The 521,904-nt window shown below is 41.4% G+C and overlaps 3 protein-coding genes across 3 annotated transcripts; 2 read left to right on the top strand and 1 right to left on the bottom strand.

The window, feature by feature from the left end:
* The first annotated feature begins 181,761 nt into the window (after positions 1 to 181,761).
* Positions 181,762 to 182,698, top strand: LOC126176816 (low molecular weight phosphotyrosine protein phosphatase 1-like). Its single transcript, XM_049923998.1, has one exon. The coding sequence runs from the start codon at positions 181,872 to 181,874 to the stop codon at positions 182,343 to 182,345; it is 474 nt and encodes a 157-aa protein (XP_049779955.1). The 5' UTR covers positions 181,762 to 181,871; the 3' UTR covers positions 182,346 to 182,698.
* Positions 182,699 to 215,340: 32,642 nt separating this feature from the next.
* On the bottom strand, positions 215,341 to 344,377 carry LOC126175425 (WW domain-binding protein 2). Its single transcript, XM_049922223.1, has 7 exons — positions 344,226 to 344,377; positions 316,217 to 316,391; positions 308,753 to 308,912; positions 268,378 to 268,530; positions 266,129 to 266,248; positions 251,495 to 251,580; positions 215,341 to 216,090 (listed from the first exon to the last, which is right to left on the bottom strand). Exons 1-7 carry the CDS (start codon positions 344,279 to 344,281, stop codon positions 216,043 to 216,045), a joined length of 798 nt encoding a protein of 265 aa, XP_049778180.1. The 5' UTR covers positions 344,282 to 344,377; the 3' UTR covers positions 215,341 to 216,042.
* Positions 344,378 to 344,467: 90 nt separating this feature from the next.
* On the top strand, positions 344,468 to 520,551 carry LOC126175423 (equilibrative nucleoside transporter 4). The gene is made up of 10 exons (XM_049922222.1): positions 344,468 to 344,634; positions 344,744 to 344,960; positions 345,073 to 345,227; positions 345,311 to 345,439; positions 345,586 to 345,660; positions 389,330 to 389,553; positions 435,009 to 435,312; positions 453,654 to 453,841; positions 472,554 to 472,794; positions 517,395 to 520,551. Exons 1-10 carry the CDS (start codon positions 344,601 to 344,603, stop codon positions 517,781 to 517,783), a joined length of 1,956 nt encoding a protein of 651 aa, XP_049778179.1. The 5' UTR covers positions 344,468 to 344,600; the 3' UTR covers positions 517,784 to 520,551.
* Positions 520,552 to 521,904: the final 1,353 nt, after the last annotated feature.

Genomic DNA, 521,904 nt, shown 5'->3' with positions numbered 1-521,904 from the left:
GGTTATGTCATAATCGCATTGGTGCAACTGACATAAAATCGATAGAATTGCGGAAAATGACAGGGAGATGGCTATAAATTGACCAAATATACACTGAAATGCGGGGAAATTGAGGAAGTACTTTCATCTCTTCTGGTTGGTGCAGAGCAATTTGTACATGGGAACAACTATGCGGCACTAAGAGCAATCTGAGAAAATGTCAACATGGAAGTGAAGGGAATCAGGAAAGCAGTGAATTTTTTTTCTGTCGAGACAGGATTATACTGTGTGTCTACTGAAGAACCAGTCATGCACGCGAGTTGACTACAGTATTTGATGCTTTTCAGGAAGACAGAGAACCATCTGCCTCTAAACGTACATGCATCTGCGTTAAAGGATGACAGAGAGTGGCTGGGGTGGTTGATTGAGATAGAGCTATAACGATGTACGATTTAATGGTAGACTGATGATGGATTCTAGAGAGGGAGAAGTTGCTGCAGGTCAACTTCTCCACTGTTCTGTCAGGAGGCATCAGTCGCATGACATAGCCTGCATTTGACTCGTATATAGTCACATGTTCAGTATGTGATTTAAAGCACTGTCTACTTGCGATTGTTAACGGTAAACCTGTCAGTCATCAGAGGACTTCCATCTCATGTGTGGTGAAACGTGACACAATCCTCTAATCAAACTATGATTTATGCAATGTACTCCATCCACCTGTCGCATCTTGGGTGTATAATCAGGATTTCAGCTTCATAATTAAGTTAGTGATAGGTGCTTATGAGAAACTGCAATCTCTGTGTATACCCATGCATGACAGATGTGCTGTTTGCAGAGTTACTGGCGGAATGACTTGTAATTTTCACATGTCGAACACTCCTGCTATGATTTTATCTGTTTCCTTGTAAGAGGTATTCCACGTTACTAACCATAATTTTATATATGGCTGATGCAGGCATAGTACAATGTCTGAAGCGTGATTGGATGTGAACAGTGGACGCTAAACATCTCTGGAAAGCTATATTGTGCTTGCATCACACAGAGTCAATGTTTTAAGGAAGTAGTTTTCTCGTTTTATGGTTCGATAACATAGTTTATCGAGGAGAAACCGGGAAGAAGGATGTATGTCACGCACTTGAAATATATTTCTTACATTGGAATAATAACAGCACTACATTCCATACGACTGATAGGTCGGAAGCTCAAGTAATATAACAGTATAGCCCATTTCAAGGGCGGAACGTTGTAGCCTTAGGAGTGAGTGTGTGTATGTTCTCTCTTACCAATACCTTCCAGGTACTGATCCTAGACTCTGGAATAATACTTTAAAATTGATAACTTGGTTGATTTACGTAAAAATGCTTCGAACTCCCTCTGTCTGGAGCTCCATCACACATAAAAATCACCCGTTTCTTGTTGTTCTTCACTGTCTTCTATTACACCACACTTTCAAATCTGTTACTATACATCGACAAGGAGTGCTAACTTCCTCGACATGGGCACATCTTGAAAAATCTTGTGGACTTGGATGGGCGAGGACTCGGTATGCTCCATTCATTCAATCGCTAATTTTACCCTAAGACTGCGAGAATGCTCTGTGACTCCCATCAGCATAGAGATAGATCGTAAATTAAGCACTATGCTCGAAGTGTTAGAAATATGTTGTGTGCTGTCTGATATACTTTGATGATGGATGTGTTCGAGAATTAACAATGCATGGACTTACTGCACAGTCGTCTATTCACTATTCACATTCGCAATGATACTTGCAAAGTGGCGAGGGGGTGGTTTAGCTATGATACTGAAACTGAGAAACATGCTGTCACATCCTTGGTCAGTGTTGAAATTACTGTAAAATTGGTAAAATTGTTCACACAGTCAACTGTAATGATTATCGTTTCAGTACATTGGGGAAGTCTTTTCCATCCCATCCATCCACTGGTATGCTGTTGGTTACCACATAATGATTGACTGACGTCGTTTGTTTGAGTAGGAGAAAGAGTTTTGGTGGAGGGTCAACACTTTCTTGGGACAAATGGCTAAAAATGGCTCTGAGCACTATGGGACTTAACATCTAAGGTCTTCAGTCCCCTAGAACTTATAACTACTTAAACCTAACTAACCCAAGGACATCACACACATCCACGCCCGAGGCAGGATTCGAACCTGCGACCGGATTCGTCGCGCGGTTCAAGAATGAAGCGCCTAGAACCGCTCGACCACACAGGCCGGCACCTTCTGGGGACAGATAGCACCGAAATAGTGATCACTTACATGACTGCAATATGAGGAATCAGTCAAAATGAAATGCGGAGTCATCAGCTATTCCCTCACTGTGACAATGAGTTTAAATGTAGAGGTCGTCAATCCCTTCGGACAGCAGTTTGGAAACACTCCACAATGCTGTCAAACTCTTCCAGTATCCTTATGTTGTAACTCTCTTTCATTTACAATCATCCAGTGTGTGCGGCATGTTATGGAAGGTGCAGTAACAACATGATTTACACCATGTGACGTCAAGTTTTATGAGAGAGGTAATGGATGAGAATGTGTTAATGTCAGTTTAGAAGCTGACACAGACCTCGAAGTCGTGGCGGAAAAACAAAATGTACAGCAGTGTACAAAGCGTGTTACAGCAGAAAAAACAATGTTTCAAACAACGACACAGGGTCACAGGGAGCGTCTCTTGCAACTTACAATATATTCTGTCTGATATGGTCATCCTCCTACAGTACAGGTGATGAAAATTTAAACTGGTCTGTGCAGTGGATCAATACCTGTATATTTAATAGGATCGTCACATACGCCTGAAGCTGGCACACATGCGGTACTTGTTTTCGATATCTGTGTGGAGAGAGATGCTGTAAAAATCTTACTGAGTACTCTATCGGATGAAGTTAGTGTAGCTTTTATAGTTCGTAATTTTTCTCTGGTGCATGGAACAGAACAACAGTGATAGAATGTTGGGGTTATAGACGTGAATGGACCCAGAGGGACGTGGATCTTCTGTATCTGCTTGTAGTTTGAAGAGGCACCACAATGCGCTAGTAAAATCCACATCCTTCTCCCAGTTCCCATACTGTGTTTTATACTACCTCATGTTGCAGAAGCAGGCTTCGTTTCTGTCAAATGGTCAAAACAGCTCTGTCACAGTAACTCAGCTTCACCTATTTCTACACAAGTTGCAGAATGTAGTAGATATAGCTTTCTCTGTCTTCTACTCAGTTCTGACTTACATTGGAACAATCACATGTGCAAAGCTGCAGGGACGGTAGCACAGAGTCTGAGGGGTAGTTGCAAGATGCATAGGAGCTACCAAACCCATGTTGGAATTTTACTGCAGCAGATAGGTTCGAGAAAGGTGACTCGTTTCGAGATACGAGAGTGCCAGAAATATGATTCACTAGTGACTGTAATCATTAACCCGCCAGGGTAGCCGAGAGCACTAACATGCTGCTTCCTGGACTCGGGTAGGTGCACCAGCCCCGGATCGATGAGGGCAGATGTGCCGGCCAGCCTGGATGTGGTTTTTGGGTGGTTTTCCACATCCCGCTACGTGAATACTGGGCTGGTCCCCATGTTCTGCCTCAGTTACACGGCTCGCAGGCATCTGAACACATTTGCACTATTACACTCGACGCAGACAGTTGGGATACACTAATTCTGTCCCGGGGGGTTTGGAGTGGCATCAGGAAGTGCATCCAGCCACCCCTTACCCATTAGAATGCCAAATCCGATTGACAAAGGCTGACCCTGCGTAACTGCAGGACAAGGCTCAAGCGATAGATAGATAGATAGATAGAATAGTGACTGTAATCATTAGAAGACTTCTCCATAGGATCCAACACAGGTATGTGGTTGAATGGAAAGACTTGATTCCAAGCCACAGACATCATTTCTAGCAGATAGTGTAACACCAGAGACCTGAAAAGCTAGTGTACATTTCTTACGACCTCAATCAGCACACCATCTACTACTGTTTCTCAATCAGTCATCTCCTATAACTCAGTGGATTTATCGCAAAACCTCTGACATGATAGAGAGACAGAATACGTTACAAATACTGGAGAAATATTTAGTGGTGGCGGTGTGGGGGTTGCAAATAGCGGTTTCATACCACCTTCCTTAACCAGATCACTTTCAAAATTCAGCGATTTTATGTTGAGGTTGCTTCGTGGGCTACGTGTAACCGGAGTGATGGTCTGATAATATACACCCGTACGATCACTGTCTCCATAGTTCTGTGGAAAATCCACTTGATTCGTAGGTAACGCCATATGTGGATTTATAAGGCCGGTATAGCTTTTAATATGGGTGCTTGTGTGCACATGTAGAACCAAGACCGCATGGGACAGTAACATACAGTAGTTGTTGGAATCAGATTCTTTAACATCCGGCAGTTTGTAAGATGATTAAACATCTCTTTCTAAGGCATGGTGATGGCACTCATAAGAAATAACTTACGAGATATGTCCACCCATAGTTGATTTTCGGTCAGTATTATTTCGTATCGCCAGCGATCAGTTATTGTCGAAGTATTATACTTAGTAGTTGGGGGTGTGTGATAGGTTCACGTTAGCGTCATCCTTATAAAATATGTGTTTGTGTTCTGACATGTGCAAAGGAAATGACTATGTCCATTCATAAGGAAGGTATGGATATGATGTCGAGCACTGTGATAGCAAAGGGAAGAGTATGTCAAGTCACAAGAATGGTACTGATATTTCTATTTCCAGAGCCACAGCCGTTAGCAGGGTGTATTTCTGATACTTCATTCCTTGTCAAATATCGTTCAACTGAGACTGTGATCGTAACATTTAGTTGTAAGTACAGGGATAAAATATGCATGTGACCGACTTCTTAGGTTGATGATTCTACCTGTGCGTGCTTGGCATGCCGCGGTGTCGATCTGTGTGGGGATGATTCACATTTCCCATTAATGGTAGGAGGTGTCTGAATGTAGAGGTCTGTTGGAGTGTAGGAATGTAGATGACTTAACCGTAATGTCCTCTAGACGGCCAAATAGCGAACTAATACTTAGTATGTGTTGCATAGCTTTCGTGATCGTGTGGAAATTTGAGAAGATTGAATATGGAGGTGTGTTTGCACTGGACTGTTATTCCCTCCCATGTAAACTGTTTGGTTGACTGCTTCTTCACATTTTGCGTCTTTATTTAAATGATGTGAAAGAGCGGATTTTGTATGGTGCAGGATAAAAATTGTATGTTTACTACATCGACACGTTACACAGTGATATATTGCTGGGCTGGAGATCGTTTTCCCAGTCTAATATTCAAGCTCCTTTCCTCAATGGGAGAGCAGTGTCACTGAGTAATAGTTTTTCAGTGTTTGGCTATATGTAGGGGCACTTTGCAAGGTTTAATTGTCAGTGGAATATAGCGATCTGTGTAAAATAGCTTTTTTGCCGCTGAAAGCCTCGTCTGCTAAAAGAAAAAGAAAAGGCAGACGGTTTTCCACACCTGCAGCATCAGTAATTCGGCGGGTAAATTAGATAGAGTGAATCATAATGCATAATTCATTCACAAGTCATCCTTTGTGCTAGGATTTAGGAGTCTCTACATAGAGGTGAGAACGTTTGCTTATGTTGAAAGCAGGAAGGGTAACATGTAATAGATGGGGTGCCATGTCAGAATCGCAAGGAAGAATGCATTCGATGTTTTTCTGCACTATTTTCGTAAACAGGTTATGTTAGGGCAATATTTTCGGTGCATACAAGCCGAGATATCATGAAAGCTCCTACAAAAGCGCACATTAAGTATTTCTGGGGCACTATAGAATTTCCGAGAGTTCGACTTGGTTCTTGTTTTAGATATCCATGTGGCTTCAGTATAACATTGAGAACCTTGCTAGATTCACTTCCTATGGTATGTAGCTATGCACAGCGATGAGTCAGCCACATGTCATGCATGCCCATTAGAATTACTAGGGAGAAAACAGCCTGTGCTATTCTGGGACAGATTTCTGCAGCATCTGTGAGGGTGAGTCGTTCGGCAATTAGGTCATCACTGGACTGCAGGTAGACGGAGGGATCACGCCAGCAGTGGTGAACACATGCGTGTGCAGCTCAGAGGATGACTTGGCACTTATTTAGATAGACATGTGACATCAGTATAACACTCGAAGAACTATAACTGTAGATGTGACATTGACATGCTGTCAGCTGCGTGAGAGTGATGGCTCGCACTGGCTTGCGTCTGGCGATGGCTTGTGGTGGTGTCAACATGTGCACACCCTTGGAGCATTTGCACTCTGCAAATTGGTCTTCGCTCCCGTCTGCTCACGTCAGCAACGGTGCCTAGGTGATCACGTATTTCGAGAGGAATTTATCAGGTGTCAAGTATGAAAGGGATGCTACCACCTCATGCTTGAGGGACCCAAATCGGCACCTGTGCATAGCTTGGCTGCTGCCTATGCATACCGACTTCTGGTAGTGTGTGTGGTAGCCTCCTGTGTTGTCCAGTGGACAGGGGGTGGCAGGCGGTGTCCACACATGTTGTTTGCGTGTCTGTTGCATTATTTTGCGAACAGATCTGGAGGTTATGCTATGCATTATTTGGACAGTTTACGAGTTGATTTCATGTCTGCACATCAGTATACTGCATTATTTTGGAGGAGTTTGCATGTTTGTATGCTGTGTACTGGAATTGTTTGCATGTCTGCAGAGTGTTATTTCAGTAATTTACTAGTAGTTTACAGGTCTGGAGGCTGTGTGGTGTGACCCCAAGCATGTCGAGCATGTGTTTTGTATCAGTTTGATAAATATACTATTTAAAATCCATAAATAAATTGTTCCCAAATAAATAAAGTACACTCCTACTTCTCTCCAGCAGCCCAGCACAGACTGAGTCATTGTCCCTTACAGACAGCCATCTTGGGTTACATTATGGAACTGACGATAGTGCCCTCTAGTGGTGGTACTGTGTACTAGGTCAGTTGGACTCCAGGCCCCATGGCGACCACACTTTTTTCCTCCATTTTCCCCCTCCACCTTATATTACATCACAGAATGGATGACATCGCCCTCTGGTGGGAGTATTGTGTACTAGGTCAGTTGTACTCTGGACCTCGTGGGGACTACACTGTTTCTCTCCATTTCCCCCGACATCTTGGATTATGTCAGAGAATGGATGACAGCACCACTGGTGGCAGTGCTGTGTACTAGGTCAGTTGGACTCCGGACCTCATGGTGAGCACAGTGAATGGCGGTACTGTTTCCAATTGTTTAAATAAAGACTGCTTGCAAAATGAAGACTTACATCCAGCAGAGTCCGAGTCCTTTTCCCACCAATCCGTAGGAAGAGGTGGCGGTCAGATGTCTTAGGTTAGTGGAGGTAGCCGAAGTAACCATTGTTCCCACTATTTTCTTTGGTTAGTACAGGAGTGTTGCATTGCCCTGGTGGAATTTGAACTTCCCACCATGTTCTGGGGGAGGGTTGGGGAGGGGGGGTTAAGTTAGTGGAGGTAACTCAAGTGACCTACGTTCCCACCAAATTTAAAACTTCCCACGAAAAGCCACCATCTTTGATGACTTCATCACATGACGCCAAGGCCGTCACCTTGGATGACGTTATCGCCGCCATCTTGGATAACGGTACTTTGGGGCGACACCCCCCTAGTCCCCCTACTCATGTACTCTAATCCAGTAAATTCCATTGCTCAAGTGAGACTCTGTAGAACTTGTAAATTTTTGTTCAAATATACAGTCAGATAGCTTATCCAAATGTTAGTTTTAAGTCTTTCATGTAACGATCTGTTAAGGACTTAAATGACGACGTAACTGTCACCCATACAACATGTACACAGTGTTATGCAGGTTAGATTCTGTTTACTGACAGCTCAGATTGCTTATTGAGTGCATTTTCACAGATGAACATATGCAATGTTTTATGTAACCACGCTACACACTTCAAAATGCTCTTTTACGTATTTTTCGCACGTGGAAATATTCAGGATTAGGTTCCCTCGTTTACCTTTGATTAAACTGTGGCTTTTCCTTCTTGCAGTTCAAGTAACTTCTTTAATATTTTTGTGAACTCCAAAGAAGCTTAAGGAAAAATAAATGAAAAATGAATTGGCGACTTTAAGAAGTACAGTATTTGCGAAATACTGACAGGCCTTTACGTTAGCGTTGCTACAGTTATTAAGAGAGAAAAACCACTCAGATAATGGAGTCGGAGGAGTTGCCACTTGTATTAAGGTGGTACATGTGTGTGAAAACATTGAACTCTTGTATTTTGTAGCGATGAACGTTTAAAGCTGGTACTATAGAATCATAAATTAATAAAAACATCAATAGTAATAACTACAATGTGCAGAGCAGTAGCTGGTGATTCTGGGATCAGGAGAATGAGAAAATTTCTTTAAATGTGTATTATCAACGAGACAAAGATAGCCCCAAAAATGTATGTACTACCAGTCTCTTCAAGTAAAAGTGGTGGCTAACATTTTACAAGTATTAGTCGACATACACACAGATGCTACACATAATTAACTTCACCTGCGGACTAGAAGACGAGAATCGTGAACTTCATTACATAGATCTTACACTATTTGTAATCAACGATAAGATCTCTTTTGCCACTTTTAGGAAAGAAACTAGTACAGACCAAATTTTACCCTCCAGCTCAACACATCCCCAGTCTCATAAAAAAGCCTTTTCCAATTCAGCCATTCATCAGACTGTTTCGACATATTTACCTCTGGAAAAAAGTTACAGTTTCAATCAATTAAAAAAAACTGTAGCAGTTAATAATGGTTATGAACCTTCCTTAGTTGATAGTATTTTCAAAGCAAAAAGTAACAGCAGAGTTACTATGCAGGGGCATAGATAATTTTTCTTATGCAGGAGGTTCAGTTCTGTTCAAGAGCATAATCTTCATTCAGTCAGTATCCCAACATATTATCAGCAGCTGAACTTACTGTTTCAACGTTTAGAAAAGAAACATAGATTGAATCTACTGAAAATTCTAATACAAATGAATGGAAATGAAAGCACTGTAGTAGAAAAGTTGTGACATATATTGATGTTGACATGAATCGCAAGTATTTAGTCTCTATAAACTACATCCCTTCAAATGTATTCTTCCTCAGCAATAGCTGACTTGGATAGAAAGCACTTTACGAAGCACAACACAAATTTTATAAATAGGCAAATAATTAGTCAATGTGAGGAATATTGTTTCTGCAACATGTTTTTCCGCGTTTTAGGGCTAAACAGAAGAAGCATTGCACGAACTATGGACGATGTCCATACCTAGTGTGTTGTTCTACAGATGAATTTGTGTGCCTGAGATCTTTTTCTTAACCTCTGGATCGATTTCAACCAAATTTGTATCACAAACAGCATCTTCTTGAGTATTAGCACTGTGAGGCTTATGACCTCCTAGCTCAATTAGGAACGAAGATAAGGGCAAAAACATTTTTTCAGCCCCTGCCATATAGTCTGCCCTATATGACATGTGAATTGTGTGGGAATAGTATCGGCCTGCCTTATCAACCTGCCTTGCAGGACGGACTAGATGTCAGGAGCAAGAAATGGATCTCCAGCCCCAACAATTAGGCTGCCCTACACCACAGATGAGTTCCGCAGCCGTAGTCTCAGAATGCTTTATCGACTTCCTTTACATGACAGGCTGTATGTCAGGGGCAACAAATGTTTGTCAAGTTCCTGATTTGTAGGCTGCCCTGCACAACAGAAGTGTTGTGGGAGCAGTAACAGCCTGCTTTATCAACATGTTTCTAGGGGTCATGCATGAAAATGGGCATGGCTGTGAGGAGCTTGAGGTGGACAGCATAGGGAATAGACAGAGAAAAGACAAGAGCAGATGGAGAGGGAGAGAAGGGACAGGAGAAAATCGAGAGAGAGGGGCAAAGGAGGGAATGGACAGATATAGTGGGGATGGAAGGGAGGAACAGAGAACGAAGGAGGAGAAAGTGGATGGAGATAGGTGGACGAGTAGACGGACAGCGAGAAAGTGGAGGAGGAAGAGGAGGTGAACATAGCGGTAGGTGGAGGAGATGGACAGAGGGGTGAGGAAGGGATGAACAGAGTGGGGTGGAGGATATGGTAAGAGAGAGGGGAAGGAGGAGACGGATGGAAAGAGGTAGGAAGATGGGAAGATGCCAGAGACAGGTGGAAGATGTAGTGGAGCAGTGGGCAGGTGAGAAAGAGAGAAGCAGTAAGTTATAGGTGGAGATAGCAGGCAGAGGAGTTGGACAAACAGAGGGATCAGGAGGAATGAAACTACAGAGAGAGTGTGGAGGTGGTGATGTACAGATAGAGCTGGCAGGATCAGGTGGACGGACAGAGAGAGGGAGGTAGAAGTGAACACAGAGAGGTGGGAGGGATAAGATGGAAGAGAGTGGGAAGAGTAGATGGTGTCCCATGCCAACCTTGTACAGGGCAGTAAGACAGGTAAAATTTCCAAAGTCCCAGAGTGAAGCTATTGCACTAAATTATGGCAATGTCGAAATGAGGCTGCTGCAATGAAAACATTTCGGCACCACTACTGGGTCAGGGCAAAGCACAACATTGACGTTTCTGGCGAGCCAGGCAACAGTCTTTAGCAGAATGTAGCTGGTCAGAGCAGCCACACAGGGTCGTGTCACCTTCGTTATGTGACGAAACATAGGCTAAGGTGAAGAATGCAACAAACGGTACCAAGAACTCTTATGAAACAGTTCTATGCTACAACAAACTCGCTAAGCGAGCACATCAAAAGGGAAACCGCTGATACCTTTGTAATAGCAAGCCCTAAGCAGTAATGACGAATGATTTCGGGTAGACATTAATCACTACTTCACTCCATAAACACCCTAGTAGTTTAGCTCGTAAGACAGCCAGTCAGACGGATTAATGGTGTATATGACGTTCCCACTCAGTTCCATTTCTGCAGGGAAGTGACCTACAGCACAAGTCTGTTGCAGATTTCCTGTACACTACAGACGACAACAGTTGCTACTGGGAGAGATGGCTATCTCGCCACCGTCACCAGTTGCAGAGATCAACACTACAGTCTGCCTCTGTCCCTGATAGGAGGACCTAGAGGTCTTTCTGTCCTACCAGGATCAGGATATCAGCGTTCCTGAAATTCCGGTGTACTGAATAGGGCCTGCCTGGCTGGCAGGCCAATATCATCAAATTTCACAGGTATGTGGCAGTCGTCATTGTTGTATGACGGATGACAAATAAGGTTGATGAATGGTAGGGAACAGAGCACCTTCCATGTCAGCATGTGTAAATTTAGTTCATGTGCTGCTGTCATTCACTGCCATAGTGTCATGGTGCAGCCAGAGCCGGGGCCATCGCAAGCGGCAGCCAGCTGAAATGAAGTGTGCGGTGTTAGCTGCCGTGAGCTACCTCCTGACACAGAACCAACTCTGTTCACGCCCTCCCAAAAGCGGTCTCTTGCAAAATCTGTGACAGGAAGTGGTCGTGCTTCTGGCGCTTGAAGCGTCTATATGAGAAGCATTTCATACAGAGCCACACTAGTAGTACAATTGTGGGGTGAGTCACTTAAACGCTTTGTTTCCTACATAAGTATGTTTTGGTGGTGATAATGTCCAGAATAAGACACAGTGAGTTCAGAGTTACATTTTGCAAAGCATAGTATTAGAATTTAAGGCGAATTACAGTAAAGTGCATTTTGCACAAGCAGATAGTAAAATTTTTGATTTGTCTAGGCACAGAGCGCCTTGTGATAGGTTTATTGCTGTAATATATTCCACTTGCAGTATGGTCATGCAAAAGAGAGCTTTGTTAAGTGTCACTGGGTGTCGATGAGATGAAGTAATAAGTAAATTTTAGTATTCATTGTAGTGTACATTGTGTGTGCTGAGTAAGGCTTACTGTGATAGAAAAGGAAACTGCACAACTATGGCACAAACACGAGCAGCTACTACACGCAGACATGCTATCAGCTCTGACAGAACAAGTTAAATTACCAAAAGAACAGAGAGAGTAAATGGTACAGCAGTTACATAGTCAAATGAGAGATCCTTCACAATCAGATCCTGGTGAAGTTAAGACAATGCTGGCAGTAGTTTCGCCATCCGTGGATCCTGTAGCTGCTAGTCTTATTTCCTTTTTTTCTGGCAAAACATCGGAGGATGCCACTACTTTTTTTTTCAGGGCGTGTTATCCGCAGCCAGCTTGTACAACTGGTCTGAACGAACAGCATTGCAGATGGCGAAATTGGACTTGACGGGTAAGGCTAAGACATATATAATATACTATGAGGTTTTAAGAAAAGTAACCAAATTTACAGAGCTGTCGAATCGCTTAAAGCAACAATATGGAAAACAAAAGAGTGCTCATTTCTTTTGAGAAAAGTTAAGTAATTTGAGTCAATTGCGAAATGAGACTTTCAAAGCGTTTTCGGACAGGATACACAAGCTGAACGCCCAAATTTACGAGTTGACTTACAATCCTGATGCGTGCTGCAGTTTTACTGAGAGAGGCTGAGAACAGGGTGCTGGATGTGTTCCCAAGGGGGATTTTTCCAGAATTTTTCTGGCAGGATGAGAATGGAAAATTCACTATTTGTAGCAGCAGCGCTACAGGTACTCAATTATCTGCAAGACACAGCTATTGCTACGAAGTCTCGGAATGATCAGAAAATGTTTGTGCCGAACAAAGAATGTTATCACTGCGGAAGAAAGGGTCATTTTAAAGCGACAGTGTCACCAACCACAATGTTTTAATTGTCAACGGAATGGTTATAAGGCACCCGAATATAGGTCGAAGATAAAGGGTAACTATAATGGGAAAAAGGAAATCGTTAAATGACAACAGGAATCTTCTTCCGTCGAGAAGCTTTTCCATTAAATAGAAATGCATTCAGTGCGCATGCAGAGATGGATTATTCGTTGGTGGCTTGTTTGAAAGAGAAACAATATGAATTTTTGGTATATACAGGGGCACACGCATCAGTTGTCAGTCTGGCCCTCGTAGATTCTGCAAGAGCAGACTACAAGAGACAAAGTATAGGTTGGGTGCAATAGGCGGCAATGCAGTTGATTCAGACGGGACAATACAGCTCGGTTTAGAATATGAAACACAAGGTTTCATGAGCAAACAGAAGTGTTAACTAACCATGGGACAAGCAGTCTCTGTGGTATTGGGTTAGATTTCCTGGTTAGGCATCATGTTAAAATCAATATTTGGCAACAGATGATTGAACTCGATGGTAAGCTATTTCCGTTGGCTACAACATTTGCAAATGTTTTTATATCACAAGATGCACCCATTGCAAAGGTGGCATCGAATAAACTGTGTATAAGAGCACTAAAAGTTGTTTTTCATGATGAAGTACCAGCAGGTACAGGAAAACTAATCTGGGTACCTGTAGACAGTAAAATTCCATAGGGTGTAGTGTGATGAAATGAGTCTTCATACCTGCATTGCAAGAAAAAGTTAAACACCTTCAGGTTAAAAACAGGGCATTAGTGAAATCATGTTATTATGATATAAGGATTTGTTCAATCCACAAGGAGTGTTACCTGCTAAACCAGTCAAACAACACAGAATACCAACGGGCAATCATCCACCAGTATTTAGAGCACAGTATTGGCTACCTAAGCATTTACAGCCTTTAGCAGAGGAAATGGTGAATCAGCAGTTATCAGATGGGATTATAGCATGTTGTAATAGTCTGTGGTCATTGAGCATTGTGATTGTAGGGAATAAGTCACCAGATGGAACAAATAAATATCGTTTTTGTTGTGACTACGGATTCTTAAATGAAAAAAAGACAGTAACAGATGCGTACCCTATCCTAATATTACTGTCACTTTAGAGTCAGTGCAATTTATTTTCAACCTTAGGTTTAAGAAGTTTGATGTACACACCGAGAGTGGATCTAAAAAAGAGCATTTACCACAACTTCTGGTCACTACCATTAATGAAGTATGCCTTTTGGGCTAAAAAAGGCACCAGCTACATTTCAAAGTTTATTAGATGGAGTCCTCAGAGGCTTAAAACCAAACAAATGCATTCTGTATATCAGCCATATAATTACGAGTATATTCGCGAAAAGCCTGGAACAAAACATTCAGCATTTGGAGATATTTGACAGGTTGAGAAAGGCTTGACTTAATGCTTAAATTGATAAGTGACACTTTGTACAATCACAAGTAAACTATTTGCGGCATATTATTTGCCAAGATGGAATAAGGAGAGATCTGTGCCTTACATCAGCAGTACAAGACTTTCCGGTCCCTCAGACAGTTAAACAATTATAATCTTTCCTTGGATTAGCAAATTACTATAAAAAATTCGTGAAGGGATTTGCTGAAGTGGCACAATCACAAACAAAAATCAACTGGCTCCAGGCACTATGGGACTGAACACCTGAAGTCATCAGTCCCCTAGACTTAGAACTACTTAAACCTAACTAACCTAAGGACATCACACACATCCATGCAATCACAAACAAAATAACTGCAGAAAGGTATCATGTTTAGTTGGGCACCTGAGTGTCAGACAGCATTTCAAAATTTAAAGGACATATTAACTTCAGATCCGATTTTGATTTTTCCAGATTTCACAAAAGGATTAATATTGTCATGTGACGCAAGTGGTACATCTTTGGGAGCAGTTTTAGAGCAAATCATTGATGGGAAAGAACACCCAGTGCCATATGCACCTCATCAGCTTAATAAGGCTGAACAAAATTATTCTACCACTGAGAGGTGGCATGAGCCCCCTCTCATATTTCTATCTTACTCTGAGTAATTCGATTTTCCTCACTAATTGCATGCAGTGAAAAGTTGCTATTCCTTCACACGCGGACTTCCCACGCAGCATCTCTCGTCACCCGGGTGGTCCAGTGACAGGCGGGCTCTGCTGATCTTGAAAGGGTTAAGCCGACGGGTGTGAGAGAGTCGAGTGGATGCTTTCCAGATGCCGACATTGTCATAAGAGTGGGAGCAACACGTCCACAGGGTCCTGAAGGAGCGGCTGGGCTAGAGATTCCGTTACTTCGCAGAAACTTAGTGAAAACACTTTCTGGCGGGCTACCAGCGAGGCGTGGGAATGACTTGTGGTCCCAGGCAGTCTTGGCGGGCAAATTCCAGCGTTTTCTGCAAAATCGTAACTGTGATTGGCTTGCTGAGGGCATAGCTCCGTGACGTAGCAAAAATCGGCGCAGAAATTGGCGCCAAGAATCTCCATTGGTGGAATGGTAGTGCTTCGGCAATAGAGTGGAATTTTCCGCCGGTTTTCGAGTTGCTCATTGGAACGTTTAACCACGGCCACTGTAGTGGGGCGGGAATGTTCTGTGTTTGGTTTATACGGGTGCTCTTGAAGTGGTTGGCTCTCGCCTTTCAGTCGGGGTAGGTTACAAGACTGAGCTCTCGCTGCTCTGAGCAGTCTGCCTTCCGTTGGCTGCCTAATATACTTTCATTTAATTGTAACTGTTTGACTAAGTTGCTGAAGTTTCAACTTCAACGTAACTTTCTGAGTACAGTTGACAATTGAGCGTTTTGCATACAAGCGGCCTATGTTGTCCGTCTTGAGCAGTTTTGGCTAAAGTTGACTGTATCGGAGTTACTGTGTGACACCGCTTGTTAAAATCAATCAGTGTACCGTCAGTGATTGTGTGGCGAGCCTTCTTCATCTCCCTCAGAGGCGCATTTGTATTGATAGGAAGTCTTTAGTCTGGAACAACCAGACCAGGACAATTTGTTTTGGGCTATACTCACGACATTATCATCACCACGACGGGACATCGAAGCAACCAGCCATCGCTTCTGGTACGCCAGATCGTGTCCTTGCAGTTAAGAAGAAGCTTGGTAATGTATGTCTGCAGCACCAGCAGATTAGGAAATTTGCTCTGTGATAATCAGAGATCAGCAGAGCGCGCCTGTTCCCATCTTTTGCTACGTGGTTCTGTCTTGGATGTTCATTGCCTGAGTTCTCACTACTGTAGCAGCAATTAATGTTGTGTTGGCTGGGTGTTTCTCTTAAGATTTGAGTTGCAAGGAATTGGCTCCACATACCACTTGGTCATAAATGTCACAATCTAGTTTATGGACAACCTCACCTTCACAGCATTTATTTGAGTATCCAATTTTGATGTATTGTAAATGTTTCATGTGTTTTGTTTACTATTTTGAGTTTAGTCATAATAAATCGAATTGTTATTTTGGACAGAACTTTTATTCTGAGAATCGGTAGAGCAACCCTTTCATTTCTCACTACGTTAACGAAACTTTCCTTTATCTAATTAATATCTATCAAATTAAATTATTGCAGGTGCCAAATTTTTTTCTACTCCACTTGCAGGGTCGATTACAGTCAGTTCGCGTTTCTTCTTAATCCATGTGCCACAGCAAAAGTCGGAGTGAGAAAAGGGGGGGACTTAGAGCATCATTTCCATATGAAGATTCTAGAAGAATTTAGCGGTAAATACACTGCTAGCCCCGGCACCTCGCACCACTAAAAAGTAGGTGTTAGCATTAATATACAGTATTTCTTATTTTGGATGTTACCTATATGGATGTAAGTTACATTGATTACTGATCATTTAGCTTCAAAATGGCTACTGGGGTAAAGGATTCTTCAAGTCGTCTAATGAGGTGAGCTTTGAAACTAAGTGAATTTCAATATGATGTGATTCACAAACCAGCTGTTAAACACAAAAATGCAGACACACTTAGTGGGGCGTTGCGGGTCTCTGGCTGTGATCCGAAAGATGTGAAGAAAGCAAAGCAAATGATAAAGAGAGTCAGGTGTATTCCATACAGCCACAGTTTGTCGTACAAGATAGGGTTTTGTGTAGAGCAACCAAGAGTGGACTGCGTGTCACAGTTCCAACAGCTCTGCGGACAGACGTACTACGGCAATCACATGATCATATGTTATCGGGTCATTGGGGTAATAGAACAGTAGCAGAAAGGTTCTGGTGGAGAACAAGACGCAATAATGTTCAACAGTACATCATGGAATCTATTCCATGTGCACAAAGTGCAATTACAAAGACTACCAGAGTCTGACTATCCATTTCAAATGAGAGGAGGAGATATTTTGGGGCTGTTTTTCAGAAATCACTCGGGTAACAAGTATGCGTTAACAATTATGGATCACTTTTCAAGGTGTCTGGTAATCGTAGCAATATCAGATCAGAAAGCAAGCCCACTAGCTCACGCTATGGTAAATCAGTGGATACTTAAATTTGGGGTGCCACAAACGATTATTACGGACCAGAGCAGGAATTTCACGTATTCTCTCATTAAGCAGTTGTGTCCCTTACTGAAAGTTAAGAATTTACGTTTAAGTCCATTCTACCCAGAGGAAAATGGTAGTACAGAAATAGTTCATAGGACTATATCTAAGATGCTAAGCCATTACGTGAATTCTCAACACCTAGAGTGGATGTACATTTAGATTTTGTAACTTGCGTGTACAGTTCAGAAACTCATACACGAACAGGGTTATTGCCTTACGAGATACTATATGAATGCAAAATGCCTTCTCCATTTGATGTGATTCAACCAAAGTTGGAAAAAAAGATGAACATGTTAAGGTATTTGCAAAAACTCTAAAGGAAGTCTGGTAAAAGGTAAAATGGGCTAACACAAAAGTGCAATAACGTCAAGAGCGTGTGGGGTGAAGTAAGAGGAATTTACCACAGTATCGGATAGGCCAGTGAGTATTATTTGCAAACCCATACATTCCCAAAGTTTTAGACAGTGTTTTACGGTCCTTGCCAGATGTATGAGGTAAAGTCGCTTGCAAATGTGAAGTTACAATTACCAGGACAAACTTCAGTAGTCCATATCAGTAGAATTCAAGGGGGCATAGATTCTTTTCCTGAAGTACCAGCGGAGATGTCACATACTAGAATTAGGAAACAAAATAGTGAAAAAATACCGCAGAATAGACCATATATGCTGAGACCAAGGAATACGTAGTTGCGGATGTAGAGATACATAGGATTTTTCCTTTGTTTTCACTGATTAATGTAGTGTACTTAGGAGTATACGTATTTTTGTTGTGTTCCCACTTATTTCTAAAGAAGAAGGAAGTACATACAAATTATTTCCTACAGGTGATGGCGAGGTTGACGCCTAGATTGAGTACAGTTTGGAGTCTTATTAACAGGAGGATTAAATTTTTGGTTAATGAAGTATTACTTTGTCCTGCACAAGTAGCTCACCGACCACGTGAAGTGCAATTATTCTTGGGAAATATGAATGCACCAAAGTGTAAGAAGGTAGTTACGAAGCCATGGACAAATTTTACACGAATCGGAAATCATTGGAACTGTTATAAAAACAAGAGTTTTACAGGAATGACAAGGGTAAATTGCGGCTTAGCGGTATATTAATCAGCGGAACTGAACTTGATATACTGGGAGTCGACTTTCATCTACCCTCAACCATCATTGGTACTACAGTAATTACTAGTGTACAGCTAACGTTGTATTAGCCAGAGGATACCTTGAGCATTTTACCTATTCAGAATATTTCCTTTCTAAATTAAACACTAGATGCTATGGTATTAAGAGCATAGATAAATTGATTGACGCAGAAGAGAGAAAAATTGTTTTCTTTCAAATATTAAGACATGTTCAGGACACAGTTGCCATCAGTGTAGCAACCATTAGTATAATCGCAGTACTAACAGTCATTGGTGAAGTTTGTCTTTTCCTAAGGAGTAAAATAAAAAAATGATTCAAATGGCTCTAACCGCTATGGGACTTAACATCTGAGGTCATCACTCCCCTAGACTTAGAACTACTTAAACTTAACTAACCTAAGGAAATCACGCACATCCATGCCCGAGGCAGGATTCGAACCAGCGACCATAGCAGCAGCGTGGTTCCGGACTGAAGCGCCTAGAACCGCTCGGTCACAGCGGCCGGCTGGAGAAAATAACGACAGCAGAGTTAAACCCCACACACGAGATCCCACTTGAATTATTTGTACCAGAAAGGAGAATAGAAGTTGTAACATAGTTCAAGTTGGTGTAGAGTTTTATAACGGGAGTAAGATTATTTTTCTAAAAATTCGGGACGATTTTTTTTTTTTTTAGAGAGGAGGGGTATGTCGCAGGCTAACCTTGTATATGGCTATAAAACGGGTAAAATTTTCAAAGCCGCAGAGCGAAGCTATCGTCCTACGTTATGGCAATATCGAAACCAGGCGGACGCAATGAAAACATTTCACCACGGAGATTGGGTCAGGGCAAAATACATCATCGGCGAGCCAGGCAGCAGACTTCGGCAGAATGTGGTTGGTCAGAGCAGTCAGACAGAGTCGCGTCACCTTCGTTATGTGACGAAAGAAAGGCTAAGGCAAAGCCAACAAATGGTACCAAGGGCTTCTACGAAACAGTTCTATGCTCTAACAAACTCGTTGAGCAAGCACAGCAGAAGGGAAACCGCTAATAGCTTCGTAATAGCAAGCCCTATGCGGTAATGACGAATGGCGTCGTGTAAACATTAACCACTAATTCTCTCCATAAACACCATAGCAGTTTAGCTTGTATGGCAGTCGGTCAGAAGATTGATGGCGTACATGACGTTCCCACTCTGTTTCATGACTACAGAGAAGTGACCTATGGCACAAGTCTGTTGTAGATTTTCTGTACGCTACGTTCGACAACAGCCGCTTCTGACAGAAGCCATAATCACAAGTCCCAAGAGTTCAAGACCACAGCCTGCCTCTGTCACTGACGGGAAGACCTGCAGGTCTTTCTGTCTTACCAGGATCAGGACACCAGCGTTCCTGACATTCCAGTGGACTGAATAGGGCCTACCTGGACAGCAGGCCAATGTCGTCATACTTCACGGCTATGAGGCAACCGTCACTGTGGTATGACAGATGACAAAGAACAGTGGTGAGTTAGAGGGGACAGAAGACATGAAGACTGATTGCTACATTATTCCTCAGTGTGCATTGACAGACAATGCCAGCCATGAGTCAAGACGCTGCCTGTATTTTTATGGAAACAAATAGCTATTTCTGAATCTTCTTTCACTGCACCTACTGGCCACCACAGGTCACTGCCATCCTTCTGAGGAAAGCTGGCAAGGAGCGAACTGGGGTAGTGCCTCCTGACATAGAACCAACTTCGCTCATGCACTCCCAATAGTCACCTCTTGCAACAGATATAAAGAGAAGAGAGGAGGCGAGTTGTATGGGCAGCATAAGCGTGCCTTGCAGGGTCTACCCGTGCACATGAGCACAGCTGAGTATAGAGAGGGGGAAGAAGATGAATTTTTAGAGAGGGGGAGAATGAGGTGCTTGGAGAAAGGGGGAAGGAGGAGGTTGACAGGGGAGGATGTGATGAACGGAGAGAGGGAAGGTAGGGATGGACAGGGAGAGTGTGTAGAAGAATGAGTTGAAGAGGGAGGACGCAGAAGAGATGGACAGGTGGACAGAGAGAGGATCAAGGAGGGGACAGAGACAGAGGTAGCAGGAGATGGATTTGTGGGAAGAGGCGGTTAGAGAAAGGGAGAGGAGGAAATGGACAGGGGAAGGGAGGAGGAGGGGAAGATACAGGTGAAAGGTGGAGGGGCACAGTGGCAGATGGGAGAGGAGAATGGGGGAGGAGGAAATATATAGCTTGTCCAACTCTTTTCAAAGTAATGCCCCTAATACTGCTTGGTATTCATCAGTAAGTTTTCATGACGCTTGCCATGGTGCCTGCCGATCTGAAACTAAGTGGCACTGCACTAGCCATACACAGTGGTCTACTTGACCTTGTGTTGTGGCATTTATTTACTTTTATTTCACAGTCATAGCCACAAATAAGTGCCACATGTGAACATGAATGTCTGTACTGAGCTTTCATGAGACTTTGTTACTTCCCTGTGTCTTTTCTATCACAGCAAGTGGCCAGATTGTACTATGAGCTGCAGATGTTTTTGTCAGTACTGTGGGAGATTTTGACCCACAACATTTCACTCACTGTGACAGGCCATAGGGCTTACCATCCTGTTTCACGCTTTCTCTGCTGAGATGACACAAGAAAAGTTTAACATGATATACAGCTGCTGGCTTAAGACACAAAAATCATGGTCCGCCATACTCGATTTATGTGATTTCCCCGTATTCAACAGTTTTCACCTTCCTCCCTCATAATATCAATTTTTTCTGTTTTTCAGACCGACATAACTGAAAATACTCTCAAAACTGCATGCTTTGAGGCATAATTTGTAGATGTCACATACCAGGCAAAGGTTCGGCAGCCATCTGGAACTATTACCGAAATGAAATTTGAATCAAAAGCAAAATTCTATATCCTATGGGCATAGTAATTAAGTCAATGTAATTAAGTGAGTAATGAAACGTTGTCTGTTCATTTTAGAACATTATTTTGTGCTTTACAGTACATATATAGTCAAGTTTCCGTTCTTAGTGTTCTTACTCCAATGGGTGTGTCTTCTAGAGCCTTGCCCTTATTCTCTAATGCTTTAGGCCACTAGAAGCAGGCTACTGTTTAAATGGTAATCCTCTAACCTTAATACTGAATGGATGACACAAAATTTGCATTTACTGTTAAGTAATGTCAGCATGACCAATCCAGTTTTAGGTCTATGCAGTATCAATACATTCCAAAACGCGTGCGTGAAAATGCGATTTTTCGTGGGATCATACCTCGGGTTCTATTGATCGAAGAGATAAGGGGGCAATTGTTCTGTATAGCCCTTTGCCTAGCAATCATTTGTACAGGTATCAGAAGAGTGGACCTTCTGTAGTTATCATACAGTACAGCGCCAAACTTTAAGCATTATACACTTCCTCCAGCCCAGGCAATGTGAACAAATCAATTTCTTCTTTTGTGTTAGATGTGGTACAGAGGGGACCTAAGGGGGCTTATAATAGCACCGACAAAATCCCAAAAAACAATGATTTTTGGATATGAAAATCCCGCCCTGTATTGTTGCCAAATTTGTTCAAAATTGTTGCCAAATTTGTTCAAGATGTCGGATCTAAGATGCTGGACATAAATGTGACAATGTCGCACTCACATCAAGGTGGGAAGTTCAAATTTTGGCGGGAAAATAGGACAATTGGGCCACGTCTACTAACATAATTCCATCCGCCTCCCACATATTGCCTTCACCCCTTCACTCCCCTCCCCCATCTGGAAACTGGCAGGAAAAGGACTCAGTCGGTATCGGCCTGGTAGATAGGATGCCAGCACGTCACTGGGGAATGACAGAGAAAAGGTGGCTGAGAGAAGACGCCAGCCAATCGCACACTCCCTCTAGCACGACAATGCGACAGCAGCGGCCCCTATGCGAAGAGGTCTTAAATGCTGCGACCAACTGGAGACGCCCCAGTTCAAGAGTAGCTTAAATATTAGGCACTTGTATAGCAGCGTCAACGCTATTTGGTTGCACTGTTCATGTAGAACAGGCTTGGAACTTTGTATATTGAAGAAGATTACTTATTTTGTATGTCGCCCTTTGCTTGCGACACATCTGTGAAATTGCGAAGTTAAGTATTGTATCTTTTCATTTTGTAATAAAACTCATTAATACGACTCTACATATTTGATGACGAGCATGGAGACATAATAGTCTCACTCAGTCAGCCAGCAACAGCAAGAGAAGAAGAACCATGAAGCAGCAGCGGCAACAGTCGAGATCCAGCACAGCCCTGCAGAACTGGAAGAAGTGGAAAAGTAAGTATCCTCTTGTTTGTAGTTACCATTGTTATTGGTTGTTTTCATGTCTTGGTCTGTATGTAATGCTTCCTCCTCCTTGTTCAGCAATAGCCTTCGATATGTCAAGGCCTGCAGGAGCAGGCTCCAACATGTCAACCTCAGCTGCATCTGGACTCACAGTAACCTCAGCCATCATCTTGTCAAGACATGCATCGACCTCTGGACCTGCAGCAGCAACAACCTCCAGCATGTCCAACATGGTAATTACCACATGCGATCCTGTAGCACATATTTCCCATATGCTACAGCAGAACAAGAAGCTGTTACTGTCTGTTCCACTCACCAATTTGAGCGATGAGGATCCTCGGCTCTTCCTGATGCCTGAAATGCTGCTGGTGGTCCCACACAACAGCAATATGGAGGTTAGTACTGGTTACCAACATATGACCCATCCCACCAGAACATCTCTGTGGTAGCACAGGAGTAGAGTGCAGATGCTTTGGATAGGAATGTTCCTCACATAGCCCACTTACTGGGTCAAGACAAGGAGATGTTATTGTCTGTCTCAATTTGTCTGATGAGAACATGTGGCCTGTTCCCAAGGCCACCAGTGCTGATGGTGATCCTAAACAACAAGATGGAGAACAATACTGGTCACCAACATATGACCCATCCCAGCTGAACATCCCTGTGCTAGTGTGGCAACAGAGTGCAGATGCTACAGATAAGAAGGTATTAAGTGCCCATGCTTTTCAGTTCTACATACAACCCAACTCCTAGTGGGATGGAACATGTAGATGTGGGTAGAAGCACATCATGACTGGGGCTTACATGTGAGGACAGAAATTGAAAATGTATCAAAGAATCTTAAAGTGCCTATTTCTAAGTTCGACTGGGACTAAATATGTCATGCAGATTACTATATCAATCAGCAGATGGCCATGGAGTTTTATTGAACTTGTACCCCACCAGACATTTGCCTTACTGACGTGACACTATCTATTATAACAGTGAATGATGACTGCACTATGTGTGAAATCAGATGAGAAGTGTATTTATCTACGTCACACCTCAGTTATGAACTTACATGATGTGGGTACTGCGTTAGGTATTGTATTGGAGAGACTCAGTCTGCGGTTGCCAAGCATAGACTCTGCATAAAATGGTGTTGTAAACTTTCTATGTGTGCACAGTGTAGATGTTCATGTTTGGACCAGTAGCTTTTTTTCTGCATCAATGCTCGAGCCGAAAGAGAAATAGGTTAAATGTTTGTGTGAAAAACCAGAGTGTTATGAGGTGCCCATCAGTTTGAAGGAGATACACATGTAATTATATCAAAAGGCTTTATTTGGGAAATATTGTACAGGTGAAAAGAAGATAAAGAACGAGTCTGATGATTTTTTTAAATACCTCATCCGATGTTCAGTATTTAAATAAATAATGTGTTTACATGATCTCACACAATGTTTGCATTTTATTTCACACCACTCTCATTGTAGCCCATACTATTACTAATAACATTATTTTCAATGCTGCACCTATAATCATGCTGCAGCAGCAGTCAGCATCAAACTGAATGATGAAGTTATTTCTTTTGCAATATAGCTCAGTTGGTTAAATGATGGAGCTATAGTGCCTACACATATTAGTACCGTCGTTACAAGTATGTCTTTCTATATATGCCCGCTACTTATCATACCTGAGACAGTAGGAATTATGGCAGGATGGGTGAAACACCCTCCTCACAAGAACTTTGTTGTTGGTGACTAGTCCTGTGAAAATGAAAAAGAAGACCTGAAGAACAAGGATAGAATACTCCTTCCTGATAAAATATGAGCAATTATTGTAAGTCTATCCAATTGTGGCAAGACTAATGTTCTCATGACGCTGCTAACACACGTAGATGGAGTCAAATTTGAACATGTTTGCGTATTTTCAAAAACACTGTTTCAACCCAAGTATCAGCTATTACAGGAGATGTTGTGCTGTGTAAAAGGCATTACATACACGACATTCATTAAAAGCAATGACATCCCCCCACCTACAAATGTAAGCCAAACACTGTGTTCATATTTGACGATGTTGTTGTGGAAGACCAAGCCGCCAGCCGGAGTGGCCGTGCGGTTCTGGGCACTACAGTCTGGAACCGAGCGACTGCTCCGGTCGCAGGTTGGAATCCTGCCTCGGGCATGGATGTGTGTGATGTCCTTAGGTTAGTTAGGTTTAATTAGTTCTAAGTTCTAGGCGACTGATGACCTCGGAAGTTAAGTGCTCAGAGCCATTTGAACCATTTTGAAGACCAAGCCCAAATTCTACAATATTTCCATTTCGGTTGTCATATGGATGCTGACGTATTTTATCTACGCCAGACATTTTCCAGTACCTCAAAAGAATTGGTTAGTGGTAATGCAAATCTCATTATAACCTTCAGTCATGACAATCGGAATTTAAAACACATTTACCAATCACATGCAGGAACTGACATGTCGTTCAATGATTTTGTAAAGAGATCTGCTGATTACTGAAGTCATTCACAGTTATTAAAAAAAACAAGAAAACTGAATGATGTTAGGTATAGGCGAAACTTACAAGAGTTTCTGTACATATAGCCTTGTAAGAGAGGTGAGTACATCAGTATAAGCTGCATCTCTGGCTCTCAACCACAGAGAACGGATGTACAAAGACGGAACATTCGCTTGCACATGTATGCAAAAATTCAAACTATCATGCATAAAGTTGGAGGTAAGCGCAGGGAGCTAGAGAAGTATTACTGGACTCTTCTGAGAATGATCAAAGCATTAAATGAGTTAGCTAGTGAAATCGGTAAGAAAATAACCGACTTAAGTTATAAGGTTGAGTCTATTGAGGGGAAAATAGATGTAGAGGCCCTTGTTATTGAGAAGAGGGAGCAGGCACATAATACGAGGAAGAAGAGTGGACATATAATGCCGCACACTGTAGAGACACTCTGTCAGCATTTCTTAAGACTACTGTATAGCTAATTTGTATAGGGTTACCTTTCGGCATTGTCTACTTCTTCTGAGGGTAGTGTGAATTTTTGTCATCTTTATTTTCAGTGTTACATGTTTGTGTGCGGGTACAGGATTAATTACTTAGCTGGTGCAGTTCTTCTTTTCTTCAGGGGATACTGCTTTATCATTATCTGTCGATTAGTGCGATGGGTCGTTGGTAACGTTCTCTGGGATCAGGTGGGGCCCCTAGTTCTCTGATGAGGGGGTTCATTGATGCCGCAGTCCTTGCGTAATAACGGCGGGTAATCTCCGGGTGTCTCTGGGGCACTTCCGGTTCTTCTGCTGCTTCATGAAGATATCGGTGCAGGAATTGAGGGTGTACATGGAACACTCTGCGGAGAATCTTGTTCTGGAGGGACTGGAGGCGCTGCAGGTGGGTCTGATTAGTATACACCGAGATGTCGACAAGGCATTCGAGAGAAACTACGCTTACTGTGGTTAGGGTATACAGGTCGACAGCAAACACTAAAGAGACCTTTCAGCCGGTTACTGATTCAATCTCTCAGGCAGCTTTCAGCAAAACTAAACCACACGATAACAATGGTGTTGCACTGACGAATTTATTATCCGTCACGCCCCTGGCTGGATAGATAGAATATTCATCATCAGCACGGGAAAACCATACATGCTGGGTACACAGCCTATAAATGTAACTGGTGACACAATACGGTTGGTGATAGGCAGTTTGAGAGAACACCTGGCTTAATGAATCTGTTTTCCTGAGACCCACGAAAAACCCATAAATTATTCAGTTAACGATAGTGAAATTTACCTGAAATACTGCATTTGACTAATGTACATAACAAGAAATATAAAACCATTACAAAACCAATACTTGATGGTGAAAACAACAACAGTGGCAGCAATGATGATATTGACATTGAATATAAAACAGTGAATAATCGAATCCTGCAGTGTATATAATATGATGACCCCCAACGAGCTAATAGATCATCAGTTGCTGCAGATAATACAGCTCATTTTCAGTAAACTCCGAGCTTAGAGAGAGAGATATCACTGAATAAGTACGGACAAAGTAGTTCAGGAACTGAGCAAACCTCCACACAAAACATACACTTGTAGTCATGGTGTGATTAAAGGTTTTCTTATGAAAATGTAAAATTATCTTCAAGCTGGATGAGAAATAAATGAATTGTTACCTCATAACACGTGTATGATTTCTCTTCACCCTGTTCCCGCTTTGACAGTGTACAGTTTTAACCAGATACTATGTCTGTGGTTTTCTTCAAGCACAGGAGATATAATTTTAAACATGTTTGCTACATGTCTTTGGAAGTGGACACAGCCACGTATGTTCTGCTGCCATAAGGCAATTCGTGCTGCATAATAGGTGTAGCTCCATGCAACCATTCTATGTATTTTGTAATCCTCTGTCTTAATTTTCACCACGTTAATAGTACTCATCTTCAGGAAAACTCATGTCATCTGTGTCATGGACTTCCTTTATATATACACAATGCAATAGGGGATAGGTTATCTGTAAATAAAAACTACAAAGGTATATGGCAATGACTTTTTCTATTTATTCAATTCACACAGATACATTCAGTTCTTGAGATACATCATAGATTCTGAGAATACAATTTAGTTTTTCAGATTACAATTCAGGTCTTGAGATTACAGTTCAGTTCTTGGGGTACAGTTCTCTTCTTGAGGCACAATATAGTTTTTGAGGTACGATTTGACTCTGATATTCCAGTGCAGAGATACTCTTAACTTACACACTACAACAGTAACACTGGTTGAGAATATTTTTTACCATTTTTTTCAGCAGCACTGGATGAGAATGTTTACAATTTTTCCACATACATAATTCTACACTAAAAACTAATGCAGAGATAGTTTTATTTTACTACTGGAACTAACTTCCACAGTGCAAGTAGCATAACTTTTAAATTCTGATGGGTACACACACACACACACACACACACACACACACACACACATACATGCAGATACTCATACACACACATTGCTTGTGTCTGTGTATGTGCAGATGGATACGTGTGTGTGTGTGTGTGTACGAGTGTATACCTGTCCTTTTTTCCCCCTAAGATAAGTCTTTCCGCTCCCGGGATTGGAATGACTCCTTACCCTCTCCCTTAAAACCCACATCCTTTCGTCTTTACCTCTCCTTCCCTCTTTCCTGATGAAGCAACCGTTGGTTGCGAAAGCTTGAATTTTGTGTGTATGTTTGTGTTTGTTTGTGGGTCTATCAACATGCCAGCGCTTTCGTTTGGTAGTAAATGAGTTTTGCTACTTGCAGAGCAAAATAACTGATGAGGTTAAAGTAGAGAGACTAGCAATGACAAGGAAAGAATTTCTAAAGAAGAGAAGTTTGTTAACATCGAGTATATATTTAAGTGTCAGGAAGTCTTTTCTGAAAGCATCTGTATGAAGTGTAGCCGTGTATTGTACTGAAACATGAACGATAAGTAGTCTGGATAAGAACAGAACAGAAGCTTCTGAAATGTGGTGTTATGGAAGAATCCTGAAGATTAGATGGGTAGATCGTGTAACTAATGAGGAAGTACTGAATAGAATTGGGGAGAAGAGGAATTTGTGGCATAACTTGACTAGAAGAAGAGATCGGTTCATAGAATATCTTCTGAGGCATCAAGGGATCACCAATTTGGTATTGGAGGGCAGTGTGGATGGTAAAAATCTTAGAGGGAGACCAAGAGATGAATGCACTAAGCAGATTGAGAAGGATGTCGGTTGCAGTAGGTACTTGGAGATGAAGAAGCTTGTGCAGGATAGAGTAGCATGGCGAGCTGCACTAGTCCAGTCTCTGGACTGAAGACCACAACAATATATATATATATATATATATATATATATATATATATATATATATATATATATATAGTTTTTCCATCCTTTTTTCCACACGTGATTTATGTATATACCTGTGTACATAGTACACTTAAATAAATAAATATTTACATGGCACACACACACACAAAATTACTTACACTATGGCAAAAGGGTCATACTACTCTGCAGACACTGCCTCTCTGTCTCGCTAACTCTCTCCTTCTCACTCAGAGTCTTCCACCCCTACTCTTTTTGCAAGTGCATAGCTTGAGTATGTGAGAGTTTCAATCCCATCATCACAAATGACCCTTTTATCGTCATGAGGTGATAGGCTGATTTTAGACTGCACCACAGTGTACACCTCATGTCCAGATCGAATACCAGTTTGCCGTACCATACGCGCCAGCTGCAGTGCAGCACCACGAAATGGTTCAAATGGCTCTGGGCACTATTGGACTTAACATCTGAGGTCATCAGTGCCCTAGGACTTAGAACTACTTAAATCTAACTAACCTAAGGACATTACACACATCCATGCCCGAGGCAGGATTCGAACCTGCGTCTGTAGCGGTCACGCGGTTCCAGCCTGAAGCACCTAGAACCGTTCGGCCACTGTAGCCAGCCAGCACCACGAACACCACTGTATGGGCACTGCAAATAGTCTTTGATATAGAGGGCTCTCGATGCCATATGAAGCATACCCTTAGTCTGGGTGGCACCTTCCAGTGTGTGATATGCCTACATTTTTCGTTTCAGACCTACAAACTCCACAATGCACAATCCATTCACCTCATCTTTCATGAGGCCAACCCTTCTTGTTATGTGGAACAATGGCATAAGGATTATCGGTCATGCAGGAGGACTACCGATTCACTACCATGGTACCTCATTACTTCATATGGATCACTGTTCCTCACCCAATAGATGCAGTTACCTGTATCCACATAAAGTAATTTGGGATCTGTGAAATGAGTTTTCCCACCTCATAATGAAAGCTATACATGTGGAGTTTGGATAGGTCTAGTAGGCACATCCCCACATAAATAGGTTTCATAAACTCTACTGCAGTCTTCACGATCTTCACAGCAACAAAGTTCTTAATGACTAAAGTGACCCACTTAAAATTTATTCTGGCAGTGCGTTTTCTTACGCCATAACGCCCATCCCATTCGGCTCTCCCTCAAATTATCCATTGTTTTGCCAAAAATTAAATTATTCATTAATATTTAAAAATCTTTCTCAAAGTCACACGTCACAGAAGCTCTCTGTCTCGTGTTCAAAACAAAGTACTCCTTCAATCAGGGGGACTGCTTGAAGGAGATAGTCCAGGTGATTCTAGTAGAGGATGGAGCTGATTAGAATCAGTAGTCAGTCAAGGGGGCCATCAGCGAATTTAAGTTAGTGCGGGTTGCCTACATCAGGAGTAAGTATGCACTCAGGGACAAATCAATTGTTCTCCTTTGACTAACTGGTAATGACCCCCTGGGGATAATCTACCTTTTTCAGTGACAGTTCCTTAACATATTGCTCCCCTGCCCCTCCCCCCACAACCCTCAGGAAACCTCCAAACCTCCTCTTCGTCCTTGCTGATACAGATACACTTTCAGGTCTGAGTTGCTCGAATAGCTCCCTCTCACTCTTATCACTTTGATTGACTACTTAATTAAATTGATCAGTTAATTAACCATTCCCCCTCTCCCCACCCCGCTCATACTGGAATTGGTGGCTCTGTGGTGGAGATAAAGGATGTCATGACGGGATATTCAAGGATATATTGTTTATTTATTAAAAAATGGGTCTGCAGGGGTTGGATTTCTAGTGCTCATCATTCTCTACTGTTTGTAAAGATGCAGGTCTTGTAAGAAAAAATTAAATCGATCGCTATTTTTTCATTCCGATCGCGCAAGGAATACCACCATGAAAGACCTATCACATGTAATTACAATGGTAAAAATCTTTCAGTCATGAAGCATGTGTTGTCCACTGGACCACACAGAACGCCACCACATACACTACCAGGAGTTGGGTTGCACTGGCGGCCCCTGCAAAGCGACGACACAGTCGTCAGCTGTTAAGGTACCCGTATGTCTGTTCAGATCCTGCAAGCATGGGGCGGCGGCATTCTTTTCCTGTCAAAACATGTCTTTACCTAGCGACTGTGGCTGACACATAGGCTTCGTATCTGCAGCTCCAGTGCCGAGAGAGATGTTTGCATAGCGGCTCATCCTCACAGGTGCAAATAAAAGGTTTTCAGTGTTATACTGACATCAAATGTCTGTGTAAATAACAGCCAAGTCTCCCTCTGGACGCGCTATAGAAATCCGTTGCAATGCTTTCAGAAACTGTTTACAAAAATATCGCAGAATAACACAGGTTGCATTCTTCCTAGCGCTCCTAACAGGACAGCCCATCCATCACATGTTACCCTGTCCTGCTTTCAGCATAGTCTCAGAAATGGTAAATGTTAGCTCATGCTCTCACTGCTAAAAAACTTCATCATGTCTGTGCTTGTTTGCAAAAACACCGATAATCATAAAAGCATTCGTGGTATTTGGAAAGAGAGCACTGTCTAAGCACAGACAGGACAATCAGAACAATTACTTAAACAGAGTTCGAAGCACTGTCCGACAGAAGAGAAAAATTGTTGGAATTTTCGGTGTCTTACAGCTGCTTCATAGTCACGCCTCCCTCGTTTTACGAAAAACCATTCATCAGAATATTTTTCTTGGAATCAACATTTCCTTTGGTCCTTTGAGTTCTTGAAGCAATCAAACACCTTATTAACAAATTAACAGCGATACAACTCACTGAATTCGAGAATCACGTTGCTGTAAATCTTAAACTACAGTGACATAAGGGACACTAACGGTGGTCCATCAATCCGGCATTGTGCATTCGAGTCATAGGGATTAAAGCGGGGCTAATACTTTGAAATACGATAGGTGGCATATAAAATGTATATCACATAGTAATGGTACAATTTGTATAGGGAACGTGTAGTAATCAAAAGCGTTCATGTTGCGACACCTCTTAATCAGCTTCATATAAATATATGAGAACACATTACACACATTTCTTGATGTCATCCACTCAAACACGGTGTAAGCAGTAACATTCTCTTTTTCTGACGAATCTGTAGTCCTCAAAGTTAATTGTCATAACATACTGAGGAAGTAAGAGCTCCAGAATATCTTTTTTAATGTGTGGTTACAGCTCTGTTGTTGAACAAGCATAGTTGCACAGTCACTATCCCCCCTTCAATAGCGATAATTAAAGCATGACCATACTTTGCACAATACACTCACTATCACTCCTCAGAACTATGGCACTACGTTATTCAAGACATCCTGCACATGCTTGAAGTTGAATAAGTGAATGGTGATGGATTCGTAGTGATTATTCAGTTACATACAGCTGGTGTGCTGAAATGGATAAACAGAAGTCTACTGTACGCTTGTAATAAAGTATTCTTTGCATTCAGGCCTATAGGAGATTTCTACATAAAATGGTATTCCTTTTTGAAAATTCAGGTCCCACACACACATGTTATAGGATACAAACAGATCTGTACCATTAAGTCACCGTTTCTTGCACATGTAACAAACAAAATCTTTGTATGACACTCTTACAGGCTCTTTTTTTTTTAACTAACTTAATTTTACCAGCTGCAACAATAGATCCATCTCGTGGTGATCCTCCTCCTGCTCCAAATTGTTAAACAGGTACGGTGCTCAGCAACAGGAACTTAAAAATGTGTTTAACTCAATACAGAACAATTTTGCTGTTTTCCTCCCATCTGCTTGGCCCATGAAAATTAACTCGAAATGGACGTACTCTAGTGTATATTGCACTCACAATGATTTCTTAGTCAGGGGACATTTGTGTGATCTGAGTGGTGGTCGCTATGCATGGAACATACTGTCACAAACCCCATCTTGGTAGTCTTAATATATAAAAGACGCCATTCTGTGTTGACTGGATTTACAAATATCGAAAATACGAAAAGGTTTCTTAGAAGTGGTGAAATAAAAGAACCGAAAAGACGCTAGGAGTTTTTAAATTGTAATTACATCCTTTATTCATCGACAAATATTTGAAGGCGCGAGGCTTTTTTGCAGTGTGATAGCGACTCACAGCTGGTGCCAGTGTGGAAGTATCATAACTTTTTATACACTTGTAATTGATAGTCAGAAACGTTATAATGCTGCTTGAACGTAAAGGTACAGTACCTTATGTTCCGACATATCGCCAAACGTTTGTGGGAAGTAATCAAACCACTATTCACGTAAAAACAGAAAAGTGTGTCTAGTCGTAAGGGAAGGATAGATTTGACATGGTAAATTGTGATTTCAACGCATTGAAGACTATATCCGAATGTAAGGGGTGATGATTCATTTCGAAACAGCTCACAATATAGCAACGCAATGGATCCATTGAACCTGCTATAGTGTACAAACAAGCTGGGCAATACGGCTGTAATAAATTGTCCCCTCATCGGAAGCCCTAATCGTTTTCCTTGTTGCACTATTGACAGTGATGTTGATTACATTACACCAACTCGTGATGTCTTTCCAACCCTTTCGTCCGTGGGAGCATTCTCGATTATCACATAGTGCCAGACGCCTGTGTCTTGTAAAACTTGTTTTAGAGAGTCTTGGAAGGATGCAGCACCTTCTGGAAGCGCTGACTGGAATACTTAAACGTCAGATAATTTCCTAGAACTGAAGAGAATCGTCACACATAGCTGTGGTGAATGTGGGTGATGTACACATGTAAACAATAACTGCACTGCTTGTATGAAATGTGTATATGTTACAAAGTAAAGTTACTGTCACTCATGTCCAGAGATACTGACTGTGTGTCCTACTGTTAAGGAGGTATGGATTTGGTGTGGAAAACTGCGATAGCCGTAAGGGGAATGAAAGATTTTTTTTCATGGAAATTTATGTGCCCTATAGATACAGAAAAACAGTCGTCAAGAGGAGACATTTCCAGCACATCGCTCCATGTCAGATTGCACCAGAGATCCTATTTAATTGTAGTTACACTGATAAATATGTGCCTGGTTCCCAATATTCTTGTGAGTCAGGAGATGGCCTAGAAAATGTAGCAGCAATCAGGTAGGTCACGGCAAGAAACAGCAGTTTCCTCTGTTAGCGCTGCACTGAGGCATGGTGAACAAGTGGGGTGTATTTGACGATCTGTAGACCACTTTTGAGGGGTTTAGCTTTCAGTGCAATATGGGGATTAGTACAAAATAGTAATCCACTGAAAGTCTCGTCTGAAGAAAAAATGGCAGACAGCGTCCCCCACACTACCAGCAGCAACTGTTTGGTGGTAAATTCAGTAAGAGCCAATCAGAATGCTCCATTCACTCACAAGACTACCTTTGTGATGGGACGTAGGAGCCTCTGCAGACTGGTTCGAACAAGATGGGGACAAGATACCTACAGAAAGTTCTGAGAGTAACGTTATGTCTTCTTTGTTCATGTGATCAAAGACAAGCTGAAGCAGGTCATCCATCTCTGGCGTGATGCTGTCTCTCATCCACCATTGTAGCATTAGGACATCTCAATACCAGCAGCTGTACTACACCGAAAATTCCAGCCATTTTTCTCTTCTGTAGGACAGTGCTTAGAACTCTGTTTGCGTAACTGTCCTGATTTTCCCATCAGTGCATAGACAGTGCTCTCTTTCCAAACAGCAGGAATGCTTTTATGATTAATGGTGTGTTTGCAAGCATGCTCTGACATGATGAAGTCTTTTAGCAGTGAGAACATGAGCTAACGTTTTGCATTTCTGAGACATATGTTGAAAGCAGGACATGGTAACGTGGTGGATGGGCTGTCCTGTTAGGATCGCTAGGATGAATGTAACCTGTGTTATTCTGCGATATTTTTATAAACAGTTTCTGAAAGAATTGCAACAGATTTCTATAGTGCATCCAGAGGGAGACTTGGCTGTTATTTACATAGACATCACTGGAGCCACAGATATTAAGGCTATGCATCAACCATGGTGGCTAGGTAAACACTTGTTTCGGCAGGAAAAGGATGCCGCCCCCTCATGCTTGCGGGACCTGAATGGACAGCTCTGAGTGCCTCAGCTGCTGACGACCGTTTCGTCGCTTTGGAGGGGCCGCTGGTACACCCCAACTGCTGGCACCATATGTGGTGGCGTTCTGTGCAGTCCAGAGGACGGCTCATGCTTCGCAATCAAAAGATTTTTACCAGTTTGATTACATATGATAGGCTTTTCATGACAGTATTCCTTGCATGATCGGAATGAAAAAGAAGTGACCGATTTAATTACTTCTTACAAGATCTGCATCTTTCCACACAGCAGAGAATGATGAGCAATAGAAATCCAACCCGTGCAAACGGATTTTTTTAATAAATAAACAATATATCCTTGCATTTCCCTTTGTGCGATTCTTCCTCTTGACCACAGGGCCACCAATTTTCGGTAGGGGAGGGGTGAGATTAGGGGGGATAGGGGTTTACCAAAGGGGTAGTGGTTAATTGATTGATCAATTTTGTTAAGTAATTAATCAAATTGATAAGAGTGAGAGGGAGCTATTCGAACAACTCAGACCTGAAAGTGTATCTGCATCTGCAAGGAGGAGGGGGAGGGTTGAGGGTTTCCTGAGGGCTTGGGGGGGGAGGGGGGGAACAATAGGTTATGGACCTGTCAATGAAAAGGGTGGATTATCCCCAGGGGGACATTACCTGTCAATCAAAGCATAACAACAGATTTGCCCCTGAGTGCTTACTTGCCCCTAATGTAGGCAATCTGCACTTACAAAATGCACTGATGCCCCCCTTGTTCCACTACTGATTCTAATCGGCTCCATCCTCAAGCTGAGACGCTGTTGGTGATTAGAATAATCGATAATGTATCTCCACTTATTTCCTATCATTGTCATTGGTTATGGGGTGGAGCCTCCTCATGGAACTAGTTGCTCTAGACACAGTGGCAAATCGGAGTGCGCATCATGCAAACTAATAGGGAATGTAGGTTCTGCCTCTGTCACATACCCTAAACCAGAATCAGCTGCCATCCCTCCATGATTCTGCCATGTAATCCCTTGCATTCGTCTTTGGGCACCCATCGAAACTCACCAATCGGCAGTGATTGTTGCATGGCGTGCCCATTTAAGTTATTTACATACAAGTATATGATGTAACTCGAATCGATGATTGCGTTGAACCTATCACCAATCCGCAGATTATTTGCCTTGGCGAGCCCATGGACACGTTAGCAAAGTCCCCCATGGGTCCCTTGCTCAAGCATGTCAGCACCAGTCAATGCTGCATTTCATTTTCTTGACCATTACATCTCAAGACAACCCAGGTGGTTTGTAACAAAAGGCAGGGTCCAGAGAATATGTGGCAATGCACAGACTCTTGAATTTCTCGAAAACGTCCATAAACAAGCACACGTCTGTTTCCATATAAAGTCATGCATACTCTATTAAAGTGGAGATGCTGAATTCCCACCAGACATTCACGACATGCTCATACTTTGCATCCATTATGTCATCGCCTGTAAGGTTGTTGGAAAATGTAGTTATGTCAGGTAGCCTGGTTTCATTGGGTTTTGCCATACTATCCACATACTTGTATAGGAAAGCCCCCTTCCTAGTCACAAGGTGAAACTTTTCGTCATTGGGAAATGCAACTTGAGTGATATGTATATACTCCCAATGCAGAGCTTCAACGAAATTCTGGAGTGTCGCCTGCATAAAACGTAGCATGTCAGGAACCTGAGTGCACTTCTTGGTATCATTCGTTTAGAGAATGAAATGTATTTCTCGACACTCTCAGGTAGGGCACTGACCTGATTTTCCTCCCAGCTGAAATCAGCCAAGTGCTCAACAAGAATTATGGAAGAAAACGGGTGTTTTCCTTGGTAGCAGGTACTTCAAATTGCACGTATTGTGAGCTGTGCAATGGAACTTCCCTGTAAGATGACAGGAGTTTCCACTTTTCTATCTAACGACAGCCCAAAAACATGACAGTCAACTGCATTATTGTACAGATCTTCATTCTCCTTCGATTTGATAATGGGAACGTTGTTGTAGTAAAGCTTATCAACCTCCCATAAACGTTTTTCGAGCCAAGTGAGCAGCCAAGCCGCAGGATTATCTCCGACAATAGAATTATAGCAGTTAAGACTCGAGTCATGGGACGATGCAGTTTGGTACGCTGCTGCATGTGGTACGTGTTTTTCTGTAAAGGTGGTATGTGAGGTCGTAGGGTCACCTTCACAGCAGGTCACAGGAGGGAGGACGCACACAAAGTCAGCGTACACTACAAATAGGCATTGCTACTGATGGTATGAATTTTTAAACTGTATGTATTTGTCTTCCTCAGTAGGCATAATAACGTATACCAGGTCCTTGGAAGTACTGCTACTAATGTGTCTGAGGAAAAATAATTGAGGCACCTTAAGTAAATATGCTATTTATGTTCATGTTTATTCACCTGGGAGGCGGGAAGGCGGTACATGTCTTTGATCCATATGTAGTGATAATTGCCTTTCTCCTTATTTTCCTCATCGGAGAATAAGAGCATGTTTACACGCATCTTACGTTTACCGCCAAATTTTGATAAATGTAGGGGACCGATGACTATATGCTGCTCCTGCTCGTCTGGCTTGCTTTTCTTCTCCAGGCCATAAACGTGAACCGATATTCTGCGCCTCAAATTTAGGTATATGTTGGATCTTGACAGAGAACTCGATACCACAAAGTTATAACACCCACGAATATTATCACCTACATGGTATGTACCAGGATGCTCAGGATGATCTGTGTAATTGTAATTTCTCTCGCAAGCCAGGGATGACCATGCAAAACAAGCCTAATCAGTTTTATTGTCCGAGAATTACTTCGAGCAGATAGAGAACCAACTCGTGAAGCTAACGTTTTAGACCTCATAGCAACAAATAGACCGGAACTTTTCGACTCCGTGAATGTAGAAGAGGGTATCAGTGATCATAAGTCAGTGGTTGCATCAATGACTACAAGTGTAATAAGAAATGCCAAGAAAGGAAGGAAAATATATTTGCTTAACAAGAGTGATAGGGCACAAATCGCAGAATATCTGAGTGACCACCATCAAACGTTCATTTCTGAGGAAGAGGATGTGGAACAAAAATGGAAAAAATTCAGAAACATCGTCCAGTACGCCTTAGATAAGTTCGTACCGACTAAGGTCCAAAGCGAGGGGAAAGATCCACCGTGGTCATGTACGAAACGTACTACGGAAACAAAGAAAGCTTCATCATAGGTTTAAGAGTAGTCGAATCATAGCTGATAAGGAAAAGCTGAACGAAGCGAAAAAGAGCGTAAAGAGAGCAATGAGAGAAGCATTCAACGAATTCGAACATAAAACATTGGCAAACAATCTAAACAAGAACCCTAAAAAGTTTTGGTCATATGTAAAATCGGTAAGCGGATCTAAATCCCCTATTCAGTCACTCGTTGACCACGATGGCACCGAAACAGAGGACGACCGAAGAAAGGCAGAAATACTGAATTCAGTGTTCCGAAACTGTTTCACTGCGGAAAATCGTAACACGGTCCCTGACTTCAGCCGTCGCACGGACGCCAAAATGGAAAATATTGAAATAAACGATATCGGAATTGAAAAAAAAAAATGGCTCTGAGCACTATGGGACTTAACTTCTAAGGTCATCAGTCCCCTAGAACTTAGAACTACTTAAACCTAACTAACCTAAGGACATCACACACATCCATGCCCGAGGCAGGATTCGAACCTGCGACCGTAGCGGTCACGCGGTTCCAGACTGTAGCGCCTTTAACCGCTTGGCCACCCCGGCCGGCTCGGAATTGAAAAACAACTGCTATCACTTAGTAGCGGAAAAGCATCCGGACCAGACGAGATACCCTTAAGATTCTACAGTGATTATGCCAAAGAACTTGCCCCCTTTCTATCAGCAATTTATCGTAGATCGCTGGAAGAACGTAAAGTACCTAGCGACTGGAAGAAAGCGCAGGTCGTTCCCATTTTCAAGAAGGGTCATAAATCAGATGCGAATAATTATAGGCCTATTTCGCTTACGTCAATCTGTTGTAGAATAATGGAACATGTTTTGTGTTCTCGTATTATGACGTTCTTAGATAATACAAATCTCCTTCATCATAACCAACATGGATTCCGCAAACAGAGATCATGTGAAACTCAGCTCGCCCTATTTGCCCAAGAAATTCACAGTGCCGTAGACACTGGCGAGCAGATTGATGCCGTATTCCTGGACTTCAGGAAGGCATTTGATACGGTTCCGCACTTACGTTTAGTGAAAAAAATACGAGCTTACGGAATATCGGACCAGGTTTGTGATTGGATTCAGGATTTCCTAGAAGAAAGAACACAACATGTCATTCTTAACGGTTCAAAATCTGCAGATGTAGAGGTAATTTCGGGAGTACCGCAAGGAAGCGTGATAGGACCTTTATTGTTTACAATATACATAAATGACTTAGTTGACAACATCGGTAGCTCCGTGAGGCTATTTGCAGATGACACGGTTGTCTACAAGAAAGTAGCAACATCAGAAGACTCGTACGTACTCCAGGAAGACCTGCAGAGGATTAATGCATGGTGCGACAGCTGGCAGCTTTCCCTAAACGTAGATAAATGTAATATAATGCGCATACATAGGGGCAGAAATCCATTCCAGTACGATTATGCCATAGGTGGTAAATCATTGGAAGCGGTAACGACCGTAAAATACTTAGGAGTTACTATCCGGAGCGATCTGAAGTGGAATGATCACATAAAACAAATAGTGGGAAAAGCAGGCGCCAGGTTGAGATTCATAGGAAGAATTCTAAGAAAATGTGACTCATCGACGAAAGAAGTAGCTTACAAAACGCTTGTTCGTCCGATTCTTGAGTATTGCTCATCAGTATGGGACCCTTACCAGGTTGGATTAATAGAAGAGATAGACATGATCCAGCGAAAAGCAGCGCGATTCGTCATGGGGACATTTAGTCAGCGCGAGAGCGTTACGGATATGCTGAACAAGCTCCAGTGGCGGACACTTCAAGAAAGGCGTTACGCAATACGGAGAGGTTTATTATCGAAATTACGAGAGAGCACATTCCGGGAAGAGATGGGCAACATATTACTACCGCCCACATATATCTCGCGTAATGATCACAACGAAAAGATCCGAGAAATTAGAGCAAATACGGAGACTTACAAGCAGTCGTTCTTCCCACGCACAATTCGTGAATGGAACAGGGAAGGGGGGATCAGATAGTGGTACAATAAGTACCCTCCGCCACACACCGTAAGGTGGCTCGCGGAGTATAGATGTAGATGTAGATTGATGCAAGCGCTCTTATTAGCTACATCCTTATGGAGCTTCATATAGCTGGACCCTCCATTTACCCTATCATACACATGTGTATGGCCGTCCAGGTGTAGTATTTGACTGAGTGCTTTAGCTGCCCCTCTCACTTCCATATCGGAAAACTGGGCCACTATAATCTCTTAAGACAGATTCACGAAACCACTTGCCGATTCACTTGTTCCACGTTATCACGCTTCCCTCCCCCCCCCCCCCCCCCCAAGATACTGAAGACTTGCCTCTTCAATTTCAGAATCAACTTTGGTGGGGTGCAATAGCTGGATAAATAGCACCACACTGCATTTAATAGTGGGATTCCATGGATCATTGACGGCTTTGAGAAGCTCCTTTACCATAACAAGAAGGCACACCCTTAGAAGCCCAACAGGGTTCGCTGCTTAAAGGTGTCCACAATCACTGAGTATTCTAACTGTGGTATGGTGTCACTAACATGATCTCCACTAAAAGGATGGGAGAGGGAACTGGCACTAACCAGAGGATCATCTGTTTTACTAATACCACTAGAGGGTGATGAGGTCCATCCTGTTGATGATAGAGTCAGTGAGGTGGGCAGGAGTATGAAGCAAAATACCTGTCGTGGTCAGCGATGACTGTGATGAGGCTGAGAAGGAGAGTGAGGAGGCATTACTGGTTCAGGCCAGTGGGAACAGCCTGGCTGTGGTGATGGCTCTCAATACAGCTGCTGCTGCTATAGGCCTGAGCCACTAGCCTGAGGGGTGGCAGCCCATTGCTCGATCCATAGACACAGTGCTAGGATGGCTGTGGTGGTCGTGGTGGCAGCTTCAGCCTCTCGTGTTATGAGTAGCCTTGTTTCTGCTGGTGCGGCATGTTACATTGGATGCCGTTTGGTGATGTAGTTTTAGCCGCCATCAATACCTGCATCACAATGTGCTGCAGCTGCAGAGATGGAGCCAGTGTAGAAGAGAAACAGTAACGAAAAATTGCTTGCTGCTGCAAGGAAAGAAAGAATACAGATGACCTCATTGTCGTATAAGAAGAGTAATACCTTACACGCTCTGGGTCCACGATGTGAACATTTCATCAACATTGTCAAGTATCACTATCACCCCATCAGGAAAGTCATCCCCTAAAAGGGGCAGGTCATGATGCGTTTGCAGCCGTTCATCTAGCGCCATTTCCCTGGCCCATTCAGGTGTCGCCTTCACGTCAGAATCGATATGGCATCTCCAATTGGTTTCGTCTATATCAACAAAAAGATATATATACAGATTTGTTAAGGAAGAAGAAACAACTACTATACTACAGACACAACAAACAAAAAGTTAAAATTCTTTTTTTCCACTTACAGGACAGCTCTGCTACCTCACTGGATGCTGGAGACTGCTGCTGCAGTTGGTGAAGAGCCTCTATCTGCCTGTCAAGGTGGTCTAACGCCTCTTGAATTGTTGCTGTAGCAAGACGATATATATATATATATATATATATATATATATATATATATAACTACTACATAGGTATTTCTTTTTTTATATGCTTAGGTGGCTGTTGGTGCTGTGGTTTTGCAGCTGGAGGCTATTCCACAGTGTGCGGCTGGTGTATTTTTTCAGCTTCCAGCATTGTCTCCAGCTTGAGCCACATTTTCACCATGTGAGCAATAACAAGAAGAAGAGTGAAATAACAAATAAACGAATGATACAAAAACAAATTACACTACTACAACCATGAAATTTTTTGATACATGGCAGTTCTACCTGCAGGCTTTCCACAGGAGACTGGACCTCGACAGGAAGAGATCACTGTGGTCCAGACTCCTCCCGTCTGCCCTCGCAATCCAGTATAAAATCCTATATTTGCGCTATAAAACAAGGAAAAGAAACTGATTTACTGACGAGAATTTTTAAACTCATTAAATTTTTTACCAGTTTCTGCACAAGAACTACATATTTCCAAAAACAAATTGAATACTTACATAGCAGTTCATATTCTTCTTCTTCTTCTTCTTCTTCTACAACTCTGTTTTGTTTGCCAATTACACCAGGGCTTAACAACTGGCCGGTTTTGAGCGCGAGTACTCGCGTCTGCTCAGGCACGTGCTCGCGAGCAGGTGCAAGGTCGCGGAGCAGGGAGGGAAGGAAGGGTGGGGAGGGAGGGGAAATGCGCGCGCACGTTTGAATGTGATCTCGCGTTCTTAGCAGATTTAACTAGCCATCTGAATGCTTTGAACATTTTACTACAAGGTAAAGATCTGCTACTTACTCATTTCATAGATCAAATACGAGCTTTTAAAATGAAATTGACACTTTGGGTGAGTCAGCTGGAAACAGGAAACCTAGCTCATTTTCCTAAATTATCATCCATGCAAGATGTTCACAAAGACTGTGAACGTTATTCACATAGTTTAGTTGATCAGCGCTTTCAAGATCTGACAGCACTAGACAGTGATTTTGATCTGTTCTCTCCATATTCAGCGAATATTTAAGAGATTCGTCCTGAGCTGCAGCAAGAAATTATTGACCTGCAGTGTGACGGAGAATACAGAGACAAATTTCAGAACAAGAAAAACATTTTGGAATTCTACAGACACTTCCCTCAGGATAGATTTCCTCGTTTGCACAAACTGGCGGCTACAATAATATCAATGTTCGGTTCCACGTATGTTTGTGAACAACTGTTCTCTGCAATGAAATGTAACAAGACGCCCCTGAGAAACGCATTGTATGATCGAAATTTAAAGTGCACGCTGCGCCTAAAATGCACAAGAACAATTACTCAGAACATAGACGCAATTGTAAACGGCAAAAAGTACAAGATAACCGAGAATCCCACACTTCAGTGACACCAAATATTGTGTAACAGTTCACAAATTAATGCGAATGTAGAGGCATACACTAAGCTAATAAAATTATGTGGCATGTGTACATTCTCCTTTATTTGTTTCATTTGTCGCAGTAATAATTCGTGAGTGATATCCCTGCAGGTGGCCGCGGATTTACATTGACTGGCAGCAGCTGTTGTGTGCCCCATGTGACTTTCCCCACTCTCCGCTCTGGTTCGGTAGTGGGGGTAGCGTGCTCGCGCTGCTCCGTGCTCGCACTTTGCTGCTCACAGCTTGCTCCGCGAGCACATATGTTGTGAAGCCCTGACTTACACCGATGGTACTCGATTGTCGTTGAATGCTTCATTTTCAACAAACTGATGCACACAACTAAGGAGGAACGGCACTGGTGAACTAACGCTGGCGGAATGAGACCCTGCGTGGAGGTGGTAGGGTTTATATAGACACTGATTTGGCGGGAAACAATGAGGAGTCCTGAACAGTATTTTCAGAAGCCAATAGGAGTGCACCATTTCACGTGATCCGCTGATGGATGCTGGTCTGAGCATGCAGAAGAAGTAGGTGCTGGGCTGCCAGCCACGGATTTTGTGCGCTTTTGCATGTGGGTTTCTGGAAATACCAACTTGTTCCACTGATCCGTTCTTTGTGCTGCATGTGCTCGTTGATCCGGCTGGAATGCCTCCACTTCCAGTCGCTAGTTCACTCTGTGGCAAGCTGCAGCCACTGATGGATGCACTGCTTCACAGTTTCTGGGTTATGACCATGCCCTGTGTCGCAAACTACTGTGATATTGTATTTAAAAATATTTTTTACGTGATGTAGGATCGTCTCCAGAGTTTTGACACCGTGTATTTGCGCTCATTTATTGTAGGTTCAATTTATAAACAATGTTCCCTTGTAACGTATTTTCGAGTGTGTTTGCATTCCTTTCCTTTACGCAATGTATTTCGGTTCCACACATACTTGGGAAGACAGAGCAGTGTTTTGTGTGTGTGAGTGTATTTGAAACAAATTATTTAAAGCTACATTTAATAATGTATTGAGCAATCAAACGCTTTACCTAATTTGTTTATGTGCGCAAATATTCCAGAGCACTATTGTCCTACAGTCTTAATTAATATTTCCTACTGTGCAAATGTATATTCAATTTGTGAAATCGATCCCAGCAGATTGTTTAACGATTTATTTATGACACATCTTGAAGCAAACTACTGTGCAGAAACCTTTTTGAATGGCTGGATTTAATAACTTTGAAGCAGCTCATGCTCAAGGACAAGGGAAGGACATGGTATTTCCCACAAAAGCGAGCAAAGTGTGTTAAGGAGGAAGGCTGGGTGGTTTCACAAGTGTGCCATGACTTTTTTAGTCAGTGTTCAAGTGTGACAGTATTCCTTGGAATAAAATGTGTAATTGCATCTCAAATAGTTTAAATATTTTTGCATCATCTACCACACTGCTGCTATGGTCGCAAGTTCGAATCCTGACTCAGGCATGGGTATGTGTGATGTCCTTAGGTTAGTTAGGTTTAAGGGGCTCCGGAAAGGCTAAAAAATCATGAAAAGTTCAATTTTTACTTTTTTGCGTTTTCTGAATCTGCAGACTATTACCTTTTAATAGATATATAATTTATTCAATTCCGAAGACTACAACTATTTTTAAATTTTTTTTGAAATGTGTTCTACATGGGCGTGACCCACTGTGGCGCTGTGCGATATGTTAATTACCTTGGTGACGGTGATTCTAAAAGTTTCAAACATATTCAAGGACTGAAGCCCTTTGGTGATGATGTTGTAGTGCAGAAATTTGAGTGTATTGGACACGTACAGAAGTGAATGGGAACAAGACTTCGGCGACTGAAAGCTTCGTACAAAAAACCAAAACTCTGTGATGGTAAAGGGGTGGATGGTTAACTGACAGTGTAACTGACAAAATACAGAACTATTATGGAATGGCTATTAGGCAAAATACACAAAGTGTCGACGAAATGAAGAAGGCTGTTAGGGCTCTTTTTTTTCATACTTCTTCAACCGATGAAAATCCCCAACATAGCTTGTGTCCCAAAGAAGAAGACAGTTAGTGTAAATATAACAAAGGACTGCTAACTGGTGAAGTGTACACTCATAACCATAGTTTGCCTCATGCAATAATGGAGGTGATAAAACCTATTTTCAGAGACTTAGCAGCACCTGAACTGTTGAAAAAGTGTATTCACGGAAAAACTCAAAACCCCAATGAAAGTGTAAATAGTGTTATATGGTCGAGAATCCCCAAGACTGTATTTGTTGGAATAGAAACACTTCACTTTGGTGTGTATGATGCTGTTGCGACTTTCAATGATGGCAACATTGTAAGGTGCAAGGTATTTAGAAATATGGGAATGAAGATAGGTTCTAACATGGTACGAGCGATGCTTGCTTTAGACAAGGAACACCTTCGGGCTGCAGACAGGGCTGTAAAGAGTCTAGAAATACAAGCAAGAGTAAACAGGAGGAGGAACAAGAGGAAGCTGGAGGAGGTGTTTGCAGAGGATGAAGATAATCCATCCTATGGACCTGGAATGCACTAAAAAGTTAATTCAATCTTTGTCGCTCGATTCCCAAAACTTTTATTTTCTCATACTAATTACATGTTTTCTAAGGATCTTCCAAACATATTTGTTTCAAACTTTCAGTTAATGTTACACAGTACCTTCTGCATAATTTAACACAACCTTTTTCCAAAAAACTGTATATTTTTGAATATATAAATAAAAAATTGCAAAAAAATGTTGTGAATTTTCATTACAATTGAAAAAAAATCATCTTTAATAACTGAACTAAAATTTTGTAAAATCCCTGTGTTAAGTTGTAGCCCATATTCCAATAAATAATCTGTAAAAAGTTCAACTTCCTACCTCAAATACTTTGTGAGGAAAGATGTAATTTATATGCGTTATTTTAACATTGCAAGTATAGGGCGTTCCGGAGCCCCTTAAGTAGTTCTAAGTCTAGGGGACTGATGGCCTCAGATTTTAAGTTCCATAGTGCTTAGAGCCATTTGAACCATCTTGCATCATCTGTAAAGCTCTCTCTCTCTCTCTCTCTCTCTCTCTCTCTCTTGTGCAGTGGTACGTTTAGTTCCTGCAACATTTTCAAGATATCTAAGTGAAATATTCCGCACATCACTTAAACACCAGATTTAACAACTCCTCAAGCAGCTCATGTTCAATGATAAAAGGTATCCATGTGCTGCAAAAAAGGAAAGTGAGCCAGGGATGAGGAGGAAGGCTGTGGGTATTTCCATTGTGACAGGATGTGCTTAGTGCAACTGTCTTGTGGTTGCTGGTGGCCGGTGGTCAACGTGGAGCAGCCCAGCACACGCAGCATGCACGAGAAAGTTTTTCAGATATGTTTAGTGAGATCTGTGACATTGTAACTATGCGGTTTCTGTCGCTATCAGAACAAAATAAAAGTACCGTAGTTGTTTAACAGCGTCTAAATTGCCTAAACACTGGCATCAATTTCAAGATGTTTTGCTATTTCAGAAATAAATAAACAATATTCTTAAACAAATTGTTCAAACAATACCTTGTGGATACTATATTAGCCTATCGTCATAAGGTCATCCTAGCCCAGCAGCTAGCCACAGACAGAGCGAATTTCTCGCCATTTTTCCCCTGACCACCATCTTGGATTACATCATAAGAAGGGAGGGGCAGGGGAGGGGGAGGGCCAAAAGCACCCTCTGCTGGTGGCATTGTGAACTAGATCAGTTGGCCTCCAGACCTCAAGGTGATCACACTGGATGGAGCTACTGTCTAGTGCTCAATCAATGGCAACTCAAATTGTTTGAATAAACAATATACCACATGGAATACAAAATAAAGACTTATGGGGATGGGAGAGGAGAGGAAAGGGAGGGACATGGGAGGGGGGAGGAGGGCAGAAGGTAGAGTTACGTTAGTGGAGATAGCCCAATTAACCTGTTTTCCTGCCAAAATTTAAACTTCACACCTGATGTCAGTGCGATATTGCCACATCTATGGCCGCCATCTTGAATAAATTTGGCAACAATGCAGGGTGGGATGACCCCAGCTTTGCCTTGCTACTGACATTGAAAGTTATCATGCTTATGCACTTAAAATATGCACACCGTTTCCAGTCAGAGGCATGTATGTAGTTTGAACTGATGTACTGAACACATGCCAAGGGTTCTAGGGTCATCATAAGGTTTCTGAGCCCAACGAGCTATGTTTCTGGTCGGCACCAATAAAACTTTATGATGCACCGTCTCTGAATAATGGGCCGTTCTAACTATACACAAATACGCCCAAAATGGTACTACAGTGACAAACAATAGATTAAAAAGGGTCGTAATATGCCTGAAAAAACTTAAATCGATTGCTAAAAATTCTATAAAACTGCACAGCCTGATAATTCATGAAAATATTTCAAATAACATTTTTTCTCTTTTAAGATACAAATCACAAGTTGGGCATTTTCGATGAACTGCAGTCGATGACCAAAGTATCCAGTAAAAATGTAAAGCAAACGATTTTGTGTTATGTTTACTTATGTTATGTGTGCTTATTTGTTGTTTACAAGTGTCAAAGTATATAAATGTGTCGAAGTATATAAATAAACTGTCAAAACTTTAGTGACCTACAGTTTTTTAAAGATAAGCAACACACCCTCATGTAGTAGGGAAAAGAAGAGAACCACTGGAAAAATACTCCTGGCAGACCACAAAAAAGGCGAATATGTTCTTCTTTAAAAAAAAACTCTTTCCTTCTTCTTGGCCAAAAATTTTTGAATGGATACCTATTTGTGCTTTGTTCTGCTGAAAGAGCCAGTGATGGTGGAAGAGAGAGAAGACAGCGCCAGTGGGACAGAAAGAGAGAGAAGACATGGTGGGGGCGTGAAAGTGGCAGTGAAAGAGGAAGAGAGCTGGATGAAGACTATAGCAGTGGGAGACAAAGAGAGAGGAGGTAGTGATAGTCAGTGAAAGATAGTGTTGGTAAAAGAGAGAGAGCGAGATGGGTGGAGACAAAACCAGTGAGAGCAAAAGAGGGAGGAGGCAATTGAAATGAAAAATACAGTTGGGTGCAGACCATAGATAAGCTTGTTGAACCTGTACCCTCACAGAATGGCGAAATTTAATATGTAGTTATAGGGATGGGAGCCCTTTGGACTGAATTTTAAACACATCGGTACAGGGGAGAAAATAAGTTGAACCCACGCCTCCCCCCAGAATTTTTCAGGACAAGATATGGTGCAGACAGTTTCTTTGGGAAAGAAAGGGACAAAGGAGGCAATGTGAGAGAGGAGACAGTGGCAGTGGAATACATTGTAAATCAATGGGAAAAAAAGGGAGTCAGTGGGAGACAGAGGCATATGTAGACAGTGACAATGAGAGGGAGGTGTTGAGTATGAAGGCTAAACAACAACAAGAGACTGAGTCAAAGGATTTAGAATGTTCTGTGTTAAATAAGTGCCAAAATTGTTGGTGAGAAAGGCAGAATAAGGACTGAGGCAGAGGGTTCCCCTCTTCAGAGTCTTTTAAAGAGAAACATATTCCCTTTTTTGTGTTCCAACAGGAGCATTTTTCCATTCGTTTAATAACACTTCATTCTTCCAAAATATGAATAAGGAAACTTACTGTGAAATAGCAGTTTGGTTGAATTGGACCATCAACACAATCCCTATCCAACAGGAGCATTTTTCCATTCGTTTAATAACACATCATTCTTCCAAAATATGAATAAGGAAACTTACTGTGAAATAGCTCTTCGGTTGAATCGGACCATCGACACAATCCCTATCACGCTAACTGCTCTAACTCCCTTCTTGCTATCAGTGTAACGAAAGGTTTTAAAACTCTCATAGACTCTATTTGTCATTTAACCCTCATGGAAACAAACACACAATCGGTGATTGCTCAGTGACACTTGGACACAGCCATTGGGTGTTTTTTACACTACTGGAAAGAGGTACAACTTATGTATTAGGCATATTGCTGTTACATCACTATGAATGAAACTCTCATACACTGTAAAGTCTAAAGCTCCAAAAGCCTTCAAGTTTTTGGTAATCACTATATTATTTAAGCCATGTTTCTTTTACTTCACGTTTTAATGATCTCAGATGCCATACTACCATTCCATAGATATCGTTAGAAGTCGATATAAGTTGTCAGTGCTAAGTTAAGTTTCGACCTCAGTGAGTGTGAGGTGAGGAGAAAACAGAAACGAGGACCTTCTCACTATGCTGAGGGGGGATGCCTGTGTGCAGCACAATGACGGCACTTGAGACATGCGTGTGCACTGATAATCGGCAGCCATCGTATAAACTGCACATGGCAGTAACAAGATCATGTGAAAGAATACCACAGAGTGTTTCATGTACAGACACACTTGCCACGCTATTTATTTTTCAGTTGACGCACACAACACGATTTTTCCACATTACTACAGTGCTTTAGCTGTTAGATCACTGAAGCTGGCAGCAGTTGTAAACATAAAACAGCTGACACAAAATGTACGTACATGTACCAGGAAAAGTAGGGAGACAAAGCTTAGCACTGCCAACTTTCATGAGCGATTTCAAAAAATTCAAGTTTGGGGGGGGGGGCAGGGGGGGCGTGTTTTGTTTGGACCTCCTTGTCCACCCCCCACCCCTCCTGTATCTATGCCACTGGACACTAATGTGAACAATGGCCTTGCATGTCCTTGGGAAGTTTGTGGAACTCAGCTTAGTACGTTATTTACAAATTTAGGCACGAATCTGTTCTCACAAAAAAGACGACTTATTAATTTACTCTTGGTAAATAATCGCTTGAAAATGATTGTTCGCACTAAATAAGAAAGGAGGAACGAACACTAAAGTTGATTATTCATGTAAATTTGGAATACTATTACATGTGTTAAAAATCCACATGCCTTCCTTCTCCATGTCCCTGAAAGCAGACCTCTTGCTCTGTGAACTAAGTTCACATTTCGTTTTCTCCAATATTCCTATATGAGCACAAAGACATTAACATTTCGAGCCCTATAATTCTTCATTTTTTAAATCCAGAAACTACATTTCGCCGTTGCCAATGTTGGCACTAGAAGGAGCAAAAATTAATTCTGGTACAGTATCATTATGAGGTTCTTAACAAAGGCTAACGTCGCTTTGCTGTTTCTGAATTCCTGAGAACATAATAACGTTACAAAATTTTAGGGATGACGGATAAGGGTAAAAGTATCAATTTGAGGTAATGGACCTTAGTGTGGAAACAACCGAGTCTAAAGCTATAAGCAAAAATCGTTCTCATACCTCTGACAGTGAAATACATATATCAGTAGTGTTGTTGCTAAGACTGTAAGGTAGGCGATTTTCGGAGATGGTAGTAGGGACCCAATCAAGAAAAATGTCTAATAAGCATGGGCTCTAAAGTGCATACCTTAAGAGCTATAAGCACTTACTCATCTTCGACACTTCAAAACACATCTATGCACTTAAGGAGCGCCCACAGCTCTTAAGACATGTATTTTAGAGCCCATATGTTCTGGACATTTTTCTTGGTTTGACCCATACTAACTCCTCCAAAAATATGGAAACCAAAGAGCTTTCAGCAGAAGAGATGTATTTTATTGTTCTTGTTTTGGTCCATAATATCACCTCTGTGCCTACACTATAATCATAGCAATGACCGTACTGGTACATGTATTAAATTGTCACAGATATGATAACAATTTTCACTTAACTGTTGTCACAGTAGTTTTCGGAATAGGGTCCCTTACCTCAGATTGCTTCATTTACCCTTCTCCATCTTACCTGAAAGTTTGTTACATCATCACAGACCCACCATGTGTGAAACTGTTGTTTTGAAATAGCAAAAGTCAATATTAGTACCATTATTATTATTTTTGAAGATGTTTCAACATTCTTGAAATGTAAACATAACTTCGTCTTTCAAGATCCAGGGCAAATCCAACCAAAAGTTCTTTACGCTGGCAGTGATCAATAGTTTTAGCACTCATTGTGTTGGCCTGCAAATGATATTTTATGGAAGAGCCAAAGTCTTGCGGCTGAAAAGCCATATGTGGATCTTGAGCCATGGTTTGCTGACCACTGGCCTAGCCCATGCACAACGCATAGATAGAGCCATGCACCTGGAAGCAAGTCTTATAGGTGAGCTGTAAACAGCACCAATCTTGCATATTTTCGTAATAGTAAATTTTGGAAGTGTTGTATAGACACATTTCACTAGCTCTAGTAGTGGAATCAGACTCTAATGACGCTGTTTAAATATGAACAAGAATATATACATTTTTGTTAAAGTTTTATGCCAGTTCAGACTTGGAAAATGGCTCTTGTTAAGGCTAGGGCAGAGAATTTCGAAGAGATGACAAATAGTAGTGCAATCCAAGGGCGACAAAACTGCTACAAACATAGATAAAATTTCTAATAGATGAGTGAGCTTAGTAAAGTTAGCTAAGAAGTGACAGACTGAAATATAAAAAACAGTGTGATTTAGTCTAGAACATTCTTCAAGAACAGTTTAAAGAAGTAAATGATAATATGCAACAAATAGAGGAATTGTCAACATAGGACTTTCAAAGTATACATGAACAAATTTCACATACGTGAGGCTGAGTAGAGATGCTAGAACAAAATAGAGAATTCGGTGGAGTAATTGTTGCCTCGAATGCTTTGACTAGTTTGGAAGAGCGTCTACAGGAGTAAGCAGAACAAAAAATAAACGATAAAGTTGAATCCACTAGCGTAGCACCAATTTTTTTGGGGATAGTGTATAACAACAGATGGAAATTTAGAAGTTGTGGCAACCATTAGAAAATACTCAGTGGAAATTTAACAAGACAATGATTATCAATAATATTGGGGCATCAAGTGATTTCATGAAAGAACTGCAACTAGGAAATAATATGAATTTAGCAAAATAATTTACAAAGTTTAAAAGCAGTAGGGAGGTACAGCCAACTTATTTTTTGTGAGTAGGTCATTACTTAAGGATTTGGAAGATCATAAGAAATTAGATTCTGCATGTTGTTATTTGGTAGAGGATGTGGCAGAATGGGGAACAGGTCTTTCAGGAGATTTTAAATCATGGGACGAATTTCAAGAAAAAATTAAGAGGAAATACTGGTCATCCGGGGACAAGAAAAGCTGACTCTAGAATTATTAGAGCCAAAACAGTATGACAGTTCTTGTATAAGTTACAATAAGTACGTTGAATAGCATTTAACTCGAGCTAAATATTTAGATAACCCATTGGAGGAATCAGACCTTGTGAATATTTTTGTAAGCAGATTGTCACACTATGTAAGAAAGGAAATTTGGTATAGAGGCTGGACAACAGTAAGTGATTTGCTGACCTCATGGAAGGCTTAGAAACTTTAAATAAAGAGTGCAATGTTGATTTCCAGGGAGAAAATCATGGCAATAATAATACAGAGGGTAAGTGTTTTCCCAACCAATTTGTGAATGTTCATAATTGAGGCAAAAATCAATCTAAGTCAAAAGATCAGGGAAGGAATAATATACAGTCCCAAGTGTCTGAATCAAATACTCTTGACAATGGCATGGATAATACAATACCTATAAATACATCTGTATGAGATAACAGGGAAATTAAAGGGAATTATCCTGTAATTATAATGGAAAATGTGGAACATCGTGGGACAAAGGCCAGGATCCAGGACATGGCAATACAATCATAGGAAGAGGATAAGGAAGATGAAGTAAGTCAGATGAAACCAAGAATTGTTGAGGAACTATACAGTAAGAAACTAGATACTTATACAAGGTGTATCATAATTAATGGCGGAAACACATACAGTTGAAAATATACGATACTAGAAGCAAAAAAGTCTCAGTACGCATAGGGTCGAATTGCATACCTTAAGAGCTATGAGCAATTTTTCATCCTCGATACTGTGAAGCAAATCTCTTCTACTGGAAGATCTTTGCTTTCCACATTTTGGGGAGTAGTAGTATGGACCAAAACAATAAAAAATGTCCAATAAACATTTGCCCTCAAATGCATAGTTTTTGGGGAATTATTCATTAGAAGAGTTGTGTTTCCAAGTAGCAAAGATGAGCACAGGCTCATAGCTCTTAAAGTATGCATTTTAGAGCACATGTTTACTGGATATTTTCTTCTTGTTTTGGTCTACATTACCATTTCCCAAAATATGGAAAGCAAAGAGCTTGCAGTAGAGGAGATTTGCTTCACAGTATCGAAGGTGAAAAATTGCTCGTAGCTCTTAAGGTATGCATTTTCAACCCTGTGTTTAGTGAGACTTTTTTGCTTCTAGTATCATGTACTTTTGAACTGCATGCGTTTAAGCCATTTATTATGATAAACCCTGTACAGATTCTGATAGTTAAACTTGAATGAGCTCCAAATATTTATTACATATAATGATAAATAAAGACCTGCGCCCACACAAACTGTTACTGGTGTTGTAGGGATTATGTGAAGTAAAGGTAAGTTAATCAAACAGGAAACACATCTACCTGCAAGTGTATGAAATTTTCAATTACTGCAAACTTTACTAATAACACCTAATGTTAATTTGCAAGTATTATTTGGTACAGATCGATAATCTAAATATAAAGTGACGTTAAATTTCGAGGCTGAACTATTGTCTTGGAAAACTGACGATCATCGGAAAAAGCACCTTTTAAAATGGTCTGTAAATGAATGAACAAAGTACAGTGGTAAACAGTATACTCTTAGTTGCTAGTACACATAGGGTGAGCAAAGAAGAATCTATAACTGATTTACAGCGCTATAACGACTAAATATATAGTAAGGCACGTGAATCTATCTTCTAAGGAGATGATCAAACAAAAGAATTACACGATATTCCATGGTAGAATAAATCAGTATTCTCAGACAAACTGGGAGTAATAGGAGATTACATTTGTCGATTTAAAATAAGACATGAAAATCCATTCTTTTGCGATACTTATTTTGTATCTTTACGTATAAGATCTCTAGTACAAGAGGAAATAAATAAAATGATAGAACGTCAAGTCACTGAATACAGTGTAATTGTTCAGAACAATCTGTTGTTGGTTGTAAGAAAGCTACAGGCAGAGTGCACCTGGTCTTAGAGGTGCATGCTCTTAACAAACATATAGAAACTGAAAGAGATGGTACAATGTTGATTTATGAATTGCTAGCTACATTCGAACAAGCTCTGTATTCCAGTTCAGTGGATTTGACAGCTGCATAGTCTAAGGTACTGATACATGATAGAAACATTACGCAGCTTTCTTGTTTCACAGAAAGTCATTTCAATTGAAAGTATTGCCTTTTGGTTTAAATGTTCGAGTTTCACTGTTTATTCATGCTTTAGATGAAGTCTAGGAGCACAAATTATAAAAAGCACAGATAATTTATGTAGATGATATTTTACTTGCATCCAAAACATGGGGAGAGCCTTGCACATTATTAAAAAAAATGTCTCTGCATATGTTTTGTGAGGAGTATATTATCATAAATACTGTCCAAATCTAATTTTCGCAGGGAGGAATTACCGTTCTTAGGACATCTTGGGGTTACTACCTATTGTTTGGAGCATTCGAAAATTCCAAATATTGATTTGAGGGTCGCAAATAACAATTTCCACTGACCATGAAGGATCAGAATTCTTAATGGAAAGTAGATTATTGCACAACCGTCTAATGAAGTAGGCCTTGTTTTTACAGGTATTCCAAATAATAAAGCATTACCAATTTACTGGAAAGTAGATTATTACACAACTGTCTAATGAAGTGGGCCTTCTTTTTACAAGAATTCCAAATAGAAATAAATCACATAAAAAGTTCTCAGAACCAAGTTTCCGATGAATTGACAAGGTTACCTTTGATTATGAACGAAATGAGATGTGCTAGCACTAAAAATAAAGCAAGAAATAAAAACAAACGAATATTTTACCCTAATTTTCAGCAATGCAAAAAGACATCATTGCTACCAGCTGAGTCGGATTTATGGTTTAAAATGAGCAGTACCTTGTTTGGATATTAAGTAATATGGTATCTAGTTGGTAATTATGTATGCTGCAGGGTGTGGAAGAAGATCTAATACAGTTTTCCAATAAAGGGTATGGACGTTTTGGTATTCGTAATTACATAAGATATACAAATAACTTTTCATATTTTAAGAATTTAAGTCAGAAGATAATAAAGCTACTAAGATTTTGTGAAATATGCCAGAAGGTGAAAGATTATGATAGTCACCTACAATATAAGTTGAAACCAGTAATGTGGAAAAGATAATGTGATTTAACTGCTGCTGACATTTTTGGACAATTACCTACGGGTCAGGGAGGGATCACTTACATATTAGTACTGATAGAATGCTGGTTGAAGTACATAAAATGTTATACTAGGAAACAAAATAACGCAGATACAATAGTAAAATGTTTGAAAAACCATTTTAAACTTGTAGGTAAGCATTGCAGACTCCTTATTGATAATGGACTACATTTTACAAGCAATAACTTTAAAGAATTTTCACTGTGCGAATGTGATAAAATGTAGCTATTTCCAGTATGACATTTTCTGTCTGCAGTGGAATGTGCACCGATATGAAACCTCCTGGCAGATTAAACTGTGTGTCAGAGCGAGACTCGAATTCGGGACCCTAGTAAAGGTCATGAGTTCGAGTCTTAGTCTTGCACACAGCTTTAATCTGCCAGAAACTCTCTTTTAGCTGTTTCTTGGGATTAAGTTCAACTGAAAAAATAAAAACAATTGCAGTATATAGTACAAGAATTCATTAAAGAAACCAAACAAATATTTGCTTCAAAATTTTAAAATATAGAGTACATGACTAGATCACAATATTTACAAATGGTGTGTATGAAGTCCCCCATTGATATTTCTATAGTTAGTATGACACCTATTACCAGTTATTTTAAGTTAAATGTGCATCTGTCACTTCTTTTCACATCTAAGGGACTTTTCTAAATGGAATTATGAAACATCATTTATGTATTATAATAATTTAAATGGGTGAAAGGTAGCTGGCTGGTAATGAACAAAAATGAAGTTCACAGGCGTTTTGCATAATAACTGTTTAAAGAAATGAATTGACATTTATGATTCATTATCCACCATGAATAATTATAAATGACCTTACATACTGAAAAATGTCTAAACATAAGACGTTTGTTTTTGTATCTACATATATTGACATCCCCGCCCCCCCCCCCCGCCCATGAACCATGGACCTTGACCTTGGTGGGGAGGGGTATCTGTTGAGAGGCCAGACAAACAAGTGATGCCTGAAGAGGGACAGCAGCCTTTTCAGTAGTTGCAGGGGAAACAGTCTGGATGATTGACTGATCTAGCCCTGTAACACTAACCAAAACGGCCTTGCTGTGCTGGTACTGCGAATGGCTGAAAGCAAAGGGAAACTACAGCTGTAATTTTTCCCGAGGGCATGTAGCTTTACTGTATGGTTAAATGACAATAGGCATCCTCTTGGCTAAAATTTTCGGGAGGTAAAATAGTCACCCCATTTGGATCTCTGGGCTGGGACTCCTCAAAAAGATGTCGTTATCAGGAGAAAGAAAACGCGTTCTAAGCATCAGAACATGGAATGTCAGACCTCTTAGTTGGGCAGGCAGATTAGAAAATTTAAAAAGAGAAATGGATAGGTTAAAGCTTTATATAGTGGGAATTAGTGAAGTTCGGTGGCAAGAGGAAAAAGACTTCTGGTCAGGTGAATACAGGGTTACAAATACAAAATCAGATAGGGGTAATGCAGGAGTAGGTTTAATAATGAATAAAAAAAATAGGAGTGCAGGTAGGCTGTTGCGAACAGCATAGTGAACACATCATAGTAGCTAAGATAGACATGAAGTTTATATGCCAACTAGCTCCGCAGATGACGAAGAGATTGATGAAATGTATGATGAGATAAAAGAAATTATTCAGATTGTGAAGGGAGACGAAAATTTAATAGTCATGGGGACTGGAATTCAACAATAGGAAAAGGAAGAGAAGGAAAAGTAGTAAGCGAATATGGAATGAGGTAAGCGATGAAAGAGGAAGCCGTCTGGAAGAATTTCGCGCAGATTATAACTTAATCACAGCTAACACTTGGTTTAAGAATCATGAAAGAAGGCTGTATACATGGAAGAAGCCTGGAGACACTGGAAGGTCTCAGGTAGATTATATAATTGTAAGACAGAGATTAAGGAAACATGTTTTAAATTGTAAGACATTTCCAGGGGCAGATGTGGACTCTGAGGACAATCTATTGGTTATGAACTGTGGATTAAAATTGAAGAAACTGCAAAAAGGTGGGATTTTAAGGAGATGGTACCTGGATAAACTGACAGAACCAGAGGTTGTAGAGAGTTTCAGGGATAGCATTAGGGAACGATTGACAAGAATGGGGGAAAGAAATACAGTAGAAGAAGAATGGGTAGCTTTGAGAGATGAAATAGTGAAGGCAGCAGAGGATCAAGTAGGTAAATAGATGAGGGCTAATAGTAATCCTTGGGTAACAGAAGAGGTATGGAATTGAATGGATGAAAGGAGAAAATACAAAACTGCAGTAAATGAATCAGGCAAAAAGGAATACAAACGCCTCAAAAATGAGATCGACAGGAAGTGCAAAATGGCACAGCAGGGATGGCTAGAGGACAAATGTAATGATGTAGAGGCATATATAACTAGGTGTAAGATAGATACAGCCCACAAGAAAATTAAAGAGGGCTTTGGAGAAAAGAGGAACACCTGCATGACTATCAAGAGCTCAGATGGAAACCCAGTTCCAAGCAAAGAAGGGAAAACAGAAAGGTAGAAGGAGTATATAGAGGGTCTATACAAGGGCGATGTTCTTGAGAACAATATTATTGAAATGGAAGAGGATGTAGATGAAGATGAAATGGGAGGTAAGAGACTGCGTGAAGCGTTTGATAGAGCACTGAAAAACTTAAGTGGAAACAAGGCCCTGGGAGTAGACAACATTGCATTAGAATTACTGACAGCCTTGGGAGAGCCAGCCCTGACAACACTCTACCATCTGGTGAGCAAGATGTATGAGACAAGCGAAATACCCTCAGACTTCAAGGTAAATATAATAATTCCAATCCCAAAGAAAGCAGGTGTTGACAGATGTAAAAATTACCGAACTATCAGTTTAATAAGCTACGGCTGCAAAATACTAACGCGAATTCTTTACAGACGAATGGAAAAACTGATAAAAGCTGGCCTCGGGGAAGATCAGTTTGGATTCCATAGAAATATTGGACCACGTGAGGCAATACTGACCCTACAACTTATCTTAGAAAATAGATTAAGGAAAGGAAAACCTACGCTTCTAGCATTTGTAGACTTAGAGAAAGCTTTTGACAATGTTGACTGGAATACTCTCTTTCAAATTCTGAAGGTGACAGGGGTAAAATACAGGGAGCGAAAAGCTATTTACAATTTGTACAGAAACCAGATGGCAGTTATAAGAGTCGAGGGGCATGAAAGGGAAGCAGTGGTTAGGAAGGGAGTGAGACAGGGTTGTAACTTATCCCCGATGTTATTTAATCTGTATATTGAGCAAGCAGTAAAGGAAACGAAAGAAAAATTCGGAGTAGGAATTAAAATTCATGGAGAAGAAATAAAAACTTTGAGGTTCGCCAATGACATTGTAATTAGATTAGGAAATGAGACGCTTAACGTAGTAAATGTGTCTTGCTATTTGGGGAGCAAAATTACTGATGATGGTCGAAGTAGAGAGGATATAAAATGTAGACTGACAATGGCAAGGAAAGCGTTTCTGAAGAAGAGAAATTTGTTAAAATCAAGTATAGATTTAAGTGTCAGGAAGTCGTTTCTGAAAGTATTTGTATGGAGTGTAGCCATGTATGTAAGGGAAACGTGGACGATAAATAGTTTGGACAAGAAGAGAATAGAAGCTATCGAAATGTGGTGCTACAGAAGAATGCTGAAGATTTAATGGGTAGATCACATAACTAATGAGGAGGTACTGAATAGAATTGGGGAGAAGAGAAATTTGTGACACAACTCAACTAGAAGAAGCGATCAGTTGGTAGGACATATTCTGAGACATCAAGGGATCACCAATTTAATATTGGAGGGCAGCGTGGTGAGTAAAAATCGTAGAGGGAGACCAAGACATGAATGCACTAAACAGATTCAGAAGGATGTAGGTTGCAGCAGGTACTGGGAGATGAAGAAGCTTGCACAGGATAGAATAGCATGGAGAGCTGCAGCAAATCAGTCTCTGGACTGAAGACCACAACAACATACTGACATAAAGTAAAGGTGCATATCAGCTAAATTTACTTAGATCATATGACATGTGTTACCCTTACTGTGTCCTCTAATTATCAATATTCTGATCATTTACAAGTCTAATACAGTTAATTTCATTGCTAAGTCATACAGGGGTTTTAATTTTCACTTTAATCATATACCTTTATGACAGAAAGATTATTTTTCAGTATTGTTATTGGAAACACACAGCAACAGAACGTACCAGCGTGACTTCAAACACTTTGTTACAGGAAATGTTCAAAATGTCCTCCGTTAGCGAGGATACATGCATCCACCCTCCATCGCATGGAATCCCTGATGCGCTGATGCAGCCCTGGAGAATGGCGTATTGTATCACAGCCGTCCACAATACGAGCACGAAGAGTCTCTACATTTGGTACCTGGGTTGCGTGGACAAGAGCTTTCAAATGCCCCCATAAATGAAAGTCAAGAGCGGTGAGGTAAGGAGAGCGTGGAGGCCATGGAATTGGTCCGCCTCTACCAATCCATCGGTCACCGAATCTGTTGTTGAGAAGCTTACGAACACTTCGACTGAAATGTGCAGGAGCTCCATCGTGCATGAACCACATGTTGTGTCGTACTTGTAAAGGCACATGTTCTAGCAGCACAGGTAGAGTATCCCGTATGAAATCATGATAACGTGCTCCATTGAGCGTAGGTGGAAGAACATGGGGCCCAATCAAGACATCACCAACAATGCCTGCCCAAACGTTCACAGAAAATCTGTGTTGATGACGTGATTGCACAATTGCAACATTATCTTCCTTTAATTGGGCCAACTGGCGGTGAATCGAGGAAGTACAGTACATACTGACGAAACTAAAATGAGATCTAACATGGAAATTAAGCGTTTCCGGACACTTGTCCACATAACATCTTTTCCTTATTTGTGTGTGAGGAATGTTTCCTGAAAGTTTGGCCGTACCTTTTTGTAACACCCTGTATACATGATTCATTCATTTTTAAAATTCTATGTTTTCCAAACTATTAAATGTATAAACGTGAGAGATGCAAAGTACTATCCTGTCCTATGGATCCTGTCTGCTGTGCAGGATGTACAGGATCTGTCATTACTCGTCAGCTTGACTGCGAGTGGCGTGTCATGGTATAGGACAGGATAGTAGCTGAGGTACGTCTCGTACCACATGACTCTCGAGAGCTCTTCCAACACACTGATTCGCAGCAACTACCAGTCCTTTGACAGTAGTCAGGGCGAATTCCAGCTGCTTCTTAACTTCAATTAACTCGTCCCTTGTTTGTAAACAGCATTCACAGTGGGGCTGCATTATAACTAGTACAATGTTTTTATAGGGCAGAGACAAATAACTTTAAACTAAGCCTGCTGAAAAGCTTTTAACCTCTTCAGCTAAAAAACTTACGAATCCCGTATAAGAGCTGAAGCAAATACACAAAACGAGGTTCCTACTATAGCAACAGAAAAAACTGTGGTAAAATTTATTAGTTTCCTAAACCCCCTGAGGTTAATTATATTCACCAATAAATTCGCAAACTGAGTTGGTATACGTTACATGTAAATAATAAATGAATAATTACTCCTGTAAACTGTCATAACAACAGCACTGATGCGTTCTTAAAAGTGTTCTAACGTTCTAGGCAGAGGGGGTACGTAAGCAAGGTTCTTAATGGGTCCTAAAGGAAATTGCGTCCTGTGCAGGGTAGACAGGCACCAGTAGGACTCAATTTGTTATACCGATCACCATAACCAAGAAGATCGAAGTGCTATCTTTCACTGAAACTGACACTGAGCCAGTGGAACTCACTCTATCTGTTTTGAGGAAATCTGCTTTGTCTTGAGTTAAGAGGAGGCAAAACGCAAAAGAATAGTGTCTATTAATCGTCGGTATTTCAAACATACAATGACTAATAGTGCCCCTTTGGGAAACAGCAGCAAGAGGGAGGAAGGAACACCAGGTACACTCATTGTGTTTGCCTGGGAGCCCCTTTCAACATATTGAAGAGGCTATTCCACCGGTCACTAAGGGAACAGGTTGCAGGCAATTGCACATTGTGGAGCACGTTGGAACAAGCAATGTCTGTCATCTCGAGGTCGTACTTGACTCTTTCCAGTGACTAGCAGTGAAGGCTAAGATGACTGGCCTTGAGCACTACTTTTCAATGAAGGTCCCAAATTGCAGCGTTGTGCGCAGAATTGATTGTAAGCCCCTGGTTCTGAGTCAAGTGGACTGTGACTTCCTGGACTTACACCATAGGTTTCAGAACTGTTCCCCTAAATGAGTCAAGTGTGCACTACACATCAAAGACTGCTACGCACATAGCTGACTGTGTGAAGGTTCAAACAAGATTTTTTTTAGGTTAGATGACTCTCCATCCAGTCCTGATAACAACAACTGTAAAAACCGAGAAGTAAATGTGTAAGATCCAAAAGAGTGCTCCCCTCCCCACAAACACAGGGAGGAATATTAAAACTGTAGTGGTTAACTAATGAAACATTCACCACAAAGTGCCAGACTTTGAAGCACTCCCGATAAACAGTGAACTTTACGTAATACTAACCACAGAAAGCCGATAGAACCCTGACATTGATAGCAGTAAGATTTTTGAAGAAAATTTAAATATACATCGAAAGGATAGACTAAGGGGAAATTGAGGTGATGTATTTCTCACAGAAGACAAGAAACCGAATACCACTGAGACAGAAATTGAAGCTGTATCTGGATTGTTTCGGCAAGACTCAGTATTAGGAGTGGGCAGAAAATGGTAATCGAAGCCTTCTTTCGCCCACCAGACTCACTTCCAGGTGTAATCAGAAATGTTGCAGGAATCCTTGGTTTGCTTGTACATAAGTTTTCCAGTCATACTGTAATATCAGTGGTGGCTTCAATCATCCAACAATCGATTGGAAAAATTACATTTCTATTAGCGTTGGATGTGACAAACATCTAGTGAATTGTTACTAAGTGCCTCCTCTAAAAACTACGTGGAACAGATAGTCCAGAATCCCACTCATAATGGAAATATACACTGATGCGCCAAAGAAACTGGTATAGGCATGCCTATTCAAATACAGAGATATGTAAACAGGTAGAATATGCCACTGGGGTCGGCAGTGCCTATGTAAGACAAGTGTCAGAGGAGAAAGGTGTTAGATCCGTTACTGCTGGTACAATGGCAGATTATAAATATCTAAGTGAGTCTGAACTTGGAGTTATAGTATTGGTAGTAGGCTGGTTCTACCCCAAAGTACCGTTATCCAAGATGGTGGCGATGACGTCATCCAAATTGGCAGCTGTGACTTCAATCATCATGACGGATTTTGGAAGGAAGTTTGAATTTTGGCGGGAAAGTGCCATGCCCCCCCCTCCCCCAGAAAAATGGCGCCAATTTCAAATTCTAACATGATAATGCATCACAACCGCGTAATCTCTACTAAGCAAAGAAAATGGCGGGAAAAAAGAACTTGCCATTATTATTTAACCAGTTTCAAGCAGGTGTGTTCTCCACTTTGTCTGGACTCCAACTGGCTTAGTTCATATTGGTGCCACCAGAGAACGCCACCGTGACATCAGATCATGACGCAAATACCGGTATTCAAGTTGGACTCACACAGTGGGTTCACCACGAGCTCCAGAGCTCAACTGGCTTAGTTCATATCGGTGCCACCAGATATGATCCAAAGTGATGTCTTGGCCTCAAAGGTTCCACATCCCAACACCACAGCGCTGGTCAGCGATTCTCATTATATCAATGTCTCGATGTCCCCACATAAATAACTCCTAAATTAGGCTCAGTTGCCCAGTAGCTTCTAAATATAGGTAACATGTATTATCCCATTACCAGTTTCATACCAAGAAATGGCTTTACATCGTCTTCATTTGTGCCAAAAGCATTTGCAGTTTGGGCTGCATACCGAATACATTCATTAATTGGTATATCATGCAACAAGGCTTCTAGGACCATTATCAAATAAAAGATCAAATTGCCTTGGCATCTCAGAATTTTCATTGACACTAAACAAAACCACTTTCTCAAATTCATGATGGACATTATCATTGAACTGTCTTGGTTGACAAGTTCTGATCCATTTAAATACCTCAGCATTTGGTCCCCACGTGATTACTTCTGTCTCTCTCGTTTTTTGGTGGACTACATATGTCTTTTTCAGAGTCTTCTATATTAACATATTCACTTCCATTTTCGACATCTCCTTCTAGAAAAATTTTATCCTCTTCATCCAGTAACAAATTATCTTCTTCATCATTATTAAAAGCCCAAATCTGCATAACACTTTCATCAGAGATGAACACTTCTCTTTTTCTGGAGCACATGACCTAAATGAAGACTTAAAATTTCACTAGTACAATGTCTTCTCGCTTATGTAAATAAAAAGGTAGATAATGCATTTCAAACCGAAGTTGAAACACCATTCCACTCAGTTAATTTACTTAATAGTAACGATTTCATGTGACAACAAGATATTCAAATGCAAGAACAAAAGTTACCATTGTGGTACACTGGGAAGACTATGCGTCATGGAATGACAAAAAAATTTCACTGATTACTTGTAGGTATTTTTCAAACAAATACATGGTCCAAAGTAAAAGAGAATATTGATTCAAGCCTTGAAGGTAAGCAAGAGGACAAAAACCACAAGAATAAGCAAATAAATATATATGTGTGCTTGAAGCGAGAATCTCCACAATAAACTGCAACTGGTACCAATTACAGTAAATACTGCCACCAAAACGCTTTGAAATTAAAGAAAACTAATATCCCTGCTTTAAGTAGAACACCTGCAATGCAACTACTGTGATCATCATCCAGTGTTATTAAGGAGATTTATAAGTGGGACAAATGCGTCCCACGTACGTGAAAAAGTTAATGTTTGTGGGGTAATGGACGTGTAAAAATAGCACACCTTTCCTGACATACCATGCCAACAAATTACGCCTCAAAAATACGTTTTCAGAGTATTCATCTTATGTTCACACCATTTCCAGGTACCTAATTTCTTTATGTGCTGTGAACATTGTATGTTTACGTACAACATATGAAACAGCTACTTTAAAAATTTCCATTGTAAAGGTCTGTGACTGCCATTAGTAAAAAAAAAAATAATGTTCATGACACGTAAATATATGTAAACAACTTAAGATGGGATGGGATGGGATGTTATGCCATGTATCTTCAAAAATATATGCCTATAAAGTAACTGCTCACAGCTAATTTATTATAAAGTACCTTTCTTTCAACAGTTTCTGTGTTCTAATATGTCCACAACGGACAAGAAAAGTAGAACAGAAAATCAAAATATGGCAATGAAATGGACAAGTCGAGCTGAAAAACAATAGGAGTACCTTTGCACATTTCTTTTATGGGCTGGATTGAAGCCGATAACAGGCCATATCCAACCTATGGGCTGCCTGTTGCACACCCACACTCTACATACTCCTGTCCTGTACGGAAACTTTCACATTTCTCATTGAGATATGACAGTGCCACTTTTTTATCTAGTTAGTCAAAATATGTATACCTTTCTACGAGGTGCATTCAAGTTGTAAGGCCTCCGATTTCTTTTCTCCGGACTGGAAAGAGATATAAACATGCGCATTGTTTTAAAATGAGGCCGCGTTCATTGTCAATACGTGCCAGAGATGGCAGCACCGTACGGCAGATGGAATTTTACCGCCAGTGGCGAGAATGAGAACTGTTTAAATACTTAAAATGGCGACGTTTTCCTTACTTGAACAGCGTGCAATCATTCGTTTTCTGAATTTGCGTGGTGTGAAACCAATTGAAATTCATCGACAGTTGAAGGAGACATGTGGTGATGGAATTATGAATGTGACGAAAGTGCGTTCGTGGGTGCAACAGTTTAATGAAGGCAGAACATCGTGTGACAACAAACCGAAACAACCTCGAGCTCGCACAAGCCGGTCTGACGACATGATCGAGAAAGAGGAGAGAATTGTTTTGGGGGATCGCCGAATGACTGTTGAACAGATCGCCACCAGAGTTGGCATTTCTGTGGGTTCTGTGCACACAATCCTGCATGACGACCTGAAAATGCGAAAAGTGTCATCCAGGTGGGTGCCACAAATGCTAACGGACGACAACGTGGCTGCCCGTGTGGCATGTTGCCAAGCAATGTTGACGTGCAGTGACAGCATGAATGGGACTTTCTTTTCGTCGGTTGTGACAATGGATGAGACGTGGATGCCATTTTTCAATCCAAAAACAAAGCGCCAGTCAGCTCAATGGAAGCACACAGATTCACCGCCACCAAAAAAATTTCGGGTAACCGCCAGTGCTGAAAAAATGATGGTGCATCCTACGAAAATGTTTTGAAGAACAAATTCCTTCCTGCACTGCAACAAAAATGTCCGGAAAGGGCTGCGCGTGTGCTGTTTCACCAAGACAACGCACCTGCACATCGAGCTAACGTTACGCAACAGTTTCTTCGTGATAACAACTTTGAAGTGATTCCTCATGCTCCCTACTCACCTGACCTGGCTCCTAGTGACTTTTGGCTTTATCCAACAATGAAAGACACTCCCCGTGGCCGAACATTCCTCAGCCGTGCTGCTATTGCCTTAGCGATTTTCCAGTGGTCAAAACAGACTCCTAAAGAAGCCTTCGCCGCTGCCATGGAATCATGGCGTCAGCGTTGTGAAAAATGTGTACGTCTGCAGGGCGATTACGTCGAGAAGTAACGCCAGTTTCATCGAAAAAAAATCGGAGGCCTTAGAACTTGAATGCACCTCGTGTTTGTTTTAGTTGTCCTTTGCTCTCTGACAATCACTGGTTCCACAACTACATCATGGTTACTGACACCATTTTCGATCCGAACAACTTACATAGGTCACATCTGTCTGTTGCCATTAATTCTAATACTCTGAAGAGCCAAAGAAACAGGTACACGTGCCTAATATCGTGTAGGGCCCCCATGAACACATAGAAGTGTTGCAACACAACATCGCATGTACTCGACCAAGGTCTGACGTAATGCTGGAGGGAACTGACTCCATAATACTGCAGGGCTATCGATTAATGCGTAACAGTATGAGTGGGTGGAAATCTCTTCTGAACAGCGCGTTGCAAGGCATCCAAGATACGCTCAATAATGTTCATGTCTGGGGAGTTGGTGACTAGCAGAAGAGTTTTAAGGCAGAAGAGCTTTCCTGGAGCCACTCTGTAGCATTTCTGGACGTGTGAGGTGTCGCATGGACCTGCTGGAATTTCTCAAGTCCGTCGCCTTGCACAGTGGACATGAATGGATGCAGGTGATCAGACAGGATGTTTACATATGTGTCACATGTCAGACTCGTATCTAGACATATCAGCGGCCCCCTGTCACTCAAACTGCACATGCCGCACACCATTACAGAGCCTCCACCAGGTTGAATAGTCTCCTGCTGACGTGCAGGGTCCACGTGTTCATGAAGTTGTCTCGATACCGATACACGTCCAACCGCTCGATACAATTTGAAACGAGACTCGTCCGACCAGGCAATGTGTTTCCAGTCATCAACCATCCAATGTTGGTGTTGATGGCCCAGGCAAGATGTAAAGCTGTGTGTCTGGTAGTCATCAAGGGTACATGAGTGGGTCTTCGGCTCTGAAAGGCCATATCGATGATGTTTCGTTGAATGGTTCACACGCTGACACTTGTTGATGGCCCAGCATTGAAATCCGTAGCAACATGCGGATGGGTTGCACTTCTGTCACGTTGAATGAGACTCCTCAGTTGTCATTGGTCCCTTTCATGCAGGATATTTTACCAGCCACAGCGCTGTTGGAGATTTGATGTTTTACTGGATTCCTGATATTTACGGTACACCCATGAAATACTCGTACGGGAAAATCCCCACTTCATCGCTACCTCAGAGATGCTGTGTCCCATCACTTGTGAGATGACAGTATTGGGGCTAGGCTGGTTCTACCCCAAAGAACCATTATCCAAGATGGCGGAGATGACGTCATCCAAGATGGCGGCCGCGACGTCTATTAAGGTGGCGGATTTTGGCAGGAAGTTTCAATTTTGGTATGAAAGTTCCACGCCCCCTCCCCCAGAAAAATAGCGCCAACTTCAGATTCCAACATGGCAATGCACCACACCTCCGTAATAACTACTAAGCAAGGAAAATGGCGGGAAAAAAGGACTTGTCTTTATTATTTAACCAATTTCAAGCAGGTGTGTTCTCCACTGGGTCGGGACTCCAACTGCCTTAGTTCATATCAGTGCCACCAGAGGACGCCACCGTGACGTCAGATCATGACGCAAGTACCGGTATTCAAGATGGTCGCACCCAGTGTTTTCACCACGAGCTCCATAGACCAACTGGCTTAGTTCATATCGTGGCCACCAAATCATCCACTCTCTCTCGCACCGCGCCACCAGCCAGGGCACGTCCGACCACTTACGTCAAACACCCTCGGCCGCCACCTCCATACACGCGCCGTACATAGTCTTATGTAAATGCGTTAACCAAACTAACACCCACATCGCTCGTCTAACCTACCAATTGCCTAAGTACTTAATTCCATTTCAATTTTAATCGTATTCAATAAGTCAATTTACATTTTCAATATTCGATGATCAAATGAGAAGTTCTACTTTATCCCACTATCAGTGCGGTGTTCATTCATGTCCTAGCACCCCGCCCCCCCACCCCTAGAACGCTGCACTCCTATTGGCTACTACATTAGTCACGTGATTCGACTTCAATTTTCACCAATGCCTCACCCACCTGGACTTGGAATCAAATAGTTAAAGTCTCCACCACGATCCTCAACCCAGCACCACGCCCCGTTACCAACCCATGTTGGTGGGCTAACGTGTACTAACGTGCACTAACGTGTACTAACGTGCACAGCGCATGACATCATCCAAGATCGTGGGGTGAATCGACGGGAAAAAAGATCTGAACACAAGTCTTCATTTTGCAGGCAGTGTCTCCATCACGAAGTTTACGGTTCAACTGACATAGTACACATTACTGCCATTAGATCGTACTGTCATCCCTCCTATGACCTAATCCCAGATGATGGTTAATAGGGGCGAGAATTACGCTAAAATTACTCAGGCTGCGTTAGGCTGCTGGGGAGAGTAAGGAAGGAGTCCACTCTATTTACTTTCGAACATCTTATTTAGAGATCGAATATATTTATCACACTGAGGCAAAACACTCTCCATCTTACGCTTGCGCTCACAATACACAGTCTACAGACATGCCAACAACTCCTAATTTATGCAAATAATTTAATTACAGACATTCATACTCCCCCTAAATAATTCGGCACAGGTATGTCTAGACACGCCCAGTACTCGTAAACTCTCCAAATAACCCATAGCACAGCCTACACACCTGCTCGCAAAATAATTCAGTCAACGCCTGCAAGTACCCTCCACCAACCCCTGTCCAGTAGAGCACACAGACAAACCCAACGACGTGGCGCGGCCATCAGCTGTCAAACTACGCACAGGCACCCGCCTGTGTCCCGCAAGTGGCAGCATCTCATTCATACTTCTTTTCTGAGAAATTCCTATCCAAATACGTGTTCACCTAGATGCCTATGATGACGCGATCGCGCGGGAGCGAACACATATTTACAGAGCGCAAACGCTAGAATCTCGTTCGCGCGCATTTGCGGTCGACGCGCCGTCAGCTGTGAAAGCACACACAGACGTCCATTCAGGAGCGCGCTCCGTCACCGCCCCAAGCCGCGGCCGCCGAACGCAGGTGAATGTCTGCTCTGTAGAGTCACCGTTATACCGACGTCACAGAATTCCAAGGCGCAGCCCCATACTCGAGACACCTCAGGCCAGCATTGTCTTTACCGCGGATGACAGAATAGCGCAGCATGCTTCCATCTAAGAGAACATACGTGATTTGTTCAGCTGTGCTTGCCCGCCACAGCATGGCTCACGCCGTGTCTGCCGGCGAAGCGTCCGCGTCGCGGCTCGCCATGTAACAACGCTCCCAATCTTATTATTACGTCACATTCCTTTGTAAAAAGAAGTAATAGCCAGCTCGACCCCTCCGGAATCAAATATTCTCCTAGAAATAGTTAACGCTAGCTTTCTATGTCCCAGCTTGTGTGCATGAAAATTCCTACTCTAACAGAACCTCCATACGAAAATAACATTGAATGCACTCATCCCAGCGCTCCTAACGTCTTTCCCCTCCAAATTTCTACGTACGCAAACGTTCCATCCGCTATCTACAGACCACTATATCCCAGCGCAAACGATGGAGCATTCTGATTCGCTGTTATCGAATTTACACTCCCAATTACTAATGCAGCTGCTTTCGAAGCACGACCCACCTACTCTTTCTGGTGCTTTCACCTGTTATATTACACAGAACGCTAAATTGCAGTCACAGTTAAACCCGCAAAATTGTCTCCCCATTATCAAATACATAACAGACTCCCAAGAATATTGTAAGCCAGTTTACCACTCTAACTACCATTAAATATTACTATTCCTGCTGCAGTCTGACTCTAATCAATGTACATGCAATCTCTCCTCTTGATGACTGTGCTTCAGTATTTATAGCGAATATGATTTTCCACTTAAAAATTCTCACTCATACTCTTGTCGTTATCAAACTGCTCAATCTATACATCCCTCACCATAGGACACACAGTCATCCTCTCCAGTCTTGCCATATGATATAAAATAACAATCTTTACAATGCAATATATACACAGTTTAGACAATGTAAGCCACAGTAACTTTACAATACAATATACAGGGTGTTACAAAAAGTACGACCAAACTTTCAGGTAACATTCCTCACACACAAATAAAGAAAAGATTTTATGTAGACATGTGTCCGGAAACGCTTAATTTCCATGTTAGTGCTCATTTTAGTTTCGTCAGTATGTACTGTACTTCCTCGATTCACCGCCAGTTGGCCCAACTGAAGGAAGGTAATGTTGACTTCGGTGCTTGTGTTGACATACGACTCATTGCTCTACAGTACTAGCATCAAGCACATCAGTACGTAGCATCAACAGGTTAGTGTTCATCACGAACGTGGCTTAGCAGTCAGTGCAATGTTTACAAATGCGGAGTTGGCAGATGCCCATTTGATGTATGGATTAGCACGGGGCAATAGCAGTGGCGCGGTATGTTTATACCGAGACAGATTTCCGGAACTAAGGTGTCCCGACAGGAAGACGTTCGAAGCAATTGATCGGCGTCTTAGGGAGCACGGAACATTCCAGCCTGTGACTCGCGACTGGGGAAGACCTAGAACGACGAGGACACCTGCAATGGACGACGCAATTCTTCGTGCAGTTGACGATAACCGTAATGTCAGCGTCAGAGAAGTTGCTGCTGTACAAGGTAACGTTGACCACGTCACTGTATGGAGAGTGCTACGGGAGAACCAGTTGTTTCCGTACCATGTACAGCGTGTGCAGGCACTATCAGCAGCTGATTGGCCTCCACAGGTACACTTCTGCGAATGGTACATCCAACAATGTGTCAATCCTCATTTCAGTGCAAATGTTCTCTTTACGGATGAGGCTTCATTCCAACTTGATCAAATTGTAAATTTTCACAATCAACATGTGTGGGCTGACGAGAATCCGCACGCAATTGTGCAATCAGGTCATCAACACAGATTTTCTGTGAACGTTTGGGCAGGCATTGTTGGTGATGTCTTGATTGGGCCCCATGTTCTTCCACCTACGCTCAATGGAGCACGTTATCATGATTTCATATGGGATACTCTACCTGTACTGCTAGAACATGTGCCTTTACAAGTACGACACAATATGTGGTTCATGCACGATGGAGCTCCTGCACATTTCAGTCGAAGTGTTCGTAAGCTTCTCAACAACAGATTCGGTGACCGATGGATTGGTAGAGGCGGACCAATTCCATGGCCTCCACGCTCTCCTTACCCCACCGCTCTTGACTTCCATTTATGGGGGCATTTGAAAGCTCTTGTCCACGCAACCCAGGTACCAAATGTAGAGACTCTTCGTGCTCGTATTGTGGACGGCTGTGATACAATACGCCATTCTCCAGGGCTGCATCAGCACATCAGGGATTCCATGCGACGGAGGGTGGATGCATGTATCCTCGCTAACGGAGGACATTTTGAACATTTCCTGAAGTCACGCTGTTACGTTCTGTTGCTGTGTGTTTCCATTCCATGATTAATGTAATTTGAAGAGAAGTAATAAAATGAGCTCTAACATGGGAAGTAAGCGTTTCCGGACACATGTCCACAGTCATAACATATTTTCTTTCTTTGTGTGTGAGGAATGTTTCCTGAAAGTTTGGCCGTACCTTTTTGTAACACCCTGTATACACATTTTAGACAAACAGTGCAGTTATCTTTTATATCTGTACAGTGGTTCCCGGGTTCGATTCCCGGCGGGGTCAGGGATTTTCTCTGCCTCGTGATGGCTGGGTGTTGCGTGATGTCCTTAGGTTAGTTAGGTTTAAGTAGTTCTAAGTTCTAGGGGACTGATGACCATAGATGTTAAGTCCCATAGTGCTCAGAGCCATTATCTGTACAGTACCCACAATTTTTTTTTCCCGCAGATCATTAAATACATACCAGACTCGCAAGACTATTGGAGTGTGAAACCGATCACCATCCCAGCAATATATCACCAAGTACCTTATCGATATAGTAAACATACAGTTCACATCCCACATCATACAAAATCACCCCCTTTACATCAGCGAACCGAATTCACTCTCAGTCCTGTTCTACAAATTCGGGATCGTTTCCCCCTCGACACAAATGCGTTACTGTCTCTACTTCCTTGCCTGCTCGCTTTTCTATACACATCTCCAGACTCGGGGATTACAAGAACACACGTATTTTCGCCATAATATTATACCATTTTCGCTATACTTCACGATATCAAGTACACAGCAGTAGCCTGCCGATCGCTAACGCAACATAATTCCCGACATATAGACTCGAAATCATTTCTCTACAAACACGAAACTGTAGCTATGTTGAGCATCCTCTAGACCATTGAGTAACTAGAAACAAACACATGAAAAATCATATTTCCAACCGCGAATACCGATCTCGCTGATCTAACATACCCCAAATCATCCATATAATTTACAAGCCAACTAAGGTCTTTCCCATGTCTAGAGAACATGCAAACATATCTTCCACACACAACATTCGATCTTCTCTCAAGTAAAGAAAGACCCGAAATGTGCACAAATAGTGAACCAAACAATTTACATGGGAGGGAATGAAAATCCATCTCAATCATACCATCTTCTCAAAGTTCCACTTGATCACGAAAGCTGCCCAACATATACTAAGTATTAGTTTGCTATCTGGCCATCTAGACAACGCCAAAGTTAACTCATATACATTCCTACAATTCAACAGGCCTCTGCATTTGTACTGATGCTGCTGTTGACAGGAAATGTGAATCATTATCACCACAGACTTTGCATACACGTAATAATTCCGGAAAACCTCTCGCATATATATTTATCATTATACTTATAATTAAATCTTACCATCGCGCTCTCAATTGAACAGCATTCGAGAATGAGCGAAGTATCGGAAATACACCCTTTCGTCGGCAATGGTTCTGGAAATAGCTGTACCTTCCCTACAACTCGACATACTCCCTCCTCCCCCCCCCCCCCCCAATTGCTATCACAGTACTCCAAGTCAAATTCTTACCTTCCCTACAACAGGGCATAGTCATCTCCTTTCCACAAACACACATACAGTAGAACCCCTCTAATCCGACCTTGGATGGTCCGTCACTCCGGTTATTCCGACTATGCTGAGGCTCGCGAGCCAGTGCCAACTTGTCACTGACTGGACGCCTGTCGGGCCGTTGTTGCGGTGTCTATCGCTGTGCATATTGTTATACTGTACGTTATTACGCAGTTTTATCCTTTGTTGGGATTAAACTTCGTTGTTTGCTTTATTCCGTGTTCTCTACCGTACTTATTACTGTAGATTCACTGTGTGTACAGTTGTCTGTTTTTGAACATGTCTGGATTCGAACGTAAACACGTACTTCTTTCACTAAATGAAAAATTAGCAGTGCTACAAAGACTGGACGAAGGAGATTCGCTCCAAAAAATTGCAAAGAAACTGAATAAAGATGTTACGACAATTAAGGATTGGAGGAAGAATCGGAAAGACATTGACTCCTATACAGTTACGATTGATGATGAAAACACTGAAGAATCGCAAAACATTAAAAATGCCTAAACTTGAACTGCTTGATAACGCATTGTGGATATGGTTTGTCAAGAGAGAAGGAAAGGAACTCCAATATCCGGGCCAATTCTCAAAGATAAAGCGATAGTTTTGCACAAAAAACTGGAAGCCGAATGTAAATTCGCTGCCAGTGAAGGCTGGATTGATCCTTGGAAAACTCGTCAAAAATGTATCCCTGACCTTTTTTTCCAAGTAATTTGTTTTCTCTTTTACTGTAAAAACAATGCATACAGTATCATCATTTCTTAGTTTATACATACAGTAGTTTATTTCTTTGTAAAAAATTACTTTTTATATATACAGTGCTATAATCATTTTTAGTTTACAGTATATATCGTTTATACGTTACTATGTACAGTACAGTGCTGTAATTTGTTTGTCGTTTTTCCTTTTAAAACCAATACATATTATAGTGTGTGTAGACGTTTTTTAGTTAATATACTGTTTAACACTGTGTAAAAAACATCTCTTTATATTACTGTAGACATCTTTAGTTCTTAAATCGTTTAATTTTTTGTACTAAATGTCTTTTTATATTTTCTGCGATAAATATTAGATTTTTCGGATAATCCGACCTGTTCTCGTTCCAACCTTAGTCACGGGCCCGAAGGTGACGGATTAGAGGGGTTCTACTGTACTTTATAAAACTGATGCTTAAATGCGAACATATCATGCACCCACCAATACCCTAAGTATATTACTTCGTCAATAACTGATTGCTTACAATACCAAATAATAGTGATCGAAAATCAGCAATGGGCAAGCATCTCTTTTAAGTTCTTCTTTCGAGACCTACCATTGTGTACTAGAAAGCGCCACGTAATCGGCGAGAAGTTAAAGAAAAAAGCAATCCCAGCAACTAGCGCATGTTACTGTCACAATCAGTCTTGGTTCTACAGGTGCACACGGGTATCAATGTTAAAACCTATACCCGCAATACGAATCGAGGTACGACATTACCTCTCAATGAGGTTGTTTTTTCTGGACGAATACCGTGACGATGATCGTAGGGATACGTATTATCAGACAACGATGCAGCCTAGGGATAAAATCACTGAACTTTGAAAGTGATTCGGCTAAGGAACGTTGTATGTACGCGGTATTTGCGACTCCCTCACCCCCCCCCCCCAACTACATAATTCTTTATTATTTGTAACCCACTCTGTCTCGACATCATATCAAAGGTTCTGCAATATATCCACCAAGTTATAGGCGATGACTGATTGAGAAGGAACACAGACAGTAATAGTAGATGATGTGCTGACTGAGGTCGTAAGAAGAAAAATCAGATCTCTAGTGTTAGGCTATATGTTCGAAATGTTGTTAATCATTTGGAATCACCTCTCTCCATTGAAACACATATCTGCATTGGATTACAACCACTACTCAATCATATTTGTCGCACTCTCATATCTCGAAACGAGTTATCTTTCCCGAACCTAGCTTTTACAGTAAAATTCCAACGTGGTTTTAGTCACCCCGTACACATCGTGCAACTGATCCCATTTCTACAGCTTCGCGCATGTGATCGGTCCAATTTAAGTCTGAACTGAGCAGAAGTCGGAGCAACCTCTGTAGAAACAGAACGACCCGAATTACTGCAAGAGGGCAGTGTTTTGACCATTCGGTGGAAATGCACGCAATGTGGTACGTCCCCAAACTAGATACAAGTACTACAGATCCACGTCCATTCAAATCAGTCAGCCCAACAGATAAAAATTACGAACTATAAAAGCTCATATGAATTAGAAGTCACCAAGGCAGCGATACGGGTGCAATGACGTATAGCTGTGGTCGGCCTCCAGCGTGAAGAAAGCGATTTCACAACACTCCCCCAGAATAGCGAAGCGTGCAGCCATCCAGGCATTCCTAACTGTTGACCAAGTCTGACACCTTAAACTGCAGCTGCCTATGTGGATACGATCATACTAAATAAACAGACACCGCAGAGACCACTTTTAAGTTTGGTCACCTATACTCTAAGCGAATTATCGTATGAGACGCTCCATCTGGTCCTGATTCAAACACTGTTTTCTAACACACTTTTGTACATTGCCAGACATTTCATGTTCTGCCACGACTTCGAGGTCTGTATCAGATTCTGAACTAACATTAAGACGACCTCTCACAGAAAACTAGACATCGCACGGTGTAAATCATACTCTTACGGCGGATAGCACAACACTGGATGATTTTTAAATAAAAGACAGTTACAATATAAGCAAACTAGAACATATTGGCAGCGTTGTGGAGAGTTTCCAAGCTACCAACCGAAAGTGACAGACGACCTCTACATTTAATCTCACATGCCACACTGACGCAATAGATGATGGACCCGCGTTCCATTTCGAGTTCTTCCTCCTATTTTTGCACTGATGTACGCGATCGCTGTTTAGCTGCTAGCAACCCCCAGAAGTTGTCAGCCATCGACAAAACTTCTTCCCCAACTCAAACAAGCGATCTCACTCAATCATTATGTGGTAACCATCAGTGCACCAATACATGGATGTGATGGAAAAGACACCGCCGATGTACTGCAACATTAAGCAACTCACTTGATAGCGCGAAGAATTTTACATTAACTCCAACACTGTCAATCATGTGAAGCATGTTTCCCCAATTTCAGTATTATAGCTAAACAATCCCTTCTCTACTTTGCGAGTATCATTACGAACATGGATAGATGACCGCTCAGCACACTCATCCACTGTTAATTCTCGAACACATCAATCATCAAAGTATACCAGACAGCGCTCTACATATTTCTAAGACCTTGAGCATAGTACTTGGTTTACGATCCACCTCTCTTTGTATAGGGGTCACAGAGCATTCGCGTCGTCTTAGGGTAAAAAACCATCCTCACACTGTCATTGACCAATCCGCGCTGCAGCACCGTCACCAAATTAATATGCAACCTATCAGAAGAAGACCGCTACACTCCTTGTCTCACGAATGAATAGAGCTTTCCGAGTCCTAACCAACGCAAGCGCATGAGATTTCTCGAGATGCAGACATGTCGAGGAGCTAAGCACTCCTTATCGGTGTATAGTAACAGATCTCAAAATTCCGTCATGTAATAGCATATAGTTAAGAAGAACAATAACAGCCTGATTTTTATACACGATCTAGTTCCAGACGAATGGAGTTCAACACATGTTTATTTAAATCATCCAAGCTATCAACTCTAAAGTATTGTTCTAGAGGCTAGGATCGATACCAGGAAGGTATTGGTAAGAGAGAGAGAACATAAACACACGCACTCCTAAGACTACAACGTTCTGCACTTAAAAACTGGTTATAATGTTAGGTCGCATACGTTTCCGAACTATCAGACACACATCCTTCTTTCTGGTTTCTCTATGCTGAACTATCTTATCGAATGGCAAAACATTTGCGTTGCATGATACGAGCACAATATATCATTGTGGAGACGTATAATGTCCACTGTCCACACCCGATCGCGGTTCAGAAATTATACGATGCCTGCATCAGGCCTATATATAAAATGATAGACAGTAGCGGGGGATACATCCTACAAGGAAACAGATAAACGCATAGCAGCAGCGTCCGACATGTGAAAATTACACGTCATTCCGTCACTAACACTGTAAACAGCACATCAGTCGGGCAAATGTGTACACTGGGATTGCAGTGCATCACAAGCTCTTACCGCTAACTTTGTTATGACACTGAAGTCTCGGTTTTACACCCAAGATGCGACAGGGGGATAGCATAAAATCAAATTTCGTTTAGAGGAATGTGTCAAGTTTCATCACACATGAGATGAAAGTCCTCTGATGTCTGAGAGGTTTACCGTTAACGATCGCAAGTAGACACTGCTTTACACGACATATGGAACACATAGCTGTATACGAGTAGAGCGCAGGCTATGTCATGTACTCATGCATCCAGATAGAACACTGGAAAAAACGGACCTGCATCAACTTCTCCTTCTCTAGAATGAATTAGTAAACCTTTAAATTGTACCTCGTTACAGCTCTTTCTCAATCGATCAACCCCTCCACTCTCTGTTATCCTATAACGCAGATGCAAGTAAGTTTAGAGGTGAATCGATCTCTGTACTTCTCAAAAGCACCAAATACAGTAGTCAACTCGCGTGTGTCACTTATATCTCAATATACATCCAGTATAATAGTGACTCAACGGGAAAAAATTGACTAACTCCCTGATTCCCCTTCGTTTCGATGTCAACGTTTTCTCGCATTCCTCTTGTTGTCGCATACTGGATCCATGTACAAACCGTTCCCCGCGAACCAGAACATCCACAAGTATTTCCTCAATTTCCCCGCATTTCGGCGTATATTCGATCAATTTATACCTATTGCCTAGACATTTTTCGGAATTGTATCGATTTTATGTCAGATCTGTCCATGCGACCACGACGTAACCGCTCGTTCTGGGTTCTAAAATTGCCTGTAAATGTAATACAGCTGCCAACACCTAGCCCAAATGCATTAATTCGGAGGCGTAATATAGCACTGTACTCGACTGTATCCAGTCACCTCCATATTAGGTGAGCATTTGCTCTGTTTTCTGTATGTCTGTGTACATGCACGCCTCGTGAAAGGCTCTCAGAATCTGTAGTAGACCCGTGTTAGCGTTCGACTGTGGATCCGCTATGCGTAATATCCGGAACGGTGTGCAGATGCGGGTCCACAATGTGCCGCGCACGGGATAGCGTCTGGACGTGTATCCGTCATGCGCAGTTTATGATTCGGTGTTGCTAGCAGATAAACAGCGGTCACGTACACGAGTGCAAAAATAGGAATAACTCGAAATGGAACACAGAGCTATCATCTATTCCGTCACTGTGGCATATGAGTGTAAATGTAGAGGTCGTCAATCACTTTCGGGTGATAGTTTGGATACTCTCCACAACGCTGCCAAACTGTTCTAGTTTGCTTATGTTGTAACTGTCTTTTATTTAAAAATGATCCATTGCTATTCTATCTGCCTTAACAATATTATTTACACCCTACGATGTCTAATTTTCTGTGAGAGGTCGTGGATCAGAGCATCTTAATGTCAGTTTAGAATCTGACACAGACTTCGAAGTCGTGGCAGAAAACGAAATGTTTGGCAATGTACAAAATCGTGTTAGAAAACAGTGTGTCAATCAGGACCAGAGGGATCGTCTCATATGATAATTCGCTTAGAGTATCGGTGATGAAACTTTAAAGAGGTCTCTGCGGTGTCTGTATATTTAATATGATCGTCTCCGCAGCTGCAGTTTGAGGTGTCAGACTTGGTGAACCATTAGGAATGAATTGATTGCTGCACGTTACGCTATTCTGGGGAAGTATTGCGAAACCTCTTTCTTCGCGCTGGATGCTCACAGTAGCTATACGTCATTGCGCCCGCATCGACGCCTAGGCGACTTGTAAATAGGATGAGTTTTATAGTTCGTAATTTTTCTATGTTGGCGTGGGTATAGGATAATCAAGATAGCATGTTGGGGATCAGTAGTACTTGTATCAAGTTGGGGACGTACCACATTGCGCACACTTGCACCGAATGTTCAAAACACGGTCCTGTAACTCAGCTCGATCTGTTTCTACACAGGTTGCAGAGGGTGTTGGATATGTTTTTCTCCGACTTCTGCTCAGTTCGGACTTAAATAGGAACGAGCACTTGTGGAAAGCTGTAGAAATGAGTGCGACTGCAAGATGCGTAGGGTGTGATTCAAACCAGGTTGTAATTTTACTGTAGCAGACAGGTTCGAGGAAGGTGACTCGTTTAGAGATATGAGAGTGCGTGAAATATGATTGACTCGTGGGCGTGTACCTATGCAAGTATGTGTTTGAATGGACGTAATATAGAGTAACGTTAGAGATTTGAGAAGTTAGTGTATATTTTTTCTTCTTACGACCTCAATCAGCACATCATCTACAACTACTGTCTGTCATGGCCTATAACTAGGTGGATATATCGCGGAACCTCTGATATAATGTCGAGAAAGAATGTGTTACAAATAGTAAAGAATTATGTAGTTGGGGGGAGGGTGTGAGGGAGTTGCAAATAGAGCTTGCATACCACGTTCCTTAGCCGAAAAACTTTCAAAGTTCAGTGATTTTATCCCTAGACTGGATCGTTGGCTGAAAATATTTATTCCTACGATCACGGTAACGGTATTTGTCCAAAAATAACGACCTCATTCAGAGGTAATGTCGCACCTCGATTCGTAATGTGGAAATAGCTTTTAATATGGATACTTGTGTGCAACTGTAGAACCAAGACTGATTGTGACAGTAACATGCGCTAGTTGCTGGGATTGGTTTTTTCTTTAAAATCTCACGGATTACGTGTCTCTTGCTAGTACACAGTGGTAGGACTCGAAAGAAGAACTTAAGAGACACGCATATCCATCACTGATTTTCGATCAGTATTATTTTGTATGGTAAGGAATCAGTTATTGACGAAGTAATACACTTACCTGTATTAGTATAGGTGGGTGCGTGATATGTTCACATTTGAGCATCCGGTTTATAAAGTATGTTTGCTTGTGGAAAGGAGATGACTGTGCCCTGTTGTTGGGGAAGTAAGGATTTGACTTGGAGTACTGTGATAGCAATTGGGAGGGGGGGGGGGAGTATGTCCAGTTGTAAGGATGGTACAGCTCTTTCCAGAACCACTGCTGACAAGAGGGTGTATTTACGATGCTTCGCTCATTCTCGAATGCTGTTCAATTGAGATTGAGATCGTAACATTTAATTATAAGTATAATGATTAACATATATGCGACCGGTTTTCCAGTATGATTCCGTGTATGCTAAGTCCGTGGTGGTAATGACTGGCGTCTCCTGTTAGCAGCAGCATCCATGCGAATGCAGAGGCCTGTTGGATAGTAGGAATGTATATGAGTTAACTTTAGCCTTGTGTAGACAGCGAGATAGCGAACTTACACTTAGTATGTGTTGGGCAGCTTTCGTGACCAAGTGGAACTTTGAGAAGATAGTGTGATTGAGATAGATTGTTATTCCCTCACATGTAAATTGTTCAGTTGACTGTTTGTGGAAATTTCGGGTCTTTATTTAGTTGAGAGAAGACCGAATGTGGTGTGTGGAAGATATGTTTGCATGTTCTCTAGGCATGGGGAAGACCTTAGTTGGCTTGTAAATTATATGGATGATTTGGGGTGTGTTAGATCAGCGAGATCGGTATTCGCGGTTGGAAATATGATTTTTCATGAGTTTGTTTCTAGTTACTCAGTGGTCTAGAGGATGTTCAACATAGCTACAGTTTCGTGTTTGTAGAGAAATGATTTCGAGTCTTTATGTCGGGAATTGTGTTGTGTTAGTGATCGGGAGGCTACTGCTGTGTACTTGATATCGCGAATTAAAGCGAAAATGGTATAATATTATGGCGAAAATACGTGTGTTCTTGTAATCCCCGAGTCTGGAGATGTGTACAGAAAAGCGAGCAGGCAAGGAAGCAGAGACAGTAACGCGTTTGCGTCGAGGGGGAAACGATCGCGAATTTGTAGAACAGTTCTGAGAGTGACTTCGGATCTCTGATGTGAAAGAAGTGATTTTTTATGGTGGGGAATGTGAACTGTATGTTTACTAGATTGACATGGTACTCAGTGATATATTGTTGGGATGGTGATCGGTTTCACACTCCAATATTCTTGCGAGTCTGGTATGTTTACATATTGTATTGTAAAGTTAGTGTGGCTTACATTGGGTAAGCTGTGTATATATTGCATTGTAAAGATAGTATGGTTTATGTTAGGGCATGACCAGAGAGGATGACTGTGTGTCCTATCGTGAGGGAAGTATAGATTGAGCAGATTGATAATGATGAGGGTATGAGATAGAGTTTTAAGCGGAAAATTATATGCGCTATAGATACTGAAGCACAGTCGTGAGAGATTACCTGTACATTGATTGGTGTCAGAGTGTAACAGCAATCGTAATATTTAATTATAGTTACACTGCTAAATATGTTCCTGGCTCCAATATTCTTGTGAGTGTGGTATGTATTTGATATGTGGAGAGAATTTTGCAGGTTTAACTGCCATAGCAGTTTAGCGATCTGTGTAAAATAACCGCTGGAAGTCCGAGAAAGAATAGATGGACCGTGCTTCGATACCGGCGGCATCAGTAATTAGACGAGAAAATTGGATTAGAGCAAATGATAATGTTGGATTCATTAACATGCCTTGTGCTGGGATGTGGGAGCCTCTACATAGCTGTGCGAACATTTGCGTTTGTTGAGAGCAGGAAGGGTACCACATTAGGTGCGCTGGGACGAGTGAATTCGATGTTATTTTCGTAAACAGGTCCTATTAGGGCAAGAATTTGCATGCATACAAGCCGAGACATGGAGAAAGCGAGCGTTAACTATTTCTGGGACAGTATAGAATTGCTGAGAGGTGGAGTTGGCTCTTATTTTTTACAAAGCCATGTGACGTAAGAATAAGATTGAGAACATTTTAGATGGCGAGTCGCAACGCAGACGTTTGACGGGTACGTACGGCTGAATGCAGCTCGTATGTTCCGTTAGGCAAAACTTTCACAAGCGTCAGGCGTCGGCTCGCGGCTGTGCGTGCCCTGGGGGCGTCTGCACCTGTGTGTAGGTGAACACGTATTTGGATAGGAATTGTCAGAAATGAAGTATGAAAGGAGATGTGGCTGCTTGCAAGTCCCGAGTGGAGGCTGTGCTTGGTTTGACATCTGGCAGCCACGTCACTTCGTGGTCCTTTGGACAGGGTTTGGCGGAGGGTGCTTGCACGCGTTGATTTCATTATTTTGCGAGCAGGTCTGTAGGTTGTGAGATGCGCTATTTGGACAGTTTACGAGTACTTAGCGTGTCTACAAATCACTGTGCTGTATTATTTAGGAGCAGTTTGCAGGTCTGTACTGAAATTATTTCGGAAAATTGGGCGTTGTTTGCGTGTCTGCAGACTGTGTATTGTGATTCGAAGCACATTAGGGCGAGTCTTTTGCGTGAGTGTGATAAATATACTCAATGGTTAAATAAAATAGAGTGCACTCCCTCCTCACTCTGTCCAGCAGCCCAGCGCAGCCTGGGTCGTTTTCACGCCATTTTCACCTCCAGACCACGATCTTGGATTACCTCACATGAGGGATGACAGCACCATGTGGTGGCAGTAATGTGTACTTGGTCAGTTGGAGTCTAGATCTCATGGTGGAGACACTGGCTGCAAAATAAAGACTTGTGTTCAGATCTGTTTTCCCGACATTTCGCCCCACCATCTTGGATGACGTTATCCGCTGTGCACGTTAGTACACGCTAGTACATGTTAGTGCACTTATTGCACGTTAATACACGTTAGCCCGCCAACATGGGTTGGTAAGGGGACGTGGCAGTCGGTTGAGGATCGTGGTGTAGACTTTTAACTATTTCCTTCCAAGTGGTATTCGCGAAAATTCATTCCAAGTCCATAGTAGCGCACTCTGGTGGTGTGAATATGTACTAGGCCTCATGGTGAACACATTATATGCTGCCATCTTGAATAACAGTACTTGCTTCATCACCTGATGTCATGACAGCGCCCTCTGGCAGTGACGATGTGTACTAAGTCAGTTGGAGTCTGAGGCACTTGGTGAATACACTGAGTGTAGCCATCTTGGATTACGTCACAGATCACAGATCACAGTGCCCTCTGGTGTTGGCGATGTGTACTAAGTCAGTTGGACTCCTGACCTTGTGGTAAACACACCCGCATAGAACTGTTTAAATAAAGGCTTATGTCCAAGTCCTTTTCCCACAAATTCTTAGGAGGTGGTGGCAATCTAGCGACTGAGGTTAGTAAAAGCGTCTTTTCTTTTGTGCCATTTTCTTAGCTTAGTAGGTATAAGGGAATTGAATTTTTTTTTTACCACCAAAATTAAAAGTTGGTGCCAGTTTGTAGGAAGAGGTGGCAGTTGGGTGACTTAGGTTAGTGGAGGTAGCCCAATTGAGATATCTTCCCGCCATTTTCTTTGCTTAGTAGAGATATCCGGGATGTGTTGCATTATCCTGTTGGAATTTGAACATCGCGCCATTTTTTGGGGGGGACGGGGGCAGGCACATTCCCACCAAAATTGAAACTTCTCGCAATCTTGACTGACGTCATGGCCGCCATCTTGGATGAAGTCATGCGCTGTTGCCAAGTCTACATGACGCCATCTTGGATCATGTCATCGCCGCCATCATGGATACATCTGGCAATAATGTAATGTGGGGTAGTGTCCCCCTTGTCCCACTACTTGCATGAACCAACCTGTCAGCTACCAGTGCAAGTGAGAGATGCCTTCCTTCCAAAGCAAATACCTGATTGGAAATCGATCCTGAAATACAGGTGAATTTAATAAATAATTAATTTCCGGTCACATGATAGTAGTGGAGCGAATATAAAGCGGACACAGTAGCTATTTCACACACACAAATTGACGATTCACAGAACTAGTAGCAGGCTGACTCAAAATGCACTTTATAAAAAAGATCGTTGCAAGCAAAAAGAGAGAGGGACAGAGAGAGAGAGAGATGTAGTTTGCTTTTCACATGAGATAGGAACTAGAATGGGATATTTCATTCTGCCATGGGTGCTAAACTGCTCCAGCTTTCCTGGCACTCTTCCTTGTGGTGCATTTCACTAACTGCATCAGGAGTTGTTAAATCTGGTACAGAATATCACATCTTGAAGATGTCAGAACTATTGCTTCAGAAGATGGGTCGTGGGAAATATTAATTAAAACGTTAATATAGTACTTAAACAATTTCCTTCTCACAGTTTAAAACTACGCAAATAAAAAAAAGGTCGACACTGCAAAGTAGTTTGTGTGCATAAGCAACAGTGTTACGTTATTGATGAGAAATTTCTTTAAATAATCTAAACATATTATTATTTGGTGTCATGATGGGAAGCGGTGATATAGGAAATGATAGTCGAAATTTCAGATTTCGACGTGAATTTATACCATCACCGTCAAAGAGTTCCCAAACACAACAAGACAGCTAAGCGTATTTTCTTCTTTAAAGTGCTATGGAATTCCTACTTTGACTGATTCTCTCCGCTGCACCAGGATGAATAAGGAGACAGGAAAGGGTCTACCATGTGATGGCATACTAGCAACAACAACAAATACCTATGCAATGCAGAGTCCACGCAGTGTATTGAGAAGCACTAAAGACGACACACACTTAAATTGCTATCCTCTCTGTAGTAATAAGTTGTGAATCTAGATGTTGGAGATCACTGAAACACTCGCATATCCTGTGCGCTGATGTTCCTATGTCCACACGAAGCACTGCTGGCATCAACGCTCAGACGTCAGTGAAAACTATCGCCAGAGCCGCAGTCTTTGACGCATGTGTATACTAGAGTGCACCACCCTGGCGATGGAGGTTATTTGGGGATGGCTGGAGAAGTAGGAATTCGGATGTTATCAATACGTCCATCGCAAACACATGCCCATATTGAATTTCTGTCACGCAACACAGTCATTCGTTTCTGTCGCTCTCACCTAGCACACTGTTTACTTCGCCAGCGCTCGCTGCCGTGGGCAAGATCAGACATGTTGGCGCATTCTTTGCGCCTGTCACAGGCTGAGCTAATCCGCAACTAACAGTCGCAGAAGCCTCTGGATCACCCTTGCAGCCAGCTGCAGTGCACTGCGAAACAAGGAGCTGCAGCTTGGACGTATACAGTAGTTCTAAACATTTCCACCCCAACATAGACCCACCAAATATAAAAAAATATACTTTATCCAATGTCAGGGAGTGATGTTGGTCATACACCTCGAGTTTCTCAAGTGAAATGTATATTTCTCCATTTTATACGAGTTATTTTCGAAAACAGAAGAAATCGGGCATACACACGTTCTCACATCGCTAAAGTATCGTTAGTTGTTGTGAAAATCCTTTAAGAATATGGCATTGGCTACAGTTCCTCTAAGTATTTTCCCATCATATTGGAAAAAAATATTTTATTACCAGTTACATCATGCATCACAGAACTATACTACTAAACTCATTTTTGGCTCATTACAGAGTGCTAAGATCTACCTCAATCATATGACGCCTCCTCACTTTCGAACACACTTAAAGCAACCAAATGCGTCGCCACGTACGGAGTCTCTTAAGGTAACAGCACAGAGGTGTTGTAAATATCATATTTATCCTATGTATCACTTTATAAATTTCGTAATACATCTGATTTTATTACGATGGTTGTCCCTTCTTGTGTAGGTGGGAGATTGGAATATAGCTAGCCACCACTTCCATCTGCCAGGTAGAACGTCATTAATATCAGATTGATAATCTAATTAATTAAACTGATCATAAGAGCCACTTTGCACGGGGAGTAACTTTTTTCCAGCAGTTCGATTACACTCAGCAGGTAGCTCAAATGGGAAACCCTGAAGGGAAGACGATGTTCTTTTCAAGGAACCCTGTTGAGAACCGAAATACACTCCTGGAAATTGAAATAAGAACACCGTGAATTCATCGTCCCAGGAAGGGGAAACTTTATTGACACATTCCTGGGGTCAGATACATCACATGATCACACTGACAGAACCACAGGCACATAGACACAGGCAACAGAGCATGCACAATGTCGGCACTAGTACACTGTATATCCACCTTTCGCAACAATGCAGGCTGCTATTCTCCCATGGAGACGATCGTAGAGATGCTGGATGTAGTCCTGTGGAACGGCTTGCCATGCCATTTCCACCTGGCGTCTCAGTTGGACCAGCGTTCGTGCTGGACGTGCAGACCGCGTGAGACGACGCTTCATCCAGTCCCAAACATGCTCAATGGGGGACAGATCCGGAGATCTTGCTGGCCAGGGTAGTTGACTTACACCTTCTAGAGCACGTTGGGTGGCACGGGATACATGCGGACGTGCATTGTCCTGTTGGAACAGCAAGTTCCCTTGCCGGTCTAGGAATGGTAGAACGATGGGTTCGATGACGGTTTGGATGTACCGTGCACTATTCAGTGTCCCCTCGACGATCACCAGTGGTGTACGGCCAGTGTAGGAGATCGCTCCCCACACCATGATGCCGGGTGTTGGCCCTGTGTGCCTCGGTCGTATGCAGTCCTGATTGTGGCGCTCACCTGCACGGCGCCAAACACGCATACGACCATCATTGGCACCAAGGCAGAAGCGACTCTCATCGCTGAAGACGACACGTCTCCATTCGTCCCTCCATTCACGCCTGTCGCGACACCACTGGAGGCGGGCTGCACGATGTTGGGGCGTGAGCGGAAGACGGCCTAACGGTGTGCGGGACCGTAGCCCAGCTTCATGGAGACGGTTGCGAATGGTCCTCGCCGATACCCCAGGAGCAACAGTGTCCCTAATTTGCTGGGAAGTGGCGGTGCGGTCCCCTACGGCACTGCGTAGGATCCTACGGTCTTGGCGTGCATCCGTGCGTCGCTGCGGTCCGGTCCCAGGTCGACGGGCACGTGCACCTTCCGCCGACCACTGGCGACAACATCGATGTACTGTGGAGACCTCACGCCCCACGTATTGAGCAATTCGGCGGTACGTCCACCCGGCCTCCCGCATGCCCACTATACGCCCTCGCTCAAAGTCCGTCAACTGCACATACGGTTCACGTCCACGCTGTCGCGGCATGCTACCAGTGTTAAAGACTGCGATGGAGCTCCGTATGCCACGGCAAACTGGCTGACACTGACGGCGGCGGTGCACAAATGCTGCGCAGCTAGCGCCATTCGACGGCCAACACCGCGGTTCCTGGTGTGTCCGCTGTGCCGTGCGTGTGATCATTGCTTGTACAGCCCTCTCGCAGTGTCCGGAGCAAGTATGGTGGGTCTGACACACCGGTGTCAATGTGTTCTTTTTTCCATTTCCAGGAGTGTATGAAGGCGACCGCAGAAGGATTCTGCCGCTGGCAACATATAATTCTTGTAAGGACCACACTATCAAAAACACGATCACAATGACTGTGTTACTGTCATCCTGCATAAAAAGCGGTCTTGGTTCTACAGGCACACACGAGGATCGCTGATAGTGTTACGCTTTCTGGCAGAAGTGCTGTATGTGATTTGGAATCGAGTCTATCCACTGAACCACATACTTGCGTTGGATCCTATGAAGATGTCTTTTAATGATTACAACACTGGTGAATCATATTCGTGACATGTTAACGTCTCGACATGAGTCACCTTTTGAAACCTATCTGCTAAAGCAAAACGCCAGCGCGGTTTTTTAGACAGTCCCTCTGCATTTTGTAACTGTTCCATCGTCTCTACCCCGCCCTCTGAGCAGCTTTGTGAATGCAATCGTTCCAGTTTAAGTCTGTGGAGAAACAGAGTGAGGTAAGTTAATGCGACAGGACCGGGTTTTGACCACTCGGTGGAAATGGGAACATATTGTCATAGCTCCGCCAACTGTGAGCAATGTGTAAGGCCAGCGCCAACGAAGCTTTCTCCTACAGCACAAGGTAGTAGAAAAGACAGTACGACCAGTTAGGGTGGTGTTTCTTATTAGGAAGGTTAGAAAGATTTCACATCTACAGAAACTGGAAGAAGGATGAAGATTCTGCTACTACTTTGCAATGTGTCCCCAAACTATACATAGATACTGCACTCCCCAAAGGAGATCTGTGTCCCTCAGGGTGCATTCATGCCTATCATCCAGACATTCTCTCTATTATCGTTATTTTATATCATCCAACAGAGATACACTACAAACTATAAAAACTCCACTACCATCATCTGATAAAGAACTCGATAAGATATTACCACATCCCACTATTCAGACATATCGAAAACAAGAACTGCCTGCATGCTGGCATCGAGCATATGTGGCGATCCTATTAAATATACAGGTATTGGTTCATCGAGCAGGTAGCCAGTAATCAAAGTCGCTTTCACAGATCAGTGTAAAGTTTCATCATCTGTATTGTAGGAGGCCATTCCCACAGACTATCAGTTGCACAAGAGGGTCCCTATGTTGTTGTTTGATACATTGTCTCTTTTTTGCTGTAACACATCCAAGCAGTGTATGTAACACTTTTAGTAACCTGACATAACTTTGTTTTTCCACCATAACTTCGAGGTCTGTGTCAGGTACAAAACTAACATTACCACAACTCGATCCATTGACTCTCACAGAAAATTGGACATTGCACATTGTGAATTATGCTGATGCTACTTCCTCAATACCCAAGATGATTGGGGGCGGTATTTCTTATTAACAAACAAAATGCAGAGGATATCGAGACATATGGAAATTGGAAGAGGTTTGTGGCATTGTGGGGCGTTTCCAAACAGCTGACCAAGGGTGATTTATGACCTCTACATTTAAAGTTATCTTTCACAGTGATATGGTAGCAGATGTTTGGGTGTACCGTTTCTATTGATCCCTCGTTGATAACTTCTGCATTTAAAGTTATCTTTCACAGTGACGTGGCAGCAGATGTCTAGGTCTCCGTTTCGGCTGGTCTCCCATATTTCAATCATGTACGCGATCACTGTTCCAGTGCGGGCCATCCCTGGAGTGTGTTGTTCCCTCTAAAACTCTCTCTCAAGCTTAAACAAATGATGTCAGTCAATCATTATGTGGTAATCAACAAGCATACCAGTGGACTGATGGGATGGAAAAGACACCGTCAATGTGCTATAATAAGCACCACTGTCGATCGGGCGATCAACTTTAGCAGTTTTACCAGTTTTTTCCGTAATTTCAACGCCGACCAATGACAAGGCAACACGCTTCCCAGTTTCTGTATCATCGCTAAACGATCCCTCCCATACTTTGCCAGTACAATATACTAGATTGCCAAAGTAAGCAATGGTTGCGCAGTATGTACATTCATAGTCAATTCTCAAAAATACACTCCTGGAAATGGAAAAAAGAACACATTGACACCGGTGTGTCAGACCCACCATACTTGCTCCGGACACTGCGAGAGGGCTGTACAAGCAATGATCACACGCACGGCACAGCGGACACACCAGGAACCGCGGTGTTGGCCGTCGAATGGCGCTAGCTGCGCAGCATTTGTGCACCGCCGCCGTAAGTGTCAGCCAGTTTGCCGTGGCATACGGAGCTCCATCGCAGTCTTTAACACTGGTAGCATGCCGCGACAGCGTGGACGTGAACCGTATGTGCAGTTGACGGACTTTGAGCGAGGGCGTATAGTGGGCATGCGGGAGGCCGGGTGGACGTACCGCCGAATTGCTCAACACGTGGGGCGTGAGGTCTCCACAGTACATCGATGTTGTCGCCAGTGGTCGGCGGAAGGTGCACGTGCCCGTCGACCTGGGACCGGACCGCAGCGACGCACGGATGCACGCCAAGACCGTAGGATCCTACGCAGTGCCGTAGGGGACCGCACCGCCACTTCCCAGCAAATTAGGGACACTGTTGCTCCTGGGGTATCGGCGAGGACCATTCGCAACCGTCTCCATGAAGCTGGGCTACGGTCCCGCACACCGTTAGGCCGTCTTCCGCTCACGCCCCAACATCGTGCAGCCCGCCTCCAGTGGTGTCGCGACAGGCGTGAATGGAGGGACGAATGGAGACGTGTCGTCTTCAGCGATGAGAGTCGCTTCTGCCTTGGTGCCAATGATGGTCGTATGCGTGTTTGGCGCCGTGCAGGTGAGCGCCACAATCAGGACTGCATACGACCGAGGCACACAGGGCCAACACCCAGCATCATGGTGTGGGGAGCGATCTCCTACACTGGCCGTACACCACTGGTGATCGTCGAGGGGACACTGAATAGTGCACGGTACATCCAAACCGTCATCGAACCCATCGTTCTACCATTCCTAGACCGGCAAGGGAACTTGCTGTTCCAACAGGACAATGCACGTCCGCATGTATCCCGTGCCACTCAACGTGCTCTAGAAGGTGTAAGTCAACTACCCTGGCCAGCAAGATCTCCGGATCTGTCCCCCATTGAGCATGTTTGGGACTGGATGAAGCGTCGTCTCACGCGGTCTGCACGTCCAGCACGAACGCTGGTCCAACTGAGGCGCCAGGTGGAAATGGCATGGCAAGCCATTCCACAGGACTACATCCAGCATCTCTACGATCGTCTCCATGGGAGAATAGCAGCCTGCATTGCTGCGAAAGGTGGATATACACTGTACTAGTGCCGACATTGTGCATGCTCTGTTGCCTGTGTCTATGTGCCTGTGGTTCTGTCAGTGTGATCATGTGATGTATCTGACCCCAGGAATGTGTCAATAAAGTTTCCCCTTCCTGGGACGATGAATTCACGCTGTTCTTATTTCAATTTCCAGGAGTGTACATACATACCAGAGTTTACCAGACAGTGTCCTATACCGAGCTACATATTTCTAGCACTTCGATCATAGCGTGTAATTTACGAATACTATTGCTCATCTTTCCCTGTATGGAGGGGAGTCACAGAGCATCCTTACATTCTTAGGACAAAGTTAAAGACTGAAAGATGTCCTCAAACTTTCTTTCACCAATCCTTCTTGCAGCACTGTCACCGATTTAATTTCCAGCTGACCAGACGTAGGAGACTACATTCCATGTCTCACGAAGGAAGAGAGAGATCCAAAACCGTAACTACGTTCCGCATCAACCTTACTCATGGCACCTAGCCAAGTGCACAAGATTTCTCCATATGCGCATATGTCGAGGAGATTAGCACCCATTGTAGATGTACAGTAGAAATTAAAGTGTTGAGATGGTATAACAGACGGTTAAGAAGAACAAACGTATGGTTCACATGCATAATGGAGCTCCACACGGACGTAGTTTGAAGCATTTCACATATATTAACTGCACTATCAATTCTAAAATATTGTTCTAGTATCTGGGGTTAGTACCAGGAAGGTACTGGCAAGAGAGAAATGATCTTGGAACATAAACACATACATTCCTAAGGCTACCCGATTTTGTATTTAAAACATGCTATATTGCTAGTGCGGCGGGGCTTCTGACTTATTAGTCGCATGGAATGCAGTACTGTTAATATTCCTTAAACTACGATGACAGACTGTAAAGTGGATAAACTACTACCTTGCACACCAAAGAAAACATCGATTCTTGGTGACACAAACACTAGAGAGGTTTCTGAGATGTATGACGTCTGCTGTTTACGAAGTTCAAGCCCGACTACAGTTCGGAAATTATGATATGTTCACAACAGCCCTTTAAGATGATAGTCGACAGCCGAAAATACATATGAAGAAACAGCGACACCTTACGAGGAAATAATCCCCACAATCACTAGCCAGAAGAGATGTAACAGTCCTAACACATTTTGCCAGCCAGAGTGGCCGAGCGGTTCTAGGCGCTACAGTCTGGAACCGCGCGACCGCTACGGTCGCAGGTTCGAATCCTGCCTCTGGCATGGATGTGTGTGATGTCCTTAGGTTAGTTAGGTTTAAGTAGTTCTAAGTTCTAAGGGACTGATGACCTCAGCAGTTATGTCCCATAGTGCTCAGAGCCATTTGAACCATTTGCCTAACACATTTTACCACTGCCCCTGGTAACCATGCTCTCGCACACAGAAGTCATGGCCTGATGTTAGGCTGTATTGCTCATGTGTGGGATAATATTGCCGTTTCGCCTTGACGCCACGTCTCTAGAATGCCTCCTCTCTCCACTATTAAGGTGTAAAAATGGCTCTGAGCACTATGGGACTCAACTGCTGTGGTCATAAGTCCCCTAGAACTTAGAACTACTTAAACCTAACTAACCTAAGGACATCACACAACACCCAGCCGTCACGAGGCAGAGAAAATCCCTGACCCCGCCGGGAATCGAACCCGGGAACCCGGGCGTTGGAAGCGAAAACGCTACAGCACGACCACGAGATGCGAGCTATTAAGGGCTATTAAGGGCTATTACAAATGATTGAAGCGATTTCATAAATTCACTGTAGCTCCATTCATTGACATATGGTCACGACACACTACAGATACGTAGAAAAACTCATAAAGTTTTGTTCGGCTGAAGCCGCACTTCAGGTTTCTGCCGTCAGAGCGCTCGAGGACGCAGTGAGACAAAATGGCGACAGGAGCCGAAAAGCGTATGTCGTGCTTGAAATGCACTCACATCAGTCAGTCATAACAGTGCAACGACACTTCAGGACGAAGTTCAACAAAGATCCACCAACTGCTAACTCCATTCGGCGATGGTATGCGCAGTTTAAAGCTTCTGGATGCCTCTGTAAGGGGAAATCAACGGGTCGGCCTGCAGTGAGCGAAGAAACGGTTGAACGCGTGCGGGCAAGTTTCACGCGTAGCCCGCGGAAAATTGGCTCATGCCACAATTGGAGACCGACAGCGCCGACTTCATCTTTCAACAGGATGGTGCTCCACCGCACTTCCATCATGATGTTCGGCATTTCTTAAACAGGAGATTGGAAAACCGATGGATCGGTCGTGGTGGAGATCGTGATTAGCAATTCATGTCATGGCCTCCACGCTCTCCCGACTTAACCCCATGCGATTTATTTCTGTGGGGTTACGTGAAAGATTCAGTGTTTAAACCTCCTCTACCAAGAAACGTGCCAGAACTGCGAGCTCGCATCAACGATGCTTTCGAACTCATTGATGGGGACATGCTGCGCCAAGTGTGGGAGGAACTTGATTATCGGCTTGATGTCTGCCGAATCACTAAAGGGGCACATATCGAACATTTGTGAATGCCTAAAAAAACTTTTTGAGTTTTTGTATGTGTGTGCAAAGCATTGTGAAAATATCTCAAATAATAAAGTTATTGTAGAGCTGTGAAATCGCTTCAATCATTTGTAATAACCCTGTATGTAGCATGAGTGTACTCTCCTCCTATAGAGCACACAATTTTATTGATTTTGTTCAGTACCCTTTTCATGGTATTTGTCCCTAATTTTATGTAGTCTCATCAATTTCCGTAATTTTACTAGGTTTTCTCGATTTTACTTAGTTCATGGTATTTCCCTCAATTTTTACGTATTTCACATCAATTTTTGGTTATTAATACCAAGTTTTCCTAGAATTTTACTCATTGTATGGTATTTCCCATGACTTTTTCAACAGTTTTCCATAGGTATATGGTCATATGGCTGACATACCCATGTGCTGTTTGATTTTACACAAGAATGCATCATATACACCAACCTACTAGAAAATCCCAAGAACGCGTGTATGCCTCGATTTCTTCTGCCTTCGAAAATAATTCGTAAAAAAGAGAGAAATCTGCATTTCACGAGAGAAATTCGAGGTGTATGGTCAACAACATGGCTTGCTCGGATTGGGTAAAGCAGAATTTTTTTTTAAACTGGTAGGTCTATGTCAGGATGGAATGTTCAGAACTACTGTATACCTTCAAGCTGCAGCTGCTTCTTTCGCAGCGGACGTTTGTGTTGCATGAGAGAACATTCAATATGGGCTTGTGTTTGCGCTAGAAGTATTGATAACATCCGAATTCCTACCACTCCAATCATCCACAGACGCCCTCCATGGCCAGGGTGGTGCACTCTGTCATACAGTGCGTCCAAGACTGCGGCTATGGCTGCGGCTGTAGTTTTCAGCGACCTCTGAGCGTTGGCGCCGGCGGGGCGCTTCGTGTGGACATCGGAATATGAGTGTGCAGGATGTGCGAGTGTTTCATCGATCTCCGACATCTAGCCACGACAGCTACTTCTACGGACTCGATCATGGTTTAAATGCGTTCAGTGCTTCTCAATACCTTGCAGTGGACTCTGTCTTGCAGTAGTATTTGCTGTTGGCTCTATTCTATCACGCAATAGACCCTTCCTTCTTTCGAATGTAATGGAGAGAACCAATTTAGGAATTCTACAATGCTTTAAAAAGACAGTCGTGACACCTAATTCCCTATTAATATCTAGCTACTGCAACTTGTATTACTATGGACTGGATAGCGGTTTAAGTATGTGTCGTGTTTAGTGCTTCTCAATACACTGCTGCGTACTCTGTCTTGGATAGGTATTTGTTGTTGTTGTTGCTACTATGCCATCACATAGTAGACCCTTTCCTGCCTCCTTCTTCATCCTGGTGCAGCGGAGAGAACCAGTCAAATTAGGAATTCCATAGAACTTTAAAGAAGAAAATACACTTAGCCAACTTGTTGTGGTTGGGAACTATATGACCGTGACGGTATAAATTCATGTCGAAATTTGAAATTTCAGCTTTCATTTCCTATATCACCGCTTCCCATCATGATATCAAATAATAATAGGTTTAGATTATTTAAAGAAATTTCTCGTCAAAAACGTAACACTGTTGCTTATACACACAAACTACTGTGCAGTGTCGACCTCTTTTTATTTCAGTAGTTTTAAACCGCGAGAAGTAAACTGTTTAAACGCTATTTTAAAGATTTAATTAATATTTCCTGTGACCCATCTTCTGAAGCAACAGTTATGACATCTTCAAGATGTGATATTCCGTACCAGATTTAACAACTCCTGATGCAGTTAGTGAAATGTCCCACAAGGAAGTGTGCCAGGAAAGCTGAGGCAGTTTAGAGCCCATGACAGAATGAAATATCCCATTCTAGTCCCTATCTCATCTGCAAAGCAAACTAAAGCTCTCTCTCTATCTATCTATCTCTCTCTCTTTGCATGCAACAATCTTTTTTTTTTTTTTCAATTGAATTTTGGGTCAGCCTGCTACTAGTTTTGTGAATCATAAATTTGTCTGTGTGTGAAATAGTTACTGTATCCACCTTATATTCCCTCCACCTTTATCATGTGACCAGAAATTAATTATTTATTAACTTCAGGAGTATTCAGGATCGATTCCCAAAGAGGTATTTGCTTTGGATGGAAGTCATCTCTCACTTGCGCTGGTATCTGACAGGTTGGTTCACGCTTACAGACCACTTGAGGTGGCGGCCGATTGCCGACAGCGGTGCGGCGAGCCCACTGGCGTTTCCAAAATCCGTCCAGTGCGTCCCAACTCCAGGCAGCCTACGCACGTAGCGAGATGCAAGAAAGTGTTTCAGATATGTTTAACGCGATCTTTGACAGTGCAGATACATGTTCCCTTATGCGAGCGAAATGAAAAAGCTTCGCAGTTGTTTAAATATTCCGTACATCGCCTTGTATCCTGCAAATTGTTTAAATAAACCATATTCCACGCATTTTCTAATTGTTTAAACAATATTCCTTACACTGCGATCGATTTCCCACGAAATTCTTTACATAAATAAATAACTGTATTCTACAAATTCTGCAATCGATTTCCTGCTAAATTCTTTACATAAATAAATAATCTGTTTTTCACACATGGTTTCTCATAAATTGCTTAAATAAACCATATTCCGCACATTGTCTAAATTGGTTAAACAATACACCATACACTGCAATCGATTTCGCACCAAATGGCTAATCAACTGAGTCCTTTTCCCGCCAATTTTCGGGTGGGGAAGAGGATTGGGAAGCCTGGGGTGTTTCTCAGATGGCGTAATTAATTGATCGATTTAATTAGTCAATTAAATCAAAAGTCTGCTTGAATCGAAGAGTTCGCTGAGTGATGGGAGTGGAGGGGGAGGGGGGAGAGGGGAGGGTATAGGTAACACAGAAAACCACTTAACCAAACAATAGGTTAAGGACCTGTCAATCAAAAGGATGGATTATCCCCAAAGGATCATAATCCACTTAGCAGAACAGTAAGCCAACGACCTGTCAATCAAAAGAGAGCAATAGGTTTGCCCCTGAATGTTTACTTGCCCCTGAACGTAGGCAACGCACACTAACAAACGGGCTCTTGCCGGCCCAACCTCCCTATTATTGGGTAACAATGTTGAGGATAATAGGGAGGAGTGTGGACAGCAGGCACAGGCAAAGGATAAGGAGTGCCGCTCATTTAAATCGTGTTTTGTTATTCATGAGGGTTTGTTGTGTACAACAACGAGGTGTGGACCACGTGTGGTAGTTCCAGTGGTTTCTCAGAAAGAAGTTTTGCAGCAAGCTCATGACCATATGTCATCAGGTCATGGAGGTCGACGTGTGATGGATAGACATGCTACATAGTGGTTTTGGTGGAGGATCTGGAAGCACGACATAGAGCAGTATGTTAGGGATTGTGTGCCACGCACACAAAGGGCCGACGCTGTACATCAGAAAGCGCTGTTTGCAAAGATTACTGGAGGCGTCCAATTCGTTTTTTATGTTGGGGATGTATATTATCAAGCTATTTAATAAAACACCTGCAGTGAATAGGTATGTCCCCATGATCATCGATCATTTTTCACGATTTTTGGCAATGATACCGATGTCAGACGAAAGGGCTAGTACTATGGTGCAGGTATTACTTAACAAGAACATGTTGAAGTCTGGGGTATCTGATATCATAGTTACAGATCAGGGTACGAACTTCGTCTCGGATTTAATGAAACAACATGCATATATGGAAGTTACAGACTAGTCCATTTCATACACAGACCAACAGGAGAAAACTACACATGCACAAGACAGTTGGAAGAATGTTGAGTTATTATGTATATTCCAGGAATGATGGCTTAGACACATATCTTACCTATGTCCCGTGCATCTATAATTCGAAGGTCCATACTGCAACAGGTTTGTCGAGATCTGAGGTGGAGTATGGCAGGAAAATTCCATCTCTCATTGACGTTTTGACGCGTAAATTACAGCCAGATGGCGAATAAGAGAGGTTTGGAGGAATGCACAGAAGGTATAAACGAAGGCGCTACAACAACAGGAACAACCAAATAGATGCAATGGCAAGCTGCCTCTGTACCCTGTGAGACTGTGGTTGATGGTCACAAATTCCTAAATGCCGAAGGGAAAAACAAAGAAATTTTTAACTAAGTACCTGTGACTTTACCAGCTGACATGACCTCAACAGCCAACGTGAAGATACAGTTGCCCACAAAACATCTGTTATTCACATCAGCCATATAAAGCTGTTTAAAGGAGTGATAGAGAAGATACCACAGTTACCTATAACCGACGAGGAGAAGAAAGTTACAAAAGGTAAAAAGAAGAGTCCTGGAATTAGTGAGCAACGTAAGGTGCATGATCTGCCATGTAGGTTGCTTAAGTAATTTCGATGATAGTAATTTGTTGAGGGTTTTTAGGGTTAGTATGTTGGAGAATATGTGCTTTTATTACCATATATATATATATATATACAGGGTGGTAGAATAATGTTGTTCTACAAGTAGCGAAAGGATGTCCTGGGTGATGAGGATGATGCTGCTGTTTCTGGCTTCATCAAACATAAGGCAGGGCATGTAACAGTTGCTCAGTCTCCAGAATTGGGTGTGGGGTTCGCGAGACGACCGGGATGTACAGCTTACTAGTCATAAATGGACCCTATAATCAAGGGTGGAGATCTGGGAGACTAGGATGAGGTATGTTGGCTAAAAGATGTCTTTTTAGAATTGTACAAGGAGTCACAGGGAATAGTCGCTTTAGGGAAATACAGGTAGAGTACCAGGAGTTGCAGTTCAATTGCAGTAAATTAAGGACATAGTTGTCACAGTTGATGGATGTGGTTCTGTAAGCCAGGAGTTGGAGGTAAATAGGCTGGGTAAATGGTGGGGAAAAGTTGTTAAAGAAAATATTCGGAACAGCAGACGAAGAAGAATTGAATAAGACAACTGTTCAACTTTGTCAGATGGCAAGTTCTATGAAGGATGCTGTGGAGTGGCACTCGACATGGTTATGAAATTTGAAACAAGGGGTGTTGAATAACACGAATCTAGAACGGGAACTGGCAGTGTAGCTAACCTGATGTGCTAATGAAACGAGGGAAGTGCTGAATAGTGATTTGGAGAGAATACTTCTAACAACTGAGTGCACTAGACAACAAACTGAATACAACAAGGTTACTACATGGCTCAGCGGACCAACTTGGGGCTGCTGGGAGTGAAGTAAGGGCAACTTAATCCTGTAGTTGTTACACCTTGGGAATTCATGACGTTACTGCGTCGAACACAAAAGCGGTTTCCCTCAGAGTTACAACATATAGCCAAGGTATCCCAGGAAAATCGGGCATTGTTCTTCCCAGCCAGATGCAGCCAGGGTGTATATGACGATCCGTGTATCTATTGCTCGGATAAACTCGGACTTTCAATGCTACAACTTTCACCCATATCCCGTGAAATGGGGAATATTGGAGAAGTATGTGCAGATGACAACAAGGGAGGTACTGCTAATCTCAAAAGACAGGCAGGCACATGTGATAATGTCACTGGTAGAGTTGGAAAAATGGGCACAAGGGAAGGGTGTGATCTGCCTGAGTAGCCAGGTATGGACTGATACACAAACATATGAAACGAGCTTGTTTCTGGGGGGAGTAAGTGGGATAGTTGTGGGAAGGAGTTTCTGCTAACTCGAATTTACTTCCAGAGAACGGGAACTCATTGGTTACACTCAGTATTCACGCCACAAACTGTATGGTTGAATTGCTACGAAAGAGGAAGATTGGTAGAGTCAACAAAATTTGGATTTTGGGAAAGCAGAATGATTATTAATGGCACAACTTGTGAGATAAATGGGATGGTCTTTCGTCTTCTGCCTATGCACAGTTATGAGGCCAGAAGGATCTCTGAGGATATTACCCATTCAAAATTCGACACATTTAAATAACCCACTCAATCCAGATCTTATACAGTCCTTGGACAAATTTATAGAGTCCCATTAAGGCGCAATTTCGATCGACCAAACGTGGAAGCATGTACAACCTTTCTGGGAGCAATAGCAGCGTTAACAAATATTAATAATAAGCATATTGGCTACTAGTTGTGGTGTGTTTCAAGCAGGCTTTAGTGTATTGTATTTCTAGGTAAAACTCAAGCAGGCACAGACTGTAGACGTGCGAACGCACCAATACTAGTAGATGGTTGACCAGCATTGGCCGAGGAAGGAATTAGTTTTAATGATTTATCTAGTATATAAGAGTATAACAGGGGTACATAGTAGTTAGTTAAGGGGGAAGTACAAGTGTGAGGGAAGTTCCGCATGAGAACACTACATTGTGAATGGGAGGGTGGGGGGATTGTCCTCAATATGTAAATTATTAGAGGTAAGGTGGTTTAGTGGGAGCTCGATATTAAAAATCCAGATCGAATAACATAGGCATGGATCTAGGGATTTATTGAAAATTTTGTGCAGCTATGGCCAGAAGGAGGAAGTAAAGGGGCTGATGGACACATCAGGTAGTGGGCGCTCGCAATGTTGATATTAAGCAAATGGTTCTGTGAGACAGGTTTACTACACCACTCACAGGCGAGGAAGCACGGCCTGGCTGGCACTGTAAACAAGTGTGGAGACTGGTGTGGAATAATCAGGCCCAACACAGGGCACTGACATGCTTTTACAAAGCCATACTTTGCAGCGCCTAAAAACCTGCATATGGGGTCAAAGAAGGCCAGAAAAAGCTGACCATCTGGTGCTGAATTTCGGCGGCCAGTCGGCCTGCTGAATCAACCGCCAAGGTCTATTGTATGGAGGCGCCACAGCCTTGGTAAAACGAGTCCAAAACTTGATATTGCCTGGGTTCAAGGAGCAGACGGGCCATCAGCATTCCCATTCTGGATGACGTCGTCCACCCGACTACAAACTGTTGCTTCTAAGGGCTGAGCCGGGGCGCGATCTCAAGGCCTCTTGGGTCCAAGGCTGTCCTCAATCACCGATCTAACCGCCCCAGACTGACGACTGGAGCTGCTGAGGCTCTACTGCAACGACGGCTGCTGGCAGATTGCTTTCAGAGCTCTATATGGCGACCACGAGCAGCGCTTGAGGGTATAGCCAGCCTTGCTCTGGAGGGCAGATGCGGGACTTCCGGCTCGGCCGACACATGTTGCCTGCCAGGCTGCCGGGCGAGGACGGGAACTGTTACTTCAGCAAGGACAGAGCTGCCGGGTGGCGGAGCACCAGAGGTATTTTGAGTTATTGGACAGAATAAAGTCAATATCGAAATTGCCTGTGTATCTCTGCACACCCTAGAGTGAATCACCTCTCTCTCCCAAACCACATCTCTCAGTCATCCTAGGGGATTACAGCCCCTTAAATTGTTGGGGTTGTAACAGTTTTCTCACAGCTGTGCTCTGCAGTAGTGCGAATATTGTGATTACTAAACAAGTAATAACTTCTATTACACAGTGTTATTAAACTATTTTGTTTCGATATGGATAAGTTCATTGTACGGAGCCGTTCGTCTTCGAGTGCAAGTAGAGAAGCCATCTAGTCCAAGATAAAGAAACAGAAAGTAGTTCAAAGGCAACATCAAGATAATTATTCGTCTTACAGGTTTTTTGATGTGATGACAAAATATACTCACTCCTCGAGTGTGTTGTGTAAGGTTAAAAACTCAGTGGCGCTGTTATGGTTCCCAGTAAACTGAAACGACATTAGTCAACAAAACAGTCTGCTCTGTTAAGTAAAGATGTGAATTATTTTCGTCAGTTGTAGAAACTAAATAAAAGAAAACAAGTGAAGCTCGTGACTGCGTCGATATACGTTTCCCAAAAAGTACAGGAAGATAGATGTAAGATAGCCGAAATTATCGTAAAGGCCAAAAACCCATACACAGTAGTAGAAACGTTATTAATGTGCACATCAAAAGAAATAGTTCAGAAGCCGCTATTGAGCTTCCAAAAATTCCTCTCTCTGTTGAGACAATCAGCCGCGAAGTTAGTGACATGTTCAATGACACTGAAGACATTTTGAAGGAGAAAATAAAGAGCAATCGTAAGTTTTAGCTTCGACGAGTCCACCGATATTGGTATTCACGCACGTCTTCTTTCCTACATAAGGTATGTTGAGGTGCAAGTTATTGCAAGCAATTTCTTTCTTTTTTTTCTTGAGCAACCGGTGAAGAAATATTTCGTGCGACTAATGAATATTTGGTCCTTAATTAAAGTATTGGGGCAATCTATGTTCTGAGCCACACTGCATTGTTGCCAGATGTATCCAAAATGGCGTGGCAACAGCGCATGACGTCATCCAAGATGGTGGCCATGACGTTATCCAAGATGGCCTCTTTTGGTGGGAAGTTTGAATTTTGGCAGGAAGATAGGTCAATTGGGCTACCTCCTCTAACCTAACCTCCCCTCCCCGCAGTGGTTAGCATGCTGGACTCGCATTCGGGAGGACGGCGGTTCAATCCCGTCTCCAGCCATCCTGATTTAGGTTTTCCGTGATTTCCCTAAATCGCTTCAGACAAATGCCGGGATGGTTCCTTTGAAAGGGCACGGCCGATTTCCTTCCCCATCCTTCCCTCACCCGAGCTTGTGCTCCGTCTCTAATGACCTTGTTGTCGATGGGACGTTAAACACTAATCTCCTCCTCCTCCTCCTCTCCTCTCTCCTAGAAAAATGGCAGAAAGTTCGAATTCCAACACATCCATCAAACCATGGTTATCTCTACTAACCTCTGAAAATCGTGGGAAGATAGGTCACTTGGGCCACCTCCACTAACCTAAGTTACCTGACCACCACCTGTTCCTAGGAACTGGCACCAAGTTTGAATTTTGGCAGTAAAGAAAGGACACTTGGGGTTTCTCTACCAACCTAAGAAAATTGTGGGGAACTACCGAATAGTAAACTAATACTTAGTATGTGTTGGATAGCTTCTATGATCACGTGGAAATTTGAGGAAATTGAATATGGAAGTGTGTTTGTGCTGGACCATTATTCCCTCCCATGTAAATTGTTCAGCTGACTGCTTCTGCCGATTTCACGCCTTTATTTAGTTGAGAGAAGATCGATTGTGGCATGTGCAACTAGCATGTGGAAGACACATGTGCCAGTTCTCTAGACATGAGAAACACCTTAGTTGACCTTGTAAATTATAGGGATGATTTGGAATCTGCTACATCACTGACATTGGTATTCATGAGTGGAAATATCAGTTTCCTTTTTTTTCCGAGTTTGCGAGTAAATGTCTTCACAGAGGTGACAAGTTTCTAGTTAGTCAGTGGTTTACAGCATACCCCACCTAGCTAAAGTTTTGGGTTTGTAGAGAAATAATTTCCAGTCTATATCTTGGGAATTGTGTTAACGATCGGTAGGATGCTGCCTAGTGCTTGATATCGAGAATTACCGCAAAAATGGTATAATATTATGGCGAACCGTGCAAAAATACATGTGTTCTTGTAATCCTTGAGTCTGGAGATGTGTGTAGAAAAGTGAGCAAGCAAGGAAGCAGGTTCGGAGCAGAAACAGTAACATGTTTGTGTCGAGGGGAAACGAGCCCGAATTTGTAGGACAGATCTGAGAGCAACTTCAGTCCGCTGAGGGTGCTCTGGTTGCATGTTGGGGGTGGATGACTTGTGATCGTCAATCGCAGAAAAATGTCTAGTGCTGTGAGGAGTATATATGGTACTGTCCATCTTTGTGGTATACGTATGAATGATGTAAAATGGATGATTTTGATTGGCGCAGGATACAAATTGTATGTTTACTACATTGACATGGTATGCAGTGATATATTGCTGGGTTGGAGATCAGTTTCACACACTAATATTCAAGCTCCTGTCCTCGGTGGGAGAACAGTGTAATTGAGTTAGAGTCTTTCTGTATCTGACGTTATGTAGGGTACGCAGTGATATATTGATGGGTCACAGGTCGGTTTCACGTTCTAATATTCAAACTCCTGTCCTCAGAGGAAGAGCAGTGTAAATGAGTAAAAGTCTTTCCGTGTTTGATGATATGTATGGTAGTTTGTAAGATTTGATTACCAGTGCCACATGGCGAACTGTGTAAAACAACTGCTGAAAGTCTTGTCTGCAGAAGGAAAAAAAGGGTGGATGGTGCTTTGATACCTGCAGCATCAGTAATTCGGCGGGTAAATTCGATAAGAGCTAATCATAATGCTCGATTCATTCACATCCTTTGTGTTGGGATATAGGAGCCTCTACATAGTGGAGGGGACGTTGTGTGTGTTGAAAGCAGGAAGGTAACACATGATGGATGGGGTACTATGTTAGGTCCGCGATGAAGACTGCATTCGACGTCATTCTGCGCTATTTTCGTAAACAGGTTCTGTTAGGGCAAGAATTTCCATGCATGCAAGCTGAGACATGAAGAAAGCGAGCGTTAACTATTTCTGGAACACTATGCAATTTCCACGAGGTCAACTCAGTTCTTATTTTTTACATAGTCATGTGACATCAGTATAAGATTGAGAACCTTGTTAGATGCGCTTGCGATGGTTTGTTGCTATGCGCGCACTTCGCTGCATTGCATAACTCACACTGGAAACTTAAGCACAGTTAGACGCGTCTCTCATGTTGCGCTAGGAACAATGCACCCTGTGCTACTGTGTCATCAATAGTAAAGACATGTGCTGCCCGGAGGTGTCTCACATATGGGAGCTGTGTGAGTGCACCTTGGTGTTCTGTGTCATCAGTATAGCACTGACCGTATACCCGAAAATATAGGCAACTTTCACTAGTGTCCGGCGGTGCCTCATGGCTGTGACGGCTTGCGCGCCCCTAGAGCATCTGTGCTCCTGCCCAGTGGTGTCAGCAACGGTGCCTAGGTGAATACGTTTTTCGATAGGAATTTCTCATGTATCAAGTATGAAAGGGATGTCGTCGCCATGCTTGAGGGCACCTGTGTCTAGTTTGACAGCTGACAGTCGTGTCACTTCATGGGGCTGCAAGTAGCCTCCTGTGTGGTCTACTGGACAGGGGGTGGTGGACTGCGCTTGTGTGTGTGTTGATTGCATTATTTTGCGAGCGGGTCTGTAGGCTGTGCTATGCACTATTTGGGCAGTTTACGAGTACTGAGTGTGTCTACACATCACTGTGCTCCATTATTTAGGAGCAGTTTGCAGGTCTGTACTGAAATTATTTCGGTAAGTTAGGAGTTGTTTGTGTGTCTGCAGAGCGTTATTTAGTAGTTTGCAGGTCTGTGGGCTGTGTAGCGTGACCCCAAGCTTGTGTTTTGTATCAGTGTGATAAACATACTTTCTCTCAAAATCGTTCCCTAAATGAATTGCTCCAAAACAAACAAAGTACATTCATTCCTTACTCTCTCCAGCAGCCCAGTGTGAGCTGAGTCATTTTCGCGCCATTTTCCCCCTCCAGACCACCATCTTGCATTACATCACAGGAGGGATGACATCACCTTCTGGTCAGTTGGAGTCTAGATCTCATGGAGGAGACACTGCCTGCAAAATTAAAAATTATGTTCAACACAGACAGAGTCGTTTTCCCGCCATTTCCCCCCACCATCTTGGATTATATCACAAACTTGACAACAGCACTCTCTGGTGGTGGTACTGTGTACTAGGTCAGTTGGAGTCCGGACCTCGTGGCGAACACACCGGATGGTGCTGCTGCCTTAATTGTTTAAATAAAGACTGGTGCATGATTTCTAGAGTTGACGATTAGCAATCACGTTTGCAGAGTTTTTTAGATGGATTATTATTTTGACAATTTACGAGTTGCTTGGCTCTTTGGACATAAATGTATTGCATCATTTACGAGTCGTTTGCAGGTCTGTAGGCTGTGCAATGCGTTATTTTGACAGTTCACAATTGGTTGAGGCATATGCAGAGCATTATACATGAGTTATTTAGGAGCAGTTTGCAGGTCTGTATGCTGTGTGGCATGTCAGAGCTTGTGCTCCATATCACTGAGATAAATATACTCCATCCCTAAATAAATTGTTACAAAATCAATAAAGTACACTCCTTCCTCTCTCCACCAGCCCAGTGCAGACTGAGTCCTTGTCCTAGGAAGAGGTGGCAGTCAGGTGAGGTGAGCATTGTTTCCCACAATTTTCTTAGGTTGGTAGAGAAACCCCAAGTGACCTTTCTTTACTGCCAAAATTCAAACTTGGCGCCAGTTCCTAGGACAAGGACGTGGTCGGGTGACTCAGGTTAGTGGAGATGATCCAAGTGTCCTGTTTTCCCGCGATTTTCTTAGGTTAGTAGAGATAGCCCAATTGACCTATCTTTACCACCAAAATTCAAACTTGGCGCCAGTTCCTAGGAACAGGTGGCGAACGGGTGGCCCAAGTGAACTATCTTCCAGCGATTTTCTTAGGTTAGTAGAGATAACTGTGGTGTGATGCATTATCCTGTTGGAATTTGAACTTCCCGCCATTTTTCAGGGAGAGGGGAGGGGAGGTTAAGTTACTGAAGGTAGCCCAACAGACCTATCTTCCCACCAAAATTCAAACTTACCGCCAAAAGTCGCCATGTTGGGCGATATCACAGTAGTCATCTTGGATGAGGTCAAGCGATGTTGCCAAGTCTACATGCCACCATCTTGCATGACGTCATCACTGCCATCTTGGATACATCTGGCAACAATGCAGAGTGGCTCAGAGCATATGTTGCCCCAATACTAATGCATTAGCGTTGAGGATTATGTCAGTGTTTATACAAACTGGGCCACTTCTATGGGAGGCCAGTGAAAGGATTAGTGGGTAAAGTATGCAAAATAAATACGGTCTTACAAACACATCATTGTCTTATACACCACAATGCCATTGTTGATAAGTCTGCCATCACCCTGAACTTCATCAAATTGCGGCCCCTAAATATACGGCTTTTTAATGTTTTGTGTCAAGATTGAGACCACAGTACACGACTGTGCTGCCACATACAGAATTACAGTGCATATTTTGAGGTAAAGTGTTAACACGAAAGTTTGAACTTAGAGATGAGTACTTGCATTTTTGACTACTGAGGAGCATTAGTATATGGATTTATTTGCAGATGATGAATGGGTATCTAAGTTGACATATATTTCCAATATTTTCATACACTTCAATGAATTAACCAGATAAATGTAAGCTAGAAAGAATATATACTGACTAATAAGGACAATATTCAAGGATTTATTGAAGAATTTCGAAAAATATTTTGGACAGTGTGTTGAAGATTTTGACTGGTTCTATGATACATTCATGGGTCCGAAACACCTTCCAAATAATTTAGGTTTATTCTTATAAGAGGAAACGCAGATTCGAAAGTGGACAGAACACTTGAAATCAAAATTTTTCAGAGTGCCCTTTGGATACATTTTCGTTGTCAGTAATGAGTGAATACCCAGCTATCTCTGAGACGGTGGTTGATGTGTTAGTACCACCTCCAGTACATATTTGTGCGAAATGGGCCTCTCAACATTGAACGCAATTAAAAGAGAGAAAGAGACTCAGATCCATTAATGAAAAAAACAAGGCTTGCTTTGTCAACTATTCCACCACGAATCAGCCGTCTGCGTGCAGATAGGCAGGCTCAATTATCACACTGAAGGCATGAGAAGAGTTACTTACTTCAAAGTTCGTGTTAGAAATGTCCGTTTTTTACAGTGAATTAAAGTTAATAAGCTGTTAATAAAAGCTTGACTTTATTCCTTTTTTGTAATAATAATAATCGATTACATAACGACGTCATAATTCGTAATTATATTAATATTCATGGGAATTTGAGTGGATAGACATTTTGGTGTGTCGTGTTGTGTCTAGGCATGTCTGGATGTATCATAAGTAGTAAAAGGTTGCGGAACTCTGCACTAAGCAATAAATCATTCTAGTCATACCAAGTGCACACACAAAACAAGTGATGTTCACACTGTTGGTTGACTAGGGAACCTTACCCCAGGGAGTGCATGTAACTACTTCAGACATGATGCATGAATTGACACAATTACCTAAATTTTCGTAAAACCCTAACTTTTAAAAAGCAAGGCTAAATCTGGATATAAGTAATAACATTGTGTGAATGCAGCACTTGATGTAAATATGTGCTACTTGTGCCACGCAGTGCTGCACTTCTTTGCTGGCCAAATGAGTGCTGTGTATACTAATGTGGATTACACACCAAAATACATGTCTATATAAGCAAACAAAAAAATGTATATGTGTAACAGTGTCACCAATAGAATGATTAAAACAAGGTTGTTGGGGTAGTAAAACTAAATATAATGTAGTACCCTACTTCATTGTTAAGCTACCACAGTTATCTTGCATAATGTTCTTTCAAGATACAGTACATAAGAAGAGTTCTCACGTTGCAATATAAATATTGTAACAACATTTATAAAATTGGTTGTGAATGCTTCTTAAGTTACATGTACAGTGCATGCAACGTTTGCTTCGAACCGGATGCTACTCAGATAAACTTTTTAAAAATTGATAGCATAGAGTCATAATAAGTTTGGTTTCTGGCAATCAACTAATCGTTAAGAATTATTTCATTTTATATATGCAAGTGCTTTCCCATTTCAATTTCCTCAAGGAGGTTTAGCTTTTCGCCTTTTGGAGCTTGGTGCATGATTTAAATTTTATATGGGTGGTTGGTTCCTGCCTTCTCTTAAATGTTCTTCAAACGCAGAATGTCGCTTGACCTCACCCTTCTTAGTGAGCATATGTTTGTGGAATCTAGTTCTGAACATTCTACCTGTCTGCCCTAAGTAGGCATTTGGGCATTCACAACATCCCAGTTTATACACACCAGAGGCAGCATCTCTATTCCAAATGGTGGCCTGTCTTACTGATCCACAAGTGCAGCCACTCTTATACTACTTGTGGATTGTGCTGTGGAAAAATGGTTGTACTAGTGCATAAGTCACATGGCTGCAGGAATTGTGTTTCTATGGCAATTAGAATCCTGTGGACTGAATGGGGATAATAACATATTAGGATAAAGAGCATAGCTGATGAACTATGCGAGTGAAAGTAGATTATGGTGAGGAGGAACCAAGAGTATTGTATATGATTGTCGAGTTATGTATGTATGTCAAAACTTTTCCAGAGACGTCTTGAGCAAAATCTAAAGCAGATTCATTTAAAATTCAGACACGTTCCCTGGCGATGCAGGAAGCAAAGGAAAGCGGGTCAAGTTATGACAGCTAGTTCGAATTTCAACAAAGGGAGACGACCGACATTGCAAATATTACGTGTGTACCACGAGCTGGTTACCTCACCCCATACTAAGCTGGGTACTTTGGCCATAAAATTACAGACACAGAAAAAAAACAAGTAGTTATGACTCTGATGGCCTGGTTTCCGATGCCCAGGCCACAGCAGTGTTATGAGTCAGCTGAAGAAACCAGTGCAGTAGTGTAAGAAACAGGGGTCAGTCCCTTGTAAATACGTCTCATTTTCCAAGACAATATCTTAGTCTGCAGCAGACCAGCCATGAGTAGGAAGAACCTGTGACACCCTGCCATGTACACATCTAGCAGTCTACAAGCTTCCATGGAACAGCAGGAGCTCCCCTGGGAACTTAGACGCTGATAGCCGCGGCGCCGCCACTGATACCGAGTTTTATGGGAAGGACTTAGGCGCCTTCCAAAGGCAGGTCTCCTGGTGGCCTGTCTAACCGACCCAGACACGCAGCGTTCTTCCATGATCGTGGGAGCCCTACTCCAGCTGCTGCTGTCTGCCACTGTGGATGTCTCTGGTTACCATCCAGGGCTGTGCAGCCACTCACTCGCCATCGGTCGTGGAGGAAAATTTCTTGCTGCCTGACCCTGCTCTGGGCAGACCTTGCTGTTGGGAGCTGCCACTTTTGTATGTGGTCACTTGGGAGATCGTGTCTGCCTTGGCAGTCTTTGACTGGGACCACTAACCAGCGCAGTCGATGCAGAGTTCCTGTCCTGCTGGATCACTGCACGATTGACATCCTCATCTCGCCTCATGCTGACTCCAATGCCTTCGTCCAATGCACTGTTCACATTTCTTAGGCATTGCCTGCCTTCATCATAGCCTCAACTACTGTTGCATAATGAATAATAAATATTTACATTGTCGATACCGTTTCTCTGGCGCCTCACCAAGCCTGTAACACACAATTACCCATACATACTGCACCCTGCAATAGTAGAAATAACAGCCCTAGCCTCTGCAAAATGTCACTTGCACAGTACCAGAAACAACTGGATGCTAGATGTACCATTTTCGAGGCTGTTGCTGATACATAATAGCCGCAAACGTCTAAGTCTGAAGACATAGAAAAACTGCCAGAATCAGTAAAAATCCTCACTCTAAGGAAATTTAAGAAAATATTGAGGTACAGTTTAAAAATAAGGCATGCTATCTAACAGAAGATAACTTAAAAGTAACTTAAAGAACATGCATACTTAGGAAAAAACCTTAGTTACTGGAAAATAAGAGTATCATAGCCATGTAGTTATTCAAAGCAAATGTGTAATCATAATATACTTTTTCATACATGTCAGATGTAGATATACCACATATAATGTGAAATCAGAGGAGAGTGGGTGTACTTCCATAACCAACAACCAGATATGTAATGGAAGAGGTAATACAGCATAATGGAGTAGATACATAATCAGAAAGAACTAAAATGTAAAGGAAATGGGACCACAGATCAAACTGCCAATATCCGATGGATTATGGAGAAGGCAAGAGAATTCGAGAAAGATGTGTATATCTGCTTTATTGGTTATGCTTTTCTGTGTTGACGGCAATAAATAATGGAAGTGTTCAAAACCATGGGAGTACCAGATTATCTCATTTACCTCATATGTAATTTATATTCTGACAAAGAAGGCACATTGAGAATTCTAAATGGAGCAACTAATTGGCCAAAGATTGAGAAAGGAGTGTGGCAAGATTGCACAGTGTCACCTTATTTATTCAGTATATATATAGAGCAAATTATGAGAAAGAAGAAACTAGAATTAAAATAGCTGAGATTAATGTAAATAACCTTAGTTAGTTAGTTTCTTGTACTATGTATCATTTGTACAATATAGCATACTGATGTGGAACAAATCGTTTTACATTCACATCACAAATTTATTTGCAAATACAGCTACATCTTGAACATTTGTTAGCTAATTTTTATTTTTTATTTTTTTAATATACAGACATGAATTACTAATTCACATTTTACACATTACAGTAATAGACATTCTATTTCATATCAATGGGTGACTCGTCAAAATTTTTTGTTGCAGCATTGTGCATCCCTTTTTGTGCCAAAGACAGTCTTAATCTGGAGCAATGAATATCATTTATCCTTCTGGTATTGCAATTATGTACACAATTATTCTTTTTGAACTGCAGTAGATTATTTACAACAAACTTCATGAGGCAATAAATTCACTCTGAAATGGTATTCAGAGTACCCAACTCCTTAAATAGACATTTATAAGATGATCATGGGTGAGCACCACATATTATTCTTACAGGATGTTATTGAGAAATGAAGAATTTCTTCCTTAAAGATGAGTTCCCTTGCATATTATTCCATAAGGTATTACTAAATGACAATATGCAAAATATCTCAGCTTACTGGTTTGTCTCTTCCCAAGATTTGCAATGGTTCTGAGTGCAAATGTAGCTGATCTAACTTGTTTTATTAATTTCGAAATGTGCTTTTTCAAGTTTAGATTCTCATCGAAATGGACACCTAACAATTTTGAAATTATTTTTTCCTCACCATGTGTTAAACTTATCACAGCTATACTACTCCTAGATATGCAGAACTGAATAAGTTGTGTCTCTTTAAAATTGAATGTGAGATCATTAATAAAAAACCAGTCAATGATATTTCTAATAAACTTATTTACCATTTCTTCCACTGCTGTATATATGCTTGGATTAATTACAATATTAGTGTCATCTGCAAAAAGAACTAACTCTGCTTGTTGTATATTAGGCAATAGATCATTTACAAGAATTTGCAACAGTCAGCAGATATTTTAACTCTACCCAATTATAGCTCAGTCAATGTGAAATGTCAGCTATCTTTATTGCATCAATATATTCGAGGACTGAGAAATAAAATTAATGAATTAATTATCTGCATAGATGAATTAGAGTCTTCAAACCCATCTGACATAATCTGCCTCTCTGAACATCATGTGACCACTGGTATAGAACTTTTAAATGTTACAGGGTTTAGGTTAGCATCTCACTTTTGTAGAACAGAAATGGAGAAAGGAGGAATTGCCACATTCATCAGGAACTGTCATAAATTTAAGAACATAGACATTCATAAATTTTGCCTAGTACATCATATGGAAGCATGTGCAACAGAAGTAGAATTTCACAAAAAATCCTTCATAATATTTAGTGTATATCGAGAACCTGCAGGTAACTTCAATCTGTTTGTAAACCACCTTGAAGCTGTACTGGCCCGTTTAACGACCAAAAACAAAGAAATAGTGGTTTCTGGTGATTTCAATGTAGATTTCCTTAAAGACTCTCCCAATAAGAACTTATTTGAGTTAGTAACACTATCATTCACCTTAATTCCCACTGTAAAGTTCCCCACTAGGGTAGACAATTGCTCACAAACAGCCATTGATAATATCTTTATAGAAAAGTCCAATGAACAAAATTATATTACAAAACCAATAGTCAATGGCCTCTCAGACCATGACATGCAGTTCCTTCTGTTAAATGTTAATGCTGAACAGGATATAAAATCTGTTAAATCTGAGCTCAAGAGGGTAATCAATAAGCCAAAAATTGATTATTTTATTAAAATATGGGATGTATGATTGTTGTTGAAGGAAGAAGAGTGGGAATAACTTGAGATTTTAAATTAATTTGTAATTCGTGTGGCTCTGAATTTGCATTTGCCTCCTCCAAAGAAACTGACACTGGTACCTATGAAAGCAATTTCAGGTTAGTATACACTCTTAGATGCCTTGGGCAAGGCAGGGAAGGAGGTAATTTATTTTGTGGTTTTCTAAACATACCTCCACCATATGCAAGGTTTGAAAAAATAATTTTAAAAAATTCTGATTCTGTATGCGATACTGCCAAAGTTGCTATGAAGAAAGCAATGGAGGAATTGGTGGAAATAAACCAAAAAGAAATAGATCCTTGGTAGATATTCATGACAGTAAATCTCCTACAAATGTTACTGATCTGTTTGTGTGTCTCCAGATGGAACCTGGATGAAAAGGGATCACAGATCTCTGTATCAAGTTGCAAAGTTTTAGATGCAGAAATTATGTCTAAATGCTGCCACCAGTGTGCAACAAGGAAAATATCCAAGAGAGAAGACAGTAAGAAACTGGCAAGAAAAGCATCCAGTAGCACACACTAAAAATTATAGTGGCTGAAGTGGGGGCATGGAGGCTGCTGCAGTTGTTTGGTGATGGGGACTCCTCTTCGTTTAAAGCTGTAACAGATAAAAATCTGTACAATACAACAGCAGAAAAGTTGGAATGTGTTGGCCACATCCAAAAGAGGCTTGGTAGTAGGCTTCGTTGCTTGCTGAAAGAGAAGTAAGGTGAAGTACTTGAGGATGGAAAACTACTAGGGGGAAAAGGCAGGCCTACTCTGAAAGAAACTGATTCTCTTCAGTTATTTTATGGGAGAGCTGTCAGTAATTTAGAGGCAATGAGACGTGCTGTGTGGGCAATTTTTCCCACAAACTATCCACAGACCAAACACCAACGCACAATCTGTGTTCGAAAGACGATTGGCGTAAGTTCAACAACAGAAATAAACACTCATTACCAGAACCTGTTATGAGTGCAATGAAGCCCACATTCAGGTTTCTTGCAAACCCTGATTTACTGAAGCAGTGTCTTCATGGAAAGACAAAAAATGCAAATGAAATCCTCAATAATTTAATTTGGGTTAGATGCTCAAAAAGGACATTCTGTGGACTTGAAGTACTCAAAATAGGTATCTATGATGCAGTTTTATTTTACAATAACGGAAATAATGGAAGAATTGAAGTGCTGAAGAGAGTTGGTATACATCCTGGTGTGTTTACAACAAAAGCATTGTACACCACGACGAGAGCAGGGTCAAGAAAGCTAACAGATCAATGTCTTACCTGCAAATACGGGTCAGGCAGATTCAAAGAGGAGATTAGAGAAACCTGGAGGATGAGGAGTATCAGTATGGAGAATTTTTATGTTATTAGAAGACTTTCTCAAAAAGTATATGTGCTACTGTTATGAAATTTTCAGGAACTGTTTGGAACGTGTTGCTGTCTCCCTGGAACTAAAAAATACGATCTACTCCAATTACATTCTGATTTTTAGATGGTTGTATGTAGAAAAAAGTTAATTTTGGATGTGAAAAATTAAAATCTCTCTTAATGTTACAATTTGTACCATAAATTAGTAACTGTATGTAGTTCAAGGGTCTTATAACCTTCTCAGGACACTACAATAAAATTTTCAGACTAATTGCATGATTAGAATTTGAGTTATGGCTTTTAATAAAAAGACAGTAAAAAAACTTAAAATTCACATTTATGGCAAAATGTTAATCCTGCATATTCTATTATATTATTCCGTTAACACACAGCTCTTTTGCTTTACACATGCAAAATTTTAGATTTGTACATTAGTAAATATGGCTGTAATGATTTTTTAAATAAATGTTTACATTTTCTGTTACATCTTCCCTTAAAATAATTTGTCCTGAAGAGTCTTATCTATTGTAACAGTGCATGATGTTCAGAGAGAGTATTTGTTACTGGTCAAACAGATATTTTCTTCCTTTGAGCTTCACCAAAGAAAACATTTTCAGTTAGGGTCCCACTGTCTATAGCCAACCACTTTGGATAGTAAATTATTGAGGTCAGGTTGTAGGATACAAATAAGGTTATTAGATCATTTTTCTATATCAGAATCCTTTCTAAAATCTACATCGAAGTCCCAAAAATTATTAAAGGCTTGCTGCAGTCTGATATCTTAATCCAGATTCCTCATAAACAGTTCAAATTCTCCCAGTGGATTTCTACATACAGTAGCAATTAAAACTGAACTATTTTTTTCATTACTAATTCAGAAGCACACACTTCTGTGTGTTGATCACTACAAAATCTACTTAGCTAAATATTTTTGAGGATGTGTTCTGTCTTAATACACTTAGATGATACTGTACTGGTGGCAGAACAGTACAAAGGCTGGTCTAATGCTGAATGTCAAGAAAACGAAATTATGGCAACTACACCTATCACTTCATGACATATAAGAGGAGAAGCAATGGAAGTAGTTTCAATGTTAAGTTATCTCAGCTCCCAGTGGAAATAGTTTCCATGTTCATTTATCTTGGCTCCCAGATTAATGCCGATGCTGACTGCAGCCATAAAATCAAGAGGTGCTTGTTACTTGGTAGGATGGCTCTGAGCACTATGCGACTTAACTTCTGAGGTCATCAGTTGCCTAGAACTTAGAACTAATTAAACCTAACTAACCTAAGGACATCACACACATCCATGCCTGAGGCAGGATTCGAACCTGTGAACTTAGCAGTCGCTCAGTTCCAGTCTGTAGCGCCTAGAACTGCACGGCCACTTTGGCCAGCACTTGGTAGGAATCTAATGTCCGACCTTGACAAGCAGTCAAGTTTCAAGCAGTAGAGACATCACTTTAATAACAAAGTTCCATGTAGTAAGAGCTATTTTCTTTCCAGTTTTTATGTACAGATGCGAGAACTGGACCACAGGAAAGGCTGAACAGCATAGAATAGACTCCTTTGAATTGTGGTGTTGGAGTAAATACCTCACGTGTTCTATGGAACACAAAGAGAACGAATATGTCAGTATCGTAGCAAGAAAACTCAGTTTGCTCCATAGAGAGCTCGATACTGAAGCAAAAATCTGATGTTTACAAACTTGCAGCACACTACAGCTGAAAAATAGGTCCACAACTTGTCTTATAATTGAAATAAATGGTTGCAGCTTCATCACCAGTTGCACTGAGAAGTATTTATTTTTTATTTATTGATGGTGACTAGTTTCGGACACCTGCGTCCAGTTTCAAACCATTCTTGCTGTAAGTTTGACAAATCCAGGTGATAGCCCGTGTACAGAAACAGCCTCTGCATTAATCAAGGTGGTGTAGGACAGGCTTAACAACAGCAAATTACACCACATGTGGTGTTAAGTCTGTCATATAACTCTTTGACAGCTGCAGGAGCAGTTTCTGTACGTGGGCTATGGCCTGTATTTGTCACACATACAGCACAGCTGGTTTGAAAAGAAATATCGGTGTCTGAAACTAGTCGCCATCAATAAATAAAAACCAGATACTTCTCAAAGAAACTTATGTCAAAGCTACTACCATTTATTTCAAAAACAGGTCTACTTTGGGCATATCATGAGAAGACATGACTCACTGGAAAAGTTTAATACTGGGGAAAGCCGAAGGCACTAGGAGAAGAGGGCGACAAAGGATCAAATGGATGGACAGCATCTCAGAAGTAATGGATTCGAACCTGGTAAGTCTGCAGGTGATAGTACAGAAGAGGAGAAATTGACGTGCTTTAGTTCATAGGTTCATGGTGAGTCGAAACAGACTAAACGACTAAGGAGAGGTAGAGACGAGTATAACTTTAACTGACGAAGCCACTTGTATGGTAAACAGGGTGAAATGCTAATAAGCTATCAAGTATGGGGGGGGGCTATCAAGTACGGGGTCCCACACGGTTCGGTCTTAGGTCCTTTATTGTTCTTGATATACATTAATGACTTACCATTCCACATTGATGAAGATGCAAAGTTAGTTCTTTTTGCTGATGATACAAGTATAGTAATAACATCCAAAAAACCAAGAACTAAGTGATGTAATTGTAAATGATGTTTTTCACAAAATTATTCAGTGGTTCTCAGCAAACGGACTCTCTTTAAATGTTGATAAAACACAGTGTATACAGTTCCGTACAGTAAATGGCACAACTCCAGTAATAAATATAGACTTTGAACAGAAGTCTGTAGCTAAGGTAGAATTTTCAAAATTTTTAGGTGTGTCCATTGATGAGAAGTTAAACTGGAAGCAACACATTGATGGTCTGCTGAAACGTCTGAGTTCAGCTATGTATGCTATTAGGGTTATTGCAAATTTTGATTATAAGAATCTCAGTAAATTAGCTTACTATGCCTACTTTCATTCACTGCTTTCGTATGGCATCATATTCTGGGGTAATTCATCATTGAGTAGAAAAGTATTCATTGCTCAAAAACGTGTAATCAGAATAATTGCTGGAGCCCACCCACAGTCATCCTGCAGATATCTATTTAAGGATCTAGGGATCCTCACAGTAACCTCACAGTATATACACTCCTGGAAATTGAAATAAGAACACCGTGAATTCATTGTCCCAGGAAGGGGAAACTTTATTGACACATTCCTGGGGTCAGATACATCACATGATCACACTGACAGAACCACAGGCACATAGACACAGGCAACAGAGCATGCACAATGTCGGCACTAGTACAGTGTATATCCACCTTTCGCAGCAATGCAGGCTGCTATTCTCCCATGGAGACGATCGTAGAGATGCTGGATGTAGTCCTGTGGAAAGGCTTGCCATGCCATTTCCACCTGGCGCCTCAGTTGGACCAGCGTTCGTGCTGGACGTGCAGACCGCGTGAGACGACGCTTCATCCAGTCCCAAACATGCTCAATGGGGGACAGATCCGGAGATCTTGCTGGCCAGGGTAGTTGACTTACACCTTCTAGAGCACGTTGGGTGGCACGGGATACATGCGGACGTGCATTGTCCTGTTGGAACAGCAAGTTCCCTTGCCGGTCTAGGAATGGTAGAACGATGGGTTCGATGACGGTTTGGATGTACCGTGCACTATTCAGTGTCCCCTCGACGATCACCAGTGGTGTACGGCCAGTGTAGGAGATCGCTCCCCACACCATGATGCCGGGTGTTGGCCCTGTGTGCCTCGGTCGTATGCAGTCCTGATTGTGGCGCTCACCTGCACGGCGCCAAACACGCATACGACCATCATTGGCACCAAGGCAGAAGCGACTCTCATCGCTGAAGACGACACGTCTCCATTCGTCCCTCCATTCACGCCTGTCGCGACACCACTGGAGGCGGGCTGCACGATGTTGGGGCGTGAGCGGAAGACGGCCTAACGGTGTGCGGGACCGTAGCCCAGCTTCATGGAGACGGTTGCGAATGGTTCTCGCCGATACCCCAGGAGCAACAGTGTCCCTAATTTGCTGGGAAGTGACGGTGCGGTCCCCTAAGGCACTGCATAGGATCCTACGGTCTTGGCGTGCATCCGTGCGTCGCTGCGGTCCGGTCCCAGGTCGACGGGCACGTGCACCTTCCGCCGACCACTGGCGACAACATCGATGTACTGTGGAGACCTCACGCCCCACGTGTTGAGCAATTCGGCGGTACGTCCACCCGGCCTCCCGCATGCCCACTATACGCCCTCGCTCAAAGTCCGTCAACTGCACATACGGTTCACGTCCACGCTGTCGCGGCATGCTACCAGTGTTAAAGACTGCGATGGAGCTCCGTATGCCACGGCAAACTGGCTGACACTGACGGCGGCGGTGCACAAATGCTGCGCAGCTAGCGCCATTCGACGGCCAACACCGCGGTTCCTGGTGTGTCCGCTGTGCCGTGCGTGTGATCATTGCTTGTACAGCCCTCTCGCAGTGTCCGGAGCAAGTATGGTGGATCTGACACACCGGTGTCAATGTGTTCTTTTTTCCATTTCCAGGAGTGTATATTCACTTATGAAATTTGTTGTTAATAATCCAGCCCAGTTCAAAAGTAATAGCAGTGTGCATAGCTATAACACCAGGAGAAAGGATGATCTTCACTATGCAGGGTTAAATCTGACTTTGGCACAGAAAGGGGTAAATTATGCTGCCACAAAAGTCTTTGGTCACCTACCAAACAGCTTCAAAAGCCTGACAGATAGCCAACTAACATTTAAAAATAAGTTAAAAGAATTTCTAGATGACAACTCCTTCTACTCATTGGCTGAATTTTTAGATATAAATTAAGGGGGGCAAAAAAACAACAACTTAAACATTAGTGTCATGCAATATTTTATGTAATGTAATATCTTGTACAGACATCTTTTATTAACCGACACGTTCCACATCATTACGAAGTGTCGTATTCATAATCTATGGAACAAGTATTAATCTAATCTCTAATCTAATCTAATCTAAGCAAACATCTAAGCAATGCACTACAACCAGGAATTGTTTCAATCAGCAATCCAGGTAAGTTATAGTTAATTTTACATGTCAGTCTCACATGAAGGTTGGCAGATCTAAGCAAAAAAAAAAAAAAAAAAAGTTTCCTTTGAATTTTACGTACAAAGATAATTATATATTGAGACAAAAGCGAAATAAGAAGACACATGCTGCAACCTTTCGAAATGCATTGGATGAAATTTTGAATAAGAATACAAAAACTGCAGTGTTAGCTTATGTCTTATCGAAAAGGCTCCAAAAATGTTGTGGCGGCAGGTCTCGTTTTACCACAGTCTAGCATGACAGTCGCGACACTATGTCTTGTTCGTGTTACCCACTGTGATAGCAGTGCACCAAGTGGCCAGCAAGCGACATTCATAATACTATGTCGGATGAGTGCAAATGCTATCGTTTATATTGATTTGCAACATATTTTTACAATAGGGAACGTACGTAGTGCCATAAAAACTGACAATAACAGAAAAAAAACACCAGATTTGTCATTCTTTATTTTCCTAAGGACCCTTGGAGGTATAAAATGGTACATTATTGGACAGTTTATTTATGATTCTCTTGTAACGTACAGATATTTTCAGAACAATGTTGTGTTCCTTTAATAACTAGAAATTGCTATTAAACGGCAAAATACTTGATCTTTTGCGGAAAGACGTTGTATATCTAACAAACAGCGCTAAGTTTTGTTCGCTCACTTCCAGAAAAATCAATGAATGTGGAACGTGGGATCCATGCACACCTACATTATCGAACGTACCAAATATGCCAGAACACCTGAAGGTGAAGGGAAAGCCACAAAGACTTAATAATAAAAACGTCAAAAACAACAAAAATGTTTCCCAACACAGATGAAACCAGTTCCAAGATTTTTGCTACATTTGAATCACAAATGTCAAGAATCTTCAACACATTCGTTTTTAAGCAAAAGAAATTACTTTTATAAAAAGGTCTGTGTATTAGACAGTCGTGTGGTGTGTAAGAATGGGCGAATCATTCAACTCCATAAAAAATTCTTTCCTGTCAAGGAAAATGACTAGATGTAATAAGAACAGACAAGAACAGAAATACATGCTTCGTGTGGGTGAAATATGTGTTCATATTCTTTTACTTTCAGCGTAGTAAACTGAAATTATATACAGATTCGAAAGTATTCCTTCGGGAATAAATTGTAGCTTATGTCATTGAATCTATGACATTCGGCTGTTTTCACATTATTTCACGATAATGCATGTCTCCTGGTAATTTTGATAACGCATGGAAAGCAAAAGATAACAATTGTTTCGTTAATTAAGCAGAAAAATTATTAAAAATGAGCTTTATCCTTACGACTCTTCTACGGTCTGCTTTCTTGTCCATTGGAGCGCTAGTGTCGCTCCAACTATCAAATGGTAATAACATTCACACGGGTGTCACGACTGTATGTATTAGACTGTGGTTTTACTTTCTTATGCGTTATTCAGACTTAATTTCTACTGTTTCATTGTCTGTCAGTGCTCATCAAACGAAGACTTTTCATAATATGTTCAGAGATCAGATAAAAGGGAATAATATTGTACCCAGGGGAACTTCACGATTTATTTGGAAAGTAACTCAGTGATTTCACAATATTCAAGATAGTTCTCCTGTCAAACTAACAATATGATCAGTATAAACGTATATTTTTGAGAAAGATGTTCGCAATGAAGCGTAGCGTTTAACAGCAAAGTCATACAAATAGAGGAAACGTGTGGCTCCTTAGAGCATTTACAGTTAAAATCTCTTTTAAATTCTTCCAAGGACGAATTATATGTAGCCAAGTTTATTTCCCTGCATCCTCATAGCTGGTGGGAATTCACGAAACCACTAACCACTTTCTCTTACTAAAATATAACATAACTGTACGTCGTTCATTTGAAGAAATCGTTGGCAAACACTCATATAAGTTTGTGTGTAATCTAGGGAGTAGAAATTTATATACAACTCTATCTGAATTTATAAGCAGGAACTGTTTCTTGTAACTGTATCTTTGCAACCTAAAAAACATAAAAAGCTGTCAAAAGCAAAGAATACGTTTCAGACTCGACGATTTTGCACACACAGAAAACGTTTTTTAGTTAGATAGTACCATAAACTCCTATGTTACTAGATTCAATGAACAAGAAAAACGAATGGATGTTACATACAAGTAATGTCAAATTCAAGGGGCGAGTGGAGCGTTAGAGTGAGAAACGTAATTTAGCGTAACCGAGTGACTGAAGTTGTATTGTAATGTTTCTCTTAGTTTCTGTATACATTTTTCTTCTGTTGATAGATTTTCCTTGATATTTTTGTGTTACAAATAATGTAGGGCAACCGAATTATTTGTGTGCTATGTTTTATGAAAAGTAAATGGGACTACTCCTATTGTATCTGCCTTATTTATCACAATGCATGCCCAATACCACAGACTTAGGTATGATGCTGTTGTGGACGCATGTCAAGAGAACTACTCACAGACTGCAAATGCAATGAGCCGAACAAACCCCATAATGGCCTCTGATACTATTAAAACCAGTGCCTGTGAAACCTGCCTGACACCTAAGCAGGACTAAGTCTCCCACATTATTTCAATTATGTGACTACCTTCCAGGCATTGGTGAATGATTCCTGTCTTCGCTGGCAGGCACATCTTGTCAGAGCTGACAAGCAATCGCGCCACGCTGTGGAATCCTACAGCATCAAGGTGATGATTGCATCATAAAGCATATTATGAGTCGCTGTAACTAATGCAATAGCATTCATCACTACTGAATTTTTATTTTCTGTGCAGTCTGAACTTGCTTTCTCAGTAAGTTTGTTCATGCAAAAGCAGGGAGCTACAACCACCAGTACTTCGAACATTTAATCTCTACAATTTGTTACTACAGCAATACTTCTAAGCCATTCATACGAACAGTAGTGAATAACAATAAGCTTACGTAATCTGATCCCAACGACGAGAACAACGAAAGTTGTAACTTTTGATTTAGTGAGCCCTTCCCGTTCTGGAACATAGATGTCGAAACGCCACCAGGGAGGATAGCCGATACCATCAGTGTAGTCTTCAGTCGACTGAACAGCTGTCTTGCCTTCTGGCTCCTCTTGCTCTTCTGGCGGCGGTGCAGCTCCATCATCGTCATCATCGCCCATACTGTTTCACGGACGGCCCCGAGGCATCAAGGTAACGTTTCACACACCTCTATTCCAAAACGGTGGTAACTGCTGCACGCGTTGCGTCATCGCACAAATACCGATAACGTGGACTCGTATTTCTAAACCTTTTTTTGTTTCCTCTCACCGTGAACATATTATAGTCTCTTTGCTGCTAACATTTAGACGATAATTCGATATCTCTGGAACAGATCACGTAATTTTGTGAAGAAGATGCCAAATAACGCTTCCTCATATTACGCCAGGATTTCATTGATCTGCTTCATCACCTCAGTTCTTAATGCCCATACTATGTTAGGAAAGTGAACAGGGACTGCGTTCTTGATTAACTGCAGTAAGGCCGAAAATATTCCCGGCAACGTTCTGTACCGTAGCGACACAAGCTGACGTATTCACAAAACACGCAATTACGCGTGAACGGGCGGCTGTCAGAGGATAAATTTCAAAACGTACTAATTTTATCATTTTGTCTCTATTTCCGCGATTTCTTTTTCACGCCCAACTTTTCCATGATAAATGTACTTTAAATCGTTAAAACTGTTTTTATCTAGACGTATGGTCACGAACAAGTCCCTACCATGCCGTAGCGGAGAAGTGAAGCTGACGAACTGAAGTTGACAATTCGAGGGGCGAATATGAATACTGGCATAGTGATTCGAAGAGTACGAGAGGGAAGTACAGTAAAGTGAAGAATAACATAATAGCTTCTGTACTTCACAACACTTATTGTGCAATGAAATATGTCTCAAACGAATAAAGTTTCCTACTTTTCTGTATCAGCTGTACATCAAAAGACGGGTTGCAGATACCTATTCAAGAATGTAGTTTCGTTTGTAATAGGTTGGAGCGAAAATGCAAGTTATCGAGCCAAGATAGTAGCATGAGAAGTAGCATATAATGATATTATTTTGATATTTAATAAATTTTTCACTCTAGGTTCTTGTTTAATTTCTCCTGACACATTCTCTGCGCCTATCTTTTGCGCTTATTTTTAAATTTTTGATATATTGTTGTGTGACACTATTTTATCTATTCCTTTTCCACAAATTAATCGTGTTTTTCTTTCGGCTAGCTTGGATTTGAATAATCGTAATCTCCAATATGAACTAGCCATTTCATTTTCACGCATGTGGCTAACACGTATACAGAGTTATCATTAACATCTATTGTGCCTGTTACCGTTAGAACCGCCGACGGGACTTTTTTATCCCATAGCAAAATTTCAGTCCTTTTCCCTCTTGTAATGACTGGATGAGGTGGACCCTTTGTTTTGAAATATAAATCAACGCTGTCAGTTGCATGGTTTTCGAGAAATAACAATAAATGCCTAAAACCATCGATAGAAAATTTTTATCTCATGAAAGGAAGTAAGCGTTGCCGATTTCCAGACATTGTGGTAGCTTTTATTGTTATGTGTTAGCACAACGCATATATGGAACTATAAGTACGGCGTTCATGACAGAATAATCCATACACGTTATAGAAGTGGATGTACATATTTATGTGTGTGCATGTATGTTCCCCGTCTTCTCTTAAACCACTGGACCAATTTCAACCAAACTTGGTACACATATCACTTACTACCCAGAAAGAATCGCTGTGAGATAAGAATCACCTACCTATCAAACGGGTGCGGTTGGGCGTGAACCAGCAGCGTAGTCCATGGCACGAATTCCCATATTTTAGCCATCCACTATTTGAGAATGAAATCACGTAGTGATTCCCAAAAAACTTTAAACATAATTTCAAACCTTTACGGAACTTTTTCTTGCTGATAACCTCCACAACATGATGAAGGAAAGAAGATGAAGCCTTACTACTTTTTAACGTTCATATAGTAAAACTACCACAGAAGCATGACGTTTTAATTTATTACTTATTTATTACATGTGTATTCGCGACACATTTTGCAAACAGTATTCCCATATAACGCTGAATGTAACTACAAAAATATATCATTTTACGACACGTAGTTCAGGAGATATGACATCACAAACACAGATGTATGAAAAACTGCCGCATAATGCATGACGTTTTAATTTATTACATCTTTGCTACAGACTCTATTCACAACACATTTCGAAGACAGTAGCCACATAAACGATTGGATGTACCAGTTACATTATATCATTGTACAGCACATAGTTCAGGAGATACGACGTCTTAAACATTGAGCTGCGTGAAAAGAAACTGCAGGGCGAAATTCGCAAGAGATACAGGTGAAATATGTGTACAAATACGTGCGAAATATGTCAAATATATATGTGAAATGTGTTTGACATGTGCTTACGCCTGAAAAGTCACGAGAAAAAAAGTTCATCCTAAACCAGCAGGACGATTTCAATGAGATTTGGTGCACATATTAGTTACGATCTGGAAAGAAATTCTGTGGCGGTAAGAACCGCCGGCCTCCTATTGGGCTGAGCGTGAAAACGTGGATAGAGAAGAGGAGATGCACAAACAGTGGGAGGGAACGAGGACATGGACACAAATAGGGAGTGGGAAGAGATGTACATCTACATCTACGTACATACTCCACAAACTACAGTATGGTGTACCACTACTAGCCGTTTCCTTTTCTGTATCACTCGTAGACGGAGGGAGAAAAACGACTGTCTATATGGCTCCAAACGAGCCCTAGTCCCTCTACTCATATCTTCATGATGCTTACGCGAAATGTACGACGATGGTAATAGAATCGCTCTGCAATTAGCATCAAAATGCCGGTTGTCTCAATTTTCCCAATAATGCTTCTTGAAAAGAACATAGCCTTCCTTCCAGTGATACCCTTTTGAGTTACCAAGACATCTCCGTAATATCTGCGTGTTGTTCGAATGTACCGGTAACAAATCTTGCAGCTCACCTCTGAATTGGTTCGACGTCTTCGTGTAATCGTCGCGCGAAGTGGCCGCGTCGTTTGGGGCGCCATGTTACGGAATTGCGCGGCCCCTCCCGCCGGAGTCCTCCTTCGGGCATGGGTGTGTGTGTTGTTCTTAGCTTGAGTTAGTGTAAGTAGAGTATAAGTCTAGAGACCGATGACCTCAGCAGTTTGGTCCCTTAGGAATTCACACACATTTGAACATTTCGTTTAATCCGACCTGATGCGAACACCAGACACTCGAACATTATTCAATAATGGGTCGCACTAGTGTCCTACATGCAGTCTCCTTTACAGATGAACCGCTCTTTCCTAAAAGTCTTCCAATAAACCGTAGACGACCATTCGCCTTCTCTATTACATGCTCATTCCATTTCGTATTGTTTTGCAACGTTACTCCTATACATTTTATCGACGTGACTGTGTCAGGCAGCACACTACTAATACTGTATTCGAACATTACGGGTTTGTTTTTCCTACTCGTCTGCATTAAGTTATACGAGTATTTGGCTACGTTTAGAGCCAGCTGCTATTCATCACATTAACTGGAAGTTTTGTTTAAGTCATCAAGATGGGCAGAGGGGTAGGAGAGGAGGAGATGGACAGAGAGTGGGTGAAGTAGGTGAACAGAGAGATGGGGTAGAAGAGGAGACGGACAGAGAGTGACGGGTGGGGCAGATGAAGTGGGCAGAGAGAGGGGTGAAGGAGGTAATGGACAGAGAGAGGGGAAGGAGGAGATAGACTGACAGAAAACTACAATAAATACATACTGGGCAATGCCAAGTACTCAGCTAGGAATCTACACTCCTGGAAATTGAAATAAGAACACCGTGAATTCATTGTCCCAGGAAGGGGAAACTTTATTGACACATTCCTGGGGTCAGATACATCACATGATCACACTGACAGAACCACAGGCACATAGACACAGGCAACAGAGCATGCACAATGTCGGCACTAGTACAGTGTATATTCACCTTTCGCAGCAATGCAGGCTGCTATTCTCCCATGGAGACGATCGTAGAGATGCTGGATGTAGTCCTGTGGAACGGCTTGCCATGCCATTTCCACCTGGCGCCTCAGTTGGACCAGCGTTCGTGCTGGACGTGCAGACCGCGTGAGACGACGCTTCATCCAGTCCCAAACATGCTCAATGGGGGACAGATCCGGAGATCTTGCTGGCCAGGGTAGTTGACTTACACCTTCTAGAGCACGTTGGGTGGCACGGGATACATGCGGACGTGCATTGTCCTGTTGGAACAGCAAGTTCCCTTGCCGGTCTAGGAATGGTAGAACGATGGGTTCGATGACGGTTTGGATGTACCGTGCACTATTCAGTGTCCCCTCGACGATCACCAGTGGTGTACGGCCAGTGTAGGAGATCGCTCCCCACACCATGATGCCGGGTGTTGGCCCTGTGTGCCTCGGTCGTATGCAGTCCTAATTGTGGCGCTCACCTGCACGGCGCCAAACACGCATACGACCATCATTGGCACCAAGGCAGAAGCGACTCTCATCGCTGAAGACGACACGTCTCCATTCGTCCCTCCATTCACGCCTGTCGCGACACCACTGGAGGCGGGCTGCACGATGTTGGGGCGTGAGCGGAAGACGGCCTAACGGTGTGCGGGACCGTAGCCCAGCTTCATGGAGACGGTTGCGAATGGTCCTCGCCGATACCCCAGGAGCAACAGTGTCCCTAATTTGCTGGGAAGTGGCGGTGCGGTCCCCTACGGCACTGCGTAGGATCCTACGGTTTTGGCGTGCATCCGTGCGTCGCTGCGGTCCGGTCCCAGGTCGACGGGCACGTGCACCTTCCGCCGACCACTGGCGACAACATCTATGTACTGTGGAGACCTCACGCCCCACGTGTTGAGCAATTCGGCGGTACGTCCACCCGGCCTCCCGCATGCCCACTATACGCCCTCGCTCAAAGTCCGTCAACTGCACATACGGTTCACGTCCACGCTGTCGCGGCATGCTACCAGTGTTAAAGACTGCGATGGAGCTCCGTATGCCACGGCAAACTGGCTGACACTGACGGCGGCGGTGCACAAATGCTGCGCAGCTAGCGCCATTCGACGGCCAACACCGCGGTTCCTGGTGTGTCCGCTGTGCTGTGCGTGTGATCATTGCTTGTACAGCCCTCTCGCAGTGTCCGGAGCAAGTATGGTGGGTCTGACACACCGGTGTCAATGTGTTCTTTTTTCCATTTCCAGGAGTGTATATACGAGTGTGGTTTGAAAAGTTCTCGGAATCACCACGAGAGGTCAGCGCTAGCGCAACTAGTTGTTCGTGTGATATTCGTTGGACTGTTGCCTGTAAACACGTGGTAAGTCAGTGCTCTTTGAAAAGGGCTGTGGCAGTGACGTGGCTCCGTTGTTCCTGCATAGTGATTTGCGAAGATGGAAAAAATCGAGATTAGATTAGTGATTAAGTACTTCAAGAAAGGTATGAAAGCAAATGACATTTACGCCTATTTCCAGAACACAATTGGGAGGGGGGAGGGGGCGCTGCACCTTCATATTCAACTGTTATCAAGTGGACAAATGATTTTAAATTTGGTCGAGAGACCTTAGATGATGATCCGCGCAGTGGTCGGCAAGATGTGTCACTACTCCAGAAATAGCCGGCCGGTGTGGCCGTGCGGTTCTAGGCGCTTCAGTCTGGAACCGCGTGACCGCTACGGTCGCAGGTTCGAATCCTGCCTCGGGCATGGATGTGTGTGACGTCCTTAGGTTATTAGTTCTAAGTTCTAGGGGACTGATGACCTCAGATGTTAAGTCCCATAGTGCTCAGAGCCATTTGAACCAACTCCAGAAATCATTGCAAAAGCGCACAAAATGGTCATGGAGGATGGCCGATTGAAAGTGCGTGAAATTGCTCACGCTTGACACATGTCATCTGAAAGGGTATATCACATTTTAACTGAAGAACTGTCCGCCCCCGGTAGCTAAATGGTCAGCGTGACGAATTATCGCCGGCCGGGGTGGCCGAGCGGTTCTGGGAGCTACAGTCTGGAACCGCGTGACCACTACAGTCGCAGGTTCGAATCCTGCCTCGGGCATGGATGTGTGTGATGTCCTTAGATTAGTTAGTTTTAAGTAGTTCTAAGTTCTAGGGGACTAATGACCTCAGAAGTTAAGTCCCATAGTGCTCAGAGCCATTTGAACCATTTTTTTGAACGAATTGTCAATCCTCTGGGCCCGGGTTCGATTCCCGGCTGGGTCGGGGAACCTTCTCCGCCCAGGGACTGGGTGTTGTGCTGTCATCATAATCATCCTTTCATCCTCATCGACTGCAGGTCACCGAAGTGGCGTAAAATTGAAAGACCGGCTCCTGGCGAACGGTTTGCCCGATGGGAGGCCTTAGCCATACGAAAAATAAAAAACTGAAGAATTATAAATGAAAAAAATTATCTGCAAGATGGCTGCCGCACCTCTTGACGCTGCATCAAAAACACATGGGACAGGGCATATTGGAACAATGTTTGGCCCGTTTTAGGAGAAACTAACAAGATTTTTTTGCGCCGATTTGTGACCACAGATGAAACTTGGGTGCGCTACTATACCCCAGAGATAAAACAACAGTCAAAGCACTGGGAATATCTCATTCTCCGCCACCAAAGAAAGCAAAGACAATTCCTTCGGCAGGAAAGATCATGGCATCAGTGTTCTGGGATGCAAAGGGGATTCTGTTTTTCGATTATTTCCCCACTGGGCAAACAGTTACTGGAGAATACTACGCTAATCTCCTGTACAAAATGCAACAAAAGATGCGCGAAGAAAGGCCAGTTTTAGCAAGGAAGAAAGTCGTGTTCCATCAAGACAATGCGCGTCTGCACACTTGTGCCGTCGCCGTGCTAAATTGCACGAACTGACGTATCAATTGTTGCCACACCCGCCTTATTCACCTGATATGGCTCCGTCATGCTTCCTCTTTCCCCAAAACTGAAAATTTTTCTTGATGGACGAAGATTCACTTCAAACGAAGAATTGATAGCTGGAGTTGACAACTATTTTGCAGGCCTGGAGGAAATTTATTTTCGAGATGGAATCAAGGCACTGGAACATCGTTGGACCAAGTGCATTAATCTATAAGGAGGCTACATCGAAAAATAAAAAAATTATGACTGATGTAAGTACTTTTTTTCTATTCCGTTCCGAGAACTTTTCAAACCACCCTCGTAAAGAGAATTGACAGGCCCTGTGAAATACTGCAACAAGGCTCGCCGGCGCTGTCTCAAGGATGAGTAGTTGTTATCGTTGTTAAAAAATATTGAGGAAGTTCAATACGAAGGAGAATATATAGATGATATTTCAACTGATTCTATGATACAAAACAACACACAACAGCGAACTCGAATGCGTCAGAAGGCAACGATGAGGATTCTGATCAATCTCCACATATGCATAGCAGTGGAAAACGTAATAAAGAAAATATTCCACTCGCGAATACCGATGTCAGTGATGTAAGAGATTCCAAGTCATTCTTATAATTTACAAAGTCAACTAAGGTGTTTCTCAAGTCAAGAGAACCAGCAAACATGTCTTCCACCCGTCTTTCACCTGCTAGATGCACACAACACACACCACAGTCGATGTTCTCTCAACCAAATGAAGATGGGAAATGTGCTGAAGCAGTCAGGCGGACAATTTACATGGGAGGGAATAATGCTCCAGCGCAAACACACGTCCATATTGAACCTTCTCAAATTTCCACAGAGAACACAAGCGATCACGAGCATACAGAGTATTAGCTATTAGCTCGCTTTTCAGCAGTCTAGAGGGCGACATGGTTAGGTCAGCTATACTCGTGTACCCCAACCGGCCTTTCCATTCGAATAGCTCCTGCTGTAAGCTGGAAACATGAATCGTTACCGCTACAGGCCACCACCTCCGTGCGCCACGCACCCCCAGACAGAATCGTCCAGGAAACCGGCCACATATATATTTGATCTCTGTACTTACAATTAAATATTTAAGTTTGCAACCTCAATTGGGCGACATTCGAAAATGAGTGAAGTATTGGAAATACCCCCTCCTGACGACTGTGGCTCTGAAAATAGAAATATCTGTACCATTCTTATGACTTGACATAATTTTCCAAGTAAAAAAAAAAATCTTTCGTTCCCTTTGCAGCTATCACAGTTTTCCACGTCAGATCCATACCTTCACTTACAACAGGACATATCCATTTTCTTTGCACATGTTGGAACACTCACACATACTTTATAAGCCTGATGCTTAAGGCGAATCTATCACGCAAGCCCTGCTACTAAGTATAATACGTCGCCAATAAATGAATGCTAACGATACGAAACAATACTGAGCGAAAATCAGCGATAGGTTGGACGTATCACATAAGTTTTTCTTGCAAGTGGTACCACTGTGTCTTAGGAAGAGAAACGTAATCGATTTACAAGCCATCAGATGTTAAAAACACGAATGCGACTACTATGTTACTGTCACAATCGGTCTTGGTTCTACAGGTGTTCATAAGTATCGCTAATGATATCCATGTTAAAAACTATGTGAGCCTTATAAATCGAGGTATGGCATTACCTCTGAATGAAGTGGTTTTTCCACACAAATACCACGACACTGAATATAGATGGTGACGGCCGGAATGTGAATTCACATTGGTGTCTAGCTGAAATTGTAACATGAGAATTTGCATTTGCCCACAAAATTTTTTTGCTAAAATTCGCTATTTCACCTCTTCAGCATACTGCCTTATGTGTGAAAGAAGACTGAAGGTAGAAACAATCTATTAGTAATGACGCGTAAAGAAAATGGAAGAATAAATAGAATAAGCCAGTGGCACAGAAGTTTACCTGTGATCAGTCACTGGTAGGTGAAGACCGTGAGTAGTAGGACAGCAAAGACACCAGCACATTTTGTTAGTGTGTGCTGCCTACAGCAAACCTATTGTTCTCCTTTGATTGACAGGTACTTAACCTATTGTTCTGCTAAAAGGATCCTTCCTTTTCATTGACAGGCACTTAACCTATTGTTCCCCAGCCCCCTCCCCCACCCTGTCCCTCTTTGCTGCTACAGGTGCACTTCCAGGTCTGAGTTAATAACTCACTCTTATAAATTTGATTGACTACTTAAGTAAATTGATCGATTAATTAACCTCTCACCCTCTGGTAAACCCCCCTCCCCTTCCATGCTCCCTCCCGGAAGTTGGCAGGAAAAAGACTCAGTTGATTGGTTGTTTGGAGGGAAATCGGTTGTTGTGTATGGAATAATGTTTTAGGGAATACAACGTTATGTATGGATTATATGGAAATTGGTGGAGAGGAAGGATCTCATAATAGGAAATTCAAGGGTACCTTGTTTATTTATAAAAAATTCAGTTTGTTGGGTTGGATTTCTCTTGCTCACCATTCTCTGCTGTTTGGCAAGAAGCAATTACATGGGGCAAACATGTTGCATAACCTAATGTTCAGCACTGTACTCTGAGTGTCTTAACCTATTGTTTGAGCCTTTGTTGGCACTTAACCTATTGTTCTGTTAAGTGGTTTTCGATGTCACTATTGTACCGCCTTTGATACCAAATTAAGTAATCAGTTATGTCCTACCACCATTTTCTGGTACACTTTTCGAATTTCACATGCTTTTGAACGCCGCTTCCGGAGCATTCTTCTTTGTCACCAATCCCCTTAAACTATTGTACTGCGTTTTATATAAAAATTATGCAAATTAATGTAACATTCTGCACTTAAACTGCTGTTTTGCTCCATGTCACCCACTCACGCACACCCTCCCCTTAACTATTGTACCACTAACACCACGTTGATATAAAAAATTTATGCAAATTAATTAAATCGATATTCTTCACATGTATGGGGTAGTTTTTTTTTAATTCACAGCATCCTATTGGTGGGTGAAATCGATGGAATATAGTTTAAACAAAAGTTCGTTAGTAAAAAAACACATCCCGCCACTCAACGCCCGACGCCGACCCCAGAGTTGGGCTGTACCAGCAGCCACCGCAAAATGACGCCATGGCCAAGCCACACACTTGTGCCCATTTGGTTCCCTCAGGCAATAGGCGGCAGCATCCCTTTCATACTTGACACCTGAGAAATTCCTCTCGAAATACGTGATCACCTAGGCACCATTGCTGATGCGACCAGATAGGAGCGAAGACCTATTTGCAGAGTGCAGACACTCCAAGGGTGCACGCACGTCGATGCCGCAGCGAGCCGCCTCCGGACGCAATCCAGCGTGAGCCATCGCTCCATGCCACTGCTGCCTACAGCGAGCAAGTATAAGTTGGGTCTGTTTTCGTGTACACAGTTAGAGTTCTTCGAGTGTTACACTGATGTCACAGAACTCCAAGACGTGCTCATGTCTTAACCATCCTTCTACATACGAGTTCGCATTCGGGAGGACGACGGTTCAATCCCGCGTCCGGCCATCCTGATTTAGGTTTTCCGTGATTTCCCTAAATCACTCCAGGCAAATGCCGGGATGGTTCCTCTGAAAGGGCACGGCCGACTTCCTTCCCTAATCCGATGAGACCGATGACCACGCTGTCTAGTCTCCTTCCCCAAACCAACCAACCAACCAACATACGAGAGAGTGAAAACAAAATCATATACAAAGAAAAATGAATGATGGTTTTTTCCCATTTGTCTGCACCTTACCACGCATTCATAATTAATGTTTCTGCCAACGCTTATGGTCAATTGCTGTTTCAATAAATTTTAACCTTACCATATCCAAGGGGTCTTTCACCACGTACCTGCACATGTTCAGGTAAACACACTGTATTCCATATGCCATCATCCTGAAGCCATGGTTCAAGGAACAGTTTTAACACATCGAGGTAGTAGTTACCTGTTATTGACCTTTTGGCAAAGAAAAATTTCCCGTATAGTTTTGCTTTTGTCATAGACAACCAAACACTCAGCTTTGGCATATCACGTTCCCACTCTGATACCTGATGTGGTTTTTCACATGCCCATATTCGGCTGTTGTGTCTGTGCACTTTCCCACAAATGTGAAATGTGGCTCCATCGGGGAGTAAAATTTTGTCCACTAAATTCTCGTTCTCTACAGATTTCAGTAGGTCATAACACATTGCACAACGACAGACGAAATCGTCATCCTAAAGATGGTGCAGAATCTGAATGTGGTAAGGACATTTTCGTAGAGCCGAACGTAGGAATTTCCACAATGTGTTGAGACAGACAGTAAATTCGCTACGAGGATGTCTAGTTGATATTTTTGGACTCCTATCACTGGCAATTTGAACCTGCTGCACTGTTTCTACCGACAGCCGTTGTTGTCCATGACGTGCCTCATCACACACAGTGCCAGTACAGTTAAATTTGTTCACAAGCAGACTATTGTCTGCCCTTGGTTTGTGGAATTTATGGGTAAATTTCGCTCTGGCGTCTTTATATGACAATCTGTGTAACCGTGCACAAACAATGACAACCCATTCTTCTGTGCAAAACATCTTGCATGAAGGTACCAGTATCTGCAGAGAAAAGGAAAACAAATTAGCGTTTTCATGGATATGGATAGTGACTTTAGAGACACACTGTATTACACCGCCCTAGAAGATAAGTGCAACAGATGACACATGCTACTTGCTTGTTTAGATTTTGACAATGAATGTGTTTCTAAAATTATGTTTTTGTCTGTGCATATGTCATGTATGACTGAAAACTGGTGGATGGAAATGAACTGAGCGTTTGGCGTCATTGGCCGGGAGGCCCCTTGCGGGACAGGTCCGGTCGCCTTGGTGCAGGTCTTAACTACATTCGACGCCACATTGGGCGACCTACGCGCCGGATGGAGATAAAATGATGATGAAAACAACACAACACCCAGTCCCTGAGCGGAGAAAATCTCCGACCCAGCCAGAAATCGAACCTAGGCCCGTAGGGTGGCAATCTGTCATGCTGACCACTCAGCTATCAGGGCGGACAAAACTGGTGGATGACTGAGCAGACATAAATCATTGGAGCAGAAAACGGTTTGATATCCACAGAATTGGAATATGATTAAGCACAATACTCTTCGCTGACCTCATAAATTGTATGACTGCATAAAAATATGCTGTAAGACCTTTTTAACCGCTCAGTAATTGTAATTCTTCAGGCTTTCCTGGCGATCTAACGACATCTTGGGTTGTCGGGTATTCTGCCTGATATCAGTGTCGTACTTGCACGATATTTCGGTAACGTAGCTCATGCGACTTGAAACTACTCGTCAAGTGGACCTTGTCCAGTATTTATGCCTGTGGCCTTTCCTCTTCACCAGGCGCTCCCTCTGTGGTCTGTGCCCGCTCACTGCGATCTTCTGGAGCATTGCGAAGGCAGATGGCAGATGGATTAATTGGCCCCAGTGTTTATCGAAAACCCACACACACACTGTTTTATATCTGCAGGCCAGCAGCTGTCACCACCCAGCACAGAAGAATGGTGTTCTTAAGACATCGGTCCACAGAGCACATGCCCTGTCAGACCAAGAAAGTCTACTGACAGAAACAGAGCATCTCACAACAGTGTTCTGCAAAAATGGATATACACCAAAACAAATTGAGATGGCACTCCAACTAGCCACTACACCACAAGTTCCAGAGGCAGAGCAAGATGAAGCAAAGAATCTGGCGTATTTGCCCTATGCTGGTTCTATTTCTGCCAGAATTAGTAGGATCCTCTGTAAACACAAGTGTGTTTTCTGTCCATCCAGCAAGATCGGGGGACTGCTGGGAAAGGTTAAGGACCACCTGGGTTTACGGAAACCAGGAATTTATAATATACCTTGCCAATGTGGCATGTCCTACATTGGCCAGATGACAAGAACAGTAGATATCAGATGCAAGGAACATCAGAGGCACACACGATTAAGACAGGTAACAAAATCAGCCATTGCTGAACACTGTCTAGAGCTAGATCATACCATGAATTATGAAGAAACCAAGTTTATAGCACAGACGTCCAGATTCTGGGATAGTGTTATAAGGAGTCAATAGAGATAAAAGTGACCGACAATCTCATGAACCATGACACAGGGTACCAGCTAAGTAGAGCCTGGGATCCTGTTCTGGAATTGTTGAAGAAGCAACGGGGACAGGTGCAGCACTCCACAAATAGAGGAACTGAACGCGAGGACATGGAGAACGATCCCCATACAGAGTTCCAGGCGCACCAGACCGAAGATGGAACGCCCAGGGTAGGGTCTGACGGGGGCGGACCGCAGAGGGAACATTTGAAACCGCAGCGGACCGAAAATGGAACGGCAACGCTCCAGCACACCACAGCGAGCGGGAGAGGACCACAGGGGAAATGCCTTGTTCCACAGACGCAATTCCGAATGCACCAGACCGAAGATGGAACACCCAGGAGCGTATCTGGCGGGCACGGGCCACAAAGAGAACACCTAGGACTGCAGCGGACGAAAAAGGGAACGGCAATGCTCCAGAAGATCGCAGCGAGCGGGCGCGGACCGCAGAGGGAGTGCCTGGTGAAGGGGGAAGGCCAAAGGCATAAATACTGGACCAGGTCCACTCGAGGAGTAGTCTCAGGTCGCACCTGATCAAGGTAACGAGCTACGTTACCGAAATATGGTGCAAGTACGACGCAGATATCCGGCAGAACACCCGACAACCCAAGATGTCACTTAGTAATTGATTATCTGAAGGCTGTGATGTAGCAATGACTCTAGGGTCCACTTGAATCATACTACACTCAGCAGTGTTCACATGTTCTTCTTGCAGGCATACAGCTTTTTGTGAATGAGTAACCTCTGTGCTGAATGGGTTCAAGTTAAGAAGGTTTTTACAAATGCAGTCTTGGCTGGAAAAGTCGCCCCTAATAAGTATGTTATCATTGCGAGATCTCAATAATATTTGATGATTTACTCTGTTCCATATCACACTATAACATTTTGAAGTGAGAATCTACAAATGCAGAAATCAACCATAGTTTAGTAGGGGAGGAGGAGCAATTAAGAAAGAACGAATCCCTCTCTCACTTATTTTCATATTCAAGGCTACTCCTTAATGTTGTTATTACACCCTAGACATCATTTTTGTGAGACAGCAGGGAGTTATCAACATGAGCAGGCACTGAAGGGAGCATGTACACTGTTAATGCACTTGGGATCTTTATCATGGCTCCCTTTCGAATAGCACTTTCTAGAGTTAGGAAAAAGGTGGCAGTTTTGTTATTTAACAGTAAATCTTATGACATTTGGGTCTTGGAAGCCACGTGCAGCTGTTACGAGAGGAACATCTCGAAGCACTTATTGGGCAGGACGCTGGTCCCAAGAATTTCTCACACCACTGCGCAGACAATGGTTTCTGCAGAAGAGGCGAAAACAACTGCCTACCTAGATCTACCTGTTAGGCGCCTCTGGCCATGGCTGGACAGGGACATAGGAGAGAAGTAGGTTGCCCAGCCAAGGCATTTAGACGGTGTCATGAACACCCTTTGTGTAAAGGGATGGCGCTCATAAAAATTCATGAGCTTCCAAGTTCGCCTTGGACTGGACACTATCGATGGAGCCGTCAGATGGTTTCATCCCTCTGCCTTCCAAGTTTTTTTGGGAAGCCTCAGGACTTCAGAAAATAGAATGGAACGCACAATTTATGATGGCTTTGAAATGGTCTGTGTTAGGACACAAAAACACTTCTCTTAGTTTAGCTGAGGTCCTGATCAGCCATACTCTAACCTTCAGCATGTCCAGATAATAATGTCTGTGATAAATGTGTCGTTCACTTTAGGCCTAAATGGAAACTCAAAACATGGTACCTAAAGTGGCCAGGGGAAAAATAATTTGGGAGGGTAACGTGCTCTCCTCTCTATGTCGAAATTTGCAAGTCATGGATTGGCTGCTTCTCCAGCAGGGAAGAGAATATTATTGACTTTGGTTAGAATTAGACAGAAGGTAGAGCCTGAGCAAGAGAGAAGATATGATGCTCAAAGAGTCTTGTGATTGGCATGAAAACTTGTGGGTGTCGTTGTGTGGGCGCTTTTTCCGAGTTTACTGAGGTTCGTTAGAAAGGGAGAAGTGGCGAAATTAGGCCTTCTGATTCAGACTTTGGTCTAGAGAGGAGATTGCTCCTTGGGAGGTTGCTCTTGGGACAATCGTCCTGAGCATGAATTTGCATTGGCATTGTCTTGACTGGGGAGCCTGTGGTGGAGTCTTAGCTGTACCAACAGTTTAGACTTCAGTTATCTCGGACAACTCACTGTGTCGAGGACAATCCTATTCGTATAAGGGCTGCCACTTTGACGATTGGTCTCCTTGTGTGCACTGCTGTATGAGTGAATCAAATTAGTCCATGGGAAGACTGGCACATGGGAATCTGCCGAAATTTCAGGGATCCATCAGAGAGTAATTGCGATTCATCTAACAGATGGTCAGCCTGCAATTTTGCATATTTCACGCCTGCAATAACAAATTACAGCGGCGCATATTGCTACTCTGTGATTGCTTGCATCACGACCATCACCTGAAACAGCGTTACTCATCATGAAAAAGGTATAGTATTGCTGCTCCAGCTTGTTGTGGCAAAGAGAATCCCAGTCTCGCCACTTGTTCTCGGCTGCACCAACACAGTATGACTTCTGTGTGGAATAAACCCATCAAAATCTACTCAGCGTTACATAGTTTCATATTGTGTTATCCATGTTTTGAGACAGAGTAAATAGATTAAACAGATAAACCTTAGTCTTTACCAGCCAACCGCCATCCGGTGGAGAGCCAATTACTTTATGAATCCATGTGTTGTCAACAGTTCACAATTTATTCGTCATCTCTCTTAACTTGTGTTTTTTGTACTACTTTATGATCAATAAACTTTTGCCATAATTCTTTATGAAAGATTAATCCCATATTGATATATTAATCTCCCATCAATAATTGACTACAATAATGACAGGGCCATCATTTCATTAAATTATTTCAGCATTTAAGCTTCATTTAAGATTCTGATATAAGTAATAACTTCCAATGCAGCCTAACGACAAGAGCCACATTAAAACGGCAAAATCAATTTAGCAGATGCATGGTAAGGTAGACAAGACAAAGGCTTACAAGTTAAAGTGATTACTGCCAACGCGTACACTTATAGTCGCCTGTAGCCTTTTAAATCAAACCGCAAGACTGGTTTAGTCTTGCAATTCCACAATTAGTGAAGTATCGGAAATATTTCCTCCTGACAACTGTGGCTCTGGAAATGTCGATTTCCCACGTAAATCTATATCCTTCTTAGGACTGGACATAATTTGCCATGTAAAATCTTTCATACCTCTTATGGCTATGGACAAACTGAAATTGCAGTTTTCCACATCAAAAGTATACCTCCCTTATGACCGGTCATAGTCATTTTCTTAGCACATGCCGGAAAACTGACCACAGTAACGTTAAGATAGAGCAGCATCGCATTCCCGACAAGTAGAGTGATTATCATTTATAGGTGTATAGAATCCGAAAAATTATCGTATGTCCACACTCAGACCAGCTGAGTGTCGTTTCGCATGGCCTACCACAGCTTCCCAGTAGCAAAACCCTCCCGCCACATCGTCGTTATCACATATTTATCAAGGAATAAAGAGCGCAATTACAGTTAAAAAGTCCTCGCGTCTTTTAATTATATCAGGCACGTCCTTGCAAGATAACCAGCTTTGCCAGAGCAGAAAGGACTGATACCTCCAGCGAAGTCACAGACCCCAGCTAATTCTCTCGAGATCCCATCACATTACAACAGCACTGTTCCGTAGTTAGAAGGCTGTCAGGTCCTCTATCCATCACTGACTAGGTAGAAAATTATCACAACGAGAAAAATAACACACTAACTTACAGGACAAAATCGACAAGCCCAGAATGCACAGAAAAATTCAGAAGCACCTATAATTCATCGACACCGAATGATATTCTATAAATACCCCCTGTACGTGTCCTAATCTCCTTCATCATATTCCTATGATTACCACGATAGAAATACGACATTGTAATGGTGTCAGTCTTCGCTAACAGCACAGTCTCTCTCTCTCTCTCTCTCTCTCTCTCTCCCTCTCTCTCTCTATCCCTCCCTTGTTATTTTTGCAACATCCAACAAAGTTATGAACTATAAAAAAATCGCTAATGTCACCTGGTAGATGCGTCTCTCTCTCCATCTCTCCCTCTCTCTCTCTCTGTCTCTCGCGATACATCGACCATATGAGGTGAGCCCATTAAATAAACATATATTGGTCCATTGGAGCAGGCACCCACCAATCGAAGTCGCTTCCACAAACCTGTGTAAAGTTTTTTTGCCTGTACTGGAGAAAGACCGTATTCCACAGACTTTCAAACACAGTAGAGGATTCTTGTGTTGTTGTTTCATAAGAAATTTGATACAAGGCTTTTTGCTGTATTTTTTTTAAATTTATTTATTTATTGTTCCGTGGGACCACATTAAGGAGAAGTTTCCATGGTCATGGAACGAGTCAATACATGAAATTATAACACAATAGTGGAAACAGATAAAATGAAATATAAGAAACATATTCAGGTAACAATTCGTAAGTTTAAATAAAGAAAATCAACAATGTAACACTGGAATTTGCTTAATTTTTCAGCTCTTCCAGGAGCTCCTCGACAGAATAGAAGGAGTGAGCCATGAGGAAACCCTTCACTTTAGACTTAAAAGTGTTTGGGCTACTGCTAAGATTTTTTGAGTTCTTGTGGTAGCTTATTGAAAATGGATGCAGCAAAATACTGCACTCCTTTCTGCACAAGAGTCAAGGAAGTGCATTCCACATGCAGATTTGATTTCTGCCTAGTATTAACTGAGTGAAAGCTGCTAACTCTTGGGAATAAGCTAATATTGCTAACAACAAACGACATTAAAGAAAACATATACTGCGAGGGCAATGTCAGAATTCGCAGACTATTGAATAGGGGTCGACAAGAGGTTCTCGAACTTACACCACACATAGCTCAAACAGCCCGTTTTTGAGCCAAAAATACCCTTTTTGAATCAGAAGAATTACCCCAAAAATAATACCATATGACATAAGTGAATGAAAATATGTGAAGTAGACTACTTTTCGTGTTGAACTGTCACTTATTTCAGACACTGTTCTAATGGTAAATAAAGCAGCATTTAGTTTCTGAACAAGATCCTGAACATGGGCTTTCCACAACAGCTTACTATCTATCCGAACGCCTAGGAACTTGAACTGATCCATCACACTTATAATATGCCCATTTTGTCTCATCAAAATATCGGTTCTTGTTGAATTGTGAGTTAGAAACTGTAAAAACTGAGTCTTACTGTGATTTAGCATCAAATTATTTTCCACAAGCCACGAACTTATTTCATGAACTACGTTATTTGATACTGTTTCAATATTACACACAAGATCCTTCACTACCAAGCTGGTGTCATCAGCAAACAGAAATATTTTTGAATCACCTGTAATACTAGAAGGCATATCATTTATATAAATAAGAAACAGCAGTGGCCCCAGCACCGATCCTTGGGGAACGCCCAATTTAACAGTGCCCCATTGGGACTGAACATCATTACCACTCTCAATATTGCGGAGAATTACCTTCTGCTTTCTGTTCTTAAAGTAAGAGGCGAACCAGTTGTAAGCTACTCCCCTTACTCCATAATGTTCCAACTTCTGCAGTAATATTTTGTGGTCAACAAGCCTTCGTTAAATCAAAGAAAACACCTAACGTTCGCAACCTTTTATTTAATCCGTCCAAAACCTCACAGAGAAAAGAGACTATAGCATTTTCAGTTGTTAAGCCATTTCTAAAACCAAACTGTACATTTGACAGCAAATTATGTGAATTTAAATGCTGCAGTAACCTTGTATATACAACCCTCTCGATAGCTTTAGCAAACACCGATGGCATAGAAATACGTCTATAATTATCAACATTATCCCTGTCTCCCTTTTTATAAAGTGGCTTCACTACTGAGTACTTTAATCGGTCAGGAAACCAACCACCCCTAAAGGAGAAGTTACAGATATGGCTAAGTACTGGGCTAACATACATGGAACAATATTTCAGTATTCTGCTAGATATCCCGTCATATCCATGAGAGTTCTTGGTCTTTAGTGATTTAATTATTAACTCAATCTCCCTCTTGTCAGTATCATGGAGGAGCATTTCAGGTAACAGTCTCGGAACACTTTTTTCTGCGAGCGCTATATGATTCCCTGTTGGGACTAGGTTTCTATTTAGTTCACCTGCTATATTCAGAAAGTGATTATTAAATACTGTACATATATGCGACTTATCAGTAACACGGACATTCCCACTACGCACTGATTCTATGTCCTCGACCTGTCTCTGCAGACCAGCCACTTCCTTTATGACTGACCATATGGTTTTAATTTTATCCTGAGACTTAGCTATTCTATCTGCATTCCACATACTTTTTGCCTTCCTAATAACTTTTTTAAGCACCTTATAATACTGTTTGTAATGGGCTACTGCATTTAGATTGTGACTGTTTCTAACGTTTTGATATAATTGCCACTTTGTTCTACAAGATATTCTTATCCCTCTAGTCAGCCACCCAGGCTGCCTGTTTCTGCTACTACCCTGTTTTGAACGTTCTAACGGAAAGCAACTTTCAAAGAGCACGAGAAAAGTCTTGAGGAAAGCATTATATTTATCGTCTACTGTATCAGCACTATAAACATCTTGCCACTCTTGTTCCTTGATGAGGTTTACAAAAGTCTCTACAGCAACTGGATCAGCTTTCCTAAAACGTTGGTAACTATATTTAACCTGTGTTGCAACACAAAAATCTTTTAGACTTAAAATTTGTGCATCATGATCTGAAAGGCCATTCACCATTCTGCTAACAGAATGCCCTTCTAGTAATGAGGAATGAACAAAAATATTGTCTATGGTTGTTCTACTGTTCCCTTGCACTCTCGTTGGAAAGAATACGGTTTGCATAAGATTATATGAATTAAGGAGGTCTACCAGCATCCTTTTCCTTGCACAATCACTTATACAGTTTATATTGAAGTCACCACATATAACTAACTTTTTGTATTTCCTATAAAGTGAACCAAGAACCTCCTCTAGCTTTAGCAAAAACGTTGTGAAATCGGAGTCTGGGGATCTATAAATAACAACAGTAAGAAGTTTAGCTCCACTAAATTTAACCACACCTGCACAAGATTCAAACACCTTTTCAGTGCAGTACTTTGAAACATCAATTGACTCAAATGGGATACCGTTTTTCACATACGTGGCTACTCCCCCACACCGCAAAGAGCTCCTAGAAACACATCAAATCAGCGTATGACTACAGCTGTGTACAATCTACCATGATTGTCAAGAACTAAACCAACATTAGAACATTTCGATACATTGACTTTCACAGACATTGAACATTGTATGGACTGAACTAATAAAGAGCGTATGGCATTGGTGGCCGGGAGACTCCTCGCGGGGCGGTTCGGCCGCCGCTCCACAAGTTCTTTAACGCCACTACGGCGACTTGCGAGTGAATGAGAATGAAATGATGATGACACACAACACCCAGTCATCTCGAGGCAGAGAAAATCCCTGGACCCGCCGGGAATCGAACCCGGGACCCCGTGTGCGGGAAGCGAGAACGCTACCGCAAGACCACGAGCCGCGGACATAGCCTGAACTAAGCTGCTCCCGCAACACACAGAATGGCTGAAATAAATGACAGAGGTAGTGCTTATTATTGACAAAAATGTGGAAGACATCTCAATATATGGAAACTGGAAGAGTCTGCGGCATTGTGGAGCGTTTCCAAACAACTGTCTGAAGGTGATGACATCTATATTTAATCTCATCTTCCACAGTGATGGAGTAGCAGATGTCTTGGTGTTCTGTTTCCAAAGACACCCAAGACTTTGATTCCTTATATTGATGGTGCATATTGCACCCAGGCATGTGATCACTATTTCGGAGTCCTGGGTGGTAATCATCCTGATTTCTAAAACTTTGGACACTTTGTGTTTACTTTTTAAGACTTATATTCCATAGCTGGATGTGGAGCAAGGGAGTATTCTGCAGGACTTAAACCCATTGAGCACAGATAGCATGAACCATCAGTTGTCAATCCCACTGGCGGAGGAATGGAATGATTTTCATACACCCAAGCAAGCATGTAAGTACCCTCATTCCTCCATACTTTTTGTTGCATTTTCATCAATTTTACGTATTGTCCATCAATTTTCATAATTTTATCAGGTTTTCCGTAATTTCAACGCATTCTTCTCAATTACCCAAGCTCCAAACCACCACTCTCCACGAGCTGCCACGTCAACAAAATGTCTCATCGTGTAGGTCTCGTGATGATATCAGACATTGACACTGCAAGACGGTTCTCAGTTTCATTGCTAACCCACCCCCTCAATTATTTTGCAAGGGTAATACACGAGTGGACATACTGTGAACCCCGTTACACTGCCTACATCACATGACACAAATACTGCTTCTTAATGTAGGAAATAGCCATCAGCAGAAAGGAGGTGCTAAAACTACCTTTCTTACTCGAAAAACATTATAAATTAAGTAAGATTTTAATCATTTTTGAAAGGTGACTATCAACAGCCGTCAAGTAATGTTCTAATTCTTGTACATGGAAACCAGTATGCGACAGCAAGAGCACTATGAGAAAAAGTTGACATGGAAGCACCAGGAACCGGGGAAACGGTCATTATTCGTGGACAACATTAAGACGGTTGGAATCGATTGTTTATGACTACTAAATGTAGGGTAATAAAGTTATGTATATCGGATCACAAGCCCAGGCACGATCCCAAAGTCATCGGCGATTGCCTTATAGATTCTTATGAAGTGCCCTTATGCCAAGAGCATTGTATTACCAGCTTGGGGGTCTGCAATAAACAAATACAGAGCGGATCACATGTTTGACCTTGAGGAATAGTTTTTACGTGTTTTAAACTCTAACGAATAGTATTTCCAATTTGCTTCTCTTTATTCTGTAGTAATCACAACCATGTGGTGTCAGCTAACAAATGCCTTACAGAACAGTTGGTGCATAGTTTTTAACAACATTCTACTATATGTCTATTGAGGTAACAAGGATACATGCAAGTTTAGTGCTGTCTGTAACGCTTTCCTGGAAAACAGTACCATTGCCTCTAATTGACATGGATCTGCATTAAAGGATGATAGAAAGTAGATGGAGTAAACGATAGAGGGATTGTAATGAGGTATGATTTAATGGAAGACTAATGGTATTCTAGAGAGAGAGAGAGAGAAGTTGCGGCAGGCCGTTTATCACACGTTTAACCATTTTTTCCGTTGTTCTCTCATGGTGTATCAATTGTGTGGTATAATCTGCATGTTTTGGATGTGACTTAGAGTGCTATCTACCTGATGTCGTTGTTCCACACATTTTCCGTTGCAGACGATCATTTTATGGGACTGATGCAAGGATAGCATAATTTCCGAGCCGCAATTGGATGAGAACAGCAGGCGTTATATACCTCTGGAAAGCTGTATAGCGCATGGATCACAAAGAATCTATGATTTTTTCCTTCGGCGCAGAAAGTACTAGTTTTATCATCTTAAGGTTTCTCACCATAGTTAGTGGGACAGAAAACTTGCAGAGTGAATATACAGCATGTGTTGGAAATGTATTTCCTGCATTGGAGTATTAGAAGCATTTCATTCCAAGTGACTAATACGTCGGAAACCATATTTAACATTATAGCATGCATAAGTGCAGAACTGTGTGTTAATGTTCTACGATCATTTCACTCTTCCCATTACCTTCTTGGTACGGAATCGAAACACTACAACAATTCTACAGAATTTACGTAAAATCTTTCAAACTCCTTCTGTCTGTAGCTGCATTATGTATAAATCACACATTTCTTCTTTTCCTTCTTCGTCTGTTATATCGCCACAGTACTCTCAAATGTATCAGGCCCATACCCACCAATAAGGAGTGGTTAACTCTTCAACATGCAAGCATCTAGAGTGATCACGTGTAATTGAATGGGTGACGTGAGTATGATTGGTACAGAGCAGTCTTCGCAGAATGACAGTTACATTATTGAAATAAGAATATTGGTCTATATCACTAGCGTCGGTCAGTACAAGTTTGGAACACGTGTTATACTCTTTGCAAAAGCAAAATACCGAAGTACCGTATATTGATTACATGGAACTCAGTTAATTCTGTTGCTTCACGAGACATGTAGCGGATATAGTATCCTCCAGTTCTGACCAGTTCCAGATTAAATTGGAGATAATGTTGCAGGGAGGGTTAGTTAAGGAGAGAGGAAGAATTCGAGATGCGCAGAGGGAGGCCATCCAGAGTATTGCTCTGGGTCCTTAGTCGATAGGTTCAATGGAGGGATAACTCATTTCGAAATACAGGGAAGAGTGTTAGATCTTTGAACCTCCAGCTTTATCTTACGAATGCGAAAATACTTTGTGACTCCCATGCAAATTGGTGGAGATGGCAAATCGTAATAGAATCTTACCAAATTTATAAAGGAACATAGTTTTTATACCTCCTCTCAGCTGATGGCTGTTTCCTACATTAAGAAACAGTATTTGTTCCATGTGATTTAGGCAGTTTTAACAGGGTTTGCAATATGTCCACATGTATATGGCACTCGTAAAGTACTTGGGGGGGAGGGGGGGGGGGAGGAGGAAGGGTGGTTTAGCAATGATAGAGAAATTGAGAACCATCTTGCAATGTCATTGGCTAATAACTTCACGAGATCGACGTGATGAGACGTTTTGTTGAAGTGACAGCTCGTGGAGAATGGTGGTTTGGGCCACGAGCAGTTGAGAAGAAAGCGTTGAAATTACGGGAAACCTGGTAAAATTATGAAAATTGGTGGGTAATAAGTAGAACTGCTGAAAATGTAACAAAAAATGTAGGAATGAAGATACTTACAGTGGGATTGACAACTGATGGTTCATACTATCTGTGCTCTGCGGGTTTAAGTCCTGCAAAACAACCCCTTGTTCCACATGCAGCTATGAAGCGTAGGTCACAAGATTTAAAGATGCAGTATTCACAGTTTTGGGGGTCAGGATGACTACCACTTAGGACACCGAAACAGTGATCACATACCTAGATGCATTATGACCACCAATATAAAGAAACAATATTCTGAGTCTCTTCGAAAACAGGACACTGAGACATCTACTACTCAATCACCATGGAAGATGAGATTAAGTGTAGATGTCATCACCTTCAGACATTTGTTTGGAAACGCTCCACAATGCCGCAGACTCTTCCAGTTTCCATATATTGAGATGTCTTCCACATTTTTGTCAATGATAAGCACCACCTCTGTCGTTTATTTCAGCCATTTTGTGTATTGTGAGAGCAGCTTAGTTCATACCATACGATGTTCAGCTTTCTGTGAAAGTCAATGTATCGAAATGTGCTAATGTTGGTTTTGTATCTGACACAGACCTCAAACTCATGGTAGAAAAACGAAGTATGGTTGTGTGCACAGCTGTAGTCACACACTGCTTCGATGTATTATGCAAAAAACAATGTATCAAATTGCTTATGAAACAACACAAGGATCTCTATTGTGTTTGATAGTCTGGGGGGGGGGGGGGGGGTAAGGTCTTTCTCCAGTACAGGCGAGAAAACATTACACAGGTTTGTGGAAGGGACTTCGATCGACAGACGCCTGTTCCAATGGACCAATTTCCCCTTGTTCGAAATGCAGTTTAGCATATATCGAGAGAGAGAGAGTAGTGCATCTACCAAGTGACATTAGCGAAGTTTTTATAATCATAGTTTTACTCCATTGGATATTACAAAAATGACGAGGGTGGAGAGAGAGGGAGAGAGAGAGACGTGTACAGTGTACAGGAGGGGGGGTATTTATAAACTGTCATCTGGTACTGATGAATTGTAGATGTTATGCCTCTAAGTTTCTTTGTGCAGTCTGTGCATACTCTGCATGTTTTGTGAATTTTCTCCTGTAAGTTAGTGCGCTATTTTTCTCATTGTGATAGCCCTCTACCTAGTCAGTGACATATAGAACACTAGGCAGCCTTCTAACTATGGAATAGTACTGTCAGAATGGGATGTGATTTTGAGAGTATTAGAAGGGGTCTGTGACTTGGCTGGGGGTATCAGTCCGTCCCGTTCTGGCAAATGTCGGTTATCACGCAAGAATGTGCATAACACAAATAAAAGACACAAGGTCTTTTTAATTGTAATTACTCTCCTTACTCCTCTACAAATATGTGATACTGACTATGTGGCAGGAGGGTTTTGCTATAGTAGGCCATGTGAAATGACACCCAGATAGTGTGAGTGTGGACATACTATAATTTTTCGATTGCTCTACACCGATAGATGATAATTACGCTATTTGTCGGGACTGTTATACTATTGGAACATAACATAACTGTGGTCATTGTTCCGGCAAGTGCTAAGAAAATGATTATGTCCAGTCATACAGGAGGTATAGTTTTGATGCGGAAAACTTCGATTTCAGTGCGTCGATAGCCGTAAGAGTTATGAAAGATTTTAAGAGGAAAATTATGTCCAGTCATAAGGAGGATATAGATTTATGTGGGAAATTTATATTTCCGGAGCCACAGTTGTCAGGAAGAGGTATCTCCAAAACTTTGCTCACTGTCGAATGTCAACATGTTGGCGCTGCAATCGTAACATTTAATTGTAATTAAACTGATAAATATTGTTTTGAAATTACATATATTATGACTTTTGATGATATTAAGGTAAATACAGTGTTTGTTCTCTATTAATATCTTTCATTTGCTAACTATCCCTATCAGTAGTTAGTGCCTTCAGTAGTTTGAATCTTTTATTTAGCTGGCAGTAGTGGCGCTCGCTGTATTGCAGTAGTTCCAGTAACGAAGATTTTTGTGAGGTAAGTGATTTGTGAAAGGTATAGGTTAATGTTAGTCAGGGCCATTCTTTTGTAGGGATTTTTGAAAGTCAGATTGCGTTGCGCTAAATAATATTGTGTGTCAGGTTAAGCACAGTCGTGTATAAATTGTTCTAAGGGGACGTTACAATATGAGGGTGGTTTCCTAGGATGACACCGCTTGGTATGCAGAGCGCATGGCGGAGGAAGCCGGTGGCCAGAATGAATAGACATTTCTAGTTTAAGGTGCGAGCTGTTGCTGAGCCTTCCGAATCGGTCAGGCGGGTAGACGGATGCAGTTGAACTAATCATGTCGCCCTCTGGGTGGGTGAATAGCGAACTCGGTATGTGTTGGGCAGCCTTAGTGATCGCGTGTGTTGCGAGTATTCTCCGATTTTTATGTGGAAATTTGAGAAGATTCGATATAGTGAGTGTCTGCACTGGATAATTACCTCTCCCATGTACATTGACCGCTTGACTGCTTGTACTGCCATCCTACACATTTCCCATCTTTATTTGGTTGAGAGAACTTCGATTGTAATGTGTTGCTTGCATCGAGGTGGTGAAACACTGCTGGAAAGGACATTTGCTGGTTCTCTAGGCATGTGAAAAACAGATGATTATGAGTATTGAGAGCTTCGTTGACTGCGTAAAGTGCTACGATGATCTGGAGTCTATTATATCATTGACGTCGGTGTTTGTTAAAAAAAATACGAGTGGAACTATCAGTTTACTCTGTTTCGAGGTTTCACATAAAAATTTTCACAGACGAGATAAGTTTCTAGTTACTCAGTGGTTTGCCGAAAGTACCACATAATGACCTCGCTAAAGTTTCGGCTTTCTAGAGATATAATTTCCACTCTTTATCTTCGGAATTATACTGTGCTAGCAATCGGTAGCATACTATGTGGTTGATATCGAAAACAGTCGCGTTTTCATGTGCTAGTCGATGATTTCGGTACGAAAGTGTCACAAATACTTCGTTTTTTGGAGTGTAAAATTGGATATTGCAGGTGATATCGGTTTCGAAATCCGTAAATTATTCGCGACTGAAGAAGCATTTCTCATCGACAGAACTCAGAAAGTAAATGTTCTTGTAATCCCAGAGTATGAAGATGGTCGCAAATAGTTGCAAAAACCATGGCAGCAAGCATACCAGACCAGGAACAATACTGCTAGCGGATGTCTTTGTGGCAGGAGAACCAGCCCAACCTTTGTACACCGGTTAGAGAGCGGCCACTGTTCGCAGAGGACGCTCTGATCGCGCATCAGGCCAGCGTGTGCAGGGGCAGTTGTCTCATGACCACTGGCCGCAGCGGATGACCATCAGACCTCAATGGGAATATTTAGTGCTGCAACTACACACGATGCATGTGCTTATGTTTGTGTCTTCACAGTATATGTATGAGTGTCTGGTAATCGATAGCTACATGCAGGATGCATAAGTGATGATTTTGTATGTTCAGGATACGAATTGTGTTTACTATAACTGTATGGTATGGTGGTACCCGTACAATCGTTTGTGGTGATATAGCCTGATTGGAGATCAGTTTCACGCCGAAAAGCTCAAGCTTTCCTCGATAGCAGCAGAGCAGTGTAACTGAAGAATTGTCTTTGGCGATAGTTTCGTATTTCATGATCTGTAGACCACGTTTGCAGGGTTTAAATGTCAGTGCAATAAGATTGCTATATGTTTCTCGATCTGTGCAAAGTAGTTTTCCTCTCAAATTCTTGTAATTTGTCTGTCTGTAGAAAGTGATGGGCAGTGCTCTCATACCAGCAGCAGCAATTTGGTGGATAGATTCAGTAAGAACCAATCAGAATGCTCCATTCGCAGCTCAACACGTTCAGATCGGTGGAACTTTTTTGCCTAAATACAACATGGCAGCCGATGCAGATGACAAGAAAACACAGTCATACTGAAGTTCTATGCTCTGAGATCGGAGATCTACATCCAGGTAGTGTAGAGATCACTGGATGTAACCATCAAGTATACATAGCTATGGAGCGAGCATTTGGATGTGCGGAACGAGAATTCTGTCCACAACATCTCCAGCAGCTTAAGTCTCGTGATTATGCCACGGCGCATTTTAGCCTGTAGAGCGCTTAGCGTATTTCAAGTGTTATTAATTCTCCGCTACAGATAGTTCGCCTTCAGAAGCACCATGAATCTTTGTATACGCTTTTTGCTTAACAAATTTATACCAGGAACTGAAGCTGGCTTAAAGAGGTAAAGAGCAATGATTTTATGTTTTTTAGCCATAGTAGCCTATTATAGCTCAGATTCCATGTTATTTACGATTTCGCGGTGACGGGATAACAAGTGACAGCCAGTATTTTTTTTGAGTTTTCTATTGCAGTTATTCATACTGTCGAATATCTGTTCTAATTAATTACGTCACAATGAAACTACATGCGGTGCCGAAGTGTCACGAAAAAACAACACATCTGGAAAATGACATTGTTAAAGTAAATACGGTAAGCGAACAGCACCACTTGCTTGTCGAGTATTGTTTTCGATTTTTCTTTATTTACCCTCATGTTTTTTATAGACAAGCAAAATATCTATAACATTTCTTTGCTATCTCATCAGAAAATAAAACCATATACTATACCCAAGGAAATAAATATCACAAGATCAATTCTCGAAATTTGGAGTAATAAAGGAAGATACAACTAACAATATTTTTTTACTTTTCTATTGCATTAATTCATATTGTTGAATCTGTTTTTAATTAAACTAGTTGAATCTGTTAATTATGTTACAATGACACTGTATAGGACACTGCCTCATGAGGAAATAGACACATAAGAGTTTGAGAACCTGTACAAATTGGACAAAATCAATCTGGCTGTACATAGGACACGATCCAATGCTATTCTGGTACCCAAATCGAGAGCTATTTACTTCTGTCCCTTTTTTTAAAATCTTGTTTTTACGGACTGTGTCAATGAATATTCTTTCAAGAGAAGAATCATAAGGAGGCAACCAGTAAATCAATTATCGAACATAAAATTCCGACTTGTTTTCATTATTGGTTCCACTAAACAGCTTACAATAGCATATGCTTTATTACTCGGTTGTAAGACCTTGGTAGTTGTTTTCACATGTACACTTCTAGTCTGAAAAAACAGAATGTCTTCGTATCTACAGAAGTATGTATTTTTATGCCATATTTGGCCGGTTTGTTTGGAATTTCTACATGGAAAGGGCATCGCCCTCAGAAATATAACAGCTTCTCATCAATAGTAAGCATATAATGTTGTTGTATATTTTCAACAAAATTATTTAAAAAATCCCTCATAGCAGCTAGATTGTCGGTGTTTTTTCTTTGGTCCCAGGGTTTCTTATCATCGAATCTCAAACAGTTTTGGAAAGAGTAAAACCTCTGCAATGACATTGTAGTCCGAAAGATCGCAACTCCTGTGCCATCTATACGCCACAAATAGTTCAAGTTTCGTATATCTGAGCAGTTTAGGCCCGCTATATATAGGGAGGCGTATCTAATAGTCGCCCTCTCTTTAAATGTGAATGCAGCATTTCGACTTCAAAAGAGCTATAATAATGGACAGTTTTACATAGTAATCGATTGTTAGCATTCTTCTGCTAGCATTTTAGTTTGTTTCGTCAATGAAATTAGGCGTTTCTCTTTACAGTCTGCAAAATGACTTTCCCAACAGAAGAAAAAATTGAAATTGTAGAAGCATATGTAAAAACAGAATCGATTAAGGAAACTCGCGTAATTTTCAGGGTTACGTATCCGGATAGGGGACTTTCGTAGCAATACAGAGCTTGTACAAAAACCTGCACACCTAAGATCTGTACAAAATGTAAACGACAAAGTATTCCTTCAGTTTGCATACCAGAAGTTATTGCAAACATTCGGCAAAGAATTATTACGGCCCAAAGAAGTCTACGCGTAAATCGGCCCAACAGGCGCATTGAAGTAGGAGGATCTGCAAGCGGATACTGAAAAGTCTTCATTTGAAGCCATATCGCGTGACGAAGTGTAACTATTACGGGGGAGGGCGGGGGGTGATAGTCAGAAACGTGTAAAGTACTGTACCTGCGTTTCGAATAACATCAATGATGGTTTGTTAGACCCTTTACATTACATCATGAGTGATAAAGCAGGGTTTCATCTTTCCAGTCATGTGAATTCACAGACCATGAGGTACTCAGCAATGGAGAAACCTATTATTGTGTGTCAGCAAACACTCCATGATAAAACAAACGGCGTTTTTGAGCGGTGTAATAGGAACACACGTCATCTGACCAATATTTTTTGGCATTATCTTCAACATAGTTGCGTATATGGAACTTTTTGATACTTTTTGCACTCAACTCGCTGAATATAAAAGACAATACTGACTCTTCCAGCAACATAGGGCAACATGCCACCTGTCTAAGGTGTCACTGGAACAAGTCCATAAAGTCTTCAATGAAGAACAAACTGTCAGCAAACATTTATGGTTATCACGTTTGTTGGGTCTAATAACATGTGATTTTTTTTCAAGTGGAAACACTTGAAGAGCAAGGTCTATGAAACAAATCCACAAACAATACAGAAACACTACCTGTAAAGCTGCTACCATCCATATCTGAACTTTATGCTGGGTATATTTGAATATGCTTAGATGTGCACGGATGTGTATTGACATTGCAGGGTGTCGTTGTGATCTTCTATAAATACACTCCTGGAAATGGAAAAAAGAACACATTGACACCGGTGTGTCAGACCCACCATACTTGCTCCGGACACTGCGAGAGGGCTGTACAAGCAATGATCACACACACGGCACAGCGGACACACCAGAAACCGCGGTGTTGGCCGTCGAATGGCGCTAGCTGCGCAGCATTTGTGCACCGCCGCCGTCAGTGTCAGCCAGTTTGCCGTGGCATACGGAGCTCCATCACAGTCTTTAACACTGGTAGCATGCTGCGACAGCGTGGACGTGAACCGTATGTGCAGTTGACGGACTTTGAGCGAGGGCGTATAGTGGGCATGCGGGAGGCCGGGTGGACGTACCGCCGAATTGCTCAACACGTGGGGCGTGAGGTCTCCACAGTACATCGATGTTGTCGCCAGTGGTCGGCGGAAGGTGCACGTGCCCGTCGACCTGGGACCGGACCGCAGCGACGCACGGATGCACGCCAAGACCGTAGGATCCTACGCAGTGCCGTAGGGGACCGCACCGCCACTTCCCAGCAAATTAGGGACACTGTTGCTCCTGGGGTATCGGCGAGGACCATTCGCAACCGTCTCCATGAAGCTGGGCTACGGTCCCGCACACCGTTAGGCCGTCTTCCGCTCACGCCCCAACATCGTGCAGCCCGCCTCCAGTGGTGTCGCGACAGGCGTGAATGGAGGGACGAATGGAGACGTGTCGTCTTCAGCGATGAGAGTCGCTTCTGCCTTGGTGCCAATGATGGTCGTATGCGTGTTTGGCGCCGTGCAGGTGAGCGCCACAATCAGGACTGCATACGACCGAGGCACACAGGGCCAACACCCGGCATCATGGTGTGGGGAGCGATCTCCTACACTGGCCGTACACCGCTGGTGATCGTCGAGGGGACACTGAATAGTGCACGGTACATCCAAACCGTCATCGAACCCATCGTTCTACCATTCCTAGACCGGCAAGGGAACTTGCTGTTCCAACAGGACAATGCACGTCCGCATGTATCCCGTGCCACCCAACGTGCTCTAGAAGGTGTAAGTCAACTACCCTGGCCAGCAAGATCTCCGGATCTGTCCCCCATTGAGCATGTTTGGGACTGGATGAAGCGTCGTCTCACGCGGTCTGCACGTCAAGCACGAACGCTGGTCCAACTGAGGCGCCAGGTGGAAATGGCATGGCAAGCCGTTCCACAGGACTACATCCAGCATCTCTGCGATCGTCTCCATGGGAGAATAGCAGCCTGCATTGCTGCGAAAGGTGGATATACACTGTACTAGTGCCGACATTGTGCATGCTCTGTTGCCTGTGTCTATGTGCCTGTGATTCTGTCAGTGTGATCATGTGATGTATCTGACCCCAGGAATGTGTCAATAAAGTTTCCCCTTCCTGGGACAATGAATTCACGGTGTTCTTATTTCAATTTCTGGGAGTGTATATTTCTCATTGTAAATAAATGGTAAGTCCATTTCAACTCTTAGTTTCTGTAATTTCACTGCATTTCCTTCATACTTACACAGTCTATTTTTATTTGTGCTACCCTGTATAAAAATCCCATAAATGCCTTCAGATCCTCCAAAGTTGAACTTTTCATGTGGTACTGCTCTTTATTTTACAGACATTTTTGATTATTTGTACATGTAAGTGTAATATTCAACATACTGTTTGTTATAAAGAGCTCTGTTTTAGCACTGTTTTAGCAAGTTCTGCAGCACCCTTTATGCCAGGAGACTTAGTAATAATATTCTCAGAACAAATATGAATGCTTTGTCCCGGACAATCCTTCATCCATTTTGTACCTTCTTTGGGTGTATAAAAAAACCATATACCTCAGGTGACTAACTAGGAGCCGCCAATGCAGATTTTGGATCTTCTGAATCATCCAAAATACCCTCCTCCTCCAAATCGCTTTCTTCACTCCTTTGAGAAACGTTGTCAATCTCTTCTTCGCTCTTGGGGTCACAGGAACTAGAATTTGAACAGTTTTCTATAACTTCTTCCAGTAATTCATGTAGCTGACATTAATTTTCTTCATAAGATGTCTTGAGAAACAAAAAAATCTACAAATAAACGAAATACGCTAGAAACCAAATACACTATAAATAACTATTCTCATAAACATGCTGACAAATCAAAAATATAACACCAACTATGGGTGTAACATACCCGAGCCACCTTTCCAAATGCATATCTCCTATTGATACCTGTGCAACAATAAACTCAACACTGCACCTCGGCACTCTTGTCCTTACCTCCAGCTGCTGCGCTGACGAGATTTGCGTGGCAACAATGAGATTCAGTAACCTGGGCCTAAAAGCTTCTTGGGAACCTGACCTCACTCATGCCAAGTTAATATAGCACCAATGTGTATACACTGACTCACAGCTTACTCAAACACACTTGCAAATTTATCTAGCACTTTTCATTTAAACAATGACCATAATATCCTGGAAATTATCTCTATAATACACGACTTTGTAATACCGTGTCCCAATTTTTTCAATATATGAAGTACCTCATATCAATATAACTTTTACAGTTATACATTTGTTGTACGTATCTATGGAAAGTAACTGGTCCTCCTTTTACAAACTTCTATTTACATCGAAAACAACGACAATGCTGCAACATAGCTGTTACTAAAACTCAAACGTGCTGAAACGTATTTAAAAAAAGGAGAATACATGAAATATTCAAGTTTCGCTATTACCGCATATTTTAGACAAGCAGTGTCATCCCAAAATTATGTGACTAGCCTGGTTTGATGTTGAGAATATGTGCAGTAGATGGGTCTACTGAAGCACGTGATAGAACCCATTGGCTCTGACCAATAACGTCGTAGGTTGCTCATAGATATTAATGTCTTTACTTTCTAGCCATAGATAATAAATCGGTTGTCTGCTGCGGATAAGCGCCATCGTTATACATCAAAAAAATTGAATGTGGTTTTAAAAGAGAGCGCTAGATACTGCATAAATTTTTTTCGTGTGAATTGACTTAAATAATTGGTTGTTTCCAATTCATTCTATACTTAATTTCATTCTTAGTGAGTTTGAGATAATCTGGACTAATAGTTTTTATTTTATTACTTTAGGAGAATTTTTCGTTTTTCATTTTCGTTTATAGTTATGGATTTATCTATTCCAATGAATCTGGATGATTTGAAGCAGGCTATGGGCGCAAACATGTTGGCCACGATTCGATTTTTACAAATGTATGGCCTTGTTGCCGGTTATGTTCGATGTCGTGAGTGCAGCGAACATATGTGCCTGACAAGTGTATCTGCTCGCTGTACTCACGACTTATTCGTATGGCGCTGCAGCAAAGATAGGTTGTAGTAGCGGTCCATTAGACGACGAACATGGTTCGAGAAATCTAAGCTCGCCTTGAGGGATGTCATAAAAACTACATACTGATGGTGTTTGAGATATCATGTGTGGCTGTATGTGCATGAATGTTGTGTGAGTGAGCGTACAGTTGTAGACTGGTACTCTTTATTTAGGGAAGTTTGTGGGGAATACATAAAGTATAGGGTGCCGTTGGGGGAGGGGGGGGGGGCAGGTGCTATACTCGAAATCGACGAGTGGAATTGGTGTGCGGTAGTTTCAGGTCAAGAATGTGACAACATAGTTTTAAAGTAGTTTCCAATCAAACAAATGAAGTTTTGGTCATATTAATTGAAGAACATGTTGCAGAGGGTCATATAGTGATTTCAGATGGTTTTTCTTTATGTAGGGATTTGAGGAATAGGGGTTATCAGCATCTTGTTGTTAATCACAATATTGAATTCAAATCTTTATCCACAAGGACTTGTACAAACAGCATAGAAGATTATTGGTCAGCTATAAAATCTGTTGCAGAGAGGGGTAAATGACGGATTTCGACACTACAGAGTCACTTAGATGAATATTCATGGATCGGTGTGTACCCCCTACATACCGCCTGTTTAAGTGTTTTGTTAAACGTATTAGGCAAATGTATCGTCCAAAATGTATTAGTTAATTTCAGATTGGGTTAGGGGGTTAATGCGTATGTGTGTGTGTTTTCGTAATATTGTGTTTCTTGTATATATGGGTATGTGACTCTTGTTTGTGACTCTTGTTGATGTCTTTCTAAGTGAGCTTCGGTTTTTTTGCGGAGAAGTTTCCGTGTGCTAAGTTCAGTTTTTTACTTTTTGTTTTTTTGTTTTGCTGCATTTGTCTATTTTGACGTATTTCATTGTTGTATCACACCATTAAGTATATTTTCGTTAAATACTGTACATAATACAAATTTTGCAGTTGTTGCTCTTCTTCTCTTCCCCAGCACCAGTATCAGTACGATTTTTTCGAGTCTATACTAGCACTACTAAAGGCGAAAAGACCGACACACGGAAAATTTCTATCCTGTACTTCAGTTGAAGTATAAAGTTCAACTGAAGTACACATACTGTTACTACCTAGACGAAAAGAGCGATATATGTAACAGTGATGTGATTTACCTATATAGATCAACTAAAGAGCAGGATACAAATGTTAGGTATGACGCTATTTTTCGTCTTCCATAGCACTCATATCCTATTTTTCAATTGACATACAGGTCAATTAAAGTACAGACTATGCATGTTATAAATGTCGTTACTTCCCATTCACTAGTACTACTATTCTATTCTTCCGTTGAACTACATAGCTCAACTAAAGAATGGGATACAAATTTCACTGCTGCTGGTTTTCTTGTTGTTGCAAACAAGACTATAACTTTCAGTCAATACTACTAGCATCCAAGGCAATAAAAAAAAATTGTACCCCATACTGAAGTACGGTATACAAATTTTGTGTGTGTCGTCTTTTTGCGCCTTACACACACACACACACACACACACACACACACACACACACACACACATATATATATATATATATATATATATATATATATATATATATATATATATATATATATATATATATATATGAGTGTGTGTGTGTGTGTGTGTCATAGTACTTCTGTGCCAGTAGCATAGAATACCTCATGTCATATATATATATATATGAGTTGTATCTCGAACTTCAATCGAGCTGTATAGGTTAACTGCAATATGGGATACAAATTTAACGTATGTCGATTTCTTCATTTTCGTTAGTATTAGTATCCTGTTGTTCAGTTGAACTATATAGGTCAACTGAAGTACAGCACACAAATTTTACATTTGTTGTTTCTTTCACATCTGCCACCACTAATAGTCTGTTCTTACATTGACAGTAGTACTACCGATGGCGGAAAGATCTACTAACATAATATTTGTATCTCCTATATATATATATAGCAAAGTATTTCACTGTAAAACATGAAATACCAAAGCGCTATGTATTAAAATCCACTTTATAAATGAAGTAGGGGGCAAGTGATTTAGTATGCTCATTTTGTACAATTCAGACTACTGCCTCGCTGCTTCAATTAATCTTTCGTCATTTATTATGAATTTTAACAAAAGGAATAACGAAACGAAAAAATTTATGACAAACAACGAACAAAAAACAACTAAAATTAACCACAAAAACCACAATCAAACGAAATATCGAGATCTGTGCATGACCAAGTATCAGGCGCAAATGAGCTTGGGAGTCACGTGATCAAAACGACATGGATGACGTCTGCCATCGAAACTTTCTTCCTGGGAAATCTTGATGGTGCCATGGCATGTTGTGACAGGGTGGGACAGCCAATGGGGATGCCACCATTTGAAATTTCTTGTAGAATGTCTTGACAGATGGAATGTGATGTGATGGCAAGTGTGAACTGTCCTCAATTCTGGTCTTGATTATCTTATTCTAACTTGAAGGCTTGTATCGCTGATGTGTTATCAAGTGAAATTTAATGATAATGGTGATGAGTTTGTGATAAATTCTCAGTGCTCCGTTACATTGAAATGGCATACAACAAATTAGAAACAAGTGTGTTTAATTCTAAATCTGTAAATTATTGACGATAAAGGCCTGTCCACACTGGCCATCACAGCGCTGTCACGCCACAGCACTGTCACATCAAGGTGTATCCACGCTGTCCATCACATCATGGCACATCAAGTCAATTTAAGTCACATGATCTCAACTTGCTGTTTTTTTCCTTGGGAACTACGATCTTCACAAGATAATTTCAAGTGTTTTATGTGTGAACCGCACATACACAGTGTGGTAGCTTATATATGTGGATATCTAACTCCATGTTCATACGAATATGGCATTCACTGGACTCAATTGGCTTACAGCTTGCAGGGATAGCTTGTCTATCAGAAAAAGGAAGACAGAAGTGCAACAACACAAAAATTATTATTATGTGGTCCAGAAAGGGAATTTCACGTGCTATACATGGAGCTCAAGGAAAAGGAATCTTCATTTTATATTTTAGAAAGTTTAAACATATTTGTTACATCCAATTGCACCCAGAATTATCAAAAGAAATTCTTGATAAATTCTTGTTTTAAAGATAAGTAACTATTTTGTGGTGTATAAAGGAGAACACTTTAATCTATCATTCACTAATGTGCAGCACTACAGCATGCTTGGGTAAGAAAACAACTGACTAACACAGCGTAACTATTTCAGCATTATTGCATGGAACATGGAACATATATAAAAACACCTTGCATAACATATTACAAGACACAGATAATAATTAACACTTAACACTAGTCCTTAATTAATTTTCTTTTTAATTCTTGAAACACTTTTACAGTCTGTGGCTTAGTGAGTATGTCAGAAAATTGACTTGAACTAACATATGTGCTGCAGCTTGATTATCAACAGAGTTCTGTTGGGTTTATTCAAGCCTGAAATGCTAAGTTCTTGTCCAAGGCGTCATATCCAACGTATATCATCTATTGAAGAGACAGCAGCTCGATATTCTGCTTTAGCAGTTGAAGTTGCCACAGGACATTGCTTTTGAGCATACCAGACAATGAGCCCTCCTCGTGTAATAAGAACTCTGCTGGTGGAGCATCTGGTTGCAATATCACCCCCATAATCAGAATCATTATAAGCAAGCGATGTTGAGCCTCCATCAAATAATATGCCATACTTCATAATTCCTTTTAGGTACTGAAAAATTCGTTTCACCATTTTCCAGTGACGAACCATTGGTTTATTACTGAATCTGCCTAAGTAATTAACAGCAAAACAAATATCCAGATGTGATCTACATCTACATCTACATCCATACTCCGCAAGCCACCTGACGGTGTGTGGCGGAGGGTACCTTGAGTACCTCTATCGGTTCTCCCTTCTATTCCAGTCTCGTATTGTTCGTGGAAAGAAGGATTGTCGGTATGCCTCTGTGTGGGCTCTAATCTCTCTGATTTTATCCTCATGGTCTCTTCGCGAGATATACGTAGGAGGGAGCAATATACTGCTTGACTCTTTGGTGAAGGTATGTTCTCGAAACTTTGACAAAAGCCCGTACCGAGCTACTGAGCGTCTCTCCTGCAGAGTCTTCCACTGGAGTTTATCTATCATCTCCGTAACGCTTTCGCGATTACTAAATAATCCTGTAACGAAGCGCGCTGCTCTCCGTTGGATCTTCTCTATGTCTTGTATCAACCCTATCTGGTACGGATCCCACACTGCTGAGCAGTATTCAAGCAGTGGGCGAACAAGCGTACTGTAACCTACTTCCTTTGTTTTCGGATTGCATTTCCTTAGGATTCTTCCAATGAATCTCAGTCTGGCATCTGCTTTACCGACGATCAACATTATATGATCATTCCATTTTAAATCATTCCTAATGCGTACTCCCAGATAATTTATGGTATTAACTGCTTCCAGTTGCTGACCTATTTTGTAGCTAAATGATAAAGGATCTATCTTTCTGTGTATTCGCAGCACATTACACTTGTCTACATTGAGATTCAGTTGCCATTCCCTGCACCATGCGTCAATTCGCTGCAGATCCTCCTGCATTTCAGTACAATTTTCCATTGTTACAACCTCTCGATACACCACAGCATCATCTGCAAAAAGCCTCAGTGAACTTCCGATGTCATCCACCAGGTCATTTATGTATATTGTGAATAGCAACGGTCCTATGACACTCCCCTGCGGCACACCTGAAATTACTCTTACTTCGGAAGACTTCTCTCCATTGAGAATAACATGCTGCGTCCTGTTATCTAGGAACTCCTCAATCCAATCACACAATTGGTCTGATAGTCCATATGCTCTTACTTTGTTCATTAAACGACTGTGGGGAACTGTATCGAACGCCTTGCCGAAGTCAAGAAACACGGCATCTACCTGTGAACCCGTGTCTATGGCCCTCTGAGTCTCGTGGACGAATAGCGCGAGCTGGGTTTCACATGACCGTCTTTTTCGAAACCCATGCTGATTCCTACAGAGTAGATTTCTAGTCTCCAGAAAAGTCATTATACTCGAACACAATACGTGTTCCAAAATTCTACAACTGATCGACGTTAGAGATATAGGTCTATAGTTCTGTATATCTGTTCGACGTCCCTTCTTGAAAACGGGGATGACCTGTGCCCTTTTCCAATCCTTTGGAACGCTACGCTCTTCTAGAGACCTACGGTACACCGCTGCAAGAAGGGGGGCAAGTTCCTTCGCGTACTCTGTGTAAAATTGAACTGGTATTCCATCAGGTCCAGAGGCCTACCCTCTTTTGAGCGATTTTAATTGTTTCTCTATCCCTCTGTCGTCTATTTCGATATCTACCATTTTGTCATCTGTGCGACAATCTAGAGAAGGAACTACAGTGCAATCTTCCTCTGTGAAACAACTTTGGAAAAAGACATTTAGTATTTCGGCCTTTAGTCTGTCATCCTCTGTTTCAGTACCATTTTGGTCACAGAGTGTCTGGACATTTTGTTTTGATCCACCTACCGCTTTGACATAAGACCAAAATTTCTTAGGATTTTCTGCCAAGTCAGTACATAGAACTTTACTTTCGAATTCATTGAACGCCTCTCGCATAGCTCTCTTCACACTACATTTCGCTTCGCGTAATTTTTGTTTGTCTGCAAGGCTTTGGCTATGTTTATGTTTGCTGTGAAGTTCCCTTTGCTTCCGCAGCAGTTTTCTAACTCTGTTGTTGTACCACGGTGGCTCTTTTCCATCTCTTACGATCTTGCTTGGCACATACTCATCTAACGCATATTGTACGATGGTTTTGAACTTTGTCCACTGATCCTCAACACTATCTGTAGTTGAGACAAAACATTTGTGTTGAGCCAACATGTACTCTGAAATCTGCTTTTTGTCACTTTTTCTAAACAGAAAAATCTTCCTACCCTTTTTAATATTCCTATTTACGGCTGAAATCATCGATGCCGTAACCGCTTTATGATCGCTGATTCCCTGTTCTGCGTTAACTTTTTCAAATAGTTCGGGTCTGTTTGTCACCAGAAGGTCTAATATGTTATCGCCACGAGTCGGTTCTCTGTTTAACTGCTCAAGGTAGTTTTCAGATAAAGCACTTAAAAAAATTTCACTGGATTCTTTGTCCCTGCCACCCGTTATGAACGCCTGAGTCTCCCAGTCTATATCCGGCAAATTAAAATCTCCACCCAGAACAATAACATGGTGGGGAAATCTACTCGAAATATTTTCCAAATTATCCTTCAGGTGCTCAGCCACAACAGCTGCTGAGCCAGGGGGCCTATAGAGACATCCAATTACCATGTCTGAGCCTGCTTTAACCGCGACCTTCACCCAAATCATTTCACATTTCGGATCTCCGTCAATTTCCTTCGATACTATTGCACTTCTTACCGCTATAAACACGCCTCCCCCTTCACTGTTCAGCCTGTCTCTGCGGTATACATTCCAATCTGAGTTTAGGATTTCGTTACTGTTTACGTCTGGTTTCAGCCAACTTTCTGTCCCTAGTACTATATGGGCGTTGTGATCGTTTATTAATGAGAGCAGTTCTGGGACCTTTCTATAGACGCTCCTGCAGTTTACTATTAGCACATTAATATTGTTATTCCCTGTTGCATTTTGCCTACTCCTATCTTGCCGCGTCTCAGGAGGCGTCTTGTCGGGCCTAGGGAGGGGATTCTCTAACCTAAAAAACCCCCATGTGCACTCCACACGTACTCCGCTACCCTTGTAGCCGCTTCCGGCGTGTAGTGCACGCCTGACCTATTCAGGGGGACCCTACATTTCTCCACCCGATAGCGGAGGTCGAGAAATTTGCACCCCAGATCTCCGCAGAATCGTCTGAGCCTCTGGTTTAAGCCTTCCACTCGGCTCCAAACCAGAGAACCGCGATCGGTTCTGGGAACGATACTACAAATAGTTAGCTCTGATTCCACCCCGCGAGCGAGGCTTTCCGCCTTCACCAATTCCGCCAACCGCCTGTACGAACTGAGGATGACCTCTGAACCCAGACGGCAGGAGTCATTGGTGCCGACATGAGCAACAATTTGCAGTCGGGTGCACCCAGTGCTCTCTATCGCCGCCGGTAGGGCCTCCTCCACATCTCGGATGAGACCCCCCGGCAAGCAGACAGAGTGAACACTGGCCTTCTTCCCCGACCTTCTCGCTATTTCCCTAAGGGGCTCCATCACCCGCCTAACGTTGGAGCTCCCAATAACTAATAAACCCCTCCCCCCGTGTGCCTGCTCGGACCTTGCTGAAGGAGCAGCCACATGTCCCCTCACAGGCAGAGCGGGCGACGCCACACGGCCAGCCTCCACATTGACCTTCCGCCTCGTGCGCCGCGAACGCCGCTGAACCCGCCACTCCCCTTGGGGAGAGGGTGGCCCAACCGCGCCCGGTTCCCGCGAAGATGTCTCGACAGCAGGGACAGTGGGTGAAGCATGTAACACCTGGGGTGTACCTTGCGACGCACCAGACTCCCCACTGCCGCTACACTCCGAGGCAGCAGCCTGAAGACGGCTGACCGCGGCCATCAATACGCTCAGCTGTTCGCGAACAGTGGCCAGCTCCTCCTGCGTCCGTACACAGCAGTCACACATCCTATCCATCCTAAGGAAACAATTTACTGAAGAGAGTTAATCAACCTTTAACTAGACTGCTAATTCACTAAAGGCGGCTGCTTATTCACTAAACTGTGGTTGCTAGCCACTTCTTGTAGAAAACAATGAAAATAGCACTACCTGTCTCTGGACTGTATTGAAAACAAACACTAGCACTACTGGCACTATGGTTGACTACAGGGACGCTCTCTGACTGTATTCAAAACAAACACGAAATCTATGGAACACTATTAAGAGCACTTGAAAATTAAAGCTTCCTAAAAGCAAATACACACGGAAGAGGAAGTGACAAGTAAGAAAAATACAGTTAATACTTAAATTAAGGTAGCTCGCTGCACAGCAGACGTGAAGCAGACGGCAGTTACGACGACACTGACACTGACTATGGCTGACTAAAGGGACTCTCTCTGACTGTATTCAAAACAAACACGAAATCTATGGAACACTATTAAGAGCACTCGAAAATTAAAGCTTCCTAAAAGCAAATACACACGGAATAAGTGACAAGTAAGAAAAATACAGTTAATACTTAAATTAAGGTATCTCGCTGCACAGCAGACGTGAAGCAGACGGCAGTTGTTGCAAGATACAGTAGACAACATATTGCTTCTCTATAAGGTTCAGTAACTTCCAATGGTTCATCATTGACAAGATATTCTTCATCTGTCATCATTCCACACTCCATAGGTGTGGCAACTGAATTTAAATCATCGAACTTCAATTGTCTTAGGACGGTATTACACTATCAAATTTCTTTGTCCAATATCTTTGTCAAATATCTTTGTCAAAGAAATTTGATGGTGTAATAGGGAGCTTTGTCAAATGTCGTCAAATATTTGATCAAATCTAGGGCCTCGCTGTAGATTTGATCAAAGAAGTCTCTTGTCTTCTGTTCACTGCAATGTGACATGTTACCACGTGGAGCACTAGCATCGCTGCAGCGTTCTGTCACCTGTAGTGTTTTTATAAACATTGCCAGTAAATAGAATTGGTGTGTACTGACAACTACAAAATTAACAGATATGTATGAAGCTGATGAGGTGCCTTACAACATGAGGCACCCTGAATACAAAAATAGATTAAGAAGATTGGAAACATGACGTGACCTATAACCTAACCTAACCTAACACTCTCCTGTAGCAAGGAATCTTACAGTGAGCCTGTCTTCTGCAGATATAGCAGTTCTTAAGTGAGTATTGTGTTTTGTGATATGAGGATACACTTCAGTGAGCACATACAGAAATGTATGCTCATCCATTCTTAAGTAATTGATGTATGACATGACGTCCTCCACTATAAGCTCATGTAACAAGTTTTGTTGAATGCTTTTATCGTGTCATCGTAAAACCCACGGCTTCACGTTTCCTTTTTTTTTCTCCACTTCTCTTCCGCATGTGCACATAGTGCAATTGTGGTGCATGCAACTGCTGCGGTTAATAACAAGTTGTTGTTGTTGTCAGCCATCTTGAACTTTGGCGAAAAATACCCCTTTTAGCGCCACATCAAGGATCTTTGTCAAACATATTTGACGAATATTTGATCGCACCTTTGATCAAAACTTTGACAAAGAAATTTGATAGTGTAATACTGGCCTTAAGATTTTCTTTGTGTATGTAGATTGATGTACAAAGATTCCTTGTAAACTTATTTAAATTTCCATTCCAAGATATGTCATTTGATTTCGCATTTTCCTTTCAAATGTTACTTCAAACATCTGATTAAGTTTGTTCAAAACTTCAGTGATGTTTTCTGTCATCCTCCAAATAACTAGTCCATCATTAACAAACAATGCTATAATGATGCTTCTGTCTTAATTGTAATAGACACAAGGATCATAATCTATATTTTCAAATCCTAATGTCATCAGATAATTTGAGAATTTATCATTCCAATTCTTAGGCGCTTGTTTTAGGCCATATAAACTCTTCTTTAGACTACAAACTCTATTTATACCATCATTGAATCCATCGGGTTGATTCATGTAGATTTCGGCTTGCAGATCACTGTATAGAAATGCTGTCTTCACATCAAATGTTGCTACTTTCGTTTTATTTAGAGCCGCAATACTAAGCAATAGTCTAATTGATTCATATGGTGCCACAGGACTAAAAGTTTCTGAATAATCCAGTCCTTCTCCTTGATCAAAACCTCTAGCAACTAGTCTGGCTTAATAACGCCCATCTTGCTTTCTACACAATACTCAGCGACAGGTTAAAGGTTTTGGATTCTCTGGAAGTTCTATGAGACTCCCAGTTTTTAATTTTATTAGCGATTTGTATTCGTCAGACATTGCTTTATACTAGTTCTTATCTTTAGAGGCATTTGAAACAGAAATGTCTTCAGCTTCGCCAATCATGCCAAAGTTTGCATCATTATTGTGTTGCATGTGATCCACTTCATAGTCTGCCTAAGGTTTCATTGGTCATGTAATTTCGGTGGTGAGACTTCATTTTGTTTCATGTTATCAGATGACATACTACAATCATCAGAGACATCAGAGAAACAATCATGAGATATTTGTGTTTCTTCCACAAATTTTAATTCATTCTTTTCTCCTGTGAAAGATTTACTTACACTAGCTGCTTTTCTATCTTCTATTCTTTCATCAAATATGGCATTATCAGAGGTAACTACATCCTTTTCATGAGGTAGATAGATTCTGTAGCTGGGTGAATCATACCCAACAAAGGTCTCTTTCTTTGATTTCTTTTCAGTCTTTCTTCATTTGTGATCTTCAGTCAGAACATAGCAGTCACATCTAAAACCGCTTAACTTATCAAAATCTATTTTTGTTCCAAACCACAATTCATTAGGTCATTTTCCTTTTACTGAACTTCTACCAGTTTGATTTAGTGTAAAGACGCCATAATTTATCGTTTCAGCCCAAAGATTCTGATTCAGGTTTCGTGCATGTAATTCTGATCGTGCTGACTCGACAACTGTGTGCATTTCTCTTTCAATTCTGTCATTTTTCTGAGGTGTGTATGTGTTCATCTGGATGTGAAAAACACGAAGTTCATCCAGAAGCCTTTTAGTGAGTGCATTCTTGATTACGGTCCTGTTGTCTGACTTTAAACATTTTACTTTCTGCCCAAACTGATTTTCCACCATTTTCATGAAAGTTTCTAGTTTGGAAACAGCTTCATCTGTCGTCTTGAGAAAATAAACAATTCATAAATGAGAAAAATCATCTTTAAACAACAAGAAATATCTTGCTCCTCCTAACGACACGAGATGCATTTCACACAAGTCAACATGAATTACGTCCAAACTATTTTTAGCAACTTTCGTATTTGTCAGATGAGATTTGTAATGTTGCTTGCCATAGATACAACCAACACATGCACAGTCATTCCAGTTATCAATATAATCAGTGCCATTTCTTTTTAGTATGTCCCTGACATATGCAACATTTTGATGTGTTAACTTTTGAAGCCACATTTTAATTGAGATTGCTGTCATACATTTGTTAAATTTTTTTGTATGAAACAACATTTTGTACAGCTGTCGTTTGTGTCAATCTATTGCTACAGTTTCCAGATTGGCAGCGGTTTGAAAACTGAGAGGTCTGCATTTTCAGTCTGAACATAGCCTTTGTCTAAGACTTGAGTAACAGAAAGTAAATTAAAGTTCATGATATAGAATATAGAATATTCTCCAGCATATCACTGTTCTCCATAGAAAGCCTCTAATTCGACATCACCCATTCCAGTTCCTTCTAATTCGGTTGCATCACCAACTTTCTTAGAGTGATTTAATTTTATGTAATTTATTAACCAGTCCTTTCTAAATGTCGTATGTTGCATGGCACCACAATCTTGGTACGAAATGTTCTCTCGACCCAATTGCAAATTTATTTCATTTATATTGGCAATAGATAATCCAACAGTGACCAGTGCTTTATGTTTGTAACCTTTCGATTCTTTACTGTCAAGTTTATCACTTGTCTTGTTTCTTTATAACTTTGGACTTCGACATTCCCTGGCAAAATGACCCTTTTGTTTGCAATTGTTACATGAATAATTCTCTCTACAATATACTAAATATTTGGCTCATGGTTTATTTCTGTAGTGTTTCTTTACATGCCCGTTTTCGCCGTATTTGAAACATTGAACTGTAGACATTTCCTGCTGACCTGTTTTGACAAATTGTTTACATTGTTTTGAGATAAAGGCATTAGTGTGGGACGTGCTTAACGGTTCTATCTCATTTAACCTATCTTCCTCCAGACGCAAACGTTCAATCAATGTGTCAAGATTTTTGTCAGCTGCCGCTACATTATCCCATGCAGTGCAGAAGTGGTGAAGTTTTGGCGGTAGCATCCCAACAATTCGCGACATAATCCAGCTCTCTTTCACGGCTTCACCTTCCACTGTTAAATCTTCCGTATATTCTTGAATATGCATACAGTTTTGAATAGCATACTTACTTGTATCGTATTTGTAACTGAAGAAATTTCTCTGCAAACCTACAATTGTCAAATCCGATTTCTTGCCAGATAGAGTTTCTAATTTTTTAAGCATTTGACTAGCATACTTGCAATTTGCTATTTTCCTGCCTATGTTGCTAATGAAATTTAAACCAATAAAAATTGGTGCCTCAAGATCTTTCTCAATCCAAGCTTTTACATGTTGATCAGTGTCTCCCCGTGTCGGTTTAATTTCCTGTCCAGTTGCTACTGAATAGAATTTCTTTGACTTTAATGTTAAATCTAGTTCAAATCCCCAAGAAACGTAGTTAACATTTCTGTGATGATCCTCTGAAAAATACTTCTAATTGTGATTTGATAGTATCCATTGATAACAGGTAAAAACTCTACTGTCTGTGAAGTTAATACACGTAACTGACTTTTCTGACTGTACTTTGACGATTAACGAAGTTTTCGCGACTTTAACCTTCGTGACGCTAATTTGCTGATTAATGCTATTTCTGACTATTTACTGATATGCAATGCGTCCCTGACCTGTTTGCGCAATCCTTTAAAAATAACAGATGAATAGTTACATATCTAGTTTGGTACTTGCGTTTATCTGGTCAAGCTTACAGATTCGTTCTGGGCCCATAACCTCTTGATAAATTCTTGCTTTAAAGATAGTAACTATTTTGTGGTATATAAAGGAGAACATTTTACTATATCATTCACTTATGTACAGCACTACAGCATGCTTGGATAAGAAAACAACTGACTGAGAGAGAGTAACTATTTCAACATTTTTGCATGGAACGTATATAAAACACCTTGCATAACATATTACAAAACACAGAAAATAATTAACACTTAACAGAAATGCAATGTTACGACCTGCCACTACAACCCATGAAAAATTGGTTTGTTTAAAATTAAGTTCCGTTGTTAGTCGATTGCAAATTTTTGTGCAGTAGTCATATCTTCCTAAGTACGTTTCCCTTCAAGATTTAATAGTTCAAGTGCCTCATTTGTACTGGGGTTAACTAGTGAAACCACGTAAATATTGACCACTGATGCCTGCAAAACTGTTTCATTTACAATCCAGAGAGTTACTTAATAAATAAGCCTGCCACAGACACATATTGAAACAAACAACTTTCAGTGTCTGAAGGTTTCAGGCCATTCCTTTATGAAACGCCATAAATGCCTGACAATATACAAATAAATTCCAAATACTAATCAATCTGATTCTACCCACAGTACTTTTTTCACTTCAAGTTGCAGCCATATTGCGTGCATTTCACTGTAAAATATTTAATACCGTACTGGAATGTATAAAAATCCACTTTATAAATGTAGTAGAGGACAAGTAATTTAGTATGCTCATATCATACCATTCACACTGCTGCCTCACAGCTTCATTTGATCTTTCATCATTTATCAAAAATTTTAACAAACGAAATAATGAAGCAAAGCAATTTTATAACAAAATAACAAACGAAAAACAACAGATATTAATCACTAAAACCACAACCAAAAGAAATATGGAGATCTGCTAATGGCTGTATATCGGGAGAAAATGAGCTTGAGGCTCTCGTGATCAACAGCGGACGGATGACGTCAGCTGTCAGAACTTTCTTCCCGATGATGGTGTCGCGACATGACGTGATGGGACGGTCAGCGTGAATACCGCCATTTGAAATGCATTGCAGAATGACATTTTATTATAGACATAATTATAATAAATCATTCCATTTTATTATAGATATGATTATAATAAATCATTCCAAGAATGATGTGTTTTTGTAAATTTCTGATACGCCTGTGTGAAACATTGTGAGAGGCCCGTATCGAATGTTAACGAAAGTCGATAGCTGAACACGCAGTAGTCGTTATTGTGTGTGAGTGTGTGAGGTCACGTTTGGGGAAACAATTGTGAAACCAGTGAATATTAACGGTATAGGTCAAATGATTTAATAATCAGGGTTGTGATATGTACGAGAATTCTCGTACGCATACGAGAATTTCGTCATTTGTACGATGTGCGAGGCAAAAGTTTTGCCTTAAACGTTTTTTTTTTTTTTTTACTTTTAATCCGATCGATGACTGGAGTCGTTACAGACGACTTACTCTACCCTATCCAATCCTAACTTAGTCTACAGACATCACAGAAACATACATGCCCACGGGGAAACTCGAACCTTAGTAGTTGCGGGCTCGTGGCTCGTCACACCACACCAAGTCATGTGGCTATGGAGGCGGTTCCAAATTTTTTACCAAATATACATTATACACATTTGTTTGGAAAATAATAAATTCATCTGTTATATTTTAAAAATGATTAGAAACTGTTACGAATCGATGCAGTCTCTGTCAATCAACAAATTTCAGGCAGGAGAGAGAGCGCCAAACTACCATGACAAAACGATTAAAGTCGAGAATGGGGCTTAGTTCAAAGCCTGGCCCTGGAAAATAAATTAAATAAGCTAACAATAACGAATCACTTTGCTTTGCATGGCATATTTCACTCAGTTCGAATTGTTAAGTTTCATAAATAGAGCGGCCAACGAATCTCAAAGCACTAAATGGAACTTTAATCGAATATTATTGGAAAGCAATTAACAATAGACCTAATTACCCTACAATACTGTGGAATTGTTAAGTACAAACGAAAGACATTTCATCAGACGGTATTGTTTCGTCTTCAACAAACGATACTCTTAACATGCGTATTTTGCGTAGTCATTACGAGTGCGTTTAGCTGAATTTATTTACTGTGTAGTTTCTTTTTTTTGTAAGTGTTTCGGGTTATTGTGTATTACTGTGAGTGGAGAAATGGGAAGTGACAGTGAATATGAAAACACAAGCACGAAACTTTCGTGCACGCCGGAGAAAAAACGTCTAAAAAGAGGTGAAATCTCGAAGACAGAACGGCCTGTCCATCGACAACAAAAATTTCGTGATGAGTGGCTACATATTCCAGGTTTACGTAATTGGCTGGTGCGCGATAGTGATCCGCTCAGGGCGCGATGCAGATATTGCAATACCAGCATGGTTTCCGAAATCCAGAATATTAAAAACCATTCCAGAAGTAAGAAGCACCTAAACATGGTGCAGTCTGCTACCGTGCGACAGCCTTCAGTTGCTCAATTTGTCACAAACGCACAACCAGTTAAGAGGAAGGTTGCTAAAGATGAAATCAAATTATCAGCATTCTTAGCAGAACATAATGTGGCATTTTTAGCTGCTGACCATTTATCTGGTTTGTTAAAAGATATTTTCCAGACTCGGATATTGCAAGGGCAATGACTCTTAAACGGCACAAAGCACTTGCCATTGTTTCTAATGTTATTGGGACATCACACAAAGAAGTGTTGGCGAAAAAACTACAACACGCCAAACTTAGCATAATGATGGACGAGTCCACCGATATCGGAACTGTGAAAAATACCTGCGTGGCGATCCGCATTTATGACAAAGATTCAGGTGAGTAATAATAAGAGCTAGTTTTGAAATAATAACGAAATTAATTCTAAAATAAATTTTCCTTGTTAAGTTATCACTTTGTATCACTTCTCCTTTTACAGGTTGTATTGAAAGTAAGTTTTGGGAGCTATATAAAGTTTATGAAGATGGAGACTTAAATGTTGAGAAAGCTTCTACTGCAGAAAATCTCTACAATGGTGTAGTAAAAACGTTTCAACAGCATAACATTCCATTTGCCAATATTATTGGCTTTGGAGCAGATGATTGCAATACTATGATGGGAGTTCGTAATTCTGTAGCAAGCAGATTCCGAGATAGCTGCCCGGGAATTTTTGTAATGAAGTGTGTTTGTCATTCGGTGCATATATGCGCGCTTGTGAGGACCTCGTGAGGAATATTTGTGGTTTTTTCAAACTCAGTGCGAAGAGGCAGGCAGAGTTCAAGGAATTTCTGGTATTGTAGCATTTTATATCTCATAGACTTTATTTTACGTCCGATCGTGTGGAAACAGGCTAAACATTATGTTTTATTCCAGGTATTTTTAAACTTGGAACCACACAAATTACTACATCCTTCACAGGCACATTGGCTGTCAATGATCGCGATTGTTAGGAAAGTGCTGGAAAACTGGGATGCTCTAATGCTGTTTTCTAACCAAAAATAGCTTTCTGAGCGAGTTCTAAGTACTGAACAAGTTTTTAACTGTTTACATGACTCCTTTGCAAAAATGTATTACATGTTCTTAGAGTGGATTCTACCAAAATTTACTACTTTCAACTAGTATTTCCAGTCAGAGCAGTAGTAATTGTTGACCTTCATGACAAGATTAGAGCTCTCTATACAAAAATACTTCTGTATTTCATGAAACACACTTATGTCATGGGAAAAAATCTCAGTGATGTTGACCCAAAAAATGCTGCTCATCATCTGGAAGATTCACAAATGTATTTGGGTGTGACAATTCTGAAAAATGTTGGCACACCAGAGGTAAAGAATCACCCACATCTTATCAAGGATAAGGAACTTTCTTGTGGTGAGTACACCTCGTTTGCCTGAAATCATATATAATTTGTGTTTTATTGTTTTCTATACATTTGTGGATTTATGTGTGGCATACCTAATGAGAGCTATTAATTCTCAAATATTACAGACAGCTTCGTGCCAGATAAAATTACGGTATGATATGGAAGATAAAGTGCTGTCCAAACTAGCGGCACTCAAACATACAAATGCCCTGTTTCCAAGATACAACACCTTCACTCATGCCTTTAATGGAACTGTTGCCACATATAATTCCTCCCTCAGATCTCGATTTAGCACAAACTACAGATGACCAGTGTTGGCGTCTCCCTCTGGTTTCGGCTTGTCTCCCAGACTCACTACAAAAGGAACAATCACCAGATAAAATGTGGAATATATTAAATAACGAATCTGAAGAATTTAAAGAATTGAGCGGTTTTGCTCTCTCAATTTTGAGTTTACCTCATTCAAATGCAGACTGCAAAAGAGTTTTGTAGTGGTTAATAAAAAAAGGAAAGAGAGAAGAAAAGAAAAAGAAAAAAAAGGTTGAAAATGTGGGAAGAAATTGTAAGTGAAAATGTTTTTTTTTTAAATCGTTAATGACCGTGAAAAAAGGGAAAGAAAGAAGAAATGATGATCGGACTTTGTATTACAGAAAAGCTATAGTTGGGGTGGTCCTTGTGGCGTTTTTGAGCAAAAGTTAAACCAATTTCCACTACCAAAATTATTGAAAAGAAACAGAGAATAACAAAATGTAACTGACAGGGGGAAGTGGCGTAGATAAGAGTTCATCCTTTACCAGGTTAGCTTGTCTTCTTTAAAGTCTGCTCCAAAATCTTGCAGTCGTCCAGGAATCACTAATTTATACCAATTAAAATCATCTTGATACTGTATGCAATTTAATTTACTGTGTTACTTCCATCCTCCAAATTTCTTAACAACTTCCACAATATGTCTACACATTAAAATTAGATCAAGACTAGCTAATAAGTTTTTTTTTTTTTTAACGTCTTCATCAGATCACGTCTGCCTTAAGCTTTGGCTATCAAGAGACAAACAAAAAAACTGATAGAAAAACAAAAAAGAGTTACAATATTAGCATTTTCTCTGCCGTCGAGCGCTCATACCGCTGCGACGGCACAATTCATGTCTGAGGGAACGAGTGCAGTGTGGCGAAATTCAAAGTCCCGCTACAGTTTTTTCTAAGGTATGTAAAGCAATTAAGCTAATAACTAGTTAATGATTTCATACTTGTCAGGTTATTGAAGTTTCATGTTCATCTTCAGGTAAATCTCATGAAAACCAAAATCAGGACAGACTCCAAACCAGTACACTGAATGGAGCACTTCTTGCCTCTGAATACATTAAAGAACGACCAGGAAACAACGGAACATGTGTAACTTTTGAGTCAACACACGAAATGTACGAGAAAATGACGTCGGACTCTCTTTATAAAACGAAACAGGAAGAAGAAGATGTAGACATCGAATTTGTTTCATAATTACAAATTCTTGTTCATAGTTTTATTCATTTGTAAATAAGGTTTTGTAAAGCTGTACGAATAAAAAATTTTCAAAATGTACGAGAATTTTTACTAAAATACGAGAATTTCATGAGGTTGGTACGAGAATCGCGCTGTCTGGATATCACACAGGCGTCTAAAGCTAGCGAAATGAGGGATGCTCAACTACCGGACCTACCGATAGATGGCTCTAGCGCGTGCTGGCCAAAGTTCATATCATTGAGTGTCCGCCATATCTGAATTTGGCTAAAAACGAAGTGTCAAAACACGGATGAAAATGTTTTTTGTTCTGCGCCCAAATGAGTCTTCTATATTGGATGTTCTAGATATCTACACATCAACATAAAGATGTGTTTCTAATCTAGCGAGAAAAAACAGTGACAGTTCTGCTATGAAATTCCTAAATTCGAGTGTATTTTGCTAGTTTGACAAGCTGACCTATAAATTGTTTACTATTAATTTTATGAGCACTTTACTTATTTGCCCATTTTAAAAAACATAAGATTCAGTGGAAGTCAACAAATTACCTTACTTGCCAAAGCTTTTAACAACAGGTATAATTCGGATAATCAAGTGTGGAAAACAGTGAAGATGTCTCTTGAAAAAAAGTTGACATCCTTTGCTTAGCGGTATCTTTACTGACAACAGAAATTACAACTAAACTATTAAAGTATTACTTACGTATAAACGAAACAAATTGTTATTTTTCTTTATCTGAAGTGATGCATTACCGATCTGCATATATGCTGACACTGTTATTGCAACATGCACTTACGAATTTGGATCTCTCTTTGATCAGAAATTTAAATGCCAAGATTTTATTAATGCCAGTGTATTTTAACTGAGTGATAGCGTAGAGGCACCAGTTTTTGACAGTGCTTCAGTCTTTGATACGAGACAAGTAATACATTTAAATGAGACAAACACAAAGGCCAACGTTAAGACTCCTCTTAAAAACACGACTTGTATCATTTGGAAGTTAAGTCTAGTAATAACATTATATTGGACAGATCCATGATGATGTAGGAAGTGAAGGAACTTGTTGAAAATAACATCGATCACAGCTGTTAATTTTAAGATTGGGGTGTCTTAAAACTGTAGTGACTGGTACCATGGTTTTATTTTAAAATTCAATTCAAAACATGTCAGTGAGTAAAATTAATTACACTATGAATTACAACTATGGAATTTTATTTCTGTGAATCTTGGTTCCAGTCTTTGACATGGTGTCAATCGCTGGAATGACTGGTTGTTAGTATAGGGCCCAAGCAAAAAACAAACCTAAAAAAGCGAAAGCTGCAGAAGCTGGCCAGACAGGCACCCCAATGGCTGCTACAATCTGTGTGAGACAAGGGTAACATATTGCAAATTTAGTGTAAAAAGTTCCATATTGTCTGAATTTGTCCTATACTGACAGGACATTCTAGTCCAGTCGATTTTCTTATCTGCAAAAATACACTAGCCAATACCAGTGGCACAGAGATAGTGGGGGGATTCCATTTTCACGGGTGGGACAGTTGCACTACGATTTTCAACAGTCAGATGTTGATATAACATAAAGTATAAATAGAAATAAAGTAAAGATTGACTGGTTGCCATACAAATAATTGTTTTACCTTCCCTTTAAATCTGTATGTCAGAAGTTTACAAATTGAGCTGTTATTCATCTTTAAAACTTTGTCACGGGTGGGACAGCAAATAGATGTAGCATTGAATAACCACCAACAATTTAGAAGACATCTGTGATTTATGCACTTATTTTCTTTTGAAAATATTGAATTCACATTAATAAAACAATTATCTACATGACATAATATCAATAAATATTAGCTTAGTAATACTTAGTTGCAATTAGACTGTCAGGTGGGACAAGGAATTGTTACGGGTGGGATTCATGTGAAGTACAATGTTTTTTTTTTTAATTTAAACTGATTTTATTATGTCAGTTAGCTATGAATCAGTAGGTAACATATTTAGAGGGCACTTTAAGTTTTAATAACTTTGCAGAACATTTTTGTTGCCTGTAAGTAATATAAATCTTGGTATAGTGTTAGTTTACAGTTCTGAGTACTTGAAGGATGTACCACTTCGAAAAAATATACACTTGACCTCTCACCCACTTTCGAAAATGTCTAAATTGCCGGGAAACTCATAATATAAGGTGTCCCTAACATGTTTGACATTTGGATTCGGGAGAATAGCAAGGACTTGTTTAAACTTTATGCAGGATACAACCTGCTTGTCAGCTTTGAATACCTTTGCTGAGTCCCCAACAGATCGCATACACATAATCCGCAATTCCCCATTGTCTTCTACACTTCTCTGTGCAATTGCAGGATATCTATATGTAGTGGATTGCTTAGTTCCTTGGTCCCAAACTATTTCCTTCCTAGTTGCCATACTGTCTACAATTAGACATGAATCGCTGAACTGGTCCCTTACAATTGGGTTCAAATCAATATACTTAAAAACATATTTTAAGAAGCCAGGTTCACAGTCTACACTTGCCACCCATTTGGAAAACAATGATTTATGGGGCAGAGGCATTAATTTTTGCAGGTATTCATGTTGGAATTGTGTGAACAATATATTTCGTGTGTGACGGCGCAAAGTGCACTGTGTAAAATAGACCTCTTTGACATTGTCTAACACTCTTTGTGTGTGCTAATTATTCTGTTGTGTTCACTGTAATTTTGTTTGTTCCTGAATGTGCAAATATAGTTATTAGTAAGATGTCCTTTTTTCTCCTTAATACTTATTCAGCTGCGCAAATTCCAATAGGTTATGGGCCCAGCGTGCATTTGGAATAAGTATATCAATAAAGTAGTAGGGAGAAAGTATTGTAAAAGTTCCAATTTACGTGAAGTGCGAGTTATCCTTACAAGACGATGGCAATTTTTTCCGCATTATTTTTCGGTGTTCTTTACGGCAATAAAAAGCAAGTTACCGTTAAGAATGAGTGTGGCACAAATTCAACAGATTGAAAGACTTATAGGTCGCGAAAACTATGCAACCTGGAAGTTCGCAGTAGAAGCGTATTTACGTTTAGACGACCTATCGGACGTGGTAGATGGGACAATGAAATCCACAGATCAGAATTATTCAAGTAAGGATAGGGAAGCAAAATCAAAATTGATATTACTGATTGATTCGGTGAATTATGTTCACGTTGAAAAAGCTGCTACAGCGAAAGACGTCTGGGACAATTTACGAAGTGCATTCGAGGATGGTGGTCTTACAAGAAAAGTAGGATTATTATGCGAGTTAATTACCACTCGTCTGGACAAATGTAAGAGTGTAGACGAATACGTTAACAAAATAATAACCACGTCGAACCGACTGAGAAACATCGGATTTGAGATCGCTGACGAATGGATAGGAACATTGCCGTTGGCAGGACTGCCCAAAAGGTATGCACCTATGATTATGGGACTTGAAAGCTCGGGTATACCAATCACAGGCGACAGTGTTAAGGTGAAAATCCTGCAGGACGTAAAGAGTGCTCCAAGCTGTTGTACATTGGAGAAGGAAGGTGCGTCTGCTCTCTACTCAAAAAACAAAAAGAAGAAAGCGGTGAGGTGCTATAAATGTCAGAAGATGGGAAATATTGCGTCTCAGTGCAAAGAAAAAGTAAGCCCAAGATCAGACACTCAGCAAAAGAGGTATGTTACTGATATCCCAGAGAGAAGGACCAATAACAAAGGTAAGGCACTCTCATGTTTTTATTCTTTTGGTGGGATGAGCAATCGTGATATGGAATGGATTTTAGACTCAGGTGCATCTGTGCATATTGTTAAAGATAAATCACTTCTTTATGACATCAAAGATAAGACTCATATGGGAATATCTACTGTTGATGGCAACAAGCTCCAGTGTCGCCTGGCTGGGAAACTAGATCTACATGTAAGTGTAAATGGTGAATCAGATATGGTTACAGCACACAATGTTCATTATGTGAAAAATATGGCAACTAACCTGCTGTCTGTAGGGGAAATTGTCAAGAAAGGAAATACAGTCACCTTTGACATGCAGGGTGCAAGAGTAACCAGTGAAAGTGGTGAAGTTATAGCTACAGCAAGTAACGAAAGGGGTATTTTTAGGTTGGATACCATTGACAGTAAACATAAAAATGTTAGTGATTCAGTATATTCAGCAGAGGGTTTTTTATGGCACCGGAGGCTTGGACATCTAAATAGAAAGAGTATGTCTATAATAAAGGATATGGTAAAGGGAATACAGAATTTTAGTGTGTCCAAGGATCCTTGTGAGACATGTATAAAGGGAAAACAAGCAAGGTTACCCTTCAAGACTAGTAAGAGTAAATCCACAGAAGTCTTACAGTTAATCCACACAGATGTATGTGGCCCGATGGAGTGTGAATCCATAGGCTGGAGTAATTATTTTCTTACATTTATTGATGATTACTCACGATATACTCATGTTTATTTTCTTAGTTCTAAAGACCAAGTGAGAGATATCTTTGAGGAATATTGCAATATGGTTGAAAGATGGACAGGAAAGAAGATCAAGATCATCAGGTCTGATAATGGGAGAGAATATATTAACCAGAAATTGAAGAAACTTCTGGCAGCAAACGGAATCAGGCATCAAACTACCATAAGGTACAGCCCATCTCAAAATGGGGTTGCTGAGAGGGCCAATAGGACCATTCTTGAGAAAACAAGGTGCATGACGACTGACGCAGAATTATCCAAAGATTTTTGGGCAGAGGCAGTGTCAACAGCTGTATATATGAACAATAGATCACCTACAAAAGCATTAAAGAATAGAACCCCTTATGAGATATGGGTAGAAAAGAAACTTGATCTAAGCAATATAAGGGTTTCTGGGTGTGATGCAATGGCACATATTCCAAAACAGCTAAGAGGAAAATGGGATCCGAAAGCTAAAAAGTATATTTTTGTAGGCTATTGTGAAAATTCAAAGGGCTACCGATTAATGGATCCATTGACTAAAAAGATTGTCACAAGTAGAGATGTAATATTCTTTGAAAATAGAAAGGACTCAAAAGAGAGCAAAACCACTAAGTCAACTGCACCTAGTTCAGAAGGTGAAACCTTGTGTGAGGAAATAGGAAGTGAAGAAGAGGAAGACGACAGCCAAGGACAAATGGAAACAATTTATGATGACAATGAGTTAGAGGATGAAAAAAATGAAGAAAACAATGTAAGGCGTTCTTGCTCGTGTACCAAAATCGAAGGAATATCGGGATTTTGAGATGTATACAGCACAGTCTTTTAATGATGAGCCAAGAACAGCAGAAGAAGCAATGAGTGGCCCAAACTCTCAAGAATGGAAAGAAGCGATGAAGAGAGAATTAGAATCTTTATATCAGAACGAAACCTTTGAATGGGTAGATATGCCAGGAGATAAGAAACCACTGCAGGCAAGATGGGTATTCAATTTGAAGAACCCTGAAAGCTCATCACCAAAATACAAAGCAAGACTTGTGGTAAAAGGATATTCACAAAAACAAGGGGTAGATTACGAAGAAACGTTTTCACCAGTAGTCAAGTATGCATCATTGAGATATCTTTTAGCCTTGGCAGTAAAACGAAATTTAATAATTCATCATATGGATGTTAAAACGGCATATTTACATGGGAAATTGGAGGAGGAGATATATGTCATTCCACCAAGGGAAGCCATAAAAACCAGGTCAGAAAGTAAAAAGATTTGGCGTTTGAGAAAAAGTATTTATGGACTTAAACAAAGTGGACGTTGCTGGAATCGATGTCTACATGAAACTCTAATAAATATGAATATGAAGCAATCCAAGGCAGATCCCAGCATTTACTATAAAGGGAGAAAAGAAGAAATAATAATAATGGCGATATGGGTGGACGATTTCTTTATCCTGACTGAAAGTGAAGGCAAATTGAGAACTTTCAAGAAACAGCTGCAAACCAAGTTTAAGGTGCATGATTTGGGAGAAGTCAAACGTTATTTAGGTATGCAGATTACTAAGGATGAAGAAAGACAAGAATTGAGCATAAGTCAATCATCATACATGGAAAAAATATTAAAGAAATTTGGCATGAGTGATTGCAAACCCATAAGTACTCCAATGGAAGTAGGAGTGAAGTTAAATGTAAATGAGACTGATGTGGAATGTGACAAGAATGTTCCTTATTTAGAAGCAGTAGGGTGTCTGTTATATTTGTCTCAAACGTCACGACCCGACATTGCTTTTGCCACCAATGCAATGAGCAGATATTGCAGAGACCCAAAGGAAAAGCACTGGAAAGCTGTATTGAGGATATTCCGATACCTAAGAGGAACCTCAAACTATGAGTTAAAATATCATAGAGATGGTAACGCAAAACTAGAGGGATATAGCGATGCGGACTGGGGGAGTGAATTGGGGGACAGATACTCCACCACTGGCTGCTGTTTTAAATTAATGGGGGGCCTCACATCATGGTCCTGTCAAAAGCAAAAAACTGTTGCATTGAGCACCGTAGAGGCCAAGTATATGGCACTATCTTACACCACACAGGAAGCATTATGGCTACGAACATTAATAAGTGAAATAGAACCCAATTTAATTGAGGAACCTACAACCATCTTCTGTGACAATAAGGGAGCCATAAACCTAGCTAAAAATGATGTTACTAGTGCTAGGACAAAGCATATTGATACACGGCACCATTTCATTCGGGACCACGTAGAGCGACAGAACATTGCCGTGGACTATCTGCGTACAGAAGACATGTTAGCTGACCTTCTGACCAAACCCTTGGAAAGGGAGAAGTTTGAGAAGATTGTGGGACTATTTGGTTTATCTTGTGGAAGCAACACACAAAATATAAGTTCAAGGAGGGGTGTTGGAATTGTGTGAACAATATATTTCGTGTGTGACGGCGCAAAGTGCACTGTGTAAAATAGACCTTTTTGACATTGTCTGACACTCTTTGTGTGCGCTAATTATTCTGTTGTGTTCGCTGTAATTTTGTTTGTTCTTGAATGTGCAAATATAGTTATTAGTAAGATGTCCTTTTTTCTCCTTAATACTTATTCAGCTGCGCAAATTCCAATAATTCATATGCTGCTGGTGAATAAAAGTACACAGTCATCGCAAACATTTTCACCTTTGTTGTTTTCTATTATCCTTTGACAAGAGGGAGTTGTTCACTAAATTGCACACTAATTCCACATGTGTTCCTTCCTGATGATTGAGGAAGTTATGTAACTTCTCAGGAAGATGCCCCTTCTCCTTCAATGAACTTATGATGTCATCCATGGAAAACACTTTCTTCTCTCTTCTTCAAAGTTTTTCATGGACGCACTTCAGTTTACGTTTTAATTCGTGCACAATGTCTGAGATAAAATTGCAAGTTTCGGTTGCATTGTCTTCCATTTCTACTTTCGACAGTACACCACAATCACTTAATGAAGAACCAACTGCACTCTGAAATAAAGAAATAATTTCGTTATATATGATTGAAATAACTCAAGGCTTGATGAAAAAATATTATAAGAAAACTTTGGGGGTGTGAAAACATCCTTATACTAACGTTTTCGACACAATTCGCAGCTTCTGCATTGGATAAATGGGACATGCTTTCCACGGAAGCGTTCTCATTGACAACATTCTCCACGCTATCAGTAGCTTCTACAGTGGGCAAATCGAGCACATATTCCATGACAGAAACAAAAATACGGACCTGTATTACAACATTGCTCAACACCTATGTAGCCCATTTGTATCCGTACGAAATAAATTCAGAAAAGTAAAAAGCACACACATAGCAAGGAAATTAATTAACTACCTCAAATGGGTAAGCATCGTTGTCACTCAAAATCCTAACAACATGTCATCGTGGCTGTTTATTTGGTGGTATCAAATGTGTCGGAAAGTCAAAAACTGATGGCACTGCTTCGGGTTTGAGACGTTTCTTCCACGTTCCAGGGCTCACTACGTAATCATCTAGTCGGAAATGGTTTCCGCAAAGAAAACTGCAAGACGTAGGATTAAAACCTTTCCGCTTCACGGAAGTAATCCACTTCTTTAGCAGATCTGGCTGCTTTAGAGGAAACCTGTTCAAAAACATCGAATTAGCAAACGCACTAAGTCTGTATTTTTATCGTATTGTATCGATAGTCCTATTACCTGTGAAATGGTAAGTCACATTCCTTACTCCATCGCTTCGTACAATTGAAAGCGGAACAAGAAATCACCATTTCGATAATCCTATACACCGTACAGACCGAGAGAAACTTCTTGCCAAATTCGAATATGGCGGACAATACAGACGACAGTAATCAGCTCGTAGAGCCAATCGGTAGGTCCGGTAGTTGAGCATCCCTCATTTCGCTAGCTTGCCTGTGGATATCACACTTCGACCAATAATTTATCACTTCGAGCTGTGTTTACTTAAGCTACATTTAATGTGGTGAAATTAGCAGGAAATCCACTGACAAATACTGGGAGTGAAATCAGGAATCAGAATGCTGCCTTGAACTCCCGCCGACGTTCTGCCAACAGTCACGTGATTCTATGTTGCAGCCACGCCAGATGTATAGCCGCTGCACGACGTGGCCAATCAGCAAAGCCAATTCTTTGGCGTCCCCTAGACGCAAGTCTGCACTGCTTGCCCAGTCTATTAGTATCTATGGTCGAAGATATAACAACTCTGGTTAGAAAATTTATTTTAACATCTTTGATCGAGTGTTGTGATATCATATTGTGTTTGCTAGTTCGGGAATTGCGGTTACACTGTACATTGAAACACGTAAAATGAGCAGTGAAAAGAAAGCTGCACTTTTTATTTGTCTTGGGAATATTTGCAGATCACCAATCGCAGAAGCTGTGTTTCTTAATCTTTTAAAGCAAAGGGGCCTTACGGATAAATGGATTGTTGACAGTGCTGCTATTGGGCCCTGGCATGTGGGTAAGGGTCCGGACAAAAGGGCTCGGAGTACTTTGGAGGCCAATGGTATTGATTATAAACATACCGTTAGGCAGATTCGAAAGGATGACTTCAATCAGTTTGATTATATATTTGGAATGGATGACGAGAACATGGAGAACCTAAAACATCAGGCACCAGCAGGCAGTAAAGCGCAGTTACACCTCGTAGGTGCTTTTGACCCAAAGGGAGAAAGAATAATTCGAGATCCGTATTATGATAGTGACGATAAAGGCTTCCATAAATGTTATGAGCAATGTGTTCGCTCATTGACAGCGTTCCTGGACCAGCAATCAAAGTGAAGATGAATACACCATTGTGCAGCATTAAACAGTCAATCGACAGTTGTAAAATGTTTCGCTACGTTTCATAAACAGTAAAGTTAATTTGTTCTATATGCGGTAGTATTCAAAAGTGTTCATGGTGACCGCCGAGATACTTGAGGTGACATTTGTTTTGTTGTACACATTGTATTGGAGCCGTTAGACAAAGGAACTGGTATACGTACTATAGGGCTGTAAGACTGCTTCAATTGCATTTAATTTGAGAAGTTATCAGTGTAAAGCTCAAAACCTATTATGTATCTTTAAACACGTCCCAAGCTGTGATAAATATTTCAATATTGGTAAATGAATAAATGAACTAAAACTGTTATGACGAAACTTAAATGTTTACACGATGTTTTTTCCCACCGTTTCTTTTATTATGACTTCGAAAAAGATTTTTCTTTTTGATGAATGAAATTTTCACATGCGCCTTGTTGTACCATTATAGAAACTTGAGCTTTGATTACTAATCCTGTCCCCATCATGAAGAATAACCCCTTTCCCTTGGTACAGACATCTCTGCTGCTGTAGCTGTCACTTGCATTTTGTCAAAGCTATTGCTTGCAAATATCTTCTTAACAAATTGTTTGTTGAAGAGGTTGCAACCTCTTTCAGATGTACACTGTTGCAGTTTCGGGGCCATTTTTAAGATTTTGGAATTGTTTGTTGGTTCAGCAATGAACAAAAGCAGTGGTCTATGCGTGAGAGATTTTTGCTGTCACACTGCTGGTAAAATTGAATATGAAAGTTCATATAGCATGGACAAGATACAGTGTGTATTGGTGTTATAAAAACATGATACTGAAGATGTCTTAAATTCATTCTTAAATATTGTTTGTAAGGAAATGGCAATGGTTAATGTGATTTGTAATTAACTATTTACAGTACTAGTGTTGCATTTAATCATTTTTCTGGATTACTCACAATTTCACTAATGCCTCCCCTCCCCCCTGAAATCTTGATTGTGGTGTTAGATTAATTTGTAGTATAGCCACAGTGACAGTTCTCAGTTGGTGAAGCAAGTGCCAAAAAAGGGTTGTAATAAATTGCTCTGTAATACAGCCCAGACTCTGTACCATATGTAACACACTTTTCACTTTAAATATTTACTGCAAGGTAAGTTCAGGAAAGCAGTATTAGAGAATGTGCAAATCTCCATCAATTATTTTGGTACATATTATGTAGGCCTACCTAGTGTAAACTACCAAATGTTAGTATTTGGGAGCACTGCACAACTCTTGACTGTATATATAATTCCACCTGTTCTTACATCAAGAAACAATAAATAGTAGTGCTGACGCCAAATTTGCTAAATTGAGCTGTAAATCAATAGCAGTGATGACTCGCCAATGTAGTTAAGTTTCTCAAGATTATTTTTAATCAGGAATATATTACATTTCTTGTTCAGTTGGTAAGAACATGTTGAATAGATATTAAAAATATTTTAGTAGACTTACAACTGTGGCTATTAGAACTTTATCACATTGCAGTCAGTCACTGCAAATACTGTTACCTGTTCATAGAAATCGTTCTTCAGTGTAATTTCCTGCTTTGACCAATGATGCAGAATGAAGTGACCTTGGTTACGGCAGTAGACTTTCAGCAAGTCTGCTCTATACTGCAACCATGTCCAGTGCATCGACAACATTACATAAAGTTGAACCGAATAAAAGTTTTGTACCTGCCCCCCCCCCCCCCCAAAAAAAAGGAAAACCTCTGGAGGAATTTGGGTGGATACAATTTATCTTCCTATATTAAGTGTAATATAATATATGGTTTATTCAGAAATAAAGAATTATTGTAGTTAACAATAATAGTATGTGGATAGTAGATATTTTGTTGAAGTCTTCAGTCCAAAGGCTGTCTTCTGTAGCAACACATTTTTAAAGCATCCTATAGTCTCTTCTTGCGTCAACTGTTTATCTTCCACATACACTTCATACAAGGCTACATCCCATAAAAATATCTGCAGGAAAGATTTTCTAGCACTTAAATTTATATTTGGTATTAACAAATTACTCTTTCTCAGAAATACTTTAGCTGTCCATAGAAAGTCTGTAGTTTACATCCTTTCTACTTCAGCCATCTTTAGTTGTTTCTGTGACAAATAGTAAAATTGATTATTTTTACTGTCTATTTCTTAATTTAATTCCCCCAGTATCACTTAATTTAATTAAACTACATACCATAACCCTTGTTCTACTTTTGTTGGTGTTCTTCTTACAATCTCTTTTCAAGACACTGTCCATTCTGTTTAACTGCTCATCCAAACCCCTTGAAATGCCATTAGCAAACTGCAAAGTTTTTATTTCTTCCCCCAAATTTCTTGGTGAATTCCTTCATAGCTCTGTCAATCCATAGGTTAACATATGGGATAGGTAACCTTGTCTTACTCCCTTCTCAACTTTGTCTTCACTTTAATGTCTTTTGATCTTTATAACTGCTGTCTGATTCCTGCACAAGATGTAATCAACCTTTCGCATCCTGTATTTTATTCCTGCTATCTTCACAATTTCAAGGGGTGTAGTCTAGTGAAGATTATCAAAAGTTTTCCCTAGATCTAACAATGTTATAATCTTATGTTTGCCTTTCTTCAACATATCTTCTAGGATAGGCCTAAGCCATACGATCAGTATTGCCTCGCGTGTTCCTGCTTTTCTACAGAAACCCAGCTGATCTTCCCTGAGGTCACTTTTATGTCTTTCCATTCTTCAGTAAACAGTGTGTGTCAGTGGTTTACAAGCTTCAGTTATTAGATTAGTTGTTCAGCGGTATCCACATTCAACAGTTGTCATCCTTGGAATTGGAATTATTATAGTCTTCTAGTAGTCTGAGGGTATTTCACCTGTCTTGTACCTCTTGCACACCAGGTGAAATAGCTTCCCCAGGGACCTCAATAATTCTACAGGAGTGTCTTCAACTTCAGGGGCTTGTTTCTACTAAGGTTTTTCAGTGTTTTGTCAAATTACTCTTGCACTGTTGTGTACCTCCTCTTTAACTTCACTTAATTCCTCTTCTCGACTATAATCTTGTTCGCAGGTTCATTTCCCGTTTATAGACACACTATATATTCTATCCACCTCTAGTTTCCCCTTCAATTTTTAATACACTATTGCCATTCTTGATAGTCACATAGTAGGCATGTTTCCTACATCCTTTTATAGGTCATCTACCCATCCCTCCACAACTATTATGTATTTTCTGTCAGTTTCATTTTTTAGAAATCTATATTCTTTTGTTTCCTTCATTTGATGCTTTTTATACTTATTTCTCTGGTCACTTACGTGAAATATATCCTGTGTTATCCAAGAACTTTTACCTAGCCCTGTCATTTGATTTGTGTGATCCACTGCTGCCTTCACTATTTCATTTTTAAAGCTACTGATTCACCTTTTATTGTATTCATTTCACCTCTTTCAGTCCAGCATTGCCTAATACAATGTCTAAAATTCTCAACAACCTCTAGTTCTTTCATTTTATGCAAGGTCACCTCCTTTCATTTTATCCAAGATCTTCTTAATTTCCTATGTTTTTGTGATTTCTTCAGTTTGAATCTGCAGTCTATAATCAGTGAATTATGATCAGAGTCAACATCTGCCCCAGGAAATATCTTCCACTCCTGGGAATATCTTCCCGTTTAAAAATTCCGGTGTCACCAGGCTTTTGCTTATATGCAACCTTAGTTCATAATTATTAAACTAAGTGTTAGGGATGATTAAATTATGTTCCGTGCAAAATTCTGCTAGGCTACCCCCTCTTTCATCCCAACACTCCAGTCCGTGTTCCATTACTTTTCATTTTCCTACTGTTGCATTACAGTCACTCATCACAATTAAGTTGTTGTCTTAAGTAAAGCTGTGAGACTGGGCGTGAGTCGTGCTTCGGTAGCTCAGTTGGTAGAGCAGTTGCCCGCGAAAGGCAAAGGTCCTGAGTTCGAGTCTCGGTCGGGCACACAGTTTTAATCTGCCAGGAAGTTTCATATCAGCGCACACTCCTCTGCAGAGTGAAAATCTCATTCAAGTTGTTGTCTTCCTTAATTACCAGAATAATTTCCTGTATCTGATATGCATTCTTGCAGTCTCTTCATCATCTGTATTCTTATTTTCTTTTCATCATTAGGCCCATTGCATTATCTCTCTTTCATTTTGTGTCAATAAATCAGTATGGATGTGATCAGAACTCCTGTGCTTCCTGCCACCCACTTCACTAATTCCCACTATGTCTTGCTTCAATCTATCCTTTTCCTTTTTAAATTCTCTAACTCCCTGCCTGATTAAGAGATCTAACATTCTACACACCAACCCTGGAATACCACTTTTTTCTTTCCCGATGACATCCTTCTGAGTACTCCCACACCGGAGATCCGAATGGGAATTATTTTACATACAGAATATTTTACGCAAGATGCCATGAAGCCACACAGTAGAATTATATGCCCTCAGGATAAAGTAACAGCTGTAGTTTTCCCTTGCTTTCAACTGTTTTTGGTAGATAATTGTTCTAGGCAGTATTCTGTTCTCATTGGACATAGAGGGTAGAGGAGAGATGTAACTGATTGATAAACTCCACTGTACCTAAACTTATGTAGAGAAAATGTGAAAACACAACAAAAGAGATCCACTGCTGGTGTAGGAGATACTTACTGAGAGTCTGACAAGCTGATAAGGAAGAGAGCCGCAGGAGGAGGAGAAACATGTTCCACAGATCATATTTTGCATCAAGTCACCATGGTGTGGAAGATGACAGTATGTTTACCATTAATATAGATTTCCCTGTGAAAACGTGCTCTACACTGGCCATTTACATAACTGATTTTTTACATTAATTGTAAATTATAGTAGAAGTTTTTGTATCCCAAGAAAAGGTTATGCATGTAAAACAATGTACTCTAGCATCTTACTGTTGCAGAATTAATACAAGAAAAGGAATTGTTAAATATATTAAGACGAGATACAAATTAAAAAACATTGAGACAAGTAGCTTTTCAAGTGATCAGCACATAAATGTTTGTGCTTTTCAATTAATACTGAAAAATAGTTCACCTTTGAATGTAACTGCATACACTGAGGGGGAAAATGTCGCCAAACCAAAAGTTGGTAGGTGTGTTTCTACATCTGAAAGATTACATCCAACCAGATTTTGCACTAGTCGCATAAGAGTGGTGCTAGTAGTGCCACTGTATGGTGCAAATCAGTTTAAAGACACATTGTAACTGTGATGAGCATTAGTTAATTTTGAGATTGGACATGGTGAGTTTATGTTAATCAAGAATGCGTGTAAAGTGACAAAGAGGCAATTATCAGCACCTCACTGAGTTTGAGTAACATTATGTAATAGGACTATGAGAAGCTGGACATGCCTTCTTTGATACTGCAGAAAGACTTGGCAGGAATGCAGCCACTGTACAATATTATGGGCAGTGGTGGTCGCAAGAACACACTGCACAAAAAGACCGGGCTCGAGACAGTCACGTGGCACTACCAGAGAGGGAAGACCATCATGTTCAGCATATAGCTCTGATGTATTGTACTGCACCTGCAGCAGCTATTTGTGCAGCAGTTGGCACCACAGTGACACAATGAACTGTTACAAAGGACGTCCTGTAGTGTGCATTCCAGCGACCCCAAACCACAACCATTTGCGAGTTCAGTGGTGTTAAGCAAGAACTCGTTGGAAGGCAGGATGGAGATCTGTTGTGTTTTCTGATGAAAGCTAGTTCTGCCTCGGTGCCAGTGATGGTTGTGTTTTGGACACACTGGACCTGCATCAAGGTCTGGGGTGTGATTTCATATGACAGCAGGAGCACTCTCGTGGTCATCCCAAACACCCTGACTGCAAAATTGTATGTTAATCTGGTGATTCGACTTGTTTGCTGCCATTCATGAACAGCATTCCAGGGGGTGTTTTCCAAGAAGATAATGCTCACGCCCAAAATATCATTACTCTTTTTTGGTATTGGAATTCTTTTCCCGTCAATGTAGATCCCCACTGGGAAATTTTAAACAGCTTATGAGGAATTTTGATTCCTTACTATGCTATCTGTCAGATAGAAGCAAGCAGTTAATAGTGACTTCAGTGTAGATTTTGTAAAGGATTGTGATACGAAACCTTATTTGGATCCTACAATTTGAACTAGGTAATTAACTTTCCAGCACAGTTTGATAAAAATAGTAGGACCATAATTGATAATGTTTTCTTTGTTAAGCTAACAGCAAGAAAATAACTGTCTACCCAGCAACAAATGCTCTCCTTGATCATGATTCCTCATTACTTAGGATAAGTAAGGTAGTCAGAGTGTTGATACTCCCCAGTGGAAATCAGTTAGAATAATTGACTCCAGGACAATAGTTTTGAAGAATACTGCATGGGAGATGACCCATCATGAAACCAAATGCTATCATAAAATCAATCTGTTCCATGATAAATTCCTATCATTGTGTGAAAACTGCTTTCCACATAAGCTAATCAAGGATGACTTTAAAAATCCGTGTAAAAAAGTATGGATCTCTAGGAGATTAAAGTGTCTTTTGAAAGGAAAAGGGAAATGCGTATGCTGGCAAAGACAAGTGGAGATCCTGCAGTAATTGCACACTACAAAAACTAGTCAAAATTACTAAGAAAAGTTATTTAAAAATCAAAGAACGTGCATACAGTGTCAGAAATCAGTTATTTTGACAATAGACATAAGGCTGTATGGAATAACGAGAGATTACACATCTAGCCACTGACAACATCACTGTTGAACTGATGAGGAGAATACAGGAAGTGCCATCACATGGTTTCCCAGAAACTTTGTTGAGTGGAAGAGGGTCAAAACAAGCAAAAACATGTCTCAATTTATCAACAGATACTCAACTGTTCCTGAAAAAATGACTGTCAAAGTTTCTGACATAATTTATGTCTTTTAGCACATAATAAGTTCAACCAATGTATTGGCACATTGCCTAGCATTGCAGCCCGTAGACAAATTAGTGAATGGAAAAGCATTGTAAAATTACAGCTGGCTTTTGCAATAAGTGTCATACATTTATTACGCAATATATGTGTGTGGTATTTTCAGGGGTTACAATCTCTTTAAATTCTTATATTTCATTCTTACATTAACTCTTACATTTTATTCTTATGTGTACTTTTGAGTGAGATGTAGTGCATCCCCTTGGATGATACCAATCATAGGAACATTTGAAACACAGAGGTTGTGAGAATCGCACAAAGGCAAGTTTGCCATAGTGGTATTTCTTCATATGAACCTCCCTCAGGAAAGTAATGTTGTTAACATTTCTGAGGGTTTCGTGTGTTCAAAATAATTCCATTGCAAACCATGCGTAACGGATCATTTTTCCAAAAAATGACACAACTGACTATGATACAGTACAGCAATTTCACCAAAAATAATTTTCTTAATTTTAAGTTTTTTAAATTTATTCACCAGCAGACAAATAGTAGTTGAATAAGGAAAACATTATTTTAGCATACATTGTAAAACATTCATGTTGTAATCTTCTATGGATGTGGGGTAGATAAATGGAAAACAAAAATAAACACAATAGTCAGGTTTTGAACACAGGATGCAAACGTGTGAAGTTGCGACACTATGCACTAAAAGGCACATAAAGTACCTCAAAAACTTGAACCGTCATTTTCTCTAAATGAACTGGGGTCAGGAGGAATAATGTACAGACACCTTGGTGAAGTATTCAATACATTATTGCTGTGAACATAAACAAAACATGTACAAGAAACATGTTATGCACTGTTCGAAAAAGATGCAGGAACTGGTGATAAAAGATCATGAACTTAGGTTACAGATAAACCATGTCTGTAGTTTCTCCATTCGATATGTTGGCTGGTATCATACTGGCAGTTGATGTCGCCATAGACACCCCTGCCCCTTCCAGTGTGGAGTAACATGTAGTGGGTAGGGAGGTGGTGGTTTACTCCTGTTCATATTCCAGTAGGAGTGGTGGGGGTGGAGGAGTCTGTCATAGCAGGAACAGGGAGTGTCGCTGCTAGTGATGTTTGTGTCATGTGAAAGAGTCCCCAATACTGATGTTGAAGTTGTTGTATCGGGATGAACATCCACATCACAAAGGTTGGGGGTGGGGGAGGTTGAGCTGGTAGGTTGGAGAGGTCAGTGTCCTCCTGTGCTGTTATCTTCCAGGCCAGTTTAAGCGAGTGGCCAAATACGGTTGTGGGTTTGTCCTTCTGCAGTATTGAGAATGTTTGCCACCACCCATTGGAGTACTTTTTATTGATCGGTGCAGCATGAACTGCGTCATTGCGTAGCATGATGTGAGAGCAGTCACTTAGCCCCTTGTGAATGGAGATTGGTCGTAACCCTTGGGCATGCTTGGGAGGTATGAGGGAGTTGTTGTGACATCGGATGTTCTGTACTAATGCAAGTAGCTCCGCGTTGTAAGTGGTGGAGACAGCAAGAGAAAGTCTGCTGGGTGGGTAAGGCATTTGCCGTACAACACCTTACAACTGATGACGAGTCATCTCTGTATGCTGCTTGGCTGCCTAGCAGAACCCATGGTAGAGTGTCGGTCACTGGCAGTTGATGTTGCCATAGAGACCCCTACCCCTTCCAGTGTGGAGTACCATGTAGTGGGTAGGGAGGTGGTGGTTTACTCCTGTTCATATTCCAGTAGGAGTGGTGGGGGTGGAGGAGTCTGTCATAGCAGGAACAGGGAGTGTCGCTGCTAGTGATGTTCGCGTCATGTGGAACAGTCCCCAATACTGATGTTGAAGTTGTTGTATCGGGGTGAACATCTACATCACAAAGGTTGGGGGTGGGGGAGGTTGAGTTAGTAGGTTGGAGAGATCAGTGTCCTCCTGTGCTGTTATCTTCCATTGCATGTTAAGAATGCCTTCAAAGTTCAATGTCATCTTTCCACTAATCTTATGCTCTGTGGGTGATAGGTCACTGTATGGAACCATTGCATGTCATAAAGCTTGCACAGTTTAGCAAAGAGGGTGGATTAAAATTGCCAGACCTGGTGGGTTGTGATGGATATGGGGAACTGAAAAGGGAAATTCAGCTATTAATGAAGGCCTATGCCATTGATTTGGCTGTTATGTCATGTAAAGGGGCGCCCACACCCAATGGGTTGTGTAGTTGATGGCGTATAAGATGTATTTGTAGCCTTTGGACTCAGGTAGGGGGCCAACTAAGTCAAAGTATACATGATAGAAGTGTCCTTTAGGTGCCATGGAGTCGTCTTGTGGAGGCGATGTGTGCTGTCTAGTCTTGCTGTGCTGGCACAGAAAACATGCCCTCGCTTATTTCGTGTAGTCTGGTTTAACTCCCAACCAAACAAAACATTTTATTATGAGCCTCATAGTGGGGCGAACTGCAGGTTGTGACATGTTACAAAGGCAGTCAAAAAATGATTTCTTGAGCGGGATCAGTGGGGGTGGTCTTACCTGTGATTTGTCGCACCAAACTTTGATGTGAGAGCTGGGGAGCTTTATTTGTTCAAGTTGTCGGCCTATGTTGGGGTTATTCAAGAGCACACGTAAGATTTCATCATATTCATTCACATTCGCTAGATCCTCGTAGTTGAGCAGGATACTGATGGTGTGGATACAGAACATGTAATCCACTACTAAATTTTCCTCTCTGTCCACATGCTGGAAGTCTGTTGAGAACTGAGGTATCAGGTTGAGAAGCCGGAAGCAGCGAGGTAATACATCCAAAGTAGGATTGCAAATGGTGAGTACCAAGGGGCAATGGTCAATGAAAAGTGTTGGAGGGCGGCCCTCAGTTTCCTCTCAAAAATTTTACCGCTTCATAGAGAGCAAGCAGTGTGCGGTTGTATGCGAATTACAACTTTTGCAATCCCTTCAATTTGCGTGAAAAGAATTGCAGGGGTTGGTATCAGCATCAACTCTTTGCTGTAGGACAGTGCAGATGACAGTATCACTAGTGTCAGCAGTGACTAATAGGTGAGCTACTGGCGAGGAGTGGGCTAGGGTCACGGTCCTCTGTAGTGACCATTTGCCTTGAAAACTTGTGACATTTCTTCTGACCATGAAACAGTTCAGTTACCTTTGGTGTTGCTTCCAGAAAGGGCAATGGTGAGGGGTGGCTGGATTTTGGCTGGTGTCAGTAGAAATTTACCATTCCTAGAAATCTGTGTAGCTTTTTTTAGGTAGGGGGCCTGGGAGTGAATTTTATTTGTTCCATCCTTTCTTCTTTTGGCCTGATCCCTGCTGACAAAACAAAAATATCCAGGGAATTTTTGGCTCTACTGACCATAACTGGCATTTTTGGTTTTGATAACTATGTCTAATTGTTCTAGGATATGAAAAACCTGTCATGTGGCCTTCATGCTCTTGGGGTATAACAGTGTATCAAAATGTCGTCCAGGTAAGGGAAATAGAACAGGAATTTGTGTACGGTGTAATCAGTGAATCACTGCCATGTTTGAGCTGTGTATTTTAGTCTGAATGGCACAGATAGGCATTCAAATAACCTGAAGGGTGTGATAACGGCAGTTTTAGCAATGTCTTGAGACACGATTGGTATTTGCAAATATGCCTTTTGAAACTCAATGACTCTGAAGAATATTGCGTTGGATAATGCATGAGAAAAGTCCTGAATGTTAGGTACTGGGTATCGATAGGGAAAGGATTCTGTAATCCCTGCACATTTGATAGGTATACTTTTTGCTGGCCATATGCACAGGTGAAGCCCAAGGCCTGTTTAATGGGCAGATGATGCCTGAGTTAAACAGCTCATCTACAGTGGCTTTGGTGATATGCCAATGTTACTCTTCTGTGCTTCATGTTGTCAGTAATAACATATCAGGTAGGAAGTTGCGAGGGGGGGGGGGGGGGGAGTGTACAGAGTTGGTTATGTGCTGTTGGTAAGAGGTGGCGTCGATGAAGACTTGAACAGATCGATCCAATGTTGGATGGAATCCACTGCTTCTTTGCAGCAGGGGCATCTGGCATGTTGTCAGTAATGTCAGTGGAATCCAGCATGCGCAGCGTCTGAGTCAATGATTCATTGAGATGACAGTACTCATTGTCATCACCAAGATTGGTTGAGAATTGCTGCACTCTGATACTGAAGTCTTTCACCACGTGCATATGGCCACTGGGTTTGGGTCCTAGGGCAGTATTTGTTTTGCAATGATGATAGGTAACGTCTGAAGGGTCCTAAGTTGTTGTTCTGCCTCAACTAGATGATTTTGATGCTTGTGCAGTAGCCACTGAAGGGGTGATTTTCCTCCCGTAGTGCGAGGCGTTCTTTCCTTTTGTCAATGTACTGCTGGTTGGTTGGTTGGTTGGTTGCTGTCAGGGATTGTAGCACTTGGAGCCTGCATACTACTGAAAGATAGGTGCCCTCGTACCGTTGCCTAGCTGGGGTCGATTGTGCCCTTGCTGGTGATATTACTTTGTCTGCAGAGCAGTACATCCTTCCATAAATCCAGGCAGAGATGGAATTGCCATACAAAATCGGCCCCAATCAGTGGCTTGTTGACAGTGGCACACAGAAATGTCCATGTGAAGGGTTGACCACTGCCGAGGTCAATGTCATGAGTGACAATGTTCAATCCATTTTCTGCTTCTAGTGTAGGTGTAGTGTTGGGGGTGTGAGGAGGGTGGTATTCAGGATTGCACTGCTTTCCAACCCCCCAGTCCACCAAAAAAGTGCTGTTTGGTGTGATGATCTTTTACATAGAGCCTGGAGTTGTTGCCAACGGGTGGGTGAGACACACAAACTGGTGTGTGGCGAACTTTGTTGATGTTGTGGGAGGTGTTTTGGGTACGGCGGGTTGGAAATACTTGCTTGTAACGGTGCCAAAACAGGTGTGAAACCAGCACCACTTGCACAGTTTGTTGCCTGCATCCTGCATCGCCACCACAGGTGGCATCGCGCCATCTGTTGTTGTCACCTGTGGGGGATGTAGTGTGGCCAGCTGGGGTTGATAACCAGCTGCTGTGGCATCAGGCATCATAGGGAAGATACGGTAGCAGTTGGTTGTGGCCTGCTGGGTAGGGAGAAGATCGCTGCCACTGCTCCATGTGTGACATTTTGGGGAGCCTTGGGTGAGGTTGGCGTTGTTCGGTGGTGGTGTCCTCAAGAGGGCAAGATGGCTGCCACTGCTCTAACGCTTGGCTTTCAGGTAACCCCGAAAGAGGTCAGAGTCACTTGGAAGCCATCTGCCAACTTGGTATGCAACATGACTGCCTGCAGTATGTAGTGCCGATGGCAGGTGGTAGTGTGGGTGGCCATTTTGCAAAGCATGTGTGCTGTTTGGTGTGATGATCTTGTACGTAATAGTAATTTGTGGTCCAATGGGAGTCCTTCATTGCATAGTAGCACAGCTTCGATTTCAGGTGGCAATTTGCTTGACTGTATGGCTCACAGTGAAATGTTGGGAATTGTGAGGGAACCAATGTGGTCTGCAAAATGTGTCATGACTGCAAAGGTGACCATCTGTTTAAGTGTCCCTTGTGGTTGGCTCGAAGTACTTGTTCAGGGGTCTTGCATGGTATCAGGAACAATGCTGTCTTGGCTGCCTCGAACTTGATGTCACTGATCATGGTGGTACATTTGCCTAAATGACACAATAAAGCAGAGTACTTCGAGGTATCATCAAATGTGCTGTGTGTAGTGAACACGAATTCAGTGATAGCAAACCAGTATGATGTCGATCTGCTAAGAATTGAGACAGTTTAGGAGGCATACGTGACATTGTCGAGATGATGTAGGGAAGGTGTCTGTACGTTAATACTCGAGTATATCTGGGGGTAGTGGTGTGCGGAACCACATTGCTTGTACGCAGTAGGGACTTAAGAAATGTTCTGGCATGGTTCAGCCAGCCACACACCACTGCTAGGTGGGAACAGATTCGTTGCCTGAGAGCCCAACACGATAGCACGTCTCAGTGGGGATGTGGGATGGGCTGAACAAGTGGTGTTGCATATGAACACTTGCGTCCTGCAGGATGGTGTGTTGGATCCTTATAGTGTTCCATAGGAGGTGAGTTGATCTGATCCATTGCGGTGTATGGTGGCAGCTGGTGCCACATCTGGATGAGAGTTTCAAGTGTACACATGGGAGAGTGGAAGAAGTCACTCTTGCTCACACTTTCTTATTTGACGTGTCACAAACCACTCGTTGCACCATGTAGACTGTGAAGAACACTTTCGAGTCCTATGTAAGGTTCAAAAATTCCCTGTTGATCACTGGTATCCATTGTCCTTGTGGTAGTTTGTGTATCCCTCAAACACATGGCAAATGTACTGTGTTCTTGTGCCACCAGTGTGGGAATAACAGATAGCTGGGGTCAAAGTAGAATGATGTACAGACACCTTGTCAAAGTATTCCACACTTTATTGCCATGAACATAAACGGAACATGTACAAGAAACATTATCATGATACACACTGTTGGAGAGACAAGTGGGAACTGGCAGTCAAAGGTCATGAACTTAAGCTATAGAGAAACTACACTGATGAGCCAAAACATTATGATCACCAGATTAATAGGTAAGATCGGTCGTTGGAACAAAATTCATTACTGATCCTGCATATCAGCGATCCAACAATTTGTTGGTAGGTTTATGGAGATACACAGCTTTAGATGTCTACACATTGGTCATATAATTCACACAATTTACAGGCCACTGATTTGCATACGCAGTGATGGTGCGCAATAGTGACCCAGATGGGTACTATAGAATTTACATCAGGCAAATTTGCTCACCAAAACATCAATGTGAGTTCACTATAATGCTCCTCACACCACTGTAGCAGGATTATGGCTCTGAGACATCAAACATGGCTGGATGCAGGTGGTTCACAGCTTTCAGCATGTCTTCAATTACTACCACAGGCCCCATGAAAGTGCAGGAAAATGTGTCCCATAGTATAATACTGTGTCCATGGCCCACTGCATGTTTCAAACCGTTGTTCACCTCGATGACAATAAGAGACAATCAGTGAGCTAATGTAGCAAAAATGTGATTCACTCAAAGAGCCGACACATTTCCATTGATCAATGGTCAAACCCCAATGGTCCCATTCCCACAGAAATTGTAATTGATGATGTCATTGGGTCAACATGTGAATATGTAGGGGTGGTCTGCTGTGAAGCTCTGTGTTCAACAATGTACAACGAATTACCTGCTCTGAAACACTTGAGATGCCACAGATCACCATCTATCCTACTTTACAGAGCTGACAAGCCTCTGAAACCCATTTCATGTGAAGGATCATGGCTGTCCAACCGTTTAGTGCCTATTGATAATTTCACTAACCTTCTACCTCTTTATATAGATGCTCACAACAATAGCACGCGAACATTCAACCAGATTCGCTATTTTCGAGATACTTGTTCACAACCTGCATAACAATAATAATCTGCCCTTTGTCAAAGTCGATTACCTAACTAAATTTCCCCACTTGCAGCCCATTTCTTCAATAGTGTGATCCTCTGTCAGTGTTTGCTTCACTTAATACTTTGTAACGGTGTCAAGTGCCCTTTGTTACTGTGTCACACACCCACAATGCACCAAGTGTCATCCAACGTTACAGTGGACAGTGGTCATAATGTTCTGGATCATTATGTCCATAGTTGCTGCAGCTGATATGTTGGCCTGTGTTTATACTGGCAGTTGATGTTGCCACAAATGTGTTTGCTCATTTTCACACCTCTTTCACTGAGTGAAGTTTCTGGGAAATCAGATGATTAGTCACTGGTAGCAAATATATTTAATAATCATTTCTTATATATGATAAAAAGTAATGGAACAAAGAGTTCAAGAGAAAAATCACAGCACTATGTTGAAAAAGCATCTGTCATATGACTGTATGACCAGCTTCTTCTAAAATTAAGAAAATTATATATTCTCTCAAAAATAAAAGGTAATTTGTTCTCCTATAATAACCCCCGTCTTACCTGAAATATTTAATGCATCTCTTATGGAAGGCATTTTCAAGAGAGACTGAAATATGCCATTAAGTCCTTCTTTAAGAAATTTTATTAGATGTCAGTAAGTACTGACCTGAAACTTCCTGGCAGATTAAAACTGTGTGCCGGACCGAGACTTGAACTCGGGACCTTTGCCTTTCGCAGGCAAGTGCTCTTGCCCGCCTGAAGGCAAAGGTCCTGAGTTCGAGTCTCGGTCCGCCACACAGTTTTAATCTGCCAGGAAGTTTCATATCAGCACACACTCCGCTGCGGAGTGAAAATCTAATTCTAAGTACTGACCTGTTTCACTACCGATATCATTTTTTAAAATTTTTGAGAAGGTGATGTATTCCAGAATAGGATCTCACCTGAGTGACTGTAATATCCTCAGCAAATTACAGTTTCAATTTCAGATGAGTTGCTTTACTAAGAATGCCATTCACATGTTCACTCACATAATTTTCCAAGCATTAAATAACAAATAGAGCCAGATGGTATTTTCTGTGGAGTATCTAAGGCATTTGACTGTTGAATCACAATAGTCTTCTAGATAAACTGGAATTTTATAGGATTGATGGTAACGCAGCTAAAGGATAATGTTATGTACATCCACAAATAGACAGAAAGTTGAATTTAATAATTCAACCAACATAGTCTAGGGACATTATTCTGACTGGAGACAAATCACGCATGGGGGTTCCCTAACACTCCGTCTTAGGTCTGCTATTGTTCCTTAATGTGCGCAAACTTCTGTCTAGTATACAACAAGTAGAATTTCTTCTTTCTGCAGATGATACTAGTATTGTGGTCAACCCAAGAACAGATACAGCAACAAAAGAAATGATAAGTTTCTTACAACTATCATTGACTGGTTTTCTGCAAATTGTCACACCCTCAACTTCGAAAGGTACAACATACTCAGTTCTGCACACATAGGGGTATTACACCAATGATAAGTGTAACACATAGTGAGGAAAATGGTGGAAACTTCGAAATTCTTAGGTGTCCATATTACTGAAAATTTAAACTGGAAAAAGTGCACTCTGGAACTCCAGATACAACCTAGTGCCGCCACATTTGTAGTGATAGGACAAACAATTTTTTTCAACAACCGACTGGCCAGTCAATTGTTCTTTCCTTCAGTCAGTTTTTTCAGTCAAATGAAACTAGTCTCTCTGATCATGTCACTCATTCACTGGGTTTCAGTGGTTTCACTCAAAGCGAGACAACCGACTGAAACAAGTCTCCATCAGTTGTGGCCATTATACAAATGTTTTCACTCACTGATCAGGTTTGAGTGGTTTCATTGAATGTGAGACAACCAAGTGACACAAGTACCTGTCGAGTACGCCAGTTATACGAGGGTGGTTTGAAAAGTTCTTGGAATGGAATAGAAAAAAGTACTTATGTCACTGAAACTTTTTTATTTTTCAATGTAGACTCCTTGTAGATTAATGCACTTGGTCCAACGATGTTTCACTGCATTGATCCCATCTTGAAAATGAGCTTCCTCCAGGCCTGCAAAATAGTTGTCAACTCCGGCTATCAATTCTTCGTTTGAAATGAATCTTCGTCCAACAAGAAAAATTTTCAGTTTTGGGAAGAGGTGGAAGTCTGATGGAGCCATATCAAGTGAATAAGGGTGTGGCAACAATTCATACCTTAGTTCATGTAATTTTGACATGGCAAAGGCAAGTGTGTGCGAGCACGCGTCAAGAGTCACAGCACCCATCTTGCAGATAGCTTTTTCAGTTCTAATTATTCAGTTAAAATGTGATATACCTTTCAGACGACATCCGGCAAGCGTGAGCAATTTCACACACTTTCAATTGGCGATCCTCCAAGACCATTTTGTGCACTTTCGTAACGATTTCTGGATTAGCGACACATCTTGCCGACCACTGTGTGGATCATCGTCTAAGCTCTCCCGACCAAATTTAAATTCATTTGTCTACTTGGCAACAGTTGAATATGAAAGAGCACAGTCCCCCAGTGTATTCTGGAAATCAGCATGAATGTCCTTTGCTTTCATACCTTCCTTTGCGAAGTACTTAATCACTGCTCGAATCTCAATTTTTCCATCTTCACAAATCACTACACGGGAACAAGAATAGAGCCATCTCACCGCCACAGCTCTCTTCCAAGAACACTGACATGGCGCGTGTTTACAGGCAACAGTCCAATGAATACCACGTGAACAACTTGCGCTAGCACTGACCTCTCGTGGTGATTCCAAGAACTTTTCAAACCACCCTCGTATGAATGTTTTCACTAGTTTCTGGGTTTGAGTGATTTCACTCCCATACTTTTTCACCCTTTTCCATGGGGGAGGGGGGGGGGGGGCAATGGTCATTGGGGCAGGTGCATGGTGTCTCCATAGCCAGCTCCTGCTGCTGCCAGGGTCAGGGATGCAGCCAGTGTGAGGAGATGGCTTGGTGGCTGGTGCTAGTGCAGCACTGCTAGGACTTGTGCTAGTGGCAAAAGGCTGACTCCTCCTGCCTTCTGCTGCCCTGGCCCTGGCAGCAGCAAGATGCTGATGTGGAGCGTGCGGGATGCTTAGAGGCTAGATTTTTTTATAATTAATGGAAATCATCACACAAGTTCTCAGCAAAATGGAATGCAAACAGTCACAAAAATCAGGCATGTATTGTTTCTTCTGCACGTATATCTAACAGAACTTTTATACTAGCTCAGCTTTGTATTCCCAATGAACTCTTATTAGTTACATGTTGTTAATTTCATCTGGGACAAATTTATGCCCAGGAGCCTGTATATCAGTTTTAAATGGTGAAAAGAACAATTAGTCTTTCAGTATATAATTAAATGTGTATTTCTATTGCTAATTTTAACTTTGATGTACCCAATGAGATGTCTTAACATATACACCAGGGTTGGGGCTACCCTCTGGGGGTATATGTATCCCAGTTTGTATTGTGTACCACTGCTTTACTTCACATAATGAAAGCACTACAGACTGGTTTCATTCAGAGGAGTTACTGGATAATTCAATCACCTAAACCACTAAACAATGATTTCAGTCGAATGAACAAATGAATGCATGCTTCATCTGACAGAAAACTCAAGACTGGTGTCATTTGTAAAGAAAGAATGAATAACTCAGTCAATATGCAAAACACCACTGGATTGTGACAACTGGTTTTATTCAGTTGTTTCCATGGACTGGTTTCACTCAAAAGAAATGAACGTGTAATAATCCAACTGACATATAAAGCTACAACTGACTGATTCACTTTTTTCCATTTGGTTGCTCCCATACAATGGTTTAACTCAGAAGAATGGAAGAATAATTCAACCAATTAAAAAAAGCTACAACCAAATGAGTCAACTGTTTTCCAACAAGCAACTGCATTGATTGTTTCCATTCGACTGATCCTGACACTACACATTTGCACTTATATTAATTGCAGATCTTGGGAAGAGAGAAATCAGTAGGTTGACCTGTTTCACATATTTTCATTCAATAATGTCACTTGGAGTAATGTCCTGGGGTAACTCATCTTTAAGAAAGAAAGTGTTCATTGCTCAAAAATGTGCTTTACGAGTAATGTGTGGTGATCAGTCAGTATCATCTTGCAGACATCAGTTTAAGGAGTTGGGCACTGTGACAACTGCTTCACAGTAGATTTGTTCCTTCTTGCAGTTTGTTGTAAACAATCCACTGCAATTCAAAAGGGTCACTGTGTACATAATTACAATACCAGAAGGATAAATGCATTCATTACTCCACATTAAGGTTGCCTTTAACACAAAAAGGGGGTGCACAATGCTGCAACTAAAATTTTTGATAACTTACCCAGTGAGAGAAAAATTTCCAACAGACTGGAAAGTAAAATTTCAAAACAAGCATAAAAAGTTTCTCCCTGACAACTCCTGCTATTCTGTAAACGAATTTCTGTTATAATGTGTATGAGGTGCTGGGTAGGAATTACTAACTCACAAATGTGTATTTAATAATAATAATAACTCCGTGGAGGCCCAGCAAAAGAATAGGCCTCCGGTATGTTCTGCCAGTCGTAAAAGGCGACGAAAAGAACACACCGCTAATAGGGCTAGCCCCCCTTTTAGTGTGATTAGTTGGTTCAGGACAGAACTAATGAAGCCTCGGACAAGCGCTGTCGTGGTCGGGGACGACGCTTGAACCCTATGCCCGTCCACAATGGTAACGACACTGCTAGCCACACGGAAAATGGTTTAAATCCAAATAGAGGTGTTTTGCAGGATATGCTTCCTGCAACCACTCTAGAAGGAAAACAAAGAGAGAGGATGAGATGGTCAGATGAAATTAACTGACACCTCATGTTCTGTTATTACCTAGCAACAAACTTAGGAACCAACACAATTGGATACAGATCACAAGTATACACAACATTTATTATCAGATACCCAGAATTAAAATTTTTAACATAACAACGACTAGCTGATCAGATCCGTGTAATAATAAAAAATAACAGGATACCCCAGTCAGAATTATAAAACATCAAACAACAAGTACAACAAATACTGGAACAAAATAATGTTCAATCAGAAGAAGAAGAAGAAAATACAGTAATGGACTCAAACATCCCAGAGCAAACAAACAAAGAACAACACGCATCAATTAAACAATCAGAGGAAAACGAAATCTTGAGACAGCCACCAGAACAAGCACAAATAGAACACGAAGTGACACACATGTTAGATATAGAACAAAAATTTCAGCTGACAGATATAGAATACAAAGACACAAAAACAGACATTAGACCATTCTTGCATAGACACCCAAATAACTCACAAGTCGAAACAACTATCAACACAATCATACACAACAAAATAAATGAAAATACAACTATGGAAAAGTTACAACTACTGGTTTATATAGCAGCACTCACTACACTAAATATACACACTAGGCAGAGATCAGAACCAACCAACACACAGAAGAAACCCACAAAACCAGCATGCGAACGCAGGCTACAGATCAGAATAGAAAAACTGACAAAAGGCATCGGACAGCTAACACAATTTATAAGAAATGAAATATCAGACAAAAAACGAAAAAGGTTACGTAAAATCTCACAACAAGAAGCGACAGAGCAATTACATGAAAAGAAGCAGAAATTACAAGCGTTGGCCAAACGACTTAGAAGATACAAAACAAGTGAAAATAGAAGGAAACAAAACCAAACATTCAACACAAACCAAAAGAGATTTTACCAAACAATAGATAACACACACATTAAAATTGACAATCCACCGAACATAACAGACATGGAACACTTCTGGAGCAACATATGGTCAAACCCTGTACAACATAACAGACATGCACAGTGGATACAAGCAAAAACAGACACATACAAGATGACACCACAAATGCCTGAAGTGATAATTTTGCAACATGAAATCACCCGAGCAATTAATTCTATGAACAATTGGAAAGCCCCTGGAAAAGATAAAATAGCAAATTTCTGGCAAAAGAAGTTCACCTCAACACATTCACATCTAACTAAATTATTTAACATAAATTATTTAACAGTTACATTGCAGACCCATACACAGTCCCTGATACACTTCCACAAGGAATAACTTATCTGAAACCTAAAGATCAAGCAGACACAGCAAACCCAGCTAAATATCGCCCCATAACATGCCTACCAACAATATACAAAATATTAACTTCAGTCATTACACAGAAATTAATTACACATACAACACAGAACAAAATTATAAATGAAGAACAAAACGGCTGTTGCAAAGGAGCACGAGGATGTAAAGAGCAACTGATAATAGATACAGAGGTGACATATCAAGCTAAAACTAAACAAAGGTCGCTACACTACGCATACATTGATTACCACAAAGCTTTTGATAGTGTACCCCACTCATGGTTACTACAGATATTGGAAATATACAAAGTAGATCCTATATTGATACAGTTCCTAAACATAGTAATGAAAAATTGGAAAACCACACTTAATATCCAAACAAATTCAAATAATATCACATCACAGCCAATACAGATTAAGTGTGGAATATACCAAGGAGACTCATTAAGTCCTTTCTGGTTCTGTCTTGCTCTGAACCCACTATCCAACATGCTAAATAATACAAATTATGGATATAATATTACTGGAACATACCAACACAAAATCACACATTTGCTATACATGGATGATCTAAAACTAGTGGCAACAACAAATCAACAACTCAACCAATTACTAAAGATAACAGAAGTATTCAGCAATGATATAAATATGGCTTTTGGAACAGACAAATGTAAGAAAAATAGCACAGTCAAGGGAAAACACACTAAACAAGAAGATTACATATTGGATAACCACAGCGACTGCATAGAAGCGATGGAAAAAACAGATGCCTATAAATATCTAGGATACAGGCAAAAAATAGGAATAGATAATACAAATATTAAAGAAGAACTAAAAGAAAAAAATATAGACAAAGACTAACAAAAATACTGAAAACAGAATTGACAGCAAGAAACAAGACAAAAGCTATAAATACTTATGCTATACCAATATTGACCTATTCATTTGGAGTAGTGAAATGGAGTAACACAGACCTAGAAGCACTCAATACACTTACACGATCACAATGCCACAAATATAGAATACATCACATACATTCAGCAACAGAAAGATTCACATTAAGCAGAAAGAAAGGAGGAAAGGGATTTATCGACATGAAAAACCTACATTATGGACAGGTAGACAATTTAAGAAAATTCTTTATAGAACGAGCAGAAACTAGCAAAATACACAAAGCAATCACTCATATAAATACATCGGCTACACCATTGCAATTTCATGACCACTTCTACAACCCTTTAGATCACATAACATCAACAGATACGAAGAAAGTAAATTGGAAAAAGAAAACACTACATGGCAAGCACGCGTATCATCTAACACAGCCACACATCGATCAAGACACATCCAACACATGGCTAAGAAAAGGCAATATATACAGTGAGAGGGAAGGATTAATGATTGCAATACAGGATCAAACAATAAACACCAGATATTACAGCAAGCATATTATTAAAGATCCCAATACCACAACAGATAAATGCAGACTTTGCAAACAACAATTAGAAACAGTAGATCACATCACAAGCAGATGTACAATACTAGCAAATACAGAATACACCAGAAGACATGACAATGTAGCAAAAATAATACATCAACAACTTGCCATACAACATAAACTAATAAAACAACACATCCCCACATACAAGTATGCACCACAAAATGTACTGGAGAATGACGAATACAAATTATACTGGAACAGAACCATTATAACAGATAAAACAATAACACATAACCAACCTGACATCACACTCATCAATAAAAAGAAGAAATTAACACAACTAATTGAAATATCCATACCCAATACAACAAATATACAGAAGATAACAGGAGAAAAAATTGAAAAATACATTCAACTGGCTGAGGAAGTCAAGGACATGGGGCATCAGGATAAACTTGACATTATACCAATTATACTAACAACTACAGGAGTCATACCATACAATATCCACCAGTACATCATCGCAATACAGCTACACCCAAACATGTATATATACAACTACAGAAATCTGTAATTACTGATACATGTTCAATTACCCGAAAGTTCCTAAATGCAATGTAACATATACCGTACAGTTAAAAGGAAGTCACGCTTGATCAAGGTCCGCATCACTTTCCATTTTTAACCAGACATGATGTCTGAGAAAGGAAATAAATAATAATAATGGAACAAAACAAAACTTATAAATGTTCAGCATGTAGCCATATTTTAAAATTAATTTGTGATGTAAATTAAAATGATTCATTCCACATCATTTATCGTACAAACGATAGATGGAACATCAAACTAACTACAGATTTTTTCCTGTTCAAAATTCAGCAAAGGAGTAAGTAGAGGTGCCAAGCAAATAGAAATATTGTCAATTCGTTGTATCTGTCAGCAGTTTTAATTCATGTGGAAGGTGGTCAAACATTATTACAGCTGTATGCTTGGTTTCTTTCAGCCCAAGAGTAATGATAAATTGTTCCTGGTGCTTAATTTATGAATGCAACTATAAGTTTCAAATTAAAGGTGGTTCTTCAAAACAAACTCCAGAATAGAGTAAACATATCGTGATGCTTATTTTATTTATTACTGGCTTACATGAGGTTTTAGGATGGTCATCAAAGATATCCCCAGACCACTTTTCTGTGCAATTAATACTTTATGTTTACACGTGAAACTGTCCCAAAATATTGTTTGGTATGACAGTAATGGATGGAAGTATTCAAAGTGAGCCGACTTTGTAATTTCTTTTTTTCTGCAACAAAAACAGCAGTTACACACAGAGCAGATATTGCTGAATTCATGTGTTTGGGAAGATTCTTAATATGTGTTTTCCAATGATGTTCTAATCACCCTTATTCATTCCATTATTTAAAATCTTACCTTTTTTGTACAGACTCATTATATTTTGCAATTGACTTATCTTTTCAGATTATGAATCTAAACGCAATAAGGTAACAGTATCACAAAAGTGAGCAATTAAAGGTAGGTCCACCTACTTGGCTGTGCAAGAAGTGTAATCTATTAACAATGTTAATTTTTTTGTCTGTTTGAACTACAAAGAAAAGGGTCCACTGATTCAGGGGACATCCACCATCAATAAGAATATTTAGAATGAGGAATTTGCCAATCAGATTTTGCCCTTTGCCAATAATCTTAATGGAGACTAACACACGGGCACCCATACAATAGTTTGGGAGGGGGGGCTGCTAGACCTGGGGGATAGCTTGGGAGATGAACAGTGACTTGCCAGTATCCATGAAATGTTCCAGATCTGACCTTGTTAAAGACTTGCATATACCAACTTTTAAATGATTTTCTTGAAATAAAAACACCTGACTGCACTACATCGTTTCCTTACACCGAGAGCTGAAGGGAGGGGGAGGGGATGCGTGCAGCTGCTCCTCCCCTCCCTCCGTTGTCCCTGGATATAGGCACCCTTGCAATGACAATGTGTGTGTCCACTGCACCATACTCCGGGAGCAATCATACATTTTGATTGGCTTCAAATTTTCAAGAATTGAACAATTTATACAAATCACAGGCGCCACCTGGAGCAATGAGGCAAATGTCAGTGAAGCTACTTCCAGAATATGGCCAATTTTATGGTTTGTTGTGCAAAACGAAATTGGTAAGCACTAACTGTCTTGCACATCCAGAATCGTGTATTGTCCATACTGCAGCGAGTGATCCCTACAGCTGTTTTAAGACTTATGCACGTGTACACAAATGACTATTTTTTAAGTTATATGTTAGTAACTTGACAAATAACAATGTTCACTGTACACTGGACTCTAGGTGTATAAACTATAGATAATTGTCTCTGACTTTCTTCATTGTATAAAGCAGCCAATAATAGAAAATAAGTAAATAGTTAGTATAAGCAGGGAATCTGCAGCTTTTTCAAAACAGCGGCCTTTTTGGTGCTTGTTTTTATATTCACATTGAATCTATTTGGCGAATTGTTCGAGTGTAATGAAAATATGGCTCCCTATACATTATACACTGTGTTATACTCTGAATTTTCATTGCCAAATGAAGAGTGTAAAATGGACAAATGGGGCATCAAATTGACTAGTGTGAGGTATCTAATTACTTGAAAGTAATCCAGGTAAATAAAAACCATTTAATTAGTGATTTTAAGGGAAATACCACTATGGAGTGTTCTCTCAATTTTCATAGCCAAACAAAGAGTGGGAAATTAACAAATGGGGTCTCAAACCGACCAGTGTGATCTGAAGTTTTGAAGAACGGGGGGAGGGGAGGGGAGGGGAGGGGGAGTTACCTTTCATTGCATGAAAGAAATTAGGGTATCTGAGGAAAACTTATTGAGTGATATGAAGGAAATTGAATTGAAATATTTCACAAACAGCTGCTGATACCTAAATAAATGAAGTGTCAGAAAGTTCATCTCTTCAAGGCCTAGCCATTTTGCATATAAAAAGTTGGATTGGTGTGACTCATAACTCTCAAAATGGCTTCCTTTTAACCAAGTATTAAATTCAGGACATTTCAAAAACAGAAGACACTAGGAAAGTTCAATTTTGTCACAGCTCTGTAGATGACTCCTGTTTATATCCTGTGGCTGTTAGCACTTCACTGTTGATAGCTGGCAACAACATTGCTTATTCGACTATAGATTGTCTGAATCATCAGCTGAAGTGCACAAGTGAGACCAATCATTAAAAACATGTGGTAAACATATGACAGGTCTTTCAATAACACTGAAAGCAGATAAGTGTGTGAGGAGGACTGAGAATGAAAAAGATAATCCAGGAGTACAGCATTACCTGAAACAGTAATGAGAAAATTCTTCACAGGCACTGACACTTTCGTGATCTAGTCTTGCTGTGTTTGTGGTCACCAAATGTTCCACATATTTTTGTATGCCTTGAAGCTTTATCAAAACTTGCAAAAAATAAAAGAATGGTCAAATCTTTTGTAACATCATTTAAAAGCAATAAGAGAAAGAGATTGGAGAAATATTTGATGCACATTTGAATAATGCTTGGAATCCTGTATTTTATGAGGAGCCAATTAAGAATTTAAAATTCATTGAGTAACTTATAATCTTAGAATTTTAAAAAGTACTAGAAGATACTTGTCTGGTGGAATATGTAGCCTCTTCTGTGTGATGTGTGGCCTTGACATATTTCTATCGTCTATGTCCAAAGGTGTAAAAAAGTTCCAACAATTTTTGGCTCAAAAATTGTTTCAATAGAGAATCCTTTAAATAGCAAGAAACAGAATGCATGTGGTGCAGAAAGTATTCTCTCCTTTACACATGCTGTTGTTATTGTTCTTGCTTACTCACTTTTCCCTATTAAAAAAAATTTACACGACTTCAAGTATCATTCACAGGTATGTCAAATGTTTCTCTAATCTGTTTTATTTCTTAATTTTAGATAAACTATTTCAGAAAAACTTACGAGCTTTCTTTCAATTTTATTGTTAAGCAGATGTAGAGTTTAGTCCACCCACGAATCACGGACCTTGCTGAGATGGAGTTGCTTGAGTGTCTCAATGGTAGGCCTACAAATGGCCATACCATAGGTGCAACCACAGCAGAATGGTATATGAGGAAAGAACACACAAATGTGTTGTTTCTGAAGAGGGGCAGCAACCTTATTAGTAACTGCAGGGGTGGTGGTGTGGAAGATTGACTGATCCGGCCTTGTAGTGTTCACCAACATGGCCTTGCTGTGCTGGTAAATGTGAAGAGCTGAAAGGAAAGGGAAATTACAGCCCACATTTTTGTGAGGGCCTACAGCTCTTCTGTATGGTTAAATGAAGGCATGCTCTAGGTCAAAATATTCTGGAGGTAAAGCTGTTCAGTCAGAATTATGGAAGGAGACTACTCACGAGAAAATCATCATCAGGAAAAAACAAAACTGGCATTCTACAGGTGAGAGCATGTAACATCAGAGAGCATGTAACATCAGATTGCTTAATGAAGTAGTGAAGTTAGACAATTTAAATGGATAGGTTGAAATTTATAGTGGGAATTAGTGAACTGCGATGGAAGGAAGAACTGGATTTCTGGTCAGATGAGTACAGTGCTATAAATACAAAATCAAATATGGATAATGCAGGAGTAGGACTAATAATGAATAAAAAATAGGAATGCAGATAAGCTACTATGAACAGCATAGTGTATGTGTTATTGTAGCCAAGATAGACATGAAGGCAAAACCCACCACAGTAGTAAAAGTTTTTATGCCAACTAGTTTCACAGGTGATGAAGTGATTGAAAGAACATATGATGAGATAAAAGAAATAATTAAGATAGTTGAAGCAGAAGTTATTTAATTCTGATGGGGGACTGGTATTCGACAGACAGAAAAGGAAGAGAGACTAATTATGATGATGATGATGATGATAATAATAATAATAATAATAATAATAATAATAATAGGGAAATTTGGGCTAGGGGAAAGAACTGTCAGTGGAGTAACAGTAAGGTTTCAGATTAATTATATAATCGTAAGATAGAGATTTTGAAATCTGATTTTAAAATGTACAACATTTTCAGAAGCAGATGTGGACTTGAACCATAATTTATTGGTTATCAACTGTAAGTTAAAACTTGAGAAACTGCAAAAAGGTACAAGAGTTTCAGTGGGAGCATTAGGCAATTGACTGAAAAAAGGGAATAGAATACAGTAGAAGATGAATGAGCAACTTTTGAGAAATGAAATAGTGAAGGCAGCAAACAATCACATGCGTAAAAGACAAGACCTAGTACAAATCCTTTGATAACACGGGAAATACTGAATATAGTAGATGAAAGAAGAAAATATGAAAATGAAGCAGATGAAAGGAAGTACAGCAGATTGACAGAAAGTGCAAAACGAATAGGCAGTAATGACCAGTGGACAATTGTAAGACTGAAGAAGCAAGTATAGCAAGGGGGTAAATGGAGATCACTTATAAGAAGAATAAAGAGACATTTGGAAAAGAGAGACATGAAGAGCTTAGTTGGCAATCCATTACTTAGGCACAGGTGCATGTAGAGCAGCTTTACAAAGGTAATGAAGTTTAGGATACTAAAATAGAAACGCAAGAGAGAGAAGGACTCTGGAGAAGACGGTATTCTGTCACAATTACTGGGATCCTTGGAAGAGCTAGTAATTGCAAAACTATTTCACCTGCTGTGCAAGGTATGTGAGTCAGGCAAAGTACCCTCAAATTTCAAGAAAAATGTAATAATTCCAATATCAAAGAAAGCAGACGCTGACATGAGAATACTGCTGAACTACCAATTTAGTAAGTCATGCTAGCAAAATACTGACAGGGATTATTTACAGACGAATGGAATGACTGATAGAAATGACATGAGCAAGGAACAGTTTTGATTCTGGAGAAATGTACGAAAACACAAGGCAATACTGACTCTACAACTTATCTTAAGGCACACGTTAAAAAAAGCAAACCTATGTTTATTGCTGAGAAGAAAGATTTTGATACATTTGTGCTACTAGACAAACCTTTACCTCCAACTTCATCCTTTTTTAGGTATTTTTATTGATTGGTGGACAATGCCTTCTGTTCTTTTTCAATGTCCCCACCAATTTTACCTTATTTCAAAGGAGCTGCTTTATAAGAGGAACTGATGGGATCCATTTGTGTGTGTCAATTGTTTGGCCATTACGATAATAGTAAAAACTCAGCACAACACTTTCTGTCAAAAGTTTAGAGACAACATTCATGCAACGTGTGTAATCCAATGTGCTTAGAGTACATCCAATAATAAAGGATAATTTTAAAATATTAACTCCATATTTATAGCATCTACATGAAATATACTTTTAAAATAAAAATCATCCTATAATTATTATAATGATTTCATCAATAGCAACAGTATTACCTGGTATACATAGTGTCCGAAAAGGAATGGTCAATTTTTAGGGCTATGACAGACACAATTACTCAAAGAAAAAGTATAGTAAACAAGGGCTTACCTTAAGAGCTAATGAGCACTTTTTCATCTTTGGTACTGTAAAATATATCTCTTCTACTGAACGAGTGTTCATAGCAGTTCAGGGGGCCGTGGTGGTGGGGGGGTGGGGTGGTGGGTGGCAAAGGGGCCGAGGGGGTCGGAAGGTCGGAAGAGGTGTGGGAGGGGGGCCGCGCGGCGGCCCGTGGGGGACGGAAGAGGGCTCTTTCGGGGAGGGGGGCGGAAGAGGGCTCTTTCGGGGAGGGGGGCGGAAGAGGGCTCTTTCGGGGAGGGGGGCGGAAGAGGGCTCTTTCGGGGAGGGGGGCGGAAGAGGGCTCTTTCGGGGAGGGGGGCGGAAGAGGGGCCGTGTGGGGGGTGGGCGGAAGAGGGGCCGTGTGGGGGGTGGGCGGAAGAGGGGCCGTGTGGGGGGTGGGCGGAAGAGGGGCCGTGTGGGGGGTGGGCGGAAGAGGGGCCGTGGGGCGTCGGAAGAGGGGGCGGAGAATGAAAACACCCTTGCAATGACACAGTACAGTGGTGCTCAGAGTCTGGGGTCAACCACAGCCTCAGATTCTTGCAGAACTGTGCAATAGGGCAAGTCAGTATATTTCATGGATGGCCTTTAAATTAAAGGTCATATTTATCCCCAGTATACCTGTCTTGACAGCCAATTGCAGCAGGCACAGTTTGCCATTTGAAGAGCTATGAAATATGTCAAGGCAGGCGTAATTTGACAATCATGTGTTGGCATACAGATAAGGCTGAAAATTATAAATTGTGACTTATTTACACAAAAGGCTCAGAAAGCATTTAAAAAAAAAAAAAAAAAAAAAATCACATGCACAGTGCTGTACCAATTTTCATTGTAAGATTGTTGTTTCTTCTGTATGTGCTCACTGGATGCATCTGTTAATTACACAGGCCAAAGAAAATTTCTTTCTGAAAAACTTCTTTATTTTGATATCTGATCTTTATAGATTTTTATGAGCTGAATCCAAATCTAGCCTTAGTTTTCTTTGTATCACCCATAGTTTCAAGCAATATGCTTTTTATTATATAGTATAAAAATGTTTGAGCAGTACACTAAATCACCTTGTTGAAAAAAAACTTGGGAAATTGCTGCTCTCTCTTTCTGTACATGTATATGCTGGTTCCAACTGCCAATAAGATATTTTCTTTTAATCTAAAGCCAAGCAATTCAGCTTTTTCTTTCGTTAAGCCCAGATCCCTAACCAAATCGTTAAGCTCGGTCTGATTAAACAATGGAATTCATCATTATCATCATCTGGTTCGTGTAAATCAGACAGTACATCAGAAAATCCTTCTGTTGTAATAGAGTTTAAATTATCTGGTGCTTCAGGAACTGGCAAATCTACACCATGCCCTACTGGTCGGATGGCGGACAGAAGGTTAGGGTACCTTATTACCTTCTTATTTTTCGAATTATGACCAGTAATATCAATACTGCAAAAGTAGCAATCATCGGAATGATTTCTTGGCTCCTCCATATTGTAGGAAAAGCAAATATAAAGGCCTTTTTCCTCCTTTTTGGACAATTTTCTCAGATCTTCAACACACACATAACATACCTTATGTGGTGCCCAAGATTTATCTTGATCACCAAGTTTAGATCCAAAGTATGATAGATAAACCTTTTTCACAAAGTCTGTAATGTTTCTTTGGTGCCAGCAGAGTTTTTACAACCACGATTAGACATTGTACTGAGCACATTCACAGGAAACGAGAAAGTGATGTTAGGTTGACAGTAAATAAAAAAGCACCTGCTAACACAAAAATAGAAGCGACCTTTCTTTTTGCCAGCAAATATTTTTCAGCAGTGCTACCAACGTCATCTACATTCAATAACCTCTCTTTTAAATTATTTTAACTATATAATAGCTGTTATATTCTTTAAAAATCGCTTAATTTAATAAATTTAGCTGTAAAATGTGAAGAAATGGTGGGTGATCCAGTTTTGTATCATTTGGATTTTCCACCCAAAAAAAAAAAAAAAAAAAAAACAATAATAAGTTATTTTCAGCAAGAAAGTTCTTCCATCATTGGCCTGTGTCATCAGCTTCAACACCTCTACTGCTGATATTTTGCACCATCGCACAGTCTTTATTTTCAATAGGACTAAGAAGTTTTATAAACCATCAAAATATATAAACCAGGAGACTGCAATGTCATCAGTATTTCTCAGGTGTTGTACAGCTAGAACATTATAGTATTTGTGGCAGTTGTCTAATACCACAGTTGTGTTGCAAGAAATATTTATTTTCGTCTAGAGTATACTCTGCAAGCTACCACATAGCATGTTGCAGTGGATACTTCATGTACCTCTGTTTCCAATCCAAGCAGCTTTTCCCCCTTCAGTATATAAATTTACCTTGTTGCTCATTATTTCTGGCATGAAGTGCATGTGTCTGATTCCAACATAGCTTATTAATCACTCTCAAATAAGCATTGAAACACCTTTGTAATTAGTATCTGGAACTCTTGACATGCTTTGGCTGCAGTTCTGTACGTGCCAAGTGTTAAGTTAATGATGTAACAGGAATCTGAGAACCAAATATCTCTATGCCACAGAAAAAGCAAAAACTTTTACATACATCACTGTGTTTTTTAACTAAACATTTATGATTTTGAATGCAAAACATACCAAAAAGAAAAATAGACTAATTCAATGGAAATGTAAAAACAACTTTATTCAACAAAAATCAATTCAGTGTGTGTGTGTGTGTGTGTGTGTGTGTGTGTGTGTGTGGGCGCGCGCGCGCACGAGCGAGTGTATACCTGTCCTTTTTTCCCCCTAAGGTAAGTCTTTCCGCTCCCGGGATTGGAATGACTCCTTACCCTTTCCCTTAAAACCCACACCCTTTCGTCTTTCCCTGTCCTCCCCTCTTTCCTGACGAAGCAACCGTTTGTTGCAAAAGCTTGAATTTTGTGTGTATGTTTGTGTTTGTTTGTGTGTCTATCGACCTGTCAGCGCTATATATATACTGCCTCGACTGACATCTCTGCCCAAACTCTTTGCCTCTGTATAGGTCTGCTTGTGTCTGTATATGTGTGTGTGTGTGTGTGTGCGCGCGCGCGCGTGAGCCATTAAAACAGAGTTTAGTTCTATGTCTGCTTTTTATCGATAAACTACTGTTTCCAAATTAACCTTAGAGCAGATTCACCAGCAAGTCAAGCAAAAATGCAGCCATTTAAAGCTGCATATCAACTGTGCATAACTGCCACTCACGACCATTTTGTGTGCATAAGCATATATGAGACTGACAGCCACAGCTAGTCAGTAAGTGGCTTAATCAGAATCAATAATCTTACCGAGTAGTTAGTAGTTCCTACAATGACTATGTGTTATTTGAATACCTACTCAAATTAGCCACATAGCTTAACACTTCTCCAGTTGCTTTATGATATTCTAAAGAATCTGGCTATTTTTTTTCAACACTCTTCAAGATAAATTCGCATTCCCTACAGTCAAGTAAGTAGGCCTCAGAACACTGCTTTTATTGCCCACTTTTGAAGTATGAATTTTTTATTGACTTTAGATTTATTTGATTTTATCCATGTTGGATATAATGTTGTGATTGTTAAACTCAGTGTTAAAATGTAGATTCAACAACCTTCCACAGTGGAAGAGCATTAAAATAAATTTATTACTCAAGATGATGCAATAGAATGATTCTGTACAATGATACTGTGTTCTCATAAGGCAATGTGACTAGTAGTTTTGTAGATTTTCAATCTAGTTTACTGACTACACAAGAATTCTACTATACAGCAAGTTTTTATCTTTACTTCTTCCATTTCTGTATTCCACTCAGTATTTTCCATCATCATTTTGCAGTTTGGTCTTCAAGATAACAGTATATGAATCATCATTAAAATTTTTGGTGTCCATATCATGCTGTAGGAAAACAAACCTTTGGAGTCATGACAGCTTCAGTTTTATATTTGAAATCTGATCAATGAACATATATTTTAAATCAGTGTTCCATTTCATATTATGTAATCGTGCATCAGTTTCCAGTTCAAGCCAGCATCCAAACAGCCTACTAACAGTATCTTATGAGTATTTTTGGCAGTGGTACATGGGAGTAGGCCACCAAACTACAAGTTTTTAGTGCAAAGATACTTTTCATTCTCTGAATTGCAGCAAAGTATTTGGGTGTAGAGACTACACGGAAAAATCCAACTTTGCTAGCAATAATTGATTCTGCATGATGAGATATGGCCGAGGCATTAAGGGATACGACAAATTAGAGACTGAATGGCAGGAAGTATGTTCTCCCAATCCATTCTTAGAACTAAAATTCTTCACTCTAGATCCAACAAACAGTATTTCTCACAGTAAACATTTTTAAAATTATGAATCTCACCATTTTTAAAAACTATTATATCTTTCACATTCACAAAACTTGCATAGTATATTGGATTTGTATACTGTAGTGTAACAATCAAGGGAAAAACTGTTAAGTACAAGTATTGCAAATGAAACTGAAATAATTACATACAGGAAAATAAATGAGTTTATTGAATGAATTTAAAAAGCTAGACTGTTACTACAACTGAAGCTGAATACTTGTGCACATCCAAAGACCCAGCTATTCATATATTTTCTGTAATAATATCTTATAAACAGACAACAATCAGAATTATGCATGATGCCTTATATACAAGGGATATCTTTATTATTTGTAACCTATGCATAGATAGTCCATATTTACTGTATTGGAAACGATCACACCCAGTACGGGAACAACAAACGGCACATAGCAATTGGTGGGGAACAGTGCCCCAAACAGATCTTATTTAAATAGCAAGTGTTAACTGACAGTTTGAAAGTGTTGTTGTACAATTAAAATTGATGCAGGAAATTAAAATACACTGTCATGTAGGTGTTTGATACACCTTACAAATACATATATTACAAGCGCACACACACATCTATATATTCCCACGGACAACTGACAAAAACCATCAAGAACCAACAACCTATTAAGCTATTATGTAAGGAAATGTCACAATCACATTAAACATTTATTACTTCATTTTCTATTGAACTGTGCATCAAAATTTCTTGCCTTGAAGAACTGCCAGTTTTGGTCTTTTGCTTAGATAATAATTAAGACAAGTTTTTATCCGCACTTTGAGTTATACATATGTACAACTATGCATGCCCAAAATGTTGTGCCTTCTCTGTAAGCAGAGTCCTACTGGTCTTTCTTCCCCGTTGTTGAATGATATGGTGGCGGAGGCTCCTGTAAAATAAAATCAATATTTCAACAGTTTTATCGCCAATAATCTTACAACACTGCTAAAGTCTGCCAACATTACTATGAAGCTGTTTCCTCTTGCTTTGTTTTGCAGCAAATAAAGGCCCTGAAATGCACTTCATGACCTGTCAACGGCACTTTTTCATAGAATACAAACAAAACCATATCCAAGAGGAAATAATGACGAACTGCTAATTTTGTACGATTCTTATTTTTGATGCAATGTCACAGCATACTTTCAAATATCTCAGCCACAATAATAATTAAGAAAAACTCTTAAGGGGAGCCAGAATGATGAAAATGACAAAATTAATGTTTTTGGTTTTTTTTATTACAAAACTATTTCGAGTTTTCTGAATAAAACAAATCAAGTTTCATCCTTCCAAGTGAATACTAAGTGTGTGTTTTATTGCTGCAAAGTTGACGCACCACGTAAACGATTGTAGCAACTTGGTGTGTCACATCGGATGGCGCGACTCGCTGGCTTCAAGCAGGGTGTCTTTGTGGAATTAGACAGTGTTTTGTTTTCCAACGTTGTATGGCTTTATTTCCGTGACAAGTGACTGTTCATATCAGTAAACATAAACCCTATACCATGTGTTGACTTGTGGAGTTTGCTTTTGTTTATGTTTTTTTTGTTTTTTTGGTTTTAGGGCGCAAAACTTCTATGGTCTTTAGCGCCCAGCCCGTGACTTAAGACAGTAAAAAACCGAAATTGAAAACCAGCAGCAATGGTAACAAAGTCATAAAATTGGAGAAACTAAAAATAGAAGAAATCCTTAAAAATCCACTACAGAAAGGGGGTGGTTGTCCCCAAAAAAAGCTTCAAATGACTGACGTCATTTCACTGTCACTAATAAACTGGAGAACGCAGTCGGCTGAGCGCGTGTCATCTGCTAAAATCGACGATAGATCAGGCGATAGCTGTAGACGGGAGCGTAACGGATTAAAATAGGGGCATTCAATTAAAAGGTGTCTTACCGTCCACAGCTGAGAACAGTGGGGACAGAGTGGGGGAGGATCACCACTTAAAAGATGTTGATGGCTAAAAAGACAGTGCCCTATCCGGAGTCTAGCTAAAATTACCTCCTCCCGACGACGCGTTCGGGAGGAAGAAGTCCAAGCGCAAGGAAGGGTTTTCACTTCCCGCAATTTATTACGGGGAAGTGTTGACCAATGCGCATGCCATAAATGAGCAACTCTGCGACATAAACCGCTCCGTGGATCGGTGAAGGGAAGCAACTGAATAGCTGGCCGAGGAAGAGAGACTGCAGCCTTGGCCGCTATATCGGCCGCCTCATTCCCACAGATACCAGCGTGTCCCGGGAGCCAGAGGAACGCCACCGAGACGCCCCCCAGGTGGAGCAAGCGCAGACAGTCCTGAATCCGGTGGACCAGAGGGTGCACAGGGTAAAGAGCTTGGAGACTGAGGAGAGAGCTGAGAGAATCTGAGCAGATAACGTACTGTATCCGCTGATGGCGGCAGATGTAGTGGACAGCCTGGAGAACAGCGTAAAGCTCCGCAGTATAAACTGAACACTGGTCGGGAAGCCGAAAGCGGTTTGGGGTGTCGCCAACAATATAGGCACTCCCTACACCTAACGATGTTTTCGAGCCGTCGGTGTAAATAAATGTGGCGTCGTCATTTCTGAACATAGAGCAGCAAATGCCCGACGATAAACAAGTGTAGGGGTACCATCCTTGGGAAATCGACAAAGGTCACGGAGCAGGCAGATCCGGGGATGGAGCCAAGGCGGTGCTGTACCCCAAGTTGTCAAGAAGGTTTTAGGAAAGCGGAAGGAAAGAGAATGGAGCAGTTGACGGAAGCGGACTCCCGGGGGTAGTAGGGAGGAGGAGCGGTCTGCATACCCTACATCAAAGGAGGCGTCGAAAAAAAGGTCATGGGCTGGATTAGCAGGCATGGAAGACAGATGGCTAGCATAACGACTCAGGAGGACTGCTCGCCGATTGGACAGCGGAAGTTCAGCAGTCTCAACATAAAGGCTTTCCACAGGGCTAGTGTAAAAAGCTCCAGACACTAAACGTAATCCACGGTGGTGGATAGAGTCGAGACGCCGAAGAATAGACGGCCGAGCAGAGGAGTAGACTATGCTGCCATAATCCAATTTCGAGCGCACTAAGGCGCGATAGAGGCGGAGAAGGACCACTCGGTCCGTTCCCCAGGAGGTACCATTCAGGACACGGAGGCTGTTAAGCGATTGCAGACAGCGAGCCGAAAAATAGGAAACGTGGGAGGATCAGCATAGTTTTCTGTCAAACATAAGACCCAAGAATTTAGCGACGTCTGAAAACAGAAGGTTGACAGGACCTAGATGTAAGGAGGGTGGAAGAAACTCCTTACGTCGCCAAAAATTGACACAAACGGTCTTACTGGGTGAGAAACGGAAGCCAGTTTCGATGCTCCACGAGTGGAGGCGATCGAGACATCCTTGAAGACGTCGTTCAAGAAAGCTGGTCCGTTGAGAGCTGTAGTAGATCGCAAAATCGTCCACAAAGAGGGAGCCCGAGACATCAGGAGGGAGACAATCCAAAATTGGATTTATGGCGATGGCAAACAGTACAACACTCAGCACGGATCCCTGGGGTACCCCGTATTCTTGGGAGAAAGTACGGGAGAGAGTAGTGTTCACCCGCACCCTAAAAGTGCGCTCTGCCATAATTTGATGAAGAAAAAGGGGCAGCCGGCCTCGAAAACCCCAAGAGAACAGTGTGCAGAGGATGCCTGTCCTCCAACAGGTATCGTATGCTCTCTCCAGATCAAAAAATATTGCTACCGTTTGGCGTTTCTGGAGAAAATTGTTCATGATATAAGTGGAGAGAGCAACAAGATGGTCAACTGCAGAACGATGCTTCCGAAATCCGCATTGGGCTGGTGTTAAAAGACTGCGGGATTCCAGCCATAAAGCTAAACGGTAATTCACCATACGCGCCAAAACCTTACAGACACTACTCGTGAGAGAAATGGGGCGATAGCTAGAGGGGAGATGTTTGACCTTTCCAGGTTTCGGAACGGGAACGACAATAGCTTCCCGCCACCGTCTGGGAAAGGTACTGTCGGTCCAAATTCGATTATAAAGGCGAAGGAGGTAACGCAGACTATGGGTTGATAAATGCAGCAACATTTGGACATGGATACTATCCGGTCCTGGGGCGGAGGAGCGAGAAGAAGAGAGGGCATGTTGGAGTTCCCGCATGGAGAAAACAGTATTGTAGCTTTCGTGATTTTGAGAGGAGAAAGCAAGAGGTCGCACTTCTGCTGCACGTTTCTTCGGGAGAAACGCTGGCGGGTAATTGGAAGAGCTCGAAATCTCAGCAAAGTGCTGACCCAACGAGTTAGAAATTGCGACGGGGTCCACTAAGGTATCATGCGCGACAGTGAGCCCAGAGACCGGGGAGAAACTAGGTGCGCCTGAGAACTGTCGAAGCCGACTCCAAACTTCCGAGGAGGGAGTGAAGGTATTAAATGAGCTAATAAAGAATTTCCAGGTTGCCTTCTTGCTATCGCGGATGACGCGACGGCATCGCGCACGGAGCTGCTTATAGCGGATACAGTTGGCCAAAGTAGGATGGTGACGAAAAATGCGAAGAGCACATCACCGCTCATGTATTGCGTCACGGCATGCCTCGTTCCACCAAGGAACTGGGGGGCACCGGGGCAATTCGGAGGTGCGTGGTATTGAACGTTCCGCAGCTGTAAGAATAATGTCGGTAATATGTGTGACCTCATCGTCAACGCTGGGAAAGTGACGGTCATCGAATGTCGCTAGAGACGAAAAAAGTGTCCAGTCGGCCTGGGCAAACTTCCAGCGTCTCTGTCGCATATATGGCAGTTGAGGCTGCAGTCTAAGGACACATGGAAAGTGGTCACTCGAGTATGTATCATCAAGGGCGAACCATTCGAAGCGCTGAGCTAGCGGAACAGTACCGACCGCAAGGTCCAAATGAGATAAATTTGTCGTGGAGGCAGACAAAAATGTGGGGACCCCAGTGTTGAGGCAAACTAGATCCGCTTGGTGGAAGATGTCTAGCAATAGAGAGCCACGTGGACAAGGATATGGAGATCCCCAAAGCGGGTGGTGGGCATTGAAGTCCCCAACCAGCAAATAGGCGGGTGGAAGCTGACCAAGAAGATGAAGGAGATCAGCTCGTGCCATTGGTGTGGATGATGGAATGTATACAGTACAAAGAGAGAACGTGTATCCAGAAAGGGAAAGACGTACGGCGACAGCTTGGAAGGAACTGTTTAAGGGGATTGGGTGATAATGGAGAGTATCATGGAGAAGAATCATGAGTCCTCCATGGGCCGGAGAGCCTTCAACAGAGGGGAGGTAATATCGGATGGACTGAAAATGAGGGAGAACAAAGCGGTCATGGGGACGCAGCTTTGTTTCCTGAAGACAGAAGATGACCGGCGAGTAGGATCGTAAGAGGACCGACAATTCATCCCGATTGGCTCGAATGCCGCGGGTATTCCAGTGGATAATGGACATAGGGTGAACAGAAAATGGAGGAATGTGACGAAGGGTGCTGTCAACTCAACGACTGCTCAGAGCTTGCGACCGACAGCATGGAATGGCATTCAGCCGAAGGCAGAAGATCCTGATCCATAGGTTGGTCAGGAGCAGCTCCTGCCACCAGCGATCGGCCGGTTGACCGGCCACCAGCAGTGCACCTCGGCGACACGGAAGACAGCCGAGGGCGATTTCCGCCAGGTGGTGCTGTAGATGGGACACGCCTTGGCGGAGAAGGAGAGGAACTGGGTTTCTTTGTAGCCTTCTTGGAAGTATGATGTTTTGATGAAGGAGGAACCGATGGTTGTGAAGTTGCGGTACGTAAAAACTCTTCACGAGTATGCTCTTTTTTCGAAGACTTGGTATCTGACTTTTGGGCTCGAGATTTAGCAGAACCCGACGAAGGGTGAACCATAGAGTGGGCAGGCGAAAGTGGTGAGGTTGAACGGGCGATCTTTGCGCTGGCCGATCTGACGACCGTGGCACTAAAGGTGAGGTCGCAAGTCTGCGTGGCCGCCTCCTTTGTTCGCCGAGGAGAAGCAAGGACAGTGCTGTATTTTCCTGTCGGAGGCACGGTGGGCTGTCGACTGGCGAATAATTTTCGAGCAGCAAAGGTCGACACCTTTTCCTTCACTCTTATTTCCTGGATGAGCTTTTCGTCCTTAAAAACGGGGCAATCTCGAGAGGAAGCAGCGTGGTCACCCATACAGTTGACGCAGCGAGGGGATGGAGGTGGACAAGCACCCTCATGGGCATCCTTGCCACACGAACACATTTGGCCGGATTGGAACAGGACTGGCTGGTGTGATTGAACCGCTGACATCGATAGCAATGCGTAGGGTTTGGGACGTAAGGGCGAATGGAAATTATCTCATAGTCCGCTTTGATTTTCGATGGGAGTTGAACTTTGTCAAACGTCAAGAAGACAGTGCGGGTTGGAATGATGTTCGTATCAACTCTTTTCATAACTCTATGAACAGCCGTCACGCCCTGGTCAGACAGGTAGTGCTGAATTTCTTCGTCAGACAATCCATCGAGGGAGCGTGTATAAACGACTCCACGCGAGGAATTTAAGGTACGGTGCGGTTCAAACCGGACAGGGAAGGTGTGGAGCAGAGAAGTACGCAACAATTTTTGTGCCTGGAGGGCACTGTTTGTTTCTAACAACAGGGTGCCATTCCGTAATCTGGAACAAGACTTTACAGGACCTGCAATTGCGTCGACACCTTTCTGAATAATGAAAGGGTTGACCGTGGAGAAGTCGTGACCTTCGTCAGACCGAGAAACAACAAGGAACTGTGGCAACGATGGAAGAACTGTCTGTGGCTGAGACTCAGTGAACTTACGTTTGTGAGCAGACATAGTGGAAGGTGAGGAAACCATTGCGGAAGAATCCCCCATGATTACCGGCGTCTCCGATGGCGCGCTCCTCCCTTGTGGGGGCCCTCACTGAGGGCACTCCTGCCTCAGGTGATTGTTCACACCTCAGGTCACACCTCCCGACAAACGGACGGAGGGACCAATTGGCACTTTCGGAAGGTATCAGCTCGGGTAATCACCCCTCCCTGGGCCTGGCCGTTACCAGGGGGTACGTACGTGTCCTACCTGTCTACCCGGGGCGGACAATTACGCGTTACCCCGTCACCGGCTACGCATGGAAGTGCGTGGGTCGGCCTTCAGACACGCACAGGGAGGAAAAAAGGAAAGGGAAAGGAAAGAAGAGGGGTCTCAAACGCCGCAGCGGAGAAAAGGGCAAAGAGAAGAGGAAAGGAAAAGAAAAGGACAGAGGAAGGACGAAGACTTGCAAGTGTAGAAAGCAAGGAAGTTGGAACAGTTTCGAGCGTTCGTCTCCGGACGTAGGCACAAACCATACTCCAGATGGGGAGAAAGGGAAGGAAAGAGCCAGAGGTGAGGGGAGGAGGGGCGAAGATGCGGGATGGGGAAGGATGCGGAAATGCCCGGAAAGGAAGGAAGGCCACATTAGCTCGGGGTCCCGTGCTCGCTACGCACGTATCCACAAAAGAGTTGTGGACCCCCTGGGGGGACGATGATGGATTGTGTTATGATGGAAGGATATGCAGGTGCACAAACAACACATCCACATTTTAGTTTCGAACAGTAAGGGTTTGCTACAAATGGAGGAGGGTTCTCCGATCAGCTCATCCAGAAGTACCACTTAGGAGACACAGAACAATAAGGGACTGGGCACAGCGGGCAGCCAGGTAAGACACATGGGAGGATAAAGAACGTTTTATATCAAGTGTGAGCTCCAGGAGTTTCACTGTTTCAGAAACGAAAAGAGCAAGTGGCTTGATGTTAAGACAGTTGAAGAAAGCCATTGTGCCACTGAAAATTAATAAAGATGGTTCTGTAAGTGGAAGGAGACAAACACATGGAGAACAGCAATACATTGCAAAGTTGTCGATGAAAAGGGAGCCATAAATGCCCAGCAGGAGACAGGCCACAATATGGTTAATGGCTATAGCAAAGAGGACAATACCCAGGACAGAGCCCTGAAGCACCGTCTTTCCCTAGTTAAAGAAGGCCGACAAGGATGAACTAACATGTAACCTGAAAACTCTTTTAAAAAAAATGCGGCCACTGAAACTCCATGTATAGAGAATACGGAAGATACCAGTAGCCCTCCAGGAGGTGCCATACCAGTAGTCCTCCAGGAGGTGCCACAAGCTTTCTCCAAATAAAGAAACATGGCCAGCCTGGTATTTCTGCAGCAAACTGTTCATGACATGGGTTGACAAAGTGATGAGATGGTCAACTGCAGAATGGAGTGCTTGAAATCCACACTGTGCAGTGGTTAGAAGATCACAAGATTCGGGCCACCATACCAACCGACCATGAACCATATGTTCCATTACTTTGCAAACACAGCTGATGAGAGAAATGGGGCAGTAGCTAGAAGGAAGGCGTTTGTCCTTACTGGCCTTAGGTGCCATTTGCCCAAATTCAATTATACGTATGAAGGAGAAAATGCTTGCCTGCAAGAGAAAGATGCTGCAACACCTGGATATGAACATCATCTGGCCTTGGGTTGGAAGGTTGGGATGAATTGAGAGCATGATCTAGCTCCCTCATAGTAAAGAAGGCATTGTAGCATTCACAAATCTGGGAGGAGAGGGTATCACCCGAGCTGCCTCCACTCGTTTCTGATGGAGGAAGGCAGGATGATAGCGGATACAGCTCGAAATCTCCGCAAAACAGCAGCCTAAGATGTCAGAGAAAGCAATAAGGTCCACAATGCCAACTGGTATGGTCAGGCCGGGAATGGGAATGAACCTTGGTCCCAGAACACCAAAGCAGGTTGCCCCACACAACAGAAGAGGGAGTGGAACTGTTGAAAGAACTAATACATGAAATCCAGTGACCTTTTTTGCTATCATGAAGAATTTGATGACATTGTGCACGTAACTGTTTATAATGAATACAGCTCACCATCATATGCTGACAGTTAAAAATCCAGAGAGTATGTGTCTGAGAACGAATTGCATCACGGCATGCCTCAGCCCACCAAGTGACCAGGACATAACATGGTAAAGATGAATGGCAAGGTATGGAATGTTCTGCAGTGGTAAGGATGACATTTCTAAGATATTCTACCTGGTCATCACAACTGGGGAAATGTTGTTCATTGAAGGTTGTCAAGGAGGAGTAAAGCCTCCAATCAGCCTCAGAAAGCCACAATTTGGATTTACACTTACGTAGGGTAGGAGTCAGCAATCAGATAGCACATGAAAAATCGTCACTTGAGTATGTGTCAGAGAGAACAGACTACTTGAGACGACAGGCAAACTAGGCAGTGCAGAACAAGAGGTACAAATGGGGATAAGTGTACATGGAGACTGAAAGGACATGGGTGTTCCAGTGTTAAGACAAATGAGGTTGAGTTGATAGATAAGGTCAGCCAAGAGAGCACCTCGGAGGTTTTGGAAGAGCCGCAAAGGGGATGGTGCACATTAAAGTCACTAAGCAGAAAAAAGGTGGACAAAGTCTGCTCTGGTGACACCAAATGACAGGGGGAGGAAGGGATGTAGACGTTGCAAAGAGAGAAGGTGAAGCAAAGAAGGAAAATGCGGGCAGCAACAGCTTGCAGCTGAGTGTCCAATGAGATGGTTTGACTGTGAACATCAATCCCAAATGAGCAACATGATGGATGGAATGCCATCCTCAGGTGGAAGGTCAAAGCTGTTTGGTTTGGTGCTTACAGGTGCTCAGTGGCAAGGTTATCAGCAGGTCAAAGCGGGGTGGAAGAAAGTGCGAGAGGTCAAAGTGATCACAAGGAAGCAATTTTGTTTCTTGGAGGCAGAAAAATAAATGGATGCTATGATTCCTAGAGCAGCCTTCATTCCTCCTTGTTGGATTGAATGTCGTGAACATACTTTTGGAGGAGAGTCATGATGGGGAAAGTGGAGGGGGGAACAAATGAAAGGTTGTCACCTTGGCAGCTGCCGAGTGCCAGCCTTCAAAGACTCCCTGCTACAGGGCTAGAGGAGCCTGTTCCAGGAGATCTACAGAAAAGTCTGCATTCTCTCTGATTCAGCCTGCCAATTCCAGGGCAGAAAAACAGAAAGTGCACCAACAAAATGGAGGTTGGCTGGTGACACTGTTGAGGAGGATCTCTGGAGTCAGGGGAAGAGAAGACCGCCTGTCTTCGTTTGATTTCTTAGAGCCTTTGCAGTTGTCAGATGACTCAGATGTTTGTGGGCTGAAGGGACATAAGAGGTCTTCATGGGAGTGTTCCTTTTGTCCTTTCTAGCCTGCTGGTTGTGAAGCAGATGGTTTTGCCACCAGGGCCGAAGATTTGGTGGGTTGTTGCACAACTGGGAGGAGGAGGAGACAGGGATGCTGTCATGATACTGGGCAATTTTACAATTGCAGTGTCGAATTTGAGGTCACAAGTCTGCTTGGCCATATCCTTTCATGGAGCGAGGCGTAGCAAGTACAATATTGTAAGTGACAGATAGTAAAATGCCGGGCTTTTGATCAGCGAACAACCTCCGACCAAAGGGTAAGATAATATTTCCTTCACCTGGATCCCTAAACAGCCCACTCATTGAGACACATGGGACATTCTCTGGATGAGGCTGGACAGTCATCATTGCAACTGATACAACGGAAAGGAGGAGGCAGGCAATCTCCCTCGTTAGCATTTGTACCATAAGTAACACATTTGGTTGTGTTTTGACAGGAGGTGCAAGTGTGGTTGTAATGCTAACAAATCTAGCAATACATCTTGTTGGAATGTACGGTCAGACAATGATGACTTCATAGCCTGCTTTGATCTTTGATGGAAGCATTACTCTATCATTACCTGATGGACTGCAGTGATACCCTGATCAGGAAGATAAGTTTGGATTTCTCCCTAGGGCAGACCATCGAGCAGCCAAGTATAAATAACACCAAGTGAAGAATTAAGCATTCAATCAACCTCAACACGAACAGAATGGCCATGGAAGAGCAATGATGCTAGCAATGCTAGCAATTGTTGGGCTTGAAACACACAACGTCTCAAAAGCAAAGTTCCATTACATAAATGAGAAGGGTATATCACAGGACCTACAATTGCATCAACATCTTTCTGAATAATAAAAGGACTGATCATAGCAAAGGACTGACCACCTTCAGTACATGATACCATGAGGAACTGAGATGCAGCAGGGAGATTCAAATAAAATTTAGCCTCATTCTGGTTATGTTTAGTAGATGTAGACTGAGATGGTGATTGGCACATTATGAGAAAATCCCCCATGATTGCTAGCGTCTTTGATGGCAAGCTGTTTCTTAAAATTCATCAGTCTAAAATAAGTCTGGGCCTCTGAAAAAGCCAAGGTGGAAATTAATCCCACCGCGATGTAAAACACGAAGACTGGCCACACCTGTCTCTAGAAGGCAATCCTGTGCATGAATCCCATAGGGCCTTGTTGCCTGTTGCCGGTTATGAAAAAGCCTTTCCAGTGGAGGCTGAGCAACGGTATGGTAGGTGGGTGTGTTATGGTGTGGACACTGTTTTATACACCTGGCACGACATAAGTAGCTGTCGCCTGACGTGAAGTGGCGGTTCATCAACCTCTGCACAGAGGCTTGTTCTGAATGCCCCAGTGGCCAACCAAATCCCTTCATGGTGCACCACGATCAACATCTTTAAATAAGAGGGTCTTGCAGACCCATACACCGTGCACCCATAATTGAGCCGAGATCGCACAAATGCCCTGTAAAACTGCAGCAGACAAGTCCTGTCTGCTCCCCGTGTACTGTGGCTAAGACATTTTATAATACTTACAGCCTCAAGTGACGGTTTTTTTCCCACGTCCTTAAGATGTCGTAACAACCTAAGCTTAGAGTCAAATATGAGGCCAGAAACCTCACTGTGTCTTTAAAAGTAAGGACAGTGTCCCTCATCCTCAACTCAGAAAAGTTTGAAATAGGACTAGAACATTTAAAAAGAACACACACAGACTTCTTGGTGGAAAACTAAAAGCCATTCTTCTGCGCCCAGTCATCCAAATGTCAGAGTTAGCTGCAAACATGTCGTAGTGAGGCTTAAAGAAGAGCAAAACACAGATAAGTCATCCACACACAAAGAACACTGGACAGGACTTTGCACTGTGGACGTAATGCTATTTATAGCCATGGCAAAGACAGTCACACTTAAAAACGCTATCTTGAGGGACACCGTTCTCCTGCTCAAAGCGATCGGACAGGATGTCACCAACTTGATATCTAAAATATTGTGGCAAGAGGAAGGACTGAATAGAAATGGGAAGACAACCTCATGATAAGCTGCCTCCAAGTAGTACCATAGGCCTTCCCGATGTCAAAAAATATACCTAAAAGGTGATACTGGTGTAGGAAAACCTACTGTATAGCCACCTCCTGGAGGGTAAGGTTATCAAAGGTGGAGAGATACCTCCTGAACCCACACTGAAAGCGACTAAGGAGTTGCCTGCATTCTAAGATCCAGACATGGCGGCGATTGACCATCTGCTCCAATTTTTTTTTTTTAGGGCGCAAAACTGCTGTGGTCATTAGCACCCAGTCTGTGACTTAGGAAACAGTAAAAAACCGAAAATGGAAATCAGCAGCAATGGGAACAAAAGCCATAAAATTGGAGAAACTAAAAGCAGAAGGAAGGCTTAAAAATCCACTACAGAAAGGGGTTGGTTGTCCCCAAAAAAAGCTTCAAATAACTGACATCATTTCACTGGCACTAATGAACTCTAGAACGCGATCGGCCGAGCGCGTGTCATCTGCTAAAATTGACGATATATCAGGAGACAGCTGTAGATGGGCGCGTAACGGATTAAAATAGGGGCACTCAATTAAAAGGTGTCTTACCGTCCACAGCTGAGAGCAGCGGGGACAGAGTGTGGGAGGATCGCCGCTTAAAAGATGTCGATGGCTAAAAAGACAGTGCCCTATCCGGATTCTAGTTAAAATTACCTCCTCCCGACGACGCGTTCGGGAAGAAGAGGTCCAAGCACAAGGAAGAGTTTTCATGTCCCGCAATTTATTTTGGGGAAGTGTCGACCAATGCGCGTGCCATACATGAACAACACGACGACATAAAACGCTCCGTAGATCGGCGACGGGAATCGATTGAATAGCTGGTCGAAGAAGAGAGACTGCAGCCTTGGCTGCAATATCGGCTGCTTCATTTCCGCAGATACCAATGTGTCCCGGGACACGAAGATGCCCCCAGGTGGAGCAAGCGCAGACAGTCCTGAATCTGGTGGACCAGAGGGTGCACAGGGTAAAGAGCTTGGAGACTGAGGAGAGAGCTGAGAGAATCTGAGCAGATAAAGTACTGTATTCGCCGATGGCGGTGGATGTAGTGGACAGCCTGGAGAACAGCGTAAAGCTCCGCAGTATAAACCGAACATTAGTCGGGAAGCCGAAAGTGATTTGGGGTGTCGCCAACAATATAGGCACTCCCTACACCTAACGATGTTTTCGAGCCGTCGGTGTAAATAAATGTGGCGTCCGTCATTTGTGCACATAGAGCAGCAAATGCCCGACGATAAACAAGTGAAGGGGTACCATCCTTGGGAAATCGACAAAGGTCTCGGAGCAGGCAGATCCGGGGACGGAGCCAAGGCGGTGCTGTACCCCAAGTTGTCAAGAAGGTTTTAGGAAAGCGGAAGGAAAGAGAATGGAGCAGTTGATGGAAGCGGACTCCCAGTGGTAGTAGGGAGGAGGAGCGGCCTGCATACCCTACATCAAAGGAGGCGTCGAAAAAAAGTCATGGGCTGGATTAGCAGCCATGGAAGACAGATGGCTAGCATAACGATTCAGAAGGACTGCTCGCCGATTGGACAGTGGAGGTTCAGCAGTCTCAGCATAAAGGCTTTCCACAGGGCTGGTGTAAAAAGCTCCAGACACTAAACGTAATCCACGGTGGTGGATAGAGTCGAGACGCCGAAGAATAGACGGCCGAGCAGAGGAGTAGACTATGCTGCCATAGTCCAATTTCGAGCACACTAAGGCGCGATAGAGGCGGAGAAGGACCACTCGGTCCGCTCCCCAGGAGGTACCATTCAGGACATGGAGGGTGTTAAGCGATTGCAGACAGCGAGCCGAAAGATAGGAAACGCGGGAGGACCTGCACAGTTTTCTGTCAAACATAAGACACAAGAATTTAGCGACGTCTGAAAACGGAAGGTTGACAGGGCCTAGATGTAAGGAGGGCAGAAGAAACTCCTTACATCGCCAAAAATTAACACAAACGATCTTACTGGGAGAAAAACGGAAGCCGGTGTCGATGCTCCAAGAGTGGAGGCAATCGAGACATCCTTGAAGACGTCGTTCAAGAAGGCTGGTCCGTTGAGAGCTGTAGTAGATCGCAAAATCGTCCACAAAGAGGGAGCCCGAGACATCAGGAAGGAGACAATCCATAATTGGATTTATGGCAATGGCAAACAGTACAACACTCAGCACGGAGCCCTGGGGTACCCCGTTTTCTTGGGAGAAAGTACGGGAGAGAGTAGTGTTCACCCGCACTCTAAATGTGCGCTCTGCCATGAAGTCGCGAAGAAAAAGTGGCAGCCGACCTCGAAAGCCCCAAGAGAACAGTGTACGGAGGATACCTGTCCTCCAACAGGTATCGTATGCTCTCTCCAGATCAAAAAATATTGCTACTGTTTGGCGTTTCCGGAGAAAATTATTCATGGTATAAGTGGAGAGAGCAACAAGATGGTCAACTGCAGAACGATGCTTTCGGAATCCGCATTGGGCAGGTGTTAAAAGACCGCGGGATTCCAACCACTAAGCTAAACGGTAATTCACCATACGCTCCAAAACCTTACAGACACTACTCGTGAGAGAAATGGGGCGATAGCTAGAGGGGAGATGTTTGTCCTTTCCAGGTTTCGGAACAGGAACGACGATAGCTTCCCGCCATCGTCGGGGAAAAGTACTGTCGGTCCAAATTCGATTATAAAGGCGAAGGAGGTAATGCAGACTATGGGTTGATAAATGCAGCAATATTTGGACGTGGATACCATCCAGTCCTGGGGCGGAGGAGCGAGAAGAAGAGAGTGCATGTTGGAGTTCCCGCATGGAGAAAACAGTATTGTAGCTTTCGAGATTTTGAGAGGAGAAAGCAAGAGGTCGCACTTCCGCTGCACGTTTCTTCGGGAGAAACGCTGGCGGGTAATTTGAAGAGCTCGAAATCTCAGCAAAGTGCTGACCCAATGAGTTAGAAATTGCGACGGGGTTCACTAATGTATCATGCGCGACAGTGAGCCCAGAGACCGGGGAGAAACTAGGTGCGCCTGAGAACTGTCGAAGCCGACTCCAAACTTCCGAGGAGGGAGTGAAGGTATTAAATGAGCTAATAAAGAATTTCCAGCTTGCCTTCTTGCTATCGCGGATGACACGACGGCATCGCGCTCGGAACTGCTTATAGCGGATACAGTTGGCCAAAGTAGGATGGTGGCGGAAAACGCGGGGAACACGTCACCGCTCACGCATTGCGTCACGGCATGCCTCGTTCCACCAAGGAACTGGGGGGCGCCGGGGCAATTTGCAGGTGCATGGTATTGAATGTTCCGCAGCTGTAAGAATAACATCGGTAATATGTGTGACCTCATCATCAACGCTGGGAAAGTGACGGTCATCGAATGTCGCTAGAGACGAAAAAAGTGTCCAGTCGGCCTGGGCAAACTTCCAGCGTCTCTGTCGCATATATGGCAGTTGAGGCTGCAGTCTAAGGACACATGGAAAGTGGTCACTCGAGTGTGTATCATCAAGGGCGAACCATTCGAAGCGCCGAGCTAGCGGAACAGTACCGACCGCAAGGTCCAAATGAGATAAATTTGTCGTGGAGGCAGACAAAAATGTGGGGACCCCAGTGTTGAGGCAAATTAGATCCACTTGGTGGAAGACGTCTAGCAAGAGTGAGCCACATGGACAAGGATGTGGAGAACCCCAAAGCGGGTAGTGGGCATTGAAGTCCCCAACCAGCAAATAGGGGGGTGGAAGCTGACCAAGAAGATGAAGGAGATCAGCTCGTGCCATTGGTGTAGACGATGGAATGTATACAGTACAAAGAGAGAACGTGTATCCAGAAAGGGAAAGACGTACGGCGACAGCTTGGAAGGAACTGTTTAAGGGGATTGGGTGATAATGGAGAGTATCATGGAGAAGAATCATGAGTCCTCCATGGGCTGGAGTGCCTTCAACAGAGGCGAGATCATATCGGACGGACTGAAAATGAGGGAGAACAAAGCGGTCATGGGGACGCAGCTTTGTTTCCTGAAGACAGAAGATGACCGGCGAGTAGGATCGTAAGAAGATCGACAATTCATCCCGGTTGGCTCGAATGCCGCGGATATTCCAGTGGATAATGGACATAGGGTGAACAGAAAATGGAGGAATGTGACGAAGGTTGCTGTCAACTCAACGACTGCTCAGAGCTTGCGACCGACAGCATGGAATGGCATTCAGCCGAAGGCAGAAGATCCTGATCCATAGGTTGTTCAGGAGCAGCTCCCGCCAGCAGTGCGCCACAGCGACACAGAAGACGGCCGAGGGTGATTTCCGCCAGGTGGTGCTGTAGATGGGACATGCCTTGGCGGAGAAGGAGAGGAACTGGGTTTCTTTGTAGCCTTCTTGGAAGTATGATGTTTAGATGAAGGAGGAACCGATGGTTGTGAAGTTGGGGTACGTAAAAAATCTTCACGAGTATGCTCTGTTTTTGAAGTCTTGGTGTCTGACTTTTGGGCTCGAGATTTAGCAGAACCCGACGAAGGGTGAGCCAGAGAGTGGGCAGGCGAAAGTGGTGAGGGTGAACGGGCGATCTTTGCGCTGGCCGATCTGACGACCGTGGCACTAAAGGTAAGGTCGCAAGTCTGCGTGGCCGCCTCCTTTGTTGGCCGAGGAGAAGCAAGGACAGTGCTGTATTTTCCTGTCGGAGGCACGGTGGGCTGTCGACTGGCGAATAATTTTCGAGCAGCAAAGGTCGACACCTTTTCCTTCACTCTTATTTCCTGGATGAGCTTTTCGTCCTTAAAAACGGGGCAATCTCGAGAGGAAGCAGCGTGGTCACCCATACAGTTGGTGCAGCGAGGGGATGGAGGTGGACAAGCACCCTCATGGGCATTCTTGCCACATGTAACACATTTGGCCGGATTGGAACAGGACTGGCTGGTGTGATTGAACCGCTGACACCGATAGCAACGCGTAGGGTTTGGGACGTAAGGGCGAACGGAAATTATCTCATAGCCTGCTTCGATTTTGGATGGGAGTTGAACTTTGTCAAATATCAAGAAGACAGTGCGGGTTGGAATGATGTTCGTGTCAACCCTTTTCATAACTCTATAAACAGCCGTTATGCCCTGGTCAGACAGGTGGTGCTGAATTTCTTCATCAGACAATCCATCGAGGGAGCGTGTATAAACGACTCCACGCGAGGAATTTAAAGTGCGGTGCGCTTCAACCCGGACAGGGAATGTGTGGAGCAGTGAAGTACGCAGCAATTTTTGTGCCTGGAGGGCACTGACTGTTTCTCACAACAGGGTGCCATTCCGTAATCTGGAACAAGACTTTACAGGACCTGCAATTGCGTCAACACCTTTCTGAATAATGAAAGGGTTGACCGTGGAGAAGTCGTGGCCTTCGTCAGACTGAGAAACAACAAGGAACTGTGGCAACGATGGAAGAACTGTCTGTGTCTGAGACTCAGTGAACTTACGCTTGTGAGCAGACATAGTGGAAGGTGAGGAAATCATTGCGGAAGAATCCCCCATGATTACCGGCGTCTCCGATGGCGCGCTCCTCCCTTGTGGGGGCCCTCTGAGGGCACTCCCCGCCTTAGGTGATTGTTCACACCTCAGGTCACACCTCCCGACAAACGGACGGAGGGACCAATCGGCACTTTCGGAAGGTATCAGCTCGGGTAATCACCCCTCCCTGGGCCTGGCCGTTACCAGGGGGTACGTACATGTCCTACCTGTCTACCTGGGGCGGGGAATTACGCGTTACCCCGTCACCGGCTACGCACAAAAATGCGTGGGTCGGCCTTCAGACACGCACAGGGAGGAAGAAAGAGAAAGGGAAAAACAAAGAAAGGGAAAGGAAAGAGGAGAGGTCTCAAATGCCGCAGCGGTGAAAAGGGTAAAGAGAAGAGGTAAGGAAAAGAGAAGGATGAAGACATACAAGCAGAGAAGGCGAAGAATGCGGTACATTTACGAGCGTCCGTCTCCGGATGTAGGCACAAACCATACTCCCAGAGGGGGAGAAAGGGAAGGAAAGAGCCAGAGGCGAGGGGAGGAGAGGTGAAGATGGGGGAGAGGGAAGGATGCGGAAAAGGAAGGTATGCAGCCCAGAAAGGAAGGAGGGCAACATTAGCTCGGGGTCCCGTGCTCGCTATGCACGTATCCACAAAAGAGTTGTGGACCCCCTGGGGGGATCTGCTCCAATGTCTTCCCCATGCAGTTAAGGAGGGCAACACTATGGTAACTAATTGGGCATATACGGTCGTTCCCAAGTTTTAAAAAAAGGAATTAAAATTGCCTCACGCCATGAGTCGGGAAAGTGACCTGACACCCAAATGGCATTAAAAAGTGCAAGGAGGGTATCCTTGTTTCGCATTGCAAGGTGCCACAGCGTACTGTAATGGATCCTGTCATGACCAGCGGATGTTTCAGAAGTCCCACACAGTTCAGTATCCAGCTCTCACAAGGAAAATGGGCAGTTGTAATCTTCATCAGAGTTGGACCACATATCCAAACTACACCTCTCAGCAACCGCTCTATGGTGCTGGAAACCTGGATCCTGACCGGCTGTTGCAGTAACTGTGGCAAAATACGTCACCATATTCTGGGAAAAGTCTTGCGAATTGGTTTTGAGAGTGCCCCATTACAGCAGCAGAGCAACACTCGGCACTCCACCAAGGGACAGGTTGCCTCTTCTGTTGTCCCGTAGACTGTGGAATGGGTGCTCCAGCGGCGTGGTGGATCATTTTGGTAATATGGTCCACCCATGCCTCAACATTTGCACAATGTTCTAACTGGGCCAACTGGCTATAAACTACTGGGTTGTCTCTTCTGAGGACCCATTGCAGCTGTTTCCCTTCAGGTTCCACCCCACTTGGCAGGTGAACCCAGATTGGGAAGTGATTACAAGTTGTTGACCACTTCCCATTGAGCAGTGTGAGCACTTACTGGAGAGAAAAGTGCGAGATCAATGGCAGAGAACAATTCAGTTCCTGTGCAGGAGTGTGTTGTGTCCCGTATTTAGCAAGTTTGCATATGATACGAGAAGCCTCTCAATTGCCCCTGGGCAGGTAGTTGCAGAGTCCCAAAGCACATTGTGTGCATTAAAATCACCACAGAGGAGGAAGGGGCGGGGGAGCTGTGTAATAAGGTCAGTTAGGGCCTCTTCATGAAGTGCATAATTTGGGGGCAAGTAATGGGAACATACTGTCAATGGATGACATGTGCACTGATACAGCAACTGCTTGTAAAGCCATCGTAAAAGAGAGGTGAGGACTAGTAGTGGGTACTGATGAAAATATCTGTGCCTCCTCTAGCTCTCTCTCCACTCAGGTCTTCCTTTTTGTGGAATACATATCCTTGTAGCTCAGGGGTATACAATTGATGAAGATGATTCTCCTGGAGACACAGACACAGCGGTCTACCCAGAGGTAAGAGTGTTCCTCCACATGCGTCCTGAACCTCTGCAAATTCCACTGTAGGATGGGAGCCATTTCATCAATGTGGTTTTAATTTACCCGTGTCTTTTCACTGCAGAGGTGAAGCACTTGTAGAGTGAGGGGGAGTAGAGGGGCTGCCTGGATCCGTGACACATAACTTCATGATGTCCTCCTCATCAGTCAGACGTGAAAGAATGTTGTCTGACTGTGCTTGGGGGCAGCTTTTGAACTGAACATCATGAACCTTTCCCTGCACCCTGTCCCTTTGAGAATGCATGGGAAAGGGGGCATCGAGAGGCACTCTGCTTCTTATGTGCCTTCTTAACACTCTCTAAGGAACTGCTGCTGGTCTTTTCTGTGGCAGCTGCTTGGATTGCTTTACTCATATTTGTTTTGGCTTGGCATGTATACATGCAAGTACAGGTGCTGGTGGTGAATGGTTGTATGCTGCACAACATCTGTGTCGAAGCATCAACCTTAGAAACAGGTTTCTGTACCATGGAAGCACAAGAAGTGGTAAAGATGGGAGGTTTCGTTGCCTTATATTACTTTTTGGCTTCAGCATAGGGAATCCACTTGGTAACTTTCAGTTCCTGAATTTTTTGTTGTTCTGCAAAAACAGGGCAGTCTTGGCTCCAGACTGGGTGGCTCCCAGACCAGTTAACACGGACTGCTGGAGATGGACAGTGAATCCCAGCTTCATGGGCTGTCTTCCCACATTTCCCACAGGTTGCTCCACCCCGCAACTCAGTGCTGTGTGAACAAAAGGCTGGCATTTGTAGCACCACACAGGGTTAGGTACATAAGGCCAACCCTAAGTTGGATGAAACCTGCCATGATGTGGTCAGGCAACGTTGAATAATTAAAGGTCACAATGAAGGTGGTGGTCTTCTCAATTTCTCCATTTTTCCTACGCATCCTTTGCTCTATGTCCACCTATCCCCTGTAATGCCCATTCCAGTTTAAGTTCGGCTATGTCGATATCCGTAATGTCACGGCACGTGACAATGCCCTTGCCAGAGTTAAGGCAGTTACACAGTTCAACAGTTACATCATATTCACCCAATTTTACAGTCTTCGGAAGTAGTTCCACCTGCTTTGCCCTGTTAGTGTCAACCAGTAGGGAACCATTCTGCAAACCAGTACGGAACCATTCCACAGCCACATAACAGGCTTCAGGCTTCCAGGAAGGGGGACACTTTTTCAAACACCCCTCCTTCCTCTTAATGACCAAAAACACATTTTGATTTATGATTCCTTGAGCCCTGTTCCTATAATTCAGCTGATGCAGGTTACCAGGAGGGCTTGCCTCCCTCATTCATTTGGAGGATTGGGTGTGAATACTCCCAGGCGATACACCCTTCCCACTTGAAGGAGATGATGATTATTTTCAGGGTTCTATCTCGGTCCCATGAGCAGCTAGGGAAACAAGGGTCCACTCAGGCAGAGCCCTGTGTGTCTGAGAAAGCCTTATACAAGTGAGGTGTGGCAGGTTCCCCAGAAGTTGCCTGCTAACAGCTGTCCCACCTCAACAGCCACTTCATCAGTGCGCAGCACACCTTGAGATTGAAGGTTTTTTATGGAGGTTTTTACCATACTCATGAGCCGGGCGGTCAAGCCAAGATCCCCATTCCCTGCCACATACAACGTTCCACTGCCACACCACACAGGGGTCATTGAAGCATGCCCAGAGTTTACAGTAAAAGCAGACACGGCACTTACCAGTCCCCAGCTCAGGAACCCTGGGGTCACCAAGCCCGTACTCAGCAAACAAATGCTGAGCCTCTGAGGATGAGAGGGGGGAAAGGACATAACAGTGGCAAAGGTTGACTTCATGATGAAGTTTGTCATATTTCTGACGAGCTCAGTGTAAGATAAACAGTCAAGGGACTTTTATTCCTGTATCATCTTTTCTTTCTTATAAGGTGGGCAATCTGGTGAGCGTGGAGAGTGATGGTCATGACAATTAACACGCATGAGCGGAGAATACAGGGGATCCCCTAATGGAGTGGGTGTCAATAGTCACACATAGAGGGTCCAGCATACAGTGTGAAGTCATATGACCAAAACACTGGCATTCATAGCACAGCATAGGTTTAGGTACATAAGGCCTAATCCTAAGTCAGACAAAACCTGCCATGATGTGGTCAAACAATGTTGGGTGGCGGGACACCGGGCTTAATGTCACAACCACAACACACAACTTTGACCTTCTCTGGGAGAGTATCTCCCTCAAATGACAGAATAAAGGCACTGGGTTTGGTGCAATTGCCCTTATGACATTTTTGAACATGCCGAAAAAATATGAATGCCCTGTCGCTCCAGATTGGCCTGGATTACCTCATCAGTTTGAAGGATGACGTCTCTATGAAAAATGACCCCCTGAACCATATTCAAATACCTGTGAGAAGTAATGGACACCAAGATGTTACTAAGATGATCATTAGTACAAAGGGCTACAGACTGGGTGGCAAAAGTAGTTTTGATCAACAGTGAACCCAACTGCATCTTACTGAGAAAATCCACTTTGCCAAACTTTTCTTTGGTATTTTCCACAAAAAGTAACAGCTTTGTGGCAGTGAATGTGTCCCTGTCTAACCTAGGGCAGACCTGGTAGTGGGGAGAGTATTTCACCCTAAGCCAGTGAGCATGGCTCTCCCCATGGTGTATAGCCAGGTAAGGGAAGGCCACAAAGTCATAAGAAGTAGCAATAAATGATCCATTACCAGACAAAAGGGACAGCCATAGAAGGATGGCCAGTTTTATGGAGCTTGATAAGTTTCATGTGCAAAGCACTTGCCCTGATACCACCCACTCTGATCAGGGCTCTTCCCAGGGGCACCACCCAGCCACAGTAAGGGTTGTCTGGCATGACAGCCATTGCCAGGAGTTCTGATGCTCCAGAATCCCAAGCAGCCACTTCTACACATACATGGAGAGGCAACAGCTCAAGTATCTGAAGTGTGATCCCTGTGTTGTCAGAGACCTCAGCCAAATCAGTACATAACAGCCCCACCACGCGGGGTAGTTACAGTGCTGGTGATATGCTGGTTGGAGATGGGCTATGGTGGAGAAGGAAGAGGTGTAGGAAGAGGGGATGAGAGATCTGTGCCATAGAAGGTATGGAGGGAGTTCTTCCTCAAATGGCAGAGAGAAAATTTAGAAGTGTTGGTCAAACCCCAAAGTGGGCCAAAAACACCAAAAAGAAAGGTGGTTGTTGTTAGGGTCTTCAGTCCAGAGTCTGGTTTGATGCAGCTCTCCATGCTACTCTATCCTGTGCAAGCTTCTTCATCTCCCAGTACCTACTGCAACCTACATCCTTCTGTATCTTTTTAGTGTATTCATCTCTTGGTCTCCCTCTACGATTTTTACCCTCCACGCTGCCCTCCAGTACTAAATTGGTGATCCCTTGATGCCTCAGAACATGTCCTACCAACCAATCCCTTCTTCTGGTCAAGTTGACCCACAAACTCCTCCCCAATTCTATTCAATACCTCCTCATTAGTTATGTAATCTACCCATCTAACCTTCTGCATTCTTCTGTAGCGCCACATTTCAAAAGCTTCTATTCTCTTCTTGTCCAAACTATTTATCGTCCATGTTTCACTTCCATACATGGCTACATTCCATACAAATACTTTCAGAAAGGACTTCCTGACACTTAAATCTATACTCTATGTTAACAAATTTCTCTTCTTCGGAAACGGTTTCCTTGCCATTGCCAGCCTACATTTTATATCTTCTCTACTTCGACCATCGTCAGTTATTTTGCTCCCCAAATAGCAAATCTCCTTTACTACTTTAAGTGTCTCATTTCCTAATCTAATACCCTCAACATCACCCGTCTTAATTCGACTGCATTCCATTATCCTCGTTTTGCTTTTGTTGATGTTCATCTTATATCCTCCTTTCAAGACACTATCCATTCCATTCAACTGCTCTTCCAAGTCCTTTGCTGTCTCTGACAGAATTACAATGTCATTGGCGAATCTCAAAGTTTTTATTTCTTCTCCATGGATTTTAATACCTACCCCGAATTTTTCTTTTGTTTCCTTTACTGCTTGCTCAATATACAGATTGAATAACATTGGGGAGAGGCTACAACCCTGTCTTACTCCCTTCCCAACCACTGCTTCCCTTTCATGTTCCTCGACTCATAACTGCCATCTGGTTTCTGTACAAATTGTAAATAGCCTTTCGCTCCCTGTACTTTACCCTCAGAATTTGAAAGAGGGTATTCCAGTCAACATTGTCAAAAGCTTTCTCTAAGTCTACAAATGCCAGAAACGTAGGTTTGCCTTTCCTTAATCTTTCTTCTAAGGCAAGTCGTAAGGTCAGTATTGCCTCACCTGTTCCAATATTTGTACGGAATCCAAACTGATCTTCCCCGAGATTGGCTTCTACCAGTTTTTCCATTCGTCTGTAAAGAATTTGTGTTAGTATTTTGCAGCTGTGACTTATTAAACAGATAGTTCGGTAATTTTCACATCTGTCAACACCTGCTTTCTTTGGAATTGGAATTATTATATTCTTCTTGAAGTCTGAGGGTATTTCACCTGTCTCACACATCTTGCTCAGCAGATGGCAGAGTTTTGTCAGGACTGGCCCTCCCAAGGCCATCAGTAGTTCTAATGGAATGTTGTCTACTCTGGGGGCCTTGTTTCGACTCAGGTCTTTCAGTGCTCTATCAAACTCTTCACGCAGTATCGTATCTCCCATTTCATCTTCATCTACATCCTCTTCCATTTCCATAATATTGTCCTGAAGTACATCGTCCTTGTATAGACCCTCTATATACTCCTTCCACCTTTCTCCTTTCCCTTCTTTGCTTAGAACTGGTTTTCCATCTGAGCTCTTGATATTCATACAAGTGTTTCTCTTTTTTCCAAAGGTCTCTTTAATTTTTCTGTAGGCAGCATCTACCTTACCCCTAGTGAGATAAGCCTCTACAACCTTACATTTGTCCTCTAGCCATCCCTGCTTAGCCATTTTGCACTTCCTGTCGATCTCATTTTTGAGACGTTTGTATTCCTTTTTGCCTGCTTCATTTACTGCATTTTTATATTTTCTCCTTTCATCAATTTAATTCAATATTTTTTTTGTTACCCAAGGATTTCTACTAGCCCTCGTCTTTTTACCCACTTGATCCTCTGCTGCCTTCACTACTTCATCTCTCAAAGCTACCCATTCTTCTTCTACTGTATTTCTTTCCCCCATTCCTGTCAATTGTTCCCTTATGCTCTCCCTGAAACTCTCTACAACCTCTGGTTTAGTCAGTTTATCCAGGTCCCATCTCCTCAAATTCTCACCTTTTTGCAGTTTCTTCAGTTTTAATCTACAGTTCATAACCAATAGATTGTGGTCAGAGTCCACATCTGCCTCTGCAAATGTCTTACAATTTAAAACCTGGTTCCTAAATCTCTGTCTTACCATTATATAATCTATCTGCTACCTTCTAGTATCTCCAGGATTCTTCCATGTATACAACCTTCTTTTATGATTCTTGAACCAAGTGTTAGCTATGATTAAGTTATGCTCTGTGCAAAATTCTACCAGGCAGCTTCCTCTTTTATTTCTTAGCCCTATTTCATGTTCTCCTACTATGTTTCCATCTCTCCCTTTTCCTACTCTTGAATTCCAGTCACCCATGACTATTAAATTTTCGTTTCCCTTCACTACTTGAATAATTTCTTTTATCTCACCATACATTTCATCAATTTCTTCATCATCTGCAGAGCTAGTTGGCATATAAACTTTTACTACTGTAGTAGGCGTGGGCTTCGTGTCTATCTCGGCCACAATAACGCGTTCACTATGCTGTTTGTAGTAGCTTACCCACACTCCTAGTCTTTCATTCATTATTAAACCTTCTCCAGCATTTCCTCTATGTATTGATTTTGTATTTATGACCCTGTATTCACCTGACCAAAAGTCTTGTTCCTCCTGCCACCAAACATCACTAATTCCCACTATATCTAACTTTAACCTATCCATTTCCTTTTTTAAATTTTCTAACCTATCTGCCCAATTAAGGGATCTGACATTCCATGCTCCAATCCGTAGAATGCCAGTTTCCTTTCTCCTGATAACGACGTCCTCTTGACTAGTCCCCGCCCGGAGATCCAAATGGGGGGACTATTTTACCTCTGGAATATTTTACTCAAGAGGACGTCATCATCATTTAACCATACAGTACAGCTGCATGCCCTCGGGATAAATTACGGCTGTAGTTTCCCCTTGCTTTCAGCTGTCCACAGCACCAGCACAGCAAGGCCGTTTTGGTTAGTGTTACAAGGCCAGGTCAGTCAATCATCCAGACTTTTGCCCCTGCAACTACTGGAAAGGCTGCTCCCCTCTTCAGGAACCACACGTTTGTCTGGCCTCTCAGCAGATACCACTCTGTTTTGGTCGCACCTATGGTACGGCCATTTGTATCGCTGAGGCACGCAAGCCTTCCCACCCACGTTAAGATCCATGGTTCATGGGGGAATGAAAAAGTAAAGACAAGGGGTATAAAAATGCAAGGAATACAAATGAGTGACATCAGTTTTTATCAATTGGGGTCTGTAGATTGAATCTCTGGTTCATTTTCCTTCTGGTCATTGGCTTGTGCTTTTCTGGTGTGTAATGTTTGTGAGGCAGGCGAGTGCGGAACTGACTGTCACAGAAGGAAGGAGGAAGTCAGTTGGTGGAAACGTGTTGTCGTGCAGTGATGGTCAATTTCTTGAATAATTCACTCTGCGGGAACCAATGCAATGGAACTGACTTTGATTATAATTAGCTGATTCTGGTGTGCTGGAAGGACACCCCTTTCCTTTAGAGTTGTGCTGTGTGATCTAGTTTGGCGGCATTAGCAGGCTCTGTTACTGCCCTGCCCTACGTGATTCTTCCCCAAGTTGAGAATTTATGCTTTCCAGGAAGTTTGGATTCACTGTGGGGTCTCTGTCACTCACAGAAAGTGTCTGAACCTGCCCACTTCAGTGTTAGCTGAGTGCCCTAAGTTGCTTTCCTGAAACATAACTTAGTTGTGATCCTGAGGTGTGATGATTGTGGCAATAGTTTTTTACTGTTTGGTTTTAAGATACCTCCAACAGCAGAGTTATTTTCACCGTGGTGAAATCTCTCCCTTAATAGTATTTCTCCTTGGCAAATGATGCCTAACACTACTCTCACCATCTGTGCAAGCAGTGGGAATGTGATGGCAGTCGCAGGTGCTACTAGTGCTGTCATGAACATTTAGATTAATGTGCTCTTTTAATCATAGTTTGGATTCTGATCTGACAAGATCTATTAGTATAATGGGTGCACTGACACAGAGCTGTGAAATTTTCTGTGTTGGCACGCTTGAGTACTTTAAGGTGAGAGTCCTTATCTGGTTCTTGGAACCTGATTTGGTCTGCAGACTGTCTTGTACTAGTATCTGAACATTCTATTATTAATAGAACCAGGATTTCACCCACAAGCGAAGTTAAACATTGTTATTTAAAATCTACTTTGTTAATCATTAATCATCATTTCCCAGTGGCTGTTGTACCTTATTCCGAATAGCTTGTTCAGGCATCATCTTGTAGCATGACACTTATTTTATGAGCACACTGCTGTTGCTTGATGAGTCAGCTACTGTTTCTGCAGTCTATGTGTGCAACTGGCCTGGCCTGACAAGGGTCAGTGCACTTGTGGCACAATATTACTGGCTGGCATTAGGGATTTGCTGCTGCTGGTGTGAAGCTGCTCTACAGCATGGTGACTGCTGCCTAAGTTCTCTCTTCACTGGTTTACGTGGGCTTAAAGCTTTCCAGATTTTGCATATCTTTTGCCTTTTGGTGCCATGCCCTTTCTGTATTAAGTTTTCCCTAGCCAGGTGGACCATTTGTTGGTCCTTTTATTTGCTGCAATTTGTCAGCTCTCTCTGTTAAATACTGGTATGCAATTTGAAACTATTCTGTTACCTCAGGACATTTAAATTAGTTTAAACATATTTTATAAGTTTGTCTACATCATCATTACAGTTGACTTTTAAAAATCTTGCTTTAAATTTGTTAGGTCTCTTTAACGACTGTTTTAAATTTTGGTCTGTAATTTAAAGCCATCCTGTTAGCTTGAAAACTTAAATTTGTTTAAACATTTTACCTGATACTAAATTTGTGATAGTCATTGTTACATTTGACCTTCAAAATTTTGTTTTAAATTTGTCAGGTCTCTTAAAGGACCATATAAAATCTTCAGTGTGTAATCTAAAACCATTGTGTTAGCCTGGGACAGTTCAGGTGTCCTATTTGTTTAAACTTTTTGTTATCGGTGTTAAATTGGCTAAGCCATTGTGCTCCTTTGCACTTAAAGCATTTCACTCACTGGTTTAGGAACTACTAATTTCTAAAAGATTATTTAATTGTGCTTTACTATTGTTGCTTTTTTAAAAAATTGTTTAATAAATGTGAATTACTCAGCAAATAATTAAAGTTATCATAACCTGGAGCCTGGTACTTCCTTGAATTCCTGTTAACCTGACTTGCTGGAGTTTAACAGGAAACCAGGTGGATAGTAAACAGAGAGGGAATGAGGGGGCACTGGAGAAAGAGCAAAGACAGGGAAGGAAGGGCATGGAGAAGCAAATGCAGCTCAGGAAGGAAGAATGGGATGCAATAGCTCAAGGCCCTGTGGGCACCACGCACAAACTCACGAAAGAACCGCAAGCCCCCTGGGAGGAGATGAAACAGTGAAGACATCAGAGGATCAAATAAGCAAAACAACAAAGCCCTGTAGAAAACATGAGATATTGAATTCAATTGATGAAAAGACGAAACATAAAATTCAGCAAAACAAGCAGGCAAAAGCACGCACAGATCTCTAAACACTAAGACTGACAAACTGCAGAATGGTTAAGCAAGATTGGAAGAGAACACATACAAGGTTGTGGAAGTATGCACAACAAGAGGGAAAGGTAGACACCACCGACAGAAAAAGATATCACTGGAGAATGCTCAAATGGAGAGCAGAACTAAGCAAGAAGGAAAAGGTGGAATGAAGTTCGCGCACTCAGGCTTCGCAGCGTGACTCCTCACATGCCAGCGATAAAAAAATGTCTGTAACAAAATTTTGTCCAGTGAGAAAAAGGCTGTTAAAGAGTGGCAATCTGGCAACACTGTAACCACATTACAGTAACTACCTCTGTCAGCACGTATTAGTTATGGTGTACAGTTGGTGCAGTGAATAGAGTTTTGGTTTAGCATGCAGGAGGTCGAGGGTTCGATCCTGGGTTCAGGTGCATTTTTTTTTTATTTGTTAATTTCATTCTTACTTTACATAATGTAATATACACCCATTCTTAGGTCACATGTATACTAAATTTACAACATTTTGTAATGCCGAACATAAATACATGGTTAGACAAATAAGAAACAGACAGTTGAAACAAATGACCTGTCATAGGACAAAATAACTACAAAAACAATATTAGTTCTGAGATGCTAAACATGATAGCACAGTACAATAACACATCTACTTGTCATTTATCTACATGTAATATGAGTGCTTAGATGTCACACATTAGCAACCAGTGACAATAATAATGTCCATATTAATGACCGCATGGCCTTCACAACTGAATACGCTGTCCTCAGATCAACAAATGCTCAAAGTGGCCTCGCTGCACATCCAAACATTGCGCAACACGCCAGATCACATAGCTCTGGACCCTTTGCAGCAAAGCTGCATCCACAGTAACAAGAGCAGCATGAACACACGCTACCAATTCTTCCACATTTGTCGGCAGAGTAGAATACATATGCTCCTTCAGGTGTCCCCACAGGAAGAAATCCAGGAGATGTAGGTCAGGTGAACATGGTTGCTACACAACTGGACTTCTATGTCTGAGACATTTCCCTGGAAATGTTTGCTCAAATACTATCACATGTTAATTCTAGAGTGTGGAGGTGCACCATCATGTTAGAATCTTATCCTCTGCCGAACATGTAATGGAACATCTTCCAGCGCATCAGGCAGATAGTTTAAGAGGAATGCATGATACCTTCATGCTGTCAACCAGTCAGGCAACAAACACCTGTCGCCCAATATTCCAGCCCAGACGTTGATACCAAAGCAAACTTGATATCCACGATCACAGGTGACATGTGGGTTAACCTCATACCAATGGTGGGAATTTTGCATTTTGAAGACACCCTCACGAGTGATTGCTTCTTCATCTGATCATATTACAGTATTCACGAAGTCATCGCTGGCTTCCTGTTGTTGTTGGAACCATTCACAGAATTGCATCCGCTGATGGCGATCTGCAGGATGCAGGTGTTGCGTGAAAGCATAATGGTAGGGGTGCAGCCCATGCTCATCCAGCATGTTAACAACCGTGTCTTACGAGAAACGCAGCTGCCTTGCTACACTGCGTGTACTTCGCTGAGATATGACCTCCAGAATAGCTTCCCCACTAGCTGGAGTAATGCAAGTCCGTGGATGACCTCTGTCACGCAATGATGGAAGGAGAGAACCTGACTCCCGGAGGCGCAGCTCCTGATGACGAAACAAATTTTTCTTTGCATAGTGTCGACGAGGATATCTAGCAGCATGTTCACGAGCGGCAACACCAGCCTGGTTATCAGATACACCAAGGACCAGAAGCATATCCACATATTCATTGTCTGTGTACGCCGTATGTCTGCCACACATGTTTAGAGGTTTACAATATGAAAATTTGGTACATGTACACATGTACATTGAAGTCTGACATGGGTGTGTTACTCCACTCGCACATAGCCCCAGTCGGGTGGACAGCACATACAGAATAAACACACTGTCAGTCCTGCACGCTGTTCCAGCTAATGCACATTACCCTCTGACAGATATTGTTCTGCATGATTCATGCCAACACCACTAATTGCGAAATGTTCGATTTCGAATGACACAGTTTCCCTAACTGTAATAGACATGATGTTTCCACAATCCCATTGATAGAATAATAATAATAATAATAATAATGCATTGAGATATTTACTAAACTCAATGCTGAAAGGCATAATTAGTGGGACCATGGCAATAACACATACAAATAGTAACCAAGTTTGGACATTATTCGCAAAGCACATTGCTAATCCCACTGGTAACGTAAGGCCCTAACAAAACATAATGGACCTGAACGAGACAAGATTAATGGTTGGTATTAATCTATGGGACCATTGGAGGAGGGTACAAAGAAAACAGGTTTTGCAGCTAGTAGATGAAGTGGTGCGAATAAATTCATGCCCACGATGTGGAAAGGGCTTCATTCAAAGCTGATCACTCTTCTGTTTCTACAATTGTAGTATGTAAGTGTAAATGTTTTCTAGTGGACCTGCTGCAATTGCTGTTGACGATTAAGATGCCAGAAACCATAGCACCTGGACTACTTTTATCAAATAAAAAACATATGCCTCAATCCAGGATCGAACCATCGACCGCCTGCATGCTAACCCAAAACTCTAACCACAAGTAATGAGTGCTGACAGAGATAGTTACACTACATATGTTTACAGTGTTGCCAGATTGCCACTCTTAAATGTCCTTTTTCTGCCGAATATACTCACTGGAAGAAATTTTGTGAAAGACATTTTTTTTATTGCTGGCATATGAAGAGTCGCGCTGTGAAGATAGAGTGCGTGAACTTCGCTGCACCCTGTATAGGGCTATACAAGGAAATGAAATATATGACATCTTAGTAGAAAGGGAAGGGGAAGTAAATGGCAATGAGATGATAGATGTAAGTACGTAACATTCCCCCAGAATTACTGACGTCCTTGGCAGAGTATGCTATGACAACACTATTCCACTTAGTGTGCAAGATGTATGTGACACACAAAACACCTGTAATTTCAATTCCAAATAAGGCAAGTGCCGACAGCTGTGAATAATACGGAACTATCAGTTTAATAACTCGTGGCTGCAAAATACTGACAAGAATCATTTACAGAGTAATGGAAAAATGGATAAAGCTGACCTCAGGAAAGATCAGTTTGGGTACTGGAAAATGTAGGACATAGTATGGCACTGATTATCCTTTGACTTATGAGACAGTCTGATGGAAAGTAAACCTACATTTATAGTATTTGTTGATTCAGGCTGCAGTTATAAGAGTTGAAGGACTTTAAATGGAAGCTATAGTTGAAAAGTAAGTGAAAAAGAGTTGTAACCTATCCACAATATTATCCAATCTGTAAATTGAAAACACATTAAAGGAAATGGAGGAGAAATATGAAAATAGAATTAAAATTCAAGTTTGCCAGTAACACAGTGATCAGTTGAATGACATGGATAGAATCTTGAAAATAGACTGGAAAATGATTATCGATAAAAGTAAAATAAACACAATGTAATCTAGTCAGAATATCAGGCAATGCTGAGGGAATCAGATTAAAAATTGAGGAAATGAAAGTGGTAGACGAGTTGTTATCTGACTATCAAAATTACTGATGATGGCTGAAATAAAAAGGATATAAAACGTAGACCGACAATAGCAAGGAATGTATTTCTGAAAAAGAACAACTTGTTGACATCAAACATAAATTTAAGAGTTACAAAGTTGTAATACTAAGGTTTTACAAACAAATAATATTTTTACTTTTACATCCTGTGCATATACAAAACCTGCCATCTATTATCCACTCAAGTGTGAGTGTGTGTGCGCGCGCGTATTTTGGCAAGTCTCATCATCTTTCTTTTTAGATGTATTTTTCCCACGTGGAATGTTTCCCTCTATTATATATATATATATATATATATATATATATATATATATATATATATATATATATATATATTTTCTAAAAAGAAAGATGAGACTTACCAAACAAAAGCGCTGGCAGGTCGATACACACACAAACAAACACAAACATACACACAAAATTCTAGCTTTCGCAACCAACGGTTGCCTCGTCAGGAAAGAGGGAAGGAGAGGGAAAGACAAAAGGATTTGGGTTTTAAGGGAGAGGGTAAGGAGTCATTCCAATCCCGGGAGCGGAAAGACTTACCTTAGGGGGAAAAAAGGACAGGTATACACTCGCACACACACACATATCCATCTGCATATACACAGACACCAGTTTTAACAACTAAAGTAACAGCTTAGTAAAGCCTTCATCCTTATTCCTTGTCATGCCCAAAGTCAATGCTGAAAATTTACTTCACCAATCTCCTTAACCTCAGAACTATGCGTAACACATTAACAACTACAGTCATTGAGGAATGACTATTTCTTTTTGTCAGACTTTATGGAGGTTGTCTGTTGGAATGGACCGGCTATTTTAATTTCCAATTCTTTCTTTCCTTTCACTGTAGGCATTACAGCACAAAGCAGCATTTTCCCCCCTTGTTAAGATTAAAGTATTGGCTCAAGGACCATATGAACTGATTTCTCCTCTCAGCAAATTCTACAAAAATCTACTGAAAAAAAAAAAAAAAATCACTAATACACCACATTGTGGTGATATTACACTTCGTTCCTATTTCCAAATAATCTTAAAATGTTGCAAAAATTTTCCAAATTCAGTCACATGTTCAGATGGACTGCCTTCATCCAGCACACGAATGATAGACTAACTTGACTATGGCAAGCTCAGTACCAGAACACCCTGCGGTGCTCACCTGACACCAAAAACTTAGTGAGGGAGTGCTGTAGCAAGACAGTGGATTCTCATTCTGGAGTAAGACAGAGCAAAACCCATTCTGGCCATCCAGATTTGGGTTTCCCATGATATCTATATATTGCTTACTATGAACACCAGGGTGGTTCTTTGAAGAGGACACAGCCAATTTCTGTCCGAGTCCGAGTGCACGCTCCATCTCTGTGTTGTTGATGGAAAAAATCGAGTCAAACTTACAAAAAACTCAACAGTATAAACCCACTTATCAGTATGACACTGCATCCCCTCTGGTGTGGACATGTGTTGATACCACAAGGAAGGGTATCATAAAAACATTGTATTCTCTTGAGACAAGCTTGCTCACAACAGTTGCACCTGGTTCTTGATATACTGGATACTGACACTGGCATATAGTTGATGTCTTAGCTGATCCTGCACATGCTCTACCAGGGACACATCTACAGATCTTGCTGGCCACAGAAGTATTATGTTCTTGCTGTACCATTGTGCCATCAGTTTCCTTAATCACTAGCAGTCACACCCTGAAGTTATACCCAATGACTCCTCATACCACAATACCAGGAGTAAAACCACTGTCTCCAAAACATTGGAAGTATTTGATTTCTTCCCAGGTCACCATGATACTCACCGACGATGGTCATCTGGGATAATAGAGAACAGTGTTCGTCGTTTAACATAATGTGACACCACTGAACACCATTCCATACTTCCTGGTCACGACATCACTCCAAACACAGCTATTTATGTTACTCGGTTAATGACATGGAACAGTAATTCCCTAGTCGAGCAGGCTGCTCATCTCTGGCCAATGGCACAGTATGACACAGACTGTTGTTCTTGGATGGCAGGCATAATGTGAAGGGCTTATGATGTGCTTGCTCCACAATATGACGAGCATCCCTTGTCATAGTTAAACATGGTCAATCAGAACCTTTACAATAATAAACTCTGCCAGGTACTAATGATACTCTCTCATGTGAGTATGTGCTATCTCTGTGTCCTTCACAGCGATGATGCGACATCCGACACTGTTTATGCCCCTCATACACCTTATCAGGCCTGGTAACAACATTAAACATGAACAATACTAATGCATTCTTGTGGGCACCCGCTTGTCACAGAGAATTCCAACTCTAATGACGATGGTGTGTACAAAGTTCAGTGATATCTGACCATGTCTTCTGGGTGCTGCACTTTTCTTTTCGAGGGGATGCTATGGTAGAATTTTCAAAGCTCTGGTACTTAATATCTACAGCTGAAGCTGACATGTGCAAACTACACCAAAATACACTCCTGGAAATTGAAATAAGAACACTGTGAATTCATTGTTCCAGGAAGGGGAAACTTTATTGACACATTCCTGGGGTCAGATACATCACATGATCACACTGACAGAACCACAGGCACATAGACACAGGCAACAGAGCATGCACAATGTCGGCACTAGTACAGTGTACATCCACCTTTCGCAGCAATGCAGGCTGCTATTCTCCCATGGAGACGATCGTAGAGATGCTGGATGTAGTCCTGTGGAATGGCTTGCCATGCCATTTCCACCTGGCGCCTCAGTTGGACCAGCGTTCGTGCTGGACGTGCAGACCGCGTGAGACAACGCTTCATCCAGTCCCAAACATGCTCAATGGGGGACAGATCCGGAGATCTTGCTGGCCAGGGTAGTTGACTTACACCTTCTAGAGCACGTTGGGTGGCACGGGATACATGCGGATGTGCATTGTCCTGTTGGAACAGCAAGTTCCCTTGCCGGTCTAGGAATGGTAGAACGATGGGTTCGATGACGGTTTGGATGTACCGTGCACTATTCAGTGTCCCCTCGACGATCACCAGTGGTGTACGGCCAGTGTAGGAGATCGCTCCCCACACCATGATGCCGGGTGTTGGCCCTGTGTGCCTCGGTCGTATGCAGTCCTGATTGTGGCGCACACCTGCACGGCGCCAAACACGCATACGACCATCATTGGCACCAAGGCAGAAGCGACTCTCATCGCTGAAGACGACACGTCTCCATTCGTCCCTCCATTCACACCTGTCGCGACACCACTGGAGGCGGGCTGCACGATGTTGGGGCGTGAGCGGAAGACGGCCTAACGGTGTGCGGGACCATAGCCCAGCTTCATGGAGACGGTTGCGAATGGTCCTCGCCGATACCCCAGGAGCAACAGTGTCCCTAATTTGCTGGGAAGTGGCGGGGCGGTCCCCTACGGCACTGCATAGGATCCTGCGGTCTTGGCGTGCATCCGTGCGTCGCTGCGGTCCGGTCCCAGGTCGATGAGCACGTGCACCTTCCGCCGACCACTGGCGACAACATCGATGTACTGTGGAGACCTCGCGCCCCACGTGTTGAGCAATTCGGCGGTACGTCCACCCGGCCTCCCGCATGCCCACTATACGCCCTCGCTCAAAGTCCGTTAACTGCACATACGATTCACGTCCACGCTGTCGCGGCATGCTACCAGTGTTAAAGACTGCGATGGAGCTCCGTATGCCAAGGCAAACTGGCTGACACTGACGGCGGCGGTGCACAAATGCTGCGCAGCTAGCGCCATTCGACGGCCAACACTGCGGTTCCTGGTGTGTCCGCTGTGCAGTGCGTGTGATCATTGCTTGTACAGCCCTCTCGCAGTGTCCGGAGCAAGTATGGTGGGTCTGACACACCGGTGTCAGTGTGTTCTTTTTTCCATTTCCAGGAGTGTATAAAGCAGAATCCCAAAAATGGCAAAAACTGGCAAATAAAATCACATTTCAACTTACTGAGAGGTAGACCAATCATAGACATATGTTTTGCACAGAGGTTGACCTCCTAAGTTATCAATAGCAAATGCTCTTGCAATAGGCAATGACCACACAAAGTTTTACTCTGTACTCTTTAGACCTTTCAAAATCTCTTCTTCCCCAACTACATTCGAACTATTCTAGGCTCTAAAGAAGTGATACTGAAGCCCAGTTTTTAATACACAACAAAAAGCCACTCTAAATGATGTTACATGTATATAAATTGCTATTCTGTGTCCATTTATCATACTTACATAATACGCAGGAGGTGGCACGTACGCACACTGTGGTCGATTTGGATCATAATAGGCACTCTGAGCTGCTTCTGCTGCTTTGGCATCTGGAACCGTACAGTATTAAGTAAACATTTCTTTAATACCCAAGTGAAATAAAAACATGCACGTCATAACTGTGTTAAAAACAGCTACAAGAATCATCTAAAACACACTTCAAAAATAAATCACAAAAATCACAGCAGGTGCTACTACAAAGTTCTACAATTATCTCAAAGGTTCATTTTTCACAAGGTAATTTCCTGATTTCAGATACTGATAACCTAATTAGTTTATCTAGAAATAATTTTTATGATTAGATAGGCATAATTTGAGGACTGGTACAAACACATGAACTCTTCAGCAATTTTGACCAAACAATATATCCAGAATTAATTTTCACCTCAGCAGCGGAATGTACAGCGATCTGAAACTTTTTAGCAGATTAAAACTGTTTGCTAGATACGGACTCATACCTGGGACCTTTGCCCTCTGCAGGTAAGTGCTCTACTACCTGAGCTATCCAAACAACTCATGACCCATCCCTCACAACTTTACTTCCAACAGTACTTCATCTCCTACATTCCAAACTTTACAGAAGTTTGCTGAATACCTAGCAGGACTAGCAGAACTGGAAGAAAGGATACTGCAGAGATATGTCTTAGCCACAGCTTTCAGTATAGTTTCTGGAATGAATTTTCACTCTGCAATGCAGTGTGTGGGGATCTGAAACTTCCTGGCATATTAAAACTGTTTTCCAGACTGGGACTCGAAGCTGGAATAGCTACCGTATTTACTCAAATGTAAGCCACACCTTTTTTCCAGTTGTTGTAATCCAAAAAAACTGTCTGCGGCTTAGAATCGAGTGCAAAGTAAGCGGAAGTTCTGAAAAATGTTGGTAAGTGCCATCACAACTAACTTCTGCCATCGAATATATGAAGCACTACACAGGCATTTCTTGCAGGCACAAAGATAAATACTGGCGACAAAACCTTTGTGTCAGTAAATACATTAAAAGAGAGAGAGAGAGAGAGAGAGAGAGAGAGAGAGAGAGAGAGAGAGAGAGAGAGAGGGGGGGGGGGGGGGGGGGGGGGGAGTAGAAAACGAGCTTTTCTTCTCCGCCCCGAGTTTTGACCACTGCATTTTTATACATCATCCAACGAAGTAAATAGAAATTCCGTATTGTTCATCTTTGAGTGTAGCAGCCTTTCAAATATTCGTAGCAACAAAAATAAATTTCTTTACACAAAAATACCAACAATGCACAAGGCTTTAGGACTGTTTCACAAGTTGATACACTGGGGCTCATTAAGATTTCACATAGCGGCATCTATTGCTCGTGGAATTTTGCAAAGTGCTTGTTGGTGTTAGTGAATCATAATGAAGCGCTTTCATTATAGTGCCAAATTCAAGAGGGGAGTTATTTCTTTTGCGGAACAAAGTTCTAATCGTGATGCAGGTCTGTGATACGGGATTGATGAGAGCAACGTCAGACGATGGCGACTGCAGAGACAAATTATTTGAATGTTCAAGTAGCAGGAAAGCATTTAGTAGGCTAAAGTGTGGCCGATATCAAGCACTAGAAGTGATTTTAAATGAGTTTGTTAAGGACAGCATCAGAAATTTTTGCCTGTGAACGCCGAAATTTTAAAAATTAAGGCACATGAAATTGTTAGAGAGCAAAAAATCGAAAATTTTAAGGCTAGTTGCAGCTGGATTGATCTGTTTATGAAGCGCTGGGGTTTTTCACTTCAGAGGCGAATTTCAGTTGCACAGAAGCTGCCGAAAAATTATGAAGAAAAACTTGTGGAATTTCAGCGCTTCACAATTAGGCAGCACACAGAAAAGCTATACCTTCTTGGTCAGATAGGAAATGCTGACCAAACTCCTGTATATTTTGACATGCTGTCAAATTATATGGTCGACGCCAAAGGAATGTAAGACGTAAGTGTTCTTACATCAGGGAGCAAAAAACAGTGGATGTCCGTCATGCTTGCTTGCACAGCAGATGGGACATAAATTACCCCCATTCATACTTTTCAAGCAAAATACTTTACTGATATCTGAAGTGTTTCCAAAAACCGTAATTGAACGAGCAAACGAAACTGGGTGGTTTTTGGTAGGACATGGTGCTGGAATGTATTAGGCGTGTGTGGAATCGTCCTGGCGCAATGCTTGGTTTACGCAGTCTGCTGGTATTAGATGCGTACGCAGGCCATACAACACCTGCAGTAAAACGAAAATTAGAGGAAAGCAAAATGGACTTGGCAGTAATTCCAGGTGAGATGATGTCAATTCTGCAATCACTTGACGTCTGTTTGAATAAATCATTTAAGGACAAGCTTAAACGCATGTATACACAGACTGGCTTTCACAAAGTGACAGACAACCGACACCAACAGGACATGTAAAACGCGCAAGTTTGTTGCAAGTGTGCTAATGGATTTATGATGCATGGAAGTGTGTTCCAAAGCAGACTGTGCAACAAGCATTTGAAAAATGTTCGATATTCAATGCACTAGATGGTACGGCGGACAATGGTCTGTATGACAAACTGAGCAACAAAGAATCAAGTGATAGTGATTCAGAATCATGACTGATATTTTAAACATTTTGTAAAAAATGTATTACAAACCTAATAAAATTTTGTTTTAAATATCAGCATTTAATTTCTAAGTTATTTTCATTCTTATTTTATAAGTGTTGCTACTCTGCATTGCACAGGATAGAAAAGCATGGAGAGCTGCATCAAACTAGTCTATGGAGTGAAGACAACAACAACAACAACAACAACACACACTGCATTTGAAGTCATCACTAAAAATCTACAATGAAAATCTGCCTGGCAAGAGTGTTTGGGATGTATGTCAATATGGGCAACTCTATGTTCTGAATTGTTTCCTACCTGTGACAACAGATGGTTGCAAATAGGAACTTTTATGAATCACATGCAGTATTCTCTTCACCCTAAGAATAATAAATCTAAGATGACTAATTTCTGTGCAGAATGTGGTGTAATAAAGAGGCGTCTGCAAAGATTTTCAAACGGAGAAAAATTTCCCTAAACTCTCGTTCAGAACATCATCTATCATACACAGTCTATTATTTGGTTCTTGTTGATCATAATCAAAGAAAGCAGCAGTGCAAGTAACAACAAATAGCAGTCTCTTGCAATTGTTTCGCTAATGAGACAATTCCTCTTTTTTTTATTGAAGCAGCAGTAGCGCGCACAGAAACAAGTCATGCCGCAAGTGGCGACAGGTCGTAAACACTCATTATCAGAATGCGACAAACAATGCATGACACAGTACAATAACGCATTTTCAGCTTAGAGTGATGTAAACACCTATAATAAAGAGAACGGCATTTATCAGATCAAAGCAAAATAAGCAATCGATTCAAATCAGATGAAGCAAGCGAAAACAGAAGGGTACCCGTATAAATACGGACAGAGCACCAGACGCATAGCAATGGCTACCTGGTAAAGTTTATCTGCTAAGCTTACGACTCGAACCAAACTACTGTAACTGTATCCTCATCCATTCGACCTAAAATTGTTTCTCATGTTACAATGGACCAACTTTGTTTCAATTTAGAGGTGCGGTCTAAAACTTTTCTCCCCCCTTGAATTTCAAGTCTCAAATTTCAGTTGTGGCTTAGATTCGGGAAAATTTTTTTCCTTTATTTCGAGTCTCATTTTTCAGGTGTGGTTTAGATTCATGTAACTATTGTGAGTAAATAGTGCACTTGCCTGTGAAAACCAAAGGTCCCACGTTCTGGCACACAGTTTTAATCTGGCAGGAAGTTTCAGATCCCCACACACTCCATTGCAGAGTGAAAATTCATTGCAGAAACAATACTGAAGACTGTGGCTAAGCCATATCTCTGCAGTATTCTTTCAAATCAGGACACACGCCGCTGCAGAGTGAAAATACAGTTCGGAAACAAAGCAATGGCCAAGACACGTCTCCGCAACATCTGTTTTTGTAGGAGTGCTAGCCCACTAGTTATGTAGGAGAACTTCTGTGAAGTTTGGAAAGTGGGAGATAAGATACTGGCAGAAATAAAGTGGACCATGAACCATGTTTTCATAGCTCAGTCAGCAGAGCACTTGCCTGAGAAAGGTAAAGGTCCCAGGTTCGAGTTCCAGTTGGGCATACAGTTTCAATTTGCCAGGAACTTTTGAAACAATATACCTCAGTTAAAACTCCTCATTTCCCTCTTCTCTGTAAACATTTCACTTCTCCTAAAAACTTCCTATTTCAAAAGTTATTCATAATCAAACCTCATCTTCCAAAATGTTTGATTCTAAACTAATCATTATCTCCAAAATTCACTCACTCAGTTTTGTAGCCTTGCCAATTATTCAACCTAGAAAATTTGATTTTTTCAGCCAATTTTGGTGGGCTCGGTGAATCTCTGCAGGAGTATACTTACTATTGTAATTTCGTGCCCACTACTTTCCTATTATAAATCAAAAGATAAAAGCCAGTTTTTATAATTATTCATACATTCCTCTATAAGTAGACATACAGGAAAATGCTTCAGCAGTTCACAGACGTCCTTCACACTATCAACATCCCTGAGTAACTATTACAATCAGACCTTGCTTTGCCATCGAAATGTGGTTATTTCTGTGTCATTATAAGTCATTCTGTTGCTATTATCTGCAGTGACTATGTAAATGAACACAAATTCACATTATGTGTGGATTAGAATTGGACAGTGAAAGTGTTCGACAAACATGTTGCCCTATCAAGCCATATGAAACATAAGATGCTGATTTGTAAAACTGCCGAAATAATTTATTGCAAGCTCATCAGAGATAAATTATTGGTATTCATAGATGCAAAAAGTTTGCAACTCTTATAGTATTGTGCTTGTCATGTAAGAAACTGATCATTAAAACTAAATTACAGCAAGAAGCAAGACATCAATGAGCAGCAGCACTACTTTCAAGGTACTATCCATATCAGTATGCTTACAGACCAAGATAATTCTCCACAGGCAAGCAATCTGATTAGATGCTGCTTGTGAGGGACAGTGTCAAAAGCCTTCTGGAAATCTAGAAATATGGAATTAACTTGATAATGTCCCCTGTCAATATCACTCATTAATATCTGTGAATAAAGAGCCAGTTGTGTTCCATGCCAGTTGTGTGTTAATAGGCTGTTTTCTTCTAGGTACTTTATAACGTTTGAAACCAGTATGTCTACAAATCAGCGGACTACCCCATTTATTTTCTTTCTTGTGTACTGATGTGACCTGTGCAATTTTCCAATTATTAGGTACAGATATTATGAGTGGTTTTATATGACTGGTAGAAATGGAGCTATTTCATCAACATACATTGTAACGTACCCAGTTGGTGTTCAATGTGGACCTGGAGATGATTTTTTAAGTGACTTAAGTTGCTTCATTACACTGATGGTATCTACTTTAAGTTACTCATGTTGGCAGTTATTCTTAATTCAATTTCTGGAATATTTACTGCTGCTTCTTTGGTGAAAAAATTTCAGAAAACATTTTTAGTGGCACTATCACTGGTGTCATTAACACTGCTACTGAGCAATGAAAGTATTGACTGTGTCTAGTCAATGGTGTACTTTCCACATGACCAGATTTTGAGACAAGAGTTTCCTAGTGGAAACTATTAACAGACTCCCACCTTGAAGTTCATTCTCAGTTTTATAAAACATTGCCTATCTTTGAAAGTTTGGTTCTTTTAAATCTAGCATGCCTTTTTTGTTTTGCTTTCGTAACAGTGCCCTGACCTGTATTGTGTACCCAAGGGGGATCTATCTTGTTTCTGATTAATTTACTTGGTATAAGACTCAATTGCAGTCAACACTATTTCTCTGAATTTAAGTCGTGTATGGCCAACACACAGTTAGGAAGAAATGGAGCCTCTTTCTTAGAAAGGGGTCGGGTGAATTTTGGTCTGCTTTTTTTAGATACTGTTGATTTTATTTTAGGTGGGTTTGGATGTTACAATATTCAATCTTGCTATAGCAACCTTGTGGTCACTAATACCTGTACGCTTCATGATACTCCATATTTCCACAGGATTATTTGTTGCTACAGGTAAGATATGTTATCGCAGCCATTTACATTTTGAGTGGGCTCCTGATATACTACTGGTATGTGTGAGCCAGCTGGTTGAGTGGAATCACTGCTGTAAGAAGGGTCAATGTGGAGACATGGCAGGATGGCCAAAAGGGTCTATTGTGTCTGGATGTGCCTATGACTTCTCTGTGAACTAAACTGCACAATTTATTTGTGTCAGCTGTTCAAAGTGCCTACAATGAATGGCGTAACACTAGTTGCCAAGAAAACAGTTTAACAACAGTGGTCATAAAAATAATTTGACTGACAGGGAGCAGAGATGAATGTTTCAAAACCGACATCAATTGCTACTGCCAGTGAATGCGAGAGGTGGCAATCTGCATGGGAGGATACAAATGGTACAGAATGGTCACTGAAGTAACTAGTTAGTACAGTTTGTGACTACTCACAGTTCCTGTTTCTCAAGAGCTATTGATGTGGGTAAATAGCTGCTTGCTGTGCACTGCTTCAATTTATGTCCAATTTACATCTTCCTATCCAGATCAACTCCTCTGAACTGCTCTGGTGGGAACTGTCTGCCCAGCAACTCAACCCCTGCCCTGTCAATTTGATATTGCTGCTATTACAATTGACATCCTTCTGCCTGACCTGAGCAAACTTCCTTACCCACTCCTCTCCCTGTACATCTCCCCTCTTCCTGTTGATGCTACCATTTCCTTTCCTTTCCATACAAGCAGATTTTTGTACCAGGAACTGTTTCTAAATAATCAGAGAGAGAGAGAGAGAGAGAGAGAGAGAGAGAGAGAGAGAGAGAGAGAGAGGAGGGGGGGAGTGCGAACAGGCTGAAATGGAAGACTGATGGTATTCCACGAGATTTGAAAATCGACAATTTGGAGCTGACTGTATGAGTAGAAAGCACGTCCGATGAGTGGAAAGGCATAATTAATGAGCTGTAAAGGGGGGGACACCTATGTGTAAGTAAAGTAATTAGAGAAGGAAAAGGGTATAGCAAAGAAGTGATGCAGACATCACTGATGGGATGTTAAACCTTAATCACGTAAGTATCTTTCTATTCTTGCTTTCTTCCCAACTGTATATTTTTCCTCCAAATATCTATTTCTACACAAATTTAGTGTTTTCTCAAAGTATGTAGTGTTACAGAATAAGTCCACAACTTTACTTCTGGATCCTTTCTAAAACACAATACCATTCAGCACTATTTATACACATACCTGCTAGCTTTCTGCAGTATTAACTTATCTGGCTTCATGCAACAATAAAAAAAAAATGATCATGCATCATTGTTGGTGTGGTCTTCAGTTCAAAGACTTCAGCTCTACACAAGCCTCTTCATCTGCAACTTATATTCATTTGAACCTGTTTACTGCATCCATCCCTTACTCTAGAGATTCTTCTCACTCACCTTTCCCTCCAATACCAAACTGACAATTTATTTTCATCTCAGAACGTGTCCTATCAACTGATCCCTTTTATTAGTCATGTTATGCCATAAATTTATTTTTCTCCCCAATTCAGTATTACCTTGTTAGTTATGTGATCTACGAATCCAATCTGCAGCATGTCTTTATAGTAGCACATTTCAAAATCTTCTATTGACTGCTTGTCTGAACTGCTTGTCATCCATATTTCACTTCTATTCAAGGCTGCACACCAGACAAATACCCTTCCAACACTTACATTGATATTACATTTTATCAATTTCCTCTTTCTCTTAAGCACTTTTCTTGCTATTACCAGCCTGCATTTTATAGCCCTTTAATTTCTGCCCACATCAATTATTCTGCTGCCAAAATAGCGAAACTCTACTACTACTACTACTACTACTACTACTACTACTACTACTACTTTTAGTATTTCCTAATTAATTCCCTCAGTATCACCAGATTCAATCTGACTACATTCCTTTACACTGATTTTACTTCTGCTGATACTTATCTTATAGTCTCTTACAAGTTCTTTGCTGTCTGACAGAATTACAGTGTCACCAGCAAACCTCAAAGTTTTTATTTCTTCTCCCTGAACATTTCTTCTAATTTTTCTTTGGTTTCTTTTACTGCTTGTTCAATGTACAAATTGAATAACATCATTGATAGACTACAATCTTTTATCACTCTCTTCTCAAGTATTGCTTTCCCTTCATGTCAATCATCTCTTACAATTGTGGTCTTGTTTCTGTACAAACTATATATAATCTTTTGTTCCCTGTATTTTATCCCTATTATCTTGAGAATTTCGAAGACTGAAATACAGTCAACATTATTAAAGGTATCTTTGCATCTATGAATGCTACACACAAGTCTGCCTTTCTTTAACCTATCTTCTAAGATAAGTTGTAGGGTCAGTACTTTCTTGCATGTTCTTACATTTCTACACAACCCAAACCCATCTTCCATGACAGTTTTCCCATTCTTCTGCAAACAATTCAACTCAGTATTTTGCAACCATAACTTATTAAATTGACAGTTCGGTGTTTTTTTTTTTGCATCTGTCAGCATCTATCTTCTTTAGAATCAGAATTATTACATTCTTTTTGAAGTCAGAGTATTTTGTCTGTCCCAAATATCTTGAGTACATGTGGAATAGTTGTCATGGCAACATCTCCCTAGGGTTTCAGTAATTCCAACAGAAGGTCATCTACTCCAGAGACCTCATTTTAGATTAGGTCTTTCAGTGCTCTGTCAAATACTTCTCACAGTTCTGTATCTACCATACTATATCACCACCACCACCACCACCACCACCACCACCACCACCACCCTTTCTATAATATTACCCATAATATTACCCTCAAGTTCCATCTTTCCCCTTGTTGTACATGTTTTTACAGCCTTGCATCTGTCCTCTACTCATTCCAACTTAGTCATTTTGCACCTTCTGCCAACCTTGTATTTTCAACAGCTATATTCCCTTTCGCCTGCTTAATTTGCTGTGTTTTTATATTTTCTCCTTTTGTAAATTAAATTCAGTATGTCCTGTAATGTCCAAGAATTACTGTTGGCCCTTGTCTTTTTACCTATTTGATTCTCTTCCGCCTTCACTATTTCATCTCTCAAAGCTACCCACCATTCATATCCTATTGTATTCCCTTCCCCTGTTTCAGTCAAATGTTGCCTAATGCTCCCACTGAAACTATCAATTCTCTGGTTCTTTCAACTTATCCAAACCCCATCTCCTTAATTTCCTATCTTTTCCCAATTTCTTCAGTTTTAATCTACAGTGCACAACCACAAAATTATGGTCAGAGCTTACATCTGTCCCTGCCCTGGAAATGTCTCACAGTTTAAAATCTGGTTTCAAATACTCTGCCTTACCATTACATAATTGTCTACAGGTCTGTAACACATACACAATCTTCTTGCATGATTCTGAAACCACACGTCAGTAATCAATATCTTCATTGTGCAATAAAAATGGTGACGTTACTGATGACAGCACCACTAAAAGCGGAGTTACTAAACACGGTTTTGCGAAATTCCTCTATGAAAGACAATGAAGGAGATATTCCAGAATTTGATTCAAGAATGACTGTTTACATGACTAACTTTGGAGTAGATATTCTAGGTGTAGCGAAGCAGCATAGAACATTTAAGAAAGGAGGCAAGGCTTCTGTTCCAGATTGTATACCAGTCAGGTTCCTTTCAGAGTATGCAGATACAACAGCTCCATACTTAAAAGCCCATATACAACTGTACGTTCATAGAAAGATCCATACTCAGAGACTGGATAGGTCCCCAAGTCACACCAATACCTGAGAAAGGAAATAGAAGTAGTCTGCTGACTTACAGACCCACACCATTTACATTAGTCTGCAGCAGGGTCTTTGAACGTATACAGAGTTCAAACATCATGAATAATCTCAGCACAGATTCAGAAAATATTCTTGTGAAACACAACAAGCTCTTTATTCTCATGAAGTAGAGACAGCTGTCGACATTGGGTGTCCAAATTGATTCCATACTTTTAGATTTCAACAAGGCTTTTGACTCCGTTTCCCACAAGCAACGTCTGATTAAATTGCGTGCCTATGGGATGTCGTCTCAGTTGTGTGACTGAATTCATGATTTCCTGTCAGAAAGGTCACAGTTCATAAAAATCTGCAGAAAGTCAAAGTAAAACAGAAGTAATATCTTGTGTTCCCCAGGGAACTGTTATAGGCCCTCTGTTGTATCTAATCTACATAATTTAGGAGACAATCTCAACGGTCCTCTTAGAATGTTTGCAAATGATGCCGTCATTTAGAACCATGTAATGCCATCAGATGATCAAAATCAATTGCAAAACAATTTAGACAAGACATCTATATAGTGCAAAATGTGGCAATTGACTCTAGATCATGAAAAGTGTGAGGACACCCACACAGGCACTAAAAAGAATCCACTACAGTTCAGTTACATGATAAATCTCACAAACCTAAGGGTTATAACTCAACTACATACTTAGGGTTTACAATTATGAGTAACTTAAATTGGAACGATCACATAGATAATGTTGTGGGGAAAGCAAACCAAATACCGTGATTTACTGGCAGAACATTCAGAAGATGTAATGGGTTTACTAAAGAGACTGCTTCAATACACTTGTCTGGCATCTTCTGGACAACTGATGTGCAGTGTGAGATCCTATCAGATAGGATTGATGGAGGACACTGAAAAAGTTCAAAGAAACGCAGCTCATTTTGTATTATCACAAAATATGGGCGAGTGCCACGGATATGATACATGAACTGTGGTGGCAGTCATTAAAACAAAGGCATTTTTCACTGCAGCTGGATCTTCTCATGAAATTTCATTCACAAACTTTCTCCTCAGAGTGTGAAAATATTTTGTTAGTGCCACCTACATAGGGTCACCATAATAAAATAAGAGAAATCAAAGCTTTAATGGGAAGATCTATGGGTGTGTTTTTCCATGCACTGTTAGAGAGTGGAATGGTAGAGAAGTAGCTTAAAGGTTATTTGATGAACCCTCTACCAGCCACTTAATTGTGAATTGCAGAGTAATCATGTAGATGTAGAAGTGATATGTAAAAGAGCAAGGTGGGATTATCCTATTTGTTCTTATACCACCACTGATGCCAACAATAAGTTTTTTTCTATTCAGTTTTTTCACAGACCTGACTGAAGTTATTGCTGGTGTACGCAACAATCACTCACAAACTTTTTTATATTATTTTATTTAAAATATACCATTGCCAGTTTCAAACAGACAATTCACCATCAGACACCTTGCATGTTTTTGATGAAACACATCTTATATTGGTTTACAGGTGCAGTGGACATATCATAGCAGCTTAGCTCTACAACAATGTAAAGTGTGTTTTGATCAAAGCCGTCTGATGATGAATTGCACCAATTGAAAACCCGAAGTGATTCCTTTTTTATTTAAGTAACCTCAAACCAAGTTGTGGCTGTTTGCAGCTGTATACTATCAACTTTTTTTCTGATTTCATTAGTAGTGCTTATACCAAGTTATGAATTCTTATCCATGCAGTATTTAACAAAACATTATTCAGAGTATAATTTACCAACTGCAATGGCAACTGTGCATTTGTTTCATATGGATATTTTATTTAAAAAATATTCATTCTTTACAATACCTGTAAACCATGCACGTCTTAATTCAAACCTGCTATTTTTTTTTTTTTTTTTTTTTGTTTTATAATTAAAATAGCTTACTTGAAAGCCTTCACTCTCCTCTTTCTAGTAAAAACTTTAATTTCTCTGAAAATTAAATACTTCAGGACTTATTCATATTCAGAATGTGTGTGTTCCAGAATGTTCTAATTTTAAGATGTAATTCTTTCCAAAATCCAGTGTTACAATTTTGTAATGTTAGTTTACCATTTATTCTTAACAGAAAATTTTCACTGTCTACAAAATTCTTGGGAAACTTTGGGAATCCCTTGGCATGGTAAAATTTTTCTCTAATAAAATAGAACCAATACCTATTATTTTGTCATTTTCTAACTATACTGCTTTTGGTTAAACAAATTTCCTTCACTGCATATTGCATCATTTTAGCTTTCACTTTTTCTTTTATGTACATATCAAAAATTTTGTGCCCTTGTATTTAACAGTTCTGTAATTTCTGTAATACACACATGTACAACGAGGCATTGTGTATGAAGTTCCAGGCAGTCGGTAACTCCATCGACATGTGCACAATGGATGTTCATGTAATTTTCAGTCAGTCATCTTCCATAACGCATTACACAATCTTCAATGACAATCAGAAACTGAGGTATTGTTTCATGTCAGTTGGTCTGTGTCCAAGAGTGAATATGTAGAATTCTATTCAAAACAACATGTTACTTATAACAACACTTGTTAATGTTTACTAGTCTAATAATAGTGTGTGTAGCTCACAGACTTCTGACTTCAAATTGGAATAGCTCATGATTAACAAGCTAATCACCTAAAGCATTTTGACCAGTAAATACAAATGAAGAGTAAGATAATCTCAATTAGGCTATGTACAATTATCCTGCAATCCTTTACATATCTTAATAATTATCAAAAAGAAGAGAGGTAAAGAAGAAATTCTGGAAGACTTTAAGAGACTGTTCGTAAGAGGCAGTTCATTTACTTGCAGATTAAATTTTCTTTGTGCAAAATATTACCAGACGTGTTGCCCTTTCATTCCTTTCCCCCAGTCAATATTCTCCTATTGTTTTTGCTTCTCTTTCTTTTCCTACTATCTAATCCCAGTCATCAATGATAAATTTTCCTCTACTTAACTATCCAAATAATTTATTTTATCTTACAATATACTTGTTCAATCTCTTCATAGTCTACAGAGCTAGTTGGCATACAAACTTTTACTGCTGTGGTGGGTATTGGCTTAATTCTCTCTTGGCCGTGAAAAGCACTCACTGTGCTGTTCGAAGTGCCTTACCTGCTTTCCCATTTCCTTATTCATTATTAGACCTACTTCTGCGTTAACCATGTTTGATTTTTTAAATTTATAACCCTGTAATTACCTTGTCAGAAATCCTGTTATTCCTGCCACTGTACTTCACTAATTCCCAATATAACTTCAACCTATTCACTTCTCCTTTTTAATTCTCTAACCTTCCTATCCAATTACGGAATCTAACACATGCTGCACTACATCCTGTAGAATCCAGTTTTGTTTTTCCTGATGACGATGTCCTCCTTAGTAGTCTCTGCCTGGAAATTTGAATGGGGGCCTATTTTACCAAAGACTGTATAATTTAACCATAAAGAAGAGGTGCATGCCTTCTAAAAAGTAACTGTTTTAGTTTTCCCTTGCTTTCAGTCGGCTGCAGTCCCAGCAAGCAAGGCCATGTTGGGTAAAGTTACAAGATCAAATCAACCAATTGTATAGAATGTTGCCCCTGCAGCTACTGGAAAGGTTGCTATCCCTCTTGAAGAACACCTTTCCACATCTACTCCACCACTGTGGTTGCATGTGTCACCCTATCATCTGTATTGCTGAGTGCTCAATCCACCTCATCACGGCAAGGTCCATGGTTGACGGGGGAGGGGTTTATGCTACATTAAAAATTGTAAAATAATAGATTCTGCTACATTAACAATTGTAAAACAATTTACAACTATAACAAAGTGCCTCAAAACATAGGAAGTATTATTTACCAGTTACATGTTAATAATCTATGGAAATTAAAGAGGAGATGTAATGCACAGTAGAAAATGCAATGAACTGCCATTTCTAACTGGACAGGGAGAATCAAAATTGTTATGGAAGAACAAGCGGAGAAACTTGGGAAGACATTTAGTAAAATATAACATGCAGAAAATAGTATAATGCAGTATTATTAATTACACATGGTTTAGAAATAAAATGAACCACACAGAGAAGCTACAATGCTCATTACACACAATGCATAGTGAGCTTTAGCAATATAGTGATATTAAGGAAAGAATCCACTGACTAAAAAACACCACCTATCAATAAAGTGACTGGTGTGAGAATATCAATATACCAAAGAAATAGGAACAGACTATGAGTATTGGTAATGACTTGCTAAATGAACAGATTACACCAAAGTACATGATAAAATGTTGCAGAGTCCAGACAAGCAGGATCACAAGTGAATTACAAGGATAGGTGGAACACGAGACAGTGATGAGTTCTAAGGCACCGCTGAAGAGCAGCCATAAAATATTTATTGTCTATTGATATATAAATAAATATACACTTTATAACACAAAAAATGGTAATGGCAGTTTGCCAAAATAAGATGAAGGTTTACACTTGCAAAATTTTGAATTTGCAGAACAAAATTGTATTTGTGGCCAGTACTGATTCAAAAACCACATAGAGAAGCCATACAGAAACTGTAAATGAAAACATTACATTTCAGCTCAATGTACCAAGATGAATGTTCTATGTCTGAAAAATTCAAAGGAAACAGATTTTAACACAAGATTCTGGTTTTCATGGCCAGTGCACCATTCATTGAGATAATGGAGTGTTCTTCCAGATTACAGCACACACAGTGAGATATCACATGCCAGTAACTAACTTATTAACTAAGTAAACTCACCAGCAGCAGAACGCGGCTGAGTGAAACCAGTTGCTTCAGATGGAGGAGCTGTGGCATACCCAGCATAACCAGTAATACCAGGATAAGGGGGTGGCATGTCTGTCATGAATACTGAGTTTGCTGGAATGAAAAAAAGGTAACAATCACACTGACTTTTTTTAAGTTGGAAGTACAGAATAAGGTCAAAATTTACTGCAGTAGAAAGAATTCACAGTGTGTAACATTTTTCAAGATATGTGAGAAATAGGCATTATGTTTCAAGTGACAGTCAGACAAAAATAAGACAGATGGAAAAAAGATCACCGTAGTTGTTCATACATTTATTCCACTGTTGGAGAAGATAGTCAATGCCTTCAGGGAAAAATGTATGATGCTGCCAACAGAATCACGATTGCACCCAGGCATGCATCTCTTCATCCGAAGCAAATCAATGGCCACAAATATCTTTCTTCAGAGCTCCATAAATATGGAAATCGCACAGAGAGATAGCACGACCATATGGAGGATGCGTAAGGGCTTCTGAACAAAACTTCTGCAGCATAGTCTAAACAACCTCAGCAATGTGTGTGTTGGCATTATGCTGCAACAGAATAATGCAGTCCATCAACATTCCTGGGTGTTTGGACTTGATGGTGTACTTTAGTTTGCAGTGAAAGAAAAAGATCATCATGACTCTCCCGCAGCAGGCATGCCTGCCATTTCGACTATGCTGCTGCTGATTTGCTGTGAAGTCTTTACACATTCTCCATACAGTCCCGATCCCTCTCCATGTGATTTCCATATTTTTGGAGCCATGAAGAAATACATTCATGTTTGTTGCTTTGCTTTGGATGAAGAGATGCACTCTTGGGTACAATCATGGTTTCATAATCAACTGCAAACATTTTTTGATGAAGATATTGACAATCTTTTTCACAGTGGGATAAATGTACTAACAGTTATTATTTTGAAATAATAAACAGTTTCTTACTTTTTTCCATTTGTCTCATTTACATTTGACTGCCCCTATATTAGTAGTGTGTCATTTTGAAAGCATAGTGCAAGGATAATTGAAATTTGATTGAGTAAATTGGAAAAAAGCTGCTACTTAAGCCACTGCCTCCTTAGTTATACTACACAGTTGTTATTTATCTGCTATTATCATATTAATATTTTCTTGATTACAATAATATTCTTCTAAAAAATATTTACCTAATCTGTAAATACTGAGTCCTATTACAGTACGTTACTTTTTATCATGTAGCTTCGTAACACACATTGCTGCTCGCCATGCAGCTAACAGAACTTTTCAATCCCTCAATACAGATATTCAGAAATTTTGTACAGAAAAAGTTAATTAAGTATTTAAAACTTGTAATGTGTACCACAACTGTTTAATGCCTCATCTATACACTGCTAAATGGAGCAATGCGTTAACATAAAGCTTTAACCAAATTAGAGAAAATTGTGATGGAGACTCATGTAATGTCAGTGAAATTGTATTGTGCTGAATCAATGAGTAAGAAGTGTGTGTTTGAATGGTTTACATACAACAGAGATGGGCAGGACAGTGTCAAGGATGGGCTGTGTTTGGGTCAACATACAATCCCAAACAATTCTGAATGACTGTGACGGAAGCTTGCAGATAATCACTGGCTGTCCTTGAAAATGAGAGCAGAAGAGTTGAAGATAAGCAAAGACAGTGTAAGCACTATTGTTGACAGACATTCACAGATGTTGCGGATAATTAACAATGCCTGACCACAGTGCTTCGAATAAGTCCTCAAGAAACGTTTCCAACAGCTTTACAACTGGTATCGTAAGTGTATTGTGGCTAATGGTGATTACTTTGAACACAGAAATTTTGTTTTGTTTGCAATTCTTGTTTCACTTATTTTCTGAGACCGTTCACTAAACTTTTCAGACCCACCTTGTAGAATGAGTTGAGAAAACCTGCAAGACGAAATGTAGCAGGCTGAAAATGGTAACAAGCCTGACTGCGAGAATAGTCTCATACACTGTCACCCGTTTCAGTGATTTTTCAAGCACAATTTTTTGAACTACCTGGACAGGAAGCATTCTTGCAGGACATAAGAGAGAAGCCTTCCAATTGGGTTTAAAAGTACCTGGTTTTAACTAAGAGACTATTTTTTTCAGTTGTCTGGAAAACAATTACGTTCTAGAAGTCAGATTTTGTCTTTATCTTAAAAATAAAATACCTTGAAATTAAAAAACATACCGAGTAGGAAATTTTTAGACACTTTACATACCAGGTGGTGCATCAGGAAACACATTTGTTGGAGGTACCCAACCGTAGTAGCCTGTGGGAGGTGGTGTGTAGGCAGGTGGAGGAGCAGCATACCATGGCCCCATAGGTGCTGAATAGGGTGGTGGTGAATCTGGTGGCGGTCCATTGCGAGATGCTGTTAATAAAAGGAATGATTGCTTAAACACTCAAACAATGGAAAATCCCGATTGGAATGTAAAAATATTATGAAAAGGATAGTTGCTACTCATGACATAGCGGAGATATCAAGTCGCAGATAGGCATAAAAAAAATACTGTCACAAAATAAGCTTTCAGCCAAGAAGGCCTTTGCCAAAAATAGACAATGCACGCATGCGCAACACACACACACACACACACACACACACACACACACACACACACACACACACACACAACCCCAGTTTGTGGCAGCTGAAGCCACAGAAGCTGAGGCCGTGTGTGTGTGTGTGTGTGTGAGAGAGAGAGAGAGAGAGAGAGAGAGAGAGAGAGAGAGAGAGAGAGATCTATTTTTAACAAATGTCTTGTTGGCCGAATGCTTATTTTGTGACAGTCTATTTGTTGTGCCTATCTGTGACTCAGCATTCTGCTATATGGCGAGTAGCAACTATCCTTTTCGTAATATTGTTACATAAACACAAAAACATTTAAGTAGAAAATCAAAACATAACTTGGTACAATTCGTTCAACTTTGCATGAAAAAATGTTCTATACATAAATATCCATAAATATACACATCAATTTTTTAAAATATAAAACAAAATATTAGTCATACTTCTGGATACTCAGCCCTGCTGAAGTACAACTTTTTGTTTATGTTATATTTGCTACTAATTATCTTAATTCATTACTATTCCTGCAAAATAATATTACTTTTAGAAAAAACAATTAATTTGCATCCTCCTTCTCAGAACATTTGTGTTTTAACCACATCCACATGCTCTAATGGCGCTAACTGCTCAGCAAATCACACATATTATGCAAAGTAATTCATCTATATAATGTAAAGGCCGACTAGGATTTCCTTTACAATGGAAAACCTGCGTAAGACTGACTTATTCAAGACTAGAATTTTGGAAATCATATACAATACTAAAATTGATTTGTGTCTGTTGATGTAAAGAAAGAAACACAAACATGTGGACAACAAAACAATGAGCCAATGTCCAAAGAAGAGTACAATTTTCTTGAATGTACACTAATTTTCTTTTTTTATACCTGGAAAGAAACTACATATAATTGGGTTGGAATTATAATCTCCGAATAGAAACACACTTAATTCAATCTAGTAACCCAAGAACAACCACAATAACATGGAACTTATTCAGATACAAGCTATTCAAATTAGGTGATGTAGAAATTAGGAAACTTAAGACAATTATGTCCAAATTTATATGGACATCCTAATGGAAATATATTTTAGAGTATACATTGTGCTGTAGTGAACACAGTTATATCTGTACTTTTCCTAATAATTTAATTTAATTTGATTTAATGTAATGTCATAACTGTAAAAGTATAAAACAGAGGAATCAGAATGACGACTATGATGATAATGGTGAGTCTATAGGTACTGACATGAGAAAACTGTTCTGAGCAACTCAGGTGTTAATGGAGGTTACAATGAGAACAAACAGCAACCTGCCTCTGAATCCTAGCTATTATTATTATTATTATTATTATTATTATTATTATTACAAGGGTGAGTCAAATGAAAACCTTAAATATTATTTTAAATATTATTTACTGGGCAGAAGTGGTACAAAGCTGTATCACTTTTCACCATAATCTCCCCCATGCTCAATGCAAGTCCTCCAGCACTTACAAAGTGCATAAATCCCTTTAGAAAAAAATTCTTTTGGTAGTCCGCTCAACCATTCATGCACTGTGTGGCGTATCCCTTCATCAGAACGGAACTTCTTTCCTCTCATTGCGTCTTTTGAGTTGTCCAAACATATGCAAATCACTTGGGGGCAAGGTCTGGTGCGTATGGTGGATGAGGAAGACACTCAAAATTCAGGTCTGTGATTGTTGCAACTGTTGTATGGGCAGTGTGGGGCCTTGCATAGTCATGTTGCAAAAGGGCACCTGCTGCAGCAATCCATGTCACTTTGACTTGACTGCAGGCCACAGATGATTTTTTTAGGAGATCTGTGTGTGATGCACTGGTGACAGTGGTCCCTCTAGGCATGTAATGCTCCAAAATGACGCATTTTTCGTCCCGAAAGAGTGTCAGCATAACCTTCCCTGCTGATGGTTCTGTTTGAAATTTCTTTGGTTTTGGTGATGAGGAATGGCACCATTCCTTGCTCGCTCTCTTCATTTCCGGTTGGTGGAATTGAACCCAGGTTTCGTCCGCAGTAACGATTCTTGCAAGGAAGCCATCACCTTCTCGTTCAAAGCAATGAAGAAGTTCTTCACAAGCATCAACACGTCGTTCTCTCATTTCAGGAGTCAGCTGCCGTGGCACCCATCTTGCAGACACTTTGTGAAACTGGAGCACATCATGCACAATGTGGAGTGCTGACCCATGATTAATCTGTAAACATGCTGTAATGTCATTCAGTGTCACTCCGCAGTTTTCCTTCACTATGGCTTCAACTGCTGCAACGTTCTGTGGGGTCACAACTCTATGTGCCTGACCTGGACGAGGAGCATCTTCCGCTGAGGTCACACCATTTGCGAACTTCCTACTCCATTCGTACACTTGCTGCTGTGTCAAACATGCATCACCGTACTGAACCTTCATTTGTCAATGAATTTCAATAGGTTTCACACCTTCACTACGCAAAAACCGAATAACAGAACGTTGTTCTTCCCTGGTGCAAGTCGCAAGTGGGGCGGCCATCTTTATCCGATACTGCGATGGTATGTGTGCATCTGTACTATGCTGCCACCTAAAGGCCATTCTGCACGCTGTTTGTAGCATGCTTACCAACTTACAGGATAACGGCATGAAATTTCAATTTGTTATTACAAATTTAAGGTTTTCATTTGACTCACCATATTGTTATTGTTATTATTATTATTATTATTATTATTATTATTATTATTACCAGTTACTGCAGTCCATTACTTGAATAATGTGATTATAAAGGGAGATGGGGAGGCATGTACACATGTCTTAAAGTTAGAGAAGTTTTGGGGCTTCAACACAGGAGATGGCCAAGAAGAAGAAGAAAGTACTGATAACACCACTTTATTTAGCAAGGGTTGTTCATTCTGCAGAAAAATGAGTATAACACGTTGTGTCAACAATTGCATAATATAAAGAAACAAATGATGATGCAGTTTAAAGGATAACATGCTGAAAAGAGTTTTAGATGTATGTATCAATGTGGGGATGGAAAGCAACTGCAACTGGAAGCCTCCTGGAACACACATTGCAGTAAGAGGACTCTACCTCTACACAGACCCCAGAACCAATGTAAAAACTGAAAGGATCATCAAGTTTTGTGGTCCGATCTACTCTCCCTTATGAAACACAGAATTTATTTCAATCGGGCAGATAGGTACTCAGCACTAGTACCCACCTCAGGCCAATCAATTTGCCACCATAGTTAAAATATGGGCCACTGTCAGGTGGGTAAAAATATCTACCTATCTATCTACCTATCTATCTATCCATCTATCTATCTATCTATCCATCTATCTATCTATCTATCTATCTATCTATCTATCTATCTATCTATCTATCTATCTATCTATCTATCTATCCCTCTCTCTCTCTCTCCCCCCCCCCCCCCTTCTTCATTATTGCCATAGGGTGTAGAAATGGTAGAATTGAGGTATTTGGGGCAATAACACTGGTTCAGGTTAGAGTCATTGCTGAGATATGACGTGATTGTAGGTCAGATTAGCTTGTAGGCTGGAGAGCAGAATGGGGCCCCTGTTGGGTCATTTACAGTGCGAGGCATCCCCCAATGCCATGACCCCCCACAGATGCTGTACAGGGAGGAAAGTAATATATTAAACAATACTCCTCTAGATTGGTAAACTGAAAGACAACTGAAGTGTAAATGTAAGGGACTAACAACATAGCAAAGGCCAGAAAACACATAACCATAAAAGTCACAGTCAAGCAACCCCCATCACCCACCCTGTTTCCCCATGGTCAGCATAACATGGGATAAACCCCTTTCCAAAACCACCCCACTCCCCCTACGTGATATGGTCAAGATATGAAAATTGCGAATAAAAACCAAACTCTCTGAGAATGCATAAAAGCTGTGTCACTGTACTTTCATCAACAATCAATGCCAAGGATAAAGAATCCTTAAGGATTATTGGATTGCTGTAAGAAGAGCACCACAGTTACACTGGGGGTTGGGGGGTGAGAGGATGGTGGTGGTCTTTCACACAAGATGAAGCCGTGGATCAGATGGAACTGTTCACAGCATACCATCACGGACTCCCTCAGAGACGACGGAAAGGAGGAATGCCACATAGCAGTGGTCTCCTTTACAGCACGCAGTTTGCAGAGGGAGGAGTAGCATGCCATCCTCTGCAGCAACAGAATGCATATCACAGATGCATTCACTGCTCAGGACTCAGTATCTCCACTGCAATATAACTCAAGAGTACAAAAAAAATTGACCTGCCAATGGATATAGTCAAGTGTGTGTGTGTGTGTGGGGGGGGGGGGGGGGGCCGAGAGAGAGAGAGAGAGAGAGAGAGAGAGAGAGAGAGAGAGAGAGAGAGAGAGAGAGAGAGAGAGATATTGGTACAGAAGATTTTCAGTTGAATTCCAATTTGAAGTCCTGTTCTCAACCAAGCACCTGCAAGTGGGAGTAGAATCTAATAGTTGGGGTGATTAGAGAATTAGAAGACAATAGAGAAAAGTTGAGGAGAAGTTGGTGGTGCTGAATCCCAAGTGTAGTGATTCAGACTTCACAAAAAGACTGACTATTGGGATGGTAATGAAAGTCACAGTGGAAAGCCTTATCATAGAATAGTGAACTGTGTTTACCAGTCGCAATCCTGATGGTGCGCCACTGAACCACTTACCTAGTACCCGCAGTACAGTTATGGTAAAACAAGAGCCCTATAGTAGCACAACAGAGTTGAGGGATCTGCATCCCAAAAGATACAACCGAGAAGTCTGACAAGGAGCCCTTTGAGTGCGAGGTCACAAAAGGTCAATGATGGTTGTGCCATTCACTGCCCCACATACTGTATCATGTAATTGCAATATCTACTTCTACACTCATGCTTATAAATTAAGGATAATGCTGATACATGGTGAAACAATGCTCTGGTGGGCGGTTTGCGGGTTTAAATCACCTTGGGGTATGAAAATGTGGTGCATTTGACCTGCGGCCGTCGCACGGTGGCGCTGGCAGCAGTCCACATACACAGAGGTGTGTTGGTGCATGCCAGAGTATGGTGCAGTGAGTAGTAAAAGTGCAGTAGTAAAAGTGCAGTAGTAAAAGTGCAGTAGTAAAAGTGCAGTAGTAAAAGTGCAGTAGTAAAAGTGCAGTAGTAAAAGTGCAGTAGTAAAAGTGCAGTAGTAAAAGTGCAGTAGTAAAAGTGCAGTAGTAAAAGTGCAGTAGTAAAAGTGCAGTAGTAAAAGTGCAGTAGTAAAAGTGCAGTAGTAAAAGTGCAGTAGTAAAAGTGCAGTAGTAAAAGTGCAGTAGTAAAAGTGCAGTAGTAAAAGTGCAGTAGTAAAAGTGCAGTAGTAAAAGTGCAGTAGTAAAAGTGCAGTAGTAAAAGTGCAGTAGTAAAAGTGCAGTAGTAAAAGTGCAGTAGTAAAAGTGCAGTAGTAAAAGTGCAGTAGTAAAAGTGCAGTAGTAAAAGTGCAGTAGTAAAAGTGCAGTAGTAAAAGTGCAGTAGTAAAAGTGCAGTAGTAAAAGTGCAGTAGTAAAAGTGCAGTAGTAAAAGTGCAGTAGTAAAAGTGCAGTAGTAAAAGTGCAGTAGTAAAAGTGCAGTAGTAAAAGTGCAGTAGTAAAAGTGCAGTAGTAAAAGTGCAGTAGTAAAAGTGCAGTAGTAAAAGTGCAGTAGTAAAAGTGCAGTAGTAAAAGTGCAGTAGTAAAAGTGCAGTAGTAAAAGTGCAGATGTTTTCAGACGTGTTAATGATGACTGTGTGTTGAAAATGGCTCAAAGAAAACATATTGATGATGTTATGAGGGATAAAATACTAGGGCGACTGGAGGCTGATCAAACACAGCAGGTCGTAGCACGGCCATCCATGTGCCACAAAGTGTGATCTTAAGATTATGGCAAGGATTCCAGCAGACAGGAAACATGTCCAGGTGCTACAGTATGGGACGTCCACAGTGTTCAACACCACAAGACTGATATCTCACCATCAGTGCCCACAGACAGCCACGGAGTACTGCAGGTAGCCTTGATCGGGACCTTACGCAGCCACTGGAACAGTTGTCTCCAGACACATAGTCTACAGACAACTGAACAGACATGGTTTATTTGCCCGGAGACCTGCAAGGTGCATTCCACTGACTCCTGGTCACAGGAGAGCCCATAAAGCCTGGTGTCAAGAACACAATACATGGTCATTGGAACAGTGGTCCCAGGTTAAATTCACAGACAAGTCCAAGTATAGTCTGAACAGTGATTCTCGCCAGGTTTTCATCTGGTGTGAACCAGGAACCAGATACCAACCCCTTAATGTCCTTGAAAGGGACCTGTATGGAGGTTGTGGTTTGATGGTGTGGGTTAGGATTATGATTGATGCACATACACCCACTGCATGTCTTTGACAGAGGAACTGTAACAGGTCAGGTGTATCGGGACATCATTTTGCACCAGTATCTCTGCCTTTTCAGGGGTGCAGTGGGTCCCACCTTCCTCCTTATGAATGATAACACATGGCCCCACCGAGCTGCCATTGTGGAGGAATACCTTGAAACAGGAGATATCAGGCAAATGGAGTGGCCTGCCTGTTCTCCAGACCTAAACCCCATCAAGAACGTCTGGGATGCTCTCGGTCAATGTATCACTGCACATGTTCAAACCCTTATGACTCTTCAGGAGCTCCAACAGGCACTGGTGCAAGAATGGGAGGCTATACTCCAGCAGATGCTCGACCACCTGATCCAGAGTATGCCAATCCATTGTGCGGCCTGTGTACGTGTGCATGGTGATCATATCCCATATTTATGTCAGGATACAAGCGCAGGAAACAGTGGCGTTTTGCAGCACATGTGTTTCGCGACAGTTTTCTCAACTTATCACCAATACCGTGGACTTACAGATCTGTGTCGTGTGTGTTCCCTATGTGCCTATGCTATTAGCACCAGTTTTGTGTAGTGCCACGTTGTGTGGCACCACATTCTGCAGTTATCCTTAATTTATGAGCATGAGTGTACATAGATACTCGGCAAGCCAGCATACGGTGCATGGTAAAAGGCACCCAGTACCACTAATTATAATTTCCTCTCCTGTTCCACTCGCAAATAGAGTCAGGGAAAAATGTCTGTACACCTCTGTATGAGCCCTAATTTCTTGTATCTTAACTTTGTTATCCTTACGTGCAGTGTATGTTGGCAGCAGTAGAATCGATTGGCAGTCAGCTTCAAATGTCTGTTCTCTACAGTTTCTCAACAACATTTCTCGAAAAGAATGTCTTCTTCCCTCCAGGGATTTAGATTTGAGTTCCCCAAGCATCTCCGTAACACGTATTGTACGAACCTACCAGAAAAAAATCCAGCCGCGCACGTCTGAATTGCTTCTATGTCTTCCTTCAATCTGACCTGGTATGGATCCCAAATATTTAAGCAGTATGCAAGAACAGGTCGCACTAGTGCCCTTTATGCAGTCTCATTTACAAGTGAACTACTCTTTCCTAAAATTCTTCCAATAAACCCAAATCGACCGACCATTTGCCTTACCCACCACAGTTTTCACATGCTCATTCCACCTCACATCGCTATGCAATGTTACACCCACACCCAGATATTTAAATGAACTGACTGTGTCAAGCAGGACATTAGTAATACTGTATCCGAACATTACACGTTTGTTCTTCCTACTCATCCGCATTAACTTACATTTTTCCACATTTAAGGGCTAGCTGCCACTCATCACACCAACTGGAAATTTTGTCCAAGTCATCTTGTATCTTCTGACAATCACTCAACTTAAGACACATTATTGTAAACCACAGCATCATCAGCAAACAACTGCAGATTGTTACCCACCCTGTCTGCCAAATGATTCATGTACATAGGGGAAAAAAAACCACAGCAGTCCTATCACATCTCCCTGAGGCACTCCTGACAATACCCTTTTCTCTGACATACTCTCACTGCCGAGGACAACATACTGGGTTCTAATATTTAAGACGTCTTCGAGCCACACACACATCTGTGAACTTATGACAAATGCTCATACCTTCCTTAACAGCTTTAACAGCCTGCAATGGGGTAGCGTGTCACATGCTTCCTGGAAATATGGAATATGCCTCTTTTCCCTTCATCCATAGTTCTTGGTACATCATGTGAGAAAAGGGCAAGCTGAATTTCGCACGAGCGATGCTTTCTAGAACCACGCTGATTCGTAAACATAAGCTTCTTAGTCTTGAGAAAATATATCATATTCAAACTGAGAATAGGTTGGTTGGTTGGTTTAAAGGGGGAGGACCAAACTGAAAGGTCTTCAGTCCCTTGTTCCCAGTAGAACAATTACCAATTACCTAAGGGAAAGAAGGAAAAAAAAGAATATGTATGGCACAATAACAGGAGAAAGGAAGAACCAGAAGAATGGCAGAATAACAAACACTACAATGGACAAAACAGGACAAGAAAACCACAGAGACACAAGAAATCAGGAGAAGAGATTAAAAACAAGAAAGCAGATTACCATGGCTGACTGACCATGAGAATAAAGGAGAAGCAAGCCACTCTGAAACCCATTAAAACCTTCACCCTAAAAGCCCTAGGATGGAGGACACAGAAGGACAAAGGACATGCACTAAAATACAGATAAAATGATACAACCCACCCTCGCGAATATAACGTAAAACTAAAGCTGCTGTTGAGGCATTGTCGCCGAACACTGAAGGTAGGGTGCTGGGAGTTAGAAGTCGGCCGCAGAGCGGCTAAAATTGGGCAGCCCAGCAAGAGGTGGACAACTGTCATTTGGGAGCCACAGCGACACTAAGGTGGGTCCTCGCATCCAAGGAGGTAACAATGTGTAAGCCACGAAAGGCCAACGTGGAGTTGACAAAGGACAACTGATACCCTGTGAGAAGCCTGCAGGGAAGACTTCCACACATTAGCAGTCTCCTTAATGACATGCAGTTTGTTGTGCATACTGTTATCTACATCTACATCTACATCTACATCCATACTCCGCAAGCCACCTGACGGTGTGTGGCGGAGGGTACCTTGAGTACCTCTATCGGTTCGCCCTTCTATTCCAGTCTCGTATTGTTCGTGGAAAGAAGGATTGTCGGTATGCCTCTGTGTGGGCTCTAATCTCTCTGATTTTATCCTCATGGTCTCTTTGTGAGATATACGTAGGAGGGAGCAATATACTGCTTGACTCTTCGGTGAAGGTATGTTCTCGAAACTTTGACAAAAGCCCGTACCGAGCTACTGAGCGTCTCTCCTGCAGAGTCTTCCACTGGAGTTTATCTATTATCTCCGTAACGCTTTCGCGATTACTAAATGATCCTGTAACGAAGCGCGCTGCTCTCCGTTGGATCTTCTCTATATCTTATATCAACCCTATCTGGTACGGATCCCACACTGCTGAGCAGTATTCAAGCAGTGGGCGAACAAGTGTACTGTAAGCTACATCCTTTGTTTTCGGATTGCATTTCCTTAGGATTCTTCCAATGAATTCTTCAGTCTGGCATCTGATTTACCGACGATCAACATTATATGATCATCTCCTAATGCGTACTCCCAGATAATTTATGGTATTAACTGCTTCCAGTTGCTGACCTATTTTGTAGCTAAATGATAAAGGATCTATCTTTCTGTGTATTCACAGCACATTACACTTGTCTACATTGAGATTCAATTGCCATTCCCTGCACCATGCGTCAATTCGCTACAGATCCTCCTGCATTTCAGTGCAATTTTCCATTGTTACAACCTCTCGATACACCACAGCATCATCTGCAAAAAGCCTCAGTGAACTTCTGATGTCATCCACCAGGTCATTTATGTATATTGTGAATAGCAACGGTCCTATGACACTCCCCTGCGGCACACCTGAAATCACTCTTACTTCGGAAGACTTCTCTCCATTGAGAATGACATGCTGCGTCCTGTTATCTAGGAACTCCTCAATCCAATCACACAATTGGTCTGATAGTCCATATGCTCTTACTTTGTTCATTAAACGACTGTGGGGAACTGTATCGAACACCTTGCGGAAGTCAAGAAACACGGCATCTACCTGTGAACCCGTGTCTATGGCCCTCTGAGTCTCGTGGACGAATTGCGCGAGCTGAGTTTCACATGACAGTCTTTTTCGAAACCCATGCTGATTCCTACAGAGTAGATTTCTAGTCTCCAGAAAAGTCATTATACTCGAACACAATACGTGTTCCAAAATTCTACAACTGATCGACGTTAGAGATATAGGTCTATAGTTCTGCACATCTGTTCGATGTCCCTTCTTGAAAATGGGGATGACCTGTGCCCTTTTCCAATCCTTTGGAACGCTACGCTCTTCTAGAGACCTACGGTACACCGCTGCAAGAAGGGAAGAAGGGGGGCAAGTTCCTTCGCGTACTCTGTGTAAAATTGAACTGGTATCCCATCAGGTCCAGAGGCCTTTCCTCTTTTGAGCGATTTTAATTGTTTCTCTATCCCTCTGTCGTCTATTTCGATACCTACCATTTTGTCATCTGTGCGACAATCTAGAGAAGAAACTACAGTGTAATCTTCCTCTGTGAAACAACTTTGGAAAAAGACATTTAGTATTTCGGCCTTTAGTCTGTCATCCTCTGTTTCAGTACCATTTTGGTCACAGAGTGTCTGGACATTTTGTTTTGATCCACCTACCGCTTTGACATAAGACCAAAATTTCTTAGGATTTTCTGCCAAGTCAGTACATAGAACTTTACTTTCGAATTCATTGAACGCCTCTCACATAGCCCTCCTCACACTACATTTCGCTTCGCGTAATTTTTGTTTGTCTGCAAGGCTTTGGCTATGTTTATGTTTGCTGTGAAGTTCCCTTTGCTTCCGCAGCAGTTTTCTAACTCGGTTGTTGTACCACGACGGCTCTTTTCCATCTCTTACGATTTTGCTTGGCACATACTCATCTAACACATTATGTACGACGGTTTTGAACTTTGTCCACTGTTCCTCAACACTATCTGTACTTGAGACAAAACTTTTGTGTTGAGCCAACAGGTACTCTGAAATCTGCTTTTTGTCACTTTTTCTAAACAGAAAAATCTTCCTACCCTTTTTAATATTCCTATTTACGGCTGAAATCATCGATGCCGTAACCGCTTTATGATAGCTGATTCCCTATTCTGCGTTAACTTTTTCAAATACTTCGGGTCTGTTTGTCACCCGAAGGTCTAATATGTTATCGCCACGAGTCGGTTCTCTGTTTAACTGCTCAAGGTAGTTTTCAGATAAAGCACTTAAAAAAATTTCACTGGATTCTTTGTCCCTGCCACCCGTTATGAACGTCTGAGTCTCCCAGTCTATATCCGGCAAATTAAAATCTCCACCCACAACTATAACATGGTGGGGAAATCTACTCGAAATATTTTCCAAATTATCCTTCAGGTGCTCAGCCACAACAGCTGCTGAGACAGGGGGCCTATAGAGACATCCAATTACCATGTCTGAGCCTGCTTTAACCATGACCTTCACCCAAATCATTTCACATTTCGGATCTCCGTCAATTTCCTTCGATACTATTGCACTTCTTATCGCTATAAGCACGCCTCCCCCTTCACTGTCCAGCCTGTCTCTGCGGTATACATTCCAATCTCAGTTTAGGATTTCATTACTGTTTACGTCTGGTTTCAGCCAACTTTCTGTCCCTAGTACTATATGGGCGTTGTGACCGTTTATTAATGAGAGCAGTTCTGGGACCTTTCTGTAGACGCTCCTGCAGTTTACTATTAGCACATTAATATTGTTATTCCCTGTTGCATTTTGCCTACTCCTACCTTGCCGCGTCTCAGGAGGCGTCTTGTCGGGCCTAGGGAGGGGATTCTCTAACCTAAAAAACCCCCATGTGCACTCCACACACACTCCGCTACCCTTGTAGCCGCTTCCGGCGTGTAGTGCACGCCTGACCTATTCAGGGCGACCCTTCATTTCTCCACCCGATAGCAGAGGTCGAGAAATTTGCACCCTAGATCTCCGCAGAATCGTCTGAGCCTCTGGTTTAAGCCTTCCACTCGGCTCCAAACCAGAGGACCGCGATCAGTTCTGGGAACGTTACTACAAATAGTTAGCTCCGATTTCACCCCGCGAGCGAGGCTTTCCGCCTTCACCAATTCCGCCAACCGCCAGTACGAACTGAGGATGACCTCTGAACCCAGACGGCAGGAGTCATTGGTGCCGACATGAGCAAATTTTTGCAGTCGGGTGCACCCAGTGCTCTCTATCGCCGCCGGTAGGGCCTCCTCCACATCTCGGATGAGACCCCCCGGCAAGCAGACAGAGTGAACACTGGCCTTCTTCCCCGACCTTCCCGCTATTTCCCTAAGGGGCTCCATGACCCGCGTAACGTTGGAGCTCCCAATAACTAATAAACCCCTCCCCCCCGTGTGCCTGCTCGGACCTTGCTGAAGCAGCAGCCGCATGTCCACTCACAGGCAGAGCGGGCGATGCCACACGGCCAGCCTCCACATGCCACTCCGTCTCCCAAAGCCGAAAAACCTTGTAGAATAAGACAGAGCGCAGGTCAGTTTCAGAGATGTCCATCTCCAGGAGCGGTTTCCATGTAGCCTGTATGGCAATTCTGGCAGCAAGCTCGTTGCCTGGGATTCCGATGTCCTGGGGTCCACACAAACACCACTCAGCGACTGGACCATTCCAGGGCAGAGATAGGCTCCTGGATGTTTCCTACCAAAGGATGGCGAGAGTAGCACTGGTTGATAGCTTGTAAGTTGCTCAAGGAGACAGAACAGAGGAGAAATAACTCACCAGAACAGAAACTGATGTACTGAAGTGCACGAATATGGCCGCAAGCTCTGCAGTGAATACACTACAGCCAGTGGGCAAGGAATATGGTTCAATATGGCCTATGTGGACATAGGCAAAGCCAAAATTACCATCAGCCAACAAGCTGTCAGTGTAAACAACTTCAGAGCCCTGGAACAAGTCAAGAATCGAGAGGAAGTTGCAGCAGAGAGTGGCGGGGTTAATGGAGTCTTTAGGGCCACGCAAAAGGTCAAGATGAAGATTCGGCTGAGGTATACACCATGGAGGTGTATGTGAATGAACCTCAAGTAGAGGTGGTAAAGAGAGAGAGAAGGTATCGCAAGCAAACCGCAATTGTGAGCCCTGACTTGGGCAGCTAATGCGGAAGATGAACTGCCACAGGTGGGAAAAGGAGACAGTAATTCGGATGCTCAGGAGAACTACGAATGTGTGCAACATAACCGGCAATCAGTTGTGCCTGTCAGATCCACAATGGAGGGACTCCAGCCTCCACTAGGACACTGATCACCGGACTCGTTCTAAAAGCTCCCTTCGCTAGGCGAATGGCACAGTGGTGCACTGGGTCGAGTAAACACAATGCTGAGGGCGCCGTCGAACCGTAAACGAGACTCCCATAGTCAAGGTGGGATCAAACAAGGGCTCTGTAGAGCAGCAGCAGCGTAGGGCGATCTGCACCCCAGTTTGTGTTGCTCAGGCAGTGGAGAGCATTGAGGTGCCACCAGCACTGCCACAGCCGACGAAGGTGAGGTAGCCAAGTCAATCGGGTATCATAAACCAGTCCTAAGAATCGATATGTCTCCACTATAGGGAGTGAATCATCATTAAGATAAAGTTCAGGTTCCGGATGAACGGTATGATGTCGACAGAAGTGCACGACACACGACTTCATGGCTGAAAATCTGGAAACCATGGGCTAGAGTCCACGACTGCGACTTGTGAATGGCTACCTGTAGGTGACACTCAGCAACATCAATACAGGAGGAGCAATACGAAATGCAGAAGTTATCCACATACAGATAAGGGGAGACCGACAGCCCTGCAGCTGGTGCTAGGCCATAGGCCACTGATGGCCACTAAAAATACACACTCAATACGGAGCCCTGCGGAACACTATTCTCCTGAATACAGGGAGGGGGAACTATGGGAGGCACTAACTTGGACATGGAAAGTACGGAGTGACAGGAAGTTTTGGGAAAAAACAGAGTGAGCCCCGGAGACCCCACTCATAGAATGTGCCAAGGATATGATGTCACCAGGTCGTGTCATATTCTTTACGTAATTCAAAAAAGACGGCAACCAGATGTTGGCATCTGGAAAAGGCTGTTCGGATGGCACACTCGAAGGACACAAGATTATCAGTGGTAGAGCAACCCTGATGGAAGCTGCCCTAACAGTAAGCCAGTAGGTGACGTGACTTCAGGACCCAACCCAACCACCAACACACCATACATTCCAGCAGCTTACAGAGTACCATATTTACTCGAATCTAAGCCGCACTTTTTTTCCGGTTTTCGTAATCCAAAAAACCGCCTGCGGCTTAGAATCGAGTGCAAAGCAAGCAGAAGTTATGAAAAATGTCGGTACAAAAGAAAAATGTCGGTACATGCCGCCACAACTAACTTCTGCCGCCGAATATATGTAGCGCTACGCAGGCATACTTTGTAGAGGATAAATACTGGCGCCAAAATCTCAGCGTCAGTAAACAAATTTAAAAAAAAAAAGGAGAAGACGAGCTTTTTTTTCTCCGCCGCGAGTTTCGACCACTGGATTTTCATACATTATCCAACGAAGTAAATACAAATTCCGTATTGTTCATCTTCGAATGTAGCACAATTTCAGTGTACTACAAAAATCTGACTGGCAAGACTGTTTGGGATGTTTGTCAAAATGGCCAACTCTACGTTCTGAATTTTTTCCTATCTGTGAGAAGAGATGGTTGCTAATAGGAACCTGATGAAATTTGAATCATATACAGTATTCTCTTCACCATAAGAATTATACGAATATAAACATTTTGCCATGTATTCTTTCGTGTTTGCTGCTATCCCATTTAAATCCTGTCTGCCTAATAAACTACGAAACTAGAGTGAGACAACAGCAAACGCAGAAGAATATACGTATCGTGTCACGTTTATATTCGTATTATTCTTATGCCTAATAGTGATACAGTCAGAAATGAAGCATGGCAAGTGACTAGATTTTTAAATCTAAAATGACTAATTTCTGTGCAGAATTTGATGTAATAAAGAAGCGACCGCAAAGATTTTCAAACGGAGAAAAATTTTCGCCTAACTTTCGTTCAGAACATGTTCTGTCATACGCAGTCTATTATTTGATTCTTGTTGATCATTATCAAAGAAAGCAGCAGTGTAAGTAACAACAAATTGCGGTCTCTTGCCATTGTTTCGCTAATGAGACGATTCCTCTTTTTTTTTTAATTGTACGCGGCGGTAGCGCGCACAAAAGCAAGCCATGCCGCGTGCCGCGACAGGCCGTAAACACGCACTATCAGAATGCGACAAACAATGCATGACACAGTGCAGTAATGCATTTTCAGCTTAAGAGTGACGCAAACACCTATAACAAAGAAAACGGCAATTATCAGATCAAAGCAAAATAAGCAATCGATTCAAACCAGACGAAGCACGTGAAAAAGGAAGGGCACCCGTATAAATACGGACGGAGCGCCTGACGCATAGCAATGGCTACGTGGTAAAGCTTAACTGCTAAGCTTAGACTCGAACCAAACTACTGTAGCTGTATCATTCATTCGACCTAAATTGTGTCTCATATTACAATGGACAAACTGTTTCGATTTGGAGGTGCGGCCTAAAACTTTTCTCTCCCCTTGAATTTCGAGTCTCAAATTTCAGGTGCGGCTTAGATTCGGGATTTTTTTTTTCCTTTATTTCGAGTCTCATTTTTCAGGTACGGCTTAGATTCGAGTAAATACGGTACCTGTCCGGTCCCGGTAGCTGAGTGGTCAGCTTGACAGAATGTCAATCCTAAGGTCCCGGGTTCGATTCCCGGTTGGGTCGGAGATTTTCTCCGCTCAGGGACTGGGTGTTGTGTTGTCGTAATCATCATCATTTCATCCACATCGACGCGCAGGTCGCCTAAGTGGCGTCAACTCGAAAGATCTGCACCAGACGAACGGTCTCCCCGACGGGAGGCCCTAGCCACACGACATTTCATTTCACAGAGTACCTAGGTGAGGCTGACGGACCGATAGCTATCCACATCAAGCTGATTTTTAGCGAGTTTTAGCACCGGAATGATGGTGCTCTCCCGCCACTGCAATGGAAAGATGCCATCACACCAGATCCGGTTGAAGGTGATGAGGAGATATCGCTTGTAGTTAGACGAGAGATGTTTAATCATCTGACTATGGATCAGATCCGGCCCAGGAGCTGTGTCGGGACAATGTGCAAGGGTGCTGAGGAGCTCCCACTCCATAAATTGGGCGTTACAGGGTTCACTGTGGCGTGCAGCGAATGAGAGGACTTTCCTTTCCATCATCCGTTTGAGGGTACAAAAGGCTGGGAGGTAGTTCTCAGATGCAGAAGCTCGAGCATAGTGCTCAGCAATGGTGTTTGCGGCAGTAGATAACACACCATTCATGTTAATGCCAGAGGCACCTGTTGGGGTCTGGTACTCAAAACCATGTCTGATCTTCGTCCAAATTTGGGAAGGTGACATATGGCACCCAATGGTCGACACATACCTCTACTGTTTTTGTCATTTTATAAGCAGACGAACGCGGACATGGAGGCGCTTAAAGTTTAATAGGTGCTCTAGGGAAGGATGCTGCTTATGTTGCTGTAGAGCTAGCTGAACCTCTTTAATTGCCTCAGCAACTTCTGGGAACCACCAGGGGACTGCCTTTCGCCGGGGGCACCCTAGAGAACAGGGGTTGCATTTTCCGCTCCAGAAATTATCGTTGTAGTGACCTGCTCAATCACAACATCGATGGCAACACATGGGGGAGATTCAATGGTGACAGCAGAGGTGAAGACTACCTACTCTGCCTTGTTTAAACCCCATCCTGGTAGGTGTACAGGGGCATGACAGCGGAAGAGTGACAGGAAGATAGGGAAGTTGTCACTACCACACAGGTCGTCATATGCTCTCCAGTGGATAGATAGGAGGCAGCCTGGGCTATAAATTGATAAATCAATGGTCGAGTAACTACCATGAGCCACCTGAAATGTGTGGAGACCCCAGTATTTAACAGGCAGAAGTCGAGTTCAGACATTAAATTTTCAACATCTCTGCTACAGCCAGTAAGCACGGTGCTACCCCACAAGGGGTTATGGGTGTTAAAATCTCCCAAAAGTAAGAAAGGTTTACAGAGTTGTTCAATCAGTACAGCCAATACGTTCAGGTGTACTGCACCATCTGGTGGGAGATATATGTTGCAGACAGGTATTTCCTGCATTGTTCATATTAGCTTCAAGACGAGTTTGATGGGGCAAAGCTTCACCCGCAGGGGCCCACATTACAGGGAACCAGGTTTCCTGGAGGGCAATGCAGAAAGCAGGTGTAAAGCTTAACAGTTTCCTGAAGTCTGCCAGGTGGTGGAAAAAACCAATGCACATCTTCTGGAGGATGTGCATGATCGAGTGACTGGGAAGGCATGAAACACTCAATGAGGTAGTCTACGCCTCAGGATCACCTGCTGCCACCGACTTATTACCTGAACAGGCTACATCCATTGTGTCTTGAGGGCCTGGCGAGATCTAGATACTCAGCAGACTCCAGAATCTTCACCTCATCCTCAGACACAGAGCTTGTAGGTCGTCATGGTGTGGGTGCCACCACAATTCCTTTGGTCCTGGGGGTCTTCTTTCTGGATTTCTCTCGCTGATCTTTGGTTTCTCTGGCTGGGAGGGCTTCACTGATTCAGTCTCCGGGACTGAGGATGTTCGTTAAGCCCTAAGACCAGGTGCATTTGGGCACTTTAAACACAGGCGGGTGTCATCTCTCCCACTAGCAGAAACCTGGGAAGGAAGTGACCCAACAGACCCCTTCCTAGCGACAGGAACCGAAGAAGACTTACACTTCTCCAGCTGAGAAGTGGGGACTGGTGTACCCAATGGTTGGGGGGCAGTGCTCCTGAGGTAGGTGTTGCAGGAGCAACAGGAAGTAAGTGCCCCCCACCATCAAGGGGAGGGTGTAGTCTGCCGGCTCTGAGAGCTGAACAGAACTCGTGGAACTAATGGGGCTACAACTGTGCTTGTAGTGGTAGCATAAGAGGAGGTCATAGCCACTGGACATAGGTGCTTTATTTTCCTTTTGGCCTCTGTGTAGATCAGTCAGTCCAGGGTCTTGTATTACATAATTTTCCTTTCTCACTGTAAAATACTGCAGTCTGGTGAGCAAGAGGAATGAGGAAACAGATGGGAGGCGGTGCACATTGAGTTTGGGATGGGATGAACGTCCACAATCTCAACATGTGATGCTGCAAGTACAGTCTGAAAACATATGGCCAAAATTCCAGCACTGCATTGGGGGTGGGATACATGGCTTGACAACACAGCAGTAGACAATCTTCTCGGGTAATGTGTCACCCTCAAATGCCAAGATGAAGGCACCGGTGGTGACCTGATTATCCCTCAGACCCCTACGGACACGCCGGACGAAATGAACCTCTTACTGCTCAAAGTTGATGCGCAGTTTGTCGTCAGACTGCAAAAGAAGATCCCTGTGGAATATAATGCCCTGGACTATATTTAAGCTCTTATGATGCATAATGGTAACGGATACGTCCCCCAGCTTGTCACAAGCGAGTAATGCCCGTGATTGGGCAGAGGATGCCTTTTTATAAAGATTGACCCTGACCGCATTTTGGACAAGTCCTCCACCTCCCCAAATTTATCATCTAAATGGTCTACAAAAAAGTGAGGCTTCATTGAGACAAAGGAGTCCCCATCAGCTCTTTTACATATGAGGTATTGGGGCAAATAAGGTTTGCTGCCATTCTTAGCCTGGCATTCCTCCCATGGTGTGGCCAGGGAGGGGAACGATTTAGGATCATACTTCCTTGCACTGTACTGAGACTTGGAATGCTTAGAGTCTGCTGGCATTTGGTCACCAGCAAGTGATGACATGGTACGCTTCATCGCGTGTCATTCGCCCTGATGCCACCCACTCTCACCAGGGGTCCTCCCCATGGGCACCACCCAGCCACAGCAAAGGCCACCTGGCAGGATGTAAAATTAGAGAGATTCGAGTGCGCACGGAGGCTTTTCAGCAGTCGTTCTTCCGCGAACCATACGCGTCTGGAACAGGAAAGGGAGGTAATGACAGTGGCACGTAAAGTGCCCTCCGCCACACACCGTTGGGTGGCTTGCGGAGTATAAATGTAGATGTAGATCCCAAATGGCATCGTCGCTCATGGATAGTTGGAAAAAAGGTGTTCCAGAGCTGGACGACCAGCAGTATGGAGTGCGGGTAAGCTGGATCTGGAAGGAACTTACACGCCTGAGGCACCATGAGGAGCTGGCATCGGATGGTAAGTGCCAGTTCCCCCACCTCAGACCCTAAGTATGGGACTGGTTCAATAAGTGCCTGTGGCCAGCAGAAGCCCCTCAGCATCAGTGATCCGAAAGTAAGAGGGACTCGCTGACCAAAACACTGTGTGACCAAAGCCCACCCGCACAAAAGCCCAATAAAACTGGAGGAGATCCGCCCTGCCCATTCCCCAAGAACTGTGGCTAAGGCACTTTATGATGTTCAGTGCCTTCCGGATTCTGGCTTTCAGGTCTCACAGGTGTGGTAACCACAACAATTGGGAATCAAAAATGAGGCCCAAAAACTGCACTGTCTCTCTAAAATGTAGGATGGTGTACCCCATATTCAAGGCAAGCAAATTAAAAAGACAACAGGACACACACACACACACACACACACACACACACACACACACACACACACACACACACACACTTATCCACAGAAAACTGAAAACCTGTCTTCGCAGCCCACTCCTCTAACCTCGACACTGTAAGTTACAACTGATAGCTGCCTGTTGCAACACTGGAGGAGGAACAGAAAACAGCAAAATTCTCTACAAATAAGGAACACTGTACAGGACTCCTTATCGTAGATGCGATACTGTTGATGGCTATGGCAAAGATGGTAATCTTAAAACACTGCCGTGAGGACCACCACAACACCACTCTCCAGCTCAAATAGATCAGACAGCGTGTCACCAACCCAGTTGGTTGGTTGGTTGGTTTGTTTGTTTAAAAGAGGGGTGGGGGGAGAGGTCCAAACTGTGAGGTCATCGGTCCCTTGTTCCCAGTAGAACAATTAACCAAGGAGGTAGAAACCAGCCACTCTGCAACACATTAAAACCTTCACCCTAAATGCCTTAGGGTGGAGGACACGGACAAAGGACATGCACTAAAACTCAGATCAAATGAATAAACCCACACTCACGAATAAAATGTAAAACTAAAGCTGTGGTTGAGGCACTGTCGCCGAACACCGAAGAAAGGGAGCTGGGAAAGTTAAAAGTCGGCCACAGAGTGACTGAAAGTGGGCAGCCCAGCAAGAGGTGGACAACTGTCATTTGGGAGCCACAGTGACACCGAGGTGGGTCCTCACAACCAAGGAGGTAACCATGTGTGAGCCACGTACGGCCAATGCGGAGGCGACAAAGGACAATTGATTCCCTGCGAGAAGTCCGCAGGAAAGACTTCCACACATTCACAGTCTCCTTAACGACATGCAGTTTGTTGTGCATACTGTTATGCCACTTCATCTCCCAAAGCTGAACAACCTTGTGGCATAAGACAGAACACAGGTCAGTTTCACAGATGCCCATCTCCAGCAGTGGTTTCCACGTAGTCTCTTTGGCCAGCCTGTCAGCAAGTTCGTTGCCTGGGATTCCAACATATCCTGGACCATTCCAAGGCAGAGATGGGCTCCTGGATGTTCCCTACCAAAGGATGGAGAGAGTAGCACTTGTTGATAGCTTTTAAGCTGCTCAGGGAGTCAGAACAGAGAAGAAACAACTCACCAAACACGAACGGATGTACTGAAGTGCATGAGATATGGCCACAAGCTCTACAGTGAATACACTGCATCCAGTGGGCAAGGAATGCTGTTCAATATGGCCTCTGTGGACACAAGAAAAGTCAACATTACCATCAGCCATCAAGCCGTCAGTCCTGGAACAAATCAAGAATCGAGAGGAAGTTGCAGCGAAGAGCGGCGGGGTTGACGGAGCCCTTACGGCCACGAAAAAAGTCAAGAAGAAAATTCTGCCAAGGTGTGCACCATGGAGGTGTACATGAATGGACATCAAGTAGAGGCTGTAAAGGAAATGGATCCAGTTGAGAGAGAAGAGATCACACGCAAACTGCAATCGTGAGCTCTGACCTGAGCAGACGATGTGGGAGATGAACTGCCATGGTGAGAAAAGGAGACTGTAATTCAGATGCTCAGGAGAAGTATGAATGTGTGCAACATAACTGGCGATCAGTTGTGCTCGTCGGAACCGCAATGGAGAGACTCCGCCCTTCACCAGGGCACTGGTCACCGGACTTTTTCTAAAAGCTCCCTTCGCTAGGCGGACGCCACAGTGGTGCACTGGGTTAAGTAAATGCAACGCTGAGGGCCCCACCGACCTATAAACCAGAATCCCATAGTCAAGGCAGGATTGAACAAGGGCTCTGTAGAGCTTCAGCAGTGTAGAGCGATCTGCACCCCCAATGGTGTTGCTCAGGCAGCAGAGGAGCACTGAGGTGCTGCCAGCACTCCCACTTCAGCTGACAAAGGTGAGGGAGCCAAGTCAAATGGCGGTCGAAAACTAGTCGTAAGAATCAATACGCCTCCAAACAGGGAATGGATCATCATTAAGATAATGTTCACGTTCCAGATGAACGGTATGATAACGCAGAAGTACATGACACACTACTTCATGGCTGAAAAACTGGAAACCATGGGCTAGAGCCCATGACTGCGCCTTGTGAATGGCTCCCTGTAGGTGACGCTCAGCAACACCAGTACTGGAGGAACAACAAGAAATGCAGAAGTTATCCACATACAGATAAGGGGAGACCGACAGCCCTACAGCTGCTGCAAGGCCATAGGCAATTGATGAATACGGCGAGGGGGAACTATGGGAGGCACTAACTTGGACATGGAAAGTACGGAGCGACAGGAAGTTTTGGAAAAAAATTGGGAGTGGGCCCCAGACACCCCACTCATAATATGTGGCAAGGACAAGATGTCGCCAGGTTATGTCGTATTATTTACGTAATTAAAAAAAAGACGGCAACCAGATGTGGGCGCCTGGAAAAGGCTGTTCAGATGGCACACTCGAGGAACACAAGATTATCAGTGGTAGAGCAACCCTGATGGAAGCTGCCCTAACAGTAAGCCAGTAGGTGATGTGACTTCAGGACCCAACCCAACCACCAACACACCATACGTTCCAGCAGCTTACAGAGTACCTAGGTGAGGCTGATGGACCGATAGCTATCCACATCAAGCTGATTTTTAGCAGGTTGATGGTGCTCTCCCGCCATTGCAATGGAAAGATGCCATTTGTAAGGGGTCCGTAGGCCCTTACTATAAGTTTGCACTCGGCACAGGTCGATAGGGATAACAATCGATTGTGTCGTGTTGCGAGAGCGAGTGTGGAGTTGAGCCTGTGCCACGTTGCGGGTAGAGGTGTGTGGAGGCCAGTTGTTGTAATGTAAGGCTTTAACGGCAAAGGGAGTTGCCATCGCCGTGGTTTAACCCCTTTGTACTAGAATAATACCGGGAAAGTGAAGAAGTATAATTACGATAGTGATCAGTGATATTTCTAGTGCCGATATTTTGGTTTCGCGTCTACCGTGCCGGCATCATTTTGGATTCCAGTGTTGGATTGCAGTGATGGATTAGCGTGTGACGATAATGGAAAATGAGGAAGCCTGTGCTGAGATTAGCCGTAATTAGTTATGTATGACGAAGGCAGTGGCTGTCTCCTCCTTTTTGTGTTTTTGAAACAAATATAGGTTTGTAATTAGTGAAACTGTGTTGGAGCTTTTCTTGTTACCAGACATTTCATTATTACAGCAATTGAGAAGGACGAACTGGAAAGTAACAACTTCCGTAGCAGTCAATTCCGATTGCCAGCCCCATTAGGTACACAGTCACATTAATAATAATTATTGGGCTGCTATTCGATCAGATCAGGTCGGGATAAATAAATCGGAGGTGTTACACCTTGGCTTACCATGAAAGGACAAGAGCAATCTTCGGACAAATCGTAAAGAACAATAGGCAATTTTATCTTGCTTAACGTGAGAAAATATTTTTTCAATTTCGGATGAAGACAGAGTATAAACTTTAAAATCACGACAAGAAACAGTGCATTTTTGAACAATACGAAGTAATAGCATCTTACGATTGTGAATAAACTGTTTTTTGTTTCCATATTAGATAAGAGTAATAGTGTCGATAAACTGTGTTGTAATGTGCAAACGCGTAAATCCGCACGAAAAACTGTGAAAAGTGAACACCAAAGAAGACACGTGTGAACATTACAACAACAAAACGAGCCAAGAATTCTTCACGAAAGCTTTAAAGAAGTGTTTAGTAGTAATATTATGACTGAAATTGCTTTTTGAATAGTGAAAATCGGGCAGCTTCATGTGGACCCATAAACTGTTATGTAGGCAACAATTTATTGTGGCGACGCAATTGCTGGGTGACGTCACGCAGACCCGTGCAGCAGCTGCGCCAAAGAGCTTCGACCCGCGAGGTGATTTCACATGTCATCCCAACTACCTGTGCAAGGAGTAGGTCAGGCACAGACGCACTACACTGACAGATTTTCAGCGCGACTTCGAGACACCGAGCGGGAACCCGGCATCTAGCGGCCGAACTACTAACTACGCCCGCCTGCAGCGCCACGGAGCGGCCGACTGAGAACTACAACGACTCGCCACACATCTTCAGCGCGACTTCACGCGGCTCAGGCGGCAGTACAGCGCCACGCTCACTTCAAACATCAAAACATCGCGACTCGTGGTAACGTCAATTGGTGAGTGAAGACAACTGGTTAGCATAACATTAAATTGCAGTGTACGGTCTTCACGATAAATAAACAGTTTTAAACTGTGTTTCACCTTAGGAGAAGTGCCCAATTACAGTAATTTCTGAAAAGTTTGCGAAACATTCTCTGAAATATAGCATACTTATTTATGCATACTGCGCTGTCTAAATGGTGATTATACAGATATGATAATTGTTTTTGGGGATTTTACATTTATAGATTTAATGAATGGTGTGATTTATCTTATTTAAAACATTTTACATAAACTGTGTATGTGAAAATCGATATTTGAAATTATTAGGTTTTGAGAGTCGTTATGTTCAGTATTCATACGTATTGTGTCAATTTTGGGATTAACTGAAAATACTGCAGGTACTGTTTGATTAGTTTAGCAGTAATTAGGAGTGTTTTGGGTTGCTAGAGGTTATTTTATATTACTTGCCTGTGCATTAAAAATAAACCAAACATGTCTACTGAAGATAAGCAGGTTTGTGAGGCAGTAGTTGAAAGGAAAGGGATAGAACAAGAAGACAGAGATGATTCAGGAATCAGTGATAATGGATTGTCATTAGAATGCCCATTAGCACATTCAACTAGTTACCCCGAGACACCGGGACAAACGACGAGAGATAAGCCAGTTTCAGAGGGTGCAGATATGCGGTCGATGTTGGCAGACCTGATAAAGGAAATCAAGGCAACAATAAAGGAAGATTTACAAGAAGCTAGAGAAAGGGCAGAAATATTCCGAAAATCATTATAGAAAGGTTTACACGAAACTAGAGAATCATTAAAGGAAGATTTACAAGAAGCTAGAGAAAGGGGAGATATATTCCGCAAATCATTAGAGAACCGCAAATCATTAGAGAAAGATTTACAAGAAACTAGAAAAAGTTCTGAAATATTCCGAAAATCATTTAAGGAAGATTTACAAGAAACCAAAGAAAGCTTAGAAAAGTCAATTACAGAAACTGTAACGCAAGAGCTCAAAACATCGGAAAGGAAGATAGAATATAATCTGAAGAAGGAAATACAGGAATTAGAAGAACGACTAAAGATGGACATCAACGAGGGAGAAAGTAAGCTACAGAAGAGTATAGACCAAGTCCAGGGAGACGTGGAGAAGATGGAAGGAAACTTAACAAAGAAGATAGAAGACGATATTGAAGAAACTAAAGCCAAATTGGGAGAAAGGATCACCGAAGTGGAAACAAATTGCAATCATCGAATTGCCGAGGTGACGCAGATGCAGAAACAATGCAATGATGTGGTTAAGGGGATAGGAGATAGGCAAAACCAACTGGCTGTCAATCTGAGAAATGCTATAGCTGTGCAATGAGAAGAGGATAACAAGAGGGTTGCAATGGAGGTCAGGCAATTACAACAGGGAGTGCAACAATTGGAGAGCAAAACCGAAGAAATCGATAAACGAATTAGCAATGCCACTTTAACCGTTGTGGAAGGTAGAGTCGTTACCTTGACGAGCAGTGATAATCGGTACATCCAAAATAATACAGGGCAGAAATTTAAACCGAAAGGAGGGTTGCACCCAATGATATTTATGAAATGGTTAAAAGAAGTTTTCCCAGCACATTTTAAAGACTCAGACAAGATTCAATTTGCAATAGATAGGATGGAAGGTGAGGCCTTCACTTGGGGAGTCAGGAAGAAGAAAGGGACTACTAGTTTTGATCAGTTTGAAGGGGAATTCTTGAAGAAATACTGGTCCAAAAGTCATCAGTGTGCAGCAATTGAGGACCTACTACACCGCAAGTCAATTAATACATGGAGAGGAACGTCGAGAGAGTTTGCCGAACATTTGTGAGAATTGAACGAGACCTTGGAACAACCCCTGAGTGATGACATAATGATATCTGCGATAAAAAGAAGATTGAGCCGGAGAAGGCAAGAAACTGTATCCGGGAGCCTAATTAAAGATAGGGAGGCCTTGATGGAGATACTGGAACAGTTGGAATCTGTTCGATCACAGGAACAGAATCAAGCTAATGATCAAAACCGAGAGGGAAGTAATGACCAAAGGAATCATTTCAATAATTCGTCTGATTATAGAGGAAGAGGTGGAGGCTATAGATATAGGAATCATGGTGGTGAACGGCAATGGAGAAATTATTGGAGAAGGAGTGAAGAACCAGGAGATCATGAGAGAGGAAGGGATAGGCGAATGAATGACACAGTGCATATAGAAGAGGCGAAGAGACCAGAAAACTGAATGACACTCCAAATGAGGTCCGGTCAAGAGTGAGAGCTACAAGGACCCGAATAAACCTGCTAAGACATGTTTAGAGCATTCAGTTGTTAAACGGACATTTTAAAAAGGGGAATGTTTATTTGCATTGTATTTTCTGATGTATTATAACTAGAACTTCATATTTCATATCGACGATTACCTGAGAATGGGTGTAAAACCTGTAACAACTAATTTGTAATATAATAACTCTTATGTCATGTGTTCACGTAATAATTTTTGATTGTATGTTGTGTGTTACATTCAATATGGACTATACAGGATTATTGCTGCTTGATAAAAAATTGTGATTTGGGCGATGCCATGTTTGTGAGATGTAATAACCTTTTGTAGAATGTTATTGTGGAGACAGCCCACTACCGGAGTCGAGGGATTATTTGGTGAATTGTAATTTCATTAATTATTTACACTAGGTGTTTTGTTCAGATGTAATGATATCTAAATTTCCTTGCCGATTCTTTTACGCCAGAGGCTCGAGGGCGGGGATGTAAGGGGTCCGTAGGCCCTTACTATAAGTTTGCACTCGGCACAGGTCGATAGGGTGAACAATTGATTGTGTCGTGTTGCGAGAGCGAGTGTGGAGTTGAGCCTGTGCCATGTTGCGGGTAGAGGTGTGTGGAGGCCAGTTGTTGTAATGTAAGGCTTTAACGGCAAAGGGAGTTGCCATCGCCGTGGTTTAACCCCTTTGTACTAGAATAATACCGGGAAAGTGAAGAAGTATAATTATGAGAGTGATCAGTGATATTTCTAGTGCCGATATTTTGGTTTCGCGTCTACCGCGCCGGCATCATTTTGGATTGCAGTGTTGGATTGCAGTGATGGATTAGCGTGTGACGATAATGGAAAATGAGGAAGCCTGTGCCGAGATTAGCCGTAATTAGTTATGTATGACGAAGGCAGTGGCTGTCTCCTCCATTGTGTTTTTGAAACGAATATACGTTCGTAATTAGTGAAACTGTGTTGGTGTTTTTCTTGTTACCAGATATTTCATTATTACAGCAATTGAGAAGGACGAACTGGAAAGTAACAACTTCCGTAGCAGTCAATTCCGATTGCCAGCCCCATTAGGTACACAGTCACATTAATAATAATTATTGGGCTGCTATTCGATCAGATCGGGTTGAAAATAAATTGGAGGTGTTACACAATGCACCAGATCCAGTTGAAGATGATGAGGAGATATCTCTTGTAGTTAGACAAGAGATGTTTAATCATCTGACTGTGGATCCAATCTGGTCGAGGAGCTGTGCTGGGGCAATGTGCAAGGGCCCTGAGGAACTCCCACTCTGTAAATAGGGCGTTTCAGGGTCCACTGTGGCGTGTAGTGAAGAAGAGAACTTTCCTTTCCATTTGCCGTTTGAGGGTGCGAAAGGCGGAGGAGTGGGGGGGGGGGCGTAGTGCCAGCAAAGTGCTCGCAATCGCGTTCGCATCAGTAGAGAGCACGTCATTGATGTTAATGCCAGGGACACCTGTTGGGGTCTGCTACCGAAAACTATGTCTGATCTTCGTCCAGGCTTGGGAAGGTGACTTACGGCACCCAATGGTCGACACGTATATCTCACAACAATCCTGTTTCCGTCATTTTATAAGCATGTGAATGCAGGCACGGAGGCGCTTAAAGGCTATTAGGTGCTCTAGGGAAGGGTGCCACTTATGTCCCTGTAGCGCTGGCCGATGATCTTAAATTGCCTCAGCAACTTCTGGCGAGCACCAAGGGACTGTCCTTAGCTGGGGGCACCCTAGAGAACAAGGGATCACATTTTGCGCCACAGTAATCGTTTTAGTGACCTGCTCAATCACAACATCAATGGCACCACATGGGGAAGATTCAAAAGTGACAGTAGAGGTGAAGGCTACCCAGTCTGCCTTGTTTAAACCCCATCCAGGTAGGTGTCTCAGGGCACAGCGCCAGGGGAGTGACAAGAAGATGAGGAAGTGGTACTACCACACAGGTTGTAATACACTTTAGGGTGGACAGATGGGAGGGGAAATGGTATGCCAATTGATAAGCAATGGCCAAGTAACTATCAGGAGCCACAATGAAATGTGTGGAGACCCCAGTATTTAACAGGCACAGGTTGAGTTGGGATGGTAAATTTTCAACAGCTCTGCCAAAGCCAGTACGCATTGTACTACCCCACAAAGGGTTATGGGCATTAAAATCTCCCAAAAGGAGGAAAGGTTTTGCAGAGTTGATCAATCATCAGTGCAGCCAATATGTTCAGGGGTACCGCACCATCTGGAGGGCGATAGACATTGCAAACAGTTATTTCTTGCATCATCCATATCCTGACAGCCACAGCTTCAAGAGGAGTCAAAGGGGCACAGATTCACTACATACAAAGTTCAGGACATAAACACAAACTCCACCTGACAGACTACTATATGCGCTACGGTTCATGTAATATCCCCTGTAGCCGCGAAACGCAGGGATCCGCATTGCCGAAAACAAGGTTTCCTGGAGAACAATGCAGAAAACAGGTGTAAAGCTTAACAGTTTCCTTAAGTCTGCCAGGTGGTGGAAAAATCGCTGCTATTCTTCTGGAGGAATACATGATCATGTGACTGGGAAGGCATGAAACACTTAATGAGGTAGTCTACGCCTCAGGGTCACCTGCTGCCACCGACTTATTACCTGAACAGGCTACATCCATTGTGTCTGAGGGCCTGGCCCTAAGACCAGGTGCATTTGGGCACTTTAAACACAGGCGGGTGTCATCTCTCCCACTAGCAGAAACCTGGGAAGGAAGTGGCCCAACAGACCCCTTCCTAGCGACAGGAACCAAAGAAGACTTACATTTCTCCAGCTGAGAAGTGGGGGACTGGTGTACCCAATGGTTGGGGGCACAGTGCTCCCATGGTAGGTGGTGTGGGGGCAACATGAAGGGAGGTGCCCCCACCATCAAGGGGAGGGTGTAGGTGTAGTCTTCCGGCTCTGAGAGCTGAACGGAACTCATGGAACTGATGGTGCTACAACTGTTCTCGTAGCAGCAGCATAAGAGGTGGTCATAGCCACAGGAAGTAGGCGCTTTAATTTCAGTCCAGGGTCTTGTATTCCATGATTTTCCTTTCTTGCTGTCAAATCCTGCAGTCTGGTGAGCAAGGGGTATGAGACACTCCGCAGTTGGCAGATGAGAGGCAGGGCACATGGAGTTTTGGGATGGGATGGACGTCCACAATCTCAACATGTGATGCTGGAAGTACAGCGGGAAGACATATGGCCAAACTTCCAGCACTTAAAGCACTGCATTGGGGGAGGGATATATGGCTTGACATCACCCTGACATTCTCCGGTAATGTGTCACCCTCAAAGGCCAAGATGAAGGCACCAGTGGGAACCTGATATCCCTCGGACCATGATGGACATGCCGGACGAAATGAAATCCTCGACACACTAAGTTGGCGTGCAGCCCAACGTCAGACTGAAAAAGAATGTCCCTGTGGAATATAAAACCCTGGACCATATTTAAGTTCTTATAAGGAGTGATGGTAAGGGATACGTCCCCCAGCTTGTCACAAGCGAGTAATGCCCGTGACTGGGCAGAGGATAGTATTTTTATCAAGACTGACCTTGACCTCATTGTGGACAAATCCTCCACCTCCCCAAACTTGTCCTCTAAATGCTCTACAAAAAACTGAGGCTTCATTGGAACAAAGGAGTCCCCATCAGCTCTTGTACATATGCAGTACTAGGACGAATAATGTTTGCTGCCATCCTTAGCCTGGCATTCCTCCCATGGTGTGGGCAGGGAGGGGAACCATTTAGGAACATACTTCCTTGCATTACACCTGAGACTTGGAACACTTAGAGACTGCTGGCGTTTGATTAGCACCAAGTGATGACATGCTACACTTCATCGCGATTCATCCGCCCTGAGGCCACCCACCCCAACCAGGACCCTCCCCACAGGCACCACCTGGCCACAGCTTAGGCCACCAGCAGGATGACCCTTGCCGGGAGTCCCAATGCCCCTACTCATTGGCGTACATGGGGAGTTAACAGTGCAGGCATCAGCAGAGTGTTTGCTGTGTAGTCAGGGGGCTACAACAAACATGGTACATGGCGGCTCCATTACAACAACAGACTGGCTACCGTGCTGGATATGATGTGCAAAGAATTCCGCAGTCCTCGCCGGTGAAGAAAACGACACTGCATAGTGGGTGGAAGAAAACGCAACTTGAAGGGTATCCTCGCTCAAGAGGTGGAGGACAAGCAGGACTGCAATGCCTAGACGAGAAAGTGAGCTAAAGATCTCAATGTACGATGGACACGAGGCACCATGTAAGGTGTCCTTCCCCAGTTGGATCACTCTTCAGGAAAATTTTAAAAATTGGAGGTCAAACCCTATAGGGGACCATCACAAAGACCGAAACATGTGAGACTCCTTTTAGTCACTTTTTACGACATACAATAATACCTCAGGCCTACTGTAACCCCTGGACCCTCAGCGGGACCAACTTAGGTCATAAAAAAGCACCGAGACAGGAAAAACCGTATGAAGGTGGGGAGGTGGCCACGAAAGCCCCACTGATGCAGTTGTGTGAGAATACAGTGTCTCCAATTAGTATCGTATGCCTTACTTATATCTAAGAATATGCCGATACAGTGATGCTTATGGAGGAAATCCTGCTGAATAGCCGCCTATAGGAGGGTCAGATTGTCGAAAGTGGACCGAAATCTTCAGAATCCACATTGAGAACACCTATGGAGTTGCCTGGTCTTTAACAGCCAGACCAGATGTTGTTTAACCATTCACTCCATGGTCCTTCCTACACAGCTTGGTAAGGCGTTACTCCAATAACTACTGGGACACGTGCGAACCTTTCCTGATTTGAGAGGAGGATCAAAATCTCCTCCCTCCACGAGTTGGGAAAGTTGCCTGTCTGTCAGATTAGATTAAAACATTCGAGGATGATTTCCTTTGATGCTACTGACAAAAGTCAAAGCATGTACTACTGGATATGGTCATGACAGGGTGCACTGTCACGAATCTCAGTCAATGCCAATTCGAGCTCCCACATGGAGAAAGGGTAGTTGTAGGCTTCAGAACTGTTGGACCTGAAGTCCAAGTTTTTCCTCTCTACAGTCGCTGCATCTTGGCTTGCACTGGCAGTAGTTTGTGCAAAACGCTTAGCCAGTGTCTGAGCAATGTCTCTGGGTATTGTTTGGAGGCACCCCTGTATCAGCAGTGCTGCTATCGGTAAATGGCTTCATTTACCGGAAATCCTCCTGATGGTTTCCCATACTTTTACAGAAGAAGTGGAATGATTGATGGAGTCCAAAAATGCTTGCATTACCTTTAAAATGTCGAAGAGCAGCACACCTTTCCCAGACTGCGGAATGGTACTCATCTGTCCATGGTACTGTTCGCCTCCTAAGGTGACATGAGGACTGTGGGATGGAAAGGTCAGTGGCATGATGGATCACCCATGTGATGTAGTCCACCCGTCCTCGGATGGTGTCACAGCATTTGAACACAGCCAGTTGGCTGAAACGCGTCCAGTTAGCCCTGCTGACCATCCGTTTTGGTGGCTTAACTTTAGGTGGTGAGCCATTTAGTAGGGGAAGGCAGACTGGGAATAGTCACTGAAATGAAGGTCATCAATGACCTAACAATGAACAGAGTCGGCGAGGGCAGGAGAACAGGAAGAGGGGTCAAGAGCCGAGAATGACCCAGTAGCAGTAGAGAAATGTGTGCAAGTACCTGCGTTGAGGATACACAGCTTGTGAGACCTGACGTCCTCCAAAACCTGATGGCAAGTATTAGTCGAGCCCTACAGGACATGATGGGCATTGAAGTCTCTCAGGAGGAGGAATGGTCGCGGGAATTGTGTGATAAGATCCATGAGAGCCTCAGAGTCTATTGCATCTTGCGGAGGTAAATCAGTGAGCAAACAGTGATCCTTTAACACACATGAATTTGAACTGCAACTGGTTGCAGGTCAGTAGCTAAGGGCAGAGCAGAGGAGTGGTGCACATTAGTGACGAACACTGCGACACCTCCCTTGGCCCTTTTCCCCAATAGGTCATTCTTGCGGTATAATGTATATCACTGTAGCACAGGGACAGCTGTGTCTTTAAAATTATTTTATTGTAAACAAGAGCACAAGGAACGTGCCTGTGCTAAGAGTTTCAGTTCCTCCACTTGAGTCCTGAACCCATTGATGTTCCACTGTAGTATGGAAAGCCGTGCCATCAGTGCAGTTTCACTTTCTCCCTATTTTTGCACTGGGGATGTGAAGCACTTTTAAAGTGAGGGGGAGTGGAGGAGCTGCCTGGATCCAAGGCATCCAATTCCATTATCAGTCAGATGGGAAAGAATGATGTCGGATGGCACTCGGGACAGCTTCTGCCCCAAATGTCATGAGCATTTCCCTGCACCCTGTCCCTTCGAGGATGAGAGGGAAAGGGGGCATTGAGAAGCACTCTGCTTTTCTTGTACCATCTGGATGCTTGCTGCGAAACTGTGGTTGGTCTTTCCTGGTGCAGCTGCTTGGATTGCTTTGTCCTTGCTCTTTTTCCTTGACATGTACATGTGCAAGTACCGGTGCTTGTGGTGGATACAGGCACACTAGGCATTGTCCGTGTCGAAGCATCCACCTTGGGAATAGGTTTCGCTTCAGCACAGGGAATCCGCATGGCCCCTTTTATCTCCTGTATTTTGTGTTCTTAAGCAAAAACAGGGCAGTATCGGCTCCAGACTGGGTGGTTTCCAGAGCAATTGATGCAGGTCACCAGAGACGGGCAGTCAGTTCCAGCGTCACGAGCGGCTTTTCCGCAGTTCCCACAGATTGCTTCACCTCCACAACTCATGGTTGTATGGCTCAAATGCTCGCATTTACAGTACTGCATAGGGTTTGGAATTTAAGGCCAAACCTTAAGTCAAAGGAACCCTGCTATAAGGTGTTCAGGCTGTATCAGAGATTGGTCGGTTGGTTTAAAAGGGTGGGGAGGAGGGAAGGGACCAAACTGTGAGGTTATCAGTCCCTTGTGTCCAGTAAAATAATTACACAAGGGAAAGAAGAAAAGAAAGGAGACGTACAGCACAATAAGAGGAGAAAAGAAGAACCAGAAGAACAACAGAGGGACAACCAACACTAATATCGACAAAACAGGAAAAGAAAACCACAGAGAGAAGCAAGAAACAGGTAGGAAAAAACAAGAAAGCAGATGACTATGGCTGGCCGACCACAAGAATAAAAAGGATAAGCCAGCCACTCTGTGACACATTAAAACATCCACCCTAAAAGAATTAGAGCAGAGAACACAAAGGACATGCTCTAAAACTTATACAGAATGATAAAACCCACCATTACATATAAAATGTAAAACTAAATTAGCTGATGAGGCATTGTCAGCTAAAATTAATGGCAACGAGTCCGGTAACTGAAGAGTTCGTTGCAGGGCAGCCAAAGAAGGACAGTTCACCAAGATGAGCCACTGTTAGCCGTGTGCCACACCAACACTGAGGTGGCTCATCACGGAGCAGGAGGCAGCCATGTGTCACCCAAGTGTGGCCAATGCGGAGATGGCAGACAATCACAGAGTCCCTGCGAGAGGACCGCATGGAGCACTGCCACACATTCATAGTCTCCTTAAAGGCATGCAGTTTGTTGTGCATGCTGAGGTTATGCCATTTTGTCTCCCAAAGCGGCAAAACCTCGCGACATAGTACTGAACACAGGACAATTGCAGAGAAGGTGATCTCCATAAGTGGTTTCCACGTGGCCTGTTTGGCCAGCCTGTCGGCAAGTTCGTTGTCTGGGATTCCAACGTGACCTGGGGTCCAGACAAACACCACTGAATGACTAGACCATTCCAGGACATAGATAGACTCTTGGATAGCAGCTGATGAGGGTAGCACTGTTCGATAGCTTGTAGGCTGCTCAAAAAGTCAGTACACAGAAGAAACAACTCCCCAGGGCACGAACGGATGTGCTCAAGAGCACAAGATATAGCAACCAGCTCAGAAATGAAAACGCTGCAACCATCGGGCAAGGAATGCTGTTCAATATGTCCTCCATGGACATATGTGAACCTGATGTGAGCATTAGCCGTCGACCCGTCGGTGTAAACCACTGTGACCTCGGAACATGTCAACAATAGAGAGGAAGTGGCAGTAGACAGTAGTGGCGTTAACCGAGTCCTTAGGGCCACGTGGAAGGTCCAGGCCAAGCCGCGGCCTAGGTGTACACCATGGAGGTGTTCGTGAATGAACCTCAAGTATATGTGGTAAAGGCAAGGACTGCAGTTCGGAGAGAAGGGATTTCCCATGAACTGCAATTGTAGGCCTTGACCTGGTCAGCCGAAGAGGGAGATCACCCGCCATGGGTGGGAAAAGGAGACTGTAATTTGGAGGCGCAGGTGGACTACAAATGTGTGCAATGTAACTGGAGAGCAATTGCACACACCTAACCTGAAATGGCCTCCACCAGGATACTGGTCACCGGAGTCATTCTAAAAGCTCCTGTCGCTAGGCAAATGCCACAGTGATACACTGGGTCGAGTAAATGCAATGCTGAGGGTGCCACCAAACCATAAGCCACACTCCCACAGACAAGGTGGGATTGAACAAGTGCTCTGTAGAGCTGCAGCAGCATAGAGCGATCTGCACCCCAGTTGGTGTTGCTCAGGCAGCCGAGGGCATTGAGGTGCTGCCAGCAAGATTATCAGTGGTAGAGTGACCCTGATGGAAGCTGCCCTGTCATGGAGTCAGTAGGCCACATGACTCCAGGACCCAACCCAACCGCCGACACACCATACGTTCCAGCAGCATACGAGGAACATTGGTGAGGCTGGTGGGCCAATAGCTCTCCACATCAAGTGGGTTTTTACTGGGTTTAAGCTCCGGAATGATGGTACTCTCCCGCCATTGCGATGGAAAGATGCCTTTGCACCAGATCCGGTTGAAGATGATGAGGAGATGTCACTTGTAGTCAGATGAGACATGTTTAATCATCTGACCGTGGATCAAATTTGGCCCAAGAGCTGTGTCGGGGCAATGTGCAAGAGCACGAAGGAACTCCCACTCTGTAAATGAGGCGTTATAGGGTTCACTGTGGCGTGTAGTGAATGAGAGGACTTTCCTTTTCATCCTCCGTTTGAGGGTACAAAAGGCTGGGAGGTAGTTCTCTGATGCAGAAGCTCGAGCATAGTGCTCAGCAATCATGTTTGCATAGGTAGATGTTCATGTTAATGCCAGGGACACCTGTTGGTGTCTGGTACCCAAAGACATCTGATCTTTGTCCAGACTTGGGAAGGTGACGTATGGCACCCAATGGTCGAGACATATCTCTCCCGACACTCTTGCTTCAGTCTTTTGATAAGCTGGCGAACATGGGCGGGGGGCTGCTTAAGGACTATGAGGTGCCCCTGGGAAGGCTGCCACTTATGCTGCTGTAGAGCTCACCAACGCTCCTCAATTGCTTCAGCAAGTTCCGACGGCCACCAAGGGACTGCCTTTCACTGAGGGCACCATAATGAGCTACGGATCGTGTTTTCTGCCACAGAAACAATTGTTTTAGTCACCTACTCAACCATCACATTGACGTTACCATATGGGGGAGATTCAATGGCGACAGCAAAGGTAAAAGTTTCCCAGTCTGCCTTGTTTAATGCCCATCTGGACAGGCACCTGTGAGCCTGATGCCGGGGCAGTGGCAGGAAGATGGGGAAGGGGTCACTACTACACAGGTCGTCATGTGCTCTCCAGTGGATAGGAGGAGTCTAGGGCTACAAACTGATAAATCAATGGTCGAGTAACTACCTTGAGCCTCACTGAAATGTGCCAGTAAGCATGGTGCCACCCCACAAGGGGTTATGGGCATTAAAATCTCCCAAAAGTAGGAAAGGTTTAGGATGGGGTGGTGCTGGTAGTGGTGGTGGTGGTTGGTTGGTTGGTTGGTTGATTGGTTGGGGTTGAAGGGACCAAACAGCGAGGTCATCAGTCCCTAGTTTCAAATGTGGTCCATTCTGAAGATTGACATCTCAGAAACATCAGAATGATAAAATCTAAAAGGCTAAAAAATGTAGATGTGCAGCCGTGTTGTCAATGGTAAAAAAATGAGGGAAGTCAGCAAGGCAGCAACCCCAAGGCTATGCTAGAGGCAGGAAATATCCCACCTCTGATGCAGTAGAGGCAAGACCACCTGCTATTTAAAAGCTTTCAATCGCTAGAATGTAGACGTGTGTATTGGAAAAGGAGACTAAGTAATTTTAAAAAGTGATAACAACAGAGTAAAAGGGAAAGAAAAGAGGCTCTTGGCCAGGGAGGAGAGTTGGGAATCTCCAAACACAGCTTACAGTGGGAGGCACCCCAACCCTCACAGCCCTCCCCCAACACTAGAGTGAAATTAAAAACCTTAAAACTGAGAATAAAAACCAATTTCTGAGAACTAGTTTGACCATCCGGAAATCGTCAGCCAACATTAGAGGTAAAGTGCAGGGAAGTCTGGTACTTAGTACGCAGAGCCAAAAGGAGGGGGCATTACACCAAAATGTGGGCTACTGACTGGAAGGCTCCACAACCACAAAGTGGAGGTGGCTCATTATGCAAGAGAGAACCATGGATCCGCCTGGTGTGGCCGATGCGGAGACAACACAGGATAGTTGAGGCCTTTCGGGAGAGGTGGAGGGAAGAACACCACGGGACAGGTGTCACCTTAATAGCACAAAGTTTACTAGACAGGGAGGTAGCCTCTCAAGAGCTGGCCCATGATTGTGCAAAGTGGTATTTGATGTGAAGCCATAAATTCGCTGCAGGAAGGGTTACAAAGAAGTGGGTAAGTGACTGCTCCACCAGCCAAACGATCAGTAAGCTCATTACCTGGGATACCCACATGGCTAGGGACCCAAAGGAAGTCAACAGAACAAGCAGCACAGTGAAGATCAGCGAGATGGTCATGGATGGCCGAGACCAAGGGATGGCGGGAAAAACACTGGTCAATAGCCAGAAGACCACTCATTGAGTCCATACATAACAAAACATGGTTAAGTTGGGACTGTTGAATAAAGGTAAGGGCCTGGGAAATCGCCATCAATTCCACAGTAAACACCCCACATGTAGGGGGCAGGAGACGACTTTCCATGCCAACAGAGGACATGAAGGCATGTCCCACACGATCAGCAGATTTAGAGCCATTGGTGTAAAAAACAACTGCATCCCAAAATTCCCATAAAATTCGGCAGAAAAAACAATGGAACACCATCGGGGGAATGGAATCTTTCGGACCTCAGTGGAGATCCATCCGTATTTGGAGCCGAGGAACTAACCAAGGGGAGGTTGTTGGGGAGGAAACATGGGAGACAGGCCAAAGAAGGAAGCTGAAAATCACAGTGAAGAAACGCAAGGCAGAGCCCAATCAGTAAACCCACCCGAGGGCGGGAATTAGGTGGGCGACATCCATAGTCTGGGAACAGGATAGAATAGGAAGGATGAGTGGGAGAGGAATAGACAGCAATTGCATAAGAAACCAGAAGCTGGGACCGCCGAACAGAAGGGGGGGGGGGGGAGGAGACTATCAACAGGGCTAGTAGGGAAGGCACCGGTGGCCAAACTGATACCATGATGGTGGACCGGATCTAGGAGGTGCAGTGTGGAAAGAGCAGCTGAAACATAAACTTGAAAACCATAGTCCAAGCGAGACAGCACTAAAGCCCGATAAAGGTGGAGAAGCATGGAGCAGTCCACACCCCATGAGGTGTGGGAAAGAAAGCGAAGGACGTTGAGTTTACGGAAACGTCCGACATTCAGAAGTCTGATACGAGGCAGCCAAGTGAGCTTGTTGTTTCGACCCTAGCCAACGAACCTGACCCTCCTCCCAGCGGGCTATGGAAGGGAAGGCCGAAGGGTCAGAAGAAGCACCACTAATAGAATTAGTTCCATGCAGAGAGACAGCCGCAGAAGAACAGCCAGAGTTCTGGACCCGTATGCGTTTTATTTGCATAGCGTCCACCCTGATACCATCCACTCCGACCAGAGGCTCTCCCCACGGGTGCCACCCAGCCACAGCAAGGGCCATCTGGCACGGCGGCCATTGCCGGGAGTTCCGATGCTCCAGGACGACAAGCAACCACTCCTAGGCTTACATGAGGAGGTCACAGCTCAGGTATCAGAAGTGTGATCCCTGTGTTTTCAGGGGGCTCAACCAAAAGGATACATAGCAACCCCACTAAATGGGCTGGCTACCGTGCTGGCTATGCACCCTAGCATCAGACGACGACATGAAGGAAAAGGTGGAATGAACTAGGAGGGCACGCATCGGAGACACTAGGTAAGGTGCTCTTCCCCAAATGGCTCACACTACGGAACTGAAATTTAGTAATGGAGGTCAAATCCGAGATGGGGACCAGGGAATGCCAAAAGGATGAGGTGATTACGCAACAAAACCAAATTTCAAAGCCAACATATCCAGGAGGATATCGGGGCCAACTTAAACAAGGACACCAAGAGAGGGAGACGAGAGGACGAAGGGGAAGGAGCAAGGAGAGGAAGGGCAAGGAAATGCAGCCCTGGAAACAAGGAAGGCTGCAATAGCTCAGAGCCCGTGCTCGCCACGTACGTACTCACGTAAGGACCATGAGCCCCCTGGGGGGGGGGGGGATGATTATGATGATGATGGTGATGATGATGATGATGGTGATGATGATGATGATGATGATGATGGGCTTGTGGGGCGATCAACTGCCCAGTTATCAGAACCCGTACAATTTCCCAACCTTTGCACAGTCCAAACTCGCCACTTTCATGACTGATGATGAAATGATGAGTACAACACAAACACACAGTTATCTCAAGGCAGGTGGAAATCCCTGACCCCGCCTGGAATAAAACCCAGGATCCCGTGCTCGGGAAGCGAGAATGCGGCCATGAGCTATAGACAAGTCAACATGGGTCTGGGAGGAGGGGACAGATGGCATATATCTACCAATGGACACCAGAGAAGAGGAATGTTCCTATGGCTGAGGACGGGGCATCACAGTCCCAAATGTTAGTAAGGAGAGGGGAAATTAAAATGGTAGAATGCCTCAGATAAATAAGGTGTCATCGTAGAATGGCTAAGGGCAATGCTATTTGGATGGACAGTAACATCTTTCTCCACAACTGTCACAAAAACAGGTTGTCATAACAAAAGGGTGAAAATGTCTATACTTCTTTTTATCGAAGTACAATAAACACTCACAGGTATTATTTTAATGTCTTCCGTTTTTCTTGCAAATGGGACACACTGGCAAGTGGGAGTGATGATGGCAGTCCTTACAGCTGACAAGTTGTAGAATGGACACAAGATGTTTCGTTGTGCTCAGTGCGCCCATAGTTGCCACAGGTGCATTCACTGGGACTTTAAGATGACATATTTTGAAACAGAAGCACTTACAGCACTATGTAGCTGATGGTACATAGCGTATGACATCACAATGATAAACTACAATCATTGCCTTTTCTGAGATAATGGTCTGCTCAAATACTACAATAATTCTTCCATGTGTACTCAATTATCCTTCAGCAGACAAACTGCTCTCCTGATTGTAATATCAAGTCCTGGTGAAAGATACTCTGCAGTTTTCTGCTTTCGTCTGCTTTCTGGATCAGAAGGGAGCCATTAATGTCTTCTGCAATGCTGCCACCACTCTAAAAATATCTTCAGTGTGTTCCATAAAGAACTGAGGTTCGATTGTTACAAAGAACACTAACCTGGACACTTGCCTGCAAAAATTTTAATCTGTAATGGAATTTAATTACTATATACACTCATATTTACTTTCGTATTCTATTAAAAGCCTCTGTAAGCTAGTTGTGCCCTATATTATAATAATAAAATGAAGGAATAATGTTAAGTCTAGTGCAGTAACTATTATCATCATCAATTTACTGTAAATATTGCTATTGTGGACTATAGTCACAGAGAACCACTTTTAAAAAACGTACCCATCTGCGCTGCTTTCAACATTGCTGTTCCATATTCAATAGCACCACCAGACTTAAAGAGAAGTTTGAACTTTGCCTCACCAACCCAATTTCCATTAGGCTGCGCTCTCACCTTCCCTTTTATATAATTTGCACCAAACATGGGTTGTTCCAGTTCAACCTGAAAGAAATAAATTACCATGCATGAAAAGTAAATAAATGCCGAAACTTGTTAGCTTTCGGAATAAATCCTTTGTTGGGCTAGAGTACAAATACATACATGAAAACACATGGGCACACACATACACGCAATCCCCTACATTGCGCTGGCTGGACAGACAGACAATGGTGGGATTGCATTTAGGCAGGTGGCCTACTACAGTACCTTGGGTAAGGGGCAGGGGGGGGGGGGGGGGGGGATGGAAGGCAGGCAGGAAGAGTGGCTGAGATGGGTAGCTAGCAGCTCAGAGGAAGGAAGCAGGATTTCTGGCTATGAATATGGGAGGGAGAGGCAGCAGGTATGTGGACTAGACACGTGATGCACAGGCATTGGAGCTGGTGTGATGGGAAGCACAATGAATGTTATATGGAGACATGGGTTGGGAGGGGGTGACATGAGAGAGAAAGGGGAAAATGGTCAGTAGAGGATGTAGGGACAGTGGGTTAATAGAGACTGAGGTGGTAACCATTCGTTCTGATGGAGAGTTCGTCGGTTGTCATGAGGCCATTGAAAGCTGTGCAGTGATTACAGCAGAGTTTTTATATGACACAGTTGCTTTGACAGGTGACCTTGTCTCTGTGGGATAGGATAAGTCTGAGAAAGGACTGGAGTAAGAAGTGCTGGGTGAGTGAACTGGACAAGTCTTGTATTTGGGTCTCTCACAGGGGTGTGATATCTGTGGCAAGGGGTTGAGAGTGGATGCAGCTTAAGTGTGGACAAAGATGATGTTTAGGTTGAGTGGACAACATAACACCACTTTGGGAGTGGTGGGAAAGATCTTAGGTAGGCTGTCACTCATTTTCAGGCAGGATGATAAATAACCAAAACCCTGACAACAAACATGGTTCAGTTTTTCCAGTCCAGGGTGACATTTGGGGCTAGGGACAGTGCTCCTCTTTGGTTGATTCTTGGAGTGGTGGGAGGGTTAGGGATGTGCGAGAATCTAACATGGGAAATTGTTTACGGACAATGCTTGCCGAATAGTGCCTGTCTATGAACGCCCTCATGAGGCCTTTAGCATACTGAACAAGAGTGTTCTTGTCACTGCAGATATGTCATTTACAGGCAGGCAGGGTGTATGGGAGTGACAGGCATAAGCTATTGCAAGACATCCACATAAGTCAATCTTTGAATGGGCTATCTATAGGAAACTTCCCTGGCCTCTCAAAGCCCAAACCCCTTGTCTGATTCAGATTCACTGACGATATCTTCATTATCTGGACTCAGGGTCAGGACATCCTATCTCTGCAACCTCAGCAACTTCTCTCCCACCACCTCCTTGGATGTCTACCACCTCTCTGATGGCTCGATCCATACGTATGTCTACATTAAACCCACTGACCAACAGTAACTGCACTTTGACAGCTATTATACCTTTCACACCAAAAAAATACGCTCCTATACAGCCTGTCCACCCATGGATGACACACCTGCAGTGATCAGAACTGCAGTGCCAAATATACTGAATGTCTCATGATGGCCTTCACATAAAGGCACTACATTCTAAACCTAGCCCACAAACAGATCTTCCATGCCATATCCTCTCACTCCCCTAATCCTCCCACTACCCTCAAGAATCAGGTACGAAAGAGTGTCCACCACCCCGCCCAATAGTGCCCTTGACTGGAACAACTGAACCTTGTCCTTCACCAGGGCTTGGATTATGTATCATCATGTCTGAACATGTGGGGCATCACGTCCACAACCCTTCCCTTGGTTTGGTATTCCATCACCCACCCAATCTACACAACATCCCTGGTCACCCTGTGCCACTTCCACTAACAACCCCTTGCCACAAGGATCATACCCTGTGGAAGTCCCAGGTAAAAAATCTGCCCATTTCACTCATGTGAAATGCATGTTACAGGCTTATCCTATTGCATCACAGGCAAGGCCATCTGTGAAAGCAGCGGTGTCACGTACCAAGTCTCATACAGCCACTGCATAGCTTTTAATGTTAGGACAACCAACCAGTTGTCCACCACAATGGTGGTCAGTGCCAAACTGTAGCCAAGAACATAGTTGACCACTTAGTGTATAGCATGCTGCTGAACACAACATATTCAACTTCAATGGCTATTTCACAACCCAAACCATCAGGAGCCTTCCCTTCAACACCAGCATCTCCCAGCTTCCACAATCTCCTGGCTTCAATCTCCATCAACCCAATGTCCCTACATCCTCCATCTACCAGTTTCCCCTTCCTCTGTTCTGTCAACCCCTCCCAATACACACACCCCCACCCCAGTTAACTTTTCCATGCACCACATATGCATCACATCCTACTGCCTCCGATACCTGTGCACCACATGACTAGCCAGTGTATCTGCCACCACTACCTCCCACATTCCTAGCTTGCAAACTTGCTGCCTCACATCCAAGCCATTTACCACTGACCTCAAACCCCTCTTCCTGCCTCTCACCTTCTCCCCACCCCACACTTGTCCATCTGCCAATATTATATATATTAAAGGAAGTGGTGTTGTGGTGAAAGATTACGAAAATGGGGCTAACAATTGTCTGACGAAAAAATAATGACGTTAAAACCTGTGGGGAGCGGCTAAAATGATCAGTGATGTGCGAAAAACGGAAGTGGAAATAAAGTGAAAGTTATTAGAACTAGCCGAAATGGTTGTTTAATACGTGAAAGCAGCTGTTATTGAACTAGAAACGGTGGATTTTATAGCAGCGGTAGTGTTGAAAGCGGAAAATAAAATTTTTTTGGTTATGGTATGGAAGTGGGTTGCGTATTATTGAGCATATATAGGCGGGATAAAATTTAATACGTTTTTTCTAATTTAATACGTTTTTTCGAAATTTTCCCGAATTTCTCCGTCCTTTAACGTGATTTAGCGGCAACACAACCACCTAACCTTTATGCACATCGCTGTCTACTAACCCAAGTTCACCACAGGATCAACTTAACCAACACTTTTTCGCCTTTTTTCATACCAGATCTCCAGTTGCTTTCTAGTTCACCTTTATCTCTCCCCATATATTTCTATCTTTCATTTTCATTTCAACTTCATGTTAAACTTTCCACCTTCAAATACCATGTCACCCTCACAACACCCCCACAACGACCCCATTAAGTTTTATTTACATTCCCTCCGCAAACATGCCTTCACCCTAGCCAGATTACGCTCACATATTTTATTTTCTCAGGCTTGTCTGACATTTAGCATAACCCCCAAAGGCCTCACACTTAAAGGTCCCATCTCTGGCTGCAACCCTTCTTTCCATCAGTCCCTATACCAGTTCCAAACTGAACAATCCATTGCCCTCACCCACCTAATCCTTCACCTACACATCAACTCAGCCAATGAACACACCTGTCAACTCCTATCCTTAATAAAAGTCCTCAATCTTTCCTCTCCCACATCCACACCGGCTATTCAGAGCATCCTCCTACAGGCCAACCGCAAATTAGAACAGCATGCCACCCTTCACCTCAAAAAAACTATCCAATTTCCTGGTTTCCCACCTCCGGAAAGGCAACTCACTCACCCTTCACAACCTTTCCAGCAAACCTCAACCACCTCTCATTGCACACAAACCCAGTCTCTCCTATCTACTCAATCTCCCACTTCCAGCTCCACTCCCTCCAAAACCTCAAAATTCCAATCAACACAATCTGGTACCACAACACCCTAATTCAGTAGTTAACCTTTCCTCCAAACCTCTCTCCCAATCCGAAACCTCTGTCCTATCCAAACGCCTCACCTTCAGCCCCACTCCCAGATTCAACCAAACAGCCCTCGTCAAAGATTTACTGTCCTACACTCGTACTCTCTGCTGGAAGTATCACTTTGCCACGAAGAAAAATGATCCTAATCCTACCCCTAATGATCCAACTCCCCAAGACACTATCCAAATTGAACCCTGCCTGGAACAGTTCCGTCCTCCGTCACAGCGGGACCCACCTCCTCTTCCTCAAAATCACCCTCTCCAAACCTTCCAGGAATTTCTGACTTCCAGCCTTGCCTCTCAATCCTCCTTAAAAAACCTTAATCCTACTCCCAACATCACCACTGCTGAAGCCCAGGCTATCCGTGATCTGAAGGCTGACCGGTCCATCGTCATTCTTCCGGCGGACAAGGGTTCCACGACCGTGGTACTTGATCGTCGGGAGTATGTGGCTGGGGGACTGCGTCAGCTTTCAGACAACACCACATAAAAAAGTTTGCCAAGGTAATCCCATTCCTGATGTCCAGGCAGAGTTTCAAGGAATCATCAGAACCATAGGCCCCCTACAAAACCTTTCACCTGACTCCATCAACCTCCTGACCCCACCGACACCCCGCACCCCTACCTTCTACCTTCTTCCTAAAATTCACAAACCCAATCATCCCGGCCGCCCCATTGTAGCTAGTTACCAAGCCCCCACAGAACGTATCTCTGCCTACGTAGATCAACACCTTCAACCCATTACATGCAGTCTCCCATCCTTCATCAAAGACACCAACCACTTTCTCGAACGCCTGGAATCCTTACCCAATCCGTTACCCCCAGAAACCATCCTTGTAACCATTGATGCCACTTCCTTATACCCAAATATCCCGCACGTCCAGGGTCTCGCTGCGATGGAGCACTTCCTTTCACGCCGATCACCTGCCACCCTACCTAAAACCTCTTTCCTAATTACCTTAGCCAGCTTTATCCTGACCTACAATTTTTTCACTTTTGAAGGCCAGACATACCAACAATTAAAGGGAACAGCCATGGGTACCAGGACGGCCCCCTCATACGCCAACCTATTCATGGGTCGCTTAGAGGAAGCCTTCTTGGTTGCCCAGGCCTGCCAACCCAAAGTTTGGTACAGATTTATTGATGACATCTTCATGATCTGGACTCACAGTGAAGAAGAACTCCAGAATTTCCTCTCCAACATCAACTCCTTTGGTTCCATCAGATTCACCTGGTCCTACTCCAAATCCCATGCCACTTTCCTTGATGTTGACCTTCACCTGTCCAATGGCCAGCTTCACACGTCCATCCACATCAAACCCACCAACAAGCAACAGTACCTCCATTACGACAGCTGCCACCCATTCCACATCAAACGGTCCCTTCCCTACAGCCTAGGTCTTCGTGACAAATGAATCTGCTCCAGTCCGGAATCCCTGAAGCATTACACCAACAACCTTACAACAACTTTCGCATCCCGCAACTACCCTCCCGACCTGGTACAGAAGCAAATAACCAGAGCCACTTCCTCATCCTCTCAAACCCAGAACCTCCCACAGAAGAACCACAAAAGTGCCCCACTTGTGACAGGATACTTTCCGGGACTGGATCAGATTATGAATGTGGCTCTCCAGCAGGGATACAACTTCCTCAAATCTTGCCCTGAAATGAGATCCATCCTTCATGAAATCCTCCCCACTCCACCAAGAGTGTCTTTCCGCCGTCCACCTAACCTTCGTAACCTCTTAGTTCATCCCTATGAAATCCCCAAACCACCTTCCCTACCCTCTAGCTCCTACCCCTGTAACCGCCCCCGGTGTAAAACCTGTCCCATGCACCCTCCCACCACCACCTATTCCAGTCCTGTAACCCGGAAGGTGTACACGATCAAAGGCAGAGCCACGTGTGAAAGCACCCACGTGATTTACCAACTGACCTGCCTACACTGTGAAGCGTTCTATGTGGGAATGACCAGCAACAAACTGTCCATTCGCATGAATGGACACAGGCAGACAGTGTTTGTTGGCAATGAGGATCACCCTGTGGCTAAACATGCCTTGGTGCACGGCCAGCACATCTTGGCACAGTGTTACACTGTCTGGGTTATCTGGATACTTCCCACTAACACCAACCTGTCAGAGCTCCGGAGATGGGAACTTGCCCTTCAGCATATCCTCTCTTCTCGCTATCCGCCAGGCCTCAATCTCCGCTCATTTCTAATTTCAATCTGCCGCCGCTCATCCCTCACCTGTCTTTCAACATCATCTTTGCCTCTGTACTTCCGTCCCGACTGACATCTCTGCCCAAACTCTTTGCCTTTACAAATGTCTGCTTGTGTCTGTGTATATGCGGATGGATATGTCTGTGTGTGTGCGAGTGTATACCTGTCCTTTTTTCCCCCTAAGGTAAGTCTTTCCGCTCCCGGGTTTGGAATGACTCCTTACCCTCTCCCTTAAAACCCATATCCTTTTGTCTTCCCTTCTCCTTCCCTCTTTCCTGACGAGGCAACCGTTGGTTGCGAAAGCTAGATTTTTGTGTGTATGTTTGTGTGTCTATCGACCTGCCAGCGCTTTTGTTTGGTAAGTCTCATCATCTTTCTTTTTAAATATATTTTTCCCACGTGGAATGTTTCCCTTTATTTTATATATATATATATATATATATAAAAAATAGAGGGAAACATTCCACGTGGGAAAAATATGTCTGCTTGTGTCTGTATATGTGTGATGTGTGGATGGATGTGTGTGTGTGTGTGTGTGTGTGCGCGCGCGCGAGTGTATACCCGTCCTTTTTTCCCCCTAAGGTAAGTCTTTCCGCTCCCGGGACTGGAATGACTCCTTACCCTCTCCCTTAAAACCCACATCCTTTCGTCTTTCCCTCTCCTTCCCTCTTTCCTGATGAGGCAACAGTTTGTTGCGAAAGATTGAATTTTGTGTGTATGTTTGTGTTCGTTTGTGTGTCTGTCGACCTGCCAGCACTTTCATTTGGTAAGTCACATCATCTTTGTTTTTAGGTATATTTTTCCTTCGTGGAATGTTTCCTTCTATTATAACCATATCATATATATATATATATATATATATATATATATATATATATATATATATATATATATATATATATATATTTAAAAACAAAGATGATGTGACTTACCAAATGAAAGTGCTGGCAGGTTGACAGACACACAAACATACACACAAAATCCAAGCTTTCGCAACCAACGGTTGCCCCGTCAGGAAAGAGGGAAGGAGAAGGAAAGACAAAAGGATATGGGTTTTAAGGGAGAGGGTAAGGAGTCATTCCAATCCCGGGAGCGGAAAGACTTACCTTAGGGGGAAAAAAGGACAGGTATACACTCGCACACACACACATATCCATCCACACATACACAGACACAAGCAGAAACCCACCATCAAGTAACAGCAGGTTCGTTCTGCAGTACTGTGACAAATAACATTTACAAATGACAATGTGAAGTAGAATGTAACAACAATATATCAATTTAAGATACTGGAGACATTATGGTACCACTGCAGAGATTTATTGTAAGAAAGTCTGAAGCAATTAAAATTACTTACATCACTCAGTGTTACAAATGGAAAGCTAAATGACTGCATTTTGTCTCTCGAATCTTTAGCATTGAATATCATGCGATGTGTTGTCAGATATAACCTTCCTACTTTGGTGCCTTTAAACTCTGGCTGATCCTGTCCATGGAATTCCATTGTTACATGATCACTAAAAAGAAGTATGCTGAAACAAGTAATGAAATTCAAAAAATAAATATGCTGAAAGAAGGAATGAATTTCAATAAAAATATTAATCTTTGAAATTTTACTAATTTACATATTCTCAAACAATGTTTTCGTTATTCTGGGCAGTTACATGACTAGCTGCTCAGACACTGAGGAAGATATGCTACAAAAATTTAACTATACTTTATAATTGCTCATCACACACGCTGCAACAAAAGCCGCTGATAAGCTAGACCAACATCACCAGACCAAAAGCAACTGAACAAATGTGACCACAAAAAGTCCATCTAAAAAATATCTGCGTTTTTGATACTATAATCTGCATATATCTGCATTTAATAAAGTACCATTTATTTCAAATTACCCATTTATATTCACTTTCTGAAGAATTAGACTGAAAGAAAAGTTTACCAACAATAAACATATTGCTAATATATTGCACGAATTCTTAATTTTTTTCCCAGCAATGTAGTGGAAAGGAAGTGAAGACAATAGGAGTGAAGGCCAAAAGCAAGCTCACCCTGGGCCTGAAAAAGGTAGGGGTAGAGAAAACGGCAGAGGACATAGGGGACAACATAGCTTAAAAAACTGTGGATGAGTACGCAAAGGTGAGGGTGAGAGTAACAGCATGTAGAAACTAGAGAGTGTGTGATGTGATACAAGGGTGCATGGAGTATAGAGACTAGATGAGAAAAAGTGAGTATTATTGGAAAACTGAAATATATGTTTGAAAGACAATCATTCATCTAAAGACTTCAATGAAACATCCAGATGTCATACGTAGTTCTGTAGCCACTGAAGGTGATCATGCTGTTTTTTTTTTTTTTTTATTTTTTTTTTGTGTGGGGGGTTTTAGGGCGCACAACTTCAATGGTCATTAGCACCCAGACTACGTTAGGAATGCACCGCGAGGCACAAGTTTAAAACAGCAACTAAAAGGGAAAACATGATAAAAGACAGATTGACAGGCATAGGATTAAAAAAACAGCATAATCATATGTCCTTAGAGAGGTTTGTCAAGTTGATAAAATGAACGTGAACAGCTGTTCCTGGGTCATCCGCTAAAATGGCATCTAGAGTACATGGCAGGCCAAGATCAACACGCAGTGTATTAAAATCTGGACAGGACGTTAAAATGTGGCGGACCGTCAGCAATTGCCAACATGGGCAGAAAGGCGCTGGCGCAGCCGTCAGCAGATGGCGATGGCTGAACCGGCAGTGTCCAATTCGTAACCGGGCCAAAACGACCTCCTCCCGCCGAGAAGGGCGTGGGGAGAACGTCCAAGCCGTGGGAAGAGGTTTCAAGGCCCGAAGCTTGTTGTCCGTAAGTGCAGTCCAATCGGCATGCCACACCGATAAAATGTGCCGACAAATGACCCTGCTACAATCTGATGAAGGGACACAACAAGAAGCTGTCCGCGGCTGGAGGACAGCAGCCTTGGTCGCGGCATCTGCAGCTTCGTTCCCAGGGATACTGACATGGCCAGGAACCCACATAAAGCTAACCGGAGAACCGTCGTCCACCAGCTGCTGAAGAGAGCGTTGGATCCGGTGCACGAAAGGGTGAACCGGATACGGATCACTGCGGCTCTGGATGGCGCTCAGGGAATCTGAGCAGATGACATAAGCAGAATGTCGGTGGCGGCAGATGTAAAGAACAGCCTAGTAGAGGGCAAAGAGCTCAGCTGTGAAGACCGAACAATGGCCATGGAGCCGGTATTTGAAACTTTGTGCCCCGACAATAAAAGAACACCCGACCCCTTCATTGGTCTTAGAGCCATCTGTATAAATGAAGGTCATATTAATGAACTTCGAACGAAGTTCGACAAAATGGGAGTGGTATACCGAACCGGGGGTAACCTCCTTTGGGAGCGAGCTGAGGTCAAGGTGAACGCGAACCTGAACCAAGGTAGCGTTTGGCTCTCGCCCACTTGAAAGGCTGCAGGAAGTGAAAAATCAAGGTGTTGAAGGAGGCGACGAAAGCGAACTCCAGGGGGTAGCAGGGCAGAGACATACAACCCGTACTGACGGTTGAGAGAGTTGTCAAAAAAGGAACGATAAGACGGGTGGTCGGGCATTGACAGTAGCCGACAGGCATACCGACAAAGCAGTATATCGCGCCGGTAGGTGAGTGGCAATTCACCGGCTTCAGCATGAAGACTCTCGAGGGGAGAAGTACAAAACGCTCCGATCGCAAGATGTAAACCCCGATGTTGTATGGAGTTGAGGCGGCGTAAGATGGACGGCCGTGCAGAGGAGTATACGAAGCTCCCATAATCCAGCTTGGAGCGGACGATCAACCGATATAGGCGAAGTAGGACGGTTCGATCTGCTCGCCACGACATACCACTGAGAACACGGAGGACATTTAGAGAATGGGTACAACGGGCAGCCAAATATGACACATGTGGAGACCAGCTAAGTTTCCTGTCAAATGTAAGACCTAAAAATTTTGTTGTCTCCACGAATGGGAGAGCAACGGGACCGAGTCGTAAGGACGGTGGGAGAAACACTTTGTAGCGCCAGAAGTTAATACAGACCGTCTTCTCGGCAGAAAAACGGAAGCCATTGGCGACACTCGAGGAGTAAAGATGGTCAAGAGAACGCTGGAGACAGCGCTCCAGGAAACATGTACGCTGCGCGCTGCAATAGATGGTAAAATCATCCATGTAAAGGGAGCCTGATACATCAGCTGGGAGGCAATCCATTATTGGATTGATCGCTATGGCGAAGAGAGCGACACTCAAAACTGAGCCCTGTGGCACCCCATTCTCCTGGCGAAAGGTGTCTGACAGGACAGAACCCACACGTACCTTGAACTGTCGATCCATTAAAAAGGAACGAATAAAAAGAGGGAGGCGACCGCGAAGGCCCCATGTATGCATGGTGCGGAGAATGCCCGCCCTCCAACAGGTGTCATAAGCCTTCTCCAAATCAAAGAACACAGCCGCAGTCGGGCGCTTCCGCAAGAAGTTATTCATAATGAAGATCGACAAGGTAACCAGATGGTCAACAGCAGAGCGGCGCCTGTGAAATCCACATTGTACATTGGTAAGTAGGCGTCGAGATTCGAGCAGCCAAACCAAACGAGAGTTAACCATTCGCTCCATCACCTTACAGACACAGCTGGTAAGCGAGATGGGTTGATAACTGGAAGGTAAGTGCTTGTCCTTCCCCGGCTTAGGAATCGGTACAACAATAGACTCGCGCCAGCATGCGGGAACATTTCCGTCAATCCAGGTGCGATTGTAAGTACGAAGAAGCAAACCTTTACCCGCAGGAGAAAGGTTCTTCAGCATCTGAATATGAATAGAATCAGGCCCTAGAGCGGAGGACCGTGACCGGGCAAGTGCATTTTCGAGTTTCCACATGGTGAATGGGGCATTGTAACTTCCAGGATTCGAGGAGCGGAAGTTAGGTGGCCTAGCCTCCTCTGCCTGTTTTCGGGGGAGGAAGGCAGGGTGGTAATGAGCGGAGCTCGAAACCTCTGCGAAAAAGCGGCCGAAGGCATTGGAGACATCCTCAGGGGCCCCAAGGACATCATTCGCGACCGTCAAGCCAGAAACTGGTGAATGGACCTTAGTGCCAGATAGCCGGCGCAGGCTACCCCAGACAACAGAAGAAGGAGTAAAACTGTTGAAGGTGCTTGTGAAAGCAGCCCAGCTGGCTTTCTTTAAGAATACGACGACACTGTGCACGTAATCGTTTATAATTGATACAATTCGCCACTGTAGGGTGGCGTTTAAAGGTGCGTAAAGCACGTCGACGAGCATGTAAAGCGCCTCTACACGCTGCGGTCCACCAGGGGACCGGTACGCGACGTGGAGAAGAAGTAGTGTGAGGGATGGAATATTCAGCAGCAGTGAGAATGACTTCTGTGAGGTGTGCAACCTGACTACCGCAGCTTGTGAAGGCTTGATCCTGAAAGGTCGCCCTGGAAGAGAAGAGCCCCCAGTCTGCTTTGGAGATGTTCCAACCAGTTGAGCACGGAGAGGGGGTATGATGCAGGAGATGGATAACACACGGGAAGTGGTCGCTCGAATATGTATCAGAAAGTGCATACCACTCAAACCGGCGTGCAAGTTGGGTAGTACATATAGAGAAGTCTAAATGGGAATAGGTGTGAGATGCGTCCGAAAGAAAAGTAGGGGTGCCAGTATTGAGGCAGACAAGATTGAGCTAGTTGAAAAGGTCTGCTAACAGGGAGCCCCTCGGGCAGGATGCTGGAGAGCCCCAAAGGGGATGGTGGGCATTGAAGTCTCCAGTTAACAAAAATGGTGCACGTAGCTGCATCATGCATCATGTCTGCCCTGGTAACGGCAGACGACAATGGAGTGTAAACGGTACAAATGGAAAATGTAAAAGTGGGGAGAGTAATTCGGACGGCAACTGCCTGCAGGCCGGTGTGCAATGTGATGGGATCGTAGTAAATATCATCCCGGACCAGCAACATAACCCCTCCATGAGCCGGAATACCTACCACAGGGGGTAGGTCAAAACGCACAGAGGTGTAGTGTGCCAAGGCAATTTGATCGCATGGGCGTAGCTTTGTTTCCTGGAGGGCTACGACGAGCGGACGGTGCAAGCGGAGCAGCAACTTTAAGTCCTCTCAGTTGGAGCAAATGCTGCGAATATTCCAGTGAATAAGTGCCATCGTGAGAAGAAAAGGAAGATGAAATAAGGGGTCACCTCGAAGGCCGCTGAGGGCCTGGCTTCGAGCGAGCACTGCCGCCGCTATCAGTAGGCGGACAGTCATTGTCCATTGGTTCTATAGGTTCATCGGCCATCTTGTTAAGATGGCCGGGAGGGGGAGCTACCTCTGCAGGTGAACGGCCAGATGTTCGGCTACCAGCGGTGCGGCCAGGCGAAACAGATGACGGCCTGGGGCGGCAACTGCTGGGTGGCGCAGGAGAAGAAATGTGCCGTGGCAGAGAAGGAGAACTGTACTTCCTATGCGCCTTCCTGGAAGGTCGTTTAGTGGAAGTACTGGTCAATGGCTGGGAGTTCGAGGTACGTAGGAAGTCTGCACGGGACGGTTCCTTCTTGAAGGCCCGTGCATCTGACTTCTGGGTCTTCGTCTTGGCAGAAGCTGATGAAGGTGCTTGTGTCTGAGGGGTGACAGGAGGAAGAGGACACGTCTACCGCGCGATCTTAGCACTGGCCGAACGGACGATCGTGGTGCTGAAGGTCAGATCGCATGTCTGTGTCGCCACCTCCCTGGTAGTCCGAGGAGAGGCAAGGACAGTACTGTATTTCCCCGCTGGGAGCAGCGTGGGCTTCCTACTAGCAAATAACTTGCGAGCAGCAGAGGTGGACACTTTCTCTTTGACCCGAATTTCTTGTATACAGCGTTCTTCCTTGTAGATGGGACAGTCGCGGGAGGACGCTGCATGGTCACCCTGACAGTTCACACAAGGAGGTGGACAGTCACCCTCATGGGCATCCCTGCCACAAGTGACACATTTAGCCGCATTGGAACAAGACTGGTGAGTGTGATTAAAACGCTGACACTGGTAGCAGCGCGTAGGTGACGGTACATAGGGGCGAACAGAAATAACCTCGTAGCCCGATTTGATGCGCGACGGCAGCTAAACACCATCAAAGGTCAAGAAAAGTGTCCGGGTCGGTACAAGGTCATTGTTTACCTTTTTCATGACCCTATGGACAGCCGTCACGCCCTGCTCAGCGAGGAAAGACTGAATCTCCTCGTCAGCCAATCCGTCAAGTGATGTAGTACATACCACACCACGAGACGAATTCAAAGTGCGGTGAGCCTCCACCCGGACAGGGAATGTGTACAGGAGTGTGGCCCGAAGCAGTTTTTGTGCCTGAAAGGCGCTCTCAGTTTCTAGTAACAAGGTACCATTACACAACCTGGTACAAGACTTGACCGATCCGGCTATGGCATCTACGCCCTTCTGGATAACGAAAGGGTTGACAGAGGAAAAATCCTTTCCGTCCTCAGATCGAGGAACTGTGGGGCAGGCGGTAGTACTTTTGTCACTGGTGGATGGTCAAGTTTCAGTTTGTGGGCAGAAGTTGAGAGAGAAGAAGAAGAGAAATCCATTGCGGAGGAATCTCCCAAGATTGCCAGCGTCTCCGATGGCGCGCTCCTTCCTTGTGGGGACCCTCTCAGAGGGCACTCCTGCCTTAGGTGAATGTTTACACCTCAGGTCACACCTCCCAAGAAACAGACAGAGGGACCAATCGGCATGGTCAGAAGGTATCAGCTCAGGCAATCACCCCTCCCTGGGCCTGGCCTATACCAAGGGGTACGTGTGTGCCGAGGCGGAGGAGGAGAAGAAGGCGAGGAGGAGGAGGAGAAGGCGAGGAGGAGGAGGAGAAGGCGGAGGAGGAGGAGGAGGAGGAGGAGGAGGAGGAGAAGGCGAGGAGGAGGAGGAGGAGGAGGAGGAGGAGAAGGCGAGGAGGAGGAGGAGGAGAAGAAGGCGAGGAGAAGAAGGCGAGGAGAAGAAGGCGAGGAGAAGAAGGCGAGGAGAAGAAGGCGAGGAGAAGAAGGCGAGGAGGAGGAGGGGGAGGAGGAGGGGGAGGAGGAGGAGGAGGAGGAGGAGGGGGAGGAGAAGAAGGCGAGGAGGAGAAGGCGAGGAGGAGAAGGCGAGGAGGAGAAGGCGAGGAGGAGAAGGCGAGGAGGAGAAGGCGAGGAGGAGAAGGCGAGGAGGAGAAGGCGAGGAGGAGAAGGCGAGGAGGAGAAGGCGAGGAGGAGAAGGCGAGGAGGAGAAGGCGAGGAGGAGGAGGAGAAGGCGAGGAGGAGAAGGCGAGGAGGAGAAGGCGAGGAGGAGGAGGAGAAGGCGAGGAGGAGGAGGAGAAGGCGAGGAGGAGGAGGAGAAGGCGAGGAGGAGGAGGAGAAGGCGAGGAGGAGGAGGAGAAGGCGAGGAGGAGGAGGAGAAGGCGAGGAGGAGGAGGAGAAGGCGAGGAGGAGGAGGAGAAGGCGAGGAGGAGGAGGAGAAGGCGAGGAGGAGGAGGAGAAGGCGAGGAGGAGGAGGAGAAGGCGAGGAGGAGGAGGAGAAGAAGGCGAGGAGGAGGAGGAGGAGAAGGCGAGGAGGAGGAGGAGAAGAAGGCGAGGAGGAGGAGGAGAAGAAGCGAGGAGGAGGAGGAGAAGGCGAGGAGGAGGAGGAGAAGAAGGCGAGGAGGAGGAGGAGAAGGCGAGGAGGAGGAGGAGAAGGCGAGGAGGAGGAGGAGGAGAAGGCGAGGAGGAGGAGGAGGAGGAGGAGGAGGAGAAGAAGAAGGCGAGGAGGAGGAGGAGGAGGAGGAGGAGAAGAAGAAGGCGAGGAGGAGGAGAAGAAGGCGAGGAGGAGGAGGAGGAGGAGAAGAAGAAGAAGGTGAGGAGGAGGAGGAGGAGGAGAAGAAGGCGAGGAGGAGGAGGAAGAGGAGGAGGAGAAGAAGGCGAGGAGGAGGAGGAGGAGAAGAAGGCGAGGAGGAGGAGGAGGAGGAGGAGGAGGAGAAGAAGGCGAGGAGGAGGAGGAGGAGAAGAAGGCGAGGAGGAGGAGGAGGAGGAGAAGAAGGCGAGGAGGAGGAGGAGGAGGAGAAGGCGAGGAGGAGGAGGAGAAGAAGAAGAAGGCGAGGAGGAGGAGGAGGAGGAGAAGAAGGCGAGGAGGAGGAGGAGGAGGAGAAGAAGGCGAGGAGGAGGAGGAGGAGGAGAAGAAGGCGAGGAGGAGGAGGAGGAGGAGAAGAAGGCGAGGAGGAGGGAGGAGGAGGAGGAGGAGGCGAGGAGGAGGAGAGGAGGAGGAGGAGGAGGAGGAGGAGGCGGAGGAGGAGGAGGAGGCGGAGGAGGAGGAGGAGGAGGAGGAGGAGGAGGAGGAGGAGGAGAAGGCGAGGAGGAATAGGAGGAGAAGAAGGCGAGGAGGAATAGGAGGAGAAGAAGGCGAGGAGGAATAGGAAGGAGAAGAAGGCGAGGAGGAATAGGAGGAGAAGAAGGCGAGGAGGAATAGGAGGAGAAGAAGGCGAGGAGGAATAGGAGGAGAAGAAGGCGAGGAGGAATAGGAGGAGAAGAAGGCGAGGAGGAATAGGAGGAGAAGAAGGCGAGGAGGAATAGGAGGAGAAGAAGGCGAGGAGGAGGAGAAGAAGGCGAGGAGGAGGAGAAGAAGAGCGAGGAGGAGGAGAAGAAGGCGAGGAGGAGGAGAAGAAGGCGAGGAGGAGGAGAAGAAGGCGAGGAGGAGGAGAAGAAGGCGAGGAGGAGGAGAAGAAGGCGAGGAGGAGGGAGGAGGAGAAGGCGAGGAGGAGGAGGAGGAGGAGGAGGAGAAGAAGAAGGCGAGGAGGAGGAGGAGAAGGCGAGGAGGAGGAGGAGAAGGCGAGGAGGAGGAGGAGAAGGCGAGGAGGAGGAGGAGAAGGCGAGGAGGAGGAGGAGAAGGCGAGGAGGAGGAGGAGGAGAGGCGAGGAGGAGGAGGAGAAGGCGAGGAGGAGGAGGAGAAGGCGAGGAGGAGGAGGAGGAGAAGGCGAGGAGGAGGAGGAGAAGGCGAGGAGGAGGAGGAGAAGGCGAGGAGGAGGAGGAGAAGGCGAGGAGGAGGAGGAGAAGGCGAGGAGGAGGAGGAGAAGGCGAGGAGGAGGAGGAGAAGGCGAGGAGGAGGAGGAGAAGGCGAGGAGGAGGAGGAGAAGGCGAGGAGGAGGAGGAGGAGGAGGAGGAGGAGAAGGCGAGGAGGAGGAGGAGAAGAAGGCGAGGAGGAGGAGGAGGAGGAGGAGGAGGAGGAGAAGAAGGCGAGGAGGAGGAGAAGAAGGCGAGGAGGAGGAGAAGAAGGCGAGGAGGAGGAGAAGAAGGCGAGGAGGAGGAGAGGAGGAGAAGAAGAAGGTGAGGAGGAGGAGGAGGAGGAGAAGAAGGCGAGGAGGAGGAGGAGGAGGAGAAGAAGGCGAGGAGGAGGAGGAGGAGAAGAAGGCGAGGAGGAGGAGGAGGAGAAGAAGGCGAGGAGGAGGAGGAGGAGAAGAAGGCGAGGAGGAGAAGAAGGCGAGGAGGAGAAGAAGGCGAGGAGGAGGAGGAGGAGGAGAAGAAGGCGAGGAGGAGGAGGAGGAGGAGAAGAAGGCGAGGAGGAGGAGGAGGAGGAGAAGAAGGCGAGGAGGAGGAGGAGGAGGAGGAGAAGAAGGCGAGGAGGAGGAGGAGGAGGAGGAGAAGAAGGCGAGGAGGAGGAGGAGGAGGAGGAGGAGGGAGAAGAAGGCGAGGAGGAGGAGGAGGAGGAGAAGAAGGCGAGGAGGAGGAGGAGGAGGAGGAGGAGAAGAAGGCGAGGAGGAGGAGGAGGAGGAGGAGAAGAAGGCGAGGAGGAGGAGGAGGAGGAGGAGAAGAAGAAGGCGAGGAGGAGGAGAAGAAGAAGGCGAGGAGGAGGAGAAGAAGAAGGCGAGGAGGAGGAGGAGAAGAAGGCGAAGAGGAGGAGAAGAAGGCGAAGAGGAGGAGAAGAAGGCGAAGAGGAGGAGAAGAAGGCGAAGAGGAGGAGAAGAAGGCGAAGAGGAGGAGAAGAAGGCGAAGAGGAGGAGAAGAAGGCGAAGAGGAGGAGAAGAAGGCGAAGAGGAGGAGAAGAAGGCGAAGAGGAGGAGAAGAAGGCGAGGAGGAGGAGAAGAAGGCGAGGAGGAGGAGAAGAAGGCGAGGAGGAGAAGAAGAAGGCGAGGAGGAGAAGAAGAAGGCGAGGAGGAGAAGAAGAAGGCGAGGAGGAGAAGAAGAAGAAGGCGAGGAGGAGAAGAAGAAGAAGGCGAGGAGGAGAAGAAGAAGAAGGCGAGGAGGAGAAGAAGAAGAAGGCGAGGAGGAGAAGAAGAAGAAGGCGAGGAGGAGAAGAAGAAGAAGGCGAGGAGGAGAAGAAGAAGAAGGCGAGGAGGAGAAGAAGAAGAAGGCGAGGAGGAGAAGAGAGAAGAAGGCGAGGAGGAGAAGAAGAAGAAGGCGAGGAGGAGAAGAAGAAGAAGGCGAGGAGAAGAAGAAGAGGGCGAGGAGGAGAAGAAGAGGGCGAGGAGGAGAAGAAGAGGGCGAGGAGGAGAAGAAGAGGGCGAGGAGGAGAAGAAGAGGGCGAGGAGGAGAAGAAGAGGGCGAGGAGGAGAAGAAGAGGGCGAGGAGGAGAAGAAGAGGGCGAGGAGGAGAAGAAGAGGGCGAGGAGGAGAAGAAGAGGGCGAGGAGGAGAAGAAGAGGGCGAGGAGGAGAAGAAGAGGGCGAGGAGGAGAAGAAGAGGGCGAGGAGGAGAAGAAGAGGGCGAGGAGGAGAAGAAGAGGGCGAGGAGGAGAAGAGGGCGAGGAGGAGAAGAGGGCGAGGAGGAGAAGAGGGCGAGGAGGAGAAGAGGGCGAGGAGGAGAAGAGGGCGAGGAGGAGAAGAGGCGAGGAGGAGAAGAGGGCGAGGAGGAGAAGAGGGCGAGGAGGAGAAGAGGGCGAGGAGGAGAAGAGGGCGAGGAGGAGAAGAGGGCGAGGAGGAGAAGAAGGCGAGGAGAAGAAGAAGGCGAGGAGAAGAAGAAGGCGAGGAGAAGAAGAAGGCGAGGAGAAGAAGAAGGCGAGGAGAAGAAGAAGGCGAGGAGAAGAAGAATGCGAGGAGAAGAAGAAGGCGAGGAGAAGAAGGCAAGGGAAAGAGTAAGGAAGACAGTGAGATGGAGAAGAACAAAGAAAGGAACCAACCAAAGGAAGGAATAAACGAGAAGAAGTGAAAAACCAAAATGACCGCAAATATAGGTCGTGCAGGCGCTAACAACCCCTTGAGGGGGAGGGACTCCTTTTAGTCGCCTCTTACGACAGGCAGGAATACCTCGGCATATTCTAACCCCCGGACCTGCAGGGGGGTGTGATCATGCTGTGCCAAGTAGTTGCTTTGCCACTGGTAAATCCAAGCTGCCTTGAGCAAAATTTGGCAATGGTGATTCATGTGTGCGAACATCTGTTTTGGTGAACATATGAATTTGAAAGGTCACAGTGACTGTAAAGAAGTTAATACATGACATGGTTGCTTTCATAGATAGCCCTGTCTGATGGTGTATATGTGCCAAGGATTTGACTGAAATAGAATGTGCTGAGAGCATGCTTGGAATATCTTGCGTAAGTCTTGCATGGAGATTTTATCCACGTAGCAATCAGATGGGAAATAGCTAAAGCATGAGGAGCTAGATTACTTTGTAGGTTGACAGTTGAATATTACTTTACAATGCAGCAAAAATTTTATGAAGAATTCTGGAAAGCAGTATAAATCCTGCAGGAGGATGTAGGCAAAAAGTTCTAATCCAGGATCATATGTTTTAATGAGAGGGAGGATGCCTTGTGAATGCTTAGCGTATATGCTAGGAGTATCAGAACTATGGGAAGATAGCAAAGATGCTTTTTTGTAGACGATTGCCTGCACATTCACTTTCTATATCATTCATAAAAGGACACGGATTCATTGCCTTCCCTAATTTCCTGCAGTCAGCAAATCTACTGTCTCATTTCTCCTCTATAACATTGTTCTTGAGTAATTGGCTACCTAGTTATGAACTGACAGAAATCTGAAAACGTCTAGACACTTGGGTGGCGAGTACAACTACTACAAATATTGGGGATTAAGGGATACTGCAGTAGCCATTAATGCATGCTGGCCTGATTTTGCGTTTCTGTATTTACTTTGAGACATTCAAGTATGCCTGGACATACATTCAAGGTTTTCCATTATAATTCTGATTTAATCTTTTGATTCTGTTTGTAATTTGTGTGTGAATGTGAGAGTGCGGTGGAGGAAAAGGGGGGGGGGGGGGGGTGTTCATTTTCATTAATTTATTAATCCATTATATTTATAACTACAGGACATTCAGGAAAATGTTAACTATAGTCTTAAATGTACTTCAGCTCTCTGATTAACTATCAATTCAAAACATTTGACAACAAGAAAGTGTTGTATCTGTTTAGCAGCCCACACCCAATTTCAAATTTTTTATGCATTTGATGTGGTGCCCCTGTTATTTGAATCAGCAATATTTTATGCTAATTGTGTTACAGATATCATACAGACACTCCAGAGTGAATCAAGGAACAGAAATATGTAATCTTGTTGTACAGGAGCAATGTAACAAAATGTTAACATACTTTTTTGGAGAGTACTTGATATTTGCTGCAGGTGATAAAGCAACCTCAGAAACTGTAATTTCATAAATCTGCCAATGACTTCATTTTCTAACATGTGTCTTCTTCATTTATGCTCATCATGCATACATACATACATACATACATACATACATACATAATTTTCCTTGATACGACAAGGTATTTTCTGCAAAAGACAAGGTATTATTTTTCTTCTGAAAACTTTTAAAATTGCACTCATTGGCTTTTTCATTGTTGAAGCTTCTCACCAGTAAGTAATTATCAAATTAGTATTTTACGAATATTTAGATTAAATCCCTCCTGTTAATTTTATCCTCAAGTAATAAATTTGTGTATTGTGCACTATTTAAAGTGTCTCTTCTTTATGTCTGTAATTTTGTTCTGTGTTATACAGGTGAGATATTTATGTTCCTTGTGGGTGTAACTTTGAACAGAGGAGCTGGATGAGAAAAACGAAGAAAACAATGGCATGTAGAAAAAAATGGTAATGTTGTACTAACATACCACACTTAAGTGCACCAATAAATTACGATGTCAGAGAATAGGTTGCCATGTAAACTGCTGGTATATCAACTCAAAAGAGGAAGATATTCGTGTAAAATAAAATTGTTGGTACAATCAACATCTTGTGTCACTGGAGAATGGAAAAATACCAAATAATGCTAACTGACTATGGTGATGATATTGTTCATTATGTCTTTTGCCTGAACACTATAAATGTATTTTTTTATTACCTATTAATATGTTAGCTAAATTTCTCTTCTGTGCTTTGTGCATGTGTGTGCATGCTACTTTTGTTTTCTTCTCTGTTGAATACTGATTGACTACCATTTCTAGCACATTGGATATTGTATATTTTCTGCAAGTCTTTGTTCAAATTACTACAGCTATGTGGTCCACAGATGTAAACATTTTTACACTCTCATTAGTTACGATGCCCTTTTGATCTGCCTTTTGGAGTCACATGTTGTAGATGATCCATCTCTTGATTGACTTCTTGACTGCACTTTAACACCTAACTGCTGATCCCCTTTTGTACAGCACCATTTCTTAAATCAACCATTTTCTTTGGCAATCCAAACTGTCTTATGCCTCTGAGATGTTTTCCCAGTTAACGCTGGTCAGCATTTGCTTGTAATTTATTTTCTGCTTTTACTCCTCAATACCTGATTGTTCCTGTAAAAATATTATTTCCTAGTTTCATTTAATATACTGTGATTCTCCAATCCTAATTTACATTTATTTTTTTTCTGTATGTTATGTTGTCTTCCTACTTCTTTATATATCTCCCTCTTCTTCTGGCTTTGTTTTTCTCATTTTTGGCAGTCTTGCTTTTTCTCCTCTTTCTGTGCCCTCTTATAGCATCTACCGCTTCTTTGATTATCGAATACTTCCTGCCACTGATCTCTTACAACTATATTCTATTCCACTTTTCTCCTTATTACTATTTGATATTTTTGTTTTATTTTTAGTTTTAATATGTCCCACCTTTGTGGCTACTACTGCTGTCTGGCAATTTGCTGGTTCCCATAGGCACTGTCTTACGCGGATAGTATTTTTTACAATAACTTTATTTCTTATTGCAAACTGACTCAAAGGTTTCAATTCGTTTTTCAATCATTGCACCATGATGCAAGAGGGCCTAGTTTTTAAGCTTTCTGTGCACCACCCTCCACCAAATACTGGTGGCCAACAAGTTTTAGTCTTCCTCCAGAAGTCTTGTCATTGGGTAGTGCTGAACAGTTGTTACTGGTCTCCTGCAGACTGTGGTGTGTGATGAAAAACAGGGAGCACAATCTACAGAGGAGAGGCAGAGATCCTGCCAGAGGGCTGTGTGTGCATTCCTACTGGTAACCCCACCCAAGGGGGAGTATAAGGAAGTCGACACCACTCTTACGCAAAGATAATATGATACATTGCATGCTCACAGAATTGTTGAATGGTAAATACATTGGAGACCAAGAGTTGGTAATGTCAGAACTAAAGAGCACGGAGGTTGAAAGTCTGGAAGGCACCGGTCACCACATTAATTGTGTCGTAAAATTTCATAGTCATAGCCACTGCCAAACCATAAACCTGGTAAGCACAATCCAGTTGGGATGAGACCAAGGCCCAATAAAGATTCAGAAAAAACAGCACAATCTGCACCCCAAGAGGTGTGGCCAAAGAAGCAGAGTGTTAAGTTTTTGCATGAACCTAGACTTTAGTTGACAAATATGGAGCAGCAGAGTCAGCTTTTTATCAAAAAGAAGGCCCAAAGAATGGGACTGTGCAACAACTTCCACGCACTGGGTACCCAAGAAGAGTTGTGGAGCAGGATGGACCATGGTATGATGGTTGAAATACATGTTGCACATTTTTGCAGGAGATACCTGGAAACTATGGGAAAGTATGTATGTAGAGGCCAGTCGGATGGCACCTTGGAGCTCACACTCAGCCGATGCTACTGAATGGGAGCTGTGCCAAATGCAAAAAACATTGAAACACAGTACAGGGGTGACCAGTGGCCCCGGGGTCACCAACGCATTGATGGCGCTGAAGAGCGTGACACTGAGGAGACAGCCTGGAGGGATGCCATTCCCTTGGACAGCTGACTGAATTACCTACCTGAAAAACCAGTGGGATAAAAATTGACTAATAAAAATTGGTATCGAGCCTTGAAGGGCCTGGTCAGGGAGAGTTAGCAAAATATGGCTGTGCCAAGTGGTGCCATATGCATTACATAGGTCACAAGAAAGACCGCAATGGCGTGCTGGCATTTATAAAAAGCCTATCAGACTGCTGTTTCCAAATGGACCACATGGTCAGTTGAGAATCATCCCTCCAGCAAATAACATTGAGAGGGGTACAAACGGCACCAAGACTTAAGAACCAAGGAGGACCTATGGGAAACCATCCTTTCAAGCAGTTTGCAGAGCACATCGATAAGGCTAACTGATTGTTAGCTGTCAAGAGATGTTAGGTCTTTACTTAGATTAAGGCTTGGGATGATGATACCACCTTACCACTGAGAACAGAAGACACCTTCGAGCTAAATGAAAAAATTGAAAAAATAAAATTTTAGAAATAAAAAAAATTTAAAATAAATAGTTCAGAATGGTGTAGTAAAAGAAATTTGACAGATAAGTCTAAATGGAGGATTTCTTTGTAATTATAAAGCAACTACCTTTCAAATAAAAAAAAATCCAACAAAATATCTACCACTGTTGCAAAGATACAGCATTTTAAAAAAATTTCCAAAATTCACATCGTCAAAATGGTAAGCGCAGTGTTATCTTTAGAGGGCTGTACCTCTCAGCAGAAATTTTTTTGGAGAAAACAAAAAAATGGACTATGTCAAATAACTTATCTTATGTAGGTCCCTTCTCTTTACTTAGTTATTCCTTTTACTGCTTTTTAAGTGTTGGAATGTGTTTTGTTGTGACTGATTTTGAGCAACTAGCGATGATCCTATATTTCGCTGATCCAACAAATTAACCAAATATTTTCTAGGATTTAGTCCAAAAGCCTAAGAAAGTTTTGAAGGTTGATAGCCCTTGCCTTGCGAAATTTTGACTGTCAAGTCAAGCTGGCAGTTATAACGTAGAATCTATGATGCATGATAGAGCCAAACAGCAGTCTGATAGTTTGGCCATTGCTGATAGTGACTGGTATCTCGAGCAGACTTTGTGTCCAAGACAGAACGCAAGGTGGAAAAAAAAAGGAGCAGTACATTACAAGTACTAGTTCAGACTGACTCCCTTGTTTCTAATTACAATGAAAGGCATGGCGAGACTAGTTCCTTTTCTCCTTTTGTCACAGAAAGTAGTCTCCCAGACTAACAATATTCAAAGGGAGCTCAATGGTCAACAAATACCAGTAATACTTGGATTTTACATGATGTACAGTTTTCATCACACAAGTTTCACTCACCAGTAATCCTACTGGAACATGGTTTGCTAGTGCAGCTGAGGCTGCGTGCTACTGAGTGTCATACTCCGAAATTGAATCATTCCTTCAACATGTTTATCACACTGAGCCAAAATAAGTTATCAACCTACAAAAGCAAAGCTGCACAACAACCTGTAGCATCGTGACTGATGCTGGAACACAAGATTTCTATGAGTAATACAATCTGGATGAAAATTCCTACAGCTGCTTATTAAAATGTGTTTCTTTTTTCTTCTAACTACCCTGATTCTGTTTCTTGAGATCAGATGATTTTGCAAAAACAAAAATTAAATAGATATGTATAGCATCCAATATGAAACCTATTTGTTCATATTCAAAAACAAATACTGAACCTGCCACCACCCTCCTGCACTGACCCACTATACCGTCAAAATGGCAGACAGAAGCTACTCATTGATATTCAGTACCAAAACATAAGCCATAACAAGAATTATATTTATCCCCATGAAACCATATTTCTTGGCATTGCCAGATCTGGTTCAAATGGCTCTGAGCACTATGGCACTTAACATCTGAGGTCATCAGTCCCCTAGAACTTAGAACTACTTAAACCTAACTAACCTAAGGACATCACACACATCCATGCCTGAGGCAGGATTCGAACCTGTGACCGTAGCGGTCGTGTGGTTCCAGACTGAAGCGCCTAGAACCGCTCGGCCACACCGGCCGGCATTGCCAGATCTAAACCAAATTCTCGCCTTTCAAATTAATTCTGCACTACCAGTCACTCAGTAATCACAACCAATATTCCAAAAAGATAATATATAACAAAATAAAATAAATATTGTCAGTATTCTGTTCAACTTCAGTGTGCACACACCATTATGTCAAAGCAGATGTCTAAGTTAGTAGCTTTAAGAGGGCACTAAGAACAGTCACCGAAACCTCAAATTATTTAATAAGAATAGATAATCCCACAGTAGTAGTAATTTCCAGACTGCCGCCTGTTTAACAGCTGCATCCAGTGGTTTTATATCCAAGAACTTTCAGCAGCGCAATTCTCTACCGATATTTACAGAATACTGTGTAATTGTGAAGAAGCATCATACTACTACTACTACTACTACTACTACTACTACTAATAATAATAATAATAATAATAATAATAATAATAATAATAATGTCTGAGAAAAATAGAAACAATAATAATAGAGGAACACCAAGGCAACTGCAGAGGGGAGACACTGACATCAACTGTTGCAGATCATGCTTTTCAGCCAGGATATTGCTTTATTTGATTTTATACAGCTCAGGTACTGGCAGCTGCAAGATATTGCTACATGCAGCTATACAGAGGTCACAGCTAGATTACTGAATACCTTAGTAATTTTAACCCAGAGGAGGAAGGTATGAAACTAAATGATATTTGTATTAAAGTGCTGAAAAAGATGTACCAATCTTCCACCACTGGGTGACAGAAATAGCAGATGACAGCAACCAACAGCTGCCAACTGTGCTAGAGTTTTCAAAAAATGTGATAAGCCTCTGCATGGGATCATATGGAAATGGAATTTTACGTCAGTTAGCAACTAGCCAGAATCTGCACTGGACACTCAAAAAAGTTACACCCTCCTTCAAGACATCCTCCACAGAAGAGGCAAAACATTGTGATTCCACAATAAATTCATCTGACCCCAGCATAATACCCCAAAATATTTTCGTAAGTATTACATTATTTTGTTTACATATTATTTACCAAGTTGCATCAAACAGGTGACTTGAGGTTGAATGATGAGAATGGTAGCACCAAAGATATCTGGTCAGAAGGCAAATGGGAAATGTGTGTGCATGATTGTCCTTGTCTGACTTAAAAACCTATATACTTTTTGCATGTTGACCTCAACAACTGCATATTTAGAATTAGCCATCATAGAATTATTGATGGCAAATCAATATCCCACCACTCTTCATTTGGTGGAACTGAAAGACTGATCATCTTGAAACATCTAGACAAGCACATGAGGACGGAAGATAAGCATTTCAAAACACACTGTCATTGTGGTCACTATAGATGGAACCTAAACTTTGAATGGGTAATGATAGGGAAGGAAACTGACCATCCCTTTTCAGAGAGAGCAAAGTATTCTCTTGAAATGATTAAAGGAAACCACAGAAAATCTAAATATTCACATCTAGATGGGAATTTTAAAGCCAATGCTCCTCAGTGTGTTCCAGTTTGATGGTTAAGTGCAGGCAATGAGTACATTGGCTACTGGTAAGGTAATGGAGCCTGTCCAGAAAATAATTGTCAGATTAAGAAGACGGACTACTGCATACACAACAAGTTTGTAGTACCGGTTGTCAGATGATTAATGATGTCACTTTCTGTGCCATCAAAAAGTTTGAAGTAAACACATTTATAGAGCAGTAGCCTGTGCTATCCTGGGAGATGACTGATAGTGTACAGCAAATCAGCAGCTTCCACCCATGGGTAGTGTCTTCCTGCAGACATATGTCAATGCCACACAGAAGTTCACCTGCATCTACATACACACTCTACAAGCTACAGTAGAATCATTCTGCAGTCAGCCACTAACGCTGCTTCCCTAAATTTTCTCAGTAGTGTCTTGTGAAAAGAACATCCGCTTCCTTCCAGGGATTCCCATTCGAGTTCCCAAAGCATCTCTATAATACTTATGTATTGTCTGAACTGAACCTACTTTTAACAAATCTAGCAGCACACCTCTAAATTACTTTCATTTCTTCCTTTCATCAGATCTAGTCAGAATCCCAAACTCCAGAAGCAATAAAGAATGGGTTGCAACTGTGTTCTATATGCAATCTCCTTTACAGATAAGCTACACCTTCCTAGAATTAGCCCAATAAAGAAAAGTCTACCATTCGCCTTCCTTACTACCAACCACTTACTTGATTTATACTGTATTTGGAAATTATAGTGTTTTTCCTCTCATCTGCACTATCTTGCCTTTTTCTACATATAAAACACGGTGACATTCATCACACCATGTACAAATTCTGTTTAAGTCATCATGTATCCTCCAAAGTCAATGACAGTACTTTCCCATTTACTCCAATTCATCAGTAAAGAGTTGCATATTGCCACACACAGTATCTGGTAGAATATTAATGTATACAGAATAAAGAACAAGAGCAGTTGTATCGCACTTCCCTGTGACACTCCTGACAACATTCTTGTCTCTGATAAACACTTGACATTTGGAACATTGTACTGGATTCCATTCCTTAAGTGGCTCCGGAAAGGTTCAAAATCATGAAATGATCAATTTTTATTTTTGCATTTTAAAAATCTACATACTTTCCCCTTTCAATTGATATATAATTTATTCAGTTCAGAAGACTACAACCATTTTTTAAATATTTGTGAAATATGAAACTTCCTGGCAGATTAAAACTGTGTGCCCGACCGAGACTCGAACTCGGGACCTTTGCCTTTCGCGGGCAAGTGCTCTACCATCTGAGCTACCGAAGCACGACTCACGCCCTGTACTCACAGCTTTACTTCTGCCAGTATCCTGTCTCCTACCTTCCAAACTTTACAGAAGCTCTTCTGTGAACCATGCAGAACTAGCACTCCTGAAAGAAAGGATACTGCGGAGACATGGCTTAGCCACAGCCTGGGGGATGTTTCCAGAATGAGATTTTCACTCTGCAGCGGAGTGTGCGCTGATATGAAACTTCCTGGCAGATTAAGAGTTTTAATCTGCCAGGAAGTTTCATATCAGCGCACACTCCGCTGCAGAGTGAAAATCTCATTCTGGATTTTTTAAATATGTTCTGAATGGGTATGACCCACTGTGGTGCTGTTAAACAGCTGTCAAATGTTTTACTCTGGAATCTACATGCTCATCATGTACATTTTAGTGATGTGAGAGAAAATAAGTGCCCGCCAAATAAGCGCCCGCCAAATAAGCGCCCGCCAAATAAGCGCTTACAAAATAAGTGCCCACCAAATAAGTGCCCACCAAATAAGCGCTTACAAAATAAGCGCTTACAAAATAAGCGCTTACAAAATAAGCGCTTACAAAATAAGCGCTTACAAAATAAGCGCTTACAAAATAAGCGCTTACAAAATAAGCGCTTACAAAATAAGTGTTGTGGCTAACCTGTGACAGTTCGATATATATCGCTTGCTCGATTGTCATGTTTTTCATGTTTACTTACTCTTTCACAATCCTAAAAATATTCACTGTGGATTCTGTTCATTGAAGTTTCTGTTTTATTGAAGGATAATCATGGGTAAACAAAGTGACAAGAAATCCTCCGAAGAGTTTTAAGAAAAGGAGAAATGTTGGAAAGCCAAAGGTATGTGTTATTACCGTGAACAATAAAGACGATAACCAAATGTGTGAACCTCACTTGGTGGTACAGTTACCCATTGCAATGAAAGTGAGAAAGAAATTACTTCACAGATGAAGCCTGATTCAGTTAGAGAAAAGTGTGAATGTTTTATCGGTGAATCAGATGCGAATGAAATATTTGATATGTCAGTTCTCAACAGAATTTTTGCAAACTATGTAAGATGTAGGGGAAGTGCAGTGAAGTCAGTCTGGAATTCACTATAAAAAAATCATCTATGACTTGCCAGTGAAATGGAACTGAAGTGTGGTAAGCATTTCATACATGACTACCTTTTTGGAACAGCGTTGCAGCAACTGCAAGTGAAGAAATGATAGCAAAATTTATGAACAAAACATTAGATTTGTTTACGTCTTGCGTACAATTGGTAAAGGTGCTACTGCAGGTACAGTTTCCTGGGGCATGATGAATCTTCCAAATCCCCGAGCCAAGTTTACAAACTATAATAGATTTACAGGGTCTAAATTAGAAGTCATCTGTATAGAATCTATGAAGAAAGCTGTGGAAGAGGCAGTAATAGAAAACAAAGCTAATAGGGACTTGACTGTAGCATTCAATGGTACTTGGCGTAAATGGGTACACACGTCTCTTCATGGTGTAGTATCTGCCACCGGTGTATATATAGGAAAGTTTTATGTCTAGCAGTAATATCTAAATATTGTAGGTGTCCAGGAAAAAATAAAGGTACACATGAAAATTATTACACAGCTAACTATAGTGGCAGTAGTGGAGGAATGGAAGTGGTTGCTACTGCTAGTATACCTCAACATTCTGTTGTATGTGTTATGTGAATTACCTTGATGACAGTGATTGTAAAAGTTTCGGTGGTGCTGTGCAGATATTTGAGTGCTTGGACATGTACAGAAACAAATGTGATCAAGACTTCAGCCACAAAGTTTCATACAAAAAAACAAAAACTCAGTGATGGTAAAGGGTTGGAAGGGAAGGGAAGGGAAGGGAAGGGTACCTGACAGTGTAACTGACAAAATACACAACTATTGTGGAAAGGCTATTAGGCAAAACACACACGAAATGAAGATGACTGTTTGGGCTTTTTTTCCATACTTTTTCAACCTATGAAAGTCCCCATCATTACTTGTGTCCCAAAGGAGAAAAGAGTTGATGTGAGTACAACAAGGGACTGCTAACTGGTGAAGTGTATACTCACAAACACAGTTTGCCTGATGCAGTAATGGGGATGGAAAAACCTATTTTCAGAAACTTAGCCGCACAGGAACTGTTGGAAAAGTGTGCTCATGGAAAATCTCAAAGCCCCAATGAAAGCGTAAATAGTGTAAAATGATCAAGAATCACCAAGACTGTTTGTTGGAACACAAACACTTCACTTTGGTGCGTATGATGCTATTGCTACTTTCAATGATGGCAATATTGTAAGGTGCACAGTATTTCAAAATATGGTAATGAAGATAGGTTTCAACATGGTACGAACGATGCTTGCTTTATGAAACTTCCTGACAGATTAAAACTGTGTGCCAGACCGAGACTCAAACTCCGGACCTTTGCCTTTCGCAGGCAAGTGCTCTACCATCTGAGCTACCCAAGCATGACTCGTGCCCCGTCCTCACAGCTTTACTTCCACCAGTACCTCATCTCCTACTTTCGAGTCCCGGTCCGGCACACAGTTTTAATCTACCAGGAAGTTTCCTATCAGCGCACACTCCACTGCAGAGTGAAAATCTCATTCTGGATGCTTGCTTTAGACAAGGAATGGTTTCAGGCTGCTGACAGGGCTGTAAATAGTTTAGAAATACAAGCCAGTGTAAACAGGAGGAGGACAATGAGGAAGCTGGAGGAGGAGTTTGTAGAAGATGAAGATAATCCATCCTATGGATCTGGAATGCACTAAAAAGGTAATCTTGAGAAATAGTTATAGTTATGCTGCTAAAAAGGGAGTTTGTAAGAATTTTAACACTGAAATAACAACGCTAAAAGAACGAATTGCTAGCTTACAATTCATAGTCAGTTCCTTAAGAAGCGATATTGACACTCTGAAGAAAGAAAAATCGGGATCTGAGATCGAAGCCAACACTAAGTGAAGTGATGCAAGACAAAAGTAATATATCGTCCGAGTGGGTAAAAGTGCCGTACAAAAATAGTGTTCCAACTACAAAAAGAACAACAAAGTCTGATAAAACTGTCACATTTTCGGAGAAAAACAAATATCATGTTTTGCAAACAAGTGACTGTGATAACGACTCTCCAAATGATCGTGAATTTGAAAAAGTCAGTGAACTGAAAATGAATAGCGTTTTTTCAAATAATGTCAACAACAAACACAGATCATCAGGGATAAAGAGTAGTGTACTATTACTAACAGACAGTCATGGCAGGAATCTATCCAGCATGCTCCGTGAGAAAAATCGCGACATAGCAGTGACTAGTGTAGTGAAATCAGGAGCGGGATGTAAAAATGTTGTAGACATTAACTCTCAGGTGAAATTAATGCAAGAAAATGACTATCGTCTGTATAATGGGTTCAAACGACATGGCAAAAAATGAAGCAGAGGTTTGCGTGAAAACGCTACAGAATTTTTTACAAGCTAATAAATGCAGAAACACAGTAGTTGCCACACTTCCTCATAGGCATGATCTGATTTATAGTTCGTGTGTAAACAAAGAAATTCGGAAAACAAACATTAAAATAAGGAAACTGTGTTCTCAATACACTAAGTGCGATGTACTGGATATAAGCAAGCTGCATGGAAATCTGCACACGAAGCATGGAACGCATTTGAACTATGAAGGGAAAAGATTTGCTTGTGATCGTGTTAGTGAAATAATCAAAGAAAGACTTGTAAGGGATAGAACAATTTATCAGCTTCCTGAACATCCTTCCAACAGCGAGGAAAACAAAATAAACAAAAAAGAAGAACGAAAATACAACACTGCTGACGTTCCTAATTTAAACTAGAGGTATGTGATGCTGTAAATATGATTCCCAATTACCAAATCGTGAATACGCCCGAACTAAAAATTTATCACCATAATGTGCAATCCCTGCGTAATAAGATCGATGAAATTAACGTTCTATTAACACATGAACTTAATGATATATCAGTGTTATGCATTTCTGAGCACTGGCTTAACCCAGAATTAATCCAGAATACGAAAATAAAACAAATTTGTCTTGGCTGCTTACTACTGCAGGAAAAACAGCAAGCAGGGTGGAGTAGCAATTTACACAAAGGATAATGTAGATTTTATTACACTACCTGACTTAACTAGGGCAAATGTCAAAAAGGATTATGAAATTGCAGCTATAAAAATTACTCAGTTCAACCTGGTTATTGCTACAGTTTACCGATCACCGTCCGGGAATTTTGAACTTTTCTTAAACAAAATGGAGTCATTGCTAAATAAAGTAAATAAAATGGATTGTGAATTGATAATCTGTGGTGACTTCAATATTGACTTCCTCACGAATAGTGGAAATAGGGAGACCATTTTGAACCTTGCAACGTCCTACAATTTAAAGGCTGAAGTACAAGCAGCTACCCGAGTATTAGAAACTTGTCAAACAGCTCTTGATCAGTTTCTAGTAAAGAAGAGTTTACACAACACCTCACTAAAAATTTTCAATGCAGGTTTTAGTGATCATCTTGCTCAAATATTAAGCATAAAAGTACAAGGCAGTATTATTAACAACATGTCTTTTAGAACAGCATATCGAAGCTATAATCAGCATAATGTGAACTACTTCAACAACTTATTACAGAAAGAAAAATGGCTAGGAGTGCCCAAAATGAACGATATAAATGAAAAATTCAACACATTCATTGATACACTAACCCATTTCTTTGAACTTGCATTCCCACTGAAAACATTAACCATACGGGGAAACTCTAGAACAAACAGCTGGATCACAAAGGGAATAAGGGTTTCATGCCAGAAGAAAAGACTACTTCATGAAATATGTAACTCAAAAAATTCCTCACCTGTAGTACTCGCATACTATAAAAAATACTCCAAAATATTAAGAAAAGAAAAGCAGCAAAAATAATGCATAATGATGAAATCATTTTTAATTCAGCCAATAAATCAAAGGCTATGTGGAGTGTTATAAAAAAAGAATGTGGAGAATACAGACAACCTTGGAAAAATATAACACTATCACATAAAACCAAAAAAGTAACAAACCCCTTCGAAGTAGCCAACACATTTCACAACTTTTTCACAGGTGTTGCTGAAAATATGTTACAATCAAACTTTAAGAGCATCCAGGCAAATGAATATAAAATAAGTGCATGTAGATGATCAATGTACATCAGTTCTGTTTCACAAGATGACGTAGCTAAAGCAATAAAAGGACTAAAAAATTCCAAATCGGCAGGTATTGATGGTATACCTGCAACAATGTTAAAGAAGAGCGCATCAAACCTAATTGAAGTACTCACACATTTATGCGACTGCTCACTTCAGGCAGGCACTTTCCCTGATGTGTTAAAAACATCAAAAGTTATTCCTGTATATAAAAAAGGGGATAAAGACAATGTAAATAACCACAGACCCATCACAATTTCCTCCTGCATCTCTAAAGTACTGGAAAAAGTTATGTATGAGAAACTTATGAAATTTATAAATAAAAACAGCATCCTATGTAATGAACAACATGGATTCAGAAATAAGAGGTCAATGACAACTGCTGTCTATGAGTGCATCAATTCCATCCTAAACCTGATGGACAAAAAACAGGAAACAATAGGAGTCTTTATTGACTTGTCAAAAGCTTTTGACATGGTGGACCATAAAATTCTGCTATCAAAGCTAGAAAGACATGGTATTCGAGGTCTGTCCAACAAGTGGATCAGTTCCTTCCTGACAAATCGTATGCAGGCAGTGTGCGTCAAGCACACAAATATTGAACTAAAAACTGTATCTAATCACTTATAAACAAATAAAATGTGGTGTACCCCAAGGATCCGTATTGGGACCCCTTCTGTTTCTTCTGTACATAAATGATCTAAGCTTAAATATTGATGCACACAAATCAATCATATTTGCAGATGACACCACGATTCTACTAAAAGACGACGAACAGTTACAGCAGACAGTAAACACGGTCATGAAACAACTTAGCAGCTGGGCACAGAGTAATCAGCTTGTAATAAACAGTAAGAAAACCGTTGCTCTAAAATTCCACAATGTTCCTAACAAGGACATGTTTATCCCATCAGTCTCTATCAATGACAAACCAGTTGGTAACAGTACTGAAACCAAATTCTTAGGACTTTGGCTGCAAAGTAACATCAGATGGAATGAGCATATTGAATATCTCAATGCAGAACTGAGCAAAACATGTTATCTTCTTTGTTCATTAAAATCATGCTGTAGTGAGAAAACAGTATTGAATGCATATCATGCGTACTTTCATTTTCGTCTTAGATATGGGGTCACCCTCTGGGGAAACTCTAAAATAGCTAATAGCACTTTTAAACTACAAAAAAGGGCCATTAGAATCTTGTTTGGGTGCAAGCCTAGAGACTCTTGTAAACCCCTGTTTAAGACATCTGGTATTCCCCCATTACCGTGTGTATACATTATGGAAACCCTTTTGTTCTTTAAATTAAATGTAATAGGCAAGGACCAGAGACTACAAAAAAACTGTGATATACATGAGCACTTTACCAGACAAAACAGAAACTTACATATGATTCAAATCAGCACAGCACTGTGCCAAAAAAGTACTTTTCACATGGGAGTTAAGCTTTATAACAAACTTCCTGAAAGCATAAAAGCTATCACTGAGGTCAATACATTTGGAAAATCTCTAAAGTCATATTTACAGCATCACTGCTTTTACTCCATTGAAGAATATTTAAATATTTATGAAATGTATTATATAAATACTTACGTGTAAAGTGTATTACTGTAAGCTTAAATGTGAATGCCTTGAAATTACTTTCAGCCTGTATATTTATAACTTGACTTGTCCAATGTCTTATGCATAAGCTGCTATGTAGACAACAGGACCAATAAAATACAATCTACAATATAAACAGAAAATGGCACAAAAGCAGTGAATTTTCATTAAATAAAATAATTAATCTCTAACAACAAAATTAATTTTTAAAAAAATACCCGTGTTAAGTTGTAGCCAATACTCCAACAAATAACCAGTGAAAATTTCAACTTCCTAGCTCGAATATTTTATGACAAAACAAGTAACTTTTTTAACATTGGAAAGATATGGCTTTCTGGAGCTCCTTATGAAACAAATGCTAAACAGAGTCCAAGCGGCACCAAGGAGAGCAGTGAAAGATGTTTTCAATGTATCTGAATGAATAATCTTCTACACTGACCTGACACAAAATCCTAAGAACTTTTTGTCTTCCACTGAACTATGTCAACAGGTCAAAACAATCTACCCATAGTCATGTCTATCAATCTGGCACTAAAACATAGGATTAAATAGATCATTGTGCAGCCCTACATATTAAACGTACATTAATGAGATAAATTTTGCAAATTATATTATTGTAGAAAAGAATCTGTAAAACCAGTCTTCAGTTAGTGTGATCATATGTCCAATTAAAACGTTGGTTGTGGTGCTGCACTGATCTGAAGTACAGTTCAGGGCTCAGATGGCGAAACCAACTGGTGAATATAAAATAAACGTTCTGAAGTAGTCCTAGTTTGATATATACGTTCCGTGTGTGTTTAATATGTTACATTATAAACATATAAAAATGTGACAAATATAGGAAAACTGAATTACATAGCAGTAACACACACTTTTATATATATATTACTGTATATTAAGAAATAAAGAAGATATCAGGTACATCATAGTATTTCAGGCACAATTGCTTTTCTCACGCCATGGATGCAGTGAACAACAATTTATAGAATAAATACTTAGTTTTGGATCTTGACCATGTTACTTAAGTCAGAATAACGCCCAGGCTGTTGTTTCCCAATATCAAACTACGTTCAAAACATTTGAAAACATTGCACTTCTATATGTGACGAGAAATTTCGGGAATACACGAGAACGACGAATATCATATATCACTACTTAATAAAAATGGGAAATTGGTAAATGTTTAAAGGTTAATATAAATGTTTGAGCCCTATCTGAAAGAAGTACGTTGTTTTCAGCATAGTTCATTTTAAGTGCATAAGAGGGACACGAGAATTATAAATACAAAAAAATGGGGGGGGGGCAGAAACCACCAATACAATCTCAGTACCAAGATGACACCAATTATTTGAGTTCAATTTTAACTATTGCGTAATTTTGTAGAACACTTACTCAAATTCGGTATCGTTAGTACTGCTCAAATGTTGATGTTACCGGTCTACAAATTATAGGGAAATATAATGGGCATGCAGGATTCAAATATAACGAGCAATTAAAGAAATAATGCACGGGAACACGGGAGTTTCCAACACAAATATTGACAGGTGATGTCAGAAAATTCGAGACCGATATCACAAATTTGTTCTTATCTTGCTACGAATGGATATTCGCTGAAGCACTACTGACCATTCTCCGGAATGAATTAACACGCCTCCGTTGGCGTGTGCTGTATTTAGCGACATTTCAAAAATTTCTATTTGCTCCCAGCCGAAAGCCACAATCTCAACTTCCTCACTGAGAATGTGTCACTCAAGATCTGTGTGCTTCCCGTTAGTGTCTTGTTTGCCATCACATGACTGCGTGACGTAACCACCGGGAGTTAATACATCGCTGGCTTTAAGCGCAAAAATCAATGCACGTATTTTAACAGACATGCGTAGAAGTAGTTGTGCTGTGGCTTGGAAGTATGAAGGACTCTGTGTATATAAATATGAGGCATCCGTTGCATAAATATTGAAACATGACCGTCTTTCGACTGATAAATGCAGGAATGCCTGATGTATGAGTTTATCGGCTCAAAAGGTCTCAAAACGCGGTACGCTCTCCGCTTGAGAGATGCTGTCGGGCTCCATCCTAGCATTTGAATTTGTAAATAAAATGTATAGATAAAAACAGCCGCTATTGACATTGACACCTTTCGACAGTTGGAGAAATTTTGGCAAAATTGGAGACTGAGGCAACTCGAACAACAATGGACGAAAACTTAAGCAGAGGATACATACAGTTAGGGAAAGCCCGAACAGCAAATGACTTCAGATTTACAAATGGTTTCAGCCATCTCTCGCCGCCAATTGATAAATGTAATTGCATATATTTTGCGCTTGTATTGGCTGGTGTCGGATTTCTTCTTCCTTATAACAGGCAAGCTTCTATGTGTTTCTGTGATGCAGAGTGTGTCAACAGGAGTGACAGTATTTGCTACATATGGAACTGCGCAAACTATAGATTCAGTAATGAAATTTCTTTCTTACAGCTTCATTATTGCCGTGGATTATTTTCAAGCTCGTTATCCTGGGACTACCATTGTGTTTGACATGTCATTAGTTTACATTGTGATGGCATTTTTTGCCGTGCTTGCAAATAATGTTTTAGTTGAAACATTGTCCTTGGACACCCGGATCACATTTGGTAAATAGAAAAGTTCAGTATTCATACCATCCCATTAGAAAAAAAAGAGAATTACCACATGCAAATTACTTTTTATGTTGCAGGTTATCTGGTATCATTCATAACATTATTTTTTGTAGCGGTATGTGAAATATGGTGGGAAGCATTTGGAGCATCTACTTCATATACTATAAATCTAGTAGCTGTTGCTGTTGTTGCTCTTGGCTGCACAGGTAGGCATCAATTTCAGTATTCAGCATCTGTTGAGAGAATATTTCCCTGACGAAAACAGAGCCATGCTGAATGGAAATAGTAGATTGTATGTCGATTTATAATATAATGAACTTAACCATTTAATTTTCAAAATGTTTCCTTTCAGTACAACAGTCAAGCTTTTATGGGTATACTAGTATGCTTCCAAGCAGGTATACACAAGCTGTAATGGCTGGAGAAAGTAAGTTTTCCTTTCTCATTCTCCTAGTTCTAAGTCATTTTCAGTGAAATAAATAAATAAAATAAACCTTTCACTTCCATCTCGAAATGTCAGTTATTTAATGAGAAATAAATCCCTTTTGCCAGGTGAATGTATACGGTGTTTAATCTTGAGATACAGCAGTGTATTTGTGACTTAGCATCATCTTTTAGACAAGCTATGTTATCGTACCAGAAGGCTGATGTGGTTTCTCAGTCTCTTTTGTCATTCATCCATCATGTTCTGTAGGTCATGTCATGAAGGAGAATGTTTAGAGATGTAGAAGGGAACAAGGCACATATAAACAAAGAGAAGCAGCTAACACAAGCTTATTCTGTTTGTGCTATTAAGAGTGAATTGGTACTATATTCTGTTTCTGTCTAGAGGGCTAAATGTATTTAATAAGATAATACAAAAAATACCACTTTGAAAGAAGCTATTTCCATAGCTATGCATATACAGGGTGTTTCAAAAATGACCGGTATATTTGAAACGGCAATAAAAACTAAACGAGCAGTGATAGAAATACACCGTTTGTTGCAATATGCTTGGGACAACAGTACATTTTCAGGCAGACAAACTTTCGAAATTACAGTAGTTACAATTTTCAACAACAGATGGCGCTGCGGTCTGGGAAACTATATAGTACTATATTTTCCACATATCCACCATGCGTAGCAATAATATGGCGTAGTCTCTGAATGAAATTACCCGAAACCTTTGACAACGTGTCTGGCGGAATGGCTTCACATGCAGATGAGATGTACTGCTTCAGCTGTTCAATTGTTTCTGGATTCTGGCGGTACACCTGGTCTTTCAAGTGTCCCCACAGAAAGAAGTCACAGGGGTTCATGTCTGCCGAATAGGGAGGCCAATCCACGCCGCCTCCTGTATGTTTCGGATAGCCCAAAACAATCACACGATCATCAAAATATTCATTCAGGAAATTAAAGACGTTGGCCGTGCGATGTGGCCGGGCACCATCTTGTATAAACCACGAGGTGTACGCAGTGTCGTCTAAGGCAGTTTGTACCGCCACAAATTCACGAAGAATGTCCAGATAGTGTGATGCAGTAATCGTTTCGGATCTGAAAAATGGGCCAATGATTCCTTTGGAAGAAATGGCGGCCCAGACCAGTACTTTTTGAGGATGCAGGGACGATGGGACTGCAACATGGGGCTTTTCGGTTCCCCATATGTGCCAGTTCTGTTTATTGACGAAGCCGTCCAGGTAAAAATAAGCTTCGTCAGTAAACCAAATGCTGCCCACATGCATATCGCCGTCATCAATCCTGTGCACTATATCGTTAGCGAATGTCTCTCGTGCAGCAATGGTAGCGGCGCTGAGGGGTTGCCGCGTTTGAATTTTGTATGGATAGAGGTGTAAACTCTGGCGCATGAGACGATACGTGGACGTTGGCGTCATTTGGACCGCAGCTGCAACACGGCGAACGGAAACCCGAGGCTGCTGTTGGATCACCTGCTGCACTAGCTGCGCGTTGCCCTCTGTGGTTGCCGTACGCGGTCGCCCTACCTTTCCAGCACGTTCATCCGTCACGTTCCCAGTCTGTTGAAATTTTTCAAACAGATCCTTTATTGTATCGCTTTTCGGTCCTTTGGTTACATTAAACCTCCGTTGAAAACTTCGTCTTGTTGCAACAACACTGTGTTCTAGGCGGTGGAATTCCAACACCAGAAAAATCCTCTGTTCTAAGGAATAAACCATGTTGTCTACAGCACACTTGCACATTGTGAACAGCACACGCTTACAGCAGAAAGACGACGTACAGAATGGCGCACCCACAGACTGCGTTGTCTTCTATATCTTTCACATCACTTGCAGCGCCATCTGTTGTTGAAAATTGTAACTACTGTAATTTTGAAAGTTTGTCCGCCTGAAAATGTACTGTTGTCCCAAGCATATTGCAACAAACGGTGTATTTCTATCGCTGCTGGTTTAGTTTTTATTGCCGTTTCAAATATACCGGTCATTTTTGAAACACCCTGTGTCAGTATGTTGAATATTTGTATCAGTTTACCTACTGATACCAAGTGCCGGCTTTGTAACATGACGTAAAAAGATGTTATTAACTTTGTAAGTGTATAAATAGAAAGAGAACAGAATACTGACAGTTTTTTTTTTTCATATATTATTTTTTGGAATTTAGGTTCTGGTGGCCAACACAGGTGTGTCTATGTTAGATTGGAAGGAACAGGGTGTGAAATGGCAAAGAATTCCATTAATCTGACTATTTCATGTTTCTCTGAGTCTTGCTGCTGTTTCAGAATTTATTTAATGCCACTAAACAAAGTGCTGCAGCAATTATTCAAATTTGCCATTACTGAACTACTTGAAACCTCATATGATTTGATTTTTTAAAAGTTTGGTCTGTTGATTACATATTTTACAAGTAGTGTACTAGTAATGTAGGACATATGATCACTTATATATGGTATACTATTTTACTTATTTTCTAAAAACAATTGGTTGGTTATAACATTAAAACCCGCAGTTTACCGGCCTAAGTTTAAGTGGATGGATAAGATAGTGAAATAAATTAAGGTACATATTTTAATTGGAATGATATAACTAAATAAATTTACCTTTTACAAGTTAAAATACAATTTATCATCATAACTTGAGCTGAAATACAAAATTTTATTCTCATGACATAAGTATTGCATTTTTACTTTTAAAGCTATGTTATTAACTAAGTGATTTCCTCTACCATTACGCAAAAGGATGCCTTATAACTCTATGAATTCCTTCATTTTATAGAAAAGTTCTTCTATGAGGCAAGTTTTCAATTTGTTTTGGGTCATTCCATGTCCAGTGTCCCAGTTTAGAAGATGATCCCAGCTCAACCATCTTCAATTTTGATGAAATTTGTACAGGATGTACCTGAGGGCCCTACATGAGCTTATGCAACGTTTCAGGCTCACCTGTAACTTGTTTGAGGTGCGCTGGAGCCATTTATGTGAAGACCTGCGCTGGAGCCATTTATGTGAAGACCACTTTTACAGAGACTGAAAAGTCGTGAAGAAATCGTCAAGTTTGGCATTAGACTGTTCCTAATGTAAAAGAGATAGACTCTTGCTTCTGGGTATAGTGGTACAACTTTGTGTGCTCTATACACATACTGGTATCGTGTACACTATCAATTTTCTTCTTATAGACAGCAACATCTTCATCTTCGTTTGGGTCTGCAGAAATAATTAATCACATCATAGCCTCTTATTATTAAATTAGCACTTCTAGTTTTTTGTTGTCTAGGTATTGAATATTTTGGTGCAAGGATTTAATTATATTTTCCTTTCAATGCCTCTGGAGTTATTGAATCTGTTGTAGCTACAGACTGACATGTGACCAAATTGTATTCATTATTATTTATCTTGTCTTTCTTCTCTTTTATTGGCTGTGGAATAAAGAACAGAATACTGAGGTGAGGGCATAGGAGGCTAATAACAGAAATGAAGAAATAGCTTCTCGGCTCTTGGCAAGATTAATGTAGTTTATTAAACAAATTGTTCCAGATTCTGTCTACAGGTTCTCAGTGCAACCTTGTCCAGCTAATGGCTGATGCAAGCTAAATACTACTACACACAGTCATGTCACCAACAAATTTAAAATTCACAGACATTACATTGGCAGTCAGTGTTTCTTGGTGGCCACTGAAGGCAGGGTCTACTTTTGCAAACTGTACCTTCTGTGTCTGGTTTGAGCGAGATACTTGCTCATGCAATGAATGGACAGTAGGCTGTATTGGTTTGATTTATTTGGCAACATTATTAGAGGATATTACATGGACCACCTTCTCAGTTAACCTTTGTATGTCTAATTTTTAAAATACTGACAATATTCTCAGAGTGGCAATACCTTGATTAAGAATGTTGGGTACATTTATGATGGCTTAAAGTAATAATTTTTATTGCACCTGAAGACATGGCTGTAAGCCATGAGACTGGTAGTGTGGTCAATTAAGATCAAGTTTATCAGCTGCTATTTTTATTCATCAATAGTGGTATCAAATTCAGTTGATCAGCTGGTCAAGAAACTTATCCCAATGTGCATGCTCTACGGAGCCATTTCTCACTTTGTTAACAGAGAGATAATGCTGTTGTCATGTTTTGCATATTTCCATTCTACTCTCTCCTACATTGTAATCATCTGCAAAAATGCTGCAGGAGCCAAAAAAAAAAAAAAAAAAATCTTCAAACCTCAGAAACAACCTGTGAGATGTCTCTGACATTGTAGGCTCTCCCGGCGTAACAAGTCTTGAAAGTCTCTTTGGGTTTGCTGCCAGATCCTAAAATCGATTCGATATCTCACCGATCCAACTGGTCGCCATTTTCAGGAAAATGCTGTGTCTGCTGATGAGTTCCACTGAGAACTCCAGTTCTCAGCAGGCCTCATCAGCAGGCACAGCATTCTCCTGGAGCTCGCACTATTTGTCCACGAGACTCAGAGGGCCATAGACACGGGTTCCCAGGTAAATGCCATGTTTCTTAACTTCCGCAAGGCGTTCGATACAGTTCCCCACAGTCGTTTAATGAACAAAGTAAGAGCAAAAGGACTATCAGACCAATTGTGTGATTGGATTGAAGAGTTCCTAGATAACCGAACGCAGCATGTCATTCTCAATGGAGAGAAGTCTTCCGAAGTAAGAGTGATTTCATGTGTGCCGCAGGGGAGTGTCATTGGACCGTTGTTATTCATAATATACATAAATGACCTTGGGGATGACATCGGAAGTTCACTGAGGCTTTTTCCTGATGATGCTGTGGTATATCGAGAGGTTGTAACAATGGAACATTGTACTGAAATGCAGGAGGATCTGCAGCGAATTGATGCATGGTGCAGGGAATGGCAATTGAATCTCAATGTAGACAAGTGTAATGTGCTGCGAATACATAGAAAGAAAGATCCCTTATCATTTAGCTACAATATAGCAGGTCAGCGACTGGAAGCAGTCAATTCCATAAATTATTTGGGAGTACGCATTAGGAGTGATTTAAAATGGAATGATCATATAAAGTTGGTCATCAGTAAAGCAGATGCCAGACTGAGATTCATTGGAAAAATCCTAAGGAAATGCAATCCGAAAACAAAGGAAGTAGGTTACAGTACGCTTGTTCGCGTACTGCTTGAATACCCCCCAGCAGTGTGGGATCCGTACCAGATAGGATTGATAGAAGAGATAGAGAAGATCCAATGGAGAGCAGCGCACTTCATTACAGGATCATTTAGTAATGGCAAAAGCGTTACAGAGTTGATAGATAAACTCCAGTGGAAGACTCTGCAGGAGAGATTCTCAGTAGCTCGGTACGGGCTTTTGTTGAAGTTTCGAGAACATACCTTCACCGAGGAGTCAAGCAGTATATTGCTCTCTCCTATGTATATCTTGCGAAGAGACCATGAGGATAAAATCAGAGAGATTAGAGGCCACACAGAGGCATACCGACAATCCTTCTTTCCACGAACAATACGAGACTGGAATAGAAGGGAGAACCGATAGAGGTACTCAAGGTACCCTCCGCCACACACCGTCAGGTGGCTTGCGGAGTATGGATGTAGATGTAGAGATGGCAACCAGTTGGATCACCGAGATACTGAATCGAGTCGATTTTAGGATCCGGCAGCAAACCTGAAGAGACTTTCAAGAATGTGGGGTCTCTCTCTGAACATCGTGAAGGGATCTCTTCAAGTCTCTCTGAATATTTATTTTCGTAGGTCAATATACAAACTCACTGACAATGTTTATAGCTGACAACATGGAATTATTTCAAAAAAATTCTGATGTTCACAAGTACAACACAACACTGATGAAAAATTTCCTCCATGACTCTGTTACTCTCATGAAAGTACACAGCAGAGATTATGATTAATGTATGAAAGTATACAATAAGCTTCTTCTCAACTTAAGAAAGGAAATTAATAATGTACAGGTTTTCATAAGGGACATTCCATGTAAAGTGTCCTAGGGCTCCCAGCTCGACCATCTTCAATTTTCATGAAATTTGTACAGGATGTACCTGAGGGCCCTACATGAACTTATGCAAAGTTTCAGGCTCACCTGTAACTTGGTTGAGGTACTAGAGTCATTTTCATGACTACCACTTTTACAGAGACCAAAAAGTCAAGGAGAAGTCGTCAAGTTTGGCATTACACTGTCCCTAATGTAAAAGAGCTAGACTCTTGCTTCTTGGTATAGTGGTACAACATTGTGTGCTCTACACACAAATGTTGCAAATAGAGTTCAGAAAACAATACATTTGGCATAAACTCATTTCAAAGTGGGCAGCAAATCATGTCGTGAAAAATTTGCCCCATACTTTAACAATGCATCAGTAGTGGAGAAAGTGTGCTATGGACGTGGTCTTTTGCCAAACTACTGTCTGTCTGGGTGTTTAGTGCATCACAAATTTTGGCCTGGCTTGTGTGTTTAATTACTGTGCTACCATCCTGTAAATTTGCTAAAAAACATGAATGTATCAAAATATACCCGTGTTCAAAGTCGTGTATCTCAAAATGGACACCTACCACATTACATTCATTAACACCATTCAACAGAGCACATTTCATTCTATTAGAAAAACTTATTTTCATTTTGTCTCTTTGGGTAAGGTGCCTAAAATTTGGAATTTTGTTGATTATGTCTTCATTGTTTAAATATTCATTTTGCTGTTTATTCGGTGATTTTAAACCTGTTTGTGACAGGTTCATTGCTAAATTTAACCATTTAACTGTACTAGAGACTTCTACATAATTTTTGGGGAGCTGAATGCTGGAGTTCTCAGCAGGACTCATCAGCAGACACAGCATTCTCATGAAGATGGTGACCAGTTGGATCAGCGAGATATCGAATCGAATTGATTTTAGGATCCGGCAGCAAACCCGAAGAGACTTTCAAGACTTGTTACACCGGGAGAGCCTACAGTGTCAGAGACCCCATACATTAATCTCACAGGTTGTTTCTGAGTTTTTTTTTGTTTTTTTTTTTTTTTTTAAATGCTCCTGCAGCATTTTTCCATGTGATTACAATGTAGGAGAGAGTAGAATGGAAATATGCAAAAAATGACAACAGCATTATTTCTCTGTTAACAAAGTGAGAAATGGCTCCTAGTGCAAGCACATTGGGCTACGTTTCTTGACCAGCTGATCAACTGAATTTGATACCACTATTGATGAATAAAAATAGCAGCTGATAAACTTGGTTTTAATTGACCACACTACCAGTTTCACTGCTTACAGCCATGTCTTCAGGTGCAATAAAAATTATGACTTTAAGCCATCATAAATGTACCCAACATTCTTAATCAAGGTATTGCCACTCTGAGAATATTGTCAGTATTTTAAAAATTAGACATACAAAGGTTAACTGAGAAGGTGGTCCATGTAATTTCCTCTAATAATGTTGCCAAATAAATCAAACCAATACAGCCTACTGTCCATTCATTGCATGAGCAAGTATCTCGCTCAAACCAGACACAGAAGGTACAGTTTGCAAAAGTAGGCCCTGCCTTCAGTGGCCACCAAGAAACACTGACTGCCAATGTAATGTCTGTGAATTTTAAATCTGTTGGTGACATGACTGTGTGTAGTAGTATTTAGCTTGCATCAGCCATTAGCTGGACAAGATTGCACTGAGAACCTGTAGACAGAATCTGGAACAATTTGCTTAATAAACTACCTTAATCTTTCCAAGAGCCGAGAAGCTATTTCTTCATTTCTGTTATTAGCCTCCTTGGCCCTCACCTCAGTATTCTGTTCTTTATTCCACAGCCAATAAAAGAGAAGAAAGACAAAATAAATAATAATGAATACAATTTGGTCACATGTCAGTCTGTAGCTACAACAGATTCAACAACTCCGGAGGCATCGAAAGGAAACTATAATTAAAGCCTTGCACCAAAATATTCAATACCTAGACAACAAAAACTAGAAGTGCTAATCTAATAATAGGAGGCTTTAATGTGATTAATTATTTCTGTAGACCCAAATGAAGACAAAGATGTTGCTGTCTATAAGAAGAAAATTGGTAGTGTACAAGATACCAGTTACTGCAACCTTCAGCATGCATTAAAAAAGATTAAGGAATTACTGGAATGTGAGTAAGGAACCAGAATTTTCTGTCTATACAGGTCTCCAGATGATAATATTACAACATTTCTGAAAAACCTTGCAAAATTGTTTCTGAAGTCTAACATGAATGGTGGTGTAATATGTGGAGACTACAACATAGAAATGGGTAGTAGAGAATTAAAACCAAAACAAGAATTAAAAGAAACATTATTTCAATGTAATATTAAAATAATAACAAATGTTCCTACAAGAATGGCAGATCAGTCAAGCCATCATTCATAACATTATCACTAATATAGAAAATAGTGAATGTGAAGCAGAAGTTCTGCAAACAGCAATCTCTGATCATGAGAGTTAATGTTATGTATCTACAAAAATAGCAGCTCAAGAACAGAAATAAAGCAAGAGAAGAGCAAAGTCAGGATTATAGATCTACAGTACATGAAATTTTTAAAATAACATTGAGGAAAGAAGATTGGATTGAAACAATACAAACCCAAAGCACGAATGAGAAGTATGGTGCATTTCTTAACACACTAATGCATTCCTCTCATGCAGTCTTCCACAGAATGATGTGTCAGGTAAAGAAAGTTACAGCAGGAAGTGGATAACAAACAAATAAAAGAAATGTGCATTTCGTGGAACTGTTTCAGCGTCACGATCGGCCTCATCTTAATACAGCCGTCAGGCGTAATAACATCAGACTTGGGGGTGCGCTGATGACAAAAGGCATGAGTCACATTTCAGTGGTGTCGGTGGAGACTATCATCAGGATGGGTTTCACTAGACATGGCCTGCACCTCAACCGGTATGGAAAGGGGAGGTTGGCAAAGCTTACAGGTGACAGCATAGGTGTAGGTGGTGGGATCACTCATGGGAAAATTCCGGTAGTTGTGGGTGTTAGAGCTGTACCTTTTTTAGATTGAAGTCAGCTGATAGGTATTCCTGCTTAAGGGAAGTCTCTCTAACAAAGAAACCACTTTCGACAAAGCTTAGGTATCCGATTAATGAGGGAATTAGTATATTTCATCAAAAGTATACAAGGTATTAGAGATAAAGTTAGTGAACTGCTTATAGATGTTGGCTCTGAAATTATTGGCATATCTGAACACTTCTTAAATAAGGAGATAATTCAGAGGCTTCCTTTACCGGGATACAGGTTGGCTGGCAGCTTTTCTAGGAGCTCTTTGCGATGTGGGGGAGTAGCCATGTATGTGAGAAACGGTATCCCATTTGAGTCAATTGATGTTTCAAAGTACTGCACTGAAAAGGTGTTTGAATGTTGTGCAGGTATGGTTAAATTTAGTGGAGCTAAACTTCTTACTGTTGTTATTTATAGATCCCCAGACTCCGATTTCACAACATTTTTTGCTAAAGCTAAAGGAAGTTCTTGGTTCACTTTATAGGAAATACAAAAAGTTAGTTATATGTGGTGACTTCAATATTAATTGTATAAGTGACTGTGCAAGGAAAAGGATGCTGGTAGACATCCTTAATTCATATAATCTTATGCAAACCGTATTCTTTCCAACGAGAGTTAAAGGTTACAGTAGAACAACCATAGACAATATTTTTGTTCATTCCTCATTACTAGAAGGGCATTCTGTTAGCAAAAAGGTGAATGGCCTTTCAGATCATGATGCAAAAATTTTAACTCTAAAAGATTTTTGTGCTGCAACACGCGTTAAATATAGTCATCAACTGTTTAGGAAAGCTGATCCAGTTGCTGTAGAGACCTTTGTGAACCTTATCAAGGAACAAGAGTGGCAAGATGTTTATAGCGCTGACACAGTAGACGATAAATATAATGCTTTCCTCAAGACTTTTCTCGTGCTCTTTGAAAGTTGCTTTCCATTAGAACGTTCAAAACACGGTACTAGCACAAACAGGCAGCCCGGGTGGCTGACTAAAGGGTTAAGAATATCTTGTAGAACAAAGTGGCAATTATATCAAAACGTTAGAAACAGTCACAATCTAAATGCAGCAGCCCATTACAAACAGTATTGTAAGGTGCTTAAAAATGTTATTAGGAAGGCAAAAAGTATGTGGTATGCAGATAGAATAGCTAAGTCTCAGGATAACATTAAAACCATATGGTCAGTCATAAAAGAAGTGGCTGGTCTGCAGAGACAGGTCGAGGATATTGAATCAGTGCGTAGTGGGAATGTCCGTGTTACTGATAAGTCACATATATGTACAGTATTTAATAATCACTTTCTGAGTATAGCAAGTGAACTAAATAGAAACCTAGTCCCAACAGGGAATCATATAGCGCTCTTCCGAGACTGTTAACTGAAATGCTCCTCCATGATACTGACAAGAGGGAGATTGAGTTAATAATTAAATCACTAAAGACCAAGAACTTTCATGGATATGACGGGGTATCTAGCAGAATACTGAAGCATTGTTCTATGTATGTTAGCCCAGTACTTAGCCATATCTGTAACTTTTCCTTTAGGAGTGGTCGGTTTCCTGACCGATTAAAGTACTCTGTAGTGAACCCACTTTATATAGGAAGGGAGACAGGGATAATGTTGACAATTATAAACCTATTTCTATGCCATCGGTGTTTGCTAAAGTTATCGAGAGGGTTGTATATACAAGGTTACTGGAGCATTTAAATTCACATAATTTGCTGTCAAATGTTCAGTTTGGTTTTAGAAATGGCTTAACAACTGAAAATGCTATATTCTCTTTTCTCTGTGAGGTTTCGGATGGATTAAATAAAAGGCTGCGAACGTTAGGTGTTTTCTTTGATTTAACAAAGGCTTTTGACTGTGTTGACTACAAAATATTACTGCAGAAGTTGGACCATTATGGAGTAAGGGGAGTAGCTTACAATTGGTTCGCCTCTTACATTAAGAACAGAAAGCAGATGGTAATTCTCCGCAATATTGAGAGAGGTAGTGATGTTCAGTCCCAATGGGGCACTGTTAAGTGGGGCGTTCCCCAAGGGTCAGTGCTGCGGCCACTGCTGTTTCTTATTTATATAAATGATATGCCTTCTAGTATTACAGGTGATTTAAAAATATTTCTGTTTGCTGATGACACCAGCTTGGTAGTGAAGGATCTTGTGTGTAATATTGAAACAGTATCAAATAACGTAGTTCATGAAATAAGTTCGTGGCTTGTGGAAAATAATTTGATGCTAAATCACAGTAAGACTCAGTTTTTACAGTTTCTAACTCACAATTCAACAAGAACCGATATTTTAATGAGACAAAATGGGCATATTATAAGTGAGATGGATCAGTTCAAGTTCCTAGGCGTTCGGATAGATAGTAAGCTGTTGTGGAAAGCCCATGTTCAGGATCTTGTTCAGAAACTAAATGCTGCTTTATTTACCATTAGAACAGTGTCTGAAATAAGTGACAGTTCAACACGAAAAGTAGTCTACTTCACATATTTTCATTCACTTATGTCATATGGTATTATTTTTGGGGTAATTCTTCTGATTCAAAAAGGGTATTTTTGGCTCAAAAACAGGCTGTTCGAGCTATGTGTGGTGTAAGTTCGAGAACCTCTTGTCGACCCCTATTCAATAGTCTGGGAATTCTGACATTGCCCTCGCAGTATATATTTTCTTTAATGTCATTTGTTGTTAGCAATATTAGCTTATTCCCAAGAGTTAGCAGCTTTCACTCAGTTAATACTAGGCAGAAACCAAATCTGCATGTGGAATGCACTTCCTTGACTCTTGTGCAGAAAGGAGTGCAGTATTCTGCTGCATCCATTTTCAATAAGCTACCACAAGAACTCAAAAAATCTTAGCAGTAGCCCAAACACTTTTAAGTCTAAAGTGAAGGGTTTCCTCATGGCTCACTCCTTCTATTCTGTCGAGGAGCTCCTGGAAGAGCTGAAAAATTAAGCAAATTCCAGTGTTACATTGTTGATTTTCTTTATTTAAACTTACAAATTGTCACCTGAATATGTTTCTTATATTTCATTTTATCTGTTTCCACTACTGTGTTATAATTTCATGTATTGACTCGTTCCATGACCATGGAGACTTCTCCTTAATGTGGTCCCACGGAACAATAAATAAATAAACTAAGGACTAGAGTGAAAGAACTCAAACAGGGAATATGAAGACACACAAAAAGTATCAGAAGGACAGGCAATCAATAAGAGTTCAATAAACTGAATTGTAGCAAATTCATATCATAAAAGTAAAATAGGATGGGACATAATCAACACTGAAAGATGCAGTGAAAACAGTATAAATAGAAATCTTACTAACTCAACTGAAGTGAGAATAGTATAGTTACAGATGGAGCAAAATAGCTAATATACTCAACAACAATTTTATAGATGCAAAATTTAGAGGGGGAAAGAAATCAACAGAGGTCACAGCATCATAGAATGCTTGGGCAACCATCACTCTCAATGTTCCTGGAACCAAAAACAAAAACAGAACTCATAAAAATAACTCAGATATTAAAGTCCAAGAAGTCTGCAGGAGACGATGAAATATCAAATTATCTAATAAAGCATGTGAATGAAGAAACAATTGAACCTCTTTTGCATATAGCAGACAGCTCATTAAAAGGAGTAGTACTCCCAGAAAAATCAAAAATAAGAAATGTGTCAAAGATGACCCCAATAACAACAGACCAGTATCTTTAATCTCTGGACTCTTCAAAAATGCTGTAACTGCTCGTATATAGTACAGTGTGTCTCAAAACAAGATTTATATTTGAAGAGCTCTCTATGCATGAGCAACAAATCTGAGGAGAGGGGGGGGGGGGGTTACTTTCATTGCTTGCTTGGCCGTTAGGAATTGAACTGATCTGGAACACTTCTTGGGAGAAGACTGCACATTCTGTGTGCGAGAATTAACAAAAACGGTGATTTGGTAACTATAGCATGGAGGAAATTTTGCAGTAGTCATGGATTGCTTAATGTAAATGATGCTCCATGTGTTCCCCTTATACAGAAATGGATCAAAATGTTTGAGGAGACCGCTTCAATACTGGCCACATTGAAATCTGGGTGACCAGTATCATCAAGAATAGGTGAATCTGTGGAGAGTGTAAATCAGTCTGCTTATGACAATCCTAATGTCTCCATTCGTAGACATGTAAGTTGTTTAAACATGTGTAGATTAGCACTGCATCAAGTTCTACAAAAAGACTTAAACTGCACTCTTTACAAAACCCAAATAGTGCAAGAATTAAAGCCTGAGGGTCCCAGACAGAGGCTGCAGTTCATTAATGATGTAACTGAGTGCCCTTCATTTAACAGAATCTTTTTCTCTGATGAGGTTCATTTTCAAACCAAAGGACAAGGTTTCAGCAAGACAGAGCCACAGCATACACATCTAATGCACCTATATTGTGAGTTCATGAATTTTTCCTAGCAAACTGATCTACAGGAGGGGAGACAGAAATTGGCTCCCACACAGTTCAGATTTGGTCCCCATTCATTTTTTTTTTTCTTGTGGGGATATGTCAGATCTAAAAATCTACTTCTCTGGAGCAATTGAAAGAAAATATCTGCAGTGCAATGACAGCCATGCAAGTACCTATATGCCGAGCCGTCGTGCAAAATTTTGTTCATCATTTAAATGAATGCAGTAGGCATGCTGGATTGCATTTAAATAACATTATTTTTAAGAAGTAACTTCCTAAACTGTATATTTCAGTAATAATAAATAAAGATTTTGTCAATAGACTATATTGACACATCAAATATAATCTTACTTTTGAGACACTTGGATCGGTGACCATTCGGTCTGCCGAGCGCTGTTGGCAAGCGGGGTGCACTCGGCCCTTGTGAGGCAAACTTAGGAGCTACTTGATTGAGAAGTAGCGGTTCTGGTCTCGGAAACTGACATACGGCCGGAGAGCAGTGTGCTGACCACATGCCCCTTCATATCCGCATACAGTGACGCCTGTTGGCTGAGGATGACACGGCAGCCGGTCGGTGCCTTTGGGTCTTCATGCCCTGTTTGGGAGGAGTTAATTAGTATGATGACATTCCTAGAGAAACCTAAGATTCTGATTCCTGCACAACATGGTTTCCAGAAAAGGGAAATTATACAAACAGCTGTCTCAAGTCTAACAGAATCTGTCTATCTGCTATGTTTCTGGAGTTGTCTAATGTTTTTGACACAACCATCCATACAGCACTGACTGAATAACTTGAACGCTGTGATGTATGTGGACATGCAGCTCAATGTGTAAAATCGTAAATCAGTAACAGAAAATAGTATGTGACAACAGAATCAGGATGCAGGCTTGAAATGAGGGGTATTAAGTACGGTGTACCTCGAGGATCTGTACTTGGCCCGATTCTGTTCAACCTATTTGTAAGCAATATCAGAGTCAGTGAGAAGTACCAAATACTACTGTATGCTCATGACAAGACATTAGTGAATATAGGAGAAAATCTGGAAATAGTGGAAAAAAGTTTGTGTATGTTGATAAATGATGCAGTACAATGGCTCGTACAGATTGACTTAATTATAAATCTGAAAGAGACTGTGTTCATGGTGTTCATAAATAGAGAAAAAGAAGATCACATAGATATATTCATAGATGAAATGAGAGTGGAAGAAGTTACTGCTACAAAGTTTTTGGAAATTATGGTCACAAGTAAGCTCCAGTGGAGACAACATGTAGACAATGTTTTTTTTGTAAATTAAGCACTGTAATATTTATTATGAAACACATTGCACATTATGCTAAAAAACTTCTATGTACAATGTACCATGCTCTATTTGAACAATATTTGCAGACTGGAATTACTGTTTGGATAAACTCCAGCAGCAATACTACAAAAAGAATTTTTCTATTTCAAAAAAAGGCCATTAGGATGACTTTGAATAAGAAACAGTCATACATAGTTGGTTACTGTATCCTACTCAAGAGGATGTCGTTATCAGGAGAAAGAAAACTGGCGTTCTACGGATCGGAGCGTGGAATGTCAGATCCCTTAATCGGGCAGGTAGGTTAGAAAATTTAAAAAGGGAAATGGATAGGTTAAAGTTAGATATAGTGGGAATTAGTGAAGTTCGGAGGCAGGAGGAACAAGACTTCTGGTCAGGTGACTACAGGGTTATAAACACAAAGTCAAATAGGGGTAATGCAGGAGTAGGTTTAATAATGAATAGGAAAATAGGAATGCGGGTAAGCTACTACAAACAGCATAGTGAACGCATTATTGTGGCCAAGATAGATACGAAGCCCACTCCTACTACAGTAGTACAAGTTTATATGCCAACTAGCTCTGCAGATGACGAAGAAATTGAAGAAATGTATGATGAAATAAAAGAAATTATTCAGATAGTGAAGGGAGACGAAAATTTAATAGTCATGGGTGACTGGAATTCGAGTGTAGGAAAAGGGAGAGAAGGAAACGTAGCAGGTGACTATGGATTGGGGCTAAGAAATGAAAGAGGAAGCCGCCTGGTAGAATTTTGCACAGAGCACAACTTAATCATAGCTAACACTTGGTTTAAGAATCATGATAGAAGGTTGTATACATGGAAGAACCCTGGAGATACTAAAAGGTATCAGATAGATTATATAATGGTAAGACAGAGATTTAGGAACCAGGTTTTAAATTGTAAGACATTTCCAGGGGCAGATGTGGACTCTGACCACAATCTATTGGTTATGACCTGTAGATTAAAACTGAAGAAACTGCAAAAAGGTGGGAATTTAAGGAGATGGGAACTGGATAAACTGAAAGAACCAGAGGTTGTACAGAGTTTCAGGGAGAGCATAAGGGAACAATTGACAGGAATGGGGGAAAGAAATACAGTAGAAGAAGAATGGGCAGCTTTGAGGGATGAAGGTGTGAAGGCAGCAGAGGATCAAGTAGGTAAAAAGACGAGGGCTAGTAGAAATCCTTGGGTAACAGAAGAAATATTGAATTTCATTGATGAAAGGAGAAAATATAAAAATGCAGTAAATGAAGCAGGCAAAAAGGAATACAAACGTCTCAAAAATGAGATCGACAGGAAGTGCAAAATGGCTAAGCAGGGATGGCTAGAGGACAAATGTAAGGATGTAGAGGCTTATCTCACTAGGGGTAAGATCGATACTGCCTACAGGAAAATTAAAGAGACCTTTGGAGATAAGAGAACCACTTGTATGAACATCAAGAGCTCAGATGGAAACCCAGTTCTAAGCAAAGAAGGGAAAGCAGAAAGGTGGAAGGAGTATATAGAGGGTCTATACAAGGGGGATGCACTTGATGACAATATTATGGAAATGGAAGAGGATGTAGATGAAGATGAAATGGGAGATACAATACTGCGTGAAGAGTTTGACAGAGCACTGAAAGACCTGAGTCGAAACAAGGCCCCCGGAGTAGACAACATTCCATTGGAACTACTTATGGCCTTAAGAGAGCCAGTCCTGACAAAACTCTACCATCTGGTGAGCAAGATGTATGAAACAGGCGAAATACCCTCAGACTTCAAGAAGAATATAATAATTCCAATCCCAAAGAAAGCAGGTGTTGACAGATGTGAAAATTACCGAACAATCAGTCTAATAAGCCACAGCTGCAAAATACTAACACGAATTCTTTACAGACGAATAGAAAAACTGGTAGAAGCCGACCTCGGGGAAGATCAGTTTGGATTCCATAGAAATAATGGAACACGTGAGGCAATACTGACCTTACGACTTATCTTAGAAGAAAGATTAAGGAAAGGCAAACCTATGTTTCTAGCATTTGTAGACTTAGAGAAAGCTTTTGACAATGTTGACTGGAATACTCTCTTTCAAATTCTAAAGGTGGCAGGGGTAAAATACAGGGAGCGAAAGGCTATTTACAATTTGTACAGAAACCAGATGGCAGTTATAAGAGTCGAGGGACATGAAAGGGAAGCAGTGGTTGGGAAGGGAGTAAGACAGGGTTGTAGCCTCTCCCCGATGTTATTCAATCTGTATATTGAGCAAGCAGTAAAGGAAACAAAAGAAAAATTCGGAGAAGGTATTAAAATCCATGGAGAAGAAATAAAAACTTTGAGGTTCGCCGATGACATTGTAATTCTGTCAGAGACAGCAAAGGACTTGGAAGAGCAGTTGAATGGAATGGATGGTGTCTTGAAGGGAGGATATAAGATGAACATCAACAAAAGCAAAACGAGGATAATGGAATGTAGTCGAATTAAGTCGGGTGATGTTGAGGGTATTAGACTAGGAAATGAGACACTTAAAGTAGTAAAGGAGTTTTGCTATTTGGGGAGCAAAATAACTGATGATGGTCGAAGTAGAGAGGATATAAAATGTAGACTGGCAATGGCAAGGAAAGTGTTTCTGAAGAAGAGAAATTTGTTAACATCGAGTATAGATTTAAGTGTCAGGAAGTCATTTCTGAAAGTATTTGTATGGAGTGTAGCCTTGTATGGAAGTGAAACGTGGACTGTAAATAGTTTGGACAAGAAGAGAATAGAAGCTTTCGAAATGTGGTGCTACAGGAGAATGCTGAAGATTAGATGGGTAGATCACATAACTAATGAGGAAGTATTGAATAGGATTGGGGAGAAGAGAAGTTTGTGGCACAACTTGACCAGAAGAAGGGATCGGTTGGTAGGACATGTTCTGAGGCATCAAGGGATCACCAATTTAGTATTGGAGGGCAGCGTGGAGGGTAAAAATCGTAGGGGGAGACCAAGAGATGAATACACTAAGCAGATCCAGAAGGATGTAGGTTGCAGTAGGTACTGGGAGATGAAGAAACTTGCACAGGATAGAGTAGCATGGAGAGCTGCATCAAACCAGTCTCAGGACTGAAGACAACAACAACAACAACATCCTGTAATATTTACTTTTCCAGCCTTGTACTTATTGGGGTTATGAGACAATCTGTTTTTAATAGATTCATATATTTTTGTATTTAAGTTTCTTTTATGGCATTAATGTAATCTGAAAACTTATCCTCTTGAAGAATGACTGTGTTATAGTTTCCTTGGTTGTGGTAGCTAAAATACTGTAAAGGATAAGTGTAGTAGAGATATAAAACCAAATTAGACTTCCAAAGCCTAAGATTCAGCAGAGAACGAAAGACAAGTTTTGTTGGTAGCAAAGCAATAGAACTCCTAAATGGATTGTCTCTCCCGTAACATAAAAAAAGTAACAGAAGACCATAACAGCTTTTATAGCAATATGCTTCAGTGTCTATAAAAAAGATATTGTATGACATGACAGCGTCTATGCATCTGCTGCAGCATTTTCTCTACAGGCAGGACTGAATTCAAAGATTTTGAAAAGGCTGTAGAACTGTTTCATCAAAGTGAAAAATTCATTCTGTTTTGATTAAGATAATTGAATGGATACTGCAATTGAGTGAGTATTAAGTTGTTGTAAGTGTACATAAATAACTTTTTACGTTATATCATACGCATGAAGTGCTAACCTGTAGGCCTAATTTTCGTTGCTGTTAAGTGATGAAAATTTGTGTAATAAGTGTGTTAAGTGATTTAATTCAATTTTTAAGTGTATAATCTGTGTTGCAATGTATGATAGATGCGGATGTTGCTATAGGATAGTCAAAGAGAGGGAGTGGTATGTGTAGACTGTGGGTTGGAATACGACTGGAGTGAGTGTAGTGGGGAACTGAATGGGGAACTCATCGAGGCTTTCCCATGGAATTGAAAGTTTTGCAAAAACGAGAAGAGAATCACTGAGCAGGAGGCAAAGATTTGTGCCCTTCAGGCTGAATTAGATCACGCGATATTTGAACTAGATAGGTTGAAGTGGGAAAAAATCTTGGGAAGTGAGTAAAGGTAATAAGCAATGGGCAAAAGGAAAATAGCTCTTCAACTTCATCTACAATTCAGCTAACAGTATCGAATAAATTTGACTTGTAATCTGGAGAAGAAGGGGAAGAGCCTCATCCAGTTGAAGGGTACAGTGGGGTGCAGTAGACTTTTAACAAAGAGACTCAGTGTAGGTCAGTATCAAAAGAGAGTAGGAAGAAAAGAGTCTCGCTGCTAGGTAGTTGTCATGGGAGGGGTGTGGGCCAGATGGTGCTGGACAAATTAGGAATAGGGTACAAGGTCATAAGTACTGTGAAGTCAAGTGCTAGCCTTACCCAGGCGACAGAGGACATAAGAATTTGTGCAAAGGCTTTGGCAAAAAGGATCGGGTTATTATATTTGGTGGAGCCGGAACAGCCTGGCTAAGAAAGTAATTACAGCATTAGGGGTGATCTTGATGAAATAGGAGTAACAACTGAAACTTCCGCCAGTACCTCGTGTCCTACTTTCCAAACTTTACAGAAGCTCTCCTGCGAACCATGCAGGACTAGCACTCCTGAAAGAAGTAAATCTGTGAGAACGGGGCGTGAGTCGTGCTTGGGTAGCTCAGTGGTAGAGTACTTGCCCGCGAAAGGCAAAGGTCCCGAGTTCGAGTCTCGGTCCAGCACACAGTTTTAATCTGCCAGGAAGTTTCATATCAGCGCACACTCCACTGCAGAGTGAAAATCTCATTCAGGAGTAGCAACTACACACACAAATGTGAGTTCTGTGGAAGTATTGCAGTGACATAACCAAACACTCCTGTGAGCCATGTGAACATTAAGTTGAGCATCCACATTGACATCTACATAGACACTTCTCAGGCCACCATATGGTGAGTGGCGAAGGGTAGCCTGTACAACTACTAGCCATTTCCTTTCCTGTTTCACTCGCAAATAGAGCAAGGAAAAAATGGCTGTCTATATTCCTCCATATGAGCCGTAATTTCTCGAATCTTATCTCCATGGTTCTTACGTGCAATGTATGTTGGTGGTAGTAGAGTCATTTGGCAGTCAGCTTCAAATGGTAGTTCTCTAAATTTTCTCAATCATGTTTCTCAAAAAGAATGTTGCCTTACCTCCAGGGATTCCCTTTTTAGTTCTTCAAGCATCTCTGTAATACTTACATGTTGTTTGCACCTACCAGTAACAAATCTAGCAGACTGCCTCTGAATTTCTTCGATGTTTTACTTCAATCCGACCTGGTATACTCAAGCTGTACTCAAGGACAAGTCGCACCAGTGTCCTATATGCCATCTCCTTTACAGGTGAACTATTATTTCCTAAAATCCTCCCAATAAACCAGAGCTGCTCATTCACCATCTCCATTACAGTTCTCACATACTTATTCCATTTCATATCACTTTGCAATGTTACTCCCAGACGTTTAAACAACTTGACTGTGTCACGCAGGACACTAGTAATACTGTAATCAAACATTACAGGTTTGTTCTTCCTTCTCATCTGCATTAACTTACATTTTTCCACATTTAGAGCTAGCTGCCATTCTCACACTAATTAGTAATTTTGTCTAAGTCATCTTGTATCATCTTACAGCCACTCAACTTTGACACTTTGTCATACACCACAGCATCATCAGCAAACAACTGCAGACTACTGCCCATCCTGTCTGCCAAATCATTTATGTATATAAAAAACAACAGCAGTCCTATCACCTTCCTGGGGCACTCTTTACAATACCCTTGTCTCTGATGAACATACTGGGTTCCGTTACTTAAAAAGTCTTCAAGCCACTCACATATCGGTGAACTTATTTCATATGCTTGTGCCTTCATTAACAGCCTGCAATGGGGCAGTATGTCAAATGCTTTCGAACTCTAGAAGTATGGAATCTGACTGTTGCCCCTCATCCATAGTTCACAGTATATCATGTGAGAAAAGGGCAAGCTGAGTTTCCCATGAGTGATGCTGTCTAAAACCAAATTGATTTGTACTTATCAGTGTCAAGAAAGTTTATTGTATTCTAACTCAGAATATATTCAACGATCCTGCAGCAAACCAAAGTTAGGAATATTGCTCTGTAATTTTGCGGACCTATTCTTTCACCCTTCTTATACACTAAAGTCACTTGCAATTCCCCCCCCCCCCCCTGCCGCCTCCCCCCCCCCCCCCCCCCCCCCCCCCAATAGCTTGGGACTTTGTGTTGAGTTAGAGATTCACGATAAATGCAAGCTAGGTAAAGGACCAGTGCCATAGAGAACCCGGTAAAACTAAATTGGGATTCTATCCGGACCTGGTGTTTTATTTGCTTTCAAATCTTTCAGTTGTTTCTGTATGCCAGGGATGGTTATTATTAAATCGCCCATATGGGAGTTTGTCCGATGATCAAATGATGGTATGGTTGTACAATTCTTCTGTGTGAATGATTCTTGAGTGTGAGCTTTAAAACTTAGAGTTTTGTTTTGCTATCCTCAGCTGCCTCACCAGACTGGTCAACAAGGAAATGAATGGAAGTATTAGACCTGCTTAGGCTGCTGCTGCTGCAGTGCTGTTGACTGAAGCGATATCTCTTATGAGTGCAGTGCCAGTTGCTACAATTGTGAGATGGAAATATGCCAGACATGATCTACACCTGAATAGGAGTGGGGGAGATAGGTTGGCTGAACTCCTTGCAGATAATAATATGGTGGGCCACCATCACATGTACCAAGGTCCCTGAAGTTACTGATGTCAGGGTGACACCATTTTTAGTTTAGAATTACGATTCAGGCATCCATTTTGAAAAAAGTGAAAATAATGAAACATGCTACAAAATACTTAATAATGCACAGAAAAGCTTAGCTTATTTCATCAAAATATTAGAGGATTGAGTAGTAACGTAGAAGAGCTTCTCTGCTTGGAAATTTCACAGGGTTAGATAAGTTACATATAAAAGATTACGGTATTGCAGCTTATTTGTGCAGAAATTACATGGGAAAAGGAGGAGTTATTATGTACATTAAGATGGAACACAAGTTCAAAAATGCTGAGACAAGTAGATTTTGTAGTGATCAGCACATAGAAGTGTGTTCTTGTGAATTAATGCTGAAAATTTTTTTTCTTCTAATTGTGCGTTATAGATCCCCACTGGGATATTATGAATTATTTATGAGGAACCTGGATTCCTTACTGTGACTTCAATATAGATTTTCTAAGAGATTCTGACAGAAAAAATTATCTGGAAACCTTACTTGGATCCTCCAATTCGACCTCAGTAATTAATTCTCCAACAAGAGTGGACAAAGACAGTAGGATCCTAATTGATAATATTTTCTTTGATGAAACTCAGAGCAAGAAGGTAACTGTTTATGCAGTAACAAATACTCTCTCTGATCATGATGCACAGTTAGTTAGGATAAATAACACAGCACTCTACAGTATAGATACCCATCAGTGGAAATCAGTTAGAATAATTAATGACTCCAGGACAAACATTTTTAAGAATAGTAACAATGTTATGAAAAGGAAAGTTGTTGCTACTCACCATATAACAGAGATGCTGAGTCACAGATAGACACAACAAATAAAGCTTTCGGCCATTAAGGCCTTCGTCAACAATACACACACACACACACACACACACACACATACACACACACACACACACAAACGCAGCTCGCTCACACAACTGCAGTCTCAGGCAACTGAAACCACACTACGAGCAGCAGCACTAGTGCATGATGGGAGTAGCAACTGGGTGGGGGTGAGGAGGAGGCTGGGGCAAGGAGGGGGAGGGATAGTATGGTGGGGGTGGTGGAAATAGAAGTGCTACAGGTTAGACGGAGGGCAAGGGAGAGGTAGGGGGGGGGGGGGGGGAAGGAGAGACTGGGTGTGATGGTGGAATGATAGCTGTGTAGTGCTAGAATGGGGACAGGGAAGGGGCTGGATGGGTGAGGACAATGACTAACAGAGGTTGAAGCCAGGAGGGTTACGGGAACATAAGATCTATTGCAGGGAAAGTTCCCACCTGTGCAATTCAGAAAAGCTGATGTTGGTGGGAAGGATCCATGTGGCACAGGCTGTGAAGCAGTCATTGAAATGAAGGATGTCATGTTTGGCAGTGTGTTCAGCAACAGGATGGTCCACTTGTTTCCTGCCCACAGTTTGTCGGTGGCCATTCATGCAGGCAGACAGCTTGTTGGTTGTCATGCTCACATAGAATGCAGTAGAGTGGTTGCAGCTTAGCTTGTAGACTACATGACTGGTTTCACAGATAGCCCTGCCTTTGATGGGATAGGTGATCGGACTGGAGTAGGTGGTGGGAGGATCTATGGGACAGGTTTTGGATCTAGGTCTGTTACAGGGGTAGGAGCCATGAGGTAAGGGGTTGGGGGCAGGGTTTGTGTAAGGATGGACGAGTATATTGTGTAGGTTCGGTGGACGGCGGAATACCACAATGGGAGGGGTGGGAAGGATAGTGGGCAGGATATTTCTCATTTCAGGTCATGACAAGAGGTAGTCGAAACCCTGGTGAAGAATATAATTCATTTGCTCCAGTTCTGGGTGACACTGAGTTATGGGGAAATGCTCCTCTGTGGCCAGATGGTGGGACTTTGGGAGATGGTGAGAGACTGGAAAGATACAGCATGGGAGATTTCTTTTTGTACAAGGTTGGGAGGATAATTGTGGTCTGTGAAGGCTTCAGTGAGCCCATTGGTATATTTTGAGAGGGACTGCTTGTCACTGCAGATGCACCAACCACAGGTGGCTAGGCTTGTACACAAGGGACTTCTTGGTATGGAACAGGTGACAGCTGTCGAAATGGAGGTATTGCTGGTGGTTAGTAAGTTTGATATGGACAGAGGTACTGATGTAGCCATCTTTGAGGTGGAGGTCAACATCTAGGAAGGTGGTTTCTTGGGTTGAGTAGGACCAGGTGAAGCAAATGGGGGAGAAGTTGTTGAGGTTCTGGAGGAATGTGGATAGTGTGTCCTCACTCTCAATCCAGATCGCAAAGTTGTCATCAGTGAATCTGAACCAGGTTAGGGGTTTATGATTCTGGGTTTTCAGGAAGAATTCCTCTAGATGCCCCATGAATAGGTTGGTATAGCATGGAGCCATCCAAGTGCCCATAGTCGTACTTCAGATTTGTTTGTAGCTAATACCTTCAAATGATAAGTAATTGTGATTGAGCATATAGTTGGTTATGGTGACTAGGAAGCAGGTTGTTGGTTTGGAATCCGTTGGGTGTTGGGAAAGGTAGTATTCAATAGCAGTAAGGTCATGGGCGTTAGGAATATCAGTGTATAGGGTGGTAGAATCAATAGTGATGAACAGGGCACCGTGTGGTAAAGGGAGAATCAGTGGAGGAAATGGGTGGTATCTTTTATATAGGAGGATAGGTTCCAGGTAATAAGTTGAAGGTGTTGGTCTACGAGAGCAGAGATTCTCTCAGTTGAAGCACAGTAACTGGCCACAATGGGGCATCCTGGCTGGTTAGGTTTATGGACTTTAGGAAGCATGTAGAAGGTAGGAGTGCAGGGAGTGGTAGGGGTGAGTAGAGAGGTGGACTCCTGGGAGAAGTTCTGGGATGGGCCTAAGGATTTGAGAAGTGACTGGAGATCCAGCTAGATTTCTGGAATGGGATCACTAGCAAAGTTTGTGACTGGAAGTATCTGACAGCTGGTGGAGCCCTTCTGCCAGATAATCCCTGTGGTTCAAAACAACAGTGGTGGAGCACTTGTCCACAGCATGCCTTATCTTTCCACCACCAACTACTCCAGTCCGATCACTAACGTCACCTATCCTATCAAAGGCACGGCAACCTGTGAAACCAGTCGTGATCTACAAGCTAAGCTGCAACCAATCTGCTGCATTCTATGTGGGCATGACAGCCAACAAGCTGTCAGTCCACATGAATGACTTCATTGCCCAAATACGTGCTGTAAGAACCACCTCGCAAAGTTCCATCCTTCGGCCACAGAGGAGCATTCCCCCCGTAACTCAGTACCACCCAGGACTGGAGCAACTGAATTACGTTCTCTGCCAGGGTTTCGACTACCTCTAATTGTGCCCTGAAATGAGAAATGTCCTGCCCACTATCCTTCCTACTCCTCCCACAGTGGTATTCCACCGTCCACCAAACTTACACAACATACTTGTCCATCCTTACACACCCCCTGTTCCCAACCCCTTACCTTGTGGCTCCTACCCCTATATTAGATCTAGATGCAAAACCTGTCCCATAAGTCCTGCCGCCACCACCACCTACTCCAGTCGGATCACTAACATCACCTATCCTATCAAAGGCAGGGCTACCTGTGAAACCAGTCATGTGATCTACAAGCTAAGCTGCAACCGATCCACTGCATTCTATGTAGGCATGACAGCCAACAAGCTGTCTGTCCACATGAATGACTTCATTGCCCAAAAATGTGCTGTGAGAATAATAGTGAAACCCCACTTTTACACTTTTCAATGGACTTCAAAAAAAAAATGGTGTAAAATGCGGAAAAATGTAAAAGAATGAGATTTTCACTCTGCAGCGGAGTGTGCGCTGATATGAAACTTCCTGGCAGGTTAAAACTGTGTGCCCGACCGAGACTCGAACTTGGGACCTTTGCCTTTCGTGGGCAAGTGCTCTACCTTCAGAGCTACCGAAGCACGACTCACGCCCGGTTCTCACAGCTTTACTTCTGCCAGTATCTCGTCTCCTACCTTTCAAACTTTACAGAAACTCTCCTGCGAACCTTGCAGAACTAGCACTCCTGAAAGAAAGGATACTGCGGAGACATGGCTTAGCCACAGCCTAGGGGATGTTTCCAGAATGAGATTTTCACTCTGCAGCGGAGCGTGCGCTGATACGAAACTTCCTGGCAGATTAAAACTGTGTGCCCGAGCGAGACTCGAACTCGGGACCTTTGCCTTTCCCGGGCAAGTGCTCTACCATCTGAGCTGCCGAAGCACGACTCATGCCCGGTCATCACAGCTTTACTTCTGCCAGTATCTTTTCTCCTACCTTCCAAACTTTACAGAAGCTCTCCTGCGAACCTTGCAGAACTAGCACTCCTGAAAGAAAGTATACTGCGGAGACATTGCTTAGTCACAACCTAGGGGATGTTTCCAGAATGAGATTTTCACTCTGCAGCTGAGTGTGTGCTGATATGAAACTTCCTGGCAGGTTAAAACTGTGTGCCCGACCGAGACTCGAACTCGGGACCTTTGCCTTTCGCGGGCAAGTGCTCTACTATCTGAGCGACCGAAGCACGACTCACGCCCAGTCCTCAAGGTTTCGGTCGGGCACACAGTTTTAATCTGCCAGGAAGTTTCATATCAGCACACACTCCGCTGCAGAGTGAAAATCTCATTCTGGAAACATCCCCTAGGCTGTGGCTAAGCCATGTCTCCGCAGTATCCTTTCTTTCAGGAGTGTTATTTCTGCACGGTTCGCAGGAGAGCTTCTGTAAAGTTTGGAAGGTAGGAGACTAGATACTGGCAGAAGTAAAGCTGTGAGGACTGGGCGTGAGTCGTGCTTCGGTAGCTGAGATGGTAGAGCACTTGTCCGCGAATGGCAAAGGTCTCGAGTTCGAGTCTCGGTCGGGCACACAGTTTTAACCTGCCAGGAAGGTTCAAAATGTAAAAGGGAAATAATGTTTTAAGCTGTAAAAGTTACGTATAGGATACCCCCCTTGCACTTTATGCTTTATGTATGATGTGTTTACATAACAGGTGTCAAAAGACTTGTCAGGGACATTTTCATTATCTAATAATGGTTTATGATCTAATAAAAACCGCTGGTGTAACTGGAATTGATAACTGTCTGGGAAGTGGAAACGCGTGACTTAATTTCAAACGTCGTAATCGATGTTTTTGAAAGGCCTTCAGCTGTCATTCATTATTTAAATACTGAAACACTGCACTTTTTACGTATTTTGGTATGCTTAAGGGCCGGCCAGAGTGGCCGAGCGCTTCTAGGCGCTACAGTCTGGAACCGCGCGACCGCTACGGTCGCAGGTTCGAATCCTGTCCCGGGCATGGATGTGTGTTATGTCCTTAGGTTAGTTAGGTTTAAGTAGTTCTAAGTTCTAGGGGACTGATGATCTCAGCAGTTAAGTCCCATAGTGCTCAGAGCCATGCTTAACGACGCGTTTCGAGAATTTTTAGTTTCAAACGTCATAATCGATGTTTTTGGAAAGCCTGCAGCTGTCATTCATTATTTAAATAGTGAAATACTGCACTAGTTACGTATTTTTCATGCTTAGCATGACGCGCTTCGATAATTTTTTCTCGTTGTCAAGTGCAAATATGTAAATAAGAATTTTGTATAGTGTTTGAATATGTGTTATTCTGCGTCTCTTGCACTGTACTCGTCTTTTTGAGGTTATCAGGTACTGTGCCTCATCAGTTATGTGGGAAACCACACACGCATGTAAACTATCACTCACATTGTTTGTTTTTGTAACATCACAAAAAATACATACGTAAATGCTGCACTTGACAACGAGAATAAATTCTCGAAATACGTTTTGCTCAGCATGAATACAATACGTAACCGGCGCTCTGTTTACACTTAAAAAGTTAAAACATTTGAGCAACACAATATGTATGACGGTGTCAACTAGCCCTCCACGTGGCCATACGCCGTAACACAATAAATATCGTTCGACAAAGCTGTCACGATAATCACAACAATCACGAAACTGCATTTACGCAGTAGAGTAGTGGTGGGCAGGAAATCGCGTATCTGTTAGAAATCACAGTGACTGAGAAGTCACAGATATCACAGTAGCAACTTTACAGAATCTAACTGCGATTTCAGTCACAGTTAGCAGTCGCAAGTAGTATTTCATATTCAAAGACGTGAGCCATCTATTGCTCGAATTTAGCACTGCTTTCTGCGATTTCAGTGACAAGTCGCAGCTAAGAGTCGCAAGTAGCAACTAAAAAGCGCGGTTAACAGTGGCATCTGTTGGCCAAAGTTCGTACTACGTCCATCTCTTCGATACGGTATCGGGTCTAACTGCGATTTCCGTGACAAATCGCAACTAAGAGTCGCAAGTAGCAACTAGAAAGCGCGGTTAACAGTGCCATCTTTTGGCCAAAGTTCGTACTACGTCCATCTCTGCTATGCGGTATCAAGTCTAACTGCGATTTCCGTGACAAGTCGCAACTAAGAGTCGCAAGTAGCAACTAAAAAGCGCAGTTAACATACTTTTCCTAGTGTCATCTGTTGACCGACGTACGTACTTCGTTATGAGAGCCTTGTGCCTCACGAGTTCGATGTGCTGTGTGTGCATATGAAGGGCTTATTTCAATAGTGGTACAAGTCCATTTTCGTTCATTTTGAGATACAGACTCGTAAAGTTAAATGAGCGCTGACAAATCTGCATTTGAGATACCAGAAATATTCAAGCATATGGCTTCTTGCTAGAGATGAACCTTTATTTATGTTTGTTTGGATCACTAATTTCAGACGCATTATAGACAGGAAAGTGGAGGTGATGGACTTGTACCACTATTGAAATAAGCCCTTCATATTATATGACGACATGCACATTCAGCATCAGTTATGGTTGGTCAAATACTGCTGTGACTCTGAATGTATTATATTAATAAGAAACAACATTGCCTTTTTCTCCTGAAAATATCAAGTAACGTAACAAATGTGTTTGATTCTGCTTCCAATATGACAGTTTTGGTTAATACTCCACATGCCTACAGGACTTTGTAGTGTTAACACAGCAGAACTCAGACATCTGTATAAGTGTAGAGAAATGAAAACAGTCATATGAATGCCTCACTTTTGTTCCGACACAGTTCAAGACTCGGGAGAAAAGTTTTACACCTGGTGTTCTACATGGCAACTTCACACACAAGAACTTTTTGCCGACACTACTACCACCTACATAAGTAAGCTTTTCCTGTGTTACTTTCAAGTAATGCACTTAAGCTATTCCTGATTTAACTGGAAGATCTGTACTTCCCACTTTCATATCAACAGCCTCAAAATGCATATTGTAGACTTCAGGATAAGTTACAGGTCAGTGTCACACCAAGATTATGGTGAAAGGGGGGGTGGGGGTGGGGGGGGCCGCATGTCACTTTCCAATAAGTAAGTGGCGGAAAATTATGGGTATAGGGCGGCTTAAACATGTGGAAAATGAGATTTGTATTATTCACTCACTGTATTTGACATTTATTATTCCTTTAAAATCGCACAACAGCTTCAATAAAACACAGATTAATCATTCACACACTTATTTCACAATTATTTCACTTTTAAACTGCAAATCCTATAAGAACTGTCTTGAATCTTCACTAGTCTCTCTCAAAAACAGCCTTGATGTGGATAGATATGTACAGCAACCAGTAATCAGAGTCAGAACTGTGTCTGCAAAAACACAAGGATTATTAAACAATTTTTGCTGTCATTAATTACTAGCAATATAATTGACAGAGTAGATTGCTAATATTTGCTATAATGAATATCACATTTGCAAGAACGATCACACTGAAGTAATTAAGTCCATCGAAACGCTTAGAAACTAACCTCTCGTCTGACGAAAACGGTCTAAAGACGCAGTGGCAATTTCTTCGGATCTGTTGACAATGATATTTTGAGTTATCACTTTACTGAGTGACTGAAATGTAGTTCAGGTACCTGTGAACATAACAATATGTTACAATTCATTTTCTAAATACGAACTATTAAGGTACTGTACGTCTACTTACATATTAATTACACTATTAATATTTTCACAGTTGTTTCTTTAATACAAAATTAAAGCCAACGGAAGAAAAAACGTAAAACATACTTGCCAAAGTCAGGTTTGTTGAGATGCAATTTTCTGTGTTGACAGATGTAACTTTCTCATACGGTGGTAAGTCGCAGAAATCGCAGGAATCACAGAAATCGCAGAAGTAGCAGAAGTCACGGAAATCGCAGAAGTAGCAGAAGTCACGGAAATCGCAGAAATCGCAGAAGTCACAGAAGTAGCAGAAGTCACAGAAATCGCAGAAGTAGCAGAAATCGCGGAAGTAGCAGAAATCGCAGAAATAGCAGTGGCGGAGGGATACACAACCTATGTTCCTTAACTGCGACTCTTAACTGCGACAAATCACAGTTAAGAATCACAGATACTCAAAAGTAGCATTCACAGAAATCACTGATATCGGAAAATCGCAGTTTAGCCCATCACTACAGTAGAGACAGTTTGAAAATGGTTGTGATTGGTCATAATATCTTCACTCGAACGAAACTAGTTACTCCCATCAGCCACTAGGCCACGTAGAGCTAGGCAGCGGCGGGAAATATGCACGAATTCTTACAACTTCTACTCGTTTACCCGTTCAAATCCGATGAATAGAGTGCCCTGCTGTCAAGAAACTTAACCACTTAATATCTGTAAACACTACTGGACGGCTAACATTATGCAAGCATCATATTTTCTCCGCAGACTTTTTTACGTAATGCGTAAATCGCGGGAAAATTATAATTATGTTGACGCAAAATCAGGTGCAAATTAACATTGTGGGCATAGGAAATTTGACGGGACCGATAAAAAATGTCGTAAACGGCGGGAAAACGTTAAATCCGGGAAAGTAAAAGCGGGGTTATACCGTATGTGGTCACCCATGATCATCTTGTAGACATCAGTTTCAGGAGTCAGGCATTCGGATTGCTGCTTCACAGTATATTTATTCCCTCGAGAAGTTGTAAATAATCCTCTACAGGTCAAAAGGAACAATGAGGTACACAATTACAATACCAGAAGTAAAAATGACATTCATTACCCCATATTAAGATTGTCTTTAACAAAAAACCGGGTGCACAATGCTGCAACAAAAATTTTTGATCACTTATCCACTGATATGAATGTCTGAAAGACAACATAGTAAAATTTGGTAACAAACTGATAAAGCTTCACCTTGACAACAACTCCTTCAGTTCTGTAGGAGAATTGTTACTGTAATGTGTAAAATGTGGTGTGTAGGAGTTACTAACATCTGTATATCGTTTTTCTTTTTGAAAAAAGAGAGAGAGAGAGAAGCTCTTAGAAATATTCAGAATGTAACCATATGTAGAAATTAATTTGCAATGTGAATGTAAAATGACTCATTCCACAGCATTCTGATCTATTGTGCAAAATAATCCATGGAACATGTAACTAACTAACTTTGTGTAGGCTACTTTTTTGGGGAGTTCAGCAATCATTGAGATTACCTCAGCAGCAGTGTGAACAAAGATGATGATTATGCCACAAACTGGTGTGACACAAGAATCAGATGTTTGACAGATTTAATCAAGGTAGAACTCTAGGTGACAGTGAACTATGAAAGCATTCACTATTCAGAAATGTTTAAATTTGCAAGTAGTGATATTCAATTATTAAAAAGTGTCAAAGGTTAAGAGAAATATATTTATAATCAGTCTGAATCTAATTGACTTGCCCATGAAGATGGTAAATGTATTTTTTAAATATTACAATATTGTTATAAACAAATAACTAGTTGTCATCCAGTTTGTGCTCAACTAGTTGTCATCCAGTTTGTGCTCTCCTCCTGTTACTAGTTTGCCGAGATGCCTCTCCATCATGCGTATCATATGTTCTGTTGGCATCCAATAATATACCAGAGTGTTTTAGATGTGCAGACTGACTGTAATATGAATGCTGATACTGCCAAGATTATTAATTTTCTATATGGTCCTGTGCTTTGTGGTAGCTACTTTGATTTCATTTTTTATTTTTGATGTTCATGTTTGTCAAACGTAGCTTACTATTGCTGTTGTTCATATTGAGTCTTCATTACGATCTTTGACTAATGGTTTGGAACCCTTGCCCAGTTAATAGTCTATGCTCATGTAGCGAAAATAAATGAATACAGAAGGTTCCGTGGAAGTAGAATACCATTATGTAGCAGTGACAGTTTTCTCCTCCTTCATATAAATGTACAATCTCTTAGGTGTAAAATCAATGAATCACAATACTGCCTCGATAGAATCAACTGCAGTGTTCTATGCATCAATGAACACTGGAGAAAGACACTGAAATAGAGTTGTGTGTTCCTCTTGGATATTTGTTAGTTACAAGCTACTGCAGAAAAAGTATTACACATGGTGGGGTCTCAATATATGTCACAAGTGATCCTGAATTGCATTACTCAGTTATAGACCTTAGTAGAATATGCCTTGAAGCTACAATAGAAGTAGCCGGTGTGGTAATGCATGAACAAAAAACTGTAATTGTCTCAATCTGTTGAATCCCAGGCTCTGATGAGATAGTATTTATAGAAAAAATTAATACTTTAATATTGTTGTTGTCAAAATATAAACAGCATAGAATTGTAATTGTAGGTGATATTAACATAGATATAAGGACAGAGAGAAAAAATGTAATTCATATGATTAACACTCTGAAGTCATTAAACTATTACTGTCTCAATGAAAAACCCACTAGACTGAACGCATGCCTTAATAACATAAGTAGCAATGTACAAAGAGACTCCATACAATGTGATGTGATAGAATTAGGAATATCAGATCATGCAGGGCTATGGCTTCAAATAGAAAAGTCAGCCTTCAGTTCTACAGAGAGAGGAGTGACATATAGAATTCTAGGTGAATCCAATGTAAACAAAATGATAAATCAGTTAAAAGAAATGGATTGGACTCATGTAATGGATAACAAGAAAACGATTAATAAATGTTTTTCCATTTTCCTGACAGAGATCAAGCATATAGTAGAAATGACATACCCCTTGGTAACCAAAAGGTACCAGAGTAATATTACTCATAAGCAACAAAATACTCACAAGTGGTACACCCCACAACTTAACAAACTCAGAATACTACTGATGATTATGAAAGACAAATCTCATAACAGTGATAGGGACAAGGAAAATTACACTAAAATGAGAAACCTTTACAAATTAGAAATAAAAAATGCTAAGTGCTGTGCAAATGATGAATATATTTTAAATTCTAAAAATAAATGTAAAGCTGCCTGGACTGTCATTAAAAGGGAAACAAATAATACCAATAAAGAAAGGAGTATCCCTATTGACTGCAATATTGTCAATGAATATTTTGTAAATAGCGTCACCACCCCACCCATTAATTCTGCCTCTGATGCAGAAGCATTGCTCGCTTGTGCAAAACAGACAAGAAGTGAGAAGTTCACTTGGACCCGAATCACATTAAATGATATTCATAAGTCAATAAACAAATGAAGTATTTCCAAAACAGAAGATTATTATGGACTCAGTAATCTCATCATTAAATGTATAGCAAAAGAAATTGAAATGCCACTTCTCTCACTATCAAACAGAGTACTTGATGGAGGAATATTCCCCGACTGTCTTAAGCTCACAGTTACATTGCCTGTGTATAAAAAAGGTGAAAGAAACCTCCCAAATAACTACAGACCCATTTCAATAGTACCAATCATATCCAAGTTAGTAGAAAATTGTGTGCATAAGCAGATATACAGGTATTTTGAAACCAACAAAATTTTAAATGAACAACAGTTTGGCTTCAGGTCACACCTATCAACTGTAAAAGCAATAGAAGCTTTGGTAAGCAATGTTTATGAAGGGTATGAAAAAAGAGTATCAATGTCTGGAACACTTATTGACCTAAGTAAAACTTTTGACTCGGTGTCACATGACATACTCATCAAAAATTTAAAATACTATGGCATTGAAGATGACACACTCCGACTATTCAGATCTTATCCAAGCAATAGGTTACAACTTGTATATGCAAATCAGCAGAGGTCAGAAATACTCCCTATAGAAAGAGGAATACCCCAAGGCTCTGTTCATTGTCTATGTTAATGACTTCTCGATACCGTGTAAGAACATACTATATGCTGATGATATGACATTAATTAGTACAGGAGAGAACTTACAGAGTGTACTGGACAGAAATAGACAAATGATGCAAATGGCTAATTACTGGTGTCAGGCTAACCAGCTGTGCATAAATCAAACAAAAACAGAAGAAATAATATTTAATCTCAAAGTAACTAAAAATGAAAACAAAACAGTGAAATTACTTGGACTAATCATAGACCAAAAGCTCTCATGGGAAGGACACACCAATTATCTATGTAGTAAATTGGCATGAGTACTTTTCTTATTGTATAAATTAAGAAGCAATATGAGCAAGCAATTGCTACTCCACTCATACTATGCTTTTTTTTCATTCCCAACTGCAATATGGAATATTGCTTTGGGGTAACTCCCCAGGGGCTGAATGTATTTTCAGATGGCAGAAGAAAGCAATCAGGTGCATGGAGGGGTTAGCACCCAGAGAGCTCTGCACAAATTATTTCAAATCTCTCAGCGTAATCACAGTGCCAAGCATGTACATATGTAACTGTCTAATATATGCCAGAGAAAATCTGAAAAAATTGAACATGAGATGTGATGTGCATGCACTCAGTACAAGAAACAGTCACCTGCTGGATTTGCCTTCCACAGGACTTGCTGTAGTCCATAATAACTATAAGTATTTAAGCATAAAATTTTTCAATAAGTTACGATGCTCAGCTCGTACAGTACCACTAAATAAATATAAGAATACATTGCAAACCTGGCTAAAAAACAATGAATTCTATACAACTGAAGAATTCTTAGAAACTAATCATCAAAATATATGTTTTACCTAAGCTATGAAGAAAATGTTTTGATATTATATAAGCTAGTTATTTACTGTGATTCTTTTCTTATGTGTGTATTTAATTATTGTATAAAATGTTGTTTTACATAATGCTGAAGAAAAGGTCTTTAGTTCCTTTTCTCCCCTTTCTGTAACTATTTGAATATCGTACTGAAACTAAAACCCTCTGTAAACTTTGATGAAGCCAATTGTATGAAAAATACTGAAAGGCTAATAAAAATATTATATTCTGTGCTAGCTAAATATTATTATACACACTCATATCACCAACAAATTTAAAGTAGGGCTTATAGCTCTTAAAAAATGGGCTTTAGAACCCATACTCAGGGGTGGTGGTCTAAGGAAGGTTGGAAACCACTGCCCTAGTAGATATTCCAACACCAATGTTATTTACTATACATTTTATGTTTTGTGGCACTTTGTTGAAAAGTTTAATTCCTGTACAGCATGTACCTTACTGACACAAATTTATGTTACTTTCTATACCATGCAAGTTTCCTTTTAATCTTGATTGTTGCACTATTTTACCATTTTTCCTCATATCACAATCATCCCCCATTACATTAAGTTATTGATATACATTACTATGTCAGGATATAAATGTAAGGCAATCATAGCAGTTTCAGTATTTTAAACAATGGAATACATAACTATCTATCTGTGTCCACCTGTAAGAATTCTAATGGCTCTGTTTTGGGTTCTGACAACCTCATGAACTGCTGCGAAGTTTCCCGGATTAAGGACCAATATTTGAGATATGCAAAAAAATTGTCGTAGCAAGCAGTAAACTGGGATTGCTTACAATTATGACTTTCAAAGATCACTGCAGGTACAAGGTGTTGTATTTATAAACTGAAGAGCCAAAGAAACTGGTACACCTGCCTAATATTGTGTAGGGCCCACGCGAGCATGCAGGAGTGCCGCAACATGATGTGGCATGTATGAAGCACTGCTGGAGGGAACTGACACCTTGAATCATGCAGGGCTGTCAATAAATCTGTTAGAGTACTAGAGGGTGGAGATGTCTTCTGAACAGCATGTTGCAAGGCGTCCAGGATTCACTCAATAATGTTCATGTCTGGCAAGTTTGGTGGCCAGTGGAAGTGTTTAAACTCAGAGTGTTCCTGGAGCCACTCTGTAGCAATTCTGGATGCATGGGGTGCCAAATTGTCCTGCTGGAATTACCCAAGTCCATTGGAATGCACAATGGACAGGAATGGATACAGGTGATCAGACAGGATGCTTACGTATGTATCATCTGTCAGAGTTGTATCTAGACATATCAGGGGTCCCATATCACTCCAACTGCACATGCCCTGCACCATTACAGAGCCTCCACCAGCGTGAACAATCCCCTGTTGACATGCAGGGTACATAGATTCATGAGGTTGTCTCCATACCCTTACACATCCATCCACCCCATGCAATTTGAAATGAGATTCGACATGCAACATGTTTCCAGTCATCAACAGTCCAATGTCAGTGTTGACGGGCCCAAGCAAGGCATAAAGCCTTGTGTCATGCAGTCATCAAGATTAAATGAGTGGGCTTTCGGCTCCAGAGCAGTTAAAGGCGCTACAGTCTGGAACCACACGACCGCTACGGTCGCAGGTTTGAATCCTGCCTCGGGCATGGATGTGTGTGATGTCCTTAGGTTAGTTAGGTTTAAGTAGTTCTAAGTTCTAGGGGACTTATGACCACAGCAGTTGAGTCCCATAGTGCTCAGAGCCATTTTTTTTCGGCTCCAAAAGCCCATATCGATAATGTTTCACTGAATGGTTTGCATGCTGATACTTGTTGATGGCCCAGTATTGAAATCTGCATCATTTTGTAGAAGGGTTGCATTTCTATCACAGTGAAAGATTCTCTTCAGTTGTCATTGGTCCCATTCTTGCAGGATCTTTTTCTGGCCGCAGCAATGTCGGGGATTTGATGTTTTACCGGATTCCTGATATTCACAGTACACTTGTGAAATGGTCATATGGGAAAATCCCCACTTCATCGCTACCTCGGAGATACTGTGTCCCATTGCTTATGCGCTGGCTATAACACCCAAGTTCAAACTCACTTAAATATTGATAACCTGCCATTGTAGCAGCAATAACCAATCTAACAACACCAGACACTTGTTGTCTTATATAGGCACTGCCAACTGCAGCACTTCATTCTGCCTGTTTAAATATCTCTGTATTTGAATACACTTGCCTGTACCAGTTACTTTGATGCTTTAGTGTATAAGGAACAATATATTATAAAAGGCAATATCTTCGTCCAATGCTGCTGTATTAAAACTGATAACCAGTTGTGGCTCCACTGCCATCATCACATCTAAAAATTATGGCAACACCTTGGCACATAGTCAGTACATGTTTGTTCCATTTCAAATCTCTCTGCAACAAAATGCAAGAAACTTTGTTGCAACTGATTTGCAGTGCATTAATTGCTTATATTGACATATGTACAATGCAGAAATAAGTCCTGGCAGCTTTGTAAATGTACTGATAATGTCTGCTGCTGTTTACAAATTTATATTCTGTATGTTGGGTGGGTGGCAGAACACTACTTCTGGTGATGTGGATAGAACTTTTTGTTGGAAAAGTGTGTAAAATAAGGGAAAGGAAAAGCAACCACTCGCCTGTAGCAGAATGATACATTGTACATAAAAAGACATAACAGAAAAAAGTATTCACACTAGCTTTTGAGCTCTTGCTCTTTCTGTAGTAAGAGTTCATAGATTAACCCACATGACCACACATACACCCGATTGCACACTCCCGCAAAGAGAATGATTATTGATTATCAGTACTTGAGAGCAATTGCTTGGGCAAATGGAGATGGGGAGGAGGTAGGTAAGGGCTGATGACTCACCAGGTGTACAGCAAGACAAAGGTGGAAGGTAGAGCATTTGAGAGAGATAAAGAGGGGAAGGGAGGGGAGGAAAGGAGGGGAAAGTGGAGTTGAAGAGGGAGACAGAGAGAGAGAGAGGAGAAGAGAAGAGAAGAGAAGAGAGTGGGGGCTGGCAAAGGGGCGAGAGAGTGTGAGTGCTTGCATGGTTTGGAAGAAAGGTAGGAAGAGTGGTGAGGGAAGGCACTACACAGTCTAAATGGGGAAGAAGTGGTGTGAACAGAAGAGGAAAAAGAACAGGTAACGTGAGGCAGTGGGAAACAGATTAGCAGAGATTTAGGCCAGCAGGACTGTGAGAGTGCAGGATATACTGGAGACACAATTCCCAACTACACCGTTCAGAGAAATGTGCACTGGATGATGGCACAGGAGATATGTTTATGGATGAGCTGGATAGGATATTGTCTGTCAGTAAAGGCTCAATGCCTACTGGCAGCTAATGTCTTTAATTTCTTTGTGTCTTGATTCATAGTGGCTGCAGGACAAAATGGTGTCTGTTCTTTTAGACAAGTGCAAAAGAATAGACATCACATATATAATTATGGCAATGATGGCCAATGATCCCTTCTGTGCAGAAGCACTCCAAGCTCAAACTCTTACAGGAACTGGCAAGATGCTGTGAGTGTTGAGGCTAATGAGCAGGGACACTACATCAGTAGTGAGTAGGTGTAAGCTGAGAATTTGATTCTGAAAGGAGGCATGATAGAGCAGTCTGTGCAGTAGTGATAACTGTTGTGTCTGGATGGTGTAGTGGTCAACAGATCTGCCTAGTAAGCAGAAGACCCAGCTTTAAATCCTGTATGTTGTCCACAATAGCTACACTATGAGCCCAACTTAAACTTCTGTGATAGATATATGCAGCAAATCGCATGTCATTATGACTTCAAAATAGTAATACAGCCTCTTCTTCTGCATTGAAAATAACCTGCAAACATGGCTACATGGAGATTATCATCTGCTTGCATTATACTATTGTTGGTTGAATGGTAATGCACAGTGTTTATATTATCAAAATGTAGGACTACTATTGCCTAAAATTGTATAGAATTTTCTCATCTGGCTATAATCAAATCTAGTACTTACTTTAATTTGCCTAATTGACAAACAGTTTTGTCCACTTTTGGAGAGTTAAGAAACAGCTAGAAAAATGATCCCCTCAGATCAATAAATATTTTCAGATAAAAATTGATGATCACTACAATGCTTCTGGATTTGAAAGTGATTTGGGAAGTCATTGATCTGGAGCATTGTTATACACCAAAATATCTTGCAGTTACCTTAGACAGATCACTCACTTACCAGCAGCACTGCTTTGATGCTAAACATAAGATGTCAGCTTGAAACATTGTCATCTGGAAACTAGTTGGTAGTAATTGGAGTACCCAACCATAAGTGATCTGTACTTTTGCTATGACACTCTGTTTCTCAACTGGTGAATAAGCGTGCCAAATGTGATATAAATCTGTTCACATGAAAGAAATAACACAGATCCAATGAAATTGCAAGGCTAATTACTGTTTATAAAGTGTACTGTGTGGCAGGTGTTGCTGCTCCTGACACACGCCAGAAAGTAGCTGCAAATGCCAAAAGGAAGAAAGTTAAAGAAATTGAGTTACATCCACTGCAGGGAAATAAGGCACAGACTGAAATTTAGGAAGTGCTTTTTTTTACAGTCAACATCTTTACTAAATACGTCAGCCAAGAAAGCCAGACAAAAAGTATGGGCAGCCAAAATAAATCATCCTCAATTGTGGGTAAAGCCAGGAGAACACTTACCTGCCAGAGACAACTTTGACTGGACCACATGTGTAAATCACTGACCAGGCTATGAATGGGCATTGCAAAACTAAGAACAACCTAATGAAATGGGGAGACTTGCAAGGGCCAACACTTTGTGCATGGGAGAAGTACATAAATGAAACATCTGTCTCGTTGCTTATGTTACTGTAATTCTTGGAAAGAAGAGGAATTCTTCAGTTCACAAGAAAATGCGGTAGCAGTTTCTCATTTCTGGACAAAGATTGTTTGAGTTCAGTTTTGTATTTGCATGTAAGTATAAATTCCTTCTATTTTCATGCCTGAAACTGTAAAATTATAGAATCCTTTGTGTATACCTCTGACTCAAATTAATGAATAAGTACAAGCTTTTGGAAATAATTTATGCATAAAGAAGGACGGTCAGTGAATAGCAGAAGCACTGGGTCATCAATAGGCACAAAGAAAAGGGAAAGAACACTCGCTAACATTCAGAATAAATCTTTTATTGAGTTACAGTATAAACACTCACACACTCACACACACACACACACACACACACACACACACACACACACACCTGTGCCCTTACATTATACTGGCTGGACATACATTATTAGGAATGCATTTCACACAGGTGGGTTAGGGTGGGGTGGGGGCTGTGCTGGGCGGGGATGGTAGAGGAGGAAGGAGGCAGGAAGAGGTGTTGATGATGTGCGGCTAATGGCTCTCAGAGGGAGGCAGCAGGTTTGTTGGCTAAGGATGTGTGAGAAAGGAGTGACAGGTGCACAGACTAGGTATGTGGTACACTGGTATTTGAGTCAGTAGTGTGCAGAACATGATGAAGGTGATGTGGAGATATGGACTGGGAGGAGATGACAAGTCAGAAGAAGGCGAAACTGTTTGGTAGAAGATATGGGTACAATTTGTTAACAGAGGTTAAGGCTAGGAGGGTTAGGGAGGGAAGGATGTGTTGCAAGGATAACTGCCATCTGCGTAGTTCAGAAAAGCTGGTGATGAAGGGAAGGATCAAGATAGCCTGGATTGTGAAGCAGTCATTGAACTCAAGCCATGGCAATGACAACCAAGCAGCTGTCTGCTGGAATGAATGGCCACTGTCAAACTGCTGTCAAGAATGTAATTGACCACCATTTGGCAGTGGGCATTGATTCCAGTGGATAGCTGGTTGATTGTCTTCGTCAAGGCTTTGGCTATCTAACATTGTGTCCAGAAATGAGGGACATCTCATCCAAAATCATTACCTTCCTTCCTAAAGTGGTTTCCATTGCCAACCCAGCCTATGCAACATCCTGGTCCATCCCTATACATATTCCAGCCCCAACACAGATCATATTCCTCTGGAAGGCCCAGGTGCAAGACTTGCCCGATCCACTCATGCAGCACTTCCTGCTCAAGTCCTGTCATGGGTTTACTGTACCCCATCAGAAGCAGGACCATTGGTGAAAACAGCCATGTCTTACACCAACTTTGCTGCAGTCACTGCACAGCTTTTTATGTCAGTATGACAACCAACCAACTTTCCACCAGAATGAATAACCATTGCTAAACTGTGACCGAGAAGAAAGTTGACCACCTAGTGGCACAAAATGCAGCTGAAATGCTCAAATTCAATGTCTGCTTCACAACTCTGGCCATCTGGATCCTTTCTTCCATCACCAGCTTTTCTCAACTATGCAGATGGGGCTTATCTTTGCAAAATGTAATTCACTCCCATAACCCTTCTGGTTCTAATCTCCATTAATAACCCAATGTCCCCATACCCTCTACTAAACACTTTCTGTCTTGTAACCCCCTTCCAGCCCCATCTCCACATTACAATCATGTGCCGCACCCCACAGGCTCCATTATCCGTGTATCACATGCCTAGCCTATGCACCTGCCACCCCTCGATTATCTGCCCACCCAGCACAACCCCCAATCCACCTTAGTCAACCTGAAAGCTGGTAAGTTTGCCTGTTGACAACCCAACAGCTGTGCTATTCAGTGAGCGGTCTCATTTCTCCTAAATTATTTGTCTCTGCCAGATATTTTCCTATTATATGTATATGCTGTTAGAGACAGACACAGAATTTGTTCTTATAGATTTCTGAATAAATTATTTCTTTAGCTAGAGGACACACACACACACACACACACACACACACACACACACACACACACACACACACAAACTGTGCCCCTATAGGTGTGCTACAACATTATGTCCAGTGCGGCTGCAGAATCATATTTATTTTCTTTCCAGCTCTTTTTAAGGTAGATCAGTAGCTGACATCTGCAAATTAGACCCAACTACTTTGTAAGTCCTGTTTGGGACCAGCAGGCAGAAATATTTGGAATAAATACTTGCATTATTGATATTAATATTAACAATATAAGGAAAAGATTATTTGTTTACTTGGTACATGATCTACAGAGTTAACAAGAGCATAAAAAAATCATTTGGTGGTAAAATACACCACATTATGAATTATAGATGAAGTAGTGAGCACAGAAAACCAGTATCAAATGTGTACCTTTTGTAGAAATACTGTCCTAGCTGCTTGGTGAACTGGAATACACCACTCTGTGTTTAGGCTTTACCCCCCCCCCCCCTTTTTTTTTACAGTAATGATTAGTGTTGGTATAGTGATGTCTCCAACTTTTGTAGTCCTATCACCCTCACTTGCGAATAATATTATGGTATGTTGATAGTTATTACTTTCGAACTGTCTAATCACAACTGAATGAAATTGTGTTTTAATTAATAATAGTAATAATTATCAACATACTATAATAGTATAGTGATGGTTTATTGTTTGTGTAATGTACAGGTAAAGCTTCTACAGTTAGTATGTCTTTTGTTAATGTATACCTGGGCTTATTCCACAGCCCCTGATGGTTTCCCTTGCTTATGGATATACAGAACATGATGAATGAACGAATGAGAAGTATTAAAGATTTATAGTCACTGAATCATTGTATACATTCATAGACCAAGTGAATTTATCTTTGTTAATCAGGATTTGGTCCATGGCTATCTTACTTGTTGTCATTATTGTAAGATTTACCATGATACATTACATGACTTTATTTTATATTACTGCAATCTCAATTTTTCTGCTCTAAAGGGCACTATTTGCTATGTTTTTGATTTTAGATCATCCTTAGTGAGTATAGCTATTCACACAAAGCACCACCAGGTCTACAGTAGTAGTCTGCCAAAAAGAAATTTTATAAGGAGACTGATTTTGTTATGTTATCATCAATATCAGAATTTTCAGACTTCCCTCAGAAAGACACATTCTCAATACAGCTTCTAATTCATGACTTATTAATACATTTAATTCTTATGTTTTATTAGATAGACACATTCACAGGAATGTTTGCAGTATCATCATTGAAAAATAACTTGCTGAAGTCAACCATGTGCACCATAAAGAGGCAGTTACACTGCTAAGACTGGGACAGGATTTATAAATAAGTTCTGAGTCTTGCTTCATTAGCTGGAGGAGGACAGCATTGCTATGGCAGAGAAATGAAGATTGAAGGGGCTGCCAAGGCATGTTTCGAAAAGGAAAGATGAGAATAGTCTTACCATGAACAGAAAACAATAGAGAAAGAGGGGAGGGTGATTCATGTGGGTGGCAGTGGCATTTTTTAAAAATTAAATCTATAACAATAAATCAGAAAAATGAGGCAAGGTGAGAAGTATGAAAGAAATGGAGGGCAGATTGAGTTTTCTCATTTTGAGACGACAGAAGGAGTGATCTGTTTTACTTGCTAAAAATGTGCGATCTTGGCTTTAGAATGTTTTTATCAAATGTAGGGTAGAGTTTACTGGAAAAAGTAAAACAGAGGCTACAAAACTGAATGAAGGGAACAACAGTGAGTCAGACTGACCACACAGTAGGAAGAAATATGGTCAGGCTGTAAATATAAGTTAGGAAAGGAGTGAAGTTTGAAGGAAGTCTGAAAATTCTAGTATTGGTTAAATGGAATTCTACATTTGGAAACTTGATATGTGATCTGAAGTTTTCCCGGTGTATTTCCAATTTGAACAGTTCTCGGGTATCCGACCGGATAGTGTCGTAATTTCTCCTCAATATTTCGGCAGACGTACACGCTGCCATCTTCAGGTAGTTCCTGACAAATGCTGTGCTGTTCCTCTCAGCACCCTATATATAGGGTCTGTCTGAAGATGGCAGCATGTACGTCTGCCGAAATATTGAGGAGAAATTACAACACTACCCGGCCGGATACCTGAGAACTGTTCAATTTGGAAACTTATTACTCAGTTGGTTAGATTCTTTGGGTGAATTTTACATTAAAATACTAAATGGTGCAATTACACACTCCTTAAATTCCTAATTTAAGATCTGCAGGAAAGTGTAGATCAGGAAACAATGTTCTCAAATGTGCTACTAAAATTGTGAGTTCTTTTGTATGCCACTTTTTCAACATTATCTTAATAACTGAATTATTTCACCTGTATCTTTGTGGAAATGTTATTGCAGTCATAAATGATTCTTCAGGTGCAGCCGGATTTCTTGTGTCCAGTAATCGCATTATAACGAAGTTGCTGCTAGATGATCAGCGCGTGAACACTATTATCTTCTTTGTGATGTCAGTGGCAATAATAGCATTGTGCTTTGGACTGCATCAGGTGGTTAAGAGGACAGATTTTGTACAGTTTTATATAACTCTTTGTAGAGAATCACGTAAGATTGTGCTAGAGCCAACAGAGGATGTTGGTTTGGTAAGTATGACAATGTTTTCATGTTTATGGTTTACTTCTTGACAAATAGATCAGTCGTAATAATGTAATTGTTAGTACTCAAGCTTTCCTGGCTGATGTGTTCAATGTATGTATCTCCAGTCTGTCACCAGATCGTGTTTTGTAAATCTCTCATTTCCTCAAGGCAACTGCTCAAAATTATCAGGAGGGTGCTGCTGACATGTAGCATTTGCTGGTGTTCACACTGCATCCTTCGCAGACCCGAGAGCAAGTTGCTGGTAACAATTACTGTTTTCCGGTGTTTAAAAATAATATTTGAAATGAGATCAAATCTTAAAAACTTCCTGGCAGATTAAAACTGTGTGCCAGACTGAGACTTGAAGTCGGGGCCTTTGCCTTTTGTGGGCAAGTGTTCTACTGACTGAGCTACCCAAGCACGACTCGTGACCCATCCTCACAGCTTCAATTCTGCCTGAACCTTATCTCCTACCTTCCAAACTTCACAGAAGCTCTTCTGCAAACCTTGATAATCTGGTCAGTCCATAAAAATGATACACAAAATTGAGTGATTCATAAATGTAATGTAGACATTACCTCCTTTCTGTAGATTCACAAAGATTTTTAAATGTTATCAGGACAGGACATTCAGGTCACCTGTATTGCATGACATAGACTGAGATTACCCACCACAATTTCAAATTCTGCTGCAGTCATTCCTCTCCCACTTGTGCTATTCCTGGACATCTTCCCACTTCATTTTACTTCTCTTCTGACTACAATTTCTAATTATTGTTTCCTCAGCTTCCAAATCATATTTTTTCCGTTGTCTGCAGAAGTACCAGTCTATCACTGTGGTGTTATTTATTCTCTTTCTACACTGAAGTGCCAAAGAAACTGGTAAGGGCACACACATCTTCAAATACAGAGATACACTATGTGATCAAAAGTATCCAGACACCCCCAGAAACATACGTTTTTCATATTAGGTGCATTGTACTGCCATCTACTACATATCAGTGACCTCAGTAGTCATTAGACATCGTGAGAGAGCAGAATGGGATGCTCCAGGGAACTCACGGACTTCAAATGTGGTCACATGATTGGGTGTCACTTGTGTCAAATGTCTGTACATGAGATTTCCACACTCTTAAACGTCCCTAGGTCCACTGCTTCCAATGTGATAGTGAAGTGTAAATGTGGAGGGACATGTACAGCACAAAATCATACAGGCTGACCTCATCTGTTGACTCACAGAGACCGCCGACAGTTGAAGAGGGTTGTAACATGTAATAGGCAGACATCTATCCAGACCATCACATAGGAATTCCAAGCTGTATCAGGATCCACTGCAAGTACTATGACAGATAGGCAGGAGGTGAGAAAACTTTGATTTCATGGTCAAGCGGCTGCTCATAAGCCACACATCACATTGGTAAATGCCAAACGACGCCTCACTTGGTGTAAGGAGCATAAACGTTCGATGATTGAACAGCTGAAAAACATTGTGTGGAGTGACGAATCATGGTACAAAATGTGGCGATCCGATGGCAGAGTGTGGATATTGCGAATGTCCAGTGAACGTCATCTGCCAGCATGTGTAGTGCCAACAGCAAAATTCAGAGGCGTTGGTGTTATGGTGTGGTCGTGTTTTTCATGGAGGGAGGCTTGCACCCCTTGTTGTTTTGTGTGGCACTATCACAGCACAGGCCTACATTGTTCCCACTGTTACGCAGTTTGGAGATGGCAATTGCTTCTTTCAACATGATCGAGCTCCTGTTCATAATGCACGGCCTGTGGCAGAGTGGTTACCCGACAATAACTCCCCTGTAATAGACTGGCCTGGAGTCCTGCCCTGAATCCTATAGAACATCTTTGGGATGTTTTGGAATGCTGACTTTGTGCCGGTCCTCACTGACTGACATCGATACCTCTCCTAAGTGCAGCAATCCGTGAAGAATGTGCTGTCATTCCCCAAAAAACCCTGCAGCACCTGATTGAATGCATGCCTGCAAGAGTGGAAGCTGTCATCAAGGCTAAGGGTTGGCCAATACCACACTGAATTCCAGCATTTCTGATGGAGGGTGCCACAGACTTGTAAGTCATATTCAGCCAGGTGTCCAGATACTTTTGATCACATACTGTTTGTAACAGGCATAATATGGTGCTGCAGTTGGCAACACCTACATAAGACAACAAGGGTCTAGTGCAGTTGTTACATTGGTTACTGCTGCTACAATGGCAGGTTATCAAAGTTTGAATGTGGTGTTATAGTTGACGTGCAAGTGATGGGACACAGCACATCTGAGGTAGTGATGAAGTGGGGATTTTCCCATATGACCATTTCATGAGTGCGCTGTGAATATCAGGAATATGGGAAAACATCAAATCTCCAATATTGCTGCAGCCGGAAAAAGATCTAGCAAGAATGAGACCAATGACGACTGAAGAGAATTGTTCAGTGTGACAGAACTCAACTCCTGCAGGTTGCTACAGATTTCAATGCTGGGCCATCAACAAGTGTCAGCATGCGAATCATACAGTGAAACATCATTGATATGGGCTTTTGGGGCCAAAGGCCCACTCGTTTACCCTTGATGACTGCATGAGACAAAGCTTTATGCCTCGCCTGGGCCTGTCAACACCAACATTGGACTGTTGGTGACTGGAAACATGTTATCTGGTCAGATGAGTCTTGCTTCAAATTGTATTGAGCGGATGGATATGAACGGGTATGGAGACAACCTCATGAACCCCTGGGGGCTATTCAAGCTGGTGGAGGCTATCTAATGGTGTGGGGCATGTGCAGTTAGTATGATATGGGACCCTGATAAGTCTAGATACGACTCTGCAGGTGTCATGTATGCAAGCATCCTGTCTGATCACCTGTGTAGTGAAAACTTCTGCCACCAAATTTAACAGCAACACCAAATGTAGTGGGGAGAGGTAAAAGGCACAGTATTAAGAGTTGCCCAAGCTTTCCAAGTGATTTATTGTTTCCAACTAAAGTGCCCCCATTCCTCTTGATCTGCATCACTGGGTCCCGAAATGCTGAGGACACCACTTCGCTGTCTCCGAAACGGCTTTGCATGGAATGGCTGTCTCAGTGACCCGTGCACGCACTGCTGTCAGTCGGCATTGTACGGCAGCAGAGTTACGTCGTCGTCAGGATGCCGGCAGTTGACTCAGCAGTCTGCGACCCTGCCGACTCAGTGCCTCTCAGTATGAGCCACAGGCCGCCAACTGCGTGCTTCTCTCTGGCGTGGTTAAGATCGCGTGGCAACAACAAACGCCCGCGATCTGGAGGCTGAATCTGCGGCCCTCACCTCGGGATGCCCCCCGCATATATCGGAAGCCAGGACAACTGCCCATGGTAGCGAGCCGTGGAATGGCCCACCGCTGGTTGGCTACAGACCCCGCCTCGATCGAAACAGCGATCTGCCATGTACTGGAAGGCTATTTATACGTGGCTGTGTGCCTCTGTTTTGCCATATGCGCCGCTACGCGTCACATACACATAACACGCTAGGTTGGCCAGTGGGTCCCTTCTGCCTGTGATTTGCGACATGCAAAATCACTACATATACTCTTTCAGCAATTTGATGGCCCTGTGGCCTCTATTCTACATCACAACTGTTGGTATGCGTAACTCGGTGCAATCTGGCCCGCACCTAGCTGACTTGCGCTCAGATTGTTGCACAAACCTAACTTTCCCTATCCTAAACGGTAGTGCCACTACATTATTCCCCTCTTCAGAAAGACCCAGTCCCCAGGATGACCCTTAACTACCTCTTACCTTGTTTGGGTTGGCACCTATGACATATTTCTGTACTACTAGAAAATTTAAATGTGGTCTAGTGCACCTTAAAACCATGACATGAAACAAAATGAAAAATTCCTTATTGGCGACCACTGTTCAATCAACCCCTTTTCTACTCGTTTCACACCCTTGGTATCCAATCCACTGGGACTTGGACTACCCTTGGTTCCCTCTTGGAATTAGCTCTCCGCCTGATCAGAAAGAAAACAACACATAACAAAGTTAAGGCTGCGATGACACTTGGCACAGCAGTGCTCAAAATGAATGTTGTTTGCCGTTGCATTTCTCTATACTGAGCGACATGTTGCACAAGCTGTTCGGCTGATATGCGCCCCTCTTGATCTAAAATGAACTGGTTTTACGGATCTCAACAGACCTGGCTCCAGAATTTGATTTAACAAGGTCAGATTCTGCCTTGGCAAAAACTCTAAAGTGGCTTCCGGCCAGTACAGCTGTGGCTGTGTAACATTCAATTGCGTGACTCCTGAAATTGATGCTGGCAGGTGGAAGATTGGTCCTATTATGTTACACTTAGTTCCATTGATTAAAATTCCCGCTCCCCTCGAGCTCTATATGTTTTTATTCTGCAAATACGCTACTACTTTCTGGATCGCAAAGCATACAGTACTTCATTCTGTACTCTATCTTCTTGGTTTTCTCTGTTCTTAGCACCTCTCTTTACTCTCTCTTTCCTTCTCTTTCCTTCCTGTGACTCACCTGGAATAACATCTGGGCAACTCTTAAATGGTCGTAACAGCCCAAGGTGTACTATCGTTGTTCTAGTTGGCAGCTGAAGCTTAATATAAATGGGAGATGTGGTTTCAACAACTCGGTATGGCCCTTGATACCTCGTGAGGAACTTCTTTGTTTTCCATTTTTGCATATACAGGGTGTATACGACCCGGGAGATCCGGGAAAAACCCGGGAATTTTTTTAGAATTCTGGGAATTTTCCGTTGTTTTAGTTTTCAGTTAAATTTTTGTAATTTTGACTGGTAAGAATCGATACTTTAACAAAGGATATTACTGTATCCTGCCACTGCAGAATAATAGTGCAACAATAAAATGTGAACAAGAAAAAAAAGGAAAATAAAACATAAATTGCAAAGGAAATGTGCTATATACAACAACAAAACACAGTGTTCATACAAGCGTTTGCCAACAGCAAAATGTGTCAAAGGCTTCAGGAAGACTATGCAATACTTCATAACAACAAATTGCCTCTGATGAGCGTGATGTCACAACTGTTTACATTAGATTCGTTTTAGCAGTTCCGAGCGGGCTCATGCGCATGTGCAGTTGAGTGGCTTATGAGTGGTACCTTCTCCCGTTTTTGGATACATAAATGTGGCTGTTGGCTGTATAAGCAGTCGCAGCAAGCAGCTGGATGCAACCGGGAAAAATTTTAAGGCCGCGCCCAAGCTGCTAGATTCACATATGCACAGTATTAACAATGAAGTTATTTTTGTCGGTTTGCTACAGAAATTTGGTTTTTATCAATCTTCTATGCTGTGGCAGTCCATGTTTTTGAAATAAAGTGTTTTGTTCCACACTATTGGCTAATTTCAAGTGCATGTATAGCACACAACAACTCAATATGTCTCAATATGGGCCTCAGTCTTTTTGGTCACACGTTTTTTAATTGTGCCAGCAATCCCTTGGTTTGGTCAACTCTACTTTCAATAGCACACAACAAGTCAGTATGTCTCAACAGGATCATGATGGGTTCCCCAACATGATCACTGCATGTACGCTTTCTGAGCAATTGAATCATCTACACTCTTGAGTCTCTGTTCAACTGTATTCAACTTTGTTGGTACTATTAGAGGATGCCTCGCTCTTGAGCAGCACATTATCTAATAACTTTCCCTGTGTCTTTAACCATAGAACCTGAGCATTTAACCTGTTACATAGCTTATTGCTGTGATCCTGAAGGGCTTTGTCAAACAAATCTTTTACTGCTTGCAAGCCGAGACCTAATTTAGCATCCAAATCTGTACTAAACTTTACACCTTCAAACTCTAACTTCACATACTGAGTACCTGTCAACAATTTTGACATCCCGCATTTATCACTTTTCAGCTCAGGCTTTTCATAACCTTGCCCCTTGCACCTCTAATTTAGTCACTGCATTTGCAGAGCAGTTATTAGCTGAGTGAACATAGATTACTTGCATTGCACCAGTGACAATAACTGGTTGTGATGCAGCACTTACTTGCCTTTTGGTAGCTTGCTTCATTGATCAGAGGTGTGTCAGTTCTTCTGTTGTAAGTGTGCTGCATTGTGCTTATGGCAGTGGCAGCATCAGTGGCCTAGCTGGGCATCAAACAACTATGAGGCACACTCTCGGTGTCCTCTGTGGTAGGGACACCAGGCAGGTCTTTTTCAGCCAAAGCCCTGGGGCTGTTGGCTGCAGTGCAGCTTGGGTCTTTGCAGACAATGACACCTGCATCAATTGGAGCAGTGGCCCAGCAAGCAGTGGTAATGCTGGGAGCCAGAGGATGAGAGGTTTTCCTTACCCTTGAGCTCTTTATTGGCTAGACCAATTGTTTTGCTCCATAATATCCCTCTCTTATGGCATTGTTGTGATGCACAACAAAGGAAAAAGTCTCTCACTCTCTCTTTCGTAGTGGGACAACAATTTGAGCACGGTCCATATCAGGACATAGGTTAGTGGTTAGCTGCTTTCTTTTCTTCCACCACTCAGAGCTGATTGGTTGACAGCAGGGTAGGTTTGTTGTTGTTCTGTTATTTGCAGTAGATCACATACCAATGTGTCTCACAGATCTGGCTCTAATAGAAACCTAGCCTGTCCTGTCTGCCTCGGCTGCCACATTATGGCTGTTGTGAAATAAAAAATGAATATGTTAAACAGTAGCATGGTGAATCACAATCAAATCACAGATGTTGTTGTTGTTGTGGTCTTCAGTCCTGAGACTGGTTTGATGCAGCTCTCCATGCTACTCTATCCTGTGCAAGCTTCTTCATCTCCCAGTATCTACTGCAACCTACATCCTTCTGAATCTGCTTAGTGTATTCATCTCTTGGTCTCCCTCTACGATTTTTACCCTCCACACTGCCCTCCAATGCTAAATTTGTGATCCCTTGATGCCTCAAAACATGTCCTACCAACCGATCCCTTCTTCTAGTCAAGTTGTGCCACAAACTTCTCTTCTCCCCAATCCTATTCAATACCTCCTCATTAGTTACGTGATCTACCCACCTTATCTTCAGCATTCTTCTGTAGCACCACATTTCGAAAGCTTCTATTCTCTTCTTGTCCAAACTAGTTATCGTCCATGTTTCACTTCCATACATGGCTACACTCCATACAAATACTTTCAGAAATGACTTCCTGACACTTAAATCTATACTCGATGTTAACAAATTCCTCTTCTTGAGAAACGCTTTCCTTGCCATTGCCAGTCTACATTTTATATCCTCTCTACTTCGACCATCATCGGTTATTTTACTCCCTAAATAGGAATTCATTTAATTTGCTACCCTATCTGTTAGTGCTTCCCCATCTCCAGATAAAAGCTAGCTTGTTGTCTTCTTTGTTTTAAGGCTTCTTTTTTTCTGCAGTCACAGTTATACACTATAAAGGTTACATATCATCTTTCACAACTGTAATGAAAGTCTTATTAAGACTTTCATTATCTATATGACTTGTAAAAGGTAGCTTACTTTAAGATTTTCCTGCCTTCTGACCTGGCAGAATTAAAATTACGTAGCCCCCACATCAATTGGTCCTAAATGTGGGCAACACATTGGCAGGTCCAGAATACAAAATAATAATAACAATAATAATAATAATATTTTAATAGTAATATGAATATTTAGTTTTTCATCTTGTTAAATACTTACGCAATCTTTCTGTGATTGTGTCATTAGAGTTGTAATTTTGCCTCCTGTATAACTCTTGATTTGAAATATTATTAACTGAATTATTAAGTACTCTTTCTTTGTAAGGGCAGGAGGACAATGTCCCAAGGCCACTCCGTGTGTGTGTGTGTGTGTGTGTGTGTGTGTGTGTGTGTGTGTGTGTGAGAGAGAGAGAGAGAGAGAGAGAGAGAGAGAGAGAGTGGGGGGAGGGAGGGGGGGAGATCTCAGGTTTACTACTGGTATTGATATTGGTATTCGTAACACCTTCTGATGAGAAGAACCCTAACTACAAGTGTAATGCAGCAGAACTTCAAGCACTAGTGTGCCTTGTCAGAATGATACTCTGTTATAATGATTGTAATTTTTCCTCAGATCTGGAGAAGGTAGTAAATTGCTGAAATTGGTTGCTAAGTGTCTCACCAGCAGTCAGTACTCCTGAATAATTTTTTATTACTGTTAAGGTGTAATATGAAAAATCAAACAGTAGAGAGTCCAAAATGGAATAACAACAATGGAAAGAATACTGGAAATATTTAAACTTTTGGAGAAAATTTCGGCTTCTGAGTAAGGACTTTGTGTGGAAGCTTAAACATTTCTAGTATTCTTTCCATTGTGCCTGTTTGTGACTCAGTGCTTTTAGTTGACATTGGTGAATTTGGCTATGTGCTAAGTAAAGTTGGCCACATACCTGAGGCACAGAAAGGTAATTAGAGTGGCAGAGAAGTAAGTAGAGGATGTGTTTGTCTTGTCTTGTCTTGTCTTCCAGTACGACAACTCATGGACACATGTGACCCCTACCAATCATCTCCTATGGTATAAATTTTGACACAGAAGGCACGTGAATTTGTGAGTGAGCATTACAGATATGGTCGTCTTCAAATGCTCAACTTATTTGTAGCAAGTAACATTAAATTAATTATTGCTGCTATAGTACAACACATCCAGTAGAAGAAAAATGAAAATAAAAACATTTAGTAAATATTTGTGATTGTGCGTCATATTGCATAATGTGTTTAAGTATAAGTGCTTTTAGTGATTAATCTGTTAATCGTCTGCTCACGCAGAAAATGTAACAACACTTCATCAGGCAATTAGTGTGTCACAACTTTGGGGTAACTGAGGGTAGCAGCAACCTGAAATAGAAAACAGTTGAAAAAAGTGTACCGCAAGGTGCTGATTTTTAACAGTCAGTACTTGGCAGTCAGTGACTAGCTTATTGGGCCCCTAGATGGTCAACAGGGGCTCATAATGTACTAATTTTTGTAGGTTATCAATTAATAACAAGAGTAGTGTGTATGTGGCCCAAGATGTTGCTCCACAATGTCAGTATTGGCTCTTGAGCAAAAATGTTCGATGGCCACTGCTTTAAATGGCCTGTTTCCCTATGCAAAGCTTCATTATTAACTTGAATGTTAGCAGCTTCATCCAGCAAATACTGAATCATCTCCTGGGTTGTTGCTCTTGTACTGACAGTCATCTTCAGTAAAATTATGGAACCCTCAAAGTTACACATAAGTTTGTTTTTATTTAAATGAGCATTTAAATAAAAACAAACTTCTCAGCATTTAAATAAAAACAAACTTCTGTGCAACTTTGACAGTTTTGTAATTTCATTGAGTAATAGTAAGTTGCTGCCTACTGCCATCCAGCATGCTGGAAGCGATTGACAGACGTTTTGCTTACTACTACACCTCAAGTGTACAGTACACCCAAACAGAAGAGAAAGGAAAGGAAAAAAATGCAACCACATAGGCCCGAACTACAGTCAGCACTGGAATTCTTGCACTGACTGTGACTGCTGCGACATCCATTCCATTTCTGCCCACCATTGGTCCAGGCCCAAACTACAGTCAGCACTGGAATTCTTGCATCGACTGTCACTGTTGCTGCATCCTTTCCGTTTCTGCCCTCCATTGGTCCACCATTACAGCCTGCATCAGTTCTTCTGACACCAAAGTACATATTTGTCTGCAACTGCTGGTGGCAACAGCTGCCTAGGCATGTCTCCGAACTGTGGCAGAGTTTTATGCGATTACAAAATGTATGTAATACACTTTTGCTGTTCCCAAATTGTCCACCCACATCTGAACCTCTACTTGTGTAATTAGTTACTGAGGATCAGTTGTATAAAGTGACTGATATTTCATTACTACAACAAACTGAACTCAGAAATCTGCATTGTATGTCATTCCCAGCCTAAAATGAAGAATGTTAAAGCAATTGGAGTGGTGTTCATTAATTAAGTACACACATTTGAAGCACCAGATGTTTCCAGATGTGGAGAAACTAATAAGCTGATTATTTCACTGTGAACTAACATCAGCTTTCACTAGCAGAATTTCAGAGATCAAGGCAATTTCAATTGCAGTCGTCATTTCACAACCTAGTGACCCCACAAAAGATCAGATTTTGTTTTGCTGAGATGCAAGTTGAAACAAGTAATAAAGGAGTAGTTGTCAACACTCCCACATTGCTAAAGTTCATTTTCCCTCTTTTTTTCCCTCTTTTTTTCCCTCTTTTTTCCCCTCTAAGGTTAGGTTAAGGAGAATATCAACAATGAAATAATGAGTGCAGAAGCGATTAATGGCCCTCATAAGATTCTTGGAGGTGATTCATAATTAATGTGAAAAAGTTTGGAGGCCTTTCATAGACACTTAGCAGCAGAGTAAGAAGGGGAAATTTGACCTATTTGCGGTGAACATTTTAGTATGTGCAATTCAACAGCAGCAGATTTTGACTGAATGTCTCATACAAATATGCCTTCTAGGCTTTTAGTAATTTCTTTTTAACTGCTAAATGTGTGCTTAAACTGTTATGATAACTATATGCGTATTGATGAACAAGAATAATAAGCACATGTAGTAAATTATGAAGCTCATGCCCATCGGCCAGGATCTAGTGGGAGTTCTGTCTCAGTGATTATGTTCTGAACTATGGTTCCATGGCTCCAAATAGGTCTGGGATCTTCTGTTCTCTCTCTCTCTCTCTCTCTCTCTCTCTCTCTCTCTCTCTCTCTTTCCCCTCTGTGAATGTTCATTGGAATGGAAAATGCTGAACTGCATCATGGGTCAAAGCCCACTTTAAGCTGTTGGTTCCCACATATTTTGATGGATAAGTCTGTTCAAAGGTATGAGGCAGACTGTGCTGTAACACCTCCAATAGGAACACACCCAAGAAATAATTGTGGTAATAAAACCAACCTTCTGGGTGATGACATCTGTATCTAATGTGCGAAAAAGGCTAACAACTGTTTTGTGACTACGTGCATGGCAAACTTGGGGCCCCAAGTCATTGCTGTTCTTCTTCCTTTTCTGTGCTGCTGTTTTACTCTCTCTCTGTCTTTTCTCTGACTTATTCTCTAAGATGGATTCTTTGCTGACAATCTAGCTCACACGGAGGACACCGATTCTGGCTCCTCCAAAGTTAATCATTCATTTTACACCATGCATTTCAGTTCATTCCCACCCTCTGACTACACAAGGATCATGCTGTTGATGCCCAAGCTGTTACTTCCCAATACATGCCAAAGAGTAGGTATCTCCCCACTAGTGGGCATCAGGACAGCACTGGCCATCATACCAGTGGCCTTTGCCTTTGGTAGGTGGGGCCCACAGGGAGAGCCCTCAATCAGAGTAGAAGACATCATGGTGGATGTTTGGCATCATGCGACAATCAAAGTTATCAGCTGATGGCAACGAGGCTGCAGCAATCTCTTCAGACAACCAAGCGACTTGCGGTCAGTTGTTCCGCATAGTTCCTGGTTTGTATCCAGACAGGTGGAGGGTCCTTTCTCCCTATTAAACCAGTGTTTTTGTGGATAATATTGAAAAGTATTTGGTGAGCTCACCTCCTTTAACAAATGGCAAATTAAGATAGCAAATACTACCCAGCCATGGGTGTTACTCTCTTGTGAACAACTTGATGATTCACCTGTTACTATTGCACCTCATGAGGACATCTGCATCATATAGAGATTAATTTCTCACTGGGATCTAATGTTGCGGGCAGACAAATAATTAGGCAAGATCTTGGAGAAGTGAGGGATTCACTTCATACTTCAGGACCTACTATACAACAAGGTGGACACCTGCATGTTCATCCTTACTTTTGTGGGAGATTCACTGCCGGGAAAGGCAAAATCATGTCTTACAACTGCAATGTGAAACCGTGTTTTAAATCCCAGCACGTTGGGCATAAGTCTTCTCAGTGTATATACAACCTGATTTGCTGAAGCTGTGGCTGCCACTTGCACTACCACACATGTGACTGAAATGTGCTAACCTTCTCAAAGAATGCAAAATCCAGGAACTAACATCTCTCATATTTTGAAACTTGGAAAAAATATGATCATTTGTATCCAGTCTCAGTTATATTGACCTTTGCCACTACTGTGACCATGTCATCAGCAGTACCTGATGTCCTTACTCCCTTGATGTTGACATCTGGTAGTAGCACAAATAAATTCTTTCCTCTCATGTTTCCTGTGGCACCAGTTTTAGGAAGCACTGTTCGCAGCCAGCTGGTGAAGCAGTTTTGTCCTCTGGCATCTACTGTTGACAGGGCTTCCTCTCAGGAGCACGCTTCTTGGAAATCAGAGGCAAGTGGCCAAAGGAGCCTCTGACTGTGGGTCCCAGAGCAGCTTGCTCTTCCATTCATATGCCTGTGGCAGATAGGGCCTCACAAGAACATCAACCCCAAAATTTGTGAAAGAGAAGAAGAAGAAATCTCTGGGAAGAAGCTACTCCAATGAACCTGAGATGTCAGAAGCTTTCACACTGTTGGATTGCAAAGCGGTGATCATTGATGTTGTTCTTCATGCCTTAACCAGGACACCCTCAGTGTGATGATCCAGTGGAACTGCAGTGGATATTAATGTCATCTATCAGAACTTCAACAGCTAATTTCCTCTTGTTCTGCAATCTGTGTTGCTCTCCAAGGAACACACTTTATTGATAACCATTCCCCAACTTTTCAAGGCTACCATGCACTCTGTCAGAACACTGCTGGTCCCACAGAGAGCATCTGGAGAGATGAGTTGGTTTTCCTCCATACTGCAAAAGACTGCAACAATTACCATTTGTAACATTTATTTACCTCCAGGAATGATATGACCACCTTAATCTAATAACTCTTTCCCACACCCCTTCTCCTTTTGTCCTACTTGAAAAGATTTCAGTACGCAACACCTGTGAGGCAGACAGTACCACCTCATTTGATAGGGTCCTTCTAACTGACCAGCTTTTTTCCAATCTTCATCTGTGACTCTTCAGTGGTGATACTTCCACACACTTCACTGCACGCCGTGGCACCTTTACAACTGTCAGCCTTCCAATCTCTTGCAATGGTTGCTACTTGATGATCTTTGTGACAATGAGTATCTTATGATGATCCTCTCATTTCCTTGTCAGTGCCTGACAGACTAATTACGATGTTTGCCTTTTCAAAGAGTCAATTGGCATGTGTGTACCTCTGCTGTCACCTTTGCCCCCATCTCTGTATGGGTGCATCAACGAGCTTATGGGAACATAATTGCTGTTTCCCTTTTCTACATGCCTCCTCCACTGCTTGCCAATGCCAAGGTATAACAAAGATTTTGCAGCAGCTATTCAGCTTATTCTTGCCAGGTGTGGGCCAACTGTTCTGGGTCTCTTCCTTCAGTGTGATATTTGTACTGACGCATTGGTTCATTCTGAATATCTTGCGACCCACTTTGTAACAGTGTCAGTATCCTTTTCTTGCCCATTTACTTTTCTTTTGAATGCATAAACAGTAAGTTGAAGATACCCCCCCCCCCCCCCCCATCCTTCATTACCTCCCCCCACCATGCCAAGTTATATATCGAACCTTACATTGACTGGAAACTGCTTCAATTTTTTGACCCGTTAACAATAAGGCCTAGCGCCTAGTTTGACTCATAATCAGATTATCCAACATCTAAATGTTACTCAGAGGTTCCACCTACTCAGGATTTTTAATTGTATTTGGTTAGAGAATAGTTTCCCTTAGAAGTGATGAGACAGCATCATCATCCCAATCTTTACGTCAGGGAAAACCCATCATCCCTCAACAACTACTGACTCATTAGCTTCACCCACATACTGTGCAAACTGCTGGAAAGGATGATAGCCCACTGATTACACTGTTTTTGGTTCTTGGAACTTTTTGTCCACCTAACAGAGTGGTTTCCAGGAGATATAATCCTAAACTGACCATCTGCTTAAGTTGGGAATGGAAATCAGATAGGCTTTTTCTAAACACTAACAACATTTTTTTATTTTTTATTTTTATTTTTTTATTTATTTTTATTTATTTATTTATTTATTTATTTATTTCTACTTACATCAGGCATTCAACACCGCTTGGCGCCTTCATATTTTACTTACACTCAATGACTGGGGCTTTCAATGCTGCCTACTGATTTTTATTCATTGGCATTTATCCTATTGGTTCATTTGGTTTAGAGTTGGCATATCAGTCAGCTGTCCACAGGTCCCAGAGAAAGCTGTCACCCTGGGCTCCTACTGAGTGTTACACACTTCCACATTGTCATCAATGGGCTAGTGACCTCTGTTGCATCATTGGTAACTCCCATGCTGTATGTCAGTGAATTTTACATTTGGTAAGGCTCCCAGTCTGTAGCTTTGGCTGAATGCCAACTCTAAGGCACCATCTGAAGGACCCCAGCTTGGACTCTTCCCCATGGCTTTCACATCTTTCCCATGAAAATGTGAGTTATGCATTTCTGTTGTCATCCCATGGTCCATCCTGACCCTGATCTCTAATTGGATACCCAACAGTTGGACATTGTTGTACAGTCCTGATTTTTGGAATGTCTTTTTCATATTAAGCTGACATGACTGCCCCATATTCATAGCTAAAGACTGGAGGGATGACTAAGGCAAAATCTTAACACTCTATGCTTCCTTGCCCACAATTATTGAGGTGCAGGTTACATTAGTGTCCTTTGTATTTATCAGGGCCTCATCTTGTTCTGAATGGACTATGATTGCCATGTTTATGGCTTAGTGACACCTTCAGCTTTGAAACTGTAGGACCCAATCCATCATCGTGGAGGAAGACTGGCCACTGGCACTTTCCAGACTTGTCTCATAGACAGTTTCCTTACCAAAGCACTGATCTTCCCACTTCAGCACCTACAGTATCAACTTCTGCTCACTTATGCAATTACCATCTGACAATTTCCTAATTGTCCAAACTTACCAAATTCTTTTTGCATACAAGGGACATTGACCCCTTGACATCTTCCCCCTCCTTGGATCACCAACTGGAATGTGCTGGGACCTCTTTCTGACTTCCTTAAAATCTACTCCCTGTGTACAACAGAAACCTTCAATAATAAATAATGTACAATTAATATTTGCAATCAGAGTGTGATAATCTTACTGAAACAGATTTGCCAGATAAAAATTAATGGTATAAGCTGTCTCAGTAACAATTCTTGGTGTGCCAAACAATCCACCCTTTTGTGACTTTATAAAGCTCTCATACTATCATAATTGGCCTATGCAATTGACAGCCTCTTCAGTTCTACATGAAATAGTGGATGACTTCAGTCTTTATGTTTTGAATGATGCATCACCAACATATTCCAAAACTGGAAAAACACCTATCCACGACTGACGTAACTCTGCGTTCACTTAACCCAGATTTTCAGTGAAATATCCTACATTATCCCATGGGATCACACCACTATGCTGTAGAGATAAGCCTTCAACACCCCCAAATCAACAAAAAAAGAGAAAGTTAACAAGACAGATTGGGCAAAATACCAAGAAATAATAGATAATCGGATTGAGATGTTAGCCACATCTTTTTTACCGGTGGAAAGTTCCTATAAATTTTGTAGTGTAATCAATGATGCGGCAACCACATCAATTCCTACATTCAACCCAGCCCACATATCGAGGGCAACATTGTCACCTTGTTGGAACAAAGATTGTGACTTTGCTATTAGAAAGCGAAGAGAAGCTCGATAAAGACACTCCTTTGTAAACTGTCTGTCTTATGATCAATCCTCTGAAGAAGAAACCAAATAAGCATTGTTATTTAAGATATTGGGCAGAGGAATTCACAGAGAGACTCACACTCACAATGGCCACCTATAGCCTGTCTACGTTTGGGTCATCTAACACCCACAGATGTTGGAAAAACCATTTACTATAGCAGAGTTAGAACAGTCACTGAAGTCAGGGGCCAGTACCCCGCCAGGAATCAGTCCCCTAATCTACTCAGTGCTCTCTAGATCACTGAATTCTGCTAAGAAACTGCTCATCGAAATCTGTAACACGCTGTGAAGTATCACTATATTTCTGACGGAGTGGAGCACACATGTAGTCATTCATATCCCAAAGCTGCAAAATGACCCATCCATGGTCTCTCCCTGTCACCTTGTTTCCTTGTCATCTTGTGTCTGTAAGACATTTTAACAGACTGTCGAAGCTCATTTGGAATGTTGGCTAGAAAAACATGCCTTGTTACGGCAGACTCAATTTGGTTTTCGCAAAGGATGAAGTACTGTGAGTAATCTCAGTATTCCAACACTCGACATTGAATGCTCCTTTCTGGTACAAGGATGTCTAACAGCAGCATTCATACATGAAAGTGGAGCATATGATAATGTGGAGATAACATTCTTGATGCAAAAACTTCCAAATTACAGGGCTACTGGAAATATATATCTGCATTAGCTATGCAGTGCTGTTCAAACAAATACTTTATATTCGACAGCAGGATAACACCCTCCTTGCCTCATGTGTCTCAACAAAATGGCTACCACAAGGAGCCGCTTTGAACATTATATTGTCTACATTGTACACAGTTGATCTTGAAAATATATTTTCCCCTAATGTCAAAATCCTCGTGTATGCAGATGATATATGCATTTATGTTACCTCATTGTCTTTAAGGGAAAGTCATTTTTGTTTTAACAATACAGTGATCACAAGAAACGGGGCTCACATTATCAGCAGATAAATCACTTTTTCCTCCATATGGAAAAAGTTGACATCAACATCAGACTTGGCCCGCATATGTTTCCTAAAAGTATCACTCGGGATGTTAAGGCTACAGCTAGACAGAAGATTGTCATGATACCAACACATTGGCTACATAACATTAATAATTGTTCAAAGACTGAGTATTATCCAATCCATCAAGTGCATGTGGTGGGGAGCGGAGCCAGAGACTCCTCTGATTCTCTACAGGTTGTTAATACACTCTGTATTAGATTATGGATGTATGTCATATGACAGGGTGTATACGAACCGGGAGATCCGGGAAAAACCCGGGAATTTTTTCATCCGGGAGAAAACCGGGAAAAACCCGGGAATTTTTTAGAATTCCGGGAATTTTTCATTGTTTTAGTTTTTGGTTACATTTTTGTAACTTTGACTAGTAACAACCAATACTCTAACAAACAATATTACTGTATCTCACTACTGCAGAATAATACTGCAGCAATAAAACACGAACGAGAGAAAAAACGAAAATAAAACCTAAGTTGCAAAGGAAATGCGCCATATACAGGAACAAAACACTGTGCTCATACAAGCGTCTGCCAACAGCAAAATGTGTCAAGGCTTTAGGAAGACTATGCAATGTTTTATAACAGGAAATTGCCTCCGATGAGCGTGATGTCACAACTGTTTACATTAGATTCGTTTGAGCGGTTGCGAGCGAGTTTATGCGAACGTGCAGTTGAGTCGCGTATGAGTAGTACCTTCTCCCGCTTCTGGCTACAGAAGTGTGGCAGTTAGCTGTATAAGGAATAGCAGCAAGCAGCCAGATGTTATCCGGAAAAATTTTACTGGTGCACCTAAGCTGGCAGATTCTCACGTGCGCAACACGCCCGAAACTAGGGAGCGAGGGCAAACCGGCGTATCTATCTGTCCTGGGAGGCAGTTGGGTGGGGGTGGGGGGGGGGGGGGGGCACTAAATTCATATTATTGAGGAAAGAGACCTTTGTTTCACAAAGCGCGTAGCATCCAGCGCACGTTGGTCTATAGATTGCTCATATGATTTTGAACGCATCCCTGTTGGTTTTTGAACTTTTTTGATCAAATTCTAAGTTGATTTCTGAATGAATCGTAAATTGACTTTTGAATGCATGCATAGTGTACGTGATGTCTCTGCCAGGGGAATCCCCATCGCATCTATAAAAATACTTTCCTGCAGACAAAAGGAGACGGGTCTATTCGAGCTGGGCGAATAAAGTGGAAAGGGTGAATGACAATCGCTGTTTACGTGGTTGACTGGGTTTGCAAATCATCAGCGTTGTTATAATTGCTAGCGAATTCCATAGATTCAGGTAACCAGAGTGGAAATAAACGACTAACAGGAATAACAGGCAACTAAGATTACGTGTTGTCTTCTCCGTGTATCCAAGAAAATGAAATTTTGGTAGAAAATTTTGGCCATACCGGTACACTGCAGTCGCCGGCTTACAGCCGCTAGTTCTATTCTGGGAGTAGCACGGAAAACTAGTTGTACAAGCACTTAATAATGTCTAACCGGAGATCAAATGCGGGATAACTAAACCGGTGATTGTGGCAGGGTTAGTGAAGTTAACCAGAGAATAAATTTTGACACTGGCAGGAATAGTTACAGAATTAGTGATGACAAGATTGTTTGTCAGAACGAGGAAGGAGAATAAACGGAGACTGTCACAAATTACGGAAGTATATGACGATTCCAAATTTATATAAAAATTACATACTACTACTTTTAGATCTCGTGCTTCAGAAGCTAGAGAGTATGAATGAAATGTGAAATTATTTCCTAACATAAAACTTTTTGCTTGTAGTGGGCCTAATGGGCTTTTGATGTTGGTATTTCCTGAATTATATTCTGTCGTGTTATAAAAATGACCATTTATGCCTAAAACAGTCCCGTTTATTTGGTGTGTGTAACAACTGCTGCAATATTAGGCAGGCCTATTTCGTTTTATCTAGCAGACAGTGACAAAATACACGTAATCAGATCGAGAAATCACACCAGTCCTGGGTACTATTTGTATTAACAGCTTTTCTGGTATTAGACAACGACATTTCGTTTTTTCATGTAGCAAAACGTTGACGAACTTTGATGGCGTAATAGATTCTTTCCCAGAAAGGGAAGTACGCCATATAAAGCTGTGGCAAGATTAGAGAGACAAAAAACTAGGACTTAAGGATTGAAAAATGTGTATTGTCTTGCTTGTCTCATGTCTTTCCTCTTTTTATGTATCCTCTACATAATTTTATGTCACACAGAACAGCAAGTTATTAACTAATAGGCAGTAAAGACTGCACATTTTCTGAAGAGTTCTTGTTCTCCCAGTTACAAATAATCCCGTCTAGTATTAATTGCGAGATTTTTTTAAGCGGGGCAGGATGTCAAACCGGCCAACTGGGAGCAGGAGAGGCACCACAGGACATTTTAATTTCCACTGGCCTGAATATAGTTTGATGGCATCCATTACAAAAAGTTACACGTATGAATTTCACAGAGCGAATCAGAGGCGTGCGATGGAAGAATGCCGTGTGAAGAGGCGTGGCACTGCACTTTGACACATTTAAGACCAAATAACATGTCTTACGTTGCCTCAAGCATATATGTTTTATGTATCAACACTTCAGAAAGATGTGCGCTACAATATGAAGATATTTTTGAAAAGTCGATTTTTTAAATTTTTGGCGTCCTACCCCAAACGCTCGAGGGATGGGGAGCGCCACTATTTAATATTGGCCCGGTTCGGAAATATCTTAGATCCGGACCTGGTGCACAGAGCAGTCTAAGTTGTAGTGGGGAGGTGGTAGCCTCCACGTGACCCGTGTTTACGTTAAGTAATTTTGCTGTTTCCTCTTTGTTTATTGCTCTCACGTCAAATGAAAACAAAACGGATTTCTGTGGTCGGGAGCTATCAAGTGAATTAAAATACATACTCATAATTACGGGAGGCTAAAATAAGTTATTAGTTTCAGATTTTATTTTGTTTCTACCTTTCTGACAGTCAATCGTTACTCGCCTTGCAGAACAATGAAGTTATCTTTGTCGGTTTGTTAAAGAAATTTGACTGTTATTAATCTTTTCTGCTGAGGCAGTCAATTTATTTGAAACGAAGTGTTTAATTCCACACTATTGCCTAGTTTCAACTGGTTGCTACATTTCAATTGCACGTTTTCATCGTCTAGCACGTACGGCTTTATGCTATAATAAAGAACCAAACATGAGATAATGCGGTACTGGTACATCTGAATCTGGACGTACGAATGTGCACTTTCAGCCGAATTATGCATTTTAGTAGGGTTCACAAGATTCCCATGTTCTTGGAGTATCCTCTAACGTCTTGTTTCTTTTATGACATATTTTGTAAGATCTTTTAATGTTTTACACGTACGAACGTACGGGCTCCTTGCGTCATCGTAGCTTGGCAAGCACGGCGACGCCTGTCATCTGGCGCAACTGCTGAAACGAATCTAACAGGTCGCGGGAAAATATTCCGAATGGTGTTTGAAAAGCTTTACTTTCAAGTAAAGTAAATTTCCTTTTACACAAAATAAACTCTGTGCGCGAATGTCCGATTAATTTCTTAAATCCCAGAGCGTTTGACTCTCATTCAAAATTCAAATCTTTGAGAACGACCATTTAGAATATTTTCGAGCCCAGAAGATCAGACATTTATGTCGTTGTTAAAAAATTTACTGGCATATTTCTGTGATGTATCTTGAAGTGTAACACGGGCAAAAAAGATCAACATTATGTGTGAAAGCCTAGCTTCTCTTGCAGCTTATTAATCTTAGAGGCCAATATTATAGGGTACGTGAAAGCTTTTCTTTTCTTTTAGCAACACTATGTATATTAATTTAGACCATTACCTTTCCCTATTTGTGTGTTCGCACTACTTACCAGTGATGTTGCTATTGGCTGACTGCATCACGTGTCCTATGCTCTGAATATCCGCTGTCATCGGCTGGCGAGATCACTTGAAATGAGCTACGACCGGCTTACAAAAGCACATCACAATCTCGATCTCAATCCTTCGGAAAGTAACATGCGGTGTTTGGTGGAATTCGAATTTATACTTTTGTAATATGAAAATATTCGGTCTACATGTTGCTTCATATTTAAGATATTTCCAAAGCATGTCATTTTCCCTGAGTTTCGTTTTCTAAAGTGCTGGGAAATTCTATGCCGGTGTATAAAACCCCAACCACTGAAAGGACTGATAAGTTTTTCAGTTCCGAGGAAAAGTATACTGTTACTTAACACGGAAAAAGTGTATTTTCATCTGGGAGAAAGTGTATTTTTAACCGGGAAATCCGGGATTTTTTTTTCCTAGTCCACGTATACACCCTGTATGGGAATGCACCAAATTATGTATTACAGAAAGTGGACAATCTACAATTCAGAGCAATGAGAAAATGTGGTGCCATCATGTCAACATCACCTACCAAAGCTCTCCTTGTAGAAGGAAAAGAAATGCCACTCTATATTTGATGACAACTACTAGTACAGAAATACTTACTAAAATGACACCCAGACCGTAATAACATCATGATCAGAAAAATTCAGCTGTTACATCAGATCATGTAACACAAACACAAAAAACATACTCATAGAATTCCTCTTCTTATAACAAGCTATCGTCACCTCTGAGCATTTTTACCATTAATCTTGGAAGAGAATGGTATACCAGAATACAACTATCTGTATGAGTCAGCTTACTTGGGAAATAAGGTATTTTATTTGCCCTCATTGACAAACAGTACAGAGAACAAATAGACAACATTGTGTACCATAGAAAATGGGTCACCATATCACATGCAAATCTACGTGGACAGCTCCAAGACACCAGAAAGAACATGGTATGCTTTCTATTGCCCATTATCAACACTACAGGGAGGCACGCTAAATCTAGTAAAGCTTCCACTTACACTGTGGAAATATTAGCTGTTCCCAAAGTGGATACCTATGGAATAAGGAACAAATTTCAGAGAGTCTTAAACCCAATAGTCTCTAATGGAACTCTTCAGAGGATAGAAACTCCAGCTCAGAGTGCAATCACCTCTGAATATATACAAAATGTATTGAGTTTGATTCATACTTCAAGAAAAGTTGACACTGATTTAAACTTCTTATGGATCAGAGGGCATTCAGGCGTCATTGGAAATGAAATAGCTGACAGATATGCTGAAGAAAGTGAAACTTAAGGCATATCTCAAGTAATTAGACTCATTTATGGCGACTTTATATGGAAAGTATACCGTCAAGCATAGGAAAGGTGGAACAGGGAGTGAACAGTTACCCAAAGGAGCAAAGGAAGATTGTATGCCAGTGTTCAGGCAGAACTGCTGAGGAAACCATGGTTTAACAGAATCAAAATAAGCAGATAGTATCTGAGCTCCATAATAAGAATGTGATTAGAGCATGATTTTCCCCCAGTCACTTGCATAAAAATATATATAGTTATCAGTTCTCCAATATGCAGTCATTGCAGTGAAGAAGAAGCCAACTTAAATCATGTAATATTAGCATGCACTAAATATCATATACAGAAAACAAAATTATATCGCAAGTTGAACCAGTTGAAAGTTCCATTGCCAGCATCTATTACTGTCCTATTAAGGGTGAATGATGTAAGGATTTGTCTCATTATAGGAATGTTTCTAAGAGACTCAAACATCAATGTTTAATTACTTTTGTCTTGAATGATGTCTGCATGTGTACCCTGGTGTATGTATGCTTAATATATTATTATTAAATTTCAGTTTTGTTCTAGATGATAGTATCAGCGTATGTAACTTGAAAGTGCACCTTATGTACAAACAAAAGTAGTTGGCTAATAGCTGCATACCACCTAAAGCCAAATAAGTAGAATTAGACATACCAGATGCCAACTTACCGTATCACACTGTAGGGAGCGGTACGCTGTAGCTACTACTAAGAAGCTATGCATGACTAAAGAGTCTACAACCCATGGAAACTTGAAATAGACTGTCCTGCGAAGAATCTAAAATTCTTTGTTAACTCTGCATTTGTTACATTAGATTGACTCTTGCATACATTCTTAAAAAACTGCTCCATCTTTTTGCAGTTGTGGTTCTCCTTTATCAGTTGTGCACATTTTATTAAATGTCCCAAATTTACCATTACAAGGCAAACACTGAAGCTACTTGAATCATTGCCCTTAAATTTAGCTAATGACATCCATCCAGTGGGCTTAGTTTTTCACTTTATCTGACATTGTGGCTTCTGGAAGCTGGTTTGTATATTCTTATCTAAATGCCAGGCAATAAGACGTGGTCAGCCCATGGGCGGGAGTGGTTGGTCACCTCCTGCTGCAGTCTCGGCCCCATAGGGCCTCTTGCTGCCCTAGTTGGTTTGTTGGCTTGATTCCACCTCTTAATTTCTTTATCTTTCTGTATCATTCATCATTGTAATCTAAGGGTGTCACCTTATTGACCCCTACCATTTTACTGACCTGGCTGTCTAACCAGTCTTCTATAGTGACCAGAGCCTGCCCAATGGATGCAAGAGAAGTGTGCTTCTCAGTATTTGACATGCTCTGGGAGGTTGCCATGTGTTTTCAGACAGCATACATGCCCCACTTTACCTTACTTTATATTTTCTTCATATCTAGTTTTTCCATCCCAGACAAACATAACATTGGGCATTTTGGATGTCCATCTCATTACCTTTAGAAGAGTTTTGTTTCTTTGAGATATCAGTGGCAAAGTTTGGCTCCTTAAATTTATCAGTCCACTCCAATTCAGAAATACTGAAAAGAATGAAATAAGTCTGTAATTAGAGAAGGTTTGCATCTCCAGTTTTGTAGAGGGGTTTTATGACAGGTGTTCAACAAATAATGCAACACTTTTTTTCTCTAGGCCAATTTTTGTTGAAGAAATATGGATTTTGGTGTGGGACATTGTGGAATATTTCTTTTGAGCCCCTGTACTCTCGTGAAGTTCTGGTAGGTGGCAGTGCTATACTTAGCCTTCAAAATGGCATTTGTAATGTAGGTCCATTCCAAGCAAAAGTTGTCATTGTGTTTCTTTTGGCAGCAAACCAGAGCATTGCAGATATACATAGGCACTTGTAGTGAACAAAAGCATGATGATGAATCAGTGGGCGAGGTGTCTGTCATCATCACAACAAGGCCGCGCAAGCCTGTCCAATCCCCCTAATGCCAGCTGGCCACATACAGCTGTGACTCCTGCAATGTTGGAATGTCCAGACACTCTCATCCGATGTGATTGATGGATCACAATCAAATATCTCACTGCTCAACTGGACTTCTCTGTTGGTATGCTAACACACTTATCTACCAGTCGGGGTATTCAAATTTGTGTGCCCACTGGGTTCCTCGCCACCTAGTAGAAGACCATAAGACCAATGAAGGACTATCTGTACAGAATTGCTTGCATATTACAATACTGATCGTGACAATTTTTTGTCGAACATCGTCATAGGTGGTGAAACATGAATTCATCATTTTGAACTGGAAACAAAATGACAATCCATGGAGTGGTGCCACACCACTTCTTCTATGAAGAAAAAGTAGGAACCGCACCCTCAGCCAGTAAAGTCATGGTGATGGTCTTCTGAGACTCCGAAGGGATTATTCTGTTTGATGTCCTCCTTCATGATGCCAGAATCATCTCTGAAGTGTATCGTGCTACCGTCAGGAAACTGGACAAACAACATCAGTGTGCTCACTGCAACAAAAATCCAAATGAACTTCTCCTTCTCCATGACAACGCAAGGGATCACACAAGGCTACGCACCCAAGGGGAGCTCATATAATTTCATTGGACAGTTCTTCCTCATCCATCCTACTGTTCAGATTTTGCACCTTCTGACTTCCGTCTGTGTGGCCTAATCAAGGATGCCCTACGTCGAAAGCAATATGTGGATGATGGGGAGGTTATTGATGTTGCACGATGTTGGCCCCAATATCGACCGGTATAGTGGTACAATGTGGGCAGACAGGCCCTCCCAGTGAGGTGAATTAAGGCCATCACATTGAATGGAGTTTATTATAGGTTTTTGTATCCAGAAGAGTGGGGAATAATATGGTGTATTGGAATCTTGAATAAAACCAATGTGCTTTCAGAAAGAAAAGATGTTGCATTACTCATTGAACATCCTTCGTACTACAAATGTTTTAAGTCTTTTGCAAAATGTACTCCTGAGATATTGTTGGACTGGACATAAATTTTAAGGACAAGCAGTATAGTTTCAGTTGTTTTAGTTGTCTCAGACTTCAGTGGTGTGTGTGTGTGTGTGTGTGTGTGTGTGTGTGTGTGTGTGCGTGCGCCTGTCATCTATTTTTGACAAAGGCCTTACTGGTCAAAAGCTTTATTTGTGACAATCTCTTTGTTGTGCCTATCTGTGACGCAGCATCTCTGCTATATGGTGAGTAGCAACTTTCCTTTTCATAATATTGCTACAATCCATCCTGGATTTTCCATTGTGTGATTAAGGACAAGATTTTAATATCCTACTAGAAACACCATCATAGCCAGCAGGATTTTAGTGACCTGACCTTGCTGTTCTGGTACTTCAAACAGCTGAAAGGAGGGGAAAACTACAGCTGTGCTTTTTTTCTGAGGGCATGCAGCTCTGCTGTATGGTGAAATGATGATGGCATCCTCTTGGGTAAAATATTCTGGAGGCAAAATAGTCCCCCATCCAGATCTCTGGGCAGGGATGCCTCAGGATGTTGTCTTCAGGAGAAATGAAACTGGCATTCTATTGGTCCAAATGGGGAATGTTAGATACCTTAATTGGGCAGATAGGTTTGAACATTTAAAAAGGGCAATTGATGGGTTCAAGTTACATATAGAGGGAGTTGGTCAGACTCTTGTGGGAGGATGAACAGGACTTCTGGTTGGGTGAATACAGGTTGTAAATACAAATTCAAATAGGGATAATGAAGGACTAGGCTTAGTAATGAATAAGAAAATAGGAATGTGGTTAAGCTACTCTGAACAGCATACTGACTGCATTGTCATAGCCAAGATATACACTTAGCCCACACCGAACACAGTAGTATATGCCAGTTAGCTCTGCAGACCAAGAGATTGAAGAAATTTATTGTGAGATAAAAGAAAGTATTCAGGTAGTTAAGGGAGATGAAAATTTAACTGTGATGGGGGACTGTAATTAAACAGTAGGAAAAGAAAGATAATAAAAAGTAGTAGGTGAATATGGAATGGGGGAAAGGGATGAAAGAAGAAGCCACATGATAGAATTTTGCCCAGAATACAATTTAATTGATTATATAATGGTAAGACAGAGATTTCAGCACCAAATTTTAAATTGTGAGACATTTCCAGGGGCAAATGTGGACTTGGACCATAATTTATTGGCTATGAAATGTAAGAAACTGTGAAAAGGCAGTAAAGTATGGAGATGGAATCTGGGTAAGTTAAAAGAACGAGAGAGCTTGTTGTGAGTTTCAGAGGAAGTATTAGGCACCATTGACTAGAACATGGTAAAGAAATACAGAAGAAGACAAATGGGTAGCTTTGAGAGATGAACTAGTGAAGGTAGCAGAGAATCAAATAGGCAAAAAGACAAGGCCTACTAGAAATCCTTGGGTATCACAGGAGATATTGAGTTCAACTGATTAGAGAAGAAAATACAAAAATGCAGCAAATGAAACAGGCGAAAGAGAATACAAACATCTAAAAAATGAAATTGGTAAGAGATGCAAAATGACAAAGCAGGAATGGGTTTAGAAGCATATTTCACTAGGGGAAAGATAGATATCATCTACAGGAAAATTAAAGAGGCATTTGAAGTAAACAGAAGCAGCTGTATGAATAACAACAACTCAGATGGAAAACCAGTACTAAGCAATGAAGGGAAAGCTGAAAGATGGAAAGAGTATGCAAAGGGTCTGTACAAGGGAGATGAAGTTGAAGGCGGTATTATACAAAAGGAATAGGACATAGATGAAGATCTACATCTACATCTACATATATACTCCGCTAGCCACCGATCGGTATGTGACAGAGAGCAAAATTCGTGCCAAAGTCATATTTCCCCCCCTCTGTTCCACTCACAGATCACATGAGGGAAAACTGACTGTCTGAACGCCTCAGTACAAGCTCTTATTTCCCTTATCTTTGAATTGTGCGATTTGAAAGTTGGTGGTAGGAATATATGCTCTACATCCTCGGTGATGATCAGATTTCAGAATTTAGTAAGCAGCCCCTTCTGTTTAGCACACCGTCTATCTGCAAGTGTGTCCCACTTCAAACTTTCTATGAGATTTGTAATGCTCTCGTGATGGCTAAATGTACTAGTCACGAATCTTGCCCCTCTTCTTTGGACCTTCTCAATCTCTTGAATCAGACCCAACTGGTAAGGGTCGCATACAGACGAACAGTACTCCAAGATTGGATGAACTAATGTATTGTAAGCTATTTCCTTTGTTGAACGACTGCATCACTTCAGGATTCTACCAATAAACCACAACCTAGAGTTCACCTTACCCGTTACTTGTGTAACCTGATCATTCCATTTGAGATCATTTCGAATAGTCACACTCAGATACTTGACGGACGTTACTGCTTCCAAAGACTGGGCATTTATTTTGTACTCATACATTAATGGGGATTTTCGCCTTGTTATACGCAGTAGGTTACACTTATAATATTGAGAGATAACTGCCAGCCATTACACCACGCATTTATTTTCTGAAAATCCTGATTGATTTGTTACAACTTTCGTGTGATACTACTTTCCTGTAGACTACAGCATCATCGGCAAACAGTCTAAGGCTGCTGGCAATACCATCAACCAGATCATTTATGTAAATCGTAAAAAGCAGAGGACCTATTACACGGCCCTGTGGCACACCTGAAGTTACGCGTCACCCCATTCAGGAAGACATACTGCTCCCTGTCTGTTAAAAAACTTTCTATCCAACCGCATATGTCATCGGATAGACCGTAAGCACACTCTTTTTGTAGCAAGCAACAGTGAGGAACTGAGTCAAACGCCTTTCAAAAGTCGAGAAATATGGCATGAACCTGGGACCCAGTATCTAGAGCCTGTTGTACATCATGCACAAAGAGGGCCAGCTGTGTCTCGCATGACCGCTGTTTCCTAAAACCGTGCTGGTTTCTGCAGATGAGCTTCTCAGAGTCTAGAAAGTTCATTATGTCTGAACACAAAATATGTTCCATGATTCTACAACAAATCGATGTCAGTGAAATTGGCCAGTAATTATGTGCATCCAATCTTCTACCCATTTTATAGATTGCTATAGCCTGGGCCTTCTTCCAGTCCCGAGGAACTTTCTGCCGTTCCAATGATCTCTGGTAAATTACGGATAAGAATGGTGCTATATTTGTAGCATAGTCAACATTAAATCTTATGGGGATACCGTCTGGGCCAGATGCCTTCCTGACGTCTAGGAATCTTAACTGTTTTACAATCCCAGGTACACTAAACACTATGTCAGCCATCCTTTCGTTTGTTTGATAATTGAAAGGGGGAATGGTGCTGCAGTCCTCTACCGTAAAAGAGTTTTTGAAAGCTAGGTTTAGACTTTCGGCCTTCTGTTTATCATCATCAGTTACATTACCCGTACTGTCAGCAAGAGAAGGTATTAAATTATTTGTAGCGTTCATAGATTTTACGTACGACCAAAATTTTTTGGGGTTATTTTTAGAGTCTGCAGATAAAGTATTGCTTTCAGATTCGTTAAAAGAATCTCTCATTGTCCTTCTGACAGCTGCTTTCATTTCACATAATTTCTGTTTGTCAGCGGGGCAGTGACTATGTTTAAAACGACTGTGCAAAATTCTCTGCTTTCTCAGCAATCTCCTAATAGGTTTGTTGTGTCAAGGTGGATCCTTTCACTCCCCTATACTTTTGCTAGACACATACTTCTCTAGCACATGGTGGACAATACCTTTAAATTCCAACCAAAGATGCAATGGAATATATGATACTGCAAGAAGAATTTGACAGAGCACTGAAAAACCTAAGTCAAAATAAGGCCATGTAGTAAATGATATTCCATCAGACAAAAATCAAACAATGGATAATCCAGAATGGAATATAACAATATTACGAAAAGGAAAGTTGATACTCACCATATAGCGGAGATGTTGAGTCGCAGAGAGACACAACAAAAAGACTCTCATAATTAAAGCTTTCGGCCTTTAAGGCCTTTGTCAACAATAGACCACACACACACACACACACACACACACAGGACTGCAGTCTCAGACGACTGAAACCACACTGCGAGCAGCAGCACTAGTGCATGACGGGAGTAGCGACTGGGTGGGGGTAAGGAGGAGACTGGGGCGGGGAGGGGTAAAGATATCATGGTGGTGGGCAGTGAAGTGCTGCAGGTTAGATATAGGGCAGAGGTGAGGAGGGGGGGGGGGGGGGGAGTATTGGAAACATCAAACTGTGTCCAAGAAACAAGTGGACCACCCTGTTGCTGAAAATGCTGCCAAACATGATATCCTTCATTTCAGTGACTGCTTCACAGCCTGTGCCATATGGACTCCTCCAAACAACACCAGCTTTTCTGAATTGCACAGGTGGGAACTTTCCCTGAAATACATCCTACGTTTCCATAACCCTCCTGGCCTCAACCTTTGTTAGTCACTGTCCTCATCCATCCAGCCCTTTGCCTCTTCCTATTCCACCACTACACAGCCGTCATTCCACCATCACACCCAGTGTCTTTATTACTCTACATTTCTGCTACCTCCCCCCCCCCCTTTCTCCGCCCTCCCCACCTCTCCCCTGCCCTCCATGTAACCTGCAGCACTTCGCTGTCTGCTATCCCCCATCCCCAACATACCACCCCTCTCCACCCCAGCCTCCTCCTTACCCAACCCAGTCGCTACTCTCATCATGCAATGATGCTGCTGCTCGCAGTGTGGTTTCAGACGCCTGAGTCTGCAGTTGTGTGTGCGAGTCGCATTTGCGTGCGAGTGTGTGTGTGTGTGTGTGTGTGTGTGTGTGTGTGTGTGTGTGTGTGTGTGTGTGTGTGTGTGTTTGGTCTATTGTTGATGAAGGCTTTAATTGTGAGAGTATTTTTGTTGTGCTTATCTGTGACTCAGCATCTCCGTTATATGGTGAGAAGCAACTTTCCTTTTCGTAATGTTGATATTCCATCAGAACTATTGATAGCCTTGGGAGAGCCATCCATGACTAAAGTATTGCACCTTATGTGCAGATGTGTGAGACATGTGAAATACACTGAAACTTCAAGAAGATCACAATAATACTAATTCCAAAGAAGGCAGGTGTTGACAGGTGTAAATATTACCGAACTATTAGTTTAAGTCATGGTTGCAAAATACTAACATGAATCCCTTGTAGTAGAATGGAAGAACTGGTGGAAGTTAACCTTGAGTAAAATCAGTTTGGAATCTGGAGAAAAGTAGGAACACATGAGACAATACTTCTCTTAGAAGATAGGTTGAAGGAAAAGGCAAACCTGCATTTATAGCATTTGTAGCCTTTGAGAAAGCTTTTGACAACGTTGACTGGCATACTCTCTTTGAAATTATGAAGGTAGCAGGGGTAAAATACTGGGAGAGAAAGGCTATTCACAAGTTGTACTGAGAGTCAATGGGCATGAAAGGGAAGCAGTGGTTGAGAAGAGAGTGGGACAGATCTATTGCCTCTCCCTAATGTTATTCAAGCTGTACATTGAGCAAGCAGCAAAAGAAACAAAGAAAAATCTGGTGGGAGAAGAAATAAAAACTTTGAGGTTTGCTGATGACATTGTAATTTTGTTAGAAACAGCAAAAGACATGTAAGAGCAGTTGATCATAATGGACAGCATCTTGAAAGGAGGATGTGAGATGAACATCAACAAAAGCAAAAGAAAGATAATGGAATGTAGTCGAATTAAATCGGATAATGCTGGGGGAATCAGATTAGGAAATGAGAGACTAAAAGTAGTAGATGATTTTAGCTATTTGGGCAGCAAAATAACTGATGTTTTCAGAAGTAGACAGGATATAAAATGCAGACTGGCAATGGAAAGAAAAGCATTTATGAAGAAGAGAAATTTGCTAACACTGAATATAAATTTAAGTATTAGGAAGACTTTTCTATAGGTATCTGTCTTGAGTGTAGCCATGTAAGGAAGTGAAAAATGGATCATAAATAGTTTAGACAGGAAGAGAATAGAGGATTTTGAAATGCAGTGCCACAGAAGAATACTGTAGATTATATGGGTAAATTGTGTAACTAATGAAAAGGTACTGAAAAAAATTGGGTAGACAAGAAATCTGTGTCACAACCTAACTAAAAGAAGGAATTGGTTGACAGGACAAATTCTGAGACATCAAGGGATCACCTATTTAGTATGGGAGACGAAGAGATGAACACAGTAAACACATTCAGAAGGATGTAGGTCGCAGAAGTTATTTGAAGATGAATAAGCTTACATGGATAGAGTAGTATAGAGAGCTGCATCAAACCAACATCCTGACTGAAGATCACAACACAGTGACTTGATGAATTCTGTAATCTCATTAGGGGTTGAATGTTTGAAACTAATTCCTGTTGATGGTGCATGCAGTATCTGCACAAGTAAATCTAATATATCTGTATTTATTTCTTTGTTAGTTCATACAAATATCTGCTGCCACTGTGATGAGAGAGTAATAATTGAATTTGGTGGCAAATGATTTGAAAGTTTTAGCATTTCTGTTGTTGTATTTAGTATGCATACTATATTGACAATGGTGAGAATGTACGTGCTAGAACATGAACAACTCATGTTAACCAATTTATGGTAAATTTAGTTAACAAAAATGATATCTAAGAATAAACAGGATTCAGTGAAAATGTTGATCCTTGTAATGGTGTAACATCGTCACTCATCCCCTCCCCTTAAGTCGTAACAGTACTTGACATAGTGTCATCACTCACCACCATCCCCCAACCTCTAATGGTACTATCAACTGAAATGAACATGGCATCCAGATCATGTGACTACCAGCAGAGGGGTAAACAATTCTACCTATCGGTCAAAGATTCATCATACATTTTGTCCAGTTTGCAAGTACCAACATAACGGTTGCAGAAAGTTGGTTTAAGGTGATCTATGGAAGTAATAGTTGAGGTATCATTATCATCGACTTGAAAGCTTTCTCTAAACATTGGTAAATAACACTGCTAAAAAACTAATTACTTCCCATGAAAGAACATAATAAAGTACAAATGATGACTTACTTGGTGACAATTATTGAACTATGTGAAATAATATCATCGTAACTTCTGAACAGTTTGCGTTATGACGTTCAAACTGAATGGTTGGCCGAGGGGCATGATGTGAGTTAGTATGTGCTATATTGTTTGCTTTACCAATGAAGCCCACATTCAAGTGAATGGATTCATCGATAAGCAAAATTGGCATATTTGGGGGACTGACAATCTGCCTTTCATGATTGAGCAGTCTCTTCACCCTCAATGGGTGACTGTGTGTTGTGCAATGTCCAATCACAGAATAATCGGTGTGATATTCCTTGATGGCACGGTGGCTACCAAATGGTATGTGAAGGTTTTGGAAGATGATTTCATCCTCATTATCCAAAGTGACCCTGAGTTTGACAAGATGGAGTTTGACCCCATCGAAGCAGGAGAGCGTTTGAAGTCCTGGAGGAGCACTTTGGGGACCGCGTTCTGGCCCTAGGGTATGCAGAGGCCACTGGCATGGGCCTTGATTGGCTGCCATATTCTTTGAATCTGAACATGTGTGAATCCTTTTTGTGGGGCTATAGTAAAGAACAGGTGTACAGCAATAACCCCAAAACCATTGCTGAGCTGAAAACAGCCATTCAGGAGGTCATCGAAAGCATCAGTGTTCCAACACTTCAGCATCTCATGCAGAATTTCACTATTTGTCTGTGCCACATCATCACCAATCACGGCATTCATATCAAACATGTCATAACCTAAATCCAAGTATCTTTAGTGATGTTTACATGTTGCATAAAGTGTGTGCATGTTTGTAATTGATTTACTTTTTTTTTCATATAGTTCAATAATTGTCACTCTATTTGCAACCAGTAGAAAAGTAACATAAGTTACCACATTTAAGTTCTTAATGCAAAAATTTATGAAAAGTTATAACTACATAGTTATTTACATATCATAGAAAACACTTTGTTTCTACAACTTTTATGTGTGTGTGCGTGCGTGCGTGTGTATGTGTGTGTAACAGACATATAACTTTTGTTCTTTTCTTTCTCTTTTTGCTGCAACTATGCTGCTTTCCAGAATGAAAATTGTTACCATTTACTCTATTATGTTCCTTACGATGTTAATTGTTACCATTGTGATTACTATGTTCCCTCCTGTTGTGATTATTACTGTACTGATAATGATTAGCCCAACTTAAAGCTTTATGTTCCAGAAACTTCTTAACAAACTTGATTTTCATAATATTAGCTATATTAGACTCAAAATTATCTCTGAAATGCTGCGGAAAATCTACAGGATGTAAACTACCTTCGCCTGAATTTTTTTTACTGGAATGTTGCAAAACATGGTACCAACATTGTTAACAAGATTTCAATTAACTACATCATTAGACAATTCTTCAACTTTTTTGCACAAAACAGAAACACTACTCTCTAGGGTGCTGGTTTTGTTGTTACTTAATAATACATTTTCTGTGAATTTACTGTCTACTGTCTTCACTTGTTCAACAAAACTGCTTTCACCAAGTGCCAGTTTGGTGTCAACACTAGTTTCCAAAGTAGAAATGCGACTATTTACATTTTTGTCCGCAGTACTTATTGACCCATGCACATTTTCAAAAACAATTTTGTTTTTCTCCCTATTTTCAGTGATCTCATCTTTGACATTTTCGACTTCAGTGTTAAATTTAAGTTCAATTTCTTTCATCTTAGACTCAACAGATTTTACTTGAATGTCTAATCTGTCAATTTTTTGATTAATATCATTTATTTCAGCTGTATTTTTACCTATACAATAAAATAATGTTCTTATTTACTGCCCGAGTTTTGTGAATTGGTCCTTACTTTCTTGTTTTTGATTTTCAAGTTTCTCATTGATTTTTGCAAACTGGTCATTACTCATTTTTATTAACTGATTCATATTATCATTGCTGCTTTATATTAACAATGACAGCATGGTAGTTATGTCATTATCATAGTCTCATTTTAATACAGCAGTTTGTTTTTCCTGTTTTTCAGTTTGTCACTAAAGTTTTCCTGCTCTTGTTTCACTACACTACTTAAATCTCCCATGTCTGTATTACCCATTACCATTCCAGATTCTTCAATGACTGTCATTGTTAATGATTATATAACAAAACACTTCACCAAAAAGAAAAAAATAAAGAAAATATTTCCAGTACTTAACATTGTTGCTGGATGTCGACGTTGTTAATTGTTCACCTCACATTTTATTTTTATCCTTTACTTCTTCCTTCTTATGAACTCCTTTTTGCTGCTATTGCTAAGATTTATCTCCATAACATGTAGCAAATAAATTACTATCATATATTGATGTATTTATGAAAAATCATTGGAACATATGTGCCATAAATAAAATATAAATAATTGGTCATCGTTTTTGAGTAGTCCATAATCATCATTGTAATTACATTAAGTGTTTATGAAAGTTGACATAAACATTTTCGCGTAGCTATGTAGTAGTGGATATTTGCTTTTTATGTTTTCAGTATGGTATTAGATTAGATTAGATTTACTTTCGTTCCAATTGATCCATAGTGAGTATGTCCTCCAGGGTGTAGAACATGTCAGAAAAACAATAATACATGACCAATATTTACAACTGAAACACATAAGCTAATGTACCTTCCACAGATCCCAAGTGGAATGATCATCATTTTTTTTAGTGAACACTATATGAAAGAATCATTTTACAAACACTAATGCAGTGAATCTAAAATAAAAAACGTTCTTATTTATTTCTAAGGTAATAAACATGTAATAGAACTACTACAATACTTATTTACAATGAACACATTGCTGCACTGAAATGGTGTAGAAGTTAGATTGTGCTTACACACACACACACACACACACACACACACACACACACACACACACACAATACAAATCAGTTGGTTCTACTGAGAAATTCATCAGTGGAATAGAAGGAGTTTGCCACCAATAAATCATTTAGGCTTCTCTTAAACTGAACTTCATTGGTTGTTAAGCTTTTTATGGCTGCTGGCAAGTTATTTAAAATGTGTGTTCCTGAATAATGCACACCTTTTTGTATAAGAGTAAGTGACTTTAAATCCTTGTGAAGATTATTCTTATTTCTAGTATTGATTCCATGAATTGAGCTGTTGGTTTGAAAAAGTAATATATTTTTAATGACAAATTTCATTAAGGAATAAATATATTGGGAAGCAGTAGTTAGTATCCCTAGTTCTCTAAACAGACTTCTGCAGGATGTTCTTGAGTTCACGCCACATATAAGTCTTACTGCACGTTTTGGCTTGATGAATTACCCCAAAAAATAATCCCATATGACATTATGAAATGAAAGTAAGCATAGTATTCCAGCTTTATCATTTTTATATCCTCTATATCTCACACAATTCACATTGCAAATAGAAATTTGTTAAGATGCTTCAGCAGTTCTGTAGTGTGCTCCTCCCAGTTGAATTTATTATCTAACTGTAATCCCAAGAATTTAACACAGTCTACTTCTTCTATCTTCTTGTCATCGTATGTTAGACATATACTCGTGGGACACCCTTTACAAGTTCTGAACTGCATGTAGTGTGTTATTTCAAAGTTTAGTGACAAAGAATTGGCTAGGAACCAGTGATTAATTTCCACAAATATTTTATTAGCTGAACTTTCTAAGACTGCACTTTATTTGCTATTTATTGCAATGTTTGTATCATTGGCAAACAAAGCGAACTTGGCATCTGGTAATGTTACTGATGAAAGGTCATTGATATACTCAAGAAAAAGTAAGGGCCCTAAATTGGAACCTTGTGAGACCCCACATGTAATTGGTTCCCAGTCGGATGATGCCTGATAGCTTAATACATGGCTCTTTCCTAATAACACCCTTTGTTCCTACCAGAGAATAAGATTTGAACTATTTTGCAGCATTTCCTGTTACACCATAATATTCTAATTTACTTAAAAGGATATTGTGATTTTCACAGTCAAATGCCTTTGACAGATCACAAAATATACCAGTTGCCTGCGATTTTTTGTCTAATAAATTAAGCACAATTTCACTGTAAGTGTAGATAGCCCTCTCAATATCAGAACCCTTTAGATATCTGAACTGTGATTTGACAGTATGTTATTTGAGATTAGATGGTTATAAAGCCAATTGTACATTACTTTTTCTAAAATTTTTGAGAATGCTGGCAAAAGTGAAATTGGACAGAAATTTGATGCTATTTCTTTATCTCCCTTCTTAAACAGTAGCTTAACTTCAGCATAATTCAACCATTCAGGAAATTTTCCACTGATAAATGACTGGTTACACAGATAGCTTAATATGTTACTTAACTCAGAATCACAATCTTTAATTAACTTTGTTGATATTTCATCATAACCACTAGATGTTTTTGATTTTAAAGATTTTATGATGGACATTATTTCTGCTGGGTTAGTGAGGCTCAAATTCATATTATGGAAGTTACTTGAAATGTCTGGTCTGAGGTATTCCATAGCAGCATCTACAGAACCTGACAACCTCATCTTTTCATTAACAGCTATAAAATGTTTGTTAAAAACTTCTACAACACTATACACATCTATCACCAATGTATCATTTACTCTTCTCCTCCTTCACTGTATCACATATTGTCTTTATTTTGTTATCTTATTGGGCTATCTTTTCCTTGTCATATATTTTCTTTGATGTTTGTATTACAGTCTGTAATATTTCGAAGTATTTCTTGTAATGTGCTAGAGCATCAACATCAGAACTGTTTTGGATTGACAGATATAGTTTTCTTTTTGTTTTACAAGGTACCCCTATTACTTGAGTAATCCATGGCTTCTTTGTAGACTTTGCTCTAACCTTGGTTAGTTTTGAGGGAAAACAGTGTTCAAATAAGGTAAGCATTTTATTAGCAAAAGTGTTATATTTTTCATGCATGCCATGAACACTGTAAACATTAGTCCAGTGAATGTCTCTGAGGAGTGTCCTAAAATAATCAATATTTGGCTTATTGATTACCCTCTTGAGCTCAGATTTAACAGATTTTATATCCTGTTCAGTATTAACATTTAACAGAAGGAACTGCATGTCATGGTCTGAGAGGCCATTGACTATTGGTTTTGTAATATAATTTTGTTTATTGGACTTTTCTATAAAGATATTATCAATGGCTGTTTGTGAGCAATTGGCTACCCTAATGGGGAACTTTATAGTGGGAATTAAGTTGAATGAATGTGTTACTAACTCAAATAAGTTCTTATTGGGAGAGTCTTTAAGGAAATCTACATTGAAATCACCAGCAACCACTATTTCTTTGTTTTTGGTTGTTAAATGGGCCAGTTCAAGGTGGTTTATGAACAGATTAAAGTTACCTACAGGTGCTCAATATATACTTAATAGTATGGACGTTATTTCATATGATCCAGGAATGGTTAGTACACTTATCTCACCATAACCTGTTTTATTACAATATGTACCAGAAAAGAAACGGAAAGTTGCTTCACAAGTCACAGAGATGCAATGTGTGCACAAAAGAATATATGTAAAACTTGAAGCACATCTGCACCCACACATAATTAAAATAATTTATGAGAGATAATGTTCACAAGATTTGTAAGAGCATATTATTTGATATTCAGCTGTGACTGATCCAAGATTTTCCTTTGGGAAGGGGTTTGACCCAGCTGAGGGTAGGCTTTATCAAGGTAAACACTGAAACACAAAATGAGCATACACATAATTTTATTTTGCTCATTTACTGCATAGCATCTCTCCTCTGATAACTTTTCCAAAATTCTTCAGTTACTTCAACAGGTTGTAGGCTGTCAGCTATATCTGGGTGGATATATATGGCAGCCAAACTATTCAGTCTATCTTTCATCATTGTCAGTTTCACTAGATTATGTAAAGAGAAGCTGCACTTCTTACTACTGGTAATGTAGCAAGAATTTGTAAAGTAATTTTCAAATCTGAGAAAAATTCATTTGTCTCGTGATGCTCTTCTGTTGCTGTGTGGAGGAGATGTTTCCTGTCTGTCCAAAGCTCCTTCCTTGGAGTTATTCCCTCCAATAACAAGAGAGGATGAGGCATGTAGCCACTGTTAACTCGTGCAGCTGCCACTACTGAGTTTAGATTCCTGTTTTTACTATGGCACTTGGTATAATGGTGAAAAGCTCAAGAAATAAAGAGTGCTCTGCTTGGAAAAAGCTGGTTCTCAACTGACCAAATACAGTATCGATGAAAGGAAGGAATCCATTTGCCTGCCCGGCTAGCCACACAGTGTAATGCACTGCTTCCCAAGCGGGAAGGCGTGCTGGTCCCCAGCACAAATCCACCCGGCAGATTAGTGTCGAGGTTTGGTGTGCAGGCCAGCCTGTGGGTGGCTTTTAAGGCAGTTTTCCATCTACCTCAGCGAATGTGGGCTGTTTCCCCTTATTCCGGCTCAGTTACACTGTGTCAGCGATTGCTGCGCAAATACCGTTTCCACATAAGTGTACACCATAATTATTCTACCATGCAAACATTTGGGATTACACTCATTTGGTATGAGTTCCTGGGTGGGAGCCACTGTGGGCCGAACTGCACAATAACCCTGGGTTCGGTGTGGGGTAGCGGTGGGGTAGGTGGATTGCTGTGGCCTGTTATGGGGTTGTGAACCACTGAGGGCTACGGCAGGAAGAAGCCTCTCGGTCGTTTCTAGGTAATACGTACATACAAGGAATACATTCAATCTAAAAGTTACATATGTACTAAGGTACACGACCAGAACTCCGAACTTGGTCTTGTAGCACAAATTGTTCTTATTCATGAGTGTTTTAACCCATTAGATGATTATTGAGAAATTTTTGAAATTAGCTTTGGCACGTGCACGAAAAAAGGTCGTTTGGAAAGAATTCAAAACCAAACAAACCTATTGATTGATGTTATATTACATTATTTACATTAAATATTATTTCACTCTGTCCCTTGTAGGACAGGCAGAGAGAGGATCAAGTGCTCAGGGCACATTACATGGCCACCTGCACCAGACTGACCAAAAGGTCAGCATAACTCAGCTGAATAAATAGTCAGAAACTCGACCAATCATGTTGATACAATCTCACTCAAATATACACATTATAATCAGAAGACTGCATCTCATCGACTTTGAGTTAACAGTGATAATTTGCTGAAATTGTTTCCGGGTCATATTGGTTTGTTTTTGCCTGATCTGCCCTCTCCTTTCTCCCCTTTCAGTTAAAAAAACAAAGATCTTGGCTATGTCATTCCATAGCGTTTGATTGGCCAAACCATACATCGTAGGCCTGAGTGTACAGCTGTATGCCCTCACTAACAGCATGCTTGCATCTCGAGCAAGCACACACAGTCCTGGCGCAGGCATACAGGTGGCAGTGGAGTGAGGGGTGGGTATGACTGAATCTTGAATAAATGTGCACATGGATTAAAAAATTATCACATAAACACTTTTTGATACAAATTTAAAATTTGAAGACATACTGTAGCTACTTCAAGTGGATTAACTAAGGATAAATGATAAAATTATTACTGTAGGTAGTATAATACTAAGAAAGTAGGATAATACCTGGTTTGAAATTTGTCAGCAATGGACGGAGGGTAGGGGGTGTGTGTGGCTTGAGTGCCTTAGCCCTACCCCCCTCTAGATCTGCTACTCATATTCAACGTCAATTAGCAGAGATGTGTCATAGATCCAAACATTTACTGCAGGAGGACAATGGTTACTTTGTTCACAGCCTCTGCACAATCAAAATACCTTTTATCAATTAGACTGCATCCAACTTACAGTTTTGTGAATTCTGATGTTACAATAAACTTGTAATTGCACTAACTTACTGATTTTTTGTAAAACTAAATATAGCACAAATCTTTGTTCTAAGTGTTGTTGTGATTCATTTTCACACTGTAACAAGTATTTTCTCCTAGGTACTGAGATTGGTATGTCTGTACATATATAAAATTAAACTTCTGTAACCATAAAATTGTATACAGCAGTATATGAACTATTATATTAACAAAACAGATCAGCAATTCATTGCCCGTAGAGCTTAAAAAAATTATAGGGTGAAAATTTTTTAGCAGATCTTTGAATCTTGTTTTTCACTAAAACGAATGAGGGTACAACTAGTTGCAAGCAGAGAAATGGATAAATCAGACATAAGAATAAAGTAGCTTGTTCCAAGGAAGAAAAAACTGTACATATTTCAAAGGACAAGCAGTAATTATGGGTTGAAACATCATTAATGCCACTTGGTTAAACTACGTGTTTCTCAACACCAGATAATATAATACAAAAATTACATTTTAAGAACAAAACAAATTTTCTGCATTATTAAACACAATTAAATAAAACCAGTGACAAAAATTTGATTGTGTGTCCAGATCACTGCTGCTGCTCACAATGTCAGCAAACATTTAACTGAATGTAAATAAACAAACAAATGTAGACTCTTATATATACTCATGCAGACACTGTTTACACAGCAGAGAGATCTCAGTTTAAAAAATAGAGCACTTAAGAACATTTTTAAAATCCCTGTGTTGATAAAAAAGATCAAATTTTATATTTGTGATGGCACCTGTAGTAAGTCTGGTGATGATGTGAAAGGACTTCCTTTAAGTGATCTTTGTAAACAGACAACAATTCACAGGTACCTTGACTTCTTCCTCATCCATGAAGGTACTCTTTCCTGATGGGCTCCATGGAATGTGAAGAATGGACCATTCAGTCAGTATCTCTGTTGCAGAAATTAAATATAATCCAAATTTTGCTGCTTTACTGTCTCTATCTACTACCTCTGCCTGTAATTCTCCAAGGAACCATACATAGGCAGGATAAACATAATGTGTATGAGTATCATGTTTCACTCTTCTTAAACCATTTGCAGATCATGCATTGGAAGAATAACTGTTCTTACACTGCCACGCAAATATGAATTCTTGTAATTTCAGAATCATTATGTAAGAGGTATGCAAGCAGAAACAGTGTTTCTTGATTCAAGTATTTTCAGAATTATTATAGTAAATCTTAATGTGATGCTCATTATCTTTCCTGTCGTATCTGCCACTGAAAGTTGTTGACCATTTCTGTGATGATGCACTGACTAAACAAACCAGCATTTAACTGAACAGAGTAGTAACTGTACCAACATTTGAATGGGAACTTTGAGTATTTTTTAAATACACATCACTATCAAAGTAGATATTCATTTTATGCTTTATTATTTTCACTGTTAAAATCAACGGTGATCGGTTTTCATATAGTACCCTTCACATCTGTAACACAACAGCTCAGTAAACTACAGAGACTTCAAGGAGTGTAAATCAAACAAGGGGCTGTAATACTAGATCCTTGCACCATAAGTGTTCAATGGTAGTAATTTTCACAGCAGACTCTATAAACATTACTCAGTAATAACTGTTCAACAACTGACTGTCATAATGACCCTACCCTTTGAATGCCCTGTGATAGCTGTATGTGTGTAACTACATTATTGCCTGGCTTGGTGCAGACTGACTGTATAAACATAACACACTGGAGGCGAAACCAAGACTGACTGTGGCTCTGGACACAGCATCTATTTAGACACATACCAGGATGGTTTCCCCAATATGTTACAATACAGTGTTTCAGCTTTGTCAACAGAAATTTAAAACACTGAAATATCATAAATGATAGGTATTATTTTTTGTAGCAGAACTTTGAATGTGCACTTTTATCAACAGGATTTAACAAAGCTCACCAAGAATTTCTTTGAAACTTAAATTATAACTGAAATATTTCATTAACTGTGAGATATATAATTTGTATAGGAATAACTTTTAGATTACAGTCTTCTGAAATAATAAGATATTCATTAAAAAAGAAAGAATTGCTTTCAGCTGACGTGTATCAGTCATAAAACAAATAACTACTAGAAGGGTAGAATTTTCTAGTATGCATGGTTTACATAACTTTAAATTTTGAATATTTTTGTAAATTTAATGTTTATGAATTGTTGCACTGTTGTTCTCTGCTGCACATAATTAATGTACTGAATAATAGCCTTTTGAAAATTACAGCTTGAATAAGTATTTGAAAGTTTCACATACAAAGGATATACGTGGTACATATAGAAAAGTGAGCAGAAAAAATAGAATTTATTTTAGGAGTGGGGGGGCCACATTTTCTACCTACCACTAATACAGTTTTGTAAGAATCCCACAGTGACGAACTATATAGTCAAGCATCTATTTGACAAGGACCTTGTAAGCAAGTGCCCTTGTGAGTAAATTACATAGTCTTTGTACTGTTCCAATGGATTTCACTCTGGAAACTTTATTTACCTTATTCTTTATTCATGCAGTAAATCTCTAGAGATTGTGGCACCTCATTTGGGCACGAGTGGCAACATGCGTGCATGCACGTGCATGCACGCGAGCGCACACACACACACACACACACACACACACACAGATATAAATACAAGTTACATACAACATCAAAATATATTTTAAAAGTACAGTAAATTAATTCTGTTAGATCTTATTTTAAGAGCAGTAGCAGTTTTTGTATATTCTTGCTTAAAATCTGTTGAATTTCACATTGTCTAAAAATTCTGCTCCTGAGTAGAAGCAGTGATCTAATTAGAATGCCCTTTGGGATTTATAAAAAATGAAAATGAGGGAATAACTTTTCTTTTATTTGTCTTCATCTAAAACACCCACCTGCATAGCTGTGAGTATTAGCGCACCATAACCAAGACTCAAGGAGCTACGCTGGCCCCAGAACAAATCCATCCAGTGGATTAACAAGGAGGGCCATTGTGCTGGCCAGCCTGTGTGTGGTTTTCAGTGGTTTTCCACCTCCAGTTAGATGAATACAGGGTTGGTACCTACATCTCACCTCAGCTAGATGACCACAAATATTTAGAAAACATTTGCACACTTTCAAATGGGATAACAATGGATGTAGACAGATGGAGTACACAAATTTCATTTCTGAGAAGGTGAGGTAGTTACAGGAAAGGTATCCAGCCATCCTCTGGCATTATCACTAACACTGCCATATCCAGAAATAACTGTGAAGGTAGTGGATAAATCTGGGAAAAAAGGAGAACTGCCTTCATGTAATACAGTTGTATGCTGAGTCTGAGCAATATGATTATTAATAATCCTTTGAAACACATGGTGGGAAAAATATTAAGTATGATTGTTTAAATTAATTTGTATTTTCAGTTGATGTGGCTTCAGTTTTGTAAGGAGATTTTCCATCTAAAGAACAATAACAATATACAACAATAACTTTATTCATGCAGCATAAAGCTACTTGGAATGTATAAGGGAACGCAGTGCAAAAGGATTTAACTTTTGCAAACTTTTGGAGCCAGTGGCTACTTCTTCTGGCAGAAGATTTGAAGGGGAAGGAAGAGGGGTGAAGGAAAAGGACTGGAGAGGTTTAGGGAAAGGGGTGCAGTTCAGGAAAGTCGACCAGAACCACAGGTCAGGGGAGACTTATCTGACAGGATGAGAAGGAAAGACTGATTGTTGGGGACTGCACCGATGAGACTTGAAAACCTGATAGCTTAAAGGTGGAAGGCAGGGTAATGTGCAAGACAGAGATTACTCCTAAAACATCGTGCATGAGTAAATAAGAGTGAAAAGCTAAGTGCATTGTATGTAACAGGTGGGAGGGGGATGGTGAAAAATAGAAATTCAGAAAATGAAAAATGTAGAAAACTAAAACGGAGGGAAGGAATGAGTAATTACTGTGAATAAATGCTGAGATGGAAGGAATTAACGTAAATTAAGGCCAGGAGGGTGGCAAGAACCAAGTACATGCCGTAGTGCTAGTTCCCCTCTGCGGAGTTCTTGGAAACTGGTGTCTGGGGGAAGAATCCAAGTGGTGTGGAGTATAAAACAGGCACCGAGCTCACAATTGTCATGTCGTACAGCATGCTCTGCAACAGGATATTATGTATTGTGTGTATAGATCCTCTGCCTATGCCTACTCATCCTGACTGATAACAGGTCGGCATGCCGATGTAAGAGGCCGAACAGTGTTTATGTAACATCTGGTATATATTGTGTCATTTCCCAGGTGGCTCTGCCTTTGATAGTGTATGTTTTGCCAATTACAGGGCTGGAATAGGTGGTGATATGAGGGTGCATAGGGCAAGTCTTGCAGTGGGAACAATCACAGTGGTATGAACCCTAGGGTAGGGAGATGGGTGCAGAAGGAGCATAGTGTCTGACAAGGATATAGCAGAGATTGTGAGGGCAACGAAACGCTATTCTAGATGTGGTGAGCAAAATCCTAGACATTAGCATGACTACCACCCAGTTATCAGTCAGGATGAATGGGCATAGGCAGAGGGTGTATACACACAATACACAATATCCTGTTGCAGAGCATGCTGTACAACATGACAATCATGAGCTCGGTGCCTGTTTCGTACCACACACCACTTGGATTCTTCCCCCAGACACCAGTTTCTAAGAACTAGCACTACAACATGTCCTTGGTTCTTGCCAACCTCCTGCCCTTAATTTACGTTAATTCCTTCCATCTCAGCATTTATTCAGAGTAATTACTCCTTTCTTCACTCCATTTTAGTTTTCTATATCTTTCATTTTCTAAATTTCTATTTTTCACTCTCCCCCTCCCACCTATGTTACATACAATGCACTTAGATTTTCACTCCTATATACTCATGCTCAATGTTTTAGTAGTAATCTCTGTCTTGCATATTACCCTGCCTTCCACCTTTAAGCTCTCAGGTTTTCAAATCTCATCGGTGCAGTCCCCAACAACCAGTCTTTCCTTCTCGTCCTGTCAGGTAAGTCTCCCCGTACCCAGGGTTCTGGTCGACTTTTCTGAACTGTACTCCTTTCCCTAAGCCTCTCCAGTCCTTTTCCTTCCCCTTCAAATCTTCTGCCAGAAGAAGGAGCCACTGGCTCCGAAAACTTGTAAAAGTTAACTCCTTTTATGTGTGCGTTCCCCTGCTGCCACTTGTTGGGTAGATTTTTTTATCTAACCATTTCCATTACATTATATATCAATAACTGTTTATTTTCATTGGACTATAAGGATGCATAAAATCTCTCTTCATTATGATTTTCCCCTCTGCTTTTAGTGGTTAGCAATCATGACAAGAATTTTTAGCTTGTGAGTAGTACCAGATATGTTCTAGGTTTTTGGAATAAGGGTTATTTACAGTGGATTCCAAATGTGGATTTCTACACACTTTCACAGTTTGAAGCTTTCATTACAGTCAGTTTTGCGAAGATGGGGCTTTGTACCAATAGTGCACTAATATTAACAAAACAGTTGCATAAATTACTTTTTAAGATGATGATTTTAATACTTCATACGTTTTTGGTAGAGACTGATGTACTATTTTACCTGTTTTATGGCTTGCAGTTGTTTCATATAAAAGCAGAAACTCTCACTATTTCAACGTATATTATGTGAGCATTGCATGCAGTATAATTTGGTAATCGCTTATGAAGACTTGCATATAAAAATCATGCAGAAACCTCAGTAAATTACAGTTCTATTGTTAATTTATTTAAATTTTCAGATGGACACTTTGGATCAAAATGACACTGCTACAAAAAGTCAGTATGGTGTTCTGAAGCTGCAGCAGAGTCCATTAGCAACAGATTCGGGCACAAGCAGCTCAGACAACAACCTAGGTGTAGGAGGCTCTGGCAGTGGAGCTTTCAGTTTCTGCAATCCTGTGTATGAACCCACAGGCACTGGAGTGGCAGCTACAGCAGCTGTTGGAGGCACCACTACATATAAAGTTGAAGATGTTGTAGTACGCATGCGTTCCACTTACAGTAGCCACCCATCGACTGGGAAGGCATGGGGAGGTTTAAAGAGTAAGAATAACACTTCTCTGATGTTAATGACATTCATGAAATATTGTTTTCATCAATTATCCATATGTTTAACTATCTTCAGGTACTTCTTGTTGTTTCTTAACTTTTTTTAACCCTTTGTTGTTGACAGTCCTGAAGAACTGGCAAAAATGTGTAAGGTGAAATGAAATAATGTGTAAGAGGTTTCAAATAATGCTGGATGGAATACACATTAAGTGAATGGAGAGGTTATTCAGTATTTCTCTTTCCTTTCTGTCCTGTCACGAGATGATCTACCATTACAAGTAGCTTCAGAATATGGTAGTTACAGCTTGAATAATCTCTCATTTTTTCTCTAATGTGGGAGTTTAGTACCAAGTGTGCTGGTTGAGACACAGTGAGAACACAGCCCAGGTAAACAATTTGTAACAGTTTAATTGAAAACCACATAAACCAAAATACCCCTCTTCTGGGGCAAAGGTAATCACTAAAAGTTTGTGAAGTACTGAATTTATAAAAGTCCAACTTAAGCTGAAGGGTGTAATAATAAAACAGCAAAAGTTAATATTCAGTTAGTAGTAGAACAAAATAACATAGTGAAGGTACTCCAATGCAGAGGCCAAGTTCCAGCAGTGGTGAAGGTAGACGCTGGTGGCTTCATAGGTCAGCAGTAGCTGGTGCAACATGGCATGTACATAGTGAAGGTTCCAATCCACTTACAACCTATGTCCTCAGTTATTTGCTGGATGTCTTCCTCTACAGTTTTTGCTCTCTACTACAGCTCCCTCAAGTACTATGAAAGTCATTCCCTGATGTCTTAACAGATGTCCTATCATCCTATCCCTTCTCTCTGTCAGTGTTTTCCACATATTCCTTTCCTCTCCGATTCTGCACAGAACCTCTTCATTCTGTCCACCTATTTTTCAACAGTCATCTGTAGCACCACATCTCAAATGCTTCGATTCTCTTCTGTTCCAGATTTCCCACAGTCCACATTTCTGTACCATACAATGCTGTGCTCTGAATGTACATCCTCAGAAATTTCTTCCTCAAATTAAGGCCAATATTTGATACTAGTAGACTACTCTTTGCCAGTGCTAGTCTGCTGGTCCGCATCTCATGGTCGTGCGGTAGCGTTCTCGCTTCCCACGCCCGGTTTCCCGGGTTCGATTCCCGGCAGGGTCAGGGATTTTCTCTGCCTCGTGATGGCTGGGTGTTGTGTGCTGTCCTTAGGTTAGTTAAGTTTAAGTAGTTCTAAGTTCTAGGGGACTTATGACCACAGCAGTTGAGTCCCATAGTGCTCAGAGCCATTTGAACCATTTTTTTGCTAGTCTGCTGGTTATTTTGCTGCCTAGGTAGCAGAATTCGTTAACCTCATCTGCTTCAGGACCATTAATCCTGATGTTAAGTTTCTCACCATTCTCATTTATGCTACTTCTCATTATTTTTGTCTTTTGTTGATTTACAGTCAATCTTTATTCTATACACATTAGACTGTTCATTCCATTCAGCACATCATGCAATTCTTCTTCACTTTCACTCAGGATAGCAATGTCATTAGCATATTGTATCATTGATATACCTGCACCTTGAATTTTAAGTCCACTACTGTACCTTTCATTTATTTCTATCATTGCTTCTTCAATGTACAGATTGAACAGTAGGGGTGAAAGACGGCATCCCTGTCTTCCACCCTTTTTAATCCAAGCCCTTCATTCTTGGTTGTCCACTCTTATTATTCTCTCTTGGCTCTTGTACAATTTCTACATTATCCATCTCTCACTATAGCTTATTCCTATTGTTCTCAGAATTTCAAATATCTTGCACCATTTTACATTGTCGAACGCTTTTGCCAGGTCTACAGATCCTATGAATTTGTCTTGATTTTCCTTTAGTCTTGCTACCATTATCAACCGCAATGTCAGAATTGCCTCTCTGGTGCCTTTCCCTTTCCTAAAACCAAACTGATCATCATCTAATGCATCCTAAATTTTCTTTTCCATTCTTCTGTATATTATTCTTGTCAGCAACTTGGATGCATGAGTTGTTAAGCTGATAGTGTGATAATTCTTGCACTGGTTAGCTCTTGCATTCCTCTGAATTGTGTGGATGTTATTTTTCCAAAAGTCAGATGGTATGTCGCCAGCCTCATACAGTCTACAAATCAACATGAATAGTCATTCCGTTGCTATTTCCTCCAATGATTTTAGAAAATCTGATGGAATGTTTTCTATCCCTTCTGCCTTATTTGATCTTAAGTCCTCCAAAGCTCTCTTAAATTCTGATTCTATAACAGGATCCCCCCTCTATTCTAAATGTATTCTTGTTTCTTCTTCTATCACATCAGACAACTATTCCCCCTGATAGAGGCCTTCAGTGTACTCTTTCCACCTATCTGCTCTCTCCCCTGCATTTAACAGTGGAATTCCTGTTGCACTGTTAATGTTACCACCCTTGCTTTTAATTTCACTGAAGGTTATTTTGAATTTTGCATATGCTGAGTCTGCCCTTCTGACAATCATTTCTTTTTCGATTTCTTCATATTTTTCATGCAGCCATTTCGTCTTTGGTTCCCTGCACTTTCTGTTTATTTCATTCTTCAGTGACTTATATTTCTGTATTCCAGAATTACCCTGAACACTTTTGTACTTCCTGCTTTCATTGATCAACTGAAGTATTTCTTCTGGTACCCATGGTTTCTTTGCAATTACCTTCTTTGTACCTATGTTTGTCTTTCCAACTTCTGTGATTGCCCCTTTTAGAGATGACCATTCCTCTTCAGCTGTACCGCATACTGAGCTATTCCTTATTGCTGTAGCTATAGCCTTAGAGAACTTCAAGTGTATCTCATCATTCCTTAGTACCTCTGTGCCCCACATCTTTGTGTATTTATTCTTCCTGACTAATCTCTTAAACTTCAGCCTACTTTTCATCACTACTACATTGTGATCTGAGTCTATATCTGCTCCTGGGTATGCCTTATAATCCAGTATCTCATTTCGGAATTTCTATCTGACTATGATGTAGTCTAACTGAAATCTTCCCTTATCACCCTGGCTTTCCCCAATATACCTCCTTCTCTTGTGATTCTTGAACAGAGTATTTGCTATTACTAGCTGAAATTTATCAAAGTACTCAATTAGTCTCTCTCCTATCTCATTCCTTGTCCCAAGCACATATTCTCCTGTAACGTTTTCTTCTGTTCCTTCCCTTACAGCTGCATTCCAGTCCCCCATGACTAATAGATTTTTTATCTCCCTTTATGTACTGTGTTACCCTTTCAATATCCTCATATACTTTCTCTAGCTCTTCTTCTGCAGCTTGTGACATTGGCATGTATACCTTAACTATCGTTGTCAGTGTTGGTTCCTGAACTATCATTGTGTGTTGGTTTTCTGCCGATTCTGACAAGAACGATCATATCACTAAACTGTTCACACTAACACACTCTCTGCCGTATCTTCCTATTCATAATGAATCCTACTCGTATTATACCATCATCTGCTGCTGTTGATATTACCCTGTTCTCATCTGACCAGAAATCCTTGTCTTCTTTCCACTTCACTTCACTGGCCTGTACTATATCTAGGTTGAGCCTTTGCAGTTCCCTTTTCAAATTTTTCTAGCTTCCCTACCATGTTCAAACTTCTGACATTCCATGCCCTGACTCATAGAACGTTATACTTTCGTTGGTTATTCGTTCATTATCTTATGATCACCTAGCCCTTGGCAATGCACTCCCAGAGATCTGAAAGGGGGACGACTCCGGAATCTTTTGCCAATGGAGAGATCATCATGACACTTTTTGAATTACAGGTCATATGTCCTGTGGATAAATGTTACATGTCTTTAATCCAGTGGTTTTATGCCATAATAAATATCCAGACTGTATAAAAATACTAGAGTAACTTATTACAATCACGAGGCCTGTGCCAGCCGTTGTGGCCGAGTGGTTCTAGGCGCTTCAGTCCAGAACCGCATTGCTGCTACGGTCGCAGGTTCGAATCCTGCCTCGGGCATGGATGTTTGTGATGTCCTTAGGTTGGTTAGGTTTAAGTAGTTCTAAGTCTAGGGGACTGATGACCTCAGATGCTAAGTCCCATAGTGCTTAGAGCTATTTGAACCATTTGAATGAGGCCTGTGGTGGCAACCATGTCTGTAAGGCCAGTGACCTCTGTCATCTGCTGATGTAACAGCTTTGAGGTTAGACCACTCATTATCCTGAGAAGCTGAGAAGGGTTGTCAGTCTGTAGGGCATACAGCCCATACACAGCGTCACTCCCCCCCCCCCCCCCCCCCCCCCCCTCAAAGCATGAGAGGGTGTAGCACATATCGACATCTGAGAAACCTGGTGCTTCTTTGTTGGTCCCCTGCAACTGATGACCTCAGCAGGCTGAGGTCGATGTCCAACAGAGTTGGTGTCCAGATCGGGATCAGGCTGACCTTGCCAGAAGCCAGAAAGAGTGTGGACCCTGTGGCTGCCGCAGTTATGCTGCATTGTCCAAGGTTCCAGGAGGAGGGACGTCCAGCTGTGGAACAAAAATTCATGCAAATCCACCGGTATGAGGCATTGTGGCATTGCTGTTTTCCTTGGGCACATGTGGTTGACAGACTTGTGGCAGATGGAGCCATTGTGTTGTTATACTTCCACCATGGTGTATCCCAATAAAATGGTTACTACTGCTGGGGCCTATTTGTGGCAATTTTTGGAGAAAACCAATGTCCAGATATCATCTTTGACAGAACAATGATGATATTGAGACAGTGGATGGGAAATGGGGTCCTTGTAGGGTGGAGGATAGTGAATTTGGACTGTTGCTGTCTTCCGTGGAATTTTTCAGTGGTGCTCATGCCAGTTTGAGGGGTGGAGCAGTAAGACACCGAAAACAGTGAGACGGCTTCATCTGAGAATCATAATGACAGTGTAACTTTGCTAATTGTGGCTTGAATGTGTGAGCAAAGCATTCTGCTAATCCACTGGATATGGTATGAAAAGTCACTGTGTGCACTAGAGCAATGCCATTGAAAGAACAAAAAGGAGGTAAATTCCGAAGATGTGAAATGAGGCCCATTGTGGGGAAACTACAGTTTCTGGCAGTCCTATACAGAAAGTCCTTGCCAGAGCCTGGATAGTCAGTCTTGAGGATGTTGAAAATGTCCGAGAATCATAGAGGACTCCAGTTCCTGCATCAACAACAATAAACCAAGAATAGCCAAAGAAGGGGCCTGAAAAGTCCAAATGGAATCACAACCAGGATGCTGAAGCATCCATCCATGGGAAGCATCTGGGAGTGGGTGCTGCCTGTTTGGTTTCACAAGTTTCACATGCTGCCACCTTGCTATCAGTATCTGCATCAGTCTCTCAGCAATACACATGTTGGTGGGGCAGCCTCTTTATGAGCACTGCTTCCCAGTGGCACTGATGGAATCACGATGCAAGTGTGACCATTTTCTCCATGCAATAAAAGGACTCCATTGAGGGTGGAGATCTTGTGACATCTGAGCCAGAACGCTTGGACTTCCTCGTGAGCCATCTGTTTCTGATCTGCTGGCCACCCTCAGTGCACCAGATGGAGTGGTTCTTGCATAACTGGGTCCTCCAAAGAGTGACAGGCAATCACGTGTGCATCCAATGGAAGACATGGCTACATCGTCTTCTGCTTCTGTGTCCATGTGGCGATAGGCCTCTGGTTCTGAATCTAATTGCATGTCCTGTTCCAGTGGTAACCAAGAGAGAATGTCAGCATTGGCATGTTGTGCTGGTGAGAGATGTCTGATGTCATATTAATAGTTACAGCAAAACAGTGCCCATCTCTGGAGGTGATATGCCAATTTGGTCAGAATATTGTAGTCTGCTTTGAATAATGGTGAAAAGGGTTTATGATCTTACAGTAACATGAAATATTAGCTGTACACATAATAACGACATTTCTTGAGTGTGAACACAGTAGCCAGAGCCTCCTTTTCTATTTGACTGTAGTTGCATTGTGCCTGTGTCAGATTTCTGGATATGAATGCAAAGGACATTCCACACCATCTACTTCATGAAATAGCACGACGCCCAAGCTGTAATCAGGAGCATCAGTTGCTACAATCAAAGGTTCTGGTGGTTAGTAGGCCACAAGGCATGTTGGAGGGGGCAGGATTTAATGCAGTCAGAGTCCAGTTCCACTTCACATTTTTGCATAACAACTGATGGAGCTGTTCCGCTAAGGCTGCCGCATGTGGGATGAACTTGCGATAATAATTAAGTTGGCCGAGCACAGGTAGTAGTTGCTTAATGTCCTTTTGGACTGGATGTTTGTTCTATTGCTTGAACATTCTGGTGTAGGTCATATTCCTGAAGCAGTGAGAACACGACCAAGATATGCCATCTGAGGGATCAAAAAATGCCATTCCTGTTAACTCAATATTTTCTTGTTGGAGAACAGCAAAAACAGCATAAAGGTTGTCTGCCGACTCCTGGGCTCTTTTACCAGTGATGAGAATGTCATCCAAATAGTTTGCCATGGTGGGTACATCCCATGTCAGCTGTTCCCAAGTACCATTGAAAAATAGCCGAGGCATTGGCAAAGCCAATAGGAAACGTGTTGTAGCAACCTAGAATTTTCCGTGACGCATCATACAGAGGGAGCTGAAGGTAAGCATCTTACAAATCAGTCTTGGCAAGAATCTTGCCTCCTGAAGATTATGCCATAATGTCATCCAATTATTGAATCAGGTAGGCATCAGCGACAGACTGTGCATTGATGGTGGCCTTGGAGTTACAACAAATCCGAAGTGACCCATTTGGTTTTTCAACAATAATCACAAGGTAGCTCACTGACTGTTGGTGTCTGTCTTGAGACTGCCTTCCTTCTGGAGATGCTATTATTCTGACTATGGCTTGTCTCTGAGCATGAATGGAACATTCTGAGCTTTCAAGTAACAAAGTGTTGCTCTTGAAATGAGGCTGACATGAGCCTCAAAACCAGTGTTGCCGGTAGCAGGATGAGAAATAACTGACTTGTATGTTGAGCAAATGTCACTCAAGAAGGAGCTAGCCCTTTATGGCTGAATACTGTTGGTGTAGTCATGCACCTCCAAGCCCAAAGCATTAAAAATCCAAACTGAGCATGTTGGAGGCTCCATCAATGTTTACCAATAAGAGACATGCCACAAAAACAGTAGAATGATACTGAATGTGAGCTGTGAATTGTCCTTTTACCTCAGTAGTATCATAGCTGTAGCTATGCATTTGTCTGTGAATTCTTGTAGTGGATGATAAAGTTTCCCAAATTATGATAGTCATGGAAGAACCCGTATTGACCTATTGACCTGGACTGTCACTAGGATGGAGTTTGCTTCCTCTATGAGCACTGTCTGTCAGATACAGGAAGCACAGCATGGAATGTAAAATTCTGGGGCATAGATGTCAGGTACCTCCTCAACTCTTGGGGAAGGCAGCCCATATGGGCATAATCTAAGTTTATCTTGAGGGAAGATTGGCAGACTTCCTCTTTGTTTCCTGTCTTGCTGCAGGAGGAACATTTAGCACGGTGATAATGACACTATTGCCATAGGTAGTTGATAAAACAGTTGCTACATGAGGGTATCTGCTGTGAGTAATGTGCACTGGTTGAGGGCTTGCCAGCTGTAGGTGAATCGTAATGTAATGAAAGCCGTGGCTGGGATTTATGTCGGCAAGTTGGACAAACCCTTGTGAAGAGTTACGCAACATTGCCAATGACCATAGAAGCTGTTCAGATGCCCTAATGATGGGGAGGAAACTCTCTGTCATGGGATCCTTGACTTTGATGTGGTCACTATGATGTCCTCCATCTTGTGAAAGTACAAGAGTCATAGAATACAATCATTAGATAAACCCTGCAATTTGGCCATCCACCCTCTGTAAGATTATCCACTAAGCTTGTGGCAACTAAGAAACTTACAGTGGACTACTGAAGTGTGCACTTGTGAGCCAAATATTTTAGTAAACAAGTCTTTAAGTGAGTATATGGGAAGGCACAAGGCTCTGTCTAATGGTTCAGCTGGCATAGTAAGTGGTAAGTTTCCTAGCATGCATATACCAGAGAGAACACTCGCTGCTGGGTGTCACCTGCAATATCCTGGGCCAGGAAGTGTTGTTCCAGTCTGGCCATGTAGCTAACTTAGGGCCCAGGTAGTCAAACAGCTGGATTGGTGGCAGCAGCCCTTGGAATCCATTTACCAGTGAGTCAGTGCAGGACAGCTCCTTGGACAGCTCTGGATTGGATGTGGTGATGACTGTCATCGTGTCTGCCATCACTTTCAAGGCTTGCTACACATTCTAAAGCAGCAGCAACACCTAAGCAGTAACATCTGTAGCATTAGACCTGATAAAGCAGATAATCGCTTTTACGATCTTCACAACATAGGCACCACATGCATACTAACACTGTTTGCCCAGGGTGAAAAGCACATGTTAAAGCTTTGGTTCATAGAAAAATCCCTTGTCACCATTTGCTAAGTATTGTGCCGGTGAGGCACAGTGAGACTGCAGCCCAGATAAACAATGTATTATAGTTTTATTGAAAGGTACATAAACCAAAATTTTCCTCCTTTGGAGCAAAGTTAATAACTACAAGTTTGTGGAAGTTTATGATTAGCACTGAATTTATAGAAGTCCAACTTAGGATGAAGGTCACAATGATAAAACATCCAAAGTTAATATTCACTCAGCAGTAGAACAAAATAACGTAGTGAAGGTCGACATCCGATACCAAGTTTCCAGGATGTCTCTGATGCTGAGGCCAAGTCCCAGCGATGATGAAGGCAGGCGCTGGCAGCTCCATTAGTCAGTGATGGCTGGTTCAGTATATTGGTATGGCATCATATGTAGCAAAGATTCCCATTGAGGATCTGACTGAGGAACAGCTGGTGCAGCCAGCACTTGGTGCAGAGCTTAAAGGAAGATGTCTCAGAGTCCTCTAAATACACAGGCCATGTAGAGATACTAGAGCTACATCAGGTGATCAAGGATGGCAGAGGGCAAAAGTTTTTTTTTAGATTATTTTGTCAGCAATGAAACTGGTTAGAAGTTGCATGGAAGTGTTAGACATGTAACTCATTGCTCCATCATCCAGCTGCTTCACAAATATATTAAGATACCCATATAAACTGTAGTGTAGTGTCTATGGTATATCAAAGAAAATGGGGCCAAAAATCCTGGAAGTTGACATGTGCACCACTCTTTAACCTTTTCATCATGCAGTTGCATGTTGTGGATGATACAGGGGCTTACACCAGTCCAGTGTATCTTGTTTTGTATGTTGTCACCTGACAGATGGAACAATGCCTCACCTATAAACCAATTTATGGAGAGAAAGTCTGAATGTTGAATAAGAAACCCCTGAAACCATTGAAAGTAACACATTTTTTCCTCATGCTCTGTTTTTTGCAATTCTTTCATCATGTGCATTCTGTATTGCTGCAATGCCAATTTCTTCACAGCTCTCTGACATCTGCCATATGAAATGCCTCTCTCCTGGCTCCATCAACAAAGTGATGAGTTCTCCAGCATCTTCGAACATGGATAACCATTCATTTATACATACATCATTTGTGATGATTCCTGTCATGAAGGAGTGCCATCAGTGACGTAAAATGAGTCAAATTATACAGTAACTGGTACAAATAGTCATTGCAGGTTGCTTGTGCCAGTATATGTTAAGTGACTATCATAGATAGAATGCTATATATCATAATTTCTTCAATAAAATTATAACTGTCAAATTCAAAACTAATACATTTGCATTGATAAATATAGAAATTAGTTGTAGATTACTTTTTAGGATTCCATGCCTCAATCAGTAAAAACGGAACCCTTATAGGATTACTTTGTTGCCTGTTCATGTGCCTGTCAGTCCGACTTTAAGAACCCCTTCTCTCAGGAATGGGTAGACCTACCAAGTTCAAATTTGTGTCATGTATTAATGTCTATTGTGCCTTGGAGGTGTAAAAATTGTAACCTTCTATATCAGTGCAGTCAAAAGGTACCACTATTTATGTAATATATTGTGATACTTGAAAACGTAAACATCAAAACCTATTGGCTGCTTCCTGTTGACTTAGAATCGTGAAATTTGGCAAGAAGCAAGATTTCACAGTACAGGTAAAGGAAAATCAGAAGATTACTGATTTGTAATTACATAACACGAAAAAAATTGTTTTGTAATTTTTTATTCAGCTATCTGTCTGTCAGTCCATCCGTTAAGTCCCTTTTCCTGTGGAGCAGTTTCGCATATAAAGTTCAAATTTATGTCATACACTAAGGTGTATGGTCCCTTGGCAATATAAAAATTTTAAGCTTCTAAGTTAATGCAACACATATTTCACATATTTTGATACTCAAAAACAAGTCATCAAAACCTATAGGGTGCTTCCTTGACTTAGAATGGTTTCACAGTACAAGTAAAGTAAAAAACTCTAAAACTCATTAAACTGTAATTGTATCACATAAAAAATATCTTTTGCCACTTGAACATACATTGCATTCATCATCCATCTGTTGAATCCTGCCTAGTCATCGAATATGGGGTGTCTAGGAAACCTGCTTTCTTGGATTGTTAGACAACAATTCAAGCAAATCATATTAATGAGTTTTATTACAAAAAGTAAATGACAGTACTCAACTTAGAGAATTATGTACATGTGTCACAAGCAAAGGGCGACAGACAAAATAAGCAAGTTTCTTTGGTACAGGCAATGCTACATAGGACAAGCGAAATGACTAGTCTTGAAGCTGTTCTTGAACTGGGCCACAACCAGTCGCTTATGTTCTCTTCACATAGAGGCCACTACTGTTGTGTTGTCCTGGAGAGGGTTGGTCAGCGTGCAATTGGCTGACATCTTCTTCACAGCCCTCTCTTGTTCCCAACTGGCGTGCCAGCACTTGGCTTTATGCCGTATCTTTCCTCCCCCCCCAAAGCATCGGACTGTCATTGTATAAGGAGCATGACAATGGGAGGAGAAGCAGGAGTGTGGATGCTGCGATGGATTGGAAGCTGTGGCTGCAGGGGACATCAGGCTTCCAGTTGTACACTGCCATCCGGCCTGTGCACTGGTGGAAACGTCCCCAGAAAATGACCAGAAGGGTACGCCTCCATCTCCTGAGGCCCATAACAAGATGTAGAATGCATCTGCTGCTATAGTGCGGGCAGGTCCAGCTCCATTGGTAAGATGTGCAGTGTTTTACCTCATTCAGAAGCTGTTCCCTAACACAAACCCGAGTGAACATTCCTATGATCTGGTTGTAGATTCACTAACTAACTATTTTGACCAACAAGTGAGTGTGGTGGCAGCTAGGTATCAATTCTTTAATTGCAATAAAAGGTCAGAACAAACTTATCGCGAATGGGTAATGGATTTGCGGGGTTTAATGAGGAAGTGCAAATTCAGATGTGCTTGTGGTGCTTTATATTCAGACGTTATGTTGTGTGATGCAATCATGTACAGTGTAACTTTTGTCAGACTTAGAGAACAGATTTAGAAACAATTCAGTCCATCATTTTAGCATGTAGTGCAAGTACTAGATTGGTACGATTAAGGTGCTGTGTTGGCCAATAAATTTGAGCAACCACCAATTTGCTGGGTTGAGTTGCCTCTTGCTTGCGACCGGCCTATTAGGCAGCAAAAGCATGCATGTGCCACATGACGTAAACAGTACTCTATGCCTCATAAACAGCTCTCTAAACAGGCAAACGAAATTAAGTCATTCCCTCGGTGCCATTCGTGGCAAAAAACACCAAGATTGTCCATCCCAATAAGAACAGTGTTACACCTGTGACAAGAAAAGTCATGCACAATCTATATGTTTGCAATGTAACAAACATAATAATTCTGCTCACTCACAAAAACTAGTTACAAGGCCCATGTAATCAATGCAGTGCATTCAAAGCCTGCTGGAGGCATTAGCAAAACTAGAAAATAAACAGTTTCTACAGTGCAACACCAGTCCAACAAACTTTTTGTGCGTTTGCATATTAGTGGAAGACATGTGAAATTTCAGTTGGACACTGGTGCCTCTGTTACACTACTTAATCGTGACACATATGAATTGTTAGGCTCTCCAAGCCTCTCTAAAACTAGCATGCCCCTGACAGCTTCTAATGGACAAGACATTCCCATTCTTGGAAAATTTACTTTGACTGCTATGTATTGCTCACATACGTGACCTGTGAATTTCACTGTGCTACAATCACACGATTGTGAGAACATATTTGGCCTTGATTCATTTGATTTGTTTGGCTTTCAAATTTGGGAAAATGTGTTGTCTTTTCTGGAGATTTAGGCAAGGCTAACAATTTTGTTGCACATATTGCTATGAAAGAAAATGCTCAGCCAAAATTTTCCCGGGCCAGAACTGTTCCCATTGCATTCCGGGACAAAGTCACTGCTGAACTTAAAGAATTGCAAGATAGCAGTGCTAGTCAGTGGGCAAGTCCAATCGTTTTACTCCCCAAACCTTCAGGTCACATTCACCTCTGTGTTGACCTTAAGTCTTCAGTCAACCCACAGACTGTGATTGATACTTATCCATTGTCATGCCCAGAGGATCTCATGGACAGATTAGGCACTGGTCACTACTTTTCAAAAATTGATTTGCACGACGCATGTCTTCAAATACTACTAGATATTGTTGTTGTTGTGGTCTTCAGTCCTGAGGCTAGTTTGATGCAGCTCTCCATGCTACTCTGTCCTGTGCAAGTTTGTTTATCTCCCAGTACCTACTGCAACCTACATCCTTCTGAATCTGCTTAGTGTATTCATCTCTTGGTCTCCCTCTATGATCTTTACCCTCCACACTGCCCTCCAATACTAAATTGGTGATCCCTTGATGCCACAAAACATGTCCTACCAACCGATCCCTTCTTCCAGTCGAGTTGTGCCACAGATTTCGCTTCTCCCCAATCCTATTCTATACCTCCTCATTAGTTATGTGATTTACCCATCTAATCTTCAGCATTCTTCTGTAGCACCACATTTCGAAAGCTTCTATTCTCTTCTTGTCCAAACTATTTATCGTCCATGTTTCACTTCCGTACATGGCTACACTCCATACAAATACTTTCAGAAACGACTTCCTGACACTTAAATCCATACTCAATGTTAACAAATTTCTCTTCTTCAGAAATGCTTTCCTTGCCATTGCCAGTCTACATTTTATATCCTATCTACTTTGACCATCATCAGTTATTTTGCTCCCCAAATGGCAAAACTCCTTTACTACTTTAAGTGTCTCATTTCCCGATCTAATTCCCTCAGCATCACCCGACTTAATTCAACTACATTCCATTATCATCGTTTAGCTTTTGTTGATTTTCATCTTATATCCTCCTTTTAAGACACTGTCCATTCCGTTCAACTGCTCTTCTAAGTCCTTTGCTGTTTCTGACAGAATTACAATGTCATCGGTGAACCTCAAAGTTTTTATTTCTTCTCCATGGATTTTAGTATCTACTCCGAATTTTTCTTTTGTTTCCTTTACTGCTTGCTCAATATACATATTGAATAACATCGGGGAGAGGCTACAACCCTGTCTCACTCCCTTCCCAACCATTGCTTCCCTTTCATGCCCCTCGACTTCTATTATTGCCATCTGGTTTCTGCACAAATTGTAAATAGCCTTTCACTCCCTGTATTTTACCCTTGCCACCTTCAGAATATGAAAGAGAGTATTCCAGTCAACATTGTCAAAAGCTTTCTCTAAGTCTACAAATGCTAGAAATGTAGGTTTGCCTTTCCTTAATCTATTTTCTAAGATAAGTTGTTGGGTCAGTATTGCCTCCCGTGTTCCAACATTTCTACAGAATCCAAAATGATCTTCCGCGAGGTCGGCTTGTACCAGTTTTTCCATTTGTCTGTAGAGAATTCACGTTAATATCTTGCAGCCGTGACTTATTAAACTGATAGTTCGGTAATTTTCGCATCTGTCAACACCTGCTTTCTTTGAGATTGGAATAATTATATTCTTCTTGAAGTCTGAGGATATTTCGCCTGTTTCATACATCTTGCTCACCAGATGGTAGAGCTTTGTCGGAGCTGACTCTCTCAAGGCTGTCAGTAGTTCTAAAGGAATGTTGTCTCCTCCCGGGGCCTTGTTTCGACTTAGGTCTTTCAGTGCTCTGTCAAACTCTTCACGCAGTATCGTATCTCCCATATCATCTTCATCTACATCCTCTTCCATTTCCATAATATTGTCCTCAAATACATCGCCCTTGTATAGACCGTCTGTATACTCCTTCCACCTTTCTGCTTTCCCTTCTTTGCTTAGAACTGGGTTTCCATCTGAGCTCTTGATATTCATACAAGTGTTTCTCTTTTTTCCAAAGGTCTCTTTAATTTTCCTGTAGGCAGCATCTATCTTACCCTAGTGAGATAAGCCTCTACATCCTTACATTTGTCCTCTAGCCATCCCTGCTTAGCCATTTTGCACTTCCTGTCGATCTCATTTTTGAGATGTTTGTATTCCTTTTTGCCTGCTTCATTGACTGTATTTTTATATTTTCTCCTTTCATAAATTAAATTCAATATTTCTTCTGTTACCCAAGGATTTCTGCTAGCCCTCATCCTTTTACCTACTTGATCCTCTGCTGCCTTCACTACTTCATCCCTCAAAGATACCCATTCTTCTTCTACTATATTTCTTTCCCCCATTCCTGTCAATTGTTCCCTTATGCACTCCCTGAAAATCTGTACAACCACTGGTTTAGTCAGTTTATCCAGGTCCCATCTCCTTAAATTCCCACCTTTTTGCAGTTTCTTCAGTTTTAACCTACAGTTCATAATCAATAGACTGTGGTCAGAGTCCACATCTGCCCCTGGAAATGTCTTACAGTTTAAAACTTGGTTCCTAAATCTCTGTCTTACCATTATATAATCTATCTGATACCTTCTAATATCCCCAGGCTTCTTCCATGTATACAACCTTTTTTCATGATTCTTGAACCAAGTATTAGCTATGATTGTGTTATGCTCTGTGCAAAATTCTATCAGGTGGCTTCCTCTTTCATTTCTTACACCCAATCCATGTTCACCTACTATGTTTTCTTCTCTCCCTTTTCCTATTATCGAATTTCAGACACCCGTGACTATTAAGTTTTTGTCTCCCTACACTATCTGAATAATTTCTTTTATCTCATCATATATTTCATCAATTTCTTCATCATCTGCAGAGCTAGTTGGCATATAAACTTGTATTCTGTAGTAGGCATGAGCTTCGTGTCTATCTTGGCCACAATAATGCATTCACTGTGCTGTTTGTAGTAGCTTACGTGTGCTCCTACTTTTTTATTCATTATTAAACCTACTCCTGCATTATCCCTATTTGATGTTGTATTTATAATCCTGTATTCACCTGATCAAAAGTCTTGTTCCTGCTGCCACCGAACTTCACAGTTCCCACTATATCTAACTTTAACCTATCCATTTCCCTTTTTTAAATTTTCTAACCTACCTGCCCGATTAAGGGATCTGACATTCCATGCTCCATTCTGTAGAATGCCAGTTTCCTTTATCCTGATAATGAAGTCCTCTTGAGTAGTCCCCGCCCTGAGATCTGAATGGGGGACTATTTTACCCCCGGAATATTTTACCCAAGAGGACGCCATCGTCCTGATGCTGGATGAAGAATCTCAAAATGTGTGTGTTGTGAATACTCATTTGGGCTTGTTTAAATATTTGCGTTTGCCTTTTGGCAGTGCTTCCGCACCTGCTATTTTCCAACAGTATTTGAAACAGCTGAGTGCTCAAGTACCAGACTGTTCAAACTATTTGGGCGATAGTGTCATAGCAGGTCGTACACCTGAAGAATACATTGCAAATTCGCATGCTTTGTTTCATGTGCTATCTGATGCAGGATTGAAGTGTAGACTGGACAAGTATGATTTTTTTAAACTTGAGTTGCAGTCATGTCATAAACAGTCAAGGTGTACTTCCTCTTCAGTAAAATTTGCTAGCCATACTTGATCTGCCAGTTCCTTGCAATGTCACAGAATTGCAGTCAGTCTTGGTGAAAATGAACTGTTATATACAGCTCATACTGAATGCTGCACAAATCGCAGCTCCATTGCATCGCTTACGTCGCAGGAACATCCCTTTTGTTTGGACAGATGAGTGCCAAGGAGCTTTTCAAAAACTTAAAGCTCCATTGCTGAGTGATCGATGCTTGGTCTACTTTAATCCTGACAAACTAGTTGTGTTTCAAGTTGATGCTTCCTCTTATGGAATTGATGCAGTGATTTCACATAGATTTGGTGATAAAGACAGGGGTATTGCTTTTGCATCACAAGTGTTGTCCAAGGCCCAGTGTAATTATTCACAAGTAGAGAAAGAGGCAAGGCTATTGTGTATAGTGTCACCAAATTCCACCACTACTTGTATGGCAGAAAATTCTACCTCATCATAGTAATGTGGACGCACTTTCATGTCTTCTGATTGGCCCTGATACTGACTTTGATGCTTCTGCTGCATCTTGTTGTCACATAGAAGCTCACAATTCTCAATTGCTTCAATCCCATCTTCATCGCCAAATGGTGAATCCTGCCTAGTCGTCAAATACGGGGTAACTAGGAAACCTGCTTTCTTGGATTGCTAGACAACAATTCAAGCAAATGATGTTAATGAGTTTTATTACTAAAAGTAAATGACAATACTTAACTGAGAATTAGATATATGTGTCACCAGCAAAGGGTGACAGACAAAATAAGCAAGTTTCTTCAGTATAGACAGTGTTACATAGGACATGCGAAATGATTAGTCTTGAAGCTATTCTTGAACAGGGCCATAGCCAGTCGGGCACAGTGCTTATGTTCTCTTCACATAGAGGCCGATGCTGTCTCGTTGTCATCTTGAAGAGGGGTGTGCAATTAGCTGATCTCTTCTACACAGCCCTCTCAGCTCTCTCGTTACCGACTGGCGTGCCAGCACTTGACTTTATGCCGTAACACCATCAGAAGAATAACAGGCAAGCATTACAGCAAGCAAACATATAATGTAAGCTGTAGTCATGTTTTAGTAAGTAAGTAAAGAATGTTTCATTAAATCTGCTGTCTTTGTACATATAAAATGAAGTCCCCTAATCGCTTCTTTTTGTATATCTGGGCTAGACTGAGGAACTACTGTAGAGACTTTTTTGATATGGTCTTGGAATTCCTGGGGCCAATATCTTGCCAGTATTGATATCAGTAACAGGTAAAAATCATTGAGATTCTTGATTCCCAGGATGGGTGAACTACATATATACATAATTAAGTTTGTATGGAACCTTCTTTGTGTGAGTCCTACTTTGACTTGGCCTGTGTCCTACTTGGCCATTTTTTCCATGGAAAAGTCAGTTAAAGATAGAGAACTATATGAGAAAAATTCAGTTTGAAACAGGGAACTAATGCAAACATTACTAGCGGTTAAAAGCAGAGAGACTTGGAGTGGATATGAAAGACACATAATATACAACAGTGCAGATGGAGGTATCTACAAGAAAGACTGATGAGGGAAAAATACATCGTTGGTAATAAAATAAATATGAAAAAGTGTAAGAGGAAGTATAAGACAAAAATTAGAGTAACCAATTAAACAAGAGAATAGAGATTTAATGGTCAGCTTGTAAATGGTCAGAAATAAAAAACAATTATTATTTACATCTACATAATTACTCTGCAAAATGTGAATGTCTTTTGACTAGGGTATCCCAGCGGGTAGACCGTTCGCTGGGAGCAAGTCTTTTGATTTGACACCACTTCGACGACTTGCACATCGATGGGGATGAAATGGTGATGATTAGGACAACGCAACTCCCAGGCCCTGAGCAGAGAAAATCTCCAACCCACCGGGAATCAAACCTGATCCCTGAGGATTGACATTCTGTTGCGCTGACCACTTAGCTACCGGGGGTGGACACTCTGCAAAATAATGAAGGGAGAATAGCTTACCTTCAGGAGGCAACTGTCCAGTATCACCAATGGAAAACTGTAAAAGATTCCTAGGTTTCAAGTCCATTAGTTCCTTCATCAAGGCATAAAAAATCTTTCAAAACACTGAGGTGCATTCATTTGCCAGAGAAGAGGATTGCTTTTATTTCAATAATAATACAGTTGGATAGTGAAATGACAGACATTTTCCACACCATTTTCTTTTTCTATATTCCCTTCCTTCTATGGAACTTCTTCAAGTACATACTGTTTAATTTGCAGTAAAGTTGTTGGTGTTTCTCCCTTGCCTTCTCCTTTAGCTGAATTAAGTTAAGTAGTATTATATTTTGTGTTATATTGATTCCTTCAACACTGCAGAGGCAGTTCATTTATTTTCAAATATGTTTAATGTTTTCTTTCTTTATTTAAAAACAGGAGGACTTCTTGCTAGATGGGAGGTTGCAAAAACAATATGGCCTTACATGCTGTCTATTGGCCTTGCATATTTTGTTACTCTCTGTCTGTATCCTGGCATTGAATCTGAAATTGTGAGCTGCACACTAAAAAGTTGGATGCCAGTTGTTCTCATGGCCATCTTCAATGCTGCAGATTTAGTAGGAAAAGTAAGTAACTTAAGGTCAGATGGTTGCAATCAGTGAATGTACTGATTTCTTCTGAGATAAAATTAGGTTTATTAGTATTATATTATATTGTAATTGTAAGCTGTAAAGAAATTTGAATTTAGAGAAAATAATAATAATAATAATAATAATAACAATAATAATAATTTTTGGGAACTGTTCTTGTTAGCTATAAATTTAATAGATGACAACATACATTGAATGATTAGTGAAAAACTAAAGTGCTAATGCAGATAACAGTTTCTCTTAGGCATGATATTTGTTTCTTTTTATGCGTCTGTGAGACCTGTAATTTTTTCGCACTAAGTGAGTTGTATATCTGTCCCTTCTTGATTTAATTCTCAGCAGTTTAATCTGATAATCCTGAATTGTACCAAAGAATGCACGGAGAGTTTTGTAAATAAAGCCCCTCTTATTTTGTTGATTCAGAATAATTTTTACTATTTTAAATATTTATCTTTATTCTTCAGAAGTATGAATCAAGTACTGTTTAGTATATATCACCTGGCATGAATGCAATATTCATCCAGGAGCTCTTCATGCATAGAAAAATCACCATCCTCTCAGCTGATGCTTCAGTTCTGAACACACTGTGATTTTTTATTTGATTTTGATTTGGTCCCATTTGATTACATTTTGCGCAAAGTGTGCACTTATAATATAGGACAAGTCAACTTAAACTTATTTTCTTCCAGTATTTAACCTATGTATTACAGTTTAATACATCAAAGTGGCAATACTTATAATAATGTTGCATACATTTTTCACCCATTTATTAGGTCCTGAAAATTATTTACTTACTACATTATACTCATATTTACATTTTTCTCTTAGTATTCATGTTATCAAGTTATTTACATAATCATAATATGTTCTATTAGTTACAGTACCTCTATAACACTAATAGTAGCATTTTTCCGTGGAATATTTTCCAAGTAGAGAAGGTATTAGCATATTTCATCAAAATATAAGAGGTATTAGAGATAAAGTTAGTGATCTGCTTATAGATGTTGACTCTGAAATTATTGGTATATCGGAGCACCACATAAATAATTTGACAATTCAGAGGCTTCCTTTACCAGGATACAGATTAGCTGGCTGTTTTTCAAGGAGTTCCTTGTGGGGTGGGAGAGTGGCTATGTACATAAAAAGCAGTATTCCATTTGAGTCCACAGATGTATCACGACACTGCACTGAGCAGATATTTTAATGTTGTGCAGGGGCAGTTGAATTTAGTGAAACTAAACTTCTAATTGTTGTTGTTTATAGGTCCCCTAACTCTTGAGTTCAGAATATTTCTGCTCAAGCTAGAGAGGGTTCTTGATTCACTTTGTAGGAAGTACCAGAAATTAGTTGTATGTGGTGACTTCAATATAAATTTTGTGTATGATGGTGCAAGAAAAAAGATGTTGATAGATGTCCTAAATTCATATGATCTGATGCAGATTGTGTTTTTTTCCAACTAGGGTACAGGGGAGCAGTAGCACAACCATAGACAATATTTTTATTCATTCTTCATTTCTACATGGGCATTCTGTTAGTAAAAAGGTGAATGGCGTTTCAGACCATGATGCACAAATTTTAACACTGGAAGGCTTTTGTTCTCAAACAAATGTTTTCACATATAATTACAAACTACGTAGGAAAGTAATCCAACAGCAATAGAGAGTTTTTTAAACCTTCTCAGGGAACAGGAGTGGCAGGATGTTTATAGTGCCGATAACATAGATGATAAATATAATGCTTTCCTTAACACATTTATCATGCTCTTTGAGAGTTGCTTTCCATTAGAACATTCTAAACAGAGTACTAGCAGTAATAGGCAGCCTGAGTGGCTGACTGGTGGGATAAGGATATCATGTACAACAAAGCAGGAATTGTATCAAAATGTTAGAAGTAGTCACAATCAAGCTGCAATAGCCCATTACAAGCACTATTGTAAGGTGCTTAAAAATGTTATTAGGAAAGCAAAGAGTATGTGGTATGCAAATAGAATAGCTAATTCACAGGATAAAATTAAAACCATATCGTCAGTTGTGGAAGAAGTGTCTGGTCTGCAGCACAAGGTCAATGATATAAAGTCAGTTTGAACTAAAAATATTTCTGTTACTGATACATCAGATATATGTGCAGGTAGCAGGAGAAAGAAAACTGGCATTCTACAGATCGGAGCGTGGAATGTCAGATCCCTTAATCGGGCAGGTAGGTTAGAAAATTTAAAAAGGGAAATGGATAGGTTAAAGTTAGATATAGTGGGAATTATTGAAGTTCGGTTGCAGGAGGAACAAACGGGGAAGATTAGTTTGGATTCCATAGAAATGTTGAAACACATGAGGCAATACTGACCTTACAACTTATCTTAGAAGAAAGATTAAGGAAAGGCAAACCTACATTTCTAGCATTTGTAGACTTAGAGAAAGCTTTTGACACTGTTGACTGGAATACTCTCTTTCAAATTCTAAAGGTGGCAGGGGTAAAATACAGGGAGTGAAAGGCTATTTACAATTTGTGCAGAAACCAGATGGCAGTTATAGGAGTCGAGGGGCATGAAAGGGAAGCAGTGGTTGAGAAGGGAGTGAGACAGGGTTGTAGCCTCTCCCCGATGTTATTCAATATGTATATTGAGCAAGCAGTAAAGGAAACAAAAGAAAAGTTTGGAGTAGGTATTAAAATCCATGGAGAAGAAATAAAAACTTTGAGGTTCGCCGATGACATTGTAATTCTGCCAGAGCCAGCAAAGAACTTAGAAGAGCAGTTGAACAGAATGGACAGTGTCTTGAAAGGAGGATATAAGATGAACATCAACAAAAGCAAAACGAGGATAATGGAATGTAGTCGAATTCAGTCGGGTGATGCTGAGGGAATTGGATTAGGAAATGAGACACTTAAAGTAGTAAAGTAGTTTTGCTATTTGGGGAGCAAAATAACTGATGATGGTCGAAGTAGAGAGGATATAAAATGTAGCCTGGCAATAGCAAGAAAAGCGTTTCTGAAGAAGAGAAATTTGTTAACATTGAGTATAGATTTAAGTGTCAGGAAGTCGTTTCTGAAAGTATTTGTATGGAGTGTAGCCATGTACGGAAGTGAAACATAGATGATAAATAGTTTAGACAAGAAGAGAATAGAAGCTTTTGAAATGTAGTGCTACAGAAGAATGCTGAAGATTAGATGGGTAGATCACATAACTAATTAGGAGGTGTAGAATAGAATTGGGGAGAAGAGGAGTTTGTGGCACAACTTGACAAGAAGAAGGAACCGGTTGGTAGGACATGTTCTGAGGCATCAAGGGATCACAAATTTAGCATTGGAGGGCAGCGTGGAGGGTAAAAATTGTAGAGGGAGACCAAGAGATGAATACATTAAGCAGATTCAGAAGGATGTAGGTTGCAGTAAGTACTGGGAGATGAAGAAGCTTGCACAGGATAGAGTAACATGGTGAGCTGCATCAAACCAGTCTCAGGACTGAAGACCACAACAACAACATTTAACAATAATTTTCTGAACATTGCTGGTGAATTAAATAAAAATTAACTTTATACAGGGAATCATATAACTTTCTTGGCAAATGTATTTCCAAGATCTCTGAAATATCCCTCTGTGATACAGACAAGTGGGAGATTGAGTCAATAATTAAATCACTGAAGACTAAGTACTGTCATGGATATGATGGAGTGCCCAGCAGAATATTAAAGTACTGTACTGCACATATTAGCCCTGTATTTAGCCACCTTTGTAATTTTTCCTTTAGAAGTGGTCAGTTTCTTGAATGATTTAAGTACTCAGTAATAAATCTGCGGGTGTAGACAGGGCACAACAAACTTTCAGCAGCAAATTGAAAAGTAAGAAGGTAGGGAAATCAGTAAAAACGAAAGAAAGTGTTGTTGTTAGGTAGTTCCCATGGAAGAGGTGTTGGCCAACTTTTGCAGGATGAACTAGGATCAGGTCACCAATTTTTTGAAACATAGTGCTGGTCTGGAGCAGGTGACAGAGGATTTAGGATCACTTTGCAAAGATTTCACTAAGGAAGACACTGTGGTTATAGTGGGTGGGGCAGGTAACAGTATTGACAGAGTTCCTGGGTACAGTATAGAGTGTGACCTGGCAAAGATTGCATCAGCATTGAAGCATACTAGTGTTAAGTTTGTATCTGTTCTTGGGCGCCATGACCAACCTCATTTGAACTCTTCTGTCAAAAGAGTTAATTTGGAACTGGAACGGCTGCTTATGTCGGGTGCAGGGTCACACATTGGTGTGGTTCCTGTTGATTCTCTCAGTAGGTGGGATTATACTAGGCATGGCCTTCACCTCAAGAGGAAGGGTAAATTGGCTGGGGAAATAGGAGGAAAGTTAAAGGGGGGAGGCACTGTCATGAGTGGTAAAATACCAGTGGTTATAGGATTCAGAAAAGACCATTTTTTAGGGTATGGAGGACAGAAAGAAAGCAAATTTTAAGAGAGGTTAGAACTGAGACAAAGCTTCAGTTTGAGAAAGACATCAAAAAACATAATTCCAGCTTATTACATCAGCTATTGGCTAAGAATTTTCAACAGTCAGCAATTTTAACTCAATTAATGTGAAATGTCAGCTATCTTTATTGCATCAAAATATTCGAGGACTGAGAAATAAAATTAATGAATTAACTATCTGCATAGATGAATTAGAGTCTTCAAACCCAGCTGACATAATCTGCCTCTCTGAGCATCATGTGACCACTGGTATAGAACTTTTAAGTGTTACAGGGTTTAGGTTAGCAACTCACTTTTGTAGATCAGAAATGGAGAAAGGAGGAGTTGCCACACTCATCAGGAACTATCATAAATTTAAGAACATAGGTATTCATAAATTTTGCCTAGAACAGCATGTGGAAGCATGTGCAACAGAAGTAGAATTTCAATAAAATCCTTCATAATATTAAGTGTATATCTAGCACCTGCAGATAACTTTAATCTGTTTGTAAACCACCTTGAAGCTGTACTGGCCCATTTAACAACCAAAACCAAAGAAATAGTGGTTGCTGGTGATTTCAATGTAGATTTCCTTAAAGACTCTCCCAATAAGAACTTATTTGAGTTAGTAACACTATCATTCAACTTAATTCCCACTGTAAAGTTCCCCACTAGGGTAGACGATTGCTCACAAACAGCCATTGATAATATCTTTATAGAAAAGTCCAATGAACAAACTTATATTACAAAACCAATAGTCAATAGCCTCTCAGACCATGACATGCAGTTCCTTCTGTTAAATGTTAATGCTGAACAGGATATAAAATCTGTTAAATCTGAGCTCAAGAGGGTAATCAATAAGCCAAAAATTGATTATTTTAGGACACTCCTCAGAGACATTCACTGGACTGATGTTTACAGTACTCATGGCATGAATAAAAAATATAACACTTTTGCTAATAAAGTGCTTACCTTATTCGAACACTGTTTTCCCCCAAAACTTACCAAGGTTAGAGCAAAGTCTACAAAGAAGCCATGGATTACTCAAGGAATAGGGGTATCTTGTAAAACAAAAAGAAAACTGTATCTGTCAATCCGAAACAGTTCCAATGTTGATGCTATAGCACATTACAAGAAATACTGCAAAATATTAAAGACTGTATTACGGACTTCAAAGCAAATATATTACAAGGAAAAGATAGTTATATCAGATAACAAAATTAAGACAATATGGGATATAGTGAAGGAGGAGACCAGTAGAACCATACACGAAGAGTAACAAATAGCATTAAGAGTAAATGATACATTGGTGGCAGATGTGTATAGTGTTGCAGAACTTTTTAACAAACATTTTATAACTGTTACTGAAAAGATGGGGTTGTCAGGTTACATTTCAAGTAACTTCCTTAATATGAATTTGACCCTCATTACCCCAACAGGAATAATGTCCATCATAAAATCTTAAAAATCAAACACATCTAGTGGGTATGATGAAATATCAACAAAGTTAATTAAAGAATGTGATTCTGAGCTAAGTAACATATTAAGCTATCTGTGTAACCAGTCGTTTATCAGTGGAAAATTTCCTGAATGGTTGAAATATGCTGAAGTTAAGCCACTGTTTAAGAAGGGAGATAAAGAAATAGCATCAAATTTCCGTCCAATTTCGCTGTTGCCAGCATTCTCAAAAATTTTAGAAAAAGTAATGTACAGTCGGCTTTATAACCATCTTATCTCAAATAACATACTGTCAAAGTCACAGTCTGGATTTCTAAAAGGTTCTGATATTGAGAAGGCTATCTACACCTACAGTGAAAATCTGCTTAATTCATTAGACAAAAAATTGCAGGCAACTGGTATATTTTGTGATCTGTCAAAGGCATTTGACTGTGTAAATCACAATATCCTTTTAAGTAAATTAGAATATTATGGTGTTACAGGAAATGGTGCAAAATGGTTCAAATCTTATATCTCTGGTAGGAAACAAAGGGTGTTATTAGGAAAGAGACATGTATCAAGCTATCAGGCATTATTCAACTTGGATCTAATTACATGTGGGGTCCCAAAAGGTTCCCTTTTGGGGCCCTTACTTTTTCTTGAGTATATCAATGACCTTTCATCAGTAACATTACCAGATGCCAAGTTCGTTTTGTTTGCCGATGATACAAACATTGCAAAAATAGCAAATCAACTGTAGTCTTAGAAAGATCAGGTAATAAAATAGTGGACATTAATCACTGGTTCCTAGCCAATTCCTTGGCACTAAACTTTGAAAAAACACACTACATGCAGTTCAGAACTTGTAAGGGGTGTCCCACGATTATATGTCTAACATACGATGACAAGAAGATAGAAGAAGTGGACAGTGTTAAATTCTTGGGATTACAGTTAGATAATAAATTCAACTGGGAGGAGCACACCACAGAACTGCTGAAGCGTCTTAACAAATCTCTGTTTGCAATGCGAACTGTGTAAGACATAGGGGATATAAAAATGAAAAAGCTTGCATACTATGCTTACTTTCATTCCATAATGTCATATAGGATTATTTTTTGGGGTAATTCATCAAGCCAAGCTAAGTTTTCTGGGCATAAAAACGTGCAGTAAGAGTTATATGTGGTGTGAACTCAAGAACATCCTGCAGAAGCCTGTTTAGGGAACTAGGGATACTAACTACCGCTTCCCAATATATTTATTCCTTAATGAAATTTGTCATTAAAAATATATCACTTTTTCAAACCAACAGCTCAATTCATGGAATCAATACTAGAAATAAGAATAATCTTCACAAGGATTTAAAGTCACTTACTCTTGTACAAAAAGGTGTGCATTATTCAGGAACACACATTTTCAATAACTTTCCAGCAGCCATAAAAAGCTTAACAACCAATGAAACAGTTTAAGAGAAGCCTAAAGGATTTATTAGTGGCCAACTCCTTCTACTCCATTGATGAATTTCTCTGTAAAACCAACTGATTTGTGTGTGTGTGTGTGTGTGTGTGTGTGTGTGTGTGTGTGTGTGTGTGTAAGCACAATGTAACTTCTACACCACATATATATAAAGAGATGATGTGACTTACCAAACAAAAGCGCTGGCATGTTGATAGAACATGCCAGCGCTTTCGTTTGGTAAGTCATATCATCTTTGTTATATATTTCACCTGGCTCCATCAACCTCCTGACCCTACCGACACCCCGCACCCCTACCTTCTACCTTCTTCCTAAAATTCACAAACCCGATCATCCCAGTCTCCCCATTGTAGCTGGTTACCATGCCCCCACAGAACGTATCTCTGCGTACGTAGATCAACACCTTCAACCCATTACATGCAGTCTCCCATCCTTCATCAAAGACACCAACCATTTTCTCGAACACCTGGAATCCTTACCCAATCTGTTACCCCTGGAAACCATCCTTGTAACCATTTGATTCCACTTCCTTATACACAAATATTCCGCACGTCCAGGGCCTCGCTGCGATGGAGCACTTCCTTTCACGCCGATCACCTGCCACCCTACTTAAAACCTCTTTCCTCATTACCTTAGCCAGCTTAATCCTGACTCACAACTTCTTCACTTTTGAAGGCCAGACATACCAACAATTACAGGGAACAGCCATGGGTACCAGGATGGCCCCCTCATACGCCAACCTATTTATGGGTTGCTTAGAGGAAGCCTTCTTGGTTACCCAGGCCATCCAACCCAAAGTTTGGTACAGATTTATTGATGACATCTTCATGATCTGGACTCTCAGTGAAGAACTCCAGAATTTCCTCTCCAACCTCAACTCCTTTGGTTCCATCAGATTCACCTGGTCCTACTCCAAATCCCATGCCACTTTCCTTGACGTTGACCTCCATCTGTCCAATGGCCAGCTTCACACATCCGTCCACATCAAACTCACCAACTAGCAACAGTACCTCCATTATGACAGCTGCCACCCATTCCACATCAAACGGTCCCTTCCCTACAGCCTAGGTCTTCATGGCAAACGAATCTGCTCCAGTCCGGAATCCCTGAACCATTACACCAACAACCTGAAAACAGCTTTCGCATCCCGCAACTACCCTCCCAACCTGGTACAGAAGCAAATTACCAGAGCCACTTCCTCATCCTCTCAAACCCAGAACCTCCCACAGAAGAACCACAAGAGTGCCCCACTTGTGACAGGATACTTTCCGGGACTGGATCAAACTCTGAATGTGGCTCTCCACCAGGGATACAACTTCCTCAAATCCTGCCATGAAATGAGATCTATCCTTCATGAAATCCTCCCCACTCCACCAAGAGGGTCTTTCCGCCGTCCACCTAACCTTCATAACCTCTTGGTTCATCCCTATGAAATCCCCAAACTGGCTTCCCTATCCTCTGGCTCCTACCCTTGTAACCGCCCCCGGTGTAAAACATGTCCCATGCACCCTCCCACCACCACCTACTCCAGTCCTGTAACCCGGAAGGTGCACACGATCAAAGGCAGAGCCACATATGAAAGCACCCACGTGATTTACCAACTGTCCTGCCTACACTGTGAAGCTTTATATGTGGGAATGACCAGCAACAAACTGTCCATTCGCATGAATGGACACAGGCAGACAGTGTTTGTTGGTAATGAGGATCAGCCTGTGGCTAAACATGCCTTGGTGCACGGCCAGCACATCTTGGCACAGTGTTACACCGTCCGAGTTATCTGGATACTTCCCACTAACACCAACCTGTCAGAACTCCGGAGATGGGAACTTGCCCTTCAGTATATCCTCTCTTCCCGGTACCCACCAGGCCTCAACCTCCGCTAATTTCAAGTTGCCACCACTCATACCTCACCTGTCATTTAACAACATCTTTGCCTCTGTACTTCCGCCTCGACTGACATCTCTGCCCAAACTCTTTGCCTTTACAAATGTCTGCTTGTGTCTGTATATGTGCGGATGGATATGTGTGTGTGTGCGAGTGTATACCTGTCCTTTTTCCACCTAAGGTAAGTCTTTCTGCTCCCGGGATTGGAATGACTCCTTACCCTCTCCCTTAAAACCCACATCCTTTCGTCTTTCCCTCTCCTTCCCTCTTTCCTGATGAAGCAACCGTTGATTGCGAAAGCTTGAATTTTGTGTGTATGTTTGTGTTTGTTTGTGTGTCTATCAACCTGCCAGCGCTTTCGTTCGGTAAGTCACATCATCTTTGTTTTTAGATATATTTTTCCCATGTGGAATGTTTCCCTCTATTATATTCATATCATTAATTTGAACCCAACAATTACGTTTGTTATTGTCACTGTTGCATTTCGAAATCTTTTCTGTCGTCTTATTTTCTCTTTCTGTTTTTGCCAGTAGTTTCACTTTGTTATCACCTTCTCCTTTTTACCGTAATCTACTATACAATTTTATCCCACCTATATATACTCAATAATACGTAACCCACTTCCAAACCATAACCAAAAAAATTTTTTCCGCTTTCAATACTACCGCTGCTATAAAATCCACCGTTTCTAGTTCACAAACAGTTCCTTTCACCTATTAAACAACCATTTCGGCTAGTTCTAATAACTTTCACTTTATTTCCATTTCTATTTTTCCCACATCACTGATCATTTTTAGCCACTTCCCACAGGTTTTAACAACATTATCTCTTCGTCAGACAATTGTTAGCCTCATTTTCATAATCTGCCACCACAAAACCACTCCTTTTAATACATTTACACATAGTTTTTTTCGAAATTTTCACGAATTTCTCCACCCTTTAATGTGTTTTGGCGGCAACACAACCACCTAACCTTTATGCACATTGTTGTCTACCAACCAGGCCTTTACAAATGTCTGCTTGTGTCTGTGTATGTGCGGATGGATATGTGTGTGTGTGCGAGTGTATACCTGTCCTTTTTTCCCCCTAAGGTAAGTCTTTCCGCTCCTGGGATTGGAATGACTCCTTACCCTCTCCCTTAAAACCCACATCCTTTCGTCTTTCCCTCTCCTTCCCTCTTTCCTGATGAAGCAACCATTGGTTGCGAAAGCTTGAATTTTGTGTGTATGTTTGTGTTTGTTTATGTGTCTATCGACCTGCCAGCGCTTTCGTTTGGTAAGTCACATCATCTTTGTTTTTAGATATATTTTTCCCACGTGGAATGTTTCCCTCTATTATATTTATATATCTGTGTGTGTGTGTGTGTGTGTGTGTGTGTGTGTGTGTGTGTGTAAGTACAATCTAACTTCTGCACCATTTCAGTGCAGTAATGTGTTCATTGTAAATAAGAATTATAGTAGTTGTATTACATGTTTATTACCTTATAAATAAATAAATAAACTTTTTAATTTTAAATTCAGTGCATTAGTATTTGTAAAATGACTCTTGCATATAGTGTCCATTAAAAAATGATGATCATTCCACTTGGGACCTGTGGAATGGTACATTAGCTTATTTGTTTTAGTTGTAAATATTTGTCATGTATTGTTGTTTTTCTGACATGTTCCACATCGTGGAGGACCTCCTCACTACAGATCACTTGGAATGAAAGTAAATCTAATCTAATCTAATCTAAAGCTGTTTTATAAAAAGGGATAAAAGGATAATGTAGACAATTTTAGACCTATTTCTGTGCCATCAGTGTTTGCTCAAGTTATTGAAAAGGCTGTGTATGTGAGGATAATGATCATTTTATATTACACTATTTGGTATCAAATGTACAGTTCGGCTATAGAAGTTGTTTAACAACTGAAAATGCTATCTTGTCTTTTCTCTGTGAGGTACTGAATGGAGTAAACAAAAGGTTTTGAACACTAGACATATTTTTTTATTTAACTAAGACATTTGATTGCTCCAGAATTTGGACCATTTCGGAATAAGGAGAGTATCTCACAATTGGTTCACCTCTTACTTTAGTAACAGACAACAAAAGACCATTATTCACAATGTTGAGAATGGCTGTGATGTGGGGTCTGAGTGAGGTACAGTCAATGGGGGAAGGGGGGGGGGGGGACAGTTGGGGCCACTCCTGTTCCTCATTTATACAAATGATGTGCTAGCTTGGTAATAAAGAATGTTGTGTGCAACACTGACCCAGTTTCAAATAGCACAGTTCATAGTTAGTACAAAATAAACTAATGCTAAATCACAGTAAGACTCAGTTTTTAACACATAATTCAACAAAACCTGACATTTTAATTTCCCAGAATGGGTGTATGATTAGTGAAACTGAAGAGTTCAAATTTCTAGGTGTTCAGATAGATAGTAAACTGTCGTGGAAAGGCCAGGTCAAGATCTTGTTCAAATACTTAATGCTGTTATTTTTACTATTCGAACAGTATCTGAAGTGAGTGATCATTTGACATGAAAATTAGTCTAATTTGCTTATTTTCATTCACTTATTTCATATTGTATTATATTTTGTGTAGCTCCCATTCTGAAAAGATATTTTTAGCTCAGAAACAGGTGGTTCGAGCAATAAGTGGTGTAAGTTCACGAACCTCTTGTTGACCCCTGTTCACAAGTCTGGGTATTTTGACATTGGTCTCTCAGTATATATATATTCCTTAGTGTCATTTCTTGTTTACAATATTAGCTTATTCCCAAGAATAAGCAGCTTTCACTCAGTTAATACTTGGCAGAAATCAAACCTGCATTTTTAGCAGTAATCCACATGCTTTCAAATCGATACTGAAGAGTTTCCTCATGGGTCACTCCTTGTGTTCTGTCGAGGAGTTCCTTGAAAAATGAAGCTGATTCTTGTTGTATTGTTGATTGTGTTTACTTAAACTTATAGATTGACTTTTTTCGGGTTCATAAACATTTTATTTTTATCTGTTATTACTTTTATGTTGTAATTTCATGTACTAACATGTTCCCTGACCTTGGAGATTTGCTCCTTATTTTGGTCCTATGGAACTTGACGTGTAAATAAAAATAAATAAATAAAATTCATCAATTGAGACATATACTCTTCTACACTATAAAATTCGTTTTCCATTAAATAATCCTTTAAAAGTTTTTGGAATGTCTTTTTGCTCACGTTGTCCTGTAAACTCTCCGGGAGGCACTTTATGAGTTTGACACCCAAGTATCAAGGATCCTTTGCAGCAACTCTCAGACAGTGTTGTATACTTCTCAACTGGCCTTTATTTCTTGTTTCCTATGTATTGAACATCTGCATTTCTTTCTAGTAGTGCATTTCCTTTTGTTAATGATATTATTGTTTTGTAAATGTATAGAGATGGAAATGTCAGTATTTTTAGACTATGGAAAACAGTACTGCATGAGTCTCTCGGTTTCTCATTCAAGTTCAGTAAAGTCATACAAGCCGATATCAAGATTATGTGGACATTGCTCAAGAACCCTAAGGCTTATTGCAACTAAATAATCAGTACAAATTACTGATAGAGATTATTGCTGAAAAAAGAGCATGTGTTTGATCTAGATCTCGACTCAGTGGTCTTAACTCCCTCTGTGAATTGAACCTGACATATTGTTAATTATTTAGGAGTAACAAGTCCACTCACTGAATAGCAGAAACATTGAGTCATTGACAAGCAGAAATATGAGACAAAGAAAACGTGCTAGCTCTTGGAATCAAGACAGTACATTGAGACATATAAAACATAAGTATCTTCTAAAATTGTTTTCTGCCAGCGAACTTATGTTCTTTTTATACTTTCATGCAATAAGCTGTGTATTGTGTACTGAAGGATTTAAGACTCTTTGTATGTAAATAACAAGCTAATAAAATCACTGGGTAGCAGAAAATATGCAAATAATATAATTGGATACATAAATGGGGCCAGAAGAGACATGTACAAAAGGTTTGGAAATACACAAGATTTTGGAGCCAGTGGTACCCTATCCTGGCAGTAGGGTTGAAGAGAAAGGAAGAGGAATGAAGCAAAAGGAATGGTGATGTTTATGAAATAGGCAGAGTTACAAAAAAGTCATCCAGAACCCGAGATTACGGGAGACTTGCCAAACGATATGAGAAGGAAAGACTGATTGTTGGTGCCTGCATGGGATAAGATTTGAAAACCCGAGAACTTAAAGGTGGAAGATGGAGTGATAAGCAAGACAGAGATTTCTGAAAAAAAGTCATTCAATAGTTGATAAGAGTGGAAAATTAAGTGCCTTATATGTGGTAGACCAGGGGGGGGGGGGGGGGGGGAGTAGGCAGGTTGCAAAATTAAAGGTATGTAGTAAAATAAATGGCAGTGAAAAAAGGGAAAGTGACAGGAGATGCTGAGACCATTGAAATTAATGAAAATTTAGGCCATGTGGTTTACGAGAACCAAGCACATATCGTAATGCTATTTCCCATCTGTGGAGTTCTGAGAAACTGATGTCAGGAGGGAGAATCCAGATGCCATGTGTGATGAAACAGGCACTAGGGTCATGACTGTCATGTTTTAGAGCATGCTCTGCAATAGGTTATTGTGTTATTGATTAATAAAAACCACCTCAACTGTATTATTATACATTTGTTCTGTTACAACTGCTTTTGTTCATTGAACATCTTCAGGTTGATGAGTAATGACATAAATGGTCTGTATGTAGTTTGTAATGTCAAAGACAAAATCCAGAGACACTGATCATAAACATTCTGACACAAATATTATGAGCAGACTTGACATGCTGCTTACAGTAAAATATCATGAGTGTTTTTGAACTTGATCTTTGACTTTAGCACAACTCTGCAACCTGAACATGTTCAGTGAATAAAACCAGTCAGAACGCAGTAATTGTGTAATGATGCAGCTAAGGAGATTTTTATTATTTCTCAACATTAATATCAGCTGTGGTGCTCAACATGAACAAGACCAAGACCAAGGATATTGTGCCAGTATGCACCCTAGTTCTGTGTCCATTCATCATACAGTTATCTATATCATTGAGGCATGCAATTCACCCCATCATGGCAAGATCCATGGTTCATGGGCGGAAATCATCTCCAAAGAGCTCAGCACTGTTGTAATCTCCTCCTTATGTAAACCACCAAATGCACAGTTGTCCTTCGGCCCACCCAAGAACTTCCACAAAAAGTGAAGGTCAGATGTAATAGGTGATTTTAATAGTGACAGTCACACATGGGGCTACCTGCAAGATGACAAAAATGGCAAAGGATGTTGTATTGGGCAAAAGCTGACAATCTTTCTCCAATTCACAACAGCAAGCTTTCTCCCACCTTCAGCTGTAAAAGACTGCAATGTGGATATAAGTCAGACTTCCTGTTTGTGAGTGACTGCATTGTGCAAAGTAAATATGTACACCAATACCACAAGATCAACACCAAGTGATCATGTATCAGGTGAACCCAGCAGTGAAATCATGGGATGTAGCCTTCAGAAAAGCAGACTGGGCTGAGTTCTCTGCTGTGCCATATGAGAAGATTAGTACAGTTGCTCCAGTGCCTGAAAGATAAACACTTCATTGAATTAGTGAAATACCACTGTCAAATGTTCATTCCAGAGACTGAAGGACCCAGTATCTTTCAGGTACAATATAAGAAACAGTCTTTCTGCTGGAGGAATACTACAAACTTCATGAAGAGGATCCTTTTAGTGAATAAACTCTCCAGGATGCACAACAAACTCCTTGCCTCCATCTCACATGCTAAGAAGGAGCAGTAGATGAAAATGATAACAGAAGTGGTCATGTGCAGGAGCAGCCAGCAAGCATAGAGGTTGCTAAGATGTCTCAGAAATGATACTTCCCAAACGAACTCACTTTGTAACATGAAGGCCAACCAAATAGCACATCAACTCTCGTTAAGTGGAAAGCCAACTACAACCACAAAAATAAGAAACAACATAATCATCAAACAGCAAACCAACAAAACCCTTTGACTGTAGGTGAACTGCAACTTGCCTTGGACAAATGTAAGAGAGTAAAACAGCCAATCTCAACAATCTATGAATACAGCAGGTACAGAAAGTCAGCCTTGCAGCCACAAGATTGTTCCTGCAATTGATGAACAATTGTGCCCATTCCTGCAGAATACCAAAAATTTGAATGAGAGCAAGGGTCATAGCTATCCCAAAACCAGGAAAAGACAGGAATGATGCAAACAACTACAGGCCAATCTCTCTACTGTATCTTTTTTACAAGGTGCTGGAGAGAATACTTGTACAGATACTGATGAAGACTGACCCATTCTTAATCCCACAAGAAGCTGGGTTCAGAGGAGGAAAGAACTAAACCTCACAAATACCAAAACTGACTCATCATATAGAAGATGCCTTTGGAAAGCAAGAGATTACAGGGACAGTGTTTAGAGGCCTGTCAGAAGCATAAGATACACTGTTAATTATCTCCTTCTGCTTAGGAACAATGACAGCATCACGAAAGACTGTGTTTGCACCCAGACCAGATGATAATGCAACCACAGCTCAGGGAAAAGTCTATGAAGAGCACCAAGTGAAAGCTATCAAAAGCCCTAGATCTATAGTCCACTGACTACAAGGTACACCATCTGAAGCCAAATCCTTCTAATCTGCAGGCATGTGAATTCTACGTGAAGAACAAGGAGGCCACTAGAAGCCTATTGATTACCTGCAAAGGAACTCCGCTGGAACACTACACAGCCCCTAAATATCTCAGGATCTATTTGGAACAAGCACTGACATATAAGAAACATTGCATAAATACCAAGCAGAAAGCGATTGTAAGAAAAAATGTGGTACAGGAGGTCACTAGAACAACTTGTGGCTCCAAACTAGGGACAGTAAAATATCAATCTTAGCTTTGTACTGCTCTGCAACAGAATGTGCCTTTCCAGCATACTGTCAGTCTTGCCACTTTAGAACTGTGGATGTAGCTTTTAACTGAATGTGCCACATCATGACAGGCTGTCTCCACTACATACCTCTGCCTTACTGAAATAGCATTCCCAGACATGTTAAGGCTTTCGGCAGCCAGGAAAGAGAGGATCAAAGCTACAACACGTGCGGCCCAACCCCTGTTCAGGAACCAAACTAAGCAAGACGACTTCAGGAGTAGTGCAGCAGGAGCCAGCACATCAAAGACTGGCTGATACCAGTTGAGAGTATGACCCCTGGCTACAAAGAAGACTGGGCTACTTGGAAGACACTCAACTGACTTGAAAGCAGTGACGCAAGGTGCAGTTGCAACCTATGCAGATGAAGCTCAATTCTGGAGTCAGTGCTGTGTGAGAGTGGTGTTGAACGGATTACAGACTACTTCTTGCAATGCAGTCTGTGTGCAGCAATATGCACTGCCAAAGATCTGGCGAAAGCTTCAGCAGTGCACTCTCTGTGGCCAAATATTGTCCAGTAAAAAATTTAATACACTTGTAATACCCCATATGTTGTTGTGGTTGTTTCAACTATGCTGTGGAAGTTCTGTGGGAAGCCTGTACGCAGCCTTCATCCAGTCATGATCTCTCCTCAAGTGATTTATATGTTTTTCGAGCCATGGAGAAAGACATTCATGGCTGTCTATTTCTAAGGGGCATTCAGATGAAACCCAGTCACTGGTGTAAAGTAACGATATCAATTTTACTAACTCAAAAATGGAGTTATATACTGTACACATACTCAAAAATAGTCATCAAAACTGTTGGCACATTTACCCCATTGTGACACAAGCTGATCGATTCCATCCTTGAAGAAGCTAGTAGGCTGCTGTTGGATCCAGGCCTGGACCCAGTCACACGCTTCGTTGTCTGTTGTGAATCAATATCCACGAATAGCTTGTTTTAGAGGTCCAAACAGTGATGGATCTCATCCACAGTGATTCTGCGGTTGTCCAAGACTAAAGCATTCACTTCTGCAACCGTTTCCGGTGTGATGACATGATGAGCCTGTCCAGGACAAGCATCATCTTCCAGTGACTCGCGCTCCCCAAGGAATCGTTTGCACCATCCCACAACATGTGAATGTCTCAGACTGTACTCACTGTACACAGCCTTCATCCGTTGATACATTTCACAGCCTCCAACTCCCTCTGCCGCCAAAAACTGAATCACTCCTCGTTGGTCCTGCTTACTTGCCTGCATGTTCGGTAGTGGACGATAACTTGTGTGACAACCTTCTCTTCAGCGTGAAACCACACTGTCGCTATGCAACATCAAACGGTGCACACATATCAGTTCTTCTACCAATAGATGGTGCCACCATACATGCAGTTACGTGGTACCACATTATGTGTAAGGCAAAGGTAGATGCACTGACCAGGTTTCATTTGAATGCACCTCATACTTCAGATGAAGAAGTGCACACCTGGGTACAGTTATGGTTCCATACACAACCGCATTGACCATCTTGTCTCGCAGAGGAATAAATGTATTAACAGTTATGGTGATGACTTTTGAAATAATAAACAATTTACTTACTTTTTTCCATCTCTCTAATTTTCATCTGACTGCCCCTTATACATAACTTGTTGTATATTTCTGTTTTAATTATTGTGACTGGTGTAACTAAGTTACTTTATGGGTCTTCGATGTGTGAATGCTTTTGAGATAAGAAATAAAAAGTGTAAATGCTTACCAATACATGTTTCTAGCATATGGCTACTGAATGCAAGCTTTGTGTGACCACAAGAAAGCCGGAACCTTGCACTAACCATTGTTTACCTGTTACTGTGTGTGTGTGGGGGGGGGGGGGGGGGGGGGGGGGGAGTTATGACAAAGGCCTCTAATGCTACTCGTCCGCTTAGGCAAGAGCAGCATTTTAAATATAGCTTTAATAGCCTTGCATTTTATACCAATGTTTTGAAGCACAGCACTCACACCCACTTCTGTGATGTTACAATCCCCACTTCACCCCCTTTGTAACATCAGTGTTTCTGATCCCTGGAGACAGACTCTAACCCTCCAAGAAATACTTGGCATCTGTCGACCAGGTATTCTTACCATACTCAAGTTTCTTTGGTCATCTAATTACTGTGCTTTCTACCACTACAAGGGTTTGGGGGACATCTACTGGTTGAGCATTATACGGTTATTGCAATTCACCAACTCCAGTCATGGTGTTGATTCACAAATAAGCCCTTTCTTTTCTCTTATCTTTTTCTATTTGCTGTATAACTTTTTACTCCATGAAATGAATTATCTAAAAGTTTGTGATTTGGTAATTTTTTTCCAGAACATTTTGTGGAAGACAAGAATGCTTTAGCTCATATTGTAAATTTCCTGGTGTAATGGGATTTTGAATATTTCTTAATTCACTATCATTTTGCTAAGTATTATGATGTTGGAAATTCAGAACTATACTTAGTTATAGGACTAATTAAAATGTAGTGTTTAATATTTTTACTTACAGGTCCTGGCATCTATCCCATATGACTGGTCACGCACACAGCTTATTGTTTTTGCATGGGTTCGAACAATGCTGGTCCCACTGCTTCTCTTGTGTACAACTCCACGTGGAAGCCCTGTTATTTCTGGAGAAGGCTATCCAATGTTATTCTCACTGATACTGGGAATCACAAATGGATTAGTGGGAAGTGTACCTATGATTCAGGCTCCTAGCAGAGTCTCAGAAGAACACCGTGAACTAACTGGTATGTGAAAGGTTGGACACCTGTATGTGCGGTTGGATATGGGTGTGTGTGCGAGTGTATACCTGTCCTTTTTTCCCCCGTAAGGTAAGTCTTTCTGCTCCCAGGATTGGAATGACTCCTTACCCTCTCCCTTAAAACCCACATCCTTTCATCTTTCCCCCTCCATCCCTCTTTCCTACAGACACCTGTATGTGTGGTTGGATATGGGTGTGTGTGCGAGTGTATACCTGTCCATTTTTCCCCCTAAGGTAAGTCTTTCCGCTCCCAGGATTGGAATGACTCCTTACCCTCTCCCTTAAAACCCACATCCTTTCGTCTTTCCCTCTCCTTCCCTCTTTCCTGATGAAGCAACCGTTGGTTGTGAAAGCTTGAATTTTGTGTGTATGTTTGTGTGTCTATCGACCTGCCAGCACTTTCGTTTGGTAAGTCACATCATCTTTGTTTATAGATATATTTTTCCCATGTGGAATGTTTCCCTCTATATATATAACTATTTAGTGGTTAATTTCTTTTAAAAAAATTACCAAACAATCTGCTTATAATTACAGAGTTTTAGTTATTCATAAAAAAGAATACTAGTGAAGTGTGTATAGGAAAATCCAGAAGTTATAATTGATTTTATTCCGTTTGAGTTCTTGTAATATGCTTTTATGCTCTGGCATGTACTAATTTATTGATATGCTAATATTGTGCAGCCACAATTTTCAGGTGCGCAGCAAAATGTTGAAATGGGAGGGGGGGGGGGGGGGGTGCAGATGGGTTATAGAGCATGTAGATGTAGCTGCTATTCTTTGCGCTCTTTCCATCATATGATATTTTCGTTTGTATTTATTTATTTTGTGTTCCATAGATCTGGTAGCAAGTGAATTGGAAGCATATAGAATGTGTCAAATGCTGCAGGGGCCAAATATTACTTACATGACAATAACAATATGTTGTTGTCGTTGTTGTTGTTGTTGTGGTCTTCAGTCCAGAGACAGGTGTAATGCAGCTCTCCATGCTACCCTATCCTGTGCTAGCTTCTTGATCTCCAAGTACGTACTCCAACCTAAATCCTTCTGAATATGCTTATTGTATTCATCTCTTGGTCTACCTCGATGATTTTTACCCTCCTCGCTGTCCGCCAATACCAAATTGGTGAACCCTTGATGCCGCAGAACGTGTCCTACCAACCGATCCTTCTTCTAGTCAAGTTGTGCCACAAATTCGTCTTCTCCCCAATTCTATTCAGCACCTCCTCATTAGTTACACGATCTACCCATCTAATCTTCAGCAGTCTTCTGTAGCACCACTTTTCAAAAGCTTCTATTCTCTTCTTGTCTAAACTATTTATCGTCCATGTTTCACTTCCATACATGGCTACACTCCATACAAAAACTTTCGGAAAAGACTTCCTGACACTTAAATCTATACTCGATGTTAACAAATTTCTCTTCTTCAGAAACGCTTTCCTTGCCATTGCCAGTCTACATTTTATATCCTCTCTACTTCAACCATCATCAGTTATTTTTCTCCTCAAATAGCAAAACTCCTTTACTACTTTAAGTGTCTCATTTCATAATCTAATTCCCTCAGCATCACATGATATAATTCGACTACATTCCATTATTCTCATTTTGCTTTTGTTGATGTTCACCTTGTACTGTCCTTTCAAGACACTGTCCATTCTGTCCAACTGCTCTCCCAGGTCCTTTGTTGTCTTTGACAGAATTACGATGTCATTGGCAAACCTCAAAGTTTTTATTTCTTCTCCATGGATTTCCTACTCCAAATTTTTCTTTTGTTTCATTTACTGCTTGCTCAATACACAGATTGAATAACATTGGGGATAGGCTACTACCCTGTCTCACTCCCTTCCAAACCAGTGCTTCCCTTTCATGCCCCTCGACTGTTACAACTGCCATCCGTACAAATTTAAATAGTCTTTCATTCCCTGTATTTGTCCCCTGCCACCTTCAGAATTTGAAAGAGAATATTCCAGTCAACATTGTCAAAAGCTTTCTCTAAGTTTACAAATTCTAGAAAAGTAGGTTTGCCTTTCCTTACCCTATCTCCTAAGGTAAGTCGTTGGGTCAGTATTGCCTCATGTGCTGACATTTCTATGGAATCTAAACACATCTTCTCCAAGGTGCTCTTCTACCAGTTTTTGCATTCGTCTATAAAGAATTCATTTTAGTGTTTTGCAGCTGTGACTTATTAAACTCATTGTTCGGTAATTTTCACACCTAAAAAAAAAAAGTGTCATGTAATATTTTGTGTAAATCTAATCTAACCTGCTTTCTTTGGGATTGGAATTATTATATTCTTCTGGAAGTCTGAGGGTATTTTGCCTGTCTCATACATCTTGCTTACCAGATGCTAGAGTTTTGTCATGGCTGGCTCTCCCAATGCTATCAGTAATTCTAATGGAATGTTGTCTTCTCCTAGGACCTTGTTTCGACTTAGCTCTTTCAGTGCTCTGTCAAACTCTTTACACAGTAACATATCTCCCATTTCATCTTCACCTACGTCCTCCTCCATCTCCATAATATTGCCCTCAAGTACATCACCCCTGTATAGATCCTCTATATACTCCTTCCACCTTTCTGCCTTCCCTTCTTTGCTTAGAACTGGTTTTCCACCTGAGCTCTTGGTATTCATATAGGTGGTTCTCTTTTCTCCTAAGGTCTCTTTAATTTTCCTGTAGGCAGTATCTGTCGTACCTGTAGTGATATATGCCTGTATGTTCTTACATTTGTCCTCTTAGCCATCCATGCTTAGCCATTTTGCACTTCTTGTCAATCTCATTTGTGAGACGTTTGTATTGCTGTTTGTGTGCTACATTTACTGCATTTTTACATTTTATTTTCTCTCATCATACATTTCTTGAATCTCTTCATCATCTGCAGAGTTAGTTGGCGTATACTACTTGTACTACTGTGGTAGGCGTGGGCTTCATGTCTATCGTGGCTATATGGTATATAAATATACATCTTATATGCATAATAAATAAAAATGGAATATATGTAATTCATAGCTATTTACAATATGATGGTGTTCCTGAAGGTATATAAAAACTTATTTATCCAAATGCAACATTGTGTCAAAATTTCAAAAGAATTGGCAAATAACTTTTGTAGACTTAAGCTTTTGAACAAACTAACATGAGATTTTTGCTAACATTGTAATCCCTTTATATATTATATACGTATTTATATGCCACATGGTGCTCCAGTAAGTGTATAAAAACACATGTATTTGAATGCAATGTAGGGTGAAAATTTCAAAGCAGTCAGTGAAGAACTTTTGGAGATTTAGGATTTTGAACAAGCAAACATTTAAATCTTTATTATGAAAAGGAAAGTTGCTGCTCACCATATAGCGGAATTGCTGAGTCACAGATAGGCACAACAAAAAGACTCTCACAATTAAAGCTTTCGGCCATTAAGGCATTAAGGCCATTGTCAATGACAGATGGTACACACACACACACACACACACACACACACACACACACACACACACACATGCTCTCTCTCTCTCTCTCTCTCTCTCTCTCTCTCTCTCTTTCTCTTTCTCTAATACAAACGCAACTCGCACACACAACTGCAATCTCAGGCAACTGAAACCACACTGCCGTCTACTGTTGACAAAGGCCTTAACGGCTGAAAGCTTTTATTGTGAAAGTCTTTTTGTTGTGTCTGTCTGTGACTCAGCATATCCGCTATATGGCAACAACTTTCTTTTTCGTAATATTGACACGTTTACATCTTATATAAATAAAATTGTAAATGTTCATTTGTTCAAACTCTTAAATCCTCAAAGTTCTTCACCGAATACTGTCAAATTTTGACACACTGTTGCATGTAAATAAGTGCACGGTTTTGTATACCTATGCATGTGAATATGTGCATTGTTTTTTTATACCTGTTTTATATCGTATATAATCTACATAAATAAAAATGTAAATGTTCATTTGTTCAAAATCATATATCACTAAAGGTTCTTAATTGCTTTGAAATTTCGACATAGAATTGCATTCAAATATACAAGTGTTTTTGGATACCAATTTTTAATACATGTAATATATAACTACATACATAATATATAAAGGGGAAAAGTTATGACCAAAATCTCAAAAAGTTCTCCACCGATATACTTAAAACTTTTACGCAATACACTAATGAACATCCAGATGGACATAGGATATATAAAAGGAGAAACATTGGTACCAAAAATTTAAAAATTACTCAGTCTATTTACTTCAGATTTTTAGGGATTACTAATAAATGTTTGGACACACACAAGTGAAATATTGTTAGCAAACAGTATAGTTACATTTGTGGCTAATCAGATTATGATTACAATATTGCTACCGAATCTGAATTTACAATATCAAAAAATAAGGTTCAGCATCACAGAGATAGGGGAAGAGGACATGGACAGAGGGGTGGGTGGAAATGGACATAAAAAGAGGAAAGCTGGGGATGGACAGAGGGAAGGGCAGGAGGAGATGAAGAGAGGAGGAAGGAGAAAATGGACATGTAAAGGGGTATGACATCATGGACAGAAATAGTGGGAGAGAAAGAGGCCTGGAGGATATGAAGTGTTCATGCAGTAAAAGTACCACATGAGGTGTTTGCTACTAACTTTATTTACAAAATATTTTACATACAGTATGCACATATATGAGGGGAGACCCAAAAGTACCGGTAATTGGGCTGCAGTGGGGAAGGAGAGTGGGGGAACCCATTGTTCAACCAGGTATCCATTATGGTCATGCCACCTGAGTCAGTGTGCAAAGTTGTGTCACTGTGAGTGCGTCGGTTTGCCCATGAGAGTTTTTTTAGTAAAATGACTTTTCCCATTTCGGTGAAAACGTGATGGCAGATTGTCGAGAGCAACGCGCGGCTATGAAATTTTGTTTCGTGTCGGGGAAATCGGCCACAGAAAGTATTGTAATGCTTAAGACTGCTTATGGGGATGCTGCCTTAAGTAAAACCAGAGTCCATGAATGGTTTTCATGTTTTAAAAATGGAGAAATGACAATTGAAGACCAACCTTATTCAGTATGCACCTCAATATCAAGAATGATGAAAACGTCGACAAAATCAATGCCCTTGTTCGTGAAAACAGTCGCCAAACCATTTATCAACACTGTGAGATGTCTGGGATATCATGCAATTCAATTCTGAGGATTTTATCTGAAGATTTGCACATGAGAAGTGTTGCAGCCAAATTTGTCCCTCACCTTCTCACAGACAAGCAGGCATGTTTTGAGCTTCAAAATCAGCTCAAAGAGAACCCTGAATTTTTTTCCGAGGTGATTACTGGTGATGAATCGTGGTGCTATGGATACAACTGAAGCCAGTGGAAGACAAGTGGCTCTCCTCCTTCCAAAGAAGCTCTCCAAGTGAAGTCAAACATCAATGCTCATTTGTTTCTTCGATTGCAGAGGTCTTGTGCATGTGGAGTTCATTCCCCCGGGTCAAACTGTCAACTAGGAGTTCTACTTGGAGGTTTTGAAAAGACTGAGGGAGAGTATCCAGAAGAAAAGGGCAGATTTTGGCACACAGGCAACTGGTTCATCCATCATGACAACATCCCGGCCCACACAGCCCCCTCTATAAAGCAGTTTTTGACCAAAAACAGCACCCATACTTAAAAGGAACATGAAAGAAAGCGTTTGCCACTGTAGAGGATGTAAAACAAAAATCACTGGAAGGCATAAAGAACATCCCAATAAGTGAATTTAAAAACTGTTTTGAACAATGGAAGGATCGTTTGAAGAAATACATTGTGGTCAATGGAGAATACTCTGAAGGTGATAAAAAATTGGTGTAAAAATATTGAGAAATAAAGATATTATGATGAATTTCCCATCTTTTTGGGTCACCCCACGTATCACTGAATGTAAGTGCAAAATTATATCATTGTATGATACATATTTCAGGAGATATAACATCATAAGCAATGAGATGCATGGAAAACTGCCGCATCATTGCATGGCGTTTAAATTTGTAACTTCATTGTTCTTAACTCCATTCCCAACACATTTTGCAGATGATATCAAGATATGCTACTGAATATACCTACAAAATTATATCATTGTATGACACACAGTTCAGGAGATATGACATCATAAACATTAAGCACAAGGCCAGACACTATGTGGTATGAACATAGACTAACAGCTATAAATACATACCTGGGAAGTGCTGGGTTTCTCTACTAGAAAGCTGAAAGACCTCGATGGACATTAAGAGGTGTAGGATGAGATGGGGAGAGAGGAGGTGGGGGAGAAGATGGGCACAGAAAGGGGACCAGAAGGGGGGAGGAGGTGATAGACAAAGAGAGGGGGCAGAAGAAGATGGAGAGGGAGGGAGGAGGAGAAGGTGAACAGAGAAAGGAGGAGGAGCTGATGGACAGAGAGAGGCAGATGGAAGAGATGGGGGAGAGGGGGGAGGGCAAGATGGACAGAGAAAAGTGCTCCGAGATGATGGACAGAGACTGGGGGGGATTAAGACATCCATCCAATTCCCATACATATTAGAAATATGTGTTTTCTCTTTTATTTATTTTCTATTTAACCAGAATGAGCCACAGAAGCACAAGGCTGGGAATAGGTAGGAAATAAATAAAGAAGCAATAAATTCATATATCGTTTTAACAGCTTTTACAGAAAGTGATGCCAGGCTACGCATTTCAACTGATACGTCAAACTATGCACATCTACATTTGTGGTATACACACTGTGTGGCAAAGGGCATGTAATGTACTAAAATACACCTCCCCCTCTTCATTTTTAATCTATCTCATTCAGAGATAGTGTACCAGAATCACCCTACCCTCTTACTATTGTGAACAGCAGTGATTCTACTTCATTTGCTTGAGGTGTTACATTAACTTCTAATTATTTATTTATCGTGTCAGAAGCAAACTAAAAAAATATATTAGATACATTACTACTTACATACATACATTATGGTTTATAAATTAAGCTAGCCAAGAATGAAATAAATGATTAGACACAGATTGTGTTGTCAAACATAAGGTGATTTTAAACTTTACAGTGGATGTGTGTCCTGACAACTAAGCCTTACACATCCGGGCGTCCCCTTGGCGTAGGTATACCTAGACGGCTGATTCTCTCACACCAGAAGCAAACAAACATTAACTTCTAATGACAGTTTTCCAATAAGAATGATGTACTGATCCCTGAGGGAACCTAGACAATAAATAGTTCTCATACATAAGTGAAATAGGAATGGATTTGGGAATCACATGTAGGAATTAAAGCTTCAGGCACTGGAGCATCTCATATGTGAATGTGTGTAAGAAATACAGTTCAAAGAAGGTGATTATCTTTTGCTAATAGGCTCCAGATTTTGTAGGAAGAATGTCGGTTTTGGAAGGAACTATTATCTCTCTTCAGATTTTACTGTGTTTAGCAAGTAAACATCTCATATTTATTGTTGCAGTCTAAAACTGCACACTACCGTGTACTCTTTTCATCTGCCACTCCATCAAAAACACTTTACAGAAATGCTCTTATGGAATTGATCAAGGAATTCTCTCACAATTATCTTTTTCTATCAAAGTGCATGCATTTACTGTGTAGTTGGATTTTTCTTATAAGAGGTCATGTGCTCACTTAATGAGAACCATTGTAGCCCAGCAAGAGGGTCATCATCCATTGACTCATTTCTCTTCCTGCTCTCCTACGCTCACAGATGCTAGTGGGAGGTGCCACAGACTCTCAATCTTGGTATCATTTCCTACTCAGATAAATCTTTCTCAGGAAGCAAAAATGGAAACATAGTTACACAGGTAACGTATAAGAAACGCTAACGGTGCGGTACATAATTATAAACTGCAGAAGATCCTTTCTTTCATGAAAGAAGACAGCCTTTGGCATATCTGGAGTTTAAAGGAATGTCATTAGGTGAGAGGATTCCAGTGGTTTATGTGATTAAATAGGCACTCTGATCCCTTGAGTAATGCTGTAGGGCATACACCGCAAGTTCCTGTCCATGCATACTGCCAGTTTTGCAGCTGTCATTTCTACGTTGAAAGTTTGCAATAAACACCATCTTGTAAATGGCATGAATACTTCTGCAAGTTACCCTGCCTTCACTATTGTATGTTTTGTCCGTGACAGGGGTGGAGTAGCTGATAGTGGATGAACGCATTGGGCAGATTGTACTGGAGAAACAATTGCTATGGTCGGAGGCTTGTAGTAGGTATGGTTGCCTGGGAATGTCGTAGCATATGAATATGATGATGCAGGTTTTAGGAAATTAGGGGAAGATGATTATTGGTGGTCTGGGGAGTGGTGTTAACTGACATGCCTTGGTTATATAAACACACTCTAACTCTTGAATTTGTTGGATGAAAAATCGAATGTAATAGATAGTGTTTATCTTTCATTGGTAGAGAATGTTAATTGTAATTTCTGCAATATAGTGTCATCGTAAATCCAACATTTTGGTGACTCTGAGGTGATTTGTGCAACAATGACCACGCCATAAGTAATGCAACAGAACTAATAAATTTTCATGACTATTTCCTCATATAAAATTTGTTCATTGTAAGCACATTACGTTGAGTGCAGCAGGCATCACAAACTCCAGTGCATTAATGGTAATTGTCATAGTCAGCTCCAGTGCCACAAAGACACCATCATTTTGACCTTAAAGTCATGTTATGGTTTGACCAGCTAGAGAGTAAGTTGGTGCTGGTTCATACTGATGTGAAGAACACTAGATTCACCTAAGTGGTTGCCAGTCTGAATGAACACATGGATACAGAGGTGCAAGAAATCCTTTCTGCACCACCAAGCACAGACAGGTATGGACAGTCGTACACAATTTTATTCACCAGCTATCACATTCTGAGACCAGATACCTAGAGAGCCAGTTGCATACTGAAGAGCTTGGAGGCAGCACACTAACACAGCTCATTCATCACAAAAAAGTTCTAGCAGGCAATGCATTAAACAATGACATCCTAAAGAGTGTATGGCTATTGTGTTTATATTTCGACAAATCTTGAGAGTATGCACTGGGGATCTTAATGCCCTGGCATAAGTGGCCAATTGTCCAATAAAGACTTATCCATCCACAAGTGTAGATCCTATCTTTTCCAGAGCAGGAGATCCATAGAAGCACTTTATGTGCGAGCAGGTGAACTAAAAAAGCAGGAAACACAGTTTCAGGTAAAGCATCCTATACACCCTATCTGTCAATAATGTTTCATGAACTGAGATAGGCACCCACCTTCACAAACAAATATATGCTGGTATTACCACAAATTTGGCATGCAAGACATGAGAAATGAAGAAAGAAGCCAATAGTGGTGGCAACCATCTTCTAAAGAATCAGCTGTCATCTGTTTGTCACAGAAATAAAGAATAAATTACAATTCCTATAGACGAGTCAGCAAAGGAAAATACCCAATGGTTGCCAATGCTGTTGGCAACTTTTGACTGGGAAGCACAAATTGCTGCAGGCTAAAACAGCAGATGTCGATACAGCTTCAACAAAACTGATGCGGTGCCTTTGAGATGTATACAAAATCATGTTACATGATTGGTTGAGACAAATGCATGAGGCAGCCATGCCAAGCCCACTGCAACTGTCAAGGGTCTTCTGCCTATTCAGCACCCTGCCTTCTGCTTCAGAAATAGACACGTCATGTCTGGTGCAAAAGGGTCACCTAGCCAAACCTACAGTTACATAACAACAGCAGTTGATTTTTATCTTTAAGCTGAGTTGATATGGCAGTCAATGCTACTGACATACTGCATCCAATTATTGGAGTGGATTTTCTAGAACTTCTTTTGTTTTGTAGCCTGCTGCCTGACCTATGTCGCCAGCAGCTTATCGACTTGGCAAGCCACAGATATTAGTGTCATACCATGCACACAGGCACGATGATGCATTGTGAGACTATATATAATGACCTACTATGCCAGTTTCCAGGAATCACCTGCCCCTCACCTACATCAGGACCCATAAGACTTTCAGCCACACAACACAGTGTCACAATGAATTTACCTCACATTCAAATGACACCACACCAGGTGACACCTGTACAGCTCAAGGTAGCAAGACAAGATACACTCCATTGCTTGCTTAGGGAGTCTGTCACACATCAAACAGCAGTTCACTCCTCTGTGTACCAAAGGAGGATAATGGTTGGCACCCTTGTGGCAATTATTGACAACTTCAGGCTCGTTTAGTTTTAGACTGCTACAGATGAAGCCATGATTACCAATTTCAATGAGACATTTTCAGTGTCGATCTCATCCACATATCTGCAGGATATTTAAAAAAAACATAGTTTACACACCATTTGTATTATTTGAATTTATCCAAATGCAGTTTGGTCTTTGTATTGCAGCACAAACCTTTCAGTGATTCACATGTGACATAACATGTGACCTACCATTCTGCAATGTATTTGTTGATGACATTCTCATCATGTTAGACAACAAGGCCTATATCTTGAGCATCTGTGACATATATTTACACAGCTTTGTCATTAATCCATCCAAATTTGTCTCCAGAGCAGCAGAAGTACAATTTATGGGCTACTCAAGTGGCAACCAAAGAATTCCCTTGGTGCATGAAAGAGTGGGCTTTGTCACCAAGTTTCCAAAGCCTTCTTCAATATTTGAGCTAAGGCAATTATTGGACTTATTTAACATATACTGGTGGTTTGTCCACAGCCAAGGACTGATCACTGCCTTGTTGAATGACTTTCTTAGAAGTCTCCAAAACCAGGAGAGACATTATAGTGAGGCACAATTGCAATGGCAATGGACATTGCCTTGACTGATCTTAAGGCCACCAGCACAGATGCAACACTTTAATCTCATCTATCTCCACATGCACGTCTAGCCCTCTCAGTAGATGCAAATTTGGCACATCATACCTCAAACATAAGGCAGTGTTGTGATGTCTTGATTCCACATACCAATCTTTTTGTTATGGCCGAGTTTCAACATTAGGTCACGATCTGTCCCATACAGGAGTTAGAAGTGACAATATGTCTATGGCTGAGACAGTGTGAATTCGGTTGACAGTTGCAGAGCGCTAGGCACAGCCGTGCTGGGCTCCTGCCTCAACCAGTGACATAACATGAGTTTGTAAACGCCTCTGTCGCAATGCCAGAGCTCTATAAAGGGGTACTGTTTCCATCTGCACCCACTCGCCCCTCTCAGCTGAAAGGTGGCAACAGCACAGCCAGTTGTCAGGGATCTTCTTATATTGTCTTGACTGCATTCAAAGAGAGTATAAAAATAGAAAATTATTGCAAAGGTTTGTCCAGAAATACAACACACGACAGTGGAAAAAAAGTTGCCACTTAGCCATTCTTGGCATTTTCCCTTTGTCAAATTAATAATTCGAGTATATCCACAGAGATATTGTTGAACTATTTCCACAGTCAGAAGGCTTTGTTTACTGTCAGATAACGGTCAAAAGCTTTTCACATTGGCTAGAAGTTCTCCAGAAGGAAGATTTCACTCCTCAGACCTTACTGAAAACATTGTTTTGTATATTGTTTATGTGATTTGGTCTAGCATGCAACCAACTGCATATCAAGGCTGGCAGTTTGAGTTTCTCTTATTCAAGGAACATGGAAAACTTCTAGGAATGCACTGGATTCAGACCTCAGCTTACCATGTGTTAGCAAAAGTATCAATAGAGCACCAAGGCTGAATGTCTCTCTCATCTGCTATGCCTTCAGACTGTGGACAGGGACTCTGCTAATTGTCCTACTTGCATGCGAGTTGCTTTCAAAGGTAAACTGGATTCAACAGCTGCAGAGCTGATCTATGGATAAACATTACGTGTACTTGGAAAATTTTTTTAGACTGCTTCCAATAATGATATTAAAGTAGCTGGCTTTGTACTTTGCTAACGCACGAACATCTGCAGGATTCGACCTACAGTACCCCAAGAGCATGGTGCCAGTGCCAATTCATTTTCAAGCTTTACAATCAAGTCTATATGTGACATGATGTGACTGAGAAGTCATTGCACATTTAAAGTCCTCATACACTGTGAAAATACACTTGGAATTGACATGAATGATTTACCTACCGTCATCTTGATTGAAGGTTAAACCATCTGTTACCATGCACATATCCACAAGGCTAAAGAGGATGGACATGACATCCACTTGTGCCATACTCTGTGGCTATGTAGATGCCAGTACCACGTGCCTCATAGTCATCAGCACCAGAATGGTCTGACATTAGGGCAGTGGTGCCTCCTGAAGACCTATCTTCTCTCCTGAATACAGGGACACTCCCAATTATTCAGTCTCTGCTTGACACAGGTGTAGTGCTTCAAAAAATCCTGATAAAAATAAGTCAGAGCAAGGGTTTGTTTAACAAACAAGACAGTATAAATTCAAATATCACAGTGGTATCTGATACTTTCATATGACTTAAGAATTTTTACTTGGCACCATATTACAAAAAGCAATCACAGATTACCATAAATCCAGAACACGCCTTTCCTGCAAGCTCAACACAATGTTATGGTACCCGTGGAACACACAATCTTTACAGAAGCAAGCATCAAATTTTGTTCACAAAAATACATTGCTGTAAAGACCTTTTGTATCACACAGGTGTTTAAACAGAACTGTAGAAGACACAAATGTATACGAAAATTCACTTTGCGAATTTACAACAATATTATGCAACGTTATGCTCCTGCTCACTATGTAAATGAGAACTGAATCAAAATTTCAGTTCAGAAATATTAATTGCTTGCAGTATCCACATATTAATATTGTGATTCTTGGAAAATGATAAATTGAATTTTTGTGTAGTAAAACATTACTGAAATATTTTGTTACTTCTTTGGCTGGATCATTCATTCAGCTACTTGCACTAACGGTAGCACTTTAGAATTCATAAGTGATTCCTTCTGCTGATTTCATGTGATTTCTTACAACCACTCTCTACAGTGATCAACATTTCCTTCCTGTTAGTAGATGCAGTCTGCTTGTTTGTGGTTAATTCACATTTGTATTTCACAATCACATTACCAACAGTCGACTAGGGCAGCTTCAGAAGGTTGAAATGTACCTGATGGACTCAGATGACATCCAGTGACTAGTCAATGTTTGAAGTCCATGAGCTCTGCAGACTGACCATTCTCCTGTTACTGCTTCTCTGCTGACAACACAATATTCCCCTCCTCCTTTTATACTGGTAGGTCCACCTCTTGTGGCATCTAGTGGTCAATTCCACTTTACATGGGGGTATCCAGATAATTTTGGTCAGATATTATGTAATAAAATTACAGCGTATCACGTTGTTCATTAATCAGATGTGTCAAATACTACAATAAATGAATCTCAGTCTGTTACTTTACAGCATTAACAAGCTGCTTTCTACTGCAACCAAGGGGTCATCAGTGATATCACACTACACTGTGAAAGAGAAATGAACACACATAATGTAGGCATACTTACTTGGTTTAGAGAGAAACAGTATTTCGAGACCAAATCAATCTCTGCTTCTTGATTCACCTTTGAAAGTTCACTTACAGACAAACTAAACTTTGGAGAGGTATCAAAATCCTATCGCCTGCTCTTATATGAGATTTACACTAATTGCCTGGTTATGTACCTGATAGTGCTGGTTACGTTCACAGCATGCCATCGTTCTCTCTCCACGGTCTGCCAGCTGTGCCAGTGCCCCACACAAATGATCGTCATCTCTATTAGCTACCTGGTGCCAGCACTTGTGATGTCTTCCATCATTACACATTCAGTGATTGACACACCTTTAGTCCTTAGTAGCACCTCTGTTAAATGTTAATCTTCATAGTGGAGTTATTGTGGGATTTGTTCTTACTTTCTTTCCCTGTCAAAAATATTCTTCACTGTTTTTCTTCCATCCCCACTCAGTTCCATTAGACAAGTCAGTCATGAGGGCTGAGTGGCATCTTCACACATATATTGTGTCTTACACTTTCTGGAAACCTGATGTTCACCTACACCAATGTTCCGGAACAGACTCAGCATCCAGTACAGAACTTCCATAGAATAGAATAGCATTCCATTCCATTCTATTCTATCTATTATGGAAATTGTCTGATTCCATTCCATCTTACTGTCTCCATCCTACAACAAGCTCACCCTTCTTACTTCATACCTTGATATGGTTGTGAATGCTGTTCTCTGTTAAGGGCAAACACAAAATGATTTGTTGCACATCCCTCTGCTTTATGGTATCTGAAGTATTGCCTTTTATTAATGTACGGACTAGGTGTTTCCTTTAAACCAATTACATCTTCCGTTTCAAGAACAAATCTTGATGGTAGTGAAGGCTCACCTACTACATTAAGATTAAAATTTATGTACAGAATTCAGTGTGGGTGTGGAGATTACACTTTAACACAAAACATGAACACAGACAAGTTACAATGCTTCAGAGGGCATTTGATGTAGAAGAGGCAGCAGCTATCAAAGTGGAGATATTCATTGTTTCGTACGGACTAAATTTTGGATGCAAGCCTCAACAACATTGTGGTCAACATCCATGTTGGTGGTTTATGATTTCATGAAGGACGAGGTAAACTTCAATTGAGAAAAGTAGTTAGAGCTATTGAAAAATGAGGAGAATTTCTTCTTCACCACAAGTCTGGATCATAAAGTAGTTTAGATGAACCTATATCAAATAAGAGAACAGAGCTTCTGTAAGTTGTGGAATGCCACTTCCCTGTCTCCCATGAAAAACTTTGCATAGGATGTGTTTGTATTTGTATTTCTTTATTGGTCCTGTAAATCGTGTTTAGGTACATATTTTGCACAAACGATGTAGGACAAGTCAGGTTGGTACAGTATATACATCATCATACACATTGTTATTTTGAAAGGATAAATAATTAAAAATTATTCAATACATGCTGAATATTGATGACAAATTTAATATAATAAAATAAAATGATAGACTTATTAAGAATATTTGGGCAATTACACTACACTTTTCTGGTACTCTAAAAACTTGGAAACAGAATAGAAGCAGTGATCAAGCAAGTACTCTTTCAGTTTCACTTTAAACTTTTGTTAATTTTGCATATGTTTCAAATAGGATGCCATGTGATTGTACAGCATTATGCCAGTATGATACACTTCTCTCTTACAAATGTTTGTACTTACTGTATTGACTTGCAAGTAATGCTTCTGCCTAGTATCATGAGGGTGGTAATCACAGTTATATTTGAAGATATTTCCATCTTTTAAAATACTTCCTTTTGTGAAATTTAATATTTCATACATATATAAGCAAGGAAGAGGCAGTATAATGAGATTTTTAAATATTGGTCTACAGGAGTCTCTGTATTTAGCACGGTTTATTATTCTAACAATCTTTTTCTGTAGCATAAATATTTTGTTTGTACCTATGGAGCTCCCCCAAAAGATAATGCCATACGTCAGCAGTGACTGAATACTGCCATGGTACATTGTGATCACAGACACACGGCGTGTATTTTGTGCGAGGATTCTTACTGCGTACAGTCTGGTCCCTTTAATCCCACAAACCAACCAACCAACCAACCAACCAATCTTACTGTGTACGTAAGTGTGTTTAGCTTTTTATTTACATGGTTAAAATGTGTCTCCCATTTTAGGTTTTGCTGAATATGTATACCTAAAAATTTTGTGTCGCTCACAGATGAGACAGTTTTTCATCAATTTTAAAAATTGGTCTTGCGGGATGTAATTTCTGTGAATTGTGGAAATTGACTGTCACTGCTTTTTCATTATTTATTATTAACTTGTTTGTTCTGAACCATTGTGTCAAATTCTGTATTATACCTGTAGCTGTTTTTTGTAGGCTTTCCTCATCACGTGATTTGAGTAGGATATTTGTGTCATCTGCAAAAAGTACTGTTGTCCCTTTAGTTATTTTTTCTGACAAATCATTAACATAAAGAATGAAAAGAATTGGCCCAAGGACTGACCCTTGAGGAACTCCATATGTAATGTTTTGTGCATTACTGTAAAAATTACAATTTTTTGTGTTTTTATGTCTTTGTATTTTATTTGAGTGATCTGTTGACAGTCATGAAGGTAGGAATGTATCCACTTGTTTGGCAGGCCTCTTATTCCATAGCTTCTGCAACAGAGTATTATGATCAGTTACATCGAAGGCTTTGAAATATGCCAGACACATGTTGCTTATTATCTACTGCAGTTATAATTTCATTTAAGAAGGTATAAATAGCTGACTGTGTTGATCTGCCAGTTCTGAATCCGTGTTGCGCATCACTTATTATCTTTTCTTTATTTAGAAAGGCTGTCAGCCTTCTAAGAAATACTTTTTCAAGAATTTTACCAAAGCCTGACAATACTGATACAGGTCTATAGTTTGCAGCTTCATGTTTGTCCCCTTTCTTGTACAGTGGTGTCACTTTTGCCATTTTCAGATTTTTCGGGAATATACCACTCACGAATGATGAATTGAAAATATCCATTAGTGGTTCTATGATAGATGTTACACTTGCTTTGATGATAATATCTGGTATTTCATCAGTGCCTGCTGAATACTTATTGGGTAACCTTTTTATAATGACAGATAATTCCTCAGGTGTTGTTGGAGACACGAATAGGGTTCTTGTAAGAATTTTTGTATCTGACTGGAGTGTATTGCTGCCTGGTTGTGAATTGTTTGGTAATCAGGTGGTGTGCAACATTAGAAAAGTAGTTGCTAAATTTATTAGCCACTACTGTGGGGTTGATTATTTAATTGTTGTTTTCATGAAGTTCTATATTTTTGTGGGCTTATGATGTAGTACCTGTTTCTCTTTTTATGATACTCCAGGTTGCTTTAGTCTTATTCCTGGAATTATTTATTTGTTTGTTATTTTACATTTTCTTTGCTTTTGTTATAACTTGTCTATGTGGCATTCCTAGTTCCTAAAGGCATATCCTTATCTGTACGTATTCATTTCTAGAATATTGGTATATGGAGAGGTCACATCAGTAATCATGCTTTAACATCTCCTTCCCCCCACCCCCCACCCAATTATTTGCACTGTTCTAGAAATATAAATCCTGTAATGTTTAACACAGTGAGTTTACGTTTGTTAGATCTCTCTCTCTTGAGCGGGAAGTGGGGGGGGGGGGGGGGGGGGGGGGGTTAGTGGCACCGTGCATGCGTGTATGTGCATTCACGTGTCTCATAGTTTCAAATTTACCTTATTTTTAGTGGTTCTCATAATTGGTATTTGTTCTGATTGTGTGTAAGAGCAACACCTTAGACTGATATATGGCTCTTAAGGTCTGCCATCAGATTGCATTTTGTGTATTGTGCAATATTGCATTGACCAACTGCTCGACATATGCAGGTGTGGCTGCTTGTAACTGCTGGCAACTACTTGTCAGCAGGATTGGGGCTAAGAAATGAAAGAGGAAGCCACCTGGTAGAATTCTGGACAGAGCATAACTTAATCATAGCTAACACTTGGTTCAAGAATCATGAAAGAAGGTTGTATACATGGAAGAACCCTGGAGATACTGGAAAGTTTCAGAAAGATTATATAATGGTAAGACAGAGATGTAGGGACCAGGTTTTAAATTGTAAGACATTTCAACAGGGGCAGATGTGGACTCTGACCACAATCTATTGGTTATGAACTGTAGATTAAAACTGAAGAAACTGCAAAAAGGTGGGAATTTAAGGAGATGGGACCTGAATAAACTGAAAGAACCAGAGGTTGTACAGTGTTTCAGGGAGAGCATAAGGGAACAATTGACAGGAATGGGGGAAAGAAATACAGTAGAAGAAGAATGGGTAGCTTTGAGGAATGAAATAGTGAAGGCAGCAGAGGATCAAGTAGGTAAAAAGATGACGGCTAGTAGAAATCCTTGGGTAACAGAAGAGATACTGAATTTAATTGATGAAAGGAGAAAATACAAAAATGCAGTAAGTGAAGCAGGCAAAAAGGAATACAAACGTCTCAAAAGTGAGATCGACAGGAAGTGCAAAATGGCTAAGCAGTGGTGGCTAGAGGACGAATGTAGGGGTGTAGAGGCTTATCTCACGTGGGGTAAGATAGATACTGCCTACAGGAAAATTATGGAGACCTTTGGAGAAAAGAGAACCACTTGTATGAATATCAAGAGCTTAGATGTAAACCCAGTTCTAAGCAAGGAAGGGAAAGCAGGAAGGTGGAAGGAGTATATAGACGGTCTATACAGGGGCGATGTTCTTGAGGACAATATTATGGAAATGGAAGAGGATGTAGATGAAGATGATATGGGAGATACAATACTGCGTGAAGAGTTTGACAGAGCACTGAAAGACCTAAGTCGAAACAAGGCCCCGGGAGGAGACAACATTCCATTAGTACTACTGACAGCCTTGGGAGAGCCAGTCCTGACAAAACTCTACCATCTGGTGAGCAAGATGTATGAGACAGGCAAAATTCCCTCAGACTTCAAGAAGAATATAATAATTCCAATCCCAAAGAAAGCAGGTGTTGCCAGATGTGAAAATTACGAACTACCGGTTTAATAAGTCACAACTGCAAAGTACTAACTCGAATTCTTTACAGACGAATGGAAAAACTGATAGAAGCCGACCTCGGCGAAGATCAGTTTGGATTCCGTAGAAATGTTGGAACACGTGAGGCAATACTGACCTTACGACTTACCTTAGAAGAAATATTAAGGAAAGGCAAACCTACGTTTCTAGCATTTGTAGACTTAGAGAAAGCTTTTGACAATGTTGACTGGAATACTCTCTTTCAAATTCTGAAGGTGGCAGGGGTAAAATACAGGGAGCGAAAGGCTATTTACAATTTTTACAGAAAGCAGATGGCAATTATAAGAGTTGAGGGACATGAAATGGAAGCAGTGGTTGGGAAGGGAGTGAGACAGGGTTGTAGCCTCTCCCTGATGTTATTCAATATTTATATTGAGCAAGCAGTAGAGGAAACAAAAGAAAAGTTCGGCATAGGTATTAAAATCCGTGGAGAAGAAATAAAAACTTTGAGGTTTGCCAATGACATCGTAATTCTGTCAGAGACAGCAAAGGACTTGGAAGAGCAGTTGAACGGAATGGACAGTGTCTTGAAAGGAGGATATAAGATGAACATCAACAAAAGCAAAACGAGGATAATCAAATGTAGTCTAATTAAGTCGGGTGATGCTGAGGGAATTAGATTAGGAAATGAGACACTTAAAGTAGTAAAGGAGTTTTGCTATTTGAGGAGCAAAATAACTGATGATGGTTGAAGTAGAGGGGATATAAAATGTAGACTGGCAATGGCAAGGAAAGCGTTTCTGAAGAAGAGAAATTTGTTAACATCGAGTCTAGATTTAAGTGTCAGGAAGTCGTTTCTGAAAGTATTTGTATGGAGTGTAGCCATGTATGGAAGTGAAACATGGACGATAAATAGTTTAGACAAGAACAGAATAGAAGCTTTTGAAAAGTGGTGCTACAGAAGACTGCTGAAGATTAGATGGGTAGATCGTGTAACTAATGAGGAGGTGCTGAATAGAATTGGGGAGAAGACGAATTTGTGGCACAACTTGACTAGAAGAAGGATCGGTTGGTAGGACACGTTCTGCGGCATCAAGGGATCACCAATTTGGTATTGGCGGACAGCGAGGAGGGTAAAAATCATTGAGGTAGACCAAGAGATGAATACACTAAGCATATTCAGAAGGATTTAGGTTGGAGTAGGTACTTGGAGATGAAGAAGCTTGCACAGGATAGGGTAGCATGGAGAGCTGCATCAAACCAGTCTCAGGACTGAAGACCACAACAACAACATGTAGTTTCCTGTACTAAAGAATACTCTGCTATTGCAGTATTATCTGGTTGGTCCAGGCATGTATATTGATAGTGTTCATCATCACACTGGTCTTGCACTGAAAGACCCGCTTAATGTTATGTCTAGCGAGGACTCTTTCATTACATGAGGAAATTCTGCCATCCTATGGCTAGAAAATTGATAATGACTCCTTTGATTTCTTCATTGTGTTGTGTCAGCAAGACTCATTTATACTGGAATGTACAAAAAATTTGTCTTTAAAAATAGCCATTCTGTCAGAACACTGTCCTAAGGTGTTGACGCTTTTCTGGCTGGCTGTTGGGATTGTACACAACACATCCTGTGTGAATCAGGGTGCGCATTACTCCGTTATATTATGGAGGGTGGTCATAACTCGTATCTGCAAATATAAGTCAGCATGAGTAGACTCGAAATATATGCGATGCCCCAATGATTTGTTGGCTTTTCATTGTACCAAAATGCCCAGGAAGAGTAACATGTCGTCTTTCTCTACTTCCTGGTATACTGAATATTTGAACGTAGTGAATTTAGATGTTGAAGAAATGTAAGTAACATTTCAGTTCCATGAGGCCACACACCAAACGTTCCATCCACATACTGGCAAAAGCAAAAAGGTTTTAAAGCAGGTGACTGTAGAGCTTTCTCTTCAAAATCTTCCATAAAATACCTGGCACCAAAGGAGAATGAGCTTCCCATAGCATCTCCCTCTAATTGTTCAAAGTACTTGTTATTGGATAAAAAATATGTTGAAGTCATCACTTGTTTAAAGAATACCTCAAACTTGCCACCAATGAGTTCCAAAGAATGCCGTAAGAAAACTTTTGCAAATAAAGACGCGATGTCAAAACTAACATGTTAGTAGTCTGAGTGTCTTCTGGAGACCTATAAAGACTACTGCGTTTCAGGTGTGGTGGATGCATTTGTGTACAAGAGGTCCCAGAAATAACTTAAAATGCTTATCCGCAAAATAGGTGGACATACCAAAGTTAGTTACAATACATTAAAAAGGGATCCCATCTTTGTGCATTTTTGGTAGGCCATAGAGTCTTGGAGGAACAGCAGACAGCTGACACCTTGGGTGGAAGAGAACTCGTCCTGAGAAGGTTCAGTGTTTCCCTCTTAATGTTACAAGTTGGATAATTATTTAATCAGTAGTATTCTGGGTTGTTGAGCAGTTTGATATACTGCCATTATATTTAGTATGTGAGATAATGGCAATGGCATTTCCCTTGTTGGCAGATAAAATGATGGTGTCTGTGTCTTCTCTCAAGTCTCAGAGTCTGTTGACATTACGTTGATCTTTGTGGATGAAGACTAAGTCAAAATCGGCAGGCATCGATCTACTGTCTTCGGCAGCATTGCTGGGGTGCTTTGATATCACCTGTTTTACTCCTTTGATAACATCTCAGATGGAAGCTGATCTGGATGCAGGTGCGAAATGTAGGCATTTCTCTAACACTGAGACTGCTGTGTTGTCCAAAACCTTTTTCATTAGACTGTATCATCACGGTGTATTTTCTCAGAGCATTTCAAACTGGACTCATTCATATTTTTGCAGTCGTATGAACTTTATTGTGTTGTTTTGTCAGCTAGCACCCAAGGAACACTGTCTACCCAGTCCCAGGATAATGCTGAGAGATTCAATGATGTATTCAAGTGTGATGATAGCAATCTTTTTGACAGCAAATACAATTCCCATTGAGTATAGTGTATCCTCTTTCTCACCATGGCCTGATGCTTAATTCTAGTGGCAGTCAGAGAAACTATGTGTTGTTTAACTTTAGCTAAAGTAGGAATAATTTGCTCATCATTGCATCTTAATAAAAAAGAGCATGAACACAGCAGTCTACCTTTCTTGTTACACACCTTATCAAAGAACCATGTGTCATTTGACAGCTCCCCATAGAGATAATTGATGTGACTCTACAGGCTTAAAATTGGACATGTTCAATATATGGCTGTTAGGTCTGCCACCAGATCAGATTTTGACAATATAAAGAGTGGCAAAGCAATAAAAAGATGAATTGATTTTCTGATAAAATGACCAAAAGTCAAGTAGGAATTCATTAACAATAATCCTGGCAGGAAATACCTTAAATTTATCCATGCTGTGTCTCTGTATTGTAAGTTTATGAAATAATTGCTATTGCTTCAGCCACTTGTTACTAATATTTAATTAACACAATGTAATTCCAGTTACATGTACAATGAGAGTCAAACAGGATGCCCGGCCTGACTAATTCAGACTCCAAGAACAGAGCACTGTGCATGCCCAAGATCAGAAGTACCAGTGTTCACAACTCTAGCAGTCTGTGGAGCTTCAGCTTGATGTTTACATCATCATATAGAAGCAATATAACAGTTAGGATACAATACATGTTCAGATTCATTGTAATTTAACTCATCATATCATTTGTTTTGAAAATCAGTATGCAAGCTTGTAGAAATGGATGAAATGTAAGAACTCGAAGTCAGTATAATTGCTACGACAATGAACATTTCGCATCTGTTTCAGTGGCTGAGTGGATAGGCTAACAGTTTATGAATGTAAAGGACAAGCATTCGAATCTAACGAGTTAATTGGCATATAGTTTTTTACATCTCTGCAGGTAATATTTTAAACCTTAATTCATTACAAATTGTGCTGTTGTGGGCTTCTCTAGGTTCCACATTCTTTCAAAAGATTCAAAATTATAATAGACTAATTTCAAGTAAACAGGCAAATTGTCATAGTAAAAATATTGAACATGGATGTATTTATTTGTAATTACTTTGACTGCTTCTTGGTGTCTCTATAGTTTTCAGCTAAGAGAAATGTACAACTGATTGGCATATTTTTCAAAGTCCTTACCCATGGTTTACACAAGCAAGTGGATGTGCCTTCCAGTATCTGTTGTTTCCAGTTTAATATTTGTTTTTCAACTACAATAGGCCTATTCAACCATTATGCTAAAAAGAAGAGATAAGTAGATCCTAGGTAGCATGTCAGCTTACTGTACTGGTAGCTGCAGTAAGTGTTGGATCGAATCTTACCGCTTGTGCTTTATTTACTTTTTGTTATTAAATTATATTTTCCCTTTTTTTTACTTTTTTCAATATTCTCTTCTGTAAATAACATTGTATTTTGTGAATTTGATGTCTAAAAATAATCTTCCTTGGTAGGTAATATTTATCTGACATTCCATAACAATAAAAATAATCATACTTGGAGTGTGATATTCATCTGACCTCCCATAAAAATAAAAATAATCTTCCTTGGATGGTGATACTCATCTGATCTCCCATAAAAATACGAATAATCTTCCTTGGAGGGTGATATTTATCTGATCTCCCTTAAAAATACAAATAATATAGCAGCAAGCAGATTTGTATTTTGAAATTAATTTTATTGACATTTAAAAGAAAAAATAAATAAAATAAAATGAAGAGTAGGCTACATATAGCTTCAGTACTTTGTCCACATGCCACTGGCATCAATAACAGCTTGGATCCTTTGAGGCATAGAATTTACAAGTCTATGGGACAAGTCATCATCCATGTCAATTCTCTCCCATGAAGAATGAACTAAACCCCATAGGGCATTCACAGCACCCAGAGGAGGGTCTGGGCAATTGTCCCACAGAATCTTCTTAAGCTGAGCCCCTGCATGCTCTAGGGATTGAGATCAGGTGACTTTCAAGGCCATGGGAGGCATTGAATAATATTCCCTCCGCCCCTTTGAAACCAGCTCTGAATAATAATGCTAGTGAGCAATGGGTGATTATCGTGTTGGTGAGTGAGACATCCTTTGGAATACCAAAGTCAAGCTCCAGTGATGATCACATTTTCTAGGAATTGTTCATAGCATGCTGAAGTGAACTTGCCACGGATACATCCTAAAGATCCTGCACCCAGCCTCAACATTTCACACTTATACATCTGCTCCTAGCATGTTTCCCATCTGTGTTGTAAACAAGAGCAGGACATCTGCTCGTGGACTCAGTTGTGCACTTGTTGGAGAAAATTACTTTCCTCCAGTTGACATCTTCCCGGGGACTCACAACTGTTGGTCTATCCATGGCTTGTGCGTTGGACAATGGTTCTTTGATAAGAGCACAATGGGCCCTGATTCCACGGTCCTTTAATCTTCTGAGAGCAGTTCTCAATGGGCCCGGGAAATGTGAAGCGCTCCTTAGATCCCAGACAAAGGAGGATTCTAGGTCATCCTGACCAATTCTTCATCTCGTCTCTGTGTAGACACTACTGGTCTTCCAGGTATTGGATGTCTAGCTACCTCACTGTTATCTCTAAATCATCTAACCCATCTCCTTGCTGTGGAAGCATCAACACCATTTTGACATCCTACCTCAGATGCACTAACATTGTTTTCAAAGTGAGCAGTTATTCACATTGAACATTCATATCAGCCACTTTGAAGGAGACCTATGATGTATTCCAATCAGCTGATATTTTCTCTTTAAAATGAAATATTGAATGAATATGGAACCTAGAAAAGTCTACAACAACACAATTTGTAGTGAATTAAGGTTTAAAATATTATCTGTGAAGGTCTAAAAAAATTTTTTTTTTTTTTGTAATGACAGTTGACTCCACTTAGATTTGAACACTTGTCCTTTACATTCGTAAATTGTCAGCCTATCAACTCAGCCATTGAAACAGATGTGAAACGCTCGCCTTAGTAATAATCCTACCAATATGGAGCTCTTATATTTCATCTATTTCTACATGCTCAAATAATGATTTTCAAAACAAATGATATCATGAGTAAAATTGCTATGAATCTCAACATGTACTATATCCTAACTATTATATTCATTCTATCTGACGATGTAAATGCCAAGCTCAAACTCCACAGACCACTAGAGTTTGAACATTGGTACTTCTGAACTTCAGTATGCACAATGCTCTGTTTTTGGACTCAAAATTATTTGAGCCGCCAAACTTTTTGCCTCTCATTGCACATCTAAAATATGATTAGGTTCACTCGCTGTGTTTGTGAGTGAGGTTATGTTTCAAAATATGATCCAATACAGAAAGATAGGTAGATATCATTAAGTGATTTGCACTTTTAGATCATTTCATTAGTACATTTGCTTACATTTTTGTTGGACATTTAGTTGTCTTTCACACAGAACACAGTGATAAACTTATCGCAGCTTAATGCTTACACAAACAAATGTTCACCTAATTCCAAAGCATCTTAATGCTAAGATAAACTAGTTTCAATTACTAAGACAGTAACGTACAGTGCAGCTGAAATCTCTTCTTATTGTTGTTGTTGTTGTGATCTTCATCTCCAAGTAACTTCTGAATCTGTTTACTGTACGCATCTTTGGGTCTCCCTCTATGACTTTTACCCACCCCCTCCCCTCTCACACTTCCCTCCAGTACTAAATTGGTGATCCCTTGATGTCTCAGTGTGTCCTACCAACCATTCCCTTCTTCTAGTCATGTTGTGCCACAAATTTCTTTTCACCCCAATTCTGTTCAGTACCTCCTCATTAGTCATGTGATCTAACCATCTAATCTTCAGCATTCTTCTGTAGCGCCACATTTCAAAAGCTTCTATTCTTTTCTTGTCTAAACTGTTTATCGTCCATGTTTCACTTCCATGCATGGCTACACTCTATTGTCTGCCTGCTTAGCTGATTGGTTATGTGTTTGCCTACCATGCAGTGGGCCCGGGTTCGATTCCCGGCCAGGTTAGAGATTTTCTCCATTCGTGGACAGGGTGTTGTGTTGCCTTCATCACCATTTCATCATCATTGACATGCAAATCACCCAATGTGGCGTAAACTGAAATAAGACTTCCAACTGAGCAGCCAAACTTCCCTGGATGGGGCCTCCTAGCAATCAATGCTACATGATCATTTCATTTTCCATAAAAATACTTTCAGAAAAGACTTCATGACACTTAAGTCTATATTCAACAATAATAAATTTTTATTCTTCATAAATGATTTTCTTTCCTTTGCCAGTCTACATTTTATACCTTCTCTACTTGGACAATCATCAGTTACTTTGCTGCTCAAATAGCAAGACTCATCTACTACTTTGAGTGTCTCATTTCCTAATGTAATTCCCTCAGCATTTAATTTGACTACATTCCATTATTCTCATTTTGCTTTTGTTGATGTTCATCTTGTATCCTCCTTTCAAAACATTGTCCATTCCATTCAACTGCTCTTCCAGGTCCTTTGCTGTCTCTGACAGAATTACAATGTCATTGGCAAACCTCAAAGTTTTTATTTCTTCCCTATTATTATTTTATTATTATTATTATTACAGGATTAATCAATACAAAGATTAATTAATAACAACATCTTGTTGTATTCCTGTTATCCTCCGCCAAGCCTCTTTATCCAGTGCATATTCCTTGTCGAAGCTGCGATGTTCCTTTACTCCATTTATCTGGTCCGTCCAAGAATGTCATAGTCTTCCACATTTATGTCTACCAGGTGGTTTCCATTCATGAACCTTCTTTGGCCACTGATGTACTGGCATTCTCATCATATGTCTGTACCATTTTAGTGATATTCTTTCAATCCTATCACAGTGTCATTTGCCTTCAGTCTCTCTCTTACTTCATCATTAGTTTTTCTTTTGATTTTTGATATTCTGGCACTCCTGGGCAAATGATCTACTTCCATAGCTATTAGTCTTCTTTTGAGATCCGCATTTAAGATCCATAGTTCTGATCCATACAATAGCACTGATTCAACCATTATCTTACCTACTCTTTTGTTATTGCTGTTGGAAATATTATTATCCCACCAAAAATAATTCATACACCCTAACACTTTTCTGCTTTGGTGTATACTTCTGTGGGGCCCAAACCATTTTTATCAATATGTGCTCCGAGATATTTAAATTTCTCTACCTGTCTCATAACTGCTTTGTCACTGATGTGTACTTCAAATTTAGCATCACTATTCACCACTAGATACTTCTCTCTGGACTTTAATTTCTGTTCCACATTTTTGCTTGAACAATACACAGACTGAATAACATTGGGAATAAGCTACAATCCTGTATCATCCCCTTCTCAATCACTGTTTCCCTTTCATACACCTTGACTCTTACAACTGCCATCTGGTTTCTGTAAAATTGCAAATAGCCTTTCACTCCCTGTATTTTACCCCTGCCACCTTTAAAATTTGAAAGAGTGTATTCCAGTCAATATTGTCAAAAGTTTTCTCTAAGTCTACAAATGCTATAAATGTAGGTTTGCCTTTCCTTAACCTATCTTCTATGAGAAGTCATAGAGTCAGTATTGCCTCATGCGTTCCTACATTTCTCAGAAATCCAAACTGGTCTTCCCTGAAGTCAGTTTCTACCAGTTTTTCCATTCTTCTGTAAAGAATTCATGTTAGTGTTTTGCAACCATGACTTATTAAACTGATAGTTTGGTAATTTTCACGCCTGTTGCCTGCTTTCTTTGGAATTGGAATTATTATTATATTCGTAAGGGTATTTCACCTCTCTCATACATTTTGCTCACCAGATGAAAGAATTTTGTCATGGCTGGCTCTCCCACAGCTATCAGTAGTTCTCACAGAATGTTGTTTATTCAAGGGGCCTCTTATCTTCATCTACATCATCTTCCATTTCCACAATATTGCCCTCATGTACATGTCCCTTGTATATACCCTCTATATACTCCTTCCACCTTTCTGCTTTCCCTTATTTATTTATGACTGCCTTTTCATCTGGGCTCTTGATATTCATACAGGTGGTTATCTTTTCACCAAAGGCCTCTTTAATTTTCATATAACCTTCAGATCTCTCTCTCTCTCTCTCTCTCTCTCTCTCTCTCTCTCTCTCTCTGGTATTCATTGGACAAATATATTATTCTAGAACTGACATGTAATTACATTTTATCACAGTTTGGGTGCATAGATCATGAGAAGTCAGTACCCGGAACAACCACCTCTGGCCATAATAACAGCCTTGATACGTCTGAGCATTGAGTCAAACAGAGCTTGGATGGTGTGTACAGATACAGCTGCCCATGCAGCTTCAACACGATACCACATTTCATCAAGAGTAGTGACTGGCGTATTGTGACGAGCCAGTTGCTCGACCACCATTGACCAGACGTTTTCAATTGGTGAGAGATCTGGAGAATGTGCTGGCCAGGACAGCAGTCGAACATTTTCTGTATCCAGAAAGTTCCGTACAGGACCTGCAACATGTGGTCGCGCATTATCCTGCTGAAATATAGGGTTTCGCAGGGTTTGAATGAAGGGTAGAGCCACGGGTCGTAACACATCTGAAATGTAACATCCACTGTTCAAAGTGCCGTCAATGTGAACAAGAGGTGACAGAGACGTGTAATCAATGGCACCCCATACCATCACGCCGGGTGATACGACAGTATGACAATGACGAATACACGCTTCCAATGTGCGTTCATCATGATGTTGCCAAACACGGATGCGACCATCATGATCCTGTAAACAGAACCTGGATTCATCCGAAAAAATGACGTTTTGCCATTCGTGCACCCAAGTTCATCATTGAGTACACCATCGCAGGTGCTCCTGTCTGTTATGCAGCATCGAGGGTAACCACAGCCATCATCTCCGAGCTGATAGTCCATGCTGCTGCAAACATTGTCGAACTGTTCGTGCAGATGGTTTTTGTCTTGCAAGTGTCCCCATCTGTTGACTCAGGGATCGAGACGTGGCTGCATGATCCATTACAGCCATGCGGATAAGATGCCTGTCATCCCAACTGCTAGTGATACGAGGCTGTTGGGATCCAGCACAGCATTCTGTATTACCCTCCTGAACCCACCGATTCCATATTGTGCTAACAGTCATTGGATCTCGACCAACGCGAGCAGCAATGTCGCGATATGATAAACCGCAATCACAATAGGCTACAATCTGACCTTTATCAAAGTCAGAAACGTGATGGTACACATTTCTCCTCCTTACACGAGGCATCACAACAATGTTTCACCAGGCAACGCCGGTCAACTTCTGTTTGTGTATGAGAAATCGGTTGGAAACTTTCTTCATGTCAGCATGTTGTAGGTGTCGCCACCGGTGCCAACCTTGTGTGAATGCTCTGAAAAGCTAATCATTTGCATATCACAGCATCTTCTTCCTGTTGGCTAAATTTCACGTCTGTAGCACATCATCTTTGTGGTGTAGCAATTGTAATGGCCAGTAGTAGTGTGTGTGTGTGTGTGTGTGTGTGTGTGTGTGTGTGTGTGTGTGTGTGAGTCGCTCTATTTCCTGCAGTGGTATATGCTTCTAAATCCTTACATTTATCTTCTTGCCATTCCTGCTTAGCCATTTTGCACTTCCTGTCAATCTCATTTGTTAGACATTTGTATTCGTTTTTTCCTGCTTCATTTACTGCTTTTTTATATTTTCTCCTTTCATCAGTTAAATTCAATATCTCTTGTGTTGCCTAAAGATTTCTACTAACCCTCATCTTTTTACCTATTTCATCCTCTGCTGCCTTCACTATTTCATCTCTCAAAGGAACCCATTCTTCTTCTACTGTATTCCTTCCCTAGTTTCTTGTCCGTAGTTCCCTAATTCTCCCTCTGAAACACTCTACAACCTCCAGTCCTTTCAGTTTATCCAGGTTCCATCTTAAATTCCTACCTTTTTGCAGTTTCTACAGTTTTAATGTACAGTTCATAACCAATAAATTGTGATCAGAGTCCACATCTGCCCCTGGACATGCCTTACAATCTAAAATCTGGTTACAAAATCTCTGTCTTACTGTTATATAATCAATCTGAAATCTTCTGGTGTCTCAAAGTCTCTTCCACATATACAACCATATTTTACAATTCTTAGATCAAGTGTTAGCTACGATTAAATTATACTGTGTGCAAAATTCTACTACACAGTTTCCTCTTTCATTCCTTTCCTCCGTTCCATATTCACCTACTAATTTTCCTTTTCTTCCTGTTCCTACTATCAAATTCCAGTCCCCATGACTATTTAATTATCATCTCCCTTAACTATCTGAATAATTTCTTTTATCTCATCATACATTGCTTCAATCTCTTTATCAGCTGCATAGTTAGTTGGGATATAAACTTGTACTACTCTGGTGGGTGTGGCTTTGTGTCTATCTTGACTGCAATAATGCATTCAGTATACTGTTAATAGTAGCTTATCTGTGTTCCTATTATTTGATTTTGTATTTATAACCTTGTATTCACCTGACCAGAAGTCCTGCTCCTCCTACACTGAACTTCACTAACTCTCACTATATCTGACTTTAGCCTATCCATTTCCCTTTTTAAATTTTCTAACCTACCCTGCTGATTAAGGGATCTAACATTTCAGACTCCAATCCATAATGCTAGTTTTGTATCACCTGATAATAACATCCTCCTGAGTGGCCCTCGCATGTAAATCCAAATGGGGGACTATTTTACCTCCAAAATATTTTACCCAAGAGGATGTCATCATTATTTAACCACACAGTAGAGCTGCATGCCCTCGCAAAAAATTATGGCTGTTTTTCCCTGTGCTTTCAGCTGTTTGCAGTACCAGCACAGCAAGGCCGTTTCGGTTGATGTTACAAGGCCAGATCAGTCAATCATCCAGACTATTGCTCCTGCAACTATTGAAAGGGCTGTTGCCCCTCTTCAGGAACCATTTATTTGTCTGGCCTCACAACAGATAGCCCTACATTGTGGTTGCACCTCCGGTACAGCTATTTGTATCGCTGAGGTGCGCAAACTTCCCCATGTACAGCAAGATCCATGGTTTCTATGTAGGTGCATTTATGTCATGGCGCATATTAGACAATATGATTACTTGGTGAAGACAATTTTTTATTGCTAAAGTTAATATATTCAGTAATATAAGCATTCAGCATTGGATAAGCTCTTGAAGAACTTAATATTGTTACTTTCTAGCTTATCATTTAGTAACATGTTACCATGTACTATGCCATGAATGCAAACTTATAATTCTTCATGCAAGTCCATTTGCTGTTTTTTGTCCATTTTATATAATATATGAAGACCATTCACGATATCAGAGAATGGGTGGCCAAGTCCTTTTATGTGGTTGGCAATTGCCTGTTTATTATAACTGTTTGTGTGGCAGGCATTTATATGTTCATAGTATCTTTTCTGGAAGTTTCTCCCAGTTTGAACTACATAGTGGCCTTTGCATATATCACATACTATTTTAAAGATGCCTGATTATGTGCATCTAAGTTATGTTTCAGTGTGTATTGCAGTTTATGTGTTGTGAAGACAACATTAATGTTGTGCAATCTGAAAATGTTTGCTACTTTGTAGGAGAGTTTGCCCTTGAATGGTATACAAGCAGTGAATCTCATTCATTTTCTGTGCAGCAGTTTGCTTATTCCGCCTCTCTCGTACCCTCTCTGTGTGAAGTTGTCAATAAGTGTGTCATCCAAGCCATTTGCTCCAGTAATTTGTTTTATTGTGACGAGTTCATCAAGCTTTGCATATTTATCCATTGGTATATTGCCAGCTCTGTTAACTAAGGCTCTATATGCAGCCTGTTTGTGTTTCGAGAGTGGAAAGGTGAGCTGCTTATGGTAGTGTATATTGTTGTTTCTCTGTAGATTTTGCATGTGTGTAAATTCTTTTCTTTACTGATGTTTAGGCCTATGAAGGTAGCGCTACCATTGTTTTCATATTCAACACAGAATATTATAATTCAGTCCCATTTATTGAGTTTATCTAGTATGTTATTAATAACACTCGTGTCGTCACCTACCAGGTGCAATGTATCATCAACATAATGATCATAATAATCAACTAGCTGATAAACCCGCCATTGCCCAGATATTCATTTTGCCAGTTTTCTATTAGGAACAAGAACAAAAAATGAACTGTGTTTGTAGTGTAACACTGAAAAAAATTCATTTCTGAGAATTCATGAAAATACCTTTGAAATTATGAAAGCCATACAAAGAAATATGCATAATGCACAAATGTATGTGTACACTATCAAAATTAAAGAACATAGTGTGCAAAATACGAATTCTTTGTATTGTTTATTCACTTCCTGCAGTAGACTTAGTGTGAGATGATCCCAGACAGGTTCTGTATGCAGTGTGCAGCTGCTTCATGATTCTACAGCGTTATTTTGTAAACATCTCTATGGCAGTGCTTTTTCATAGCTCTATAAATGGCTCTTGTTTTCATGTACACCCATTTGCTCTTTATAGTTGAAAGCTGTCAAAAGTGCTGCAAGAGTAGTAACTTCATGCATGATGTGGCATTTTTTTCACGCCCACTGGACTCATCTCCTGATTTAACCAAAAACTTTTTGAAAACCTCAGTTCACTTGTAAATAAGTTCCCCAGTCGTACTGTAATCATTGGTGGAGATTTTAATCATTCTTGCAGCTTTGTTAGCGGTGGGTGTGATAAGACATCTTATAAAACTGTAATAAATTTTTTCTCTCAAAACTACCTACAACAGATAGTAGGCACTCCACTCATAATGGAAATATATTGGATCTAATGGTAACACACTGAAATTGGTATCAGTGACCATGACATGGTTGTGGCAACAATGATTATCAAAGTACAAAGGACAACTAAAACAAGCAGAAAGATTTATACGTTCAGTAAACTAGATACAAAAATAAATAGTGTCATATCTCAGTGAGGAACTTCGAACTTTCAGCACTGGCAGGAGCATACAGAGGAACTCTGGTTCAAGTTTAAAAGAATAGTTGAATGCGTACTGGGTAGATATGTACCCAATAGAACAGTTCTTAATGGGTATGTAGCCACTGTAAAGAAACAGCGATTATTGCATAATAGCGCAGGTCTTTATATAGAGAGATGCTTAATGAGATGGATTTGGCTGTCAAGAGAGCAATGCGTGATGCCTTCTACAAATATTGTAGCAGAATATTGTCAAGTGATCTATCACAGAACCCAAAGAAATTCTGGTTGCATGTAAAGGCTGTTAATGGCACCAAAATTAGTTCCATTCCTTAGTGAATGAGACAGAAACTGAAGTTGAAGGTAGGAAAGCAAAAGCTGAATTGTTTAGGTCTGTTTTCAGTGTTGCTTTACAAAGGAAAAGCTAGGAGAATTGCCCCAATTTAATACTCGTACCACTGAAAAGATGAGTGAAATAAGTATTAATGTCAGTGGTATTGTGAAACACGTGAAATTTTTAAAATTGAACAAAGTTCAAGGGCCAAATAGAATCCCTATAAGATTCTCTACTGAAGTTGCGGCTGAATTAGCCCCTCTTCTAAATATAATCTATCATACATCCCACGAAGAAAATACTGTGCCTGTTTCTTGGAAAAAAGCACAGGTCGCACCCATCTACAAGAAGGTCAGGAAAAATGATGCACAAAACTACTGTACAATATCCTTGACATCAATTTGTGGTAGAATCTTAGAACATATACTGAGCTCAAACATAATGAGGTATCTTGGACAGAATGCCAATCAGCATGGATTTCAAAAACATTGATCGTGTGAAACCCAACTTGCACTTTTCTCACACGACATGCTGAAAGTTTTGGATCAAGGCAATTGGGTAGATGCTGTATTTCTTGATTTCTGTTGTAGCAGCACCACTGGTTAAGATGGGAAAAGGTTAGCATTGGTGCAATATTTCTGAGCGCACAAGTTACAGCCAGCTGCGGGCCTGTTGACAGGAGTTATGCTACCAGCGGTTGCGAAGTAGAATGGAGACAACAGGGCCATAGACCCGCTGAAAAGAGTAAACACAGCAGTGTGCATGGCGCAAGTTACAGGCAGAAGGGGCCCACTAGCCCAACCCAGGTGTTATGACCACATGACTCGGAGTGGCGATTTAACAAAACAGCCACGTATAAATAGGCACTGGCTCACTAACAAGGCATTCAAGTGTGACAGCTCTCCTGGATGGCAGGGCATGTCACACCACCGGCTACACGTAGCAGCAGATGGGGTGCCATCGTTCCAATCCACGATAGGTTGTTGGTTCGGCCCTCTGAGGCCAATGCTGGGTCTGCAGACAGCCAGTGGCGGGCCACGCCATGGCTCACTATTGCGGGCAGTCTTGTTGACTCCCAACACACGCTGGAGGCTTCCTGAGGTGAGGGCCACAGATTTGGACACCGGATTGTGAGCGCTTGTTGTCGCTGTGATTGTAGCCACGCCAGTGAAGAAGCACGCAGCGGGGCACCTTGCAAGCAGCGCTGAGGCAACAGGGACGGAGAGTGCTGAGTTGACTGCCGGCACAGCGTGACGTCGTCACAACTCCGCGGCCGTACAACACCGACACACCACAGGGCATTACATGGGTCGCTGAGGCAGCCATTCCATGCCAAGCCATTTCGCAGACAGCAAAGTGGTGTCCTCAGCATTGCAGGACCTGGTGACTCAGACCAAGTGGAACGGGTGCACTGAAGCTGGAAATAATAAATCACTTGGGAAACTTGGACAAGTTTCAATACAGCGCATCCTGACAGACCATCCTCGTCCAACAGCCCCTCTACATTTGCTGTCAAAATAGTGGGCATTGTCTGTACAGTACGACATTCGAGCCCACCACCTGAATTACAGTCACAAAATGTGGTGAGTGTTGACCATTTTTTGTATGGCTCCTGGCAGGCCTTTTTAGATGTTTTGCATAGGCATATTTTTTTTGTCAGAATAAGTGTTATTATGTTTGGGGCTGTAAGATGATGTCTTTCGTGGCATTTGAGTACTTTTGTATTGGTGTATAATGATATTGAGTATGATGATACGGAGCTGTAGTAAGTCAGGTTATTCTTGTACTTAAATGTTTTGTTTTAGGACTAACTGGGAACGAAAGCAACAATATAGCAGAGTCAGGGACGCAAGGTGTGTCAGAACCAGAAGTGGTACGGATTTTGTTGGAAAAGGTAGCACAATTGACAGCGGACAATATGCAGTTGAGAAGTGAATTAACAGCTAGAAGTGAGCGGGAAACTTCAAAGGATCAGTCATTTTTGCCTAGGGTGCCGCAGCAGGAGATTGATCCAGCCGCTGCGAGTTTGATTATTCCGTTTTCTGGCAAGGCATCTGAGGATGTGCGTTGATTTGTGGAGGACTTGGAAACTTCAGTTGTGATGAATGGTTGGTCTGATGAACAATTGTTACATGTAGTCAAGATTATATTAACGGGTGAAGTGAAGACATATGTAAGGTATTCTGAGGCCTTGAGGAAGGCGGGACAGTTTAAGCAGTTGAAGGAGGGGGTTTTACAGAGGTACAAGAAACAGACTAGTGCTCGGTACTTCAGGCAGAAGTTAAGTACAATGATGAAGAGGTGGGGGGAGATGGTAGAGAAATTTGCAGACAGGATAAGAGAAATTAATGAGTATACTTAATGAGTTGGGCCAGAGCAATGAAGCAAATGGTGTTCCATTGTAGGAGGCCAAGCAAAGGGCACTTGATGTGTTTTTGAGGGGTTACCAGTGCATATGTCACAGAAAGTGCATGAAGGGACTCCGAAAGATTTGTATTCGGCCATTCAGCTGTCAGTTCAAAGTGATGAATTAGACATGGCAACAGGGGTATGTGATAGACAAGCAGTGTTTACAGCGGGTATAAAATGTGTGTTGTCATACCGGACATGTGCAGAGGCAATGTACCCAGTCACGGGGGAATAGAGGAAGTGGTGGAAATCAGCAGCATGAAGGATGGAGAAGTGGAGTCAGTCGAGGTGGACAATCATTAAACAGCAGAGGGGGCCCAAGACTCACCTAAGGGAGCTCCCGTTTAATTTCATTGCTACAAATACATATGCAGAGGTGGAATGTTTGTTGGTAGGATCCATAGGAACTAAAAAGTTTAAGATTTTGTTGGACACAGGGGCACAAGTGTCAGTGGCACTAAGAGTTAAATGGGATGAAGGAAGTTAGACCCATCATGTTATAGGTTGTGTGGAGTGCAAGATAAGGAGGTAACACCTTTGGGGTCAATGACAGTTGACCTTCGCATGGGGAAAGTCTGATTTGATGCATGCATGGAGGTAGTACCATGGGTAAGTGAGGGCTATGACATGATCTTAGGATTAGATTTCTTGCATCAACATCATGCCAAAATTGACCTTGGACAACAAACTGTGGAACTGGGTGGAATGTTATTTCAGCTAGGTAAACTGTTGTCACTGTCACGAGGGGTGTTCAATGTAATGAACAAACCAATTGAACTGCGTACATTAGCATTAAGACTTTCTTCACATGCGTGTGTGTCTAGTGGCACCAGGAAGTCGCTTTGGGTAAGTGTAGAGTCAATTCTACCTGTGGGTACAGTATGTGTTAATGAACCATTGGAGGATGGTAAATTTTTGGATCCATTAGGTTGTTTTATGAAACATAGTATTGTACACATACAAGAGGGAAACGATGGACGAGTAATCCCCATGAACGTGGATAATTTTAGCGCTGTAGACGCGAATTTGATAAAAGTAGTTTTAGAAGCAAATTTTGATGTACCAAATGACGAAGACTGGCGTTCGAGAGGTAGGTGAAGCGATTAACCACTAACTGCCTATAGAACTGCATTGCGTGACAAAATTAAGCATTTGAAAGGAGGAGAAAAAGAGCATATGGAAGAATTGTTGTGGGAATTTAAGGATTTGTTTTTTCTGTGAGGGCCGTTAGCAGCAACCCCATTAGTTCAACATAGGATACCAACAGGGAACAAAGCACCTGTTTACCGTAAACCATACAGAATACCGAGGTATTTGCAGCTGATTTTTGAGGATTTCATTGCTCAACAGCTTGCGGACGGCATTATAAAGCATAGTAATAGTTTCTGGGGAGTGGGCATTGTCGTTGTGCCTAAAAAATCTATGGATGGAACTAAGAAATACAGGTTCTGTTGTGACTACTGATACCTCAATAATAAGACATTACCCCATTACGCGTACCCCATTCCAAATATATTGGAGACTTTGAATCACCTAGGATAGTGCCAGTACGTTTCTACAATGGATTTGACAAGTGTTTATCATCAGTTACAGGTGGCTCCAGAGGATCACCCAGAAACTGCTTTCTCTACTCCTGGAGGCCATTACCAGTACATCAGTATGCCATTCGGTTTGAAAAACACTCCAGCAATGTTTCAGAGGTTGCTAGACAGTGTGTTGAGGGCTTGAAACCACAGCAGTGTCTTGTCTATTTGGATGACATTATAGTGTTTTCAAGTAGTATGGAGCAGCTGTTAAGGGAAGTCTTTATGAGGTTAAGAGCAGCTTAATTGATGTTGAGCCTGGAGAAGTGTCATTTTGCATTGGAAGATGTGAAATATTTAGGGTATATCATCAGTAAGGATGGAGTGCGAACAGCTCTGAGGTTGGTACAGGCTGTAAGGGATTTTTGGGAGCCGAAAACTGTTAAGGAAGTGCAATCATTCGTCAGAATTTGCAATTTCTATTGAAAGTTCATGAAGGGTTTTACAGATTTAGCACAGCCATTGAAGCGATTGTTAAGGAAGGGTGTGAAATTTGAGTGGACAGAAGATTGTCAGAAAGCGTTTGACAAACTGAAAGAAGTGTTAACATCGAGTCAGGTTCTTGTGTTTCCAGGTTTTGTAAAGGAATTTGTTCGAGCACTAGGGTGTGTTCTAAGTCAGGAAATTGATGGGAAAGAACATCCTGTAGCCTATGCATCTAGGCAGTTGAACGCAGCAGAGAGGAATTACTCAACAGCTGAGAGGGAGATGCTTAGTGTAATGTATGGAATCACATATTTTAAATGTTATTTATATGGGAGAAGATTTTGGGTAGTGACAAGATCATCCTGCGTCGAAGTGGTTGTTGAGATTTTAAGGATCCGTCCACTAGACTCGCTAGGTGGGCTGTGAGGCTTAGTGAATTCGACTACGAGGTGGTGCACAAGCCAGGGAAGAAGCACGGTAATGGGGATGCACTGAGTAGAAAGGTGGCAAAAGTAGAAGTCATAGGTTGTGACCTAGCAGTATGGCAAGAATTACAGGACACTGACAATGATTGTAAACTGTATCGAACAGAGCCACAATTTAATATGTACGATGGTCTTCTGTGCAGGGAAACAGAGTTAGGGCCAAGGGTAGTAGTGCCTGTGAAACTGAGAGATAAGGTTTTAAAGGAAGCACATGATCACATGTTATCTGGTCATGGCGGGTATAGAGCAATGAATAGGAGAGTGGCGGAGAGGTATTGGTGGAGAGGTAGGAAGAGTGGATGTGGATCAGTTTGTCAAGAACTGTATACCATTTGCGCAGAGAGCAGATTTGAGCGTGAAACAGATACAGCTACAACGATTGCTGGAAGCGACATGTCCATTCCCTATGCTGGGGATCGATGTCTAAGGATCTTTCAGTCGAACACCATCGGGGAACAGATTCGTTCTGACAATAATAGACCATTTTTCGAGGTATGTGGAGATGGTGGCTGTGCCAAAACAACAGGCAGCAATGGTCGCGCAAGCATTAGTAAATAACTGGATTTTGAAGTTTGGTGTTCCGGAGACAATAATTACTGACCAAGTGGCCAACTTCATGTCAGATTTAATGAAGGAACTGTGTAAATTGTTGAACATAAAGGAGTCGAGGACAAGTGCATTGCATCCACAGGCAAACGGAAGGACAGAATGGGTACATAGAACAATCAGGAAGATGCTGAGTTTTTATGTGGATTCCCATCGCTGTCAGTGGGACGAGTATTTGAAACATATTGTATGTGCGTACAATGTAAAAGTCCATACCAATACTGGTTTGTCTCCGTATGAGGTAGTGTACGGGCAAAAAATGCAGTCACCCTTTTGATGTAATGAAGCTACAGAAAGGAAGGACCAGTGAATCTGTACATCAGTTCGTCAGAACAATTCAGGGTGTTTGGAAACAGGTACAAAAGGCGAATATGAAGGCTTTGGATAGGCAGGAAGATGCAGTGAAGCGGAAAGGAAGTTTACTGCAGTATAGAGGAGGGCAGTGGGTAATGCTATCCAGCCCCTATACGTCAAAAGGGAAAACAAAGAAGTTCGTCATGAGTTACCAAGGGCCATATCAAGTAGTTGAAACCACATCCCCCATTAATTTTAAGCTTCATCTGCCAACTAGAACACCGATAGTACACATTGGGCGGTTGTGGCCATTTAAGGGTTGCCCCGATGTGATTCCAGACATGTCACAGGAAGGAAAGAGGAAGAAAGAGAGAGTGCAGAGAGGTGTTCAGCACAGAGAAAACCAGAAAGATAAGAGTACAGCATGCTGTACCGTATGCTTTGCGATCGAGAAAGTAGTGGAGTATTTGCAGTTTTTTTATGTATCAGTGGGTTTGCGTAGATTAATTAGGCATTGTATTTTCATATGTTGTATGTGTTTTTGAGTACTGTGAGCCTTCTAGGGGCAGCAGTCTTTATGAGGAGGGAAGAACGCTGATGGTGATCCCTGTCCTCAGGTCACTGAAAAGAGGAGCATTGAGCAAGTTTGTAGAAGTAAAAACTGAGGAGGTATTGCTGATCTCGGCAGTTAGCAGCCGGTACGCCGAGATGACAAGGGAGGAATTACGGAGCTGCCATAGAAGGAAGGTATGTCCAGCCAGGGTGATAAGCACCAATCCGGACACATGCATGGTGCAGCTATTTTTGGCCAGGAAGGAAGAAATTTACTGTGCAAGGGACATCAGGGAGCCAAAATTGAACTTGCAATGGGTTGGGATGAACTGGATCTTCTCCACCTACAAAAAATCTATAGTAGTAGCAAGTTGTTTTGAGCAGGGAGTATTTGCCGAAGCAAAACATATAGAGCTCGAGGGGAGCAGAATTTTAATCAATGGAACTAAGTGTAACATAATAACACCAACCTTCCATCTGCCAGCATCAATTTCAGGAGTCATGCACTTGAATGTTACACAGCCACAGCTGTACTGGCCAGAAGCAACTTTAGAGTTTTTGCCAAGGCAGAATCTGACCTTGTTAAATCAAATCCTGGAGTCAGGTCTGTTGAGATCCATAAACCAGTTCATTTCTGAACAAGAGGGGCGCATATTACCAGAACAGCTTGTGCAGCATGTTGCTCAATATAGGGAAAGGCAATGCCAAGTAACGATCATTTTGGGCACCTCTGTTGTTTTCATTCTGATCAGGCGAAGATCCAATTCCAAGAGGGAACCGACGGTAGGCCAGATCCCAGTGGATTTGATACTGAGGGCATAAGACAGGTAGGTAAGAGCTTGATCAAGCATTAAGTGGGGTGGTCATCCAGTAAGGAGTTTTTACGTTTTGTCTCATGTCGTGTGTTTAAGAGGACTGGACCACATCTAAGTTTTCTAATAGTAGTAGTAAATATGTCATAAGTATGTGCCGACCCAAACAGGTTTAAGAGTAGTTAGAGGTCAACCTGGGGACCGGGTCTTTCTGAAGGGGGGAATAATGTAGTGGCACCACCGGTTAAGATGGGAAAAGGTTAGCTTCGGTGCAATATTTCTGAGCTCACAAGTTACAGCCAGGCACGGGCCTGTTGACAGTAAGTCACGCTACCAGTGGTTATGAAGTAGAATGGAGGCCACAGGGCCATAGACCCACTGAAAACAGTAAACACAGCGGTGTGCATGGTGCAAGTTACAGGCATAAGGGGCCCACTGGCCCAACTCAGGTGTTATGAATACATGACTCAGAGCAGTGCATTAGCAAAATAGAGGGGCACAGCTACGTATAAATAGGCGCCGGTTCACTAACAAGGCATTCAAGTGTGACAGCTCTCCTGGACAGCGGGGCGTGTCATACCACCGGCTACATGCAGCAGCATGTGGGGCACCAGTGTTCCAGTCCATGATAGGTCATTGGTTCGAGGCCAGTGCAGGATCTGCAGCCAGCCAGCGGCAGGCCACGCCATGGCTTGTTACTGCAGGCAGTCTTGTTGGCTCCCAACACACGCCAGAGGCATCCCGAGGCGAGGACCGCCGATTCGGACGCCGGATTGCTTGAGCTTGTCGCCGCGATCCTAGCCATGCCAGCGAAGAAGCGCGCAGCAGGCCACCCTGCGAGCAGTGCCGAAGCAACATGGACGGAGAGTGCTGAGTCGACTGCCGGTGCAGCCTGACATCATCACAACTCTGCAGCCGTACAAGGCTGACACACTGCTGGGAATAGCACGGGTCGCTGAGGTAGCCATTCTGTTCCAAGCTGTTTCGCAGACAGCGAAGTGGTGTCCTCAACATTGTGGGACCCGGTGACGCAGACCAAGAGGAACGGGGGCACTGTAGCTGGAAATAATAAATCACTTGGGAAACTTGTACGAGTTTCAATACGGCACATCCTGACAGCCAATCCTCGTCTAACATCCCCTCTACACCGTAAAGCATTTGATTCAGTATCACACCTACACGTATTGTCAAAAGTAGGAGCATATGGGGTATCAAGTGAAATTTGTGACTGGATTGAGGAGTTTTTGATAGGTAGGATGCAACATGTCATCTTGGATGGAGAGTCATCATCAGGTGTAGAAGTAACTATGGGTGTGCCCCAGGAAAGTGTCTTGTGCCCCTTACTGTTCATGTTGTATATTAATGACCTTGCAGACAATATTAACAGCAAAATCAGGCTTTTTGCAGATGATGCAGTTATCTTTAATGAAGTACTATCTGAAAGAAGCTGCATAAATATTCGGTCAGATCTTGATAAGATTTCGTGATGCAGAGATTGGCAGCTTTCTCTAAATGTTCAGAAATGTAAAATATTGTAATCACAAAACGAAAAAAAAATGTAGTATCCCATGACTATAATATCAGTGAGTCACTGTTGGAATTGGCCAACTCATACAAATATGTGGGTGTAACAGTTTGTAGGGATATGAAATGGAATGATCACATAGTTTCAGTCGTGGGTAAAGCAGGTGGTAGACTTTGGTTCATTAGTAGAATACTGGGAAAGTGCAATCAGTCTACAAAGGAGACTCAAGTGTGTGGGATGCATGCCAGATAGGACTAAAATGGGATATTGAACATAAACATATAAGGGCAGCAAAAACTGTCACAGGTTTGTTTAATCTGTGAGAGAGTGTCACAGAGATACTGAAGGAACAGAACTGGAAGAATCTTGAAGATTCCAGAGAAAGTCTATTAACTATCCAGAGAAAGTCTATTAACAAAGTTTTGAGAACTGGCTTTAAATTATGTGTTCATTTTCAGATAAAACAGAATACCTTGAACAACTAGAGATAGGATGTTCATATTCACAGAACATGTGTATTAGTATTTTCTGCAGAAATGATTAGCATTTAAAACATGTCAAAATGATTAGCATTTAAAACATGTCAGCCAGCGGATTCAAGGTCAGCATTGATATTGCAACACAACACTACCTACTGGTAAAATGTGCCTGTGCCTCTCATTGTCATTATTAACCAAAGGTAATGGATCAGTGTGTGTTGATCGGACATGCAGGGTGTCTCACAGACATATGCACGAACCTTACGGTCAGATCAGTGAGTTTGAAAGAGGGCACATTATTGGCATTAGAGAATGTGATGCATCCGTCTGGGAGATTGCTGCTCATGTGGGATGAAGGGTTTTGGCAGTCCAACAAGTGTGTGTGGAATGATTCAAGGACAGCCATAAAACACAATGAGATGGATCAGGTCACACCATCCAGACCACCCCCTGAGAAGATCAACACCTCATCTGCCATTACAGGACAGACCTGCGTCTCTTCGGCTCTGACACAACAGTGAAACAGTGGAACACATTGTACACTATCAGAGTTGACAGTCCATCACCACTTATTACGACATGGGTTATGTGTGCATCGTCTACTTCTCCACCTACATTTGACGAATGTGCAGAAACACACTAGAAGGCAATAACGTCATTGGGGCCAGGAATGCCACTGGATAGTGTTTTTGAATGAACCTAGGTTCTGTTTGTTTGAAAATGATGGCTGTGTTTTGGTTCGCCGCAGACAGGGCAAGTGATATCACAGTGACTGCATTTGCACAAGACATACAGCACCAGCTCAAGGTCTTATAGTGTGTGGTGCTATTAAGTACAACAACAAATCACAGTTGGTGCATGTCCAGGTCAATGTGACAGTGTGGGCTACGTGAATGACATCCTGTGACTTGTAGCCGTGCCCTTTCTGCACAACACCCCAGACACAATTTTTCAGGAAGGTAATGCACGACCACATGTTACTGCGTGAACGTGTGTGCTCTTGGTGTCACAGGATGTCAACCTTTTGAAAGCTAATCACCACAGATGAACTTTGGAACCAGGTGAATGCAGCATAGATGGCTATACCACAGGACGCCATTCGCACCTCATACACATCAATGCCATCACACATGTTATCAGGGTCTATGGTGGACCCTGTGACTACCAGGCAATAGGACACATGCTGAACTGAGATGACTGAAATGCTCATCATTTCTGTTGAACGTACTTAAGTACATATCCTGTGAATATGAACGCCCTATCTCTTGTCATTCAAGGTGCTCTGTTTCTTTTGCTCATGAGTGTATTACAACCCCTTATGTATTGCTCACATAGGAATTGTGAGGATAAGATTAGAATAATTACTGCACACACAGATTCATTCAAACAATCATTCTTCCTGTGGTCCATACGTGAATGGAACAGGAAGCAATCCTAATAAGCGGTACAGTGGGATGTACCCTCTGCAATGCACCTCATGGTAGTCTGCAAAATGTAGATGTATGTGTAGAACTGTAAGGTGTTCTGAACCCCACAGCAATTGTTGCCTGATAGTAAGGGTTCTGTGTACGAAGTTTGGTTGAAATCAGTCCAGTGGTTTAGGAGGGGATGTGGAATATACGCACACCCATTTTTATAATATGTATGGAAATTTTATCCATAGAGCTTGATTTTATTGTTAGAGTTTTTTTTGCTAAGGGTGGTTAATATATATTGGCAACTGTGTCTGCTATACTTGAACCTGTTGTGAGACCTTTATGCTGCATGGAAGTTTTATAAGTAAATGTAAAATAATTGTAGTCGAGTACTAGTTCAAGAAGTTCTGTGAGCAACCTCTCTGGCACACACAGAAAATGAACCTAATCACACTTCAGATTTATGTAACATACATGTAACTGGAATCCACCTGATGATGGCAGCATGCTGCCGAAACATGTCACACTAATTAGATATTAGTAAAAAATGAATGAAGCAGTATTTCATAAAAGGAAAGACCTTTCTAACAGAACATGTAACAGAAATGACATTCGGAGATCACAGGAACATTGAAAGAAGGAGTTTCAGTTTACCTAAAATCAAAACAGGTGAACAATGAAGGGTTGAAAGCTAAAAGAAAATAATATGAGGTTGATTCATAACATCACAGTTTCACTGTGTACCAACTTTAACTGTTAAAAATGTAGTGAAAACCTCACAGGCAGTTGCTAACCAACATTATCTCTGCTAATGTTAGTGTATCTCAAAACATAAAGAACTTATTAAAAACTAGTGAAGTCTTTGAAGGAGATGTAAAATGGTATCATGTGCAGTAGAATACAGTTAGAGAAGTGAAACTAATCAGCTACTAAGAGGAAAATGTAGGAGCAGAGGTGACAATAAATACCTTATTCAGTAATGTTCATGATAAATGTATTCAGCTCACACTGGAATGTTTCTTTATAAATTCTCAATAATTTCTGCCATAATAATAAAAGACACAAGTCATCGTAAATGCAGCTGCCTTCTCCATGCTTCCCCTCAGATCCATCATCCCTTCTCCTCCCTTACTTTAATTACAAATTAAGTTATTCACTCATAAATCAGTTGAAAATTATTATTATTATTATTATTATTATTATTATTATTATTATCTTGTTTTCTTACAGGTAATATCATGACTTTATCGTACAACATTGGACTGACTGCAGGCTCACTTGTTGCCTATCTACTTGATGCAATAATAGGGCCACCACTACCAGGCAATGGATGTAAAATTCACACTCATTATCAGAACAGATCAAGAGCAACACTGGTGTCAAGTGTCACTAAAGCAAACCATAATATTACAAGCACAGTTCCAACAACACTCTTGTCCTCTGTTGCCGGTGCCACTGAATCTTCAGCAGCAAATGTCAGTACTCTTTTGCTAGCTACCGTTACTAGTACTGTAATAGCCTCTGTTTCTCAGGTAGTAAATATGCCTACATCTGAGTCACCTGTTCTGAACTATGGAAATGTGTCAACAGGATTTTCAACATCTTTAGAGCCTTTCTAGTTTATTCTTCATGCTCCAAAAGCAAGGGTTGTCTAGCATGATAACTAATGTGTATTAATAGTGTGTCCAAACTGCAGTTTTTTGAGAGAGACTGATCATATTTTTTGTCTTCCTATCATTATCTCACTTTTCCAGGTTTACATGCATATTAGTTGATGTGCTGATATTGATTTCTTATTTGAAAGATATACAATAGAAATATTGCAGCAGTTTGATATATGTTGAGTAATGTTTCCTTTCAGATTTTTAAAATGTGCATTATATGGAATTAGTTCAGTCTCTCAAGTTATTGTTGGCATTAAAGTACTGTACAAAGCAGAAAAGAAGAACAAAATTACTATGTTTTGATGAATCCTTTTATTTTTGCAATATAAATTTAGAACACTTTTATCATTACAAAAGTACAGTGTTCAGTCCAAAAGGTTATGTTTTGTATATATGTCCAACATTCAGTTGGTGTAGTACCCAAGTTATTAGGTACAGACAGAATATGGTACATTTAATTAATTGTAAACAGGAGTTCTGCTGCCTGCCATTTACATAGCTGTAATTGTATTTTTATTTTTTTTACTTTTATTTTAATTTTTTGATTTATTGTGGTTTATGAGTAAAAAATAAGTTTAACATCTAGCACAAGAAGTCTTATGAGCAGAGCATTTTTTCAGGTATTTAATATTTTGGAATCCATCCATTTGTGTCTAGGCTGCCAATCTCTCTCTCTCTCTCTCTCTCTCTCTCTCTCTCTTTCTGCCTGTGTGTGTGTGTGTGTGTGTGTGTGTGTGTGTGTGTGTGTGTGTGTGTGTGTGTGTGTGTGTGTGTGTGAGAGAGAGAGAGAGAGAGAGAGAGAGAGAGAGAGAGAGAGAGAGAGAGAGAGAGAGAGAGAGATATGGAAGAGTGGGAGGTATTCTTCATGTGTCTCAGAAGTTAGCAAACCTGACTAAAAACAGTTTTTCTCTGTTGGTCCTTCTCTTATAAATTCTTCAACTATTGTCACAAAGGCATTTTCAGTACAAAAATTAATATAGGTTTGTACCTTTAGACAGAACATTGGAAATTTATTTTTAGACATGAAGTTAAAGACTTTATAAATAATAATGATGAAGTACTGAGCAGAAACATAGCAAGAAATAAATCAGAATGTGCCACTAAAAGTTTTAATATCCACAGATATTGAAAAATTAGATTGCCTCTACCATTAATAATGAAGTGGAAAAAAAAAAAAAAAGAGAGAGAGAGAGAGAAGAAGAAGTTGAATATTGCAAAGTTGTCAGAGAAGAAATGATTCAAGACCCTCACTTAAGAATGGTGTACAAGAAGTGGCAAAACAGCCTTTCACATACCCTGATATTTTGTAAGCATTTCACTGTTACTGCTTTAAGTTAGTGTCTAATTAAAGAAAACCAGACTATTTTGTCTGTCTTTATATTGTGTATATGCATAGGGAAGACTATGTCACCTCTCTCTTTGTCCAGTGTTAGAAATTTTTTACTGCTTGTAATAAGTCTGTGAGGTTAGCTCTGACAAAAAATTAGTAAAAGATATGTGTCAGTAAATGTATTTTGTTGTGCCTTTTTGTCATAGTACATGACACAGTGGTGATTTATATTTTATTCTTCTGTTTTTATAGTTCTCACATGACTATTGAGATAACACAAATATTACTATTGAAAAATATTGACTAATGCCAACAGAGAAAGCTACTTGTTTGAATTTCAATATGAAAATTGATAATAAACTGAATTTAAATTGTTAAAGATGGGTAGTTTGCAACTTTTTGTTCCTTTTTCCCCTATTAAAAATTTACCAACATATATTTTTGTGACTGGCTTCATTTCTTGCTAAACTTGTATGCATTATTTTATCCATTTATGGACTAAATTTTTAGATGTACAGTATCATCATTACAGAATACGTATAGGTTGGTCTCCACTTTGTACCAGTTTCTGTTGTTGACTAACATAAATATTTAATTATGCCCAGTTTCTCATATGTAATGTTGAATATCTCTACACTAAATAATACCCTGTTCTTGGTGATGTACATGTACAGTAATTGTAGTGAACATGTATTTGCAGCTGTCTGTTACCTTTCATTTGTCATTACTCATATCAGTTAATGTTATCATCATCATCACAACCACCATCATCATTAACTACTACTACTACTACTACTACTACTACTACTATTACTATTTGTGTCATTAACATTGTTGTATTTATGCAGAACTAGATGTAAATAGGTTAAAATTGACCCACACAGTATATTTTGAAAATCTAGTTTAATTTATTTTTTATATATTAGTGAAGCATTTCATCATGAATGAACCAAATGTGTGCTTTTTTGATGGTGTCAGATGTATAAAATATGCTGCTTCTTAGTCTGATATGTCTGGTTTGTATCTGCTTGATATACTGTAAATCTTTACCATATCATGAAAAGAGCCATGTCAACATGTTTAAAACAAATGTAACTCTGTTTTCTGTCAACAACATGGCTCTCTTTTTGCATCAACAAAGCACTAAATAATACCATGTTCTTGGTGATGTATATGTACAGTAATTGTAGTGATCATGTATTTGCTTTGTCACATAGTTAATATACATAAAAACCATTGTGTGTCTCTAGCTAAAAATTTAAGTGAATCTTCTTCAGCATTAAATTGTGTAACATTTTGAACAGCTAATGAAAGTACAACCAAGCCAAAGATACATACACATATATATAAATATGTAATGCAATGGGCAATAAAGTAAATGAATTGCACTTAATTAGTAGAAATATTTGTCAGTGACAAGTATTATATTGTGATGTAAGGTCAAATGGAAAAAACTATAGTATTTTGCCTGTCAATTTCAGGTAATTGTGTCCATGACACCTTTTAAAATAATGTGGTATTGTTGTCATTAGTTATAATGCTCCTACTATACATATTGTAGTAACACTGTTCACGTTTACGTCGCACTTCACTTAGCGTAGATCGGGCTGTGTCCTAGGCATGCCCAATGTTAACTGATTGGGCCCGGCCTGTGCTACTGGAGTTGTTGTTGTTGTTGTTGTTGTTGTTATGCCGGCAGAGGTCGCGTCCGAATTCTCGCGTGCCCTCTGGTGGACGGGACTCTCCTTGCGGCAACTACCGTCCGTGACGTGCCGTGCCAATGTGCGCCTCCCGCGATCTTTCTGGTGGCAACTGCACTTATAGTACAATAAATCTTAGAGCACTCAGTGGTGAAATTAGGTACTAGCAGTGCTGAGGTTTTGGGGGCATACTTGAGAATGCATACACTTTAACTTTTTGAATAAAAGAAAGCTACATTTTTATTTATATTAAAGGCGGAAAAATCATACATCAATGTCATTATTACCAAAAGCAGGTAATGATATTAGATTTTGTTAATATCTGGGGCATTTGTAAATGGTATCTTCATATTCCTTTAAGGGTCATGGCAGCCAATCTCACAGCCTTTTTTGAAAAATGGTTAAAATATTGAACTGTACAATATTACTGAAATCATTCAACATGTGAATGTCAAAGAAATAACTAATAGTCTTATGCAGTCACATTTTAAAAGACATTTCAAGAAGGCACTGCTTTTGTTGTTATGCAGTGATGTCGTAATACTGTTTGTTCTCTTTTGTATTCAGTATTGAACAGATTAAGGGAAAGTTTAGAATTCTATTAAGAGGTGCAGAGTCAAAATGGATTGTAAGATTATGCAGTATTTCTCATCCCCAGTGATTAAAAAGATGAACAGTGTAGAAAAAGACAGATTGCTACTGATCTTAAAGAAAACACGTCACGTTGCAGATGGGCACAATTAAAGGACACTCACATAAAGCTTTTGGCCAGTCCTTATCAGTAACACACACACACACACACACACACACACACACACACACACACACACACACACACACACACATAAAATTCAGGCCTGAGATGCTGGAGTTGGTTGTCGTGTGTGTGTGTGTGTGTGTGTGTGTGTGTGTGTGTGTGTGTGTGTGTTTAACTGATGAAAACTGTGGCCAAAAGCTTTATGTGTGTGTCTTTTAATTGTGCCTGTCTGCAACTTGACGTGTCTTCTTTATGGTAAGTAGCAATCTGTCTTTTCCTACATAGTTGA

This window comes from Schistocerca cancellata, chromosome 3 (genome assembly GCF_023864275.1).
Source record: "Schistocerca cancellata isolate TAMUIC-IGC-003103 chromosome 3, iqSchCanc2.1, whole genome shotgun sequence".
NCBI lineage: Eukaryota > Metazoa > Arthropoda > Insecta > Orthoptera > Acrididae > Schistocerca > Schistocerca cancellata.
This window is presented reverse-complemented; position numbering and strand designations above follow the sequence as displayed.

What these genes read in the sequence shown, in the direction of transcription:
- LOC126176816 (XM_049923998.1), top strand. Translation starts at nt 181,872, where the DNA reads ATGAGCAGTGAAAAGAAAGCTGCACTTTTTATTTGTCTTGGGAATATT.
- LOC126175425 (XM_049922223.1), bottom strand. Translation starts at nt 344,281, where the DNA reads ATGTCGCTAAATACAGCACACGCCAACGGAGGCGTGTTAATTCATTCC. An exon ending in TCAGCCGCGTTCTGCTGCTG is followed by an intron (nt 251,581 to 266,128) that starts GTGAGTTTACTT and finishes GTACGGTTCCAG; the next exon opens with ATGCCAAAGCAGCAGAAGCA. An exon ending in TGCCACCTCCTGCGTATTAT is followed by an intron (nt 216,091 to 251,494) that starts GTAAGTATGATA and finishes TTTATTTTACAG; the next exon opens with GAGCCTCCGCCACCATATCA.
- LOC126175423 (XM_049922222.1), top strand. Translation starts at nt 344,601, where the DNA reads ATGAGTTTATCGGCTCAAAAGGTCTCAAAACGCG. An exon ending in TCAAAAGGTCTCAAAACGCG is followed by an intron (nt 344,635 to 344,743) that starts GTACGCTCTCCG and finishes ACCTTTCGACAG; the next exon opens with TTGGAGAAATTTTGGCAAAA. An exon ending in AGAACACCGTGAACTAACTG is followed by an intron (nt 472,795 to 517,394) that starts GTATGTGAAAGG and finishes GTTTTCTTACAG; the next exon opens with GTAATATCATGACTTTATCG.